The sequence below is a fragment of the Bubalus kerabau genome, chromosome 20 (genome assembly GCF_029407905.1).
Source record: "Bubalus kerabau isolate K-KA32 ecotype Philippines breed swamp buffalo chromosome 20, PCC_UOA_SB_1v2, whole genome shotgun sequence".
Taxonomy (NCBI): Eukaryota; Metazoa; Chordata; class Mammalia; order Artiodactyla; family Bovidae; genus Bubalus; species Bubalus kerabau.
The window spans coordinates 33,676,824-34,164,907 of NC_073643.1; the positions used below are offsets into that span (position 1 = coordinate 33,676,824).

Below are 488,084 nucleotides of genomic sequence, written 5' to 3' on the forward strand. Positions count from 1 at the left end.
TTCCCCACCTCTTTCAGAAATACTCCTCTTACTTCAAATGCAGTACAGTTATTTAAGAAGAAGTACACATGGGGTTTGGAGTCAAAGAGAACTACATTCATATACTACCTCCCTTACCTATTAACTATGTGACTCAGAGAAACAGTGTTACTAAGTATCTGTTTTCTCACCTTTAAAATGGGGGGTGGAGTGGGGAATAACAAAACCGGATCATTATAAAACTGAATATAATGCTTATAAGGGGCTTAATCTATTGGCTGGTTCAGTTCAGTTCAGTCTCTCAGTCGTGTCCAACTCTTTGAGACTCCATGGACTACAGCACACCAGGCCTCCTGTCCATCACCAGCTCCCAGAGTTTACTCAAACTCATGTCCATTGAGTCAGTGATGCCATCCAACCATCTCATCCTCTGTCGTTCCCTTCTCCTCCTGCCTTCAATCTTTCCCAGCATCAGGGTCTTTTCCAATTAGTCAGTTCTTCTCATCAGGTAGCCAAAGTATTGGAGCTTCAACTTCAGCATCAGTCCTTCCAATGAATATTCAGGACTGATTTCCTTTAGGTTGGACTGGTTGGATCTCCTTAGAGTCTTCTCCAACACCACAGTTCAAAAGCATCAATTTTTTGGCACTCAGCTTTCTTTATAGTCCAACTCACATATCCATACATGACTACTGTAAAAACCATAGTTTTGACTAGAAGGACCTTTGTTGGCAAAGTAATGCCTCTGTTTTTTAATACACTGTTAGGTTGGTCATAGCTTTTCTTCCAAGGAGTAAGTGTCTTTTAATTTCATGGCTGAAGTCACCATCTGCAGTGATTTTGGAGCCCCAAAACATAAAGTCTGTCACTGTTTCCACTGTTTCCCCATCTATTTGCCATGAAGTGATGGGACCAGGTGCCATCATCTTAGTTTTCTGAATCTTTTACGCCAACTTTTTCACTCTCCTCTTTCACTTTCATCAAGAGGCTCTATAGTTCTTTTTTGCTTTCTGCCATAAGGGTGGTCATCTGCATCAGATCAGATCAGATCAGATCAGTCGCTTAGTCGTGTCCAACTCTTTGTGACCCCATGAATCGCAGCATGCCAGGCCTCCCTGTCCATCACCAACTCCCAGAGTTCACTGAGACTCACATCCATCAAGTCAGTGATGCCATCCGGCCATCTCATCCTCTGTCGTTCCCTTCTCCTCCTGCCCCCAAGCCCTCCCAGCATCAGAGTCTTTTCCAATGAGTCAACTCTTCGCATGAGGTGGCCAAAGTACTGGAGTTTCAGCTTTAGCATCATTCCTTCCAAAGAAATCCCAGGGCTGATTTCCTTCAGAATGGACTGGTTGGATCTCCTTGCAGTCCAAGGGACTCGCAAGAGTCTTCTCCAACACCACAGTTCAAAAGCATCAATTCTTTGGTGCTCAGCTTTCTTCACAGTCCAACTCTCATATCTATACGTGACCAGAGGGAAAACCATAGCCTTGACTAGATGAACCTTTGTTGGCAGAGTAATGTCTCTGCTTTTGAATATGCTATCTAGGTTGGTCATAACTTTCCTTCCAAGGAGTAAGCATCTTTTAATTTCATGGCTGCAGTCACCATCTACAGTGATTTTGGAACCCCAAAAATAAAGTCTGACACTGTTTCCACTGTTTCCCCCTCTATTTTCCGTGAAGTGATGGGACCAGATGCCATGATCTTTGTTTTCTGAATGTTGAGTTTTAAGCCAACTTTTTCACTCTCCACTTTCTCTTTCATCAAGAGGTGTTTTAGTTCCTCTTCACTTTCTGCCATAAGGGTGGTGTCATCTGCATATCTGAGGTTATTGATATTTCTCCTGGCAATCTTGACTCCAGCTTGTGCTTCATCCAGCCCAGCATTTCTCATGATGTACTCTGCATAGAAGTTCAATAAGCAAGGTGACAATATACAGCCTTGACATACTCCTTTCTCAATTTGGAACCAGTCTGTTGTTCCATGTCCAGTTCTAACTGTTGCTTCCTGACCTACATACAAATTTCTCAAGAGGCAGGTCAGGTGGTCTGATATTCCCATCTCTTTCAGAATTTTCCCGTTTGTTGTGGTCCACACAGTCAAAGGCTTTGGCATAGTCAATAAAGCAAAAGTAGATATTTTTCTGAATGCTCTTGCTTTCTCAATGATCCAGTGGATGTTGGCAATTTGATCTCTGGTTCCCCTGCCTTTTCGAAATCCAGCTTGAACATCTGGAAGTTCATGGTTCACGTACTGTTGAAGACTGGCTTGGAGAGTTTTGAGCATTACTTTACTAGTGTGTGAGATAAGTGCAATTGTGCGGTAGTTTGAGCATTCTTTGGCATTGCCTTTCTTTGGGATTTGAATGAAAACTGACCTTTTCCAGTCCTGTGGCCACTGCTGAGTTGTCCAAATTTGCTGGTATACTGACTGCAGCACTTTCACAGCATCATCTTTCAGGATTTGAAATAGCTCAACTGGAATTCCATCACCTCCACTAGCTTTGTTTGTAGTGATGCTGGTTTAAAACAAGAAACATTCAGTAAGTGTTAGCTATTGTAGGTTTTGTATAATTTATTAGCTTTCAACATAGCCCATATACCTTCTCTGGAAGGTTTATATATCTCAGTCCTATTGAACTCTAGAGTGGCAAAATGACTTGCTTCAGCCTATAAATAACAGATAGAAGGTTCACTTCCAAGAAGATGCATTAAGAGTCAGTTCACGACTTATAATACATCGTTCTCTTTTGTCTCTCTCATGACATCAGCAATGTTTCAAATAAGGGCTGCACAAAAAGCCTGAATCTTGGAGTGAAGACAAAGATGGAACACTCAGCCCATCAACAATAGCCGTGATTCTAGCATGAATGAGAAATCAACCTCAATGATGTAAGTCACTGAGATTTTGAATTGCTTGTTACTGCAGCTCAACCTAGCCTACCTGACTGATAGATGTATCTTCCCTCTTGGCTGGAAATTCCTGGGCAGATTTTTTGTTTACCAGTTAGACTTCTCATTTGTAAATATTTGAACTCTGTCTATTTAGTTTAAGCAGAGATAGAATTTGGTGAGGGATGTTAGGTGGTTCGCTGCATCTCTGAATGGCCTAGTAGTAAAGTTGGATCTACTCAGCCAGGAACAATGACCAGACTGTTTAGCATTTCAGCTTCAGTGGAGACATCACAGCTGATGCCCCTAGACAGAGGCTTTGTAATTTGCACTGCCTAAGTCTGACCCTGATCTGAATCCTTTGACTGTACCTTCTTTTGATAGCATCTACCAGGTGTCCACATCTGACTGGCAGAGCCCACATCACACACCTGCATTTAGATACAGGTGAGACTGGGAAAAAAAATGTATGTCTGGAGAGTTGTAAACTCATAAAGTAGAATGTTCCTCAAACACAAGGAAAGTGTTCAAACATGAGGGGTGGCAAAAAGTAATTGACAAATGTCTACAACATGGTTCTGTTAAGAAAAGTATAGCTTTATTTCTAGGTATTTTATTCTTTTTGATTTGATGGTAAATGAGATTGTTTCCTTGATTTCTCATTCTGATTATTCGTTGTTAGTGTACAGGAATGCAAGAGATTTCTGTGTATTAATTTTGTATCCTGAAACTTTACCAAATTCACTGATAAGCTCTAATAGTTTTCTGATAGCATCTTTAGAATTTTCTATGTATAATAACATGGTATCTGCAAACAGTGACAGCTTTACTTCTTTTCCAGTGTGGATTCCTTATATTTCTTTTTCTTCTCTGATTATCATGGCTAGGATTTCCAAAACTATATTGAATAATAGTGGTGAGAGTGGACATCCTTATCTTTTCCATGATCTTAGAGGAAATGCTTTCAGTTTTTCACCACTGAGAATGATATTTGTTGAGGGTTATCATATATGGCCTTTATTATATTGACATAGGTTCCCTCTCTACCACTTTCTGAAGAGTTTTTTTTTTTTTTATCATAAATGGATATTGAATTTTGTCAAAAGCTTTCCCTTTGTCTATTGAGATGATCATATGGTTTTTGTCCTTCAATTTGTTAATGTAGGATATCACACTGATTTTCGGACATTGAAAAATCCTTGCATTCCTGGGATAAATCCCAGTTGATCATGGTATGTGATCCTTTTAATGTGTTATTGGATTTGTTTGCTAGTATTTTGTTGTGGATTTTTGTGTCTTTGTTTGTCAGTTATATTAGCCTGTAACTGTCTTTTTTTCTGATATCTTTGTCTGGTTTTGATATCAGGGTGATGGTGGCCTTGTAGAAAGAGTTTGGGATTATTCCTTCCTCTATAATTTTTTGGAAGAGTTTCAGAAGGGTAGAGGGAAAGTACAGTGTGCTATGATAATAAATTGTGTGCTCCAGGACCATAGCCACTGGCCACATGTGGCTATTTAAATTTAGTTTAAATTAAGTGTAATTAAACTAAGTTCCCCCATCTTACTGACACATTTCTAGCAGTCCATTGCCGTGTGTGGCCAGCAGCTAATATACTGGACGTTGTAGTTATGGAACACTTCCTTCATTGTAGAAAGTGCTCTCCAACAGTGCTGCTACAGGGAAATGGGCCTGATGTTGTTCTGAATTATATGGCACCAGAAAGAGATGGCTGCGTGGTGCAGGATAGACAGTCCTGTGGAGTGTCCACAGGCTCTGGTTTCCAGTGATGTCACCACCCCTTTGTGATACTAGGCAGATCTTTTAGTCTTTTCAGGACTTGATTTTCACATCTGTCAAACAAGGGCATGGTAATTGTCATGGAGTAAGTTCCCTCAGGCAGCACCCCCACCCAAGACTCCAGTAATTGGCCCCTTGCCGCCACTTGTACTGAGTAGATTCCTGGATCAGAGGGCCTATATGTAGAGATGGGGAGGGGATATGCAGGTGGGTTTCCACTCTGCATATGAACCCTTGAGGAGTGGAAACTTAGCTCCTTTTCTCTTTCAGCGGGTACCTTCTTGTCCCATATCCCCTGAAAATCTGGATTCACTATGATATGGGCTAAGTGTAAGGAGTTCCCAGCACTTCCCATATGGACAAGGATAATTATCAACCACAGTCCTATGTGGTACAAGGGCCAGTTTCAGGGTTCAGCTTCTGTTTCATTTCTGTTGAAAACCAGGCACCTCCAGCCTCCAGATCTGATCTTTCTTCCTGAGTCACCCAAATTTTCTGTCCAAGACTAAGGTCCTCTCGTCCTTACCCTCCTTTCCAAGCCCTGGAGGTTCAAGACCCTTTTCTCTTGGAGTATCACTTAGCAACAAGACTCCAGGTAAAAACAAGAGCCAGTTCTTCTAGTTCCAACTCAACCTAAAGCAGTTTAATTCTCTCTCTGTTTTCACTGCCACCTCCTAGATCAAGCCACCAGCACCTCTCATTGGGTCAGCTGCCAGGTTCCCTCACTGATTAATTAAATACAGTGTGTAACAGGTGTTTATTTTATATCTGATTGAGAGTCATGATGTTATTTTTTAACACTGCATTCCAGCCACTTACTTATCTCCACACCCAATAGCAGTTCAACAGCCAAAGTGGTACTTATCCAATGGATAAACAGAGCATGCCTCTGCTGGCTTTAAAACCCTCTCAAGATTTCTTGTTTTCTTTGAAATAAAACCTAAAGTCATCAGATGGTCTAGAGGCCATGCAGTATGTAAATCCTGACTATCTTCTCTTCTACTATTATCCCCCTCTCTTAGAACATAGGGGAAAAATATCAGTGTGTCTATTGGAAAACTATACATTATTATCCAGGCTCTAGATGACACCCCTCCAGGTTCTCTGATTTTGATTCTGTGGAAGTTATTTGACAAGTCTATAATTTGGCAATGCAAAAATAATCTTTGTCTCTAGACATGCAAATCCATGTTATCTGCAAATTTAGCTGACTTCCCTCTCACCTGTGAGAGAAGTGAGTTTTGCTTCTCTCTTATATATATTTATTTCAATATTTCTTTATTCCATAAAAATGTGTGCTGTTATGAATTGTTCCTTGAACCATTACATTTGCCACATTCCATGAGGCTTCCCTGGTGGCTCAGAGGTTAAAGCGTCTGCATGCAATGCGGGAGACGTGGGTTCGATCCCTGGGTCGGGAAGATCCCCTGGAGAAGGAAATGACAACCTACTCCAGTATTCTTGCCTGGAGAATCCCATGGACAGAGGAGCCTGGTGGGCTACAGTCCATGGGGTCGCAAAGAGTCGGACACGACTGGGAGACTTCACTTTCACTTTATAGAAGATAGTTTGTTAATAAAGTAAAATCCTTACCAAGTGTTTACTTTATATCCGCAATGAGAGCACAGTTTTACATTTTTTATGAAAACTATCTCTTAACATTCCATTCCAGCCCCTTCTTTCTCCTTTCTCCTCAAATATTCTAGCTTATTCCCACTTTGGAATCTCTGTCCCTGTTGTTTCCTTGTTTCAAAAGATCTTGTTTCTAAGATCATGGGTTCAACTAAAATACCACTTCCTTAGACAGATCTTCCTTTCAGAGGCTCATCCCTAATCTCTGTCTATTCCTCTTTCCTGTTGTCCTCTTAGACTTACTAATTATCCAAAATTTTCTCCTTCATGTATTTATTCAACTATTTTTTGTCCAATTCCTTCTTCTCTCTACCCTCACAAGGTAAGCTCCATGAAAGCTGGAACTCTCTATGTCCTGTTCACTACTTATCACTTGCCAGTGATGGCGATGTAGTAGATATTCAATAAACATATGTTTATTTGAGTGGCTGGATGAAAATGCTTTAACACTTAAACTTTGCCTGAAATTACTATACCTTTCCAAACTGCAATTTCATCAATTATCAAATAAATAAATACAGTTTGACTCAGAATAATAGAAGGTGACAAGTAGATGCAGATATAGAGAAAATTAGGCATGAGTTGGTTGTTGTTGAAGCTGAGTGATGTGTGTACAAGTGTTCAGGATACAGTCTATTTTGAAATGTGATTGAAGTTTTATATAATACAAAGTTTAAAATAAAAACAATGTATGCTGATCTTACGCTGCATTGGCAAGTAGGTTCTTTACCACTAGCACCACCTGGGCACATTTGGAGGAACCCAAAGTTCAGTACATTTGGAGTTAGTTCAGTTCAGTCACTCAGTCATCTCCGACTCTGCAACCTCATGGACTGCAGCATGCCAGGCTTCCCTGTCCATCACCAACTCCTGGAGTTTGTTCAAACTCATGTCCATTGTGTCGATGATGCCATCCAACCATCTCATCCTCTGTTGTCCCCTTCTCCTCCTGCCTTCAATCTTTTCCAGCATCAGGGTCTTTTCCAATGAGTCAGTTCTTCGCATCAGGTGGCCAAATTATTGGAACTTCAGCTTCAGCATCAGTCCTTCCAATGAATATTCAGGACTGATTTTCTTTAGGATGGACTGGTTTGATCGCCTTGCTGTCCAAGGGACTCTCAAGAGTCTTCTCCAACATCACAGTTCAAAAGCATCAGTTCTTCGGTGCTCAGCTTTCTTTATGGTCCAACTCTCACATCTATACATGACTACTGGAAAAACCATAGCCTTGACTAGATGGACCTTTGTCGGCAAAGTAATGTCATTGCTTTTTAATATGCTGTCTAGGTTGGTCATAGGTTTTCTTCCAAGGAGCAAGGGTCTTTTAATTTCATGGCTGCAGTCACCATCTGCAGTGATTTTGGAGGCTAAGAGTTAGAGTGGGAGAGGAAACATGATAGGAGGCTGTGGAGAGAATCTGGTCAGAGATGACAAAGGAGAGAGTCTGGAATGAGCAAGCACTCAGTGAGAGGGGAGCCAAGCTCAAGCTGAAGGGGTGGGGGCTGACTTTCTGCAAACAGAATTCTGTCTCCTTTATGTTTCTGAACCTTCTGCCCACCCAAGGTGAGGCAACTGCTTTCCACTCTCCCGGTGTCATTTCTGCAGTTTTCTTTTGTCTCGTCTTCCTACTTTGTATCCTTCAACCTGGTTGCCACTTCCTGCCAGTTCAGCCTCTTCCATGGATGCTTTACTAGAAAGCCATGTTGCTTGGTAGTTAAAAGCACTAAGATCAAATGAAATCTGGATCTGAATCCTGGGTGTGCCACTGACTACCTGTGTGAGCATGGACAAGCATTTTAGTCTCTCTAAACTTCAGTCTTCTTATCTAAAAGAAGACAATTCTAACAGCTAGAGAGTTTTATGAAGATACAAAGAAGATAATGTATGTGAAGAATTCAGCCAGTGAGTGGCATACAGTAAATGCTCAATAAATCAGGACTGTTGACTTGGCTCTCTCCTAGCTGGATTCTTGAATGCTTCCTTCCTGCTTCATCCTCTTTCTGGCCACTGTACAAGGAAATTACATTAGGAATCATGGAAAGTAAGTCTTTTGAACTTGCAATACTAAAAGGTCCTCTTTTACTTAAGATTAAAAACTAATATTCTTCCTGCTTGGGGAGATGCGACAGAAGGTAAAGGGACATTTCTCCTTCTCTTTTCGTGGATTTTCCTTTGAACCATGGGCCTCACCCTGTCTTCCTTGGGAATTCTTCGGAGGCCTTCTATTCCTAGGTTTCTAATACTTATGAAAGTATTACTATAGGGAATCAGCAGGTAAGACAGAAAGGAGTTCATTTGAACCTTAAGTTTAGTAGAAAATATTTGTGAAGGTAAAAAAAAGGACATTGACAAATTAATTGGGGAGAAGTTTGATGAAAGACAGAGGAGTTGAGCATTTGGAAAACAGCTTGAAGGGATGGGGGTACTGACATCAATTTTCATTTCAAAGTGAAGGATGGAATTAAATATGCTGTAAAGCCATCTTATACTCCCCAGCTAGCATACTGACTAGGAATGGTTGTGTTCCTAGAAAGGGAAGCATATGGTCACATTCCCACTCTGAAAAATCTGACGGCCAAGACAAATAAATGTGAACATTATGTCTGCAAGTAATGTATGAGGGCTGCTATTTTTCATTCGCTCCATGCTTGTGATTCTCAAATAGAATACAAACACTTTGATCCTATATTTTTGCTCATGAGTGCCCCAGCCCAGGTGAACCCTTTTTCTTATCTGAGTCTTCTATTTCTCCTTCATGCTATTCTCTCTCTGAAAAATTCATCACAGAAAAAAACCATTGGATGCATATCTGAGTTTCATTCACAGATAAAATATGACTAAATCCAGATACAAATGAGCTGGGTTTAATGGGGGTATTTCTGTTCCCATAGAATGAGTGGGATGAATAAAATACATTGCATGCACGTTTGTTTTCACCTTTTTGTACACTGAATATAAGTTTTCACGACGGGGAATGGGAGAGAGTGGCAGATTGCAGGGAAAGGAGAATATGCTGGTAGTTTAGTTGGTAAGTTGTGTCCGACTCTTGCGATCCCATGGACTGTAGCCCGCCAGGCCCCTCTGTCCATGGAATTCTCCAGGCAAGAATACTGGAGTGGGCTGCCATTTCCTTCTCCAGGGAAAGGAGAGTATAAGAGATGCTGTTGAACCTGAGGGATATACCCTCTGCAGTAAGAAGCATAAGTGACACATGCCTGACACTGTTATACTGAAAAAGAAATATATTTCCATCTCAGTGGCTTCATTTCTCTCTGAGAGAGCATGGTCCTGAACCACACTTTTTGGAAAGAACTCTAGATTGTTGCAGTGGTCCTGGTGTTGAGTCTCCAAGAAAAATCATAAATTCTTTGCACCTTCATTCTGCTCATCTGTCAAACAAGGAGTAAAAGGAAATTATCTGCTTGTTTGTTTCTGCCCTAAAGCCAATTCTACATGCTGGTTGTCTTTTGCTGATTTAGGCAAAATAATTTTGACTACCTTTTGAACCTGAATCGGAGGGCTAGAACACAGAAAGACTTTTATGTTACATTCTTTTATTTTAGATGCCATGGGTATCTCCAACAAAAAAGCAATGAAGAGTATCATAGACTAGTGATATGAAGGGATATTAAGCAATAGGTTAAAATAATATTCACACAGTTTTAGGGGCCTGGGAACATGCTCTAGATATAATGTATTTAACAAAATTGCCAAAAATTTAGGAAACTGAATGACATAAACAGGATCACAACAACAATGAAAAGTGTAGAAAAAGATCAGTGTCCACATTTTAACAGTGGTTGACTCCTGTTGGCAGGAATATGTCTGAGCCATTTTCTCTACTTCTCTACATTCATTCTTTTTCTGTATTATTCTATATAGCAAAAATCCTTTTTATACACTGTTCATTTCCTAAAAGGAGCATGTCCTATTTTCTGGTCAGAGGCATGGGCTTTGAGCAGTTTTCCCTAGCCATGCGTGATGGATTTTTATGTCTGGAGTCTACAGTTCCTTGTGACAAATGGCAGAAATCTGAAAAACAGCCAGCTGGATTGGAGATATAGCCTGTGGTCACTCGACGGAGCAAAGCTCTCTCAACTAAATAGCTATCGAATCCCTGGCCTTGGTGTTATTAAGGCCAATGCACCACCCAGAGAAACTAGCCATCCGTAAATGACTTTCAAACTACTGAAATTGAATAGATCTCCCTGAGTTAGAGACAGGCCATTGACATTGTAGGTGGTTAGGCTGCAATACAGGTGTTTCGGAGAACTTATTTGTGATACAAACTCTTCTTCTATGAAAGACTAGACTGTGCCAGAATTATGTGCCAATACACTTTTAGCGAATGTGTGTTCTGTGCCCAGCCTTCTGCTAGACATAGAGGATACAGGATAAATAAGATCCAGTTCTGCCTATCAAGGAATTCATGTTTTAGTACTTAACACAGACATGAAAATCAACTATGCTGCCCTGAGATGAGAGTGGTGATGGGATCAAACCCAGGAAGTTGGGTTGCTAAGTTGTGCCCAACTCTTGCGATCCCATGGACTGTAACCCGCCAGGCTCTTCTGTCCATGGAATTCTCCAGGCAAGAATACTGGAGTGGGTTGCCATTTCCTTCTCCAGGGAAAGGAGAGTATGCTGCTGCTGCTGCTAAATCGCTTCAGTCGTGTCCGACTCTGTGTGACCCCATAGATGTATAAGAGATGCCATTGAACCTGAGGGGTATACCTTCTGCAGTAAGAAACTTCCTGCTAGGCTCCAGGAAGTTGTGGGAGCTCCAAAGGGAAGTTCTAAGTTAGCCAAGGGCATGATTATTCTTGCGTGGGAAATCCCGTTAACAGAGGAACCTGGCAGGCGTACAGTCCATGGGGTCACAGAGTTGCACATGACTGAATGACTAACACACAGACACACACAGACACACACAGACACACACACACACATACATCAGTTCAACACCTGCAGGTAACTGACAGTCTTTTCAAGTACCAGTTCTAAATACCTGGGTTGGGGGCAGGGCGAGTGGAGGGCCAGGGTGTTAGGGCAGTCAAATTTGACTAGTCTAACCTGAAATAGTTATTGACCTTTAATCCAATCAGCTTGGGCAAGAGGGCAGTGTTACTGGCCCTAATGCCCAAAGGGCCAAAGCACTTATTACCACCAAAATTGAATTGGAAAATGAAAAAGACATAAGGAAACCCAGTGGCACTGTGGGAAAAGCCCACATTTGTTACTGGACAGGCCTGGCAGGTGGTTTCCAGTGATTCACTCTATTTCTAAGTGCCCTGATGTTTCTGTTCTGCCATACTTAAGCTCTTCACACAGTCAACACCATCAGATGAGATAATGTGTCTGAAAAAAACTCTGTGCAAAAAAGTCAGTTATTCTGATGAATATATGTGTCTGTGTGTGTGTTAGTCACTCAGTCGTGTCCAACTCTTTGTGACCCCATAGACTGTAGCCTGCTAGGCTCCTCTGTCCATGGAATTCTCCAGGCAAGGATATTGGAATGGGTACCCATTCCCTTCTCCAGGGGATCTTCCTGACTCAGGGATTGAATCTGGGTCTTCTGCTTTTCAGGCATATTCTTTACCATCTGAGCCACCAGGGATACTTATGAATATAAGAATGTCAAAACAAAAGTTCCGAATAGACAGAGTAGAAGGACTATATCTTTGGAATCAAATATATGGACTTCAAATCCCAACAGCTAAACCACTTCTAGTCATATAACCTTAGGCATGCTCTCTGCATATCTTTTTGTCAACCCAAAACAAGGATAATACTATTTAGCTTATAGGGCCAATGTAGAAATTAAATAAATGTCCCCAAATATGAATTACCTAGTCTAGTACCTTTGACACTCAGTAAATTTTAGCTGTCATCATTATTAGTAATTAAGATATATTATTATTATCTCCCAGATGTGTCCACCCTTAATCTAAAAAATCTTCCGTGATAATGCTTCAAATGGTCAATTCTGTTGGACAAAATCATATGACAAGGGATTTTCTTCAAACAATGATTTTCTTAACCAATAGAAATACTTGGAAAACTCTTAGAAATACTGAAGCCTGTATCCCACTGTATACCAACTGGATCAGTATCTCTGAGCCTGGGACCCTGGCATCTGTATTTTTAAAAGCTCCACAGTAGAAGATAAAATGCTCACTAACAGCTTGTAGAATGAATGGATAAATGTGTCAAATGAGTAACAGATAACCCTACCATGAACACAATGTATTTACAATAAATTGAGGGGCAAAAATGTTTAATTCTGTACTCTGATTTATGTTTTAAAAGTAGATCTATGTTTTGAAAGTAGATTTACAAATAAATCATTTAAAGTAATTGCAGAGAAGAGTTACACGCACTTATTTGCTGGTGGTGTCTATGTTTTCTTGAGCATGGTCATTGTTAGAAAGCCAGATGTTTTTGGTGAAAACTGCTTTACCACAGTAACAAAAGGAGCAGTATAAAACTGCTATGTGAGAACACAGGTGTGGAAATGCCTCTGCTTGTCTGTTGCTGTTTTCCCCTTGCATTTGCTTTTTGGTTTCTCATGCCTTTATAAGGATGGAGTTGTTGACAGACTGGAGTGCCACAACCAGTTATACTCCTTGAGTATTCTCTTCTTTTCCCTGATCAAGTTCTTGAGTTGCATTTACAATTGGCATGCAGACCACTTCTTTTTCAAGCACTTAATCTACCAAGCGCCACAAAGTCAAAATAAGGAAAGGATACTTGTAAGGAAAGAATTCAAAAAGACAAAAGCTTTATATAGACTCCTCAGCCCAGTTTAACCCATAAAAGGTCAGGAGGGAAAAAGTCCTCAGATAATTATATGAGGTACAACTGATAAGCCCTGGCAGGGTAGCTCGAAACTGTAGTCTGGGAGAGACTGAATATTTTATGGCTTAGCTGCATATGAGTTTCAGAAATGGAGGCCCTTAGGAAATAAGCAATGAATTAAAAGGATTTTCAGATGAAATTCAACATAGCTATTGGAAGAAGAAAAAGGAAATTGGTTTCATTTTTATTGAAAGTGAGTTGGCTAGTCTGCGAGAGTGATCTAAAAAATAAGAAAAAATCAAGTAGTCAATTAAACTGGATTCTTAAATCACTCTTTAAAATTATTGCATGGATTAGTGAAGAAGAGAGTTCATGAAAAAACACACAAAGATGTTAGAAGTCGAAGGAATCAGACATACCACACATTAAAGTCGCAGAGTCGAATGTCTACAGGGTCTCTGAATCAAAGGACTTGGGTGTAAGATAATAGGGTGGGCTGTGAACTTAGGCGCATTGAAGTGTACATACTACTTTTTAACCCCTAGTGTTAGTTATTTTGCCAAGTAGGATATAAGAGTGCAGCCTCTAATCTTTTAAAGAGAAGTTGGAAATCCAAGCTTTTTTTTTTTCATGCAAAGGACTCCCAGTTTTTAAATGTTGAAAATAAATTCAAATATTTAAGTGTACTAAATTAGCCAAATCAAATACATCAGTGGATTTGATCTTACCCATGGACTACCATTTGAGCATTCTGGTGTATGGATCAAATATACGTAGGTGTTGGACCCTTTCAGAACTGAGTTTTAATCTCGTCCACCACAAACTATGTATATGCGGTCAACCAATATTTAAGAAGGGAGCCAAGAATACTCAATGGAGGAAAAATAGTCTCTTCAATAAATAATGTCATATATCCACATGCAAAAGAATGAAACTGGTCCCCTATATTACACCACTGACCAAAAAAAAAAAGCAAAGTCAACAAAATGAAACAATCAACAAAATGAAAAGGTGACCTATGGAATGTGAGATAATATTTCAGATCATTTATCTGATAAAGGATTAATATCCAAAATAGTAAGAAACTCTTACAACCCAGTAGCAAAAACCAAATAATCCAGTTCAAAAATGGACAAAGGACCTGAATAGACATTTTCAAAAGAAGCTATACAAACAGCCAACAGGCACATAAAAAGGTGCTCAACATCACTAAACATCATGGGAATGCAAATCAAAACCACAGTGAGATAGCACCTCATATTGTTACAATGACTATTATCAAAAAGACAAGACGTAACAAATGTGGACCAGAATGTGGAGAAAAGGGAGCCCTTGTGCACTGTTGGTGGGAATATAAATTGGAACAGCCACAATGGGAAACAGTATGGAGTTTACTCAAAAAATTAAAAATAGAAGTAGCATACAACCCAGCAATCCCACATCTCAGTGTATAGTTGAAGGAAACGAAATAACAATCTTGAACAGATATCCGCACCCCTACTGTGGTATTGTAATACCCAAGACGTGGAAATAACTTCAGTGTCCACTGATGCATGAATGAGAAAATGTCACATATATATGAATATGAATAATGGAATATTATTCAGCCATGAAAAAGAATGAAATTCTACCACTTTGAATAACATGGATGGACCATGAGGACATTATGCTAAGTGAAATGTCAGTCAGAAAAAGACAAATACTATATAATTTCACTTATAAGTGGAATAGTAAAAAAACCAAACTGATAGAAACAGAGAGAAGACTGGTGATTACAAGGGACAGTAGTATTGGGGAAAAGGGTAAAAATGTCCAGTTATAATATGAATAAGTTCTGGGCACCTAATGTACAGTAAAGTGGTTATAGTTAAACATACAATATTGTATACTTGAAAGTTGCTAAGAAAATGGATCTTAAAATTCTCAGCACATACAGAAAAATGATAAGTATGTGAGATGATGTATGTATTAACTATCCTTGTTGTAATAATCACTTTGCAATATATACTTTTATAAATAGTCATTTTGTGCACCTAAAACTGGGGCTTCCCCGGTAGTTCAGCTGGTAAAAAGTCCACCTGCAATGCAGGAGACCCCATTTGTAGTCCTGAGTCAGAAAGATCCCCTGGGGAAGGGATAGGCTACCCACTCCAGTACTTATGGGCTTTTCTGGTGGTTCAGATGGTAAAGAATCCACCTGTAACGCAGGAGACCTGGGTTCCATCCCTGGATTGAGAAGATCCCCTGGAGGAGGGCATGGCAACTTACTCTAGTATTCTTGCCTGAAGAATCCCCATGGACAGAGGAGCCTGATGGGTTACAGTCCATGGGGTCACAAAGAGTCGGACACAACTGAGTGACTAAGCACAGCATACCTAAAACTAACACGGTGTTACATGTCAGGTATATCTGGATCAAGCTACAAAAACAGAACAACAACGAAAAAGAATTATTTTCTCCACTCCAAAACCAATTTTCACCTCTTTGGGGATGATATTAATCAAATGAAAATGTGTATTTTGAAAAGACACCCAATACAGATAGAGTTCCAACTTTTGCCTCACTTTGGTGTTAGAGATAATGGATACAAATCTTATTGTTCAATGCCTGAGAGAGTGTAGATGCACAATATATTATGGCTTTTACAACCAAAGTCAACAAGATACATGGAGAGTAACAGGATAATTCTTTTCTTTAGAGTACTGTCAGGAGATATTCCGAGACACACCTACTTTCCGTGTTTTTCTGCCACACTCCCAGATCTTGATAAAGGCAATTTTACAACAGATCAGAAACTCTCTAACAATCCCTCTGAAGATACCATTTCCCAGGAAATCCTGTTCTCTAAAGAATATTAGCAACCTTGCTATTCTTCTTTGCAACACTCAGCATATTTGTAAAATTCAAGGGGAAAAGAGTACTCTCAGCCGTTTTGTCAGAAAGAATAATCATCTTTGCTTAAACTTATCTTCGGTCAGTGACACACTGCTGCTTTGCAGCCAAAAGTCAATCTTTATCTTATAAGTGTAATGAAATCTATGCCCCAAAGCCCTGAAGTGTATGAGAGGGTTCCTCTACTTGGCTTCATGCTTTTTGTAGTGGTTTTGATGGTACACTCCTTCCAGGCTTGCTCCATTGTGATAGACTGTTAGCCAGAGTCCAGGGGAAAAGAAGATCCACTGTGCTGTAGCCTTTTAATGGCCTATTGCCTCATGCTTGGCAGGCTTCTCTGTAACAAAAGTATAAATTGAACTAGGAGGATGTTAGGAGATAGTGTCCCAGGAGAAAATCTCTGCAGATGATGTCAGAACAATTAGATGTTAAAAGTTGCAGACTCTACAATTATTAACAAGCTCAGGAAAACTAATTAAGAAGGGTGTAGAGGCTACCTGGCTTGCTCAGAAGTTTAACTTGCCAATGAAGATTCTGTACCCCAAGATTTGAGGAGTAATCTAGGAGTTTCCAACTGGGCTAACAGCTGAGGACTGGGATCGATGACAGTATACACGGAAAAGAAACACAAAAGTTAGTCTTCTGGGGAGGCTTCTATTATGGCCCTCAACTTGTATTTTAATTACCTATCCTGTTTTTTCAACTTGCCTGAAGACTCCAAGGTGTCAAAATTGTACTTTACTGCATGGTTCACTGCCAGGAACATTACTGTTAGTAAAAACTTGTTATAATGATTAATTATTATTTAACAAAGAATGAATCTTTACCATCCTGGAAGGGAATAAATATTAACATTCCCTCCAAAGAATGTATATTTTTCAGTCAGCTGGATGAGTTTGATTTTTGGTGGTTTCACTTACACCTATGGGACATAGAGATAATTACTGTATATGTATATGGACCACCATTTCCTCATGGGAAAATAGGAATAAGTATAGTCTCTGGCACTAAAGAGTTGCTGGGAAGATTAAATAAGCTAATTTATACGAGTTTTATAATGTAATAATGTGTTAAGCTCAGCGCCTAGCACATAGAAGGAACTCAATAAGTGGTAACTATTATTACTATTGTTATTATGATGATGATAATTGCGAAGAAGTTTCATCTTATGGAAAGATGTTTTGAAAGTCAGGACATAAGCAAAAAAAATTATATATATTAAAATTTCCCTTGAAGATTCATTCATTGTGCATAAATGAACAGAGCTCAGACTCCAGGAAGATCAAAAACCAAGAATTAACTTTTTGTTTCTTTTGCATTTTGGCCGTGACTTTCCTCTTTCCAAAGCAGTAAAGGCCAGAGCCTACTTTGAAGGGTAGAAGGGAGAAAGAGTTAATTAAATTTAATTGTCTTTTGGCCACGCTCAGATCGTTGAATTTGAATAAGTTGAACATATGTGTGGTGTGATTCCACTGTTTTGTAGCTCTTGATTTTTTTGAATGCTAAGTCTGAAGCGAGTTCTGGACACTTAAGAGCAGCGATGGCTCATAAGAGAGCAAAGTATCTAATAGAAAAGGCGAATGAATCAAGTTAGGTAGGAAGCTCCATGACCATTTATAGGTCACTGGAGTATTTTGTTACCCTTCCCAAGAACTTCAAAGGATGGATTTTCAAGTTTTGTGAAGTAGCCCTGATTGACTGTCCTTGTCTTAAGGTCAGCTGTGAAACCTTCCCCAGTCCTGGCCATTTCCCTCTCAAGAATGTCAATATGGGGACTTTCCTGGTGGTCAAGTGGCTAAGACTCTGAACTTCCAATGCATGGGGCCCAGGGTTAGATCCCCTGGTTAGATCCCGCATGCTGTAACTGAAGATCCTGCATGCCATGACGAAGACTAAAGATCTGTATGCTGCAACTAAGACCTGGCACAGCCAAATGAAAAAATAAATATAAAAAACAAAGCATGTCAACATGAGCAGCCTAATCATCTCCACCATCCAAATGACAATACCTAAAATGTCCCCTGGCACATGCATCAGCTGTGACCACCACTACAAGAAACTATCGACTATCTCAGCTACAGGGAACTGGCTAGGCTAGTCCACTGAGTGCGTGCTCATTCACTTCAGTTGTGTCTGACTCTTTGCAGTCCTATGGACTGTAGCCCACCAGGCTCCTCTATCCATAGGATTCTCCAGGCAAGAATACTGGAGTGGGTTGCCACACCCTCTACAGGGGATCTTCTCAACCGAATGATCAAATCCAAGTCTCCTGCATTGGCAGGCAGATTCTTAACCACTGAGCCACCTGGGAAGTCCAATTCTAGTCCATTAGTCCCTGGGAATTCTAGGAATTGAAGGAAGGTGTGGTGAGAAAGAAGAGGAAAGACAGCGAGACCAGCACAGACCCAGGCTCTTCAGAGAACCAGAGCCATGCACAGTGGTAGCTCATGAGCCACATCCAACATATTTTGTTTGGTTCACACAGTGTTAATTTTTTTTTTAATTGGCTGCCAACATTTTTAAAAATCAAGAGATATCTCTTAAATTTTGTAATTTCTGGCTTCCCTTGAAAAATCAGAAAATTTGGCAGTACTGAGCCTGTGTACTCACATGGTTCCCAGCTGACTTCATCTGAATGGCAGTGACTTCATTGGCTCAGGTGCACTTCTTCTGTTTTCTCCATGCCTAATAAGCCTTGTTCTCCTTGCTATACTTATATTATGTATGTACTGTTACATTTCCATATTATGGATTTTCTTATGATAAAAGAAAAAGTAAAATGTTCCCTGTACCCAAAGCAGAGAATAGAAACGACCATGTGCCCGGAACTGAATTCCCTGTGCTGTACAGCAGGTTCCCACTAGTTATCTACTTTACACAAGGTAGTGTCTATATGTCCATCCTAATCTCCCAATTTGTACCCCCCTCCCCTCCCCCATCGTGTGTCCACATGTTCTATTCTTTCCATCTGCATCTCTATTCCTGCCCTGGAAAGAGATTCATTTCATTGTACAGCAGAAACCAACACAACATTGTAAAGCATTTGCACTCCAGTTTTAAGAAAAAGAAAAAAAAAAGCCCAACAAAACAAAAATGACCATGTGGTTTAAGACTTTTTATAGCCATTAGATTTTTACTGATTACAATTAATAAAGAATTAATTTTATCTTTTTTGTTCTTTGGCATTGAATACAATGCTTGACTTTTCTTGCTACCTATTGCCAGAACTTTATATGACTGGAGGGAATTAAGATAAAAATATCAATTTTTTTTCTTTTTTAAAAAAATTTCATTGGAATATAGTTGATTTAAAATGTTGTGTTAGTTTCCACTGTAGGGCAAAGTGATTCAGTTACACATATAGACACTGTTTTTAGATTCTTTGCCATGATTTAAGATGTTTTAAAATACTGTATATATCTTTCCATTTACATAATGTCCCACTAATACACACCTAAGGGGCACTTCTAGTTTTTTAAATTAAAAAAATAGTTTTTATTTGTTGTTGTTGTTCAATCACTAAGTTGTGTCTGACTCTTTGTGACCCCATGAACTGCAGCACGTCAGGCTTCCCTGTCCTTCACTATCTCCCGAAGTTTGCTCTCCTTACCTGCCCTACCTTTCTTCCTGTCCCCCCTTACCTTTCTCCCTCATCAGTTGGAGAACCCAATTCTTGGCTCAGGGTCTGCTTCTGGGAGAATGAAGTCTAAGAAGAATTGGCCAGTGAGCATTTATTGAGCACTTCCTATAGACAGAACCTCATTATTCGGTAACGCCAGAAAGTAGGTTGACTTGTGCTTGATTCCCTTTGACCCACATCTTTATCAGCAGTGCAGTTCTAAAAATACAGACCCTCAGTGATGCCATTTAAGCTAGGCCTTGTTTCAGCATTTTTAGAATCAAAACTCACCACAACAGTGTATAGCCCAATAAAAAATTTAAAAATAATAAATAAAAGGACTCGAAAAAATCAATAGCCTTTCCTCTGAAGTCCCAGAGAAGGTGCCAATTCCAGATTTTCTTGGATGACTCTTCCGGTGGAACTTTCACTAGCTATAATGACATGGTTTTCCCAGGTACCAAAATAGAGAAGTTGTTTTGAAAGGTCGGTAATGGAGTCTTTATGTAGGAGGTCTTAATTGAGGAAATCATTGATTTTCCCCATTAATATTTTAACCTGCATGAAAGATAAGAAAGTGAAGGCTAATTTAGTTTTAAAAATACTCTACTAAAATAGATCAGGCTGTCTCAACCTTGGTAGTATTGGCATTTTGGGTCAGATAATTATCTGTTGTGAGGATTGTCCTGTGCATTGTAGGATATTTAGCAGCATCCTTGGCCTCCACCTCCAACACCATCTCAGCCAGTTGTGACAATCAAAAATATCTCTAGGCATTGTCAAATGTTCTCTGAGGACAAAATTGTCCCTGGGTGAAAATCATTTACCATACATAGGTATTCCATGGAAATTAAAGCCAGAGATTTGAGGTTCAGGGGTTTTCAGAGTGGGTGTCAAAAAAGAAAACTATTATTTCTAGTCCATTAACTGTAACTGTAAAGGATGAAATCTATCTTCTGAATTCTGGAGATTATCAGTAGAACCCTCTCTATAAAGTGGCACCAAAGTGAATAGTTGAGACCTACTTCATGACCAGCACAGATCACTCTTACATAGTGTTCTTTAGTAAAAGAGATTCACATAGTAAAGAAGATTGTTTTAAAATGTGTGCCATGATTTGTCCTGAATGATTAAAAGATTAGCTGGGAACTTGGTGGATCAAATCTAACAACTGATTAAACAGATTTCTCCCTAACACTTTTGGGTCAGCTTCTCTTGACTGCCTTTAAAAAAAGAAAGCAGGTCACAAACATCTGTTTTGAGTTCTCAGAAACTTGAAAAGATTAAAATCAAAAATAAGAAGAAAATAAACAAAGATTGTTTTACCATCTGTTTCCTAACAGTCTCTCACTTAAAAGTATTGCAGTTGCGGAGAAGGACAGAAATTGTAAGTCTTTTGAATCCCTAAAGTAAGCCAGTAAAGAGGCCTGTGTGGATAACTTTAAAGGCAATGAGGATTATGCAGAATCTTTTTTTGTTTTAAATCCGATGCAAAGCGTGTATTTCCTGTCTCTTGGTGACATATATATCTGAGTAAAGTACATTGTCTGTCAAGCAGTCTGTGCCATATCAGGCCTCTGTCAACTTAGAATCTCTTAGTGAAAACTGTAGAATCCAACAATGAATCCTTGGATATTTCAGATTCTTATTAAAATTTTTAGAAAATAATCTGAGGACACATGAACTTTCCTTTATTTTGATCTCTTTAATGATCTGATGAATAAGTTATCATTGTTGGAATCATTCATCAAAAATTAGTTAAAGAGGAGGTAGGAGCACTGATGCTGATGTCCCATCCGATGGCCCAAGTTTGGGGCTTCAGCTTCACCATCAGTCCTTCCAGTGAGTATTCAGGACTGATTTCCTTTAGGATGGACTCGTTTGATCTCATTCCTGTTCAAGAGACTCAAGAGACTTCTGCAGCACCATAATTCAAAGCATCAGTTCTTTGGTGCTCAGCCTTCTTTATGGTCCAGCTCCACATCCGTAATGACTAATGGAAAAACCCTAGGTTTGACTATATGGACTTTGTCACCAAAGTGATGTCTCTGCTTTTCTATATGCTGTCTAGGTTTGTCATAGCTTGGGCTCAGCTGGTAAAGAATCCACCTGCAGTGTGGGAGTCCTGGGTTCAATCCCTGAGTTGGGAAGATCCTCTGGAGAAGGGAAAGGCTACCCACTCGAGTATTCTGGCCTGGAGAATTCCATGGACTACAGTCCATGGGGTCGCTAAGAGTTGGACATAACTGAGCAACTTTCACTTTCATGGTTCATGGTTTCTTCCAAGGAGCAAGTGTCTTTTAATTTTGTGTCTGCCATCACCGTCCACAGTGATTTTGGAGCCCAGGAAAATAAAATCTGTCACTGTTTCCAGTTGTTCCCCATCTATTTGCCATGAAGTGATGGGATTGGATGCCATGATCTTAGTTTTTTGAATGTTGAGTTTTAAGTCAGTTTTTTCACTCTCTCTTTCATACTCATCAAGAGGCTCTTTAGTTCCTGTTCACTTTCTGCCGTTAGAGTGGTATCATCTGCAAAAATCTCCAGTTTTTAGCAAGTCTGTCTTTTAACAACTACACAAGCCTTCTCTCTGTCTTATCTTCATCAGAAGTGAATGGGAGCACTCATTTTCCTACTCTGTTGAACTCTATTCTTTTCTCAAATAGGGGTGATGCCTAGGTTTCCCTCCCTCAAATGGAGAAGATTTTGTTTTAATAGATATTATACCTCAGGTCCTTTTGGAGTCAGGTGACTTATTCCCCCATCAATGCCCAAAGCCATAGACCTGGCATATCTTACTTATAATAAGGCCACAGCAAAATTCTTGCATGTGTTTCTGTTGCTGACCATTTTACATATTAATACACGAATGCTCTCCAGTGTTTGGCACTTTGTATTTTGGGATTTGCTTCTCAGGTTCTGTTATGCATGGTTGAACAATTAAATATCTACTCTGCTTTGTTCCTACCAAACTAATAGTTGGCTTGTTTTAAATATAAATCATCATCAACTCCATCTAGAGCCTGGCCAAGTCAACAGTTAAGTGAGCTGCCTGGTGGTCCTAACTGTAAAATGGACAGATAAGGTTTCATTGGTTTTAAATCCCAAGTTCTAGTCATTGTTTTATAGCCTAGTTGGGGAGACAGACATTAAGCAAACAATTACACAAATAAATGTAAAACTACCAATCTGCTTAGTGCATGGGTTTTCAGTCTCAGTACTGTTGGCATTTTGGGCTGAATAATTCCTTGTTGAGGGCTGACCTGTGCACTGCAGGGTGAATACTAGCATCCATGGCTTCTACACACTAAGGGACCTTCATGTCCCTCCTCTTCATCTGTGACCACCATAGATGTCTCCAGACATTGCCAAATGGCCCCTGTGGGGCACAGTCACATCTGAATAAGAACCAAGAGGCTACCAAGAGGAGAGAGATTCATGGTATTATCCACAGCATATAATCGATGATGGGAACATGATACAGCCTGGATCACCTAGAGAGATTTCCCCAAGGCTATGGTATCTGAGCTAAGACCCCAATGATTAATAGAAGTTAACAATGAAAAGAAAGAGGGGAAAGCATTTAATTCACTCATCATTCACTTATTCATTCATTCAAGAAGTGTCCAGTCTTTAAAAGATAAGACAAAGTTGGAGGAACTGCCTGATATTAAGATTTACTATATGGAGGACTTCCTTGGTGGTCCAATAGTTGAGAACACACCTTCCAATGCAGGCGATGTTGGTTTAATCCCTGATGGGGGAACTAAGATCCCACATGTTGCAGGGCATCCAAGCCTGTGGTCACAACTACAGAGGTCATGTACTCTGGAGCCCACGTGCCACAACTAGAGAGAAGCCCGAGTGCCACAATAAAGAGCCTGCATATTGCAACTCAGTCCCAGCGCAGTCAAAAATAAAAATAAATAAATATTTTTAAAAATAAGATTTACTATAAAGCTATAGTGGGTTTTCCAGGTGGCACTAGTGGTAAAGAACCCACCTGCCAATGCAGGAGACATAAGAGACATGGGTTCGATCCCTGGGTTGGGAAGATTCCCTGGAGGAAGGCATGGCAACCCACTCCAGTATTCCTGCCTAGAGAATCCCATGGACAGAGAAGCCTGGCAGGCTACAGCCCATAGAGTCGCACAGAGTCCGGACACAATTGAAGTGACTTAGCATGCATGCATATAGTAATCAAGAGAATGTGGTAATGACTAAGTGATATATACATAGAGCAATAAGACCAAATGGAGAGTCCAAAAATATTCAAAAATGACCCATGGAGTTTTTACAAAGGACTTAGACGATTCAACTGAGAAATGTTAGCTTTCTTAAGAAGTGGCTTGGGAATGATTAGAAATTCATATGTTAAAAAAAAAAATCTTACCCAAACCTTATACTTTATACAATTATTAACTGAAAATGTTCCATAGATCTAAATGTTAAGTGGAAAGACATAAAACATTTAAAAGAAAACATGGAGTCAAATCTTCATGACCTGGAGTTGGACAAAGAGATTTTAAACTTTACACCAAAAGCATGAGGGAGAGGGTGGGATGAGTTGGGAGAATGGCATTGAAACATGTATAATATCATATAAGAAACAAAATCACCAGTCCAGGTTCGATGCAGGATACAGGATGCTTGGGGCTGGTGCACTGGGATGACCCAGAAGGATGGTACGGGGAGGGAGGTGGGAGGGGGGTTCAGGATGGGGAACATGTGTATACCCATGGCAGATTTATGTTGATGTATGGCAAAACCAATACAATATTGTGAAGTAATTAGCCTCCAATTAAAATAAATAAATTTAAATTAAAAATAAATAAATAGAAAAGGAAGAAGTACTTAATGAATGCTTGCTATGTGCCAGTTCTCTTCTAGATGCTGATGATACAGCAACAAATAAGTCAAAATAAGTCCTATGCTTATGGAATTTCCCTTGTAGTAAGAGAAGACAGTTAATAAACAGGTGATCAACTAATGCAAAGTGCAGAATCCACTTTATCTAGAAAGGACAGGGAAATACTCTCTGAAAATGTGACCTTTGTACTGATACCTGAGTAATGAGAAGGAGCCAGCCAAGCAAAACCCTGGGGGAAATAAATTCCAGGCAGGGATAGAAGCATGCACAGAGTTACTATAGGGAAGGGTTTGAGAATATTCAATACCAAATTTCCTTTACGTCCATTTTGAATCCCTGACCATAAGATTAAGAAACTGAAAGCCAGAGCTATTTAATGGCTAAGAAGTTGCTTTAATGATACCTATTTCTGGTGTCCATATAGGGACAAATATACTGGTGCCCACATCACCCCTGGAATAGTAAAAATCAAGCATTAATTGTTAGTTGAACTGATATTACTATGTTCAGGACAGTTTATCCAAGATCCCATTGTTTGGGTGATCTGTTCTGTGGCTAAAAGAAAGAGCTCTTAAAATGTCATTGGCTATAAATGTAGTCCCCCTATCCTGAAGATGAAATTTATAAGAGAGATAAACAGCCTGCAATTTCTGTTAATAGGGTCTACAAAATGGCTTTATAATGAGGAAGGCAATTGACAAGATCATTTAAAAGAAATAATGTGGCAAATACATCCAGAGGCTATGTTTTCTAATAGCAAGTTTGCATTAGACAACATGTAATATTTAGCAGAGTACTTTCTCTGTGTTTATTTTCCCCCAAAACAGCAGCAGCTTCCAAAGTTCCCTACCCCAATCTGGATAGCTACCCAAGGATGCAAACGTCAAGGATCCTGTTGAATTTTAGACTGAGTGGTACCCAACTATCCTATTTTACAAAGAAAGGATGCAAAGCTCAGGAAAGTTGAATGACTATCCCAGGGTGATAAAATAATTTGTAACATTGCCAAGACAAGAACACCCTTCTCTGAGAAGTTGTCAATGTTTCTTGCCTTTCATGAACTCTTGCCTCCGTTTTGCACAGATTGCTCATTAAAGGAAGTGTCTTACAAGCTTAATTAAATCCATACTTCCCTTCAGCACTGCTCATCACATTGTCGTTGTTCAGTCGCTAGGTTGTGTCCAACTCTTTTGTGACCCCATAGCTTATAGCCCACCAGGCTCCTCTGTCCACAAGATTTCCCAGGCAAGAATACTAGAATGGGTTGCCATTTCCTTCTCCAGGGGATATTCCTGACCCAGAGATTGAACCCAAGTCTCCTGCATTGCAGGCAGATTCTTCACCACTGAGCCACTGAGGAATCCTGCTTATCACATTAAATCAGTGCTATTTGCCTGACCGAGGGACATTTAGCAATGTCTGGAGACATTCTGGTTATCACAACCACTGTTAGGGTCTACAGGCATCTAGGGGGTAAAGGCCAGGGATGCTGCTAAGTATCCTACAATGCACATGAAAACTCCCACAGCACAGAATCATTCAACCAGAGCGTCAGTTGCGCCACATCTGAGAAGCTCTGTCCTGGGCTTTGGTGCTGTCTTCTTCACTAGACTTCCATGTCAGTGAGAACTGGGGCTTTCCTGACTTATTCTTGTCTCGGCTACTGATGTTCAGTGCTTTCTCTGAACTTAATGGTCGCGCTTAATTGTGAGCTACAATGAGAGATGAAAAGTGGTATGTGCCAGTTCTTTAAACTTTAAACTCCTTTAAAAAGTGGTAATGAGAAGCAGAAAAACTGTAAAAGGCCAATGATTACTTCCCTTGGTTAGTTGGAGACATTTAAAAGTAATGGTCTTTCATCCTTTTGGGAGCATAGATTACCCTTGAGAATCTCACAAGAGTTTTGGATGCTTTCTCCCTAAAACTACCATTCATAAAACACAGTTTTCCATATAATAGGGCTAATGATACGCTGGACAGGTCAAGGATTCTGGATCTAGACAGACATGTAGAATATTTTCTACTTCCTTGCCCTTTGGGTAGTATAGTAAACTACTGGTTCAATACTGGCTTCCCAGGCGGCTCAGTGGTAAAGAATCTGCCTGCCAATGCAGGAGGCCCAGGAGACTTGTGTTCAATCCCTGGGTTGGGAAGATCCCTTGAAGTAGGAAATGGCAATTCACTCCAGTATTCTTGCCTGGAAAATTCCATGGACAGAGGAGCCAGGTGGGCTACAGTCTTTGGATTGTAAAGGGTTGGACCTGACTGAACATATGTGCACGGTTCAATAGTGGTTGCCCTTATTCCCAAGAAAATTGGTTTCTACTTTAAATGTTTTAAAATAAAATGATTCAAATATTAGAAATGGCCTACACAGTCATCTAGTGAAATGAACAAGCAAAATGTAAATTATCATACAGTGTTTTAAAAAATGAAAATATTGAAAATGTTAGCTGCTCAGTTGTGTCTGACTCTTTGTGACCCCATGGACTGTGGCCCATCAGGCTCCTCTGTCCATGGGATTCTCCAGGCAAGAATGCTGGAGTGGGTTGCCATTTCATTCTCCAGGGGATCTTCCCTACCCCAGGATCAAACCTGGGTATCCCACATTGCAGTTGGATTCTTTACCATCTGAGCCACCAGAACTGAATCCATATCCATCAACTTGGATCACTTAAAAAAAAAAAAAAAAAAACTTGTTATTAAGTGAAATACACAGGCTATGGTACCTTTCACATGCTGTGATATCATGTATATTCAAAAACACAAATAACACAGATAAAATATTACTATATAATATAAATAGAAACATATATCTATAGTGAAATTTGGAAGGATTCATACAAAATTCAGGATGGCAATTGCTTCTTGGGAATTAGAGATAAGAATAAGACTGGGAAGAGAAGGCAAGGGGAATGTCAAGTTTTCTGGAAACTCATTTCTTCTAATTGAAAACAAAGGACGATGGGGGGGGGGGGGAAGCTAAAGTGTCCAATCCTGATGGGTAGCTGCAAGAATGTTTGTTATATTCTGTATTTTAAACTGAATTATTCAGTATTTTAAATTTTTTTCTGAAAGAGGAAAAAATATCTTAAAGAATAAAAGATATATAATGGAGATTTTCAGTTACTGAAACTCTAACAGACGTGATCCCACTCCTTCAAAGTATACTGGGTTCCTTACAAGTTTACTGTGTATTATGTTTGCTTTGGCAAAACAAGCAAACTGCCCTGAAATGCCTTGCATGCATGGCTTCATTTTTACAGTCATTGATTCACAAGTGTATTTTTCTTTTTCTGCCCACCTAGTTCTTATTCATGGTACAGAAGTCAACGTGGATCCTCTAAAATATTTTAGTTTTTCTCTATATTTGGGCAGATCCAGTAGAGATGAAGGTAGGAAACATGAAGGGGAGGAGAGAGGCAGAAAGTTTTCTGGATACATGAATGGAAGTAGATTTATACTAGTGTTATAAATGTTAGAACCAATTTAGGTTATGTGACCATGTCAATAAAAGCCATTTATTGCAAATTATATGCTCCAAAGCCAGTGAATATCATCATCATCATGTTTTTTTAAACAATGTACAACATTTGAAATCATATAATTAGGAACATCATTTAAATCTTAGCAAGAAAATAGAAGCAGATGTTTGTAACAGAACAGCCCCAGGTTAGAAGCCAAGCGGCCAAGATTTCCTTCTTTTCCACAGTAAATAGCCACATGCCCTTGGGCAAGTCACCCTCACTCTCTGAGCCTCAGTTTCCTGATACGCAAAATGAGGGGGTTGGAATGGATCAATAGTCACAAACTGGAGGCGCTTGAGTTGTTTCAAGCTTGCAAATATGTTTTTGTTTGGCCAAGTGCTTAAAATGGTTTCAAACTAGTTGTCAATATTTGGTAATTTAGAGATTTTAATAAGCATCCAGAATTCTGGGTTCTTTCGAAAAGCAATTCTGACAACACTGTTTCTCAACCATGGATTGTTACTGTTAGTGGAGATCTTTGTAGACACGGCATGTGCTTTCCAATTTGCCACAGTCTCCACTCTTCCCTACTGTCACACACTTGACCCGATGTACTTATTTGTGTTTTTGCTTGGCCCTTCAAAGCTTTGAATTTGTAACCTATGCACCAAAAGTTCTCTAAATTCTTCCGAATCTAATCATTTCTTGACCCTAAAAAGGGATTGCAGCATGACAACAGGATCTTCCAACTGAACCAGACATATGGAAAGCTGAAACAATATCACCACCAAATTGAAAGAGCCCTTCTAGTAATTTTTGGCTTCCCTGGTGGCTCAGAGTGTAAAGAATCCACCTGCTATGTGGGAAACCTGGGTTCATTCCCTGGGTTGGGATGATCCCCTGGAGGAGGGCATGGCAACCCACTCCCGTATGCTTGCTTGGAGAATCCCCATGGACAGAGGAGCCTGGTGGGCTACAGTCCTTGGGGTCACAAAGAGTTGGACATGTTTGAGCGACTAAGCACAGCACAGTCATTTCTGGAGTGTGGAGGAAAAACAAGTTGAGCTAATGGAAATTTTGTTTCCCTGTTCTATTTATTTTTAAAGGAAATCATGAATTTTTGATGAAATAATCCTAGAAACATGAAAAGCAAGTCTAATGATTAAAGAGTGGCCTGTTTATAGAAAATTAGCATATCTAGATTAACATTTTAAAAATCTCCTTTCAGAAATAACAGAACAACATCAAGTTATATAGCTTGGACTTTAAATCTTTCCACCAAAGACACTCAAGTATACCCACACATATGAGTCCAGAGGTTTCTGTTAACATATTCAAGTTTTAACCATGAGCAACTCAGAAAACACCAGACAGGCCAAAACACATACCAGTTTGCAACCTCTTCAGTGAAAGTGAGTTATTTCCAAAGTCATTACTAAATGATCTACTCCAACAAGATTGGAATCTTTGTGATTAAGTAACATTGTCGCAGAATTGCTAAAGGACATTTGTTTTATTTCCCAAGGACTGTCCTTGGCCTTTGGCAGGAAAGATGATAGTCTCTGAACAATCTGATTTAAGATTTCCTTGGACCCCAGTGCTCACGCTATTCACTAAGGAGCTGGACTGCAGGGCTGGCCTTTCTCCACGGTGTCTCAGCCAGTAAAATGCCAAAAGAAAATGATTAAGAAGCCTTTTCACATATAAAAAGGGCTTAGTGATGTACCCACAAAGGAGATCACAGTTATGAGCACTTCACTGGTGGGCCCGTGGTTAAGACTTCGCCTTCAGTGCAGGAGGTGTGGGCTTGATCCTTGGCCTGAGAGCTGAGATCCCACATGCTCTGCAGCTGAAGAACCAAAAAACCAAACAGAAGCAATATTGCAACGAATTCAATAAAAACTGTAAAAATGGTTCACATCAAAAAATCTTTTTTAAAAAAGATAATTATGTGTGCATCATTGTAAGGTTCCCATTCAAGCATATCACTTCTATAATCTGGAAGCAAGGGCAGATAGCCTAAGAACACAAGTTCACATTCAAAACTAATTATCAGCAACAGCTTCCTACTAGGTTGAACTCTATGAATTTGTCGATATGTGACCTTTAACCACAACAAGGCAATTTCCTATGATTTACCCTAATATTAGTTTAGATATAACCATGTTTAGATATAACCATCTAAGTTTTCTAATTTTTTACTTTCAGGACATCATTATTAGCACACTTAAAACAAAGTACTTATTTAATGATTTACATTGTGATGTATGCAAAGATTGTACACAATAACTTCATATGTGCTACATTTGACTATAAAAACACAGCAGCCTTAGGTTAGTGAAAGGAGAGGCTTTCATTTCCTCTCAGTGCATGTGCAAAGGCCCTGAGGTTAAAGGGAAAGATGAGGCATCAATTACAATAAACTGTCCCCACAGAGGCATGAAGTAACAGGTCATCCTTTTGTTATTTACATGTGTGTTAAGTGCCTTCCCTAGTGGCTCAGAGCGTAAAGCATCTGCCTGCAATCCCGGAGACCTGGGTTCGATCCCTGGGTCAGGAAGATCCCCTGGAGAAGGAAATGGCAACCCACTCCAGTACTCTTGCCTGGAAAATTCTATGGACGGAGAAGCCTGGTAGGCTACAGTCCATGGGGTCGCAAAGAGTCAGACACGACTGAGCGACTTCACTCACTCACTCACTCACTAAGTGCTTTCAGGGACAGAGTGTGTCCAGGCTTACACAAAAATGCATGATACATGGTACCTTTTCAGAAGGGGCAAAGTAACTTAGAGTGTATCAAGAGATGGCTGTTACCTCATTAATGGGATTCTTGGAAACTGACCTTAAACAACAGACTAGCTATATAAGTGTGGTTTTTAATATGGATAATATTTCTGAGATGCAATTTTTAAAAATCCCTATGGTGAATCTAGAAAACAGTCCTATCTATCCAAGTCATTACATTAATAACAAAATCATCAAAAAAAGTTTAGATCTCACGTTGTGGTGGGGAAGACCTCCATTCCCACTGTCAGAAAGACCTGGGATCAAACCTTAACACCTGACTTACCAGCTGTGTGGGCTTCCTACGTGGTGCTAGTGGTAAAGAACCCATCTGCCAATGCAGGAGACACAAGAGACATGAGTTCAATCCCTGGGTCAGGAAGATCTCCTGGAGGAGGGCATGGTAACCCGCACCAGTATTCTTGACTGGAGAATCCAATGGATAGAGGAGCCTGGTGGATACAGTCCATAGGGTCGCAAAGAATTGGACACGAGTGAAGCAGCTTAGCACATACACATTGCAGGCTGTGTAATCTTTAGCAAATCCTTTCATTTCTCTGGGCCTCAGTTTTCTTGTGTGTAGTATGGTGAGAACAAGATGCTGACTTATGTAGGGTTACTATTAATAACTAAAAGGGACCATATCCATAATGTGCTTAACAAACATGAGCATGTTTTTCTTATTATAAATTCAGAAACATTTGCCCATCCACACGCTTTTAGCCACAAACTATGCAAGCAGTATATATGTTCTCTTCCCACATCTGGGTTTTCAGCAGGAGATCTTTGGAAAGCCCAACGTTGCTGAAGCTAAGAGGATTGAACACTACAGTGATAGTGTATTTTTTTTTCATTGTCAAAAACTCATCCAGTAAGTGTATATCTACCTCTAGCACAAACAAATACATGCATACATAAACCTTTTTATTTTGGAAATAAAATATTTATGAAACACACTCTCATTAATTCAGTGGCGGAATCTCATGATACACATACCAAAACACATTCCTTTATACTGCACAGAACAGAGATAAAGGGCTTGAAAGTGGGAGTCCAGGGAATTTCTAGCACAGTCTTGCACCAAAAAGCTCAAGCTTCAACATTCTGTTATGCACAGAGCAATAGGTGAGGCTCTCATTTTCACTGGAAAGGTTATCAGGGCAGAATTGCTTGCTCTTGTTGCTTATTGCTGTCATTTTGTTCCTGTGCATTGTCTTGCCTCATCAACTAAATTCTGAGATTCTGAAAGTCAAGACCCATTTGTTTTATCTTGGTTGTTGCCGTGTTTCTACATAATGCCCAAACCAGCATTAAATATTCACTAGTCAGGAGAAGGGGATGACAGAGGATGAGATGGTTGGATGGCATCACCGACTCAATGGACATGAGTTTGTGTAAGCTCTGGGAGTTGGTGATGGACAGGGAGGCCTGGCGTGCTGCAGTTCATGGGGTCGCAGAGAGTCGGACACAACTGAGCGACTGAACTGAACTGAGTCATCCCAAAAGTATAGGAGTTGTTATTTGTTTTTTCTCTGGGTGTGTTTCTTCCAGCCAAACCCATAATATAGATCATAAGTGGGTGGTCCATAAATGGATTTAGCCTGAAGATATCTTTCATTTTATGTACAGAATATATTGAAATTTTTGGTTGATGTCAAGAATTTTTTAAACATTGGGAGATTTCATGTCAAAATCCAAATTTCCAGCTTTGGTTGAAAAATCAAAACATCTGATCAGTGAGACCAACATTCCCACATGGCAGCAGTGTGTTAGGAATGACAGTGGCTGCGTCCTTTAGAAGGGGAGAACGCATTCTCTAGTTTGCCACAGTCTCACCATTCCCCATTGCTTCACACCTGTCTAGTTCACTGCTTTATTACTTACTTGGACCATGAGTTTGTCACTTTTGAGAAGTTCTCAGGTTGCTTCTTCATACTTACAGTCTCCGGGGCTTCTCTGCTTCTCTATTCAGTCACCGAACATGCTCTCGCATAACTGGAACAGTTTCTCTCAGGAAAGCAGCTTGGAAGTTCTCCCTCTTCAGGAAGCCATTTCCGGTTTTCTTCACTCTAATGCATCCTTTGAATTTCTCTTTTATATATATCTTGCCTAGAAAAGAAGCACTTGTTACAGGGCCTTGCTCATGGTAAGCACTCAAAGCACCGAAGCCTTATTAGTATAGCTATTCATGTTTGCATCTTTTCTTGCAAATTGTTAAATCCCTTGCTAGAGAAAAGGGTTTTACTCATCTTTATACCCCAGTTCCAGAGATTTATGTGAAATTAGTATAAATATTCATTTAATTAAATATAAATTCAAACAGAGAGCTGGATTCATAACAAAAATTTGTTAAATTATGGTGGAAAAATATCTGTGAACCTTGACATTGAGTGGGAGACAAATGGTGTAGGGGAAGGGCGAAGCAGTGTTTCTCATTCAATGAGAATAAAAAAAAAACCTTGTTAAAAATACAAATTTCTGGTCAAGGAGTCTTCTTTAAAAAAAAAAGATATATTTATTTGTTTTTGGCTGTGCTGGGTCTTCATTGGTGCACAGGCTTTCTGTAGTTGCAGCAAGTGGAGGCTACTCATTGTTGGGATGTATGGGCTTCTCACTGTGGCAGAGCGTGGGCTTAAGCATAAGGACTTCAGTAGTTGCGGCTCACAGGTTCTGTAGAACAGGCTCAGCAGTTGTGGTACATGGGCTTAGTTGCCCCTTGGCATGTGGGATATTAGTTCCCCAACCAGGGGTTTAACCTGTGCCCTTGCATTACTAGGCAGATTCTTAACCACTAGACCACTAGGTAAGTCCCTCCATGAGCCTTTGGAGCTGAGGTCCAGGAGTCTACGTTTGGTCAAGCTCTATAGGGAGTTCCTAGGCATACCAGCTTCACAGCAGTTCTCAGTTGTGACTGTAACTAATTGCACTTATGGAGCCTAACGCCACTTTCAGATATTCTACTGTGATTGTGTTGAGTATTAAAAACAAAAACAAAACCATCCCCTCTCATTTGCAGCCCAAGTTGATAATTCTGTACTAGGGTAAGAATAAATTTAAAATGATTTCTTTGTTCTATTGTATTGTGCCTTTTATTTAGCTATTTTTGAAAGTGAAAATGAAAGTGTTAGTTGCTCAGTAGCGTCCAGCTCTTTGCAATCCCATCGACTGTAGCCCACCAGGCTCCTGGTATTTTATAAATATTGGTTTATTGGAAGACTAAGTTGTAAAGAAAGTCACTTTAATACTTTCTTTAATAATATGTAAGTTGTCATCAGGACTGAATTAGTTAATATACAGAAAGCACTTTAAAATTTTATTTTTGGCTGTACTTTATTATAATAATACCCACTTTAATAATATGAGCTAATATTTATTAACCATTTACCATGGGGTGGTGGTGGTGGTTTAGTTGCTAAATCATGTCCAGTTCTTGCGACCTCATGGACTATAGCCCTCCAGGTTCCTCTGCCAATGGGAATTCTCCAGGTAAGAATAGTAGAGTAGGTTGCCATGCCCTCCCCCAACCCAGGGATCAAACCCAGGTCTCCCGCATTGCAAGAGGATTCTTTACCTTCTGAGCCACCAGGATAGCCCTGAGGCAAGAATACTGGAGTGAATTGTGATTTCCTTCTCCAGAGGATCTTCCTGACCCAGGGATTGAACCTGCATCTCCTGAATCTCCTGCACTGCAGGCGATTCTTTACTATTGAACCACCAGGGAAGCCCTTCCCATGATTTGGCACTATTAAAACTTTTTAGGACTTCCTTGGTCCAGTGGTTAAGAATCTGCCTGTAAATGCAGGTGACCTGGTTTGATTCCTGGTCCAGGAGGATCCTACATGCTGCAGAGTAACTAGGCCTGTGTGCCACAGCTACTGAAGACTGCAAGCCTAGAGCCCGTGCTGCGCAAGAAGAGAAGCCACCACAGTGAGAAGCCCACGAACCACAGTGAAGAGGAGCTCCCGCCTGCCACAACTACAAAAAAAGTCCCAGTGCAACAGCTAAGACCCAGTGCAGCCAAAAATAAATAAATTAAAATTTTAAAGTGCTTTCTGTATATTGACGAATTCAGTCCTGACAATAACTTACAAAGTCAGCATTATTATTATCCCTATTTTAGGTTGAATATTTAGAAAAGCTGGGTTTTCAACCCAGAGAAAACAGCCCTGGAGCTCCCACTGCCAAGCCAGAGCCCCTTTGCACTAAGAAAACCCAGAAAACATCCCACATCTTCCAGAAAATTCTCCTGGACTGCTCTGACCCAGACCAACCTTTCTGACATATTTTATGTTGCATTTTTCACATTCAAGACTGTGTCCAGTTTTTTCCCCCAAATATGCTCCGAGCAACTTCTTAGGTGCTCAGCCTTATCCTATTCATCTCCCCTGCATTGCATGGCTCTGCTTTGCCCTACACTCTTGTGTGGTTCTCTACTGACTGCTTCACATGTACCGGCTTCCTCTCCAAAGAAATTATGCCCTCATTTATGAGGGCAAAGCAAGCATTGATCTCTGCAATGTCCCCTTACCTGTGGTCCTGTGTTGCTGTTCTCCTTGACTAGACAATATGGCATGGTGGTTAAGGAGTCTGCAGACCCAAGTTTAAATATAGACATGACCTCTTTGTAGTTTCATATTCTTTTTTTTTTTTTTCTAGTTTCACATTCTTGGGTGGAGCAGTAAACTTCCGTGAGCCTCAGGTTCCTCCTCTGCAAAATGGGGATCTTTTCACTCAGCTGATAGAGAGTTGCAATGTGCTAAGAACTGAACTGGGAGAAGGCAATGGCACCCCACTCCAGTACTCTTGCCTGGAAAATCCCACTGACAGAGGAGCCTGGTTGGCTGCAGTCCATGGGGTCTCGAAGAGTCGGATACGACTGAGTGACTTCACTTTCACTTTTTACTTTCATACATTGGAGAAGGAAATGGCAACCCACTCCAGTGTTCTGGCCTGGAGAATCCCAGGGACAGAGGAGCCTGGTGGGCTGCCGTCTATGGGGTCGCACAGAGTCGGACACGACTGAAGCGACTTAGCAGCAGCAGCAAGAACTGAACTAGGCAAACATAAACCCTGGCCTCAAGGGGCTTCAGGGTCAACCCCTTTCTCTCAGGAGAATGAAATGACATGATAAACCAAATAAAGTGCTTCCTTAGCTTAGGTCAGGGGGTCATGTAATAGGCACTCAATAAATGTTAGCTATTCATTTAATATCTTCTATTTAATTAAAAGCAAGCAATCCATTCTGACACCTGAAGAAAATTTAATTAAACCTCACACGCACAGATACAATATTATACATTACTCCATCTCAAGCTTTTACTGATTTTGCTTGTCATTTCATGTCAGTAGCAGCTATGCCAGGGCCTGGGAAATCAAGACAGCCCCTCTCACCCCCTTTACCATCTTTTTTTTTTTTTTTTTGTAGGCTGGTGGTCAGAATAAGGAGGAGAAGAAGGAGAAGAAAAGGAAGAGGAGGAGGAGGAGAAATGCCAATACCAGGGTAACAGAAGCAAGTCTCTTTCAAATATTGATACTGGATGATTCAACCAAAACATTCACCAAAATATGGAGCTGTATAATTGTGTAATAGTCACAGAATATTCTTCAAAGTGGATTGAGTTTTAAAAATGAATTCATTCGTATTGTATAGAGTAGTGGGTGTGGAACTGGGACACACATTTAAAGCTGTGTGGGAAATATTTTCTCTCAGCCCTGTCCTGTGTACTCCAGGGTTCTACTTGCCAACTCATTTGGAGACAATAGGAAAACCTCAATAGATCCTTCACCAATGGTCCTCCCTTCTTCTTCCTCTTCTCTTCTTTGCTATCCTACACTCAGCATCAGATCAAGTTGGAACCCCTGTCCTGCCACTTATTAGCGATTTTGAATAAACCCCTCTCTCTCCTTTCTTCATCTGTAAAGAAAACACAATAAAACACTCCTGAATCACAGAACTGGCATTGGGGAGGCTTTCGCTTTCACCCCTCTTCTTTATCTGTCTCTGCCTCTCTGTGTCATCCTCTCTCTCTCTTCTTTCTTTTCTCTTTCTCTGTACACTCCCTCCCTTCTTTCCTTCTTTCTGTTTCTTTCTTTCAAGAGCCGAAACACCAGTTTGCTGGAATCTCAAATTAAGTCATTAGTCGGACCCAGTCCCATCCTTGGCTAGATTTTGCGCCTCTTGCAGCCGCCGGTGTTTTATTCCCTTTATTCTAAGGGCAGTCGAGTCGGGATGCTTGAAACCTGGAAAGCGGAATCAAGTCCCTCCCAGTGCTTTAGAGCCGGAGGGAGAGAAGATAGGCGCGGGCTGGCGACCCCCTCCCTTTTCCCCACTCCTGGCAGCGCCAACCGCTCCGCGCCCCTTGGCACCAGCGCCTTTTCTCTGTCGGGAAGACGAGCCCAGCCCACAGCCGCGAGGCGGGGGCCGAGGGCGCCCCCTCCCTTCTCTCGCTCCCCCCTCCCCTTCTTCCCCTCCAGATACAATGACTGGGCCGGAACAGCGCCTCAGCCGTGTCTCATTGGCAGCGGCCGCCCCAGCCCCCGGAGAGGCGGCGGGAGGGGGCAGCTGGGGAGAGGGAGCCCAGAGCCGGGGCTGACAGCGAAGAGGAGGCAGGCAGGACGGAAGGACTACAGGACGCGAGGAAGGCGGCCCGGAGCGCAGCTTTAAGTGTGGATCAAAGCGAGGACGCGCGGAGAGCTGCGGCGGGGGCTACTAGCAGCCCTGGGTCGGGGGATGCGGCAGGCGCTGGCTGCCTTGCGAGTCCGGGAGTCTGGCTGCGCGGCTCATGTGCTGAGCAGGAGCCTGGGCAGAGAGGAGGAAGAAAGCAGCCGCCCAGGAAGGCGCTACGTAGAGCGGAGTTGCGGAGCTGGCGCAGAGCCGTGTCCCCAGGTCCTGCGAGGTGAGCAGCCGAGACAATAAAGTAGCGGTCGACAGTCCGCCGAGCGCCCGAGGCTGGAAGCGGGAGAGCAGGTAGGTGGATGACTGCCCCGGGTGCCCGGAGCGCACTGAGGGGGACGACCTTGCGACGCGCCACTACGGCGCCGCTTCCCGTGCGCTCCAGACGCAGCGCGCGCGTTTGGAGACCCCCAGTGGAGGTGCGGGTCCCGGGCGCTCCTGCCGGCAAGAAACCCCGCCCCGCCGCTCCCTGGCTGCCTGCAGCCTCCGCTTGAGTCCCTCGGGCACTTGGCGCGGCGGCGCTTCGGTCGCTTTGGTAGTGTGGAGACAGGAAGTTTGGCGGTTTCTGGGCGTTGGCGCTGGTGGGGTTTGCAAACGCGCCGCCAGGGACCATGTGCTTTGATTGCCGCGCGTTCGTGGGAGGTGGGGAGAAATGCTGATGAATCCCAGATCCCTCTGCCCAGAGATACTTTCAAAAAGCGACGAGAAGAGTGGAAGGGGAAAATCCTTTGCGTCTGCAGAGGATGCTAAGGGTTTGGTTTGGCTGCTCTTTTCAAATAGGTGTGTCTGCCCCTAGCCGCTGCTGTGTTAAAGAGGCTGTATGCGTGTGGTTCGCTCCCTCTCTCTTTTCTAGAATTTTTCACTTTTTACTTTTGTCTAGGGAGGGGAAAACAAAGATGATATTTTGGGAAATTCCATTCGATCTGGGCTAGGGGATGAACTCTTCCTTTGCGTTGAATGATCTGTGCTCCGAACGGTATTGCCGAGCAGTGCCTGGTCTTGTTCACAAAAGGGGTGAGAGCTTGTGTTAAACCTTCCCCGGATCTGAGAAAGCTGCCGCAGGAGGAGATCTCGCTTGTTCTCCTTTGTGTGGCCGCTTCCTTCCAGATGTGAGAGGGTTGGGCTGGGCGCTCCTGGGTGGGGTAATAATTATCGTGAACATTCCTGCGATCTGCTAGGACTTGTAAGCATACCAAAGCCAACTCCTCTGAACTTTGCGAACCGACTTGGTCTGCTTGCTGGTACCCAGACAGCAGCATCTGGAAGGTGGTCCCTGGGGGGTGTGGGGGTGGGGGCAGAACGACCCTGGAGTGCTAACAGCCTCAGTCTTTCGGGAAAGGTGGTTGATCCTTCAAGGTTAGCTAGTGTTTGCCCATAAACTTGTCAACTCATTTGGAGGTTGGGTGCAGGATTTTAGCGCGGTCTCTGGCATGCTGTTTCCTGTCGTAAAGAGAATGTGTCTGTAGAGCTTCCCTATCAAACCTCTGCGGGGGAGAAGCAGCTTCACCTTACTTAACCTCAGCAAACTGCTCTTTAATCCCCCATACACACTCCCCTGCCCAGGAGACCCCGGCTCAATCCTTGGGTCGGGAAAATCCCCTGGAAGAGGACATGGCAACTCACTCCAGTATTCTTGCCTGGAGAATTCCATGGACAGAGAAGCCTATCGGGCTACAATCCATGGGGTCACAAAGAGTCGGACACGTCTTAGTGACTGAGCACAAGCACACACATACCCTTTAGGAATGGTGCTTAAGAGAATTTACTATGAGACAGGCATCCCAATAGGCAGTTTGGGGCCATCATAAACAGTCCACGGAGTGGTCAACTGAGCCCTCGAGGGAGGTTAAGTAACCTGCCATAAGTTACACTGATAATTTTTTATTTACATCAGGTCTGTTTCCAAATGCCAGGCTCTTAACCATAACAGTGCCTCTAACAAGACTGTGTTGTGGTGACACTGATAATGATGAAGCAAAAATAATTACAACACAATAACAATGGATTCATAAGATTAAATCAAATGACATTTAAAAGAATGGCTGAACCAAGGTAAACACTCAGGGTATAATTTGGTCTCTAAATTAAATGTCATAAACTAGGTGATAACTCTATGAGTCTTACTTCTTTTGTGTATCTGAAAAATTTGATATAAAGAGTGAATGTACCTGCACTCATGTGCATGCACACGGACACACACACACACACACACACATTCACCCTTACCTTTTGAATAGTGCTTATTCTTGGAGAAGGCAATGGCAACCCACTCCAGTACTCTTGCCTGGAAAATCCCATGGACAGAGGAGCCTGGTGGACTGCAGTCCATGGGGTCACGAAGAGTCGGACACGACTGAGCAACTTCCCTTTCACTTTTCCCCTTCATGCATTGGAGAAGGAAATGGCAACCCACTCCAGTGTTCTTGCCTGGAGAATCCCAGGGACGGGGGAGCCTGGTGGGCTGCCGTCTCTGGGGTCGCACAGAGTCGGACACGACTGAAGTGACTTAGCAGCAGCAGTATTATTGTTTTCTAAAAGATGGCCAGAAGAATTTATGCAATTCCAAGAACTTCTTGAACATAAGAGGTTTATCATTTCCTCATGACATCCACAGATATTAATTAAACACTTCATTTGCTTCAATTCAGTAATGCAGGTGTAATGCATTTGAACACTATGATGATGGAAATCCACCTAAACTACTATTATAATGAGGTCTGTTTTTCATGATCCCTGGGGAAAAGTTCTCAGAACTCTCTTCTGAGCATGCAAGCGATTGTCTTAAACTTCACTTGGTTTGGAAATGAATTATGGTTTTGAATTTGCATGTTAGTGGAGGGAAAGTTAATGGCTTTTCAAACAGGCAGACAACTGTGCATGAGCCTGACAAGCTAGAAAAGTATGGGCAGAGTTAAGTTCACCAGCCTCTCTAGAGTGGAAATGCAGTTTTTCTCAGGACTGTTTACTTGACTGGCCTCTATTTCTAGCAAGCCTGAGTATCCGAGCTCTCCATTTGAGTCCACAGATTGAATCAAGACTCTGCAGTGCTTTTGAGCAGACAAAAAGGAAATTTTGGCTAACTGACAATACAAATAAGGTACATGGAAAACAGTTAAAAATATCCTGTCAGCTCCCCCACCCCCGTCAAAAATGTCCTGTCTTGTCCAGCCTGCAGTAATTGTCTGAAACTTCAGGAACTCTTCATTTTTATTTTACACACATTACACACTTAAATAAAGGCATCAGTCTTATACTGCAAGGAATTTCTCTCTCTTTCTCCCTCCCTCTCTCCATCCCTCCCCCTAAATCTGCCCTAGAGATCTGATGTTATCATGAAGGCACTATTTTAAAATATTCAGCGACTGCTGAGGTTCAGTGAAATTATTATCTTTAGCTTATAGATAAATAAATCATGTAACTCAGCTCATCAGCAGCACTTGGGTGTTAATTTCCTTAGATACCTCTCTTCTCTCTCTTTGTAGACGTGGTTTTTGTTTTGCTTTAAAAGCCACTTACCTTTTTTTTGGTAATTCATTTATATCTCGGTCATTAAGATTCTTTTCTCTTTTCTGTTAAGTGCGTGTCCTGTGTGGTCAGAGAGAAACTGTAAAGTAGCAATTTTCTGTTGCTAGATGTTTGGTTTAGGAGCCAAACCTCCTATTTTCCTCAATAGCCTGTGTCAGTTTTTAAAAAAATCTCATTCTTTCCGGTGAAATCCATTTTTAACCTAATCGTATAAAGCAGTGTTTTTCAAAACGAAGTTCAGGAAATCAATTTAGTGGGTCACATCAGTGTTTTCCTTTTAAGTATTACAGGGACAGAAAATATCAGCATCATCTTAATGTCAGTAAAGGTTCTGTAGTTTCATGAACCTTTGAGTCCGTCCTAAATCTGAGACTGTGTGTAGACTTTGCTGGATACAGTATAATTCACACTATGATTTGCTATGAAAAAGTTTGCAAGTCACTGCCACAGGATGTGTTTGTATCATAAGTTGATAAACACGCAATTTAAATAGAATTAGAATATAGACATATATATATATATATCCCATATATACAGATTGAATTTTCTAAAAGGTGCATAGGTAAGACTGATTTCAAGAGCATCTTCCTCAGGGTTGAACAGTGACTTCAGGATCTGATTAATTTTTTTCATCTTTCATTCTGCCTTTTTCTTCCTTCCTTTTTGTTCCCTGTTGGGTGACAATGACGGTAGCAGTTGCTGGTTTACACAATTCCAGATTCAAGACCAACAGAAAAAGCATAAACCCTCCTTCTCCAGTTGCTGAGCAAAACGTCTCAGCACCAGTTCTGACTGGCCCAGTTGGCTTGGCTGATGGAAACTCTTGGCCCTAGTGGGAGTCCCACCCAGGCCATGTGGACCGTGGATGCGGGAGGCCCGGACCTCCAGGTGAATACAATTGCAGGGAAGTCGAATGAATGTTCGCCACAACGCACAAGTGCCTAACTCAACATAGACTGATTTCTGTTCTCTTTGATGCCCAAGATAATGGAGGACAAGCTGGTTTATATTCAGACAGATAGGTTTTCGCTATGATTTTTCGTGTGTGTAAGGAAAGCTTTAGCTGTCACTTTACCTTGGTCAGTGTCAAGATTTGCAGACCAAAATGTAGAACAGGTCAAAGCGATGGTGGTGTCTATACTTTCCAGTTGACACTGAGTTGGGGGGAAGACAGATATACTGATTTAAAACCCACTGCAGACCCCAAATCTCTTTTTTGCACCTATGTGCAAATCTTGGGAGGCAGTTCTTTTAGTCAGTGTATTGTGTGAATGTGGTGACCATGGTTATTTTGGTAGTGTCTTCCAGAAAATTCTTTGAAGAGTACATCTCCTTAAGGCCCAAGGTGAATAAATTCTCTGCCCGGCAGCTCTTCAGCCTGCAGGTATTTATCTGAGTCAGTGTTGCTTCACCCCTGGGGATGTGCTGCTTTTAATTGTCCTCTGTCACTTTATGTACAAGTATCCAGTGGGAAGGGGACCCTATTTGTGTTTGGCTGTGAGAATAATATTCATTTTCAGCAGAGGATCCTGGAAGTCAGGTGATCATGCTGGCTTACCTGGGTCAGTCCTGGTTAATGTCTGTGACTCCAGTTTGAATGATAACTTATATGGTTACTTTACCTATAAAGGATGTTTTGGGGGGCCATGATTAGGGGTCTTTTTTAATAGATTAAATTATAAAGAGCTCCTCTTACCAGGCAAGATTAAATGATATTTAAGAATGCATGCCAGGGCTTCCCAGGTGGCGCTGATGATAAAGAATCCATCTACCAATGCAAGAGGATGCATGTTTACATGGTAAAATATAAAGTAAAGTGGCTTAACCTTTTTTGTGCTTTAATTTCTTCATCTCTAATATAGGGCGAATCAGAGTTCCTACCTCATTGTGTGAATAGAGGATAAAATAAAATTGTTTCATGTGGTGCCTGCTACATACTAAATATTTCATAAATGTTAACTATTATTTGTGCTTTGATGAAGCTAGGAAAAATAGTAATAGTTATGTTTTTTAATTGAACACTATGTGCCACATTTAAATCTAAGAATTTTTTTAGCTATCATTTTCTTTATTTTTACAAGTCCTGTGATCTGAATGTTATGGCCATTTGTTGTTGTTATTACTCCCATTTTCCAGATGAGGAAAACTGAGATTTAATGAAATTAGCAAGTAATGAAGCCATTACTTGCAATCCCCAGTCATTTTGATTCCAGAGCCTCTGCTCTCATTTATTATGTTATATTGTTAGACTTGGAAGGGAGTTTTGAGATAAGCCAGCCTTCAAAAATGACCCCAATATGTGATGTGACTTGGCAAGTTATTTAAGGGTGGTGCAGGCCAGAACCAAGTTTTTCTGCCTCCCACAACCATTGATAAATTGAGGACAAATGCATCCACCCAGCAAGGTGAGCGCAGGAACGAACTGGGAATACTGGATCTGGAGTTGGGAAGATGTCTTCTAATTCAGCTACAAAATGTCTAGTACTGTCTTACCAGGGTACATAAACTCCTGGGGGTATATGAGTAAATTTTAGGTGATAGATGGAGAATCATTTTACTTCAGTGATTATTTTAATGTGTGCCAAAATAATTTGTTTTTACACTCAGAACTTCAAACTTTATTAAATAATAAATTTCTTCTTGCCTCGCCTAATAAATTATTAACAGACAATATTATTGCTTAGGGTGAGGCTAGCAAGACAGTGTCAATGTAAAATCACTTAAAATATATATTAGGTGAAACATAGGGTGGGTAGTACTGGAAAATGGCAAAAGCTATAAAAGGGAAGATGTGAATGACTGAAGTCTGGGAAATGCTGGATTAGAGCAATGTTTGTCCAACTCTGTACACAAGACTTAGTTGGGAATCAGATTCTGATTCAGTAGATCTGGTATAGAGTCTGAGATTCTGGATTTCCAGCAGGCCCCCGGGTGATGTCAGTGGCGCTGGTCTATGGACCATACTTCGCCTAGGAAGGGATCAGAGAACCTAGAAGATTCTTTGACACATGCTGCGTGTTGAGGAGGATTCAAAGAAATGTAAGGTATAATGAAATACCACCTCACACTTGTCAGAATGGCTATTGTCAAAAAATCTTCAAGTGACAAATGTTGGCAAGGATATGAAGAAAAGGGAACCCTCTTACACTATTGGTAGGAATACAAATTGGTACAGCTACTATGGGAAACAGTTTATAGGTTTCTGAAGAAAAAAAAAAAAAACTAAACTAAAAATAATACTACCGTATGACCCAGCAATTCCACCCCTAGGTATATATCTGAAAGAAACAAAAATACTAATTTGAAAAGATACATGCACCCCAACTGAAGGCAGGAGGAGAAGGGGACAACAGAGGATGAGATGGTTGGATGGCATCACCGACTCAATGGACATGAGTTTGAGCAAGCTCCGGGAGTTGGTGATGGACAGGGAAGCCTGGCGTGCTGCAGTCCATGGGGTCGCAAAGAGTCGGACACAACTGAGCAACTGAACTGAATGTACCCCAACGTTCATAGCAGCATTGTTTGTCCCTCAACAGATGAATGGATAAAGAAGATGTGATGTATTGGGTTGGCTTTTTCCTTCACATGTATATACACACACACACATATACACACAATGGAATAATACTACTCAGTCATAAAAACAGAATGGAATTTTGCCATTTTCAACAACATGGGTGGACTTTGAGAGTATTATGCTAAATGAAGTAAGTTCAAAAGAGGCAAATATGCATGCTATTGCTTGCATGTAGAGTATAAAAAATAAAACAAATTGGTGAATATAACAGAAAGAAACAGACTCATAGACATAGAGAACACGTTAATGGTGACCAGTGGGGAGAGGGAAGGAGGGAGGGAAATAGGGGTAGAGGATTTGTGCCTCTTAAAGGCACAAATTATTAGGTGTAAAATAAATAGGCTACAAGGATATATTGTACAACACAGGGAATATAGCCAATATTTTATGATAACTATAAATAGAGCATATCTTTTAAAAATTGTGGATAACTATATTGTACATCTGTAACTTATATTCAGTTCAGTTTAGTCGCTCAGTCGAGTCCGACTCTTTGAGACCCTATGGATTGCATGGACTGCAGCATGACAGACCTCCCTGTCCATCACCAACTCCTGGAGTTTACTCAAACTCAGGTCCATTGAGTCGGTGATGCCATCCAACCATCTCATCCTCTGTCATTCCCTTCTCCTCCCGCCTTCAATCTCTTCCAGCATCAGGGTCTTTCCCAATGAGTCCGTTCTTCACATCAGGTGGCCAAAGCATTGGAGTTTCAGCTTCAGCATCAGTCCTTCCAGTGAATGTTCAGGACTGATTTCCTTTAGGATGGACTGGTTGGATCTCCTTGTTGTCCAAGGGACTCTCAAGAGTCTTCTCCAACATATCATACATCAACTATTTTTCAAAAAACAAAACCATAGAGAAATGGAATCCCATTTCCCAGAAGCTTAAGCTGGTTGGGGAGAAAAGATGTGAAGGAAGGTGGGTGGTAAACTCCCCTATCCAGAGAAAGTGCAACACAGGAGAGAGAGGTACAGAGACCATGGTCTGCCCCAGAGATGCTGCAGTGGGGTAGCAGGAGGGGGTGGGGTTTTGGTTTGGTCTGAAAGATTCGTAGCAGCAAGTGGAGAGTTCCCAGACAGGCTTGATGAGCATGAGGAAGGGTGCAAGAAGCAGATAAGACTCCAAAAAAAAAATGCCTGCACCAACAAAGTGGAAATTTCAGTAACAATCTGATCAACACACTGAAACATTCACTTAGAATAAGCTCTGTCTTCTAAGACAAGCCCCGTTGCCTAGTCCTGATAGTCCGCATTGACTGTGTCTCTATCAGTACCAGCTACTTGCCACGTGCTTTCCAAACAGTATATATTTCATTCTGTCTCCACCATGAGCCACAATAGCTCACACTTTGTAGAGGTGAAAAGGGAGGCTTGGAGGGGCTGCACCCTCGTTCAGAGTCACAGTTGGTTAGTGACAGCCCTGGAATTCAAAGTCAGCTGGGTCTGTGTTCTTGGATGACACGCTGCAAGTGACTCTGCTTTGTGTTATCCCTGACAGTCACAGCCAGAGAGGCTCAGCTCTCTCTCCAGAGAGCATACCTCACCAGAGATGCTAATGGCTTATCTTGTTTCAGATGAGAATATTGCCCCCGAAAACAGATCCTAACCCTCAGCCAGAGATAATTATATTTCTGCTGTGCTGAATAAGCCATGACCAGACTGCAGTTTTTAGCATTGTGACCTTCCATGACAAATGGGTTCAAAACTGGCCCCTTGCCCTACCCCTTTCTCCTGCAAATAAACACTGAATGTTTTGTTGCAACAAGGAGGCACTTTCCTTAGGAAGTCACCAAGTAGCCCAGAGAGACAGTTATTGGAAATAATTGTGCCTCTGCCACAGCATGGGGCCCATCACTGTCCCTCCTGATTTTCAAAAGGTCTTGCTGAAATACCAGCATCCATCTTCCAGCTGGTGCTTATAACAGCCGACAGCGTCGATAGGGAACCTGACAATGGATGAGGCCTGAGGATTGTTTTCTGGCTTCCCTTGTTGCACCTGACTGAGCCTAGCCATCAATTCAGTCCTCACCAAAGAGCAGGGGGACCATATGTGACCTGAATGGGAGGCCCAGATCACAGAGCCAGCTCTGGCCCTGGTTCATCCAAGTGTAATACTCCAGCAGGGTTCTGCCAGATGAGGGCGGAATTGGGGAGAAAGAGTTGTGATCCTGGGTGGAGAGTCCGAAAGGCTGAGTTTTTATCCCATCTCAGCAGCACACTGGCCTTAGCCATGTTAATTACCTCTCTGATTTCTCAAGTGGGGGATGATATTTACATTATGAACCACCAGACGTGTGCTCAGACTTCAAATCTTATTAAAGATTTGCACAGCCATTGCACTCTTCTTGCTTTAAAACTTCTATAAGGGCTCAGAGAACACCTCCCCGTGTTCAGAGGGATGGAGGAGAGACAAGATGAATGTAGAGAATTAAAAGATACAAACTACTATGTATAACACAGAGAAGCTACAAGGATATATTGTACAGCCAAGGGAATATAGCCAGTATTTTCTATCTTTTAAATGGAGTATAAGCTATAAAAATATTGAATCACTATATTGTACACCTGAAACTAATATAGTATTGTAAATTAACTATAATTTTTTTTTAAAAAGTCGTAGATAAATGCATTTAAAAGAGCTTCTTTATCCGTAGTGTGTTGGTTGGTGGAACATTTCAGTAATGTTATTTGCTGTGCGGTAAAAAATGATCTTCAGTGTAACTTCTCCTATCAAGTAACCTTTCAGTTTTAAACAGATCTTGCAACATTAAGATAGTGTGACTTCTTTGATAAATCAGGAAAGTTAAGGGCATTTGAGGCCACCACAAATGAAGTGATTGCATCCATTTAAACCTGCAAGTTGAAATGCAGGACCCTGATTAAGTAATAAAAACCATGTGCCCTTAGACTGGGACCAGAAAGCCCAGTCCCAATGCGACTGTAAGACACAAATTGAGGACATATCATGGTAATTTGCTCCAACTGTGTTAAATTAATCCAATTTGTATTTTGAAGAGAAAAAAAAAATAAGCATGCTGTTTTATATACTTCCCTGTGCCCACTCTAGCTGTACTTTCACTGCCTAGAAGAATGGGCTGTCCAGTTTACTAGGGTCAAAAGTTTGATTCTAACAAATTAAGAGTAAGAAAGTATTTTTACAATGACGTAGCTGCTTTAAAACAGTTCGAGTCATGAGTGGTTCTTGGTGCGCTGTCTAGCACTGAGCTGGATTACGCTTGGAAAAGCGTAGAGGTGGACTATCACTGGTCCTTTTCAGATCTCAGAGGAAAGCTGTGAAAAAAGGGTATTTAAAAATTGATATTTTGTCAGCAAATGTTCATTCTATGGGAAATGTTAACTACCTTCTTTCAGAGTACACAGCGCAAACTTCCACCCTGCCCTTCTGCAGTTTCACTGATACAGCATTGTCAATGAATAAGACATCTGTTTCATTGAAGTGATTTTTCCAGGTGATTACAGCTTACCTCTGCCCACCTACATTATATTTTTGCTTGAACTCTTTTTGATGGAAACATGACACATGCTTCTTTACTTTTTTACATGGAGTTTACAAATGTGGATACAACTTTCCTTGACTTGGGCTTCTCATGATAAACATCCAGTTTCGTCCCTTGCCGTCATCCTGTTACTGTTTGACAGCAGACTTGCATTGGGCTGAGTGACTTTGTATAAATAATCACATATTTTTATTCTTTTGTAGTTATCATTATTCCTAATAATACCATTCCTCTGGGTAGTTAGCAAATCCCAGGCAGGGTGCTAAGAATGTCATATAAATTATAGTCTTGGTTAATCTGCCTGACTCCCTACCCCTATCAAGAAATGAGATTATTCCTTCCATTTAGGGTGAGAAAACTGAGGTTTAAAAAACTGGTAGTGAGTGGTGGAGCTGGAATTTGAACCTGGGTCTCTAACTGCAGGATGTCTGTTGCTAGGTGTTACAAGAGTTGCCTCTTGCTCTGTTTTTCCTCTCTGCATATTTCTGTCTCTCCTCCTGCTTCTGAAACCTTTCCCCAAGTAAAAGCCCAAGATGAGTTCCGTGTCTTTTTTTACAGAGCATTTGTTGGTATCTTTTTCCTTCAGTGGAGTTCTGGGACTATTTTTGCTGATTCCTAGGTTCCCAGGCATCTTCTGCACAGTTGCAGTTTCTGGAGGTCAAACCTGCGAGTTCATCACTACATGCGCTAAGGCTTTGGGTGGATTGGTTATAGCAGGGGTCCCTAACCTCTGGAATCTAATGCCTGATGATCTGAGGTGGAGCTGATATAATAATAGTAGAAATAAAGGGCACAGTAAATGTAACGTCCCAAAACCGATCCCCTCAACCCCGAGGTCCACAGAAAAATTGTCTTCCATGAAACAAGTCCCTGGTGCCAAAAAGGTTGGGGATCACTGGGTTATAGAATTTACTGCATTATGATTTAATAGCATAATCAAGAAACCTGCAATCAGAGGAATGCCTGACAAGTCTATAATTTAGGGGTCAGCAAACTTTTTTCTGTGAAGGGCTGGTTACTAAATATATTAGGTTTTGCAGGCCGTACGATCTGGGTTGTAACTACCTAAATCAGTCTTGGCATGGCAAGAATAGCCACAGATAAGACATAAAATGAGGCATGAAGCTGTATTCAAGTAAAACCTTATATACAAAAATAAGCAGTGGGCAGGGATTGGCCCACAGGCTTGTCATTTGTCAACACCTGTTACAATGGACAAAAGAGCCACTCAGGGTATTTAAAAAAACCAAGCTAGGGTGAGATTTCAGAGGCTGTGTAGAGCAGTGATTTCACCCAGAGACTCTGGAGACAATGACTGGATGTGTCTCCCATCTTACCCACTAACTACTGTAACTTAGCCAGTTATCTTAACCTCTCTGTTCCTCGATTTTCTGTCTTTAAGGTTAGGACAATAATAGTCCTTCCCTTTCAAGATTGCTTTGCAAATTAAAGGAATTGTTTGTCAAGTCCTGAGAACGATGCCCAGAGCGCATTTACATTTTGAAAGTGACTCCAAACTTAAATGTCAGCTGAAATAAAACAATTGTCTCTAGTTTTTTGGTTGTAAAAATCAGAGTGAAATTGAAGAGTGTGACTTTGGTTTTCCTTTATCGTCTGTGTCTCTGCTTTGCTGCTGTTTGGATGTGGCTGGCTGTGGTGTAACACAACATTCTTAGTTAAGACAATGAATTTGGAAACATTCTCTATCTCTTCCCTTTCACCCGCTTCACTCAATCGATCAAGATGGGGCTTGGCAGGTGTACTCCCCACTTGGGAAGCTCTGGGTTCTCTATCCTATTTGGGGATGAAAGGCAATCTGTAGAATAGTTGCCTCACGTGTGTTCAAAAGGATACCACTGACACTCTTGCTCCACCCTAGGTTCTCTCTCACCTTTCTTCTCCTGGTCATCCAGCTATTTTTAGTGACATGTTTTAATCAGAGATGAACTTGTGAAGGTCTCTGGCCCCAGAATAAGAGTATGTCACAGCTGAATGAGAGGGGGGAGTCATGCCCCAGGTCTGAGGACATAAATAGCAGAGGGTGTGAATGCACCAGGATGAATCGCTGTGAAGCAGAATCCACATGTGTTGTATGCACAGCACAATGTGAAAGGAAGACCTGAGAATTTGAAGGTTAAAGGGAGAGTGATGTTATATATCAAATAAGGTAATTTCGCTGTGAAGCAGAATCCACATGTGTTGTATGCACAGCACAATGTGAAAGGAAGACCTGAGAATTTGAAGGTTAAAGGGAGAGTGATGTTATATATCAAATAAGGTAATTTTGACCCTGAAGTTGACATGTGAGTCTTCAGGGGAAAGTTGCAAGTAGATCTGGAACCAGAAAGATACGTGTTTGATTCCAGAGTCCGTCACCCAGTTGTGCTTACATTGTGCAGATCATTGTACACTGTGAGCCTCAAGAGGAAGGTTACTCCCAACTCTTCCGTGTGTGTAAAATAGGTTAAGATAACAAGACATCATTCTTAAAGTTCTGTTGTTGATGGGTCACTGTCAGACTCAAAAAAATAATAATAGTGATTAATTCTTGATTGAAAATTTTGGGTAAAGATGGCTTTTCTTTCTTTCCTTTTTTATATTATTCTTTCAAACCTGCATCCTTGAAATGGCCAAGTGCAGGAATGGTAGACAGAATGTACATACTAAGGATGGAGGGGGAGGTGAGAAGTTTCCAGTTGTTCGGGCCCACCTTATGAGTCATCTGGCAGGCATGTCCTCTCGATGACCTGCTCCCACACCAGGAGATGCCAGATCTTCAAGGTGGATAGCGTCTGGGTCCCTCTACTACTGTGTGGGCCAGAGCGCTGCTACCAGCTCCCACCCACTGCTAGGCCACTCTCTACTTGGACTCGAACCAGAACCAATCTAAACCACTCTTGCTTGGTCTGTGCTCCAACCAAGAACCTATGTTGTAACTGATATAAAGGTTTGACACATGACTTAGCTTCAACCAACTGGGAGTTGCTAGAAAGATCATGGGAGTTGGAGCCGGAAGACCTGGGTTTAATCCTAGTTCTGTCACTTGCAAACAGGATAATATTGAATAAGAAACTAGCCTAAACCTCTTCTGTGACTGACATGCATTACCATATTTAATATTCTGCAGCAAGCCTCTGGGGCTGAAATGCCTGGCACAGTGCTTGGCACAAAGTCAACAATCAGTGAAAGATGACTATTGATGTTATTCATATGAGGATTAATTATTCACAATGCTAAGTTGTTGCTGATCAACTCAAGCAGTGATAGTAACTTTATACCTGCTGGCTCTGAGGTCTGGAATGAATTTTGCTAATTTCTGAAGTGGTTGGGTGATCTATGACCAGTGAGCGGGCCAGCAGAAACCAGAAGTTCCCTTAGCCCCTGTGTGTGGCATTTACCTACCTTGGGTAAAGGATATGTCTTAGGATAAAGTGGACAGGCTCCTGGGGTGGTGCCTTCTGATCCCTCACAAAGGGTGAGGGTGGAGCTAAGGGTGAGGCACCTGCTGATCAAGAAAAAACTGAGTCTTTTCCCTGACTGACCTGGGAAGCCAAAACCTTAGCACCTACCTGATACCAGTTCCTCCATTCTGAATAATAGAACCCCAGTCTTATTTGAATTGGTAGTGTACTTTGCTAAAACACTACATTTCCCTTCCTCCCATAATATTAAATGTGGCCAGCTGACCAACTGCTGACCAGTGAGGTTTAAGTAGTGTCCTGTGGGATGTTCAGGAAGGATACCAGTTGGGAGCTGACACAGGTGGGAGACTTGCTTTTTTGCCTTTCCATCCTCCCCCTCTTCCTGCTGCCAGGAATGTAGAAATGATGGATGGAGCTTCAGCAACCTTTCTGGGACTTTGAAGGCAGAAGCCACAGGCTCAGGATGGCAAGGTTGAAGATAGAGGGGACCTTCATTCTGCATGAAGAGGCTCCCCTGCCCAAATATCTGAGCACTGTCCAAAGATCCTCCCTATTATTCTGGCTTTATGTGTATGAATGAGCCTTGGCCTCATTTTATATTACGTAGTTCAAAAGTCTTCAAGACTACAAGTCCCAGTGCTAGAGAACTGCATAGCTACTCTCATCCTCTTGTGTGGCTAGGTTAATTCCTTCATCCTGCTTGCAAAGGCCTAGAGTCCAGCTTCCCAGCCAAATAAGCATATGATGCCATCGTTCTGTCCATTGCACTAAGGACTGGACATTTCTGTGCTTAACTGCTCTCTAATTGTTTTGATTTGTTGTTTAATGGCCTTTCCAGGTGGTCAGGAAGTTTCTTCCAAATACTGTAATACTTCTTATATTTTCTGTCCTGAATATGTGGATTGATTCCTGATGACTGTTCCCTCAGAGGAGGGATCCTTGGAAAAGGCCTTAGAAAAATATCCAGTGGGGTAACCTGAGATTTGCAGGTTCTGGTCATTTCTGTTCAGTGAATAAACTTGACACTCTGCTGGTTATTTATCTGTTGATTATCATCTCCAAGCCCATCCTGCTCTCCTCTAAACTATGATCTGAGGTAGATGTCTATATGCTACGTTTGCCCCAGCCCCTTATTAGCTGGCTTCTGGTTAGGCTGTGAGTGGGAGGTGTTGACCATAGTTGGGGATGGGAGAAAGGATTTATTTCTGTTTCCATCTCAAGTTTGCATCTTCTCAGCAGCCGCGGACCTCAGTGGTGCTTCAGCCTGCAAATGTGTACTTGAGAGGGAAGACTGATCCAGTCCGATATTTACAAACGTCATCATCTGAAGGCTGAGGGACACTTTTCACCAAAGCCTGTTTCTTTTACCTCCTGGGTGGCACACATAAAATTCTGTGTTCAACTTCCCCTTCAACAGTACATGAACCAAGAACTTCCAGATGTATCAGCTGGGTTTAGAAAAGGCAGAGGAAGGAGAGATCAAATTGGCAACATTTGTTGGATCATAGAGAAAGCAAGAGAATTCCAAAAAAAGATCGACTTCTGCTTCATTGAGTATACTAAAGCCCTTGACTGTGTGGATTACAACAAACTGGAAAATTCTTAAAAAGGTAGGAATACTAGACTGTCTTACCTACCTCCTGAGAAACTAAAGAAGTAACAGTTAGAACTGGACATGGAACAACAGACTAGTTCAAAATTGGGAAAGGAGTACATCAAGGCTGTATATCAACACCTTGCTTATTTAACTTAAATGCAGAGTACATCATGCAAAATGCCAGGCTGGATGAAGCACAAGCTGAAATCAAGATTGTTGGGAGACATATCAATAACATCAAATATACAAGTGCTACCACTCTAATGGCAGAAAGTGAAGAGGAACTAAAGAATCGCTTGATGAGGGTGAAAGAGGAGAATGAAAAAACTGGCTTAAAACTCAACATTCAAAAAACTAATATCATGGCATCCAGTCCCATCACTTCCTGATAAATAAATGGGGAAACAATGGAAATAATGACAGACTTTTCTTGGGCTCCCAAAATCACTGAGGCCAGTTACTGCAACCATGAAATTAAAAGACGTTTGCTTCTTGGAAGGAAAGCTATGACAAAACTAGACAGCACATTAAAAAGCAGAGACATCACTTTGTTGACAAAGGTCTGGTATAGTCAAAGCTATGGTTTTTCCAGAAGCCATTTATGGATGTGAGAGTTGGACCATAAAGAGGGATGAATGCTGAAGAATTCACATTTTCAAAGTGTGGTGCTAGAGAAGAATCCCTTGGACTGCAAGGAGATCAAACTAGATAGTCCTAAAGGAAATCAACCCTGAGTATTCATTGGAAGGACTGATGCTGAAGCTGAAGCTCCAGTACTTTGGCCACCTGATGCAAAGAACTGACTCCTTAGAAAAGACCCTGATGCTGGGAAAGATTGAAGGCAGGAGGAGAAGGGGACAACAGAGGATGAGCTGGTTGGATGGCATCACCGACTCAATGGACATGAGTTTGAGCAAACTCAGGGAGATAATGAAGGACAAGGAAGCCTGGCATGCTGTAATCTATGGGATCGTAAAGAGTCAAATATGACTGAGCAACTGAACAACAACAGCAATAGCCTCCCTCACTGGAGGATTATGGTGGGGAGAGGAGGAGGCTGAGTTCTGGCTAGTGAATGAGGGTAGGAGTGTTTTTTGCTGTTACCATGCAAGGTGCCTCCACTACTTTCCCGACCTTCTTTACCCTCATTTGCCTTCCGGATGCAGAAGATCTGGTGCCCAGTCCTGAGGCCCTGGGAGTTGACAGACTAGAAGGAAGGATCCTGGGATGCCCAGACAATTTCAGGAAACAGAATTCCTTTCTACCCCACAGCTGTCCTGCCCTGGATCATGACACAATGAGAAAGCACCCTTTAATGTGCTTACCCCATGAGATCTGGGGGTTGGTTTTTATAGACATTAGCTTTACATACCTTAACTAGTACGTGGAAAGACTTCTGAAATTATAGCTTTTGACCCCAAGGCCTCTTGCATCCCAAGAATCAAAGTCAGAAAATGGCTTGGAATAAATAATAAGTGAATTAATCAAAGTACCACTAAACATGTGCAGACTTCACAACTTGTTAGAGATTTCAACGTTCATTAATTCATCCTTTCAAGAAGTAATTTTTTTAATATTTATTTATTTGGCTGCACCAGGTCTTAGTTGAGACATGCAGGATGTTTTAGGTGTGGCATGTGGAATCTTGATCCCCTACTGGGGATTAAACTTGAGCCCCCTTCATTGGGAACGTGAATTTCTAGCCACTGGACCACGAGGCAAGTCCCAGGAAGCACTTTTTGAGTACCTGCAGTGATTGTATGAGGGACCATGAGGACCCTAAAGATTGAGAGAGTGTGACTTGGGGAGGGATGTAACTTTGGATTAGCAATGGAATAAAGCCTCTCTCTAGAGCCTGTGTTTCATCTGAGCTAGAAAGCTGAGACTTGGAGAAGGAAATGGCAACCCACTCCAGTATTCTTACCTGGAGAATCCTGTGGACAGAGGAGCCTGGTGGCTGCTGTCCATAGGGTCACACAGAGTCGGACAAGACTGAAGTGACTTAGCATGCATGCATGCGTTGGAGAAGGAAATGGCAACCCAGTCCAGTATTCTTGCCTGGAGAATCCTAGGGACAGAGGAGCCTGGTGGGCTGCTGTCTATGGGGTCGCACAGAGTCAGACATGACTGAAGCGACTTAGCAGCCGCAGCAGCAGCAGCAGAATGCTGAGAAGGAAGCAGTCCTGTGAATACCTGGGCAGGTGTGCACTCCCAGCAGAGGGTGTGACTAATGCAAAGGCCGGAAGTAGGAACGTGCCTGGTAAGTTTTAAGAACAGAAAATGAGCCAATGTGATTGGAGCAGAGTGAGCAGGGGAGAGAGTGGTAAGATGAGATTAAATCATGGTGTGCCTTGTACACCACGTTGGTTGTGCCTTTGTATTTTATTCTGAATCCAGTGGGAAGCCAATGGGATAGTGAGCAGAGAGGTGACAGGATCTGATTCGCAACAGCATTTAAGTGTTGATTCCCCCAGGATAAGATAGACAGTCACTCCAGACAGAACTAAGGGTATTCTGGGAATACCTAGAACAGTGTCAAAATAGGAGAGTGCTGAAGACATGAATGTTGTAGGGAAGAACCAAATCTGGACTCCATGATGAATCTGTTTCTTTGACTGTAACCTTTGTTATCCGTTGCTTTTGTTATTATAATCATGCATAATGACCTTCCTTGGGGAGCCCTGCACATCAACTGAAGCAGTTAACACATCCCCTCCATGAGGTTGGTCATTCCAAGAGTTTTTTCAAGATAAGGATCTTTACTTCCTCAACTCCTCCCCCTCTCTGTCCTGTAAGAGAACCTGGCTTTCAGACCCAGACTGGATGGTTATTTTGAGGCATTAGTCTTCCATCTTCTCTATCAGTCAGCTTTCTGAATAAAGTTGTATTCCAGTACTCTTGCCTAGAATTCCATGGACGGAGGAGCCTGATGGGCTACAGTCCATGGGGTTGCAGAGTCGGACATGACTGAGCAACTTCACTTTCACTTTCTTTGCCTTAACACCTCATCTCTTGGTTAATTGGCCTGTCCTGTGGTGAGCAGACTGAGCTTAGACTTTTAACATGAACAAGCACCTTACAGGGAAGGCCAGGAGGGATTGATAAGCCTTTCTCTATTTTTCTTTCATTCTTCTCTTTCATTATCATTATTGAGCTTCTCCTTAAAGTACAATTGGAGATGAGTGCTTGGATGCCTGTGGTTTACTTTAGGAGGAAATCTCAAGGAGCAGGGATTTGTAAACAAGTGTTGAAAGGAAAAAAAATGCACAACCTAAAAGTGCAGAATTATGTTTCAGTCGGTGGATTTGCTGGGGGTTTAAGCCTGGGAGCAGTGCTCTCAGATAGGTAAGAGAGGGACCAGAATAAATGGGAATATTTGCAACAAAATCCGGGTAGTCCGAATATCAAAATTACTGTTAATTAAAGAAAAAAAGATACCTTTAGTTAATGAATTTAGCACTTTTCTATGAATGAGAAGGTGCAAGAGTCTGGACTTACTGAAATCATTCTTTTGATATGCACTGTAACTATCTAGAGCTAATACCTTTTTTTCCCACCTTGAATCCCCTCAGGGTGCACAATCAGGGGCGGTTGCAGTGGCCTGTGGTTTGAAGGTCACAGGTCACAACATCCTTTGTTTACTGCTTCAGCAGGTGACAGTTCTTCATCCACACAGGAAGAAGGATGCATACGCACACCATCACCAGAGGACAGCTGCACCTCCGTCCCACTTGGGGTTGCTCCCAGAGATGCCATGCTACATGCACCTGAGAATTTTTCCACACAATGGGAGGAAAACAGGATTATTTTTCCGTGGGCTCTTGGCCCCCGTGGTCTTAAACACTTCTTGAGTGTAAGCTGCCTCATATTTCCAGGTTTGCTCAGGCCTCGCACTGAGTGCTCCTGGCAAACTCCCAAGCTGAGCCCCAGGGCAAAAAGCCTCAGGGCCTTCTCCTGTAGGCTTTAGCGTTAAATGGTCTTTTTAAATGGTAGGTTTTGATTCTACAAATGTCCGAGAAGCTAGCCAGAGAGAAAAAGGGTCTGGGTAGGGGAAATAGAAAATGGCAGCCAAAATGCCAGCAGAAGCCCCGAGGCATGGAAAGGCAGAAAAGGCTGCCTGTTGGAAGAAATGAGAGATGACTCTTTTCCAACAAAGAGTTTTGTGTTTGTTGCATGCTGTGGTTTCTTCTCTCTCTCTCTCTCTCTCTCTCTCACACACACACACACACACAGAGTACAAACCACATGGAAGGATTTTTGCCCTCCCCCCCAAATGATACCCTTCTCTTGACTTAGATCCTTTGTACAACCTCCTTCTCTTGCCCCTCCCCAGTCATACACATATACATGCTTTGCCTGACTATTTCTCATTTATCCCTGAAGACCCACATCTCAATTTGATGGCTTTCCTTAACTTTCTAAACCTGGTAATAATATACACTGTCTTAGAGCTTTTTGATTTGTCAACTTAAAAATATTCACAACCTAAAAGTTGAGTTATGTTTTATTCAGCAGGGATTTTTCAGACTTCAGACCTAGGAGGCAGCATGTTTACCCTGAGAGAACTGCTCCAGTGAGGTAAAGGGAAGATCCAGGTTATATAGAAGTTTAGTAACAAAGGACAGGTAGTCTGAACATCAAAAGATTATTTTTAATTGAAATAAACCAGATATCTCAAGGAATTTAGTGCTATTTATGGATGGAATGGTCCAAGAGTCTGGGCTTACTGAAATTATTCCTTTGATATGCACCTCTCCTATCTGGGGAGAAGGCAATGGCACCCCACTCCAGTACTCTTGCCTGGAAAATCCCATGGACGGAGGAACCTGGTAGGCTGCAGTCCATGGGGTTGCTAAGAGTCGGACACGACTGAGCAACTTCACTTTCACTTTTCACTTTCCTGCATTGGAGAAGGAAATGGCCACCCACTCCAGTGTTCTTGCCTGGAGAATCCCAGGGATGGTGGAGCCTGATGGGCTGCCATCTATGGGGTCGCACAGAGTCGGACACGACTGAAGTGACTTAGCATAGCATTCTCCTATCTGGGGCCAGTATCTGTATTTTCACATCCTGAGTTTCTTCAGGGCTCACCTAAGGGAATGGCTACAGTCTGAGGGCTGCTAGATGGCAGATATTCTTTTCCTTCCTGAGTTTACTCAGGGCTGCAATCACTAATGACTGTGACATCTTTTGTTTACTGATATAGTAGGAAATATTCCATTTCTCAAATTCTAAGAACCAGACCCCCATTCACAGTTCAAGTTAAAAATGACCAACCAAGCAAATGGATGTAGGGTAGTGTTTCTTTCTCAGCATGTAATTCCACAGACTGCTTACCTCAGGATCACTAGGGTGCTGGTTCTAAGTACCCTTCCCTGCAGCCTGCCCACACCTGCTCAACCCCAAATCTAAGGAACTGGCACATAAGCAAGCTGCCTGGATGTTTCTTGTGCATATCCGTTTTCAAGAGCCACTGCTCCAGGAGATTCTCCCAGTGCTCTTTGCAAAGAGCAGTACTTATAACTGGGCCTGAGAGGAACCAGAACTTTGTCAAGCATCTTAGATCTATAGAGGTTTGATTTCTTGTTTCCCCACTGGTCTCCTTATTTGCTCTCCTTTGCTTACACTTGGTTCCCTCGGTTCTGAATTCTATTGTTCTAACAGCCAACTGGCTCAGCCTCAGAGTCCCCATCCCCAGTCCTGGGTTAATCCAGCTTGGACCAGAGGTCACCCTTGCTTCAGCCAGCTATGGTCCAGGGGATGAAAGAGTTGATGTCACCTTCTCTGTAATTACTGTGGACTAGGAAATTTTTTTACAAAAAGAATATAAATCATCATTTCTAGTGCAGCATCCCATGGGGCTTTGACTTTCCTGATTCTAACATCTATTAATAAAATCTAATGTAATTGGCAGTATACTTCTAGTATCCACCATCAGACTGAGAGAAATCTAAGGACAAGACCACCATCTTAAGGACCTTTATATTCGTAAAACTTACCAGAGTGCTTATCCCCAAGAGAGGACTCAATAATTAAGATTGACCAGATATGTCACTGCAAATGTATAGGAGCACGATTCCACTGTTTTTTAAGTTTGAAATCAATATTATTAAGGCGTTGTTCACGTACAGTAAAATATACCCATTTTAAGTGAACAGTTTGATGAGTATGACAAAGGTGTGTACCAGTGTAACCATGTGTCAATCAAGATACAGAACATTTCCATCACCCAAGTCTCCTTTCTCAAAGGGCTGCTTCTTAATTTGCTTTAGTAAAGAGCAGTCCAAGCTTGGATTCGGAAGGTGGTTCTCACAGTGTGCTCTCTCACCCACGAGCACCAGCCTTTCCTGGAAACTGACTAGCAGTGCAAATCTTTGGGCCCAAATCCCTGACCTGCAGAATCAGAAACTTTCAGGATGGGACCCTGCAATCTGTGTGATGCTGGTGAAAGCTTAAGTTTGATAAACACTGCACAAGATCAGCTGCACTGATCATTTAAAATGAGCAGCTGGAGTGGAGCCAGATGGATCACAGAAACACTTGAGAGCCTGCCCTGGAATCAAAAGGAAGGACAAAAATGGCGTGAGCTGATGAAGTGTTTTTTGAAGAAAAGCCTGAGTGGGGCCTGCAGGATGGATTTGAAGGCAGAAGGTGGGAGTCAGAAAGACCAGCTCCTTTTACAGCAGGCTCTGGAAGATCCATTGTCACTGCAAATGCATAGAAGTACATTGCTTCTTGAGGACTTTGGTAGTTTTAGACTTTGTGCAAAGAGGTATTTGCAAAGACTTTATCTTATGATGAGATTTGGCAGTTAGGTAGTTTTCCTCCCCTTTGAAAGGATTTTTAGGTCATATGTCTAATCCTGATGCTACTTTCATTAGAATTTCCACCCCCCTCTATTCAGCTCTTCCTCAGCCTTTACGATGTTCATTTTTAAGATTTATATGTATGATTTGCTGCTTTTTGTCCACAAGGTTACTACGCTGAACAAATCAACCTGACAGAGGATAGTGGCTGGGCAAGTCATCACAGAGGAAGGTGGAACAAAGGGAGTTTATTGTATGGTTGAATGCTAGTTTGAATAAACAAGAAATATGCACAAGTTCTAGCTTCAAGAACCATGTTGGCTGATGTGCAGTTGGTCAATAGATTTTTAAGGGAGGGAAGAAAAGGAACTAAGTGATTGCTTCAGAAATAAATATGAACACAACAAACAGATGCTTTAAAAGGTTATTTGAAACTTGGAAATGCAGCAAAAAGATCACTGTATGTCTTTTCAACATGATACCAGAGCAGGTCCCTCCCCAGCTCTCCAGGGGAAGGTAACCTAGTGATCAGAGCCCAGATTGTGGAGTTGTAGGAAATCTTTATATATCCTAGAAATAGCAACCCTTTATCAGATACAGGATTTGTAAACATTTTTGCAATCTGATAGGGAGAGCCTTTTGATCATGATTAGAGTCTGGCCCCTGTGAGAGGGGGAAGGGAAGGACGGAGGAGAGGGTAGGAAGAGTCTTAGACTCTGGGCACCCTCTAAGTACATTTCTTTGAGGTTGATGGGGCGTCCCCAAACACAGATTGCCCATTGGAGGAGTCCCACCTCCCATAAGATGGACCCTTGCTGTGCTCGGCTTTTGGCTAGAGAAGCCCAGAGGATCAAGAGAGCACTGGCTGGGCTGTCAGTGAGCTGTGCTGTCTGCAGTCAGAGATGTGAGTGGTGCATTTTAATAGCCAGCCCATCTGCTCTCTAAGCCTCGTGTCTTCTTACACAGGTGTGTGACTGTACGGGCTTTATATTATCATGCTCTCCCTTCTCTGTACTACTCTTTACTCCACTGTGTGTGTCTGGCATGATATCCCCAGGGCTGAGCACAGTGTCTAGCATATGTTAAAGCAAACCTGAACTTTTCAAAAATTAATTTGACATTCTTTTAAATTAAAAAGAAAGAATTTATTAATATAAGAAAACAAAACTTCAACTTGGCTTAAAGAAAAAGTGCCCTGTGGAGGGGGCAGTTCAAAAGCAGTAAAATCTGTAATACTGATTGTAAACAATTGAAAACACTAACCTGAAAATCTTTGTTAGATGAAATGTAAGGAAATAAATGAACTTATGGCCGTTGATCAGGCGAAATACTGGAAATACCTAATCCCAAGAAAATCTTAAGCTCGATAATCTATTCATTGTGTTTAGAAAGATGGTCTTTGTTCTGGGATATATTTATGAGTTTAATAAAGTATTTATAAATGACCCCACATGTAAATAAACTGCTTTATTGGTCTGCAGGAGTCAGATAAATGGTCATATATATTGGTCAACTATAAAAAATTTTTTTTGACTTCTCTGGTGGTCTAGTGGTTAAGACTAAGCATTTACAATGTAGGGGGCCCAGATTTAATCCTTGATTGGGGAACTAAGATCCCACATGCCATGTAGCATGGCCTAAAAAATGTTGGGCTTCCCAGCTGGCACTGGTGGTAAAGAATCCACTTGCCAGTGCAGGAGACACAAGAGATGTGGGTTTGATCCCAGGGTCAGGAAGATCCCCTGGAATAGGAAATGGCAACCCACTCCAGTATTCTTGCCTGGAAAATTCCCTGGACAGAGGAGCTTGGCTGGCTATGTGGGGTCACAAAGAGTCGGACTATGACTGAGCACACACACACAGAAAAGTATAGATAATTCTTCCATGCTCACTGCTTTGAAGTTGGGCAAAGAGAGGGAGTGTCAGGAAAGGGCAGACATGAAATCTGGGCACTGTACAGGGCTGTATGAGAACTCTTGTCTTACCTGTTGGTGGACTTGCTCGTGTACATGTGGGTGGTCTTGAAAGTTCTTTGCTTATAGTGTAGTAGCCGGGAGTCTAGGGCCCCAAGTGGCAAATCTAAGTGTGAGCCTGCCTACTGCAGTCATCAACACTGTTTGCTTGCCTGTTGCCTCTCAGTAGCCCTCTAGGTGTAAATTTAGATCTGTAATTTACAAGTGTGCTCCTGCTGCTGGACTTGTCTCCTCTGAGGGTGCATAAAATCAGGTGTTTGGACGCAGAATCCAGTTTCACCCTTGATTTGTATTTTCAGATATGCCTTGAATTCATTTAAGTGTCTTTTTATCCCAAATGGAAGTGGTCTTATTGTTTTATCTGATAATAAAGAGTATTATTAAAGCAATTCAATATCACGGGGGGAAATAAAAAATTTGTAATTTCATCACCATGAAAGAAGCTGCTTGACATTTCATAAAATGAATCATAGACTGATTTAATTTCTTTTTTAATGTTTATTTATTTGGTTATTTTTATTATTTTTGGCTGTGCTGAGTCTTCGCTGTTGTGTGAGGATTTTCTCTAGTCCTGGTACGCGAGCTTCTCACTGTGGTGCTTTCTCGTTACGGAACATGGGCTCTGGAGTGCACAGGCTTTGGTAGTTGGGGTGCACCGGCTTAGTTGTCCTGTGGAATGTGTTATCTCCCTGGATCAGAGATCGAACCGGTGCATTATGCATGGCGGATTCTTAACCACTGGACCACATGAAAAGTCCCTCTTCTTAAAAAAAATTTATCTTTTATTCAAGTATAGTTGAATTACAATGTTGTGTTAATTACTGCTGTACAACAAAGTGACTCAGTTGCACACACACACACACACACACACATATATATATATACACACATTCTTTTCCATGTTCTTTGCCATTATAATTTATCTTGAATACAGTTCCCTGTGCTGTACAATAAGACTTTGTTGTTTATCTATTATATGTATACCAGTTTATATCTGCTAATCCCAAACTCCCAATCCAACCCTCTCTCTCTGCCCATTTTTCTATTGAGTTATTTGCTTTACTGTTCTCAAGTTATATGAGCTGTTTGTATATTTTGGAAATTAAGCCATAGTCAATTGCATCGTTTGCAAATATCTTCTCCCATTCTGCAGGTTGTCTTTTCATTTTGTTCATGATTTCCTTTGATGTACTGGACTGACTTCATTTCTGATCTTGATTTGACCATGGATTCTGACACTGTCATTTAAGTTATAATATTATCATAATCTTCTAGCCTGTCTGGAATGCCTTGTGTGTCTGCTAAGTTCCTTGCAGACTTTATGAGTAGACCTTCATCACTTCATAGCTGGCCAATATTTTCAGATCTACTTTAGTGCTCTTGGTCTTCTAATTCAATTTTATGGATGAATGTTTCAAAGATGAGAGATGTTTCTGAGTGATCACTTCTGTGTCTTCAGTCTCAGATGCTCATTACGATTCTTAACTGACTGGCTTAATTCATTATCGAGGCAAGAGCTATTACTTCAAGAGCCGGCAAACTTAATTCTTCTCTTTTGCAAGCAGTCAACAATATGCTTCCTTGTGTACACACTCAACAGCACAAATTCACATTAACACACGTGATTTTCAGCTTCATTTCCAGTTTAAAGGTAGAAGAGGAGTGTTGTCCAGATAAACTTGGAGAGAATCTGTCAAATTATTGGGGTGAGGAGTGGATGGAAATCTAATCAGTTGCCTCAAGTATTTGAAAGATTGTGTCAAGAATTGCAATCTCAAAATGCTGGAAAGGGCCAATAAAACAGATTACAGGACTTCCCTGGTGGTCCAGTGGTAAAGAATCTGCCTGCTGATGCAGGGGACATGGGATCGATCCCTGGTCCGGGAAGATCCCACATGCCGGGGAGCAACGGACACTGTGCACCACAACTACTGAGCCCACATGCCCTAGAGTGATCCACAACAGGAGAAGCCTTCAGGCCACAACGAGACAGCTGCCCTCAGTCACCGCAGCTAGAGAAAGCTCGCATGCAGCAACGAAGACCCAGAGCAGCCAAAAATAAATAATTACTTAAAAAAACCCAGATTACACAAGTATATAATTAAGTCTGAGTAAAGCAGTAGCAGAATGTGAGGCCTGGGGCAAACTGGCGAACCATCTCACTTGACTTTTTATTTTTGAATACTTATTTTTTGAAGTATTATACTGATCAAATAAAACAGCCAAATCACTGGCTGCCATTTGAAATTTTCTAGTTTCTGAAGTGCAAGATTAGCACAAGACAGGGAAATACCTACAGGTCTCATAAGTTTGACTATTGCATCCAAATGGATCCCTTCTTTTATTCCCTATTTCAGCACTCCTTTTATTCCCTTTTCAAGCACTTATTACAGTCTGTATAATTAATTTCTGCTTTTAATTTGTTTTCTTGTTTATAATCTCTTTCTGTCAATGTTAAGCTTTGTGAAGGCAGGGACCTCATTTATCTAGCTCACCTCTGTAATTAACCTGTACTGCCGCTGCCGCTGCTGCTGCTGCTTAAGCGCTTCAGTTGTGCCTGACTCTGTGCGACCCTATGGACTGCTGCCTGCCAGCCTCCTCTGTCTGTGGGATTCTCTAGGCAAGAGTACTGAAATGGGTTGCCTGCACTGGCCAGGGCAAGATACATAATTGGCTTCGAAAATAGAAAATTGTTGAGGGGATGAAGCAAAGAGTGTAATATATCTTATCATCATATGATGTATCTTTTTCATCCTGGAACCCCCAGTGCCTAGTACAAGTGTGGTGATGCAGTAAGTATACGTTGGATGAAATGATTGGTGATGATGGTCCACCACAGATGGTTAACCACATGGAACTAGTTTACACTGGATGGGGGGCAGGTTCTCAAAATAGATGTGGTCAGTAGACTGGGGAGATACTCAGGCAGTGGACTCGGCTCTGCCAGGCAGTAAATGGCAAGTTTTATGGATACTAATAAAGCATGACTAGTAATCAGAGCAAGTTGCTTGGCATCAGGAATGTCTGATGATGGATAAAAACAGGAAATCCAGAAAAGGTCAGCATTCCCAGGTAAAGATATGCAGTCTGCCTTAGGTAACCCTGCTGATGCTAGAACTAAATCCCCTGGAGCTGAAGGTTGAGTTCACACATGTGGTAAGAAGAGGAATGGCGAGAGAAAGGCCCAACAGGAGACAGGGTACTAAGAAACCATCTGGACATCCAGTTTGGGTGTAGGATTCTAAAATTCCAGAAATGATCATAAGGTGTAGATTTGCTCTCAGTGTCCAGACAGAACAATTGCTGGAGCCCAGATCAGGCCCACACCGGCGTTAGTGTTGCTTGGTGTTGAGTTCTCTACTAGATCCTACCCCAGCTAAGGGCACATTGATGCCAGTAACCTGAAGGTTCACATCAGTACCTTGGCTCTAGGGAGAAGAGATTCCAGTCCTAACTTTTGTTCTGAGTATGAACCAAGGATGTTTAATTTTTAGAACAGGAGAACCCATGTGGGTTAATGCTTTCATATATTTAGCAATCAGGACTCTTTGGTTATATAGGTAACAGAAAGATCATTCATTAAGTGAGAAAGAGGAAGCTATTGGCTGGTATAAATACAGCATGCAAAGGCAGAGCAGAGCTGGCCTTGGGGCTTCTTCTCTCACCAGATTTATGTGCTGTTCTCTGCTGTGAATTCACTCTGCTCTCTGGGAGAGATTTCCCTGTAGAGAACGGCGTAACCTGGTGGTGATGACCTGGGGCAGTCCCACAGACTGGGTGTAAAGCCCACCACTTGCCTTTGACCTTAGATAAAATCATTATCTATAAAATATGCATAATTAATAGCACCAACCTCATAGATTGTTTGCAAGGATTAAATGAGCACATAAATGTAAAACACTCAGAATGGTGTCTGGTACATAGAAAGTACTGTGTTATTATTATTGGCTCCCAGCAGCTCTGGCTCATAACACAACAGTTCTGAGGCCAGAGGGTAGAGAAGGATTCACCCTGCCAATGCTGCTTAAAAACAGTTGTCTAGGAAGACTCATTAGCTGAAACTGAGACAGATGTATTGGCCATTTAAGAGGTGCGATCTTCTATGAAAAGGGGAGAAAATTGAGAAGCGAGGCATAGATGCCTCTGTCCGCCACATTTTGTACTCCCCTCCCAATAGAATTGTTGCTGGGAAGTGACTGCCCAGCTCAGGTCTGTATTTCCTAGCATCTTTCCTCCTCTGCATGGGAGATGAGGAAGTGAGAGGGAAAACCCTTGACTAGTTCTTATCCATGTCGTGAGGTTGAAGTGGTATGTGATCCTTCCAAACCAAGGCTTTTTTAAGAGGTGGTCTTGTTTTCTCCATACTTTCTCCTTGTTATGTGATGAGGAGGTTGTCCTCAATACCCTTTTACACAATGGAATCAGTTGGTTATCTTAGCAAAACTGATGCCAGGCCCGACATTAGACTAGTGGTTCTTAACCAAGGGGCATTTTGGGCCCCCTAGTGGGCATTTGGCAAAATCTGAGAATATCTTTGGTTGTCACCGTTGTGTGGAGGAGTTATTGGAATCTAGTAAGCAGAGGCCAGGGATATTGCTAAACATCCTACAATCCACAGGACATCCCCCCACAACAAAGACTTATCTGGTCTGAACTGTGGCAAGGTGTATAAACCCTGCCCTAGAGGATGGAGAGCATAAGGCTGAGAGATGGAAGAGCCCTGGGTGCTGAGTCACTGCATCAAGGAAAGTCACCAGTCAGTTCTGGAGCACCTACCTTGGAGAGTCATCTGAATGGAAAGAAGCCTCTAATGTGTTAAATCTTTGAAATTTGGGGTCTTTCTGTTTGGGAGCAGCTAGCATTGATTGCCTTAAGTAATATAAGAAATGTACTGAAGGAACTGTGATTATTTAACTTAATGAAATGGACATATATTTTTATTGCTGTCTGCCTAGGTTGCAATATTAAATTGTGGGACATTGTTTTAATACTTAAAATTGACCAGTAATTCACAGCACAGATTTCCCTAACTAAAATTGTGCAAATCAGTATTCAGTGATTTTATGGCATGGGAATGGATTTTGAGTATTTGGTTTGTATCATGGATGAAAAGTATTTGGATTCTGACCTTAATAAATAGGTTAGGTTGTGTTTCAAGTCAAAATTTATTTTATTTAGGATTTCATCTGTTTTATTCAGTAAATGTTAAGTTAATCTTTCACATCATCTTATTGGTTATTGTTTGTAAAGAAGACAAGTTAGATTTGTAAAGTAAGAGAAGAAAAAATGTTACAGATGGTAGTTTTAGTAAATATTGTAAAAATGCCAAATTCTTAAATCTGTTTGACTCTGTGAGTTACTGTGAATGCTTTGAAACTGATTAATATTGAAACTCTTCAGGGATTGTGTTTTTTCAGGAATTTTAGAAGAAAGACATCAATACTCTCAGTGCCTGGGGGTGCCAGAGTCCAGGGGGACCCACCTCTTCATCTGGAGTCACCAGGGCTGGACAACTGAACACTGAACTCTTTGGCTATATTGATAGAATTAGAGATGGGCTAGGTGAGGGTCAGGGCTTCCCGGTGGTGCTAGTGGTAAAGAACTCACCTGCCAGTGCAGAAAACATAAGAGACATGGGTTCGATCCCTGGGTGGAAAAGATCCCCTGTGGGAGGACATGACAACCCGCTTCAGTATTCTTGCCTGGAGAATCCCATGGACAGAGGACCCTGGTGGGCTACAGTCTATAGAGTCGCAAAGAGCTGGACATGACTGAAGTGAGTTCGAATGCACGCACAAAGGTGAGGGTCAATCTTGGGACTTGTTCAGGATTTGTCAGAAGAAACATGCTTTATTTTTTGCTGATTTGGAGCTATAAGACTGTAAGCCACAAGCTATGGGCAACCATCTTACTTAAGAATGAAGCCATCATAAAGAACATAGATGGAAGATGGAGATGAAGATAGAAAGAGAGATTAGGTTTTAATGACCTCATTTGAATATCTAGGCCAATTTATTAAGCCCTACCTAGAACTTGATGGCCTTTTCATTAACCCACATCAGTGAGTTACCCTTTTTGCTTAAGCTGGTTGGGTTAAGTTTTCTGTCATTTATATCTACTTCCAGGTAACATAGATGAGATATGTTGATTATTCCTGCCATGATGAAATGTATTGATTATGTCTTTATTTGCTACGGTGGAATATATTATTACTATTGATTATTTGCTCCTCTCCTATGAGCTGCCATTTGCGCTCATTTGCATGTGACTTACATTAACTGCCCTCTGGGAGGAGAGTAGTTCTCTAATCTGTGATGTCAAGTCTGGTCATGTGACTTGCTTGTGGCCAATAGGGTGTTGGAAGAAATGACATGTGCCATATCCATGCAGAAGATTTAAGGGCAATCACATGGTTCTGCCATTTTCTCTTTCTCTATTTTTTAATCTGTCCAGTGGCCATAGATCCCAAAATGAATCCCAGAATGGAAAAGATATTTGGAGCAGAGCCTTAGTGGACCCACAGATGACAAATAGCATGAACAAGAAACAATTTTACTTTGTTGTAAATTATTGCTCTTTAGTGGTATTGTTAATGAAGCATAACCTAGCAAGAGCTGACCAATATACTTGTTATTTTTGGAACGCTTGCCAAAATTTATAATTGAGTATAAACCTACAGCACTTATAATCATTGAGTATATCCTGCAAGTTACCAAACATGAATTAATAACTAATAAGCTACCAAACTTGTTTGATTCTCAATGTCCTCCTTATAATAATAATATCTTCCTCATAGGATTTTTGTGCATACAGAGTTAAACACAGTGCAAGGCACATGATAAAACACTCAGTAAATAGCAACTACTATTTTTATCATTACAGAGGGAAGTGCCCTTATGAACTCTTTTTGATGCTTCCAGTAACAAACCCCCTTGGATGGGGTCCAAGTAAAGCTTAACCGATATTAAACACTACTTAATGGGTGGCATTCTGGGAAGGCTCCCAAGATAGTACTTTTATATTTTTATTTATTTATTTGGCTGTGCCAGGTCTTAGTTGTGGCATGTGGGATCTAGTTCCCTAACAGGATTGAACCCATGCCCCCTGCACTGGGAGTGCGGAGTCTTAACCACTGAACCACCAGGGAAGTCCCAAGACGTTACTTATAAAATTGCATCTATATCATTTCAGGAAACAGTAACTGGGAAGAATGCTGTGGAGAAAGTTGGATGAGAGTTGAGGGAATGCACTGAGAAGTAGGATAGCCATTCATCTTCTGAATCTCTTTGTACTTGAAAGTAAATGAAAAGAGATCAGCACTTGCAGAACTGGTCCTCAACCCAGAACTGAGGACAGCAGCATCTAGTTGGGGTTCTTGTACATTCTTCATTTACAAGTGCCTTTTAGCAGATTTGTTTTGTTAGAGGGCACAGGTTACCTTGGTTGAACTAATTATTTAATAATCTTAGAAAAGGGGATAAGGAATTTTTATGACGGAAGTGCCTCTTAGAACAAATATCTCTGAATAATAAAGAGTAAGTCTTTTGAATGATTCAGACTGAAAGCTATGTATGTGTGTATGTTTGTATCCACGCCCATATGCTTTTCAGATGGTATGGAAAGGATCAGAATGTGACCTAATAGGAGGAAGGGAGGCACTGAGCTTGGGAATTGGGGATGGTTCCAGTTTTTAACAATAAAGATTCCTGAATCATATAGTGTATTCAGGCGTTGTGTTCGGGCCTAAAGGTATAGACTCATTCATTCTTTCATTCATTCAGCAAATATTTACTGAGCACCTACAATGTACCAGGCACTGTGGTAGCCACCTGGGAATACAACAGAGAATGCAATCAGGTATTGTCTGTGACCCTCATAGAACGGAGAGTCTAAGAAGAAATGGATGATTAAATCATGACATGCATAACTATGAAGTTACAATGATGTTAACTATAAGGAAGCAAAGTTAAAAAAACCATGAAGATGTTTACCAGAGGGATTTAACACTTTACCTGTTAGTGTCAGGGACATGATATGGTCCATTTTGTCTTTTGAAAGATTATTCTGGCTTTGTGGTTGAAAAGAAGATTCAATAGTGAATACAGAGAATCAGTTAGAAGTCTACTGCAGGGATCCCAGGAAGAAACATGGTTGGCTTAGAACAGGGAGGTGATGATAGAGAAGTGGACCAGTTTCAGGAATCTTGAAGAGGTGAACTCAATTGAACTTGGTGAAGAATTGGATGAGAGAGAAGAGGGAAGTACTGTCAAGAATGATGCCTGGGTTTTAAGCCTCTCTCTCTGGTCTCTAGGACCTCATAAATGCACTATGAAAAATAAAGTGTTTGCCCAAGCATAAGCAAAGTTATGGCACAGAGAAGTGGGACTTGGAAAAAAAGTGTTCCATCACTGACCCTTGAGCTCAATTTCCTGAGGGCTCAGTGTTTAAAGAAGATTAGAATATAATGTATTTGTTGCATGGTATGTAGCCAAAGTCCACACAAGTACCCAGACTATAATGCACTGCTCGAGGACACAATTTGAATATTCCAGCCTCAGGCCAAACTGTGAAGTCTAGTTTTGTGTGGTCCTGTAATATTCTCCATCTTCTCTCCCACCCCAAGTGCTTCATGCTCTTTACTTTTCAGAGCTGTTTGCAGAGCCTGAGGGATATCACGTAACAGCCTGCTCTTCAAGGAATTAACTTCACAACTTAATGAAGAGAAACTTGCATGACTTCATCTATGCTCAGTGTTTTTTATTTCTCAGACTGTGTTTCTGGATGGCATAGCTAGAAAAGCATACACTTATGCTAAAACATAACTGATACAATTTACAGCTTTTGAATATATAATATGTAACTTTTGGATGGTTTATAAAAGTGGACACTTAGTGGGCATTGATTCATGTTACTTATAAATGTGAAAATTGAGACCTACCAATATTAACTAACTTGCTTTTGGATTCACAGGTACTCATTAATAGTCAAAGCTTATATTTATGTCAGAACTTGTTCCTTCAACAAATATTTATTGAGTACTGTTTGCCAGAAATATTTCCAAGTAAATAATGTTACCACAATACATGTTTTGTCCACATAGAGCTCATGTTCTACTTGGAAAGATAAATAAGAAAAAAAATTGTATAATTTCATATAATACCATGAAGAATAAAACAGGGTAAGGGATAGAATGTAATTAAGCACATTAAAACAGCCCTTTGTCAAAGAAGTCCTTTGTGAAGGGAAGGTATTTGAGGTGAGATGGGATTGATGAGAAGGAAATCGTTCTAGGTAGGGAACATCAAGTGCAAAGATCCTGAGGCAGGAAATAACTCAGCAGGTTTGATAACAAAAAAGAAAATGTCATCTGGTCAGGATGTGGCAAATCCAGTGACAAATGGAATATTTCCTGCCATATCCAGTTTCCCAGGTGGCACAGTGGTAAACAATCTGCCTGCCAATGCAAGAGACGCAGGAGACACAGGTTCAATCCCTGGCTTGGAAAGATTCCCTGGAGAAGGAAATGGCAACCTACTCCAGTCTTCTTGCCTAGAGAATCCCAGAGACAGAGGAGTCTGGTGGGCTGCCGTCTATGGGGTCGCACAGAGTCGGACATGACTGAAGCGACTTAGCAGCAGCCCTCCAGCCTGAGCTGGTCTGCCCTGAGGAAACTCAGAAAGGAAAAGAATACCGGCCATGTACTAGCCATCAGACTGTGCTGCTGCTGCTGCTGCTGCTAAGTCGCTTCAGTCGTGTCCGACTCTGTGCGACCCCAGAGACGGCAGTCCACCAGGCTCCGCCGTCCCTGGAATTCTCCAGGCAAGAACACTGGGGTGGGTTGCCATTTCCTTCCCAATGCATGAAGTGAAAAGTGAAAGTGAAGTCGCTCAGTCGTGTCCGACTCTTCGCGACCCCATGGACTGCAGCCCACCAGGCTCCTCCGTCCATGGGATTTTCCAGGCAAGGGTACTGGAGTGGGGTGCCATCACCTACCTGTGGAAACTCAGGATATGAAAACACAAGATATTGGCCCTAGATAGGTGAGATGCATATCAAAAGAATGATTTCAGTGAGCCCAGAGTTTTGCATCTTCCCACACATAGAAAAGTGCTAAATTCCTTCAGACATATGGTTTTCCTTAATAAAGGGTAATCTTTTGATGTTTAGACTACGATGGTAAAGAATCTGTCTGCAATGCAGGAGACCCAGATTCAGTCCCTGAGTCAGAAAGATCCACTGGGGAAGGAATGGCAACTCACTGCAGCATTCTTGCCTGGGGAATCCCAGGGACAGAGGAGCCACAGTTCCTGGTGTCGCAGAGTTGGACACACTGATCATTAACACTTTCACTTTTCTTTTTTTTTTTTGATGTTCAGATTATCTGTCTTTTGTTACAAAACTTTTGTATAACATGGCTTCCCATGCACCCCCTCAGAATAGTTCTCTCAGGGTTACTTGAGATGCTGGATTTAAAGTCCAGATGAAACTGAAGCCTATTATACAGAGTTAAGTAAGCCAGAAAGAAAAACACCAATACAGTATACTAACGCATATATATGGAATTTAGAAAGATGGTAACGATAACCCTGTATACAAGACAGCAAAAGAGACACTGATGTATAGAACAGTCTTTTGGACTCTGTGGGAGAGGGAGAGGGTGGGATGATTTGGGAGAATGGCATTGAAATATGTAATATCATATATGAAACGAGTCGCCAGTCCAGATTCGATGCACAATACTGGATGCTTGGGGCTGGTGCACTGGGATGACCCAGAGGGATGGTATGGGGAGGGAGGAGGGAGGAGGGTTCAGGATGGGGAACACATGTATGCCTGTGGTGGATTCATTTCGATATATGGCAGAACCAATACAATATTGTAAAGTTTAAAAAAAAAAAATTCCCTGGACTTGAAGTCCTAAAAATTCCCACCAAATAAAACATAACTCAGCTTCTAGGTTGTGAATACTTTTTAAGTCCACACCAGGGAGAAGTGTAGTTGAAGGCCAAGAGATTAGAAAATCTTTAGGGCTACAGTAAAGAGCTTGGATTTTATCTAAGGGTAATGGGAAGTCTTGAGAGGATTTTAAGCACTAAAGTAACATGATCTAAGTAGAATTTAAGAAGATCATCCAGTTGCCGGGTAGAATGGACAGAGTAGATATAGCAGAGTGTGAGAAGAAAGATAGCTGCTAAGAAAGTTGGTGGTTTGAACCATCGTTGGAGGAACAGAGATAGAGAAGTCGGTGAATTTATAATATCTTTGTGTGTCAGGTGGCAGGGTTTACTGGTGGACTGGTGATAGGAGGTAAAGAGTAAAACAGAAATAAGGGCAACTTCTATGTTTTTGACTAAAGCAATTAAATTATGAGATTCATAATACTGAGGATTCAACTCAGATCACCTTGCCACTCCAGCATACTCTTCTGAAAGGCATTGTCTAATTGCCTGTTCTAGTGAGGTATTTTTCCTTTTGAAGTGTTACTTTATTATTCTGTCTACAGGAAGCAGGGAAAGACATTGATATTTATAGGTTGCATTTGAATTCAGGTTGCCCGCCCCAGATATCTGCTCCAAGCCTTCTGACTAGGTTAGTGATAGTTGTGGGCCATTGGCTCTGCCAGTGAGGATGCCTGCCTCGGTGTCCAGTTCCTTTGCTCTAAAAGAAGACAAAGAGACCGACAGCATCAACCTGACTGGCCTTCTTGTTGACCAGTGCTCCCCTTTGCCTGCAGCCTGCTTCCTGAATCTGGTGTCCTGACTTGGTCAAGAAGACTTTGGGTACACGTCTGCCAGCAAGGGTTGACAGATAGAAATCTGGACTGTGATCCTGGGACTCTGATGGTGCCCAGAGCCTAGAGGATGACTGCCTGATCCCTTCGGCTCCTGGTCAGAGAAGGTTCTAGAAATCCATGATGCGGTGGAACTGGTTCACCACCGTGGTTTGGATAGACAGCAGGGTGGGGCAAAGTGTCCCCAGGCTGCTCCGGAGCTGGCTTCAGAAGAGAGACTAAGGTCAGGCTTGTGGTTGAAATTACCCATGTGTCCCTGGCAGAATTCACGTCAGGATTTGTAAAAATAGATTTTATAACTTCAGCTGTACTTGGCAATGATCACTTCTTGGTTGAAGATGCTTGGAGGGTCTCTAAGATCATTTCTTACTGCAGATGGAGATGTGAATTCTGACAGTGAGTGAGTTACCCTTGTCTTTTGAAAGTTTCCTGAGCAGGGCCAGAGAGGAGTGTCAACCAGTTAGGATCCTGGCAGGAAATAGGATTCACCACTGAGGGGCTTCCCTCGTAGCTTAGTTGGTAAAGAACCTGCCTGCAATGCAGGAGACCCAGGTTAGATTCCTGGGTTGGGAAGATCCCCTGGAGAAGGGATAGGCTACCCACTCCAGTATTTTGGGGCTGCCCTTGTGGCTCAGCTGGTAAAGAATCTTCCTCGATGAGAAAGACCTGGTTTCAGTCCCTGGGTTGGGAAGATCTCCTGGAGAAGGGAAAGGCTACCCACTCGAGTATTCTGGCCTGGAGAATTCCATGGACTTATAGTCCATGGGGTTGCAACATGACAGAGCGACTTTCACTTCACTTCACTTCTGAGGGTTCATGTGAAGAGAATGAATGAAGCAACTATTTGCAGAAGTCTAGGTGGGGCTACGGGACAATGAAAGGGCAGGGGAGTCACCAAGAGGCTGGCAGCAGGGCAGACTGTTACCACTCCAGGGGCCAAAGAAGATAAAGACAGAACTATAGCTACCTGAGCGAGGGGAGAACCCGAGCCATAGAGGAGGAGCTGCCAGCAGGGGCTGGAGTGGTGGAGGGAGTGTTTGCTGCCAGAGAGGTGGCCCAGAAGCGGGAGCGACTGATGAAGCTTATTTACCTCCTCTGTTCCATCGTCTCCTGCCTGCCTGTAGGAGAGAGAAGAGGTAGGAGATCTGGAAGAGCAGATGAAAGACCAGCAATACAAGAGGGATGTCAATGTTTGCTCCAGATCATAGCATTGACATTGTCTTCACTTTTTCTAAAATTTAAAACAAATGTTTTAATTTAATTTAATTAGTTAATTTATTTTTGGGTGCCCAGAGTCTTCATTGCTGCACACAGGCTTTCTCTAGTTGCAGCAAGCGTGGGCCCCTCTTCCTTGCGGTGCGTGGGCTTCACACTGCAGTGGCTTCTCTCGTGGAGCACAGGCTCTAGGCGCACAGGCTACAGCAGTTGCAGCTCCTAGGCTGCAGAGCGCAGGCGATGGCACCCCACTCCAGTACTCTTGCCTGGAAAATCCCATGGACGGAGGAGCCTGGTGGGCTGCGGTCCATGGGGTCGCTAAGAGTCGGATACGACTGAAGCGACTTCACTTTCACTTTTCACTTTCATGCATTGGAGAAGGAAATGGCAACCCACTCCGGTGTTCTTGCCTGGAGAATCCCAGGGACGGGGGAGCCTGGTGGGCTGCCGTCTATGGGGTCGCACAGAGTCGGACACGACTGAAGTGACTTAGCAGCAGCAGCAGCAGCAGGCCGTAGAGCGCAGGCTCAGTAGTTGTGGCACATGGGCTTAGTTCCTCCATGGTATGTGGGATCTTCCCAGACCAGGGATTGAACCATGTCCCCAGCATTTCTAGGTGGATTCTTAACCACTGGACCACCAGGGAAGTCTTGGCATTGTCTTTAGACACACACACACACACATCCTTTTTCTCCTCTTCCTTTTCTTTTTATTGATTTATAATAATAATCTTCAAACCCCAAGACACACATAAACCACTGCAGGGGAGAGTGATGGAACGTGAATACTACACTATGTGGACCGTGAGGGCATCCATGGGATGGAGCAGGGAGTGTGGATGGGGGTCCTGGCTTAGACCCTTATTGCTGGTTGGGAGTTGACTGACAGAATGAGAGAGGGGCTCAGGGTGAATAAGGGATAGAGAGGGTCAAGGTATGTGTTTCATGCAGACTAAGGGTGGGAGTCAAAATGAGCTTCAATGATGAGCTTTCTACATGGGAAGAGATGGGTTTGAGGTGGTTTGATTTAAAGCCCCCAAGTTGGTATCTGGTCCAGTTTCTTAAGGGCTTGTTTAAGGCACAATTATATTTTTGGTTATATATCTTAGCAGCAAAAAAAATTCAGACAAACCAAAGTTCACACATTTATTTATAAATTGCATCTCTCCTCTATAGTACCTTATTGACATGGTGTGGTAAGAGCACGCACCCTGGATCTCAGATTTTTCTTGTTTTGAAAAATGATTATCCTCAAAGACCTTAAAACAACGCCTGACATGAAGTCAGCAGAATGTGGGTTACATCGCAGTAAGAAACATATCCCAAACACAAGGCTTTTAAGTGTTAAACCAAAGTATATAAATAGAAGTTTACATATATATATAAATATAAAATATATAAGAATATATATTTCCACACTCCTTGCACAGCTTATGGGGTTTGTACACTCCTCACTTTGGAGTCCACCAGTTGAGACTTAGTATTTCCTGGCAGACATACTGCTACTTTGAGTAAATTCACTTTTCCAACCTCACTCTCCTCCTGTATGAGATGAGGGCAGTTAATTGTGCCTGCCTTACAGGGCTGATAGAGGATTAAATATACCACATCCACTTAGCCCAGGCCCTGCCTGATGCATCTTCAGTTCAGTTCAGTCGCTTAGTCATGTCTGATTCTTTGTGACCCCATGGACTGCAACATGCCAGGCTTCCCTGTCCATCACCAACTCCTGGAGCTCACTCAAACTCATGTCCATCAAGTTGGTGATGCCATCCAACCATCTCATACTCTGTCATCCCCTTCTCCTCCTGCCTCAATCTTTCCCAGCATCAGGGTCTTTTCCAATGAGTCAATTCTTTGCATTAGGTGGCCAAAGTTTTGGAGTTTCAGCTTCAGCATCAGTCCTTCCAATGAGTATTCAGGACTGATTTCCTTTAGGATGGACTGATTGGTTCTCCTTGCAGTCCAAAGGACTCTCAAGAGTCTTCTCCAATACCACAGTTCAAAAGCATCAAATCTTTGTCACTCAGCTTTCTTTATAGTCCAAATCTCACATAAATACATGACTAATGGAAAAACCATAGCTTTGACTAGATGGACCTTTGTTGGCAAAGTAATGTTTTAGTATGCTGTCTAGGTTGGTCATAACTTTTCTTCCAAGGAGCAAGTGTCTTTTAATTTCATGGCTGCAGTCACCATCTGCAGTGATTTTGGAGTCCAAGAAAATAAAGTCTCTCACTGTTTCCATTGTTTCCCCATCTATTTGCCATGAAGTGATGGGACCAGATGCCTTGATCTTAGTTTTCTGAATGTTGAGTTTTAGGCCAACTTTTTCACCTTCCTCTTTCACTTTCATCAAGAGGCTGTTTAGTTCTTCTTTGCTTTCTGCCATTAGTGTGGTATCATCTGCATATCTGAGGTTATTGATATTTCTCCCTGCAATCTTGTTTCCAGCTTGTGCTTCATCCAGCCCAGCATTTCTCATACCGTACTCTGCATATAAGTTAAATAAGCAGGGTGATAATACACAGCCTAGACGTACTCCTTTCCCAATTTGGAACCAGTCTGTTGTTCCATGTCCAGTTCTAACTGTTGCGTCCTGACCTGCATACAGGTTTCTCAAGAGGCAGGTCAGGTGGTCTGGGATTCCCATCTCTTTCAGAATTTTCCACAGTTTGTCATGATCCACACAGTCAAAGGCTTTGGCATAGTCAATAAAGCGAAGAGATGTTTTTCTGGAGCTCTTGCTTTTTCGATGATCCAATGGATGTTGGCAATTTGATCTCTGGTTCCTTTGCCTTTTCTAAATCCAGCTTGAACATCTAGAAGTTCACAGTTCATGTACTGTTGAAGCCTGGCTTGGAGAATCTTGAGCATTACTTTGCTAGCGTGTGAGATGAGTGCAATTGTGCAGTAGTTGGAGCATTCTTTGGCATTGCCTTTCTTTGGGATTGGAATGAAAACTGACCTTTTCCAGTCCTGTGGCCACGGCTGCATATCCCAAATTTGGTGGCATATTGAGTGCAGCACTTTTATAGCATCATCCTTTAGGATTTGAAAGAGCTCAACTGGAATTCCATCACTTCCACTAGCTTTGTTCATAGTGATGCTTCCTAAGGCCCACTTGACTTCACATTCCAGGATGTCTGGCTCTAGGTGAGTGATCACACTATCATGGTTATCTGGGTCATGAAGATATTTTTTGTATAGTTCTTGTATTCTTGCCACCCCTTCTTAATATCTTTTGCTTCTCTTAGGTCCGTACCATTTCTGTCCTTTATTGTGCCCATCTTTGCATGAAATGTTCCCTTGGTATCTCTCATTTTCTTGAAGAGATCTCTAGTCTTTCCCATTCTGTTGTTTTCCTCTATTTCTTTGCATTGATCTCTGAGGAAAGCTTTCTTATCTCTTCTTGCTATTCTTTGGAACTCTGCATTCAAATGGATATATCTTTCCTTTTACTCCTTTGCCTTTTGCTTCTCTACTTTTCACAGCTATTTGTAAGGCCTCCTCAGACAATCATTTTGCCTTTTTGCATTTCTTTTTCTTGGGGATGGTCTTGATCACTGCCTCCTGTGCTATGTCACAAACCTCCATCCATAATTCTTCAGGCATTCTATCAGATATAATCCCTCGAATCTATTTTTCACTTCCACTGTATAATTGTAAGGGATTTAATTTAGGTCATACCTTAATGATCTAGTGGTTTTCCGTACTTTCTTCAATTTAAGTCTGAATTTGGCAATAAGGAGTTCATCATCTGAGCCACAGTCACCTCCCGGTCTTGTTGTTGCTGACTGTATAGAGCTACTCCATCTTTGGCTGCAAAAAATATAATCAATCTGATTTCAGTACTGACCATCTGGTGATATTCATGTGTAGAGTCTTCTCTTGTGTTATTGGAAGAGGGCGTTTGCTATGACCAGTGTGTTCTCTTGGCAAAACTCTATTCGCCTTTGCCCTGCTTCTTTCTGTACTCCAAAGCCAAATTTGCCTGCTACTCCAGGTGTTTCTTGACTTCCTACTTTTGCATTTCCAGTCCCCTCTGCTGAAAAGGACATCTTTTTTGGGTGTTAGTTCTAGAAGGTCTTGTAGGTCTTTATAGAACCATTCAGCTGCAACTTCTTCAACATTACTGGTTGGGGCATAGACCTGGATTCCTGTGATACTAAATGGTTTGCCTTGGAAACGAACAGAGATCATTCTGTTGTTTTTGAGATTGCACCCAAGTACTGCATTTCAGACTCTTTTGTTGACTCTGAAGGCTACTCCATTTCTTCTAAGGGATTCCTGCCCACAGTCTTAGATATAATGGTCATCTGAGTTAAATGTACCTATTCCAGTCCATTTTGGTTCACTGATTCCTAAAATGTTGATGTTCACTTTTGCCATCTCCTGTTTGACCACTTCCAATTTTCTTGATTCATGGACCTGGCATTCCAGGTTCCTATGTAATATTGCTCTTTACAGTATTGGACTTTACTTCCATCACCAGTTAAATCCACATCTGGGTGTTGTTTTTGCTTTGGCTCCATCTCTTCATTGTTTCTGGAGTTATTTCTCCACTGATCTCCAATAGCATATTGGGCACCTACTGACCTGGGGAGTTCATCTTTCAGTGTCCTATCTTTTTGCCTTTTCATACTGTTCATGGTGTTCTCAAGACAAGAATACTGAAGTGGTTTGCCATTCCCTTCTCCAGTAGACTATGTTTTGTCAGAACTCTCCACCATGACGCGTCTGTCTTGGGTGGCCCTACACAGCATTCACTGAGTTACACAAAGCTGTGGTCCATGTGATCAGATTGGTTAGTTTTCTGTCACCGTGACTGTGGTTTTCATTCTGTCTGCCCTCTGATGGAGAAGGGTAAGAGGCTCATGGAAGCTTCCTGATGGGAAAGACTGACTGAGGTGCATCTTCAAGACTCAGTAAAATGTTACATGTGCTTATTGTCACAAAAATAATAATCATTGTATTTAAATCAGCAAAGAGAAAAAAATCATAATACTACAGGGTCATATATGATCACTGTAAAGAAACCTGGCATATTTTTAGAACTTTTCCTAAAGCTTCTGTATACACACAGGCATATTTTGGATAATTGGAATTAAAAGACACTTATTCCTTGGAAGGAAAGTTATGACCAACCTGGACAGCATATTAAAAAGCAGAGACATTACTTTGCCAACAAAGGTTTGTCAGGTCAAGGCTATGATTTTTCCAGTAGTCATGTATGAATGTGCAAGTTGGACTATAAAGAAAGCTGAGCACAGAAGAATTGATGCTTTTGAACTACGGTGTTGGAGAAGACTCTTGAGAGTCCCTTGGACTGCAAAGAGATCCAACCAGTCCATCCTAAAGGAGATCAGTCCTGAGTGTTCATTGGAAGGACTGATGTTGAAGCTAAAACTCCAATACTTTATCCACCTGATGCAAAGAGCTGACTCATTGGAAAAGACCCTGATACTGGGAAAGATTGAAGGCAGGAGGAGAAGGGGATGACAGAGGATGAGATGGTTGGATGGCATCACCGACTCAATGGAGATGAGTTTGGGTAATCTCTGGGAGTTGGTGATGGACAGGGAGGCCTGGCATGCTGCAGTCCATGGGGTCACAAAGAGTCGGACACGACTGAGCTACTTCAGTGGACTTCACTGATTGCATATTCTGTTGTGGACCTGTTAAAAACAGGTGTAAAATCTTATAGGGTCAGAATAATTTATTCACCCACCCCTATTGCTGGTCATTTGTGTTTTTTCTAAGGTTTTTCTGTTTTAGACAACACTGTGATGAATAGTGGAGAAGGCAATGGCACCCCACTCCAGTACCCTTGCCTGGAAAATCCCATGGATGGCGGAGCCTGGGAGGCTGCAGTCCATGGGGTCGCTAAGAGTCAGACACGACTGAGCGACTCCACTTTCACTTTCACTTTCATGCACTGGAGAAGTCAATGGCAACCCACTCCAGTATTCTTGCCTAGAGAATCCCAGGGATGGGGAGCCTGGTGGGCTGCTGTCTATGGGGTCGCACAGAATCGGACACAACTGAAGCGACTTAGCAGCAGCAGAAGCAGCAGTGATGAATAGTCTGTTTTAACAGGCTTATTGGGATGTAGTTTATGTACCATTAAACGACCCACATAAAGTGTGTGAGTCACTGATTTGTTAGTGTTTTCAGCGTTGTATGACCATCAGTAGAATCTAACTTTATTTATTTATTTTTTAAATTTTTAATTCTTTTTATTTTATTTTATTTTATTTTTAAACTTTACATAATTGTATTAGTTTAGAACATTGGTATTGCTGCACAAAGAACCTGTGCTCGTGGTAGTCATCCCCATGTCAACCCCCACAGATCCAGGCAACCACTAATCTACTTTCTGTCTCTACAGAGTTGTCTATTCTGGACATGTCAGATAAACGGGATCATACAGTATGTTGTATTTGGAGGCTGGTTTCTTTCACTTCACGTAATGTTTTTGAGGTTCACCCACAGTGTAGCACTGTCACATTATTCCTTTTTATTGCCAAACATCCTACAGTGTGGATATATATGCTTTATTCATCTATTCAGGAATGATGGACATTTGAATTGTTTCTATGATGAATAATCTTATAGGTTAATCTTAACTATTTCCTTTGAATGCATTCCAAGACTTGAAATTCTGAGTCAAAAGTTCTGCATTTTATTTCCAGGCTTTTGACCATCAGTTCAATTCAGTTCAGTTGCTTAATCATTGCAACCCCATGGACTGCAGCATGCCAGGCTTCCCCGTCCATCACCAACTGCTAGAGCTTGCTCATACGCGTGTCCATCAAGTCGGTGATGCTCCCCAACCATCTCATCTTCTGTCGTCCCCTTCTCCTTCTCCTTCAATCTTTCCCAGCATCAGAGTCTTTTCCAATGAGTCTGTTCTTCATATCAGGTGGCCAAAGTATTGGAGTCTCAGCTTCAGCATCAGTCTTTCCAGTGAATAATCAGGACAGATTTCCTTTAGGATGGACTGGTTGGATCTCCTTGTAGTCCAGGGGACTCTCAAAAGTCTTCTCCAGCACCACAGTTCAAAAGTATCAGTTCTTCGATGCTCAGCTTTCTTTATAGTCCAACTCTCACATCCATACATGACCACTGGAAAAACCATAGCCTTGACTAGATGGACCTTTGTTTGCAAAGTAATATCTCTGCTTTCTAATATGTTGTCTAGGTTGGTCATAGCTTTTCTAACAAGGAGCAAGCGTCTTTTAATTTCATGGCTGCAGTCACCATCTGCAGTGATTTTGGAGCCCCCAAAAATAGTCTCTGTTTCCATTGTTTTGACCATGAAGCACTTCTAATTCAATATTTATCTCTCACTTGAGTACATTAATGACTATGTTCTTCATCGTTTGAACTACAAAACGTTTGTTTTCCTTGTGACATCTGGAGGTATTTACAATTTCTAATATTCTAAAGAACCATCCTCAGGGATTCTATCCTATGTTGAGTGTTGGAGGCCATGAGACAGTAATATTCCTAAAGGGAACACATTATATTTACTTATATAAGGCTTTATCATTTTTAGCTGGAAACCTTCTTATCATCTGGCATTAAGGAAAATGAGCAGAGACTTCTAAGTGGTAGATGGTCTCTTTGAATTGTCTCACTTTGCCCTTTAAGTATGTGTATCCCCTACCAACCTCTTGGAATGGTTGACATCCAGAAAAATAATTTCTGTGTCAGTGGAATGGTGACCCAAGGTTTCACAGCACATATCATTTGGTGCATACTCTTATTTATTTAAAATATGTTATTGCTTAACTGACTTACCCCCTCCTTTAAAAATGTGAAAGTAAGTGAAAATTTGTAATCTACATGCTGTGGTTTTTAATTCAACATAGCTGTAAACTCTTGGGGTGGCCTCCTGGGTAAAATCTACTCACACATCTTCTTTATTATATGAAAGGATCCTGCAGAGATGTCAGCTGGTGGATAAACACCAAGCTTAAGCCTCAGTCAGTGTGAATCCTGGATAATGTTTACAAATAGAATGGTCTCTGCAGCAACCGACTAGTGGCTGATAAGAGCTCTGCCTCCCTTACAGCTGCATTTAATCTTTCCAAAGCCTGAAAAATATTCGTTGAATCATGATGATTAGGACAGCTGATTTTGTCCTCACCTTCACCCCCGGATATTCTCCCTCCACTGACGTTTCTGACCGTAAGCAGCAGAGGTGATTAAAATACTCTGCCCTTTATACAAAGACCATCCACCGCACCCCCTGAGGCTCCCTGATGTTGTCATCAATGATGCTGATGGGTTCGCCTTGATCTGTACTCTGCTGCCTCTTGAGAACAACAGTGTTCATTTATGAGAGCATTGCCTAGATGAGAAAAGTCTGGCAGGGACTCGTAAGTGTTGGACCTCTCTTATGTGAGGCATTTTTATATAAGATATCCAATTTCAATCTCATGGCTACCCATGAAGTTGGGCTTTCAGGCCCATTCTAAGGATGGGAAAGTTGAGACACCATTGATCTGTGGCTCCTGGCAGATGAGGTGTAAAAAATCATTCCAATTCAATACAGACTTATGATTACAGCATAGGAAATACAGTTATTTCTAAAAGTAAGCACAAGCAACCCTACTGCTAAATTCTTACCTGTCAGGTAGGATGGTGCATGTCTTGGTGGCATAACCATTAAGAAATAAATGCTGCAGTGTTATACTCACTGAGGTGTGGTGTTCAGAGAAAATGCCCTTAAAAAAAAACCAAAACGGTTTCTATGATCAAGAAATTTGGGAAATGTTGGGGTAAATTAAGACACATAAGACTCTAGATTACAGACCTTCTCACAGACTCTACTGCAGAATTGTACATTGTGAAACCCCAAGATGGGTAGAGCATAAATCCTTTGTTTGTGGGACACTTGTTAGTGGTTTAAAGAGCTGGTGTTTGTGATACACACAGCCAAAAGGAACTTCATAGCAGCCCTTCTTTTTTGGTTTTTCTTATAGGTAATAGATATATGTGATAAACTCAGAGTATGCAAAGGTTTCAGTGGAAAGGTATGTCTCTTCTGCTTTTAAGCATTGCCTCTGAGATTCTCTCTTCTAAATTTTTTAAAAAAATTTAAATTTACCACACCCTGGGGATGGGGTGGAGAAGGCAATGGCACTCCACTCCAATACTCTTGCCTGGAAAATCCCATGGACAGAGGAGCCTGGTAGGCTACAGTCCATGGGGTCACTACGAGTCGGACACAACTGAGCGACTTCACTTTCACTTTTCACTTTCATGCATTGGAGAAGGAAATGGCAACCCACTCCAGTGTTCTTGCCTGGAGAATCCCAGGGACGGGGGAGCCTGGTGGGCTGCCGTCTATGGGGTCGCATAGAGTTGGACACGACTGAAGCAACAGCAGAATCAGCAGCAGAGGCACGTGGAAACTTAGTTCCCTGACCAGGAATCGAACTCATGCCCCTTGAATTGGAAGGTGAAGTCTTAACCACTGGACCTCCGGGGAAGCTCTCTGAGATTCTCTCTTGAGAGATAAGCATTGTTTTCAAGATGTGCAGTCATGTCTGTATGTGTATATGTGCATATGTGTATAAGTATGTGTGTGTATCTCAATTTTAAACACATTGTGTATGTTGTTCTGCACATTATTTTTTTTTAATGTAAATTAAAGTCATTCCATATCAGTACTTATAAAGCTGCTTCATTTCTTCTAATATCCACATCGAATTCTATTGTATGGATGTGTCATGATCTGTTTGCTGGTGCTGCTGCTAAGTCGCTTCAGTCGTGTCCGACTGTGCGACCCCAGAGATGGCAGCCCACCAGGCTCCCCCATACCCATGATCTGTTTAACCAGTACCTATTGATTTAGAATGTTTATAATCTTTTCCTACAGTGAACAGTGCTGCAGTGAGTACCCTTGTACATTTGTCTTTGTCATCATGGTGTTTCTTGTATCAGCCTTTGATAAAAGCCAGGGTTGTAATGATAAAATATAATTTTGTGAAGTCAAGAATAACCCAAATTTATAGCCTTCTGAAGATTTGGCTTGATCCAGAGATATTTAGATAATTTAGAGAACTATAGATCCAAGTCCTAAAAATACATTATCAGAACTTGTTTAAAATAGCAGGACAAGGTACAGATTATTTTTCAGAGATAAGAAAAAAAGATTTATAAAGAATCATATTTCTCTTAGGAAATAAGTTTGGAGTTGATACAGTAATTTTACATGTGTTCTAACTCATGACAAAAGCAAGCTCAAGGCATGATATCTCTAAAACAGGGATTTCCCAAATGGATAACCTTTGATTCTTAATTCAAAACTTAAAGAACTGCTTTATTCACTCTGGTTCAGAAGCAATGGTCTTGCTTCTTCACTGTCTTGTATTGCATTCAGTTTCTGCCAAATAGCATTTGAGTTACTCAAAGACTGAAACTTGTTTTCTCTCTTGAGCATATTTCTCCCTTTTCTCCTTTGTGAACAAAGTAGAAAAATAATATAAGGGTAACTCTTTATGTAACAAGAAATAAAACCTTTCTTTTGAAAAGAGATGTTGTTGCGTAGTTAGAAATTCGACTATAGAACTTGATAGAAAGAAATTCTTCCATATTTTGTTAAACGGCTTGTTTGATAATGTCTCCCTTATTTTTTTTAGTCAGTTTGATTAATAGAGTTCAGTCACAGAGCAGGCTGGGCAAATTTCCTTGAGGCCAAATTACCACTGGGACATCAAAGTGTATTCTCACCGTCTGTTCCTTTTTGGGGAGTGTGCTTAAGACAGGTACACTGGAGCCACTGTGCATCAAAAGGTGCCATCGCTCTGGGCCAGGCACTTTGCATACGGTGCCTGGTCATTTATACACTTCATAGAGTATCACTTGGACCTGTAGTATTAGGTGGGACCTGCTCTTATCTCCATTTTATAAATAGACTGAGACACAGGGCAATTAAGGAACTCCCTCAAGACTGCTCAGCTAGAGCTAGAATTTGAACTCACTGTTTTAAAATCTTGCCCAAATTAGAGGTGGGTTTATTCTCTCGAGTAGGTCTTGAATTCCTTTAAACTCAGAGAAATGTAATCAACAATAAGAAAACAAAGGCTTGTCACTGCTGCGGTCTAGTTACACCAGCAACCTGTGAACGGGTCCCCAGCATTCACAGCTCTCGGCAATGGGGGATTTGTTCTCCTAGGATGGAGCAGTCCTGGCTCCAGAGCTGGTGTGGTTCTTAGGCCAGAGGTTGGAACAAGCACAGTGACACAGGTGACTTTTCATTACCTCCCATGAAATAGAAGCTATCCACTGCGGTAGCTTCTAGACGTCTAGTTTTTTTTTTAAGATTTTTTTTTTTATGTGGACCATTTTAAAAGTCTTTATTAAATTTGTTGTATTATTGCTTCTGTTCTGTGTTTTGGTTTTTTGCCCACGAGCTCCGTGGGGTCTTAGCTCTGGGATTGAACCCACACCCCCTGCATTGGAAGGCAAAGTCTTAAGCACTGGGCCGCCAGGGAAGTCCCTGCGATGTCTGGTCTCAACTCTGTGTCTTCGCTTGAAGCCAACTGAATAAGCAGGTTGTCCACTGTGTTCTTAAAGAAACATTCACCCACCCAAATTTTCTCTTAGAAATTTTTACAAACATTAACATCCACTTCCTATGTTGTAATATGTGGAAATGGTGGTTAGGGATGCCTGAAACCGAGCACGACACAAATTTTTAGTTTTCCCTTTATGTCAAGGAGCTGGAAGAGAGTCACTATGTGAAACCTGAGTGTTGAGGTATTTTCAGGTCATGAAGAGGAATTTGACCAGAATTGCAGGTCTAAAGGAGAAGGCAATGCCAACCCACTCCAGTACTGTTGCCTGGAAAATCCCATGGATGGAGGAGCCTGGTAGGCTGCAGTCCATGGGGTCGAGAAGAGTCAGACACGACTCAGCGACTTCACTTTCACTTTCCACTTTCATGCATTGGAGAAGGAAATGGCAACCCACTCCAGTGTTCTTGCCTGGAGAATCCCATGGACGGAGAAGCCTGGTGGGCTGCAGTCCATGGGGTCGCACAGAGTCGGACACGACTGAAGCGATTTTGCAGCAGTAGCAGCAGCAGCAGGTCTAAATGAATTCAGATCCCACGCTCTTAACCATTGCTGTGCTGTGGGCATCTGACCATTTGCATTTGTCCTCTGGGGCACTATAATCCCATCAGTGGTTTAGTGGCTAGGTCATATCAGACTCCTGTGATCTCATGGACCGTGGCCCTCCAGGCTCCTCTGTCCATGGGATTTTCCAAGCAAGAATACTAGAGTGGGTTGCTATTTCTTTCTCCAGGGGGTCTTCCTAACCCAGGGATCAAAGTCAGGTCTCCTGCACTGCAGGCAGATTCTTTACCGACTGAGCTACCAGGGAAGCCCATAACCCATCTACTGGTGGAAAAGTCTCAGAAATTTTATGCCCAAGCTCTCTTGTCCAAACTAGGTCTTGGAAACTCTCGCTTCTGCATGTGGTCATCCCACATCCTCTGCCTCCTCAAACAGGCAAGATGTAGAAATCAGAGGCAAGAGGGAGTCTTGATTGCCAGGTTCAGATTCCTGCCCGGGAGATATAATTACAGGGTTCTCTAGAGCCTATGATAAGCTGATACTAAATTTGTTCTTGGCAAACCATCTTGGGATGTGTGGGGGCAGGGCGGAGGAGGGGGAAGTGGGGGCTTAGGTGCAAGGATCCTTTTGTAATCTCTGATCTCCTTTTGTTTGAGCATGAGTACATTTCCTGAATACTGGTCTTAAATACCTAGTAGTCATTCAGATGTAAGACTAGTCTGCAACGTCCATGCCCAAGACAGGGAAACAATGCTGAGTGGTTTGCCGTATGCAAACTCCTTCTTCCTGTCTTCTTCTTGTCTTTCGTGCATCTGGCCTGAGGTTTATCTATCGGCGAGATATTTGGACAGGATGTCTCTCATGGTGTAACAGGTAAATGGTGAAGGACTTCTGACATTTTTCTTATTGACTGTGCTGTTCACTAACTCTTTCTTAGGTTAAAAAGAAATCAAGCATCAGTTGAATGGCTTTGTTTTCCTAACCAACTCTGTTTCTTTTTTGCAGAAGAGAAAAAATAGTTCAGGATATGAAAAAAGATAGGGTGCTTTTTTTTTAATTTGACAATAGTTGATTTAGAATATTGTGTTAGTTTCAGATGTAAAGCTTCAGGTTCTTTTCCATTATCAGTTATTATAAGATATGAATATAGTTCCCTGTGCTATACGGTAAATCCTTCTTTTCCATTTATAAAATTGTAACATGATAAAGGTGCATTATGACTTATCAAGAAAAGGATACCCTATTCAAAAATAGTGCTGGGACAGTTTGCAAATTGGAAAATAGAGGACAAAAATAGCATCTCACCATAAAACAGATACCAAAATAATTCTTAATGGTTAAAGATTCAAATGTAAAGTATAAATAAGTGAAGAGCTGAAAGCAAAAAAGATACGGTGCTTTTACATGAAGTTTCTTCAGTTCTCTATAGGTGCCGTTTTCTTTCTTTTGATACTCTGATCTGAAAGAGTATTAGATGAGGGGATGCTCTTGCTTTTACTTCCTTTTTTTCTGGTCTTTCTCTCTCTCTCTTCCCCTCTCTCCTTTCCTTCCCTCTCTCCCTCCTTCTCTCTCCTTTTTTTTTTTTTTAAGATTGAAAGGCTCAGTGCTTTGCACCCAGCTGCACAAAGGCAGCTATAAATCCAAGGAGAAGTCCACGTTCTCCTCTTTGTTTCCTGAGAGATCATCATTTTGTCAAGGGGGTTGCTAACCGGAGAACACCTACTGAAAGGAGAAACAGCGCAGCACCGCCTGACTTCCTGACACCTATTGTTCAAGCTCTGCTTTGATTTTCCGTTCATTAAAAGTTTGACTAGCCTCTGTCATTTGCTTTTCTCTCTTTCGTCTCATCCATCTAGTTTGAGAATCTAGTTATCCTGAAATGTAACATTCATCAAGCCAGCGCTGGATCTCCAAATGCTGAAGAACCTGTTTTCCTGAAATCAGTCTTTTATGAGGAGATTTTCAGTGTAAAATGTTGTTGAGGAAATTCTTGCGGGGTTTTTTTTTGGTGGGGGGGCAGTGGGGCACATTGTGGGTGGAGGTGAATGAGAGTGGTTTTGGAGAGGTATTAGGCAATCGCTTTTTCCCCCACCCTATTGTAAATGCTGAGGCAGGAAATCTTATCCCGGGCTTCCATTCAACCTAAAGGTTGATCAGCCAACAAGTCTTGATTACTGGCTTGGTGTGGTGGAGTCCCAAGTGGTGCTAGTGGTAAAGAACATTCATGCCAACGCAGGAGATGTAAGACATCCCGGTTCAATCCCTGGGTCAGGACGGTCCCTTGGAGAAGCAAGGCATGGAAACGGCAACCCACTCCAGTATTCTTGCCTGGGAGACCCCATGGACAGAGGGGCTTGGCAGGCTACAGTCCGTGGGGGGTCTCAAAGAGTAGGACACAAGAGAAGTGACTTAGCACATGATCGTGGTGGAGTCAACTATGGCCCCAGTGAGTGCATTCTCTAGTGTGTAAAACAGACAGTAAACCCATAAGTCAACACAAATGTGAATATGGAAACAGGAACACAAGCTAACATTAGGTAGAAGCTCATGGCATGAAACAAAATGAGTGGTAATGAGTGACTGTGGACTGCCTGAACCACAGAAGTTTCTCTTTTGCATTGAACCAAAATGTTGAAAAGTCAGCAGTTCTGCAAAGATCTGTGAGAAAAGTTTTCCAAGCAGAAGGAAGCACCACTGTAAATGCCTGAGACAGGAACAAGGCTGGCATGTTTGAGAGACAGAAACATTTAAGCTCTTCTGAAAGATGAGAGGAGCCAGTTTGTACCGAACAGAATCAAGGCTTTCCTGAGAAAGGGAAGAACTGGGGCAAAGGTCTTTATGAAAGGAGACTAAGAAGAATAGCAGATGCTGTCTGGCTAGTACTGAAAACTTCATGCATTATATGGTGTGCATGTTCTTTTTAAATAACCTTCACCAAAGAATGGCATGTAATTTACATAGCAACATCCCATGAGATATGTTTATTCATTTGAAATGTTACTGATTTAAAATGTATAGTTCAGGGCCTTCCCTCGTGGCTCAGCGGTAAAGAATCCGCCTGCCAATGCAGGAAGCATGGGTTTGAACTCTGGTCCCGAAGATCCCACATGCCACAGAGCAACTACTGAGCCAGTGCTCTCGAGTCGGGGAGCTGCAAACTGAGCCCCTGTGTCTCAGCTACTGAAGCCCACACGCCCCAGAGCCCATGCTCCACAACAAGAGAAGCCACCCCATAAGAAGCCTGTGCATTGCAACTAGAGAGCAGACCACGCTTGCCACAGCTAGAGAAAAGCCCACACAGCAAAGAAGACCCAGCACAGCCATAAATAAGTAAATAAAAACTATAAAATGTATAGTTCAATGACTCATGGTATGTTGATGGAGGTGAACAACTGTCACCATAATCTTACTTTAGAAAATTTTCATTACCACCCAGCAGAAATCCTGTACCCATTAGCAGTCCCTTCGCATATTTCCAATCCCTGCAGCAACCACTATTGAGACACTGTCTCAATAGTGTCTGCAGATTCACTTATTCTTTACATTTTATATACATAAGCTCATACAATATGTGATCTTACCTGATGGCTCTAGAATGTTTTTTACGTTCTTCTATGTTATAGCGCTATTAGTATTTAATTTCTTTTCGTTGCTAAATAGTATTCCCTTGTATTAATATACATTTTATCTGTCCATTCATCAGGTGAGGGACATTTGGGCTGTTTCCACTGTTTGGCTCTTATGAATAATGCTGCTATGAACATTTGTGTACAAGTTTTGGTGTAGACATATATTTTTATTTCCCTTGGGTAGATACCTAGGAGTAGACTTTCTGGGTTCTATGGCAACTCTCCGTTTAACATTTTGAGCAACTATTGAGTCGTTTTCCACTGTGGCTCCACTATTTTACATTCACATGAGCGATGTGTAAGGGTTACGATTTTTCCACATCCTTACTAGCACTTGTTATTGTCGATCTTCTTTATTATAGCCATTCTAGTGGTTTTGAAGTGATGTTTCATTGTGGCTTTGATTTGTGCTTCCATAATGATTAATGATGCTGAAACATTTTCAAAGATGCTTGTTAGCCATTCATATGTTTTCTTTGGAGAAAAATCCATTTCAGATCCTTTGTCTATATTTTGATTGAGCTACTTGCCTTTTTATTTTTTAGTTATATAAGTTATTTTTAATATTCTGGAGATAAGTTCCTTATTAGATATATGATTTGTAGATAATTTCCACAAGACAGTGGGTTATCTTTTCACTTTCTTGATGGTGTCCTTTGAGGCACAAATATTTTTAATTTTGAGCAAGTTTAATTTATTAATTTATTTTTCTGCTTGTACTTTTGACATTATGTAAGAAATCTCAAAGTCATAAAGATTTCATAGTGTGTTTTTTTCAGATTCCTATACTTTTAGCTCTTATCTTTAGGTCTATGACACACTTTTAGTTGTTTTTAATTTATGAAATAGGTGTCCAACTTCATCATTTTTAAAGTACTTATCCAGGTGTGGCCTGGTATAATTTGTTGAAAAGAATATTGTTTCCTTATTTAATTACATTGGCCCCTTTGTAGGAAATCAATTTACCATGAACATTAGAGTTTATTTCTGGGCTCTAAGGAGGATGCATTTTTAATTAATGGCATCTTTCTAACCTGATATGAAGATTTCAAAGAGGCAAGCTCTGGTTTGGTAGTAAGTAGCTGTCAGGTAAATTCTGGTGTGAAGAGGCTTCATTTTCTCTGATTATAAAGTGAATTTCTGGATGAAGGCTCTGGTAATATTTATACCTATAGCACTGAAAAGATCCTTCAGGCAATTTTCAGACATTTAATAGGGCTTCATCTGAACCGTCATTGACAGGGCAATATCTAGTCTATTTAGTTTCCTGTTTCTTTCCTGTCCTTTCCCATTCCTCTTTTCCTTCCTTCCTTCCTACTTCTTTCCTTCCTTCCTCTTTCTGTCTCTCCCCACTCCCTTCCTTTCTTTGATTCTTTCTTCATTTCTTTCTTTAATCCTAACTTAGGTTGAAGAGATGAGATTTACAGTCATGATACAAGTCAGTCAGTTCAGTCGCACAGTCGTGTCTGACTCTTTGCAACCCCATGGACTGCAGCACGCCAGGCCTCCCTGTCCATCACCAACTCCTGGAGTTTACTCAGACTCATGTCCATTGAGTCGGTGATGCCATCCAACCATCTCATCCTCTGTCACAAGAAGAGCAGTTAAACTAGGTGATGTCTACAATAGCAGATTCTTTACCATCTGAGCCACTAGGGAAGCCCATTTTAACAATGATGTGAATAGACCAGAATATTTGGACATATGAGATTATGTAATCACACAAACTCAGGCTAATGACTTCTTAATTTAGCAAAGTTTTTGAAGTAGATGATAAGAAATATGGACCTTGAGCATTCATCCTCCCAAGATGTATGCTTCTTCTTTCTAACACTTTTCCCTTGGGAATTTTCTCCCTGCACCATCCTCGTGTGGATAATGCTCCAAACTTCACTAGCATCCCTGGACAGTGTCCTAAACTCAGGTCCTAAGTGTCCTACTGGGTATTTTCACTAGGATGCCTACTAATACCTCAGGTTCCAAACAGTAGAATTATCTTTAACATTTTAAAACAGCAAACAATGTACGTGTCCAGTAGATTTAGCCATTGCAGAAGGTCTGTGTTATCTACTAGATTTCCATTCCTTTTGCCTCCAAGTGATTCTCCTGAATTAGTGCAATAAAATTCTGACCAGTCTCTTCCCCTGCAGGCTCTTTCTCTTCCAGATAGATTGGATTGATTTTGTTGGAAAACTCATTGATTATCTCTAGAGCCCCAGATCTTCACTGACTTTAGGATAAAACTTAAACTTCTTCACTTCATATTCAAAATCCTTGTCTGATCTGCCTTTGACTTGCTTTCCAAGCCTTTTCTCTGGCGTCCTCCATATATGAGTTGGTCTCTCTTCCAAACCACACCGTTCAGTGTTTCCCGAACAGACCTTGAGCCTTTCTGGTTTGGAGCTTCCTTTACCCTCCGCAGTCCACATAGTATGCCTACCACCCTCCCTCCCTTCTCCTTATATGGATACAACTCTCTTTCTTTCAAGACTCAGGATAAATCCTACTTCTGGTTATTCCACCATGAGTGATGGGTTCAAATCGAGATCCTTCAAGGCTTAGTTCCATCGTAGAAGGTCAAGTTGTAAACTGTCAATCCATGGGCCAGGTTCAGTTTGCTGTTGTGTTTTCTTTCATTCACATTGTGCGTATGTGTGGTTTTCTTTAGGTTGTTGTTGTTTTGACATGAACCATTTTTAACATCTTAATCTGTAACAATACTACTTCTGTTTTATGCTTTGATTTTTTTGACTACGAGGCATGTGGGATCCTAGCTCCCCAACCAGGGATTGAACCCTCATCCCTTGCATTGGAAGGTGAAATCTTAACCACTGGATTTCCCAGGAAGTCCCCCACATTGTGTTTTTTGTTTTTGTTTTTTTTAATTTTCAGTTAGAACCAACAGCTAAAAGTGATCTATCACATTTAAAAAATAGATTTCCAGTCAGCTTCAAAGCAGGGCTCTGTATTCCCAGGTGGTAACCACGGGTGATTGCTTTCTTGAGTTTCCCCATTTAGCCAAGGTGCGTGTGTATGTGTGTGTGTGTGTGTGTGTAGAGTACCATCGAGCTATGTCTGGTACCCGGCCTCCCCCATTACTCATGTATATTCCGTATCCAGCCTCCGTGGGAGTCTGCCTGGACAGTTAATCCTGTAAGGTCTTATGACTGACTACCTCTTCTTGTTATCTTGAATGTTAAATCATTCAATTAAAATGCTCCTTCTAAATCTAGGACTCTGAAAAATAAATGTTCAGTTAAGCTTTATCTGGGTGGTTCAAGGGGAGGGGGGGTTGGATCCTAACCATCTGACACCTTCAGGCAAATGCTAAATGCTCTAAAAAGATGTGAATTGGACAGTGTGTAAAAAATATAAACCAAGATGATTTCTGTGGCACTTTTTGTATTAACAGAAGTCTTGAAACAAGCCAAATGTCTATCAATAAGAGACTGTTTAGACAAGTTGTAATCTATATACTGGACTATTATGTGAGGGCTCAAAGTAACATGAGGTCAATCTGTAAATACTATACTGATTATCAGGGAAATCTAGGAAGTATGGTTAAATGGGGGAAAAAAGCATGATCACATTTTCATTTTTTTTTAAGCTATCACTGATGTATTTGTCTGTGCTTATTCTATAGGTATAGTTTTATGATCATAGAGAAAAAAGACTCATAACCACCAGAGTGTTGATAGTGGTCAGTGGTTACTACTGGGACTGGGATGTGGGAGGTGGTCAGAGATTTACCTTATATACTCCTTTTAAGAAAAGAGTAAATGATGTGATTAAAGATTTATAAAAATACTCCTTCTATAGTAACTCCCGTGAGAGTGTGTATGTGTAAGGTACTAAATAAATGAGGCAAGGTCATTTTAATCTCCTACTTCTTGCTCAAACTATCCCACTCCTTGCGTAAAAGATTTCAGGTAGTGTTTTTAACAGACCTGCACCCTAAGGAAATAGAAGAGAAATTCAAAGAATCAGAAACAAAGAAACAAGGAGCATAAAATAAATATGGTTGCCAAAATTTCATAGATAAAGGGAAAAGGCAAGGTAAGATGTATTTTATTTAAAGGAAAACCAAATCTGCAAGTTGAACCCAGGAAAGCCTCACTAACCAGCGTTCTGATAACATTATCTATTTGTGGGATGTAACTGGTTTTTATTTTTAAAGGACATTTTCTTTCGAATAAGGCAACCAGTTCAGGGCTTTTGCCCTGATAATAAGGTCATCATAATGGAAACTAAATCTCTGTTTTCTTTCAGTTGATTTTAAAAATAACTTCATGGGTCCGCAGTTGGTTAACATTTAATGCTTTTATTTTTAAGAGTTGGCAAAGAGATGGGTCACTGTTTTTCCACCAGCAGTTTCCCCATTTTTGAGTCTCCTCCTCATGAAGTTTCCCAGCATGAAATGTAGGGAGATGGCCCACTGGTGTCTGGTTTCCAAGACAGTCCTTTATGTTCCATTCTTTTTATCATTAATATGAGATGAGGTAGTTTTCCAGTCCATTTCAGCTTTCCTTTAGTCAAACACTGAACGTTAGTCCACTTTCCTTCTGTCATGGACTCCACGGTATCTTCATAAACTAAAAAGTTCAAGAGGAAATATCTTTAGGTTCTCAGTTGTTATAATCATTATTGACACCAGTGTTTAGCACTTTATAAAGGAAAATCTTGGTGCTGAAGGAAAGAAGAAGCTCCGAAGACTCATTTTAAAACAAACGAAGCTCTGGCAAAGGTCTCGGAATACATCAGCATTCTTTCCCACCTAACAATATTTGACTATTACTCCCATACTGACAAAGGTTGGGAACACGGGGTCTTCTTTTGACCCAGGAATCTCACCATCAATTGTACGTGCTCAGTGACTAAGAGTGTTTTCCATCTCTCTGGTACATGTGGTATCACCACTTCTGATACTTTTTAGGTTTGTTGACTTTTTTAAACTCAAAATATACATATGTTGTAAAGGTAACTTTACATGCCTACTATAAAAGAAAAACCAATAATCCCAGCCTAAAACTGAAGATTATTGGGATATTAAATTCAATGTAAACACATCTTTGTTATTAAGCTCCATCTAGGTCCCCCTGGAGGCTCTGCTTTTTCTCTGTACAACAGTGGGGATAGAATTGATTTAGAGAAGTGCTAAGTAAGAACACCAAACTGAAACTCTTTGAGGACTATTTAGAGGAATTGAAAGAGAAGCAAAAAGGGGCAACATTTTACCCTGGATTGTGGTATTATTGAGGGGCCCTCTGGGGACCCCACAAGGTCATCTCAAACAACAGCACCCACCCACACTTTGGCAGTCTCTGGACCAACTTGGCAATTCCTGTCTCCTTCCACATACTTCAGGAGATGTTGGTAAAAGCTTTGATCCTTAAATTAGAGAAAAGTTGGTGTGAGTGCCTAGAAAAACCTCCTCTGTGAAATGTTTGCATGAAATTTGCTTTTTGAAGAAAGATACTACAGCAGGTCCCCAGGTCAGACTGGGTTGACTTTCCTGTCTTGCCCCTCATTTCCACCCTCCCTCTTCCTCCATACCTTCCCCTCTTCCTCCTGTGTTTTCCTCTCCTGCTTCTCCTTCCTTCTCCTTCTCACTCCTTATTAGTCATGTTCACAGGACTAGTCACCTGTGGGAGTCTGTGTCTGATCATTAAGTACAGGAGCAGACACACTTCCCATGTCTCCAGGGTATGACCTGCAATTCCCAGCGTACTCACTTCTGTGATATTCTTAGGGCTGCAGAAGAGCTCTCAGCAACAATGCTTGTGTAGGGTATTTTTAAAGTGCCTTGTCTCACTGCAGCTTTTACCTTTCAACCCCTCAGAAAGCAAAGGAAAGTCTAAGGAACTTGAACTTGGGTGCCTAACAACAGGTCCAAGGAACATTTTGGCACAAGCAAATCAAATGAATAGTGCATGCTCAGTTATTTCTGAAACACAGGTGATGATTTTCCCCCCAGCAGAATTTCAAAAGAATTTTAAAAGAATCTGTCTTATTTATTCAATTATTGTTGTCTGTGGCATCACTTTATGGAAGCAGTTAGCATAAAAACATCTAGTCAGTATTTGTGGAATTTTCTGCTCAGTTGTGTGCTCAGTCATGTCCAACTGTTTGTGACCCCATGGACTGTTGCCTGCCAGGCTCCTCTGTCCATGGGATTTTCCAGGCAAGACTACTGGAGTGGGTTGCCATTTCCTTCTACAAGGGATCTTCCCAACCCAGATAACAAACCTACTTCTCTTGTGTCTCCTACATTGGCAGGTGGATTCTTTACCACCGTGCCACTGGGGAAGCTCACTCAGTCTTTTGGGAATTGCCCCCAAAGAGCCCTATTTCCCTGGTTTCTGTAGGAGCAGTGATTTGATACACCAGGACCCTGTTCTCTGTTGGGGATGGTTTGCCCAGAAATAGGGACCTGACTTCAACTGAGCCAACTGGAGCTCTTCCCTGGGATGCTTGAACTTGAGACCCTGAAGGATGAGGTTTTCTCTGTCCGGGGGGGGATTGAACTTGGAAAAGGTGAAGCTTGGGAGCTTCTGTGGCCAAGTTTGCCTCTGTATAGAAAAAGTCAGTGAACCAGAAGATTGAAGTTGACATGCAGAAAGAGAATTAGCATTCTGATGGCTTTTGAACTCTGGATTATATCCTTCTTGGGCCCTGGCTTTCTACCTGCCTTTTCTATTGCTTCACTGGTATGTAAAGTATGCAAAGTCTCAGAATATCCTTCTCTAAATTTCCCCAAAGCAAAAATGCTTCATGGTGTTTCACATTGGAATTTATCCATCTGTAACCACAAAATGGCCTAATAAATGACAAGTACTGGTTATTTAATCTGAGTCTCATGCAGTAACCAATCCTATTATGAGCAGAAAAAAAATATACGGACCAGGAAATTATGGGCCAGGAAATTAACATACACTGTTTCACACTCCACACCTTACAACAATACTATCGGGGTAAAGTATTGGTTTGGCCAAAAGAGAATGAAACATACTTTACCATATGTAAAATAGATAGCCAATGGGAATTTGCTGTATGACTCAGGGAGCTCAAATTGGTGCTCTGTGACAACTTAGAAGTGGGGGATGGGGTGGGAGGTGGGAGGGAGCTTCCAGAGGGAGGGGACATATGTATACCTATGGCTGATGCATCTTGATGTATGGCAGAAACCAACACAATATTGTAAAGCATTTATCCTTCAATTAAAAATAAATAAATTAAGGGGGAAGAAAAATCCATTTGCCCCACCAGAGAGTAGCCTCTGTGAAGGCAGAAACCCTGTTTCTCATTTTCTTTATTGCCCTTCACATGGCTTGTGCTTCATATGCTTAAATGGTGGCTAGAACACATGAATAAAATACCACGAGGCTGTGCAGCAGTGGTCTGGGGTTTGAGACAATTGAGTTCTATGATATTGGGACATATCTTCCACTTGAAATTCTTTGGTTTTTGCTGTGTTGAACACTTGACATTGTAATCATACAAGTAGTATTTGAACTTGTAGCTTTGGGGACAAAAATGCTCATACAAGTATCAGAAACCATGTTTCTTTCTTCCTTTTTTCTTAACTCAGTGTGCTAGAACAGATTTCTGTCACTTGTCCTTAGTAGTTCCCAGCAGGAACATGAGCTAAGACTCAAGATGAGGAAGCAAGAGAAGAGCAAGTAATTCAGACCACTGGATAAATTACCGGCGGGCTCTACCATCCCTTGGGCATTTGTGTCTTAGAGACCCAAGTGACTCTCTAATTTTTGAATTATGTAGGGGAGGTTGAAGTGGGCTTCCCTGGTGGCTCAGCGGTGAAGTGTCCACCTACAATGCAGGAGACGTGGGTTCAAACACTGGGTTCGATCCCTGATCGGAAAGATCCCCTGGAAAAGGCAGTGGAAACCCACTCCAGTATTCTTGCCTGGGGAATCCCATGGACAGAGGAGCCTGGTGGACTGTGGTCCATAGGGTCACAAAGAGTTGGACACGACTGAGCACACACGCACACAAGTGTCCACTGTGCCATGCTGTGCTAAGTCGCTTCAGTCTTTGTGACCCTATGGACCGTAGCTCGCCAGGCTCCTTTGTCTGTAAGAATACTGGAGTGGGTTGCCATTTCCTTCTCTAGAGGATCTTCCCAGCCCAGGGGTTGAATCCACATCTCTTGAGTCTCCTGCATTGCAGGCAGATTCTTTACCGCTTAAGCCATCGGAGAAGCTCCATAGTGGACACTTAGCTACCAGTTATAGAAGATTCAACTGCCTCACCCTCATGAAGCTGAGGATTAGGGGAGGGAGCGTGTGCAGTTGAGAAAGAAGAAAAGCCAAAGAAATCAGAGGCTGTATATTCACAATTGGTCTCTTCCCATTCCTACTAGGTAAATTACTCCTGGAGAGAGGGTCCAAAGGTTTTTCCAGTCTTCATTTCTTTCAGGGCAAGTTCTTTCTCCTCTACTTAAAATCATAAGGAGTTTCTCAGCACTACCCCTCAAACAGAGATGTTAGATCCCAGATTGCTCTTATTTCTTGAGGATAGGCTATGTGGAGGGAATTAGTCAAAGATACAGTTCCCCAGAGACTCACTTCAAGGCTTGAAAATGCTAACAGAGTCACCAGTGTGGATCAAACTCACAGTCTTCTGGAGCTCCCAGTATACCCAGTATGGCACTGGCCGTCTGACCCATGTCAAGCCCCTATGAGATCGTCTTATAAAACTCAGCTGATCATCTAAAGCAGAATTTGCAAAATAATGTCTTTCTATACAAAATCCTCTTCCAAGGAACAGAGCCATTTGAAATGATAAGTCGAACCAAACAATTCATTATCTCCTTGCCAAGCCATCATGAGCATGCTCTGGAAAGAAATATGCATCCTGGTGAAACAATAGCCTTGCCTATTTATGTCAATACGATTTCCATAATGGACTGCATGATGGTGCCTTCCTGATGTAATTGCAAGAAGCCTCCTTGGCTGCCCTGAGAAGTTTTAGTTGCGACCATAAATAATAAACTTGCTCTCTGCAAAAGTAACCTCTTTGGGGAATACAGATCAGAAACATTCCCATCACCTTGGAGTCTTTAATGTGCTTTGCAGCTGAGTGTCTTGGGGTGTATTTCAACAAACCTCTGAACTAGATTTTTTTCCGTCCCGCCGAGAACGGTGCTGTACCACTGTTGTTAGTCTGGAACATTCGCAGCATCACAGCAATTTGGTGAAATTGTAATTGAAACATGGTACTTGACCCCGAGGGGACCATGGAGAATGGGATTTGCTTTGGTGACGCCTCGTACATCATTTAAAACCTGCTGCTGCTGAATCCAAGTCTTGCTTCTGTCTTAATTCTGTAAACCCTTCATTGACAGCCATTTGAGCCAGGCTGCAGAACACGGTGCTTCTTGCCAGCTCAGTCATTTTTCTCTATTTGTCTGTCTTTATTTTTCCATAAATTGAATTACCCTGATTAATAATAGGATTGTGAAAGAGGAGCTTGTTATGGGATTCTGGTGACTATCAAAAGAATATAATTAAACCATAGTTGTGCAGCCTAATTGAGGAAAAGACAGTTGGAATGAAGGGAAATTGGTGAAATTCAGTTATTAATTTCATGTACACAGGGTAATAAGCTGGGCTAATTTGGGATCACTGATTGCTGGAATCCTTCTGAGATCCGCCTAAAAAGAAGAGATGAAAAGAAGGTATGGTTTTACCCGTTTCTAAGTAAATAGGCGTGGTTAAATCTTTGGGAAAGTGCTGAAAAGCATTTCTTTTAAATCCTGTTTACATTCTGAAGTCGTTTTAATGAAAAAATTGTCAGTTGAAACAAATACAATTAAGCCTCCCTTCTTCTTTAGTGGAGGCAGCTAGCTGTGTGTCCCAGTATTTATTTTTCCTTTTTCTTCTGGTAGAAATAGAGCTGGACGTATGACCACACAGAATGATAACCACGTTTCTCAGCCTTCCTTGCAGTTGAGTGCTACCACAGGACTAAGTTCCAGCCAATGAGATGTGATGTGTGTGATTAATTTCTGGGTTGTACCCTTGCAGGGGGAATTCCCTGGTGGCTCAAATGGTAACTGCAGGCAGTGGGTATCCAGATCATCTCTGTCTTCTTCCCACTGGCTGGAGGGTGTAAGTGCTGCTGGGACCCAGAGCAGCTGGTTGAGATGGGAAGATGGAAGCTGCCTGCTAAGGATGCAGGAGAAACTTGGTCCCAGTGATTGCAGAGCCACCTTAACCTGTCCAGGACCTCTTCTGCGAACTCTTCTATGAGAAAGAAATCAACTCTTGTTCTTGGTTAAGAGACACACTTTTAGGGCATCTTTGTTACATCATCCTAATCTGTATTCCTCACTCTGGAATTTTGAACCCAGACTTTACAAGTCATAGGTCTGTACTGATAGCACAGTTGGGTTCTTTCCACAGCAGATAATAGATTCCTGGATGCACACAGGTTTAAATAGTGAAGCAAAATTTTAACTCTCAGAACAGTAAGTGCAGAGATGGGGCAAGCTTTCAGGTTGCTTCATTGAGGGGCTCAATAATATTCAGAAATTAACTTTCTTCTCCCTGTCCTCTGCCATTCTTTTTTTTTAATATAAATTTATTAGAGTATATTTATTTACAATGTCGTGCAAGTGTCAGGTTATAGAAAAATGATTCAGTTATGCACATACATACACATTCCTTTTAAAATATTCTTTTCCGTTATGGTTGATCCAGGATATTGGATGTTATTCTCCGTGCTGTATAGTAGATCTTTGCTGTTTATCCATTCTACTCATTATAGCATACATCTGCTAACTCCAACCTCCTACTCCAGCCCTCCCCCAACCCTCTCCCAGTTGTCAAGCACAGGTCTGTTCTCTGAGTCTGCTTCTGTTTCCCAGATGGGTTCATTCAAGTCATATTTTAGACTCCACATCTAAGTGCCGACATAAGGTATTTTCTTTCTCTTTCTGACTTCCTTCACTTAGTATGATAACCTCTGGTTGCATCCATATGGATGCAGATGGCATTATTTCTTGCTTTTTAATGACTGAGTAGTATTTCAGGGAGGCCTGCTGTGCTGCAGTCCATGGGGGTCACAAAGGGTCAGACACAACTGGGCGACTGAACAGCAGCAGCAGTATCCGTTGCGTGTATGTACCGCATCTTCGCCATCCATCATCTACTGATGAACATTTAGGTTGCTTCTATGTCTTGGCTAGTGTAAGGGAAACTCCTTTTTATTAGTTGCAGTAGGAAGTCCCATGTTGAGATCCCACTGATCCCACATAGATTCCGTACCCAGACCTAAACGAGTGATGGGCAGGAGAAAGTGGTGCTTGGAGGGACCAGTCATGTTCTATCCCCGGAGCTGAGAGTAGTCTCCCTCCTCTCAAACACCGGGGATCTGGAGAGGCTGATTCTTCTAAAGAGCATCCAGGGCCTGTGCCAAGGGAAGACGACGTGGATCCTGGACAGGGAAAACTGACAGAGGACCGCTGTGCTTCTGTGATCTCATTTAGGCCTCGTAACAACTCTGGGCACATGCTGTTATCCCCATTTTACAGGTGGAAAAACTGAGACTTAAGAGCTCAAATGACTTGCCCATGATCCTATCGATGAAAAGGGTAGAACTTAGATTCAAACACAGGAAGCTATTGGTGCCCTGGGCCTACCCTGAGGTTGTCTGTAGACAAACGTACACACTGACAAGCCTCTTTTTGTCTTTCGCCTGAACATGCTTGCTTTCTACCCACAGGAGTGAGCTCTTTTAACTATGGGGCAGGCCAGACATGTGGGAGGGCAAGTGGATATCTGCAGGCGTGACCCTCAACCGAGAGGGATAGGAGCTGTGGAACAGAACTGTAGCTTCCCTGCCCACCCGAGGACATGCTGCCACAGCCTCTCAGGGTTCCCAGGGAGACTGAGCCCCGCTTATTTACCGCCGTCACCTGCTCACGAGTCCTGTGAATTGGCTTCCTCCCTCTCCATGCTTTGCGTCCTCGCTTCCCTTTCTGTTCTTCCTCAGAGCATTTCCCCCAAAACTACCTAACCCTGAATCCCTGCCCCAGGCCTGCTTTTGAAAAAACCCACGTGAAAGACATCGTTGCTTCCCTGGTGGCTCCGTGGTAAAGAACACGCCGGCCAAGGCAGGAGACACAGGTTCAGTCCCTGAGTGGGGAAGATCCCCTGGAGAAGGAAATGGCAACCCACTCTAGCATTCTTGCCTCGGAGCTGCCTTGAACAGAGGAGCCTGGCGGGCTACAGTCCACAGGGTTGCAGAAGAGTCAGACATGACTTAGCAAGTGAAACAACAAAGACACAAGCCATTGGCAAAATACCATAATGATTAGTTGGGATAATATCAATAAAACCCTCGGAGCAGTGCCTGCCTTTTAGAAAGCGCAAAATCAATGGAGCATCATTTTGACTATCTTCCCTCCAGGTCACCCATAAGAATGGCCATGTAATTTCTCATCCAAATTGGACACTTTTGAGAGTGAAAGAGGGAACTATGGCAATTGCTCAGTGAACATAAGTGAAAAACAGGAGTGTCTCTAGGGCTCAGGATGTCTTATCACCCAGCAGTCATGACTTCAGTAGAAAGGGAACTCTCCTTTCTACTGTATCAACAGTATCAACACCCATACTTGTTTCATAATTTCATATTGTTTTCTATTATCCTTTCTTAAAGTTGAGACTCACTAGATCCCTTTAGTGCCTAAACAGGATAATGCTAAACTTTGCATCTGCAAGTTAGCAGTGAAGTTGTCACCTATGAAGAACGGACAAGGGTGTCACACACAGAAGTGCTTTTTGGTCTAAATGCAATGAAAAGGACTGTTCAAACTTTTCCTGGTGGAACAGAGTGTTGAATTTTGAGAGAATAAAAACTTGAGATGTTGAAAGCTAATACCCAAATGGGATGCATTTGAAAGAATATTAAGATCTCCATCTAAATAGTGCTGACTCAGAGTAGCCACTTCTTACAGTGAAAATAAGAACCAGAGAATGAGAACTCCAGTAAGGGCAGGAAGAAGCCTTCCAGCATCTAATCTGGTGGATCCCAAGTGCAGCTGCCTCTCCCTGTCATCTGGAGGAGCTTTTGTAAATAAGAAAACTGGTCATTACCCAGCAGAGGCCATGCCTGGCCTAGTGGGGGGTGCAATCGGGGGGTGGTCAGCAAACCACGGCCACCAGGAAAGCTGGCCAAATCCTGCCACGTTCGTTGGTGGACGTATCATCTTCCATTGCTGCTTTGATGACACAGTGGGAGACTTGAGCATGGCAGCTGGAACACACATCATACAACCTACAAAGCCTAAAATATTTGCTATCTGGCCCTTCATCGACCAAGTTTGCTAATGGCTAGTCTAGAGGAATCTGTATTTTAAAAAGCTTTCCCGAAGATTCTGGGGACACAACCAGGTTTGGGAAATACTGATGACAATTTGTTTTCATCTATAAAAACACTAAGCTGAGAGAACCAGAGAGGTGAAGTGACTTGCCCGAGGTTGCAAAGCCAAAACAAGACGGAGAAACTTCTCCCTTTTTTAACCCCTATCTTCCTACCACAGCGTCCTCTCTCCCTAATGAGGGTCCTAGCTGCTGTGATTTTAGAGACCAGACTCTTCACTGGACACCGCGGGGCTCAGCTGACAGCCATCAGTTCCCTGGCCAACAACATTTGATGATGAATAATACAGTGAGTTGACTAGGCATCTGGCACCCTGAATTTCCTGCGTGCCAGAATGCCTTGCCTTTGTCATGGGCACCATCTGGACAGAAAACCATGTGGAATTTCCAGCAAGTGGTATTTGATAGACATGTGCCACAGAAATCTCTGAAGTGAGGCGTTTGTAGAGAGTGAGAGGGCTTACACATCCCCAAAGGGAATCATTCATTCATTGCTTCATTCATTCAGCAAACATCAATTGGGCACTTCACTATAAGCCAAGCACAATGCCAGGCATTGCAGATTTATTAATAGTCTCTGTCTTTATGGATCCTATAGTTTGATAAAGGAAGCAAACAGTAAATAATAGATAAATAATAAAAAATAGATAAGTAGTTTTTTTTGTTGTTTTAATTGCTAGGTTGTGTCCAACTCTTTTGCCACCCATGGACTATAGCCCGTCAGGCTCCTCTGCCCATGGGATTTCCCAGGCAAGAATACTGGAGTGGGTTGCCATTTCCTTCTCTAGAGGATCTTCCCCACTCAGGGGTCAAACCTGTGTCTCCTGCATTGGCAGGCAGACTCTTTACCACTGAGCCACCAGGGAAACCCAGATATGTGGATAGGCAATTGCAGTTGCCACATGGGACGCACACAAGACACAATATGATAGAAACATAAGAGGCAACAATTGTAAAATGCCTATTATGCCTCAGACACTTTCTAACATGTTTTTATATGTATTGACTCATTTAATGTTTACAATAGTCCTGTAGTGGTAGCAGCTATTTTTTTTTTTTTAAGTCGCTCAGTCGTGTCCGACTCTTTGCGACCCCATGGACTGTATTGTCCCTGGAATTCTCCAGGCCACAATACTGGAGTGGGTAGCTGTTCCCTTCTCCAGGGGATCTTCCCAAGCCAGGGATCAAACCCCGGTCTCCCGCATTGCAGGCCGATTCTTTACCAGCTGAGCCACAAGGCAAGCCCAAGAATATTGGAGTAGGTTGCCTATCCCTTCTCCAGCAGGTCTTCCTGACCCAGGAATTGACCTGGGGTCTCCTGCATTGCAGGCAGATTCTTTACCAACTGAGCTATGAGGGAAGCCCATATATAATAATGCCCATTTTACTGATGGGGAAATTGAGTCATAAACTGGCTAATTGACTTGCCCAAGGCCACATGGCTAAGAAATGGTGCGGCCAGGATGCAAATATACACAGTCTAGCTCAAGAGTTATTAACCATCGTGTTTTATTCTCCCCTAAAAGGGACACAGGCCTAAGAAAGAGCTGTTTAAGCTCATGTGATGTCTTTTGTGATGCCTGGAGCATACATAAAGAATGTATGAATGGATTAATTAATGAAGGTATACATAGAATAGCTATATCCATATATCTGTAAGAATTCTATCTGAACTCTTGTGAGCCCTGAATTATACATCCTCATTTTCTTCCCTTTCTGAGTGTTTGAGCTATTACCAGCTATTTCAGCGAAAGCATTGCTGCACTCTTGTATGAAAGGTGAAATGCGATAATTAGACAGAGCTCATTAAATTAGTTAAATGAGTCTGAAGTAGGAACCAGAGAACCATGATTTACTAAAATGTTTCAAGTATTAGTATGCAGCGAGAATAATAAAAATAAGAAGGCAAACTATTACAGGATTGCTGCAGAAAAAAGGCCATCGATCATAAACAGAAACACTGAAGCTGTATATACTGCATTTTCTTAGCATGAAAAACACAAGCCAGTTAAGTCAGCAAGAGAAAAACAAATATCATATATTCACGCACATATGTGGAATCTAGAACAATGATACAGATGCTCTTATTTGCAAACCAGAAATAGAGACACAGATGTAGAGAATAAATTTATGAATACCAAGGGGGGAAAGCAGGTAGTGGGATGAACTGGGAAATTGGTATTGACATCCATGCACCGCGGATATGTGTGTACTAAGTCACTTCAGTTGTATCCAGCTCTATGCGACAGTGTGGACTGCAGCCCACCGGGCTTCTCTGTCCATGGGGATTCTCTAGGCAAGAATACTGGAGTGGATTGCCATGCCCTCCTCCAGGGAATCTCCCTGCCCGAGGGATCGAGCCTGCATCTCTTGCGTCTCCTGCGCTGGCAGGCGAGATCTTTACCACTAGCGCCACCTGGGAAGTCGCAGACACTACTGATACTGTGTGTAAAATGGATAATTAATGAGAACCTACTGTATAGCACAGAGAACTCTTCTTGGTGCTCTGTGGTGCCTAAATGGGAAGGAAATCCAAAAAAGAGGGGCTGTATATAAACATATATATATATTTACACATGGCTGATTCACTTTACTGTATAGCAGTAACTGACACAGCAGTGTAAAGCAACTATACTCCAAAAAAAAAAAAAAGTGCACGTGTTTAGGAAGAATTCAGCTGATTTACATTCTCAGGGAGTGTGTGTGCCCTGGAGGTTGGTAAGGATCAGATTTTTCTGAGGCTACTTGAGGGAATCAGCAGGCAGGCGCCCTGCACACCAGTTTAAAGTGACATCTCTGTGAACCTCACACAGTGGCTCTTTGAAACAAGTTGGAGTGCCTTTGGCCACCTGGTGCAAGAGCCACACTCTCTGCTCTTCCCAGTCAAACAAGAAGGGAATCAATCCACCAGGTGCGTTGTCTGACTGCACAGATGCTATACTGCAGGCCATGCTTAAATCTTAACAGCCAACTTTGATCCTCTCAGTAATTAGAACTCTGAAGGTGTCTAGCATTTGTTCAGTCCTTGGGATCTTTAACCCATGTGAGATGAAAGGGGAGAACGTTTGGTGACTGTATGATTTTAGAAGTCCTCAAACCTTTAACACGGTTGGACAGCGCATCAAATATCCACCTTCCTTGTCCAGTCCTTGTAATGGAGGAAATAGCATAGCCTTCACCACTCTTTGGCTAGCTCCTACTTTTAGGCCCACTTGAACTTGGTCTGAAATGAGTCAGCATGAATTTTTTGAGAAGACAACACTTAGTGAAAGTTACAAGTGTAGGAGTTCAGGACATGCTGCACAAAATATGCTCCTTTGTTGGTATATTATTTTGAGCTCTAGACACTTTATATAATATACATATATACACACACCGTGTGTGTGTGTGTGTGTGTGTGATGCATATGGGAAGGGAATCCCTGGTGATTCCCTGGTAAAAGAATCAAATTGCAGTCTCAGAGTTGGGAAGATCCCCTGGAGAAGGGAATGGCTACCCACTCCACTATTCTTGACTGGAAAATTCCATGAACAAAGGAGCCTGGTGGGCTACAGTCCTTGGGGTTGCAGAGTTGGACACAACTTCGTGACTAAACCACCACCACCATATATGTTTGTATATTTTATTGAAATATAGTTGATTTGCAATGTTGTGTTCATTTCAGGTATATAGCATATACACATGCACACACGCACACACACACACTGCCTTTTTCAAGGGGCTTCCCTGGTGGCTCAGATGGTAAAGAATCTGTTTGCAGTGCAGGAGACCTGAGTTCAATCCCTGGGTCAGGAAGATCCCCTGGGGAAGGAAATGGCACCCCACTCCAGTATTCTTGCCTGGAGAATCCCATGGACAAAGGAGCCTGGTGGACTACAGTCCATAGGGTCGCAAAGAGTCGGGTATGACTGAGTGACTAACACTTGCATTCTTTTTCAGATACTTTTCCCTTAACAGTTATTACAAAATACTGAGTGTAGTTCCCTGTGCTATTTCATAGGTCCTTGTTGGTAATCCGTTATATATATATATACAGTAGTGTGTATAGGTTAATAGCAAACTCCTAATTTGTCCCTCCCTCATCCCTTTCCCCTTTGGTAACCATAAGTTTATTTTCTGTGTATGTGGGTCTATTTCTGATATGTAAATAAGTATTAAGGCATTTGTATCTTTTTTTTTCCACTTAGATTCCACATATAAGTGATATTGTATGATGTTTGTATTTGTCTGGCCGATGTAACTTACTACGATAATCTCTAAGCTGCCTTTACCTGCCTAAAGACAGATCCTTCAAAAGGTGGTCAGTTGTCATAAATCTCCTCATGGTGAATTTCCTCTATCAGGGAAGGTTGATTATTCACAGGAGAGGAAACTAGAAGTCCTCACCACACCATGACAAAAACTTTGTCAAAAACTGGCATACCTCTCATCAGTTCCATCAGGGGTCCAATCATCTTTCCGAAAAAAAATCATTTATTCTCCTCTAAGAGGCCGACATGGGCTTCCCAGGTGGCACTAATGGTAAAGAACTCACCTGCAAATTCAGGAGACATAAGAGACTCGAGTTCAATCCCTGGGTCAGGAAGATCCCCTGGAGGAGGGCATGGCAACCCATTCCAGTATTCTTGCCTGGAGAATCCGGTGAGAGACTGACATGCAAGAGGCCGATATGCCCAATTCTCTTTCCATATTAAAATGGGATTTAATCCTAAATTCTAAAGCTAGCTCTTTGGGTACTCATTTTCCTCTGGGTATCTCCCATGTATACATGAACCAAACGTTACAAACTTCTGTTTTTCTCTTTATTAATCTGTCTTTTCTTAAGGCAACTCAGCTAAAAAATCAGAAGGGTAGATGGAAAAATATTTTTTTCTTCCTGACACTAAACTTTTGTATATCTTTCTCTACTTCCACAGTACAATTTCCAAAGGCATCCTCTAATATCAATAAATGTAGACTGTATTTAACTAGTTCACCATCACATTACCAAGACAAGACACACTGTTCGTCACATGGCAGGCCAATAAAGTGAGAGAGCAATTGTTGGGAGCAAGGTAACCATACACTGGTTTTCTGAGTCTGAGACTGGGGGATTGGTTTGGTAAATGAGTTCATAAATATGAATTTCTCGATTCTACCCATAGGTGACTTGATAGGCTATTTTGACATCTCTAAATTCTTAGCTATGTATGAGCATCTCCAGGTCAATCCACATTGCTGGCAAAGGCGTTATTTCATTGTTTTTAGAGCTGAGACTTATTCCAGCATATAGATGCACCACATCTTCTTTGTCCATGAACTTATCCAGGGACCTTTTAGTTGCTTCCACCTATCCAGTCCTGCTGCAGTGAGTTTTGGGGTGCAGGTATCTTTTTGAATTACGGTTTTCCTTGACAACCATGTGGGAGCTCAGTTTTCAGTGTCTTCAAGAACCTCCACACTGTTCTTCCAGGCCTGGAAGTGCCGTTGCCCACTCTCATTCCCCTAAAGAGGTAGGAGGGTGCTTTTCCACCCATGCCCTCCCTTCCCCGCGTTACTTGGGTGTAGGATGTTTGGTGATGAACACTGTGAGTGATACAGGTGATATCTTGAGGCTGTTTTGATTTGTAACTCCCAAGAATGAGCGATGTGGGGGCATCTTTTCCTGTGCTTTTCAAAAAACCAAACAGAAAAAACAAATATACCATGTTCATTAAATTAAAATTGAACTCTGGAAATTGGCTTCCCCCAACCCATCCGCCCTCTTTTGAATTCTTTTTCGTCTCACGACATTGTTTTCCGACTCGGACACTCTACAGTTCCTCGTGCCTTGTAAGCCTTGAGACTCAGAGCCACCAGAAGCTCCGCTCTGGCACTTGTAGTTCGAAGAAACGTCCACAAGGCGGCAGCACTTCTCGGCTCTCCGCTAGGGTGACTTGGGCAACCAGAAGCCTAGAAAAAGTGGTGTCCTCGGGTGTAGCTTCCGGTGGAATGTGCTGGAAGAAAGAGCCCAGGGTTTGTGTCTCCCTACTATTTTCCAAGTAGCATTCCCTTTCCGAGACATCCCAAGCTCTGCCCTAACGGTGATGCTGAGGGTGCTGTGGTCCATAGACTGGGTGACTCCCGAGGAAGGCAGCAGCAGGTGGGAACCCTAGTACCAGGAGCCCTGGGGAGCAGGTGACTTTTCAAAGCTCTTTCCGCATAGCGGTCCACCGTTTCTTGGGTGTACTCGAGTTGCGTGAGGTGTAAGAGGGCCCGGCTGCCTCAGGACATCGTGGTCCCAGCCACAAGGGACCGGACACTCCGGGCCCAAGACAGGCTCATTGGCTGGTACCTCGTCCCCAACTCCCTCAGCTACACCCACAGTTCAGCCTGGGGGATCCCGAGCGACCTGGGCTCCAGGGATGTGACTAGCAGTCTAGTCCCCGAGGTCTAAGGGCAACATTCTTGGTGGTACATTACAGTCCTTTTTTTGTTTTTTTAGATTTGATTTTGCTTTAATGTTGAAATATACTTGAATTCCTGTGGTTTGCTTTTTTTCAATGTAGCAAAACAGACTCACTTATAATATCAGCTCTTAGTCACTGGTCTTTTCCTGTACAGCTTGTTAGAGACTGAGTAGCATTCCCTGTGCTTTGCAGTAGGTGCTTCCTGATGATCTGTTTCATATATAGTATTGTGTATGTGTGAATCCCACCCTCCTAAGTTCTCCCTACGCCCCCTCCAACTTTACCACAGTTTTCCCCTCTTTGAGAATCATGTTTCTTTTTGAAGACTTTGAGTCTGTTTCCTGAATGAGTACAGTTGTATCACGTATTAGAATCCACCTCTAAGAGATGTCATAGTCATTCTGTTGTTCCCTCTCTGACTTCCTCCATTTAGCATGATCCTCTCCAGGTCCATCCATGTGGCTGCAAAGGCATTAATTCGTTTTCATGGCTAAATCCTATTCCATGGTACAGATTGACCGCATCTTCTTCTCCAGGCATCTGTCCAGGGAGCTTTGGGTTGCTAGCTATTGACCCTGGTGCTGCAGTGAACTTTAGGGTAAAGTGTGTTTTCAAATTATGATTTTTCCTTGGCCTGCAGGTCCAGGGGTGGGATCGCTAAGTTATGTGGTAGCTCTGTTTGTAGCTTTTCAAGAGTGTCCACACTGCTCTCCATGTGTCACTTGCCCACTTTCATTTCTCAAAACAAGGTAGGAGGGTCCTGTTTTAGGCATGTCCTGCCTTTCCAGCATTCCTGGTGTGGTGATGGCCACTGTGCCTGGTACAAGGAGTTACCTTGCTGCAGTTTTGAGTTGCAGCTCTGGAAGATAAGCATTATGGTGTGGCAGAAACCCATACTCAAGAAACCAAGCACCACACTCGGAGAGTTGGAGAACTCAGGTTTATTACACCAGCGGGCCCAGTGGAGTTAACACTCCAAGCTCTGAGCCCTGCACAAAGGGGTTACAGAGTTTTTATAGACAGACTGTAGTGGGCAACACTAGCTGTTAATAGGCTGGTTTAAACTAAGGGGTTTCGCGCACGCAGGAACAGTGGTCAAGATGGGGAGGGGGATGCCTGGCCTGGACAGGCGTGATTAAGCAGGTTTTCAGAGGCCGGGTGATTGCAAAGAGCAGGACAAGGGTGAGTGAGATAAACTCCAGTTCCTAGTATTGCAAGTCCCCACTTTCTGAGACTACGTGACCTACGTGATCAAGACTCTGCAAGGGGCAAGCTGAGTTACAGAGGCAGAAGGAGAAGGAGGTTATGTAAAATTTTAACTTTTCCTCTTCAATGGCGCATATTTAAAATATGTGCTTTTAAAAATACCAAATAGAAGAAAAAAGCATGTAAGATTGACCTCTGGAAAGTAGCTTTCCAAAGATCCGCCCTCTTTTGAATTCTTTTTAGATGACCTGCCCCAGGACATAGCTTGCGTGCTGATTTCCTTTACAGTCCCTCAGGCCTTATGACTCTGAAGCGCCCAGCAGCTCAGCTCTGGCACTTGTAGTTCCAAGAAACGTCCACAAGGCGACAGCACAACTCTGCACCTGCCTAGGGTGACTTGGGTAATCAGAGCCCTAGAGAGTGATGTACCTGGGTGGTGGCTTCCAGTGGAGTGCGCTGGAAGAGAGAGTCCAGGGCTCCTGTCTTGGCACTTTTTAGTGTGAAGTGTTCTTCCTTCCCAGAAATCCCAATTCCTGCCCTAACGGAGATGCTGAGGATGCTGTTGTCCACAGGTGGCAAGACTCCAGAGGAAGGAGGCCGCTGGTGGAAACCCCAGCACAGGGGACCTGGGGAGCAGGTGACTTTTCAAAGTTCATACGGCACAGAGGACCACGTTTCCTGAATGTACTTGACTAAGGTGAGGTATAGGAGGGCCCGCCAGGACATGAGATTTGGGTCCCATTCACAGGAGACGGGGCACTCCAGGCCCAAGAGGCGTTCATTCACTGGCATGTCGTCCCCAGCTCCCCCAGCTGCACCACAGTTCACCCTGGGGGATCCTGAGTGCCCCAGGGGTGTGAGAGCAACCCAGTCCCCAAGCCCTAGGGGACAATATTCTTGGCAGTTCTTTACTTTCCTTTTTTTTTTTTTTGTCTTTTTAGATTTGATTTTGTTTTAGTGTTGAAACACAGTTAACTTCCAGTGGTTTATTTCAGTGTAGCAGAAATGGATTCACTTATACATATGCATATATCAGCTCTTAGTCACACTCTCTTCCTGTACAGCTTATTAGAAACTGTTGAGTAGTGTTTCCTGTGCTTTGCAGTAGGTGCTTCTTGATGATCTGTTTCATATATAGAGTTGTGTATGTGTGAATCCCACCCTCCTAAGTTCCCCCTGCCATCCCCTTGTCCTTCTTTACCCCAATTTTTCCCCCTTGGGAGCCATAAGTTTCTTTTTGAAGTCTGTTTCATGAATGAGTGCAGTTGTGTGGTGGTTTAGATTTGGCCTCTGAGTTATCATAGTTGTTCTGTTGTTCCCTGTCTGACTTCCTTCACTTAGCATGATCATCTCCAGGATCATCCGTGTGGCTGCAAAGGTAGTATTTCATTTTCCTGGCGAAATCCTGTTCCATGGTACCAAGTGACCGCATCTTCTTCTCCAGGTGTCTGTCCAGGGAGTTTTTGGTTGCTTGCTTTGCCCATGGCGCTGCAGTGAACTTTAGGGAACAGGTATCTTTTCAAATTATGGTTTCCTTGGCCTGCAGGTCCAAGGGTGGGATTTCAAGGTCATGTGGCAGCTCTGTTTTTAGTGTTTCAAGAACCTGCACACTGTTCTCCATCGTGGCTGTTGCCTGATCCATTCCTCAAAACAAGGTAGGAGGCTCCTGTTTCATGCATGCTCTTGCTCTCACTTGTTCCTTGTGGGTCGACTGTTTGGTGATGGCCCTTGTGAGTGGTGAGAGGAGATACCTTGCTGCAGTTTTGATTCCTCGCTCTCTAAAAGGGGAGCATGTTTGATTCCTAGCTCTCTTATGGAGCATGTTTAAAATATGTGCTTCTTAAAGACCAAAGAGAAGAAAAAAGAATAAAATGTGTTCATTAAATTTAAAATGACTGCTGGAAACTCGGTTCTCCACGATCCGCCCATTTTTTAATTCTTTTTCCATAACCTGCCCGAGGACATTGTTTGCAGGCTGGTGACCTTTACAGGCTTCCCAGGTGGCACTAGTGGTAAAGAACCCATTTGCCAATGCAGGAGACTTACCAGACGTGGATTCAATCCCTGACTCCATTCCTGAGTTGGGAAGATCCCTTGGAGGAGGACATGGCAACCCACTCCAGCGTTCTTACCTGGAGAATCCCATAGACAGAGGAGCCTGGCTGGCTACGGTCTATAGGGTCGCAAAGAGTCTAATACGACTGAAGCGACTTAGCAAGCATGTCCTTTATAGCCTTGCAGGCCTGGTGACTTTGAAGCTCTCAGAAGCACTGCTCTGACATTTGTAGTTTTGGGAAACGTCCACAAGGTGGCAGCACTTCTCAGCGCCCTGCTAGGTGCTTGGGCAACTAGAAAGTGAAGTCGCTCAGTCGTGTCTGACTCTATGTGACCCCATGGACTGTAGCCTACCAGGCTCCTCAGTCCACGGGATTTTCCAGGCAAGAGTACTGGAGTGGGTCGCCATTTCCTTCTCCAGGGGATCTTCCCGATCCAGGGATTGAACCTGGGTCTCCCGCATTGTAGGCAGACGCTTTACTGTCTGAGCTACCAGGAAAGCCTGGGCAATTAGAGCCCTAGAGAAAATGGAGCTCCTGGGTGGTAGCTTCCAGTGGAATGTGCCTGAAGAAAGAGTCCAGGGTTAGTGTCTCGGTGCTTTTCCCCACGTAGCATGTCCTTTCCCAGAAATCCCAAGCCCCGCCCTAATGCTGTCCTCCATAGGCTGGGTGACTCCCAAGGAAAGAAGGCTGCCTGTGGGAACCCCAGCACCAGGAGACCTGGGGAGCGGGCAGGTTTTCAAAGCTTTTTCTGCTCAGGGGTCCACCTTTTCCAGGATTTACTTGACTTGCGTGAGGTGTAGGGGGACCCACCTGGATCAGGAGATTGGGATCCCATCCCCAGGTCATGGGGCACTTCAGGCGCATGAGGGATTCATCCCCAGGTATCTGATCCCAAACTCCCTCAGCTGCACAACAGTTCAGCCTGAGGGACCTGGGTCAGCCCTTGCTCCTGGGTGTGACAGCAGCCCAGTCCCTGAACCTAAGGGCAGTATTCTTGGCATTTCTCTGTTGCTGTTCATTGTTCGGTCCCTAAGTCAAGCCTGACTGTTTGTGACCACCTGGACTGCAGCACGCCAGGCTTCCCTGTCCTTCACTATCTTCTGGAGTCTGCCCAAACTCATGTCCACTAAGTCAGTGTTACGATCCAGCCATCTCATCCTCTGTTACCCTCTTCTCCTCTTGCCCTCAGTCCTTCCCATTATCAGGGTTTTTTCCAATGAGTTGGCTCTTCACATCAGGCGGCCAAAGTATTGGAGCTTCAGCTTCAGCACAAGACCTTCCAATGAATATTCAGGGTTGATTTCCTTTCGGATTAACTGGTTTGGTCTCCTTGCCATCCAAGGGAGTCTCAAGAGTCTTCTCCAGCACCACAGTTTGAAAGAATCAATTCCTGGGCTCTCAGCCTTCTTTATGGTCTAGCTCTCACATCCATACATGACTACTGGAAAAACCATAGTTTTAACTATGAGGACCTTTGTCAGCAAAGTGATGTCTCTGCACTTTAATTCCTTGTCTAGGTTTGTCGTAGATTTTTTTTTCCAAGGAGCGAGCTCTTTTAATTTCATGGTGGCAGTCATTGTCCACAGTGATTTTGGTGCCCAAGAAAATGAAATCTGATGCTGTTTCCACTTTCTCCCCATCTGTTTGCCATGAAGTGATGGGATCGGAAGTCATGATCTTCATTAGTTGAATCTTGGAATTTTATGGCAGCTTTTTCACTCTTCCTCTTTCACTTTCATCAAGACGCTTTTTAGTTCCTCTTCACTTTCTGCCATTAAAGTGGTATCGTGGGCATGTCTGTGGCTTTGATATTTCTCCTGACAATCTTGGTTCCAGCTTGTGCTTCATCCAGCCCATTTTTGTATGATGTAATCTGCATAGAAGTTAAATAAGCAGGGTGACAATATACATCCTTGACGTACTCCTTTGTCAATTTTGAACCAGTCCAATATTCATGTCCAGTTCTAACTGCTGCTTCTTGACCTGCATACAGGTTTGTCAGGAGGTAGGTAAAGTGGTCTGGTATTCCCATCACTTCTAGAATATTCCACAGTTTGTTGTGATCCACACAGTCAAAGGCTTTAGTGTAGTCAATGAAGCAGACATAAGTGGATGTTTTTTTGGAATTCCCATACTTTTTCTATGATCCAGCAGATGTTAGTAGTTTAATCTTTTAAAAATTCAGCTTGTACATCTGGAAGTTCTCGATTCACATATTGTTGAACCCTAGCTTGAAGGATTTTTAATATTTCCTAGGGCTTCCCTTGTGGCTCAGCTGGTAAAAAATCCATGTGTGATGCAGGAGATCTGGGTTCGATCCCTGGGTTGGGAAGATCCTCTGGAAAAGGGAAAGGCTACCCACTCCAGTATTCTGGCCTGGTGAATTCCATGGACTGTATAGTCCATGGAGTCGCAAAGAGTTGGACATGACTGAGCAACTTTTGTTTTCACTTTTCACTTTTTGCTAGCATGTGAAATGAGTGCAGTCCTCCTAGATCAGGAGATTGGGGTACCATCCACAGAGGACCGGGCACTCCAGGACCAAGAGGGGTTTATTTGCTGGCACCTTGTCCCCAGCTCCCTCACCTGCACCACGGTTTAGCCTGGGTGACCTGGGGCGACCAGGGTGTTGGGATGTGACAACAGCCAGTCCCTGAGGCCTAAAGGCAATATTTTTGGCTTTGGTTTACTTTTTTTTTCTTTTAGATTTGATTTTTCTTCTGTATTGGAATATAGTTCCCTTACGGTGCTGCAGTTGTTTCGGTGTAGCGCAGAGGGATTCACTTCCACATGCATCAGCTTATTCACTTTCTTTCTTGTACAGGTTCTAAGAGACTGAGTAGCGTTCCCTGTGCTTTGCAGTAGGTGTTCCTTGATGATCTAGTTCTTACATAATAATGAGTATGTTTGAATCCCACCTTCTGAAGTTCTTTAGAGTATGGATGTCTTTTGAAATTATGGTTTTCCATGGCATACAGGCCCAGGGGTTGTATTACCAGGTCATGTGGCTGTTCAGTAGCTCGTTCATGTCCAACTCTTGAGACCCCATGGACTGCAGCACTCCTGGCTTCCCTGTCCTTCACTATCTCCCAGAGTCTGCCAGACTCATGTCTGTTGAGTCGGTGATCCTATCCAACCATCTCATCCTCTGTCGCCACCTTCTCCTCCTGCCCTCAATTTTTCCCATCATCAGAGTCTTTTCCAATGAGTCGGCTCTTTGCATCAGGTGGCTTCAGGTACTGGAGCTTCAGCTTCAGCATCAGTCACCATCGGAAGTGATTTTGGAGCCCAAAAAGATAAAGTCTGTCACTGTTTCCTTTTTTTCCTTTTATTTGCCTTGAAGTGATGGGACCAGATGCCATGATGTTAGTTTTTTAAATGTTGAGTTTTAAGCCAGCTTTTTCACTCTCTTCTTTCACCCTCATCAAGAGGTTCTTTAGTTGCTCTTCACTTTCTGCCATTAGAGTGGTGTCATCTACTTATCTGAGGTTATTGATATTTCCCCTGGCAGTCTTGACTCCACCTTGAGCTTCATCCAGCCCAGCATTTCGCATGATGTACTCTGCATATAAGTTAAATAAGCAGGGTGACGATATACAGCTTTGACATACTCCTTTCCCAGTTTGGACCAGCCTGTTGTTCCATGTCTGGTTCTAACTGTTGCTTCTTGGACTCCATACAGGTTTCTCAGGAGCCAGGTAAGCTGGTCTGGTATTCCCATCTCTTTCAGAATTTTCCACAGTTTGTTGTGATCCACACAGTCAAAGGCTTTAGTGTAGTCAATAAAGCAAAAGTAGATGTTTCTCTGGAATTCCCTTGTCTTTTCCATGACCCAGTGGATGTTGGCAATTTAATCTCTGGTTCCTCTGCCTTTTCTAAATCCAGCTTGAACATCTGGAAGTTCTTGGTTCACATGCTGTTGAAGCCTAGCTTGGAGAATTTTGAGCATTTCCTTGCTAGAATGTGAAATGAATGCAGCTGTGGGGTAGTTTGAACATTTTTGGCATTGCCCTTCTTTGGGGTTGGATGAAAACTGACCTTTCCAGTCCTGTGGCCACTGCTGAGTTTTCCAAATTTTCTGACATATTGAGTGCAGCGCTTTCACAGCATCATCTTTTAGGATTGAAATAGCTCAGCTGGAGTTCCATCATCTCCACTAGCTTTGTTCGTATGATGCTTCCTAAGGCTCACTTGACTTCAAACTTCAGCATGTCTGGCTCTAGGTGAGTGATCACACCATCGTGGTTATCCGAGTCATGAAGACTTTTTTGGCCTTCAGGCCCCGGGGATGGAATTGTCAGGTCATGTGGTACCTCTGTTTTAACGTTTTCAAGAACCTGGAACTGTTCTCCATCGTGGCTGTTGCCACTTCCCTTCCTCAAAACAAGGTAGGAGGGCTCGGTTTCAGGCATTGCTTCCCTTTCCCACGTTCCTTGTGTGTGGAGTGTTTGGTGACGGCCACTGTGACTGGTACAAGAAGATACCTGGCTGCACTTTTAATTCGCAGCCCTTCAAATGAGTATTGTGGAATATATGTAAAACATGGGCTTTTTAAGAAACCTAACAGCAGGGAAAAAAAGAACTGTGTGAGTCAGATTTATATTGACCTCTGGAAATCGGTTATCCCGCCATCTGCCCTCTTTCGAATTCTTTGTCGTTGACCTGCATAGGGATATTACTCTCTGGCTGGTGGCCTTTACAGCCCCGCAGGCCTTGTGACTCTGAAGCGTGGGAATGCGCGGCTCTAGCACTTGTAGTTCCGGGAAGCGTCCACAAGGCGGCAGCACTTCTCCGTGCCCCGCTAGGTTGGCTTGTTCCTATTGAAAGCCCTAGATAAAGGGGAGTTCCGGGTGGTAGCTTCCAGTGGAGGGTGGAAGCGAGAAGTGAGAGGGCAGGGCTCGTGTGTCCGTACTTTTTCCCAAGAAGCGTTCCCCACTTTCCAGAAATCCCAAACTACGCCCTGCTGGCGATGCTGATGGTGCTGTTGTCCATCGGCAGAGTGACTCCCGAGGAAGGAGGCTGCAGGTGAGAGAGCCCCAGCACCAGGAGACCGGGGGAGCGGGTGACTTTTCAAGGCTCTTTCGGCTCCGAGGTCCGCTGTTGTTTTGGTTAGTCGACTTGCGTGAAGTGTAGGAGGGCCCACCTGGATCAGGAGATTGGGGTGCCATCCTCAGGAGAGCCAGCACTCCAGGCCCAAGAGGGAATCTTTCACTGGCACCTCATCCCCAGCTCCCTCAGCTGCACGACAGTTCAGCCTGCGGGACCCCCAGAAGTCCAGTCTCCGGAGATGTTACAACAGCCAAGTCACCAAGTCCTAAGGGCAATATTCTTCGGTTTTCTTTACCTTCCTTTTCTTTACTTTTTAGAGTAGATTTTGCTTTTACATTGGAATATAGTTGACTTCTGGTGGTGTGGTTGTTCTCCATGTAGTGCAAACGGATTCACTTATACATACACATACATCAGCTCTTATTCACGTTCTTTTCTGTACTGCTTATTGGAGACTGGTTGCGTAGGGTTCCCTGCACTTTGCAGTAGGTCCTTCTGATGATGTTTCATATATATTATCGTGTATGTTTGAATCCCACCCTTCTAAGTTCCCTCTGCCCTCCCTCTTTTACCCCAATTTTTTTCTCCTTGGGGACCACGTGTTTCTTTTCAAAATATTTGAGTCTGTTTCATAAATGGGTACATTTGCATCACGTTTTAGATTCCACCTCTAAGAGATATCATAGTCCTTCTGTTGTTCCCTGTGTGACTTCCTTCATGATCATCTCCAGGTCCATTCATGTGGCTGCAGAGGCAGTAATTCATTTTCATGGCTGAGTCTTGGTCCATGGTATGTGCTAAGTCGCTTCATGCGTGTCCTACTCTTTGCGACTCTATGGATGGTAGCCCGCCAGGCCTCTCTGTCCATAGGCTTCTCCAGGCAAGAACACTGGAGTGGCTTGCCACACCCTCCTCCAGGGTATCATCCTGACCCGGGGATCGAAACTGTGTCTCTTAGGTCATTTGAACTGGCAGGCCGGTTTTTGTTTCCCTAGTGCCACCCATGGGACAGATCGGCACATCTTTTCTAGGCGTCTGTCCAGGGAGCTTTCGGTTGCTTGCATTGCCCATGGTCCTGCAGTGAACTTTGAGGTACAGGTGATTTTCCAGATTATGACTTTCCTTGGTCTGCAGGTCCACGGGTGGGATTGCCAGGTCACACGGTAGCTCTGTTTTTAGTGTTTCAAGAACCTCCGCACCGTTCTCCATTGTGGCTGTTGCCCACTTCCATTCCTGAAAGCAGGTTAGAAAGGTTCTGTTTCATGCATTCCCTCCCTTTCCCGAATTCCTGTGTGTAGAGTGTTTGGTCAGGGCCATTGTGAGTTGTGCAGGGAGATGCCTTGCTGCAGTTTTGATTCACAGCTCTCGAAAATGAACATATGGAGCAAATTTAAAATATGTGATGCTTTAAAAAAAAAAAACGAATAGAGGAAAAAGAAAAAAACCATGTCAGGTTAAATTTAAATTGAGCTCTGGACATTGACTCCCCCCACTCCCCCCGCCACCCCGCGCACACACACACAGGACATTGCTTGCAGGCAGGTGTTCTTACAGCCCTGCAGGCCTTGTGACTGAAGCGCCCAGAAGCTCCGCCCTGACACTTGTAGTTCCAGGATACGTCCACAAGGAGGCAGCACTTCTCCACGCTCCTCTAGGGTGGCTTGGGGAACCAGAGCCCTAGAGAAAGTGGTGTCCTGAGTGGTAGCTTCCAGTGGAATGAGCTAGAAGAAAGAGCCCAGGGCTCCTGTCTGGGTACTCTTTGCTGCGTAGCGTTCCCCTTTCTCAGAAATCCCAAGTCCCACCATAAGGACGATGTCAAGGCTGCACGAGCTCCTTCTCCGTGGTGACTCCACGGAAGGAGGCTGCAGGTGGGAGCCCCAGCAGCAGGGACCTGGGGAGCAGATGACTTTTCAAAGCTGTTTCGGCGCAGAGGTCCACCGTTTCTTGGGTGTACTCGACTTGCATGAGGTGTAGGAGGACCTGCCTTGATCAGGAGATTCGGGTCCCATCCACAGGGGACTGGAGAGGCCAGACCCAAGAGGGGTTCATTTGCTGGCACCATATCGCCAGCTCCCTCAGCTGCAGCACAGTTCAGCCTGGGGGACCCGGGGAGACCCCGGCACCTGGGAGGTGACAGCCCAGTCCCCGGGGCCTAAGGGCAATATTCTTGGTGATACTTTCCTTTCCTTTTTTTCTTTTTCGATTTGATTTTGTTTAATGTTGAAATATAGTTGACTTTCAGTGTTCGGTTTTTTTGTTTTGTTTTGTTTTGTTTTTGATGTAGGGCAAACTGATTCACTTATACATATACATATAGGTCAACTCTTATTCACGTTCTTTCCTGTACAGGTTACTAGAGACTGTTTGAGTAGCGTTCCCTGTGCTTTGCAGGAGGTGCTTCTTGATGATCTAGCTCATTATTGTATTGTGTATGTGTGAATCGCACCTTCCTAAGTTCTCCCTACTGTCCTCCAACTTTGCCCCCATGATTCCCTCCTTGGAAAGATAGCCTTCTTTTTGAAGTCTTTGAATCTGTTTCATGAATCAGTGCAGTAGTATCATATTTTAGAATCCATCTCTAAAAGATATCATGGTCAATCTGTTGTTCCCTGTCTGACGTTCTTCAGTCAGCATGATCACCTCCTGGTCCACTCACGTGGCTGCAAAGGCAGTACTTCGTTTTCGTGGCTGAGTCCTATTCCATGGTACAGACTGACTTCATCTTCCCGTCCGGGCATCTGTCCAGGCAGCTTTTGGTGCTTGCTCTTGCCACCAGTGCAGAGTTAATTTTGAGGCGCACCTGTCTTTTCAAATTATGGTTTTTCTTGACATCAGGCTGAGGAGTGGTGTTGCCCGGCAGCGTGGCAGCTCTGTTTTTAGTGTTTCAAGAACCTCCACACTGTTCTCCATCGTGGCTGCTGCCTGCATCCATTCCTCAAAACGCGATAGGAGGGTCCTGTTTCATGCATGCCCTTGCTTTCCTGCTTTCCTTGTGAATCGACTGTTTGTTGATAGCCATTGTGACTGATGCGAGGAGATACCTTCCTGCAGTTTTGACTCCTAGCTCTCTAAAAAGGGGCCTTATGGAGCATGTTTAAAGTATGTGCTTCTTAAAAAAAAATAAGAAAAAAGAAAAAAATGTGTGTGTTAAATTAAAATTGACCTCTGGAAATTGGGTTCCCCAAGATCTGCCCTCTTTTGAATTCTTTTTCGATGACCTGCCATTGCTTGCAGGCTGGTGTCCTTTACGGGCTTCCCAGGTGGCACCAGTGGTAAAGAACCAGCCTGCCAATGCAGGAGACATAAGAGACTTGGATTCGATCCCTGAGTCGAGAAGATCTCCTGGAGGGGGACACGGCAGCCTGCTCCAGTTCTTGCCTGGAGAATCCCATGGACAGAGGAGCTTAGCAGGCTATGGCCCATAGGGTCACAAAGGATCTGACATGACTGAAGTGACTTAGTATGCACCAACTCCGGGAGATGGTGAAGGACAGGGAAGCCTCGTGCTACAGTCCTTGGGGTCACAAAGAATCGGGCACAACTGGGTGACTGCACAGCAACAACGTCCTTTACAGCTCTGCAGCCCAGGTGACTCTGAAGCGCTCAGAAACTCTGCTCTGGCACTTGTGCGAAACATCCACGAAACGGCAGCACTTCTCTATGCTCTGCTAGGGTGGTTAGGGCAACCAGAGCCCTAGAAAACATGGTGTCCTAGGTGGTAGCTTCCAGGGGAATGTGCCAGAAGAAACAGCCCCGGGCTCCTGTCTTGGTACTTTTTTCCACATAGTGTGCCTTTACCCAGCAATCCCAAGCTGCACCCAAACAACGATGCCGACCATGCTGTAGCCATAGAGGGGGTGACTCCTGAGGGTGGAAGCTGCCGGTGGGAACCCCAGCACCGGGAGACCAGCGGAGCAGGTGACTTGTCAAAGCTCTTTTTGGCACAGACGCCCATCGTTTTTTTGTTGTTGTTGTACTCGACTTGTGTGAGGCATAGGAGGTCCCACTGGATCAAGGGATTCAGGTCCCATCCACAGGGGAGCAGGAACTCCAGGACCAAGAGGGGTTCATTCGCTGGCACCTCCTCCCAGATTCACTCAGCCGCACCACAGTTCATCTGGGGACCCCAGGCGGCCCTGGGTTCCTGGGGTATGACAACAGCCAAGTGCCCGAGCCCTAAGGGCAATATTCTTGGCTTTATTTACTTTTCCTTATTTTTTTGTTTTTAGATTTGTTTTTGATTTAATGTTGAAATATAGTTGACTTCTGGTGGTTTCGTTTTTTCAGTATAGCACAAATGGATTCACTTACACGTATACCATCTCGTGTTCACACTCTTTGCTGTCCAGGTTCTTAGAGACTATTTAAGTAGGATTCCCTGTGCTTTGCAGTAGGCGCTTCTTGATGATTTAGTTCATATACAGTATTGTGTATGTGTGAATCCCACTCTCCTGAGTTCTTCCTGCCCCTGCTCTTTACCCTCATTTTCCCCCCTTGGGAACCACAAGTTCTTTTAGACGTCTCTGAGCCTGTGTCATTCATGCAGGCTTTTTTATCCTGTTTTAGATTCCACCCCTAAGAGATGTCATAGTTGTTCTGTTGTCCCCTGTCTGACTTCCTTTGTTTAGCTTGACCATCTGCAGGTCCATGTTGCTGCAAAGGCAGTAATTCGCTTTCCTGGCTGCGTCCTGTTTCACGGTACAGGCTGACCATGTCTTCTTCTGCAGGCATCTGGCCAGGGAGCTGTTGCTCGCTTGCTGTTGCCCATGGTGCTGCAGTGAACTTTAGGGTACAGGAGTCTTTTGAGATTACGATTTTCCTTGGCCTACAGCCCAGGGGTGGGCTGGCAGGTCATGTAGTAGCTGTGTTCTTAGTTCTTTCAAGAACATCCACACTGTTCTCCATGGTGGCGGTTGCTCACTTCCATTTCTCAGAACAAGGTAGAAGAGTTCTGTTTCTGGCATGTCCTCCTTTCCTGCATTCCTTGTGTGCAGACCGTTGGTGATGACCATTGTGAATGGTGCAGAGAGATCCCTTGCTGAAGTTGTGATTTGCAGCTCTCGAAAATGAGCGTTAGGGAACATATTTAAAATATATGCTTTTTAAAAAACAAGGGGAAAAAAAAAAAAACCCAAAACTCGTGTTTGGTAAAGTTAAGTTGAGCTTGGGAAAGTGACTCCGAACGATCCGCCCTCTTTTGAATTTGTTTCGATGACCAGCCAAAGGACATTGCTTGCGGGTTGGTGTCCCTTACAGCCCTGCAAGCCTTGTGACTCTGAAGAGCCAGAAGCACCACTTGGGCACTTGTAGTTCCAGCAAAGTTCCACAAGGCGGCAGCACTTCTCCACGCCCCGCTAGGGTGGCTTGGGCAACCAGAGCCCTAGAGAAAGTGGTGTCCTGGGTGGTGGCTTCTAGTGGAATGTGTCAGGAGAAAGAGCCCAGGGCTCACATCTTGGTACTTTTCCGGCATCGTGTGCCCTTTCCTATAAATCCCAAGCCCTGCCCTAACAGCGATGCTGAGAGTGCTCTCAAACAAAGGGCATGACTCAGTGACTCTCAAGGAAAGATGCTTCTAGTGGGAACCCCAGCATCAGGAAACCTGGGGAGCAGGTAAGTTTTCAAAGCTGTTTTGGCACAGAAGTCCACCATTTTTTTGGTATACTCGACTTGCTTGAGGTGTGGGAGGGCCCACCTGGATCAGGAGTCCTATCCACAGGGGACTGGGCACTGGAGGCCCAGAAAGGTGTCATTTGCTGGCACCTTGCCCTCAGCTCCATCAGCTGCATCACAGTTCATCCTGGGGGACCTGGGTCAGCCCTTGCTCCTGGAGGTGACAACAGCCCAGGCCCTGGGACCTAAGGGCAGTATTTTTTACTTCTCTTTCTTTTTTTTAGATTTGACTTTTCCTTTATGTTGGGACGTAGTGGACTTACGATGCTGTGATTGTTTTCAGTGTATTCCACACAGATTCACTTATTCATATATATATCTATATACCTCAACTTTTAGTTACGTCCTTTCCTGTATGGTTTATTAGAGACTGTTTGAGGAGCGTTGCCTGTGTTTTGCAGTAAGCACTTCTTGATGATCTAGTTCATATGTAGTATTGTGTATGTGTAAATCTTATCCTCCTGAGTTCTCCCTACCCTCCCCACTTTACCTCATTTTTTTATCCCTTGGGAAACATAAGTTTCTTTCCACAGTCTTTGAGTCTGTTTCACAAATGAGTGCATTTATATCATGTTTTAGATTCCACCTCTAATAGATGTCATAGAAGTTCTGTTGTTCCCTGTCTCACTTGCTTCAGTCAGCATGATCATCTCCAGGTCCATCCATGTGGCTGCCAAGGCCAATAATTCATTTTCCTGGCTTAGTCCTGTTCCATGGTACAGACTGACCACGTCGTCTTCTCCGGGCGTCTGTCCAGGGAGCTGCTGTTCGCTTGCTGTTGCCTGTGGTGCTGCAGTGAACTTCAGGGTACAGGTGTCTTTTCAAATTGTGATTTTCCTTGGCCTACAGGTCCAGGGGTGGGGTTGCCAGGTCATGTGATAGCTCTGTTTTTGCTTTTTCAAGACTGACCTCACTGTCTTCCATGGTGGCTGTTGCCCACTTCCATTTCTCAAAGCAAGGTAGGAGGGTCCTGATTCATGCATGCCCTTCCTTTCCCGCATTCCTTGTGTGTGGACTGATTGGTGATGGCCACTGTGACTGCTATAAGCAGTTACCTTGCTGCAGTGATTTGCAGCTCTGGATAATGAAAATTATGGAGCATATTTAAAATATGTGCTTTTTAAAAAAAAAAAAACAGAAGAGGGAAAAAAAAAAGTGCGTCTAATTTAAATTGACCTCTGGAAATTGGCTTCCGCATGATCTGCCCTCTTTTGAATTCTTTTTTGATGACCTGCCAGTGGACATTACTTATAGGCTGGTGTCCTTTACAGGCCTCGTGGTTCTGAGGCGCCCAGAAGCACAGCTCTGGCGCCTGTAGTTCCAGAAAATGTCCACAAGGTGGCAGCACTCCCCTGTGCCCCGCTAGGGCTGCTTGAGCAACCAGCGCCCTAGAGAAAGCGGTGTTCCTGGGTGGCGGCTTCCAGTGGAGTGTGCCAGAAGAAAGATCCCAGGGCTCCTGTTTTGGTACTTTTTCCACGTAGCCTGGCCCCTTCTCAGAAATCTCAAGCCTCGTCATAATGGCGATGCTGAGGGTGCTTTCGTCCATAGGCAGGATGACTTGCAAGGAAGGAGGCTGCCAGTGGGAACCCCAGCACGCAGAGCCCTGGGGAGCAGGTGACTTTTCAAAGCTCTTCTGGCACAGAGGTCCACCGTTGTTTGGATTACTCGACTTGCTTGAGGTGTAAGAGGGACCCCACTCTTCTGGATCAGGAGAGTGGGGTCCCATCCACAGGAGACCCGGTCTTCCAGGCCCAAGAGGGGTTCATTCTCTGGCACCTCGTCCCCAGCTCCCTCAGCTGCCCCACAGTTCAGCCTGGGGGACCCTGGGCAGCCTGGGCCCTGGCATGTGACACTAGCCCATTCCCTGAAGCCTAAGGGCTTTGGTTTAGTTTCCTTTTTTCCTTTTTAGATTTGATTTTGCTTCTATATTGGGTTGCAGTTGACTTACAGTGTTGCGGTTGTTTTTGGTGTAGCACAAAGGGATTACTTTATGCATATACATATATCAGCTCTTCGGAGAAGGCAATGGCACCCCACTCCAGTACTCTTGCCTGGAAAATCCCATGGATGGAGGAGCCTGGTAGGCTGCAGTCCATGGGGTCGAGAAGAGTCGGACACAACTGAGCGACTTCACTTTCACTTTTCACTTTCATGCATTGGAGAAGGAAATGGCAACCCACTCCAGTGTTCTTACCTGGAGAATCCCAGGGATGGGGCAGCCTGCTGGGCTGCCGTCTCTGGGGTCGCACAGAGTCGGACACGACTGAAGCGACTTAGCAGCAGCAGCAGCATATCAGCTCTTATTCACTTTCGTTCTTGTACAGGTTCTGGAGACTGGGTAGCGTTCCCTGTGCTGTGCAGTAGGTGCTTCTTGATGATCTCTTTCATACATGATATTGCGTGTGTTTGAATCCCACCTTCCTAACTTCTTTAGAGTACAGGTGTCTTTTCAAATTATGGTTTTCCTTGGCATACAGGCCCCGGGGTGGGATTGCCAGGTCACGTGGTTGTTCAGTTGCTCAGTCGTGTCCAGCTCTTTGCAACTCCATGCACTGCAGCGTGCCAGGCTTCCCTGTCCTTCACCATCTCCTGAAGTTTGCCAAACTCATGTCCGCTGAGTCGGTTAGTCCATCCAACTATCTCATCTCTGCCTCCCCCTTCTCCTCCTGTCTTCAGTCTTTCCCAGCATCAGGGTCTTTTTCAATGAGTCAGCTCGTTGCATCAGGTGGCCACAGTATTGGAGCTTCAGCTTCAGCATCATTCCTTCCGATGAATATTCAGAGTTGATTTCCTTTAGGATTGACTAGTTTGATCTCCTTGCAGTCCAAGGGACTTTCAAGAGTCTTCTTCAGCACCATAGTTCGAAAGCATCAATTCTTGGGCGCTCAGCCTTCTTTATGGTCCAACTCTCACATCCATACATGACTACTGGAAAAATCATAGCTTTGACTACAACTTTGACTGTTGGCAAAGTGATATCTCTCTTTTTAATACACTGTCTAAGTTTGTCATAGCTTTTCTTCCAAAGCAAGTATCTTTTAATTTCATGGCTGCAGTTACCATTGGAGGTGATTTTGGAGCCCAAGAACATGATATCTGTTAGTGTTTCCTTTTTTTCCCATTTTTTGCTTTGAAGTAAAGATTGCCGGGAGAAATATCAATAACCTCAGATATGCAGATGACACCACCCTTATGGCAGAAAGTGAAGAGGAACTAAAGAGCCTCTTGATGAAAGTGAGAGGAGAGTGAAAAAGTTGGCTTAAAGCTCAACATTCAGAAAACGAAGATCATGGCATCTGGTCCCATCACTTCATGGGAAATAGATGAGGAAACAGTGGAAACAGTGTCAGACTCTATTTTGGGGGGCTCCAAAATCACTGCAGATGGTGACTGCAGCCATGAAATTAAAAGACGCTTACTCCTTGGAAGAAAAGTTAGGACCAACCTAGATAGCATATTCAAAAGCAGAGACATTACTTTGCCAACAAAGGTCCGTCTAGTCAAAGCTATGGTTTTTCCTGTGGTCATGTATGGATGTGAGAGTTGGACTGAAGAAGGCTGAGCGCCGAAGAATTAATGCTTTTGAACTGTGATGTTGGAGAAGACTCTTGAGAGTCCCTTGGACTGCAAGGAGATCCAACCAGTCCATTCTGAAGGAGATTAGCCCTGGGATTTCTTTGGAAGGAATGATGCTAAAGCTGAAACTCCAGTACTTTGGCCACCTCATGCGAAGAGTTGACTCATTGGAAAAGACTCTGATGCTGGGAGGGATTGGGGGCAGGAGGAGAAGGGGATGACAGAGAATGAGATGGCTGGATGGCATCACTGACTCGATGGACCTGAGTCTGGGTGAGCTCCGGGAGTTGGTGATGGACAGGGAGGCCTGGCGTGCTGCGATTCATGGGGTCACAAAGAGTCGGACACGACTGAGTGACTGAACTGAACTGAATGGGACTGGATGCCATAATGTGAAGGGACCCGATGTCATTATGTTAGTTTTTTGAATGTTGAGTTTTAAGCCAGCTTTTTCACTCTCCTCTTTCACCTTCATCAAGAGGCTCTTTAGTTCCTCTTCCGTTTCTACAATTAGGATGGTTTCATCTGCACGTCAAGGTTACTGATATTTCTCCCGGCAATCTTGATTCCATCTTGAGCTTCATCCAGCCTAGCATTCCAGATGATGTTCTCTGCATATAAGTTAAATAAGCAGGGTGACAATATACAGCCTTGATGTACTCCTTTCCCGATTTTGAACCAGTCTGTTATTCCATGTCCAGTTCTAACTGTTGCTTCTTGACCTGCATACTGGTTTCTCAGGAGGCAGGTAAGGTGGTCTGGTATTCCCATCTCTTTAAGAATTTTCAGTTTGTTGTGATCCACAAAGTCAAAGTCTTTGGCCTGGTCAATGAAGCAAAAGTAGATGTTTTTCTGGAATTCTCCTGCTTTTTCTATGGTCCAGTGGATGTTTGCAATTTGATCTCTGGTTCCTCTGCCTTTTCTAAATCCAGGTTGTATGTACACCTGGAAGTTCTCAGTTCAAGTACTGTTGAAACCTAGCTTGATGGATTTTGAGCATAATCTTGCTAGCATGTGAAATGAGTGCAACTGTGGGGTAGTGTGAACATTCTTTGGCATTGCCCTTCTTTAGGATTGAAATGAAAACTGAAATGACCCAATCAAAAAATGGGCCAAAGAACTAAATAGACATTTCTCCAAAGAAGACATACAGATGGCTAACAAACACATGAAAAGATGCTCAACATCACTCATTATCAGAGAAATGCAAATCAAAACCACTATGAGGCACCATTTCACACCAGTCAGAATGGCTGCGATCCAAGAGTCTACAAGCAATAAATGCTGGAGAGGGTGTGGAGAAAAGGGAACCCTCTTACACTGTTGGTGGGAATGCAAACTAGTACAGCCACTATGGAGAACAGTGTGGAGATTCCTTAAAAAACTGGAAATAGAACTGCCTTATGATCCAGCAATCCCACTGCTGGGCATACACACTGAAGAAACCAGAAGGGAAAGAGACACGTGTACCCCAATGTTCATCGCAGCACTGTTTATAATAGCCAGGACATGGAAGCAACCTAGATGTCCATCAGCAGATGAATGGATAAGAAAGCTGTGGTACATATACACAATGGAGTATTACTCAGCCATTAAAAAGAATACATTTGAATCAGTTCTAATGAGGTGGATGAAACTGGAGCCTATTATACAGAGTGAAGTAAGCCAGAAAGAAAAACACCAATACAGTATACTAACGCATATATATGGAATTTAGAAAGATGGTAACAATAACCCTGTGTACGAGACAGCAAAAGAGACACTGATGTATAGAACAGTCTTATGGACTCTGAGAGAGAGGGAGAGGGTGGGAAGATTTGGGAGAATGGCATTGAAGCATGTAAAATATCATGTATGAAATGAGGTGCCAGTCCAGGTTCCATGCACGATACTGGATGCTTGGGACTGGTGCACTGGGACGACCCAGAGGGATGGAATGGGGAGGGAGGAGGGTTCAGGATGGGGAACACATGTATACCTGTGGCAGATTCATTTTGATATTTGGCAAAACTAATACAATTATGTAAAGTTTAAAAATAAAATAAAAATTAAAAAAATATAAGGAAAAAAAATTAAGTAATTATTGATATTAAAAAAAAAAAAAAGAAATGAAAACTGACCTTTTCCAGTCCTGTGGCCACTGCTGAGTGTTCCAAATTTACTGGCATATTGAGTGCAGCACTTCAACAGCATCATCTTTTAGGATTTGAAGTAGCTTAACTGGAATTCCATTATCTCCACTAGCTTTGTTTGTAGTAATGCCTACCAAGGCCCACTTGACTTTACACTTCAGGATGTCTGGCTCTAGGTGGATGATCACACCATCATGGTTATCCGGGTCATTAGGGCCTTTTGGCATACAGGCCCAAGGGTGGAATTGCCAGGTCATGTGGTACCTCTGTTTTTAGTGGTTTCAAGAACCTGGAAAAACTATTTTCCATCATGGCTGTTGCCAGTTTCATTCCCCAAAACAGGTAGGAGGGTTCTGTTTCATGCACGCCCTGCCTTTCCCCCATTCCTTATGTGTAGACAGTTTGGTGATTCCCGTTGTGACTGTTGCAGAGAGACACCTTGCTGCAGTTTTGATTTACAGCTCTCGAAAACGAGCCTTATGGAGAATATTGAAAATACATGCTTTTAAAAACAAACAAACAAAAAGCAGTGTGCTTTGAATTTAAATTGACTTCTGGAAATAGGCTTCCCCCACAATCCGCCCTCTTTTCAATTCTTTTCATTGACCTGCCGGAGACAATTGTTTTCTGGCTGGCGTCCTTGACAGCCCCTCAGGCCTTGGGAATCTGAAGCGCCCAGAAGCGCCACTCTGGCACTTGTAGTTCTTGAAAATGTCCACAAGACGGCAGCACTTCTCCGCGCCCCGCTAGCGTGGCTTGGGCAACCAGAGCCGCAGAGAAAGTGGTGTCCTGAGTGGTGGCTTCCAGTGGAATGTGCTGGAAGAAGGAGCCCAGGTCTCGTGTCTCCGTGCTTTTTCACGACTAGGGTTCCCGCATCCCAGAAATCCCAGGCCCCACCCTAAGGGCAATGCTGAGGGTACTGTGTACAAAGCAGGGTGACTCCCAAGGAAGGAGGCTGTAGGTGGGAACTGCAGCACCGGGAGACCTGGGAAACACGTGACTTTTCAAAGCTCTTTTGGCACAGCGGTCCACCGTTCTGGGGGTGTAGTCAACTTGTGTAAGGTGTAGGAGGGCCTGCCTAGATCGGTAGATTGGAGTCCCATCTACAGGGGACCTGGCCCTCTAGGCCCAAGAGGGATTCATTCGCTGGCACCTCATCCGCAGCTCCCTCAGCTGCACCACAATTCAACTGGCGGACCCGGGTCGGCTGGGGCTCTTGGGATGTGACAACATCCCAACCCCAAGGCCTGAGGGCAATATTCTTGGCATTTCTTGATTTTCCTTTGATTTTCTTTTTGCATTTGATTTTTTTTTTTCCCTTTGTGTTGGATTATAGTTGACGTGCAGTGTTTTGTTTTGTTTTGTTTTTCCGTGTAGGGCAGACAGGTTCACTTATTCATATATCTGTATCAACTCATAGTCACGTTCTTTTCCTATACCGGTTCTTAGGGACTGTTTGTTCCCTTTGCTTTGCCATAGGTGTTTCTTGATGATCTGTTTCATATATAATATTGAGTATGTGTGAATCCCACCCTCCTAAATTCTCTCTACCCCCCCCCCCAACTTTGTCACAATTTATTCCTCTTGGGAACCGTAAGTTTCTTTCCGTAGTCTTTGAGTTGGTTCATAAATGAGTGCATTTGTATCGCGGTTTAGATCCCACCCCTAGGAAATACCATAGTCATTCTGCTGTTCCCTGTCTTCCTTCAGTTAGCATGATCATCTGCAGGACCATTCATGTGGCTGCAAAGGCAGTAATTAATTTTCCTGATTGAGTCCTATTCCCTGGAACAGATTAACCACATCATGTCCAGGCATCTATCCAGGGAGCTATTGGTTGCTTGCTATTGCCCGTGATACTGCAGTGAAATCTAGATGACAGGTGTCTTTTCAAATTTTGGGTTTCCTTGGACTACAGACCCAGGGATGGGAGTTCTGGGTCACGATGTAGCTCTGTTTTTAGTGTTTTCGAGAGCATCCACAGTCTTCTCCTTCGTCACTTTTACCCATTTCCATTCCTCAAAACAAGTTAGGAGTGTTCTGTTCAATGCATGCCCTCATTTCCGACATTCCTTGTGTGCAGGCCGTTTGGTAATGGCTGTTGTGACTGGTGCAAGAAGATACCTTGCTGCAGTTTTGATTCATAGTTATGCAAAATGAGACTTATGGAGCATGTTTAAAATATGTGCTTTTAAAAAATAAAAATAAAAAACAATAAAAAAGAAAAATCCATGTGCGTTAAATTTAAGTTGACCTCTAGAAATTGGGTTCCCCACGATCCGCCTTCTGTTGAATTCTTTTTCGATGACCCGCTCCAGGACAGGCGTGTGCGCTGGTGTCCTTTACAGCCCCGCAGACCTAGTGACTCTGAAGCGCCCTGAAACACAGCTCTGGCACTTGTAGTTCCAGAAAATATCCACAAGGCGGCAGCACTTCTCCGCGCCCCGCTAGCTTGGCTTGGGCAAGCAGAGACCTAGAGAAAGTAAATGGTGGTCCTGGATGGTAGCTTCCGGTGGAATCTGCCGAAGAAAGAGTCCAGGGCTCGTGTCTCCTTACTTTTTCTGGCGTAGTGTGCCCTTTGCCAGAAATCCCAAGCCGCCCCCTAACGGAAATGCTGGCAGGGCTGTTGGCCATAGAAGAGGTAACACCCGAGAATGGAAGGTGCCGGTGGGATTCCCAGGCACCTCTTTCCCGGGAGACCAGGGGAGCAGGTGACTTTTAAAAGTTTTTTCGGCACAGAGGTCCACCGTCTTTGGGGTGTATTCGACTTGACTGAGGTGTAGGAGGGCCCACCTGGATCAGGATATTCAGGCCCAGGAGGGGTTCATTCGCTGGCACCTTGTCCCCAGCTCCCTCAGCTGCACCGCAGTTGAGCCTGGGGGACCCCGAGTGCCCGGGCTCCTGGGATGTGACAGCAGCCCAGACCCTGAGGCTTAAGGGCAATAGTCTTGGCTTTTGTTTACTTTCCCTTTAAAAAAAAAATAGATTGGATTTTGCTTTTATATTGAAATGTAGTTGACACACAGTTCTCTGTGTGTGTGTGTGTTTAGGTGTAGCCCAAAGGGATTTACTTATACCTTCACAGGTATCAGCTCTTATTCACCTTCTTTCCTGTCCAGGTTCTTAGAGACTGAGTAGAATTCCCTGTGCTTTGCAGAAGGTGCTCCTTGATGATCTGTATCACATATAATATTGTGTACATGTGAATCCCACCTTTCTAAGTTCTCCCTAACCTCCCCACTCTACCCCAGTTCTTCCCCCTTGGGAACCACAGTTTCTTTTTGAAGTCTGAGTAAGTTTCTTTAATGAGTGCATTTCTATCGAACTTAGATTGCACTCCTAAGACATGTCATAGTAGTTCTGTTATTCCCTGTCTGTCGTCCTTCAGTTAGCACGATTGTCTCCAGGTCCATCCGTGTGGCTGCAAAGGCAGTAATTCATTTTCCTGGCTGAGTCCTATCCCATGGTACCAAGTGACCGCATCTTCTCCTCTGGGCGTCTGTCCAGGGAGCTTTCGGTTGCTTGCTTTGCCCATGGCGCTGCAGTGAACTTTGGGGTACAGGTGACTTTTCTAAGTATGGTTTGCCATGGCCTCCAGGCCCAGAGGTGGGATTGTCAGGCCACTTGGTAGCTCTTTTTTGTCTTTTCAAGAACCTGCACACACTATTTTTCGTCTTGGCAGTTGCTCACTTCTATTCCTCAAAAAGAGGTGGGAGGATTCTGTTTCCTGCATGCCCCGTTTCCCACGTTAGTTGTGTGTGGACTCTTTGGTGATGGCCATTTTGAGTGGTGCTTTGAGATATCTTGCTGCAGTCTTGATTCACAGCCTAAAAAATGGTACATGTTTAAAATATGTGCTTTTGAGAAACCAAACAGAAGAAAAAATTTAAAAAAACAAAAACGTGAGTTAAATCTAAATTGACCTCTGGAAATTGGCTTTCACGGTCAGCTGTCTTTTGAATTCTTTTTTGATGACCTGCCCTAGGACGTGGCTTGAAGGCTCGTGTCTTTTGAGCTCCTAAGCTTTGAGACTTACAAATAGCTGTGAAAAGAAGAGAAGTGAAAAGCAAAGGAGAAAAGGAAAGATATAAGCATCTGAATGCAGAATTCCAAAGAATAGCAAGGAGAGATAAGAAAGCCTTCCTCAGCAATCAATGCAAAGAAATAGAGGAAAACAACTGAATGGGAAAGATTAGAGATCTCTTCAAGAAAATTAGAGATACCAAGGGAATATTTCATGCAAAGATGGGCTCGAAAAAGGACAGAATGGTATGGACCTAACAGAAGCATAAGATATTAAGAAGAGGTGGCAAGAATACACAGAAGAACTGTACAAAAAAGAGCTTCACAACCAAGATAATCATGATGGTGTGATCACTCAACTAGAGTCAGACATCCTGGAATGTGAAGTCAAGTGGGCCCTAGAAAGCATCACTACGAACAAAGTGGAGGTGATGGAATTCCAGTTGAGCTATTTCAAATCCTAAAAGATGATGCTGTGAAAGTGCTGCACTCAATATGCCAGCAAATTTGGAAAACTCAGCAGTGGCCACAGGACTGGAAAAGGTCAGTTTTCATTCCAATCCCAAAGAAAGGCAATGCCAAACAATGTTCAAACTACCGCACAATTGCACTCATCTCACACGCTAGTAAAGTAATGCTCAAAATTCTCCAAGCCAGGCTTCAGCATTACATGAACCGGGAAATTCCAGATGTTGAAGCTGGTTTTAGAAAAGGCAGAGGAACCAGAGATCAAATTGCCAACATCCACTGGATCATGGAAAAAGGCAAGAGAGTTCCAGAAAAACATCTATTTCTGCTTTATTGACTATGCCAAAGCCTTTGACTGTGTGGATCACGATAAACTGTGGATAATTCTTCAAGGGATGGGAATACCAGACCACCTGATCTGCCTCTTGAGAAACCTATATGCAGGTCAGGAAGCAACAGTTAGAACTGGACATGGAACAACAGACTGGTTCCAAATAGGAAAAGGAGTATGTCGAGGCTGTATATTGTCACCCTGCTTATTTAACTTCTATGCAGAGTACATCATGAGAAACGCTGGACTGGAAGAAACACAAGCTGGAATCAAGATTGCTGGGAGAACTATCAATAACCTCAGATATGCAGATGACACCACCCTATGGCAGAAGGTGAAGAGGAATTCAAAAGCCTCTTGATGAAGGTGAAAGAGGAGAGTGAAAAAGTTGGCTTAAAGCTCAACATTCAGAAAACGAAGATCATGGCATCCAGTCCCATCACTTCATGAGAAATAGATGAGGAAACAGTGGAAACAGTGTCAGACTTTATTTTTTGCGCTCCAAAATCACTGCAGATGGCCATTGCAGCCATGAAATTAAAAGACACTTACTCCTTGGAAGGAAAGTTAGGACCAACCTAGATAACATATTGAAAAGCAGAGACATTACTTTGCCAACAAAGGTCCGTCTAGTCAAGGCTATGGTTTTTCCAGTGGTCATGTATGGTTGCGAGAGTTGGACTGAAGAAAGCTGAGCACTGAAGAATTGATGCTTTTGAACTGTGGTGCTGGAGAAGACTCTTGAGAGTCCCTTGGACTGCAAGGAGATCCAACCAGTCCATTCTGAAGGAGGTCAGTCCTGGGTGTTCATTGGAAGGACTGATGCTAAGGCTGAAACTCCGATACTTTGGCCACCTCATGTGACGAGTTGACTCATTGGAAAAGACTCTGATGCTGGGAGGGATTGGGCGCAGGTGGAGAAGGGGATGACAGAGGATGAGATGGCTGGATGGCATCACCGACTCGATGGACATGAGTTTGAGTAAACTCCGGGAGTTGGTGATGGACAGAGAGGCCTGGCGTTCTGCAATTCATGGGGTCGCAAAGAGTCGGACATGACTGAGCGACTGAACTGAACTGAATTGAAGCTTTGAGACGCTTGAGCCACCCCAAGTTCCGCTCTGGCACTTGTAGTTCGCGAAAAGGTCCACAAGGCGGCAGCACTTCTCCACACCCAGCTAGGGTGGGTTGGGCAACCAGAGCCCTAGAGAAAGTGGTATCCTGGGTGGTAGCTTCCTGTGGAATGTGCTGGAGGAAAGAGCCCAGGGTTCGTGTCTGGATACTCTTTCTTCCGTAGCGTCCCCTTTCCCAGAAATCCCAAGCCCCGCCCTAGTGGCGATGCTGATGGTGCTGCCATCCATAGGCGGTGTGACTCCGGAGGACGGAAGCTGCTTGTGGGAACTCCAGCACCAGGAACCCTGGGGAACATGTGATGACTTTTCAAAGCTCTTCCGGCACAGAGGTCTATCGTTTGGTGGGTGTACTCAACTTGCTTGAGATGTAGAAGAGCCCGCCCGGATCAGGGATTGGGTTCCCATCCACAGGGGACCGGGCACTCCAGGACCAAGGAGGGCTTATTGGCTGGCGCCCCGTTCCCAGCCCTCAGCTGCACCACACTTCAGCGGTGGACGCGGGGTGAGGGGGGAGCGGGGAGCGGGGAGCGGGGCTTGGTCTCCAGGAATACCAGTCCCTAAAGCACGCGGCAACTGGCATTTGTCTTTTTTTTTTTTTACATTTTTTTTTTAATTGCAATATCATTCGTTTTGTTTCCCTCCTGGCTCAGTGGTAAAGAAGCCAGCTGCTAATGGAAGAGATGTAGGTTTGATCTTTGGGTCAGGAGGATCCCCTAGAGGTGGAAATGGCAACCCCCTCCAGTATTCTTGCCTGGGAAACTCCATGACCAGAGGAGCCTGGTGGGCTACAGTCTGTGGCTTCACAAAAGATTTGGACACCACTTTGCGATAAAGAACAGCAACAACATTTTAAAGTAAATAGAAAGCTTCAGGCAATATTAGGAGCCAGCGTTTAATCTTTGGGGAAAAGAAAAAGTGGTGGGTCGAGGTGTCCACATTTTGCATTCGCCATGTTATTATTTTTCTGTTGTCCATACTAAACACTGTGCAGTGGAGGGCAAAACTCCCCAGCACTCTCCCTGAGGATTTGTTTCCCACCTTGTGCGCGTGTGTGAAAGCACTCCTAAACACTCTAAGACCTGGAGCTGGAGTCAGCTCACTTTTCTGAAGGACCAGATAGTCTGTGTTGCAAGTACTCAGGTCTGCATTATCCTGCAAAAGCAGCCCTAGAGGGTGTGTAAAAGAATGAGCATGACTCTGTTCCAGTAACAGTTTACTTACAATAAATAAATTAGTAATAATAAAAAAAAAGTTTACTTACAAAAGCCGGCAGAAGGTTCTGAGAGTGTAGTGAGTCCCTATCTAGGGAAAAGCGCAAATAAAACTTCCAGAAATACATGCCTTTTTTTTTTTTTTTTTTAAGAAAAGTAGACTCACACTCTATATGATTCAGTTCAGTTCAGTTCGGTTGCTCAGTCGTGTCTGACTCTTTGCGACCCCATGAATCGCAGCACACCAGTCCTCCCTGTCCATCACCAACTCCCGGAGTTCACTCAGACTCACGACCATCAAGTCAGTGATGCCATCCAGCCATCTCATCCTCTGTCATCCCCTTCTCCTCCTGCCCCCAATCCCTCCCAGCATCAGAGTCTTTTCCAATGAGTCAACCCTTCGCATGAGGTGGCCAAAGTACTGGAGTTTCAGCTTTAGCATCATTCCTTCCAAAGAAATCCCAGGGCTGATCTCCTTTAGAATGGACTGGTTGAATCTCCTTGCAGTCCAAAGGACTCTCAAGAGTCTTCTCCAGCACCACAGTTCAAAAGCATCAATTCTTCGACGCTCAGCCTTCTTCACAGTCCAACTCTCACATCCATACATGACCACAGGAAAAACCATAGCCTTGACTAGACGAACCTTTGTTGGCAAAGTAATGTCTCTGCTTTTGAATATGTTATCTAGGTTGGTCCTAACTTTCCTTCCAAGGAGTAAGCATCTTTTAATTTCATGGCTGTAGTCACCATCTGCAGTGATTTTGGAGCCCAAAAAAATAAAGTCTGACACTGTTTCCACTGTTTCCCCATCTATTTCCCATGAAGTGATGGGACTGGATGCCATGATCTTCGTTTTCTGAATGTTGAGCTTTAAGCCAACTTTTTCACTCTCCAATTTCACTTTCATCAAGAGGCTTTTGAGTTCCTCTTCACTTTCTGCCATAGGGTGGTGTCATCTGCATATCTGAGGTTATTGATATTTCTCCCAGCAATCTTGATTCCAGCTTGTGTTTCTTCCAGTCCAGCGTTTCTCATGATGTACTCTGCATAGAAGTTAAATAAGCAGGGTGACAATATACAGCCTTGACGTACTCCTTTTCCTATTTGGCACCAGTCTGTTGTTCCATGTCCAGTTCTAACTGTTGCTTCCTGACCTGCATATAGGTTTCTCAAGAGGCAGGTCAGGTGGTCTGGTATTCCCATCTCTTTCAGAATTTTCCACAGTTTATTGTGATCCACACAGTCAAAGGCTTTGGCATAGTCAATAAAGCAGAAATAGATGTTTTTCTGGAACTCTCTTGCTTTTTCCATGATCCAGTGGATGTTGGCAATTTGATCTCTGGTTCCCCTGCCTTTTCTAAAACCAGCTTGAACATCAGGAAGTTCCCGGTTCACATATTGCTGAAGCCTGGCTTGGAGAATTTTGAGCATTACTTTACTAGTGTGTGAGATGAGTGCAATTGTGCGGTAGTTTGAGCATTCTTTGGCATTGCCTTTCTTTGGGATTGTATTTAAATATTTGTTGGTGACCATTATGTGCTAGCTTGTGTATAGTGGTGTACTCAGCAGTGAACGAGACTGAGGTCCGTGTGAGACATACACAGAACATTGTGAGTGCCCTGAGAGTCATGGGGGCTAGACAGAAATCAGCTTTCTAGTGTAATTCTTGCAACCAACACTCTATTTATGGGCATTTAATTTCCTTAATTGTTTTCATTGTAGTCTTCCTTGTCGTAAAGATTCTTAGGATTAAGTCTTTATAAAAAACCATCAGTTTTTACTTAGGCTAAAAATTTCTTACAGTGGAATGCCTGAGTCAAAAGGCATACAATTTTTTTTTTTTTTTGATCTTTTGCTAAGCATTGTGTGTGTGCTCAGTCATGTCTGACTCTTTGCAACCGCATGGAATGTAGCCTGTCAGGCTCCTCTGTCCGTGGGATTTTCCAGGCAAGAATACTGGAGTGGCTTGTCATTTGCTCCTCCAGGGATCGAACTCTCAAATCCTGCGAGATGACTCCTGCTTTGGCAGGCAGATTCTTTATCACTGAGCCACCTGGGAAACATTACCAAAGTACTTTCTAGAAAACTTATACCAACCTCCGCTTTCACTTTACCTTCCCCGACTTCCTTGCTGCCTTTATGCAGCCAGATCGAGTTTCATAAATTCTGACAGTAAAATGAAAGCACATAAATCTAACCCGTGAAACAGAATTAAAGAGACAGGGAATCATTCGTGGGAGAGGAGCCCTGTATCAGATGTTTTGTCTCTAGGGTTTCCTGTGATCTGCTCCCTATATCACAGTTAGAAATAAATCTCAGAAGTTCTGTAGTGCTAGCCGACACCAGCTATTAACTGCTTTCACCGTGTGCCAGAAGCCCTGGTAAGCCCTTCATGTGCCTGATCCGAATTAAGCCTCAGAACAGAATGGAACGGAGGAGCTACAGATGGCCCAATGGTGGTGGAGCTGGACCTCGGCTGGGTCTCTTTGAACTTGAGTAGGAATCTCAAGCTGGCAGCCCCACTGATTGCTTTCTTTGGCTCACACAGTGTGGGCCAGCCCAGTGTTTAAAAATTTATTGACGTTGTTCCAAACATTTTAAAACTGGAAAATGTCCCACAAAATCTATATTTAAAACTTGAGAAAAATTGCAAGACCCAGGCACAGTGGGGTCACCTTCCCACGTGCTGACAACGGATGGGTCCTGGGTGACTTCCACACAAGGAACGTGCCTTCTGATCATGATATTATTGAGCTGAGTTTAGCGACCACTCAGAAATTCCTTCTCCTGCAAACCAATAGGAAATCTGTGATTGGGACTCAGCAGGGAGCTGCGGGGAGAATGCTTGTCCTGTCTTTTCACCCAAGCCACTTCTTTTGTTTGCTTGCCTGTGATTGTTGCCCAGATGTTAGCTATGGGAGGAGACAGGATGGGGGAAGGGGGAGGCCACCGTGGGTCCAGCCCCCAACATGACCCAGCGTGGCTTCCAGAGAAGGGGCAGCTTTAAACGCTTGCTTAGGGGAGGGTGTCTTCAGCTGTTGGGGGGACAGCTTGTAAAATGACTCTTGGTTTCTGGGGGTCTGCCTTCCTCTTCTAACCTCCATCTTTCTCATTCCTGATTTATGCATCACCTCAATTCCTTTTCAGTATGCATCACCACACACTTCCCTTCCACGTGGGTCTCCCTTGTCCATCTTACCTTAGACAACGAACTTGGGGACTTCCTTGGCAGTCTAGTGGGTATGAGTCCGAGCTTCCACTGCAGGGGGTGCAGATTCCATCCCTGGCTGGGGAACTAAGATCCCCCCATGTCATGCGGTGCGGCCAAAAGAAGGTGGACTTGACCAGGACTTGCTCGTGGCGGGTCAGATATCTCTTGCAAGGGCCATGCTCACAGCCTGGCTGTGTGCCCACCCGTCCCCTCTTTGAGCGCGGGTGCCCGTTGGCTTTTCTGCTGGGAATGGCTCCAGCACTTGTTTAGCTCCTGACTCTGTGACTGGAGGGTGAACTGGGGCTCCGCCAGACCTTGTGGCTCTGGAAGCCAGAGTTTGGCTGTCTCAGGTATTCACTTTGTGTTTGATTTAGTTAGAGCCATGCGGTGCAACGAAGAAATCACTTTTTTAAAGTACATACCTGTGCTCTCCACACACTGGGCATTGTGCCAAGTAAGGAGGTCCCAAGAAGGAAGGGACAGCGTGGGGGTGCGGAGGGGCCGCAGAGAGCAAGAACAAGGTCCCAGTGTGTCTTGTGCACCAGCAGGGAGCAGATTCAGAAACTCCTTGAGGCAGAAGGAACAGGGTCAAGGAGCCTTCTAGTAGGTGCTCCCACCAGAGCCTTCATGCCAGCAGAGAGTCTGAAAAGCACCCAAAGTCACATCTTTTCATGTCCATCCATTTGAACCCCCCTTGCTCCACAAGCCCACCTGCCTGCGTCTGTCTTCAGCAGACACCCCCATCTCCATACATCTGGAACCATGCTGTCCAGTACAGAAGCCAGTAGCCACACATGGCTGCTGATAATCTGCAGTGTGGCCAGGCTCAACTGACATGTCGTGTAAACACAAATGCACACAGGATTCTAAGGCTTAGAGCATAAAAAGATAGAATGTAAAGGGCCGCATTAGTAAACTCGAATTGCTTTCAGTTTAAAATGACAGCATTTGGCTATACTGGGTTCAATATATGGTTCTGTCTTTTATGTGGTTCTTTTGACTTTACATATGGACCGCTCACTGGTGGCTCAAGGGATTGCTGTAGCTGAGCTGGCTGCATCTCCCTGACCTGGCTACAACAAGCGTGCTTCTTTAGGACTTTGCTGTATATTTGTTACTGATTGGCTATAGGTTGCCCCCTGTGTGTGTGTGTGTGCTCAGCTTTGTCCAACTCTTTGCTGCTCCATGGACTGTAGCCCACCAAGCTCCTCTGTCTATAGGATTTTCCAGGCAAGAATACTAGCGTAAGTAGCCATTCCCTTCTCCAGGGGTCTTCCCAACCTAGGGATTGAGCCTTTTGCATCTCCTGCATTGGCAGGTGGGTTCTTTACCACTGGCACCACCTGGGAAGCCCGTATACACATATATGTATTTGTGTGCACATGGGTGTAAGAATAATATATATTCTCTGTCCCTCTAACTAGGCGGAAGGCAGGACTACTGTCTCATTCCTGTTTCCTCACTCTCTGCTCTGCCCAGGTGCCACTTTCGCTATTAAAGACCCAGCGTGTGTTTGGTCACGATTCTTTCATTCATTTGACAAATATTTGTCGAATTCAGACTCTGTGCCAAGTTCCCCTGGGAACTTAATGAAGTTTAACTCAATACCTGGCATTGGTAAAAGAAGGTAGCAATTACTAGCTTTGTTTCTCAAGATAAGGGAATTGGGGTAAAATGTTTAAGTGACTTGCTCAAGGTTACCTACTAGGCAAGTGGCAGGAATCAGGATTCCAACAGGCTTTTTTGTCTGGTTCCAGATGGTGTTCAGCATGACTCCTTCACCTCATTCCAGCTGCACCCTAAATCCTGTCTTCTTGTTTGTATATACAGGCTTATTACACTGCTTCTTTTTTTTTTTATACTTTTATGTATATATTGATTTTATTCTTGGCTGTGCTGAGTCTTCATTTCTGCTTGGGCTTTTCTCTAGTTATGGAAAGTAGATGCTACTCTCTAATTGCAGAGCACAGGCTCTGGAGCATGGGGCTTCAGTAGTTGTGGGGCAAGGGCTTAGAGCAGCTAAGTTCCGTGGCATGTGGGATCTTCCTGGACCAGAGATCGAACCCATGTCCCCTGCGTTGGCAAGTGGATTCTTTACCACTGAGCCACCAGGGAAGCCCTACAGTGCTTCTTAAGTAGGGTGACAATATACACCCTTATATTCTCCATTCTCAATTTTGATCCAGTCAGTTGTTCCATGTCTGGTTCTAACTATCGCTTCTTGACCTGCATACAGGTGTCTCAGGAGACAGGTAAGGTCATCTGGTATTCCCATCTTTTCAAGAGTTTTCCACAGTTTGTTATGATCCATATAGTCAAAGGCTTTAGTGTGTCAATGACACAGAAGTTAGATGTTTTTGTGGAATTCCTTTGCTTTCTCTATGACCCAATGAATGCAGGCAATTTGATCTCTGGTTCCTCTGCCTTTCCTAAATCCAGCTTGTACATCTGGAAGTTCTCAGTAGATATACCGCTAAAGCCTAGCTTGAAGGATTTTGAGCATAAATGTTGCTACATGTGAAATGAGTGCAACTGTGCAGTAGTTTGGACATTCTTTGCCATTGCCTTTCCTTGAAATTGGAATGAAAACTGACCTTTTCCAGTCCTGCGGCCACTGCTGAGTTGTCCAAATTTGCTGACATATTGAGCGCAGCACTTCAACAGCATCATCTTTTAGGACTTGAAATAGCTTAGCTGGAATTTCATCACCTCCACTAGCTTGGTTCGTAGTGATGCTGTCTAAGGCCCACTTGACTTCACACTCCAGGATGTCTGGCTCTAGGTGAGTGACCACACCATCATGGTTATCTGGGTCAAGAATCTTCTGTGGATTCTTGCCACCTCTTCTTAATCTCTTCTTCTGCTTCAGTTGGATGGGGGTTATGAGGTGGTATCTAGCAGATGCATTCAGCAGCTTTTATTTTTCTGCCTGGAAGGTGATGATTACTTAAGAGTGATAAACTCTTTGGGACCAAGTGATATAAAAAATTCATAATGGTTCCTGTGTGAGTGCCCCTAGAAGCACAATAAGCTCATTTTTATTAGAACTATTGAGTTTCTCAAAACAAATGGATTAGAACATGACCTTGGTTGTCATAATGGGACTTCTGATACAGAGCCTGACCTTTTCTGTGTAGTCCATGTCCAGCATCAGTGTCTGTCTGGTTGTCTAGTTTAAATTGAGTGGTTTTGTGGTATTGAGTTGTGATGGGAATGTTAGAGTTAAATACATGGTATTTTATTAATGTAGTGGCATTTATAGATCTTGAGAGGCCTTGGGGTGATAAAAATTTGAGTTACACATGGCATTAAGCAGAGTTATATAAAGCCTGTTGAATATTAATTTTGTAATGATTCATCTTACAGTTTTATGAGACTAGATATAAAAAGATACAGTGAATAATTGAGCCCATGATCTATAAAATGAAGTCTAGGGAAGAAGGAATAATTGGAAGGGAAAAGAGCAGAGCTTTTCCCTTCTTTGCTGACATCAAGTTAATTCAGTCTGAGCTCCTTTCTTCAAATTCCAGTCCCCTAGTTTCTTAGAGCATTAGATGAGTGTACAGTGCAAAATACAAAGCAAATAAAATGTGAATATTTTTTACCATATTACTGCCTTCATTATTTTTAGTTTAGCCTCTAAATATATTTGATCTTCATAATCTGAATATTTCATGACTCTTTTAGTAAATATTTTTCCAAGTTCTATTTTTCAAAAATTGTTTCTAAAATAAAGCAAATTCTTACACATGTGAAATTTATATCTCTTACCTTGAAAATTGACCTTTGCAGAAATCGTATAGCTGGGCAATAAGCATGTTAAGAAATGTTCAATATTGTTAGCCCCAAGGAAACCCATATTCAAACCATAATGAAATACCACCTCATACCTATTAAAATGGACAAAATTAAAAGACTGACAATACCAAGTGTTGGTAAGGACATGGAGCAACTGGAACTCTCATATCCTGCTGGGAGGAATGTAAAATGGTAAAGCTACATTGGAGCATGGTTTTCATTTTGTGTAAAATTAATATACCCTATCATAAGATCTAGCCATTCTACTCCAAAGTATTTACAGAGAAAAAAAGGATATGACGTGTGGTGTGTGTGTGTCTGTGTGCATACATGCGCACTTTCAGTCACCCAGATGTATCTGACTCTTTGCAACCCCATGGACTATACCCCTTCAGGCTCCTCTGTCCTTGGAATTTTCCAGGCAAGACTACTGGTGCGGATTGCCATTTCCTACTCCAGGGGATCTTCCTGATCCAGGGATCGAACCTGAGTCTTGCGTACCTGCATTGGCAGGTGGATTCTTCACGACTGTGCCACCTGGAAACGTGTGTGTGTGTGTGTGTGTATTTGTATACATACTAACATGTGTAACAATATGGTTGTGTCTCAGAAATATGCTGAGTGTAAGGAGCCACATGCAAAAAGAATTCAGACTGTCTGATTTAATTTGTATGAAGTTGTAGAAAAATACGCATCACTATATAGTGACAGGAAGGACATCGGTGGCTTCCTGGGGCAGAGATCAGAGATAAAGGGGAGAATGGAGGATGGAGGGATGTGGAGGAACTTTTCAGAGGATAAGACATGCTATATCTTGATTGAGGTGGTAGGTATAAGGGTGTGTTTATATGTCAAAAATCAACAAACTGAGCCCTTAAAATAGGAGTGTATTTTATTGTATATAAATTGTACCTCAAAAAGGTTGCTTTTGAAAATGACTGTTGCATTTTCTGTCTTATTGATTCATTAGCATCTCTAGATGATCTAAGATCTTGATTCTAAATCAAGTTTCCATATTTACTCATGATGGGATCGCAAATCTCATACTCACATATATAAAACAGGTATAATTAGTACATCTGGCCAAGCTTTTGGAACTGTCCTGAGAAACAAAAGAGATGATGAACATGTAAAACTGATTTCTGAATCATGATACTATGCAGAAAATCGGCCATCAGTCTCACTCTGTAGTTCACTCTGCAAATTAGAGTGAAATTACCTTGAGAGGAGGCCCATCTAACATTTCAGATAGTTGATCCTCTTATCTGGGCCCCAAATGAGCTTTCCTCATACTGAATGTCTGGCTAGAGCACAGAGAACCTCCTAGCAAGCTTCCTCAGCCCTTCAAAAATATCCGTCTGCCTCAGCCCATGTGCCATACCCATCAACCCACTCAGACTCTGAGCCCTGACTTCCGACAGTGACAGCCTACGCAATTGTTCCCCTAAGTCAAGACACACTGTACAAGTCATCTTCACTTGTCAGCAAGGTCTTAAGTTTAATTTGACATCTTTGAAGAATCTTCTGTTTCAAGAGCAATGAACTCTGTGTTGGAGGCTAACCTAGCTGTGGGGTGACAGTGAAGATACTCAGAGAGAGAGATGTCTCTTCTGAAAATTAACAACTTGTCTTCTAAGCAAGGCATTGACTTTGAAGGGACAGAGAGGATTGAAAAGTTGGGTCCTGATTTAATCTGAAGCATTCATTTGATTAAAAGTCAGTCTGTGTCTACTGTGTGCTTTGTTTTAGGCTCTGGGCCTTTTCTTGCTGGGGATGTGTCTTTAGGATCCTATGGGACATTATCAGGGGGAAAGAATCACACAAATGCAGATTGATAGTAGTTAGGATACAGTGGTCAGGGAAGGCCATTGTGTTGGGTTGGAATGATGAAATGTAGCCAGCTATGGGACAACCTGGAGAAACAGAAATCTAAGTAAGCGGTGGGGACAGCAGATGAGAACGGCTTGGCAAAGGTAGGGAGGAAAAGGAGGCCAGTGTGAGAAATACTGACGGTGAGAGAGGATTGTCGTGTGGCCACTATGAGAAGAAGGGAGTGACCCGGGGCCAGGGGTACAGTTAGAAGCATGGCTGTGGAAGTAGTCTAAGGGAGAGATGCTGGGGCTTGGCTGAGGAACGGCATTGGGGAAAAGAGAAGAACAGATGGATGGGATGTGTTTTAGAGGTAGTGCTGCAAGGATTTGATGAATGGGAAGTGGGGTGATGAAGAGAAAGGATGCATAGTTTTATGGTCGGAGCAACCAGAAAGTGATGGGGGTCTTACTTGGGAGACCACCTGGAGTGATTAGTTAGGGTGTCTGCATCCTTTGTCTGCCTCCAGAGCAGTGACTGAGTTGCTCTGAGGGCTGAAACAGCAAAAGTATTTGTAAATATCCTGGAATGGGGACTCTGTTTGTAAAGACTGTATGATCTCCTTTTTGTGATTCAGACGTGCTAATAAGTGGGTGCTGGAAATGTCGTGATCTTCTAATCACAGCCTTCTTTTGCTAAAGCCATTTTCAGCAGACGCCAGTTCGGAGCAAGATCCAAACCCTCTCTGGCTTCTGTTGTTTGCTGCTGGCTTTACTGTTGGCATGCCACTGTTCACAGCATGCTGACTGGGGGTGGGAGGGGGGCTCTGAGGAATTTACTTTTGCTCTGGGAGACTTTGGGGGAGGTTGCCTGTTTTTGTTAATTATGGCTTGTGAATTACTTTGTCAGAAATTTTGAAACCCAGAAGTCTAAAAAAATTACAAGGCATTGTTAAATATTTAAGTACTGCTAATTTCTCTATGTGGTATGAGATTTTGGCTGAGATTGGATCTTTGGGCTGTTTAGTTTCATCCTTATCATCTTGTGTAGAGTCACAGGGGCTTCCTTGGTAGCTCAGTGGTAAAGAATCTGCCTGCCAACGCAGGAGATGTGGGTTCTGTCCCTGAGTTGGGAAGATCCTCTGAAGGAGGAAATGGAAACCCACTCCAGGATTCTTGCCTGGGAAATCCCATGGAACGGAGCAGCCTGCCAGGCTACAGTCCATGGGGTCTTAAAAGAGGCAAACAAGACTTAGTGACTAAACAACAGCATGGAGTCACAGATCCAATTTTGCCTATTAAATCAAATTTTACATTTGTTTCATACAGTCTGTTGAATAAGCATGTGTTGGGACATTGTTTTATATTCGTGGAGAGTCACATAGTAAGTTTAGTATGGGAATACAAGCATCTTAGCTTGTGAAAATGTCTGAGTAACAATGAAAAATGTTATGTTTTAAAATGAATTATTCTTTTCTGTTATGAAAATAGTATAAGCTCATCCTAAAAAAAAATTTGGAAGGTGTACAATAAAACTTGGCCATAGCCCAATCACAAAGAACTCCATACGAAGTTGAAGCTTCTCATGTACTGAAAGGCCTGGAAGGGGCTTGTTCTTTGATTCGCACCGACGTCTCACTTTGCATGTGAAGAAACTATCTGAATGGAAAGGTCAGACCCTTGAGAATGGGCTGTCCTGTATAATTCAGGCTCTCAGCAGCATTCCTTTACAGAAGCTGCAAGCCAGAATGGCTAAGCACAAGCCACAGAGCACCAGGGTTAGAATTAGAGAAAGAGATCGTATATGGAGTCAGGTTTGTTCTCTGCTTCTGTTGGAAAAGGTGGATTCATCCTAGGGTGGCGATAAGGGGAAAAGGGGCAAAGATGCTTGTGAAGGAATTGCACCAACTTCCTGTTGTCACCTTCCACCTCGCACCTGCTTACAAATCTAAGAGGAATTGAGGGTCGTACAGGCCGGGCTCGGGGTGCATTGGGGCTCATGGCACGACAGTGGAGTTTTACTGACCCACGTGGCAGAATGATGAATGAATACCACGTCCACTGCCTCCGCCCTCCTGGTCCGATCTTCACTCCTGCTGCATGTGAAACAGTGGGAGCCCACAGTTGACGAGGGAGAGCGGTGCTTCCTGACTCAGGGAGAGCTTCTGGGGATAAGCTGTTTTCTTTTATAGGGAGAATGACAAATCCATATAAATGAGTGTATCTTATGGTGCAGTACACACACCACACACACACACACACACACACCCCCACACACACACACGACATTTCATCAGTATTCATGACACACACTTCATTCCCTCCACAACTGACATCTGTTAAAAACGAGATTCGGGAGTGCCATCCTGGTTTCAGCATTTCTGAGACACACATTCTGAGGTGATATTTTATTGAGTTCCCCCCTGCTCTGACAGCCCTGATTTTACAACTGACTGTAGGTAACTTTTAGTGCTCAGCATCTCCTACAAAGACAGAAGCCTAACAGTCTGTATTCAGTTGAAGGCAGGACGTGAGAAGCCACATCCGTTTCAAATCTTTAAAGAGGGTGGCCTCTTTTCCTCTGTATTTTGAGATAGCTCTATTCTAAATCTCCTAATTAAGTGAATTTCTAAAACTGTGATTCAACTGTAGCCAACCAAAGGAAAATTGGAAATACATTAGAAGTGTCCCTGGTGTGAGATTTCTAGTTCTCTCCTCAGTGCCCGCAGACATCAAGGAGCTGCTCTGTTCTGTGTTCCAGGTTTTGATGAGAAATCCAGAAGAGAGAATGTGTGAGGGAAGAAGATGACATCTGTGCCTGGCCAACAAAATCCAAAGATTATTCCAGTGAAAACAAAAGGAAGGCAAGACTGAACTTTCTAGTTCAAGGTAGGTAGACATCTCAGTAAACGCTGAACTCTGGTGTGTTTTACAGGAAAGTGGGTTTATGAATATTTGTGAGTGTACGTTGACTCGTCAAGTGGGGCTAGGATATGATACATGGTATGATCTACTGTCAAAACCTCTGAGTTACGAACAATGGGGAAGAAAATCAGTAAATACAGTTAGTCCTCTCCTCTCACATAAAAGCTAAGTACCCAAAAGTTAAATAATAGATTACATTTTTACAAAGGGATTCTCTCCTCAGAAAGAAAAACAAGCAAAAAGTAACAATGTTCTAACTCTACTGTGCCATAGATACATTTCCTACAACATATTTCTAATATTTCATTTGCACGCTTGTAAAATTTTCTTTTTATTTGCAGTTGACTATTTGACCAATTTAAGTCCAGTGTACAATTGTCAACAGCACTAATGATTGTTTTAATGCATGCAATGATTTTCTTCCTTTGCTTACTGGTAGTGAAGATGTGCTTTGTATCTTTTATGTCAATACTTTGGTTTATTTTTTTTCTATTTTTCACTGCTTTTTGGAATACAATGAGGAGGAAAATGAAATATTTCAGTGGTTGCCCCAGCCTTGCCGCAGTGATGACAGTGTGATAGAGATCAACTGTGGGTGTATAAGCAGCATTTCTGTGTTTCTCAGGATTTTTCTTCATTAGCCAATCTCAGTAATTCATATTTGATAGGCATATTTGAAGGGTAATTCAGATTTGAAGGGTATTGATGTATAACGTGCAAAAAGTGTGAATTGTGCACAAGTAGATTGTGCAACAGTTAAAGACACCTTTTCCCCGATCTTCTCAAAATGCTGCCTCTAGTGAAATTAACGAGAGGATTGCAATTTCTGCGTGCTGGCCCCTGGCGGCAAGGACTACCCTGCAGCCATCCAGGACACGGACTCTGCTTCTCACCATCTGTGTGCCTGCGGTGAAAATGATGTGTCTTCCTTTGCCTCGGTTTCCTCAACTAGAAGAGGATGGGTAGATGAAATGAGCTAAAAGAAACGAGGCACTTGGACAAAGGCCGAGCGTATAAAGAGTGCTCAGTAATTATTGGCTGATTTATTTTCATCGAATGAAGTATACTTCGAAAATAGACATTTTCAGTTGTTTCTTTTTTGGGAAGTAGAGATGTGGGAAAGCCCAAAAGACATCAGGGAAGCGGAGGGTGATATGTCTAAGCCTGGGCTTATCTGTAGTGTCCGAGAGGCTGTCACAGGGACTGCTGGGCACCAGGCTGAAATGCAGGACAGTTACAGGGGTGCTCAATGCATTTCTCAGATTCTTACTGATTTCAGTACCTTGAGAACTGTTGGAGAATATAGACTTAAATAATGCCAGAGCTTCTGAAATCACAAATGGGATCAGCTCCACCCTTGGCTGTAATCTGTAAAACTTGGTGTGACTTGACCCACCCTGACCGTCCTCCCAGCCTGACCCCCGTAGTGCCTTGTGCTCACTCTTACCTCCTTCCCAACCCTCTAATCACACCAGCTCTTTGCACTTGGAGCCTCTGCCCACACTCCCGAGTGCAGCCTGGGTCCTCTCTCCTGGCCCCCGATTCCCGGACTTTTCCTTTAATCTCAAACTGGACTTTCTCTGGCTTCTCTACTCAACAGGGCCTCTTTGTGAGTTTATTTCCAAAAATATCATCCTCACTGACAGTCTCATCAACACTGAATGTAGGAGCTTTTCTGTCCACAGCCTTGCAACAAGGTGTGTTCAAGTATGATTTCATCCTCGCTGGTCTGACAGGTGATGAGCCTGTTTATTTAAAGTTGGTGTGAGGGAGGCTGTGAAGGCGTTCAGTGAGGACGGAGGTTGATCACTCATTTACGCATCTTCAGAGCCTCTTTCCTTTTGTCTTTTTTTTTTAACATATCATTGTATATAAACTACTCTTCAATTAAAAAAAAAGAACCTGTTTCCACTCATGATTATTGGGAGTTCTTTTCTTTATTTAGCTCTTCAGGTATTTTTCACCTGCGTTTTCTTACTAGAAAGTAAAAAAAACACATAAGTTCTGTGAAGCCCAAGATGGTGTTTGCCTTTTCACAGTGGTATTCTGAGATTCTGGTCCAGCAACTGCAGTATATGAAGTGTTCAATAAAACATCTTGGGAATGAAAGAATGAATGAGCTAGACAGCCCACCCTGCCCTCAGGAGCACAGGTCTCGTAAATGAAATAGACGATTGCTCTACTGTGTTAGAGGTTCAGAAATGGCGTGAGGAAAAAAGTCAATGGGTCTCACAAAAAATTAGACTCGTGTAGGCAGGACTGATATTCTAAGTATTAACAAGCAGTCAGCACAAATAAGAATCAAGTTGAACAGGCATGGGCCATGGTGTTGACTTTTCAGTTGCTGGATTGTGGGGAGATGGAGAGGAATTCAAAGGTGACCCTCGGGACAGTGATCTGTTGCCAGCCACTGTGGAGGAAATCATAGTACTTTAGTGTTAAGCACAGCTGCATGTGTATATCTCTACTAAATTTCAGCACCCCTGATTATAGATATTTGATTCCTCTTGTATGAAACATCGAGACTAGGGAAATTTATAGAGACAAGAAGTAGATTAGTCATTACCTGGAGCTGGGATGGCTTCCCAGGTGGCTCTGAGGTAAAGAATCCACCTGCCAATGCTGGAGACACAGGTTTGATCCCTGGGCCAGGAAGATCCCCTGGAGAGGGAACTGGCTACCCTCTCCAGTTTTATTGCCTGAAGAATCCCATGGACAGAGGAGCCTTGCAGAGATCAGACATGACTGTGCAACTGAGCACACACTCATGTAGCTGGGATAAGGGAAGATGAGAGTTGATGATTAACGGATAGTCTTTGGAGTGATGAAAAGGCTTTGGAAATAATGGTCTTGTTTGTTGTACAACAGCGTAATGCAATGAATACTGCTGCTGCTGCTAAGTCCCGCAGTCGTGTCCGACTCTGTGTGACCCCATAGACGGCAGCCCATCAGGTTCCTCCATCCCTGGGATTCTCCAGGCAAGAACACTCGAGCGGGTTGCCATTTCCTTCTCCAATTAATACCGCTAAAACAGTTAAAAATGACTGGGAGAATTCCCTCGGTGGTCCAGTGGTTAGGACTCTATGCTTCCACTGCAGGTAGCATGGGTTCAATCCCTGGTCAGGGAATTAAGATCTCGCATGCCATGCAGCATAACCAAAAAAATTAAAAAGAAAAATAATCTGCATGTTCTGATGCTTCTAAAACAATGCTATTAAAAAATGATTGAAGTGTCAGTTTTACGTCATATATATTTTACCACAGATTTTAAAAACTTAAAAAAAGAAAAGGTAATGAATAGTCAAAATAAAAGCAGGAAATACATGCATGCGTGCCCACATACACTGTATAGTCTGGGAAGATGCATTTAGATTGTTGAAGGTGGTTGTGTCTAACAGATGGAATTAGAGGAAGAGCATAAGAAAGTTTCATCACATATACTTGGGTATTTTTGGCATTTTTCACAGTGAGCGTATATTTAATCATTTTTTTAATTGAAGATTTTTTTTAACAAGTTGACCTGTGGTAAAATCTTGGAGTTGGTATGATATTCTAGCTTGTACAACCAAAATAATCCGGAAGGTGGGTTTGCAGTTGAACTTGCCACATCTAACATCCGTGCTGCAATGTTTAACCTAGAGTGAGAATCTAATTATAGTTTAAAACGCAAAATGGTTTTCCTTTTCCAGATTAAATTATATCTTGCAGAAAAACAGCCTCTCACTATAGAAAGAATTTGGTGTTCTGACTCCCTCAGTAAGGACTGGGTCTTCTATCTAGTAATTTACTGTAAAGAAGACGCTTCTGTGTGTAGTTTTACATCCCTTCTTTTGGTATTTAAGGCATTTTAGCTATAAAAAAAATGAGCCTCAATCTCAGAACTAAAAATTGTTATGCATAATAAGATTTTTTTTAAACCCTAATAGATTGCTGCAGAAAATACCACTTTAATTGGTCACCCATTACATAAAAAGTTTAAAGCCTATAATGAGATCATACATTTATGTAAGTAAAGGGAAAACATGAAAGAATGCACTCACTGGAGTTTGGTAACCTCAAGGAGATTATCTGATGGATGGCACCAGATGAAAGGTTATTTACTTTTCTTTGTATCCCTATATCAGTTCAGTTCAGCCGATCAGTCGTGTCCGACTCTTTGTGACCCCATGAATTGCAGCACGCCAGGCCTCCCTGTCCATCACCAACTCCCGGAGTTTACTCAGACTCACGTCCATAGAGTCAGTGATGCCATCCAGCCATCTCATCCTCTGTTGTCCCCTTCTCCTCTTGCCCTCAATCCCTCCCAGCATCAGAGTCTTCTAAAGAGTCAACTCTTCACATGAGGTGGCCAAAGAACTGGAGTTTCAGCTTTAGCATCATTCCTTCCAAAGAACACCCTGGGCTGACCTCCTTTAGAATGGACTGGTTGGATCTCCTTGCAGTCCAAGGGACTCTCAAGAGTCTTCTCCAACACCACAGTTCAAAAGCATCAATTCTTCAGCGCTCAGCTTTCTTCACAGTCCAACTTTCACATCCATACATGACCACTGGAAAAACCATAGCCTTGACTAGATGAACCTTTGTTGGCAAAGTAATGTCTCTGCTTTTCAATATGCTATCTAGGGTCCTAACTTTCCTTCCAAGGAGTAAGCATCTTTTAATTTCATGGCTGCAGTCACCATCTGTAGTGATTTTGGAGCCCAGAAAAATAAAGTCTGACACTGTTTCCACTGTTTCCCCATCTATTTCCCATGAAGTGGTGGGACCGGATGCCATGATCTTCGTTTTCTGAATGTTGAGTTTTAAGCCAACTTTTTCACTCTCCTCTTTCACTTTCATCAAGAGGCTTTTGAGTTCCTCTTCACTTTCTGCCATAAGGGTGGTGTCATCTGCATATCCGAAGTTATTGATATTTCTCCTGGCGATCTTGATTCCAGCTTGTGCTTCTTCCAGCCCAGCGTTTCTCATGATGTACTCTGCATAGAAGTTAAATAAGCAGGGTGACGGTATACAGCCTTGACATACTCCTTTTCCTATTTGGAACCAGTCTGTTGTTCCATGTCCAGTTCTAACTGTTGCTTCCTGACCTGCATATAGGTTTCTCAAGAGGCAGGTCAGGTGGTCTGGTATTCCCATCTCTTTCAGAATTTTCCACAGTGTATCCCTGTATATTATTAAGTTATTGTAATTAGGCCTTTTCTTAGTTGCTTTATTAAGGTACAGCTGACCTAAAAGAAACTGCACATACTTAAAGTGTAAAATTTGAGAAAAAAAAATTTTGTTAATATTGAGGAGATGGGTGTTAACTAAGCTTATTTGGTAATTATTTCCCAATATATGTATGTCAGGTCATCAGGCGGCACACCTTAAACTTACTCAGAGCTGGATTTCAGTTACATCTCAATAAAACCAAAGAGTGAGAGAGAGAGGTGGTAGAATGATTAAATGGATAAATTATTTTCAAATATAATTAAGACAGAGGATCCTCAGAGAACTATAAATATCTTGCTTTGTATTGGAAGTTCAGCACCACTTAGGCAGTAAAAGAAAGCAGCAGCAGCTCAAAGCCCCACAAAATAAAAAGATTACGTGTACAATTTGATGTTCTGACCTACATATATACCCACAAAACCATCACCATAATCAAGATAGTGAAAACTTGAAAAAATTGAAGTGTTAGTTACTCAGTTGTGTCCGACTCTCTGTGACCCCATGGACTGCAGCCCACCAGGCTCCTCTGTCTGTGAAATTCTCCAGGCAAAAATACTGGAGTGGGTTGCCATTTTCTTCTCTAAGGAATCTTCCTCTCCCAGGGATCAAGCCTGGGTCCCACATTGCAGGCAGACTCTTTACCAACTGAGCCATAGGGAAGCTTAGTAAAAACTTACTTCGTTCCAAAATGTTTCTCATGTCCTTTGGTAATCCCAGCCCCTGTCTTGCCCCAGGCAACCGCTGATCTTGTTTCTATCTCTCTCCAGTAGTTTGCTTTTCATATAAATGAAATCATATGGTACATAATCTTTTTCTTTAGCATCTTTCACTCAGCATAATTAAAGATTCATCCATGCTATAATGTGTATGGATATTTCATTCCTTTTTATCGTTCAGCTGTATTCCGTTGTATGTATAAAGTCCTATTGTTTGTTTATTCACCATTAGTAGACATTTGAATTGTTTCCAGATTTTCAGTACTAAGAATAACGCTATCGTGAACATTCATGTACAAGTCTCCATATGGATGTACATTTCCCTTGGGTAAATAGCTAAGGGTGGAATGCCTGGATCATATAATAAGTGTATGTTTAACTTGTTAACAAATTTTCCAAAGTGGCTGTACCATTTTACATCCCTACTTGCACCGAGTGAGAGGCCCAGTTCCTCCACATCCTTGTCAGTGTTTGGTATGGTCAATCCTTCTCTATTTTATCCATTCTAATGTTAACGTATGTAGTAGTAACTCATTGTAGTTTCAACTTGCATTTCCTTAACGACAAATGATGTTGAATATCTTTTCATTACTTGTCAGCTGTGTATCTTCTCAGTGATTGTCTTGTTTAATATTTTGTGCGTTTTTTTTTCCTTGGGTCATTTGTTTTCCTAATGAGTTTTCAGAGTTCTTTTTGTATATTCTGGATACAAATTGCTTATCAGATATATGCTTTGCAAAGATTTGCTCCCAGTCTTGAACTTGTTTTTTCTTTTTCTCAACAGTGTGTTTTGAAGAGAAGACATGTTCAATGTGTTTTTTTTTTTTTAATTGTAATTTGAATTATTACAGTAAGGGACATTTAAAGATATTTGTCCATCTTAGGAATTTTTACATTTATATACCTACCCCATGTTATATCAGGCATATTAAAATGCACATGTATCCCACGTTAAAAGGAATTTCTTACTCTATACATGTTTAACCATCCTAGAATTTTGCTTTTGAAATTATTTTTTTCAAAAACCTCATTTGTTATTTATTACTTTTCAGGACTCATCATGCGGTCCTGATGATTCATGCCATGTAAAATATCAAACCTAAAACTTATTTTTAAAAACAATGTAATTTATGAACACTACAGTTTATCAACTTATGAAGCGGACATGTTAACTTTTACATATATCAAGTTAAATATTTATTACTTTAGATTGGGTAGTTTCTTTTCATAGTTAAATGCCAGTAAGTTTATTTGCTTGTTTTTTAGCTCTTTAGTATAATTTTTCTTAGTTTCTGGAAACTGTGTCATTTCCAGACTTTGAATAAAACAGTCTGGTTAAAATACATTAGCAAAAAATAGAATAATAATTTTAAAGAAACACTAAAAAATTTTTAAACATAAAAAAGAAACAGATAATTTAAACATTTTCTGAAACGTTAAATAAACAGTCATTACATGTGAGTAACAGGATTTGAAATAGATTACTTTGAGTCTGACTGGCATTTAGAACACTAAACCCTGAGGAATTTTATGTATTTCTGCTAGTATTTGAATTTCCTGCTGAAGTTTGATTAAAACAAACAAAGAGACTCTTCTTAGTCTCTGAAGTCTCACAAAATTTTTTTAAATTTTCTTATTTTTCAAAATTCACTATTTGTTTTAAAATGTATGCCTGATTTTTGTAAAAGTATGCAGAGTTAAAAGTATTTTGTGATGTTGACAATTAAGAGCTCTCACCATCCATACCTCAAAGTTAACTATTAAACATTTTAAATTAAAATAGACACTAGATATGTGTCCTTTCTTCCCCTTCCAAGCAAGGAATAACTTTAAAATTATCAAAGATGCATATGTATATAGGAAAATCTAAATGTCAGATGATGGGAGCTACTGACTGAAGTCTGTGTTCTTCTCATAAAACTCTGCTTGAAGATCATTCTAAAATGTTAAGAGCTTGACATTACTAGTCTTTCTGTGTGTGCGTTAGTCGCTCAGTCGTGCCGACTCTTTGCAACCCCGTGATGTATATAGCCCGCCAGGCTTCTCTGTCCATGGGATTCTTCAGGCAAGAATACTGGAGTGGGTTGCAGGAAATGCAAATCAAAACCACAATGAGGTACCTCTTCACATGGATTAGAATGGCTAAAAAAGTGTTGGTGAGGCTGTGGTGAAATCAGAATCTTTTGCACTATTGGTTGGGAAGTCAAATGATGTAGCCATTGTGGAAAACAGTATGCAGTTTCTTCAAATGGAATAATTTTCATTTTTCTTCCTTTAAAAGGAAGGAAATTCTGATACATGGCAGATATGGATAAACGTTAAAGACAGTATGCCAAAGGAAGTAAGCTAGGTGCAACAGGGCAGATACCGTAAGAGTCCATTTATATGAAGTATCTAGAGCGGTCACATTCTTAGAGACAGAAAGTGGAATGGTGATTGTTGGAGGCCGAGGGAGGGGGAAGCAGGGAGTTGAGTGGATACAGTGTCATCTGTGATGATGAAAACGTTCTGGAGATGGATTGTGATCAATCTTGTGTGTGTGTGTGTGTGTTAGTCAATTGTGTCCGACTCCTTGTGACCCCATGGACTGTGGCCCGCCAGGCTCTTCCGTCCATGGAATTCTCCAGGCAGGAATACTGGAGTAGGTTGCCATTTCCTTCTCCAAATTGCAATCTTAAAAATGATTAAAATGGTAACTTTATATATGTGCATGTGTGGTTCACACACGCTTCAAGTCGCTTCAGTCATGTCTGACTCTCTGCTACCCTATGGACTGTAGCCCCCAGGCTTCTCTGTCCACGGGATTCTCCAGGCAAGAATACTAGAGTGGATTGCCATGCCCTCCTTCAGGGGATCTTCCCGACCCAGGGATCCTTCCATCTCCTGCATTGGCAGGCAGGTTCTTTACCATTAGCACCACCTGAACAGTTATATATATATTTTCCCACAATTTTTTTTAAATGTTAAGAGGAAAATTCCCAAGTGTTTCCAAATTTTAAAAGTTAATAGTTTAAAATATCACCCTAATACATGTTAGTGATAGTTGGCCAACATTTCTAAGTGGTCTCAGCCTGAACAAAAGGTATTTTTAAAGGGAAAAAATACTGTTTTCCATTTTAAATGATACTTCGTACTCCCAACTTTAGTGGTGCAAATACAGAAACAATCAATTACTAGCCAACTGCCAGGCACTCTTTTAAGACTTTGCATGTTTTAGCTCATTTAATCCTCAGCAAAGTAGGAAATGCTGTTATTTTCATTTCACAAATGAGGAATAAGAACAGAGAAGTTACGCAACATGCCCAAAGCTGCACAGCTAGTAAGAGGTAGGGCTATCGTCAGAACTGTGAATATGGCTACAGGCCCACAGCACTCTGAGCCGCTGTGTTTTCCCACCTCCCAACTATGAAGAGCTTTAGAATCCAGAGAGTTGTCTATAACATTATGTGATCATTTCTAGGATTTCTATTGGGTAGTTATACCTGAAAAACTTGAGTGTACTGATATGCTATCAGCTTTTCTTTGATAGAAGGCTGTGACGTGGTAAATTATTTGTCTCCAGCTGGGAATTTTTCTTTAACGTAAGCCAGCTTTTTACTAATGCAGTCGTGAAGGAGAATGCTATAAAAATGCAAGTTGTCTAGGTTTCGTCAGGGAAAAGCTCTGGAAAGGAAATCTCCATATTGGAAGAGGAAAACAACCTCATAATCAATCTTTCCTTGTCTCCCAAAATGCTGGGTTAAATTAAAATTTTTTTAAAAAAGTCTTTCTGTCTATGTTCAAATAACGGTGAATTAAAAGAAGTTAGTTTCTTGATTGCTGGACTTCTTGGACTCAACAAGGTAATAAATACTGTGAATGTCTTAAAGATATATAATATAGTAACTAATGGATGAGTATATATTGTATAATTTAAGATTGTTTCCCAGAGTAATCTTACCGTGGAGTACTCCCCTGTGGAGTTCCCTTATAGCGCAGTCGGTAAAGAATCTGCCTGCAATGCAGGAGACCTGGGTTCAATTCCTGGATCGGAAAGATCCCCTGGAGAAGGAAATGGCAATCCTCTCCAGTATTCTTGCCTAGAAAATCCCACAGACAGAGGAGCCTGGCAGGCTACAGTCCATGGGGTCTCAAGAGCTGGACACGACTTAATGACTAAACCACCACCCCCATTCCCTTGTGGAAAGTCATGGGTCCAGGAACACTTTTGGGAATAATGTTCTAGGGATTTTCCTAACTGACCACCAGGGGGCAGTTCTCCCCCCTTTTATATACTATGATTTAAATAAATCATTGACCAAAACTTTATTTTCCCTCAGCACACCTGAGACGGGCTAACATTTCCAAGCAGACTTTGCTAAGAACTTTAGCAAAGGGATGATGGAAGAAAAATAAGAAAAGTGGGAAGCCCAATAAATAGTCATATTTCCCCAATCCATGAGGTGGAGCCAAAGAAATAGCAAATGTGCCAGGCTCTCCTAGGCCAGCGTGGAATACAAGTTCTCAGCCACATCGCCTGCCGTTTTCCCTCCCGTTTCTCAGCCAAGTGGCCTTTCTGTCGTCTTGGCTCACAAGAGTGTCTATGGCCTTATGTTATCACAACTGAGGGTAGATCCCACGGACCTTTGTGTCTTCATGGCTCAGATTCTTTTCTGGTTTAAATTTCCCAGGTTGCCCCTGGTCTTTCCTCTTAGTCCTGGTTGACAGCTCTAAGGCACCTCCATGGTGATGAACAGATATGGCAGCCCCATGAATGTTCTAATCCTGATTAAATTCGTAGTAAATGTGCCTCTCAGGCCCCATGCCAGGGCAGACGTTATTAATCATCACAGCTTGCCTTCTCTGTAGAACTCAGAGTCAGTCTCACAACCCTTCCTGACCCTGAGCCCCAGGCAGGTATTACCGATAGAGTGCCGTTAATACAAATGGGGAAATTCTCTCATCTAAACCTCGGATATAAAATCCACCCACCTCTGGAACCTTCTGACTGCCTCAGGTGAATGTAGATCTCCCTAATCCTTCATCCACTCCAGTATTCTGGCCTAGAGAATTCCAGGGACTGTATAGTCATGGGGTCGCAAAGTCAGACATGACTGAGCGACTTTAAAGAAAAGAAAAATCCTCTACCCAAACACATGCGTACACACTTTAAAAAGTCTACTTTAGATCCTCCAAAATCAAAGTCTCCACTCCAGCCCCATCACGTCCTTGTCTGCACCTTACCTGTAGCTCACTGTCCAGGTGCTATGCCTAACTGGGAGAGGGGCTTGTTACATCCAGCACATCCCAGAGGCTCCAAAATGGGCCCAGTTCTGACTGTAATTGAAACCACGTGGCCTGTGCCCCATTTTTATTCGCTTGTCCTTGGAGTTGCCTTTGTACCCAGCTGCTCAGGAAACTTCCTGTGCTTAAACTTTAGCATAAGCTGTATCAGGTATTAAAAAGCCTAACATATTATGGTAGACTTTGAAACTGAAACTATCTTCGGACAGGTGGTTTTTTATGCTGAAAATTTATTTGAACAAACATAATTAATATTTTGTACTGTTCATGGGGTTCTCACGGCAAGAATACTGAAGTGGTCTGCCATTCCCTCCTCCAGTGGACATGTTTTGTCAGAACTCTCCACTATGACCTGTCCATCTTGGGTGGCCCTACACAGCATGGCTCGTAGTTTCATTGAGTTAGACCAGGCTGTGGTCCATGTGATCAGTTTAGTTAGCTTTCTGTGATTGTGGTTTTCATTCTGTCTGCCCTCTGATGAATGAGGATAAGATGCTTATGGAAGCTTCCTGATGGGAAAAACTGACTTTGGGGGAAACAGGATCTTGTTCATCAGGCCAGAATACTAGAGTGTGTAGCCTTCCCTTCTCCCGGGGATCTTCCCAACCCAGGACTCGAACCCAGGTCTCCCACATTGCAGGCGGATTCTTTACCAACTGAACCATCAGGAAAGCCTAAGAATACTGGAGTGGGTAGCCTATCCCTTCTCCAATGGATCTTCCCGACCTAGGAATCGAACCAGGGTCTCCCACATTGCAGCAGATTCTTTACTAGCTGAGCTACCAGGGAAGCCCAAAAGCTGACTTAAAACTCAGCATTAAAAAAACGAAGATCATGCATCTGGTTCCATCACTTCATGGGAAATAGATGGGGAAACAGCGACAGACTTTATTTTTCTGGGCTCCAAAATCACTGCAGATGGTGATTGCAGCCATGAAATTAAAGGACACTTGCTCCTTGGAAGAAAATCTATGACCAACCTACACAGTATATTTAAAAGCAGAGACATTACTTTGCTGACAAAGGCCCATCTAGTCAAAACTGTGGTTTTCTGAGTAGTCGTGTATGGATGTGAGAGTTGGACTATAAAGAAAGCTGAGTGCCAAAGAATTGATGCTTTTGAATTGTGGTGTTGGAGAAGACTCTTGAGAGTCCCTTGGACTGCAAGGAGATCCAACAAGTCCATCCTAAAGGAAATTAGTCCTTAAAATTTATTGGAAAGACTGATGCTGAAGCTGAAGCTCCAGTACTTTGACCACCTGATTCGAAGAACTGACTCCTTGGAAAAGACCTTGATGCTGGGAAAGATTGAAGACAGGAGGAGAAGGGGATGACAGAGGATGAGATGGTTGCATGGCATCACCGACTCGATGGACATGGGTTTGAGCAAGCTTGGGTAGTTGGGGATGGACAGGGAAGCCTGGCATGCTGCAGTCCATGGGGTCACAAAGAGTCAGAAACCGCTGAGCGACTAAACTGAGCTGAATTTATTTTTATATCATTATCTTTTATTTATATAAACTTAATTAATAAATAAACAGAACAGTACGAGATAGTCATTAAGTGTGACCTCTGGAGTTAGATGAGATTCAGCTCCATGCTCCACCACTTGCTTGCCTTGGAGCTTCTGAAGAGTATGGGAGAAACACCTATCTTTATGGTTCATTTGTAAAATAAACGTTACTATGCTTCTACTTTGTATGGAATAAGGCGTTTAATACACCTATTATTACTCCTTTTTTAAAGTTCTCATGTTTCAGCTGAAGCCATCATGAACGATAGGGGGGAAGATGCATTGTTCTTGATTTCCAAATTCAGGAGAGATGAGATTTGGATGCTGGGCCAGCAAAGTCACTATTTGTGTGTTGAAGGTGAACTTTCCCTAGTGGCCAGTGGGGGGCGCTGCGTGAACAGAATAACTGCCTCCAGACCTGTTTCAGGTGCTGCCCTTCCCCTCCAGGGAAGTGGCTGAAAATATTGACCAGCAAGTTCAACTTTGATGTTAATTCTCTGATTTGTGTTTCCTGCTAAATTTAATTCCATCCACATTCTTACGGGAGCAGAATTGATGAACATTTATGAAACGTCCTCTCTGACCAATACATTCTGAAATGAAAAAGATGTGCTTGAGGAGTTTACAAGGCAAGGAGGAAGTGACACTGATATATTGGGTAGTTATTAGGGAAACATTTTTGGAAATACTATAAATGAGAAGGGAACAACTGAAGACAGAAAAATACTGGGAAAAATTGAAAGACAAGAAAGCCTTTCAAAGCTCTGGTATGTCTCATACCTTCCTATTGATTAAGACACGATCCAGTCACAGAGGTGGGGAGAGGACTGGGGCTGAAAGAGGGGTGAACATGGGGACTAGAGGTGGAGAGAAATAAAGCCCCTTATCTTCCAAGTTCTGATTACCAGAGGGTAAATTTAATATCAACAGCACCTATCATTTTTATATTGCTTCTCTAATTTGTGATTTAGAATCTTACATTCATTCTTTGACCCTTGCCTCTTCAAACAAGCTTCAGAAATTAACCCAGTCCCCCTAAGCAAATTTCAGATTCATCTTTTTATTTTCAAAAAAGTTGCTTTTATTTCAACTGCAGGTTTCCATATTAGGATTTGAGGTCGTCAGCTTATATGTTACATCAATTCATGTGTTGTATACCAATAACTTGGCTTCTGACAATTGAAGAGAAATTCTGTATCTCATTCATTTGATATTTGTTTTTGATTGTCAGCGAAGTCAATGGTTTTTTTTTATACTTATTGGTCATTTGTATTTCTTATGAAAATTGCCCATACCTATCCTTTTTGTATTGATTTGTTGATTGCATTAATAAATTAAGAGATACTTTATTTAAAGGTGACACACCAAAGTATAAGCAATGTGTCCTAATCACACAGTTCCAGTCACAGAGCAGTTTCAAATAATTGGAGAATGTGAATTTTCATCTTCTGCCTAACATTTGTAGTTGACGTCTCAATGTCTCCCTCCCTCTCGGAGTCAGTCTTGCGCTCAGGGATGACTGGTTCCCCTCTCTGAGGTGTGTGTGGTCTTTGTCAGCTGTTGGCAGGTCGCACAGGGCTGGAACTGCGGATTCTCTGTAGTCCCTGCAGAGTCACAGAGAGGAGGCAGGCCGGGCTGTGTGACCATCCTCTTCAGGAGAAGGCAGCGGCAATATTTGACTGAAGGTGCATAGCTCCACGTCCACCATTGGCTTTTTCTTTTGTTTTTGTTTTGTTTTCCACCATCGGTTTTAAGAAAAGGAGATGCTTGATTCCTCCACCAGTCTGGGCTGTGGCTGGATCTTATTCATTTCTATACCATCCTCTCTGGGCCAGCGTTGATTGGAATGATGGTGGAATAAATGATGAGTGACTCCGTCTGCCCCAAATGTGATTTCCCTTAGCACCACTCTCTAGAATAGGGGACCCCCTTCCACAAGTTGAATTCCTTCTCAGAGAAAAAATAATTGAAAATGAAAATTTAAATTAGATTATATTTAAATACACTTATTAAGTATCTGTGATATAATAGCAGATGCTCATTTATGAATGTAGTAAATAACAAGCTCTAGTATACCAAAATTTCAAAGTAGTCAGAAGTGTAAACACTTACAGACAGTGACTGTAATATAATAGGGTATCTGTGATTTCTCTTGGGTACCAAGTGATGTTTCTGCTAATAGTTCTGTAGTTTGTTATTTATATTCACAACTGAAGGAATGCTAAATTTCAATTAGAAGTTTGTGGTAACTTTGAAATATGTAATTTTTACATGAATTTAAGTTCTGTTCTTAAATTCTTTGCCAGGATCCCTTGGGGTTCATGGCCCCCTGACTAAAATCCCTTGGTTTCTGGGCTGAGGTGGTAGAGAGAGGTGACTGCAAAGGAGCATGGGGGAACTTTTTTGAGGTAGAACTGCTCAATCTTGATATTGATGGTGGTTAAATGACTGAATATTTGTCAAAAATGGGGAATTTTATGGTATGTATATTAGAGAAAAATGAACAAGGAAAGAAGAGAAAGAGATGGAGAGTGAATGAGAAAGATGAGTATTGCTGCTAATAGAAGCAGCCACTGTAAAAATCCCTTTGCACTGGAGCTGGGTTTTTTCCACAGTTTTTCAGAGTCAGTGTTGTGGAAGTGGTCAAGGGAAAGGACTCTGGAACAAAACTCCCTGAGTTCAGATCCCAGCTCTGCCCATTGTTTACTGTGTGACTCAGGACAGGTTACATGACATCTCAGTGTCTAAGTTTCATCATCTACAAAATGAAGATGATAATAATTCTGGCTACCTCACAAGATTTTTTTTTGAGGATTAAATGGGTTAATACATTTAAAGTGCCTAGAGTAGGACCTGGCATATCATAAGCACTATATTGTCATCTAATATTTAGAAATGCTTTGGCGAGAGACCAAGGCCATTATGAAGAGCTCAGTCAATGTCAATGATTACATCAGTAATCACAGAAAGATTATGTTTGGTGAAAGGAAGTTAGTCATTAACAACAACAAAAAGAGGTATGTGTATATGTGTCCCTAAGACATAACAACTTGCTTGTTGATATCCTTCTAAATGTGTTTGAAATATCTTTTTTTTTTTTTTAAACTCTGCCTGAACCTGAGATCAGCTCTCAACATCCTCTTCAGATCTCAAATCCCCTGCTGGACCACCTCACATGATGTATTTCCAAAAGGCAAAGCCAGTGCATTTTATTCAGGGTTTGTAAATGAAAATCATACTCAAGGACATATATAAAGGTGCCAGATCTCCTATAAAACCCTGGTTGACTTACACAACGAACACTTAGATTTGGGTTATTAACTGTGATATTTAGTACCATATGTAGAGAGGCTACAAAACTGTGTTGAATATTTACAACGTGGCTCCACGTTCACCAGCCAAGTTTCCAACAGAGTCCTGCTGAGGTTTTAGGCCTGAGGTGTTTCACTAGTTGGAGCACAGTTTGTGAGCTTGCAAATTACCTACAAGTGAAGAATTTATGGAGAATAACTTTCTATGCCATTTACCAGGCAAGAGTCCATTTATCCAGAGAATGAGAAAACAGGGAATCATGGAAACCTAAAGTCATGAAATAACCCCAAAACTTTATTTAAAATGATTTCAACCTTCCTCAGTGAACCATAAATCCAATTTATAAGGTAGAGGAGAGGCAACATATAGGCTATCACAGAAATTCCTTTTTAAGGTCGGTAAAATATATACACCATCAATTCTGTTATTTGCAGTAGTTACGTCCAATAAAGTGGCCACAGACACTGAATAAGTGAATTCTGAATCATCAATTCCAGGAGGAATACAGGGTTCCTTTGACACTCTACTCACAATATTCTCATCAGCCAGTCAATACGTAACCTTGTTTATGTGTGTTTCTGTTTGAAGACTTTTTACTATATGGTGTGGATCCATTAACACTGAACTCACAGCCAAGGGCACTGTGAGTGCTGTAGCTCATGCCTCAACTGTAACTAACTCACGCCTGAACAGAATTTTCTAACACACAGGTTTTCTCCATAAGGCACATCACAACCTTCTTATGCTTAGGGACACTAACCAGCATTTCAGCACTGTGCTGGGAGCAGGGGTGGTGGTGGGCATTTTAAGCAACAAAGTGTAAAGACCTACAAAGACCTCTGTGAAGTGAAGCCTATGAAACAAGAAGGCCGACTCGAGCCTTATTTGATCTTAGCTAGAGTCTTCCTCAAGGCGGTGACTCAAATTGGTTACATCTCTGCCCACATCTGAGAATGACTGCATCTGCACCACTGGTTCTAACTTGGAGGAAAGTAAATCTAAGCAAGTAGATGAATTTGCGATTATGAAATCTGTGACTAATGAGGATCCACTTTATAAATTGGGTGGTCTCACAGAAAAAGGGACCTGTGTGCTCCAGCCTTCCCTTCCTGAACAGCACTAACTAAGCACAGACCTTTCACTGGATAAAAGCCTAGTGAATCGTATGCCTATGCCAGGGCTCGACTCTCTCTCTGGCTTTCAGGCTACCAGTCTCTTGATCACAGAGTTTGTAGGCTTTAGGGGCCAGCAACCCCCAGCCTGTGGGCCAAATCCCACACACTGCCGGTTTTGCTATGGTCTCAAGCTAAGAAAGGATTTTTTTCACTTTTAAATGGATCAGGGGAAAAAAATGGATTGAAGTCTATTTCATAACAGTTGAAAATTATATGGCATTTAAATGTTGGTGTCCACTAGAAAAGTATTATTGGAACACAGCCATGACCGTTTGTTTACATCGTGTCTATCACTGCTTTCATGTAATGAGGCAGAGATGAGTAGTTGCCATGGAAACCATATAGCCCACAAAGCTGAAAATATTTACTACCTGGTTCTTTATAGGAAAGTTAGATGATCCTTGATCTAAAACATTGCTGCTTTGTCACCCTGGAGAGTGATGCTCAGGCAATGACAAGCAGTATACGACAGTGAAACTTTTCTAGCAGGAAGAATAAGTATTCAGATCAGATCAGTCGCTCAGTCGTGTCCGACTTTGCGACCCCATGAATTGCAGCATGCCAGGCCTCCCTGTCCATCACCAACTCCCGGAGTTCACTCAGACTCACGTCCATCGAGTCAGTGATGCCATCCAGCCATTTCATCCTCTGTCATCCCCTTCTCTTCTTGCCCCCAATCCCTCCCAGCATCAGAGTCTTTTCCAATGAGTCAACTCTTCGCACGAGGTGGCCAAAGTACTGCAGTTTCAGCTTTAGCATCATTCCTTCCAAAGAACACCCAGGGCTGATCTTCTTCAGAATGGACTGGTTGGATCTCCTTGCAGTCCAAGGGACTCTCAAGAGTCTTCTCCAGCACCACAGTTCAAAAGCATCAATTCTTCGACGCTCAGCCTTCTTCACAGTCCAACTCTCACATCCATACACGACCACAGTAAAAACCATAGCCTTGACTAGACAGACCTTTGTTGGCAAAGTAATGCCTCTGCTTTTGAATATGCTATCTAGGTTGGTCCTAACTTTCCTTCCAAGGAGTAAGCGTCTTTTAATTTCATGGCTGCAGTCACCATCTGCAGTAATTTTGGAGCCCAGAAAAATAAAGTCTGACACTATTTCCACTGTTTCCCCATCTATTTCCCATGACGTGATGGGACCAGATGCCATGATCTTCGTTTTCTGAATGTTGAGCTTTAAGCCAACTTTTTCACTCTCCACTTTCACTTTCATCAAGAGGCTTTTGAGTTCTTCTTCACTTTCTGCCATAAGGGTAGTGTCATCTGCATATCTGAGGTTATTGATATTTCTCCTGGCGATCTTGATTCCAGCTTGTGTTTCTTCCAGCCCAGCGTTTCTCATGATGTACTCTGCATAGAAGTTAAATAAGCAGGGTGACAATATACAGCCTTGACGTACTCCTTTTCCTATTTGGAACCAGTCTGTTGTTCCATGTCCAGTTCTATCTGTTGCTTCCTGACCTGCATATAGATTTCTCAAGAGGCAGATCAGGTGGTCTGGTATTCCCAACCTTTGAAGAATTTTCCACAGTTTATTGTGATCCACACAGTCAAAGGCTTTGGCATAGTCAATAAAGCAGAAATAGATGTTTTTCTGGAACTCTCTTGCTTTTTCCATGATCCAGCGGATATTGGCAATTTGATCTCTGGTTCCTCTGCCTTTTCTAAAACGAGCTTGAACATCAGGAAGTTCCTGGTTCACATATTGCTGAAGCCTGGCTTGGAGAATTTTGAGCATTACTTTACTAGCGTGTGAGATGAGTGCAATTGTGCGGTAAGCTTGAGCATTCTTTGGCATTGCCTTTCTTTGGGATTGGAATGAAAACTGACCTTTTCCAGTCCTGTGGCCACTGCTGAGTTTTCCAAATTTGCTGGCATATTGAATGCAGCACTTTCACAGCATCATCTTTCAGGATTTGAAAGAGCTCACCTGGAATTCCATCACCTCCACTAGCTTTGTTCGTAGTGATGCTTTCTAGGGCCCACTTGACTTCACATTCCAGGATGTCTGGCTCTAGGTGAGTGATCACACCATTGTGATTATCTGGGTCGTGAAGAACTTTTTTGTAGTTCTTCTGTGTATTATTGTCATCTCTTCTTAATATCTTCTGCTTCTGTTAGGTCCATGCCATTTCTGTCCTTTATCGAGCCCATCTTTGCATGAAATGTTCCTTTGGTATCTCTGATTTTCTTGAAGAGATCTCTAGTCTTTCCCATTCTGTTGTTTTCCTCTATTTCTTTGCATTGATCGCTGAAGAAGGCTTTCTTATCTCTTCTTGCTATTCTTTGGAACTCTGCATTCAGATGTTTATATCTTTCCTTTTCTCCTTTGCTTTTCGCATCTCTTCTTATCACAGCTGTTTGTATGGCCTCCCCAGACAGCCATTTTGCTTTTTTGCATTTCTTTTCCACGGGGATGGTCTTGATCCCTGTCTCCTGTACAATGTCACAAACCTCATTCCATAGTTCATCAGGCACTCTATCTATCAGATCTAGGCCCTTAAATCTATTTCTCACTTCCACTGTATAATCATAAGAGATTTGATTTAGGTCATACCTGAATGGTCTAGTGGTTTTCCCTACTTTCTTCAATTTAAGTCTGAATTTGGCAATAAGGAGTTCATGGTCTGAGCCACAGTCAGCTCCTGGTCTTGTTTTTGCTGACTGTATAGAGCTTCTCCATCTTTGGCTGCAAAGAATATAATCAGTCTGATTTCGGTGTTGACCATCTGGTGATGTCCATGTATAGAGTCTTCTCTTGTGTTGTTGGAAGAGGGTGTTTGTTATGACCAGTGCATTTTCTTGGCAAAACTCTATTAGTCTTTGCCCTGCTTCATTCCGTATTCCAAGGCCAAATCTGCCTGTTACTCCAGGTGTTTCTTGACTTCAGGCAACATGAAATAGAGCTTTTTTCTCTTCCACACTCCTATCTCCCTTTTTAAAATACAAGTTGAGATCTCAAATCCCTATAAATAACTCAAGAATTTACTCTGCATGTTGAAGCAGATAAGTTATCAGGCTGTTTCCATGAACACATCTATTGAACCCAATTTAAATGCAACTGAAGGGAACTCATCAAGGTGACTGCAAAACAGTGACATGAATCCTTTTTGTGTTGAAATTAGGCAGTGAAATTCCAGTAGCTTTGTTTCCTATCAATGAAGAAGTTAAAGTTTGTTTCAGTTTGTCTTTCTTTGCAGTGTTAACAGCTAAAGGTTATTTTAAAGATCATTTAGACCAAGGCAATGCAAAGAGAATTTTCGGTGCCGTTGAGTATGTTCTCTCTGTTATCCAGTATGGTAGCCAGTCTTTTCCAGCCACTCTTGCCTGGAAAATCCCACGGATGGAGGAGCTTGGAAGGCTGCAGTCCATGGGGTCGCTGAGGTTCGGACACAACTTAGCGACTTCACTTTGACTTATCACTTTCATGCATTGGAGAAGGAAATGGCAACCCACTCCAGTGTTCTTGCCTGGAGAATCCCAGGGACGGGGGAGCCTAGTAGGCTGCCGTCTATGGGGTCACACAGAGTCGGACACGACTGAAGTGACTTAGCAGTAGCAGCAGCAGCAGGTATGGTACAAGTGGCTTTTGTGCATTTGAAATGTGTCTAGTGGGACTGAGGAACTGAATTTTTAATTTTGTTTACTTTTAATAAATTTTTTATTGAATTGTAGTTAATTTGCAATGTTGTGTTAGTTTCAAACATACAGCAAAGTGATTCAGTTACACATATATACATACATGCATATTGATTCAGTTATACATATATACATACATATATATATATTTCTTTTTCAGATTCTTTTCCCTTATAGGCTATTACAAAATACTGAGTATAGTTCCCTGTGCTATGCAGTAGGTCCTTGTTGGTTTTCTATTTTATATGTAGTAGCATATATATGTTAATCCCAAACTCCTGATTTATCTCTCCCCTCCCTTTCCCCTTTGGTAACATAAGTTTGTTTTTTGTGTCTGTGGATCTGTTTCTGTTTTGTATATATGTTCGTTTGGATCTTCTTTTTTTAAGATTTCACATAAAAGCAATATCATACGATATTTTTCTTTCTTTGTGTGGCTTACTTCATTTAGTATGACTGTCTCTAATAGATTTGCATCCATGTTGCTGCAAATGGCATTATTTCATTCCTTTTTTATGTCTGACTAGTATTCCATTGTGTGTGTGTATGTGTGTACCAAATCTTCTCTATCCATTCATCTGCTGATGCACACTTAGGTTGCTTCCATGTCTCGGCTCTTGTAAAGAGTGCTGTGATGAGCGTTGGTGTGCATGGAATTTCAGGATCATATAGTAACCCTATGTTTAGTTTTTAAGGAGCCTCCAATACTGTTTTCCATAATGACTCTACTGTTTTACATTCCCACCAACTGTATAGGAGGTTTTCTTTTTGTCCACACCCTCTCCAACATTTATTTCAATTTGAATGAATTTCAGCTGAAGTAGCCACATGTGACTAGTGGCTCCCTTATGGAACAAGACACATCTGGACTTGAGTGTGCCATCTTGTTTTGTTTACCTTGCACAGAGTTTTAGAAGTTTGACTTTATTCCCAACACTTAAAGACTGGGGGATTGTATATAAAAGACCAATATCTGACTTCTTATGGAAAACTGGAGCATCTGGAGACACTGGGGATGCTCTTTCTTGACCAGATATGTGGTCTCCAGTCTCCACTGCTCCCTGTCGGCTTCCGCTCAGCCAGCTGCATCGTTTTCATTACCTGCTTGTTCTCTGTTGGCATTTGAATGTATAATCCCTGATCTAATTCCAGCCCGTACTTTTTATACAGGGAATTAAAGTCAGGAGACAACGAGTCTCTTACTCAGAGCCATCCAGGAATTAATACTTAGGCTCACACCAGAATCCCTTGACTGCAGTCTCTCTACTCCAGGGCCTGACTGAGGTCTCTGGGTGTGTGTAGGCGGTGGGGGGCACTCCTGGGTGGTACCTGGGTGTGTCTGAGCTGCGGTCACAAGGCTCATCCTCCCCTCCTTCCAGGCCATGGGCAGGGTGGACATTGGGTGAGGGAGGTCTCTGCTTCCTCCCATCTGGGCTGAGTCACTGGGAGTCACAGTGGGCAGTGAGGGCGTGGGAAGGAGGGAGGCCTGGACTTTCCCTAGCCATTTCCCTCTCTGATTTCCTCCCTCATTGTTTCTCTGACAATTCCAACTGTTGTCAGCGATGGTACATCTGCTAACTCTTTGCTGGCTGCTTCTGCTCCCTGGTACCTCTGCTTCGTGGAGTTTTTTACTCACATGGTTACACTTTTCTTTGTGCACAGGGTTTTTTATTTCCTTCTGAAGTCCTAGTCAGTTCAGTCTTGGGCCACAATACTTACTTAACATTGATAAAGAAAGCTTTGAAATAGTCTTTCAAATGGCAAGAGTTCAATTTTACTGGGTATTTCTCCAGTCTCTTGTTCTGTGCAAGTCAAGGCTAATTCAGAAAGAGGAGGATTAGCTCAGTGACTATGGGGCTGGACTCACCTGGATTTGAGCCCTTGCTCTGCCACTTCCCAGGTTAGTGACCTCAAGAGAAAATGCCTCAACATCTTGAGACTGAATTTCCTCAAGTATCAAAGAGCTGCTGCCTAGGGCCGTGGGTGAGGAGTAAATCTGATAATAAATGTAAGGTAAAAACTTTGATACATGGAACATAATGATAGCTTCATAGATGGAGGGGGTGTAGCATTCATTTTACCACGTCCCTTTCCAGACGTCTTATACGTGTTTGTCCCACCGTGGGGCTTTCTCTGAGTCTGTTCGAGTGATTCACTCATACTGTTGCCTGTTCAGAAAGTACACATGTCTAATATTCCTCTATTCTCACTGAGCTGTGAATCTCAGCCTCAGTAGGAAACAAGATTAGAATGAGAGGTCTAATGCCTATACTTGGAGGAGAACACAGCTGCCTGCAGAGGCTGGCTGGACCTATTCCTAAGTACACACTGTATTGCAATGAGCACCTGTAATGGTGTTACAGTACAGCCCCTTGAAATGTGCTCCACATGAAACCCGACGTCATGGCAGAGCTGACAGCAGCAGCAGACTGCATCTATTGATCCACCCCCGTTGAAGAGATCTAAGACTGCCATTGACTTTTTCTGCCCATGGACCACTAGACTTTCATTGAAGGAACACCTTCTAATTAAAAGGGAAGCATTGTTCTCACTGGGTAAGAGGAAGAGCCATTCATTTTCTAAGGTGTGTGCTTCTCAACCAGAGAATGGAAATATGTTGGGGAGAGGGGGGGAGTGTTTTAGTGCAGAACTGGCTGCTGCTGTTCATCTGCTCAATCTTATTCTAGTGTGTATCTCTCCATTGTCAAAGCAGTGCATTATTTCCTCCTGAATGAAGTCTTCTGAGAAGAGTATTGTGTATTTTATACAAGAGCTCATGGTTCTATCTATTAAGATGCTCATCTGTTACCTGTAATCTTTCTCATTTGGATCCCCTCTCTGTGTAAACGAAACATCACCGTGTGATAACTTCTAGTCCCTCTTTGGATAAGGGAACGTACATGTCATGAGAAACAGGTGAAACTATTCCAAGTGTATACCTCTCCCTCAGGCCAACATCATCCTTGTTAAAGAAATTTAGTGCCATGCAAATCCCAACAAAATCCCACCAGAATCAAGAAATGCCAGATTCAGAAGTTCCAAGGGGAGAGGGATGAAATCAGTGTAAACACAAGAAGTTAAGCAAGTAGAAATTGTTCTCCACTTCTTCTCCCTTGCATCTTGGGAAAACAAGCAGGAGCAGATTGTTCTGTTTTCTAGTCTTTTTCTCTGCAGCGCACGGTGTGTAACATGCAGGGTTTCATTGTCTTTGTTCTGCCGCTTTTCCAAATCCTGCATCTCTTTGGAAAGCATGGTGGATTCACCACATGCCCTTGGGATCAATGAGTTGATCAAGTCAAACTCTAAAGCTGGTGAAAGAGAAGAAGAGGGAAACCTTGATATTTTAGCATCTTGCATATTTGTCTCCATTTAAAACCCATTGTTGGGATTGGATGACTTGGGAAAGCCTGGCTATGAAGTGGGGTTACGGTGATTTGTGACCTTGCACGGGTGCAGTTTTGAGAGGGGCAGCCTGGTGGTAAAGTGTTTGACAATTGGTGAGGAAACACGGGGTGCCTAACTGCCTTCAGGCAGGGCATCAGGTGAGGGGAGATACAGTGTGAGGTTAAGAGATGTGTGTCTTTAACATCAGATTCCCTCTGGGCAAGTCCAGGCACCACTTGGCCAAGTCCAGAGTAGCTCAGTGTCCTTGAGTAGGTTTCTTCTCTATGACTCAGTTTCCTTCACTGTAAAATGGAGATGATCAGAGTGAAGTCTCTATAATTCTCTATAACAGAGTAGTTGGACGATTAAATGAACTTAAGAACAGGTATTATCTATCTATCTATTATATACAGGTAATCTATACCTAGCTCACTGCTACTGCTGCTGCTGAGTCGCTTCACTCGTGTCCAACTCTGTCCGACCCCAGAGACAGCAGCCCACCAGGCTCCCCTGTCCCTGGGATTCTCCAGGCAAGAACACTGGAGTGGGTTGCCATTTCCTTCTCCAATGCATGAAAGTGAAAAGTGAAAGTGAAGTCGCTCAGTCGTGCCTGACTCTTAGCGACCCCATGGATTGCAGCCCACCAGGCTCCTCCACCCATGGGATTTTCCAGGCAAGAGTACTGGGGTGGGGTGCCATCGCCTTCTCCACCTAGCTCACTGGTACTCAATAAATATTAGCTGTTGCTTTAATTGATATTATTTGTTTCATATGTTGGTCTAGTTGGATGTCTTTCATCCATTGGCTCAACAAACATGACCCTTGTGCCCAGTACACAACAGGTACAGAACCAGCTGTCCAGGATGTAGTAATGAACTCTTATCATGGACCATGGGGATTACTGTAATAGGAATATAAGTAGACTACTGTAGTGGAACCAAAGAGGAGATCATAGCTCTGAGACCCACCTTGCTATAGGGAACCACAAAGAAGGTTTTAGTGTCTGGCAGGTATGAAGCTCCTCACTGAACCTGGAGGACCAGGGAAGAAACTGGAGTTGATCCTTGGCATTCTCTCAAGTGTCCTCTGACTGCCCTCCAACCCCCAGCCCCCTGGGCTCTCATCTCATTCTCTACTGTGCAATCCCGCACCGTGAGCATTTGACACAAGTTGACCCTTCATACAGTGAAACAAATGATTGGAAAGACTCATGTCACATTCTGAATCTTGGATGACTTGAGCAAATTCTTGGTTAGGAAGATAGGAAGGCCTTACGTTGTATTGCATTAGCTACATTGCAGCTATTTGTGCTTTAAACTCAGCCACGTGAATTCTTCTTTGGCCTCAAGAAGGCAAATTTTAAACCAGAGACTGTCTTTAAAAAAAAAAAATTTCATTGGGGTATAGTTGATTTACAATATTGTGTTCGTTTCAGGTGTGCAGCAATGTGTCGGTTATACATATACATATATCCACTGTTTTTTAGATTCTTTCCCATTTAGGCCATTAAAGAGTACTGGGTAGAGTTCCTTGTGCTATTCTGTAGGCCTTATTAGTTACCTGTTTTATATACTGTGGTGTGTGTATGTCAGTCCCAATCTTCTAATTTATTCCTTCCCCCACTTCATCCCGATATCCATAAGTTTGTTTTTCTATGTCTGTAACTCTCTTTTGCAAATAAGTTCATTTGTACCCTTAGGGTCCACATATAATCAGTGTCATATGATATTTGTCTTTGTCTGAGTTACTTCACTCAGTATGACAAGGTCTAGGTCCATCCATGTTGCTGAAAATGGCATTGTTTTTTCTTTTAATGGCTGAGTAATATTCCATTAAAGACGCTTGATCCTTGGAAGAAAAGCTATGACCAACTGAGACAGTATATTAAAAAGCAGAGATATTACTTTGCCAACAAAGGTCCGTCTAGTCAAAGCTATGGTTTTTCCAGTAGTCATTAATGGATGTGAGCGTTGGACTATAAAGAAAGCTGAGCACTGAAGGATTGATACTTTTGAACTGTGGTATTGGAGAAAACTCTTGAGAGTCCCATGGACTGCAAGGAGATCCAACAAGTCCATCCTAAAGGAGATTAGTCCTGAATATTCATTGGAAGGACTGATGCTGAAGCTGAAACTCCAATACTTTGGCCACCTGTTGTGAAGAACTGACTCACTGGAAAAGACCCTGACGCTGGGAAAGATTGAAAGTGGGAGGAGAAGGGGATGACAGAGGATGAGATGGTTGGATGGCATCACTGATTCAATGCACAGGAGTTTGAGTAAGCTCTGGGGGTTGTTGATGGACAAGGAAGCCTGGCATGCTGCAGTCCATGGGGTCACAGAGAGTCGGGCACGGTTGAGCGATTGAACTGAACTGAATATTCCATTGTATATATGTACCGCATCCTTATCCGTTCCTCTTTTGATGGACATTTAGGTCGCTTCTGGATAAAACCATAATTCGAAAAGATATATACACCCCAGTGTTCACCGCAGCACTGTTTATAATAATCAGGACTTAGAAGGAACCTGGGGCTGTCTTACTGCCCTTGCTTATTTTACACCCACGTTCCACTCTTATCTCTCTCTCTTCCCACTTCTACTGACTTTCACTCTCTTATGCTCTGAATTTTGGGTTATCACACACACACACGCACAAAATAGAGTCAGTGAAATAAAATCAGCCTATTGAAAGTTGGCCCATCCACCATATTGTCTAACTCCAGTGACAAGTTCTTCTTTTTCCAGGCATCCTTTCCTTTTTCTTTTTTGTAACTTTTTTTGGTAAATATTTATTTTATTTTAGAGTGTAGTTGATTAACAATGTTGTGTTAATTTCAGGTTTACAGCAACCTGATTCAGTTTTATATATATATATACACACACACACACATATATGTGTATGTGTATAATTTTTATTTGTTTTACTTTAATGTATGTTTTACTTTAATATAATTTTAGTATGTTTCACTTTAATATTATTTTCAATTTTATTTATATTTAAAATAAATATTATAATTTATTTTAATTATTATTTTGCATTATGTATTGAATATAAATATTATATATAATATAGATGTATTCTCTTCCAGATTCTTTTCACATGTAGGCTATTAAAAATACTGAGTATAGTTCCCTGTGCTGTGCAGTAGGTCCTTGTTCAGGTGTCCTTTACCTGTGACATCAGTGTCCTCACTTTATCTTTCTTTCCTCTGTTGTAATTCAAAAGGTCTTTTGAAGCTGCAGTTTAATCCAATGAGGCTGTTAGCCTGGGTTCTGAAACCAGGCTCCACCCCACTGGCTAGAAAACCTTGTGTAATTTTCTTAACCCTCCTTTGCTTCATCTGAAAAAAAATGGGGATAAGATAGACCCCTTCATAGGGTTGTTGAGCCCATTAAGTGAGTTGATAGATGAAAAGTAAAGTAGTGCTTGGCACACAGTAAGCACTCAATAAATATTAGCCGTTGTATTGTCATCCAGAGAAATGAGATTTCTAGCTAGATCAGCAGGTGGGGGATATGCCTGCTGTATTCCTGAGCACTCAGCCACTTGATTCTGCAACTCTGCTGAAAGACAATGAGATTGAGAAATCACTCAGGGGTCTGTTCAGATTTGATACGGATCATTGTTCAGAAGCGGGGCCCTTGGAAATCTTCCACTGTGAGAAGCGTGTGGTGAAACAACGATCTGAGGCTAGTGTATCACTAACTGGAATTCCAGTGTGAATTACATTACCACCACGCGCCCAGATGGTTGTCCGGGATGTTTCAAATTACTCACCGTGTACTTTATGTGATAGACTTCTTCAGAGTTCCCCTAGAAAGGGATGGAAAGTCAGCTTTGGAACTAAAGACTTTGTTCAGTAGGCAAATATTTTTATGAAATTGAGACAGACATTTCTAATGCCTCATGCTTCTGACAAACAGATTGACGCTTTGTAAGGAACTGAGCCCATGATTCATATGCTGTGGGCTGAAAAACAGAACTCAGAAACCCAGGGCTCTCAGCTCCTCCCTCTCCTACTAGGTTTGAATGGTGTTTCTTTATAATCATCCACGCGTCCCATGCTTTAGACTGAGATGGAGGGGTCAGTTGTACGTTTTAGGAGTTGAGTCATAGTTGTAAGTACTTTCAGGGCAGCAAGAATTTAAAGGACTCCTCAGTTAAACCTTCTTGAATGAAAGAAGCAATTGAGAATTTAAATGTAGTTTGTACACTGGAGACATAGTTTGAATACCATGTGACTTAATCCCCACTGTACAGAAAACTGGGATGGTCCATGTATAAACCTGGATAACGTCTTCTGGTGTATTCAATTTCACGGGGCCACCATGAGCACTTGTCAACCATCAGAGCTAAATGGCGATGTCCCCCTTCGATCAGGCCTGCCAGGTCCATGTTGTCACAGGAGAACACCGCCTGTAAGACTCATAGGTTTAACTTGGCTGACCCTCTAAGGCTTGCAGTCCTTGTTCCATGGGCCATGTATAGTTTTTAAACACTCAGCTTGTGTGACCCTTCCTGGGAACTTAGCTGGTAAAGAATCTCCCTGAAATGCAGAAAACCCTGGTTTGATTCCTGTGTCGGGAAGTTCCCCTGGAGAAGGGATAGGCTACCCACTCCAGTATTCTTGGGCTTCCCTGGTGGCTTAGATGATAAAGAATCTGCCTGCAATGTGGGAGACCTGGGTTTGAGCCCTGGGTTGGGAAGATCCCCTGGAGGAGGGCATGGCAACCCACTCCTGTATTCTTGCCTGGAGAATCTCCATGGACAGAGGAGCCTGGCGGGCTACAGTCCAAAGGGTTGCAAAGAGTTATATATGACTGAGTGACTAAGCACAGCAAACAGGCTACTGTAGTTTACTATTATAGGAAAAAATGTTCTCCCCTTTTTCATTTGTTCCACAACCTTTCACTTATTTACTCTTATTAAAGGAAAGCTATGCCTTCTGCATATTGTCGTGTTACTTCCCTTCGTCTTGTGGCCATTCCTGAGTCACACCTACTTCCTTTGTCCTCAGAGGACATTGGATTGACAGTCCACCCCTAGGTGAAGTGCTTATCCAGAAACAGCCTATACACACACTGCATACACTCATACAGTTGCACTCACACTAACTTGCACCCACATACACATTCATACACTCATACGTATACACTTCTGCACGCCCGCTTGCAACTTACACACACTCACATTCATACAGACACTCACACATTCTTTCTTTTGCACAAGAATGCTGGTAGAATTATGAGAATTTCAGAGCTGGTTTCAGACCTTACTTTCTGAACTTGAAATCGGTCAGACTTAGTTGATGGCAAATTATTCCAAAAGGAGTATCAGGGCAGAGAACAGTCAGAAACAAGAGATGGGCTCAGAGAGGAAGAGGGAAGCTGCCAAGGTTAAGCTTTATCCCTCTGTCCATTTGCTGCAGACCCTGAGGGCAGCAAGCCAGGGTCTGTTTCATGTACTAGGAAATTGCGTGTGTTGTCAGGAAATCTGGTGCATTTGATGAAAGGGTGGGGTTCTTGTTGACATTGCTGAAGGGTCTGGGGATCCTGGAGGTAGAAGAATGCATGTAAGCAGTAGACACCCCAGTGTGAGCTGCAGTAAATAATGACTGTTCATTGTCCAGTATAACTGAGAAACCAGTTTCAGGTGAGGTTTGATCAAGAGGCCAACACAGTGCTCTGAATTCTCTCTGTTTCGCCCTCTCCACCTGTGGGCTCTGAGGTCATATTTATGGGAGCAAGACTGGCTGTAGCAGTTTAGTCCTCACCTCTTGGCCTCATGCATACAAAGAAGAGAAGGTACCTTTATCCAGGTCTAAACAGTAGTCCCGAGACTGTCTCTAATGGATCAGCTTACATCTCAGGTCCACTCACGTGCTACTTGGTTTATATCAATTAGGTTTTCCTTTAATATGAGGACTGGGGCCATTCATGGGTTGTGTGAAGGTGGATTATGTATGAAAAATGGGATTTCACACCACAGAGGATGGATCTAGTGGCCCTTTGGCAGGAGCTCATTATGTTCTTTAGGCTTTGTTGGGACCCATGGGTGACTCACCACTTCCCCTGGTGCTGAGTCACCGTAAGCTTTCTGTTCTAGACACATGGAAATGGAGCCCTGCTCATTAAGAGCCTCCAAGGTTGCGTTACTTTCCTTTTCCGTTAATTCTTTTCTGAAATTTCTCCATGGCCCAGCAGATTTGCCCCTCCACTTCAAGAGAGATGTTTAAACATCTCACTCTGGGATAGTGATTGAGTCAGAATTTGCTGGTAACCTACTCCTTCCTTTCGTGGCTTCTGCTTTACTAATAGGTGCTGAACCCAGTGAAAGCCAATGTTCTTGCTGAGACAGTTTGGGTGTTAAGAGGATGTTGTTAGTCTTGTTGAGTCACCCAGTCATGTCCTGCTCTTTTCTACCCCGTGGACTGGAGCACGCCAGGCCTCCCTGTCCCTTACCATCTCCTGGAATTTGCCCAAGTTCATGTTCATTGCATTGGTGATGCCGTCCAGCAGTCTCATCCTCTGACACCCTCTTCCCCTTCTGTCCTCAATCTTTCCCAGCATCAGGGACTTTTCCAATGAGTCATCTGTTCTCATCAGATGACCAAAATACTGGAGCTTGAGCTTCAGGATCAGTCCTTCCAGTGAATATTCAGGGTTGATCTCCATTAAGATCGACTGGTTTGATCTCCTTGCTGTCTAGGGCACTTTTAGGAGTCTTCTCCAGCACCACAGTTCAAAGGCATCAGTTCTTTGGTGTTTTGCCTTCTTTACGGTTCAGCTCTCACAACTGTACGTGAGCACTGGAAAGACCACAGCCTTGACTATACGGACCTTTGTTGGCAGAGTAACGTCTCTGCTTTTCGGCACACTGTCTAGGTTTGTCGTCGCTTTCCTGCCGAGAAGCAATTGTCTTCTGATTTCATGGCTGCAGTCACCATCCGCAGTGATTTTGGAGCCCAAGAAGAGAAAATCTGTCACTACTTGCACCTTTTCCCCTTCTATTTGCCATGAAGTAATGGGGCCAGATGCCATGATCTTAGTTTTTTTCGATATTTAGTCATAAGCCAGCTCTTCACTCTGCTTTTTCACCCTCATCAAGAGGCTTTAGTTCCTCTTCGCTCTCTGCCATTAGAGTTGTATCATCCGCATAGCTGAGGTTGTTGATGTTTTTCCTGCCTATCTTGATTCCACCTTGTAACTCATCCAGCCTGGCATTTCTCATGATGTGCTCATTGTATAGGTTAAACACAGGGTGACTCTAGGTAGCCCTGTCATGCTTCTTTCTGGATTTTGAACCAATCAGTTGTTCCATATGAGATTCCAACTGTTGTTTCTTGACCTGCATACAGGTTTCTCAGGAGACAGGTATGATGGTCTGGTATTCCCATCTCTCTAAGAGCTTTCCACAGCTTGTCATGATCCACACAGTCAAAGGCTTTATCGTAATCGATGAAACGAGATAGATGTTTTTCTGAAATTCCCTTGCTTTCTCTATAATCCAGCAAATGTTGGCAATTTGATCTCTAGTTCCTCTTCCTTTTCTAAACCCAGCTTGGACACCTGGAAGTTCTTGGTTTGCATAATGCTGAAGCCTAGCATGCAAGATTTTAAGCATGACCTTACTAGCATGGGAGATTAGTGCAATTGTCTGATGTTAGCATGTTCTTTGGTACTACCCTTCTTGGGAATTGGGATGAGGATTGACCTTTTCCAGTCCTGTGGCCATGCTGGGACTTCCAGATTTGCTGACATAATGAATGCAAAACCTTGATGGCATCGTCCTTTAGGGTTTTGAATAGCTCTGCTGAAATTTCACATCCACTAGCTCTATTAAGAGCAGTGGTTCTTAAGGCCCACTTGACTTTGCACTCCAGAATAGCTGGCTTTGGGTGACTAATCACACCATTGTAGTAATCCAATTCATGAAGATCTTTTTTATAGAGTTCTTCCGTGTGTTCTTTCCATCTCTCCTTGATCTCTTCAGCGTCTACTAGGTCTCTACCATTTTTATCCTTTATTGTGCCCATCTGGGTGAAATGCTCCCTTGATGTTTCCAGATTTCCTGAAGCGCTCTCTAGTCTTTCCCCTTTTGTTGTTTCCTTCTATTATTAAGCATTGTTCATTTAGGAAAGCCTTCTTGTCTCTTCTAGCTCTTTTTTGGGACTCTATGTTTAATTGGATGTACCTTTCCCTCTCTCCCTTGCTTTTTGTGTCTCTTCATTCTTCTGCTATTTGTAAAGCCTCCTCAGATAACCACTTTGCCTTCTTGCTTTTCTTTTTTTTTGAGGGGTGGGGGGTGATTTTGTTCACCATCTCCTGTACAATGTTACGGACCACTGTCCATAATTCTTCAGGCACCGCATTAACTAAATCTAGTCCCTTGAATCTATTTGTTACCTCTACTGAAAATTCACACGGGATTTGATTTAAGTCATATCTGGCTGGCCTATTGTTTTTCCTGGTTTTCTGTAGTTTTCTGAATTTTGCTGATGATCTGAGCCATAGTCAGGTTCAGGCCTTGTTTTTGCTGACTGTATACAGCTTCTCCATCTTTGGCTCCAAAGAATATAATCAATCAATACTCAATATAATTCAGTATTGACCATCTGGTGATGACCATGGGTAGAGCTTCTCTTGTGTTGTTGGAAGAGGGTGTTTGCTATGACTAGCATGTTTTATTGGCAAAATTCAGTTAACTTTTGCCCTGCTTCATTTTGTTCTCCAAGGCCACACTTGCCTGTTACTCCAGGTATATCTTGACTTCCTACTTTTGCATTCCAATCCCCAGTGATGAATAGAACATCTTTTTTAGGTGTTCTCGGTCTTCATTGAACTGATCAACTTCAGCTTCTTTGGCATTGGCGATAGGGGCATAGACTTGAATTGTTGTGTTGTTGAATGTCTTGCCTTGAAAAGGAATTGAGATTATTCTGTCATTTTTGAGGTTGCATCCAATTACTATATTTCAGACTGTTTTGTTGATTTTGAGGGCTACTCCGTTTCTTCTATGGGATTCTTGCCCACAGTAGTAGATATAATGGTCATTTGAATCAGTTCTCATCCATTTTAGTTCTCTGATTCCTAGGATGTTGATGTTTATTCTTGCCATCTCCTCCTTGAACATGTCCAATTTTCCCTGATTCATGGGTCTAATATTCCAGGTTCCTGTACAATACTGTTCTTTGCAGCATCAGATTTTACTTTTATCCCCAGATACATCCACAACTGACTGTTGTATCCACTTTGGCCCAACCACTTCATACATTCTGGGGCTATTGGTAATTCTCCTCCTCTCTTCTCCAGTAGCGTATTGGACACCTTCAGACCTGGGAGACTCATCTTTTGGTGTCATATCTTTTTGGCCTTTTACACAGTTTATGAGGTTCTCTTGGCCATTATACTGGAGTAGTTTGCCATTTCCTCCTTCAGTGGGTCACATTTTGTCAGAACTCTCTGCTATGACCCATCTGTCTTGGGTGACCCTGCACAGCATGACTCATGGCTTCGTTGAGTTTTACAAGTCCCTTCTCCATGACAAGGCAATGATCCATGAAGTAGGGTAGAAGACTAGACGCTACCAAAAACTCACTAAGAGCCAGGGACTATTTCTAAAGTTGCTGCATATGTGTTTCTTATTAATAACCTTGGAAAGGAGGTGATATTCTCCCCATTTTGTTGTTGTCAATTTAGGTGCTGAGTTGTGTCGGACTCTTTGCAACCCCATAGACTTAAGCATGCCAGGCTTCCCTGTCCTTCATTAACTTCTGGAGTTTGCTCAAACTCATGTCCATTGAGTCAGTGATGCTATCTAACCATCTCTCTTCTTAACAGAAGACAAACCAGAGTAAATAATTCCTCCAAGGCTGTAGAGCAGATAGGGCAGAACTAGGATTTTCCCCCCACATTGGGTAGAATCTAACTTCAAACCTCAGCCTTTCAACCAGCCTCTGTCTATATAAACACACTCTGAACTTCTGTCCTCAGAGGACCTTTGTGGGCAAGCTGCCCAGTTCTTCCCCTCCCTGCTTGAACTCTACCCACCCCATCATCCTTGCTCTAAGAGTGACCATGGCCCTCTGCCAGTATACATGCATATCTCCAGATGCTGGTAACCTCCACCTGAGGAGAACTGGTCTTGTTTCCTGACCCACCCAGACCTAACCTGCCCAGCCAGTGCAATGAGCCGTGACCTTCCTGATTTCATTTCCCCATTTTACAGTATTTTCCATTCAAATTGTATATGTCCCATGTCCCTCTCCTTCACAGCTATGCTCTCTGTTAGCTAAGATGCTCCCTGAAAGTTGGTGGGTTTGCATTGCTGGTTATTAATTGCAAGGAATATTTCATGTTCCAGAAATGCAGGATCCTCCATAACTTCCAGAGAAATTTTTCTGAAATACTTCCTCCTGATTTCACCTTTCCATTTTATCTGTGTTATATCCTACCCATAGCTCTTATAATCTTGATCTGGTATGAACTGGCCATGGCCTCTTTTTGTTAATAAAGTTTTATTGGCACATAGCCACACCATTCATACATGGATTGTCTCTGGCTAGCTTCCCACTAGAGTGACAGAGTTGAGCAGGCACAACTGAGACTGTATATCCTGCCAAGGCAAAAATATTAGCTATCTATCCCTGATCTGGGCCTTCCCTGGTGGCTAAGCGGTAAAGAATCCACTCACATGCAAGAACTTGGGTTCAATCCCTGGGTCAGGAAGATCCCCTGGAGAAGGAAATGGCAACCTACTCCAGTATTCGTGCCTGGAGGATTCCATGGACAGAGGAGCCTGGCAGGCTACAGTCCACAGGGGTGCAAAGAGTTGGACACAACTGAGCAACTAAACAACAGTGACAATTCCTGATCTACGTCAGTAAGATCAGTATATACTCCTCCACAAACCCCTAACACCTTTTTCTTCATGTGGTCAGGAATAAAAACCTCTCAATGCCTGGACTCTAGGAAGGAAAAAAAGAAAAAGAAATCAAGTGCCTGATGTTTGTAAAGGAAGAACAGTCTCACTCACAGCCTGGTCCATGCTGACACTTCTGTGAAACCTCCCTGTTTCTGGAGCCCTGAGAGACACTGCTAATCAATCACCGTACTCTTTCCAACTGAGCCTCAGATTCTTCAAAGCAATGCCCAGGCTGCCACTACCAATCAGAGTTGTCATTGAAGTAGAAACCATTTTCCATCTGTGGTCCAGAGAATCACCTAAGACAACAATCATGTTTATAAATAATCCTTGCACATCCTTTGGGTTGCCATGTCAGAGATGGGCACACCCTCTCCCATTAAGTCCAGAGTTGGAACTTAATCCACTGTTTTCTGTTTCTTTGATTAAGCACCAGATGAAGTCGTCAGCTTGCAATAAGGAATCATGTTATATGAAAAAATGCCTCCACTTCTTTTTACTTAAGAGATTCATTACAGTGTGCAGTGCTCACACTGTGAGAGGTACCCAGGAACTGAGGCCCACCGAGAGTATTCTCCAGTAGCATGTCAATGTCATTCTCATTGAGTGGCTTCCTAGGTGGAATCCCTGACACTGTTTCTGCTCTTTCTCTCCCACGGCTAATCCATTCTCTTTTAGCCGGGCTCCCGTTGAATTCATAATAGGTAAAAACACATATACAGTGTTGCCAGGGACTGAAATGGAGGTATCTCTACCACCACATCTTCCTTAAAGCAAGCTGAATTCCAGGACACTCTTTTCAAATGCTGGAGCAGATACCTGCTCAACCACAAACATTAACCACAGTGGGTAAGAATTGGTTAAATACAGGTACCCACTGACAGGTGTGGGGACTGCCCCATAGACCGTATTTATGGGACAAAACTGACAGTGACGGAAGCCGCTCCTGAGAAGGTGACAGGGAAGTCGCAAGTGAGAAAGTGGCATCACTTAGCCGTTTCTCACTGCTTTTTTCTCCACAAGTTGGAGAAGAGGCCGGGAAGGAAAGCGAATATTTTACAAAGGAAACGGGGCTTAAGGGGGCAGTTGGTTAGAGAGACTTGCTCCTTCTTACTGGCTAGGGAGCGTCTGAGCTGTAAGGAATGATAGCTATTCACTGGAAGAATCCAGACGCCCTGGGAAAGTTTCTTTGAGCCTCACACCGTTGGCATCTTGACAGCAAAGTTTTATGCACCGCGGTAGTGTTGATTGGAATCCTGCCGAGCTTTTCCAAGAGCCATTGTTCATCAAATTTGGGGCTTTAAAAGTTGAGGCATTGAGAGTGTGAGCATGCCTTTGGTCATTTAAAAACATTAAGCCGACCTTGGGAAAAGGTTTTAGCATTTGCACCTTGTGATTTTTTTGTGTCCTACTTCTGGAAATAGTGTAAGATGTGCCTTCCCAAATGGCAATGGTGAGGATCTTTTAATGATGGTTTAAGCTTTTAGGTTTATGGGATTCCAATAAAATTAATAATGTGGTGTTGCTGATATTTTTTGAGTGAAAAAAGCGTTGTACTCCTTCCTGGAACAGATAAAGAGTTTAATAAGTATTATACCCAAGGTGCTGTATAAGCAAACGTTGAAAACAGAAGATAATATTATTTAAAATCACATTAATATAGAGGCTGTTGCTGTTCATATGGTGCATATCTTAGGGTACTCTTTCACCGAGAGGAACCAAGTTCAATTTAAATTTCAGTTGAATGGGCTGTCATGGAACTAGAAGGCCCTTTCTGCAGACCAGAAACCTAATTTGTTGTTGTTGTTAAGTGGCTCAGTCATGTCTGATTCTTTGTGATCCCCATGGACTACAGCCCACCAGGCTCCTCTTTCCATGGGATTCTCCAGGCAAGAATACTAGAATGGGTTACCATGCCTTCCTCCAGGGGATCTTCCCAACCCAGAGATCAAACCTGCATCTCCTTCATTAGCAAGTGGATTCTTTACCACTGAGCCACCAAGGAAGCTCACTAGAAAGCCAGATACCATGGATTGTTTAATTTCTGGCCCAAATGAGGGAAGGACTGGGGAATAAGATACTGGAGTAAGCTAGATGTCATGGTGTGTTCCAGAGCTTGGGTACTGCAGCTCAGCCATGTTTCTGCCTAAGCTTGGGGCTTGGTTTGCCTCCTGAGCAAGAGACCTTGTAGAAAACATACGTTGTTTCTGCTGCTTGGCAGCCCATTATCTCCTTCCTCTGGTATGGGAACTTCCTTCACCACAAGAAAAGTTCTCTCTGTACTTTCAACCGAGTTGTTCAGTAGGGGCCTGCCAATCAAGATATCCTGCCCTCCTGGATCGTGGAAGGGCTCCTGCTTCTGGCTGAGCCAGTCACTACACTTAACCTCCTCCCTGCACCCTGGCCACAACTGGCCGCAATCCTTATGAGAATCATTCAGCATCCTTTGCATGACTTAACCTATGGGAGCTGGCAGGGAGTGCCCTTTCCTCTCTGATTAGTAGGCTATAATGGGCTTCCCTTGTGGCTTAGCTGGTAAAGAATCTGCCTGCAATGCGGGAAACTTGGGTTCGATCCCTGGGTTGGGAAGATCCCCCGGAGAAGGGAAAGGATACCCACTCCAGTATCCTGGCCTGGAAAATTCCATTGACTGTTTAGTTCATGGGGTCGCAAAGAGCTGGACACGACTAAGTGACTTTCACTTCACTTCACTTCACCTTTTCAATGATATGTACCTGGAGCTGCCTGCCTTTGGTTGTAGTTTTTACCCTGCTGAGGTAGCACACCCAAAAGAATGAATGAACCTCGCAAAGGAAGCAGTGGCCAGGGCAAGGAGAAAGAAAAAGTTCTTGGCATCCACAAGGCGTGTTCGATCCTGCCTGTTCCCCAGTTTCATCACAAAAGCCCGTGAATATCCTGTTTTGCTTAACTCAGAATTATGTTTCTGTCGTTTGCAAGCAAACAGCTTTAACAAATAGAGCTGGCACCCCAAATTTCTATCCCAGGCTCCTGGACTACATTTCTAACCCTTTCATTCCTGCCTGCTTCGGCAAGCTTTCTTTAGTTGTCTGTTACCGTGTGAGCACTGTGACGGGCCCTGAAGATAGGAAGAGTCAGGTAGTGAAATCTGCTTAGGCTGATAGTCGTGGTCCCTGCCCTCTGGGGACATGAGTGGGCGGAGTTTGGGGTTATGAACCATGGACTTGCCTTTCCCCCGGCCTTGCCCTCCTCTGTTGATTTCCTCATTCCCAGCTGCTCACGTGAACTTGGCTTTTTGTCTTTCTTGACATACTCTGTGCCCAGATTTACTAAATTCACTGCTCCATCCTAACTCCCGGCCTTTGGGTGGGTTTTTCAAGTCTATGAATCTACCCTGCCACCTTCTAACCTCTTTAAGCCTCAGGTTTGCCATCTGTAAAATGGAGGTAGCAATAATACCTGTTTCCTAGTTGTGGTGAAGATGAAATGCTTAATGGATGCTTCATAACAAAAAAATCAATATACAGTAGGAGAAGTGATTGTCTGATACTTCCAACTCATAAACAGATTTAAGTGTAGTATCACATTCATTTCATCTTTTGTATGAAAGAAAATAAAGCTATAAAAATATTTTTAGATTAGAAGGGCTATACATTTTTAATTTTTCAGAATTATATTATTTGGCAGAAAACTCATGGGAAAAAATAATTCTGCCATGTATTTCCTTTTCATACTGTTAATGGGGTTCAGAAAACTGAGATCATGGCATCCGGTCCCATCACTTTATGGCAAATAGATGGGGAAACAATGGAAACAGTGACAGAACTTTATTTTTGGGGGGCTCCAAAATCACTGCAGATGGTGACTGCAGCCATGAAATTAAAAGACTCTCCTTGGATGAAAAGCTATGACCAACCTAGACAGCATATTAAAAAGCAGAGACACTGCAGCCTCAGAGAACTTCTCCACCATCCAGTGATCAAGGAGGCCTGGACCTCAGCCTTGGGGTATGGCCCTCTTCTGCATTTGTTCCCTCCCTGTGGGCTCTCCTTCAGCCCTAGAGATGGTGACTGCTGCTCATATCTGCTATTCCTATGTTCTTTAGAGTTCTTTTAACTCCTTATGAGCCAGTCTCCCATTACTTCAATCCCCCACTAGAGTTGATGATTCTTTATGTTAAATTTTCCCTATCCAAATCGTAAAATAAATAAATAAATGTAAATTATGATTTAAGTATATTACATTTTGAATTACTTTTCTATAAGTTGTGAGGTATGTGCTGAAGTCCATTTTTCAGTTCTTCATGTCCAGTTGTTGTGGTTTTATTTCTTCTTTTCCAATATCTTTTTCTTGGGATTTTATTCATAGACAATAATGTCATCCACAAATATGGAAAAAAGTTTTATTAAAAATAAATAAATAAAAAGCAGAGACATTACTTTGCCAACAGAGGTCCGTCTAGTCAAAGGTATGGTTTTTCCAGTAGTCGTGTATGGATGTGAGAGTTGGACTATAAAGGAAGCTGAGTGCCAAATAATTAATGCTTTTGAACTGTGGTGTTGGAGAAGACTCTTGCGAGTCCCTTGGAGATCAAAACCAGTTAATCCTAAAGGAAATCAGTCCTGCATATTCTTTGGAAGGACTGATGCTGAAGCTGAAACTTTGGCCACCTGATGCGAAGAACTGACTCATTAGAAAAGACCATGATGATGGGCAAGACTGAAGGCAGGAGGAGAAAGGGACGACAGAGGATGAGATGGGTGGATGGCATCACTGATCTGATGGACATGAGTTTGGGTAAGCTCTGGGAGTTGGTGATAGACAGGGAAGCCTGGCATGCTACAATGCACAGGTCAAAAAGAGTTGGACACAGCTGAGTGACTGAACTGAACTGATGTATTTCCTGTTTGACTTTTTTTAAAAAAAGGATCTAGAAAAAAATATGTTTAGGAATAGACTTGTCTCTGATTCTAGGTAGAATTAAAATGTGCAAAGGGGGACCAGTGTGTGTGTGTGTGCATGTGCTAATATGTGAGTGTGCACATGTGTGTGTGTATGAAATAGAGGAAGAATGCTGTATTTCACAGATAAAAGTACATATGAACTTGTAAGGTCTGACTGTGTCCTTAAGCCACTTTGATTTTCCATGTGATTGTGTTAGATGCATATTTAAGATTTCTTCTCTGGAAAACCTGTTGAGCCTGTTTCTCTTCTCAGTGAAGGATCCTGTGACTGTATTTGAATAGCTCCTGATATCTCATAGTCTCAGGGGGCAGCAGTAATGGCAGGAATGGGGTCTACTCTTCCACTTATCTAGTGAGAAAATGTTCTCTTCTTCCTTGTTGAAATCCTTGTCACTGAACGCGTTTTCTTTGCTAGTAAAGGGCCTCTGGTAGAAAGCTCCCTTATGTGGCATCCCCTGCTGCATTTCCTATTACATGAATTCCTTCCTTGCTCAACAAAAGTAATTGCTCAGTTAGGCCAGTTTTTTTGGGTTTTTTTAATGAGCAGCTTGAATACATGCATATATTTAATAATGAAACAATTCATCAACAACCAAAAAAAAAAGAGAGAGAGAGAAATTTACAAGACCGCAATGCTGTGGAAGAAAATGAGACATCAGTATAGCAACTGACCCAGAAGGCTGCATGATAAGTACATTAAAGGCAGACTTGACTAGGATAGTACTGTATGCTCTTCAAATGGAGAAGTATCCACTTATTTGATTGCTTGGAAGCAGGCAGCTTTATTGTATGCTGCATGGAATGGAAGCAAAGAGCCGGGGAAGGGAGAGGGGAGAGGGAGAAGAGAATCCAGGGTAAGCAGACGGAAGAGACTGAGATGGAATTACAAAGAGATGACTGTAAGGCTTTTTGTTTGCTCTGCAGCCTAAACTAAACCTGTTCCAAGTCTTTGTCAGTCAAATTCAGTGATCACACGAGTAGCACTAGGCACTATGAAGGAATGGTGGAAGAAGTAGTTTACAAAGTAAAAGGACACCAGGGGTTCCTGCTCTCAGGAGCTTACAACCTATGTGGGGAGACAGTTTCCACATACAACGCTACTATAAAACATACTTACAAAGTAACTAAATACAAATAAATATACATATGAATAAACAATCAGTTCAGTTCAGTCACTCAGTCGTGTCTGACTCTTTGCGACCCCATGAATCGCAGCACACCAGGCCTCCCTGTCCATCACCAACACCCGGCGTTCATGCAAACTCACATCCATCGAGTTGGTGATGCCATCCAGCCATCTCATCCTCTGTCGTCCCCTTCTCCTCCTGCCCCCAATTCCTCCCAGCATCAGAATCTTTTCTAATGAGTCAACTCTTCTCATGAGGTGGCCAAAGTACTGGAGTTTCAGCTTCAGCATCATTCCTTCCAAAGAAATCCCAGGGCTGATCTCCTTCAGAATGGACTGGTTGAATCTCCTTGCAGTCCAAGGGACTCTCAAGAGTCTTCTCCAACACCACAGTTCAAAAGCATCAATTCTTCGGTGCTCAGCTTTCTTCACAGTCCAACTCTCACATCCATACCTGACTACTGGAGAAACCATAGCCTTGACTAGATGGACCTTTGTTGGCAAAGTAATGTCTCTGCTTTTGAATATGCTATCTAGGTTGGTCATAACTTTCCTTCCAAGGAGTAAGCGTCTTTTAATTCCATGGCTGCAGTCACCATCTGCAGTGATTTTGGAGCCCAAAAAAATAAAGTCTGACACTGTTTCCACTGTTTCCCCATCTATTTGCCATGAAGTGATGGGACTGGATGCCATGATCTTCGTTTTCTGAATGTTGAGCTTTAAGCCAACTTTTCCCTCTCCTCTTTCACGTTCATCAAGAGACAATATTTGAAAGCTAAAAGGTACTGTGTCAATAAGTGTTCAGAAGCCCCTAGGTCAGTCCAGGAAGGCTTTCAAAGAAAAAAAATATGGACTTTGTGAGTGTAACAGTGGTGTACAGTAGGGCATGTGCAAAGGCGTAGGAGTGGAAGCACATATGTCACGTACAGTAAGCAGATCAGCTTGATAGAAAGTCTAAATAGGTCTCCTTAAGAAGTGAGTGGGATAAAACTGTAGGAGTCTATTTGGTGAAAGACACTGACTTATCAATGTTTGGTCTGGTCCCTAAAACAAAACAAACAGGGAAAGATGTTTTCTCTAGGTAATGATAGGAAGTGGCTATAGGTCCAGGAGCAACTCCACTGCTCTCAAAAGTTTTGTAGTTACTCTGAAACAAAGAAGCTAGAAATGGGATGGTGGAGAAGTGTTCATCATCCTTGAGCAGTTCAAGTAGAGGGAACTGCCTTCTACAACAATTCTTGCATAGTGGCAAGTGAAAAACCTCAAAGAAATCCCTAAACTGAGCCCTACGGCCCAACGGGCAGCCAGATTCCAGTCACTTCAAGGGCTCAAGCAGAATGTCCTAGACCTTCGTTACTAATTCTTGGTGGGGAGTAGATTGTGTCTGCTTATAAAAGAATTTATTTTTGAAATGCCATGACAAGCAGCTTTGGTCCTAACATTTTATAAATTAAAACAGAAGGATGAGAAGAGCCCTAATTTATAGGGAATGCTCATGTCCCTGAAGAAGGACAGGTCAATATGGGCCCAAATTCTCCCCTGGTCTTTAAGTAGAGAGGCAAAACATCACACCTTGAAAAGAGGCTTTTCTCAGCCAAAGCATGTAAGACCTCTTTCTTTAAGCATATTGATCTGAAGCTGTTCCAGGAAGGAAAAAAAAGAGCCCAGGCCAGTTGTTCAGCAGCAGACACAGTCAGTCCCCCGTGTCACGAGAGCCCCGCTGGGAGGCACTGGGTCCCACTGAGGTTGAAATACACTGCTGGGGGCCAATCTTGATGCCATTTGCCTCACTGTGGACATCAGATAAACCCTGCTGATTTTCCTATAATGTCTTTGGCTGTGTTACTGAAGGCCTCCTCAACATTGCAGGCTCTTTTCATTGAAGTTTCCATGAATATAAGTCCATGTTCCCGAGCAAAGGCTTCTCCTTCTGTCTTCACATCCCTACAGGACTCTAAGTCACTCTTTTTCCCAATCAGCATGATAACCATGTTGGAACCAGGTGGTTCCAGGTGGTTGACGGTTTCACGCCCTGTAATGTCGCACACCAACAGTGCACCAGCTGCTCCCCTGTAGCAGGAATGGGTGATAGAACGGAAAGATTCTTGTCCAGACACATCCCAGATTTGCAGCTTGATCTGTTTTCCATCAGTGCTGACCATACGGGCCCCAAACTCCATGCCTATTGTAAAGCCGTGGACCATGGTTGGAACTGCTTGTCTGTAAACTGCAGAAGGAGACATGACTTCCCCACACCTGTTTCCCCAATGATGATGTACTTGAAGAGATAATCGTAAGTCATTGTCTCTTTTCCTCTGGATTCCGGATCCGCCCAACTTCTTAGGCCAGTTTTTTAATAAAGGATGGTGACAATCCTTCTGAGTTGTTGGACATTAGGGTGGGTTGGTGAGTGTGAAATTCATTATGGCAATGTCTGAAACACAACTTCTTAAGAATATCATAAAGGAGTCAATCTTTCTTTTCCAAGAAATGTCTGTGCCCATTTCAGGCCCCTGAAATCATGCCAGACCTCAAAGCACCTCGGTGATCTGAGCAGTTCACATAAATGGAGTGGTGTGGATCTTACCTAGCCCTTTAGCTTTACACACAGAATCCACTGGATTTTCTCCATGTCTGTCTGCTACTGGCGTGTCCTCTGGTACATTCCACAGATACACAGCACTGTTCCTCCTGCTTCCTGCATACTATACTTAAATTTCCTCTAATCCAGACGTTCCAAGATTTGTGAAACAAAATAATCCCTTTGGATCTTCTTCAGCTGTTTTTCAACCAGCCATTTCCATACTTGTATCTCACTATATCCTTATCCCTTTTGAGTGCTGTATGTCAGGTATGATATAAATAATATATTGAAGTCAACTGTACCTGACACCAGCAAGCATTAGCTACCTTAATGGCATAGTGTCTGTCATCTGGGTTGCTCCTTGGTATTAGATGTCCAAGAAGTCTAAGATTGACTGAGAAATTCACTTTGTATGTCATAAGCTTGAAAATTGGTTCAATTTAGCCCTATATATGTTAATTAAGCCCCTATTATATATGGAATGGGCTTCTCTGGTGGCTCAGTGGTAAGGACCCCACCTGCCAATGCGGGAGATGCGAGTTCGATCCCTTAATCTGAAAGATCCCCTGGAGAAGGAAATGGCAACCCATTCCAGTATTCTTGCCTGGAGGATCCCATAGATAGAGGAGCTTGGCAGGCTACGGTCCCTGGGGTCGCAAAAGAGTCAAAGACGACTTAGCAATTAAACAACAACAATATATGGGATATTAGATTAGGCTCCGAAATACAGAGAAATATAAATCATACATCTTGCCCTTGACAAAGCTTCCAGTCCAATGTAGAGTGTATTGTTAAAGATTTCCTAAAGTAGAGAAGCCACGCATATTAGTTGGCTTAATTTTAAAAAGGAAACATATAAGCAGGCATCCTGACACATCCTCTAGCACATACACACAATACTTGGAAGCCCCAGGTTTTCTTCTTGGTAATTGTCTTGCTTAAAAGAAGCTTCTGCATTGGCTTCATTTGCAAAATGGCAGCAAGAGGGCTCTACCAGTTCCTCAGCAAGGTTTCCAGAAGGCCCCTCAGGAGACGTTCTCTTAGGTCTTAATAGCCAAGACTGGACGGGAATCATTCAGTGAGAAGAGGGGGATTATCCTAACTAGTTTAGGCTAATCATTTTGGGATGGAATCGATTTGGGGTAATAGCCTCATTACCATAATAGTTGGTTAGAAATGAGAAATTACAAATTCACTATGATGTGGCTTGTACTATAATAGGAGTCTCTGAGATTCCAGAAGTGTTTCTACGTAGACTGCCGTGTTTAATCACTTACTGATGAAAGACTTTTTTTGTTAAGCAAAAAGCTGTTCTGAAGTCTGTACAGATTATAACAATTGTATCCCCCAGTGTCTGCCTCTGTGCTTGTTAGACTTGGAGTAATGTGTTCTCTTCATCAGTGTATTGGGAGATGTCCTAAGAGATTATGGGAAACCCAAACTAAACATGTACATCTTCTGGGAGAACCGTTTTACTTACTTTATTTTTGGAAAGAAAGTCAAAGATACATGATAAAGAAAATCACAGATACATGATAAAGAGTACATCTACGTGAACCTTTTAGATTAAAAATGGTGTATTCAATTTCTGATTGGTAAAAATTTTTAGGAACCTCCCCCTAGTCCCTGATGGTACATACCCACTCCCCTTTACCATGTATAACAGTTTACTTGGATGGAATAGTAAAAGAGGTTCCATAAGCTTTCGTTGTTGTGGAAAGAAATTTAATTAATCTAGATGCAATTCTTTCCACACAACTGTACTTAAGTACAGATGATGGGCTTTTGAAAAATCTTCCCCACCTTAATCATAATCTGATGTTCACTGTAGTTATACTTTATCATGGTAGTTGCACTTTAACATGTAAATACAATGTTTGTATTTTGTATATTTCTATTCTGAATAGCTTATTTACTTTAATTCTTTACTTTCTCAAAAATTGTATAATAGTGTATATGGAAAATGGCATTCCAAACAGGTAAAGAATGCCAGTAACTGTTGACATTCTCTCCACTCTTATAGTTAATCAGTTAACAGACATAAGTATTCTGTTTTAGAAATAGAAACAGAGAACAAATCCACCAGGCTAATGACTTCAAGTCTTCTTATCTTGCTCATAGCATAACTTGAAGTTGTAGAAAGAGAATGAGTTTCTGAAGGTCCCAAAGCACTCTTGAAAGGGGGTTTAGAGAAGTAAGCCACTTAGGAGGACAAATATGTCTCAGATAATCCCTGCAGCTGCTGTCAAGACCCATTTGAATCAGGTCACATTCAAATTAAGATGGTTCAGTGCCAGAGGTCTTACACATCACTTTCTTTCTGAGCAAAAGTATCTCACACTTAAGCCATCTGAACACTTTCCTGGGTCTCAACTGTTTTACCCCGTTGTTGGTTTTCATCCAATGATTTGCCCTAATCCAATATACCAGCTCTGTGTTTCTCCCCTTTTCTTCCTTGGAAAATGCTTCCAGACCTAGGGAATAGGTTCCAAGCCTTATTATTCTTGGCTCTCAAACCATTGTAAGTTCTCTCTTAAATTACATCCAGTTGTTTTTTTTTTTTTTTTTTTAATGAGAAAAGGCTCTCCTTCTGTAGGACCATGGATTGCTTTTACATTTCACAGAGCATATGGTCTGGTGGTGAAATCAGGCATTAAGTAGGTAATTTTAAATGTGATGGGTATTATGAGAGGGAAGGATCAAGCTGGTGTGATGGAGCCACACCAGCTTCAGGGGACCAATATTTGAGCTAAGGCTTGAAAGATAATCCGGGGCTTATTGGATGAAATCCTAAGGTGGAAAAGAATGTTCAGGAATGAAGGAACAGCAAATACGAAGAGCCTGAGGCAAAAGAGTTGGAACCCAAAAGAAGACCCGCACGAGCTTACGGTTGGTGGTAGTGGTGGCTTAGTCGCTAAGTCATGTCTGACTCTTGTGACCACATGGACTGCAGCCTGCCAGGCTCCTCTGTCCATGTGATTTCCTAGGCAAGAATACTGGTTGCCATTTCCTACCCTAGGGGATCTTCCCGAACGGGATTGAACCCACATCTCCTGCGTCTCCTGCACTGCAAGCAGATTCTTTACTGCTGAGCCACTAGGGAAACCCAGTATGGCTTTCTGTAACAAGACAAAACCTGAAACAGAAATGTAAACAGTGGTTATAAGGTTATTGAGAAAGTCATAATTAGATCTTGCCATTTGAATTATTTACTGATGTAACCATCACTTTATCTCAAGCAGAAACTTTAGACCAAGTTGAATGAATATAGAGATGTTAGAGCACCAATGAATAAAATGCCCTAGGATTTCTGGAGAAGGAAATGGCACCCTACTCCAGTACTCTTGCCTGGAAAATCCCATGGATGGAGGAACCTGGTAGGCTGTAGTCCACGGGGTCTCTAAAAGTTGGACACAACTGAGCAACTTCACTTTCTTTCACTTTTCTGTTTGAGCAATGCACCCTGTTTTGAAGGACACAAAAGTGAATGAAATAGAAGTGCCAGGTTTCACATGGGGACACTCACTCTCAGGTTTCTCAGCAGATTAAAATCCTAAGGCTTTCCGAAGTGAATGCTGGAAACACACACACCAGCTTGCTCTTCTAAGCCGAAGGGACTGTGATGAGTGAAGTACCAAATATCAACGCACTTGGCAACGGATACAACCAATCTCATCTGTTGCTTAAACTATATGTGTGAATTGTGGACTGTTGATATGGAAAACAGCCCAACAGTTGTTGCAGTTAGAATTCTTTCCTTAGGACTTTGTTCAAAATACGTTTTTCTCCCCTTAAATCCAGTTTTACCATACTATCTTGAAAGGCTTCTCTTGCAGTATTAATATTTGGATTCCGATTTTATTGTATTGCCTTTACCTGCTATTTCTTTAACCCCCTCCAGTGTTCTTGCCTGGAGAATCCCAGGGACGGGGGAGCCTGGTGGGCTGCCATCTATGGGGTCGACAGAGTTGAACATGACTGAAGCGACTTAGCAGCAGCAGCTATTTCTTTATTCTTCCTGAATAACTTTTACCTACCTACATACGGTCTTTTCTTAGATAACGTAGACTGTGTAGAGGTTTCCCCTTTGGGGGAAGGAGAAGGGCAAAGCTGCCACCTACATATTTTTGTGTGGTTAAGACAAAAAGGACTCTTTCCTCAGAGTCCTGAGTTATGGCTTATCCAAGAGAGCCCAGGCAGGCTAGGTTATAACCTGTACTCACTACCCTAAACTAGATGCCATCATGCAATAAACAACTTGAGAAACCTTACATGGAAGCCCTAGAAATGAGGAGCTGGGGAACAAGGATGAGAGAGAGACTGACATTTCATTCACTGAATAGCCTCTTGTATGATTACATGTGCATTTCAAAATTAGAAACTGAAAAGCAGTATTTGCTGATATAGAAAACCAGGGAAAGAAAGCATCTCCCAGAGTAAATTAAATCTTTCAGTGCTCCCAGCTCAGAAATCACTGTTGTCAATGATTTGATACATTTTCCTTTAGTTTTTTTCTATCCACATATACTCCGTTTCACAATGAAATTCACATACACTACTTTTTTCCAGCTTTTCTTTTCACTTTGTTTTGTGCTTGTAGGTATTTTGTCCAATCGACAGAAATGTTAACTCCTTTTTCTGAAGATATAAATATTGCATGCTCATTGTAGAATATTTAGCAAATACAGGAAAAGGATTTAGATGTGTTTTAGGGGAATTCTCTGGCAGTCCAGTGGTTAGGACTCAGCGCTTTCATTGCAAAGGGCCCGGATTAGATCTCTGGTCAGGAGACTGTTAATAAGATCCCAGGCACAGCAGGGAAAGTGTTCTGTGTTTTTTTTAACCCTATTTTTTTTTTGTAATAACTTTACCAAGATGTAGTTCACATACCATAAAACTCACCTGTTTAAAGTATATACTTCAATTGCTTTTATTATATTTATGAAGTTGTGCCTCCATCACTATATTCTAACAAGTATTTTCATTGTCTTAAAAAGAAACCCTGTACTCATTAGAAGTCACTTATTTCCCTCACCCCTTCCTCCAAACTCCCTCAGTCCTGCTGCTGCTGCCGCTATGTCGCTTCAGTCGTGTCCAACTCTCTGCGACCCCATAGACGGAAGCCCACCAGGCTCCCCTGTCCCTGGGATTCTCCAGGCAAGAACACTGGGTGGGTTGCCATTTCCTTCTCCAATGCATGAAAGTGAAAAGTGAAAGTGAAGTCACTCAGTCGTGTCCAACTCTTCCTGACCCCCATGGACTGCAGCCTACCAGGCTCTTCCGTCCATGCGATTTTCCAGGCAAGAGTACTGGAGTGGGGTGCCATTGCCTTCTCTGCCCTCAATCCTAGGCAACTGCTAATCTGCTTCCTATCTATATAGATTTTTTAAAATATAAATTTATTTATTTTAATTGGAGGTTATTTACTTTACAATATTGTATTGGTTTTGCCATACATCAACATGAATCCGCCACGGGTGTACACGTGTTCCCCATCCTGAACCCCTCTCCCTCCTCCCTCCCCGTACCATCCCTCTGGGTCACCCCAGTGCACCAGCCCCAAGCATCCAGTATCATGCATTGAACCTGGACTGGCAATTCGTTTCATATATGATATTATACATGTTTCAATGCCATTCTCCCAAATCATCCCACCCTCTCCCTCTCCCACAGAGTCCAAAAGACTGTTCTATACATCTGTGTCTCTTTTGCTGTCTCGCTTACAGGGTTATCATTACCATCTTTCTAAATTCCATATATATGTGTTAGTATACTGTATTGGTGTTTTTCTTTCTGGCTTACTTCACTCTGTATAATAGGCTCCAGTTTCATCCATCTCATTAGAACTGATTCAAATGTATTCTTTTTAATGGCTGAGTAATACTCCATTGTGTATATGTACCACAGCTTTCTTATCCATTTGTCTGCTGATGGACATCTAGGTTGCTTCCATGTCCTGGCTATTGTAAACAGTGCTGTGATGAACATTGGGGTACGCGTGTCTCTTTTAATTCTGGTTTCCTCAGTGTGTATGCCCAGCAGTGGGATTGCTGGGTCATAAGGCAGTTCTATTTCCAGTTTTTTTAAGGAATCTCCACACTCTTCTCCATAGTGGCTGTACTAGTTTGCATTCCCACCAACAGTGTAAAAGCGTTCCCTTTTCTCCACACCCTCTCCAGCATTTATTGTTCGTAGACTTTTGGATTGCAGCCATTCTGACTGGTGTGAAATGGTACCTCATTGTGATTTAGATTTACATAATCTGGACATTTTAGATAAATGGAATTGTAAAATATATGGTTTTTTATGACTGGCTTCTTGCACTTAGCATAGTGATTTTGAGATTCATCCATGTGTAGCATAAAGCCTTTTTTGGGGGGGGTTACTTACTTTTTACTGATTGCTTGATTTATTCACGTACCACAAAATTCACCCTTTTAAAGTGTACAATTTAGTGTTTTTTTAATATAATCACAAGGTTGTGCAATTATCACCACTATTTAATTATAGATAATTTTCATTACTGCTCCCGCCCCCCGCAAAGAAACTCCATACCCATTGTCAGTCACTCCCCATTTCATCCCTCTAGTCACTTGACAACCACCAATGCACCTTCTCTCTCTGTGTATTTATGGCCTCTTTGTCTAGCTTGTTCTATTTCTCAGAATGTTTTCAAGATTCATCCATAATGTAGCATGTGTCTACTCCATTCTTTGGTTTAAAAAAAATTTTTTTTTTAATTTGACTGTGTTGGGACTTAGTTGCAGCATGCAGAATCTTTGATTTTCATTAAGGCATGCAGGATCCTTGGTTGTGACATGGGGGATCTAGTTCCCTGACCAGGGATCAAACCTGGGCCCCCTGCATTGCGAGTGCAGAGTCTTAGCCACTGGACAACCCAGAAAGTTATACCATGTGTTATATAGCCACTCATCAAGTAACATTTGAGTTGATTTCACTTTTAGCTCTTATGAAGAATGTTGCAATGAACATTCATGTCCAGGTTATTCTGTGAGGAAATATTTTCAGTTTTCTTGGGTATTTACCTCATTTCTTTTTATTGCTAAATACCACATTATATGGACATAATTGCTTCTGCTGCTGCTAAGTCACTTCAGTCATGTCCGACCCTGTGTAACCCCAGAGACAGCAGCCCACCAGGCTCCTCATATGGACGTACTACCTTCTAAAAATCTGCTCATCAGCTGATGGACAAGTGGGTTGTTTATACCTTCAGGTTATTGTGAATAGTATTCATTCAAGATTTTTTAAAAACACTTGTTTTCACTTATTTGAAGTGTATACCCATGAATGAAATTTTTGGGTCACATTCAAATTCTATGGTTAATTTTTTGAGAAATAGACAGTCTTTTCCACAGAAGCTACATTTTAAATGACCGCGAATAACATATGTGTCCCAATTTCTCCATAGCCTCACCAACACTTGTTACTGTGCATTTTTTGATCATCACCATTGTAATAGGTATGAAATGGTATATCACTGTGGTTTTGATTTTTGATTCCCAAATGATTAATGGTGTTGAGTGCTTCTTCATGTGCTTATGAGGCATTCATATATCTGCTTTAAAGAAATGTATCTTTAAATCATTTGCCCACTTTTTCATTGGGCTACTTGTCTTTTTATGTTGAGTGTATTTCATTATATATTTGGTAAGTAAGTTCCTAATTAGATATAAGATTTATAAATATTTTCTCCCAGTTAATGGCTTGTCTTTTCATTTTTTTCTTAGCATTTTTTGAAGCACAAAAGTTTTTCATTTTGATGAAACCAGTTTATCTATTTTTGTTACTTATGCTTTTTATGGCATATCTAAGAAACTACTGCCAAACTCAGTATCATAAATATATAAATATTATTCTGTTTTCTTCTAAGAATTTTATAGATTTAGCTCTGACTTTTAGTTCTGTGGTCAATGTTGAGTTAATTTTTATTAATGATGTGAGGTAGGAGTTCAGGTTCATTCTAGGTGTCCCAGCATCACTTTTAAAAAGACTGTTTCCCATAGGATTACACTGGCCCTTTTGTCAAAAATCAGTTGACTATAAATGTGAGGGTTTATTTCTGGACTCTTGATTCTGTTTCATTGATCTGTATGTCTACCCTTATGCTAGTACCACACTGTCTGGATTACTGTAGCTTTGTAGTGAGTTTTGAAATGTGATCTATTGAAAGGAACAAAACACCCAGCTAAAAGCAGCTTGAGCTATATATGATCATTCACTGTTTACATCTCGTTATAGGTCATCTGAAAATAGGCTGCTCCTGAGTTTGTCTGATATGTAAGCTGTGTCATCAAGCACCTGGGCCTTTTCCACCCACTTTTTACTGTCTTTGCTGTTAATACATCCTCTTGGTAACAAGATGATTGTTACAGCTCAAAGCACTGTGTCTTCATACGACAGTATCCCAAGCAGGAATCAGGAAATGTGCTGAAAAAATTCTTGTGTTGTTCCAGTTCTTCAAAGAGGGAAACCTTTTCTAGAGTCCTTTAGAAAGATTTGTTCTATATCATATTGCCTAAACAGGGTGTCATGCCTTCTTTTAGACCAGTCACTTCATCCCAGAAAATCCTTCCATCTCACAAAATTAGAGACTCTCAAAAGGGAGTAAATGGCTAATAGATAGATGACCAACATTATTTGCCAAAATACATAAGCATATAAAGAATAAGCCAAAATTATCCATAAGTCCACCAGACTGAAACATAATAATGGGTATTTTAGGGTAAGGAGGTCTACCTTAAATTCCTTCTGTGCTAGGTACTTGAGAAATAAAACCCATTTTCTTCCTCTGTTGTTGACTCAAGACCAGATCATGTAGTTCGTCTCTTCATTCCTCTCAAATACTTACTGCCTGGAGCTCTCTGAAATCTTGGTCTAAAGAATACACAACTGCTGTCTCAACTTTATAAAATATTCATAATCCTTGAGCCATGTAACATAGTGCTTTTGGCCTCTTTATCTTCTTGTACACAATTCATTTTATAGTTGAAAGCAGTATGTCGCTGTTACTGACGTCAAGTTAATTTTAGGATAACAACGCACAAGAAATACTTTTATGCCTTTTTTTTTTTTTAAATGCTTGACTTTGCTTTTATTTAGCTCTTACTGCTTAAGGGCCAAATAGTTGAAATTCTTTGCGATAATCCTGCCAAACCATTCTGTAGTTTTTAGTAATAATGGGAAAATGATCTGTTTTTATAACCTGTTGCCCATATGTGTTTGCTAGCCAGATATACCTGGCTTTGAGAGTTTTTACTACTTTTAAGGCCATTTCATCTTGGCTGATTTCTGTTTTTCATTTTACTACAATTGTCTGTACATAGGTAGTACAGTTAATCTTTGGAAAGTCAAGATTTTTCATTTATTCTTCTGTTTTTCTTATACCATTTATTTTATAGGAGTGAAGGTCACTGGGTTTTTGGTAACCATTCTCTTATCGTGAATAAAAAATTCAGTTACTTTTCATTACAGATTTTGTTTTTCTTCTCATCATTGTTTTATTCTTATTTAAATTGAGTAAACCCAAAAGGTGGACATTTTGTTATATTAAGTTCCTGGGTAATAAATAAGTCCTGGAGCCCTCCGTACCCTATAAATTTTAGTATTAAGCCAAAACAAATGATAACTTGTAAATAAAAAAAATCCTTTTATTTCTCAATTAAAGTAGGACTGAAAAATTAGCTGTGCCATTGAAGATGCTATTAAATGCTTTCTCCACAGATCTTCAGCAAATCACCCAGCTTTTCTGTGCCTTGGTTTCTTTATCCATAAAATGGGGACAGCAATATCTTTCTCCATTTGACCTTGGGAGAATATTATGTGAATTAACTGATGCTATGTACAGAGCTGCCTTTATTTATTTAGAAAAGGGTGCTATATAGACCAATGTATTTCTATTTTATTTTTGTCATTGGTGTGCATGTAAATTAAGTATAAATAGAAGGTGACACATTATGGGGGTGGGAGGTAAGTCACAAGATTGATATTTTTTCTTCTTTCAAGAAGAAGGTCAGCCCATATATGTGCTGCTATATATAAAATAGATAACTGATAAGGACCTACTGTATAGCACAGGGAGTTCTACTCAGTACTCTGTAATGACCTATATGGGAAACGATTCTTAAGAAGAGTGGCTTTGTGTACAAATATAATTGATTCATTTTGCCGTACAGCAGAGACTAACAGAACACTGTAAATCAACTGTAACCCAATAAAAATTTTTAGATATTAAAATTCTTTTAAAAATAAAATGCCAAAAAAGAGAAAAAGCATTTGAAAGTGCTTAAAACATATATAAATAGAAAAAGTTATAAAAAACAGAAAAGAGGGTTGGTGCTTTCCCTCTGATCTACGTGGACTTTCTTGAAACCTTCATCCCCTCTAGTGCTTTCCCATCTGCAGCAGTGACTTCTAAAACTTGACTTGGCAAAACTTCAGTGTCTGTTTAATGGATTAACTAGAGAAAAATGAACACAATGCAGGGTCTAATGTGTTGCTTCTTTTTTTGTACTTTTTCATCCAGTGAAGATAGCATACCTCCTCTTCCCTTTGAGCAGGAGAATTTGATTTAATAAAATAACAGGTGAGGTTATTGAGGAAAGCTAAGAAATTTTTTCTTTTTTTTTCCTTCTATGAGTGGAATGAGTTTGCCAAAGAAAGGAATAAGATCTGGATAGATACCTTGCTCCTGGATATTGTTTAGTTTGCAGTGGTTCTAGCCCTTTACGGTTCCAGAAAGTGGTTCAGAGTCCTAAAGCCAGCTGCAGAACTTAACCAGCCTACTGGTCAGCCTTCGGCAATGGTGATAATGGCTGGTACCCACCCCTCCAGGTCTCTGCATGTTCCCATCCACCTCCTCCTGCTTCAGGCCAAGACTGAAGGATGCTCCTTGCTCTCTCAGCGCAAGGGAAGGAGGAGAGAAAGCGAGAGAGGAGTCAGGGGGCTCAAGGGGAAATGGAGCAGAACTGGTGTCCTGCCAGTCCTCCTGCCTCCTCCCTGGGGCGAGATGTAGGAGGCAGGGCATCCTGACCCCCTGACCAGGGAGCCTGCCTCTGCACAGTTGGACAGCCCTCCCACAGGCCACAAGAGGTGCTTGCATTGGAAAGGGCACCTTGGCCCGTCAAACTCTTACTCTATAGGTAAGGCCCGATCTGGGGGACCTGTAGACATCATTCTGTTGACATTCCTGTGATCCTGGTTAAGCCCTTTCTTCTCTCACCTCTGGAATTCTGCAGCCACATCTCAGCTGGACTTTGCTGCTTTTCTACTTCTCAAGCAACCTCTCTAACCCTTTCCCCTCCCATCCCTGAAATCCGGGATCCCTCTTGCCATAGAGCCCTTGTTCTTAACAGCTCATTCCACCTTGGCCCGATATTTGTGTCCCCTCCCTTGTCACCGAGCTCTCCCCTCCTCAGCCTCCAGTTCTCAGCTGCAGCAACACGTCCTCAGGGAGGCATTCCCTGGCCCTCCCTCCGTCCCCGACATCCTTCATCCTTTGTCTCTCTTGTAACTGTTTGGCGCTGCCTGCTTCCTGTGTATAACTTCTTCAGATGTCTGCCTTTCTCACCCTTCTCTACGACCCTGTTAGACAGAAATCGTCTCTGTGTTGTCCTCGTGCGTTCTAAGCACTCAGTTCCCCGACTGACATGTAGTGCCAACTCAATACGTAATTTTTTTTAATGAACAAGAGTGTGTATTTTGGGAATGGATGAACTTCTTTCTATATTCACTCTTGAGACAAACAGTCTTTCATCTGTCAGTCCAATAACCATTGATTGATTGCCTGTTATGTGCCAGCCACCAGGGAAACAAGTATGAATAAGGCCCGTGCCCAGCTTCCAGCAGTGGTTCCTGAATGGGCGTGGCTACCACCCCACCTGGAGTCATTGGAAGTGTGTGGAGGTGCTTTTTGTTGTTGATGGCATCATGACTGGGGACACTTCTGATGTGTAGTGAGCAGAGCCTAAGGTCACTAAATGTTTTCCAGTGCATGGATACACTCCTGCACAAGGAGGGCCACTCAGCCACCCACCTCCACTCACCTGTAGAGACTCCTCAAAAAGTTTACAGTCCAATAGAGAAAAGGGGAACGAAAAAGGGCAGTTTTCTCATTCTATGTGTGATGAGAGACTTTGTAGCAACTCAAGTCCCACTGGAGGAATCAGCATTCCACTTTGGGGTCGATGTAGGGAGGATTGTTTTTGTCCTGTGCCAAAGAAAGTCCTCAATGCTACTAAGGAGCCTGCGATTTAAGTGGAATGATAAAGCCAAAAATTAAAATGCCAAAAGACAAATAGCTTATGATTAAAATGACTATGCCTCATTTTTATGATAAATATTTTTTAAAGGGCTATGTGAAAATGATAGGAAATGGCATTCTGGTTTCTTCTCAATGGGCTTTGAGTACATTACAGCTCTTTGTGAGTGTATGAAAACCTTTATAGAGGGATTGTTACATCTCCAATCTGCTTTTTGGGAGAAAACAGCAAGAGGGAAGAATGTTTCCCCCAACAAGTCCTGTGAGAGGAGGAAGAGCAGGGTGTGGGTTGAACTCGACCAAGGTTCCTTGGTGTCCACACCATTGATGTTTTGGGCAGGAGAGCTGTCTGTTTTGGGGGCTGCCCTGGGCATTGTAGGATGTTGAGCAACATCTCTGACCTCTACCCACTAGAGGCTGGTAGCATCCCCCAAAATGCCTTCAGACATTGTAGGCGGGTTTGCAAAATTGCCCCTAATTGAGAGCCAGTGAACCAGACCATGTTTTCATCCCCCTCAAGCCCTGTGTCAGACATGGTCTGTCAGAATTCAGCCACACTGGCTTTTCAGCTGTGGAGAGACGAAAGTTTAAAAATATCCACCAGCGTGCAATGGACTCTGTCTCTTTGATGGGCAGAGGGGACCTCTGGAAGCCACTGTGATAGAACTGCTTATCTCTTTCCAGAGACAGGGCTTGGCATTTTGTGCTGGCCTCCTGGCACTGTGCTCTTCTTCCTGCTGATTGCTCAAAGGAGAACCTACAGGAGCCTCAGGGATAATGACAATTTCTCTTTTACGTCTGCAGCAGAGCTCCCAGGAGTATGAGCCATGCTGTCACCTGAAGCATCTTTTTAAGCCTCCGGAGAGAGCTGCAGGAAATTACAGTGTGTTGCAAGGAACTCTTTTGCTAGAGAGGGGGAAAAAAAGTCCTCTTCTTAAATTAAAAAAAAAAAAAAGGCAAGATAATTTTGAAGTCAGCTTGATTTAGCTCCCTTTCCCCAGGAAATTTTAGACCAGCTTCAAGGGTGTGTGTCTGGGAGCTGGTTTGTCCAGCATGATTTGTCCATTTTCGGAAGGATGCCACACTTGGATCATTCTTTTCTCCCCTGCTCCACACCTGGGTTCAGTTGCCACCCACTGTCAGCCCCTGGTGTGAAGAACTTACTGTTCATTCCCTCTCAAAGTGGTCTTTACCTAGAGCTTTGAACTTCTCCTTCTGCAGAAGAAAGCTGTTTGGATAAGAAGCAGCATCCATGTTTATATTGGTGGGTACAAAATGTCTTTTCTTCTCTTGCGTCCAGCTTGGAGTATCTACTGCTTCTCCAGTTCCCCAGGAAAGGTTGGCTGTGTGATGGGGAAGATCCAGCTTCAAAGAGCTTTTGAGGGTGCTTGGAGGTTAAAGACCAGCACCCCCCAAAACCAAGTGACCACCAACTTTAACCTCCAACACACAGAAGGATATAGGAAACCAGATGTAGATAATCAGTAGAGAAATTTTTTAAACATGTTTTACAAGTACTATTTTATCTAAGGGGCCTCCCTGATAGCTCAGTTGGTAAAGAATCCGCCTGCAATGCAGGAGACCCCGGTTCAATTCCTGGGGTGGGAAGATCCGCTGGAAGGGATAGGCTACCCACTCCAATATTCTTGGGCTTCCCTTGTGGCTCAGCTGGTAAAGAATCTGCCTGTGATGGGGAAACCTGGATTTGATCCCTGGAGAAGGGAAAGGCTACCTACTCCAGTATTCTGGCCTAGAGAATTCCACAGACTATATATAGTCCATGGGGTCACAAAGAGTCGGACATGACTGAACAACTTTCACTTTTTTTTCATTTTATTTAAGTACCAAAAAATGAAACAATTCCTAATTTTGGTGGTGGTGATCATTTTTTTGTTCCTTGGGTGCTTATTTTTTGCCAGTCGTAGCATATTTCATCTGTGTTCATGCTCAGTCGCTAAGTCACATCTGTTACTTGGTGACCTCATGGACTGTAGCCCACTAGGCTCCTCTGACTATGGGATTTCCCAGCGAGAATATTGGAGTAGGTTGCCATTCTCTTCTCCAGGGATCTTCCTGACCCGGGATCGAACCTACGTCTCTTGCTTTGGCAAGAATGTTCTTTACCACAGAGCCACCAGGGAAACCCAGTGTGTTTCACTTACTCTTTTCCAAAATGGTATGTAGTAGATTGCAATATTATCCCTGTTTTATAGATGAGGACATTGAGGCTTTGTGACTTTAAGGAAGTTGTGCGGGATGCCACAGGTCTTCAGGAGCAGGGATTTAAGTCTCTTTGGAGACTTAGCTCCTAACTGCCATGCCCTGAAATAGTGCTTGCCCATCTTCAGTGAGAGTCAGAATCCCCCAGAGGCCAAGTGAGACTTCAGATTCCCTGACCACACCCTGATTCTGGAGGGGGCCCAAGAACTTGCATCTAGTTCCCAGGTGATGTTGATGCTACCGGTCCAGGGACTGCACTATAAGAACCCCTGTATTACCACATCCCATTGTCTAGAAAATAGTTTAAGCACTGACTTTGAAAACCTTGAATGCCAGTCACTGAGGTTGGAATTGACCACTGACAGGCCAATGCACAGGTAGATAATTGCCACGGTGTATCTAGAGCATCTCTTCTGAGAGCATGGTGTCATGAGACGGAGATAATTGACCTGTTGTAGGTTTTATTCTGGTATTCCCTTGGCTGCCCATTTCCGAGAACACAGCACACTGCATTGTTTAAAAAAATAAAAACGTACCACCATCATCCACTTATACTCATAGGCCCATTTTGAAGTTCAGTAGTTTTCCATTAGAAGGATGACATTTCATTTTCAAACTATACTTGGTTCATTGTCTTTTGACTCAGTGGGACCTAGTATTTTCTGTGTAAACACGTGACCATTATCTTGGAAAATATCATCAAAATGCTAATGCTAAGAAACACATAGAGCAGATTTACTGTGAGGAAAGGTGTGCAAATCTTGCATCAGGGCAAATGTCCTCTTAACTATTTCAACAAAAACTCTTAGGCAATTTTATTAGCAATAACACAAAGTAAAAGGTAAGAAAAGAAACATCCTTTAAAAGTTCCCCAATTATGATCACATTGAAAACCAGGCACTTTGAGGACAAATTTTTTGTGTTTGACTGGTTGAGTTTTGCCTGAAGGCACATTTGAAACCTGAAATAAAGCTGATTTGACTTGTCGATAGTCTGTTCTGAAGCCTTCTGAACTAGTTCACGAGAAAGGCTTTGGCACCTTTACCTTTCTGCCACTTAATAGCAAAGATAACATCCCAGGCGTTAAACGCCGGTAAAATACAGACGATTGTCCTAAGGATGGATTCAGGAAAAACCACCACCCTGAAATTTGCTGTGGTCCTGTTGCTGTGAGCAATGTTATATTATTGTTTGGGACTGAAATCTGCACATATTTCAGAGGAAAATAGAGACTAGTGGTATGTGGGACTCCTTGGGCTCCTTTTTCCAAATGCCTTTGGGACTATCAATTTCCTGGGGGAGAACTTAAAAAAAAAAACAAAAACATTCATTATCTGGTGAGTTCATGAGTGGTGAAACAGCTTTCTTTGCTTATGAGGGGAAATAAACTATCTGCCTGTGCAGGTTAGTGCTTGCAGTGGCTGCTACACCTGTGCAGAAGCTGAATTTTCCAGAACCAAACCAAGGATTCTCTTGTGTGCTTCTATTTCCCAGCAAAGAACTATTTGCTAGAGACCAAGAACGGTCTTTGTGTTTCTCATGAGCTGACTGCTGCCTTGGAATTAGCACAATACCAGGGTAGAGGGAGCCTGCTCTCTGGCTGGCAATAGGCAGGTTATTTCCTCTGAGACCCCTCGAATTAGGAGCAAAGGCAGGTTCTGCAATCAGGAGCACACTGTTGCTCTGAGACTGGTGTCTTCACCTTGTGGCTTCAGCACAACCAAGGAAACGTTCAGGGCTGTTCCCTCGGGAGTGGGGTCCAGAGGGATGCTTCGGAGAATTTTTTTTTCCCTCCTGCATCTCTGGCTGCGGGGAGATATTTATCAGTGCAGGCAGATGCCAAGCAAAAACCCTGTAGTGTAAAGTAAGGTGCTCCCCAAAGCGGATTCGGAGATTGGGACTGGTGTGTGTACGCGCGTGTGTGTGGTGTGTGCAGGACGTGCGAGCCCAGTGCGCTGAGATGCAGCTCTCCTGTTTGCCTGCAAAGAGTCGCTCCACTCCCCCCGCTGCCCAGCGCACTCGGGGAGCGCCAGGGGGAGTCCTCGCTGGTCCGGGCTTCCCGCGCCCCGGGAGCACCGAGGGCTCGCCTGGCGGAGCTTAGCGCAGCTCGCTCGGCGCTGCCAGCAAGCGGGCGGGGTGGACACTGGGCTTCTGTGTGCCCGCCGCAGCCGTTGGCTGGCGGGCGCCCAATCCCGGGGCATGCCGCCCGAGCCTGGCCGGGACGCACCGTGAAAGACCAGTTTGGGGGAAGGCTTGACCTCCGGCGGCCCGCAGAAGCCGGCGTCCGGAGCCCAGGAGGCCGGGCCGCTGCGATCGGGCTTGTTGGGCTGCAGCTGCGGGAGCCCCCAGGGCACCCCCGGGTTCAGCGGGAAGGAGAAGGCATGGCTTCAGTGTTCATGTGCGGAGTGGAGGACCTGCTGTTCAGCGGAAGCCGCTTCGTGTGGAACTTGACCGTGTCCACGCTGCGGAGATGGTACACGGAGAGGCTGCGGGCTTGCCACCAGGTGCTGCGGACGTGGTGCGGGCTGCGGGAAGTGTACCAGGTGAGCCGTGGCGCGCGGCACCCGAGGGCCCTAGCGGGATGCCTGGCGCTCGTGGGAAACCGGTTCCACCTGTATGATTTTATTGTCCCTCTCCCTCCACCGCTTTCTTTTTCAACTCCTAGCCGACTGCTCGACTCTTGGGTCGAAAGCTCAGCCACTGTAGGTAACTGCTTCCTGACAAAGCTTGTGAATTTCCCCCAGTGTGTAAGGGGCACCCTCAGTAAATTACCTTTGCTTTTGCAGACATCTGTTACAGAGTGATGGTGTTTCGGCAGGGCACTTAGCTCAGAAAGCTGTAGTTTTGCAGCAGAGCCTCTTCAGGGAGCAACTTTGACATTCACATGATTCCTTCCTTTTCATTTCATTGGGGGTGAAGGTAGGCATTTCAGGGAGCAAGGATTTCGCACTAGTTTATGGATTCACACTCTTCCCTTTGATTTTGCCTTTCCATCAGGCAGCCTCAGCTTGCAAGGCAGAGCCAGGAAAAGCTGATTCTGTGCTGGCTTTTGGAAGGAAGGACAGCAAATTGTGCACACTTTTGCAGGAGGATGACGGGCTGGGGAGGGGAGTGGTGGCCTGGCTGAGCGTTGGAATGCAAACGTTTGGATTTACTCCCTGTCACACAACACAGCCTCTTTATTTCTCTGCTAGGTCCCGTCCTGCAGGCAAAAAATGCTGCAACTTTGTTCAGTCTTTCTGAGGCTGTAGCTTCCCTTCATTGTTTAAAAACAGTCATTTGTGGATTTAGAAGTCCTGTGCTTTGGCTGTTAATATCATTGAGGTGTTTTTTTAATCGACATTGCGTTTAGGAAGCTTCTACCTGGAGTTTAAAATATAGCACCACGTTTTCTTTCCTGCGATGAAGAATCAGCTTTGTTGCAGATCCTGGATTCTCCCTACTCTGACCATGTTCTCAATGTGGCTCTAATTCATATGTCATTGTATTGAGTGCCATATCTGATCAAGCTGCTAGTGTTGATAAGCCATTTTCTTCCATCAGTCGGGCAAAATGAAAAAGACCAGCACCTGGGATCAAACTGTGGGAACCAGCGTGGCCTTGTATTCCCTGACATCCACAGCATCCTTGTTAAAATGTAAGAAAGGTTTGTGCTTTCCCGACTCTGCTTTGGATAACGTGCCTGAGATGTCTCGCATTTTGAAAGACTCCAGAAGCCAGGTTGAGAACCAGGGCAGCGTGTGGCAGTTTGAGAGGATTATGGGGCTGTGGAGACAGCCCATCTGGTCACATGACACAGATCACCTGGCTCTTTGGAGTCAGAGGTGTGTCTGCCTCTCAGCCTTTTTCTTTGGGGAAATCATTGTTCAGTTTGTTCTGCAGGAGAAGTGACCCTGATACAGTTATGTTTTCACTTTTTAACATGTGAGAAAGTTTCAAAAGGAGAGCACTGGTACTCTGGTTAACCATGCAACCCTTGTGCCCCTCTCCCAAAGACTCCAGGGACTCACAGCTTGCCTCTTCTCCTGGTAGTGAGCCCTTCAAAAATGACAGTTTCAGAAGCCTGAGACTCCACACGTTCTTTATAAAGTTGATCAGTAATTATTTTTAAGCAGAACTGCAACTTGAACCTACTGAACTAAAGGTTTTCTCTTCTATAAAATGGATCGTGACGGAGCCAGTACCCTCTCGTAATGATAAGGAGAAACACGTACAATAATGAAGACCATCTTTGTTGCTGTTCAGTTGCTCTGTCGTGTCCGACTCTTTGCAACCCCACAGATTGCAGCGCACTAGGCTTCCCTGTCCTTCACTCTCTCCCAGAGTTTGTTCAAATTCATGTCTATTGAGTCGGCGATGCTGTTTTACAAGTATTGAGTCTTAAGTAGTCGAAGTTCATGTCTTTGGAAATAATTTTAAAATATTTTAAACTTGAGAGAACTATAGATTTTTAAATTGTACAACATAGTTGTTAGCAAAGAAATTTCCTTTAATGTCTTTCAAATTTGAACAAGAAATATAAATTCTGTAGACCTGAGTGGCCATAAAATAGACTGGTTAATACCTTTTACTCCAAGTTAAGTAGAAATAGGAGCAAATGCTGCCTCCACCTATGTATGGTCATGTGTAAGTTATTTAATCTTATTTAATCTTCAGTTTCATTGTTTATAAAATGGGAAATATAATAGTACAAACCATAGAGGTTGATACAAGAATTAATTGACAGTGCTGAGAGTTTTTAGGACATATTCAGTAAATGTTATCTGCTCTACCAGTTGGGCTATTTTTATTGCAATACAAAAATGAACTCAAAGTAACCTGCAGAACAAACAGTAGGGACTTTTGACACAACTGACAAATCTAGCAGTAGGATAAACTTCAGGTATGGCTTGATCAGGGCACTCTGGTTGTCCTCCATGATTCTTTCAGCCTTACCTTGTTCATGCAATGGCGGGATGTTAGTTGGTTTCCTCCTCGTGATAGCAGATAGCCAAAGTAGTTCCAGGACGTAGGTCCACATATCAACCCATTTAGAAAGAAAGGGAATTTCTCAAAGGCATCAACTATCAAAAAATAATTTCCCAATTTGCACTATGACGAGTCAGTTTAGGGTCTGTTCTCACCCCGACTGCCGTGCACTGATTGGCACAGGGAGTGGAAACATAATTCCTGCATTCTCAAAGGGAATGATATGGCCCCCAACAGGCCAAAATCATTTTCTAGGGATGAGAGGGAGGCAAAAAAAAACAAAAAAACAACTTAATCTTTGTGTATAAAGCATAGATATACATACAATACATGAACAGATATACAGTCTACTTGTGGAATTTGGGGGGTGAGGTGACTAGCAAACAACATAAATATCTTCAAAGGCTCCTTAAGGGAGTGATAATGAACAAGAAGGTTGAGAAACCCTAAATTTCATCGGTTGGCTTAGGCCACTGGGGTTGCCGCATCATTTCTGAAGCCAAGAGTGAAGTTGGCCCCAGCCAGATGACAGAGCTACCAGACAGTGTCGGGGGGAGTGGAGGGATGCAGTCAGTGTCCACTGTACCTGCATTACCAGAATCTCAAATCTAGAGCTCTTTAAATAAAATGATTATTTTTCAAGATAAGTACAAACACGGATGCACAAATATATTTGTAAGTATCTTGCGACAATAATTTATTCAAGTTATGGGGGTAGGAGGCCCATCATTAGAATACTTGTATTGCTCTCCCATAATTATAAATTCTAAAACTCATAGGGGAATGCTCTATTGTACTACTCATGTTTCTGGCATGTGAACTTAAAACACCATAGGGTTACATATTTTATTGAACCCATTTTTTCTTTTTTCTTAAGTGTCGGTTTGGTTGCTTCTAGTCTCAGTAGTCTTGTTTGTAAGAAAATTGAGGATTCAGTCACTGGAGAGTGAGGGTGGGGCAGGACAGATCCATTACACGAAATACCTGGCAGTCCCCGGGGGGTGTTTTGTTTATTCATATACTATAAGTGAAATAAGATCTCTACCTATTTGTAAGGAACTTGGCAACCACATCATTGCCTGGCCAGCACAGCCGGGAAGGCATAATTTCTTTGGAATTGAATACTTCCTCCACTCCTAGATATTGGAGAGGCTAGAGACTTAATTTGCCAGAAACCATGAATAATAAAGATACTAGCTACAAGGCATTTCTGTAGTCATGCAACTAAATAAAAAGCAGACTGAGGTTGCACCAAGGCTGCCTTTTAACAAAGACTTGCTTGATGAGTAAAGATTTGAATTTGGTCGACATAGCAGACATGGGACATTCACTCTTCCATTTAGGGCTGAGTATTAAAAGCTGATATATCTCTCTTGTTTTATCTTGCCCAGATGGGTTGCAGTATCACAATTAATTAGGCTTAACAAACAGTTGAGGCAGAAAATGATGGGAGAGTGTCGTTGAAAAAGGATCAACACTCTCTGCTTTTTATTAAGTGTGACGTGTTCTAACAAAGCCCTCAGTTTGTTACTTGGGATATGTTTTCCTTTCATCTCCAATGTCTCAAAGGTAGAATTTCTTGCAAACCCTGAATGGAGTCATTTGCCTCCAGGAGGAGGCACTTTGGACAGAATCTAGGGTACTTCAGTGACCATAACAGACTGGATTAGCTCCCTGGGGCAGACAGCTGGCAGTGATGGACAGCAGGCATGCCAGATCACGGCAGAGGCTGTGGGCTCCAACTTGAGCAAATCTGACCTTGAGTGGATTGCTTTTTCTCTCTGAGCCCCATTTCCTCCTGAGTAAGAGAGGAGAACTGAAGCCTTGGCATTCTGGATAGTGTGAAAAATTCATGAGATAATGTGTGTAACACTGAATGCCTTGAGTGGCACAAGGACATAAATAAACGTTAGCTCTCAGGTACATAAAGAACTGAATACCAGACCCGAAGAAGGTATCTGATAAAGGATTGCTTAGGGTTTTAATTGTTGTTTTTATAAGTGAGACTGATTCTCTGGAAACTGAATTTCCATCTTTATATGCAAAAATGTTCAGCAAGAGAGACTATGGAATCTCCCACACAGTCAATGTAGGGTGGACCTTGGGTATCTGGGCTTGTGTTCCACACAGTAGATGCACATTTTTTGACGGCCCGTACAAAAATCTAGGAGGTCGCAGGCAGCTAGCGATAGGGTCTCTGAAGAGATAATCTCTTTATATTCCAAGACTCTGTTGACCCATAAATCAGTAACACCTGAACTTTGCATCCCGCCATATTGGTTATGGAAGACCAAGTCTCCAAATGGCAGTTGTTCATTGAGCTTTCAGTGACCTGTGTACGTTTCAAACCATACATCCTTTGCTTGGCCCCACCTTCCACTCTCCAGAGCCCCCGGAATTACAGAGGGCAGAAGCGGGGCTGACAAATTACAACCCACAGGGGAAGACTGGCCTGCCTCCTGTTTTTGTAAATAAAATTTTATTGGCTTGCTGCTAAGTCACTGCAGTCGTGTCCAACTCTGTGCGACCCCATAGACGGCAGCCACCAGGTTCCCCCATCCCTGGGATTCTCCAGGCAAGAACACTGGAGTGGGTTGCCATTTCCTTCTCCGATGCAGGAAAGTGAAAAGTGAAAGTGAAGTCGCTCAGTTGTGTCCGACTCTTCGAGACCCCATGGACTGCAGCCTACCAGGCTCTTCCATCCATGGGATTTTCCAGGCAAGAGTACTGGAGTGGGTGCCACAACCCTACTCATTTATTTACATGTTGTCCATGGCTTCTTTGAAAAACAATGGCAGAACCAAATTGTTGTAACTCAACTAGTTCCAGTTGAATAGTTGATACAAAGAATGTATCAGCCACAAAGCTGAAAATATTTACTATTAGGTTTTTTAAAATGGAGAAAGTTTGCCAATCCTCAGACTAGAAAAAACAATATATTGGGCAGAGAGAGGAAGAAAAGTTTAGAATTTAATCATAGAGAAATAGAACTTGAAGGAATATGGAAGAATTTTCTCATAAAAAACCTAGTCTCTAGGAAATTAATAAACAAATATTCAGGATCAGTGTTCAGTCTGCCTTTGCTAGGTCCTTCACTGTAGAACATGGTTGGAGTTACAGATTGATTCATTCATTTGTCCATATGTTCATACCTAAAATAATTATCAGGTGCTTACTATGTCCCAGTTCCTGTGCCGAGGTGTTAGTAAGACAAAGTCAAGTAGATTGTCTCCTGTGTTCAAGGAGTCTGTTGTCAAGTAGGGGAGACATTTAAGAAAATGAAACTCTGTGGAAGGGTTTTACCTGGGTCCTTCAAGTGCTTTGGGAGTTTTAATCAGACAGGAGTAAAGCGAATGGGGAGGGATAATGGAAGCCAAGGAGACTTCCTACAGGAAGCGATTCTCAAGCTGAAGTTGAAAGGACAAGTTGGAGTTAGGTGGAGAAAGGCAGATGGGCAGGCATTTCAGGCCGTTTCAGTGGGGAAACAAGCTCTAGGGTAGGGGGATGGTTATAACGAGTTTTTAAGGTTGATGAGGAAAGAGGGGCTTCCCAGGTGGCACTAGTGATAAAGAACCCACCTACCAATACAGGAGACATAAGAGGCACGGGTTCGATCCCTGATTCGGGAAGATCCCCTGGAGGAGGGCATGGCAACCACCTCCAGTATTCTTCCCTGGAGAATCCCATGGACAGAGGAGCCTGGTGGGCTACGGTCCATAGAGTTGCAAAGAGTTGGACACAACTGAAGCAACTTAGCACACATGCACGGGGAAAGAGAGAGGGAGACAAAGTCAGAGACAGGGTTTCATTGGGGATAACATCCAAATTTGAATGGTCTTTTATTTTAAGATTAGGATGTGATGTTTTTCTTCAGAACTTTGAGGGCAGGAGACAGGTTAAGTTAGAACTGTCCCTCGCAGGAGTGAGGCTGATAGATGCAAAGGGTGGGGGCATAGTGGAAGCAGGAAAGGAGGGGACCTTAGGAGGCTGTTGCAATGATGTATGTGTGTTGCTCAGAATAGGGTAGGTTTTACTATGGCAACAAACAGTCCCAACATCCTAATGGCTTAAAGAAATAAGTTTATTTTCGGTTCAGACTACCTGTCCAATTGCAGGTTGGCTGGAAGCTGTGCTCATCACTGTCACTCAGGTTCACAGAATGTTCCTGAACATTGCCAGTTGCCATAATAGAGAGTGAAGAGCCCTTCAGGGCTTTGCACTGGCAATTCAGTGCTTGGTCTCTAAGTAACTCATGTCACTTGTTTCAAGTCATTGGTCACATCACTCACTCGACCACAAGGTCCAGGGAAAGCAGTCCTTCCACTGAACAGCATGAATGTTCGTGCAGATTTGGTTCCTTAAGAAGCAGACTCTGAAACAGAGATTAACAAGCAGGAAGTTTACTAGAGAGTGCTCTGAGGATCTCTACTGTAGAGAGAATAGAAAGAAGTAGGATTGAACAGAGGGAGAAACTGAGTTACAGTTCAGGCTTAACAAAGACTTCAGCTGACCCCACCAGTGGCTCTGAACCTAAGAGTTGTCTCCAGTTGGAACAAGAGGTCTGGGTGTCCCCACCCCACCTTCATCACCCCATCATTGGAGATGGGCTGCCCTTGAGTCAGTGGTGTGTTCTTGAAGTAGACTTCTCTCTTTAATTCCTTAAATAAAATCTGAGATGACAGCTCAAAAATCTCTAGGCAGCTGATGGAATAAGTCTGGGCAGCTCATCACACAGCATATTATGCAAATGTCTGCCCGACAGGTGCTAGGGTCAAAACCTGAACTGTGGCAGGGCCAGTGGGAAGGAAGTAAAGTAAAGGGATTGCATTGATGTGAAGGATGAAGAATCGAGCTTTAAAACATGGTAGTCTCCCAACTGGCTCTTATGCTCTGTTGAATGAATTGTGCAACCATGGAATTAGTTAATAGTAGCAACACATACAGAAAGAAGGGAAAACTTGGTTGATAAAGGAAATATGAGTCTACTTACCACTGAGGAAATCGTCTTCTGTATTTTCAGGTAACCACAGACTAGGATTTTATGGGAAATTGGGATGCCAAAAATTGATAAGAAAACTATCTTAATATTTGAGCCCATTGTTTAGCATAAATAAATTTCTAAAGGACCGTATGATTCAAGATCAGCACAACCAGTCGCAGGATCTTTAAAAAGCACTTTTGAACCCGTGTTGTACAGTCTGTAAAACATCAAGTTAAGAATAGACTCTCTTGCCCTTTTCAGGTTGGTGTTTGTTTTTCTCCTTCCATCTTTCCCTGGTGGAGCTGCAGCATAAAATAACTTCCTGTTCGTCCCCTACTTATGTTTCTTCTGAACATTATGTTTGGGATGTCCAGTTTGGTTGTGGAAAAGTGTGAATGACTCAAATGGGATAAAAAAATTGAAATTAAAATCCATAAGTAATTATATATGTGTGTGTGCATATACATACCTAAAAGATAAAAATTCTGACATTCGTGAAATTAACTTTAGCCATGAGAGAAGCTGGTCAATATGGTAAATTAAATAGAACCATTTCCTCCTATTATCCTAATCATTTTTAGTTTCTTGAATTTTGTGTGTGGGCAAAGCTCATTGCTTAAATAATTATTTTCTCCTTAACTAGCGTTTTTATATAGTCTTACTGCCTTGACATATAGCTGCTAATTATTAAGCAGCTACTATGTGCTCTGCCTTGTGCTTGGTACTTTACATGTATTATCTTTTTTTAAAGAAATATATCTTTGGGGAAATATTTCAATATACAAAAGTATAAGTGATAATATAGGTAAAAACCCACATACCCACCACTTAGTTTTAAGGCATCTTAATATTTTACCATGTTTTCTCTCGATACTTTTTTTTGTAATATGATAAAAATTTACAGAATCAGTTGAAACCATGTTTTTACCTCTCCTTTCTCCCTAAAAATAGTCCTATTCTGAATTTCATGGTTTTCATTCCCAGGCACATCTTTCTCATTTTGCCGCCTATATTTATATCTATAAACAATATATATTATTTTTGTGTTTGTAAAATTTAAATAAGGATGTGTCATTCTGCTACCTTATTTTTCTCTCAACAGGCTTTTGGGACTTGTCTTTAAATTCATTTTAACTCTTATATACCATTACGTTAAACATACCAACCTCTTGTTGATGGACATTTAGGTTGTTGGCAGAGTTTTAGTGTCCCCAACATACTACACTGAAAAGGTTGTGTTTGTCTTTTTGTGCTTGTGAGCGAGAGCTTCTCCAGAGTATGTACTAAAAGGGAGACTTACTAGGTTTTTGGCTTTAATAGATGTTGTGCCTTATCTCTGTCCTTACAATCACTCTTCAAGATGATATCATGAATCCCACCTCATTGGTTTTATATACTTATTAGCTAATAAGACATTGTGCTGAAGTTTGAACCGAGCTCTAAAGCTCATGAATGATATCATGATTCAGCACCATGTCTTATTAGCTAGTAAGTATATAAAACACTTAGCCTTTTGCCCCTGACTTGCAGCTTTATTAAAAAGATATATAAATTATATATCTCATTTATTCACTTATTTGCTCAACAAACATTGGTGAAAACATAGCTGAGTGCTTAAAAATGAAATGTGTAAACTTCTTGAATTCAAATCCTAACTTCCCTTTTGTTAGCTATGTGAGTTCTCAGAGATTGTTCTCATTAACTTTTTTCTAGGACTTCTCTGACAGTCCAGTGTTTGGGACTTTGCCTTCCAATATAGGAGGTGCAGGTTAAAACCCTGGTTTGGGAACTAAGATCCCACATGCCTTGGTGAGCAAAAAAACCAGAACATAAAAAGCAGACGCAATGCTGTAGCAAATTCAATAAAGACTAAACTACATCTAAAAAATATTTTTTAAAACTTTTTTCTGCTGTAAAATATGGTTAATTATAGTGCCTCCCTTAAAGAGTTATGCTCCCAGGATTGTTATAAAAATAAAATGCATTAATATTTGAAAGCATTAAAACAGTATTGGATGTATTCATGGATGGATAGATGGACAGTGGATGGACAAGGAGATGGATGGACAGACAGATGGGCAGGTGCTTGGGTGGATGGACAAATGGTTGGACTGAACTGATGATTGGGTGGATAGATGAATGGATGGATGGATAAAAGAATGGATGGACAGACAGATGGGAAGATGGTTGAATGGCTAGATAAACAGATGAACTAATGGTTGGATGGATGGATGAATCTCTCACAATTACCTTCATATGTGCAGTCCTCACCATCTTATGCATATTCATAACCTTTGGAACTTTTAAAATCTGCAGAAGCCTTGGCTCCAGCATCCTCTCTCCTCTCCAGATTAAGAACTATAGTCTAATGTAGCACGTAGGAAAGGGGCCCACTGACCACTGCACAGAGATCCTGTGCTCACATGGTTTCATGGCACAGCATTTTATCAGAGACTCTGTCTTCCTAATGCTGTTGTCTTCTTCGTTTATTCTTTGAAGGCAAAGATTCTCATAAATGTTTAATTGTTTCCTTTTTTTCTCCAAGATGAAGGCATTAAACTTTCTCTCTCTCAACCCTGAACCCTACTCTGGTATGACCGAGAGCCCTAGATTCTCATGTATAAAGGCTCTGGGGCCCCACTTACTGACGGCATTCTCATCTGTGTAAGTGCTCTTCTGATGTGACTCTTAAATTTCCAACTGCTTAGGAGACCGCTATTACAGGCATCATGCTATGCTTGGGTAAAGTAGCCAGCAAACATTTTTACAGGAATTAGTTAGTCTCATTAAAATGTGATTAGATGCCTATTAGCTAAAAGAGAAAAGAGAGAAATAAAAGGGCTTTAGTCAGCTGGGCCTGGGTTACAAATCAAGGTTCATCACTTACCTGCTGTGTAACCTTGAGCCAAGTGACTTCATTGCTCTGAACTTGTTTCTTATACAAAAGATAAAATAAGATGTACATTTTAAGTTTGATATAAAAGTGTAACATGGATTCAGAAAAGGTAGCTTTTCCAATGTAAATGTTTGGATGCCTTACAAAGTTGATCCTAAAGCCTGAAATTATCATGCTAGTCATGAATAGTGCAAACTGTGATCAGGAATTAAGCCCAAATGCCCACATATACTAGCTGTATGTCATGAGCAAGTTACATGCTCTCTTCATGCCCCCTTTCCTCACCTATGTGATGGGGATGGTATTATAATAGTGCCTGCCTCTTGGGATTGTTGAGGGGACAACACAAGATTACATAATAAAGGTCTCTCTGGGGTACCTGGCTCAAAATCAGCAGTTAAGGAGTGTCATTTCTACTTAATGAACATTTTATATGTTGTCAGACATAGCGCTAAGCATTTGGCCACGCTGCACATCTTGCAGGATCTTACTTCCCTGACCAGGGATCAAACCCAGCACCTCGGCAGGGAAAGCACCATATTCTAACCACTGGACCACTGGGAAATTCCCTAAGCATTTCATATTTACCATTTCATTTAATTCTCCTAACAATGACATGAAGTAGGCACTATAAAACCCACTTGGCAGACATAAATATTGTTTAGCATGTTAAGTCACTTAGCCAAGAGCAGAGATGGAGGATTCAGATCTGTCTAAATCCATCCCTCAGCCACTGCATGGAATGGGCATGGTTTGCAAACCATTCAGCCTCTTCCTTTTCCACGTGTGCCTTCATTGAGTCCTTTCTAGCACTTTTCCGGCCTCTAATCTCTGCCTCTACCCAACCCTGTAGTCATAGCAGGTATTAATAAACCCATTGAGACTGAATGACTAATGCCATTTTCCCTTTACAGTCTACTCCCAGCCCAGCCTCCAGAGTGGTTTTGTTAAATGTTAAGTCAGATCATGTCATCCATCGTCTTGTTCAGAACCCTGTAATGACTAACAACTCAGAAAAAGCCAGTCTCACTTTTAACCTACCAGGTGCTGCATAATGGATACCTTCTTCTCTAGTGTCCTCCACCAACCACCCGCAGCAGACACACTCAACTTCTGGTCTTTTTATTATTACTAATGTTAGCATTATATTCACTGTATTTGTGTATGCATGTGTATTCTAGTTAATAGTTGACATATAACATTATATTTGTTTCAAGTGTACAGCATAATGATTCAGTATTTATATATATTGTGAAATGGTCACCACAATAAGTCTAGTTAACTTCCATCGCCACACATAGTTACAGATTTTTTATTCCTATAATGATAGCCTTTAAGAGCTACTGTCTTAGCAACTTTCAAACATACAATACAATATTATTAACTATAGTGCCACGTGGTACATTACATCCCTTGACTTATTTATTTTAGAAAGTGTATGCCTTTTGATCCCCTTCACCCGTTTCACCCACCCTCCAAGCCCTGCCTTTGCATGTGTGTTCAGTCGTGTCCGACTCTTTGCAACCCCATGGACTGCAGTCTGCCAGGCTCATCTGTCCATGGAATTTTTCAGGCAAACTACTGGGGTGAGTTGCCATTTCCTACTCTAGGGGATCTTCCCACCCCCAGGGTCAAACCCGCATCTCCTGGGTCTCCTGCATTGGCAGGCAGACTCTTTATCACTGAGCCACCTGGGAAGCCCACCTCTGGCCAACCACCAATTTGTGTCTGTGAGCTGCCTCGACCTCTGGTCTCAACTTGAGATGTTCTTTCTCTCTGTAAGTCTTCTCCAGCAACATGGACCTCTTTGCTGTTCCTTCAGCCCTGCCAACACATTCCATCCTCAGAGCCTTTGCCCTTGGCGTTTTCTCTGCCTGGAACTTTGTCACCCAGAGGGTCACAAGACATGCTTCCCCCTTTATTTCCTGCAGATCTTTCTTCAGATGCCACCCAACCAGTGAGGCCACCCCGGGCTGTTCTCTTATTCTGTTTTATTCTTCTTTGTAACCCTATCACCACCTGACGTTAGGAAATCTATTTGCTTAGGTGCTTACTGTGTTTCCCCAACCAGAATGTTAGCTGATGAGGTGGAGAAACTTTGCTTTGTTCACTGCAGTGTCCTCAGCTCCTGAAACATAATATTCCTTCAGAAATAGTTCTTGACTAAATGAACAAACTGGCTCAGTCAGTAGGGCATGAGAATCTTAATCTCAAGGTCGTGGGTTCGAGCCCCACGTTCAGTGAAATTTTGGGCTTCACTGGTAGCTCAGACGGTAAAGAATCTGCCTGCAATGCGGGAAACCTGGGTTCGATCCCTGGGTTGGAAGTTCCCCTGGAGGAGGGCCTGGCAACCCACTCCAGTATTCTTGCCTGGAGAATCCCATGGACAGAGGAGCCTGGAGGGTTGCAAAGAGTCCGACATGCTAAGCGCAGCACAAATGAACAAAGGGATCTGCTTTACATTTTAAGAAACTTGCTGTAGCCACTGTGGCGGGGAAGGGTGGGGAATGGTAAGAGCAGTCAGGAGGCCGTTTCTGATGCCCAGCCGAGGGACAGTGTACTGGGGTGGGCTGGAATGGTGGCCGCACGTGCTATAGGAAGAAGCTAGGAATTTGGAGCAGGAGGCTGCTGCACGAAGGGGACTCTGTCCAACGAGAATGTTTACAGTCTATGAAGTTTTGGAAACATCAAGGACGAGGCCGTGTGTGTTGAAATGGATTTGTGTCTGTGTGTGTTTACTCTTTTTCATTATGGAAAATAGCCCCAAGCCAGTGTAAGCTGATTGAGAGTAGTTCTCTGAAAGTCATTCCGTTAAGGAAACAGAGGGCAGAGAGCAGAGCGAGATGTTTCCTCCCACCCCTGTAAAACAGGGTCAGTCAGGGACCCCGGCTTCTGTGTTCAACCAGCTGCAAGTCCCCGCCCGTGCCCAGCCCAGGGTGTGGAAGCTGGCAGTTTCTGCAGTTCTCGTCAGCGCTGACTGTCAAGTGATCTCTGTTTCCTGTGCCCGGCCCTGTGGTTAAGCTCTGGAAGGTGCCCTCTTTGGCCTGACCGATGCTGACAAACGTTTCAGACCCCTGGCTTTCTCTTCGTAGCACTCTGTGGAAGTTGATTATCATTCTGACCCTGGCCCAGATCATTCCCATCCCCTGGAAATAAGAATGGATGGACCCTTTGGATTTGCCTGGATTCCTGGGAGGAAAAAAAACTCTTTCTGCTCTTCATTAGTGTTTAATTAAAAGCTTGCTATCCCTAAGTCTTCGGCTGTGTTCAAGCTTTTTAAAATTCTGCAAGCACAGACAATATAAAGAGAGTTTGACCCTTTGAGTTACAAGAGCTGGGTTATGGTGTCTAATTATCAACCTCAAATAATGACGGAATCATTCGGAGAAGGCAATGGCAACCCACTCCAGTAGTCTTGCCTGGAAAATCCCATGGATGGAGGAGCCTGGTGGGCTGCAGTCCATGGAGTCGCTAAGAGTCGGGCACGACTGAGCAACTTTACTTTCACTTTTCACTTTCACGCATTGGAGAAGGAAATGGCAACTCACTCCAGTATTCTTGCCTGGAGAGTCCCAGGGACAGAGGAGCCTAGTGGGCTGCCGTCTATGGGTTCTCATAGAGTCGGACATGACTGAAGTGACTTAGCAGCAGTAGCAGCATAATCTTTCAGAACAAAAAGGAATATGAGGCATTTACCAAATATTTCCTGAAGACAAAGTGCACTTACTTTTAACCAATGGTTAAATATCAGCTTTTAAATGTAATCAGAGTTTTAAGTTTGAAGCAGTTTGGTTCAGGATATGAAGAATCTTAACCATCAACTCATATTTAAATTTATGGAGTCTTTCCTTCCTTAAGATTTTGTATATTAATCTTTCTAGGTATTGATGCCAGATATAGTTCCAGCTGAGCTCATGAGATTTTTTCCTGTCAAATTCCTTCTGGAAATGAGATTTCTTTTAGTGAATGTATTTTTCCTTTAATAAACTTCAGAAACCAACTCTGAGTTTGAAAAAAATTTTTCTGAGATGTTAGTGCCAGAGTCTGAACACTGCCCTTTATTCACTACGAAGTTGCATCAGTTTAAGTTTTTTTTTCAGGCTCAAGCATTACATTAGGTCACAAATATAGCAAAAACTTGCCACACCTTTATGCTGTGTATTGTGTATTTTAAGTATTTAATTATGTCTTTCTATCCTTTTCTTCCCCACCCTATTTTTTGGTATACTTTCTCTGAGCTAAATAGGTCACACTTAAATGTGTACATAAATAACATATGTGTGTGTGTATACATGTATATATGAAAAATGTATAAATACACGTACACATATGTGCATGTGTGTTTATATATGTCACTGTATCTGAAGTTTTTCCCCAAAATAAGACCATGAGCCAACATATTTACCAGACATCACTTTTCTTCCCCTAATCTTCAACATCACTTCTAAATTTATATTATAGCCCTGAAGTAAATAGCTGGTACCAATAATATGGTTGAGTTCCATAATAGATTGTATTCTTCAGGAAGTTGCTATCAATTTTGATGAAGTCCAGCAAATGAAGATTTGGTCAACAATGTCACTTGTTTCCCTTGGTTTAAAAATGAAGAAAATACAAAATCAGAGAACTGGTTGTGTGTTCCTGGTCACCTTCTGCATTGGCTCAGCTCACTGATCTGTGAAATGAGGCCTTGGCGTGGGCTGCCATACTGAAGGCAGCTGGGTGGTCAGTAAACAGCAGTAGGGCAAGTCACTCAAAGTGCAGCTCCTGCGCCCACCCCTTCCCCAGCAGCTCCATCCAAGGAGGACCAGGTGGGTAGTTAAGAGCTTGAGGGACCTGTGAGGAAAAAAAGGAAGCAGCCTTCCTTGGCCCATGCAGCTTCATTTATTATTTACAGATATTAATGACATCAGTCTGTTTTAATGGAACATGTAATGAGATGAACAGCTTTATCTATTTCCTTTGAGTGATTTGCACATACCCTTTGGGAGCTAAGGATGTTGGAATCAGATAAATATGAGCTCTAATCCTGTTCCTTATGCCTTCCTGGTTGTATCACCCAAAGCTTAATACCTCATTCCTTTGAGCCTCAGTTTCCTCATCTATGAAATGGGAACATAATATATCATCATACTGTTGCCAGCTGTTTTTTGTTTAGTTTTGATTTTTTGGCCATGCCATGCAGCATACAGGATATTATCTCCCTGACCAGGGATTGAACCCCTGCCCCATACATTAAGAGCACAGAGTCCTAACCATTGGACTACCAGGGAGGTCCCTGTTGCCAGGTTTAAGGGAAAGGATGCCCTTGTGACTGCTCATAATGGTGTCTAGAACATGACTAGAACACAGTACATTGTAGTTTAGGGAAAAGGCCTTGGTACTGAAATACGCCAAAAAAGACAAATGTTAGAAATGGGATACTCACTTCCTCTCTCATCTCAATGAAGTTGTCTTAAATAAGGATAAGAGATGAGGTGGATATTTTGAAGCAGAATTAAATTATAATCTGATAAATTGTTACAACCTTTTCATAGAACAGTTTAGTTGTATCTGATCAAAACGTAAGATATGTGCCCTGTTTGATCAAACATTTCCATTTCAGGAAGTTGTCTGAAGGGCATAATGGTACATGTGTAAGGATTTTCATAGCAGAATGATTTGAAATAGCAAATCAGTGGAGACATGAATAGGAGGATGATTAATAGAATGATAATCCCTCCAAAGCATGGGATTCTGTGACATCAGTAGAAAAAGTAAAGTAGACCTATACTTCACAGCCTCCCAGAATTGTCACTGATCTATTTTGGGGTAAAAATAAACACAAAAGACAGAACACTATACAGGATGTGTGTGTGTATATGTGTATGTACGTGTCTATAGAGGTGGTGCCTGTGGTAAAGAACCTGCCAATGCAGGAGATGTAAGAGACACAGGTTCCATCACTGGGTTGGGAAGATCCCCTGGAAGAAGGCATGGCAACCCACTCCAGTATGCTTGCCTGGGAAATCCCATGGACAGAGGAGCCTGGCAGGCCACAGTCCATACAGTCGCACAGATTCAGGCACGACTGAACTGACTTAGCATGTGGCACATAACAGAGAGACAAAAAGACATAAATAAATGTGAGAAGTGTGTATCTATGTTCTTGTACATGAGAGAACAGGGTTGGAAATACATAGACCAAACCATTTATAATGTTTACCCCAGGGAAAGGTCAGTAGACAAAGGGAAAGGTTTCTGCTTCTTTTACTTCAGTCATTCTGAATTTAAATTGCTTACAGCAAGGATATATGTGATTTTTTAAAAACTTCCTATTCAAAACATCTGATCCAGGCTGTTGTGTACAGTATTTCTGGGGAACAGGAATGTGTTTAGTTTAACCTTGTGTCACAGCACCTGGCATGCAGCAGTGTCTCTGCACGAGTATTATCTTTTGTGTCTGTTTAATGATGACTATTAGCCATTACTGACGCAATTACTGTTGTTACCTAAAGAGTGTGTGGTGGAGTCTGGCTGCTCGCTGCCCAAAGGCCAATAAACAGGCCACATTGGTGGAAAGGGAAGTTTGCTGTATTTCAGATGCCGGCAACTGGGTGGTGAGGGTGGCGGACATCTGTCCAAAGGCCGACACCCCCTCACCAGCAACCAGTGGGGCAAGAGCTTTTATAGACAGAAAGAGGGAGCTACTGGCAGAAATGGCACAAGTCCGCTCTGACAGTCATCTTCAAATTGGTCATTGCTGGTCTGACCAGCATCATCTTGATTGATTGAGGTATAGTTAATCTTCCCAGAGTTCATTTGTTCCCATTTCTCTGAGGCCAGTTCTAGGAACTGTGGCAGCTTATGTCTTGGGTCAGAGGATGAAATGGCTAGATGGCATCACCATGAAATGTTCATGCAATGAACGTGAACTTAAGCAAACTTCCAGAGATGGTGAGGGACAGGGAGGCCTGACGTGGTGCCGTCCATGAGGTTACAGAGTCAGACACAGCTGGACGACTGAACAGTAACACGAATGTTGTGGGTACAGTCTGGTCATCGTGAAGTTAACTTCTCCACCTGGTATTTTAGTATCTATAAGACAGCTCACAGAATATGGCTCAGAATATTATCTATAGCCCTTGAGAAAGATCTTAAGGTCCTTGACTGTGCTTAATGACTACATTATTATTATTTAGCCTCCTTTGACTGTTTTCCTTTGTTTCCGCATTTCTCATTTCTCTGATTAAATTCGCTCTTTGACTAAAGTTTACGGAAGGCAATAGACAGACAGAGGCCATGGTGTGTGTCGGGGCAGGGGTGGGGGGCAGTGGCAAGGACCATAGGGTCTTGCTTCTTTCACTGCCAGGGAAATCCTGACAGTCCAATGCCTAAGACTTCACCTTTAAATGCAGAAGGTGCAGGTTTGATCCCTAGTCAGGGAACTAGGATCCTACATAATTGTGGCCAAAAAACTGAAACTTAAAACAAAAGTAATATTGTAACAAATGCAACAGACACTTTAAAAATCAGATCAGATCAGATCAGATCAGTCGCTTAGTCATGTTCGACTCTTTGCGACCCCATGAATCGCAGCACGCCAGGCCTCCCTGTCCATCACCAACTCCCGGAGTTCACTCAGACTCACGTCCATCGAGTCAGTAATGCCATCCAGCCATCTCATCCTCTGTCGTCCCCTTCTCCTCCTGCCCCCAATCCCTCCCAGCATCAGAGTCTTTTCCAATGAATCAACTCTTCGCATGAGGTGGCCAAAGTACTGGAGTTTCAGCTTTAGCATCATTCCTTCCAAAGAGCACCCAGGGCTGATCTCCTTCAGAATGGACTGGTTGGATCTCCTTGCAGTCCAAGGGACTCTCAAGAGTCTTCTCCAGCACCACAGTTCAAAAGCATCAATTCTTCAGCGCTCAGCCTTCTTCACAGTCCAACTCTCACATCCATACATGACCACAGGAAAAACCATAGCCTTGACTAGACAGACCTTTGTTGGCAAAATAATGTCTCTGCTTTTGAATATGCTATCTAGGTTGGTCATAACTTTCCTTCCGAGAAGTAAGCATCTTTTAATTTCATGGCTGCAGTCACCATCTGTAGTGATTTTGGAGCCCAAAAAAATAAAGTCTGACACTGTTTCCACTGTTTCCCCATCTATTTCCCATGAAGTGGTGGGACCAGATGCCATGATCTTCGTTTTCTGAATGTTGAGCTTTAAGCCAACTTTTTCACTCTCACTTTCATCAAGAGGCTTTTGAGTTCCTCTTCACTGTCTGCCATAAGGGTGGTGTCATCTGCATATCTGAGGTTATTGATATTTCTCCCAGCAATCTTGATTCCAGCTTGTGTTTCTTCCAGCCCAGCGTTTCTCATGATGTACTCTGCATAGAAGTTAAATAAGCAGGGTGACAATATACAGCCTTGACGAACTCCTTTTCCTATTTGGAACCAGTCTGTTCCATGTCCAGTTCTAACTGTTACTTCCTGACCTGCATACAGATTTCTCAAGAGGCAGATCAGGTGGTCTCGTATTCCCATCTCTTGAAGAATTTTCCACAGTTTATTGTGATCCACACAGTCAAAGGCTTTGGCATAGTCAATAAAGCAGAAATAGATGTTTTTCTGGAACTCTCTTGCTTTTTCCATGATCCAGAGGATGTTGGCAATTTGATCTCTGGTTCCTCTGCCTTTTCTAAAACGAGCTTGAACATCAGGAAGTTCACGGTTCACGTATTGCTGAAGCCTGGCTTGGAGAATTTTGAGCATTACTTTACTAGCGTGTGAGATGAGTGCAATTGTGCAGTAGTTTGAGCATTCTTTGGCATTGTCTTTCTTTGGGATTGGAATGAAAACTGACCTTTTCCAGTCCTGTGGCCACTGCTGAGTTTTCCAAATTTGCTGACATATTGAGTGCAGCACTTTTACAGCATCATCTTTCAGGATTTGGAATAGCTCAACTGGAATTCCATCACCTCCACTAGCTTTGTTCGTAGTGATGCTTTCTAAGGCCCACTTGACTTCACATTCCAGGATGTCTGGCTCTAGGTAAGTGATCAAAAAAATATTTTTTAAAAGCAGTATTTGTATTCCTTGGGGAACCATAGAGTTTTTTATGGTTAAAATAAGTCCATAAATTTTTCTTATAGAGACGCATGGTTTTTAGTCAAAGTCTTTTATTAATGGTGTATATTCACCATATATTTTCTAAACATATATGACTCACATACTACAGTAATGTAAAATTTTACAGAGGTGAGATCATTCTATACATCTTAGTCTGAAATGTATTTACTTACACATCTTAGATACTGATCTATCTCATTATTTTTTTATAACCATTGTGTATTCGATGGTATGAATGTACCTCAATTAATTTCACCAATCCCCTATTAATAAACATTTAGGTTGTTTCTAGATTTTACTAAGAGGTTACCATGAACATCCTTATGTAAAATATTTGTGGGAGAATTTCTGGAAGATACATACCTTGTTGGGAAGGACATTAAATTTCCAAAAAGTTGTACCAATTTCTGGTGCCACTGAGTGAGCAAGAACCCTTCTTTTCCATATCGTAGCCAACAACTTTTGATCTATACTGTGGTGCTAGCGAAAAAAAAAATACGTTTTATATTTGTTTTCATTTTATCTCCTGACTTAGTGAAACTGCTTTTCAAAGCTTTCCTGAGGGTCCTGATTCTTGGAACACTGGAATTGTACGTGTCCGATAGTGTCAGGAGCGCTTCCCAGGTGGCGCTAGTGGTAAAGAACCTAACCTGTCTGCCAGTGCAGGAGACAGAAGACACATGGGTTCCATCCCTGGGTTGGAAAGATCCCCTGGAGGAGGGCATGGCAGCACACTGCAGTATTCTGGCAGCCCACTCCAGTATTCTTGCCTGAAGAATCCCACGGACAGAGGAGCCTGGCAGGCTACAGTCCACGGGGTTGCAAAGAGTTGGACACGATAGAAGCGACTTAGCATGATGCAAGAGAGGGTCAGGGGAAGCATACTCTGCATTTCATCACAGTATAAATTAGTTTGCATGCTTTAGAGCAAATTGTAGTCTCTTAGAAAGTGTTTGTCCTCTCATAGTGATACAGAATTTCCTTGTATAGTTAAAATAAGTTTGTGTAGAGCATTGCTGGTTAAAATCCAAGTATCACAAAGACAGATTTTCATGTAGTCTCTCTGCCATGTACTATATAAAGTCTTAGGATTTACAAATAGCTGAGAATAGTTATTTCTTTTCACATCCATCATACTCTGGTTTCATACCATGGTTTCCCCACGTAGTATTTAGTGGAGTTCAGAAATCTTGTTTTATTCTTATCTGTAAATGTTCTCAACTTCATTTAGATTAGCTTGAAAGAGATCACCAAGGCTTTAATTTTTTTTTTTAACAAGGGATAAAGCTTAGGGCAGGAGAACAGAACCATGCACCATTTATTTTCCCTTTTTCACCTTTTCTCTTTTGAATGTCTGAGGCCTGTAAGCTTATTTGGCTCTCTAAATCCATATTTATTAACTTAAATATAATTTAGCCAGAGTTGAATTGTTGCAGTGAGATTTCATAGCAACAAGTGACCATGAAACTGTCATTTGTCTCTTTTTGGGGAGGCACCAGAACTGATTACTTGGGAGATGATTTGTGCTCTTAATGTCATAGTGATTTGAGATTGCACCCTGAAGGTGAGGATGGGGTGACCTGAAGATTCGTTTGTGTACAGGCTTTCTTAAGGGCCAGCCTAACTGAGAGGTAAATTGAAATGACTAGAGGAAGCCCCTCAAAGAGGGCATTTGTCATGTGTTAGCTGGGCAGCACTCGCCATCGGCGTTCTGTTAAACACGCCAACTCCTTTCTGGAGGTGCCACCAGGCAAATGGCAAAAAGGCAGTTCTGCGTGCAAGCTTCTTACCATGGGCACCAAGGTGGCCAGATTATCCTGTCTGCTCCCCGTTCACCCAGAGGGGCAGGCCCAAGACCTCAACTCAGCCTGTAATACCCCTGTGCTCCTGCGCTCTGAGTTCTGAGCTAGAGGAGAGAACCTCTAGCTCATGGTTCATCAAAGAACCATGAAAAGAGCAGTGGGGGCAGGACACAGACAAGGTAGTTGTATGACATGGAATACAACTCCGGGTGTTTGCTCCCTTATGGGTTCTCTTGTTTCCTGTTCATCTTCTAAGCCTGCTTACAAGGGCCATGTCTTTTTTCCTTCTTCTCTCCTGAGAGGTCTTAATTGGCTCAGAGATCAATATCACCTCCCATGTGTCTTGGGAGTATCCTGACTGATCCTGAAGCCAGTCCTTACTGCTGTTTTTCATGTTGTAGAGTACACTCTTGTTGCTGCTGTTGTTTAGTCACCAAGTTGTGTGTGCTCAGTCACTCAGTCGTGTCCAACTCTTTGCAACCCAATGGACTATAGCCCACCAGGCTCCTCTGTCCATGGCATTTCCCAGGCAAGAATCCTGGAAGGGGTTGCAGTTTCCTTCTTCAGGGGATCTTCCCAACCCAGAGATTGGACCCAGGGATGGAACCTGCTTCTCCTGCTTGGCAGGCAGATTCTTTACCACAGAGCCACCAGGGAAGCCCCATAGACTACATACACGATGCTAATGTTTGTGTGGTACCAGGGTAAATGTATATGACGCTGCTCAGAGCTTGAGGTGACAATCTGCAGGATCTTAGGCTGCCTTGAGGGCTGAGCAGACCAGTAGCTCAGGATACCCTTTCCCCTGTTACATCCACACACAGGTTGTGAAGCTGTGGTCAAAGCTAGTCATGATGACCTTATTCCTCTTGCTCATGATTGGTTTAGGGTAAGCATATGACCTAGGCGTGGCCAATGGCATGCAAGGCATTGGTGCATTTCTTGAAAAGCTCTTTTTACTCTTAAAAAGAGACATAGAGAAAGAGATAGTCCTTCTTTTGGAGTAAGGATGTGGTACTTGGAAGAGTGACCACTATATGCAACCATGAGAAAATGTTAGTTTCAGGAGAACATGCTGAGTGGAAAAAATGAAAGGAACTTGGGACTTTAATGGCAGTGCTATTCTGTGGACCTCACCAACCTTGGAGCTACCCTCCCTTTAGATAGTAAGATAATCGATTCATAACATTGAAGTTGTTTTTACTTTGATTTTGTTTGTTGTTGTTCTTCAGTTGCTAAGTCATTTCCGACTCTTTTCAACCCCACAGACTGCAGCATGCCAGGCTCCCCTGTCCTTCACTATCTCCCGGAGTTTGCTCAAACTTACGTTCATTGAGTCGGTAATGCCATCCAACCATCTCATCCTCTGTCACCCAGTCCTCCTCCTGCCCTCAATCTTTCCCAGCATCAGGGTCTCTTCCAATGAGTTGACTCTTCCAGTCAGGTGGCTAAAGTATTGGAGCTTTCATCATCAGTCCTTCCAATGAATATTCAGGGTTGGTTTCCTTTACGGCTGACTAGTTTGATCTCCTTGCTGTCCAAGGGAATGTCAGGAGTCTTCTCCAGCACCACAGTTTGAAAGGATCGAGTATTCAGTGCGCAGCCTTCTTTATGGTCCAACTCACATATGTACATGACTACTGGAAGAAAATAATTTTGACTAGATGGACCTTTGTCGGCCAAGTAATGTCTCTGCTTTTTAATATGCTGTCTGAGTTTGTCATAGCTTTTCTTCCAAAGAGCAAGTGTCTTTTAATTTCATGGCTGTAGCCACCATCTGCAGTGATTTTGGAGCCCAAGAATATAAAGTCTGTCATTGTTTCCACTTTTTTCCCATCTATTTGCTATGAAATGATGGGACCAGATGCCATGATCTTAGTTTTTTAACGTTGAGCTGTAAGCCAGCTTTTTCACTCTCTTCTTTCACTGTCATCTAGAGGCTCTTTAGTTCCTCTTCACTTTGTTTGATACTTACTACAAAAAGGATTCTGATATAAGATCTGCTCAGGACTTGAGGGTCATGACTCATAGAAGGGTTGTCCAACCAAAAAGGTGCTCAAGAAAAGAAACTGTTGAGGAAAGAATGGAATAGCTGAAGTTGTACTGGTAAAAGGAAAATGTTTAAATTCAAAGTAAGTTAGATAAAAATAGAAGGAAGCTTTTTTTAAGTGCTTTACATTAAAAATCACAAAACTTTTTTCATTAATATGATAGTGGTCTTGACCAGAAATATTTGCCAGCATCTCAGCAAAACTTTAGAGAAAGGAAAGAGATTTCTGCAGTTTTAACAATTGCAGGAGGCAGAACTGCATATGGGTCAGAAACCTGGCCCTGGAGCCAAACTGTCTAGGTTTAGATCCTGCATCTGCTACTTCCTGCTCTATGACTTCATGTAAGTTACTTAACCTCTCTGGGCTTCATTTTTCTCATCATCTGTAAAATAAAGATAATACTAGTTCCTACCTCAAAGACGTTATTGTGTATATCTTTACAAAATATAGGAACAGCATTTGGTGTATATGTACTATGTAAGGGTTTGCTAGTATTAGTTAGCAGTTATCATCAGCTGGCACTAGTGGTTAAGAACCTGCCTTCCATCCCTGGGTCAGGAAGATTCCCTGGAGAAGGGAATGGCAGCCCACTTCAGTACTCTTGCCTGAGATATCCCATGGACAGAGGGGCCTCGTGGGCTACAGTCCACAGGGTTACGAAGAGTTGGACACAACTGAGTGCGCGAGCGCACACACAGCATAAATGATCATCCAAATCTGCTGCTGCTGCTGCTGCTAAGTTGCTTCAGTCGTGTCCGACTCTGTGCGACCCCATAGACGGCAGCCCACCAGGCTCCCCCGTCCCTGGGATTCTCCAGGCAAGAACACTGGAGTGGGTTGCCATTTCCTTCTCCAATGCGTGAATGTGAAAAGTGAAAGTAAAGTCCCTCAGTCGTGTCCGACTCTTAGCGACCCCATGGACTGCAGCCTACCAGGCTCCTCTGTCCATGGGATTTTCCAGGCAAGAGTACTGGAGTGGGGTGCCCTTGCCTTCTCTGCATTCAAACCTATGCACATGTTAAAAAAAAAAAAAGTCACTTAAACACAGGTGCTTCTATGACTACACAGTCACTAAAATGGCTAAAATAAGGTCTGTTATACTAAGTGTTGGCAAAGACCTCTCATACATTACTGATGGGAATGTAAAATGGTGTGGCTCTTTTGGGAAATTGGGCTTCCCTGGTGGCTCAGACGGTAAAGAATCCGCCTGCAATGCAGGAGACCTGGGTTCGATCCCTGGGTTTGGAAGATCCCCTGGAGGAGAGCATGGCAACCCACTCCAGTATTCTTGCCTCGAGAATCCCCATGGACAGAGGAGCCTGGTGGGCTATAGTCCATGGGTTCACAGATAGTCAGACACGACTGAGAGACTGACACTTAACACTTTGGGAAATGGACAGTTTCTTAAAAAATTAAACATGCATCCATCCCATGATCTGTTAGCGCCACTTCTAAGTATTTAATCAAGAGAAATAAAAATTTATATACATACTCATATACAAACACACAGACACACATACACATAAGACTTGTAAATGAATGTTCATAGCCTATTTCTTTATAATACCTCCAAACTAGAAATAGCTCAGGTTTCCATTAACAGGAGAGTAAATAAACTGTTGTATATGTATACAATAGAATACCTACTCAGCAATAAAAAATGAATTAACTGCAAATATATCCAACACCATTAATGAATTTCGAAAACATTTTGCTCAGTGAAGGAACATTCATCAAAGAATACATACTTTCTAATTCAATTCATATGATGTCCTAGAACAGGAATAGCTGATCTATGGTAATAGAAATCTATTCTAATCTGTGGTAATAGAAATCTGAACAGTGGTTGCTTCTGAGAGATGGGGAAAGATTGGGCAGAGGCAATTGGGAGAATATTCTGCAAAGTTCTTTATCTGGGTAGAGGTGTGGACAATATAGGTGTATACATTTGTCAAACTTGATCAAGTTGTAATACCTAGAGGATGTATATTTTGCTATTTATAGCTCTGTTTTAAAATGAAACAAAAAACAATAGCAGATGCTGCACAGGTCTTGGAAAGTAAATTTTCAAGATGACCATCTTTTCATCCTGGGTAGCAAAAAAATATTGAAAACTATGAGTCATGTCTGAAGGATACAGGAGTTGACTTGAAGAGGGATTGTCTCCCAGTGGCCAATACGGGACAGTTTGAACATCGACAAAGACAACAACTTAAATTTTATTATGGCACATATAATATATCTAAATACATATGTTTATGAATACTTAAATAAAAAACCAATTTGGCCACCATTAGAAGTGCCAACTTACTGTTTTGAAAACTGGTAAATAAAGGTGAGGAATTGAGCATTTGCAATCTCTGCTTTATGAATTGTACCACTTAGTAACCCATTCATGGATGAGAGGAAATTTCTCACTTGAGAAATAGTCTAGCTCAAAGTAAAGGGTGACAGAATTGGAAAGTCATCATATTGAAACCCTTAGTCAATTAAATGATCTAACTATTGAGCTAACATCACAAGGAGAGATAGCCCAAATGAGAAAACACAGATTGGTGACCAGTGAAACCATCCTGACCAAAAGAGACCTGATTGGTATCTGACCAAGCCTTCAGACTCAACCAACGTACAGGAAATACAGTGAACAAAAGACCATGTTAAATGACACCAGAGAGATGTAATCAACAGAACTCAGATGGTGGGAGAACTGGCAGAATAAACAGCCCAGTTTCTTCAACAAATAAATTATAATGAGAGCGAGACAGAGAAGAGGCAAAAAAGAAGGAAAGATGAATGGGAGAGAAACTTCTAGATTAACAGAGGCCTAAGAGAAATAACAACAAAATGCATATGTAAACATCTTTGGATCTTGATTCAAACAAACTTGGAAAAAAATGCCTTCATAAAATAAGTGGAAATTTGAACACTAACTGGATATTTGATGATTATTAGTTAATATTGGGCATTTTGGGGTAATTAAAGTTTTATATTTTTTAAAAATGTCCTTAGCTTTTATATCGGAATATTTACAGGTAAAATTTTTTGACCATCTTAGATTTGCTCCAGAGTAATACATACAAAAGGACAGAAAGTGGATGAGAATATTAATGAAACAAGATTAGCCATGTGTTAAAACTGTTAAAACTGGTTGATGGATACATGGAGGTTCATTATACCCATCTGACTTTTTGTAAGGACTTGAAATTTTCCACCATAAAAAGGTCTGTTTCGATTTCAAAGGAACACAAAGCGGGAGAAAAGGGGAAAACAAAACAAAACCCCAGAATCTGCAGAAATACAGGAAGGAACTCTAACAGCATGCCTGAATGTTAACCCCTGGACGTGTTTCTCCCTGTCTGCAAGAGCCGAATGAGAAGGCTGTGTTTAAGACAGAGAGCTCTGGGTTTGAATCCTGTTCTACTACACCCAGTTGTGAGGACTTCTCTTACCAGATCTTCTGAGCCTCTATCTCAGCTGTAAAATGGAGATGAACAAGTACCCACTTCCTAGGGTCGCTGTCAGGATAAAAGAAGAATCTGTGTAAAGCACGGGGCACAATACTTGGCACCAGATGGCACTGAATAAATGTGGGCTGTTGACTATGAGTTTACTGCATGGAACATTTAAACTCAGAAAATAAACCCATGAATATTTGCACTTTTCAATGAATGCTGGAGCATTTTTGACGGCCTTTTTCCGTTTGTTTTTCCAAATACGGGAATGAGATTAGATTTTACAGTGTCCATCACCTGAAAAACGGCAAGTGCCTTGTGGTAAAACCAAGTCAAAAGTCATGGGGCTCTCATCTTGTGAACCAGATAGAAAAGGAATCCCCCATAAGGCCTGCCTTTCTCCCTTACTTTTTCACCTCTGTTTTTCTATTTTTGGTTAAGAAAGCAAGAGAAGCCGCCTAAAACAAGAAACTTCCCTCTTTTGCTGCCTGGAGGGGAATGTGAGTAATGGACTTTTCCATCAGGGTTGTTTTTCCTGGACATGGTGTGCCCCCTCCAGCTGCTGGAACACGTGATCCTGAGGGAGACCTTAAATAAACTTCAAATGTTCCTTATCAGTCAGCAGTGCTGTCCCAGTTCTAGTAAATTATGAATTTGTTTTCTGCATTTGCTGCTCTTCCTTTTTGAACAGAAGTCCTATTCATTCACAGTATGAGTTGAGCGATTTCCATATGCCCCACAGAAGGCAGAAGTGGTCCTGAACTCAGCCCCCACATATGCACATGGCTGGCTCTTTTTTTTTTCTTTTTCTTTTTCTTTTTCTTTTTTTGCTACAACTGGGGATTGAACCCAGGCCACAGAAGTGAATAGCAGCAGATCCTAACCACTAGACCACCAGGGAACTCCCTTGGCTGACTCATTTTTTTTTTTTTTTCTTATAAATGTTTTGTTTACTGGGGTGGGGAACGGGAAGAGCTGATAAAAGAGGATATGAAGAGATGTCTACCTTCCTTCCCTTGTAGCCCAACCCCATTCAGCCAGACCCTAACATACTGCACTGAAAATAAATTTCATATGCAGTAACACACAGTAACTTAAAGATCAAGGCAGCTTAACTGGGCTACTTTCAGGCTTCCTGCGTAGCTCAGTCGGTAAAGCATCTGCCTGCAATGCGGGCGATCTGGGTTCAATTCCTGGGTCGGGACTATCCCCTGGAGAAGGAAATGGCAGCCCACTCTAGTGTTCTTACCTGGAGAATCCCATGGACAGACAAGCCTGGCGGGCTGCAGTTCATGGGATCTCAAGAGTCAGACATGACTTTAGTGCTATCTTTTTCAGATGAAAGAACTGTTCATTTGACTTGAAAAGACACTTGTTCAAGAAAGTTTCTGCTTAAGTTTTTTCTTATATACCTCAGGTGTTTTTTTGTGGAGGGTGGAAGAAGGGGTGGTCTTTGTTGCCCTGCAGGCTCTTCTCCAGTTGTGGCAAGCGGGGGCTACTTACTAGTTGCAGTGCCCGGGCTTCTCATTGGGGTGGCCTCTCTTGTTGCAGAGCTCGGGCTCTAGAGCCTGCCAGCTTCCGTAGTTGTGGCACATGGGCTTAGTTGCTCTTCAGATTGTGGAATCTTCCCGGATCAGGGATCGAACACAGTGTCTCCTGCATTGGCAAGCAGATACTTTGCCACTGAGCCACCAGAGAAGCCCCTCCCCTGGAGGGCTCCTTCTTCATCTTCAATCCCTCCATGACTCTTCATTGCATCCTCCTGCTTTAGTTTCTTCATAGGTCTTAACCCTCACTTTATTAATTATTTTTTAAATTTCTTGCCCCACTCTGGACATCTCCCCCATCATCACTGTGTCCTCACCATCTAGCCCAATACCCAGCAAAACTAACTACATAATTGGTAGGAGCCAGTGCATATGGAAAAATGTGAGCCCCAGTGTTCAAAATGTATTAAAAATTATAAGACCACAGAGCATTAAGCCAAGTGTAGTGCCCTTTTTTGCAGGTATTACAACCATTATATAAGCAAACCCTCTCCCCCAAAACAGTTATTGGAATGAATGCAGATCTAAGGAAAACTATCAGGAACCTAAGGAACACTGGCGTCCAGATTGATAAATGATGGAAAACAAGACCTAGCCTGTGTGTGAAGGGGATGCATGAATCCTCAACTGCAGGGTTGCCTGTGAGGTGAGAAATGAGATGGTCATGCATCTTGCGTTGAGAAACACTGAGTCTGGGCTATAAATCCCCCGAGGGTCAGGACCGTAGTGTTTTCATCTTGGATTTCCCTGGCAGGGCTTCTGCACGTACATAGTGGTCCATGAATATTTGATAGGAACTGGATCAGTTCTCAAGGCAGAATTAGAGAAGGTTGAGGAGTTATGAAGGAAATATTCTTTTCTTTAATGCAAACCTCACCATATTCGGGAGGAGATGAGCCGGTCTGAAATTAAGTTTGTCCTTTTAGTTTATGATGAGTGGTTCAGAGCTGTGCTTGGCCATCAGAGTTTTAGAAAACTGCAGCGCTTCGCCTATGGTGGGATTTTATGGTGTGTCTGGCATTCGTTTGATGTATGATGTGTTCTGTGATGAAAGTGATGGTTTTGTGAAAGTGCAAAGCTTCTGGTAAGGATTCCTAAGACTGTATTTCTTTAAAAATCGGGTCTACACTTTGACATTTTTTCCCCTAAAATGATGGACCTAGTTCCCTTGTCCCACTTCTAGAGATAGTGAAAGCCCCACAGAGTCACCAATACTCTTGTTCAAGCTCACCAGTTAGTGATCATCCAATTATGTCACAGTTTGCGTTTTATAGGCATAATTTCACTTATGCCTGTATTTCATTTGGACTTACTCTGGGGGTATAATTTCATTTTCTTTTCTAAAATTTATTTCACTGAAATAGTTGATTTACAATGTAGTAGATGTAGTTGATTTACAATGTTGTGTTAATTTCTGGGTTTTTTTTTTTGTTTGTTTGTTTGTTTTAATTTCATTTTCAGTGGGACTCAGCAGAGCTCCCTGAGCCTGCATTTGGATCCCACATTAAGCCGTGGCCCGGGGCTGACTGTCAGAGAGGAGCCATGTGGAAGAGCAGTGGTTTCAGGTTGGGTGTAGAGTAAGAATTGCCACTATTCCGGTGTGCACCTTTCTATGCAAATTCTAGAGGACAGGGTCCTGTCTAACGCACAGACCACAGAGCTCCTATCTGATACCAGTGCTGCAACAACTATCCTTTCCGCAAGACGGAATCCCTGGTACCTCAGCCTCCCAGTGTCTTTGCACCTGGGGCCCCACCCAGCTCCCCAGTTCTGTGTTGATAATCACTCATCTTATTAAACAGTATTGGTCAGCTGATGAAGGGTATTTGGTTCCAGTTGTCCTGTCTCTTGTGAACTACTGTATTAGATAGAACCTTTTTGTTTGCAAACCAATTAAAAAAATTTTAAACTCGCTTAAGTAAAAGTAGAAATTACAGTGATTCAGACAGTCTTTGGATTCTGTTTATCTCCAGCTCTTCTCTCTGGCCTGAAGTACTCTGGTACTCCAGGTCTCATCCGGCAGCTTTTTAACTCCAGAACAAAGACAGACACACTTCTTCCCTGTTCCCTTTAACTGGGAATATAGGAGACTGGTATTTTTATTGCTATTCTTGAATCTGGGCTTCCCTGGTGACTCAGTGGTAAAGAATCCGTCTGCCAGTGTAAAAGATGTGGGTTCGATCACTGGATCAGGAAGATCCCTTGGAGAAGGAAATAGCAACCCACTCCTGTATTCTTGCCTGAGAAATCCTATGGACAGAGGAACCTGGCAGACTACAGTCCATGGGGTCACAAAAAAGAGGTGGGCATGACTTAGCAACTAAACAATTCCTGAATCACATGTTTATTATCCTTTGATATAGGGACATGAGATTTCACCCTAATCATTTGGATGGTGCCCTCATGGAAAAGCAGGGATCGTAATTAGAAAAGGTGAAACAGAGTTAAGATGGTTGAAAACAACACACTTAAGCAGTGATCATATCCTGGTTTTAGTCTTCATGTGTGCTCCCACGGCCGTAACCTGACCTTGCCCCAACCCTGTATTTGGTCTGTCACTTTACCTGGTCCTTCAGGTCGGCTTTAGCCTCCTGGATTTAGCTCATTCTATTGTCTTGATTATGAAACTATTTATCAAAATTCTGATTGTCCTTCAACAGTGAAAAATTCTTTCCTTATCTTTGGAAATGTCACACCAGCTCTCTCTGTAGACTTTCCAACTCAGGGAGAAAAGTCACCATTTATTGAGTTTTTGCTGCTATATGTCCCCAAATAGAAGGTTCCCCCAAATATAAAGTCACTCCCCATGTTCCCACTAAGAAGATTCAAGACAAGTGTTTTACCCAACTTGGTGTGTATGTGCGAGTGCTCAGTCATGTCTGACTCTTTGCAACCCCATGGACTGTAGCCCATCAGGCTCCTCTGTCCATGGGATTCTCCAGGCAAGAATACTGGAGTGGGTTGCCATTTCCTTCTCCAGGGGATCTTCCCAAGCCAGGGATCAAACTCATGTCTTCTTTACTGGCAAGCAAATTCTTTACTACTGAGCCACTTGGGAAGTGTCTTACCCTACTTGGAGATATAAAAATTTAGGAATGTAGATGAAATAGTCCAGTATCTTCTTTCAGTACTTAAGATTATTTGTCCTGTAGATTAAGAATTTGGGTGATTGCTATCTTGCACTTTCCCTCTTTATGAAGTAATTTTTTTCAGTCTCTCTACATGCATCTGTGTGCTGTGTTGGCCCCGAAATGTAAGCCCCTGACTGAATCATCCTTCTAGCTTACTCAAGCATGGCATCTTTGCTTTTGCCCAAGTCATTTGACCTACAGAACTTTTTCTTTCTTTTTTTTTTATAATTGAAGTATAGTTGATTTACAGTATTGTGTTAGTTTCTGGTGGACAGCAAAGGTATTAAGTTACACATATATTTTTCATATTCTTTTCCATTATGATTTATTACAGGATATTGAATATAATTCTCTGCATTATATAATAGGACCTTGGGTTGTTTATCCATTCTGTATATAATAGTTTGCTTCTGCTAATCCCGAACTCCTAACCCATCTTTTCCAATTCTCCCTCCTTGGAAACTACAAGACTGTTTCTGTTTCATAGATAAGTTCATATGTGTCGTATTTTAAGTTAGACATGTAAGTGATATCATATGATGCTTGTCTCTATCTCTCTCTGACTTATTTTGGTCAGTGTGATCATCTCTAGATCCACCCATGGAGCTGCAGACGGCATTATTCATTCTTTTGTATAGCTGAGTAATAGTCCATTTCATATAAGTATAACATCTTTATCCATTCATCCGTCGATGAACATTTAGGTTGTTTCCATGTCTTCAATGCTGTTGAGTTCAGTTCAGTTCAGTCACTCAGTCGTGTCTGACTCTTTGCTACCCCATGGACCGCAGCATGCCAGGCCTTTCTGTCCATCACCAACTCCCAGAGTTTACTCACTCATGTCCATTGAGTCAGTGATGCCATCCAGCCATCTCATCCTCTGTCGTTCCCTTCTCCTCCTGCCTTCAGTTTCTCCCAGCATCAGGGTCTTTTCCAATGAGTCAGTTCTTTGCAACAGGTGGCCAAAGTATTGGAGTTTCAGCTTCAGCATCAGTCCTTCCAATGAATATTCAGGACTGATTTCCTTTAGGATGGACTGGTTGGATCTCCTTGCAGTCCAGGGGACTCTCAAGAGTCTTCTCCAACATCACAGTTCAGAAGCATCAATTCTTTGGTTCGCAGCTTTCTTTATAGTCCAATGCTCACATCCATACTTGACTACTGGAAAAACCATAGCTTTGATTAGACAGACCTTTGTTGGCAAAGTAATGTCTCTGCTTTTTAATAACATGTCTAGGTTGGTCATAACTTTTCTTCCAAGGAGCAAGCTTCTTTTAATTTCATGGCTGCAGTCACCATCTGCAGTGATTTTGGAGCCCCCAAAAATAAAGTCTGTCACTGTTTCCACTGTTTCCCCTTCTATTTGCCATGAAGTGATGGGACCAGATGCCATGATCTTAGTTTTCTGAATGTTGAGTTTTAAGCTGACTTTTTCACTCTCCTCTTTCACTTTCATCAAGAAGCACTTTAGCGCTTCCATGTCTTAGCTATTGTAAATAGTACAGCACTTTTTCAGTCTCTGTGTATGTTACTTCACTGGGAGTATTATTGTGTGAGTTTTTTTTCCTCCTTTATGGGGTCGCACAGAGTCAGACACGACTGAAGCGACTTAGCAGCAGCAGCAGCAGAGTTGTATATGCATGGTCTTCCAGCATAACCACCCACTGCATGGCCAAGTAGCGTTAAGTAACCTGGTTACTCTAGCATCCAGCCTTCCGATTGTAAGGTCACATGCCTATAATTATTATTGAATTGGCAGTAACTCCTTTGCTACCAATTTTACCAAATGATCTTTATAAGCATCCAAACTTGATATTGGATTAGGTTGTTTCAAGGTATTGTGTCTCCCCGCAACAGTACACTGTAGTTCAAAGGAATTGGAGTCTTTGAGTTGTGTCTCATTTCTGAGGGACAGGGATTTTGATAGGAGAGAGGGCACCTCTCCTTTTATTTAAATACATGGTGTATGTCTATCTGCCAGTCAGATTCCTTGTGTTTTGTATGTCCAATCTCATTTAATTCCTCCAACACCCTTAACGAGATAGGGCTTTTTATCCCCATTTTACTAAGAAGGAAACAGATTCTCAGAGAGGTCAAATAACTTACCCAAGAACATATGGCTACAAAATGCCAGGCTCGTCTGGCTCTAGAATACATATTTTCTTAGTTACACCACACACTAGCACAAAAGTCCAGAAGATTCTTTTTTCAGATGGGAAAAACAGGGTACCACATCACAGCCTCTTACTTAGCCATTCTAAAATTAAAAAGTGGGTTTGTTTTTTTTTTTACTGAATTTTATATATTTTTCTCTCTACTTGAGTTTTAAGTATAATGGATTTTGATTATTCCCTGTCCATTGAGTTCATTAGTAATGATTTTGAAGTGCAAATGATGAAATAAATCCTTTTTCAAGACCAAGGTCATTCTCCCAAGATTTTCTGTTTGTGACTGACATCACTGATGCCAATTCTAATGTTATCCCATGGAATTTGGAGTTTCCTTTTGAGTGTAAATGCGAATGGTGTAGAATGGCTGTGAATAGCACAGCTGAGTTCAGTGTTATTTCTGTTTGTGCTTATTAAATTCCCTGCCTCTTCAAAATGTGTACGGACTGAAGAGCCAAAACTGAAGTTTGGATTCCTAAATGTCATAGCCCATCTCCGAATAATAATCCAATGCAGATGATGCATGACCAATAAACAACATTTCATCCTGTGTTTACACGTGTTATGAAGAAAGGCTTTAGGTAGCCAAAAAAAAAAAATAGCAGAAGTTTTGGGTTGTTGGTTTTTTTTTTTTCCTCCCATTGCTCTCCTGACTCATGATGAAAGGCTTTTGTTTCTAATCAAAGCAACAAACGGTAAGGTCATTTCCTTGCGATTATATGGCAGCGGAAGGCGTCGGGGTTTTTAGGTCCCTACTTCCACCAGCTTGTATTTGGAGAAAACACACACACAAGTGCTTAATACATGTGTCCTTTGTCCTGCCCGTTCTCTCCAGTCCCTTTAAATGAGCCGAGATCATGGTTCGGAGGTAAGAATAATTTCTCTTCTAATCTTTTGATTGCAGACAGCGTAATGGTGCTTCTTGAGCTCTTTCTGGCATTTCTTAGAGAATCGAGGGCAGATTTTAATATTTTACGGGGGAGAATTAACTTAAGTACTAATATTTCAGAACCCGACTTTCAGAAAAGGAAACTCCAAGAAATGTTTGTCTTCACTCTTTTCAAAGAGTTATTCCTTCCCCCAAAGACCTGGATCTGCTCCAGTGTGATAGCACTGTGAAAATCATCCTTAACATTCATCTTTTGGAGGGTTTTCCTGTCATTGTGTTGAATGTTATCTCTGCCCCCTTAAAGGTCCTAAAAGGCTGATTTCTTGTTTTCAGTTTCAGAACTTTAGTAATTGTTGAAGTGTATAATTCCACCTCACTGCTCCCCACAACCCCACCCCAAAACCATTCTCTTTCTTTTTTTTTTTTTTTTTAATTGTAAAGAGTTGAGCTGTTATACGAATGTGGGAAGGACAGAGCAAGGGCAGGAACGGTGTCAGAAAGCAGCATGGAAATGCTTTGAGATTTGCTGTTGTTAATCATCTCCTCAACACAGTGTGTTGGGAGCCATCTCTATTTCTGTGAGCATTTGGCAGGAGAGACCCTGTGGGGGACTAGAACTCATTAGTAGCTTTTCTAAAAGGACCTTTTATCATACATCCCTGTCTTGCCTCAAAACAGAAGCAGGAAAATGGAATTCCATCCCTCAGTCTAGTTTATGAAGACTTCATGCAATCAGAATTCAGCAGTTCAAGGTAGAGACCTCAGCAATGCCATTTTCGGGGATGGCTATCAATTAATTCATAAAACCTTTATGATTTGTCAAAGGAAGTCCTACATCCTAATTAAAGGGAAGCTTTTTTTTTTCTTTCCTCCTGTGGATTGTGGCTATGGTAAGCTCATCAAATCTAATTCTGTGCATCCATTTTTTTTTTTCCCTCATGGGTAGAAGTTGAAAGTGGAGGAGGGGAGGAAAATCTGGGTAGACTTTAGAAAACAAAGGAAATTGTCTCATCCAGGAGGCTGCAAAGCTCTTGGCTATAAGAGGAAGTCTGTGGAGGAAGTAGGTAGGATTGGGTAGAGAGACAAACGTCAAGGAAATAAATATATCACAATAGCGGCTGGGATCCTATCCCCTTGTCATAATCCAGCACAATAGCGTGGCCTTAGAAATCAATCAACTGTCTCTAAATCAGTCCTATCTAAAACTATTTAATGATCTGAAAGAGTAGAAAGGAATGTAACATATCCAAAATGCAGTCTTATTGCTGGATTCTATTATGGTGACATAGACTCATGTGAGATGATCCTGCTATTAAGAATCAGGACATAAAACCTGCCTAGAAGTAAGACCATCTTGTCATGCAGCCCTTTCAGGAATCAGGAACTACATCTCTTAGCAGAGAAACTAAAATATTCCCAGAAACACCAAATTCTACTCCAGGGCACATTCTCTGTGTTCCAGTGCACCGTTTATTTGCTCATTCATTTGGAGTACACAGAAAACTGTACTGATGACTATTGGAATGGAGGTTATTACGGTCGAGTACCCCACCCCACCACACCCTCGCCGTGGAGAGAGGGCTCAGTAACAGTGGGAAGGTTGGGAGATGGGTGGTGGACAAATAACCGCTAGTTGAGTAGGAATGTTGAATGTATTTACGCTGTGGACTATTTGAGCTGGAAGAAACCTCGTAAGTCACTTTGTCCAGTCCCCTCATGCTCTTACTGAGTAGTTGAAAATCCAGAGCAGTGGAGGAATGCTCCTAAGATCTCCTGTTGCATTAGGAGCGGGACACAGTCCCGGAGGCCCTCTCTCCAGAGCCCTGGTTTTATACTGTGTCCACCACAATGCTGTTTCTAGGACCAGCTGGTTGCTTTGTCTGACTTCCAGTATCTCTGCATTTCATGCAGCGTGAGTTTCTTCTCATGCACTCATTTCTCTCCTGGAATAGAGAGGTGAGAGCTGCATCCCAAATGAGACTCGGCTTCTTATTATGGGCTGCTTCCAGCTGCTTCCGACTGCTGGCAGAAACCAATGAACAGGTACATGAAGGACCCCAAGAAAAGAAGCAGCAGTCTTGTCACTGGTCATAACAAGCTGCAGTACTAGATAAAAACGTACTAAAAGACTTTCTCTTTGCTTTGAAAATATTGTCCGAGCCTGAATATATTAGTTAGCTCTTAGTATATGTGTGTCGCAAGATCATAATTCAAGAATGAGACACATTTGTTTGTCCCCGATCTGGATTCCATGAAGCTCCAGTTGAGACTTCCTCTTGCTTACTGTTGGAAAACTATGAAAATTTTCAATGAAAAACTTTTTCGAAACTGGAAAGATAAAGCTGAGTACAGGTAAAATATACAGTAATACATGTTAGTGTAATTTGACAAGGCTAGTCAAACAGTGTATCATTCCAATAAAAGCAGCAAGAGCAAAGGATGATGTTGGGCTCATTCTCTGTTTATTTTAGATGCTTTCTTTTTTTCCCTTAAAACAAGCCTTTTTAGGCGGTGCTGTAAAGTATATGTTCACTTCTGCCCTGTCTTGGTTTATTTCCTCTTTTGGTTTTCTTCTGTCCTTGCAAGTTAGAGTGAACAAGTCAGCAGAGTTTATACGTGTTGTTTCAAGATTTTACTGTATCCCACCCTTTCTGTTAGACGTGTTTTATATTCAGGTTTTGCAGTCAGGAATGAGATTAGTCCAGAAGCTGACCTTCCACAGTAGGAAATCTTTATCTAAAGAGCACTGTGAGAGAGAGTACTGGATTCTAGGTCTAAGTCTGCCTCTGACTGATGAGCTCTGAGGTCTTGGTGAGCTGACTTTTTCCCATCCAGTCCAGTCCTCCGAACCCACATTCATGGGTGAAGGCATTAGTCTAGTGCCAAGACCCCTTTTCAGCTTCAAAATTCTCTAACTTTAATCATATGAAATAACTACAGATTCTTTTTTTTGTATTTATTTATTTGGCTGCGTTGGGTCTTAGCTGCAACCCGAGGGATTTTCAGTCTTCGTTATGGCATGCAGGATCTTTAGCGGCATTTAAACTCTTAGCTGTGTGATGTGGGACCTACTTCCCTAACCAGGGATCAAACCCTGGCTCCCTGCATTGGGAGTGTGGAGTCTTAGCCACTGAATCACCAGGGAAGTCCCCTAGATTCCTTACAGACCAGTTGCATCTGTCTCTCCCTTTCTGCTGGCCACCATCTCCCTCTCCTCATTCCTCTCTTCCGCTCGTTTTCCTTTTTCTCTCCCTTCTTCCTTCCTTTCCACTGATATTTTCCTTTTCATAAAAAGAGATGCTGAGCATGGACTATAATGACTCAGAAGCCTGTTGAGCCAGGGGCAGTCCATGAGTAGGAGTGATGGGAGGACAGCAAAGTTGAAAATGGAGAAATTTCCCAGGCTGCAGACTGAAATCATAACTGGAGGTGTTATCTAGGAAGAAATCTGGACCTTGTGGGTCATGGATGCATCTCTTGTGTTGAAATTTGACACTGCTCCTTAGATTCCAAATTCCTTAGAAGTCAACACTTATTTTCTGGGGGTGTCCTGCACCAACAGCCTGCCAGACTCGGGTTTACAAAGGTGAATGAGATGCAGTGACTATATGAAGCCCCGACCAGTGGAGGGAGTGCAAATTGGAATTCTTCAGGGACTCTTGGTAAGTCTTCCAAGCTTGCCTTTTAGTTCATTTACTGCTCACTCCTGGGGAGCAGAAAAGCTGTTGATATAACATGGCTGTGAATAGTAGAATTTAATTATGATTTTGAGGTCAAAAGAGTCAACCAACAGCTGTTTTTAGGTAGAAATTGAAACATGTCAATTAGAGCAAACAGTGACACCCTAAAGCATTCAGGAGTCCACTGGTAAAGGTTCTGTTTTTGGTAGGGTGTATCCATATGAAACAGGAACAGGAAGTGGCAGGAGTCTTAGCACATGAGTCCTGCATGGCCACTTATGAACTGAGTAACCTTTCTGGTGTCGTGACAGACATAATTACAGTTATCTTACTAGGTTGTTGAGAGGATTAGAGCTGGCCTTTGTCACTCAAGACATAAATAGTAACTGGCAGTTGCTATTATTAGGTAATATTATTATACATCTATCCCAAGTACAGGGCTTCTCAGGTGGTACTAGTGGTAAAGAACCCACCTGCCAATGCAGGAGATGCCAGGGACACAGGTTCAATCCCTGAGTTGGGAAGATCCCCTGGAGAAGGGCATGGCAACCCACTCCAGTATTATTGCCTGGGAAATACCATGGACAGAGGAGTCTGGGGGGGCTACAGTCCATAGGGTCGCACAGAGCTGGACAGACTGAAGTGACTTAGCACACAGCATGCATCTCAAGTACAGCAAATAAAGACAAGGGTGCCATGAAGATATGGAAACATCACCAGAAGACTGAGTGTACAAACTAATGAACGGATAATTTTTTTCAGGGCCCTTAATGTTCATGATAGCATAAGTGTGAATCAGTTATTCATTATCCCACCTCTTGTCCTCATCAGGATATCTCTCAGCCTTCTGTCCTCTTGGACGCACGAGATCACTTGACCTTGCAGACATTTGTCTGAATTTCACTGGGCATAGCTTCACAAATAAGTAATGAATTACCATATGTCCATTGCAAACTTGCGTCTTGGGCCTGACTGAGGTCAAGTGTTCATCATTTTAAAAGACCTAGGTCTAAACCATTTTAAGGACATGAACCCAGATATAAATCTGACAAAAGTTACAGAAACTCTTCCTGGAAAAGATTCTCACACACAGGTTTTGTTTATGCTTTGGAGGTATGTTTGCAAACCCCTCTACCCACATTAATAGACTTGTAAGAAGTCCTGTATCCCAGCAGGGGAAATGGGATAAATGTATGTGTCTCTCAGAGAAAGGGTGAGGAACAAGTTGGCCTCTGTGTGTGATACCTGAGAAAAGAGTTTTTTTGGAGAACTCTTTAGCACTTAACCTTGTTCAAGCCCACTAGAAGTGTGTGATCCAGGAATTGTCGTGAACTCCATACAAGGTATTTAGAACCTAAGGGCAAGTCCTTCCACCTGCAGAGGAGGCTCTGCAGCTGTTTATACTACATCTCTGAGAGGAGTCGTACCTCTACCAATAACTGGAGTGTGGAGGAGGCAGGCACCCTCTTGGTACTTGGCCTTGTGTTAAGAGTAAGGCCACTCGAGTGGGACTTGTAAGTAATTGTTCTGTTCACCATTAGAGCAGTTACCTGGCTTTAGGGATTCATCTGAAAATCTGCAGAGATTACACAGTAAGCACTATATTTGAGTTGGCAATGCTAGGAACTTGTTCGTAGTAACCATGCACATCCCTAAGCGCTCACCTGAAGTGCAAGCACCCCTCTTTTTTAAAACAAGTACTGGGTTCCAACATACCACAGATCTTAATTTTACATTATCCTTTTTTCCTTCTTTTTAAAAGAAGCTACTCATCAACTAGTGGTAGCTTTTAAATATTTTATGTGAGACAAGAAGACTCCGTTGTGCTCTCAGTTTTTAAAAAATGAATAAGCAACTCCATTTTTTCATCCAACAGACATTTATTGAGCAGCTGCTTCTACACGGTGCCAGCTATAAGCTCAGGGTCCAGTGATTAAGAAGATAGATAGGGTCCCTGGAGGTGGATATTATACAACAAAGTACATCATTCTTTAATTACAGTTGTGAGAAATGCTACAAAAGAGAAGTATAGAGAGCTGAAAGAACACAACACACACTCATAGTAAGAGTTATGGAGCCCACGGCTATTCCAGACACCCTGTGCATCAGCTTATTCAAACCTCATAGCAAGGCACTAGTACTGTTTCCATTACTCAGATCAGGAAACAGAAGAACACAGAGATGAGGTCGTTTGCCCACGTGGTGCCCCTAGCAAAACATCGAAGCCAGGATTTGAACCCTGGACGAGCTTACTTCAGAGTCTTTACTCATAACCACTACACAATGGCTTCTATGAGAAATGAATGTTTAATCTGTGTTTTTAAGAACAAATTGGTTTAGCCAGTCACTTTCCAAACCTTCTCATCTTTGAGGTGTGAATCATACAGAGGGAGAACAGGAAGAGGACCAGTGTGGTTGGAGCCAGAGATTTAGGGGGAAAGGAGTACAAGACCAGGGAGGGTGGACAGGGAGCGAGCAGTGCAGGATTAGGTGGTCTGCAGGAGTGATGGGAGCTTTCTTCTGATTGAATCAAGTCAGCTCTGAAGCTAGACCCCCTTGGTCAAGGAGACGCTGGTGGGAACCTTCCACTCCTGTGAGATGAAACCATGGAGGGGAATTCTCCTGATCTGACTAGACTGTTTCAGATCTGTTTACCTTCTTGTGTATACAAAGCATCCTGCTTAAGGATGTTTTGTCTGTGTCATCAACCTGTCCCATTGATGTGTTTTCCAGACCCAGATGTTTTCTGCCTTTTCTGGGGCCTGCAGAACATTTTTCTTAGTGGTCCATGTTGTCACACCGTGCCTGTGGCAGGTTCAATAGTCACCATTATTCATCATGGCTAACACAGAATAGCAGGTGCTCTGTGGGGTTCTTTCCACCTGTTCTTGTGTTTTAACCTGAACTCCATGAGGTAGATACTGTTACTGTCCATATTTTTCAAATTAAAAAAAAAAACCAGTTACAGGGGTTAAATGAATTGTCCAGGGTCCCACCGGCTAATTGTTGGAGTCAAGTCTTGCATCCAGGGTTGCCTAATGCTGAAGTCCGTGCTTAACCCTGCATATCTCACTTCCTATTTTACAGATGCAAAAACTGTCCCAAGTTCAAGAGAGACTGATTCTAAAACTAAAAAGTGAAAGTTGAGTCGCTCAGTTGTGTCCGACTCTTTGTGACCCCACGGACTATAGCCCACCACACTCCTCAGTCCATGGGATTTTTCAGGCAAGAGTACTGGAGTGGGTTGCCATTTCCTTCTCCATCTAAAACTGATACTTTACACAAAGTTTCATTTTCTAGGCCGACATTACATTTCATAGGAAAAAGAAAGGGAACTGAATAGAGTTCACCGTGGACCTTCACCATGACCTGAAGTAGCCTTGTAAACATGTTATAGATCTACCAGCCAACGGAGATATGTTACCAGCCCATCAGCTGAATTGGTAACAAAGGTAGAAATAGAGGGATCTAAAAAGAGTGGGGGATCTGTATCTGGATATTAACCAGTAAGAGTTTGGAAGAGATAATTAAAACAGAATCGTTTTAGTATTTATTATAAGAAAGTAATAGTCACTATGGGCTTCCCAGATGACTCAGTGGTAAATAATCCATCTGTCAATGCAGGAGACTCAGGAGATGCAGGTTCAATCCCTGGGTCAGGAAGATCCCCTGGAGAAGGAAATGTCAACCCACTCCAGTATTCTTGCCTGGGAAATCCCATGGACAGAGGAGCCTGGCGGGCTATAGTCCAGGGGATCGCAGAGTCAGACAGGATTTAGAGACTGAACAGCACCATGTGCCAAGCACTGCACTTTATGTTTATTCGTTCATTTAATCCTCACGGTAAGCTGATAAACTTAGTCATATGTATATGTCCGTTTTATAGGTGAGGACCAATGAAGCAATCTTCTCGTTCTTTCTGTCTTTCTTTGATTTTTGTCATCCACCTCCAGCCCCATCTCATAGTATTTGGCTGGTGGGTTCTTTACCACTGAGCCACCAGGGAAGCCCCTGTAGAAATTCCTTGGTTTTTATTAGTGAAAAATGTGTTTGTAAGGTGTGTGCTCTGCTAAGCATTTTATGTATATTATTTTATGTACTCTTTACAGCTCTTGGCAGGGGGTGCTATTGTTATTTCCTCTTTCAGACCAGGAAACCAGGGCTCAAAGTGAAGTCAAATACCTGTATAAGACCACACAGGTGCTACCGAGGAGAGCTGGGGTTTAAACTCAAGTCTTACTCACTTCAGAGTCTATGGTCTTGAGCATCACACTTCTTAAATAATACACTATACTTTAAAAAGTAATAAGCTGCTTCTTATGGCTTCCCAGGTGACGCTAGTGGTAAAGAAGCTGCCTGCCAATGCAGGAGACACAAGGGACTTAAGTTTGATCCTTGGTTTGAAAAGATCCCTGGAGAAGGACATGGCTACCCACTCTAGTATTCTTGCCTGGGGAAATCCCATGGACAGAGGAGCCTGGCGGGCTACAGTCTATAGCATCACAAAGAGTCAGACAGGACTGAAGCGACCTAACATACACACCCATGGGATGCTACAATGTACCAGGCAAAACTATTCCCATTTTATAGCAGCTACTCAGAGAAGGTAAGTGGCTTGCCGGAAGTGTCCAGCTAGTTCGAGACAGAGCCAGGGTCAGGCATCACGCCCACTGGTCTTCCTCGGGGCTGCTCCCAGCCACTACCCTGCACTAGCCAAGTGGGCAGCTCCACCCTGCTTAACCCCTCTGACTAAAGCAAATGTGATTAGAAAAGTACTAGAAATTCTGGAAGCTGATGACTTCCCACTGAGTTTGCATAACCCACCATCCAGGCCACTCTTAGCAGAGACACCCATCCTTTTTTAAATGACCACACCCCCCTCCCTTCAGAAATGCCGCTCTAGGAGAGAGCATCTAAGAAACAGGGCTGAGGCAGGGCCACCGGGGGAAATATTTGGTTCGCCTTGGTTACAGCCCCAAGTGTTGGGTAAGATTTCCTTTCACAAGACTCACCCGTTCTGCTGGGGGCAGAGCAGAACTGAGATTATTTCAGAGCAGGAATAGAAGCAGGGGGAAACTTGCCGACCGAGCAGAATGGCACAGGCTTGATTCTGCTTGTGATGAAAACCCTGGAAGTGTCTTTCACCGAGGCTTTAAGGTCACGGCGGTCTGCTTTAGCAGAAGAGTTCCAGTGGTTTGATCGATTCCAGAAGGGTAGCAGCAACACAGCTGGTTGGGACCTGGCAGTTAAGAGGCAAAGGAGTCCCTCACTTGCCAATGAGACCTTAACAGTAGAAATGGGCAGAAAACCCAGAAGTGGATCAGGAGCTGAAAATGAAGGGAAATTCATTCATTCCACACATACTTACTTTGCCCTACAGTGGTCTTGGTATTGGCTTAGGGGCTAGGAAAGCAGCAGTAAGTGAAGCTTACATTCCAGTACCGAAATAACAGGAAAAGCAAAGGACACTGAGCATTTGATATGAGCATCCTCGTCCTGGGTCGAGAGAACCTCAGCAATGAGCTAGCCCACTGGGGATTTGTCAGATATAATAATAAAGTATAACAGGCACTGTTTATGCCCACTTTTCACCAAGCTCTTCTTTCTGTCAGTAGCTATTATCAGTCCCATTTTAGAGATGTAATAAATAAGTCCTAAGAAAGTTGAATCAGCTGAGCTTTGAACAGAGTTATGTCTGGACCGAAAACCTCTGTTCTTTCACCTTTGTTACGTGTCTCTCAGTGGTCTCAGCATCCTGACCCAGAGCTCTGAGCAATGTCCTCCCCCCAGACCCCCTTCTCCCATTGAACTTCTCCAGTGGTATGTTGGTAAATGTTTAACAACCAGCTCTCTGGGGACAAGGGTTCTTGTTTAGTCGCTGAGTTGTATCTGATTCTTTTGCAACCCTATGGACTGTAGGGCACCAGGTTCCTCTGTGTATGAGATTTTCCAAATGAGAATACTGGAGTGGGTTGCCATTTCCTCCTCCAGGGAATCTTTCTGACCCAGAGATCAAACCTGCCTCTCCTGTATTGGCAGGTAGATTCTTTACCACTGAGCCATCAGTGAAGCCCAAGCTACCATGCCAGTTTCCATGCCCAATTTCCAATAATATTCTCACCTTGACTGACTTCATGGCATCAAGGTTAACAACACTGAGTTGGGGAAAGATGAGCATTAGGCATCACTAAACAGAATTGCTGCCATACTGATTCACTAGATGTTAATAACCTCAAGAACAAAGAGAATAGTAAAAGGGAGTAAAAGATGTAAGTTGATCTAGCTTAATTTTTAATATTGGTTGCACTTAAAAACCAGCTTGAAAACGGGACAGTAGATGCTTACGAGCTGTTAGGAGATGGCTCCCTCAGAGGATTCTTTTCCCCTCGTTGTGTTTCCTGGTGCTCACCCAGAAGTCTTCTTGAGCTCCTGTTATGAATTTCTCTTATCTCTCTGACCTGTGGTCTTCCAGTTTTGGGTTTGCTCTGTTTTAATCTTTGAATCCAATGTTAGCCTTAAAAAAAGACTGAATCCTCTTTGAAAGCACAACCAGCATTCATTAGATGACATTAAAGTTTCATCACTGAATATTAGAAGTATCTAGGTTGAGGGGAATGGTTTGTTCTGTGATGGTAAAATGAGTCCTAGACGTTAAGAATTTTTCTATATTGTCCAAAATGAATTGACTTTTCTGTTTTCACTACTTGGTAATGCTTTGCTAAATCCCCTACTCAAATAGACATTTCTATCAACCAAGATAGGATTCTGGATCTAGTAGAATCCATTTGTATTATTAATATAATAATTATAAACTTCCTAAAGATCTATTTTATCCTCTACTTATACTTGGACACAAAGAACCAAGAGATTTTGAAAAGCATAAATCAGAGACATTCTAACAAGGCCAATGAAAAAAATGAAACGTGAAAATTCTGACAATAAGTATGTCTTCTAAAATTAGTGTAAAGTTGATTTAGGTTTTCTGATTAATTTTTGTTTATTCTTAGGTTTGTATGGCAATGTATGTAATCTGTTTGCTCTGCGGATGGCTTATATCGAGTCCAGATTTCCAAATGTGCCTTACTGAATAAACAGTACTGAGAGTATCTTTCAGTTACAAGTACAGCAGTTTATTTTTAAAATCCCTCCACCCGAGCTGTGCTTGTCTTTAAGTTTTTTGAAAGACGCAGTACTTTCACTCCTTCCTACAGGCTGTTTTTCACGGGAAAAGAGAAAACTGACAGTTGGCAAAGCAAAAGTTTCCAAACCACAGGGTGTCTGCTACTTGCATGATCACTGAAGCTAAAATTTCCAATTTCTACCCAGCGACCAGAGAACTTCTTTTCTGGTCAACCTGAAAGGCAGACAGGAACGAAAATCCCCCTTGGCCCGGGCAGTCTTCTCAGCTTTTCTTGGTTCCACTTTGTGACTTTTCCTGTTTACAGTATCTGTACCCTCCCATTTTTTTTCTTTTCTTTTTTGACTCATTTATACTGTACTGTGATGTCTAAAAATACAGTCTAACAACTGGTTTTAAGTAAAGAGGATGTTTCTTTCTGGGGGGGAAAAAAAAGCGGACATATCCTCCATGGTTTCCTGAAAATAAACATTTGACAGTGTCTCATCAGAGTTTCTAATTGGAAAATGATGCAGAGTCTGAATATATATATATATATAGACAACCCTGTTTTCACGGCAGCTGCTTCCATGAAGAAGCTTCTGTGACGACAGGTCACCTATTTTCCCCCTTTTCCTTTGATGACCTCCTTCTTGAACTTGGCTCAGCCCCTTATTACCTGGGACCCTTTGGCACGTCATAACTATCTACTTCACAGGATGGTTGTGAGAATTTGGTGGATAAAATGTATGTCAAAGCACAAGCCATGAACAATACAATCAACATGTATTAATTTCCATTTTGTGTTGTTGAAAACAAGAGTAGCTAGCCCCAGACACGGTTTGGTGGCAGTCAGATAAGGAGTAAGAGTTTGCAAGAGTTTCCCCAGCTTTGGGCACATGCTTGTACTCACGCTCAGTTGCTCAGTTGTGTCCGACTCTTTGCAACCCTGTGGACTGTAGCCTGCCAGCCTTCTCTGTCCGCTGGGTTTTCCAGGCAAGAGTACTAGAGTGGGTTGTCATTTCTTCCTCCAGGGGATCTTCACGACCCAGGGAGAGAACCTGCTTCTCTTGCGTCTCCTGCGTTGGCAGGCATGTTCTTTACCACTGCACCATCTGGGAAGCCCGTGTGGGAAGCCCCTTTTGTGCACATAGGCAGGTACAAATGGTGATTTTGAGTTAATCTCTTGATTATCACTGAGAAATCAGAATGGAATTAATCCCCAGCTGTCGAGTTACCTGCTCTCTCCAGGGTTTAACTGGTGGAGTTAAACTGTTCAATGCTAATATGACAGTTTGACCTCTTAATAATCCAGGAGAACTTTTTTCTTGAGGAAAACAGTCACTTAACCAACTGAAAATAACCACTTACAGTTCACATAATAGTAGTCAGCAGCTTATAAATCATTTCCTCTAATTCTAAGACTCACTGCACTAGAGTAAGGTCGGGAAAGCATGTCAGGCACTTTGCACAGATCCTAACGCATAATCTCTGCCCAATAAATTGAGTGAATGACTGGTGATACGATTACCTTCTGACCTTTGAAGTAAATTTTACAATAGGTTCAACCTGCATTAATACAAGAGATAAAGCTAAATGAGATCGATTCTTACCATTCCCATTTTATAGGCATGTACACTGAGGTTGAGAGAGAGTCTGACTTTCAGGCCACACTCATAGTTACATGACAGAGCTGGGATACACGCCCACGCCTCCCAATTCTAAAACCTGTGCACGCCTCATTGACACCAGACTGGTTTCTCCTGATGGCCTTCAGCTCCAGGCTTAATAAGTTATCCCCTCCCTCCCCATTTCTCTCTTTCTCTTTCTTTCTTTCAAACCTGCCCTTTCTTTTCACCTGTCTTATGAGATCAGGAGATAATCTGATAAGGATTGTCTTTTATGAGAATATCCTCCCTGGGGAATGTCTGCTAAAGCTGACTGAGCTTGCTTGCCAGGTTGATGCTGGAGCCACAGAAATAGCTTTTCTTGTTCGCTTTTCTCCAACCTCTGCCAGGCAGAAAGGGGCTAGCAGTTGAATGCTAACATCCAGAAAACAAGGTTATCCTTCCAATCTCTCCTGGGAGCCACCTGTCAAGAGCTGTGGTCCAATTAACTTTTCTCCACTTGCTCAAGTTTTGTGCTTCCTGGGTAAGAAGTCAGCTTTGAAGCATGTTCTTTGCACATGCTCAGAACTTCACTGCATTGCCAACTGAGCTATTTCAGAGCCCTATTCTTATCTGAAAATATCTTGTTTCATTTTTTTTTCTTGTATCGTGGAGCATGGTTGATTAACAGTGTTGTGTTAGTTTCAGGTGTACAGCAAAGTGATTCAGTTATACATGTATATGTATCTGTTCTTTTTCTTTTCTTTTTTTTTTTAATTTTATTTTATTTTTAAACTTTACAAAATTGTATTAGTTTTGCCAAATATCGAAATGAATCCACCACAGGTATACATGTGTTCCCCATCCTGAACCCTCCTCCCTCCTCCCTCCCCATACCATCCCTCTGGGTCGTCCCAGTGCACCAGCCCCAAGCATCCAGTATCATGCATCGAACCTGGACTGGCATCTCGTTTCATACATGATATTATACATGTTTCAATGCCATTCTTCCAAATCTTCCCACCCTCTCCCTCTCCAACAGAGTCCATAAGACTGTTCTATACATCAGTGTCTCTTTTGCTGTCTCGTACACAGGGTTATTGTTACCATCTTTCTAAATTCCATATATATGCGTTAGTATACTGTATTGGTGTTTTTCTTTCTGGCTTACTTCACTCTGTATAATAGGCTCCAGTTTCATCCACCTCATTAGAACTGATTCAAATGTATTCTTTTTAATGGCTGAGTAATACTCCATTGTGTATATGTACCACAGCTTTCTTATCCATTCATCTGCTGATGGACATCTAGGTTGCTTCCATGTCCTGGCCCCATTCAGGTTTTTATAGAATATTGAGCAGCATTCCCTTGCTATACAGTAGGTCCTTGTTGGTTATCTGCTTTAAATATAGAAGTGTGTACATATCAATCCCAAACTTCCAATCTGTCTCTACTCCCCAACCCTTGTTCATTTTTTTCTCCTTATCTTTAGAGCAGTGGTTCTCAATCAGGGACCATTTCGTCCTCTGGGAGACACGTGTCAGGGTCAGAAGACATATGGTTGTCATGTGGAAGGAAGGAGTGCTGGCATCTAGTGGGTTGAGGCCAGGGAGGCTGCTAAAACTCCTACAGTGCATGGGGGTAGACCCCACAACAAAGAATTGTCCAGCCTCAAATGTCAATGGTGCCAGTGTTGAGAAATCACACTGTGAGACAAGCTTCAGAGACAGTGTCCTGTGGATCTCATTTATGGGTATCTTAGTACCCAGAATAGTGCTCACATTTAGGAAGTGCTGAATATTGGTTGAGTAAATGAATGAACACATGCTCCAGAGTTTCTCCACCCTGAATCAACTGCACTGTGTGCTGGACTGCATTCTTAAGCCCAGAATAATGGAGTCAGGCCCAGGCAGCCACCTAACCCATGAATAATCATCCTGTGCCCAGAGTGCTCACATAAGTAGGACAGAACCGGCGGCACAAGAGGTGGGAGTTGACTCCATCCTGGTAGTCACTGAAAATCATTAACAAGCACAGAGAAGCCATTTTGGCAACTGCAGGAGAGAGCCAAGGAATGGTGATTGCAAAAACTTTTTGCACCCCTCTGACCTTGCTTTCAGATAGTGGCTGGAACCAGGTAGCTGTAATTTGGTGGATCTAGATCAAGCTGTTCCAGAATAGTGTGATGCATGACAATCAAGATGATACGTAAAATGCCTCAGCCACATGTGATTTAATGTGTAAGACTAATAATTGTGGATGCTCAATCATGTCTATGGAGAAGGCAATGGCACCCTACTCCAGTACTCTTGCCTGGAAAATCCCACGGATGGAGGAGTCTGGTAGGCTGCAGTCCATGGGTCGCTAAGAGTGGGACACAACTGAGCGACTTCATTTTCACTTTTCACTTTCATGCATTGGAGAAGGAAATGGCAACCCACTCCAGTGGTCTTGCTTGGAGAATCCCAGGGACGGGGGAGCCTGGTGGGCTGCCATCTATGGGGTCGCACAGAGTCGGACACGACTGAAGCGACTTAGCCGCAGCAGCAATCATGTCCAACTCTTTGCGACCCCACTATAGCTTGCCAGGCTCCTCTGTCCATGGGATTCTTCAGGCAAGAGTTCTGGAGTGGGTTGCCATTTCTCCTGGGTATTAACTTCCCAACCCAGAGACTGAACTCGTGTCTCCTGCGCTCTTGCACTGGCAGGGGGGTTCTTTACCACTAGCGCCACAGCTCGTAACAGAAGTAATGTGACCCAACAGTGCAGGGCATGGACCATGGAGTCGGATGCCTGCATTGATGTCCTAGTCCACCTTTTCCTGGGCTTCCCAGGGGTCTCAGTGGTAAAGAACCCAGCTGCCAGTGCAGGAGCCACAGGAGAAACAGGTTCAATCCCCAGGTCAGGAAGATCCCCTGGAGGAGGAAGTGCAACGCACTCCAGTGGGTTATTCTTGCCAGGATAATCCCACAGACAGAGGAGCCTGGCGGGCTGCATACAGTCCATGGGGTCGCAAAGAATTGGGCACGACTGAGCGTAAACGTGAGCTGCCTCTTCCTAGCTCTGTAACCCTGTGGGCTGGGGTCCATCAGTTACCTTCTCTGAGCCTCAGTTTTCTCACCGGAGTGATACAGGATTGGAATCTACCTCACAATGTTGTTATGAGAGAATGTAAATGGCCCACGTAAAGAAAAGAAAGCTCTCTGGAAAGAGCTGGCACACAGCAGCCATTACTTCTTAGTATTTTTCCTAAAGCAGATTATTCATCCTTGGTTAAGGGAATTCTCCCCTTCTTTTTCACTCCCCCAACCCCGGCCCATTTTCCTTTCTTCCTCTGCTTCTTTTATGCCACCTGTGCTTCTTCCTTCCTCACTGTCTCTCCTTTGCCTACTCTGATCCCAGTGAACTGCAGGAGACTCCCAGGAGTCCTACTTTGATAGAACTCATGGTCCCAAGATTCTGCCCCAGGTCACACAGCATCTTGACGCGAGACGAGTTACTCAACATCTCTGCCCTTCAGTTTTGCCACCTACAAAATCTCAACAGGAAAGCTTCTCACTTCCGAGGGTTGTTTACAGCAGGAAAAAAGACAGTATCCACGTGGAGTGCTTAGCGCTCGTGTGACACGTCCTACATGCTTCCTCGAAGCTAAGAGAATGGGTGATTGATACTGAAAAAAGAAGTCCCCAGGGACTGCATGCTGGGAGGGCAGGCACCGTCTTGAAAGACCTTAAGGGAAATTGCAGCTGACTGGCATTGGAGACGTCTGTGTCAGTCTAGGCCATTCTCTGAACGAGAGTGTCAATAGCTCATATTCACTCAGCACCCAGAGACGGTATAAAGGGACCCTGTTCAGCTGAGGTTGACATCATGTGCGTGAAATCTAAAACTCCATCCACTCAATAGATCCTAAAGTAAGAACGTCCCAGAAACGTCCCTTTTCCATCTCTCCATTTCCTCCAAGATATCTCATCTCATGAGGAATTAATAGCACACCTTGTTCTCTGGGCAGAACGCTTGTTTTTGTTTTTTTGTATGTGTTTGTCTGTCTGGTCAAGGCTTGGGAGGTGTTTTTGGAACGTCCTCAATTTGCATTATGCTCTACATGTTTAAATCATTTGTGAACCAATTTCATTGGTAACTGCATCTAGACTCGGACCAGTTAAAGTGTTCCTTCCCTGAGCAGAGATTTATTGTCCACTTTCTAACTGTGTGCCGGGCACTGTTCCAGGCCTTGGGGATACAGTGGTGAACACATCAACCAGGGCCTCTCCCGTGGAATCGACATTCAGAGAAGAATAAACAAACAACAACAACAAAATAATTTCTTTTCTGGTATGTTGTCTGTCATAGCACCACAATGTGGTATGAGAGACAGTGTCCAGGCTTTACACTGAGGACAGGGAAGGCCTCTTGAAGATGGTGGCATTTGATTTAACATCTGAAAGATGCAAAAGCACCCAGTCTTGCCATAATCTGGGGCAAGAGCGTTCCAGACAGAGAGAACAGTGTGTGTACTGAGTCTCAAAGTAGGAACAAGCCTTCGTTCTGAGGAAGAAAAGAAGGTCAGTGTGACTGGTGTGTCAAGTCAAGGCAGGTGGGTTGTAAATGAAGTTAGGGTGGGGGGGTCAGGTTCCGTGGACAGTGTCGGTGAGGCAAGGAGCTGGATTCTCCCCTGCACTGCTGGAGGAGCCCTTGGGTATTTTTAAGTAGGGAGTGAAGGGAGATCACTCATAAAACCATAGGGAGACTGGAGTCAAAAGAATGAATCCCGATTAGGTAGCCGATTTTACCCACATCCAGGTAAGAGATGGTGGTGGACTAAACTCTATATCCATCACCCCACAACACATCTTGAGGAGTTATTTCAATGAGACAGGTCCTCTTTTGCTGAACTTTCAGTAAAGGTCAAAAAGGAATGAGAGAGAGGAAATGAAGCTTGTTGCTTCCTTACCAAGGTTTTACATTTCCGTGTTCCAAAGAGCTACTAAAGCAAAACCAAAGTAGGCTGGGGTTCTGGCCTTTTATTTATTTATTTTGTAACTGATACTTCCTGTTGGCTTTCTAAGCTGCCCCCAGTCATTAGGAATGATCCCACCATGCCCTGTCTTGACTTGCCCTTAGGTTTGTTTGGGGGAGGGGCGGGGGGAGGGGGGGGTTTGTTGTTGTTTCTGCTTGTTTCTGTTTTTCTGCCTCTCCGCTCTCATCTTCTAAATCAGGTAGTGAGATTGGGATTTGGTAGAGGGAGGTTCTCGCAGACTTGAATCCCACTACGGGCTGCACAACCCGGGCGCCCCAGGAAGCCAGCGGTCTGGCCTGTGGCCGGTTCTCACTTCCCTTCTGATCTTCCTCATTTACCACTAAGCAGATGGAGGTCTTTGCACCAGCACTCAGCACTTAGCCTCTGAGGACCTGCTGTATCAGCTGGGGAGCAAGCGCAGGGCAGCCACTGAGGTGGGAGTTTTAATCCAACATGCACGATTTTAACCTCCAAACTCCTGAGGTTGAATGAGGGAAGGGGTGGTGGGAGGGATATCCAGTCTGGGTGCGTGTCAAGAGAAACTTTCCAAAGAGCTCGTTTTTGTTACGTGTGCTTCTATTCCACGAGAAGCATTGCTGCTGTTAGCTGTCACTGTGTAGAGGTCAAATCTGAAACTGCTCCGGTGGTCCTCATGGGGCTCCAGGGTGATTTTGAATGTGTCAGTATCATCATTGTGACCCTAACAGCTCCCTTCACATATGACTCCTGTGGATGACATTAGAAGAGAAAGCTTCAGTGGGAGTCATATTTGAAAATAAAGAAGAAATGCCTAGGCGTTTTTCTTTTTGTGGTTACAGTAGCTTTTTAAATTTTTTCTTTTTAAATCCATCTTTTGGGAGGAAAAGTACATTTGTGTAAGGTGTTGTTTAGCAGCTGAGTAACCTCATACTCCCCACGTGTTCTCTGTCTAGCCTGAAAGACAGCGACCTGAGTTTTATTACATAAGTTTCAGGTATACAACATAGTGTCTCAAAATTTTTCAAGATTTTACTGCATTTAAAGTTATTATAAAACACTTGCTGTACTCCTTGTGCTGTATATCCTTGTAACGTATTTATTTTATTCCTAGTAGTTTGTGCCTCTGAGTCCCCTACCCTGCCTTGCCGCTCCCCTCTCCGCACTTTGTTCTCTATATCTGTGAGTCTGTTCCTTTTTTTATTATTATTATTCACTAATTGCTTTATTTTTTAGATTCCAGAGTCCTGTGTTTTAATCCTGGGGCTCATACTGACTCCCTGTGTGGTACTGAGCACATCTGCCCTTAATTTCCCCACATTCCAAATAAGCAGTGGAGATTAGATCTCTTCTAAGAGTCTAAGTTCTATGATTCTAACTACTTGTAGTCAAATGATTCTACCCTGGAACTGAGATGGTTTTTCATACCTACTTTACAATGCATTGTTTTCTCTTTTCTACCCACTTATCTCCTCTCCTGAAAATGTGCTGCGTGGGAAGGCTTTCCTATAATTTGTCACTTTATAGCGTAGGGAGTACCTTGTGGGTAGCTAAGTAGTTAAGAGCTTGGGCTTTGGGTTTGGGTCTAGTTCTGCTGTTTATGAATCCTGTTATTTATAATCGCCCTAGTAACCTTGTTCCCCTGTGTTATTGGGAGATGAGATTACTGCCTTGTGTGAGTGTCATGAGGGTTGAATATGTTCATATGTGTAAAGTGCTTAGTGCAATGCCTGGAATGTACAAAGGGTTTGTTAGTGGTGTTGTTAGTGTGTTTATTAAAATGCTTAGCCCGGTGACCCGGACACAGAAGGACACAGAAACTAGCTGTCCTCTCTCTTTTACTTTATTTCTGCTCCATCAGCTCTGGAGAATGTTTCTACCGTGTGCTTTTTAAACTTCACCTGTCATTTATCTTCTTTAAAATGGGTTGATAACATTCTTCCTATTAAAAAGTTTTTTGTTTTAATGGAAGGATAAATGGATTACAGAAAAGTTTAGCTGTTTGCTTGCTAATTTTAAAGTGTGTGGGGACTATAATAATTGTGGTTTTCAGAAGCAGAATATTTTACTCTCACGAGTGTCAGATTAAAAACTGTCAGGATGTTGCTTCTGTGGTTTGGAAAGACTGAGTAACTTTTTAAAGGTAATATAGATAGTAAGAGATAAAGTACAATTTTGAGCCCAAGTCTGGCTTAGAACAGTTATATAAGTTGCATCATTTCTCAGGCCTCAGTTTCCTGGTGCTTGAATGAGATTCCCCCTTCATAGGCTTGTGTAGAGACTGAAATAGTAAATTTTTTTTCTTTAAAGAAAAAAACATGAATGTTTTTTTTTTTATTCTGCAGCCTCTCCTATTTTTCTCTTGTGATCCCACGTAAACACATTGGTTCACATGTAGCTTGGATTTCAAATTTGTATCCCCCTAAACTCTCTTAGAAACCCTGTTACACTGGAAGCTCTGAATTAGGACTGCCTGACTTTGGGTCATTTCTTTTGAGATGCTGTATGTTAATAAGGGTCAGGTGTCACACCGTTGCCCCGTGCATGCCAGGCCCTTCTTGGACGTTTGGTTGTGTCTCTTCCCTCGCATCGGGTGTACTTGAATGTGGTTTGTGTGTTCACATAACAGGACTCCCAGGAACCTGGCACATAATACACATGTGTGAACCAGAGATCACAAACGCCATCTTCAGAGGGGGCTGCTCAGCCTCACCCTGTAGCTGTGAAGGAAACCCATCCCACAGTTTCTGGATCTTACCATCTAAAATTTTATTAAGTGGCATATCCTAATTTCTAGTGTCATCAACTGAAATTTATTCATAAACATTGTTTTGACCAACAAAATACAGCCCCATCACCTCTCAACCTTTGATTTAAGTAAGTGACAAGGGCAGGTTTTTCTTTTTTTTTCCCACCCTATTTATTTTGTTAATGTATAGTTTTTATACATTTACAATGTTGTGTTAATTTCTGCTATACAGTAAAGTGCTTCAGTTATACATATATTTACATTCTTTTAGAATATTCTTTTCTAAATATTCTTGCTAAAGAAAAGAATATTCTTTTCTAATATTCTTTTTAGAATATTATGGTTTCTTGTAGGATATTGAGTATAGTTCCCTGTGCTATACAATAGTACCTTGGTGTTTATCCATTCTATATATAAGAGCTTACACCAGGCAGGTTTTTCTATTGTTACCAATGGTCAAATCAGCCCTTTGACCTCCCAGAGAAGCCATCCTCCCACATAGAAAAGGGCTTACGCCTGTGGGCTCAGATGTGCCAGGGCTGGGACATGCCATTGTGGGCATAAAACTGTAGCGGCATCTCCCCAGTTTGTCTGCACTGCCCTTCTCCATCTAGCTTGTGTGTGTGATCCTCACATCACATGGTTGGTATTTGTTAAGTCCTTTCCACTGCCCGCCAGCTGTTGTATTGTCTTTGATGAGAGCATCAGTAATTTGAGTGATTTTACCATATGAATGACATCATGTGGGGAGTCCATTCTCTGGCATCTTTAAAGAACTCACCTGCCAGTGCAGGTAGACCTAAGAAACACGGGTTCGATCTCTCGGTCAGCGAGATCCCCTGGAGGAGGACATGGCAACCCACTCCAGTGTTCTTGCCTGGAGAATCCCGTGGACAGGGGAGCCTGGTGGGCTACAGTCCATGAGGTCACACAGAGTCAGACATGACTGAAGCGACTTAGCACAAAGTACAGATGCTTGTGGTGTCTTGTGAACATGCTTTTAGTAGCAATAAGCAGCCTCCAACTCAAGGTAGCTTAAGAGAGGGACATGGGGGAAGTGGACTTATCAAAGGAATACAGGGGTATTCTATGGAACTCAAGAACAAGGATTCTGGATAAACCACAATGGAAAAGAATATAATTAAGAATGTATGCATATGAACTCCGGGAGTTGGTGATGGACTGGGAGGCCTGGCATGCTGTGATTCATGGGGTCGCAAAGAGTCGGACACCACTGAGCGACTGATCTGATCTGATCTGATGCATATGTATAACTGAGTTGCTTTGCTGTACAGCAGAAATTAACTCAATATTGCAAATCAGCCATACTTCAATAAAGAAATAAATTTTTTTAAAAAAAGAATAAGGATTCACGCCAGTGGAATGGGCTAGATGTGACTAGAGAGACTAGGAACTCTGACAGCAACTCTCAAGCTTTTCCTCAGGCTCTGTGATTTTCTCTTGCCTCCTTCTAGTTACTGTCTCCTTCATTCTCCCTGCAGATGGTTTTCCTTTTTCCCTACATGCTGCAGATGGTGGCTGCCCCACAACCACCATATTTTCATCCACTCAGACTCAGTTCCAGATTCCCTGGACTGAGGTTCTGATTGGCCCACCTTAGGTCAGCTGTCTTTCTCCCCATCCAGTCAACTAAGGCTAAAGGCTTACAACCAAGTTGTACAAACATGGGCACCAGTCCCTATGTCTGTCATGAGATGGCCAGATACACCTACAAAATATTTACTATTAAATTCTCTGAGATAAAATAATGTATTGACAAAAGATACATTGACCTAAATCAAGGTGGATCCAAAGAAAAACTGAAAGGAGAAGAAGTGGTTTTGTTTTGTTTTTAATCCGGAAATAAATTCATTTGGGTTATGCAGCAACAGAGTACTTTGTAATATTTTATAAGTTTTGACATATCCCTTAATGGATTCATATTGTTTCCGTTGATCTTTTGAGTATTATTTTTTTATATTGTTCTCTGGGGCATGTGCTTTGGGTTTGCTTGCGGGTTTTAAAAAGAGATCAAATGAGTTAAACCGAAACATTGATTTATTTCCTCCTATAATGTGTTGTTGCTAAATTGCTTCAGTTGTGTCCTACTCTTTGCGACCCCATGGACTGCAGCCCAGCAGATTCCTCTGCCCATGGGATTCTCCAGATAAGAATACTGGATTGGGTTACCATGCCCTCCTCAAAGGGATCTTTCTAACCCAGGGATTGAAGCCACATCTCTTATGTCTCCTGCATTGGCAGGCAGATTCTTTACCACTAGCACCAGCTGGGAAGCCCTATAGAACAGTAGGAAAAAAGATGACTTTTTTTTTTTTCATTTAGACATTAATTCAAATTTTAACTTGGTTTTTCTTGCCCAGGCAAATTTGAATAATTAACCTTAAACTCTCTACCTTGGTTTCCTTGTCTGTAAAATGGGGGTGTTGTCATATTGTGGAGTTTTAATGAGATAGTTTCCATGATGTTCCCAGCTTAGTGCCTAAAACAAAGATATGTTTCCTTTCCTCTTGCCACCAAAGACTTGGCTTTGCAGATTTAAGGACATAATCAGGGGAAATGAGACAACGTAGAACTTACTCACTTACCTCTTAGCACTGTTTCCAAAGTTCTTATGGGCCACATCTCCATAATGCCACCATCTAACCAACTGAGCTACTTTCTAGACTTTCCAAGAGGGAGGGGATGTATATATACATATAACTGATCCACTTCATTGTACAGCAGAAACTCACATAACATTGTAAAGCAACTATACCCCAATTTTTAAAAAATATAAGTACAATACTATGATTAGTATCTTTCACATGGCTTATCCCACTCTGAGCCTCAATTTTCTCATCTATTGAATTGGAGATAATAACACCAAGCTCAGACGGTGACTAGGGAACTCAGAGATAATATTATAAAAACACTTCGAGCAATGCCGAGTATGTAGTTGCTGCTTAGTAATGGAGGCAATTTTCATTTTAAAATTGGATTATATGTATCTGAGTTTCCAGGTCTTACAGTTTTGCTTCATTTTGTGTTTGGCCAAGCCACGTGGCTTGCAGGATTTTAGTTCCAGTACCAGGGATTGAACCTGGGCCCACAGCAGTGAAAGCATAAGTCCTAACCACTGGACCACCAGGGAATTCCCAGGGTCTTAGAATTTTGTACAACAGCTGAGAGACGAAGTGCTGTGCTTGCTTTTCAAAAGTGACCCAGCAGTTCTACATCCATGAACAAAGCTAGATGTGCAAAATTTATGATGACATTGCTTATGACGGCAAAAGGCAGAAAACAACCGAAGTGTTTCTCAACAGGACACTCGTTGAATTATTATACGTCTGCACAAATGATTTGATACCATAGACCTTTTATGAAGAGTGAGGTTGGTCTATATGTGTTGACATTGGAAAGATATCCGAGAAATATTTAATTAAAAAAGCAAAGGGCAAACAGTGAGTGTAGCAGTTCTACTTGAACTGAAAAAGAACCTCACACATATAAATATTCATATACACAGATACCAGATACGACACAGACCACAGTTTCATATACATACAAATATTAAGAGTACCTGCTTCATTGTGTCATTGTGAGAACAATGTGTCTAACAGTATGAAAATAGAACATTTAATATGAGAATATATGTTTTTAACACATATCTGGGAAAGATTGAAGGCGGGAGGAGAAGGGGACAACAGAGGATGAGATGGCTGGATGACATCATCGACTCATTGGATGTGGGTTTGAGTGAACTCCAGGAGTTGGTGATGGACAGGGAAGCCTAGCATGCTGCAGTCCGTGGGGTTGCAAAGAGTTGGACACGACGAGCAACTGAACTGAACTGATGTGTGTTTAACATGTACATGTGTATATCTGAAAATCCATATAAAGATGGTCTGTGAGGATTCGCCTGAAACTGACAGCGTGGTAATTTGTGCAGGTAGAATGGTTTGGAGCTTTTGGTAATCAAAGTGGATCTTTGCATTTTATGCATTGTTTAAATATTTTACAAGAAATAATTTCCTTATATTGCAATTATAAATGATAAAAAATTAAATATAATTAGTAGTTTGTACATCAAGCTGTTCTTAGCTGGGTATCTTAACTATTCTTAACTATCAATTTCAGTAGTGATATATTACAAAGGCGGACCAAAATTTCAAAACTGGAGACTTTACTTTTTAACTTGAGTTTCATTTGTCAAATACATTATGTCAAATATGACCTTATGCATGTATTGTGTTTATTGAAAGACACTAATGAATAAAATATTTTCATTTGAAAAATAAAATACTGATTCAAGGAAAAATATAGTTGTTTCCTCTGAGCAGGAAACCTACTTTTCATAGTTAAATTTTGTATGTGCCATATAGGTATTATATTTTAAACATATTGATTGGTCTTTGCTTTTCATTCTTTTCTCTTTTAAGTCTAAGACCTAAAACAAAAAAAACCTAAGAGCTGATGCCGTATAATAAATCTGTTTACGATGACCAAAACTGACGATTACCGCAGCTTATGGCATTTTTAGGCCGAGCACATCACATGTAGAGAAATGGTACATCAAGCTCGAGGGTGTGCCTGCCGGCCCCAGCCTGATGCCCCTCTTGCTGTCTTGTCCCCGCAGATGACAGAAGGCAGGCACTGCCAGGTGTGCCTCCTGGATGACCGGAGACTGGAGCTGCTGGTTCAGGTAGGTGTTGCCACCGCGCATCCGGCTTCCCTCTGTGAGCCTCGGGGCCTGTGTTCAGTCTGCTGGCTTATCTGCGCCTCAGAACCAGTGACACAGGATTGTTTGCGGGGGCTTCAAAGCCAATACCTGCCTGTACTTAAGAGTAACTATAGCCTGGTGACAGGATTCAGAAATGTGTGGATTCCAGTCTCAGCTTTGACACTCAGTAGCTGTTTGACCCTGGGCAAGTGACTCAATTTGTTTGAATTACCTCTTGTTGGTCAATCGCTGACCATAATGCTTCCCAGAAAGGGGTTTTTTTTAGATTATTATTTTTGGCTGTGCTTGGTCTTCGTTGCAACATGGGCTCTTCTAGGGGCCAAACAGGGGCCACTCTTTAGGTGCGGTGTGCGGGCTTCCCACTGCGATGAGAAGCTTCTCATGGCTTCTCTGGTTGCAGAGCACGAGCTTTAGGGCATGCAGGCTCAGTGACTGTGGCTCCTGAGCTCTAGAGCACAGGCTCAGCAGTTGTGGTGTAAGGCTTGTGGGTTGTGGGATCCTCCTGGATAGTGACTGAACCCGCATCTCCTGCATTGGCAGGCAGATTCTTTACCACCGAGCCACCAGGGAAGCCCCCCAGAAAGGGTTTTTATGAGCTAAGACTCTGCATTCTGCTGCTTTCCCTGCCACATGGCATGGTCTAAGTTAAATACCCATTTACAACAGCTGTGAGCTGGGGTTAAGATTGACTCATCTTCGTCTCAGAAATTATGGTTAAAATGAAACTAGATTAATCCCAAGCTCCCAATCCTTCCCTCCCATACCTCCGCCCCCTTGGCAACCACAGGTCTGTTCCCTATGTCTGTGAGTCTGCTTGGGAGCTCAGGATTAGCAGATGTAAACTAGTAGATATAGGATGGATAAACAAAGGCCTACTGTATAGCACAGGCAGCTATGTTCAATACCTGTGATAAACCACAATGGAAAAAAAATATGAAAAAAGAATATATGTATAGCTGAGTCACTTTGTGTTAGAAATTAACACGTTTTAAATCAAGTGTTTTTCAGTAAAATTAAAAAACATCAAACTAGATTATATATGTGAATGAAATCTCTGTAAAACACATGGAGCTGTATGAATGATGGTATCTTGATTATTGATGCTTCTCTCTGTCTTCCCCCAGCACTCTAGACCCAGATTCTTTTTTGTTGTTGTTTGTTTTACTTTTTGGCTGCCAAGCACTGGGCTTTAATTCCCCAACCAGGGATAGAACCAACACCCTCTGCAGTGGGAGCACAGAGTATTAAACACTGGACCGCCAGGGAAGTCCCTGGACTCACAGCCTTAAAACATCATGGAAGAGCCTGCTGAGAGCCACACCTACAGCTGTGACAAGAATGCCCTCCCTTGACCAAACCTAAATTCTTCTCCTTTCTGAGGCTTGTGCCCAGTCCACTATGTACAGGCTTCAATTAGAACAAAAATAGTACAGTCAGTAATAGTTTCACCAGAGTAGACCTTTTGGTCTAGATTTCTCTTCTTTTCTGTTTTTCTTTTTTTTTTTTTTCTTTCTTTCTTCTTTTTTTTTTTGCCAACAACAAACATCCCCAATTCTTTCTTCCCCAACAACAAATATCCAACCCTCAAACTACCATAATGAGTCCTAAACTGTGTGACTCAAAGTTCGAAAAAAGTCCATCTAGAACACCTCCCTAACAGGTCCCCTTTTCCCTCCCCAGTCCCTGTAAATCCACCACCCGCTCTCACTCTGGACTTTTTGGCGGATTCCAAACCATCTTCTTAGCACCAGAGCCTGTGCTTCCCAAAAGCTCATAGACTGGGTTGTTCTTCTAATGAGGTGCCCAGTAAGTACTGGTGATAATGATCTGCACAATGGATGCAGTTACTCCATCCCTGGAGAGAAATGAAAAGCTTAGTCTTTGGAATCAGACAGAACTGGATTCAAACACGCTTCTTAAGTGGAACATCAAATAGGATCCTTGGCTTCTCTTGGCCTTTGTTGGCGCATCTATGAAATGGAAAGGACCCCTACTTCATAGGCTCATTGTAAGGATTAAAATGAAATCATGGATAGAAGTTCAGTACAATAAATGGTTACTATTACTGTTTTTTTTATTTTTTTGTTGTTGTTAGTTCTCTCTGTGACCCCTCAGCCTTGGGTCTTGAGCCTCCTCAGTTGACCGTTACCAAGCAAAATTATTCCTATAGCCTAGGCAGTGGTTAACATTCTTTGTCTTGATCACTAGCACCATACTGTTTATAAAAGAGCATTTTTTCTGAAACAACAATGCATTAATAAATACAGTTTTACCTTGGAGGAAAAATTAAGGCTCTGGATGGAATTGCAAATATATGAGAGCGATCATCTCAGCGATGCTCCTGTTCCCATTTCTTGCCCTTCCCAAGCCCTTAGAGAATAGTCTACAGTAAGTTAACCTAAGCACAGAAAGGCACAGGTATCCAAGACAGACAAACAAAGGCTGTTTTAAACTGTTTGGGAGAGAATAAGGTGGGAGCAGTAAGCAAGAGTGTCTAATCAGGTTTATATCTCAACAGCCCAAACTTTTATCAAGAGAGTTGTTGGATCTCGTGGCTTCTCATTTCAACCTGAAAGAAAAGGAGTACTTTGGAATCACGTTTACAGATGACACGTAAGTGTTTGAACACTTTTACCTTTTGTCTGGACTTCCTATATGCATCACTCACAATTGGCCAAAGTGGGGGGGGATTGCTTCAAGAATTAGAATATGTCCTGCTCACGTGGGTACTCAGTTGCTCAGTTGTGTCCAACTCTCTGCGACCCCATAGACTGTAGCCCACCGAGCTCCTCTGTCTATGGCATTTTCTAGGCAAGAATACTGGAGTGGGTAGCCTTTCCTCTTCCAGGGGATCTTCCCGACCAGAAATCAAACTCATGTGTCCTGTATCTCCTGTCCTGGCAGGTGGATTCTTTACCACTGAGCCACCTTGGAAACCCCATGTCCTGCTTAGCTAAACCTCTTTTAATGCAAGACTTTTCTGTAGGACTAAGGTAAAAGGAGAAAAGGAATATTGACCATTCTAAGAACTCAAAATATTGTCCAAGTGCTTTAGAAATTTGTTGCAACGAGCTTATTTTTTCTGATGATATTCTGTCTTCACATTTCTTTGAGTGCAATTGTACCTTCTTATTTAGCTTATCTGTCAGGAATGGAAATACTAGAATGTCATCCACTCGTGTTAAAACTGAATGAATGTTTGGACTTCATGGCAAGAAAGTTTAAAGGCAATTTTGTGGCTCACCCAACAAATATGTATATACTTTAATGCGGGATGAACTTTTGAACTTATACGTAGGTCTATTTTATGTTACCTTCTTACTATCATATTTTTCTTTTACTTACATTTTTTAATGCAAACTTGGATGATGTATATATTTGTCAACAACTGAAATCCTCTCTGAAATGAGACAGCTGTAAAAAAATGAATTCATAAGAATTTAAAACTCAATGTAAGCAAATGTGTTTAGTCTTACAGGCTCTTTTCTGTGTGGGTATGTGTGTGCTTTATGGCAGCCTGATTTTTCTACATTACACGCAGCTTGATACATCAAAAGAATTCTTCCTCTTTATGGAATAATTTCCAGAGAACTCTTCAAATATTAAAATTTAAGAAAACGTGTTACAGACACAAAATATATTGGCCAACCAGCCAGCATTCTTTGCATAACTCTCCCATTTTAAATGGTTTTCTGTTCTTCAGGTTAACCAGGCAGAAAATAATCTCAAGAAGGGGTTAATTTGTTTTTAACACTGATTATATGCAGCCTGGACCTCTTGGAAATGCCATTGGGCTTAGGACTTGGGCAGGACAAAAACCAGACAAACGAGTTGTCAGGAGACGTAGAAGAAAAACGTTAAAACTTTGATTTCTGATTCAGGATGTTTCCTGAATAGAGTTCAACAAAGGGGAAAAGTATGCTTCATATCACCCATCTCATTTGCATCGCAAAATTATCTGTTTACTCAATTACGGTCTGAGAACTTGTCTGATCAGTCCTCTGCTGGATGAATCAGGAAATACAGATGTCCACTGAGCACAGGCTCTAGCTGGAAAGACAAGACCAGCTCATGGGAGTCAGCGATTAGATATATACACACAGGCTGAGTTTGTATGTAATGGAATCATACCAAGCAACCTAAGACTTAAAACCGTAAATAGATGATGGCTGAGTTCTATGATAAAAACCATAAGTACACAAACGCTATCATTTAAGGAGAGATCACATAAAGTAGAGGCTAAAATCATGAATATTGGAGGAATGTATCCATTTAACAGCTATTTCTTGAGTGCCAGTTAATGCCTATTTCTTGAGTGCCAGTTAATGCCAGACATTGTTCTAGCTCCTGAGGATTCAGCCGTGAACATCACAGACCAGGTTCCTGCTCTCATGGAGTTTATGTTGCACTGATATATGGTCCTGCAGAACAGGTAAATAAACAGATAAATGAGAAAAGACCAGAACGTGAAGAACGTGAAACAGGAGGCCTGGATCAAGAAAAACTAGGGGGTAAGGGGAGTCAGTTTGAGGGTGAATCAGGATGGCTTCTGAAAGGTGACATATAGTAAAAAACAAGAACCAATTCTGCAAAAGTCAGGGAGGCCATTCCCAACTAAAGCCAGTGGAAAAACTCTCAGGTGAGAATAAGCTTGACTTTTTTTTTTAATTTTGAGGGTTTTTTAAATTTTTTATTTTTGAGAAAGAAAAACAAAGCCAGTTTGACTTGAATAGTTAGAGGAAAAGTGGTACAAGATAAGGTGGAGAGGGAGGTGGGGGTGGGTGTCAGAGAAGCTTGTTATCTTAGACTGAAAATCTCTGACGCTCAACTTTTCTCATCTGTACAGTGGACATAATAATAGCACCAAAATAACAAGTACTTTCTAGGGTACATATAATAGGGTCATGTGCATGCATGCATGCTAAGCCATGTCTGACTCTTGGCAACACTATGGACAGTAGCCCGCCAGGCTCCTCTGTTCATGGGATTCTCTAGGCGACAATACTGGAGTGGGGTGCCTTATCCTCCTGCAGGATATCTTCCCGACCCAGGGATCAAACCCGCCTGAAAGGCCCCGCAGTGGGGCCAAAGTATTTATTATATTAGGGCCTAGGCACACAATGAAAGGAAGCTATCATCCTGTTGTGTGTAGTCATGGCAGGCAGGTGTGCTCTGAAGGAGGCTACACAGGGCTTGGGTGGGAGCCCACACAGGAGTGAGGACAGGAAGACCTTCATTAGAGGGCAGAGGAAACAGGGCTCCAGGGAGGAGACATTTTGAGGGTCAATACATGGACATGGTCACGGCCCAGTGGGGAAGAAACTGGCCTGAGCGTGGATTAAGGTATAAGAAGGTCTAACTCAAAGGTGAGCCCTGAGAGTCACATAGATGGAGAAAGCACGCTGGGGCCATTGAAGATTGTTCTGCATGAAACTGACATGATGGATGACTGTGGTCTTGCAAATGTCCCAGGCTGCAAGGTTCCTGGTAGGCTGGGAAAAAGGGCTGGCAGGCATGGCAGGCTTTGGGGAATGCTCCAAGCTCAGGTGAGCATAACCAGAGGGGGCATAAATCAAGCGTTCAGACTAGGACCTTCTCTTCAGAAAGAGAGGTGTATATAATACGAATGACTTCCTTTCCCGACTTGGGCCACCTTCCACCTCATGTGCCTTGGGATGATCTCTTTTTAAATACTCTGTTGGAAGAATGTCTCACTTAAGTGCCTCCTCTAGCTATCTCCTTTGGTGAGAGAGGTCAGTGGTTATAGCCTTTCCAAGAAGCCTGGCTCCAAAATGCCCTTTGCATACTCCCCTGCAAGTGACAACAGAGTCTGTTTTTGAATTATGATCAGTTTGGAAGGTGTCTTCTGACTCTAGCTGTGTTTATTTTTGGAAGAAGTATGAGCTCGGCTTTTGGAGCGTGGAGGGGGAATTGGCCATTTCTACCTTTCTGGGGAACAAGTCTGGAAAATTGCTTCGTTGAAGGGTGTCTCCTTGGAATGTCTTGGTCACAGGCCTAGTTCTTTTTCTTTGTCTGGTAAATATTTTTGGAAAGTATTTTCTTTCAGCACTGCCCTTCCCCCCGCCCTCATAAAACCACTGAGTCGGATCCCTCCCAGGATGCTGAATGAATTGCATTTTCCAGCCTACATGCCACATCAGCTCTTTGCCTTCAGTGAACTTCTCCAAATGGAGTTAGGCAAAGCCGAGGGGACATTTTGTCAATGAAACTAGCCACTGTCTCTATCCTACTCCACGGGCCAGGAAGAGAAATGGAAAAATGGAGTTGTGAGCTTACATAATTAAAGTAGTGACGGTGACCAACAAAAACAAATTCGTGATCCTGTAAAAGGGAGGGTTAGAGTTCCTGAGCTCAGGCTGTGAGTGCCTTCTGGTGTTCGGTGTGCAGAGTGAGTCTTTTACCCCTAGAGGGCAGTCACGACCCTCCTAAGGCAGCACTCTGTTCCCCATAATGGTTCCCATCCCTTTCAACCCACTTAACTTTTTTTCCTTCCCTTGTTTGAAAGGATTTGCTAGATGAGCTTTCTTTATTATGAAATAATAAATAGGTTTCACAACACAACTGTGATTTTTGATCTCCGTTCCATCCAGTGGGCCTGAGATGATGGGCCTTTGACTGGTAAAATTCTAGCCTAAAAGGACAGTTGGTTCAAAGTGGCCTCAGTTCAGTTCGGTTCAGTCACTCAGTCATGTCCGACTCTTTGCAACCCCGTGGACTGCAGCATGCCAGGCCTCCCTGTCCATCACCAACTCCCGAAGTTTACTCTAACTCATGTCCATCGAGTCGGTGATGCCATCCAACCATCTCTGTCGTCCCCTTCTCCTCCCACCTTCAACCTTTCCCAGCATCAGGGGATGCTTTTCAAATGAGTCAGTTCTTTGCAACAGGTGGCCAAAGTATTGGAGTTTCAGCTTCTGCATCAGTCCTTCCGATGAACATTCAGGACTGATTTCCTTTAGGATGGACTGGTTGGATCTCCTTGCAGTCCAAGGGACTTCTTCTCCAACACCACAGTTCAAAAGCATCAATTCTTTGGTGCTCAGCTTTCTTTATAGTCCAATGCTCACATCCATACATGCCTACTGGAAAAACCATAGCTTTGACTAGACAGACCTTTGTTGGCAAAGTAATGTCTCTGCTTTTTAATATGCTGTCTAGGTTGGTCATAACTTTTCTTCCAAGGAGCAAGCGTCTTTTAATATCATGGCTGCAGTCACCATCTACAGTGATTTTGGAGACCCAAAAAATAAAATCTGTCCTTGTTTCCATTATTTCCTCATCTATTTGCCATGAAGTGATAGGACCAGATGCCAAGATCTTAGTTTTCTGAATGTTGATTTTTAAGCCAGCTTTTTCACTCTCCTCTTGAACTTTCATCAAGAGGCTCTTTAGTACTTCTTTGATTTCTGCCATAGGGGTGGTGTCATCGCCATATCTGAGGTTATTGATATTTCTCCTGGCAATCTTGATTCCACTTGTGCTTCATCCAGCCCAGTGTTTCTCATGATGGCTTCCCTGGTGGCTCAGAGGATAAAGCGTCTACCTGCAATGCAGGAGACTCAGGCTCGATCCCTGGGTTGGGAAGATCCCCTGGAGAAGGAAATGGCAACCCACTCCAGTATTCTTGCCTGGAGAATCCCATGGACAGAGGAGCCTGACGGGCTACGGTCCATGGGGTCGCAAAGAGTTGGACACGACTGAGCGACTTCACTTCACTTTCACTCTGCATATAAGTTAAATAAGCAGGGTGACAGTATACAGTCTTGACATACTCCTTTCCTGATTTGGAACCAGTCTGTCATTCCATGTCCAGTTCTAACTGTTGCTTCCTGACCTGCGTACAGATTTCTCAAGAAGCAGGTCAGGTGGTCTTTCAGAATTTTCCACAGTTTGTTGTGATCCACACAGTCAAAGGTTTTGGCGTAGTCAATAAAGCAGAAGTAGATGTTTTTCTGGAAGTCTCTTGGTTTTTTTAATGATCCAACAGATGTTGGCAATTTGATCTGTGGTTCCTCTGCCTTTTCTAAATCCAGCTTGAACATCTGAAAGTTCACAGTTCACATACTGTTGAAGCCTGGCTTGCAGAATTTTGAGCATTACATTGCTAGCGTGTGAGATGAGTGCAGTAGTGTGATAGTTTGAACATTCTTTGGCATTGCCTTTCTTTGGGATTGGAGTGAAAACTGATCTTTTCCAGACCCATGGCCACTGCTGAGTTTTCCAAATTTGCTGACATGCTGAGTGCAGCACTTTGAAAGCATCATCTTTTAGGATTTGAAATAGCTCAATTGAAATTCCATTACCTCTACTAGCTTTGTTCGTAGTGATGCTTCCTAAGGCCCACTTGACTTCACATTCTAGGATGTCTGGCTCTAGGTGAGTGATCACACCATCATGATTATCTGGGTCGTGAAGATCTTTTTTGTACAGTTCTTTTGTGTATTCTTGCCACCTCTTCTTAATATCTTCTGCTTCTGTTAGGTCCATGCCATTTCTGTCCTTTATTGTGCTCATCTTTGCATGAAATGTTGCCTTTGTATCTCTAATTTTCTTGACAAGATCTCTAGTCTTTCCCATTCTATTATTTTCCTCTATTTCTTTGCATTGATCTCTGAGGAAGGCTTTCTTATCTCTCCATGCTATTCTTTGGAACTCCGCATTCAAATGGGTATATCTTTCCTTTTCTCCTTTGCCTTTAGCTTCTCTTCTTTTCTCAGCTATTAGTAAGGCCTCCTCAGACAATCATTTTGCCTTTTTGCATTTCTTTTTCTTGGGGATGGTCTTGATCCCTGCCTCCTGTACAATGTCAGAATGAACCTCTGTCTATTGTTCTTCAGGTACTCTATCAGATCTAATCCCTTGGATCTATTTCTCACTTCCACTGTATAATCATAAGGGATTTGATTTAGGTCATACCTGAATGGTCTAGTAGTTTTCCCTACTTTCTTCAATTTCAGTCTGAATTGGGTAATAAGGAGTTCATGATCTGAGCCACAGTCAGCTCCCGGTCTTGTTTTTGCTGACTGTATAGAGCTTCTCCATCTTTGGCTGCAAAGAATATAATCAGTCTGATTTTGGTATTGACCATCTGGTGATGTCCATGTGTAGAGCCTTCTCTTGTGTTGTTGGAAGAGTATGTTTGCTATGAACTGTGTTCTCTTGGCAAAACTGTTAGCCTTTGCCTTTCTTTATTCTGTACTCCAAGGCCAAATTTGCCTGTTACTCCAGGTATTTTTTGACTTCCTACTTTTGCAATCCAGTCCCCTATAATGAAAAGGACATCTTTTTTGGGTGTTAGTTCTAGAAGGTCTTGTAGGTTTTCATAGAACTGTTCAACTTCAGCTTCTTCAGCATTACTGGTCGGGGCATAGACTTGGTTTACTGTGATATTGAATGGTTTGCCCTGGAAATGAACGGAGATCATTCTGTCATTTTTGAGATTGCATCCAAGTACTGCATTTCAGACTCTTTTGTTGACTATAATAACTACTCCATTTCTTCTAAGGGACTCTTGACACAGTAGTAGATATAATGGTCATCTGAGTTAAATTCACCCATTCCAGTCCATTTTAGTTTGTTGATTCCTAAAATGTTGATGTTCACTCTTGCCGTCTCCTGTTTGACCACTTCCAATTTGCCTTGATTCATGGACCTGACATTCCAGGTTCCTATGCAATATTGCTCTTTATCGCATCAGACTTTACTTCCATCACCAGTCACATCCACAACTGGGTATTGTTTTTACTTTGGCTCCATCTCTTCATTCTTTCTAGAGTTATTTCTCCACTGATCTCCAGTAGCATATTGGGCACCTGCCAACCTGGGGAGATCATCTTTCAGTGTCCTATCTTTTTGCCTTTTCATACTGTTCATGGGGTTCTCAGACAAGAATACTGAAGTGGTTTGCCATTCCCTTCTCCAGTGGACCACATTTTGTCAGAACTCTCCACTATGACTGGTCCATCTTGGGTGGCCCTACATGGCATGGCTCAGTTTCATTGACTGTGGTTCACGTCATCAGATTGGTTAGTTTTCTGTGATTGTGGTTTCAAAGTGGTCTACCACAGGTAATAGAGATGAAATATGTGGATTCAACTGTCTTTTTGAGGTATTGATTAGATCTGTCCCATTTGCTGATGGAAAAATTTGAGAAAAGCAGGTTATAAAGATAAAGTGTTTTTTGATCTCATTTTAGTCTCAGAGACTAGAAAGTAGCATGTTAACCTGAATCATGGGGCTTCCCAAGTGGCTCAATGGTGAAGAATCCACCTACAATGCAGGTAGACCAGGGTTGATCCCTGGGTTCAAAAGATCCCCAGGAGAAGGAAATGGCAACCCACTCCAATATTCTTGCCTAGAGAGTCCCATGGACAAAGGAACCTGGCAGGCTATACAGTCCATGTGGTTGAAAAAGCGCTGGACATGACTGTAGTGATTAACACACACACATACACACCTCAGTCCTTGTATAGTTTTTACCCACGAAAGCAGTAATTCTATGAATCTTCCCTTATGTCACTTATATCAGCAGATAAGATATATTTATCTTAATAATATTCCTTGAAGGAAAACTAGAGACAGTTATCAGAAGCCTCACCTAATAATTACAAAAATAAAGACACACTTTTTACCCTGTATTAAAACTTGTGATAAAATAAAAAAACAAAAAATAAAAACATAGTAAGTGACAAAATGAAGCTAAAAGTTATTAGGAAAGCTGATTCACTCCCCTAATCTCACTTTCTCCTGTATTCAAAGTCTGGGTTCAAATCCTAGCTCTGCTAATTTTCTTTGCAGACTTACTGTAAAATACAGTATTAATATTTTTTTCAAGTACCAAGTTGGTTGGCACTAAGTACTTGCTCAGTAAAAATTAGCGCTATTATTATCATCACTAGTATTATTCTTACCTCCATTTTCTAAATACTTATAATAAATACAGCTTAGAGTTTTCTGATTTTTAAAAAAACACTATTCAAAGACCAAAATAGGGTGGAAAATATCTCCTGAATCATTATCAGTTTTGTTATAATTTGACACTATATACACCACTGTCAGCATGAAGTTTTGCCTAAGCAAGCAAATGAAGTCTCTGCCCTCTGGGAATTTGTAATCTAACGTGGATCAACTAGTGGGAAAGTCATGTAAACAATCCCCAGCCACAGTGTCTTCCATCCCTCAGGTCACAATTTCAGGAGAATGTTTATGCCAATGAATTTAGTGAAGCCCTTGAATGAATCGTCAGATACATGGTTAAATAGTAGGAAGTCCATAATGTATACCCAAAAACAGCTCCCAGAGAGTATTTGACCCCATATTTTAATTTTTTAATTAATCTTTTCTTGATGTATAGGTGATTTACAATGTTATTTTAGTTTCCCGCTGTAAACAAAGTGAGTCAATATTACATACATATATATCTACTCGTTTTTAGATTCTCTTCCCTTATAGGTCATTACAGAGTATTGAATAGAGTTCCTTGTGCTATTCACTAGGTTCTTCTTAGTTATCTATTCTATATATACTAGTCTTGTTGTTCAGTCACTAAGTTGTGTCCAACTCTCTTTGCGACCCCATGGACTGCAGCAAGCCAGGCTTCCCTGTCCTTCACTATCTCCTGGAGTTTGTTCAAATTCATGTCCATTGGGTCAGTAATGCCATCCAACCATCTCATCCTCTGTTGCCCCCTTCTCCTCCTGCCCTCAATCTCTCCCAGCATCAAAGTCTTTTCCAGTGAATCGCCTCTTTGCATCAATTGGCCAAAGTATTGGAGTTTCAGCATCAGTCCTTCCAGTGAACATTCTGGGTTGACTTCTTTTAGGACTCACTGGTTTGATTTCCTTGAAATCCAAGGGACCCTCAAGAGTCTTCTTCAGCACCACAGTTGAAAAGCATCGATTCTTCAGCACTCAGCTTTCTTTATGGTCCAATTCTGACATCCATACATGACTACAGGAAAAATCATAGCTTTGATCAAACAGATCTTTGTTGGCAAAGTGATATATCTGCTTTTTAATGCTGTCTAGATTTGTCACAGCTTTTCTCCTAAGGAAAAACCGTCTTTTAATTTCATGCCTACAATCACCATCCTCAGTGATTTTGGAGCCCAGGAAAATAAAATCTGCCATTATTTCCATTTTTTTCTCCTCTATTTGCCATGAAGTGATGGTACCGGATGCCATGATCTTAGCTTTTTGAGTGCTGAATTGTAAGCCAGCTTTTTCACTCTCCTCTTTCACCTTCATCAAGAGGGTCTTTATTTCCTCTTCACTTTCTGCCATTAGGGTGGTGTCATCTGCATATCTGAGGTTCTTTATTTTTCTCCCAACAATCTTGATTCCAGCCCAGGCATTTCACATCATGTACTCATCATATAAGTTAAATAAACAGGATAAAAATATACAGCCTTGTCATATTCCTTTCTCAATTTGGAACCAGTCTGTTGTTCCATGTCCAGTTCTAACTGTTGCTTCTTGTCCTGCACACTAGTTTCTCATTAAATAGGTAAAGTAGTCTTGTAGTCCCATCTAAAAATTTTCTACAGTCTGTTGTGATCCACACAGTCAAAGACTTTCAAGGCTTTAGCATAGTCAATGAAGCAGAAGTAAATGCTTTTCTAAAATTCTCTTGCTTTTTCTATGATCCAGTGGATGTTGGCAATTTGATTTCTGGTTCCTCGGCCTTTTCTAAATCCAGCTTGTACATCTGGAAGTTCTCAGTTCACGTACTGTTGATGCCTAGCTTGAAGGATTTTGAACATTACCTCATTAGCATGTGAGATGAACGTGCTTATATGGTGGTTTGAACATTCTTTGGCACTGTCCTTCTTTGAAATTGGAATGAAAACTCATCTTTTCCAGTCCTGTGGCCATTACCAAGTTTTCCACGTTTGCTGGCATATTGAGTGCAGCACTTTAACAGCATCATCTTTTAGGGTTTTAATAGCTCAGTTGAAATTCCGTCACTTCCACTGGCTTTGTTCAGAGTGATGCTTCCTAAGGCCCACTTGACTTCACAGTCGAAGATATACTAGTGTGTCAACCCCATATTTCTTATAAAAGCTGTAGTATTGTTATCTGTGTTTGTCCTTTTTCATTAAAACAAAAGTTTTTCCCTTCTTGATTATCTAAAATATTTCAGATTTTGTAGTTAATAAAAATTTAGTTTTTACCTCAAAGGCAACCAGTGTTTTCAGTTTCTTGTTCATTTTATGATGCACTGAGTTATTGCTATAATATAAATACACATATGTCTAGGTATACTTTTTTTAATTAAAATAATGGCACTATATTATACTCATTATGCATCTTTCATTTTCACTTAACAGTGTATTTTAAAAATCATTCACGATAAGTTTGTAAAGACGCTTCTGACCTTTTGTGTGGCTGCATAGTATTTCATTGCTGTTTACATTCATTTTTTTTTAAACAATATCCTGTTGGATGCTTAGGTTGTTTCGAGGCTTTTTGCTGCTACAAACAGTGCTGCAGTAAGTGGCTTTATACATGGCCCATTTTCCACGTGTGATTTTATCCTGATTAACTCCCAGAAATGAAAATGCTGGTCCAGAGGCAGGTGCTCTTATAATCTTGATAGAAATTGCTCCGTTGACCCCATGACTGGTGGTAACAGGTTACACTCCTACCATCCACATGTGAGTGTAACTGTTACCCACAGCTCTGCCAGCACAGTGTTTCTTGAAACTTGCTCTGGCTTTCTGTGTAATCCTTTTTCCTTGTTTTACTCCTACAGGGGTCAGCAGAACTGGCTTCAGCTAGACCACCGAGTCCTTGACCACGATTTACCCAAGAAACCAGGCCCAACCATCTTATACTTCTCTGTGAGGTAGGTATCCAGAGACACGTCCACCATCCCCTTGGGTCTTTTTTTGTTTTTAAAAGAGAAAAAAACATTCTTGGTGATCAGAGATAAAGAATTTTAAAAAAGAAGAGACCTGTCAAAAAAAATATTATGTGAAAGAGATTTTCTGCTATCTTAGTCTGGGGAACGAGTTACCATAGATACGTGTAGAACTGTTTTCCTTTGAAAATGAAGGATAGACTCACCTTCCTTTAATTTTCAAAGGCTCTTGAATCTATGTGAAGCTAAAAAATATAAGTAATATATTTCAATATATAACCTGCTTTTGACTCAACATACTTCTAGATTTTTATAATTTGAAATATACAAACACTATTTTACATATTATGTATGTATGTTTTCTAGAGACTATGGAAATAATTGAATTTTATACAGTTTCACACCTTAATTGGAATAGACAATAAAATGCAAACAACTGCTCATGGAAAGAATTACCTTAATGCAGAAATCTACATTCTGATTTCCTGAAGAGAGACTGCTAGGAAGGAATCCTTGATTTGTTTTCTGAATTCTGCTTGGGCAGATCACTTAACCATACATATGGGCCTCAGTTATTTTCTCCTGACATGGATGTATTCCATTAAATCAGTAGTTTCTTAAAGTCAGCCAACGATGGAAATATTTTTTCACATTAAAGATAATAAAATGTTATAAAGAGTAATGCCCGTGTTCCTGTAGCCAGCTTAAGAAATAAAATGTTACCAGCTTTGCTGAGAACCCCTTCTTAGGTACTAGCCCCTTGCTACTATCCTGAATTTGATATATTTTCGTGATAAATTTGTTTTCTTGATCTGAAGCCAAATATGATAAAATAAGCTAAGGTAGAAGATTTCCCATAAATCTAAGTATGTTTTCATAAAGCTAGATCAACCTGAAGAATGGACCTGTATTCTGAGCTTATGTTATCTTTTGGATGTTGGACTATACTTGTTTTATGACATGTTGGTGGAGGCTTCATGTCTTTCTTTGGGGAGGAGGGTGGTTATACAATGATTGATTATCTGATACAATCATGTCAGTTTCCACAAACACTTTTTTTTAACCTCCTTATGCTCCATGCAATCCAGAAGTGTCATAATAAGGTGTCCTGATTATCCTACCTTTTTGTTTGTCTGTTTTTTAATATGAATTGATGGTGATTGAGGATGGAGGCTGCTCCTTATTCAGTAAATAAAGTATTGACAGCCCCCAGTTTGTTTTCTGCTTTTTACTCTGAAATCTGGTTTAGATTTTTTTTTTCCTTACCACCAGAAGTCACATTTTAAAACCCAGGAAGGAGGTAGCATAATGGTGATTTGTCCAGGATGTAGCCGGTATGAAAAAGTGCACAGAAATCCTAAAAAAAACAAAAATAGGAGTTTCCTGGAGTGTGATACGAGTGCTGTGTCCATGGAAATGGAGAAGAAAACAAACACAGACCAGCAGCAATAATAAAAAAATATATACATTAGTAATTAAGCAGGGGTCCAAGCATAGAAAAACTTTCATCTTGTATTGTGTAGGGGAAATGGCTCAACATAAATCAGCATCTTTTTTCACAAGGAATTTTATTATTACTGTAAACATTTCAAACTTCCTAAAAGTATAGAATGAAAAAGAAGACTTATTCTCCACCAGGCCTCTCCCTTGCTTTTTCCCCACTTTGCTCTCCTTCTTAGAGAAAAATAATGCTGATAAATTATTTGGTGATTTACTTTTTTTGTCCCCTAACCTGGAGATTTTTCCTTTGTTGTTGTTCAGTCACTAAGTCATGTCCAGCTCTTTGTGACCCCATGGACTGCAGCACACCAGGCTCCTCTGTCCTTCACCATCTCCTGGAGTTTGCTCAGACTCAAGTCCTTGAGCTGGTGATGCCATCCAACCATCTCATCGTCTGTTGCCCCCTTCTCATCCTGCCTTCAGTCTTTCCCAGCATCAGGGTCTTTTCCAGTGAGTCAGCTCTTCTCAGCAGGTGGCCGAAGTATTGGAGCTTCAGCTTCAGCAGATCTTTCCTTGGGTATATAAAAGTCTAATTTACTTCTTTGCACATCCATAATTTAGCTGTTCAGGCTCCTATTAAGCCTGTAGGCTGTTTCCAGTGATTTATTAAAATGTGCATTGCAGCTAACATCCCTGTACTTCCATCTCTGTGCACACATGTAGTGTTTCTGTAGCCTGACTACTCAGTGAGAGCTTTATGTCTTTGGAGAATTTAACAAGCACTAGTTCTTTGACCACTACTCTCTGATCTATTTTTTATCTCAAAATGCCAGGGGAGAAAGTTCAGTCTTCTCTTCTGAGCAGTCACTCATAAGGCAGCCCTGTCTTTCCAAAGCAGGTTCTGGGGAGTCAGAAGTCGCATACTGCCTGTTTGTGAGTTTCAGCCTTTATCTCACAAGTGTCCCATAATCACTTTGCCTTACTTTCACTTAACCACTCACATGTTTAAAAGCCCTTATCAGGTTTTTAATTATTCACTTAATTCTTCTTGCCAACTGTGCAGTGAGATCATAATAGTCTTTGTTATTATTCCAATTAAGGACTTGTTGTTACTTCAATTTAATTAAAGAAATGATAGAGCAAAAAGCATACACCAAGGAAATAAGTCAACTGACCGAGCTCAGTGAGTGGAGTACAGTTCTTCAGGGGTCTCTCAAATGGGATGATAGCCACCCCAGTGAAGTCACTGGCGTCTCGGAGGGTCTCTAGCCTCCTGAGTAAACAGGACCGCTGCTGATACTTACGTCCTAACAGACATCGCCACTACCCACCCCTGGTTGCCTGACGTGACAACAGATGTGAGTCACTAAAGAGTAGAAGCAAAGAGCATTTGATTGTATTTGGACACATAGTCACCATAGAAGCCTCTAGAAATACACATGATCTCTTGATTTCAAGGTCACTGCCTTTCCCATCAGCAGGTATGAGTCGCTTGCTCATGGACACTGAAGCACACACTTGCTGAGTGGTTAGTGCACACAAAAGAAGGAATCCCCACAGAAGCAATGTGTTATATGGATGTACATAACTGCTCTTTTCATTGCTAACAATTAAGAATATCCAAATGTAGGGGAGTTCCTTTGGTGCTTTCACTGCTGGGGCCCAGGTTCAATCCTTGATCAGGGAATTAAGATCTCACAGTGCAACAAAAATACATAAATAAAAAGATATCCAAATGCCAACAGTAAAGATAAATTCAGTAAGTTATGGCATTTTTACAGTGAACAAATGATCACTGTAATAGAAGCCATAAGATGAAAAGGTACATTGCATTTCAGAGCTTCCCCAGGAGGAGAAGGGCCACATATCTGAATCACTATAGGAAATGTTTTTAAGAGTCACCCCTCCAGTCCCCAAAACTTCCACTTTCCTGGCCCAAATTCTGATACTGTGTCCTGGAGATAGTGAGTGTGATCTTGGGCAAGTCGGTTGTGAATTAAAAAGAGATCAGGGGATACAAAATAACTTTGCAGAGTAATATGCAAATATAAGAGGGTTTTTTTTTTTTTCAAATTATAGTGTTTATGAAAAAGAAAAATACCATAAAGCTTTGCTCTGAAGAGGTTTCCTCTCTATTAAAATGTAGCATTAACCTTATGGCAGTCTCTGTGCCACATATTTGACCTGTGTCCCTTCACTGGGCTTCCCTGGTGGCTCAGTGATAAAGAATCTGCCTGCCAGTGTGGGAGATGGGGGTTCGATCCCTGGGTTGGGAAGATGCCCAGTAGTAGGAAATGGCGACCCACTCCAGTATTCTTGCCTGGAGAATCTCATGGAGCCTGGCACATTGCAAAGAGTCAAACACAACTTAGGGACCAAGCAACAACATCGTTTCACTGTTTCACTGCTTCCTGAGCTAAACACTTGCATCCTTCAGATTTACAGGGAAAGACTTTCTTCTGGTTAATATCTTCCAGGATGCAGGGAGCAGCTCAGAAACACATGTAGCTTCTGCATGGAGGGAAGAAAACATTTCAAGTGCAGGCACTTAGTTGTCCCTTGATGAATTTCAGAATTAAACCTTTGTCTTTGCTTTAGTTACAAAATCTCAGTGGTGGGTGCTAACCCTAGGTGTGACACATGTGTGTATTGACGCCCCATAATTTATGTATGCACCGTAATTCATTTAATCCATCCTCTGTTTTCCTGTGAGTCCAAACGCCCCCAGGCTGCCAAGGGACTCCTCCAGGCCTGGGTTGTTATCTGCAGCTGTAAATTATCTTCCACAAACACAAAGGCCTCTTTGGTAATGCAGCCCAGATGAAAGCATTTGAAAAGCTTGATAGTGAGCAAGCAGGCATTTTAAAATCAGAAGTGGGGAGGTTAGGGAGGGGATTGGGCGTGACCTCATTGGAAAAGCTCCCATCACCTCAGGGGAGGAGGTGGCTCTGGCTGGTACCACCCAGCTCCAGCAGAGCCAGGGTCTTGGGGTCTTTCCCCCTCCGCTTTGCATTTATCATACTGCCTCTTGCTCTTTTTTTTTTTTCTTTCTTTCTGTCTGGTCTTCCCGCTCTTCTTCCCCCTCTTTTTCTCCTCCTCTTTCCAAACCACCTTTGTGAGGTTCAGGAACTGTAAGTGACTTCTCAGAGGTACCAGTAAGTATTGTGTGTGACACTTGGAGCTGAGAATTGGCTGTGTGTGGAGAGTTCTGGTAGGAGATGTGGAGAAACACTGCTACCTTTCAGTCAAAGTTGCTGCAAACACAGTCTTTGAAAGACTTTCTTCAAGTCTTTTATCACCCCCTGGCCTGTTTCTGGAACATGTAGAAAGAGTTTAACTCAAGGAGGTATCATGACTACAACTCATGGATCCACATCATTCCAGTTGTTTGCTTGCTTGTTTTTTAAAAGGAAGACAAACATTTGGAATACAGCACAACAGGTAAAGATTCTGGTGAAGAAAGATTTATTGATAGAGAAAGATGCTCCCAACATATTCTGGGGAATAAAAGCAGACCACAGGATTGCACTTAAGTAAAAGATGTGAGTAGGAAAAAAATTAAAATATTAACAGTAATTAATCTCTGGGTAGGGTGATTTCCTCAAGGGAATCAACCCTGAAAATTCATTGTAAGAACTGATACTGAAGCGGAAACTCCAGTACTTTGGCCACCTGATTGGAAGAGCCGGCTCATTGGAAAAGACCCTGATGCTGGGAAAGATTGAGCACAAAAGAAGAAGGGGGCAGCAGAGGATGAGAGGGTTGGATAAGATCACAAACTCAATGGAGTTGGGCAAACTCCAGGAGATAGTGAAGGACAGGGAAACCTGGAATGCTGCAGCCCATGGGGTCACAAAGAGTCTGACACAACTTAGAGACTGAACAACAGAGAGTGATTATGGGAATGATTTTTTGCTTGTCTATTTATATATTCCTACGATAAACACATTAAGCAATTTTTAAAAAATGCAAGTGTGACGTGTAATAAAAGGAAGAAAAGTAAAGTGTTTGTGGCTGGATAGCCATGAGTTATTTTAGAGCTATCAAAGAGTAGGTGATTTACAGTAAGGAGAGGACAGGAAAGTTCATCTCTTCCCAGAGGAATGTGATTAAAAAGCACAGAGAAATAAAGGATTCCTTCTACCTTGGGCCCAACAGAGGTATTTGAGGCAGATGTGTGAGTCAGCCAGACCTCTTTGCCCACCACCACACGCCAATCTGAATGTTATCCCAGAACCTGGGGAAAGCATCTGTCGGTTGCCTTAATATTGACTGTGACCTCCTGGCCTAACCCATACTTGAACTTCCAGGCGGTTGGTAAGCAGCCTCTGTCTTTGAGGATCCACCATCCTCATTCATATGAGAGTTCCAGAAAGACACAGAATCATTCAAAGCACAGGCTGAACCTCAATTCCACTGTCTTACAGGATTACGTTTCTGTGTGCTCCCTGGATCACATATCAGACAGCGTTTGTGGGAATCTGCTCAGTCTCCTCTCTAATCTGTCCTCAGTGCGACATCGAAAGGGCAGAGGAAAGCAGTAGTATTATGAAGGGTGAAAAGGCTGGAGGATACAGAAGTTCAGAGCTCGGCCATGAACCCAGGGTTTCTGGCTAGCATTCCGGGGGGCCAGGTAATTCTTCATTGTAGGGAGCCAAGCTGTTCTATGGGATGTTTGCAGCATCCCTGGCCAGTAGCATTCTCATAAGTCAGGAAAAGACAAAAAAAAGAAAGTCTTTGGGGATATATGTATATTTATGGGTGATCACGTTTTTGTGCGGCAAAACTAACGCAACATTGTAAAGCAATTCTCCTCCAATTAAAAAAAAATAACAAAAACAAAAAAGTCTTCAACATAACCAGATGTACCTCACTCATCCCTTAAAAACCAGTGCTTTCACCTTGCTCTTGACTTTTAACCCTGACTCTTCTGTGTATTACCTTTGTGGCCTTTGGCAGCCTCTATGGGCTTTGGTCCTCATCTAGAAGATGTAATAGGAACTGACAGTAATACAGGGGGGTTGTTGGAGGATGTTAACATGTCATGAAGACCCTCACTAAATGTAAACTATTTTTATGATATAAAAATAACAAAGACTGCCTCAACCACATGTTCAGGGGGTAAAAAATTCCATGATGTGATATATGGTCATTGAATATGGAAGTTTGGAAACTGTCTGGCTTGGGTTTGACTCACTCTTTTTTTGTTATTTTTAAAAAATATTTATTTATTTGGCTGCACCAGGTCTTAGTTTATGGCATGCAGCATCTTAGTTGTGGCATGTGGGATCTAGTTCCCTGACCAGGGATCAAACCCAAGTTTTGTGCATTGGAGTGCCGAGTCTTAGCCACTGGACCACCAGGGAAGTCCCTGACCCATTTACTTTTACACTGGGTGGAAGATTTCATCATTTCTCCATGATTCACTCCGCCCAGCCATCACCTCCCTAAAAACAATTAACCTCTCCTTCTTCTTCCTGTCTCCTTCTCAGAGAGTTTGTCCCTACTTGGCTCATGGTGGACAGGGGCAGGCTATTTTGCAGTTTGAAGCAAAGACGTGGAATTCACCATGGGACCCCAACACTTCTCATTGCCTGGGGCAGATGACTCCCTCCCCTTTTGTTCTGGTCACAGCATGGCCCTTTCCCTCCTGGGCCTCCAGCCTTTCCCTGGAGAACTGGGAAAGAGTCATGCAGAGAGGGGAGCGACAGGGCAGGTTTCTACAGGTTCACCTGGAGGGCCCTCTCTGCTTCTTCTAGGGTTGCCTGGAAATCCGGAACTGAGGCAGAGTTTTCCTGGCAGGGGAGCACAACGTAGAAGCCAACAGTGCTTCCCCTGGGGAGTTCTCTAAGAGCGCACCCCTCCCAAAGATGAAAGGGAGCATAGGGGACTCTCAGAGGTTCTGCATCATCCTTTGCAGAAAGTGAAATACACTTCAATTACCCCGCTGTCTTCAGCGTGCATCATAAAGCAGGACTATGAGGTTGCAGGGTCATTATAAGCAATAAATACAGATCTCTGTGTTCAGAATGTAGATTAGAACCTGATAGAAATCTTAGGCAGGTGACTGCAGTAAATGCCTGAAATTACCCACAATAACTGAGTGAAACCAGGAACAAGGCATTTGAATGCAGCCCTCACTGGACACAAGTCACGAAGTCAGCATTGTGCAGAGTGAGAAATCATTGAGTCATTCCTGCCCAGTTTGCCTTCTATGATGCTATTGCTCAGACACAGCAAAGATTCTAGAAAACAAAGGAAATATGCTCAGTTGGGGAGAAATCCTAAGTGGTCGGAAGAATATTCGTTTCAGAGTGTTTTCCTATTCTTGGTCAAGATGGACTCCTTTGTAGCATCCTACTTCCCTAAGAGAATAAGCTTAGAAAAGATACTGGAATTTCCGTTCTTGTTTTTACAGTTGAAGTTTTAAAGAGGTTCCCAACTAAGTCTGCACCTTTTGTTATAGTCTTCCTGGTAGACAGATAATAATAACATAGTAATAATCACCACCACTCACTGACCACTGAGACAACACGTGAGAAAAGGGAGGCAACAAGAGGCCAAGCAGTTTGGCCCAAGACCCCAGCATGGATCAGTGTTGGGGGTGGACTTCAACCTAGTATCTCCCCAACTCTGTGATGTTGATTCTTTTATTTTTTTGCCCCCATTTTTTTTTTTTTTTTGCCACACCTCACAGCTTATGGCATCTTACTTAGTTCTCTGACCAGAGATTGAATCTGGACCACGGCAGTGAAAGTGCTGAGTCCTAACCACTGGACCACCAGGGAATTCCCTGTGGTGTTGACTTTTGATCATGGTAAATAAATGACACAGGAGGAAGATATGGGCCACCTACATGACAGTGACCACGAACGGATAGCCCATCCCAAGCAAGCAGAGTCATCTGCTTTTCAACCCACGTGTATCATCTGGCTGACAGGCCTGCCCCTCCTCCAACGTTGTCATGCCATTGAGGTTGATGTTTTGTTATCACTGATGAGCGGTTAAGTGAACACCTGTCCCATCAACAGGAGAGAAAAATGCTAACGGGGGGACCATGAAAAGTAGAGACAACGTCTTCTCAAGAAGGCAAATTCTCAAGAAATTACATTTGTTAAATTGTATGAGGTCTGTCTCCAGAACATATGCCTAACCCAAAAGCTTGGGTTTGTTTCAAGGCTGAAAATTGAACCGTGGGCTTTGACTTCACAAAATCTTAGTGAAATCATTCACAGGAAGCATGCAGAAGGGAAACAGTATCCTTTTACCAAAAAAAAAAAAAAAACAAAAAAAACCACCCTGAAACAAAAGGTCTTTATTTTACAAGTCTGGGATAGTCCGTTTCATTTCACGGAGAATCCTTAGATTCTGTTTTCAGTTCATAGAACGTGTTGATAGGTGTGCCTAGGGAGCCATTCTCCTGGAGAACCATATGTACTTTTCAAACCCTCCATAAATATAGTCATCACAGTGGCTCCCTTGAGGGAGATAGGGGACCGTGGATTCAGAGAGTGGGTAATGTGATGCCTACGCAGAAAGTTAGAAGGCAACAGGGCGGGTTGCCAGAAAGTACTGGTAAACAAGATAGGGACCTGTTTACTGGAACTAGGGTACAGTCAGGGACCCGGGCTTCAGAAACAAGAGGAGCCCATTGTCTAGTACGAAGTTATCTGTGCGGAGTTGGACATGTCACAAGTTGATTTAGTGCTAAGCCACCCAGCTCCCTGCATGTGGTTTTTTTAATTCTTGAAGACTAGAAAGAGGTTTGATCTGTCTAACAGGCCCTCTCCCTGGAATGCCCTTCCTCCCTTCGTTACCTGGTGAACTCATGCATTCTTTAAGACTGGGCTCAATTGTCCTAGAGGACACCGTGTCCTGTGACATGGAGCCTTCTGGATTTCAGTTTGGCTGCCTTCTCTCTCTTGATTCATAAGCTGACTTAATTGCATTGCTTCCGTGGGCCCCCTGGCATTGTGTACATGTTGTATTTCATTGTGATTATTATTATAGGAAAGCATCCTATCGTATTGGTTTGGAGTAGGAACTTTGAAGTATGAAAGGCCTTCATTTGAATCATGGCTCCTTCATTTTCTACCTGGGTGACTTGGGGAAGTTGACTTTATGTGTGCATCTCAGTTTTCTTATCTGTAAGATGGGTTAATAACTTGCTGCCTCTGGCATCTGGTTTTGCTGAAGTTAAATGGCAGCATGCATATAGAGCCCTGCATACTGTCCCTAGCACATGGGAAGTCCTCTACTGACTTGGATTCTCTTGTTGCCAGCAACAGAAACCAATTATGGCTAAGCTAACAGAATTGAAGGAAAACTGGACTAACAAGGCTTCAGAAAAGACAGGAATCCAGGCTCTGCAGGAATCTAGGGAGCAGGAGGCAATGGACAATTTCATCAGGGTACCACTGGCAGGACAAGAGTCTCAATAGGCTGTATTGGGCACTTCATAAAGTCCCTACTACGGCCATCCTTATCTCCACCATATAGATGAAGTATCTTAGACTCAAAGCTTAGGCCACATCCGCCAGGCCACATGGCATTAAATTCCAGAAAATGGATTTTTATTAGCAATGATTAGAATTTGTTGCTTCACAAACTTTTGTGTTATCTCATTTAATTCTTCCAAAACCCTGTGAAGTAAGTGCAGTCATAACAGCAGTTTAGAGAAGACACAAAGAAGCTAACTAACTTGTCCAAGGCCACCCAGGTAATAAATGATGGGACTGGGACTCCATATTCTACATTCTTGATTCCAAAGCTGGTTTTTCCCTCCAACTCTTTATCTCCCCCAACCCCTTAATCTTAACTTTCCCTTCTTGCACACCTAACACTCATCAATCTTCATTAAGTTCACTAATAAGTGAGATGAACCCTTGTAAGTGAAAAGAGGATTTATTCTCTTTCTGAAACCTCCTTTGATGATTCAACACTAAGGGTGGAATTTTTCAAATGACTTTTACCATCTCAATGATAAAATCTTTCACCACCTCTTAAAGCTGCTGTATTTATTTCTCAAACATTTCCTTATTGTGGAAGGGGAGGAAAAATAAATAAATAAAAAGCGCAAATGCCCAAGGTCTATCACGATTTTGCAGAGCTAAGAGCAAAGCTCCCTGGGACTTCAGTTCCGGTTTATCTTGACTCTCGCCAGATTGAGAGTCTGTTCTCTTCCAGGATCCTAGCTGTGAGCTGTCTTCGGGTATTAAGTCTTAATGCATTATTCATCAGGTGGGCTGCAACACTTGAGAAAAACTTCTGGGCCTCCACCCCTGGCCCACTCCTGCACCCCAGAGGCCTGCCTTCAACCAGCCAGCTTTCCACAGGACTCTCCTCCCCTCCCCACCTCAGGACCCTCAGCTTTTTTCCAAAGGAGGGACTTGGCCTCACAGAGGCAACAAGCAAAGGCCCAGAAAAGGGAGCTGAGGAAGCGAGACCCAGAATACCCTGATTTGCATGAGAAAGACCGGTATTAAGTGGGGAGCTTGGCTTCTAGCCAAGGGAAAGCCCAGAGCCTGGAAGGATGAGAGTGAGGGAAGGAAGGAGGACGTGATTGAAACTCTCCTGGTGCATGGGGGCGAGGTAAACAGGGGCCCTCACACCCCCCCTGAGTCTGAAAACCGTGGAGCCACGGGCCTCTAGGTTCAGTTATACAGTAGTGCTTTCTCAGCAGACTTCTGCTTTCAGCCCTCAGAGGGCTTTGTTTCGAAACTGTGGGAGGTATCATGAACTCCCAGAACCTGTGTCAAAGGAACGGCAAGAATAAAGAATAAAATAAAATAAATACATTTTATTTATATTTTTTTATCTAAATGTATATTTGTTTATATATTTTATTTATTTATAAAGAATAAAATAAAGGAAAGAATAAAGATGGATTTGCAGGTGGTGACCATTTTGGATTTTTCTCTCGCTCACCCTCCAACACACTGTAGAAGACTTTATCTGATGCCTGCGTATATCCACATACACTCATACATACTTAAAGGTGTGCACACATGTTGCAGATGGCTTTAAAAGGGAAAAAAAGCACAACCATTCCCTAGCTCTTCGTAATTCTCTGAGAGACACTACATGAGGAAACCATGCAGAGAAGGGAAAGAATCGGAAGGAGTCAACTTCTGTGCTGTTTTCCAGGTTTTACATTGAGAGCATATCGTTCCTGAAGGATAAAACCACCGTGGAGCTGTTTTTCCTGAACGCAAAGTCCTGTGTGCACAAGGTAAGGGCCCTGTTTGCTGCGGACTCCAGCAGGGCTGGACTAGCAGGGAGCAATGGCAGGGCCTTTGTTTTTATGTTCAAGTGGAGAAAAAAGGACATAATCTTCTTTTTTTTTTTTTCTTCTTTACATTTCTCATTCTTTGCTATGTTTCACACAGACATGCTATTCTCTATGTTACTTTTTTTTTATTAAACTTTTTATTTTGTGTTGGAGTACAGCCAGTTAACACTGTTGTGATAGTTGTAGGTGACTAGAAAAGGGACTCAGCCATACCTGTGCATGTATCCATTCTCCCCCGAACTCCCCTCCCAGCCAGGCTGCCGCATAGCATTGAGCAGAGTTCCCTGTGCTGTGCAAGAGAGGACATAATCTTTTTCCTTTGTGTATCCTACCCCGTAAAACAAAGCAAAACAGTTTGTTTTTTTTTTTAATGAAGAAAAGGCAGCTCTTCTCAAATTCTGAGTCAGGAAACACACAGAATCACCACTGCCTGTGATGCTCTCTTAACTCCACCCAGAATGACCCCGAAGTACACACGGGTGGAGCAGTCAGGCTGACCGGAGCCCCGCAAAAGTCAGGCCAGAAATCTGCTCTAACAGAGTACACCCTACATTTATCTATCCTACTTTGAAATCAGTCTTCCTTAGGGGCCTCTGCTCAGAACCCTGTGTTTTAAGGCAGAGTCTCAGTTATCTGTGGCAAAGGATCTGTTTTTTGCTTTATTGTTTTTCATTTGTATCCAAACCGTGGAGGACACACAGCTTTTATAAAATTCAGTACAAGTGAACTGAGAGAAAAATGACCCCAGCTTGGATGTTGCAGCCATGCTGCGGTCAAATTGCTGTGGAAGTTTTAGACATTTTCCATTTTTAATCTTATCTCCTTGCAGATAAACTTAGCTTTAAAGGCCTCTAGTCTGGCCTCCTCTACTACACCCCAAGCAAGGGTGGGGAGTCCCCAGGCTCAGCTGAAGCCCAGCTGCTTCCTTTATTTTAGCAGTGTTCAGGATCTTGGATCCCACACCTGCTTCCAGGGCTGGTGGGAACCTCCTTCTGCCCTCTGCCGGTATATATCGCCCTATATCTGAGAGGTGATGAGGGACAACTGGTTGGTGCCTGGCCTGGAAAGACAAAGGGGCAGACTGTGCATTGAGGCACCTGCGTTCATATTCCTCCCCTTGTCCCCAAAACGTTAAGGGTGGCCCACTGCACACATGCAGTTTTAATTAGTGGAAGACTTGGCAAGGAGCAGAATTTTTGTTGTTTTGTAAATAGCTTTATGGGATATAATTGACTGAACATAATTAAAGTGTATAATTTCATAAGTCTTAATATAAGTAATACTCTTGAAATGATCATGACAATCAAGATAGTCAATATACCTAGCAACTAAAGATCTGCTTTTTCTCACAGTAGATTATACATTTTCTAGATTTCTATATAAGTGGAATCATATAGTAGACAATCTTTTTGTATTCTTTCAATGAGCATAACGATTTTGAGATTCTTCCATGTTGTAGCAATAACCTTTTCCTTTTTTCTGTTTTTTTCATTAAAAAATTTTTTTTCTTTTTGTCTGTGCTGGGTCTTTGTGGCTGTGGGTGGGTTTTCTCTAGTTTCAGCAAGCCAGAGCTATTCTCTATTTGCAGTGCTTGGGCTTCTCATTGCTGTGGCTTCTGTTGTTGCAGAGCACAGGCTCTAGGGCTTGCTGGCTTCAGTGGTTGCAATAGCCCTTTCCTTTTTTATTGCCAAATAATATTCCATGGTATAACTAAAACATTGTTTATTCACTCACCTGTGTGGCTATTTCTCCCTTTTCCTCCCAAACTTACTGCGATATAATCCACATATAACATTGTGTGAGTTTAAGGTATACAATATGATGGTGTGATATGTGCATATATTTTGAAATGATCCATCCACCTCTTGATGGACATTTGGATTATGCAAGTTTGGGAAATGTTACAAGTAAAATTGCTATGAACATCCATGTACAAGTCGTTGTATGGACACACTTTTTTTTTTTAATTTTTAAAAAAAATTTATTTATTTTAATTGGAGGATAATTACTTTGCAATATTGTGGTGGTGTTTGCCATACATCGACATGAATCAGTCACGGGTGCACATGTGTCCCCCCATCCTGAACTCCCCCTCCCATCTCCTCCCCGACCCCATCCCTCTGGGTTGTCCCAGAGTACAGCCTTTGAGTGCCCTGCTTCATGCATCAAACTTGCACTGGTCATCTGTTTTACATATGGTAATATACATGGTTCAGTGCTATTCTCTCAAATCATCCCACCCTCACCTTCTCCCATAGAGTCCAACAGTCTGTTCTTTACATTTGACACACTTTCTTTTATCTTGGATAAATACTGGAAATAGAATGGCTAGGTCATGTGGGAGATGGGATTAACTTTTTAAGGTTCTGCCAAACTGTTTTTCAAAGTAGTTGTGCTATCTTAAATTCCCACCAGCCGTTTATGATATTTCTAGTTCCTTCATATTCTTGTCAACACATGAAATCAACATCTTTTCCATTTTTGTCATTCTAATAGGGGTGCAGTTTTAACTTCTATTTCCCTGATGACATATATGATATTTGAGTATCTCTTATGTGCTTATTTTGGAGAAGGAAATGGCAACCCACTCCAGTATTCATGCCTGGAAAATCCCATGGACCGAGGAGCCTGGTGGGCTACAATCCATGGGGTCGCAAAGAGTCGGACACGACTGAGCGACTTCTGTGTGTGTGTGTGTGTGTGTGTGTGTGTGTGCTTATTTGGGGCTTCCCTGGTGGCTCAGACGGTAAAACGTCTGCCTGCAATGCGGGAGACCCGGGTTCAATTCCTGGGTCGGGAAGATCCCTTGGAGAAGGAAATGGCAATTCACTCCAGCACTCTTGCCTGGAAAATCCCATAGATGGAGGAGCCTGGTAGGCTACAGTCCATGGGGTCGCAAAGAGTCGGATACGACTGAGCGACTTCACTTTATGTGCTTATTTACATCAGTATATCTTTTTTATGTTTGAATCTTTTGCCCAGTTTCTTTGGGTTGCCGTTTACTTGTTATGAGTTTTCAGAGCATATATATTCTGGATACAAGTACTTTATCAGTTATGTGGATTACAAATATTTTTTCCCAGTCTGTGGCTTGCTGTCGGTTCTCTTAATGTCTTTCAAAAACTAAAAGACTTGTATTTTGATGAAGTCTAGTGTATCAATTTGTTCTTAAGGATTGTGATATTGTATCTCTGTAAACGTTGTCTAATCCAAGGTCACAAAGATTTTCTCCTGTTTTCTTCTAGACGTTTTAGAATTTTAGGTATTATATTTAGGTCTATTATCCATTTTGAATTCATTTTTAAATTTTATTTTATCAATTTGTTTATTTTTAGCAGTGTTGGGTCTTCATTGCTACGTGGACTTTTCTCTAGTTTTAGTGAGCAGGGGCTACTCTCTAGTCGCTGTCCTTGGACTTCTCTCTGTGGTGGCTTCCCTTGTTGCAGAGCACAGGCTCTAGGGCACACGGGCTTCAGTAGTTGTGGCCCATGAACTCAGTACTTGCAGCTCCCAGGCTCTCGAGCACAGGCTCAAAAGCTGTGGCACACGGGCTTAGTTGCTCTGAGGTATATGGGAGGATCTTGCTGGACCAGGGATCAAACCCATGTCTCCTGCATTGGCAGGTAGGTTCTTTACCACTGAGCCACCAGGGAAGCCCCATTTATAGCCATGGTTGTTCATATTTTCTTATCATTTTAACATGTGCTGTCCATAGTGATGTTGCCTCTCTTGATCCTGATACTAATAATTGGTATCTTCTCTCTTTTTTATTTATCATTCTGGCAAGAGGTTTATCTTTATTGAGCCTCGCAAAGAATCAGCTTTTGGTTTCAATGATTTTCTTATTAAAAAAAAATTTTTTTTTCTATTTCATTGATTTCTGCTATGATCTTTATTATTTTTATCTTCTATCATTATTACTTTCTTTTTCTTCTTTTGGGTTTAGTTTTCTCTTCATATACCATTCTTTTAAGTTGAAAGCTGAGATTGCTGATTAAAGGTATTTCTTTCCTAATATAGGCATTTTATATATATAGTACATATATATATATATAGTATATATATATAGTACAATATAGCATTTTCTGCTAAGTATTCATTTTGTATCCCACAAATTCTGATATATTGTGTTTTATTTTCATTCAGTTGTAAATATTTTTAAAGTTCCTTTTGGCTCCTTGTTATTTGGAAGTGTATAGTTTGGTTTCCAGAAATTTGGAGACTTTCAGGGCTCTTTATTTTTAATTAAATCCACTGTGGTCAGAAAACACATTTTGTGTAAATTAAATTCTTTGAAATTTGATGTGACTTGTTTATGGTCCAGAATATGCTCCATCTTGGTCAATGGTCCACATGCACTTGGGAAGAATGTGTACTATGCTATCATTGGGTGGATGTTCTAATAAATGTTTACCAGATCAACTTGATACTGTATCTTGCTCATTTTATATCTCCTTCTTGTATCAGTTATTGACAGAGGGATACTGAAAGCTATGATTGTGGATTTTTCTACTTCTCTTTGTAAGTTCTATCCGTTTTTGTTTCATGTATTTTATTTATTTATTTTTTTAACACGATCTTTAACTGCTTTATTTTTCTTAGATCTTCCCAATGGACTCTTTTTAAAGTTTTCTTATTAGGGTATAAACATTTAAGAATGCTGTGTCCTCTGGATTATTTTTATTAAATGATCCTCTGTATTCTGATAATATTCTTTATTCTGAAATCTGCTTTGTTTGATGTTAATATAACCACTTAATGTTTCCTTTTTTCCATCTCTTAGTTGTACTCTATGTCTGTATTTTAAAAGTGCATTTCTTACAGACAGCGTATAGTTACATCTTGAAACTTTTATCCATTTTGTTTATCCATTTATCTATCTCTGTCTTTTAACTGGTTGTTTACTTTATTTGCATTTAATGTGACTGTTGATATGGTTAAGTTTAAGTCTGTCTTGATATTTGTTTTCTATTTGTCCTATCTATTCTGTGTTCCTTTTTTTTTTTTGCCTTCTTTTGGATTTATTGAGTGTTTTATGATTCCATTTTACATCCTTTGTTGGATTATTAGTATAACTCTTTGTTTTGAGTTTTCTGTGATTGCCTTAGGGTTTATAGTATACATCTTTAAATTATCAAGTCTACCTTCAAGTTTATTATATATTGTACCATTTTACAGGTAGTACAAGAACCTTATAATAGTATATTTCTATTTCTCCTCTCTCAACCTTTAAGCTGTCAATGTCATATGTTTTATTTTTAGTTGTGTTACAGATCCTTATGACATTGTCATTGTTTTTGTGTAAAAATTTAATCATCTCTGCTTTTAAGATTTTCTCTTTCTCACTACTTTGAACAATTTGCTTCCTTCTCCATGCTTTCTATGATTATATTTACTGAGCATCTTGGACTTGTGGGTTTATAGTTTTTATCAAATTTGGGAATATTTCAGCCATGATTTCTTTAACTGGTTGTTTTTTTTTTTTTTCTGTTCCCACGCATGCCACCTTTGCAAATTCTAACTACACATGTACTAGACCTCCTGAAATTACCCCACAGCTAAGTGATACTCTTTTCATTTAGTTACTTCTTTCTGGGTTTATTTTGATAATTCCGATTTCAGTGTCTTCACTTTTATTTATCTTTCTTTTGCAATCTAATCTGCCATTTATCCCACCCTGTCCATTGGAAGTTTTATCTTCAGAAGTTTGATTTGGATGGTTTTAAAATCTTTCCTGTAGCTATATAACTTTTGGAATGTATGACTATAGTTATAATAACTGTTTTAATGTCTTCAGTCTACTTATTCTTTTTTTTTTGGGCATGCCATGTGGCTTGAGGGATCTTAATTCCCTGATCAGGGAACCTGGGCCCTCGGCAGTGAGAGCATGAGACCCTCTGCATAGCTTTAAGACTCTCTCTCAGTGCAACTCTGTTTTCTCTAGCACTCTGTTCCGTACAATCCCATCCATTTGCTCTCCCAACTCTCTTATCCGTCCGCTCAACTCCAGAAGTCCACCTTGCTCTGTCTGGGTTTCCTCTTCACAGCCAAGTGGGGATAGTTGGGGTTTACCTCGTTCAATCTTCATGGTCCTTTGCTGCCTGATGTGCACTGTTTTGATGACTATTATTTCATATTTATTGTCTAGTTTTTTTCGTTTTTTTTTTTCAGGAAAGGGGGTAAATTTAGCCCCTGTTACTCCAAAGCAGAGTTTTTGGCTAATTCTGTAAGAAAAGTAGAATGTCTCCAGCACCAAAGGCTTTATGACAGCCTCTTTTTCTGAGATGTGGGTTTCCTCAAGAGTGCATTGGGTTGCCTGATAGACACATGTATAGCAAAAGCAGCATCAGATCAGATCAGATCAGTCGCTCAGTCATGTCCGACTCTTTGCGACCTCATGAATCGCAGCACGCCAGGCCTCCCTGTCCCTCACCAACTCCCGGAGTTCACTCAGACTCACATCCATCGAGTCAGTGATGCCATCCAGCCATCTCATCCTCTGTCATCCCCTTCTCCTCCTGCCCCCAATCCCTCCCAGCATCAGAGTCTAGTGAGTCAGGAAAACATTTCATAAGTCATGATTGGTCATCGTCTCTTATGGAGAGAAATACAAATACCCCTTGTGATATTTCTCACTACCTAGCTGGCCAAGGTCCAAAGAAATAGTCTCCTTGATGATTTGTTTACTCTGTTGTTAACAAAAAAAAAAATAAAGGATGAAAAATTTAACTCTTGATATTTCTCTTGTAGCTTTTTCTGCTAATCCTGTTGATCTTAAGGAAGTAGAGTTCTTTTAAATTCTCCTCGTAGGTCAAGCGCTCCTTTCTAAATGAGAGTGTTCAATGACCTGTCAAAGAATTCAGAACTTTTATAAAACATGGTGTTGTAAGACACTATGACTTGCATTATTGGGGTAACTTTTTTAGATTCATCTGTAGGAATTTACAGTTTGATATTTTCTGTCTAAGTAATATGCAGATAGCTAGTTACACACAATCCCAAGAGATGTTACAAGATCCAGTAAATAAGATAACAGGATTGGGCTGTTGTTTGTTAACAATGTATGATAATTTAAGAACATTCTGCATAAGGAATATCATCTGAATCACAGCTACAAGAGTAAATAAGTTTTATGAGAACATAGCCTCAGCAGTAGAACAGAGGTGGATGGTGAATGAGTCTTCCTTCCACACTATGCAGGGGACAGTCTTCCCACCAAACGTGTTAGCCTCTCTGTTAGCCCCTAGCCATTCTTCTTCCTTTCTGCCAGACAGCTTTCCCCTTCCACTGAGGAGAGAAATACACAGGCAGGAAAAGACAGCTATTATTTTCAAATACACACAAAGTCACCGTATCTTTTTGCATGCTTGGTTTATAAGAAAGATGACTTGTGATGAGGGTTAATACAGTCACTGAAGCTCTGTGTAGCTATTTAAATATGGATTTATATTCACAAAATTCAGCCTCATGATCTGTCATTGGAAGCCCTGGGTGGTTTGCAATGGTTTTGTAAATATTGTCGCCCCTACTGCACAGCGAATGAGCCCTCTTGTTGTTGTATTAGTTGCCAGGTCGTGTCTGAGTCTTTTGTGACCCCATGGATTGTAGCCTGCCAGACTTTTCTGTCCATGAGGTTTCCCAGGCACGAATACTGGAGTGGGTTGCCATTTTCTTCTTTAGGGGATCTTCCCAACCCAGGGATCAAATCTACGTCTCCTGCATTGGCAGGTGGATTCTTTGCCACTGAGCCACCTGGGAAGCCTGGATGAGCCATTGGTGCCACTTAAATGCGTTGAAAGAAAGATTGTGCCTCATTTCTGATTTGGGTGTCCTGGGTAGTCTGAAAAAAGGACAAATATTTCTCACTTTTACTTATTCCAAAATAATCTCCCATGTTACAGTCAAGTACACATAGGGCATTCAGTTAGTTGTTGGTTAATTCAATAAGTTGAATGGATGTTATTGATGGTCAACCCTTGATTCCCAGGAAATCAAGAGATAAACAAAAACAGCTTATCTGATATATAGTTTGACTAGTATTGAGTATGAAATGCATCTAAATATGCTAGGAAGTTGAACACCTAATATGCTAAACAAAAAAAAACATGTTCCAGCTATTACTGAATAACATTTAGCAATGCTATAGTAACTCTATTTACAGTTTTCAGCCAAGAATGAGTGACGGGTCCAGTAACTAGGACTCCACGCCTCTATTTCAGGGGAAAGAGGTTTGATCCCTGGCCAGGGAACTAAGGTCCTGCAAGCCATGCCGCACAGCCAAAAAAGAGTGAAAAATGATTCTGTAAAGAACAAAATTTCATGTTTAGCCTAATGTTAAAAGTGAAAAGATCATTGGATTTTTCTCTAATCTTTTTAGATATCAGTTAAAGGTCTGTTTCTTCTAGAAAACTGGTTCTGGTAGACCTCAATTATGAAGGCACTGGTGTGTTAGCCAAATTCAACCATCGCTAGAGCTCAGTACATATGAGTACTGTATTTATTCTGCAGTTACTTATTGCGTGCCTGCCACCTGCCACCCCATTTGAGACTGTTTGTAACTAGAAATGCTTCAAGGATCTCTTGATTTTTCTACTGGTATTTTAAATCCCACTTAAATATCAGTGAAGGTGAAATTTGTTCTCTGAGAAAAAGTGTACTTCAGCAAGAGTCATGACAAAATCTGGCTTAACATATGCCTGTCCTTATGCTGCTTCTGCTGCTGCTGCTGCTAAGTTGCTTCAGTTGTGCCCGACTCTGTGCGACCCCATAGACGGCAGCCCACCAGGCTCCCCCGTCCCTGGGATTCTCCAGGCAAGAACACTGGAGTGGGTTGCCGTTTCCTTCTCAAATGCAGGAAAGTGAAAAAATAAAGTGAATTCGCTCAGTCGTGTCCAACTTCTAGCGACCCCATGGACTGCAGCCCACCAGGCCCCTCCATCTATGGAATTTTCCAGGCAAGAGTACTGGAGTGGGGTGCCATTGCCTTCTCTGGCCTGTCCTTATAAAGTAATCTAAACGATGTGTTTCTGTTTTCTATGACCTGCTGAAATTTGCAATAGGAGAAAATAAGTTAAAAATCATTCTGTGTTTTGATCTTGACAAGGAAATGTAGCTTTAAGGGAAGACCTCAGGGCTCAGGCTGCCCCTGAGCCACAGCAGCCGTGTGATCTTAGGAGAAGTATTTAACCTTTCTAAGACATGTTTCCCCTTTCAGAGTGATTCTCTGAGATTACAGCAGGTCTCATGTGTAACCTTTGACTCCTTTTATCAGATTGACAACAAATGCTCATTTAAATGACCAGGCTCCTGCCTCTTGTCACGCTCCATATCACAGACTTAGGATTGAGTGGGGAGCTGGGCATCAGTTTTTTCAACAAGGTTCTTAGGTTATTCTCCTGAACACCTTGGTTGAAGAACCATTGGATTTCCTGCATGCTAAACATGCAGAAAGTTTAAATACATATTGAAACTCGCTTTGAGAAATATGAATCAAGGTCCAATGATAAGACTTCAGAAAGATGCCTTTTCATTTCTCTTCCTCTTCTTTCCTGGGAGTTAAAAAAAAAAAAAAAAAGTGGAGGAAAAACAGGAGTTGAAAAAAGTGGAGGGAAAAGAAAAACAGGAAAGTGAAGGAAGGTATGAAATGCATTTCCAGCTCTGAGACTAGAGAGAAGGAAAGAAACATCCAAAGAGCCTTTTCTCTACATTATCATGAGCCAGCAGTGGGCTGGGTGGTGTGCAATTAGCCATTAATACATTTGATCCTCCTATAGCCCTGGAAGAAGGAAACTATCCCCTTTTCCAAATAAAAGAACTGAGGCACAGAGAAATTAAGTAGTTTGCTTAACATCACAGGGCTATTATGTGGGGAAAGTGTCCTTGGCAAATTATACCAGCAGGAGACCCTGGACCTTAGAAGCACCTTCCATTTACCTCAGCTGCCCCTTTTAGGGGATTGCTCAGTAATTTGGAACTCAGGAGCTATTGTTACAGAATGGGCTGGTCATAGCACTAACAACTATTGAATACATATAATTTGCTAGGCACTTACTGTATGTATTCGTGCATTCAGTTCTCATTCCAACCCTAGTATGTAAGAACCTATTAGGTAAAATCTATTATTATCCCCCATTTTACAGATGGGAATTTTGAGGTACAGACATTAAATAACATACACAGACTCACATTGCTAATAAGTGGAGGAGCCAAGATTCACACCAGGCAGTATGATGCCTGAGTCCATGAGGTTAACCATGATACATCCTGCCTCTAGATGGGTGAGGGTTGTCTGCCCACTGCCCATGAGGGGGCATATTTGTGGCATCCTCAGTTTAAGCTCCCTCTTCCCATTTTCTGAATGTTGTTGTTCATGTCGATACTCTTAGCTTATGGTCAATAAGGTGCCTCTGCTCGTTAGGGGTCAAATGGCTTTGACCCCCTTTGACAGCCTGGGCTAGGCACTTCTGAAAGAAGATTTCAGAAGGATGCTCGGGTTGAATGTTTGAAATGTTTGAAACTGCCTGTACGGTTCCCCAAGAGTTCTCCAGAAGAGAGCTGTTGTCTGAGTTGTCTGTTAAGTGAAGGGTCCCAAACCTGTTTGGCTTCCTTGGGGAGAATGCAGAGGGGCACACCTTGCCTGCACACAGCCACCACCTGTGCCAGATGGTGATGATGGGGAAGTGACAATAATGATGCTGAGGAACCTGGGAGCCTTCTGTGTGTGGGCTGTTGGACAGCCTGCTTGGAAAAGCCTCAAATGCGTGAGAAATCCTGCAGATTTGCCCTCAGTGGTGATTTTTGCAGGTCTCTTCAACCATGCTATGCTATGCTATGCTAAGTCACTTCAGTCGTGTCCGACTCTGTGTGACCCCGTAGATGGCAGCCCACCAGGCTCCCCCGTCCCTGGGATTCTCCAGGCAAGAACACTGGAGTGGGTTGCCATTTCCTTCTCCAATGCATGAAAGTGAAAAGTGAAAGTGAAGTCGCTTAGTCGTGTCCGACTCTTAGCAACCCCATGGACTGCAGCCTACCAGGCTCCTCCGTCCATGGGATTTTCCGGGCAAGAGTACTGGAGTCAGGTCCCATTGCCTTCTCTGCTCTTCAACCATACCTGTGATTTAATAATCAAACCATTTATCACTACCATACCTTTGAAGACATGGTTGCAAAATTAAAATAGTATTGGCCACCTTATCTCTTTGGGTATAGATGTTAGTTGCTCAGTCCTATCCAACTCTTTTGCAACCCCATGAACTATAGCCTGCCAGGCTCCTCTGTCCATGGGATTGTCCAGGCAAGAATACTGGAATAGGTTGCCATTTCCTTCTCCAGGGGATCTTCCTGACCAGCGATTGAACCTGGGTCTCCTGCATTGGCAGGCAAGTTCTTTACCACATTATTATTATAATCATGAGATGACAGAAAATGGAAAAGCAAGTGAGGTTCAGTAGGTGCTCTGTGGCAGAGACCATGCGTGGGCAGGGGTGGGGATGAGGTGGAGGATGGGAAATGGACTTACTGAGAGCTCGAACTGATTTTTTTTCCTGTATTGACTCCTCTAAGCCTCACGACCAGCAATGCTGTTATTTATTATTACTTTAACAAATGAGCAAATGGAAGCATAAATAAAGTAAAAAATTTGATCATGGTTAAATAGCTCATACCCACTCCAGTACTCTTGCCTGGAAAATCCCATGGATGGAGGAGCCTGGTGGGCTGCAGTCCATGGGGTCGCTAAGAGTCGGACATGACTGAGCCACTTCACTTTCACTTTTCCCTTTCATACATTGGAGAAGGAAATGGCAACCACTCCAATGTTCTTGCCAGGAGACTCCCAGGGACGGGGGAGCCTGGTGGGCTGCCGTCTATGGGGTCACACAGAGTCGGACACGACTAAAGCAACTTAGCAGTATCAAATAGCTCATTAGTAGTGAAGTCATCACTAGGTAATCTGGCTGCAGAAACCGTAGTATTTGTCTTCATTCATTCAATAAAAAAATTATTGTGTTCCAATTATGGGCCAGGATTTCTAGTGAGTGCTGTGTTATCAGTGAAATGTTTAGTAATGCTACCTTCCCATGGCCCACAATAAGTCTTAAAGAGTCTCTCATTTGCACATTTGTGTGTGAGCATGTGTTGTGTTCATTTTAAGGGCAATGTGACGGTTTGTTGTTCAGGCACTCAGTAGCGTCTAACTCTGCAACCAACCCCATGGACTATAGCTCACCAGGCTTCCCGTCCTCTATCTCCCAGAGTTTGTTCAAATTCATGTCCATTGTGTCGGTGATGCCATCTAACCATCCCATCCTCTGTCATCCCCTTCTCCTCCTGCCTTTAATCTTTCATAGCATCAGAGTCTTTTCTAATGAGTCAGCTATGCACACCAGTTGGCCAGAATATTGGAGCTTCAGCTTCAGTCTTCCAATGAATATTCAGGGTTGATTTCCTTTAGGATTGACTGGTTTGATCTCTTTGCTGTCCAAGGGACTCTCAAGAGTCTTCTCCAGCATCACAGTTTAAAACATCAATTCTTCCATGCTCAGACTTCTTTATGGTCCAACTCCCACATCCGTACATGACTACTGTAAAAACCATAGCTTTGAGTATACGGACCTTTGTTGGCAAAGTGATACCTCTGCTTTTTAATATGCTGTCTAGGTTTATCATAGTACTTTGAATAAATGTAGAAATACGAGTGAGCCACACATTAGGAGTGCTATTTAAAAAATAGAGTTATTGCAGGACTGTCCGATCACATTTATTTTTATCCTCCCTTTTACCCCATTTCTTGACTGAGGCCTTATTAGGTGTGCCCTTTCTTCAGGAGACGCGGGGAGAGTCTCAGCCCCAAGCATGCTTTGGCCGCATGTGCAGGGTTAGAACATGCTGCCCAGTGTCCTCACTCTGAATGCTGTTTGCATGTAAGTGTGTGTACCTGGGGCAGCTCACCAGGTTCCTCTGTCTATGGAACTTTTCAGGCAGGAATACTGGAGTGGGTTGCCATTTCCTCCTCCAGGAGACCTTCCTGACCCAGGGATCAAACCTGCATCACCTGTGTCTCCTGCACTGCAGGCAGATTCTTTACTGCTGAGTCACTGGGGGAGCCCATTGCATAGTATACATTTTTATTATCTCTGAGAGCAAGATTATGGGAGGATTTTCGCTTTCTCAGTAACACTTTTCTAAACATTTTTTAACAGGATACTTGAATTTGTTTTATATAAGAAAAGCAGACAAAAACAATCAATGTCCTTTATCTCTTTTAAACTTTATCTCTTTAAAACTGCATGAAGAGAATAAAACCATTGTGCTGATCATTCTCCCTCCATTAGAAAAAATACGCAGTTATCTTTGTCACTGGATAAAGCTAAGTGGAAGCTGAAAATTCCTAATTGCTTTATCTAGAAAAGTAAAAGGTCTACTCTTAAGACAACTGGCTGTAATTTGTCAATTGTAATCAGACGCTTTCCTGTTGTAAAAATATACTTGTTGATTGTAGAACATTTAGAAAATGCAGAAAAGGGCAAAAAAATTTTAGGAAGGAATCAATCCATAATCCTGATATCAGCACATTAGGCATTTAGTTTCACTTATTTCTTTCTTTGAGGTATGTATTTTTTTTGTTGGGATCAGTTGCTGCCTGTATTTTACATTCAATGAGACTTTTAACTTTTTGAGTATTTTGGATACGTTGACCTCATCTTGTCCACTTTTCTTCCTATTATCTATATATTCTTGTGTTGTAAGGGCCAGGAGTCAAGATGGTGAAGGATTGCAGGGTTGCTTTGAAAATTCATGTTTTTATTTCTATATTTAATATAGACTTGCACATAAGGAGTAGGGACCAGGTTTTTTTATATATTAGAAACTCTAGAACCTAGAGGTTAGGTAAAAGGTTATTGAACGAATGGATAAGGGAAGGAGCGAATGTTTAAAGAATGAACAAATGGATTCATTTGTTGAAGCATTTGTAGGGTTGAGGCATTATTTATTTAATTCTTTTTTTTATTTTTTGGCCATGGGGCACCGTGTGGCATGTGGAATCTTAATTCCCAAGCAGGGCTCAAACCCACTCTCCCTGCATTGGAAGCCCAGAGTCTTAACTGCCAGACCACCAAGGAAATCCCACGATTTGAGACATTTTAGAACATAAAATCAGCAAGACTTCATACCTCCCATCTTGGCTTGCCCCTGCTACCTAGAGAAGCAATATAATGCAGTGGGGGAGAGGTTAGACTGAAACTAGACAGTCTGGATTCAAAAACATGGCTTTGGCTCTAACCTTGGGATGTTACTTATATTTTTAAGCCTCAGTTCTATTGACTATAAAGTGAGGATCATAGTTCCCACTACCACGGATAAATTAATATATGCCAGGTGCATAAAACAGTGTCTAAGACAGACATTGTTTTGCTAGTAACTGCTGCTGCTAAGTCGCTTCAGTTGTGTCCGACTCTGTGCGACCTGAGACGGCAGCCCACCAGGCTCCCCCGTCCCTGGGATTCTCCAGGCAAGAACACTGGAGTGGTTTGCCATTTCCTTCTCCAATGCAGGAAAGTGAAAAGTGAAAGTGAAGTCGTGTTATTGCTACTGCTCTGACATATCAAACCCCTTCCTAGGATGCACAAGCCCCAGCTCATCACTCTAGCCTCTTCCCCACTCATCATGTTCATACTGAAATAACTCCTAGTTCGCAGATTAATACCAGCTTTCTCAAGTTTCTGTGTGCTTTTAATATATTTATTCCTGTGCTGACTGTCTTTCTTTTCCTCATGTCCTTCTTTCTCTGCTGAATGTTTCTCTTGCCTTTCGTTTCCCTCTGATGGATTTCCACTCATGCTTCTGAGCTCAGCTCCAGAGTCCCCACCCCTTAAGCAATTCTTCCCTTCCCTGTGCACTACTGCCAACCCTATCCTGAAGGACTTAAGTTCCTCCCACTTTGAAAATATCCTCTAAATACTTCCGTAGCTCTCTTCCCATTATGGGGAATTACTCATTTTTACATCTGCTCCCTGTGCAACTGGACTGTCACCTTGGGACCAGGGTCAGCTCTTATTCAGCTTTACATCCCAACCTCTGGCACAAAGACAGGCATACACTATAGACCCTCAATAAATATTTATTAAGTGACTAAAGTAAATGTAGTTTACATTCACAACTAAAATGATCAGATTTTGCAAAATTAGCTTTTTAAAAAATTATCTATTTTAATTGGAGGCTAATTTCAATATTGTGGTAGTTTTTGCTTGAAAAAGATTGAGCCAGATTGAAAAGCAGTTCTGAGTAACAACCTTAAGATTAGACCTTTTCAGCTTTCTATCTTAATTTTGTTTTCACTGCCTAAGACAGAGCCAGTGCTCCTACATTCAATTTTCCAGAGTTGATATTGTTCCTGTAACCCTGAAATTTAATATACTGAACCTATTGGGATACCATTTGGCACGTCACGTGATGGGATTTTAAAGCACAGGAGTCTCAGCATAAGTACTGTAACCTCTGCTGCTTTATTTACTGTAAGGCCTTTTTGTAGACATTTAAGAGAATTGCTGTAAAATCAGCTACAGGGGTAGGTTGACATATTTCTCTCCTCTTCAATTCAGATATTTTTTCTTGGAATTTCAAGGAGATGCTGAAATTGATTGGCTTTAAGATGGAGGAGCATTGCAAGTGTATGCAAAGGGAATCCAGTTAATCGTAAAACCTCATTTTAGCTAAGTCTTCCAATATATTCTTCTACCCCTGCCATTCAGTCAAACTCTGAATATTGTTGGCTTTCCTTTCTCCTTCTTACTAAAGTCAAAGTTACCATATGGTCATTCAGTCGCTCAGCCATGTGTGACTCTTTTCTACCCCATGTACTGAAGCACAGCAGGTTTCCCTCTCCACCATCTCCTGAAGGTTTGCTCAAACTCATGTCCATTGAGTCGGTGATACCATCCAACCATCTCGTCCTCTGTCATCCCCGACTCCTCCTGTCTTCAGTCTCTCAGCATCAGGGTCTTTTCCTGTGAGTCAGCTTTTCTCATCAGGTGGCCAAAGTATTGGAACTTCAGCTCCAGCCATCAGTCCTTCCAATGAATATTCAGGGTTGATTTCCTTTAGAATGGACTGGTTTGATCTCCTTGCAGTCCAAGGGACTCTCAAGAGTCTTCTCCAACATCACAGTTTGAAAGCATCAATTCTTTGGTGTTCAGCCTTCTTTATGGTCCAACTCTCACATCCTTACCATATAAGCAGCAGCGAAGAAGGAGTGGAAGAAAAATTGGAGAAATGAGTCATCCCAAAAGTCAATAATGAGGTCATAAGTAATCAACCTGTGACTTTTTTGAGTGGGAAATAGTCTCCTGAAACCTAGAACAATATTTGATAATTTATTATTGTTCCAGCTGCCTGTTCATGACAAAGAGACTTTAAAAAAATAATTTTATTTATTTATATTTATTTTTGGCTGCACTGGGTCTTCACTGCTCTGTGCAGGCTTTCTCTAGTTGCACCGAGAGGGGCTGCTCTCTAGTTGCAGTGCGCAGGCTTCTCCTTGTGGTGGCTTCTCTTGTTGCAGAGCACCGGCTCTAGGCATGTGGACTTCAGTAGTCGCAGCACATGGGTGCAGTAGTTGTGGCATGCAGCCTTTGTCGTTGCATCTCGCATGCTTAGTTGTGGTGCATGGGCTTAGTTGGTCGGCAGCATGTCGGATCTTCCTGGACCGGGGATCAAACCCCTCTCCCCTGCATTATCAGGTAGATTCCTATTCACTGTGCCACCAGGGAAGTCCACAAAGAGGCTTTTTAAAAAGTACACATTCATAGTAAGACGTATTAGTGTCCCTGTTTACAATGCCTTAAAAGAGAGGAATTAGTCTCAGCTCACCTAACAGAACATGAAACGTATTCCTCTGTAACCAGTCCATTACTGTCAGCATCTCATTCATGACTCTTATCCTGGAATTATTCCATGTAGTTCAACAACCAACAATTTGAGTCCTTACCAAGGACTAAGATATATCCAGTCTGTCTGCTAGCTTGGTAGAGTTGTAAAACTCTGTTGGAATTTGAGAGTGTTTGCCTATGTGAATGTGTGTATTTTAATCCTTAAGCTCAATTTCACGGTGCTGAAATTATTTAACGGGTCGGTAACAGAAACTGAATTTTGCAGGATGTAAGTTCTGTCTACAGAGAGGTGAGCACACTTTCTCAAAATAACTAGCCATCACTATTTACCCAGTGAAATCACTAAGCCAAACAGCAGAGTTGGTTTGAAGACTAGCCAATCCATGAGGAAGAAAGCAATCGAATGCCTATTTTAAAGGGCTGTTGGGAGTTTTATAATCAGTATTTCACTTTTCCCTGTTTCATGTGGTTTTCCCTCTATGTTTTCCTAACATTTAAATTACATGTCTTATACCATGAATATTGAGATCTGTGCTGCCTTTGCATTTGTCTAAATGCAAGTTTTCGTAATAATAGCTTATAACACATGTCAGTTGTAATCCTCGGGTACCTGTCACACGTGCTTTGTCACTGCCTTTACCACCTCCGTGAGATGCTAAAGAGGAAATTGGTCAGTCCTTGGATGAAAAATCCAAGGCCCGCCCAAAGAGGCAAAAGAACAAGGTCTTAGAGTATAAGGGAAATGCACTCCAGTTGGCACTGCCCGGGGTAAATTTACAAAGAATGAATTATTTGTTCATTGATATTTTGCCAGCACAAGTAGGCACTCAAATATTTGTTGATTACATTGAAAAGAGCCACTAAACGTCGAGCTGTAAGATTTGTATTTCATAATGGTGCTATTTAACATGACTTACCTTAAAACATTTAAACTTTTAGTAAATACTTTTTTGGCAAATCATCATCACAGAAAGGGGCCAAAAGAATAGCATTGTAGCTAAATTGTCACTCAAAAAAAGTCATAATACTTAAAAATTGCACAGTGAATGTTTGGATGACGGAAAGAGGAGGTAGATGGTCCATTCAGCTGAAAATATAATATCTTAAAATCTAGGAATGGATGAAATGACTCTGGAAGATATTTTCCTAATTTATTATAGAAATCCAATTTTTTTGTATGGTTCCTGCTTTGGAAAATGCTTAAGTTGACATCCTTGAAGACTCAAATGTTGTATTTCAAAAGGAGCGTAGCAAAGTAACTTCTAAAAACTAATTTACCCATACCCATTCTCTCTCTGTGTCCATCCATTTCCCTGTCCATCTATCATCTATTAACCCATGCTAGAAACAGATGTCATTTGCCTTTCTGCCCTGTTATACATGTTTAAGAGACCTAAGGAGGAGGTTTGCAAAGCTATTTTTATACTTTTCAGAAAGAAGAAATTGAATGGGAGACTTTCATTTCATAATTAAAGAATCTTAATATTAATGTTTTACAATATAAATTCATTGGGAAATAAAGCAGGCTACTCATTTCATTGAACCTGTTGAATCGGCCATAAATAGTTACAATTTTTAATTTACTAAGAATGCATGAAATATATAAGAGTATAAATTACGTCCCAACTGGAGTGAAGTCAGTAGATATTTTGTGGATATTAGACACCAGCCAAGAGTGTCTTGTTCACTCCTTGGAGAGACCAAAGTATGGGCTCAATACGTGCCATATGGCAAAGGTGGGGGGCACTGTGGAGGGTTGGTCCCAGCTTGAATCCTGACAGCACCACTGAAAGGGTAGGTGGCCTTAAGTAAGTCTACTGTGATCTCCTAATCTTTAGTCCCCTGACCTGTGAACTGAGGTAATATTGATATCTCCTCGTAGGGTTGTCCCAAGGAGTCAATGAATTAGTATATGTCCACCTCTAGGAACAGATCATTAGCACTTACATGTTTCTGATTTTTGTTGTTGTTATTGACAATATTCTTCCAAAATTCCCAAGGGGACTTTTTATAAGCTGTTACCATTTATAAGAAGAAAGTGTTAGCCGTTCAGTCCTGTCCAATTCTGCAATCCCATGGACTGTAGCCCTCCAGGATCCTCTGTCTGTGGAATTCTCCAGGCGAGAATACTGAAGAACTTGAGCATAAATGACCACAATTATGGCATAAAAGGAGGATATTGGTGTAAACAATTTAAATGTGACATACTCTATTGGAGAAAAAAATAATAACAAATGGGAGGACCAATCAAATGGAGGCACAGTAATCCTAAAAATAAAAGTATCACTGAATGTTCACTCCTGCAAAAAAGCATCTGGAATATTAGGATGGGATACTAACTTTGGTGGGGCTTATTTATTCAAAAGCTTTATTTTAACATCATGACCATAACTTTCTTTCTCGTGATTCATCCTTTCTCCCTCTAATCATCCTTGATTATCTGGTAAGCACCTTGCATTTTTGTTTTTTAAATATGACTAGTTTTTCTTCAGGACACTCCACTGCTACAAGTTCAAATTGTAATCATAAATCGGTGCCAGGGTGCATTTAAGCAATTAGAATGCTGTAATTAACATCTGCTGTGTATGTAATCTAATAATGCATAAAGATAAATACAGAAGCAGAGAGCTAGGTTCTGAGTGTCTAATGACGATTATTCATCTGTTCTCCAATTGTCTCCCCTCTTATTTATCAGCTGTGGGTGCCTTGGAACCTCCATGCCTATTAGCAGAACCTGACCTATTTAGGCTCCCCTTTCTTGAATCTCTTAATGATTTGGCTGTAGATCACTACACCTCTCGTTTTCAGAGCAGTCTCATGAACACTCACTCCCTTGCTTTGCAACTGTGTTGGTGTGAGAGTTTATTAAAGGGATTCAGATATTGTTGGCAGGAGCCAGTCTCTCTGATGTTTGGCCATGTGACAGTCTCATTCTTCCTGGGTTCAAAAGAAATAAAGCAGAGCCTCCAGATCTCAGAATAGGAGGGGAAGTAAAAAGAATTGGATGGAGGAAGACTCATAGTTCTGATGATATTTTTTGCAGCATCATCTGGTAGAAACTTGTTATTGAAATGTTTGGTTGTTTTTTTCTAAGTATAGATTAATTCATTTAAAATATTTATTGAATGTCCACTATGTGCTAGATACCACACAGGTGCTGTGTGTATAGGGGTGACTTGCAACCTGGTAAACCAAGGGTCCCCAGCTCCAGGATCTAATGCCTGATGATCTGAGGTGGAGCTGATGTAATAATAATAAAAATAAAGTGCACAATAAATGGAATGTGCTTGAGCCATCCCAAAACCACCTCCTCCAATCTGTGGGAAAATTGTCTTCTGCAAAACTGGTCCCTGGTGCCAAAAAGGTTGGGGACCACTGACTTAAGTGGATCTCTGCCCATGTGCGGTTTAGAGTTTTATGAGATTAATACCATATTTCACAAACTGTATCTAATACACAGTTCCCATTCACACTGTCTTAGTAATTAACTTTTGAGCTAGTTTGTTGTTTTTGTTTTTTCCTTTTCGGGACCAGGATCCATCTAGGATCACACATTGCTTTTAGGTGTCATGATATAGTCTCCAAAATGGGAAACAGATGTCCAGTCTTTCCTTGGCTTTTCTTACGCTGGTATTTTTTAAAAGTAAAGGCCTTTTGCCTTGAAGAATGTCTCCCAACTTGTGAAATATGGATTTGTCTAATTCAGCGATTCCAGACATACAGCATGTTGGGTATGTCTCCGGATCATCTGAGAGATTGGCGAAACTACAGAGACCCACAGCCTGCCCTGTTTCACCATATCCTGCTTCATGAGTCTGGGCCTCTCTGTTCTTTATGGCTTTCTTAGTAACTCTACTATACAGGAAAGTTTCAGAGCCATGAGTCTAAAACAATTTCTTTGTGGCAAGAATACTGCTTAAATGATGTTGTGTTTTTCTCAGTGTGTCTCACAAGAGGCTTGCAATGGCAGTAGGCTTTGTTTTTGGTTAAGGTGGTATCTGCCTGGAATTCCCTGGTTGTCCAGTGGTTAGGACTCAGGCTTTCACTGCCATGGCTTGGATTCAATCCCTTGTTGGGGAACTAAGATCCTGCAAGCCTCACAGTGCAGCTAATATCTGCCAGATTTCTCTTCGTCTTTTCTCCTTTGTAAGTACTAACTTGTCTAGAGTCAGCACTTTGAGGCTGTTTGACCATCCTGTTTCCCAACAGTCTTTGACACAGTAATCTTGGCCTCCAGGGGTATTCTTGCCTAAGCCAGTTAGTCCTATGGTTGTTATTGTTCAGTCCCTAAGACCTGTCTGACTCTTTGTGACCCCGTGGACTGCAAGCACTCCAGGCTCCTCTGTCCTTCACCATCTCCTGGAGTTTGCTCAGATTCCTACTCATTGAGTCGGTGATGCTATCTAAGTATCTCATCCTCTGCCACCCTCTTCTTTTCCCTTCAGTCTTTCCTAGCATCATTGTCTTTTCTAATGAGTCAGCTCTTCACATTAGGTGACTACAGTATTAGAGCTTCAGCAACAGTCCCTCCAATAAATATTTAAGGTTAATTTCCTTTAGGATTGACTGGTTTGATCTCCTTGGAGTCCAAGGGACTCTCAGGAGTACTCTGGTTAGTACTATGATATACAGTGATTGTAAATGGTGATTCTCTATTTCTATCACCTTCAATATTTATTAGCAGTCATCTGTAAAGAATAATTTTCCTGTCTTCTCCTCTCTACCTTTTAAAATATTTTTAAGTATCAGCATGAACTTAGGGACTTTTTTCCCCCCTCAGTGTATTTTAATCTCCTCTCTCATTCATTTTGATCCTCTAACTGCTCCCACTGCCATAGCCTTGGAATCAGCCCTTTTGGTTTCAGTGGAGAATGATATCTAGAAACCAGGGTCTCTTTGGAACTTCATTCCAAGAACAAAAATGTGTGCCATCTGTCCACCAAAAAATAACATGCATTTCACAAACCATACCTGGGCTCCACCATGGAAAAAGATGATCTGATTCACTTATTCTTGTTTCCATATCCTTTTTTCTCATTTCCATACCTGTATATTCAGTTCTGTTATCCTCCCACAACCCAGCACTAATTCACATCCTGCATACTTTTTTCTCTTGGCTCCTATCTTCATTGTGATCTAGTTTCTGAGAAGCAGTCCATCCAGATACTTTGGTCCTACTACTTATATCTTTGAAACTGTGATACACACCCATGGAACACCTGCGCTTGGTTGTTCTCATGGTTCAGATAGCTGGAAATCAAGGCAAATCAACTGCACAGTGAATCAGGAAACATCCTTCCTTTTTTAAAAAGGAAAGATAAAAATGCTCCCTCTCACAACTTTTTCGGTTACTACTCTTCTAGTTGATATTCTACAAATGTTCTGAGTACTTGCTGTCTGCCAGGCAGTGTTCTAGGTCCTGGAGATATAGCTAGGGCCAGAATAGATAAAAACCCATGCCCTAGGATCTTAACCTATTAGATAGAGGTGATGGGGGATATGGAGACAATAAAGAAGATAAGTAAGGTTGTACTACATTCGAAGGTGGAAACACAGTCACCATACACAGTAGCACAGGTTACTCAATTCCCGACTCTGTACCCAAAGGAGACCTTGGACCTGAGCAACTCAGGATCAAACTGACATTAAGTAAAATGGGGAAAATGGGAAAAACTGAGGGAAAATTGGTAGTTCTGTTTTTTTCTTTCTCTTTATATTTAAGTGTACATGTAGGAAAGTGTATATGATGTAAGGGTGCAGTTCAATGAACTTTCACAAATTGAACACATACGTGCGACTGGCATCACTGTCAAGGAAACAAACATTACCAATACGTGAGAAGTCTCCCACATGTTATTCCAGTCATTAATTCCCCCACTACCAAGACTTAAATTAGCATTTATTAGTTTGGGCTGATTTTGTATTTTATAAAACTGAAGTCCTACAGTTTATACCTTTTAGACATATAGCTTCTTTTGCTCAAATTATATTTATGAGATTCATTCATGTTGCTGTGTGTAGTTGCAGCCAGTTTATTCATTTTCCCCACTGAATGGCAGTTCAGAGTATGAGTATACCACAGTTTATTGGCTTCTCTGGTGCCTCAGCTGCTAAAGAATCCACCTGCAATGCGGGAGACCTAGGTTCAATCCCCAGGTTGGGAAGATCCCTGGGAGAAGGGAATGGCTACCCACTCCAGTATTCTGGCCTGGAGAATTCCACGGACTGTATATCCATGGAGATGCAAAGAGTCGGACAAGACTGAGCGACTTTGATTTTCACATGTATGTAAACGGGCTTTTGGGTAGCTTGCAGTATTTGGTTATCACCAGTAGAACTGCCATAATGGTCCTAGCACCTGCTCTTTCGAGGGCATATGTAAACATATTTGTTATGTGTGTACCTAGGAGTAGACTTGCTGTAGCATACTGCATGTGTGTGGTGTGCTTTAGTGGACCTTACCAAAAAGTTAGTCCAGAACTAACTTAAGTTGGTCCACCGGCAATGTTTGGAAGAAGTGCTATTTTGATGTGTTAAGTAAAATGTCTTCTTTAGTACAGTGCCATCAGTTATACCACCATACATTGCAAAGAACTGAACCAAAATATTATTTACAAACAATTTCACTACGTGTCTAGGAAATAAAAATGAATTAGCCAAACTTTATTAGCATTATTGGCTTTGGTGAAGAAATTAAATATAAGTTAAATACACTAAAAATAATAATAATAATCCTACATAAGGATAACCAGATTAGTAGAATGAAAAAAAAGTGGCTTATTTATATAGGAAAATGTAAAAGACTGATTATTAATCCTGACACAGGATGTAGGTGATCTGCATGTTATATCATGAAGCTTTATGATCACTTTAGAGCAATTTCAATAGAGATGTGTTATAGTTCCAAAGAGGAAGACAAATTACTCTTATCTTTTTAAAAGCTTGATGAGATTATTTTTAAAATTTCTTTAAAAACGTAAGTGGAAAAGAATATCAAAGATTATTATGGAAAGTTAAAGCTTTTCTCAGATACAGAGACATAGTATAAAGGAAGAGTGATGAAATGTTATGGAACTACATGAAAATTGAGCAGTGTCCCAGACCAAAGTAGAGAGCTGTAGATATAATGATATATAAGGATGTAAAAAGCAACATGGTAAACATCAGTGCAGAGAGATTAACACTAAGAGTCTTGAGGGGCTACTCTTCATGATAAATGCTTTATATTTATACTTCATGCTCCAAACAACTCAGTACTTCAATATTATCACTCCCCATTTTACAGAGGAGGAACTGAGGAGTTTCAGAAAAAAATTACGTACTCAAGGACCCATAGATTCTTCCAGTGTGGGAGGCCCAAGTCCAGTCTGACTTCACAGGAGAAGGAGAGAATGCCAGAGGTGAACAGCTTGAAGGACACAATTTCTGCTCCATAGACCAGACAAAGCATTAGTATTGGTAGCTCAAGTTGTAAAAATAAATTCTAAAATAGCTAAGTGAAAAAAAGGGTCATTTCACAGATAGGCAATAGTAAATAATAGGCAATTGCAAGGGAAATCCTGAAGTTGGTTAGTAATCAAAAATTTACAAGCTGAAACAATTTTGCAGTATTATTTTGCACCTTTCTAATTAACAAAATCAGGTTTTTAATTTGATGTGGTTTATAAAATATATATACATTTCCCTAAGGTGAAAAAATTAGTAAGCATGTTTGATATCTTGATCCAGGTGATGGTTATGTGAGTATATACACACATCAAAATTCATCAAGCTGCACAGAGTTGTGCATTTTACCATATATACTTCAATAAAAAGGGGAAAAAAAAACTCTAAAATGTGTTAAGTGATGAAATAAGAATTATTTGTGAGAAAACAAAGGTGGAAATAATTAGAAGCTGCCAAGTTAAGGTTAGTGTAAAACATTCAACATGGTGAATATAAAGCATTTAGCTACAAATTTGAAATCCATTTTCCCTTAAGAGCCAACGCTTGAGGGTGTTACAATCACTTACATAAAGCACAATGGTCATTAAGGTTAAAAACAAAGCAGCTGCTGAAAAGAACATAGTTATCACTGGTCCTAAGAATCAGAAACTGCTCTCATGGGTCCTCGTAAAGGGATATTATATGGTGTAATGAACCATGTCCTGAACAACACACCTAAAGTTATTAAAATAATGAATTTCTGAGGCTTATTTCTTATTTTGTTTCTCATCATAAGCCGGAAGAGTGGTGCTAGAACACAGTTTAAAAAGGAAAAAGAGTTTTACCTGGGGAAATCCTTTTGGTTCTGGTTTGTAGGTTTCTGATGTTTCTAGCTTAATCTAGGAATAAATTTAGTGAATCTAGAGCAATGGTTCTCAATTCGTGTTCCCAAAGGAACCCTTTGGCAACTCTGGAGACATTTTTGGTTGTCACAACTTGGGGAGGCTGCTACTGGAATCTAGTGAGCAGAGGCTGGGAGCGATGCTTAATACTCTACAATGTACAGGACAGACCACCTACCCCCATGAAGAAATTATCTTCTTGTTAGCTGTACTGAGGTCAATCTGAAAGAACAAATGGAGACAATATTCACTGAGACCATCCTCTGTGGACATTGCCTCTCACAACTAGCTTGGATGAAAAAGGAGAAAGTACTGGCTTATTTACACATGGGGAGGAGGGAGTGCAAGTGTGGTATTTATGGCCTGGCCCTTTAGGGGCATGATAACTCCTAGAAAATAGGAAATTTTATTTCCTTTCACCAGGCAAGTATGTTTTTATGGCCTAGCGAGAACTGTCTTGTTAGATGGTAGGTAGGTATTAAGTGTTGATGTGGACCCTTCCCTGCCTGATTGTATACAAAATTAGTCAGCCAGTTGCTCTGGTTTCTCTTGCCTGGCAGAGTCCTCCCTCCATGTAGTCGTGTGCACAGAAGGTATTAGAGAGGCTCCCAGGATCCTCTAGTACCAACTCATTCATTTGTATCCTTATCCCACTGGTTCATCTCACTGTTTGCAGGCTTACTAGTAAACCAAGGTAAGAGCATGTAGGTAGCAAACAAGGTATCATTCTTTACAGGTTTTGAACTTTAACCAGGCTTTGAAGTCTGGCCCAGCCTAGCAGTGGATACAGTCAATACCCAACACCAATATTAAGACGCTCCTTTCTGTCCATCTACGGTCGCTGATTGTCTCTGGTCCACATCTTCCCATTGTCATTCATCACCAGAGAGATCCCTTAGTTCTAATTTGGAAAATCCCTAGGGAGAAGTCTTTGAACCATCCTCCATCTCTCGCCCACAGAAGGATGATTGTATTTCCATTAGATCCAGTGAGGAAGGAAGCAAGCAGTTCTCCAAAAGAATGGGATGGTCTGAAAGTGGGGGCAGAGGGGAGTCGGGGTGGAAGGGAGAGGAAATCAAAACAAATAGATATCCAGCACTCCAGGAAAATACATCCGTTTTTAAACAAGCTTTTTATTTTGAAATAATTTCAAACTTACAGAAGAATTGCCCGAATAGCACAAGAAATGCCAGTATGTTTGCCAAGCCAAATTCACCAATTGTTGACATTTTCCACATTTGTACTGTTTCTCTCCCTCCCCCTACACACCTCCAGATGTGTTTCATTTTTTTTCCTGAATCATTTGTGAGTAAGTTACACTATTTACCCGTAAATATTTCACGGTGTATTTCTTGGGATCAAGAACATCTCTTATAGAACCATATGACAGTGATCACATTCAAAAGACTTAACCTTGAACCTATATGTTGCCTAACATACAGTTCAGTTTTATATCAGTAGTGCCTTTATAACAGCTTTCCCTCTTGATCCAGAGGGATCAAGCATTTGATGTAATACACAGCATTTAGTTATTAGAACTCTTTAACCTTCTTTGCTTGCAAATAGTTCGTCAGCCTTTCTTTGGCATTCATCACACTGACATTTTTGAAGAGTACGGGCCAGATGTTTGTCTCAAGGTTCCTCATAATTAGATCTAGTGATGTATTTTTGGCAGGAATACTACCCAGCAGTATGCTGGAGTCAGTCAGTACCAGCTATGAGAGCCAATTCTCACATAACTTCCCAACGCTATGTTCTGTAATACCATAATGACAGCTTGAAATCCACTATGGTGGGAATGTTTACATGTTGATTTCATGGAAATCAACAAATTCTACAAATCAGTTCTTGTACCCCCTTCCCCATTTCTGGTTGTGAAACATTTACATGTACTAGCACAGCACTGTATATAGATGAAGTTACACCCTTTTCAGGGCTTCCCTGGTGGCTCAGGTAGTAAAGAATCTGCCTTCAGTGCAGAATACCTGGGTTCAATCCTGGGGTCCGAAAGATCCCCTGGAGAAGGAAATGGCTACCTACTCTAGTATTCTTGCCTGGAGAATTCCTTGGACAGAGGAGCCTGGTGGGCTACAGTCCGTGGGATTGCAAAGAGTTAGATACAACTGAGCGACTAACACACACACACACACATTCTTCTCAGTACATATCATCAGAAGGCACATGAGGCTGGTTTTCCTAATTACTGGTGATATCTCATCCCTTGGGTAGGATAGTACTTGTCAGGTTTCACCATTGAGGAATTACTGTTTTCCCCTTTGTAATTAATTTTCCCCTGTAGAGTAACCCTTTGTGATTATGTAAATATTCTGACCTGTTTCTCTTCTAATTTTCACCCAATTTTTTTTTTTTTTAGATTTTTCTTATAAAAGTAGTTTTACTTGGTTTTCTTAGCATTTGAATATATACCAAATGAATAGCATTTGAATATATATCTATATATATATAAAATATATAGCAATATATTTAAAAAACCAATCGTTATTTTTATTTATTGAAGTTTATTACCTGCATCAATACTGCATGAATCAGTACATCAGTACTAATTGTTGCGAACAGTAATTTTTTATCTCTTTCATTTCTTCTACATTTATTTGTTAATGTTCTACAAGTTAATTCTTTTTTTTTTTTGTAGATTTAACCCTAAAGTAATAGACTTGGAAACAAACTGGGATTTCTCAACATTTTATCAAGTAGTTCTCAATCCTAATGTCTGTGACCAGATTATTAATGTTCACTGCTATAGTTCAGAATAAGTTTCCGTGGAGGACTGTATCAATACAGAAAATGCAGAATGGGTCTTCAGAAATAGCTTTCCCATTCTACTGTCAATATGTGTGTTTGATGGTGACATGCTGTCCTACCAACAGGATAAGTGGCATTGGAGTCATTTTTCTGGCCTCATCTGATTGCATTTTTACCGGAAGCATGCTTTTAGAAGATTCCTGGTGAGATTTGCACTGGAGTCACAGCTAATTCAGTTAACTAACGCATGGTAGAGCAGAAAGAGTGCAGAGTCAACATCTGCTGGGCGATTGAGTAGTACGCTTCTCGTTCCTGTTCCTCAGTGCCATCACTGAGGATGTAAAATCACAGGAGTCATGTTTTCACTAAGTTCCCTTGCAAGTTCTAAAACTTTCTTTTATCCTGTTCACCTACTTGGGAATCAAAACCTAGAGTTCACCTCATTAGCATGATGTCTTGATCAACTGGGCTAACAAGCCAAAGACAAGGATAGGATGTCCAAAGTGGAGCCTGAACCCAGTGCCCTAGTGATGGAATCCATAATCCAGTTAAATTAGCAGTGGGAATGTAGCCCCAGCACTTGGTACTGTTTCATGTTACCTCTGTGCATTCAGCTACATCATTTGACTCACGTCTCTACTTCTCTTTGTTTATCCTTGACAGTCATGGAAACCCACTGAAGGATCCCATTACCCCTGTCTTTGAGGTGATCCCTTTCTCAAGTGTTAGCTTGCCCAATACCTATAATGTTACCGCTGTTGCCATGGTTGTAAGTGAAAGAAATGTTCTCTCCAGAGCAGACTGCAGTTTCTAAAGAACTTTTACCCTTCAGGCATGAAATTCTAGAATTCTGTATAAGTCTTAATTAAGTTTCACCATATGAAAGCACTGAGAACCAGGCAAAATCGTATTATTCTTGGTTCATCCATTGTTTGGGATGAACTCCACACACAGGTCAGATAACCTTGACAATCAGTACTGGAACTTAAAATAAAATATGTTGCCTTGGATTTCCAGGACAGTGGTTAACTAAAAGGTGAGGTGGGGGCTAAGATGTTTAAAAGAATGTGGAGCTTTGTCAAACCAGGCATTGTCCTCTCCTCCTGGAATGGTACTTTTCAAGGACCGTACCTCTGCATCCCCCCGGTGCCTTCCTCCACCACAATTGTGTTGGGGCCACTGTGTAGGTGGCTGGAGCAGTCAAACAGACTTAATTTGAAGAAAGTAGGGAAAACCACTAGACCATTCAGATATGACCTAAATCAAATCACTTTCGATTATACAGTGGAAGTGGGAAATAGATTTAAGGGACTAGACCTGATAGAGTGCCTGATGAACTATGGACAGAGGTTTGTGACACTGTACCAGAGACAGGGATCAAGACCATCCCCAAGAAAAAGAAATGCAAAAAAGCAAAATGGCTGTCTGAGGAGGCCTTACAAATAGCTCTCTGAGGAGGCCTTACAAATAGCTGTGAAAAGAAGAGAAGCTAAAGGCAAAGGAGAAAAGGAAAGATATACCCAATTTGAATGCAGAGCTCCAAAGAATAGCAAAGAGAGATAAGAAAGCCTTCCTCCATGATCAGTGCAAAGAAATAGAGGAAAACAATAGAATGGGAAAGAATAGAGATCTCTTCAAGAAAATTAGAGATACCAAGGGAACATTTCATGCAAAGATGGGCTCAAAATGGTATGGACCTAACAGAAGCAGAAGATATTAAGAAGAGGTGGCAAGAATGCACAGAAGAACTGTACAAAAAAGATCTTCACGACCCAGATGATCACGATGGTGTGATCACTCACCTAGAGCCAGACATCCTGGAATGTGAGGTCAAGTGGGCCTTAGGAAGCATCACTACAAACAAAGCTAGTGGAGGTGATAGAATTCCGAATGAGCTATTTCAAGTCCTAAAAGATGATGCTGTTCAAGTGCTGCACTCAATATGTCAGCAAATTTGGAAATCTCAGCAGTAGCCACAGGACTAGAAAAGATCAGTTTTCATTCCAGTCCCAAAGAAAGGCAATGCCAAAGAATGCTCAGACTACCGCACGATTGCACTCATCTCACACACTACTAAAGTAAATGCTCAAAATTCTCCAAGGCTTCAACAATATGTGAACCATGAATTTCCAGATGTTCAAGCTGGTTTTAGCAAAGGCAGAGGAACCAGAGATAATGTCCGCTAGATCATCAAAAAGGCAAGAGGGTTCCAGAAAAACATCTATTTCTGCTTTATTGACTATGCCAAAGTCTTTGACTGTGTGGATGACAACAAACTGGAAAATTCTAAAAGAGATGGGAATACCAGACCACCTTACCTGCCTCTTGAGAAATCTGTTTGCAGGTCAGGAAGCAACAGTTAGAACTGGACATGGAACAACAGACTGGTTCCAAATAGGAAAAGGAGTACGTCAAGGCTGTATATTGTCACCCTGCTTATTTAACTTCTATGCAGAGTACATCATGAGAAATGCTGGGCTGGATGAAGCACAAGCTGGAATCAAGATTGCCGGGAGAAATATCAATAACCTCAGATATGCAGGTGACATCACCCTATGGCAGAAAGTGAAGAAGAACTAAAGAGCCTCTTGATGAAAGTGAAAGAGGAGAGTGAAAAAGTTGGCTTAAAACTCAACATTCAGAAACTAAGATCGTGACATCTGGTCCCATCACTTCATGGTAAATAGATGGGGAAACAGTGTCAGACTTTATTTTTTGGGGCTCCAAAATCACTGCAGATGGTGATTACAGCCATGAAATTAAAAGACGTTTACTCCTTGGAAGTGTCACGCAAGTGTATGTTCCTCGGCTCTTTGTCTCGTCACAACAAAGATTTGGAGTGACGGACATTAAAACCCCCTCCATGTGTCACAGCTCTCGGGTCTTGGATAGACTGTGTTATAGCTCTCAGGTCTCAAAAGGACCATGTTATAGCTCTTAGACAAATCAGTGTTACAGCTCAGTGTTACAGCTCTATTTTATTTAGAAGATAGCAGGAAAATCCATCGAGGCGTGAGGGCACGTCGATCCAAAGACATGAGGAGAAGAGCGCCCCAGCATGCGGAAGAGAGAGAGAGAGAGTTAGCTTTGGCTCCTCTATTTATATGTTTATCTCTCCCTGGGCCTGTCCTCTGTAAATTGGGCCAGTCAGGAGTGGTATTTGTTTTACCTGAGGTCCTCACTCCGGTCCTTGGACCTTCTTTTGTTCTATTTTCTCAGGCTTTTCCCTTCCTTGTCTTTTAGCCACCACCATTTTGGACTCTTTTTTCCTATTTTACCTACCTAACAGAAGGAAAGTTATGACCAACCTAGACAGCATATTAAAAGGCAGAGACATTTCTTTGCCAACAAAGGTCCATCTCGTCAAGGCTGTGGTTTTTCCAGTAGTCATGTATGGATGTGAGAGTTGGACTATAAAGAAAGCTGAGTGCCAAAGAATTGATGCTTTTGAACTGCGGTGTTGAAAAAGACTCTTGAGAGTCCCTTGGACTGCAAGGAGATCCAACTAGTCCATCCTAAAGGAGATCAGTCCTGAGTGTTCATTGGAAGGACTGATGTTGAAGCTGAAACTCCAATACTTTGGCCACCTCATGCGAAGAGCTGACTCATTGGAAAAGATCCTAATGCTGGGAGATTGAAGGCAGGAGAAGAAGGGGACGACAGAGGATGAGATGGTTGGATGGCATCACCGACTCAATGGACATGAGTTTGGGTAAACTCTGGGAGTTGGTGATGGACAGGGAGGCCTGGCGTGCTACAGTCCATTGGGTGAAAAAGAGTTGGACATGACTGAGCGACTGAACTGAACTGAACTGTGTAGGTGAAAAAATCCACAGGTGAGGTTCGTATTTGCCTCCCTATTCCTCTAGAGCTGTCCCAGCCTGGTACTTTTCATACCTCAGCTCCTCATTTCAGCATTTTCAATATTTAATGACTCTTCTAAGTTAGAGAAATATTTGGCAGCTTCCTTAAAAGTATCTGTTTGAGGTCTTTTTATCTGCTGGACTTCCATTTACTAAATTGAAAAGTTGGTGTGTAAAATACTGTTCAAATGACTCATCTAAGATTCTGATGAAGCAGAGGGGTCACAGGGTGGCAGAGGAGTTGGCAATAATTTTCAATATATTTTATTCATCTTTAGTTTAGGTTTTTTTTTTTTTTTTTTTTTTTTTAATATTTGAACTAACACACTTGATGTCTCTCCAATTTTAAGACAAATTTGACTTAACGAGGTCAGGTCTAATTTCAAACTCAAATATGTTTTTTAGCACCCCCCCCCCCAGAAGCTCCCCTCCCTCTGCATGAGTTTCTTTTTCTTTGAAGAGAAGGGATTCAGCCTTTCTAAAATTTAAATCTTGATCAGCGCCTTCCTCACCTGTTGGATTAACTGCTTCATCATCTTTCACCAGATTAGAAAACCACTGTCTCTTGCCTGAAAGACAGAGGGCAATTGATTTCTGCAATCAACCTGGCTTCTTTGATTTTATAATCTGTTTCTAGAGATTATAGGCGAGCTTTGAATTCCAAGGCTCTGGGCCTGTCAGCTTTTGAAGCAAAAAACTTTGAAGCAGATCCTCTGCCTCAGGTTTCAGAAGGAATACTTAGATGTTGGCAAATGAAGTTAATTTGTTTTCATTCTGTAATAAAAGGGAAACACAGATAATTATCACTGCTGACATTGTAACATCCCCGATTTGGGGGTTGTATATTTTTATTTTATGAGTTCTAAAAGAATTGTTGTTACTAGTTTTTGTTTTTTGGGTTTTTTTTTTTCCTTTTTTTGAGAAGCCCAGTCAAGTCATTTGGAAACTTGAGAGAGAAGCATAAACCTTCCAGAAATTCTCACTGAGCTAACTGCTCCTATAAACCTACCTAATGCGCATTTACTTTAAAACTACTAAAGTACTTACCAGTGATACACTTGGTGTAATTACAAAACTCTTCAGCCCAGATTCAACATGTAGAAAGGAGAAAGAAAATGTGCAGGGCCATTTGCAGACCTGTGTTCTTAAACACTATGCAGTCTGAGTACTAATTATACAGGATTTACACAAGGAGAGGGTTATATGGAATTGTTTTAGCATGTGATAATGCTTATAAGCTAGCATCTTACCCCCAAAAATTGTTTTTTAAATAATGACCCTAGTCTACTACTCAGTGTTGAATTTATCATACAATGCAATAATGGTATTTACTTATGTCATTACATTTAACAAAATAAACAAAGGTATATGTGAGTATTATTGATAGAGGCAGTCCCCCATCCCCCGCCCCGCCCCCCCCTCCGACACACACACACTTGTGTATCCCTTCCTGAGTAAGTATTCCTGTTAATTACAGCCTGAAACTCCTATTCTTCTTTGGGATCTTAAAAAATAAAATACTGGAAAAAGGATAAATTAGGATTCATCAAACTTCAGTATAAAGCAACAGAATTTTAGCCTTTTAAGCATTTGCTGTAACTGGTTCTTAAGGCTTTACATTTTCTCTATAAAACTATAAATATTAATTCAAGAGTCTCATTGACACAGAAGTGGAACTTACATTTTTTATAATATTTGCATTGTGTATGTATACCAAAATAATTGCTATGATGCAGGAAAACACTGAACAAACTAAGAAAATCGGAGCGTAAAAATGAACTTAGATAAAAATTATTCATGCATTTAGAGTCTGTCTGAATTTTCAGTCATATGTGTTCCTTCCAGAATACTGCTCTCAAAACACAATTTCCCACAGCAAATTAAAGCGCGCACTCTCTCTCTCTTTTACACACACACACACACTCCCTGTGGCTTCCCCTTAACCCTGGATGTGTCTCTCCACGCCCCCCTCCCTTTCCTCTGGAATGGTATGATCTGCATTTGATCGTAAACTGGAGGTGCCAAGCTGTGACAGCTTCCCGAACTGCACAGCCATTTGCTACGACCTAGGGCAGCCTGTGTTCAGTGATGCTTTCCTTTTCCTCCGACAGGGGCAAATCGAGGTAGACAGCGAAACTATCTTCAGGTTAGCGGCACTCATTCTACAGGTAAGAACTGACAAACCGCTCTTTACTTGCTTGTTTTGTGTATTGGGTTTTGTGAACTGCCTGAAATTCGAAAACTTGTGCATGGGCCAGTAGCTGATGTTCTAAAGTCGCCTGGTTGTTTGCCAGAATAAGATGTGAGCCACCGTTTTCTGTTTTCGTGTGGTTTGCATGATGAGGGAGAATGTGGCATTGTGTGTCTCAGAAGAAAATGAAATTTAGACTTCACTGAGGAAGGAGTGTTAAGACCATATTCCTGGCAAAGAGCTCTGGGTGACTTGAATTTGGGAGGCGGCAGTTGTCACAACAGCTGTAATCTGCATTTAAATTTAGTAACTTTTCTATACTTTTTCTTGAGGTTGAGTTAAAGAGCCCTTTAATTCTTAAAGGCATGCATAGTAGAAAAACAGTGGGTTCTATGCTGGTTTAAAAAAAGAAAGTAAATGGCATGTGTTGGTTTATCTGTAATGATTTAAAAGGTCTGCATCCAGACTAAAAAGTGTGCTGCTCTGGTAGACAAGCATTTATCACGTGATCTTCGAAACTTAAAAGGAGAAATAACCATCTATGCGTTTTCAGATAGATTTGTCTTGTCTGTGAAAAAACAAGAGAAATTAATGAGTAATAGCAATGTCCTAAATGCCACATATTTCTCCAGTGTGCTAAATAGGGAAAAGGTTCCTTGTGAAACAAACAAAAAAAAATTCGAAACAAAACTTGGGCATTTTAAGAGTAGAGAATGATCAAGAGTAAAAATTCTTTTAGCTTGATTAACATCAGTACAAACTGATCATCTCTCTCTTTTTTTTTTTTTTAGGAAGCCAAAGGGGATTATACCAGGTATGGTTCCTTTTCTGATATAATAATGCAGAATAACTCACTGAATCTTTTAATGCTATTTTAAATAACAATGGATGCAAAATCAAAAGAAAGTAGATCCCTAGGCGAGAGACGGAGGTCTCTTTCCTCTTCAAATAGAAACCTATTCTTTTGTGAATGAATCCAGGCAATGAAGCTTTCCAAGCTGGAGTGACAGAACTTGTTCTCAGAAATGCTCCAAAGTTCTATTTTCTGTCATCTGTTAGCAAATGAAAAAATCTATAAAAAGCTTGGGTAACCCGTGCCGATTTTTTAAACTTATACTAATCCTGTGTTTGAAGAGATATACTATAAGCACAAAAAGATTAAATCCATCAGCTGCTTAGTTAAGGGATTAATAGGGGCTTTCTTTTTGCAGCTGCCCTGAAGGGGCCTCACCCTTCATACACTTGACCTAACAGTTGTATTATTGCCACCGAGACACTTACTGGTCCTAACTGCCTAACTGGCCAAATCATCAGAGAGTGTTTATATTTGAATTCACCCTCCTCTGTCCTCTCCAGTCTGTTCTTTTCATGCAATAGTTGCCATTGGAGGTAGTAGAAAGGGTTAAAGGTGGAGGCCAGGCCTCCGATTCAAAACAGCTCACAGGCTGACGACTGGCTGAAAGCCTCGTCTCGACCGTGTTAATGTTCCACTCCAGGTAAACTTTACCAGTAAATTATTTACAGATCAACTAGTATTCATTCCCCGCCAAGTCTTTGACTAGTGTGCTCCTTAACAGACTGATAACCAGATCATGCCTTCCAGGCTTGAAAACTTGGAGTCACAGAGTCGTGCTTCACTTCAGAAACTCAGTGCACTTTCCACATCTGCCCATTTAATTTGATAGAATGACTGAGGCATCCACTTAACATGCCAAGATCCACTCACCGCATTCTCTTTTTAGCTCTGTTCTGTGATTAAAAAAAAAATTTTAGGTTAGTGAATAAGCTTTGAAGGAATCATAAAAATTACTGAAAGTGCAAGTCACTCAGTCGTGTCCGACTCTGTATAGTCCGTGGAGTTCTCCAGGCCAGAATACTGGACTGGGTAGCCTTTCCCTTCTCCAGGGGATCTTCCCAACCCAGGGATTGAACCAAGTTCTGCATTGCAAGTGAATTCTTTACCAGCTGAGCCACAAGGGAAGGCCAAGAATACTGGAGTGGGTAGCCTATTCCTTCTCCAACAAATCTTCCCTGATAGCTTCTTTGATATTTTTTTTTAATTAAAAGAAAATGTCAAGGCATAAAAAGAAGATAAATTAGTCTCTAGGTCGTTAACATCAAGAGCGGCTGTGTTCTCCACTCTTGTCTTCCCTGGAGGAGCCATATTTCCTAGGAAGATCAGATATGCAAGGAATTCCTTCGCTAGGGGCTGAGTCTGAAGTTGATTTATAAATGAAGGCTTTCAGGGCCAACAACTCAGACTCCACTGTTTGTGGACTGCTAACCCTTCCTCCCCCACTTTCTCCTGGTCAAGCATGTGATGGACACCCTCTGAGCCTCATTTCCCCATCAAGATAATGGCACCTCCTTCACAGGTCTGTTGTGAGATTAACTGTATGGAAACATTGCCCAGAGCGGTATCTGGCGTGCAGCAAGCCCTCTATACACTTTGGCTGTTATTATTAGCTATTAAAGTATCATTATTTCCCTCTTCATTATCATCATCCTGTCCCATCTCTTGGCAACCTCTGAAGAGCTTTTTGGGACCTACACAGGTATGAAGAAGCTGTAATCACATGGCAGGGGAAAGAATGAAAGAGAAAAAGATTGATTCTGCAAACCTCCTTTAGGGAAAATGGCTTGCCTGAGGCAGAAGAAGTCTTAAAAAGAACTGTACTTGGGTAGCCCAGACCTTTTAGCCCTAAGATGTCAAGTTTGGAGAGTTAGTCTGGCCAAACCGAAGTTAATCGTTTTCCTTAATTTCAGTGTGTTCCTGGTGCTTTCCTGAGTGATTACTAAAGAAATGGTGGACAGTGTTTTGAAATTGTCTAAACCATGCTGAGTAGTAGAAGGAGCTTGGGACTGGGAATCATGAAACCAGCACCATGAAATTGAATGAGCCCTGTGCTCATTCTCAGCCTCCATTTCCTCATCTGTAAATTGGGACTGAAGAAAATGAGACTTGGCTGGGTAGTTTTGGCGCTATGAATGGATTCAAGGACTTTGTAGATTATAGTTTGTTGTACGAGCATTAGTTATTGCTGATGAGATTGAAAGAATAGGAAATATGAGCTTTTGTCATTGGGTATATAAAGAAGAATTTTCGCTCATTGTCACGACTCCTTCCCTGTTTGATCTCCTCCTCCCCTGAATGGAGAGGGTATATTTTTCCTCCAAAGTTTTGTTATAAAACTAATTTAGGAAAACCAGGCAAAAATAAAAAGTAGCATTTATGGCAATGTTATATACTGTTTAGAGTGAAGACATTAGAACCAGACAGACTCACTGAAGTCCCAGGTCTGCCCGTTATTACCTGTGCAATCTTGAACAAGTTATTTAAATTTACCAAGCCTCAGTTTCCTCATCTGTAAAATAGGGCTTTTATTAGTGTATACCCCATAGAATTGCTATGATGACTGATTGAATTAATATATATAAAGTGCTTAGAATGGTTCCTCCAGTCACCACTTTCATATTCCATCAAATTGATGGACATAATCTACCACTCCCCTGTTGTCTTAAATATGAATTGCTTCCCATTTTTTGCTGATATAAATAATACTTCGATGAACATCTTTGTATAATTGGGATTGGAGTTATCTGTGATTATTTTTCTAAGTGATGTTTCTCCAGTGGGAACAAGCAAAGGCAAATTCCTCAAAGGAGGTAAAGTATGAAGTGCTGAAAGGGAACTTATATACGCCTGATACTTCCTTGATTCCTTCCAGAGAATCTGTTTTTCTATCCAGAGCTCCCTCAGTGACAATTCTGAACTCCACATCTCTCTTGGCTTACATGCCATGGCTTTTAGAACTTCACTGAGTTTGCTCACTGAGGTTTAATTATGGCTCAATAAAGATCTTCAAGTACTACCCTCGTGGAGTAGAGCCATGTGGCATTTTCAATTAAAACACTGATTGAACACCTAATTCTTGAGGCTGCTCTGGGCCACCCACTCCTTGTAAATATCTCATTCTTTCTCATATTTAGCATTTCTAAAGCTGAACCCGCCAGCATCCCAACCCCCAGACCAACTCCGCCGCTGCCTCCCCTTGTATAAGCTCCTTTCTCTCTTGAATCATCTGTCAGGATTTTCCCTTTTCCCTCCCACCTTTCTCCTCCACCTCAGACAGCTCCCTTCTTTACTTCTATCAGAACGCCGGCTTTCTCAGCCATCAGTCTCCTCCAGTCAGCCTGACTGTAAAAGTATGCATGTGTGTGTTGATTGTTTGACTGCTTTCTGTAACATTATTTTAATAGTCCATACCTGATTTCATTCAGTTCCTACAACAGTTTTATCATCACCATTTAACAAATTAATGGATGGAAATTTTAGGCCAAACTCACTCACATAGTCAGTGAGTTCCTGGATCTGTTCCTATTCCATTGTGTAATACATAATACCCAAACATAACCCCCTGTTATTTTCCCAAGACATAAATGTGATCGTTGTTGACTTCCACACATCTCTTATCTCCCATTGCATAGACATCCACCTTCCAAAACCCTAACCTGGCATTCAAGGCCCCATATAATCTGCATTAATACGTTTTAACTAGCCACGCTCTACCATTCATACTCCTTAATATTTGTTCCCGACTCTCTTCTCTTTTCTTTACATACCCTATACTGTTTCTCCATCGTGGCTATGTTCAAATTCTTCTTCCTAGAATGCCTTTTAAAACAACAATCCTCCTCCTCATTTTGTTTCTGCCCTCTTTCCTTCAGAGTATTTTAAGTTAACACTATCATAACCAAACCTTGCTCTCTGGAAAGTTAATTAAAATAGTGGCGTGAGGACTTCCATTTTCTTTAAATAGTTGACAGCCTGAATTTCCAAGTCAGCCCTTAAGCTGCAAAGATAACAAGCTACTTGGGTAACACAACACAGACAAACACAGGATTCCTGAAAGCTGACACGGCGAGGTTTTATCACTGAGCCAGCTGCAAACGACTTTGTAAAAGCAAGGCATTTCTTTTCTTTTCTTTTTTTAAGCTCCTGAAAGGTGGAAATTACCAAGAAACTGTGTGACTAGGGCACTTCTGCTTATAAGAAAAAGTGACTACAATTTCATTTCAGTGCTGGGTCAGAATGATAGCATATTGTCACCTAGCTTCAAATGGATAGGAATAATGCACAATTTACAGCTGTGCTACAAAAATAGCAGCTGTTTCCCATGGGAAAGGAACTTCTCTGGATGAGAGGAGTTAATGAAGGGAGGGGAAAAAAAATCAAAGACTTTTAAAGAACTTGTCCTCCTACTTGTTACCTCTAGAGCGCTTAAAGCTCTAAAGTACCATTCCATTTCTGGGACCTTTAAAATCAGTGACGATGTTTAAAAAAAAAAAGGCAGCTCCCATGGGCTAGGTGCTATGCTGAGTATGTCCTTATATCAATGGGAGGCAGACGTGAAGAGGAGCTTTGGGATTTAATTGCTTGGGTTCAAATCCAGGCCCAGGTACTTGCTGTAATACTGTGGGTAACTAACTTCTCTGGAATCTGGAACTCAGTTGCTTTGCCTCTGTTGTTTGGCTTTACTGTTGCTATTAGTGTTAGTCCACTGAACCTTCCCACCAATCCTGTGATGACAGGCACTAGTGGTATCCCTGTTTTACAGAGGGGGAAACTGAACTGTGGAGAGAGTAAGTAGTGGACTGTCTAGGTCACATGGCAGGAGTGGCCCAGTTAGGACTCCATGCCTGATGCTCTTGACCTTTGTCAGGAGTCTCCTTTTTAGTATTCTAACACAAACTTAAACTTGTAAGAATCATTACCTTCCGTGCTGACAGAATAAAGAAGGCTGACTTGACAAAAATTTAATGTTTCTGTCTGATTTCACGCCAGAACTTTAATGAATCATCAAAGAGCTTTTGTGAAAAACCTAGTAAGAAATAACTTTTCTTTCTCTTGGTGTTATGGCTAATTTAAGGCTTGATTTAAACATAGTTCTTTTATCAATCAGTTCAGCACATTAATATTTAGTTTTAATGATTGGTAAGTACTTCTATGTGTCAGGCTGTTTTACATGGTTTACAAACAGTAACTCGTTAATCGTCATCTCTACTCATGAGGTTGGTGGAATATTATTCCCACGTTACAACTGAGATTAAGAAACTTTGTGTGGGTAATATTTATATTACTCAATTATGGTTTAACATTTCCCCATGACTTCTCCAGATGTTGAGTTGTTACATTGAATAAACACACAAGATAACAACAAGTAGGGAGCTGCAGACAAATAAGCGCGGGAACTATATTGTTAAAAGCAGAAACCAACAAATACTATAAAGCAATTATGCTTCAATTAAAAATAGATAAATTGAAAAAAAAAACTCAACAGAGTTTAAGTTCTTTTTGATCAGTTTCAAATCCACTCCTGTGCATGGCAGATCTCCCAGAAGAAAACACATAAACAGTGTTTCCCACACTTTCTTGTCCCTGATGTTCGAGCCTCACCCAGACCGGTGTTCTGTGTACTTCACTTTGTGAAGTGGGGCTTAATTATTTGGTGAAGGCTTAGCATTAAAATGCTTTTAAAAGATAAGCAGTTCCTTTTCTTTGTACTGCCTGTCAGATTCTTACATCTCTCAATTTTAATTCCAATAGCTCTTAAGATAAACATTCATCAAATTCTGAACTTGCTTTTTCTGAAGAGCCCTGAATTTGGAAAGAATCATCCATCCCATACAGTGGGTGCTTTTTCATCTGCTCTGCAGATAGAGTATTAGGGCTGCCCCCATATTATGCATTGGAACCCTCATTTCACGCATGATGAACTAACAAGTGACATACCCATGACAATTCAGGTTGACAGGACCAGACCTACAGTCCCCATGTCTCCCCTACCGTCTCAGAGTACCATTCTGACTTACACATGTATCAGGAACCCTCCACAGATCCTTGCTGTCCCTGATGGAAGGCAGTGTGGGCAGCAGGCAGTGGACTCTCTGGTAAGCGGTGTTATCAATGGAGCGGCCCCAAGTCTAATATTAGTCACTTGAGGAGATAGCTTAAGAGTGAGAAGGCAGGAAATGAGCACTCCATCAGCACTGACCTTGGAATGCTTGGTCTTTTTCTCATTGCTGGACCCTATTCATCCTTGTATTCAATAGATTAAACACCGAATACCTAACAATATACAAGGCCCTGGACCACTAAGGGCTGTGGTGGAGGCAGACTAAGTTTCCGGTCTTTTACTACTTAGCCACAGTCATTTTACATCCTTTATAAGAGACACTGGAAAGTTCTGGGCCCTGGATTCAGACAGGCAGGCATGAGCTGAATGAGACAAGCCTTCCTCATCTACTAGTGACATGACCTTGAGCCAGTTCAAGCCATTGAACCTAAGGTCCCTTTTAAAAAATTTATTTGTTTTTAACTGAAGGATGATTGTTTTACAATATTGTGTTGGTTTCTGCCATGTATCAACATGAATCAGCCATAGGTATTCGTATGTCCCCCCACTCCCGAACCTCCGTCCCACCTCCCACCCCATCCCACCCCTCTAGGTTGTCACAGAGCCCCTGGTTTGAATTCCCTGAGTCATACAGCAAATTCCTACTGGCCATCTATTTTATATATGATAGTGTTTCCATGCTACTCTCTCCATTTGTCCCACCCTCTCCTTCCCACCCCCCCAACACCTGTATCCACAAGTCTTTTCTCTATGTCTGCATCTCCATTGCCACCCTGCAAATAAGTACATCAGCACCATCTTTCTAGATTCCATATATATGCGTTAATATACGATATTTGTGTTTTTCTTTCTGACTGACTTTGTATAATAGGTTCTAGATTCATCCACCTCCCTAAGGTCCCTTTGCTTTAAGGGATTTGTTGTGAGAATTGAATGAGGTCAGGCACCTTGCAGGATGCCTAGTACAGAATGAAGACTTAGTACTTGGGACTTTGCTTCCACTAAGTCTATCGAGTATACTGAGATGCATTGTTGTTGTTTTACCATCTTAACTTTTTTCTTTTTTTAATTTATTTATTTTTGGCTGTGCTGGGTCTTTGTTGTTACACTAGGGCTTTCTCTAGTTGTGGCAAACGGTGGCTACTCCTTGTTGCAGTGTGCGGGCTTGTCATTGTGGTGGCTTCTCTTGTTGTGGGCACGGACTGTAACTTGTGGACTTTGGTAGTTGTGATGCACAGGCTTAGTTGCTCCGACACATGTGAGATCGTCCCAGAAAAGGGATCAAGTGCATGTCCTGTGCATTGGTAGGCACACTGCTCACCACCAGCCTATCAGGGAAGTCCCCCATCTGAACCATTTTAAGTTGCTGGACAACCATCACCACATCCATCTCCAAGATCTTCCATCTTGAAAAATGGAAACTCTGTCCCCATTACATAATAACCCTTCTCTCCTTCCCCCTAAGCCTCTAACAGTCACCATTCTACTTTCCATCTCCACGATGGAAATTGCCTATTCTGGATGCCTTATATAAGTGAACTCATACAGTATTTGTCTTCCTGTGACTGGTTTCTTTCACTCAGCATAATGTACTCATGTTTCATCCATATTGTACCATGTGTTAGAATTTCCTGTACTTTAGGACTAATATTCTGCTATATGCATTTACCACTTTTGCTTATCCATTCATCTGTGAGTGAATACTTGGGTTACACCACTTATTGGCTCTTATGAATAATACTGATATGAACACAAATATCTTTTTTGAGTCCTGAATTTCAATTCTTTTGAGAAGAGAGATGTATTTTTAAAGAGAGTCCCTGGCTTCCAGACACTCCACCATTCATTGGAGTGAGGGTGGGATGAAGGCTTTGGAATGTAGGATGGATATCAGATCCTTGTTCTAAATCATGAAATCTTATCAAAAGTAACACTTAAGAAGCTCAGTACTTACATTAGAATACATTTGTAGGTGAATATTTATTGACATGGAAAAATGATTACAATATAGAAAATAGAAAAAAGCACATGTATCATCTTTTTTATTAAAAAAACATATATGCCAATATATTCAAATATATGATACATGTATAAAAACTAGTCTGTAAGTTATAGCACAGTGCAGTAACCTCTAAATTGTTTTGTTCATACAGCCCCATTCATTTGTATACTTTTAATTATTTATTTCATTATACAGTTATAGATTTGAAAGTGAAAGTCACTCAGTCACATCCAGTTCTTTGCAACCCCATGGATTATACAGTCCATGGAATTCTCCAGGCCGGAATACTGGAGTGGGTAGCCTTTTCCCTTCTCCAGGGGATCTTCCCAACCCAGGGATCGAACCCAGGTCTCCCGCATTGCAGGCAGATTCCTTACCAGCTGAGCCATCAGAGAAGCCCAAAAATACTGGAGTGGGTAGCCTATCCCTTCTCCAGAAGATCTTCCCAACCCAGGAATTGAACCGGGGTCTCGTGCACTGCAGGCAGATTCTTTACCAGCTGCGCTAACAGGGAAGCCCATAGTTGTAGACATGGAGAACTGTATTAGCATCATGTATATTGTAAAATACTCACAAAAGAGTCATCATCAAAAGCAGTGACATAGAGTAACATGTTCAAAGAATGCATACAAAGAAAGTATCATTAGAAGATGTAGTATTTTCTTTCTGCACACCTACAGACTCCCCACCACAAAGACTGCTGTAGAGTGGATTCTGAAGTTAGGCAAAACTGAGTTTGACTCCAGATCCTGCTTCTCACTGGTGAACAATCTTAGCTGTGTTATTGAACATCTCTCTACTGCAGTTTCCCATCTGTAAATAAGAATAATTAAAGTTCTTTTTAAAAAGTAAAAAAAAAATTTTTAATTGAGGTATGATTGACTTGTAACCATATATTAGTTTCAGGTATATAACATAATGATCCAATATTTGTATGTATTACAAAATGATCACCACAACAAGTCGAGTTAAAATCCATCACCATACATAGTTACAAAAATTTTTTTCTTGTGATGAGGACATTTAAGATCTACTCTCTGAACAACTTTCAAATTTGCAAAACAAATTTGCCCTGTTTATGGTAGAGGTAAAAAAAAAAAATTAAGCTGGTACTATGGTCATGACTAAGAGTTATCTTGGGATGGGTGGGATAGAAATGTTTGCAATTTGCCTTCTTCACATGTCAGTGTGTTTTCATTTATTGGTAATGAATATACAGTGCTTATGTCAGAATTTTTTTAAGTGTTATTTTGTACTGTTATAAAACTCATAGATGAGCACAGTGACCTACAGATCTCTGACACTGCATCATTTTTCAAAATGAATGTAAGATTCATGGAACACTACCCACTTGACCTAACAGAAACTTCCCAAACCAAGGCTTAAAGCCCTTCCCTGCCACCCCAGAGCAACAAGGCAGCGAGCTTGTGATTCCCCCCGGCATGTGGGGGGCCCTGTCCAGAACCTGCTGGCCCCCGGGGGCCTGTGTGCCTTTGTGAACAGGCTCATTTAGTTCTGGGCACAGGTGCCTGAGGCTGGGCAGGCAGAAAGGAAGCAATTAAGACAGTGGAAACCTACCAGGGAAAAATGCTGTTGGCGGGGCAGACTTCACCAGGGTGTGACCTGTGCAGTCACACAGGGCCCCCTGCTCAGAAGGGACCCACGCTCAGTTTGACACTCTTCTGTAGCCATCTTGAGATTCCTCATGATTTTTTAAACAAAGAAGCTCCACATTTTAATTTTTCACTGGGTATTGCAAATTGTGTAGCTTGGGTCCTGGTTGTTGAAAACTGTAAGGCCTGGGTATTAGATGGATTATTAAAGAAAGGATCCTCTTGTAGGCGTCTAAACAGGTACTCCATTGATGAAGGTGGAACCTCACAGAATTCTGCAAAAAAGTCCTTTTGCATGTACGTCTGGGAACCTCTTAGCCTCTTTCTGATTTCAGTACGTATGATCGCCCAGGTCTGAGGCACAGGCAATAACATGACCTAGACCTCCTAGGGCCATTATGAAAATCAAGAGAGAAAATGCCCATAAAAGCGTTTGAACTGTGCCTGGTACCTGTAATTCTCATTTCTGGCAGCAGTGGAATATCATCAGCCCTGGCTCAGACCTTGGGGTTTCACTGGGTTCCCCTCAACTCCTGGCAACCACCATTCTACCCTCTGTCTCTCTGAATTTCTAAAGTGTTTTTATTTTCAATATTTACAGATTTTTGTGTTAACCTCATTCTCAGCCTAAGTCATTTTTGTGGATTATATTTCTTCTAAAAGACGTGAAGTTTCAAAGTAGACAGGATCAGAGTTCTTGGCAAGCTGGCTAATGTTTAGAAAAAAAGTCTCTCATCACATTTTCATTATTATAAGAAATTCTTCAGATTCTAAAAAAAAAAAGTAGTTTGACAGTTGATCCCTATCAAGCATGCAGATGGACAGAGTAATTTGTCCTTGGTTACAAGTTAGACAACAGACAAGAGTTTAACAAAGGAATTCTAGATGAGAGGACGCTGAGTTTCCCACAACACAAGCTGGTTTCTTGTCTCTGGTAGAATGCAGAGATAAGGAGGGTCTGGTACAAATTCCACGGATTGGTCATGATGTTGGAGGAGCAAGTTTGAAGGCTGCACTTCCACCAGTTACCGTGTGTTCTGTTGAATCAACCCTAAAGCCACTTACAACTAGGGACTTGCCAAGCTGCTTCCAAAGTTCTTTACCCATGTGGTTTATTACCAACTGTTAGGATTGCCAGACTGAACACGTAAAATAAACAAGGGATAACTTTTTTTAGTGTGTGTTCTAAATGTTTAATCTGGCAACTCTAACCTAGATCACCCACTGGGGATTCTTCTCAGTGTTAAGAAACCACCCCTAGCCTGTTCTGAGGATGATTGAAGTAAAGTGTTTGGTATAATTGATGGTCTCCTATACTGTGATCAGAAAGGAAAGAATACATTTAATGAACATAGGCAGGTGCCTTCATAGCAACATAGCTTCATAGCATCTTCCCAAGAATGCCAGAAAACACATCAGTATCCCTGTCTTTATAATGAAGAAACCGAGGCTCACATAGGTTAGTTTAGGTAAGTCCTATAAACATGGAGACCTGGAACTGAATCCACTTCTAGGTCCTGACCTTATTACTGCACATCACAGGTCTAGGGCCAGCCAGAGCACGTCTGTTGATTTGATTCTAAGTATGTGATGGTTTTACAGTGGCCTATGTCCCAACCCTGGCTGCCCATGTACCAGCTCTGGTGGGACGGCAGGCAGCCAGGTGACCTCTCTAAGCCTCAGTTTCCTTATCTGTAAGTTAGAAACAGCTCCTACACCTCAGTTTGCTATAAGGATTGAATGACATCCTTTTTTTTCTCTCTTTCTCTTTTTGTATAAGTAAAATGCTGAGCACTTGTCTGTCACACAGCACATGCCCTTTTTCTTTTAGAGCCACAGAAGTTTCTAATTTATTGTCTTGTGAAGGAGCAGAGAGGTCCAAGGCAGCTAGAAACCAAGGGCAGCCTAGGAATGTATGCTCACAGTAGAACCCCAAGGAAGGAGCTGCATCTGATTAAGATGAAGTGGGGTGTCCCTCCTTTTCCCAGAAGGGATGGGGACATCCCTAGCTTCTATAATCCTTTCAGTTCTCACTTTCCACTGCCTGATTTGGCTTGAGGTGCGATCAAGACCTGATTAAATGGGGTGGGGAGGAAATCCCAAGAATAGAAAGACCCTCTGACTTGGGAGGGGAGGGGAAGAGTTCTGGCCCAGCCCGTCTGGCTTTTCCGGCCCCTCCCCCTGTTCTCTCCACCCAGCTTCCCAGTTCCCTCCTCTCCTTCCTCCTCCTCCCCTGCTGCAGCTCAGCTTAAACCTGGAGTCCTGAGAACCAGCCAGACAGCCTCTGGTCCTCTTGATCTAGCGCCACCTCAGCTAAAGGCCCCTGGTAAGTCTTTGGTCGCTGGGCCCTGTTTCCCACATCTACAAACTCAGGGTCGGACCAGACTAACTCATATTTCTTAACCAGCTGGCAGGGTTTGGTCTGAAGGGGTGGGAAGTGAGGCAGGCACTTTATTTTAGCTATTATGAAATCGTCTCAGTCTGTGAGCAGTTTTACTAAAAACTGTTTGCAGTAATCAGTGGTGGCATTAGAATCGGGTGGATCTGAGCCCTAGCTTTTTGCCTTGGCATATGATTGACTATGAATGAGATTGACCGCTTGTTTCCCTCTTTCTCCAGCTGCTCCCAAGCCCTCTATCCTGTAACAGAAAGAACTCATCAAGGGTTGAGATTTTACTTTGAACTTTTTAGCTAGGATTACAAATGGGGCATCAGGGACTTCCCTAGCAGTCCAGTGATTGAGATAACCTGAGTCCACTACAGAGGGTGCAGGTTTGATCCCTGGTCCGGGAGCTAAGATCTCACATGCTGGGTAGCACAGCTGGAAAAAAAAAAGTGTCAAACTCAATAAAGTTTGAAAAATAAAAATCAGGGATTAGGAACACCTTGTGTGGTTTAAGGAACCTTTGTTGGATGCTGGGCTTCTCAGATGGGCTTGCATGCCCTAAAATTCTGCTAAAAATGACTGGAGTCTGACTTTGTAGCTCTTAAAAAGTTTTTTTTTTTTTTTTTTTAAACTAAGTTTGGAATCTTTGCTATTAGAGGACAGCTACATATAGTAGTTGGTTTGGTTTAAGAAACACTGAGTGATAATGCATATTCAGTCTGGTTATCTGCAATCAGATCTTTGTGGTTTAATCCAGTTTTTTACTACACCAGATTATGTTGTTCAATCATCAAGTCTAGTCTGACCCTTTGCAATCCATGAGCTGAAGCACACCAGGCCTCCCTGTCCCTCACCATCTAAAATCAGATTATCTAGTTTTAAAAAAGCAACCTATCTTTACCCTAGAAACTAAGTTTAGTAGAATCAATGAGTGGCCACTATAATTACAAATTCCAAAACCTCAAGTTAAGCTGGCAAAAGCCTTCTCTTTTCTCCTTTGCTCTCCTTCCTTGTTTTCTGTCCCTTCATTTTGAAACTAGAGAAGTTAGGCAGAGTTGTCCAAGTGTAGGCTTGGAATCATATCAGCTTCTTTCTTGCTGAGTTTAAATGAAATCTCTTTTAAATCTCAGTTTTCACATCTATGTAACAGGGATGCTGGTGATAATAGCAGAACCTGTAGAGAGGTTTTAGCCCAGTCTCTGAAGCCTAATAATGTTCAGTGAGTGTGAGCATTTCTTTTTAGGGACTGAATGGAGGTACCTACTCTGTCTGTATAACTGCTGGGTCAGCCTTGGAAGGGGCTTCCCAGGTGGCTCAGTGGTAAAGAATCCGCCTGGCAATGCAGGAGATGCAGGCTCCATCCCTGGGTCGGGAATATCGCCTGGAAGAGGAAATGACAACCCATTCCAGTATTCTTGCCTGGAAAATCCCATGGACAGAGGAGCCTGGTGGGCTACAGTCCGTGGAGTCTCAGAGAGTCGAACACGACTGAGTAACTAAACAACAAGGGCCTCAGAAGGGTCTCCTGAAACTAACCTACTGGGCTTCCTCAGCCTCTTTGACCTTCTTTCCTGTTTTAAATTGTAGATTTTATCTCTTTCTTGAAAACCTCCCTGTGTTCATATTATGTGTTCATTCTGTTATTCTGTTCCTGTGGTTCTCAAGTCATTTATTAAACAGATTGCTGGGTCCCAGCTTCAGCCCTTCTGGTTCTATAGGTCTGGAGTGGGGTCCCAGAATTTGCATTTCTAACACATCCTCAGATAGTGCTGATGCTGCTGGCCAGGGGGTTTAAGAGCTACTGTGTTTTCTCATGCTCGACAACCTTTAATATCCCTTTACCTGGGAATTAGTAGAGAGAAATTTACTGTTAGAATTCCCTAGTTATACAGTCAGGAAGGTAAGGAACTGGATTCATCATTGAAGGCCAAGTTCCCAGATAACTGAAAGAAACATGATGATTATTATTTTTTTTTAATTAAAAAAGGGTGATGTGAAGGCTATCTGGCCACTGAAAAAATGCTCTAAGTAAACTGATAACATATCTTAAACTGCTAACAACCAAAGTGTTGACCAACACTGATATCATAGTTGAGGAAATTAGTGCTTATGTTCTGTATCCAAGATCCTTCTAATAATACCATGGTTAAGCAAGCTGTCAGGGCTTCCCAGGTGGCACTAGTGGTAAAGAATCCGCCTGCCAATGCAGGAGATGCAGGTTTGATCCCTGGGTCCAGAAGATCCCCTAGAGGAGGAAATAACACCACTCCAATATTGCCTGGAAAATTCCATGGACAGAGGAGCCTGGTGGGTACAGTCCATGAATCACAAAGAGTCTGACATGACTGAGCAGACATACACACATCCTTAAAGACCAGGTCCACCCAGAATGCTTTAGTAGTTGCATTGACACCTGTTGCACCATTTAACAAACATTAAATACACTTTTTCTGGCTGTTGTAATCATTGCCATGGCCCGTTCCTTCAGTTTAGTGCAAAACTTTGACAGCCAGGTCAGCTCTCCAGCAAGCATAGATAAGAAAGGGCTTATCACCAACCTCTGTGCAGGCAATTCCAGAAGACTGGCAAACGTTTCTAATTTACACCAGTTCCTAATGACAGTAAATCTTTAGCTTACACAGAGCACAGTATTAAATAGAGCTCCCAGCTGTGATAACTCGCTTGGATTCTTGGAGGCCCCTTAGGTTGTCTGGTAGACTTTATCTTGAGTGTTCAACAGGCATTTACTATAGCTTTTTTATATTTGCATATGCGTTTAATGGGACTTCCCTGGTGGTTCAGTGGTAAAGAATCTGCTTGCAATGCAGGAGACCTGGGTTTAATCCCTGGGTTGGGAGGATCCCCTGGAGAAGGGATTGGCAACCCACTGCAGTATTCTTGCCTGGAGAATTCCATGGACAGAGGAGCCTGGTGGGCTATAGTCCATGGGGTCACAAAGAGTCGGACACGACTGAGAGACTAAACAACATACATTTAATCAAACATGGATTTTGAGTTACGCTTATATGTGGGTGAGAAGAAGACTCCAGTCCCAGGTTACTTCCTAAAGAGCTTAATTTTTGTCTTGGTGACATTTGACACTCATTTCCATGGGTCATTGTGCTTTTCAGATAAGGAAGAGCTTTAGCATCAAAAAGAAAAGAAAAGTTTGAGGCTTGGCCTTTTTTTTTTTTTTTAAGTGTTCTATAAACCTAGGGATGCTCCCACACCAAATACTGACAGTTACCATCTTCAAGGGATCTCATTCAGTGATTGGTTTGCTCCAAAACGGCCAGCAACCACCGTTTGCTAATTGCCTGAACTCCCTTGCCCTCCAGCCTCAGCATGGCAGGTGGCTGATTATAACTGTGGGCAAGTCCCCAACTAGGCACAAACAGGTGCACACATCTGCTGGGGGTGGCTGTTTCCACACAACTGCTCCAGCACACACAAAGGATGGCCTCAGTTTTGCCAGCCACGTGGCTGTCTCAGAAAGGGGTGAGGTTGGCACATTCCTCCAGGGCTTGTGAGATCAGGAAAGAAAAACAAAAGCCTGTGAAAGGGGGTTCTTGGGAATGCCAAAAACAATCATCGAGGCAAAAGGAGCCGCTGGTGGCTAACTGGTAACGGTGGGTCCTGGGCCGCTTCCTTCTAGAAAGCTGTAAGAATACGAACGTGGAATACCTGATGACGAGGGCAGGGGTGGGGGTTTAGCCTAAGTCATCAGATAAAATGCAGCATTCTTCATTGTAGCATCTGAATTCCTGTTGAAAGGATGAAGAATAGCAATTTCTGGTTTGTTACCGACAAGTAGAAAGTCCTGTAGATTTATGGGCATTGTCTCTGGCTAGGACTTAGAAAAAGCAGTCCCTCTTGGCAGTTCTAGTCAAGTGAGTCTTTAAAATAACACTTCCACTGCATGAGGCTCAAGAACGTCCACACAGAGTGAGTGTGTTTACTCCTGGGGAGAGGCAGAGACATCTCGGTCCAGGCTTGCTTACATCCAGCTGGTCAGGGGCCCTCCTTGGGGATTCTGAGGTCGCTCCTCATTCATACAAACCCAGCCTCCCGCCCTGCCTGCCTGCCTGCCTGTCTGTCAGCCCTGGGAGGGGAGGGCCCCTCTGTGCTCTAGCCAGACCTGGGCCTCCCCACTTTTCCCCCACCCACTCGCAGGATCCACGTGGTCTCAGCTCCCAGGCAAATTCCCCAGCTGGGGTTCTTCAGAGTGTGAACAAATAAGCATTCAGCTACTGTCAGTCCACTCACACTTGAAATCCTGCCTGGTTCTAAACTCTGAAAATGATCAGGATGAACTTGAAAGTAATCCCCTGGTGTTTCTAACACTTGCCCTCTAACTGGCCCTGGACTTGCTCACCAGCGCCCTACCTTTCACCCACTAGTCATATTTAACTTAGTTTTTGATGTCAATTATATCACCCGGATCACCGGATGTGAATTATATCACCAGATGGCACCACCCTTATGGCAGAAAGTGAAGAAAAACTATAGAGTCTCTTGATGGAGGTGAAAGAGGAGAGTGAAAAAGTTGGCTTAAAACTCAACATTCAGAAAACTAAGATCATGGCATCTGGTCCCATCACTTCATGGCAAATAGATGGGGAAACAATGACAGACTTTATTCTTGGGGGCTCCAAAATCACTGCAGATGGTGACAATTAAAAGACGCTTGCTCCTTGGAAGAAAAGCTATGACCAACCTAGACGGCATGTTAAAAAGCAGAGATATTACTTTGCCAACAAAAGTCTGTCTAGTCAAAGCTATGGTTTTTCCAGTAGTCATGTATGTATGTGAGAGTTGAACTATAAAGAAAGCTCAGCACTCAAGAATTGATGCTTTTGAACTGTGGTGTTGGAGAAGACTCTTGAGAGTTACTTGGACTGCAAGGAGATCCAACCTGTCCATCCTAAAGGAAATCAGTCCTGAATAGTCATTGGAAGGTCTGATGCTGAAGCTGTAACTCCAGTACTTAGGCCACCTGATGCAAAGAACTGACTCATTGCAAGACCCTGATGCTGGGAAAGATTGAAGGCAGGAGGAGAAGGGGATGACAGAGGATGAGATGGTTGGATGGCATCACTGACTTGATGGACATGAGTTTGAGTAAGCTCTAGGAGTTCATGATGGACAGGAAGGACTGGCGTGCTGCATTCCATGGTGTCCGAAGAGTAGGACACAACTGAGTGACTGAACTGAACTGATAATCACCAGGAAGAATGCATAAAACATGCATGAATGGTTTAAAAAACAGATTAGAAGTTGCACAGCCACGTAACCACACCCAGTGAGGAATGTTGTCAGGACCCCACCCCACGCCCATTGTGTACTAGCGCCCCCCTTTCCCAATAAACATTCTCTCTTTCCCCGATTGTACTCTGACTCTATGGAACTTATTTTCTTGTTTTGCTTTATATTGTGTCACCTGTGTATGATCCTCTGTATTCGTTTTGTTTGCTTTCGAACATATTTACAGGGGATGGTGATGTATATATTACTTTGAGTCTTGATTCTTTGCTTAATGTTTGTGAGATTCACCATATTGTGTGAAGCTAAACTGTATTTTCTTTGCTATATGGCATTCCATTATGAATACTATAATTTTATCATTTCTACTGTCATGGGATATTTGGGTTGTTTTCTTTTGTCTTACTGCGAAAAATGCTGTTATAAACTTTATTCTTTTGTGTAAGTTTCTCTAGAGATATTCCTAGGAAAAGATCTCTGGGTCGTGGGGTATGCAGATTTCCAAAATGATCATATCAGTAGAGTTTTCCACTATGGATGGATGGGAGTTCTTATTGTCAAACATCTTGATGTAACCTCTGTGCAGTCTGGTACAAAGTGGTAATCCATTAAAGGTTTACTGTGTGTTCCCCTGAGTTCCTGTAAAGGTGAACACTTGATTCTGCCTGTTGGCCATCTGGGTTTCTACCTGTGCCCTCCTTGGTGAGAGATACAAGCCCTTTCACTGCCGGGCCATCCATCTCAGCCATCTTTGTATCTTCTTGGTCCTCTGGTGTCATAGCCAGCTCCTCAGCTCAGTCACTTCCTTGTTGGTGGTGACTTGTTAGAGGTTTCCTGTACTAAATACATTCTTTCAGAAAAGTGATACTATGTATTCACGGGAAAGGATGTTTTGCAATAGTGCAAAGGAACAGATTTGGAGGATTAATAGGCACGTTCTCAAACACAAAGAAATGAGGCTGTGTTTTTTCCTGAGAGTAATCTTTTGGAATGGTCCGGATTCCACATTTGTCAAAATTATTTATGTTTCTCATTTATTCATGCCCTACTGACACTTTGCACTGTAAATAAATTATCTGAAACTGGAAACCAAGTTGAACTGAGAACTATACATGCTCTTCTAATAGTTTATATCGGAAATTGCAAAGTAATGGTCATGGTCTGCTGGTATATATGTTTTATAGGACCTGCAGAATGTTTTACTTTTTATTTTGACTTTTTTTTTTTTTCCTGATGGAGGCATTATTTTGAAATTGCTCTAGGTAAAAATCTGAGATTTTTGCCCCTTTTCAAAACAAGTGTAATCATTATTAGGCAGTAGTGGATCTGTATTCCCATGTGACACAAAAGACCTGGATCTGAGCAGTGTTTCCCCATCAGCAGTGGTGTCTGTTTCCTCAGTATCCAGTCGCCTTTTTCTCCATATTAGTAGAATTTTTAGCGATGCATGTGGCTGCCCAAAATAAAGACTTACACATCCCAGTGTCCCTTGCAGTTAGCAAGAGCCTTGCGATGATTCTGGCCAGTGGGAATAGGGGAGGTGGGCAGCTTTCACGTTCTGCCTGTAATGGATTGGGTATGTCCTCCTTTATTCTTTTTTGCCTACCTGATGGCTAAAATGTGGGTATGGTGATGGGCTATCTTGGATCACATGAAGGATAGCAGCACCCCAGGAATGGTGAAGCAACAGGAGAAGAGATTGGGCCCCTGAATACTTCATGTTATTCCAGCTCTGACTTTTATATCAAGAGAAATTAACCAAAGTGTTGATCTCTGTCTCACACAGTCAAATCTATATTCCAAGTAATACTTCAGGTGGACAACGTTCTCTTCCTCATAGTCCCCATCAGTCCCCACAGTCCCTGTGTCTGCTGCTGAGTTTGACTTGCCCTTCTCAGCTAGCTTACGCAGATGGATTTCTAGTGCCTCTCTCCCATGGGTCCTATTAGACACTTGCATCTGAGATACTTTTATATTCTAACATCTTGATAGTCTAAGGATGACAGAAGAGAAGATTTCTTCAAGTCTAAAAGATGCAATTAGAAGTTTTAGGGTTGGATTATCAGTAGTTTTATAAGAATCCAGGTGAGGGTTTTTCAACCTCAACACTCTTGACAATTGGGGCAAGATAATCCTTTGTTGCTGGGGCCTGTCATGTGTATTGTAGGCTGTATAGTAGCATCCTGGCGTCTGCTCAGTGGCTGCCAGTAACACTTCTTCCCTAGGTGTGACTAAATGTCTTAAGACATTGCTAAATATCCCCTGAGGAGCAAAGTTGCCCCAGTTAAGAACCACTAATTGAAAGTAGATTTCTTTTTTAATCTTTTTAAAAAAATTGGTAGATTTTATTTTTTTAAGGGTAGTTTTTGGTTTACACAAGAGTTGAACAGAAAATCCAGAAAAAAAAAATATATATCTATATATCTATATATCTTATCTTCTCTCCTCTCCCCTCTCTTCAGTTTCCCCATCAGTAACATCTTGCATTAGTGTCATACATTTGTTTCAGATTATCAATATTGGTACATTACTAGTTCAAGATTGCTGGGAGAAATATCAATAACCTCAGATATGCAGATGACACCACCCTTATGGCAAAAAGCAAAGAAGAACTAAAGAGCCTCTTGATGAAAGTGAAAGAGGAGAGTGAAAAAGTTGGCTGAAAGCTTGACATTCAGAAAACTAAGATCATGGCATCTGGTCCCATCACTTCATGGCAAATAGATGGAGAAACAGTGGAAACAGTGGCAGACTTTATTTTGGGCTCCAAAATCACTGCAGATGGTGACTGCAGCCATGAAATTAAAAGACGCTTACTCCTTGGAAGGAAAGTTATGACCAACCTAGACAGCATATTAAAAAGCAGAGACTTTGCCAACAAAGCTCTGTCTCGTCAAGGCTATGGTTTTTCCAGTAATCATGTATGGATGCAAGAGTTGGACTATAAAGAAAGCTGAGTGCCGAAGAATTGATGCTTTTGAACTGTGGTGTTGGAGAAGACTCTTGAGAGTCCCTTGGACTGCATGGAGATCCAACCAGTCCATCCCAAAGATCAGTCCTGAGTGTTCATTGGAAGGTCTGATGTTGAAGCTGAAACTCCAAATCTTTGGCTACCTGATGTGAAGAACTGACTCATTTGAAAAGACCCTGATGCTGGAAAAGATTGAAGGCAGGAGAGGATGAGATGGTTGGATGGCATCACCGACTCAATGGACAGGAGTTTAAGTAAACTCCAGGAGTTAGTGATGGACAGGGAGGCCTGGCATGCTGCAGTCCATGAGGTCACAGAGTCAGACACAACTGAGTGACTGAACTGAACTGAAAGTTCATAGTCACATTATGATTCTCTCTGTGTTGTACTGATTCTATAGCTTTTGACAAATGCATGTCATATATCCATGATTACAGTATTATTCAGAATAGTTTCATGGCCCCCCAGATCCTTTGTGCTCCACCTATTCAAGTGTATTCCTTTTAAAGTAATCTAAACTCTCCTTAAAATGATCCCTAAGCCTATTAATGCTCATTTTCCTTGCTTCTCAGTGATTGATTTGTAACCCAAAAGAAGTCTTAATGAATGAATATTCATTGTTATTTAGGATGTGGGCTCATGATTAACCTTTGGTAATTTATTGATTTATTCAGTCATCATTTCCAGATATATAACATCACATCTTAGAACTGGGGTAGGTTCTAATTGTGCATAGTTAAAATTACTTTTGAAAATGTGTTGGGAAGGTGACCTGTCGAAGACCAAAATTCATCAGGTAGTATTTTTCTCCATTTGAAACACATAGCTGTTTCTTAAGTTAAGCAGTTAAGAAATACAGACGTTTCTTATGATTAGCGAGCATGTATTAAATGCTTAAATACTATACTAGAAAATTCTCAATATGTTGAGAAGCTGGTGCTTTACGGACATAGACACTAAAATCATCTTAAAAGGAAGCAACTTCAAACCTTCCATTTCACACTTATTCTCAACAATGAGCTTTTGAATAGAATGATGGATAGAATTTCCCCCTTATTTCTTCTATCTCTTTTGGCTGAATACATTTGCATAACTTAAAAGCAATATCATGAAATAGAGGACAATTACAGTTACCAAGGCGGGGGATGGGAGGGTCAGATGGATTAGGAGATTGGAACTTACATAAATAAACTACTGTGTATAAAGTAAATGACTAATGAGAACCTACTGTACCGCACAGGAAGTTCTAGTCAATATTACAGCACAGGGAGTTCTAGTCAATATTCTGTGGCGATCTAAATTGGAAGGAAATATAAAAATAGAGTGTATATATATATGTGTGACTGATCCACTTTACCATACAACAAGAAACTAACAACATTTTAAAGCAACTGTACTCTAGTAAAAATTAATTTTAAGAATTACACACAAATTTTTTTTTAAATGCAACTGCATCCTATGACACTTGTTTCTACATGCTCGGATGCAGTATACACATAATACGTATTTGCTAAATGAATGAGTGAATTTGTGGTAAATAGCAGCTTCTCTTCTACTCTAGTGAGGTCTTGATCACCACAAAATTAACTCTAATCCAAAGAAATAAGTAAATGCAAGGTTGAGTTCTTGAAACTCAGCATACAGTTCACATGAACCCAGAAGATAACATACGTGTGGATGGTGGTGATGATTAACAACAAAAGGTATTATCTTTAGTCTGTCACTTCAGAACATATGCATGGATTTTCCCTTGACAAAAAAATTCGTAAGCCAACATCTTTGAAAAGGAAATGGGATTTGAAGGACAGAGGATAAAAGAAATGATTAAGAAAAATAAATATCATTGTGGGAGTTGACAGATGACCTTTCCTTTGATTAAATTGGACTGTGGTATATTTTCGTTTTCAGGAAGCCCAAACCAGTTTCCCCAGATTGTCAATGTGGTTAAGTCATACTGCTCAGATTTCAAATGAATGGAGAGATTTATCCTTATGTAAGAACGGGAGCCAAGTGACTTTTCATTTCCTGGAGTGATTTGTAAAGCCGGATCTTTCACCTTTAGGGAGGGCCACAAGCCTGGTTTTGTAGCATTGACAGGTGCAGATCATACTATCTCCCAGCTAGGTGATACTCTGTCTATTCTCACTGAAAGATGGTAAATTTATGTACAGGTTGCTCAGTGGGTTCACTTGATTGCCCTGTGGCCTGGTGGAGAAACTGATAAAACCAGCAAATGAACCTTCTGTAGACCCTGAAGGAAAACCACTCACACCACACCTCATCAGGTGACAGGAGAGAGCAGTTTCTAATCCAGCACAGTGCAACCTGGGCCAAACAAAACCAGTCAGCACGCCGTGCTTGGTTCCCCAGTTTGACCTGTGACATTAGATCTAGGAGGACTGGATGAATGCTTTGGGAGGAGATGGACCTTGAGTTCAATGTTTTGTCCTCCACTTGCAAGCTCATCTCTTCCAACATCACAATTCACACTGGGGCAAACCTCAGGGAAGCAAATGTAAAAATGCTTGAGTGATGGCTTTTGAAACTAATCGGTTCAGAGGTTTCATTTGTAAGTAGGGGTGAGGGCGAAGGGGAAGCTCCACCTTGCCAGAGATGAGAATATTATGTGGGCTCTCTAGGACACTACTCTGGGAATCTGTCAGGGAATCAGGTGATAGAATACTGTAATTAATCTCTTGGTGTGTCTTGGCCTTTGAAGCCTTCTAGCTCCTCCACCTAATAGCTGTGAGACATTGAACAAGAGGCTTAGCCTTGCTGAACCTCACACTCTTACCTGTGAAGTTGTTGTTTAGTCACCAAGTTGTGTACGACCCTTTTCCCACCCCTATGGACTGTAGCCCACCAGGTGCCTCTGTCCATGAGATTTCCCAGGCAAGAATACTGGAGTGGGTTGCCATTTCCTTCTCCAGGGAATCTTCCCGATGCAGAGATCAAACCCATGTCTCCTGCATTGTCAGGCAGATTCTTTACCACTGAGCCACCTGGGAGGCCCCCTTCCCCACTGCCTCCAGCCCCCGTAAAGTAGTCTGGGTAAATAATAGTACCTGCCACATGAGAAGAGTTGTGATGGGACTTTCATACGGTGAACAGTGCCCTCCAAGTGCTTTCCATGGTACCTAGCTCTTGGTAACCTCAACAAAGGGTGCGTGTGTGCTAAGTCACTTCAGTCGTGTCTAACTCTTTGTGACCCTGTGAATACCAGAGTGCGTTGCCATGCCCTTCTCCAGGGGATCTTCCCAACCCAGGGATCAAATCCATGTCTCTTATATCTCCTGCATTGACAGGTGGGTTCTTTACCATTAGCACCATCTAGGAAGCCGTAGCTAGTGGCAAAAGTATGAAGAGGTGGAAAATAAGAGGAAGGGTTACCAGTATTGTGTTTGAGAAATGCCAGGGTGGTCAGGATTTTGCTCTTTAATGCACTTATCCTAAGCTCCAGTGGATTCTTTTGAGAGTCATGTCTGTTTCAGCGGAAACCGCTTTCTTAAATACCTGGAGCAATTTAAGAGTATTTTCTATCATACAGCACAGGACCAACTATGACTGAGTCATGCTACCTGTTCTCCCTTGTGTTAAGTTCCTTAAAGACCACACCCTTCTCTTTGGACAGCCACAATTTTGCCTTTTTTTTTTTTTTAGTTGTGTTCTCAAAAGTCATTGTTTTGATCACAATATTGTTGATTTGAAACATTATACATTTCATGTATCCATAATGACTCACAGTTTTTAAAGATTGTATTCCATTGATGGTTATTATAAAATATTGCCTATGTGCTCCGGATTTTGCCATTTTAAAATGAGCTGATGTTTCACAAGGTACATTTTAGTTCACCTGATACAATTCAAGGGACATATTGGTTTCATTGGGCTTCCCTTGTGGCTCAGCTGGTGAGAAATCCGCCTGCAGTGGGGGAGACCTGGGTTTGATCCCTGGGTTGGGAAGATCCCCTGGAGAAGGGAAAGGCTACCCACTCTAGTATTCTGATCTGGAGAAGTCCATGAACTGTGTAGTCCATGGGGTCACAAAGAGTCAGATACCACTGAGTGACTTTCACTTAGGTTTCATTAGAAGCACATTTTTCAAGTCATCTTCTGTGATTTCCACAGATGGCCAACTTTGTTCATTTTATTCCAGGAAGCAGTAGGGAAGTAATAGAAAGGGAGTAACAGAAAGGTCTATACACATCTTTTTATTGCAATAATATCTATTATGAAAAAATGGTAATACTGTGTGAATGCTTTTAGGATAACTAGTGTCCCTACATAGTGAATATTATGTAGACACTAAAGATAATTATGAGGGTGCTATAAGAACATGGAGAAAGTATATAATGACATTTGAAACATGCTATATACAAATAGAATATGAAATATGCACAATTATAGGAATACTTTTGTAATAAAATAGATACATATAGGAAATACACAATGAAAACAGCTGTGAGTTTGTAAGGAAAATGAGATTATGGCAATTTAACATTATTTTAATGTTCTTTGGTCTTTGTAAAAGCCTCAAAAATATCATCAGATGACTTGGTTCTCCATTTGAGCACTGTCTTTAGTTAAAGATTATCGCCTTACGTCTGCTCCCAATAACATTTGACACAGCCCAGTGTACTATCATTGGGCTTCCCAGGTGGCTGAGTGGTAAAGAACCTACCTGCAAATGCAGGAGACATGGGTTCAGTCCCTGGGTCAGGAAGATCCCCTAGAGAAGGAAATGGCATTCCACTCCAATATTCTTGCCTGGGAAATCCATGGACAGAGGAGCCTGGTGGGCTACAGTCTATGGGGTCACATGTCACAGAAGAGTCGGGCACAACTGAGCTACTAAACAACAACAAATGTGCTATAATTGTTACTTTTCAGATTTCACCTGATGACCAGCTTGGATAATCATTTAGGTAACAGCAATTGACATATTGTATTACTTTTCTTTTTAGTGATGAAAATGCCAGGAAAGATTTAAAGACACTTCCAGCTTTTCCAACCAAAACTCTGCAGGAGCATCCCTCCCTTGCTTACTGGTAAGCTGAGCCAAGATGGCCCATGACCCCATTGCCATAGCCTCCATTGAGAACTACATGGTCCTCAGGAGACTGCAAGAAATATAAGTGAGGGAAATCTCAAATTGCCTATAATATGTGTCAGACTAATAAGAAGTAGACCTTGATCCTTCTAGTGACAAGGTCTTGTTAAAGCTCTCTGGAGACTGTCATCCCAAGACTTGTAGTCATATGTGGAGAGTAGCCATTTGCCTTTCCATTCAAGTGCATGAAAGATTTGTAGAGTGCTGTTAAGTCATGCTTAGTATATGGGTAGTCACTGTGTAACACAGCCCTCATCTGGAGGAGTACAATGCAAGTGGTATAAAAGACAGATTTCCTTAAACAGAGGTGTTCGTAATGAACAGAAACAATCTGAATGATCAGAGGTTTCATCTACAGCCAGGAGTCATTGTCTATTTTGAGTTGTTTTATTTGTCTGTGTTTTAATGAACCCATAGTACCCATCTCCCATGCAACATTTTTCCTAGAGAAGTACATTTTCTCCCCTTAAACTACTTACATTCCCTTTAAATGTATTTTCCTCAGTTTAAGGCTATGAATCCTGAAGATGGTTTTCCTTTCCATTAAAAAACTGGTTACAAAATAAATGTTCACCATGAATGAGCTATAATATGAAAGTTGGAATATTTCCCAAGTCAATAGTGAGAGTGAGTGCTGAGGCTACATTGCATCCTGAATCTGGAACCTTTTAAATGAATCATTGTTAAGTGACAGTTTCTTAACAGTAAAAAGCAAAGACCGATTACTGTTGATTATTGGGTATATAGAGATAAAAACGTTTATTCTTCTCATTATACTTGAGATGTGACTAACAAGCTACCAGTCTAAAAGGAGGGTAAATAACTGAATGGTGTCGAAGGTGATCAGAGTTCACCCGTTTTTCCCCTTTCTAATCAAAAAGTTTTATCCTAAGACAATAATGAAGGTATTATTACCTTCTCCTAAGGTATTATGTGCACAAGTCATGAGAGTAGAGTATTTTAGATTGAACACTCACGTAGAAGCATTTTTAATTCTTTCTAAATCTTAGCAGTTTAAGGAAAATGTCTATAATACCATACACCTGCTGATCTCTCTTTAAAAACTTTTAATTTCCCCAGCAAGTCTCTCTAGCATTTAATAATATTATTTTGTATTTATTATATTCCATCAGTTATGGGAGAAAATATTAGTTTTTCATTTGATGAATTGATGTTATTTTCCTTTTCTAACAACTTAAGGTTTTAAAAATTTACACATAAGTAAGTTATATAAAATTGTAAACAGTCAAGACAAGGTAGTCAAATGTCTGAGGTCCAAGAGTCTATGTCCTACAAAAACAAAAGTCACCCAGCTTCTATCTCCTGAACAAGTTGGTCTAGGCCTTCTTTCTCAAGTATTTTCAGTGGCTACCTGAAAATCTTGAAATGGAATCTGTACTTCACACAGTCGTATATTGCTCTACTTTTCATTTCCTTGTTTTACAGTGAGGACAGAGTAATTGAACATTATTTGAAAATCAAAGGTCTGACTCGGGGTCAAGCTGTCGTTCAGTAAGTATCTTTCTGAAGATATAGTTGTAATGTCTTCTGTTTGAGAGAGTCATCTGAAATGATTTGTGTTGTATAGTTTGTGTGCATATAGTACCTGGCTACAAGTATCTTGCCATGAATTACAAAACTTCATGGGCTATTCTGTACTTTGGTGTCATCAATTCGGATGCCTACCAATGGCAGGCAGGTAACAAAATGAGATTGTGGTGACTGGTGAATTAGAGAGCTTTTGACCTGGCTGGAGACAGGGCTACTCAGCCTCGCATTCAGGCATAATGTTGCCAAATCATCTAATGTTTTTCAAGAAAAAAAGGAAATTACAATTTTTAAATCCTAATTTTTTTCTTTTTTATTTATTTTAGTTGGAGGCTAATTACATTAAATCCTAATTTAAAAAATTGCAAAGTAATATTAAGAAACTTTAGTACAACGTGAGGCAGACAATACCTGTCTGGAGGCCATGTTTGGTCACCTGGTTGGCAGCTCTGTTTTGGGTGGAACACACAGTGCTAGGTTGGATCATCTGTTTCTTCCTGGTACAAACAGCAGACTGTAATGATAGATTTCTACATTTTAGACCTACAGAGTATCCGTTGTTTATTAAGAACAGTTCACAAGCTACATTGAAGTTTTCAAATTATAAAAACTAAATTTATAATTTTTAAGTTGTAAAAACTAATATAGCATTATTACTATATTGTGGAATAACTTTTATGATGACAGAGGGGTTTTTTTTTGTTTGTTTTTGTAAATCTGCCGAATATAGCACAAATCATGTGAGAAGTGAAATAAGGACTTGGTGGTCACTATTCCCCAGTCAGGTATAGATTTCTCCCACATCCCTGCTCTTGCACTCATCTCCTTTTTATCACAGTATACCTGCTGGGATTTTCAAGGCAGAAATCAGAAGTTAGCAGTTCCAAAGCTGAATCCCTGATTTGTGCCCACCTTCTGAACTGAAAAATAAAAAGGAATAGCAATTTCCATGAATGATTTTAGGTTAGGTTAATGAGCATATTATGAACTGTTCTTGATTAAATGCAGTATCTTCTTATTTCCTTTGATCATTATCGTTATGGCTCCAAGTAAGAGACTGTCTAACTCAGTAGTTAAGGCTCTAGACTGTGGAATCCGACTCACTTTGTGTGGGAATCCTGGCTGTGCTGTGTAATTGCTACCTGGCCTTGGCACATCTACTTAGCTGTTTATATTCACTTACATGGAGACCTTTTACTTTGAAGAATTATCACATTTATTGATTACAAGGTCCAGAGCCACTGATCTTCAAAATGTTATTGAACAGCCCACTTGTATCATACAGGAGTCTCAGTTTTTTGTGGGCAGAAAGGAAATCTTACACAATTTAGTCCACTCCATAAACTCTTAAGGGCTACCCTGGTGGCTCAGTGGTAAAGAATCTGCCTGCTAATGCAGGAGATGCAGGTTTGATCCCTGGGTCAGGAAAATCTCCTGGAGAAGGAGATAGCAACCCACTCCACAATTCTTGCCTGGGAAATCCCATGGACTGATAAGCCTGGTGGGCTACAGTCCATGGGGTCACAAAAGGGTCAGACACGATTGAGCAACTAAACAACAACAACATAAAGTCTTAAAAGAATAAAATAAATACTTGTTGAATTAAAAATAACAAGAGGTATATAATCACTTTAACTTTTTTGAGGGAGTACATACATTTAAAAATCTTATTTACAATAATAGATTTACAGTAATAAAACTCACTCTTTTAAAGCATATATTTCTAAGAGGTTTGACTTAATTTCTAAAATGTACCACCATCAATATATAGATTACCTCTGTGTTTTACTTATTATGAGCAAGACTCAAAAGTTGATTCTAGTGTCTTGCATCATTAAGTGCTAGTTAAAAAAAAACTTGCAATTTGTGTTTATAATAAAGTATAATATGTTTCTGAGTCATAGAAATTTTAATATGCAGACAATAGTATTTCCTATAGCTTTTTGAAATTGAATTTTTGTTAACAACCTTCTAACATTTGAGCGAGGTAAAATGTATTACTCCCTAGAGTGGTTTATTCTATTTCTGCCTTTAGTCAAAGAAGTGGTTTTAATGAGTAAAGCAGATACAAATGGTGTTTCTTTAGATCACTTTTCCCAAAAGGGCCCTCTAACTAATTTAATAAGAGGTTATAACATATATTCATTTTTCATAGGTATATGAAAATAGTAGAAGCTCTGCCAACCTATGGAGTCCATTATTATGCAGTAAAGGTAAATACTTTCATATGACGAAGCTTTCATCATGACTGTGTTATCATATGAGCATTAGTGAACAGCACTAACTTTCTAAAATCACATAAATCAATATGCATATTTATGTAAATTATCTCTAGGAATTTCAGCATTTAGAGTAAGATTGAATTTCTTAAAAAAAATAAAAGCCTGATTGTATCTTGTCATTGTCATAGCAAATTATAAAGCACATTATCTTTTTAAAATGCTAGCTATGTTCAAATGTGTTCCCAAAGCCTCTATTAGCCCTGAAATATTCAGATCATTCTCTTCTGGTACACCTATGTATTTACCTACTTTTGCTTATTTATGTCTTTTCAATTGGGCACCTTTCCAATACTACTAGATGTACATTTCATACCACCTTTGTATGAGAATCATTGGAGAATCATCCCATATCATTTAAGCAGCTTCATAAAATCCTCAAGTTTCTATAAGAATTGTAGTACCCATTTTCAGTTGGTATGTTTTATATTTGAGTAGTATTTTTAGATTTCATACACATGGAGAAATTGACTAAGAAAAACTTTGAGATGATAGAGAACAAAGCATATTGTTAATAAAAGAGTCTAGTTTGAAAGAGGTATAATTTTATACTTGGTCAATCTTGAGTGACTTTCCAAGTTCTGACAGTGTTTGCAATTCCAAAAGGTGGGGAATTGGATCATACATACCTGTATGATGAGGACACCTTTTACTAAAAATATGTACCAATTCCATTTTAATTTCTACTGATTCTTAGTTTGTTTGCATATGGGTATATGTTTAAGCCCAAGTTTTTTCTTTCCCTTTGTCAGTATACCCTTTCTTTGGCAAGACCTAAAAGATAAATTTATGAGTAAAAAAAAAAATTCCTCCTCTCCCCTTATATACCTCAAAGTCATTATTCAAGCATCTTGTCTTTGAATCATTTAACTCATCCGAAGAGTGCTTTAGTATTCCCATGTTCCTTGTTAAGTTTATAAACATTAGGATTTGGAACCACTTTTCTCATCTTGGTAATTCTTTGGAAACTTCCCTGACCTTTATAGCTAGTTACTAATCAAGAGAACAAAGAGCTTTTTTCTTTTTCTTTTTTTAAATGACTAACTGGCTTGGTACTCTGGATTAATTACTGGTTGAATTACTTATATTTTATATCTTCTTTCCAATTGTTTAATCCTAACAGTAATACGTCTTTCTTTTTGATGGTGTTAACAGTATTGGTGTGTTTTGATTTATAGATCTTATTTGAAGGAATTCTAAGAAAGTGTTCTAATAACAAGTCAGGATTTTAAATAGTGTTTTGTTTACCAAGACAAAATTATTTTGACTTGCTGATACTTGTTAAAGCAAGAAATTGGTAGATATTACTTCATCTCTAGAAGACTTAACAATTAGGTCTTGGTTCTCATGTTTTTCCATCTTCTAGGATAAACAAGGACTTCCTTGGTGGCTTGGAATCAGCTATAAAGGAATTGGCCAGTATGATTTGCAAGATAAGGTGAAACCTCGTAAAGTAAGTGTGAATCGTTTCAGACACGGGAACAATAAGCTGTTCTAGAGTTAGAAACGTCACTTTAAGAGGCAACAAGCAATCTTGGGTAAAGAATTTTTGATTTGTGAAGTCCTAGGTGTACAGAAGAGTCAAGTTAAATGTGAGATACTTTTTATAACTCATACCCCATTTATACAGCAATTCCATGTCTGATCATTTATTAGTAAAATTATGCACAAAGATTTAACTACAAGGATGTTGATCACAACATAGTTTATAAGTGTACACATCTAATTTCTATTTTAAGTTAGTATGAACATGATGATGTCATTTGTTTAATAAATTTTATCTATATATAAAAATATATACACACATCCACATACTTATGCATACATATACATCTTTACATTGAATGGATAAACAAATGGATGAACTGTAAAGATGTAAGCCAAAAATTTGAGTGCTGGTTACCTCTCAGGGGTATAGTTACAAATCATCTTCTTTCTACTGTTGCTGTTATCCTTGCTTATCTTTGTTTCACAATTTTCCACATTTAACATGTCTACTTTTGATAAAGGAATTATGTGCTGTTTAATAAAGGTACACTATCTGGTTTGGATTTTCCAGAGCTAATAAGTTACATTCTTGGCAATTTGATTGTGAGATTATTCCTCTTGACCAAGCCTAAGTGTACAATACTTCTTATTGCCTATGTAAGAATTGATGAGTTTGTGTAGATAACCATCGAGCTGCTCCGGCCTACTCAGTATTATAGGAACATAACTTACTCATGCTGGTAGGTTTTGCCACCCTCCCTGTCCTCTGCTGCCATGTCTGGGAATCACAGCTGTTGAAACAACAGCCTATAATAACAGACCGTGGTCCAGCGGCCTGCGCCATCACATCCCTACATCACAGCCTTAAATAGCTCTTGGCACTTCCATCTGTCTCTGGCTTTAATGTGTACTAGAAAAACAGCCATGTTTTTCATAAAGTCAGGCCCTGTTCATAATACCACATGCTCTTCATCTTCTAAGTGTCCATTCAGCTTCAATTGGTGCTTACAATCTTCCTTTGAGTTTAGGCAATAAATAAGCTACCCTTTTCTCCTCGTTTTATGGTTGTGAAACTGGCACAGAAAACATGAAAGGGTGTCTGCCAGAGCAAACCACAGTCTCCTTTGAATGCCCATTCAGCTCTCCTGGATCAGACTGGCTGGGCACTGTGGCTTCCTATTGGGGACTCTCAATAGAAGTAAGACAGCATTCAACAGAGATCTGCCTGGTGACTGACAGTAAGCAAACCTGTGTGTAATTACACAGTTAGAACTTGATCTCTGTAATTTTGGCCCAGTGACCCAGATCAATTGAAATAAGGAATACCTAATTTCCAGGAGGAGTATAAGTAATTAGTGGTTGTGTTATGTTTTGGGTTCGAGTTTTTGTTTGTTTGTTTGTTTTGGTGGTGCCACAGGGCCTATGGGATCTCAGTTCCCTGACCAGGCATTGAACCCTAGTCGCAGCAGTGAAAGCCCTGAACCCTAATCGCTAGGCCACTTAGGGAACTCCCCAACAAGGATGTATTTGAAAGTTTGTTTCTAAGATTAAATTTCTAATAATGATAAATAATGATAAATTTCTAATAAAGAAATGATAGGCATATCATTTTTTGAATATTTTTCAAAATCATTTTTCTGTGCAGTTATATATTTTGATGTTTTTAGAAAACGTTTTAAATAATCATTTTAAAAGAAACAAACAAAAAAAGCACCTACTATAGAAGCATGTCAGTTGGGGTAGCAAGTCCTTCAGTCTTCATCCCTCACCTGTTTATAAACATTGTCAAGAGGCCGATACTGATTCATACAGACTTTGTCAGTGTGTATACCAAGCAGCAGCAGCATCATACCAAGCTTTTACAGCGTGAAAGAAACCTTACTATATATACTATTTCTTTTCTTTTAAAAAAAAAAATGTATTTATTTCTGTATTTTGACTGTGCTGGGGCTTAGTTGCAGCACATGGAATCTTCACTCATGGCATGTGAACTCTTAATTCCAGCATGTGGAATCTAGTTCCCTGACCAGGGATCAAACCCAGGTCCTCTGCATTGGGAATGTGGAGTCTCAGGCGCTGAACCACCCGGGAAGTCCCTGTATGCTATTTCACACTATGTCATATTTCTTCAAGCCACTTATAAAACCGATCTCTTTTCACTCTTTTTAAAGCTGCCTAGTTCTCTATGGTGTCGAAATACTTTATTTAACCAGTTCTCTCATGATGGACGTGTGGGTTGTTTCCACTGCTAGGAGGATGGATTTGGAGCATAATGAGTTTCTTATTGAAACTAGCCCCTAGTTTTATCTATTGTGTAGGATCAAATGACTGTCTATCATGTTTTCTTATGGCAGACCTCATCTCGGTTGACTTTTTTTTTTGGTAATTTATTTCTTCCCTGAATTTTACGTTAATAACATTTCTTTAAAATTGTTTGTTCTGAATTTGCATGTAAAATATAACTTAAATTGACTCACAAATAATTTCTTAGCTAATGTGCCTTGAGAAAATTGAGATTCTCACAGACTCTAAATGGATCTACTAAAAACAACCAGGCTTTCTTCCAAAATAATGGTGAATCAGAATCTGCATGGTAAATATTGCTGTTAATTTCCTTTCAGTTGCTCATGACTCACAGGCCTTTCTTCACAGTCACAGTTTCATAGAAATTGGTAAATATTGTTTGACACTGATCATAATCAGGTATGCTTGTTCATTTTAGAGTCTAGACAAGGATCAGAAGCCACTTCCTTCTAGAGTTTTCCTATTTCATTTTTATGATATGCCACTCAGTTTGAAAGGGACCATAAACAGATCATCTGTTGTCATCACTGTCTTGCTTTCTCATTCTTGGTTATTTTTGGAGGTATCCACTCTCTATCATAGTTCACCTTCTCCTGGCTTCTTCTGTTAAGCCTGACAAGGGATTCTGCTTCCGTATCTTTATTTTACCCTGTCCAGACAACTTAAGGGTTTTGTTGGCGGGTGGAGTTTTTCAAGTCCCTGTCCTGGCTCAGTTGGCACAAATAAGGGAGTGCATAATTTAAAAGGATGTGAACACTGATATATAAAAGGAAGACATGCTTCAGCTGTTTTCATGGGCCGATGCTCCAGCAAGTTACCAATGGCTGGGCAGAAAAGAAGGTCAGATTGGCAAATCGGAATGAAACAAAAGCCGGAGTGGGAGGCTGGGTAGATACTCAGCCTCTTGAACCACATGCCTGCTGTATTATAATTACATGGCTTAAAAACAGACCAGAAGGAGGAAGGTTTGCCAATAATATGTCAAAAGGCTATTTTGAAAAATGGTTGGTCTGAGTCCCACAGGCTGAACCCTTCTGTCCTTTCCACGTGTCTATCAGTTATAGCCTCTGAATGTTGGGGACTGTATTTGTTTTACCTCCCAGAATACCCAGCAAAAGCATCTGAGTAGTATAATGATACAGGCCAAGGGTTTGGGAAGAAATCCAAAGCCTGTCTCTGATGTCTGTTTGCTGTGTGACCTTGGGCAAGTTGCTTAACCTATTTTTAAACTCAGTTTCCTGATCTGCACAATGGTGATGCCACCAACTACATAGGGTGGTTGTAAAAGTTAATTGAGATTATATTTAGCATTATGCCTGATTTGCAATCATTACTCCATACCTGGTAATTACTCATTGATGGTGAGGGAGAGAGGCAATAAAGAAGGGTATGAGAAATATTCTTGGATTCCTATTTGATTAAGGAAGGCTCCAACATTACTATAGACCTAGAGCCTTAGTGTACTAACTGAGAGTACACGCTCATATTTTCTATTTTCAGAGACTGGTAAGCATTCTGCCTGTCAGTTCATTCACCACAGTGCCCTAAGGTATGATGCAGATTAAAGAGAAAAGTTTTAAATTCAGAGTTATAATCCACAAAGATTTGAGGTATTAAAAATTCAGATCATAAGCAGTTTTTCTTTTAAATCTGCCCTTTCAACATGAAATGTGTCTTTGCAAATTCTTTGGGAATATGAAACATACCAGAACTCCGCTTCAAATTGTAGGACATTCACACTTAAAAACGATGAAACTTTATTAAAAAAAAAAAAGGCAAACACATTCCTTCTGGGTTTTTATTGTTCACTCAGTATTTCAAGTCTTCACAAAGTAGACAGTGGGTCAGTGTCTGAGTAAAGTGTCAGTATCTGTTGTGGCTGATTTGTACCCCTACAGCAAGTTATTTCACTGGGGAAAGCCAGAACCTGTCAGAGGTGGGAGGAATAAAAATGACATGCTAGTCAAGGTGTTACAGTAGACCAGAGTAGGATAAAATGCTTTTCAAGATTAATATCTTGCTGCATTATAACACTCTAAGAGAGTCTTAAGATATACTTCATTACCCCAGGACATTTCAGGGTGGGGAAGAGGCCTTTAAACATCAGTTAACTAAACTTTTTTTTTTTTTAATTATTGGATTTTCCAGTTGCCTAGAGCCAGACAAATTAAGTAACCAGCACAAAAATCTTCCTCTTGCCTTGTCATGAAAGTACAATGTTCATTTTATTTAAACTCAGTGACTTGCGTGTTTTTCTAAGCATGGCCATCTTGTGTGTGTGTGTGTGTTTAGTTGGAGGATAATTACTTTACAGTGTCGTTGGTTTCTGTCATAGAACGACATGAGTCAGCCATAAGCATACTTACATCCGCTCCCTCTTGAGCCTCCCTCCTTGTCCCCCCACCCCACCCCCAGATCATCACAGAGCACAGACTGAGCTCCCTGTACTACCCAGCAGCTTCCCACTAGCTGTGAGCACAGCCAACTTGAGGATTTCTAAGTCCTGCTTGCTTCCTCCCCCCGCCCCCATCACCATGGACCTCGATTCGAATGCTAGTTCTAATGCTGCTGAAATGCTAGAGGAGGTTAACAGTAGGAGAGAGAAGATAACGTGTGCTGCCCACTTATACTTTCTACATCAATACAAAATGAATTGTGGTGTGCAGGGAGAAAAGCGAATTGCAGAACCCAAAGACCGGTCCATCCTGTTTGTAAAGTCTATAATTAAGCTCCAGCCACACCAATAATCAATGTGATTGTTAAAACCTTCCACAGAGTCAGTGGGAGGAGAACCAAAGCCCTATAGTGTGGATTTGAAATAGAAACCAGTCCTGCACTCTGCTTACCCGCTGGCTGACCTGCAGCTATCTCTTAGCCTTTTGGGTCTCTATTTTCTCAACTATCAAAATCAAAGAATTCTGTGTCTCTACCTCACAGCTCCTTATGTGGACCCGATGAGTTAGTGAACTCTTTCATTGACTACTTATTTTTCTTTGCTTTTTAAAAATTTTTATTGAAGTATAGCTGATTTACAATGTTGTGTTACGTTCAGATGGATGGCAAAGTGATTCATACAATCATGAATACATACATATACATCTATTTTTTTCAGATTTTTTTCTCTTATAGATTATTATAAAATATTGAGTATAGTTCCCTGTTCTATACAGTTGCTCATTGTTGGTTGTCTGTTTTATATATAGTAGTGTATATATGTCAATTCCAAACTCCTAATTTATCCCTCCCCTCCTCCTTTCCCATAGACATTGCACACACACACAAAAAACCTTACAGTCACTTATTTTTCCCTTCATACCATACTCTAATTTATAGAAACTTTACTGGGCAGCACAGGTATTTGTCTTTTCCTCCTATAATTAATCACTATGAGAATTTGAAGCAGATCTTCTAAGACAGGGAACTCAGAGAATTGGATGGGCATTGTTGAGTCTCCATTTCCATCTCATGACCAGTAGGCAGATGGAAAGAAGCCAAGGCAAGCAGCCTTGTTCATAAAAATCACCAGGTCTAACTGCAAGAGTCTGGAAGTGTATCCTCTAGGTGGGTGACCATGGACAAAGCCATCACTCAAGGTGTTTTGTTATGAAAAGAAAGGAGGAAAAATAGATCCTGGGGGTGACAAGTAGTTTCTGTCCTTCTGTGTTTGTTCCCTTTGAAGTCTTTCAGGGGGGATGGTTAATGAGAAACAAACAAGTTAGCAGAGCATGAAGATATAGATTTTGAATAGTCTCTGATGGGAACAAAGGAGACGGAGGGATGAAAATGGGACAGGTGGGGATGTTTCCTGTGTTCAGGGAAGGCTTCTCTGAGAAAGGTAACATATGAGCTGAGACCTGAAGGGTGAGAAGGAGCCAGGCTTAAAATAAAGAATGCGCTGGCATGTTCATGTCAGAGAACAGTGTATGCTGATGGGAGGGGGACGGGCATGTTATAAAATAAACTGAGAGACCCCTGCAGCTGGAGCTTAAAGAATGAGTTTGTCCCTGTAGAAACTGAAGGTGATGGTTGAAAAAAAGAAAGTGACTGCTGATCAGGCAAAACCATTAGATTTCTTTATTTCATCTGTTACTCTGTGTTGATAGGCACTTACCCAATGGCTGAATTGTTGGCATATATAGAAAAATGAAAGACAGATCTCTAATAGGACTGACCAGTCCAAATGCAGAAAAACCAGTTAGTATGTAAAGCATGGTAAAGTTTTTCTCTTTCACGAGGCATAAACAGTATTCTTCATTCTGTACTTATAACTAAAGATCAGTTTGGCTTCAATTCATTCATCCTTCCGGAACAAAATTCTAGCAATATACTCTGTTTGATATTTTTCCAACAAATTTTCTTAAACCTTTTCTGTTTGCAAGGGCTCTGAACGTGTGCTTTATATTCTTTATCTCATTTAAGGAAAAACCCACATCTTAGTCATCAAGGCCCTGACAATCTACCCGAAAAGACAAAATCATGATTTTTATTGAAAATATTAAATAAACAATGATGGCGGTTTGGCCGCTAAAGTTGTGTACGACTCTTTGTGACCCCATGGACTGTAGCCCACCAGGCTCCTCTCTCCATGCAATTTCCCAGGCAAGAGTACTGGAGTAGGTTGCCATTTACTTCTCCAGGGGATCTTCCCCTCCCAGGGATTGAACCTGGGTCTCCTGCATTGCATGCAGATTCTTCACCAACTGAGCCACCAGGGAAGCCTAGGTACCAATTTGTGAGAAGGGATGCCAGCTGTCAGCATCCAGAAAAGCCATGCAGGTATCTCTGAATGACAGGTCAGCACTGGCTATACCAGATACATGCAGCGAACACTCTAGGTACTAACAGGTGTCATGAGATCAGCCCTGGGAGATTAGAGATTTGGCCACAGAAGGAATTTATATGAGATGACATTCTCCTGATCAGATTTTATGTTATGCATTTTCTGATACCCAGGACATCTTCACCTAAACATTTCAAAAAATACTCAGAATGTTTTGTTCCTTGCGTTTAAGACCTTATGTTTTATGTGTGCAAGGTTATAACATCACATCTGATAAAGTAATTTTCACTACCTGAGTATGCACCATTGGGTTGTTGTTGTTCAGTCACTAAGTCGCATCCAACTCTTTGCAACCCCATGAACTTCAGCACGCCAGTCTTCTCTGTCCTCCAGTATCTCCTGAAGTTTGCTCAAAGTCATGTTCATTGACTCAGTGATGCCATCCAACCATCTCATCCTCTGTCACCTCCTTCTCCTCCTGCCTTCAATCTTTCCCAACATCAGAGTCTTTTCCAGTAAGCCAGCTCTTCGCATCAGGTGGCCAAAGTATTGGAGCTTCAGCTTCATCATCAATCCTTCTCTTGAATATTCAGTGTTAATTTCCTTTAGAATGGACTGGTTTGATCTCCTTGCAGTCCAGGGAGACTCCTAAGAGTCTTCTCCAGCACCCAATTTGAGAGCATCAATTCTTTGGCACTCAGCCTTCTTTGAAGTCCAACTCTCACATCTGTGCATAACTACTGGGAAAACTGTGTCTTTGACTGTATGAGCCTTTGTCAGCAAAGTGATATTTTACGGAATTTTAGTTCAGCACACCAGACACTGAGAGCATGACCTCTTATTTTCTTATCAGTTGCTTTAAGTTCCTCTAGGAGGTAACATTTGCATTTAGAAAACAATCCGGACAGCTATTTATTTCTAAAGGCATTACCTAATTGAGAAAGAGAGAACTCCAAAAATCATTATTTTATTGCAAAACTTTTATCATCTTCTTCAACACACACCACCTACCAAAGTGAAAGTAAAAGTGAAGTCGCTCAGTCGTGTTCGCCTCTTTGCGACCCCATGGACTGTAGCCTACCAGGCTCCTCCCTCCATGGGATTCTCCAGGCAAGAGTACTGGCGTGGGTTGCCATTTCCTTCTCCAGGGGATCTTCCTGACCCAGGGATTGAACCCAGGTCTCCCGCATTCCACGCAGACGCTTTAACCTCTGAGCCACCAGGGAAGCCCACCAAAACATAGTTATATTACTAACAGTGATGAGTCAGCTTTTCTCAGTCTCTGAACTATCGATGTTGGGGGCCAGATCATTCTGTCCTGCACATGATCTGATATTCAGCAGTATTCCTGGCCTCTAACCACAAGATGCTAGAAACAGCCTCCCCTCCAGTGTGAGAACCGAAAGTATCTCCAGACATGGCCAGATGTTCTGGCAGTTGTGGGTGAGGGTGGGAAGTGAAGCAAAATCATCATTGGTTGAATAAGTAAGTAAAATATGAGAGACTCAGAGTCCTTTTCCTACAAATGGCTACTGTAATTGCTGCTCTTTTTTCCTGTGAGGTAGAACTGGGAATTACTCCTTTTTCCTCCCTTTTTTGGTAACATAACAAATCTCCATAGAGTATTCTTCTCAGATGAGAAAGGCGGGACGCTGGGGACTTTGGAGCCATCCTTGTGCTTGAGTGTGAATCTCAGATCTGCACCTATTTTGCTTTATGACCTTCCTCTGTCTACTTAAGTCTCTCTGAGCCCCAGTCTTCTCTTCTGTGAAATGGAGCTAAATGCAGTACCTCCCTATAAGGTTGTTGGGAACACTCACTCTCAGTCACATAAATATTTCATTGGTCAAAGTGGCTGGCTGAACAGAAGGTAGGTCAATTTGGCTTTCTCAAAGCTCATTATCCTACAAAATTCTAATTTTCTGGTACTCCAGAAGGCAAACAACACTGTCTTCCAGCCGCACAAGAGACAACTCTATACATGGACATTACCAGATGGTCAATACTGAAATCAGATTGATTGTTTTCTTTGCAGCTGAAGATGAAAAAAAATCTCTATACAGTCAGCAAAAATAAGACCTGGAGCTTACTGTGGCTCAGATCCTGAGCTCCTTATTGCAAAATTCAGGCTTAAATTAAAGAAAGTAGGGGAAACCACTAGACGGTTCAGGTATGACCTAAATCAAATCTCTTATGATTATACACTAGAGGTGACAATAGATTCAAGGGATTAGGTGTGGTAGACAGGGTTCCTGAAGAACTATGGACAGAGGTTTGTAATATTGTACAGGAGGAGGTGACCAAAACCATCCCAAAGAAAAATGCATGAAGGCAAAGTGGTTGTCTGAGGAGGACTTAAAAATAGCCGAAAAAAGAAGAGAAGCAACAGGCAAAGGAGAAAAGGAACAGTACATCCAACTGAATGCAGAGTTCCAGAGGTTAGCAAGGAGCGATAAGAAAGCCTTCTTAAATGAACAATGCAGAGAAGTAGAGGAAAAGAATACAATGGGAAAGACTAGGGCTCTCTTCAGGAAAATTGGAGATACCAAGGGAATATTTCATGCAAAGATGGGCACAATAAAGGACATAAATAGCAAGGACCTAACAGAAGCAGAGGAGATTAAGAAGAAGTGGCAAGAATACACAGAAGAACTATACAAAAAAGGTCTTAATGACCTGGATAACTATGATGGTGTGGTCACTTCCCTAGAGCCAGACATCCTGGAGTGTGAAGTCAAGTGGGCCTTAGAAAGCATTACTATGAACAAAGCTAGTGGAGGTGATGGAATTCCAGCTGAGCTATTTCAAATCCTAAAAGATGATGCTGTGAAAGTGCTGCACTCAATATGTCAGCAAATTTGGAAAACTCAGCAGTGGCCACAGGACTGGAAAAGAACAGCTTTCATTCTAATCCCAAAGAAAGGCAATGCAAAAGAATGTTCAAACTATCATATAATTATATTCATCTCACATGCTAGTAAGGTAATGCTCAAAATCCTTCAAATGACGTTTTAGCAGTATGTGAATCAAGAAATTCCAGGTGTACAAGCTGGATTTAGAAAAGGCAGAGGAACCAGAGATCAAATTGCCAACATCCTTTGAATCATAGAGGAAGCAAGGGAATTCCAGGAAAAAATTTGGTTCTTCTTCATTGACTACACTACAGTCTTTGACTGTGTGGATCACAACAAACTGGAAAATTCTGAACGAGATGGGAATACCAGAGCAACTTACTTGTCTCCTGAGAAACCTTGTCTCCTGTTATGGGTCAAGAAGCAACAGTTAGAACCAGATATGGAACAACAGGCTGGTTCAAAATGGGAACGGAGTACAATGAGGCTGTCTGTTGTTACTCTGCTTAGTTAACTTATATGCAGAGTCCACCATGTGAAATGCCCGGCTGGATGAATCACAAGCTGGAATAAGATTGGTGGGAGAAATATCAACAACATCAGATATGCAGAGGATACTATTTCTGCTTGCTAATGGCAGAAAGCGAAGAGGAACTAAAGAGCCTCTTGGTGAAGGTGATAGAGGAGAGTGAAAAGGCTGGTTTAAAATTCAGCATTCAAAAAACTAAAACCATGGCATCCATTCCCATCACTTCATGGCAAATAGATGGGGAAAAAGTGGAAACACTGATTTCCATTTTCACTTCCAGTGGAAAAAACATATATTTTATTTTCCTGGGCTCCAAAATCGCTGCGGATGGTGTCTGCAGCCACAAAATTAAAAGACACTTGCTTCTTGGAAAAAAAGTTATGACAAACTTAGCATATTAAAAAGCAGAGATATCACTTTGCCAGCAAAGGTCCATATAGTCAAAGCTAAGCTATGGTCTTTCCAGTAGTCCTGTACAAATGTGAGAGCTGGACCATAAAGAAGGCTGAGCACCGAAAAATTGATGCTTTTGAACTGTGGTACTGGAGAAGATGCTTGAGAGTCCCTTGGACTGCAAGGAGATCAAGCCAGTCAATCCTAAAGGAAATCAACTCTAAATATTCATTGGTAAGACTGATGCTGAAGCTCCAAAAGTTTGGCCACCTGATGCAAAGAGCCAGCTCATTGGAAAAGACCCCGATTTGGGGAAAGATTGAAGGCAGGAGGAGAAGGGGGTGACAAAGAGTGAGATAGTTGGATGACATCACTGACTCAATGGACATGAGTCTGAGCAAACTCCAGAAGATAGTGAAGGACAGGGAAACCTGGCTTGCTGCAGTCCATGGGGTTGCAAAGAGCTAGACAGGAGTGAGCAACTAAACAACAGCAACAAGCTGGCTTGTGGGTACTAAGAGTATACACATCAAGCGTAACTTTTTTTACATGAAAAAAAGTAAGTAATACTATGATTTCTTTTGCTTCAAGTTATAGCAGGGGAATTACTCTGAGTCATTATTTGATGTACAGTCATACACCACGGCTGTGACTATCCCAAATTTAGTCATTTCCAGGTGAATCTGCAGTTAAATGATTAACCTGTGTTATAAGTGCTATTTAAAAAAAAAAAGTTTCTGATGACATCTTTCCTATCATTACCTAGTGGTAAAACTTTGGACCCCGTCAGCTTTCAGTCCATCAAGATTCACACAGACTGTTGAATCCGTTCTGTCCAAGACTTTTCCGTGTCTTTCAGTACTCCAAAGGTCCCCCTTGCTGGTGCATACTTCTCGGCATTTTTTATGTGTTAGGGCATGTCCCTTCTTTTTCTGAGTGCTTCAGACCAGAGGGAGCTTGCTAGCTTGCTGCCATGAGTCTCCCTGTGGGCGTGCCCTTGACCTGTCCCCATGTCCCTCCTCTGTGACCTTGGCAATACAGAAACAGTGGACAGATTTCCTACCTAGAGGGTGTAGCAGGAAACGACCAATGAAATCAACAGAGATAAAGCAGTTTTTACAGAGGCTGACGCTCATGGCTTTGGAAACCTGAGGGACACAGATGTGTCAACAGAATAACTTGACTGTTTCTCATCGGTGGAAAGACAGATGTGGGATCCAGACAGCTGTTTTTAGTTCTAGTTCTGCCATTAAGTGGGCTTCCCTGGTGGCTCAGATGGTAAAGAATCTGTCTGCAATGCAGGAGACCGGGTTCGATGTCTATATTGGGAAGATCCCCTAGAGAAGGAAATGGCAACCCACTCCAGTATTCTTCCCTGGGAAACCCCATGGATGGAGAAGCCTGGCAGGCTATAGTTCACAGGGTCACAAAGAGTCCCACAACTGCTATTAAGTGGCTCTTCTCCATTTTCAGAAAAGATGATAAAATAAGGGAATTGGACTGAGAGTCCTTAATGGATACAACTGACTGTATCACTTACTGAATGTTGATTATGAGCCAGGCACTGTGCTAAGTGCTTTGTGAACATAATCTCAACTAAACCCTTCCAACAGTCCTCTGAGGCAGGCATTGTTGGTCCCATTTTACAGATGAGGAAACTGAAACTCAGGAAAGGTAATCAACTTGCCAAATAAAGCACATGTATTGAAATCAGCATGTATGCCAAGGCACTCTGATATGGTCCATTTGGTTCAGGTAAGCATCACAAGGGAGGGGACCTAGTCATTATTTTCTAACAAGGTGGACAAGATATATTTGTTAATTGAAGAAGAATGTGTAAAGGACAAGAGCTACTTAAGTATGTGACTTCTGGTTTCCTAAAAGTCCTTCTGCTTTTCCTTATAGTTTTTTTTTCTAAAGTTTGTGATCTCAGATATTTAGGAATCACTGTGATTGTAGGATAGGAAGGGGAAAAGTGATTTCTTCTAGTTCTTTGAGCCTATAATGGTGGGGTCTAACTAAATATGGATTATAGGTTTCAGCAAAATGCCTTAAATATTCAACCCATGCATCTCATTAAAGCGTAATTTTTGTTTAGTTGCTTGATTATTTCTGACTCGCTGCAACCCCATGGTCTGTAGCCCACCAGGCTCCTCTGTCCATGGGATTTCCCAGGCAAGAATACTGGAGTGGGTTGCCATTTCCTTCTCCAGGGGATCTTCCTGACCCAGGAATCAAACCTAAGTCTCCTGAATTGGCAGGCAGATTCTTTACCGCTGAGCCTCCAGGGAAGCCCCAAAGTGTAATAATGTGTGGCAATTATTCTAAAACAGTCAACTTCCTTTACATCTAAGGATAAAGGGAATAGATTCTGACTGTGATATTATATACACGTTCACTTTTAAAACGGGATTTGATTCAGCTTTGGTTTTCTGTGTCATTTATTACATCTTTGACACTTTGTTTTTGTAAGACAAGGTGATTTGTAACCTAAGGAAACATTCTTTTCCTATTGTAGTTTTTTTAAATTATCTCTTTGCTACTATCACTGTTCTCATTGCTCCTCTTTGACTTTTTCAGTTGTATCTCTATTTATTTTGTAATCTCAAAGTTAATCATAGCTATTATTTCATCTCTTGCTATCTTTTTCCTTGTTTTGGTGCTAAAGGGCACAACTAATCATTCTATATGAGCATAGAATATGCTCTTCAAAACTCACCCACCAGGCTCCTCTGTCTATGGAATTTTCCAGGCAAGATTACTGGAATGGGTTTCCATTTCTTCAGGGGATCTTCCCAACCCAGGACTCAAACCCACATCTCTTTCATCTCCTTTATTGGCAGGTGGATTCTTTACCACTGCACCACCTGGGAAGCCCAGAAAGAAGTCTAGAAGACCTAATTTATAGTTTTATTGTCACCATACAAGGATTTCCTTTCGTCACTAACACCATGAATTCTAAACAAAACACAATTTCAAATTCAACCCTATTAGTGAGTGCCACATAAACAACAATAAATACCAATTAATGATTGTCATTAGGCTGGTTTAACGATCACTTTAGGAAACAGTCCAGTTTCATGCTCTTAACTCTGTGTGGCAAAGCAAATACAATTCTTCTCCCACCCCCACCCCCCTGCAAATTTCCAAAAGTGGGAATTTTGTTTTGGCAAAAAAAAAAAACCAAAACTATTTTAATATGAAATTACAAATTTTCTCTATACATATACATGCATAAAATATATATAGTGGTGGTGGTGGTTTAGTCACTAAATCGTGTTCAACTCTTACGACCCCATGGATTGGAGCCCGCCAGGCTCCTCTTCACAGGATTCTCCAGGCAAGAATACTGGAGTGGGTTGCCATTTCCTTCTCCAGGGGATCATCCTGACCCAGCAATTGAACCTAGGTCTGCCTGCATGGCAGGCAGATTTCTTTTCCAACTGAGCTATGAGGGAAGATTCAATATATATAGTAGCCTTGTTCTATCCTGTAAGACATCATACCCTATAATAGTGCTTCTCTGTACGGGGTCCAGTAAAGCATACTTAGCTCGTTTGTGCCTTCCTTTGAACCTTGATCTTTTTCCTTAAATGGTTTCTTGCAATTCTTCTTCATCTTTCAGGTGATTTATTTAGAGTTGTTTAGTCACTCAGTCGTGTCTGACTGTTTGCAACCCCATGGGCTGTAGCCCACCAGGCTTCTCTGTTCATGGAATTTTCCAGACAGGATTACTGGAGTGTTTTATTAACATGTCAGGCCATTTCTCTCTCTCTCTCTTTTTTTTCCTGCACTGTGCAGCTTGACTTGCAGGGATCTTAGTTCCCCCATCAGGGATTGAACCCCAGGCCACAGCAATAAAAGCACCAAACCCTAACCACTAGACCACCAAGAGAAGCTTCCCTTATAACTCAGAGGTAAAGAATCTGCCTGCAATGCAGAAGACTTGGGTTTGACCCCTGGGTCGGGAAGATCCCCTGGAGAACAGAACGGCAACCCACTCCAGTATTCTTGCCTGGGAAATTTCATGGACAGAGGAGCCTGGTGGGCTACAGTCCATGGGGTCACAGAGAGTCAGACATGACTGAGTGTGCATACACTGGAGGCCACCAGGGAATTCCCCATCAGGCCATTTCTCTTAAATAGAGACCCCAGCAAGTCAGGTCAGCCTGGCGGATATCTTTCTGACATTCCCCTTATCCTTCCACTGGCCTAGAATCTTGAGTGATTTTGACCAAAGAGAGACCTTGTATTTACCCTATAAGGAAAACACTGGCCTAAAGGACAGGAATGCAGATTGGGTAATTGACTGCTCGTGCCAGGTGCGTTCCTAGGCGTGTTGAATGAGTAAAGGAATCCACTTCACCTCAGCTCCACTGCCATTTTCCGAGCCTCATCCCGGCTCTCTGAGATCTAGAACTCCAAGATAGTTTAAAAGACGATAGAAGAATGATTTCAGAAATTTGACAAGCTAGCTTATTTCCAGCTGCCAGCTAGATCAAGTGCCACTACAGTTAAAAGTGTTTTCCTTGCTACTTCAAACAGTGATAAGAATCACACAGGTAATACATGTCTAAATTAGACGATTCCCAATGGTTACGAAGTGGCAATCTCACTCTTGTATGAAACAGACCCACCTTTGTTCATTTTATACAAACTTCTATAATTTTTAGAAATTAAAAAAAAAAAAAAGGAATACCAAGAATGTGACAACACCTGCATAACCACTTAAACTGATGAGAACAAATATTTTGTTATATTGACTTCATCTTATTTTTATTAATAAAATAAACATGACTGGTAATGTTGAAGTTTGTGGTGCCATGAACCCCTCGTACATTCTGCTGTCCTGAACCGCTGTCATGAATGAAGTTTGTGCCATTCCTGTTCACTTTTATACTATTACAGGCACATATATGAAATCACATTTTGCAAAAACTCCAGGGATCAGACTCACACAGTGAAAGCGCCAGGTCCTAACTACTGGGCCGCCAGGGAATTCCCCCTACCCCGCTCCCCCATCACAACAACTTTTTAAGATTTAAGTTGGGGAAATGGCTTTGCCTTTCAGACTTAAAAATGTAGTCTCATTCCCATAACTTCAATTGCAAACCCAGTTGCCATCTCATTTTTTCAAATTCTTTAAAATTAGCTGAAACCTTTCACCTTTTAAGTAGGGTTTTTGCTGCAGGGGGCTGTCTGTTCTCAACGCTGGGATGTGCCGAATGGAGAGCCTTGTGTTTCACGTTTGTAAGTGATAAGAGGGGGAGGTGGCAGAGATCAGGTTTCAAGTCCAGCCCTAGTTTTTATGTGTGTGGGAATGGACGCAAAGGAAAACACAGCTGAGCTGCATTGTGGCTCTTCCTGTCGAACCTGTTCACTGCCAGGGTGAGTAAACCGGGAGCAACGTCTCCTTCGCCCAGCCTCCAGTGAAATTTGTGCCTGGATTCAAAGCAACTGACTTCCCAGGAAATACCATCTGAATCTCCCCCATACCTCGTGTGGAAAGTGTGTCTCTCTCACGGGGAAATCTGCCAGAGAGAACTTGGCTGTCCTCTCCCAGATGGAGGAAGGAATGGAACCGGGGTGGTGTCACTTGGAGGAATTGCTGATGTCAGTAGCGTGTCAGCCGTGGGAGGCTCGGTTTGTGAAACTGAGTTACACCTAAGTGTCTTAGGAAACTCTGTGCAGAACTCACCGGAGCTGCCCGGCTGGGACAGGAGGGAGCAGGGGAGGGAGAGAGCACCTCAGAGATTCCCTTCCCCCTGTTATCTCACTTTTGGAACCTTGGGATTAAAGACATGAAAGCCTGGAAACCACAGACATCTTAGGAAATCGGTATGTACCTTTAAGCTCCCACGAATTCCTCTTTCTACCTGGGCGAGGGTTGTAGTTAGACACTAGGTGCTCAGACGACAAAGCGCTGTGTTCTCAGTGGGTGATGGTTTATTTCACTGTTTGAGGTGGGGGGTCCAGTTTGAACAGGTCTGTCTCCCAGCTGTATGTGCATGGGAACCATCGGCTTGTGCTGTTCCTTTTAGATAAGGTTGGTGAAAAGTCTTGGTTCCTGTACCCCAGGAAATGGTTTTGCTGGTGGTGCATTGCGGAGAAATTATTTTCTTAATGATTAGAATGTTTTATGAAGAGTCTTTGAACGTAAGTTAAAAATCCAGCTAAAGTCTAATAATGGAATGAAATTGCTGTGTTAGTATTTCTCTGACCAACAAGACTGGGGTGGAGAAGAGGAATTCCCAACTATGAAGTCAAAGTTCAAAGGACAAGCTGGGTCTCAGGCTAATGTGAAGGGTTGGGAATGAACCCAGAAAATGCAGGAGGGCCCACTCAGTTCTGTGAATGAGCTGCTTTTTACAAGTTAAATTTTCAGATGCCCATTGCTAGTAAGTTGTATTTCTCCCACCCAACTGGCAGATAACACCTGGTGCGGCATTAGAGTATCAACAGTGGGAATATGTTGATGAATTCTCTTACAAAAACTGGAAGCTCTAGCTCAGAAACCAAGGTGGCAGCGTCAGCATTCACTCCCATCCCGCTGAGCCTCCAGTTTCTAGCACTCAAGTTTCTGTGGCATTTAGGGGAACTCTTGTAGGTGGGGAAATTATCACTGAGAATCACCCTTGCTTGGGGTTCCGTTTTACTTTCACTTTGCATTCTTTTGAAATTTAATCTGTGGTTTTATTGAAACATCCCTTTGAATCTCTTTCCATTTAAATATGAAGTCAACATCTTTGATCAGAAGGCATGTGCTTACTGGAATCTACAATTTCCTTACTCACTCTTTTATTTAGTTGAGTCAAAGGAAAAATAGTATGTATGTTCCCCACAGTTGCTTGGTTTTATTGTTCAGGAAACAGTGATAAAGTGAAGATTACTGTCAAAAGAAGGAATAAAGTGGTTTCACGCTATAGTTGGTTTGTGAAAAGGCATATGCCTAATATCAATCTTAATTCTTGATTTTTTTTATTATTAAGCTGATTTCTAGACTTAGTAAAAGTTAACATTAATTAAAGCTGTGTTGCATTTTTGTTTTCTTCATTTCTTAGTTATTCCAATGGAAACAGCTGGAGAACTTATATTTCCGTGAGAAAAAGTTTGCTGTTGAAGTTCACGATCCACGGAGGTGAGAATAAAAGCCTTTTTTTCTGTATGGGTCCAGTGACTAGCCACATATGCTGCTATGAATATTCATGTGCACGTTTTCATTTCTCTTGGGTGCATACCTGGGAGTAGAATTGCTTGATCAAATGGTAACTCTCTTTGACCTTCTGAGGAACTGTCAGACTGTTTTCCAAAGCAGCTACCCCCTTTTACATCCCTACCAAAATTCTGCATGGTTTCATTTTCTCCACATCCTCTAATATTTGTTATTTTTTCTGTGTGTGTGTGTGTGTGTGTGTGTGTGTGTGCAAATAGCCATCCTGATGGTGTGCAGTGATAACTCATACTGGTTTAGATTTGCTCACCGAGCATCTTTTCATGGACTCATTGGCCATTTGTTTACGTTTTTTAGAGAAATATTTATTCAGATCCTTTGCTCATTTTTAAGTTTGCTATTCTTGGTCACTTAAAAAAGTTCCTAAATTATCAACATGAATTAAAGTCAAGATTGTAGGCTCTCCAAGTTCCTCAGAGGAATTCCTTATCAGCTCACAGTGGTTGCTTTTCAGATATAAGTTTATGGATATTTGGAGGTCAGAGAGATGGAGGAAACAGCTGTGGCAAAAAGATGACCTGGAGATACAAGGGAGATTCCTACAAGGAACACTGGTGCTCTTCTCCCCACAACCCTGCCCCCATCTTTGTTTCTCTTGCTCTGTCCTCCTCTGACCTTCTCTCTTTTCATCCAGTACATAAGCAGTAATCTGGGTCAGTTTTGGACATGCATATTATCAGACAATATTATTATGTTCATCCTCTGATAGTGCCAAAGCCAGACAATAGCTAGATCTGAGATGCTCTTTCCTTGGAGGAAGGTGCTGATCCCACAGGTCGTGATTGCTTGATCTTTAAAGTAACACATTTATTCTCACCTTTTTGTGATGGTCGCACATCACACATCTGTGGTCTTTAATTTGATGTTTTTAGTACAGCCTCCAATGTGGCTAATTCTCACCTGCTTTGAAATAATTTTTAATTTCTATTATTTCCTGTATCATGCTTCTGTGCAGAGTACAGAATGTTTATATTTATGTACATAAGCCTACTAGACTTAGGTTTTTCTAAAATATTATATGGTTGACATTAATAATCATTTTGTCTTAATTACTTTAAAAATTTTCATTTTGTATTAGAGCATAATTATTTAAAAATGTTGTGTTAGTTTCATGCATACAGCCAAGTGATTGTTATACATATACATGTGTCTATTCTTTTTCTAATACTCTGTCCATTTTCTCATCTGCTTTTGAAGATGTGTGTTTGTATTGTTTAATATACTGCTTTTAGGAGGAGATATTACCCAAGTGTGATTGGCTTTCTCATAAAAAGGAGAAAATCAGAGGCTTGGTCCTTGAAGGCAAGGGTGTGGCAGAGGAAAAACAATTAAGGAGATACTTTGTTACATACAATGTTACCCACTGGGTACATTTGATGTTATGCTGCTGCTGCTGCTAAGTCACTTCAGTCCTGTTGGACTCTGTGCGACCCCATTGATGGCAGCCCTGTGCGACCCCATAGATGGCAGCCCACCAGGCTCCCCCGTCCCTGGGAGTCTCCAGGCAAGAACACTTGAGTGGGTTGCTATTTCCTTCTCAAATGCGTGAAAGTGAAGTCGCTCAGTCATTTCCGACTCTTAGTGACCCCATGGACTGCAGCCTACCAGGCTCCTCCATCCATGGGATTTTCCAGGCAAGAGTATTGGAGTGGGGTGCCATTGATGTTATGCTGGGCCAGAAACAAATCATGAGTGCTTTCCTTAATCTTTTAGGATTTCAGTATCCAGAAGAACCTTTGGGCAGAGTGGCCTCTTTGTGCAAACGTGGTATGCGAACTCCTCTCTCATCAAGTCCATCTGGGTAATGGCAATCAGTCAGCATCAGTTTTACTTGGACCGGAAGCAAAGCAAAGTAAGTAACTGAAAGTATTTCTACAAGGACAAAGTCCCATCCCTCATTTACTTTCTGTTCAGAAGATAAACTTTCTTAGAAAAGATGCAACCTCATGGTTTTTGTTTCTTGAGTTTTGTGGGTTTTTTTTTTTTAACTTTACTACCAGTTGTTTTAATTTTTCTTACATTTAACAGATGGGCAACCTATAGCCTGCTCTGAAAGTTGTAAGATTCGCCAGCTTTTAGGCATTGTGTGTGTCTATGCACTCATGACTTTTTTGTTAATGATTGAACTATACCATGAGGAAGAATCATGCATGATTAATAAAACATTTTAGTGACAAAGCTGAAGTCTAAATTTTTTTCTGAAAAATATCACTATAGTATATAAAAGTTCTGTATTGTCCTTTGTGTTGACATTTTTATTCCATATTAACTGAATCGTTTTATTAATTCAAAATAGGTGTGACTGAATGAATTCCCTTTCCATGTTGTGTTAGGCAAAAATCCCTTCAGCCAGGAGTTTAGACGATATCGCAATGGACTTGACGGAGACAGGAGCACCAAGGGTCTCCAAACTGGTGACACTTGAGGCGAAAAGCCAGTTCATTATGGCAAGCAACGGCAGTTTAATTTCCTCAGGTAATATTTTTGAATTAGAGAGTGTGCGAGCCATCTATATCTTAATGTACTTTTATTTTTTTTTGGTTGTAAACCACTTTTAAATGTATCTTTTAACCCATTATTTCCGGAATAAGTAAGCATATGAGAGAACCTATAGTATACAGCAGTTTTGAATAAAATTTTGAAATTAATTTTTAAAAGAATATGAAGCAAGTTAAGTTATAAAGTTCAGGTTGTATAATTAACACTAGATGCTGAGACAGTGAGTGCCTTGGGGTAGCTTGCAAGAACATTTTCTCCCCATCAGGTCCAGAAGCTTTTTCTTTCTCCATTGTGTACTTTTTGATACAGGCAGTCATCTAATTTTCCATTTAACATAAAATCAACCATGATTACAACCCTTGAACTCCATCTCACCCCCAAAGTGATTTTTGCTCCTAAACCCTTACTCTGCAGACATTTATATGAGAGTATCACTAAGTATACATAATTCACTAAAAATATTCTCATCTAAATCCCATTGTCAGCTTGTGAATCTGAAACACAGAATATCCCCTTGCCTTGCTTACTTTCCAAAAGAACATTCCAAACAACTATCTCCAGGAACATCTTACCTTCTCTCCTGCTCAGAAAAATGAAATTTTTCATTGAGTGTGTCTGAAACATTAAACATTTTATCATTGCTTCCCAAATGACTGAACCGAAATACAAAAGGCATATATTATTACCAGGTTCTGTTAGATGCCCAGAAGCATGAGAAAATGTTCTCCAGTTTCCTTTTATTATGTTCAGAAACAAGGAGAAAAGAAAGAAACTATTATTAAATAGCAGGTTTGGCTTAAAAATCCTTTGTCCTCTGAAAAGGAAGGAAACATGCCTGTATAAACCTTCCCTGCCCTCCCTCCCCACCCCCCATACCTCCAGGTTCTCAAGACTCAGAAGTCAGTGAGGAGCAAAAGAGAGAGAAGATCCTTGAACTCAAGAAGAAGGAAAAACTGTTGCAAGAAAAGCTCCTGAAGAAAGTTGAAGAGCTTAAGAAGATCTGTTTGCGGGAGGCTGTGAGTGTCTTCTGCTTTGGGGAACATTTCAAATTGTGTTTGACAGTTCCAGCCAGGGTCAGTAATCTCCCTCTCGGTTCTGTCCTGTTTTATAGGAGCTCACAGGCAAAATGCCCAAGGAGTATCCTCTGAATGTAGGTGAGAAACCTCCTCAGGTCAGAAGGCGTATAGGTACCGCGTTCAAATTAGATGACAACTTGCTGCCAAGTGAAGAGGTATGGGCACCCACCCGTTCTGAGCACTTCTGTCAACAGTGAGGCAGAAAAGCTGTCAGTTGAATGTAGCTGACTTGTTCCTTTAGTTTTTGAGTTACTGCTGTACATGTTTATCTCACCAGCTAAAGGTGATCATGGAGACCAAGTTGAATTCCTTCCTTCATGCACAGTTTAGTTAAAGTTGAGTTCTCATGACTTTACTCCTCCAAACAGAGTATTAAATGAACTCTTAAGTATTTCTAAATTGAGAAACATTATTTTAAGAATTAATAATTCAGCACTAGAGTCTCCCACTTAAAACCAAGTAGCCCTTGGCAAATCATTGATCTCTCTGAAGTCTCAATTCTCTGGTTTTCTCATCAATAAAACGGAGGTAATGATTGTTCTTCCATCTGAGAAATGCAAGGAGTATTCAGTGAGATAACACACATATAACACTTTAGGTATAATAAAGTTAAAAGATTTGTTAGCCAATATAGATGATACTTTCCTATTTGTATGTCATCAGACACTATGACCCTATTCATGTTTCTTGTAGAAATTTTGCCATCTTGGCTTTAGAAAATAGTAGTGGTTTCCATTCATAATACAGTTAGCATTGCTGTTTATTAAGTTTCAGTGTATACCCAGCTCTGAGCTAAGCAATGCACATACATTGTTTCCTTTCATCTTCGCCATAGTTTCATAAGGTGGATGTTACACCCATTTTACAAGTAAAAAAACTGAAGCATTAAAGCATTAAGTAATATGTCCAGGGCCATGCAACCAGGAATTACCCAGAAAGAATGGAATCTCGGTTTATCTGTTTCTGAAGCTGTGCATATGACTATAACATTCTCTGGCTATGAATCTTGGGTGAAGGATCCCTTCTTGAAAAATATGATCTTCATCTAACCAGTTGAATGAATGAAAGGTCAATTCCCTTCTTTGAAAAGGAAAAAGAATTGGACTATTAAAGTAAATGGAGGGAGGTCTTATCTTCTAGGAAAATGTTTGAGAATACCTAAGCAGTAAAACTTAGGAAGATTTCATTCACAAAGAGCATCTGATGTGAGAATGCGTGAGAAAGAGAAATTTTATTATCCAGGACATATGAGAGTGACAGTGTATGTCCATAAAAATAAAGCAATATTATCATGTGAATGCAGGATCCTGCTTTGCAAGAACTGGAGAGCAATTTCCTAATACAGCAAAAGCTGGTTGAGGCTGCGAAGAAGCTTGCCAATGAGCCCGACCTTTGCAAAACCGTGAAGAAAAAACGAAAGCAAGATTACACGGATGCAGTGAAAAAGCTTCAGGAGATTGAAAATGCTATAAATGAGTATCGCATTAGATGTGGAAAGAAACCCAGCCAGAAAGCAACAGTTATCTTACCAGGTTAGTAACTAGTGAGGTTTTTTTGAGTCACCTAAGTCAGTCCTCTTGATGGAATGTACCGTTTCCAAACCAGTTCATTTGATGAGAGAGAAAAGAATGGATTGATCCTTAAGTTTCTTAGGATAAAAATGATTCGGAATTTCATTCTTACAAGTATGTTAACGTGGTTTTCTGTGACCTTCTCACTGTTGTAAAACTATACTATTGCATTGCTTTAATTTTCAGGATGAAAGAGCTTTACACAGCAATATTAGTTCCCAATAAGAGAGATTCACCTCTAACTGGCCTGATGTCATTGCAAGAAATATATTTGAAAACACAGTGTATTCAGACAGCTGGGCCCTACATAATAGTTTCTCAGAGATTTTTAATGCAGCAGACCATATATATTTTCTAAGGACCTATCCAATATATGTGGATAGAAAAGAACTCTTACAATTACGGTTATTTATAGAGGCTATTTCGGAGAAGGAAATGGCACCTCAATCCAGTATTCTTGCCTGGAAAATCCCATTGACGGAGGGGCCTGGAAGGCTGCAGTCCATGGGGTCGCTGAGGGTCAGACACAACTGAGTGACTTCACTTTCACTTTCATGCATTGGAGAAGGAAATGGCAACCCACACCAGTGTTCTTGCCTGGAGAATACCAGGGACGGGGGAGCCTGGTGGGCTGCCATCTATGGGGTCGCACAGAGTCAGACATGACTGAAGTAACTTAGCAGCAGCATAGAGGCTATTTATGGACATATGCTCCTGTTGTATTATGAAATGCAGAAGGCAGAATACAAAATTGTAGCCAAAACATAGTCCTGACATTGTATAAATATGTACACATAGAGACTGGTTGGGCAAGAGTTCAAAAATATTAATAGTTGTAGAATTTCATGTCAATTTTCTTCTTAATTCTCTTTAGTATTTTCAAAATTCTCAATATCATGTATCTAAAACTAATATTCAGAAAAAAATTAAACTGAAAAGTCTCATTTAGGTGGATTTCAAGTCCAACAGGTCTTCCATGTTTATTAGAATAATTTTTAGAATTGATCATTGGTTGAAATATGATTATTTCTTTTGATTCCAAGACTTTCCACCCTCTCCCCCATTTAAGCATCTGTGAAATTGGGATAATTCTTATACTAGATGAGGCATTACAGTTATGATCAGTACTTTTTCTTTTTTTACTGGAATATCAACTAATTATACATCTTAGATTTGACAAAATATGGTAATGAGGTTTAAAGTATACTGAGCTTCAGGGCATATGATTTGAAAAGCAGAGATACAGCTTTTTGGTAAGTGAATGCATGGACATCAACACACACGTGTTCGTCAACTACAGCTGGGGAATTTAGGATGGTTTTGACTCAATGCAAAATCCAGTTGGCCTCGTTGGTGGCCACCTTCTGGACCTATAGGAGATGGGTAGTGAGCAGGTCACTTAACTTTGATAGCCATTTGTTGTGGCCCATTCATCTCCAACTGTGTAAGATTCAAGTGTTATCCTTTACAGTAACTGACATTTAGGCAGCACTGATGCCAGTGGTTGAGTATATACCGGCTGGATTATTTTTAAAGCCTGCCTGACAGCTGACTATACTGGACTCTCGCCTTCAAGCTCTACCATGTGTCCCATTAAGAGACAGTCCTCTTGGCTCTGATAGAGATCAATTTTAGATTGGATGGGGAGGTTCACTTCATAATGGCTTCGAAGCTTACACTGAGGTGTCACATTTGCCTGTAACCTTGCCCATCCTTGACAACTGAATATGGAAAGATTTGCCAAAGCACATCAGCACATCAAAGATGTCACTTTTTAAAAAAAATTTATTGGAGTATAGTTGTTTTATAATGTTGTGTCAGTTTTTGCTGTACAGCAAGGTGAGATGTCGCTTTTTGCTAAACCCGTTTTGTAACATTTGACAAGCACCAGTAATAATCACATTTTTATGGACATTTCCAACCACCAGACTTCTTTCACTAGAATGCTGTACGTAGGTAACCAAAGTAATAAGTATAGTTAATATTTATTGAGCATTTGTCTTGTACCGGGAGCAAGGCCAAGGGCTTTACATCTATTATGTCATCGAACGCCCACCAAAGCACTAAACACGAGGTACTATTCTCATCCCTATTTTAGAGTTGAGCCAAATGATGCTTGGAGAGATTAAGTAATTTGCCCAGGGTCTCCCAGCCAATAAGTGACAACACCAAGCTTTGAATCCAGGTCTGTTTATTTCAGTGGTTCTCAACCAGCAGCAATTTTGCATCCCTGGGAAATGTCTGCAGGCGTGTTTGATTGTCAAAACTGAGGGTGGGGAGGGTACTGATATCCAGTAGTAGAGGCTAGAGAGCCTACAGTGCAAAGGACAGCACCCCCCAACAAAGAATCATCCAGTTGAGGATGTCAGTAGTACCACCCACTGTTAGGAAACCCTAGTCTGATTCAGAAGCTTCTGTACCACAAATGCCCTCACTCTATCAAGAAAAAGCCCTTCTCTTCAGGAGAGAGCTCAAAAAATAAGTTAACCTAACAGTGCAGTAGATTCTCAAAGGAAGGGTCTCAAGTCTGTTCCATTGTAAAAAATAATCCAGTGTAATATTTGTATAGTAGGGAAGATGTTTATGTCTTAAGTGGTCAATGAGTCCATTCTCACAACAGTTAATTACTGCTAATGCACTGTAACTAGTTGCATTTATCTAAGTAAAAATAAGATGCACTCCATTGAGAATTGTTTTATTGAACCATTAGGGGTGTCCAAAGGCACCGTTGTACTAAAGATAGTTTATTTTGTTTACAGAAGACATCATCCCATCAGAAAGTAGCTCCTTGTCTGACACTACCACCTATGATGATCGTAAGTAGCTCTCCCTTTTCAATATAAAATGTTACATATTCTGAAATACTAAGAAAGGTTTTGAGTAGGAAAGCCTATTTATTACTCTTTTGGGAAAAGTAGAATCAACTAGCTTACATTTATGAAGAATGGTTGGGAAAGGGGTTAATATTAGCTTTTACACAGGTTGGGCTGTGCTGTGCTTAGTTGCTCAGTCGTGTCTGACTCTTTGCAACCCCATGGACCATAGACCACCAGGCTCCTCTGTCCGTGGGTATTCTCCATGCAAGACACTGGAGGGGATTGCCATCCCCTCTTCCAGGGCATCTTCCCAACCCAGGGATCGAACCCAGGCCTCCCTTTACACAGGTTAGCTCAGCGTTAAATATAGTACCGTACAAATCACATGACTTCAGTGAATCAAAGTACCATAACATGAGTAAATAGGTATCTTGATAAGGATTTGTAAGGTTCTGCAGGATTTATTTTTTTTGCTTTTGAAGTAGCTATAGATTCACAGGCAGTTGCAAAGTAATAAAGAGTCATTCACCCCGCTTTGTCCAGTGGTGACATCTTATATATTTGGTGTCTGATAACAAAACCAGGAAATGAGTGTTGTGCAGGCTACACTACCAGGAAATAATGGAAACTTTGATTTTTCACTGTCTACTTATTCTGGATAAGTGGGAGTTTATTTTCCTTAGAAGCACATATTTTAGAAATTGTGTTACATGTTACTGTGTCGGTTTCCTAGAAATAGACCTTATCTATTGTAATGACCCATGTTCAGCACATTTCATGATGGAATGGATTTCATATCAAGCGGTAGAATATTTCCTTATAATCCCTTCCTTGTGCTTAAGCAGGGGAGCTGGCTATCTGTTTGATGTGACTTAAAGAATTCAGGAAGCCAATAAACCCTACTGCTTTATCTTCTTCCAAACGGAATGGTTTGTGAAAGTCTTCCATTTCAGAACTCTTCCTTTTAGCTGAGGTTTGATCATGCTTGCCGCTCCTCTTTGAAAATACAAATATCAGTGAGAGACATTAACAAGTCCCTAATGACTCATCATAAATCAGTTTCATCCCTGTCAGTGATAGGATGAGTCTTTGGTCAGCCAGGGAGGCCTAAGAATGTTAAAAGTAAAGCTGGGCAAAACTGATCCAGTCCAACTTTACAGGCCAACTTCCTCTTGGCCCTTTATACACTGAGATTTTTCTGTGGTATAACTCTTGTAAAGCATCACCCATTATACCTGAGAGATTCATGTGCTCAAAGTGGCTCCTATTGAGTTGACAGAAGTTGGGTCCGTCCCCACAAAAACATTCAGTAATTTCTGTTTTCTATTGTGTAAAATATAAAAATACATTTCCTGGAACTTACGCACTTTAAAAAATTACCTTCTTTGGAAGAACATTTTACTCACCAGACAGATCTTCCACTTTATTGGGGGGAGGGAGGTGTTGGCAAGGCATTTGTTTACTTTTTTATTTATCTAGTTATTCATTCATTCACTTATTGTAGCCAATGATACCTTCACTCTTGCCGGGCAGCGATCAAGTTCAGTACCTCATTCTCCACGAATTCTTCCTCCCAAGTCTCTCGGTATTGAGAGAATCCATTTCAGAAAGTCATCCATCAATGAACAGTTTGTGGATACCAGACAGTCCAGGTAAGAAGACAGATCATCAAAGAGGTGACTGCCTCACCACTGTAAGATCTTTGCTCCAAAACAGTCAACCTATTTTTGTGTTATCCTGTTTATTCTTTCAGAAGGGGTTATCTTATAAAATCAAGCGTAGAATCTAACCCAGTTATTTGTTGTTGGCAGCAAGTGGAAGTGTCTTTAAAGAGGTCTTTTAAAAAATATTTGCTTGTTTCCTTAAAGTCTGTTTGGTTTGTATTAAATAATAGAGGTATTAACTATAAATCTGAATTTGGATATAGTGTCAAAGTTCTGTTTCATCACCCAAAGTCTCAGGAACATTTAATACAACTCTACTAGGCAATAGAACTGACTTCTAATCTTTCAAAGGAAAATGGGACTTGAGTACATTTTTAATCTGTAACTTCTTCTCAGGTGTCTTCAGTAAATATTTTTGGGACAATAACTTTTTAAAAGATGAAAGACCAGTGATTCCCAGAATTTGGCTGCATGGATCACTACTAGGTTTTTTGTTTGTTTTTTTAAATTGGGTCCAAGATAGGATTACCAGCTTTTTACTTTGCCTAATTAGTATGTTCACACAGGTAGCACTGTGATTTCATGAAAATATGACACATATCCAAAATACAGTCATTGTTGTAGTAATAATAAGATGAACATTTGTTGAGCACTTAGTATGTGCCAGACACTGTTCCAAGTGTTTAATATATAATAACAAATTTAGTCGTAAGAAAATGCTCATTGTATTACTACCATCCTTAGCATTTACAGATAAGTACACTGAGGACCAGAAAGCATGAATCACTTGTTGGGTTCATCAATTAGTAACTGTCAGAATTGGGATTTAAACCGACATAGCCTGACTGCAAAGCCTATGATGTGATTTTAGCCAACATGTTTTATTGCATCTCAGGAAAGATGGAAATTAGTCTCAAAATAAAAGAGGATTATTTAGATGAAATGATTTTTCATTTATGAAAAGAGAACCAACATTTTGTTATGTTTCTGATCTGTCAAAGACCAGTGAAAATCTTTATTTCATATTAGCCCCAATTTGTAGATTAGCATCTAAGAACTGTTGCCTTAAACAATAGAGATCCAGGTGTCTAGAGCTGTGGTGTCCAGTTCAATTAAAAGCAAATAAAATTTAAAATTCAGCTCTTCAGTTCTACCAGTTGCATTTCAAGTCCTAATAGGCATATGGCTGATGTCTGTGATGCTGGGCAGCACAGATAGAGCTCATGTCCATCACCGAAGAAAGTCCTGTCAGATAGCACTGGGCAGGTATGTTTATTATATCAGGGAAAACAAAGCTGTTTCAGCAAAAGGAATCATAACTGGGAAAATCATTATCTTAAAAAATTATTATGCCTCCATTCCCTATAGCTTCACCCTATAGATGTGTTTGCTCTTTCATCCAGCAATTTCACTTCTAGGAATTTTTCCTCTTGAATTAACTACAGGATCCTTATCTCACAGCATTGTTTATTCTAATGACAAATAAAAACAGCCCAAATGCTCAACTAGTGGATTCAGTAAATTATGGTCAGTATTTATGGTGGAATGCTGTACACTCATTAAAATAACAATGTGAATGAATATTAAGCAACATAAAATGTTAGATCAAGTTGTGTTTTTTCCTTAAGTGGGTTTTGAAAGAGAATTTATAGTAAGATCTAATTTTTTGTTTTTAAAGGTATAAACACAGTAATTTTTTTTTAACTTTTTTGCCATGCTTTTGTAGTAAGTGAAGTGTAATCGAAGTTGTTTCTAATTAAAATAATTTCATTGTGTTCTCACTGTGCTGGGAAGTGGACAAAGCAATTTAAGAATGCTGTGAATGACTGTCTACTGGCCACATTCAGCCTGTGACCTATTTTTGTTATCTCCCATGAGCTAAGCATGGTTTTTAGAATTTTGAATAATTGGAAGGAAAATAAAAAACTAATATTTTTTGTGACAATCTTGTAACATAAAAATTATATGAAAGTTGAATTTCAGTATCCACAGTCAAATCTGATTGGCACACAACCACCTCCAGTCACATACATATTGTCTACACGGCTATCTTACTTCAGGGGCAGAGCTGAATCATTGGGATAGCCTGCAAAACCAAAAATACTTCCTATGAGACTTTTTACAGAAAAAGGACTTGCTACCCCTGCTCTCCTTGCTTTCAATCTATTTTATTGAGTACACTCTTTCAAAAGTCTTTTCGTTTTTTTCCTTCATGTTTATGACTCAGAGTCAGATCACTTGTGCTTCCCCTAAGACTCATCTAAGATGCACCTGGATACTAAACCACAAAGACAATTTTCCCAATTATCTCTTTATGTTCCCCTTCCTTCAGCTTCCTGTTTCTTTCTTTCTTTTTTTTTTTTTTAACTGGAGTATAGTTGATTTACACTGTTGTGTTTGTTTCAGGCATATAGCACAGTGATTCAGTTATACATATATATAATTATATATACAATTATTAGCAGTTATTCATATATATATATTTTAGATTCTTTCCTCTTATAGGTTCTTACAAAATATTGAGTATAGTTCCTTGTGCTATATAGTAGGTCCTTGTTGGGTATCTATTTTATTTTATGTTGGGGTATAGCTGATTAACAATGTTGTATTAGTTTCAATATATAAGTATACAATAAGTATACAATAAAGTGATTTAGTTATACATATACATATATCTGGGGTTTCCCTGGTGGCTCAGATGGTAAAGAATCTGCCTGCAGTGCAGGAGACGCCAGAGACATGGATCCAATCCCTGGGTCGGGAAGATCCCCTGGATAAGGAAATGGCAACCCACTCCAGTATTCTTGCCTGGGAAATCCCATGGACAGAGAAGCCTGGCGAGCTACAGTTCATGGGGTTGCAGAGAGTGAGACATGAGTGGTGACTTAACGCTTTTTCACTTTTCACACATGTATCTATTCTTTTTCAGATTCTTTTCCCATATAGGTTATTGCAGAATGTTGAGTAGAGTTCCCTGTGCTATACAGTAGGTCCTTGTTGATTATCTGTTTTATATATAGTGATGTATATCTGTTATTACCAAAATCCTAATTTATCTCTCCCCTTCCAGTAAGTTTCTAAGCAGCTTATTACAAATTTGCCAGAAATGTTGGGAGGCTCATCATTTTCTGATTTCTTTCTTCCCATCACAGAGAAATGCTGTCCACACACAGCAGTCCTTACAAAACTCTGGAGAGACGGCCCCAGGGAGGACGGAGCATGCCCACCACCCCTGTTCTCACCCGGAATGCCTACAGTAGCAGCCACTTGGAGTAAGAGAGCTTTATTCTAGTGGCTTTGTCTCCTTTGACTTTTGCTCTAAGATTTTGTTTCACTTTGCTGTGTTTTTAATCACTTTCTGCAAGAGGACTTTATGGCTCTACATTTTCTATGCACTTAGCAGTTCAAATATATCAGCCAAGAAAATGTTCTTGAAAATATATTTTGCTTGGGTAGATATTGGATGTTTTGTGCCTTAATTCTTCCAACCAGACATTACTCTCTGTTATTCAGTGGTGTGGACGAAGATAATGACAAGAGTGACATTTTGAAGTGTTTACTTGAAGGCTGTGCTGTTTTATATGTCCTATATTATTTAGTCCCCATAAGAAGTCTGATTGGAGAAATTAGGTACTGTTTTTGTCCTCCTTTTATATTAAAGAGAGGGAGATTAGTTAAATATCTTGTCCATGTTCATATAGCTGGGAAGTGACGGAGCCATGAGTTAACCCAGAGATCTCCAGTAGCCTGGTCCCCCCAATCCTCATCATCGACTTGATGGACATGGGTCTGGGTGGACTCCAGGAGTTGGTGATGGACAGGGAGGCCTGGCGTGCTGCGGTTCACGGGGTCGCAAAGAGTCGGACACACCTGAGCGACTGAACTGAACTGAACTGAACCCCATGAATGCTGCCTTCACCCTAGTCTGTGTACCCTGCTATCCTGTTGGGAAAAAGGACCCTCCAAAGACATGTGGGTTTTTCTTAGGCTTTGATACAGGTTGTCCATCATCAGTTTAGCCTCTCTATTTTCTATGGACTGCCCAATTGACAGAACGTATTTCTTTTCTCATTTTGACCATGTGAACCCAGTGAATTCTGTTGTGGGTCAGCTTTGGAAACCTAAAAAAATCCTATTGCAGTTCAAGAGCTATCAACTCATTCGACATGATGTCAGTCCTCCTTTCCTTCTTTGTCCTCAGCAAGCTTGCCTCTCTCTCCTCTTTCAGACCCGAGCCTTCATCTCAGCACTGCCGCCAGCGGAGTGGAAGCCTCGAGTCTCAGTCTCACCTGCTCTCGGAGATGGACCACGAAAAGCCATTTTTCTCCCTCTCCAAATCCCAAAGAAGCAGCAGCACTGAAGTCCTGGATGACGGATCTTCCTACACCAGCCAGTCGAGCACCGAGTATTACTGCACCACGCCCGTGACCGGCCCCTATTACACCACCCAGACGCTGGACACTCGCTCCCGGGGTCGCAGAAGGTCCAAGAAACAGAACGCCTCAACTTCCAATTCGGGAAGCATGCCCAACCTAGCACACAAGGATAGTCTGAGGAATGGCGTCTACCCCAAGAGTCAGGAGCAGCCTTCTTCCAGCTGCTACATTGCCGGGTACACGCCCTACGCGGAGTGTGACCTCTATTACGCCGGCGGCTACGTCTACGAGAACGACACGGAGGGACAGTACAGTGTGAATCCTTCCTACCGGTCATCTGCCCACTATGGATACGACCGCCCAAGGGACTGCAGCAGGTCCTTTCACGAGGACGAGGTCGACCGGGTGCCCCATAATCCGTACGCCACACTCCGGCTGCCGCGGAAGGCTGCCGCCAAGTCAGAGCACATCACCAAAAACATCCACAAGGCCTTAGTGGCAGAGCACCTGCGAGGCTGGTACCAGCGGGCCTCTGGGCAGAAGGAGCAGGCCCACAGCGCACAGACTAGCTTTGACTCAGACAGGGGCTCGCAGAGAAGCCTGGGCTTTGCCGGGCTGCAGGTCCCCTGTTCTCCCAGCAGCCGTGCGTCTTCCTACTCCTCAGGTAAGAGTGGTACCCAGATTGCATCTTCCTCATGTGCCCCTGTTCCTGCCCCACACCCACCCCAGACCACCCTCCTCAAGGGTGCATGAGAGCAGGACCCAAGGTCAAACAAGCGGTAGCCGTTGGGTGGAGAGGCAGATTCAAGTCTAACAAACCTTCCCTGAGTTGGGGGCTTTTGTGTATTTTTATCTTTTCTGGGTCTTCCACTGACAGGCACATCCCTCTAAAGTGTTCTGGGCATTGGGATTATCAAATACACGCTGCTATATATAAAATAGACAACCAACAAGGGCCTACTGGATAGCAGAGGGAACACAGCTCCGTATTTAATTAATAACCTGTAAGGGAAAAGATTCTGAGAAAGAAATAACAACACTAATAATAAATATATATGAAAAGTGAAAGTGTTAGTTGCTCAGTCAGGTCTGACTTTGCCACCCCATGGACTAGCTTCCCAGGCTACTCTGTCTATGCAATGCTCCAGGCAAGAATCCTGGAGTGGGTTGCCATTCCCTTCTCCAGGGGATCTGCCCAACCCAGGGATTGAAGCCGGGTCTCCTGCATTTTTTACTGTCTGAGCCACCAGGGAAGCCCAATGTGTGTGTGTGTGTATGTGTGCACTAAATTTCTGGGCTATACACCTGAAACTAACACAACATTGTAAATTAACTTTCCTTCAATAAATATATTTATGGCATAGAGATTTGATATATTAAAAGAATAGCATAAACCCTTTAGGTAAGCAGAAAACCATCAGGATTATACATCCTTTCTTGATCACCATGAGGAACTGGATCACCTAAAAGGCAGTTCATTCTGAATGCTCCGGTCCATGCATGAGACTTCTAAACCTCACTGGAGCTGGCATTTACTAAGCACTGTTCCTGGCACTGTTCTAAGTATTGTGCAGGTCTTGACTCAATTCAGTAATCATAGATACTCCACTTTATGGCTGATCCAAGGGACTTTCGAAGATCATTTTGATTAAAGGCATTCTCTCCATGCGTTGACTTTGGTCCCTACCTCCACTATTACTGCTGGAGGACTTACCTGCAAACCTCCAGCTGTGCTAGGTACTTGAAGGAAAGAAATGGGGGCCTAAAAGGAGAGGCTGTTGAGCATTTCACTTCTTCAGCAAACGAGCAGGCATGTCCAAGGTGCTGAGGAGCCAGTTTAGAGCCTTTTCCTGGCCTGGATGAGTTCATGGTTTAGTTAGCAACCAGAGAAATGTATGAGTGTTAAGCAGTGTTAAAGCTCTAAGAAACAGGAACTGTGTGAAAAAAACTCAGATCGTGCGCCTTGCCCCCCTCTCAAGCATGACACCTTAGTGAGACATAGCTCAGGGATTCTTGAATCACTGTGTGATCATCAGTGAAAACTGTTCCTTTAAAAGTTTCCTAATGTTGTTGACAAGAGGCATTTCCATGGAGATTTCTGTTTGGGTTCTAGTGTTCTGCTATTTGTGCGAGACTTTGGACTTTCCTGCTTATTACATCTAACATGAAAAGCCTCCTGTACTTACTTCTTATTTGTGGCTCTGATGTAGAGAAGGCCTTTCTTGCCCTTCAGGTTCAGAGTGTGACATGAGAAACTTGCAGAAACTAAAGAATGAGGGCTGAGACGCATGTGGATGGTCATCAGGGCACAGGGCTGGGGTAAATCTACCCCATCATCTCTTCAACCATCGAGGCCAGGAAGAAGCAGGTGTAACTCAGAAATTTCAACATTCCTGGCCTTTGGCTCAGGACTGGGGCAAAGGTGAGAATGGAGATAACACTTCCTGGTGTGAGCCTTTCTGATATGCAGCTCAATTTTGGCCCCATGGGCCAAAAGGCATCACGTTTTTAAGGAATTAGGGGGATGGAATCAGTGCTCTCAGAATTGCCTTTTGGAATTTTCCTCATTCCTGTCTACATTTTATAGCTGCGGAAGTATGTTTCAACAAGCACGCATCATTCTCATGGAGAGAAAAGTTTCTGATGAATTGGCCGAATCAGTCAGGGGTTTTGTAATCCCTTCTAGCCACCTAAAGGCTCTCTGGGTTGACTCAGTTTTAGTAGTCAGGACAGCTGCCATTTATTGGCGACTTACTGCTGTGCCACCCGGCCTGCTCAGCACTTTATGTATACTCTGCCACTAAGTGTGTATGCAACAATTCTGTGTAATGAGTGCTGTTGCTATGTTTATTATTATTACCCTAATCTTACAGATGCACTTCTGGCTTAGAGTGCTTAAATGACCCTGCCCATAGGAATTCTATTACTGCTCTGATATCCCAACCACCACGCCTCACCGCCTGACTTAGAGTTATGAAACCTTCCTGGAAGTGGGACTTTTACATCCTGAGTCAAATCCTTGTGGCATCCAGGACTGCGGATGAGTTTTGAAATGTGTTAGTCTCACACTTATCACATGTGCTTTGTGGTTATAAAAGAGAGGAGGAGGTTGGCCACCAGGAACAGGAATCAGAGGAGAGCTGGAAGGCTCCAGGAGCAGGGTGGGGCTTTTGAGTCTTTGGTGACGTGCATGGCATTGTGCACAGAGGCATGGAACAGGGCTCATTTTAGAGTTGTTGTTCAGTCGCCAAGTTGTGTCCAACTCTTTGCAAACCCATGGACTGCAGCACACCAGGCTTCCCTGTGCCTCACGATATCCTGGAGTTTGCCCAAGTTCAGGTCCATTGAATTGGTGATACCATCCAACCTTCTCATAGTCTATTGCCCTCTTCTCCTTCTGCCTTTAATCTTACCCAGCATCAGGGTCTTTTCCAATGAGTCTGCTGTTTGCATCAGTTGGCCAAAGTATTGAGACAGGACAGCAAATGCCCAGCAATGGGGCATTCACTGGGTTTTGCTCCCATATTATGCCCTTGCTTTATTTTTTTATTTTGTTTTTTACCATTTTTAAAGAAAAAAATTTTAATTGAAGTATAGTTGATTTACAGTGTCGTGTTAGTTTTAGGCGTTTAGCAATGTTATTTAGTCATATATGCATATGTGTATTTATGCTTAAGTATATGTATATATATATTCAGATGCTTTTCCTATATAGGTTATTGTCTAATATTGAATATATTTCCCTGTGCTGTATATATATAATAAGTCTTTGTTGTTTATCTATTTTATACACAGTAGTATATATATGTTATTCCCAGATTCCTATTTTATCCCTCACCCCCACCATTCACCCTTGTTAACCATAAGTTTGTCTTCTCTGTCTGTGAGTGTGTTTATTTTATAAGTAAGTTCATTTGTATTATTTTTTTAGATTCCACATATAAGTGATATCATATGATATTTGTCTTTGTGATTTCACTTAGTATGATAATCTCTGGTTGTATCCATGTTGCTGCAAATGGCATTATTTCATTCCTTTTTATTTAGATCCTTGTCTTGTTCTAGATTAGTCCCTCAGAAGAACTAAATCTCTTCTTCCTGAAAAATCTTTCCTATACTATTTACCTTCCCCCTACCTCAATCCCAAACTTTTTTTAAAAGGCAAAAACGTGCCTTGATCCTACTGGTGGTCGATACCACCTTTGGGTGAAGAACCCACGAGTTTCAAGAAGTCAGCGTATAGAATTGACAATGCATAGAATTGACAAGGTAAGACTTGTTGTCTTACCTTTACAATTGAAGCCTATCAAGCTATCCAGCCACCATAGCCTTACTGGGAGACTGGGAAGATTCTTTTAGTATATGAAAATTGGTTTTTCTGGCTTGTCTTTTGGGTTATTTTTTATAGTGTATCTTTACTCACATTTATAATAATAATAGCTATCATTTATTGCTAGGCACAGTGCTAAATATTTGCACTAACTAGCTTATTTAATCTTGATATTGTCCCTGTACAGAATATATTTATATTGTCCCCACTTTACAGATGAAGAAACTGAGGCTTAAAGAGGATAAACTGTTTGCCCAAGGTCACATGGCCAGTAAATGACCAAATTGGAATAGCAACTCTCTTGATTCCAAACACTGGTTTTTAAGATTGACTTTGCACGCAGCTGATTATAACATGCATCTGAATGACCCAAACAGTTCTCACTTTGAATAGTCCCACTAATTTTGTCTCTTTTCATTTTTATTTCTAGTGTCTTCCACAAATGCTTCTGGGAACTGGAGGACCCAGATAACCTTAGGGCTATCCGAATACGAGATCCCGGCACATTCTTCCTACACCAGCTGCTATAGCAACGTCTATAATCCTTTACCCTCTCCAGGCAGGTAAGAGAGCAATGCTCAAAAATTTTATTACCCTTTTCCTGATCTAAAGAATTCAGGAGGGAGAATGGCATTGAAACATGTAAAATATCATGTATGAAACGAGTTGCCAGTCCAGGTTCGATGCATGATACTGGATGCTTGGGGCTGGTGCACTGGGACGACCCAGACGGATGGAATGGGGAGGGAGGAGGGAGGAGGGTTCAGGAGGGGGAACACATGTATACCTGTGGCGGATTCATTTTGATATTTGGCAAAACTAATACAATTATGTAAAGTTTAGAAATAAAATAAAATTAAAAAAAAAAGATTTGAAAAAAAAAAAGAATTCAGGACTCCAGTTTTATTTTATGAATGCTAAGTAATCTAGCTCAAGGGTTGGCAGACTATAGTCTAAAATCAGCTGCCACCTATGTTTATAAGTAAAGTTTTATTGGAAAACTAGACATGCTCATTCATTCACTTGTTGCCTATGGCTGTTTCTGTACTTAGAAGGGCGGAGGGGAGTAGTTGCAGCAGAGATCTTATGGCCAACAAAGCTAAAAATACCTAGCCCTTTAAGAAGAAGTTTGTTAATATTTAATCCTGCTCATTCAAATTTGACCCTCTTAGAATGCTATACTTTAAGTTCTGTGTCTGAAGGGTTCTTTTTAATTGCTGTACTTGAAACTGTATTATTGATATACCCGTTTAAGACTCTCTTGGAACCTGGCAGGGAAAAATCTCTCTATGCCAGAAAATGCTGTTCATTCCTCCTAGACAGTTGGTGGGCTTGATTTCAAACATTTGCTGCCTTTTTGTGTCTGCCCCTGTGTTCATTAAGAAGCAACAGACGCAGCCAGCTGTCCCGTGTGTCTGTAATGGTACTCCTTTGTAAACATTTAGAGGGAATAGACAAGGAGAGTTTGTTAAAATGTGATTTTTAAAAAAGGTTGCAAACTCTGGATTATGTTTTTCAGTTCTTTGCATACATGGGAGGAGTTAAAATTGAAGCTTTTGTTTTTCTCAATCACTTTCTCACAGAATAGAATCTGTACCCCTGGTGCTAATAAGAAGTAAAGCACTTTCTGGTTTTCTTTTAAGAAAAGTTTAATTTTGCTTTCTTTAAGTCAGATTACTTCAGGCATAGGAGGCCTGAACTTTTAAAGGTGAATACTGGTGAGTTTGAGGTTACTTTCTTATTAAAGCATTCAGTGTTATAAGCAAATTGGAGATATTTAACCCCAAAAGACTTGTTTTTCTTCTCCATATTTAGCTAAAGTTTTTCTTGGCTTAAAATATCAGGCCAATTGTCTCAACTCAACAAAGGGTGTGCTCAAAATAGAATTTTAATGAAAATATACTTCAGAGGACATCAGATAGCTTGGAGTTCTGTAAATAATGCTTGTAAATGCGTGAGGAGCAGGAAGACTTTGGCCCAAAATTTGAGCTGAATTTTTTCAATTCAGTTCTAATCACTTTGTATAATACATTTGCAAGTAATTTTCCTCTTGGCATACTTTCACTTTTTGTTAACTGAATTAGAAACTATATAAAACAAACCATTCAGGGCATAAGACGGTTCTAATATCCTAAACACCACTTTCATTGGACTCAAGAAGTGTTAAACATTTTAAGAGAGCATCTATTTTTACAAAGTTCATCCACCTACTTCAGCCAGCCCAAGAGGGCCTGATAACAGTGTCTGGTGTCAGAAGGGGCATGATACACAGGAAATTAGAAACTATTTAAAGATCCCTATTGTGTGTGTGTGTGCATGTGCACATAATATGAGCTCATTGTAGAAACTAGGAAAATAATAAAGGAATAAATAAGTAGGACATAATCTACCCATAATTCCACCATCTAGAGATATTAGCTAGTAACATTTCTGGCACATGTCCCCCATTTTTCTGTATTCATTTTTAACATGGTCATAATGATATCATATATACAATTTTATATTCTTCACTATATGTGAAATTCTACACCCCAATTTTTTACTTAATATCTCAACATGTATATTCCTTTTAAAAAAAAGTCTCTTTAAGCATTGTTTTATGTGACCAATATGGTATTCCACTCAGTAAATACTTTATGTATTTATTTAACAATTCCCCATAGTTTGATTTTAAATGACTTCTAAATTTCCTTTCTTTTTTTTTAATCATAAGTAATGCCTTTGAGTATCTTTGAGCCGAATATTTGTCTCAATTCCAGATTATTTCCTTAGGATATATTCCAGAAAGTTGGTTTAATGGATCAAATTGAAAAGATATTTTTTTAAACCCCTGCTTTTTAGAAAGATTTGCCAACTTACCCTCCTATTACAGAGAGTTATGGAAATGCTTATTTCTACCCATTTGTTGGTTTAGGATTTTATTTTTATTATGAAACAGTCTGATCAATATAACTCAACCTATTAATAAGCCAAGTAGAATAACAATCCTCCATAAAGCTTTAGAAATTTGCTCTAAAATCACATGCTATTTTTTATGACAATATAATTTTTAAATAATAGAAAAGTTGGGTTTCAAGATAAAGATAAAAGCTTTAGATCTGCCCTTAAAGATTTGAAATATTGAGTCATAGATGAGTTTGTTTTTTAAAATGAAGCATGTATTATGTATTTCCTCAGTGTGTCCAGAGCTTAATAATGTGATAGAAAGCTGCAAATTGGTACCAATAATTTTTTTCCTTATATGATATAGTACAACGGTCAGCAGCATAAACTTTCCAAAGTTAGAAATGTTGAAGTCTCTTATGCTACTAGTATGTGTCAAATTCTTGGCTCTGCTGCTCCAAACTGTTTTAAAATGATTTTTTTTCTTTCACTTCCTGTTTTCCATTTCCCATCTCCTTCCTTATCAAACTCTATTACTAGGCAAAACCAAGGGCTTCTGTCCCGGAGAATGGTTGTGTCTCCAGAAATGAGATCAGTTATAAATTCTCTTTTAAGTGTAGCCTGCTGTAGTAAGTACAATGCCTCCAGACCGTGTGTTGCTTCTTGCATAGCAGGAGCTTTGCCTGTCCTGACTGGTGTGGAAGTTACAGAAATCTGCTTTTGTTTTTGTGTTACCAAAAAAAAAGAAAACCCCACTAAATACCTGGCTTTGCATAGTGTCTCTTTCCAAAGGACTTTTTATTCACCTGTACTAAAGGACATTGAGATTTAAAATAAAAAGAAAACTACTAACTATCTAACCTATTCTAACCTCCTGTTACAGGAATGAGGTTTTGCTTATTGGAACGGTGTGTATAACAGGATGCCCTCATTTGGATGTCTTTAATACCTTCCAAATGGGCCCGTGATCTTATGTGATGCTGTTTTAATTTACACCTGACCCATACACCCTAGGGATGTAAAATGTCCCAAGGTACCCTTGCCTCCCTTTAAATATATTCCTTTGTTTCCAAGAAAAACATCTAGTATATGTCTCTTAATTTGAAGAATGCTTAAAGGGTGACTGTCAAAAACACTTCAAAAATCGAAAATACTACTCTAACACAAACAGAAAATGAGCGTATGTGAAAGATTTATTTAACTCCTTCATGAGAGAACTAACAGAATGGTAAAGCTATTCCCAGAGAATTCAAAGGACTGAATTTCACACACCAAGAGAGAGAGTACCGAGATAAGATTCCTGCAGTTGACACAAAAGCAGTTAATATCCTACTGGGCAATAAAACTATGACCATAATCTTTTTACTAGACAGAGGGTTACTGTGTATTTCTTCTGTACAGAACCCCCCCAAGTTAACATGTAACTTAATCTTGGTACTCATCCATGGTAAATGAAAGTTAGACAAGTCTGTCTCTTGGGAGTTTCCTGGCAGTCCAGTGGTTAAGAATCCACTCTGCAATGCAGTGGATGTGGGTTAAGATCCCACATACCATGAAGCAGCTAAACCCACCTACCACAAATACGGAAGCCCGCACGCTCTAGAGCCTATATGCCACAACTGGAGAGTCCATGCCCACAGTGAAGGATCCTGCATGATGCACCTAAGACCCGATGCTGCCAGATGAATAAATAAATATATATTTTTTAAAAAGTCTGTCTCTCAAGAGAAATATATACTCCTTGCATGGGCCTGTTAGACCATGTTCTGGTATGACATTGAAAAAAGCGCACAGTCATCCCTTGCCTTATTTTGGAGTTTTGAACCGTTTTCTTAACTGTGTTTTCTACTAATTTCTTTGAGTGTAGTAACCTTTGTACTCTGGGAACAAAAATAACCCCAAGGTGTAACTTTTCTGGTTTCCTTTCATAGACCGTACCCAGAGACCAGTCAACTGGATGGTACAGATGGAAGCCGGCTGGAAGACAGCCTGGGGAGTAGTGAGCAGAGGCTCTTCTGGCACGAGGACTCCAAGCCTGGAACATTAGTCTGAACTGCGGGTGGGCCCCATGACCAAGCACTGCGTTCTCACACTAGTGTGCCTTGCAAAATGTGTTCGTCTTCCTGGGAGGCCGTAGGCTTTAGAAACCTGAAGGCATCCGAGGTGGAAAGGAGGACTCCATTGGCCCCAGAAGTGAATCACACACTAAGCCGCACAAAGCCCTTGAATGACATCTCACCTTTCCAAGTCCAGATGCTCACCTAACAGAGCAAGGGCAAGACCACGTATGAACCTTTGCCGAGGAGGACTTGGCCTTTACCAAGAGCAAGCACTTTGTAAGGGAATAAAAGTGGTTGAAGGCAGACCTCAAAACTGTGAAAAGTGCATTCAGGGTCTCCCAAAGTAAAGAAGGACAGGGGAAACTTCAGAGCACAATTCAGGATGATGAGAGAAGGGAAGCTGGAAGCTGTTTAGTCACTGCTCACCATCAGAAAGTTTGAATTTGTGAGCTGACGAAGAATTACATGCTATGTCTACCCAGACATGAACAATTCAGACAGTATTGGAAAATTACTTGAAGAGAAGCTGGATTTTCATGAAGTTCTGAATGAGTATAAACGTTTTTAGGCTGTTATCAAGAATGATGGTTTTCATAAGCACCACAAAATGGGTTCTGGAAAGACTTACGGCTGTATTGTCCTGTAATATAACTATGGTAGCAGATTGGGGAAAATGAAGCAGCCCACTGAGTAACTGACAAACTCTGCCTGGAAATTTTCTAAGGTACAATATCATTGAGTTCCTTTTTTCCTTTCTATGCCAACGGCATGAGCTATATTCTTCAGGCTGGTAACTCTCCAACATGGCTGTCATTGCAATGGCAGACTTGCTATGGAAAGTTTTTATAAGCAAGAGTTTGGAAAAGTATTTTAAGGTGATACCGAAAGAACCTAACACAATATAAAGGAAAACAGCAACAACAAAAAGAAAGACACAAAACCCACATCATTTTCTATGAATTATGTGCCTTAAAATTGTGAACATTTGAAAAATAAGCATATTGTCTGGATTCCCCAGGTAGTTCTAAGTCACCAAGTGACAAAAGCAAGATTACTCATTAAAAACAAAAACGAAACCCTCCAAGCTGCAGTAGATTTAATTATGAGGCTAAAACTACCTCATACTTTCCTTGGAAGAACTAATTTGCTATGGTTTATTGTAGGATGTTTTGGAGTTTTCGTTTTTTGTTGTTTTTTTTTTTAAGCAAATATTTCCATATTCTAGATGGATCTTTTTCGTCATCTTTACTCTGCTTCAGAATTCCACAGAAGGTGCTCCTTCCCCCTCTTTTATACAAGTTTCTTGTTCATATTGTGAATAGAGAAGTTTCTGAACAACTTTTTGGGGACATTTTCTATCTATATTCCAAAGCATGTAATATATACATAAAGGTGATTTGTTAAACTGGTCCTAGTCATTTGTATCATTAAAAATTAAGTTTTGGGGGGGGATATTTGGAAAACAAAAAGACATGCAAACAAATAACTTATTCCTTTTTCCATATTTGTATAGCCTTCTAGAAACAGAAATACCCTTTTGCGTATTCTTTTACTGTTCTGACTTTTTTAGACCTATTATTTTTTTTACATAGGTCAATAAATTGAAGGTGTGCTACTGAAAATGTTTATGTATCTTTCCATTTATGTTCAGGGCTCACACAAAGCAATTGAAATTGCTCTACTGCAAGTAATCAGGCTGGTGAAGATTGCAGATTTTTAGTGATATTATTACTGTATTTTATGGGTTCCAAGATGGCCATTTTTTCATACTTACTCATCAAAATCAGGGTGCATCTTTTGACTACTAACATGTTATAGTTGAATTAGCAATTTTTTTTTCTTTCTTAGTGAGATATAGTGCTGTGTCTTAGAATGGGTGAAATACAGTAGTTTATTGCCTCATGGAGGACAACCATCGCAAATTTTTAGGCTTCCTAATCTTATGAATGTTGTTTATTTGTAACAAGTCATTCTTTCTAGTTTTGCAGACTGGCAAACAGGTCTTTTACATTCAGGAATATATTTCTGTTATCTTTTAATCCCATGCAATGGGGCAAGGAGCGTGGTAAGTGAAATATAGGGATATTAGTATTTCTGTACAAGTACTTTACATGGAAATAAGGTATCATTTATTTTCCTGTTAAAGAAATGATATGCTCAGAATTGCAGGTATACCTTGAAAAAAATAAAACTCGGCTCTCAACTAGGAAAAGAAGATACAGAAATTGAAGACACAGTGGGTCTGCTCTATGATTTTCCTCTCATCTTTTTTTGAAAAGCATGTCCTAAACATTTTTGATACGTTTATTAATAACCAAAAAGTGACAGGTAAATTTTTCAACACATCAAATTGATATGTTTTTATTGTAAAATATCATACCGTCATCTTAAAAATCTTAAATTCAAACATGAAGCAAATATATAACAAAAGCACCATCATGCCCTATAACAACATTACCAGATACAATTGTTAATTTATTGTATATCGGTTCAGATTTTTTTCTATGCCTATAGTAGTTTCTTTAAAAACAGCATCATATAACAAGTACACTTTTACAACTTACTTTTTTCATCAAAACATGTTGGGCCTCACTTTTGGTCAGTATATATTTATCTACCTCATAAAGATGTATGTTTTACAAGGTGGATTGAAAAAAATTGCCTCACCTTCCTGAATGTTTAATTTTTTTCTCTATTTGAGGAAAGTATCCAAGGTCCCTCTTTGTATTCATAAAAGCTTAATGTTAAGCAATAAAGATTACAGAATTGTTTTGAACTATTAGTTTAAAGCCTGTTCTTAGGAACAAAAGTTCAAATGTCAGTCCTTAAGAACTTTCAGAATTGAAATGATGCCTTTCTTCGGTACAGTACAAAAGTTTTAATGTGAAAATACAATGTCTTCCTGAAGCCTTACAGTGCAATGAGGGAAAAACAAAAGTGATCGGCTGGAGTAGCTTAAAATGATCATTAGTCCTATGGGGGCCAAGAGTGGTGAGAAGAAAGGGGACGTGAATAATACCTTATTTTGTGGGACATGAGACCTTTCTAGCAGTGATGCTGAAGCCTGATTTTAGGAATTGGTAAGAAAAGATCCAGTTAAGCAAAAAGGAAAAGAAGCTCTCCTAGGCCTTGGAGAGTGGCATTATGGCGTTTGCCATGGCCCCAAAAGCTAGGAGAAACTTAACCAGTTTTAGAAAGTAAAAGAAAAGGAAGGCAGATTTTTTCCAGGATTAAAGAAATACAGGTAATAAAGCTGTCCTTTTTGAGCTCTTGCCATTGTTGCAACGATGGACTAACTGTTATAACACATTACTTCGTTTAATCCTTTCTTCAATTGTGTGACAAAAGTCGTCTTATCCCAGAAAAAGGATTTAAAGGAGCTCCCTGGTGGTCGAGCGGTTATGTCGCAGAAAGGGGGACCCCCTTCCAGGGCCCGAGAGTGGGCTCTTGTCTGACAGTCGGAAACGAATTGTTCCAGGAGACACACATGCTGAGAAAGCAAGAGACTTAATGGGGGTGGGGTGTGGGCGCCCGGGGCAGAGAGCAGTATGGTAAGCGGACCCCCGAGAACAGCTCTGCCATGTAGCTTGCAGCTTCCAGTTTTAAGGTAACCAGGTTAGTTTCAGTTGTCTCTGGCCAATTACCATGACTCGGGGTCCTTCCTGGTGACGCATGCGTGCGTGCATCTGCGTGTGCGTGCATCTGCGTGTGCGTGCATCTGCGTGTGCGTGCATGCCTGTCAGCAAGATGGATTCCAGTGAGAGTAGTTCTGGGAGGTTGGTAGGACTTTGGGACCACCCTTTCCTCTTTCCTTACGAGGTTTCCCGAATTCTTCTAGTTGTCGCTACCTTGTTCTGCATTCCTTACCAGGACCCCCTGTTTAAGCTAACTCATGCAAGTGGTTAGTATGGTGCCTGGCCAGAGTGGGCAGTTTCAGTTAATGGTTTCCCTAACAGAACTCTGACCTTTCACTACTGAGGGCGTAAGTTTAATCACTAGTCCAGGAGCTAATCACATGCTGCAAGCCACACAGCACAGCCAAAAAAAGAAGAAAAGAAAAGGATATAAAGAGATTCAAGAAGATTACGCGGCCTTGGTGGCTTGACCACGCAGAAAGTAAGTTGTAAACCCAAAATTCATACCTACTTCTGACTCCAAAACTTCTGCTGTCTATTGCCGTGATATTATAAATAGGGACTGCTCACCAAGCACCTTCATTTAGTGGAAGCCAAAAGAAATGAAAAAGTAAGAGAAGGAGCGAACAGGAGGAGTCAGCCTGGGGAGGAGAAAGAGTGGCCAGTGGGAGGGATGCAAATCGGAATAGCATGGTGAAAATAACCGCGCAAAGGACAGTCCAGGGCAGTCTGCAGTTTGTGAGTTTTCAGGATGTGCAATTCAGACACTTCTTTCTGATCAGGGTGTGGCTTGAGGATATGCCTAATTGAAGGGCTAGTTAACAACCAGCTGGCCAAGAATTACCTTTGCACCAAGGGTGGAGGAGGAAAGCAAAGGCATTTAAGGAATGCACTGGAAAGTCCTAGGCTTCCCTAGTGGCTCAGTGGTTAAAAAAAAAAAAAAAAAAAAAATCCACCTGTCAGTGTAGGAGCCGCAGGTTCAATCCCTGGATCAGAAAGATCCCTGGAGAAGGAAATGACAACCCACTCCAGTATTTTTGCCTGGGAAATCCCATGGAGAAAGGAGCCTGGTGGGCTGCAAGGAGTCAGACACAACTGAGCTGCAGGCATGACATGGCTGGAAAGTCCTATGAATTAGACTAGCTTTGTGACCTCCTAACCACACTGCTCCCTCCTAGCACAAACAGAACTTCTCCCGGAAAACCATTCTTTGTATCGTCCTCTCCTCAAGTTCGTGAGAAAACGGTGCCATAAGGAGATCCAAGGTTGGAAAGCCAGAGTGGGAAAGACCTCTTTAGGGAGACTGACAGCCCCAAAAGTGGGAAGGGCATTCTCAGCAGCCCTTCAATTACCATTAAAGAAGCCTTCCTGGGAGCTGATAGTGGTTGTCTGGGCAAACTTCACCATCTCTATAAAGCAGTGCTTATGCAGGCTTTGAAGTCAGGCAGATCTGGAGACACGCTGCCGGGCTTGGAATCAATCCCAACCCGACGGCTCTCTGGTTGTATGATCAAGGGTCATTTCCTAACCCCCCGAGGCCTCAGTTTCCTGTCTAGGACACATCACGCAAGGGTATTTTGTGGGCTGAACAAGATAACGTGCATACCAACGAGGACCTACTGTACAGAAGCTGCGACTCTGTTCAGTGTTGTTTGGCAGCCTGGATGAGAGGAGCGTTTGGGGGAGAATGGAAACGTATACATATGACTGAGTCCCTTCACTGTTCAACTATCACAATATTGTTAATCGCCTACATTCCAGTACAAAATGAGAAAAAAAAAAAAAACAAAAAAAAACCCAGACTCAAAGAAGTGACCGATCCAGGCAGTTTTCATACCTTTTAAGACAAAAGAAACAATAAATTGAGTAGCAAGAAAAACAGAAAAGATAATGCACATAAACAGCTCAGCACAAAATCTAGTCCCCAGCAGATGCTTTGTAATATAAATTATCCCCTGAAAGAAAGGTGCTGATGTTAAGGATTAGAGTATCTAGAAAGTTGGGGTTCAGAGGATTTGCACTGCCTTAGTTTAACCACTGAAATGACACTATTGAAACAATTCATCATAGGTCTCAAGTACTGTCGGGAGCATATGGAATTTTTTTTTTCTCTTATTTAATCCTCAGAGCAAGTTTGCAAGTATTAATCGCAAACAAAAGCTCGAGGAAACTGAGTAGTTTGCTCAAGTTACGTATCAAGAAAGCATGCAGGCTTGGATTGCAGTTCACAAATGCATTCAGTAGAACATTTGAAAATTACGAATTCGTGCCCTGCTGGTGTACACTGTGGAAGGAGGCTGCATAAAGATTAACCCAAGAAGTCAAACCGATTAAGATGTTTTCCTGACCTTTCAGTCAGAGCCCTCCTGCAAGGCCAGGCCTAAGGCAGGGTATAGTTTAAAGAGCCTGAGAGTGAGTGCCCTAGCTGCTTCACCCTGGGCTTGAGCCTGCTGCTGGCTCAGAGACTGGTACCTGCCTTTTCATGTGTATAAGAGTGCAAACAAGCCAGTTAGGAGGGTGGCCAGATTTAGCAAATGCAGGATGCCCAGTTAAATTTGTAAAATAGCTCTGATTTATTGGGGGAGGGAAAAAAAAAGCTGCATATAGGACATTTGGGGTATCCTGATATAAAAAAATCAATAAGGGACACCAACCAAAATCATTCCACACAGAACATGTCCCATAGATATGGGACACTGGGCAGCCCTACTTGCCAGTCCTCAGTCCAAGGGCAGGTGGGACAGATGTATGAAAAGCTTTTGGGGATGGTATGCTAGGGACAGGTCTTACACCTCTGTGTGGAGAGAGCTTGGCCCTGCTCAATACAAGCCTTTCTTCATATCAGAAACCTGCCAGGCTAGGCCTGGTTCGGTCTGTCAATATGTACAGAATGAAGCTCTTCTGGAAGGGCACCCCTGAGAAAACCTTTCCTAAAACAGTTTCCTCTGGCCTAGAACCCCGGTGTTGGCAAAATTGGTCAACGAGGACACCTAGAGGCCTGCGTGGGTTATTGCAGGCAGGAGATTTCTGATGGGGCCACCTCACAACACTGAATTCAAATGGATGTACAAACCAGGTTTAAAGGCTCTTCAGGGAAAAAAAAAAAAAAAATCGAACACCCGACAGTTTGATTTATTAGCAATGTCTTCTTGGGAAGTTAAAATTTTTTTAAATATCATATTCCAATAAGATAGAAATAAAAATTGCAACACGAAATTGAAAGGATTCAGTAAAACCATGAACTCCCAGTGCCTCGGACACAGCTAGTGCTTATCATTGTTTGTTGTCATTATTGTTTCTAATATGACACTTGCAAGGACGTGGAATACAAGGGAGTTGTTATTAATAAGTTTTAATAATACTATAAACTTTATCAAAATTAAAATGGTAAGTATCAATAATATTTAACATTCACTGAGTACCAGGGCTGGGATTAGGTTAAAGTGAGTGAAATACTTGCTCAAGTGCAAGATGTAAGGGGGTACCAGAAAGCCCAGATAAATAAAGATAAATAATATTTCAACACAATCTTTTAAAAATAATCAAGGGAATTCCATGGTGGGCCAGTGCCTCGACTGCCAAGGGCTGGAGTTCCATCCCTGGTCAGAGAACTAAGAGTCCACAACAAGCCAAGTGGCATGGCCACACACACAAAAATATTTTTTTATTTTATGAAAACTTTAATATTTGGAATTAGCCAGATGGACTCAGTTTGCATGTATGTGCACTCAGTCATATCTACCTTTTTGCAACCTCATGGACTGTAGCCCACCAGGCCCCTTTATCCATGGAATTTTCCAGTCAAGAATACTGGAGCAGGTTGCCATTTCCTTCTCCAGGGGGTCTTCCGTACCCAGGGATCGAACCTGCATCTTTTGCATCTCCTGCATTGGCAGGCGGGTGCTTCACCAGCTGAGCCACCAGGGAAGCCCTGGATGATCCCAGATTTGTTGGCAACGTCATCATCAGGAGCCAGTCGAACACATGCCTTCTTCTCTCCATCAGTCCTGATCAGAATGTTGACCTTAGCCATGTCAGTGTCACAGAGCTTCATCAGAGCCTGTTCGATTTGGTGCTTGTCGGCCTTGACCTCCACAATGAATACCAGTGTGTTGTCTTCTGTTCTCTTCATGGTGAGGGGGACCTTGATGATGGCATAGCGGTCAAGTTTGTTTCTTCCAGGGGTGCTCTTCCTAGGATATTTGGGCTGCCTCCTGAGTCGCAGCGTTTTGGGCTGCTGGAAGGTGGGTGACACCTGGATTTTTTCTTTGTGGCTGAGGATGCCTTTCAGCACTGCTCTCTTGGCCTTCAAAGCCTTTGCTTTGGCTGTGGCTTTGGTAGGGGGACAGGAGCTTCCTTCTTCACCTTCAGCACCGTCTTTGTGAAAAGCCACAAAATATTTTTAAAAGTCAAAATAATCAAAACCTAGGCAAAAAAAAAAAATCCACGATGAACAAAATATAAAAATTTTAAATAAGGTTAGAATCAGTATTACTGCTTATTCCTTTTGCCTCTGGCTCTAACATGGCTCAGTACTAAACTACGTTGAACTGCACTGTGCTGACACGTCATCCTGCCACCAGAGGAGGCAAGCATTAAATATACCCATCTTACAGATGAGAGAGGAAACCCAGAGGAGCTCCTCATATACACTGCCAGGGCCACATAACTAAGCATAAAGCCAGAAATCTGTCCCAGATTGGAACAATTCTAAAGCTCACAACTTGCCCTTTCTAGCTTCCCATTCACAAAGGGACGCAGGCTAACATTTTTCTACCCCAGGGTATAATTTCACTTGTGCTATGTGTAGAATTGCCAGAGTTACCGAATAAAAGTAAAGGATACCCAATTAAATTTGAAGTTGAGAAAAAAGTTTTAGTGTGTGTATGTCCCGTAATGTCCTTTATCTGACCACTCTCCTCCCTGCCCCATTACCAAGGCAACCAGAAATTTTAATAAACAGAATTTCAAAATGGAATTTTGAATCTGCTGGATTAAGCCTGCCATGCCCGTACCTGAGCACACATCAGGAATAATAAAGGGCTTTAATAGAGTAACAAGGGCCAAAAAACAAAAAAATAGAGGAAATTGGCTTAAAATCTTAGGCTTAATGGCAAAGGGACAGTTTGAGCTTTCTCTGGCTCTACCAAAGCCCTTTTTTAGCCCTTAATGAGATGCTTTGGGATAAGAAACTACAAGCCGGAGTTGAAATAAAGGAAATGCTTTAGGTGTTCTGTGCTGTGTATCCTACAAATGTTATTTGTTATTTTGAGATCTCTAGTTCGAGGAGACATAAATTATTTCCTTGGCACAACAGTCTGAACCCCAATTATTTGCTCCCCCTTACAGTGTAATGAAAATGGTTGAGAACATATGAAATTGGTGCTTTAAAAGCAATGGTAATCATGTTGCCCACCTGGAGCTGAAACATTAGCAAATTTCAGCTCCTTGGAGCTCAATAAATTAAATATATTGTCAGAAGTTATTTCTTCCAATAATGTTGCTGCATGCAGATGGAGAAGGGGAAAATATTTCAAGGCCAGCCCGAACTTTAAGTCGTATTTGAGGAATTAGGTTTTTAATAATGTAAGAGTGAATCATTATAACACAACAATGGATTTTTGCATGACTTGAACAACTATTTCAATTCCTAATGCGCACCCTACCTACCTTGTGAAAAATTTCTAGATCCCTCCCAGGTAAATGGATCCTTCCCAAAGCAATACCTAACACTTCACACAACCCACTAATTTCCATGTTACTGATGTCTGTGTATATGTACACGCACACATGCATACTAATGTTTACTCCCCTCCCCACCTAATCTGTGAGCTCTTAGAAATCAGGGACCATGTTTTATTTAAATATGAATTTAGAATCTAAAATCAGCTTCCATGTTTTATTTAAATATGAATTTAGAATCTAAAATCAGCTTCTTGTCCAGCATGTAGTTGTATAATTGCATAGTGTTTCCATACGGTATTCGTTTTCCAGAGCTGCTGTAAACAAAGAGTCAGAAATTATGGATATGATGTGGGCAGGTCTGCTTTCTTTTGAGATGCGTGAGGGGCAATCTCTCTCATGTATCTCACCTAACTTCTGGGGTTTGCTGGCAATCTTGGGCTTACTTTGGCTTGTAATAGAAGTATCACCTTGATCCCTGCCTCCATGGTTATGTGACATTTTCCCTGTGTGCACATCCCACCGTCTAAATTTCCCTTTTTTATAAGGGTACCAATCCCAGTGGACTTCCCAAGTGGCTTAGTGGTAAAGAACCTGCCTGCTGATGTAGGAGACACAGGTTCCATCCCTGAGTCAGGAAGATCCCCTGGGAAAGGAAACGCACTCCAGTATTCTTGCCTGGGAAATCCCATGGACAGAGGAGCCTGGTGGGCTACAGTCCATGGGGCACAAAAGAGTGGGGCATGATTTTGAACAAGACAACAATTCTGTTAGTTTAGGCCCCACCTTACCTTGCCTGCATCTGTAAAGAGCTCATTTCCAAGGAAGGTTACATTCTGAGATACCTAGAGGGGGTTAGGACTCCAACATCTGAAGAATATTTTTGAGGTTCAAATAACTTAAAATTATAGGTTGACAGGCTCTAGTTGATTTTAAAATCTCTACTCAGCAGAGATTCTGAGGGAGGGGTAAATTCTGATTCAAAATTACCCTGAGTAATGATATTAAAGTGAAGACACCTCACTTAGATCAGGCTACTGACATGTAGGAAAATAATGTTGTTCAGCCTGAATCTAGTGAACCAGGCTCTGCATTTGCACGATATTCTCAGCTGAGGCTTAGGCACATTTAAGGGTTATGTTGCTTTATTAACATCCTCTCCTCCCAAACCTGAAGTTAAAGTGATTGTTCAGAAGCCACACGCGCTCCCCACTCTAGGGTTTCTGTACAGCGACTTCAACTAGACCCGTGTATGTTACATCCACCTGGGAAGCTTGAAACCAAGAGGTACCAATGCTTCAGTCCTACAATGGACCCACTAAATCTGAATATCTGAGGGTGAACCAAAAATCCTCGTGCGTGCTAAGTCGCTTCAGCCATGTCCGATTTTTTGTGACCCCGTGGACTGCAGCCCACCAGGCTCCTCTGTCCATGGGATTCTCCAGGCCTAGAATACTGGAGTGGGTAGCCATGCCCTCCTCCAGGGGATCTTCCCAATCCAGGGATTGAAGCCAGGTCTCCCATATTGCAAGTGGATTCTTTACCGTCTGAGCCACCAGGGAAGCCCAAGAATCCTGGAGTGGGTAGCCATTTCCTTCTCCAGCGGATTTTCACTACCCAGAGATTGAACGCGCGTCTCTCAGGTCTCCTGCATTGGCAGGAGGTTTCTTTATGTCTGGCGCCATCTATCGGAGGGTGAACCAGAAGTCCTCAGGTGATCCTCATATGAAGCACAAGGCTTTAGACCCACCGAGCTGCACCTGGCCTCTCCACGCTCCTTCCCCTGGTCAGTGAATCCTCTTCCTCCTTCCTCTGACGCCTGTCTGCAGCTCCTTGGCCCTGGGGATAGTCTTATCATAGTAGTTTTTTCAAGCAAGGGTACTAATAGAGAGTCCTGTCGTGGTCCCAGGTTTCCTGTGGAATTCAGGTACTGTTGATGAACCTAAGCCCTATGCATCACTGGGAACCTTGTTAATATGCAGTTCTGATCCAGGAGGTACGGGGTTGGGGGTCAGGGAGCCTGCATTTCTAAGGTGTTCCCAGCGCGGGCCTGTGTTTCTTGTCCGTGGCTCACACTAACAAGGAGCTGGCATAATAACCATCCCTTCTGACTGGGCTTTAACGTGCTATTGACAGGTGATCTTTGAACAACGTGCGGGGGAGGAGGGGTGGCAAGCTCCCTGTGTTTGAAAACCTTCATTTAAATTATAGTCGGTCTTCCTCCATATAGTGGTTCCTTCATTTCGGCCGTTCCTCCGTATCCACAGTTTTGTATCCAAAAATTTAACCATGGGTCGTGTAGTATTGTAGTATTTATTACTGAAAAAAAAAATCCACATGTAAGTGGGTGCACACAGTCGTTGTTCAGGGATCAGCTGCCTGTGTACTTCGTCTCCTACAGAGTGCCTCTGCCCTTTTCCTGAAGTTGGGTTTGTTATTTATTGAAGAAGCCATAAAACACCAGTGACCTAGCTGGTCTGTTTCTAGTGATTCATAAACACTAAGGTAGTGCCTATGTAGTGAATCTTCTAGAGTGCAACTGCTCAGGTGACAGTGAGTCTTCTTTCTCTGGAAACTACTCCTCACATTCAAAGGGCACTCCAGCCCCCAAGGCCAAATCTTAAAGTGGACAGAGCTCAGGGGCTCTAGAGCCTGGCAGTGTGGGTTCAAAGCGTGGCTCTGACACCTGCTAGCCATGTGACCTTGGGAAAGTCACTCGGCTTCTCTAAGCCTCCATTTTCTCCCCTCACTTCAAAGGGCTGATCTCCAGATTAAAGAAGATCGTATGTATAAAATGCATAGACAACAGCAGCCCAGAGTAAGCTCTCGTTACGCACCAGCAGTGGTAATTTTGCTATTTCCTGACCTGACCCCTTAAGTATAGTTGATGGATCCAGGGGTGTGTCTGAGCCAGGCTAGAGCAATCACATCCCCTCTAGGAATTTGGAATTGGAAAGTGAAAGCCTCAGAGAATGAATGCTGTCAAAATAGCAGCATTGAACGTTGCTGCTCAAATGTTTGTCAGAGGATCAGTAGCATCAGTATCACCTGGGAGCGTGTTACATGATACACAATCTCAGGCTCCTTCCCAGACTTACTGAATACAGATGCATTTTCACAATTACAATTTGAGACACACTAGAAGGAACGTCTACTATCTCCTTGGAAGGCATCCATCATGAGCTTTGTTTCTTTAAACCTGCAGCAATACCAATGCAGACTTTTATCAGAGTGTTCAGTTGCTCAGCTGTGTCTCACTCTTTGTGACCCCATGGACTGCAGCACGCCAGGCTTCCCTATCCTTCACCATCTCCCGAAGTTTGTTCAAACTCATGTCTATCGAGTCGGTGATACTATCCAACCATCTCATCCTCTGTCGTCCCCTTCTCCTGCCTTCAATCTTTCCCAGCCTCAAGGTCTTTTCCAAAGAGTCGGCTGTTCACATCCGGTGGCCAAAGTATTGGAGCTTCAGCATCAGTCCTTCCAATGACTATTCAGAGTAGATTTTCTTTAGGATTTTAGGTCGTATTGTATCAAGTGTGACCAGCTAATGCCTTGTCTTTTTTTTTTTTTACATTTTAAAAAATACTTATATTTTTGGCTCCGTCTTCGTTGCTGTGGGCGGGCTTTCTCTGGTTGCAATGCGCTGGCTTCTCCTTATGCTGGTTTCTGTTGCAGAGCACAGATTTTAGGTGCTGGGGCTTCAGTAGCTGGGCACAAGGGCCCTAGAGGGCGGGCTTAGTAGTTGTGGCACACGGTTTTAGAGGAATCTTTCTGGACCAGGGATTGAGCCCGTGTCCCGTGAATTGGCAGGCAGATTCTTAATCATTGGGCCACCACGGAAGTCCTGCTTTATCTTTTATAAGCTTGGGCTAGCTCTAGTTACTGTCTGATTCTTGTAACCCTGCAGTCTCAATAGCACTGCTGACTATATTGAAATCTTGCAGGACGCTATAGCTTTTCCACCGTATCCTATCATGAAGACGAATCTAGAATCAGAGGAGGGGTTAAGCTTCTAACGTCAGCGCATAAGGTGAGAATTAGGTCTGGTCAAAATGATGCCAGAAAGTGTATTAGAGGTGTCCCATATGAAACAGTTCTGTGTCATCTTTCAGCCACTGCAATATGGCTGGCTCTGCAATACACTGCCGGAGAAGGCAATGGCACCCCACTCCAGTACTCTTGCCTGGAAAATCCCATGGGCGGCGGAGCCTGGGAGGCTGCAGTCCACGGGGTGGCTAAGAGTCCAACACGACTGAGCGACTTCACTTTCACTTTTCACTTTCATGCATTGGAGAAGGAAATGGCAACCCACTCCAGTGTTCTTGCCTGGAGAATCCCAGGGATGGGGGAGCCTGGTGGGCTGCCGTCTATGGGGTCGCACAGAGTCGGACACGACTGAAGTGACTTAGCAGCAGCAGCAGCAGCAGCAATACACTGCTACATCTTCACTTGAGCCCCAGCTGAAGTAGCTTCTCTTTCATGACCACATGGTACTTATTTTTAAACCCATGATGCACATTTTGCACAAAAAGATCTCACTATGGAAGCTGAGAAAATGGATGCATATTTCCCAGCTCATATCCACTCTGGGGCATAAGCTCATCGAATGAAATGGCAATCAACTTTACTTGCATGATTTATTTTTTCCTTTCTTGTTCTCTCTCTCTTGTTTCTCCTATCTCTGTCTCTCTCTGGCATATAGAGTTGACTGTTCACAAATTAAATGTGAGCATGTCAGGACGCTAAGTCTGTTGGTTCTCAAATCTTTGACATACATGGCACACTGTCCAATTGAGGTATTTCTAACAGTTACTAAAAGGCATTAAAGGCTCTACGAGATAATAAAGAAGCCAGCAACCATCGCCACATAGCACCGCTGCAGCATCACGATGCTCGTCTCTAAAGGCATCCGGTCAGCACGCCCTTCACCTGCCTTCCAGCCTGACCTCCACTTCTCCTCTGCTGTCTCCTGGCAGTTGTATCCCACATCTGGGCGTGTCACTGTCTAACAAGTTTCACCATAAACCAACCATGTGGGGCCTCAGTCCCAGCAAATGTAAGTTTTTTCATATATTGATCAAAATTTGGTGGAACATGGTGAAAGTCTCTAGTCCACTGCTCTGCTTAAGGATAGTCCTCATGCTGCAGTGTGGACGAACCTAAAAGACGTTACGCTAAGTGAAATAAGCCAGACACAAAATGACAAATACTGTATGATTCTACTTCTATGAAATGTCCAGAACAGGCAACTTCATAGAAACAGAACATAAATTCCAGGTTACTAGGGGCTGGGAGAAGAAAAGGGGAGTCCCTGCTTGATGGTTGCAGAATTTCTGTGATGAAAAACTTTGGAAATCGTGGTGATGGTTTCATTGCATCATTGTAAATATACTTACTGCCACTAGAATTAATGGAAAATTTTATGGGACACATATTTTCCTGCAATTTAAAAAAGTGGGGAAAATAGTGCTCTCGTGTCCATATTACCTGTGGTTCAGGTGGTAGGAAATCTGCCTGCAATGCAGGAGACTGAGGTTCGATCCCTGGGTCGGGAAGATCCCCTGGAGAAGGAAATGGCAACCCACTCCAGTGTTCTTGCCTGGAGAATCCCGTGAACAAAGGAGACTGGTGGGCTACAGTTCATGGGGTCGCAAAGAATCAGACACAACTAAGCAGCTAATATACACTGTCCATTTTCAGTCAGCTCAGTTCATTCGCTCAGTTGTGTCTGACTCTTTGCAACCCCACGGACTGCAGCACACCAGGCTTCCCTGTCCATCACCAACCCCCGGAGCTTACTCAACCTCGTGCACATCAAGTCAGTGATGCCATCCAACCATCTCATCCTCTGTCGTCCCCTTCTCCTCCCGCCTTCAATCTTTCCCAGCATCAGGGTCTTTTCAAATGAGTCAGTTCTGCATATTACCAGGTCTGAATTCTTAAGATTCTCATATTTCAGTTAATGGTACTGCAACATTTATCTCCGAAGACCACCATCTACTCCATTCAAAACTCTTCCCATTCTCTCTTCATTCTCTCAAAGGCCACCACACCTGTGTATGCAAACACACTCTGGATGTTTTCTCATTTCCTTAGTTTTCCACATGCTCAAGAATTATTTATAAATTATTAGTTTAAAAGATTATTACCTATTCTGTGCAAGGTACTGGGAATAGCACATCCTCATACATGGGCTCCACCCCTTAGAGGTTTGCAATCTAATCAGGGACTCAATCAAGTTCATAGGTCATTGGAATATTGTGCAAAGTGGTATGATCAGGGATGCAGAATGAAGAGTGGACAATCAAACCCTCTGGGGGCAGGGTGCAGTCAAGGAAGGCTTCCTGAGGGACGTAACCTCTGATTCTGTGTGTGTATTCAATATTTCTATTACTTTATTAGAAATAAAAAAAATGATTTTTTTCCCCCCATAATTATCAAGTGTCAGGCAATATTGTATAGTCACCATCTAAGAGCAGAGTCAGTAGCAAGCAGTGTGTGGTGTTAACATTGCAGGGCACTAGCCAGTTAATTCAGAGAAGGCAATGGCAACCCACTCCAGCACTCCTGCCTGGAAAATCCTATGGATGGAGGGGCCTGGTGGGCTGCAGTCCATGGGGTCGCTAGGAGTCGGACACGACTGAGCGACTTCACTTTCACTTTTCACTTTCATGCATTGGAGAAGGAAATGGCAACCCACTCCAGTGTTCTTGCCTGGAGAATCCCAGGGATGGGGGAGCCTGGTGGGCTGCCGTCTATGGGGTCGCACAGAGTCGGACATGACTGAAACGACTTAGCAGCAGCAGCAGCCAGTTAATAGGTTCTTGTCCAGAAACCATAACTACACAACCATCCTGGCTGTAATGGACCCTCTATCCTGCAGTAATCCTAGCACATCAGAACTAAAATGATCATTATTTTCAAAAGTTAAAAAAAGAAAAAGGATAAAAAAATGTTGACCAGGATATGGGAAAACTTATTTTTATATACTACTACTAAAAATATGTTAGCATAATCATTCTAAGGGCTATTTCAAAGCAACTGTTAAAATCCATGGTGGATGGAGGAGGAATGGACTGGGAGTTTGGGATTAGCAAATGCAAATTGTAAAACGCATATAACTGAATCACTGTGCTGTACCAGAAACTAATAAAATATCATAAATCAACTATACTTCAATAAAATGATTTTTTAATTAAAAAAATATTATGATTTTATTTAAAGATTTATTGACTTTTAAAAAAATTTTTGTTTGTGCTGGGTCTTCAATGCTGCGCACATTTCCTCTAGTTGCAGAGAGCAGGGGCTTTTCTTGTTGTAGAACATGGGCTCTAGGTGTGTGGGCTTCAGTAGCTAGGGCTCAGTAGGCACACAGGCTTAGTTGCTCCGTGGCATGTGGGATCTTCCCAGACCAAGGATCGAACCCATGTCCCCTGCATTGGCAGGCAGATTATTAACCACTAGGCCACCAGGGAAGCCCTGTGATTTTCCTAAAATCTGAAGGACAGAATACCTTTAGACCAAGGAACAGCACATATAAAATGCTTGGTCTTTTGTTTCTTTTTCTTCCCTCCTCCTTTTTTGAGGGTTAAGAGAAGGAGTTATGGAAATTAATAAGTTAAACTTGGGAGATAGGAAAAAGTGTCTGTGTATGACCTATCTGAGCCATCGCTAAGATTACATGTAAATAACTGAAAAAATGGTGGCCCCTGCTCGTTGGATGTCAAGTGATACAGTGGAAAGAACACAGGCTTTGGGGCCGCTTTCTCACATGGTGGTCTTTTTGGTAGAAATAATGATAAGACCTGATTGTCTTGTCATACAGTCAGGTTCTGCATGTGCTCTCACGTTTAATCCTCACAGTGTACCCATAAAGCAAGTACTATCATTACTCCCCTTTTATTTATTTGTATTATTTTTTGAAAAGCTCTCTGAAGAAGCTACAGAATTTTTGGTGGTGGTGGTGTTATTTTTATTTGTTTTAGTTTTGGCCACGCCGTACAGCATTCAGCATCTCAGTTCCCCAGCCAGGGATTGAACCTAGGCCATGGCAGTGAGAGCACCAAATCCTAACCACTAGACCACCAGGGAACTCACCCCCATTTTATAGATAAGCAAACTGATGCTTTATTAGGTTACATGCCCAGGGTCATTTTCCTCAGCCCTCAGATGGGATTGAAGGGGCTGATTTGTTGCTGTTAGAAGTGGTTAGGAAATATCCATGAATAGTATCTAACACAGGAGTTGGTTCCTCTACCTGGGATTAATGCCACTGGACCGCTTTAGAAATGAGCCCTCTCTGGCACCATCCCCTTTGGTTACTTAAGAAACCAATACCTTTTGGCTGGAGCCCCAATTGGAAAAGCCTCGTGGAATACATGTCTTTAAAAAGTTTCAAATTCTGGTTCCAGTTAACACATGCACCTCAGTAATTAAATGGTGATGTATATAGATTTGATGCATAAATAATACTAGACTAGCAATGAAGATGTGGATTTGATTCCTGCCCTTCAGAAGCTGTTGACTTGACACATCCTGTAGATCTAGCACAGTCTCAACAAAGCAGAAGGTTTGGTCTGGAGATCTACCAAGGATCTCAAGGGATATAGGCATCGTGAGCCCCGTGTCTGTGTTAGGGCAGTGTCAGAAGTTACTGTGCCCTGAGACTAACGAGGTAATCAGATAAACCCAGTGGGAGAAAGAAAATAGTTCCAAACTCAGAGTCCCTAGATTCTCATCAACAGTATATTTTTAACAAGCAGAAGAGTGGCCTAAATCTATGCCTGTTCTTCCAATCAATTTAGTGGCATTAATAAAGCAATTGTTAACCTTTCTTTAAAGATAATATATGAAATGTTAACCCTTTTTTAAAGATAATAAGTGAAAAGGGAGATTTATGTCAATTTAAACTAAATTATGAATCAACTCTTAGTAGTAATTAGTCTTTGACACAGGCTGTTCTTAAAAACAAACCCTATCTGGGAAGGCCAAATTTGTGTTCTAATCTTCTAAATTCATTCCCAACATAGAGGACAGTAGTTGTACAGCTGATCCAAAAGAAGCTAAATAGAATCTCAGTTTGGTTTTATAAATATGATTTTTAATCACATATTTACTTTTATATTTAGCTTTACAAAGGATTCCTTGTTGTTAAGTTCCTTGGGTTCTACTACAGTTCATTTATTTATTTTTGGTTGTGCTGGATCTTTGTTGCTGCTCAGGCTTTTGGCTCAGATGGTAAAAGCATCTGCCTACAATGCGGGAGACCTGGGTTCAATCCCTGGGTTAGGAAGATCCCCTGGAGAAGGAAATGGCAAGCTATTCCAGTATTCTTGCCTGGAAAATTCCATGGACGCTTTTCCGGTAAGCGGCCTGAGGTGACCCCTAAAAATGGTGCGCTATTCACTTGACCCAGAAAACCCCACAAAATCATGCAAATCAAGAGGTTCAAATCTTCGTGTTCACTTTAAGAACACTCATGAAACTGCCCAGGCCATAAAGGGTATGCATATCCGAAAAGCCACCAAGTATCTGAAGGATGTCACTTTAAAGAAACAATGTGTACCATTCCGTCGTTACAACGGTGGAGTTGGTAGGTGTGCACAGGCCAAACAGTGGGGCTGGACGCAGGGTCGGTGGCCCAAAAAGAGTGCTGAATTTTTACTACACATGCTCAAAAATGCAGAGAGTAATGCTGAACTTAAGGGCTTAGATGTAGATTTTCTGGTCATTGAGCACATCCAAGTGAACAAAGCCCCTAAGATGTGGCGCAGGACTTACAGAGCTCATGGTCGGATCAGCCCCTACATGAGCTCTCCCTGCCACATTGAGATGATCCTTACTGAAAAAGAACAGATTGTTCCTAAACCAGAAGAGGACGTTGCACAGAAGAAAAAGATATCCCAGAAGAAACAAAAACTTATGGCCCGGGAATAAATGCCGCAAAAAATAAATGCAAATAAAAGTAAAAAGTGTTGGTTGTCTTAATTAGCAAATGTATTTCAAGTGTTAGCACAAAAAAAAAAAAAAGAAAAAGAAAATTCCATGGACGGAGGAGCCTGGCAGGCTACAGTCCATGGGGTCGCAGAGTCAGACACGACTGAGCGACTTCACTTCAGGCTTTTCTCTAGTTGTGGCGAGAGGGGACTACTCTTTGTTGGCTGTGCAGGGCATGGGCTTCTCATTGCAGCAGACTCTCTTGTTGTGAAGCAAAGGCTCTAGAGAGTTCGGGCTCCAGTGGTTTCGACACGTGGGCTCAGTAGTTGTGGCGCGGGCTTATTTGCCCTGAGGCATGTGGGATCCTCCCAGACTGGGGATCACACCCACGTCTCCTGTATTGGCAGCAGACTCTCATCCACTGAGCCATCAGGGAAGCCTCCTACAATTTGTTTTAAACAAATAGTTTCATAATGGTACTAATAACTGTTCTCATAATTATAAATTCTAAAAATCTCTTGGTAGGGCCCTGGTCTCTCTGGCTATAGAACATCTGGCACATTTTTCTTGTTTGCTCCTGTGTTATAGGAAAGTTAAATTTACAAACTTAGGAAGAAACATGGCGTGTGATCAGTTGTACTCTAAGACATAGATGCTAGGGGATATTTCAAGGGTGGTTCTTGGTCCAAGATCCCTCTTTGTATATGGGGGTGTATACGGGTAGACTCCTACTTTTCACTACTTATTTTTCCCTCTAGGACAGAATTTCCTACCTCTACGCTATGGACCTTCGGGGCCACATTCTTCTGTTGTAGGGCCCTGTCCTTAGGATGTTTAGCACCATGCTTTGCATAAAAAAAAATCCACAGAACTTATGCATCTTATCACTAGAAGTTTGTACCCTTTGACCAACATCCCCTCAGTCCCTGGAACCACCATTCTACTATTGGTGTCTAAGAGTTTGGCCTTTTTTAGATTCTAGATGTAAATGAGATCATACAGTATTTGTCTTTCACTATCTGCCTTTCTTGGCTTCCCAGGTGGCGCTGGTGGTAAAGAACTTGCTTGCCAGTGCAGGAGACAAAAGAGATGTGAATTTGATTCCTGGGTTAGGAAGATCCCCTGGAGGAGGGCATGACAACCCACTCCAGTATTCTTGCCTGGAAATCCCATGGACAGAGGAGCCTGGTGGGCTATGGTTCATAGGGTCACAAAGAGTCGGACACAACTGAAGCAACTTAGCATGCACACATCTGACTTTCCTTGTTTCACTGCCTTCAAGGTCCATATATATTGTTGCAAGAGGCACAATATTTCCTTTTTGGTGTCCAAATAATATTCTTGTGTGTGTGTGTGTGTATAACATATAATATATACATCAGATTTTCTTTGTCCATTCATCTGTCAGTGGTCACTTAGGCTTTTTCCGCGTCTTGCTATGGTGACTATTTTGCAATGAGCATGAGCGATTTCTTTGAGGTCTGATTTAAACTCTTTTGAATATATACCCAGATGTGAGATTTGCTGGGTCATATGGTGCTTCTATTTTTGATTTTTTGAGGAGCCTCTGTATTGTTTTCCATCATGTTTGTACCAGTTTGCATTCTCACCAACAGTGGACGAGGGCCCTGTTTTCTCACCAGGAGAGTTGTTCTCTTATCCGACTCTTAGCGACCCCATGGACTGTAGCCCACCAGGCTCCTCTGTCCATGGGATTTTCCAGGCAATAGTACTGTAGTGGATTGCCATTTCCTTCTCCAGGGGATCTTTCTGACCCAGGGATCAAACCCAGGTCTCCCACATTGTAGATAGACGCTTTGCCATCTGAGCCACCAGGGAAGTCCTTTTTTGATAATAGCCATCCTAATAGGTGTGAGGTGCTATCTCACTGTGGTTTTAGTTTGCATTTCCTTGATGATTAGTCATGTTGAGCATCTTCTAATGTACCTGTTGACCATTTGTATGTCTTCTTTGGAAAATGTCTGTTCAGATTGCCTGCCGATTTTTTATTGGATTATTAGGGGGTTTTTTGCTATTGAGTTGTGTGTATTCCACAGATACATTTGTGTGTGTGTGTGCATGTGCATGGGTGCACACTCAGTCATGTCCAACTCTTTATGACCCCATGGACACAAAGGGCTCCTCTGTCCATGGAATTTTCCATGCAAGAATACTGAAGTGGGCTTCCATTTCCTACTCCAGGAATCCTCCCGACTCAGTGATTGAACCTGCATCTCCTGCTTGGCAGATGGATTCTGTTACCACTGCACCACCTACAAATGAGATTATATATATAATTTCCACTTTGTTGAGAACTTTTATCATGAAAGTGTGTTGAATTTTGTGAAATGCTCTTTCTGTATTGACTGATAGGATCACATGATCTTAATCCTTAATTCTATTAATGTGATGTATCACATTTATTTACTTGTGTGTGTTGAGCCATCTTTGCATCCCAGGGATAAATCCCACTTAGTCATGGTCTGTGATCCTTTTAATGTGCTGTTAAATTCAGATTGCTGATATTTTGTTGAGAACTTTTGCATCTATATTCATCAGAGATATTGACCTGTAGTTTTATTTTCTTGGCCTGTCCTTATCTGGCTTAGGTATTAGGGTAATGCATGCAGGCCTCATAAAATGAGTTTGGAAGTATTCACTCCTCTTCAGTTTTTTTTGAACAGTTTGAAAAGGACTGTTATTAGTTCTTGAAATGTTTGGTGACATTCACCAGGGAAGTTGTCTGATCCTGGACTTTTCTTTGTTAGGAGGTTTTTGATTACTATTTCAAATTCCTTAGTCATTATTGGCCTGTTTAGATGTTTTATCTTTTTTGAAAGTTTATTTATTTATTGAAGTATAGTTGATTTACAGTTGTTGTCAAGTTTCAATATACAGCAGTGATTCAGTTATATATATATATGTATGTATGTTTGTATATATTTCTTTTCAGGCCCTTGGGAGTTCCCTGGTGGTCTGGCAGGTGGGCCTTGCTACTATCACTGTACTGGCTGGAGTTCAACCCCTGGTTGCAGAACTAAAATCCCACAAGCTATGAGGCCCCCCCAAAAAGCCCCCCAAAACAACCCCCTAAAACAGATTATTATCCGTTATAGATTATTACAAGATACTGAGTATAATTCTGTGCTCTCTACAGCATGTCCTTGTTGGTTATCTTTTTATACTTAGTACTGTGTGTATGTGAATCCCAAATTCCTAATTTATCCCCCTCCTTTTCCCTTTGAAAATCATGGATATGTATTCAGATTTTCTATTTCTTCATGACTGATTCTTGGTAGGTTGTATGTTTCTAGGAAAGTATTCATTTTTAAGTTAGGCAGTTTTTGGTGTATAATTACTCATAGCAGTTTCTTAGGATCCCTTGTATTTCTGTGGTATCAGTTGTAATGTCTCCTCTTTCGTTTATAATTTAGTTTATTTGAGTCTTCTCTTTTTCTTGGTAAGTTTAGCAAAAGGTTTGTCAGTTTTTTACTTCCTCAAAACACCAGCCTTTAATTTCACTGACTCTTTCCATTGTCTTTCTAGTCTTTATTTCTTTGCTTTCTGCTCTAATCTTTATTATTTTCTTCTCTCTGATAACTTTGGGATTGTTGTTTAATCATTGTGTCAGACTCTTTTGAGACCCCATAGATTGTAGCTTACCAGGCTCCTCTGTCCATGGGATTTCCCGGGCAAGAATAGGGCAGTGGGCTGCCATTACTTTTTCCAGAGGATTTTCCCAACCCAGGGATCCAGCCAGTGTCTCTGGCTTGACAGGCAGATTCTTTACCACTGAGCCACCAGGGAAGCCCAACTTTGGGATTAGATTGGTCTTATTTTTCTAATCCCTTGAGGTGTAAAGCTAGGTTGTTTATTTGAGATTCTTCTTTCTTAATAAAGGCATTTGTTACAATCAACTTCCTTCTTAGAACTGTTTTTGCTGCATCTCATAAGTTTTAATATAGTGCATTCACATACTGTTGATGCCTAGAGAATTTTGAACATGACCTTGCTAGTATATGGAATGAGTGCAGTTGTGCAGTAGTTTGAACATTCTTTGGCATTGCCTGTCTTTGGGACTAAAATGAAAACTGACCTTTTCCAGTCCTGTGGCCACTGCTGAGTTTTCCAAATTTGCTGGCATATTGAATGCAGCACTTTAACAGCATCCTCTTTTAGGATTTGAAATAGCTCAACTGGAACTCCATCACTTCCACAAGTTTTGTTCGTAGTGATGTTTCCTAAGGACCACTTGACTTCACACTCCGCACTCTGGCTCTAGGTAAATGATCATACCATCATGGTTATCCAGGTCATTAAGATCTTTTTTTTTGTATAGTTCTTCTGTGTATTCTTGCCACAGCTTATTAATATCTTCTGCTTCTGTTAGGTCCATACTGTTTCTGTCCTCTGGGTTGGGAAGATTGCCTGGAGAAGGGAAAGGCTACCTACTCCAGTATTCTGGCCTGGAGAATTTCATGGACTACGGTCAACGGGGTCACAAAGAGTCGGACACAACTGAGTGACTTTCACTTCACTTTTTTGCATGAAATGTTCCCTTGGTATCTAATTTTCTTAAAGAGATCTCTAGTCTTTCCCTTTCTAGTGTTTTCCTCTGTTTCTTTGCATTGTTCACGTAGGAAGGCTTTCTTATGTCTCCTTGCTATTCTTTGGAACTCTGCATTCAGGTGGGTGTATTTTTTTTCTCCATTGCCTTTCACTTCTTTTCTCAGCTATTTGTAAGGCCTCTTCAGACAACCATTTTACCTTTTGCATTTCTTTTTCAAGGGGATGGTTTTGATCACTGATTCCTATACAGTGTTATAAACATCCATCCATAATTCTTCAGGCACTCTATTAGATCTAATCCCATGAATCAATTTGTCACTCCCACTGTAAAATTGTAAGGGGTTTGATTTAGGTCATAGCTGAATGGTCTAGTGGTTTTCTCTACTTTCTTGAATTTAAGTCTAAATTTTGCAATAAAGAGTTCATGATCTGAGCCACAGTCAGCTCCTGGTCTTGTTTTTGCTGATTGTATAGAGTTTCTCCATCTTTGGCTGCAAAGAATATAATCAATCTGATTTTGGTATTGACCATCTGGTGATGTCCACATGTAGAGTCTTCTCTTGTGTTGTTGGAAGAGGGTGTTTGCTATGACCACTGCGTTCTCTTGGGAAAACTCTTGTTAGCCTTTGAACTGCTTCGTTTTGTACTCCAAGACCAAATTTGCCTGTCACTCCAGGTGACAGGTTGTAACTAAGCTCTCAGGGGCATGGAGCTGTTTCTGGGTCTGTAACCGAGACAGTGGGCTTTGAGTCAGCCGCCTAGGTGTGCATCTGCCCTCTCACAACATCTCTGCTCCATCTGTGACTGAAAGGGGGTTTGACAATCTCCTGCCTTGATCTGAAAGTGCCCAGAGAGACACTTCTGTTTGTGAATGATGTCAAATTATTGTTGAAGGGGGACACAAGTGAGAAATATCTTGTTCATCCATCTTATTTGATAAGTGGATTTTAATTGGAGGTTGAATATAGGTTTCATACGAGACACTGACTTGATAGAGAGCAGCTGCCTGGTGTGGGGCTCTGTGAAAGATTCTGAGGTTGCTCCTGGGCTGAGAGAGTGCTGTCATCAATTAGTTATGTCTGCCACGGCCGTGACTTAGGGCAGTGCTGATACAGTGCCGTGTATTTGTCGTCACTGGTCTGTAATACAAGCCTCAGCCAGCCGTAGTAGTTGTGATTTTCTCCTGGGTGATGCCCTGACTTGGCCTTGGCAGCCCATCTGGATGCCTTGGTAGCAACTGGGTAATTGGCTGTTTATTTATCTTGCCTAAAATAGAGTACTTTTGCACTAAGTAAAATTCTATTTTAATTTTAATAATGGATTGACACAGTATGCATGAGTTTGAGCTCTCAAGAAATGTTTAAGGCTTTAAAATATGTTCTGATGCCAAAAAAAGATGGAAAATCTATTGGGATGCATGCAAGAAATAGATTTACTTTAGATCAAAATATGCTAGTGAAATACCTTGTTTTGATTTTTTCATGAAACTTTGGGATGTCATTTCTTGTCATTCTTGAAACAAACATTTTGAAAAAAAGGGTACAGTCATTTTAGAAATTATAAATGCCGTAACATATAGAAAACCTCCAAATGGTTTTATTTATTAAAAACTACAGCAAAAAAAACCACTAATGCAGAGTAATTTCTTTGCCTAGATTATGCCCGCACTAACTGTTAAACATGCCAATACTGCGTCCCCATAGTCTTAACTCTCACCCAGAACCTCGCACTTGTATTCCCCCAGTTGCTGACTGGTTGTTATTGTAAAGGCACCATCTGACACTCTATAATCCCCAGATTGCATTTCAGTGGATTGCAGTTGGACAGGCAGATAAATTTTTTTTCAATTTTAGAAGCTCCATCATACCCACAAGTATTTTTTAAAGTGATGCTAGTTTGTGTTACATGGAAACATTTGCTGAGCAAAGTCAGGGAAGGTCTGGCAACCAAAGACAATAAGCAATGCTTAAATCAATCACTTTGTAATCTTTATCAGGGGGGATAATTGAAGCCAACAGAGTGAAGTTTGTTTTGAAACATTTAGCATATGACACTGTCATTAATTTAAAAATAGGACCCAAGAATTATGGGAGGTATGTAAGGAATGACGTTGGTCACAGCATTAGGGAGACAACCTCACTGTGACTAAAAAAATAAAAGCGAAATGATGGTAACAGGGTGAGCACAAATCAATCTCTGGTAGTGATTTCCCTAATAGTTTTGTAGTTGTTTCTCCTTCCTGGTTGGGGTGATTTTCTGAACCCCTGGAAGAAAACCTGGGTTTTCAAGTGAGAAATTCTGAAGATAGTAAGAACCATACTGTTAAAAAATGTTCATGACCCCTTGAAATAGTTTACTGAGAAATGTATTATGAACCAGTAAAACCGAAGAACTCTGAAATAATCCTTCATATTAGCTGTGCCTTAAAAAAAAAAAAAAAAAACCTGAAGAAACAATAACTCTGACTCACTGCTGGTCTTCTGTGGCATTTTCCACCTCTTAACTCCACAGTTTTCTCTGGAACAACAACAAAAGCTCACAAGTTCAGTTGTTGTAACTTTGAGTTGCAGCTTGAAGACCAGCTATACAGTACGGTTGGCTATATTAGACTACAACTGGTTATTATGGGTTCAAGTTGTTTTAGACGTTGTCACAGAACCTCCCACCACCTCATGATGTAAACTGAGACTCTGGTTAGTCTCCAGGCTGCACAGAATTGCCAGGTGGTGACGTCTGCGTCCTGATGGGGTGGGAGCTGACATCTCCTTGTGGCAGCTCTGTTGCATGGCTGAGACTGATGCACAGGCCTGGTTCCATGTGTCAGGGCAGAGGTGGCGACACCTGAGTTTGGGCTTTCTTTATGTTCCTGTTGTCCTCATACGTTCATTAAATTATTTTTGAGAAGAACTTTGGATATTTTTGTTAAGTATCACACATGCCCTCCTTTTCTCCCCAGTCACCTTGGAAGTGGTTCATTCATTCATTCAACCAAAATACTTGATAACTCACAGTGTGCCCTGAACCATGAGAAGACATAAAGAATAGATAGGTACTATAAGTTGTCCTTACAAAGCTTTATGATGCTGGAGACATTGGCAAATCTTTTTTTTTTATTTTTTTTATTTTTTTGGCAAATCTTTTGCCAAAGTTATAAAAAAATGCAAGGAATAACTAAGTCAACTTTCAATTAATTTACTAATAATTATATTTTATCTTTTGTATCTTAGAATGTTACCTCTCCTCCCTTTTATATCATGAAGAAAGGTGGGAAATAGGCTAACTACTGGCATATCCCACCCAGCAGCATGCCCAGCTCTTCCTGTAGTCAGGCTGCATTCTCATCCTCACACATTCATGTCCAGCCACAATGGAAAGAGAAAGGAGAGACAGAAGGAAGGGAGAAGAATCTTGAAGACTGTAAATTATTTCAGCTATCAGTTGCCCCTCGATACATGAAAATCTATTACTCTTCATTCAGCATATTCATTTTGAGTCTTTATCTCTTCTAGTCACTGAGAATAAAAAAGCCAATGAGATAAAGTCTCTGATCTTATATCGCTTGTACTCCAATGGACAATAAATAGTCAAATTGAGAATGTTGAACAGAATCCAGCATTGGCTAAAGTCAGCTCTCATAGACATTGCAAAGGTGTTTTGATGGATGGCAGAAATACCTGGTTAAGTGTATATCCTATCAAAAAGACCACAGAAGGGATCCTAAATCATTTAGGCTGGTAAACTCTAGTGTTTTCATTTTTAAAAATCATGTTTTATAGCCATTTGTAGTCATGTGTCAAGCACAAGCCTAGGTAACGGTGCTTTTGTATTTGTGGGAAGAAATCATTTGTGAAGAAATATTACTAGCTTAATATCACAGAACACTTCCCAAGTCATAAATGGTAACATTTGAAAGACAAATTGGTTTTGTCTTAGACAGCAATAGACCCACCTTTAGAAACAGAGGAACCAAGGAAGACATTTTAAGATCACATTCTGAGTCCAGGGAAAATAGGATTAATTACATTATCTGCTTGTTTGCTCTTTGCTAACAAAGACAGCCACAGGTTTCTGCAAAGTATGATGTGCAGAATCTCACTAACAAAATTGAAAATTAGATTAAAAGCAATGTTTAGAAAGGTACATTTTTTTGGAGAAAAAAAAGAGCCTGGGAGAAAACAAACCACATGTTAAGAGTACATATTTGCTAACTGGTGGTTTCAATTTTTTCTTTCTCCTTATCTATAACTTCTATTTTTTTTCCTATAATGAGCAAGTATGATTTACATCATTTATATAACATTTACATATTTATTTTACACAAAGAAAAGCCATTAATTTTATTTCAGTGACCGTATTTTCCAGCTCTTTCTTTGGAAAGAGACCAGAGACAAAGCTTGTGTGTAGCTTAGTAAGATTTGATAAAATTCTTAAGACACTGAACATGGTTTCAGGTTATACTTCTCTAGTTTCTTGAAGCCCTGGCCTTTTCTCTGATGTCCTGAATGCTTCTTGAGTAACAGAGCTGTGATGTCTAGATTTCTTCTTGCATTTCAATCAACTGAAGTGCCCTTGGCCTTATATCCTCAAGTGTGTGGCGGCACCAGTGTTGTGGTTCTTTTTTCCACTTTTGAATGGTCTACATTTTTAAAATGTCAACTTTGGTTTAAAATTTTATTTCTACATTAAGATAAAATGTGCACTGAATGAAATTCCTAGATCCCAGCTATACAAACAGATGAGTTGTGACAAATTTATCCACCTATGTAACCCACATGGGCTTCCTTGGTGGCTCAGTGGTAAAGAATCTGCCTGTTAATGCAGGAGATGTGGGTTCCATCCCTGGGTTAGGAAGATTTCCTGGAGAAGGAAATGGTGGCCCGCTCCAGTATTCTTGCCTGGGAAATCCCATGGGCAGAGGAGCCCTGCAGACTATAGTCCATGGGGTCAAAAAGGAGTCAGACACAACTTAGTGACTAAACAACACTGTGAAATATAACCCACACCCCAATCAAGATTTAGCCGTCACCCCAGAAGATTCCCTAGTGCCAACTTTCCAGTCAATCCCCACCCTCCATAAGTACTGCTCTTTTGATTTCTATCTCCATGGTTTCACTTTGCCTCTTCTTGATCTCCGCACAAATGGAGTCTTATTGCAGGTATTTTTTGGTGTCCAGCTTCTTTTATTTAACCAAATGTTCTTGAAATTCAACCATGTTACTATGGGCATCATTTTTATTGAGTAGTCTTTTCTTATATACAATACCACAATTTGATTATCCATTCTTTTGTCGTTGAACTTAATACTATTAACTTTTTAAAAGGTGGCTTTTTATTTTGTAAAGTAATTCAGAAAAACTGAGTAGGATCTTATATAATAAATGCTAGTGGACACTTTCACCTTTTCCTTTTATGCTCTTCTTTCTCTGTTCAGAGAGTCACTTTCCTGAAGTTGGTACTTCTCTTTTTTATAATACTTGATTGACTTTGAGCATCTGTGACTGTAGATAAGATGTCTACTATCACTCTGATTTTTGTTATTCTGTAGATAATTTTTTTTCTCTCTGGTAATTTCTTTCAAAGTTTTGCATTTTTATTGCAAGTTGTCTGAGAATGGCAGAGTAGGTGCAGCTGTTTTAAGACTGCTGATGGTCTAAAATGATTTAAAATTTATTTTGCTTAGTATTCAGAAAGTACTTTTACTTTGAGGACTTATGTCTTTCTTCAGTTCTGGAAAATTGTTGTTGTTGTTCTGCCACTCAGTTGTGTCTTACTCTTTGCGACCCCAAGGACTGAAGCATGCCAGGCTCCCCTGTCCTTCACTGTCTCCCAGAGTTTTCTCAGATTCATGTCCATTGAGTTGGTGATGCTATCCATCTATCTCATCCTCTGCCAGCCCCTTTTGTTGCCTTCAATTTTTCCCAGCATCAGGGTCTTTTCCAATGAATCAGTTCTTTGCATCAAGGGGCCAAAGTATTGGCGCTTCAGCATCAGTCCTTCCGATGAATATTCAGGGTTGATCTCTTTTAGGACTGACTGGTATGATTACTTGGAAAATTAACCATAATTTATCTTCAAATATTGCTTTCTTCATAATTCTCTCCACTCTTTTATTCTGGAATTCCTGTTAAACAAATGTGGGAGCCTTAGAAACAGTTCTCCATACTTGGTTACTTTTTCATTCTTTTGGCTCCCCCATCTCATTTTGAACATCTCGGTTCTATGTTGCAGTTTAAAAATGCACTGCGTACTCAGCTGGAGTTCATCCATTCATTGTATAGTCTATTTCAATAATCGTATTGCTTATTTCCAAGATTTTTAATTAGTTTTTTTCACATTGACCTATTAATAAACTATATTTCTAAAATAGAAGTTATACTTTATTTCCATGAACATTTTTTATTATTTTAAAGTCTATCAAAGTGTATAAATTAGTTTAATCTGGAAGGAACAAATGTTTGAAATACTGATTTTGCTGCTTATTCCCCCCCAACAAAATTTTACTCCATGGCCCATTTACTTATTGTTTTCTCCATAAAATGGCCTTAATTCTTAAGTTTTCATTTAAATACGGTGAAACAGAGGTCCATGGTAGTTTCTGTGATAATGTATGCAGTGGCCTAAACTTTAATCATGTAAAATGATCCCTACAAGGATAGTGTCTAAATATTGACACACTTAAAACATGCTGTAAGGTTTTTCTGATATTAAAATCATATATGCATTTGCAAAATATTCAAATAACTTGGACATGTTTAAAGCAGAAAACAATGATTGTTTCATATTGATAAAGATTCAGTTTATGAAATAAATATATAGAGACTATATTTAAATGTTTTAAACATTTGACCTTAATAGGCCATTTAATAACAGGCATGTTTTGCTTAATTGTAGATATTATTCCATAATAATAAATATAAAGCTTCATCAATTTTTTAAAGATATTTTAAAGTATTAGAGATAGGAATTGGGTCTGGTTTATTTCATCAGTCCCCCATTGTGGGGCATTCAGGTTGTTTCTAGTTCACTGTAATAGACAATGCTGTGAATACACTTTTAAATATCTGAAGTTGCGAGAATCTTTCAGAATAAAATATGCCACCTAAATATATTTCATGTCCCTTGCTTTTTATTATTGTGGTAACACATAACAAAATTTATAAGATGGACTATTTTTAAGTGTATAGTTCAGTAGCATTAAGTACATTCACATTGTTGTGCAATCATTCTTGCTTTCAACAGACTGTGAGTTGAATTTACAGTTCAATTGAATAAATTTCTTGATGATGAAATATGTTGCAGATAACCCTCAAGAAATCCCAGGCGTGCTTTCAGTTTTTAAGTGTTTTGATAGCTCTTCCTTGGATAATGTGGCTTTTCATCAAAGGATTAGGGAAATGTCATACACATAAGGTATCCAAAAAGAAAGACTTGAGACTTGCCTACTCTGTTTACAAATGTTATAGAAAATAATACCTAAGGGTGGAATACCTAAGGGTTAAAGTATTTTGTTCTACAAATTTGATCAGACCTGCATTTATTTTTATCTGTTTTAATAGGGTGCTCATATCCCAAGTTTACAGGAAAATTAAGGCAGTTATCCTGATATTGACTTAAATATTATTTGGGATTATTTTCTATGTTGTAGAAAGCAACTAGCATTTATTTAGTTTTCTGAGCCTAGAAAAAAGATGGGAAAAAACCAAGATTGGATCCAAAAATAAAATGAAATAAAGGAAAAGTCATCAGTAATCCCTCCACTTGGAGCTGTAGCGTTTTAGAGTATTTCCTTCTTGTTTTCTTCCTTTGACTTGGTTATATCATCGTTTCACAAAATGTGTTCTGAAGAACAAATGCTCTCTGTTAAAAAGCTTTTTGTGGTTATCAGAAGATGTGGTATACAGAAGATGATTTTCTCAATTTAGAAATTCACAATTCTCGTTAGCATGTTCATAGCTTTTTGATTAAGAAATATCTCTAAATTTCTTTAACTCAGTATTCTCCACCCAGTTTGGTTCAAGAATCCTTCTTACGGCATCTTCCCATTTTCAATAGGTATTTGGTGATGATGGCACAGCTGTCTCTGACTGCATTACTTGCAGTCTGCCTATTTTCATCATTTTTTTGCCCCAAGAAGCAGAGCAGTTGCTTTCTTTTTTAAAAAATTTATTTTATTGAAGTATAGTTTATTTACATTGTTGCGTTAATTTCTTCTGTACAGCAAAGTGATTCAGTTATACACACACACACACACATATATATACACATTCTTTTTCATGTTCTTTTCCATTATGGTTTATCATAGGATATTGAATATGATTCTCTGTGCTATACAGTAGGGACTTTTTGTTTATCCATTCTAATAGTAGTTTGCCTCTGCTAACACCAAACTCTCAGTCCACCCCTTCCCAACCTCCCCTCCTTCTTGGTGACCACAAGTCTGAGAAGTCCCTTTTAGAGATGTTCTTTGGGGCTGTTCTGCTTATCTAGGTGGGGGCTGATATTTACCTATTGAATCTTTCTGGGTCAGGATCTAGAGTTTCTTGTCTTCATGCCTTCCTAAATATGGCTATTATTTCTTATGCGATAGTCGATGGCCAGAGAAGAATGCACTGAAATTATGGAAGTAAATGAAGATCACCTAAATGAGAATACTTACCCAGAGCTTGCTTTGGCAAGGCAGTCAGTTGCCATCACTGGCCTTTGGCGGAGACCAAAGGCAGGCAGGGAAGTGGGAAAGTTTATCGTGGAAACAGGGAGGCTCAAGTCTCAGAGCAGTTGCTTTCTGTGCTATGTGACTCTAGTCTTGTGGGTATGTGAGATGCAATTTCTGCTGGACTGATAGGAAGCTAACAGAGGACATGGATTAAGAGCCCCAAATTTAGAGGCAGTCCTTAAGTCAAATGCCTATGTTTCAGTTTTAATACGTGTCAAAGGAGGTTAATAAAAGTACTGATTATCCAAGATTATGAAAAAATTGACATATGCATCTATCACTTAACACAAGCTTAGGGGTATTAAGTGCTCAAATATGCTAGCAATATGGCTGCACAATTACTAGCAGTGGACTGTCACATTAGTAGTAGTACTAGCAGCCATAGTACTAGTATTTGCAGCAGCATTAGTAGTAATAGTAGTAGCCATCGTAGTAGAAGCTGTAATGCTAATAGCAGTATCGGTATTAATAGTTAGTGTCCTAGCAGTATGAGGAGTATGATAGCATCCTCGCACTTTCAGAAGTTATAGAATTAATTTACCTTTGAAATTAGGCCAAAATCAAATCAGTTTAAGAATTCTGAGATGGCTTATTAAACCAATGAAAACAAAATAGTGAATATCCTTTTGTAATTCATGCTACTCTGGAGCCTGGTAAGAGTGGAACAGGCTGGGTGTTTTGAGTCTAGGAAGCAATTACCTTGTAAGTGCGCGTCCTGAGGCAATGCGCTCGTGGGTCAGGGAAATTTGAGGAGAGAGCGAGGCATTTATTTCACACTCACAAAATCTTCAGGCAATTTGCAGCCAGTGAGCAGAGTCGTCGTGACCCAAATGGAATTGCATAAGAGAATAGCATGCCACAAACAGGACAGAACTGATTTATTTAGTAACATTTGGGAACCATTTATAGAAGTTGTGTCCATTTATATTAATAGCTAGTGTTGGGGCTGATGAAATAGATGGCTTGTCCACAGTCATCGTCTCCTGAATGAAGGTGGGATGGAAAACTGGATAGATCCAAGAAAAAAGTGCTTCCTCTTACCATTAGGATTTTTCACAAATGTATCAAGCCTTAAACAGTTCTTTTACATGTATTTTATATGCTGTTTTGGAAAGAATAAAATGGAAAAGCCATTTATTTTTGGCTTGAACAATATTTGCTAGATATCAGGCATGAAAGACTCACACAATTTCTTTGTGAAAATATAAGATTAACTAATGGTTAATAAGCACTTAATATGAATAATGCCATTTAGGGGTTTTTCCCCCTCCAAATCCTTTAAAGTAGGTCCATTTACCATCCCGCTTTTACAGATGAAGTAGGAATGAGGCCCAGAGGTTGACTTTCCCAGGGTAAGGGAGGAAAAAATTCTTCTTCCTATTGCATTCCTAGATTCTCCAATTCTCACCCTATAAACTGTGCCAGAAGACAGATTCACAAGAGAAACACATACAGATTTACTTAATGTAAGTTTTGCATGACATAGAAGTCTTCATAAGGGAACGAAGACCCCAAGACATGCTAAGCTTGAGGATTTTTATGCTAGGTTTCATGGAGAGTGGAACGTCAGGAGGAGAAAATGAGAACAGGCAGATGGTATGAACACAGGTAGTCAACTAGGGCCTGTTTGGATTCATCTTGGGCCCTTTGTCTTCAGGAGGGTCTCATGACCTGCTTCAGGGATGAAGAGGGAGGTCAAAGAGTCCTTCCTGCACATACTTTCTCAAAGTCCTCCAGCTTAAAATAGTCAATATGCCAAGGTGCCATATTTTGAGGTAGCATGTTCTGAACCTCATCAAAGGCAAAGTTTCTCAAGGTCTCTGAGCCTGATCTTATAAAATGAGTGGCTTGCAATGGTGCTGTGATTCTCATACTCATTTTTAAAATATTTATTTATTTGGCTGCCCTGGCTCTATATTGTGGCTTGTGTGCTCTTTAGTTGCAGCATGTGGGATCTAGTTCCCTGACCAGGACTGAACCCAGGCCCCCTGAATTGGGAGCATGAAGTCTTAGCCACTGGACCACCAAGGAATTCCCTCTCATACCCATTTATACACCAGAATCACTTGAAGAGCTTGCCAGAAAGATGGAGATTCCTGGATCCAAACTTGACAATTCAGATTTAGTAATTTCTAATGGGGTGGGGGTCCCAGGCACTGAATAAACCTCTGTCAGAGATTCTGATCTGTGATGCCCTGTGTGACTATAAAAGTAAATCGGTGATCCTACAGCTTGTTGCTCTCTTGGCATCATAGGTGGATTCTGATGTGAGAAGCTGCTGAGATGGCAGCAGCAGAACATCATTAAGCGAAAGCACAGCTAAATCATCTGTGCATCAAATGAGGCTAATTACACCAGCAAAACTCTTCCCGTCAGCATATGGATGAAGTGCACCATGGAAGCAGCTGGGAGAGATGTACCCCCTTTCCAAACTCACTCAGCAAGATGGAAGTGAGCTGAGGCAGCGTCCCTTCCTGAAGTTTCTAAATCTGCATGATCATCAAAAGCATTTGGTCACCAGAATAGTAATACGAATCTGAAAGCTTACAAGCAACAATTCAGATCATTTTCTCAGGATAGCTTCCTATTTACATGCAAATGATGATTTTCTATTTTCTTTATAAACGTGCTCAGTTCTGTCCAACTCTTTGCAGCAACCCCATGGACGATAGCCCACGAGGCTCCTCTGTCCATGGGATTTCCCAGGCAAGAATACTGGAGTGGGTTGCCATTGCCTTCTCTAGACAATCTTCCCTACCTGGTGGCTGAACCCATATCTCCATTGGCAAGCAGATTCTTTTTCACTAAGAAACCTGAGAATCCTATCACAATTCCACCTAAAAGCCTCTGAGTTGCTTTCTGCAAGAGCAACAAGATTTTTTAAACCATTTTTGTTTATTGCCATTAATATAATGGTTTCTGTTATGAAAGTGGTTTATAAAATGTATTATATTTCACAGTTGCCGTTGTTTTTCTTCAAGTGTTTCTGTGGTTATCCGTGAAATGTGAAACTGGCAATATTTAACGTGTATTGAGGGTTTGCTCTGAGCCATGCACCATCCTACTTAATTTATATATTTACATCAGTATCTATCTGTATCCTCATTTAATTCTCTCATTAATAACATATGGTGACTATTACTCTCAGATATCTTTTATATGATGAGGAATTAGGGGTCAGTAAGTTGCCAAAACATCACATAGTTATTAAGGAGTGGAGCTGTGGTTTGAATCCAGCAGACTGATTCCAGATCTTTGGCTTTTATATTTATATCATTAATTCCCAAAGTACAAATTTTGGAAAGTAATTGCAAGGATACTAGTAATTTTTAAAAGAAAAAAAAAAAGCTTGAATTAACTAAATAAAGTTGGGGAGTATTGGGCTAAATAAATGGGTTTCTTTCACATATTATTTCTCAGAGTCTGAAAGTTCATGTGCTTTACAAATCTCTAAAAGACAATTGCAGAATATAACATTTCCAAACCTCCTTGAACACAAAACTCTTGTTGGTACAGTCTCTTTGTGTGTGTGTGTGTGCACGCGTGCGTGTGTGTGTGTGTGCGCACGTGCGTGTGTGTGCGTGCTCAGTACTGTCCAACTCTTTGTGATCACTGTTTTGCAAGCTAAGCCTCGGAAATTATGGTCTGCAAATCAGTTGTCTGGAAAGTGGTCTACCTCTCTGCCCGCTGAGGCCAAGCTTTTACTTCCCTTTTACAGGACTGGGTGGAAGAGGACGTCTCCACAAAGAGGCCAAGAGTAAGCTGCCACTGTGTATCTTTGTTCTTTACTTTAAAAATGATCATTCCAAGTAAATGGTAATAGCTTTCTGGGGAAAAATGTAGCCATATATATGAAAAGCCTCTTGATCTTGGGGTGTTCAAAACAAACCATTCGGGTAGAAAGAAAATATTAGAATGTCCATTTAAAACTTCTCACATGTAATTTTTTCCATCTGTTTTATTATACAGATGTCTGTATACATTTAAATTCATTTATACTTATAAACATTATATATATTCAAGAATATATTGTTTGACAATGTCTATTTTATATTTATGTATAAATATAATTATATATTATAGATGATATTGAAATAGTAACACGTGTATATAATTTGCAAATAATATACATGTATTGAGGATGGGTTATAGTAATATTGAGGGGATCACCTAGCCATACATATGAAAAGCCCTAAATTTCCTTATGTTCTTTGACTTGGTAATTATACTTCTTGGTATGTATTCGATTTATCCTAAAGAAATAAACTTGCATGTGTATAAATATTTTACTACAGGGGATATTTATTGAAGAAGTGCTGTGAGCATCAAAAACAGTCCAAATATTCAATAATTGGAGATTGGTTACATTAATTATGGAATTTCCATATAAAGAATCTTAACGGGGAGTTATTAAAAATAATGTAGTAGCAGAATATATTCTTGACTAGAAAAAACACATGATTTTGTAAGTTAAAAGACAGACAGATGACAAACGATTATTGAGTTTATATGCCTGGAAGGAAGGACTGACTAGAGTGATAAACCAAAATGTTCATAGCGGGAGCTCTTAGTGATGCAATAAGGGGCAATTTTATGCTTCCATGTGTTATCCTAAGTTTTATACAATAAATGTATATTTTTGAGTAGGCACTATATTTATATTTCAAAATTTGCAGTTATAAAAGGTATACAGTAACAGAGTGTATTTTCCTAGTCCTGTCCCCCAGACAACCCATTTCTTTCTCCAATAGCATCCACTAGTATTGGTTTCTTGTGTATCTTTCCAAGGATCTATTGATAAAGTTTGTATAAATATATATACATACATTGTTTTTATGTTTTATAACATAAATAATAGCATACAATACACTGCTTTGTACACATCTATTATTTCACCCATGTTGGGGGTATATCTGTAGAATACATTCCTACACACTGAAAGTATGCATTTGGTCAAAGAGAGTATGCATTTTCATTTGGATAAGTATTGCCATATTGTCCTCTGAAGTTATGAAAAAGAAAATATTTTCATGATTGCTTCCAGTACTTTAATGGTTTGAGTTTTTTTTAATATTTCCATTTAGATCCATTTACATTTTTATCCTGGCTTAATGGATATTCAATAAGAAAAACAAATTATTTAAAATATTAAATTCCTCATAGTGGAAATTCAAGTGCTGCTCATCCCCATCTGTTAGATCACAGGATCTGGATGCAAATAAGGGTATCTTGCAGAGGTTCAGCTTACACCGTGGGTGAGTAACATAGCCAGACCTCTGCTCGCCTGTGTGCTGTTTTATTTGCTTCCAGAGTCTCATGGTAGTCAAGAGGCAAGCCCCGAGAGCTTGATTTCCACCTTCAAATGAATTTTTCACTTGAGTAGACCTCAAGTCGCTGTTTGGATTTTTCTTCTGAAATATTGTAAGTTGCTTTCATCATTTAAATAAGAAGTGGCCTCCCCTGCAGTACTTGGGTGTGTGTTTGGGCTGCATGAATTTGTATAGGAAGGAAGAGAACTAAGAGTTTACTCCTGTAGAGGTTTGGGAGGCCTGGCAAACCTAAGCAGCTGTACTGAAATGTCAGATGGATTTGCACAGCTGACTCAAGCTGCTGAAGAGAGGAGCATAGTAGTTCCATAAATTGACCGTCTCCAACCAAGCCCTGCTTAATATAGTTACGGCATGAACTTAGTTGCGGTCACCCCTAGCAGCTCAGCAAGCACCACTGGGGTTCTTGGTGGGGAGGGAAACCTCCTCAAGGTAGTATTGACCTGGGACATTTACTAACGGGGAACTTCTTGAGAGAGTTTTTTCTTTTTTTAAATCTTTGTTGATTATTTCTCCTCTTGTAGTAAGATAGAAAAGTATTGAACAGAGTCATGTCAGAACATAGCAGGAATTCAGATCAAGAAGAAATCGATGGGGAGATTGATGAAGAAGAAATCTTGGCCGCCTTGTCCCCAGAAGAGCTCAAAGAACTACAGTCGGAAATGGAGGTGATGGCCCCTGACCCCAGGCTTCCCGTGGGAATGATTCAGAAGGATCAGACCGACAAGCCACCAACAGGGAACTTTGACCATAAATCTCTCGTTGATTATATGTATTGGCAAAAGGCATCCAGACGCATGCTGGAAGACGAACGTGTTCCTGTCACCTTTGTGCCAACCAAGGTAAGTGGGGATTTGTGTACAAGGGAGAAATGGCTTCCTGGCCTGGGCTGATGCATGTCCCTGTTGTAACTGTCTTTTCTCAAGACTCCATGTTTTGTCTTGTTTTGTTGACATTTATACATAAATCATAATATTTAATCCTATGCCAGATCAGAACTTTCTAGAACACTTACATAGTATAATTGGGAGGGAAAAAGTGGTAATTTCTTGTAAATATCTCTTTTAAAAAATTTTGGGGGTTTCTTGTACAGGAAAACCTGTATTCTGTAGGCATGAAATTAGTATTTTATGAATTAACTCATAACCCAGAAGCATTTGTCTTTTATGCTTTTTTTGACTCACAGGACCCTTTACAATGCTGAAGAAAGCTCTTTGTCCTCCTTCTGGCACATGTGTACATATGCACTATTTCACATACAATCTCAAGTATGTCACAGTCCCCCTCAAGTTCAGCCACACACCCTGCAATTAAACCAAGTCCAGTAACAAAAAATCCAACATTACCACAGTGCATTGGGTGTCAGTGGTGAATTTAGGAAGTTGATCCTATTAGGCTGTTTTAAAGATAGTACTTTCTTTAAATATGTTCCTTATATGAAAACTAGAAGTGCATATCAGCATATTTTTTTAATGTTTCACTTAAAAGTGACTTGGCAAAAAGAAAACAGAGATCCTCACAGGTAAAGTCTCTTGTAGTTATGCCTGCTGATTTATTTTTGGTAGGTACATCTTGTCACATTACCATCATACTAGCTGAAATTTTAGGAAAGTTATAAACTGATTTCATGGTCAGGAGAGTTTAAACATGTACTGCACTTAAGAATCCCAGGGACAGGGGAGCCTGGTGGGCTGCCGTCTATGGGGTCGCAGAGTTGGACACGACTGAAGCGACTTAGCAGCAGCAGCAGCAGCACTTAAGAAAATAAGTTGCTGGCTTTACCAGGTTAGAGTTTAAGGCACAATTTATAGACAGTTTACTACTCAAGTAAAAGCCAATTCTACATGAATACCAATTTCCAAGAAAAACAAACTTGGGTACTTCTAACACTTTTTCTTCCTTTTGTATAATTCAAACAGCTTAATGGTTGGCTCCCCCTGCTGAGACAAATGAGAAATGCAGAGAAAACTTTAGGTAGTTTACATGTTAACTGTCAATTCCAACCTATAATGTTATGAGCAGTAAAATCAAGGTCTTTCTTTTTTTAATTTTAGCCTTATATTTTATTGAAATAATATTGGTTTATAACACAGATTTCACATATACAACATTATATGTTTCTATTTCTACATACGGTAGTCTCAGTTGCTAAGTCATGTCTGATTCTTTGCAACCCCATGGATTGTAGCCCGCCAGGTACTCTGTCCATGGAATTTTCCAGGCTAGAATACTGGAGTGGGTTGCTATTTCCTCCTCCAGGGGATCTTCCTGACCCAAGGAGGATCGAATCATGTCTTCTATGTCTTCTGCATTGGTAGGCAGATTCTTTATGACTGAGCCACCTGGGAGGATCCATATACAGTATACTCACCATTAAAAATTTAGTCCCCATCTGTATAATTGGCCCCTTTTACCCATTTCCTCCTCCACAGATTAAGTTCTTGCTCACATAAGCCTCTGTGTCAAACTGCTACACCAGCTTTCAAAATGACATCTATGAGGTACACATCCTTTATGGGAAAGTGTGTAATTAATGTGTAAACATCTAATAAACATTATTGATAAGAGACTTTTATTTTCCTTTCCAAACTAAGCAGTTTTTTTTTTTCTAAATCTCTGGTAATTTTGTCCCCTTTTATAGCTAGCTTTGCCTCCTAGAACTTTCCTTCCAAAGGAACTGGACTGGAAAGCCTGTGCCTGAAGTATCTGGGCAGTTTTCACAGAGCTAAACAGACAAAAAATCAAAGACAAAGGTTTTGGTATATTCCAAAATATCAAACTGCTCTCATTTCCCCCACAATATCTTTCATTTTCAGGGAAATTTGTCGTGCACATTATATTAGATTGGCAAACATATTAGGTATGTAAATTTTGGTTAGGCCAATAAGGAAATTATTATGTAACACAGAGCTATTGAATACAAAATTCCTATTCAGCTGTATACAAAACAAAGACTTCAGTGAATGGATAAATAATTCCATAAGGTTTTCAAAAATAATTTTTAACTGCTTCTGGAACTGAACACTATCTTTAAAAACAATAGAGGATCTGAAAACAAAATTAACTGGGTTTCATTTTAATACATGAGATGAGAAAAACACAACCAAAAAAATGTGTGTCTGTGCCTGTGTGCCTATAAAAATTTACCATTATTTTGGTTGTATTTGCTTGTAAAACAACTGACAAAGACATACTTTGTTTCAGAAAAAAATCTCAGTTTAGAATTATGTAAAAAGTTAAAATCCCCCCATCCCTTCCTCAATTATCTTAATTACCTCTCTTCCTCAAGGATAACTATTAATTTGATAAACATTACAACAGTCTGTTTTTCATATACATTTACAAACACATATATATATAGAGTGTACATGTATACATGTTCATATGTACACATAAATATACATGTAAACAAAAAGAATACTATACCTAGAGCTTATTTGTTTTTTTTTTTCACTAAGTAATAAATCTTTTTATTATCTTCAGTAGATACTGCTCTTCTTCATATTTATTCACTGCTACGTATTCTAACCTTTCTAAATTTCTCTTTTAGGAAAAAACTCAAGAACAACATGAAGCGATAGGCAAAAGCAATAAAAATATGTCCCAGTATTTAAAAGAAAAACTTAACAGTGAAATCATTGCACATAAAAGAGAATCACAGGGCAGTGACAATGTCCAAGAAACAAATAATGATGATGATGAAGATAATGAAGATGAGGGGGAAGATGAAGAAGATGATGAAGAAGATGAAGAAGAAGATGAAGGAAAAGAAGACAGTGAAGAGAGTGATCAAACAAAAAGAGGGGAGGAAGGTGAGGTAAAGGAGCAAATCAGAAATGGTGAGAACACCTGCCAAGAGGTAACTAGTAAAGTAACTGAAGAACAGAAAGGCAGACCAGAGGCTCAAGACAAAATTGAGAAAAAAATATCAAAATTGGATCCCAAGAAGTTAGCTCTAGATACCAGTTTTTTGAAAGTAAGTGCAAGGCCCTCCGGAAACCAAACGGACCTGGATGGGAGCTTAAGGCGAGTGAGACAGAATGACCCTGACATGAAGGAACTCAACCTGAACAACATTGAAAACATCCCCAAAGAAATGTTGCTGGACTTTGTCAACGCAATGAAGAAAAACAAACACGTCAAAACCTTCAGTTTAGCGAACGTGGGTGCTGATGAGAACGTAGCATTTGCCTTGGCTAACATGTTGCGTGAAAATAGGAGCATTACCACTCTCAACATAGAGTCCAATTTCATCACAGGCAAGGGCATCGTGGCCATCATGCGGTGTCTCCAGTTTAACGAGACACTCACCGAACTTCGGTTTCACAATCAGAGACATATGCTGGGCCACCACGCTGAAATGGAAATAGCCAGGCTTTTGAAAGCGAACAACACTCTCCTGAAGATGGGCTACCATTTTGAGCTTCCGGGTCCCCGAATGGTGGTAACCAATCTGCTCACCAGGAATCAGGATAGACAAAGGCAGAAAAGGCAAGAAGAACAGAAACAGCAGCAGCTCAAAGAGCAGAGGAAGTTAATTGCCATGTTGGAGAAGGGGCTGGGGCTGCCCCCTGGTATGTGGGAGATGCTGGGAGGACCAATGCCGGATTCCCGGATGCAGGAGTTCCTCCAGCCTCCTCCTCCTCGACCTCCCAACCCCCAAGCAGCCCCCTTCAGTCGACAAAATGAAGTGACGAAAAAGCCATCGCAGCCGCCAAAGTACAGGACGGACCCCGACTCCTTCCGCGTGGTGAAGCTGAAGAGGATCCAGCGCAAATCTCGGATGCCAGAAGCCAGAGAGTCACCTGAGAAAACCAATCTCAAAGATGTGATCAAAACGCTCAAACCCGTGCCGAGAAACAGGCCACCCCCTTTGGTGGAAATTACCCCCCGAGATCAGCTCTTGAACGACATTCGTCACAGTAACATCGCCTATCTTAAACCTGTAAGTAGGAGAAGGGAGAAATGGTGAACACAGGGCTACAGTAAATCTCTCCCAACTCTATTCCCTGTTCGTTTTAACACCAGGACATTCTCACTAATTGTCACTAACTGAGGGAAACCCGTCAGCATTACTGGTAGATCTAAATTATTGGTTATCCTCAAAGACACAATCTATATGACTGCTGTAACCAGGATACTAACAGCCCACATTTATGAAGCACTTAGTATGGGCCACATCCATTATATGAATTAACTCTTACAATCACCTTAACAATCCTGTAAGGTAGGTATTATTATTCTCCCTGTTTTATAAGAAGGAAATTGAGGCTTAGAGATGTTAAATAACATTTCTAGAAGAAAAGACTCAGAAGTGGTTGAGTTGACTTTGAAATTCAGTCCTGAGCATCCCTGGTCAAGCTTTTGTCCACTCCTGCCACACAGAACTGACAAGCTGAGATCCCCAGGGAACTGCTGCAGGAATAAGTAAGAATGAGGCCTAATTAGGCCAGTCATTTGTGGATAAGTGCTTCTGTAGGGCTTTAAAAAGTTCTTTTTCAGTAGATGAGTGGATACCACCTGCTATTGCAATTATACTCTTTATATTTTAGGTAGGCGGACAATAATAAATTTAAGATTAATGTCTCCATGAATAAATGGAGCTTTAAAATATTTTACTGTTATTTCAGTTTTCTTATTATGACTCACTGTTACTACTGCTGACAGACAAAAATGTTCCATTCCTTTCAGCTTAAGTTGCAGAAATAAATTTTTTATAGTCATTACTATGAGGGGATTTATAGAGGCTGAAAGGTGTGTGTCCAATGGCCACAGGTGGTTGATAATTAACTGCATTGTTTTAAAATCTAATATGTAATTTAGCCACGATATTACATTAATAAAATAGTCAATATGTTATGCCATCAGAGAGTCACAGTTTTTTCAAGATAGTTTAACCATTTCCATGTAAGCTTGTTTTTTTCCCTGTTTTTAAAGAGATTTATATTCTAAAACAATACAGGGAGTTTGCTGGCAGTCCAGTGGTTAGGATTTAGCACTCTCATAGCTGAGGGCCCAGGTTCAATCCCTGGTCCATGAACTAAGATCCTTCAAGCTGTGTTGTATGGCCCCCCACAAAAAAAAAATCCACAAATATGATTGTTACTTATTCACATATATATGTATGTCCCTTATTCCCATCCCCTAGAAATACAGAATTGACAATATTTCCTTCTTCTAAATCGAAGATGACTTTCAGCTGTGACTTAGAGGGATTCTGAGTCTTCCTGTGGCAGGGGCCAGGCTGAGAGTGCTAGAGGTCACATGAGATCGGGCCGGAGAGCTCTGCCTGCCCTTGGGCACAGCATCAACACTTTCTGCACCTGCTCTTCTCCAGGCAGCCAGACCTCTGCAGGGGGTGAATCAGGGTGCTGTTTTGAGAGAGGCTAGGGCTATCACTCCGTAACCAGTTGTCAAAGCAAATCCCGGCTGCCGTGGTGGCTAGACAGTCAGAAAATAGCACTGGTCCGAAAAGAATAAAGAGAAGTCTTTTTAAAAGCTGCATTAAAGGTGGAATATAGACTCAGAGTAGACAAAAGGATGAAGGTTAGATGATCATCTGACCCCTCTCCCTGTCTTCTGAAGGAATATGAAAAAAAAGTGAAAGTGATCAGTCATGGCCGAGTCTTTGCGACCCATGGACTATAGCCTACCAGGCTCCTTTGTTTGTGGAATTCTCCAGGCAGGAATACTGGAGTGGGTAGCCACTCTGTTCTCCAGGGAATCTTTTTGACCCAGGGATCAAACCCAGGTCTCCTTCATTGCAGGCAGATTCTTTATCATCTGAGTGACCAGGGAAGCCCTCTGAAGGAAGATTCTCCTGAGCAAATGTGCTTTGCCTGGAGTTGGCTGAATTTCATCCATCCATTTGTAATAAATACTTGTCTAGTGCTGCCATGTGCCAGGCACCATGAGCAGAGAGTAAGACAGGTATAGTCGTAACCGCATGGAGCTTACAGTGTTGGTTTTCTCATTTTCATGGTCAAGATACTCTCTGCCTTTTAGTCAACTGAGGACACTTCAGCTTTGAGTCTAGATTCTAGAGCAAAAGGTATTAAGATAAATTCACGGTAATAATTACCAAACTGCCATACTCTAGTAAGTACTACATTTACCATTTTCAATCAGTTCTTGATTGGTATCAGTTTTAAGTTGTGTGTGTGTGTTTAATGTCCACTCAGAAAGAAAAATACACAGCAAAGTGAACTCTGACACAGTTTGTGAATGGGGGTCTTGTACATCAGTCTTTGCTTTGAAATGTCTTTTATCTATTCCATGGGATTGGCATCTTCTCCTGCTTTCAGTTGCCTGGCTTGGCTTGCAGTAGACATCTCCTGACATGTATCTTAGATACAAAATACCACACAACTTCATCAGCGTGGTCCTATAAAATGCTCTGCAAGAAAAATGTGAAAATGCATCATCCAGCTGACAAAAATTCACTTGACTGACATCAATTCGCTCGGTACTGCTGCATTTTTGTGCCTTGCTGCATACATAATAAATGTCTGCTTTAATGCTGACTCTTAGTACAGTCTCTCTTAAAAGACATTTTTTTATCTTTTTCTTTTGAAATCATTTGAAATGTGTGGAAGCTCGAAAGAGTAGAAAGAATTCTTACAGACCCAACACAATTTCTCCTATTTGCTTTGTCATTCTTTAAGGGTATTTTAAATACCTCTGCGTGTGTTTAATTCCAGCAGGGCACAGCAGTGGAAGTGCTAATGGTATGAAAAGCTATACTGTGTTTGTGCGGCCGCCTGCAGCCAGCTACTATAAAACACTATTGATTGTGAGATGCTTTCTGATGTAGGGGATATGGAAACATCAGAAAACGCACATCTTAGACTCAGTGAAATATTGTAAACGCCATCTGTGGTGAAATTTCAGGATCTCAGCAGAAAAGGGCTATTTTTGGCTGGTCAAATGAGACACAGCGACACTCACTTTAAGGAGGTAAAACTAAAGATTATGGGGGTTCCCCCTCCCCTCTTGATTGGAGGACAGAGATGTTCTTTAAACCACCAGATTTTCAAATATGAAGTTAAAACTCAATTTAGAAATCTTGTCATTCTTTCTACTGATGCTCCTACCTAAAACGCTGAATGTCCATAAACATACTTAGAACTTATTTACTCTTAAAGGAAAAAAGTTTTTTTTCTCTCATGGACTTGGAGATATTATTTTTGTATTTTCTAGAGCATAGATCATGAAATACTCAGTTTATATTTTAAATTTATGGGGTTTTTTTTCCCCTTTTAATGTTTATTCTCTCCCCATCACATGCTTCTGGCTTGGGATTCCAGAATTGAAGTTGCTAGCAGAAAATAAAGGACAAAATCTGTATTCTTTCTTGGCTCAAGTGCTGCCTCCTCCAAGACGTTGCCTGTTTAAATCATTTTAAGAGAGATGTATTCTGTGGGCCAGGTATTGAAAACTAGGGGACTTAAAACCCAACCTGCAGGCCTATTTTGTTTGGCTGGAGTATTATTGTACAAATTATAAAATATCCCACGATAACATCCACGTATCTGGCAGCATTTGAAACATCAGATCTAGCCACATGGGCCTGAATATGCATGGTACAAATAAGCTGAATTGGTGGTGGTTTCTCCCTTGAGATAGGTAATGGACTCTCCAGTTTTAACTCAGTCTCCACCATGCCCTACTGCTTGGAACCTGGCCTTTTTCACTCATTTGGATTGCTTATTGGACTCCTGTAGAATTTTTTAGTTTATTGTGTTGTTGTGTTTAGCTATGTTTTAAAGGACTTTGTCTTATCTAACTGAATTTATTAATCACTAATTTATTTCCCTTTGAGTTGATAACTCTGAGTCAATTTGATGCCAGCCCAAAAGAAAGATGTTAGACTGGTATAGACATATCTTTCATTGATAAATATATGATTTCCTTTCAACTTAAAAAATTTGGTGGTCTGCTCACTGCCAGCCATCCCAGGTGAGTATCTGTACTTGCACGGAGATAGAAATCTCATGTGCAGAACCTATATAATTTACAGAGACCAACTGCATTTATATCATATGCAATTTTCGGAAGTGAAAGTGTCAGTTGCTCAGTTGTGTCCTACTCTTTGCAACCCCATGGACTGTAGCCCGCCAGGCTCCTCTGTCCATGGGGATTTTCTAGGCAAGAATACTGGAGTGGGTAGCCATTCCCTTTTCCAGGGGATCACAGGTTTGATCCCTGGGGCAGGAGGATCCCTTGGAGGAGGGCATAGCAACCCGCTCCAGTATTCTTGCCTGGAAAATCCCTGTGGACAGAGGAGCCTGGTGGGCTACAGTCCATGGGGTTGCAAAGAGTCAGACACAACTGAGCAACTAACACTATGCAACCTTTCAGTTCAGTTCAGTTCAGTTGCTCAGTTGTGTCCGACTCTTTGTGACCCCATGGACTGCAGCACGCCAGGCCTCCCTGTCCATCACCAACTTCTGGAGTTTACTCAAACTCATGTCCATTGAGTTGGTGATGCCATCCAACCATCTCATCCTCTGTCATCCCCTTCTCCTCCTGCCCTCAGTCTTTCCCAGCATCAGGGTCTTTTCCAATGAGTCAACTCTTCACATCAGGTGGCTTAAGTATTGGAGTTTCAGCTTCAACATCAGTCCTTCCAGTGAATACTCAGGACTGATTTCCTTTAGGATGGACTGGTTGGATCTCCTTGCAGTCTAAGGGACTCTCAAGAGTCTTCTCCAACACCACAGTTCAAAAACATCAATTCTTCTGCACTCAGTTTTCTTTGTAGTCCAACTCTCACATTCGTACATGACTACTGGAAAAACCATAGCCTTGACTAGATGAACCTTTGTTGGCAAAGTAATGTCTCTGCTTTTTAATATGCTGTCTAGGTTGGTCATAACTGTCTTCCAAGGAGCAAGCATCTTTTAATTTCATGGCTGCAGTCACCATCTGCAGTGATTTTGGAGCCCCCCAAAATAAAGTCTGACACTGTTCCCACTGTTTCTCCATCTATTTGCCATGAAGTGATGGGACCAGATGCCATGATCTTCGTTTTCTGAATGTTGAGTTTTAAGCCAACTTTTTCACTCTCCTCTTTCACTTTCATCAAGAGGCTCTTAGTTCCTCTTCACTTCCTGCCATAAGGGTGGTGTCATCTGCATATCTGAGGTTATTGATATTTCTCCCATCAGTCTTGATTCCAGCTTGTGCTTCATCCAGCCCAGCGTTTCTCATGATGTATTCTGCATATAAGTTAAATAAGCAGGGTGACAATATACAACTTTGACGTACTCCTTTTCCTATTTGGAACCAGTCTGTTGTTCCATGTCCAGTTCTAACTGTTGCTTCCTGACTTGGATACAGATTTCTCAAGAGGCAGGTCAGGTGGTCTAGTATTCCCATCTGTTTCAGAATCTTCCACAGTTTGTCATGAACCACACAGTCAAAGGCTTTGACATAGTCAGCAAAGCAGAAATACATGTTTTTTCTGGAACTCTCTTGCTTTTTTGATGATCCAGTGGATGTTAGCAATTTGATCTCTGGTTCCTCTGCCTTTTCTAAAACCAGCTTGAATATCTGGAAATTCATGGTTCATGTATTGCTGAAGCCTGGCTTGGAGAATTTTGAGCATTACTTTACTAGCATATGAGATAAGTGCAATTGTGCAGTAGTTTGAGCATTCTTTGGCATTGCCTTTCTTTGGGATTGGAATGAAAACTGACCTTTTCCAGTCCTGTGGCCACTGCTGAGTTTTCCAAATTTGCTGGCATATTGAGTGCAGCACTTTCACAGCATCATCTTTTAGGATTTGAAATAGCTCAACTGGAATTCCATCACCTCCACTAGCTTGGTTTGTAGTGATGCTTCCTAAGGCCCACTTGACTTCACATTCCAGGATATATGGCTCTAGGTGAGTGATCACACCATCGTGATTATCTGGGTCATGAAGATCTTTTTTGTACAGTTCTTCTGTGTATTCCTGCCACCTCTTCTTAATATCTTCTGCTTCTGTTAGGTCCATACCATTTCTGTCCTTTATTGAGCCCATCTTTGCATGAAATGTTCCCTTGGTATCTCTAATTTTCTTGAAGAGATCTCTATTCTTTCCCATTCTATTGTTTTCCTCTATTTCTTTGCACTGATCACTGAGGAAGGCTTTCTTACCTCTCCTTGCTATTCTTTGGAACTCTGCATTCAGATGGGTATATCTTTCCTTTTCTCCTTTGCTTTTCACATCTCTTCTTTTCCCGGCTATTTGTAAGGCCTCCTCAGACAGCCATTTTGCTTTTTTGCATTTCTTTTTCTTGGGGATGATCTTGATCCCTGTCTCCTGTACAATGTCACAAACCTCTGTCCATAGTTCATCAGGCACTCTATCAGATCTAGTCCCTTAAATCTATTTCTTACTTCCACTGTATAATCATAAGGGATTTGATTTAGGTCATACCTGAATGGTCTAGTGGTTTTCCCTACTTTCTTCAATTTAAGTCTAAATTTGGCAATAAATAATTCATGATCTGAGCAACAGTCAGTTCCTGGTCTTGTTTTTGCTGACTGTATAGAGCTTCTCCACCTTTGGCTGCAAAGAATATAATCAATCTGATCTCGGTGTTGACCATCTGGTGATGTCCATGTGTAGAGTCTTCTCTTGTGTTGTTGAAAGAGGATGTTTGCTAGGACCAGTGCATTGCTATGCAACCTTTGGTGCCAGTCAAACAAGACAACTGTTTTAATACGTCCAGGTTCAGTTGCTCAGTCGTGTCCAACTCTTTGTGACCCTGTGGACTGTAGTTCACCAGGCTCCTCTGTTCATGGGATTTTCCAGGCAAGAATACTGGAGTGGTTGCCATTTCCTTCTCCAGGGGATCTTCTGACTCACTGAGTGAACCTACATGTTTGGCATCTCCTACATTGGCAGGTGGATTCTTTTACCACTGTGCCACCTGGGAAGCCCAACTGTTTTATTATTCACTTAACTTTACTTTTGGCTCACTTATGTGTATCTGGACTGGTTTCAGCCAGGTGCCTAAAGACACAATTAAGTTTTTCCTTCAGAAGGATTTCAGGATAATAATTTCCCAAGCAGCTTTAGTTAGCCAAAAGACTCTATGACACATTAGCAGTCATTATGAGTACAAAAATGTAAGATTATAGACTCCTGAGTTTTCATCGCTGGCCATTTTTTCTTTGACTCATTTATTATGTCTTATTTCTTTTGAACTAAGATTTCTAGATTCTATCCTTTTGCAATTTTCTCCTTTTCCCCATCTTATCTTCTCTGTTTCAGTTATCACATAATCTAGGACAATCTCCAAATTTCCCTTTCCCTTTAAGTCGCTCAGGGTTTTCTTAGTACCTTTATTCAAAGAAAGTGAAAGTGAAGTCGCTCAGTCGTGCCCGACTTTTTGCGACCCCATGGGTAGTAGCCTGCACCAAACTCCTCCATCCATGGGATTTTCAAGGCAAGAGTACTGGAGTGGGTTGCCATTTCCTTCTCCAGGGAATCTTCCCAACCCAGGGATCGAACCCAGGTCTCTCACATTGTAGACAGACGCTTTACCGTCTGAGCCACCAGAGAAATCCAATCTGTCCCTTTATTCAATCTGTCCCCAATCAAGCTCCCCGTTTCTAGATCTGTAGTTGTTGTTTCTGGTTCCAGATTTTTCACATTATCTCCATTCTCTCATACATTCAAGTCTAAAGCCCCAAATGTTGTTTGTTGTTGTTTGGTGCTAAGTCATGTCCAACTCTTTTGCAACTCCATGGACTGTAGCTTTCCAGGCTTCTCTGTCCGTGGAATTCTCCAGGCAAGAATACTGGAATGGGTAGCCATTCCTTTCTTCAGGGGATCTTCCCAACCCAGGGACTGAACCCTTGTCTCCTGCTTGGCTGGCAGATTCTTTATCACTGAGCCACCTGGGAACACAAAAACCCCCAGAGTTCCCTTAATTTCCTTCCTTTTTTCTGTCCATATTTTTGCCTAAAGAAAACAAAACAAAATACAAGAAGAACACCAAGAACCCAAACCCAAGAGAATCTTCAAGAGTCAAGGCCAAATCTAGAATAGAGCTTGAGCAATGTTACACTCTTTTTGGAGGGAGTCTCCATGGAAGAAAGCAATGTAACATTTCAAACTCATCTCAAAGGAGCATAAGTGGACCAGAATTATACAGACCAGGAGTTGCCCTTCCCTGATACCAAGTGGGAAAAAAGGAATTTTTTATGTACAACTTTTTAAAAGTCTATGATAGTGATTCTCACATTTTAGCATGTATCACAGTCACCCGGAAGATAGAATACAGATTACTGAGCCCATCTCCAGAGTTTCTGGTTCAGTAGGTCTTGGAGGGGTCTGAGAATTTGCATTTCTGACATGTTCCTTGGCAATGCTGATGCTGCTTACTTGAAGGCCGCACTTGGACACTCAAAGTTCAGTGACATCCATGGCAAACCTTATCTCCTGATGCCTCAGGTTGACAGCTCTCACAGACACAGCATTAGGTCTCCTAGTGGATTCCGAGTTCCTCAAGGTAGATCTTCCTCATCTCTGTCCCAGGCACCCACTGAGGTGTTGACCCGGAACATGAACTCCATTTGTGTGTGCTGAATTAAATAACCCCTGCTGAAACGGGTCTTCTCATCCTGCCCAATTGCTCCCAGCCATTGGGTGTATGTCTGTGTGTACACTGTGTAATACTATATACACACTTAACAAAAAAACTATTTTTAACCAACAAGTGAAGGGGGAACAGGGCCCCCTAACAATAATGTGAGTAGATTCTTATTTGTTGAAAGTTTTATAATATCAGATCTAGTTATCTTTTCCTTATTTCTTTTTCAGTCTTTTGTGGTCTGCTTGGAAATGACTTTTTAAAATCTTATTTAAATATTTGCCTATCTTTTTCCCTGCTTTTAGTTTATAAAAAAAATTCCATATTACAGATGAATTAAAGGCTTGGATTTTAGAAGTAAGTAGGAAGAAAGAAGTCTGCTGTTTTATTTCTTTGCCAAATAGCTAACCACTGATCAGTGACTCATTCTTTTTCCCAGTGATCTGAACTCACAACTTGGTCACATTTTAAATTTGTCAGTATGTCTCTGGGTTTAGTATGTTGGGTCATTGTCATGTTTTGCTCTTGAAAATATTTTTATTAATTGAGAACCCATCTATGCATATATATATATGAAATAACCTATATTTTTTCCATTTGACAATGGAAAGAACACAGTTTTGACTCTCTGTTGCAGCTTTGCACTTAATTTAAGTAACTGGCATTATTTATTTTACTGGTGTTCCTCTCTGATGGTGTTCTCCTTGGGTGACCCCTACCAAGTTGCAGTCACACCTCTCCCCTCCTGGAAGTCTGGCACGAGGGAGGGAGAGGGACTCAGAAGCACATGGAGGACCCTATGGATTGAAGACCATGCAGACAACAGCAGCACATCCAAGGTTCTCCCCAGTGGGCAGGGTGTTGGGAAACCTTTTTGTCCAAAGGTTATATAGGCAAAGAACTGGCTGAAGAGAGTCCATAGCAGATGTCTGCAGTGGTCTATCACATGGGCAGGTGGACATGGACAACAGGAGGAAAGATATTTTTAAGTCATTATCATACAAAATCTCAGGGTCCTTTGGGCTTTAGTCAGCATTCTCTGAAAGTTACCTTCATGGTGGATAAGTCATTCTCCTTAGATGTAACACCAATTGAAACCTATTAAGAACTTGCTTTATCTTTGAGTTGTTCCTATGAAACAAAACTCAAAGTTGATTTTCAGTCAGACTTACCCTACTCTTTTGCAATTTTTTTTTTTAACCCTTGGAGGGGGGTTCTCCAAATAACATTGTAAAATTTAGTGAGTGTCAAATTAGTAATACATTTTAAAAAGGAAGGACTTTCCTAGTGGCTCAGATGGTAAAATGTCTGCCTACAATGTGGGAGACCTGGGTTTGATCCCTGGGTCAGGAAGATCCCCTGGAGAAGGAACTGGCAACCCACTCCAGTACTCTTGCTTGGAAAATCCCATGAACGGAGGAGCCTGGTAGGCTACAGTCCACAGGATCACAGAGTCGGACATGACTGAGCGACTTCACTTTAAAGAGGAAAGAACATATTTGTATCTTCTTACAGTGGTGTTTATTTGGTGGTTGAGATGAGTAATGAAATCAGGCAGGTCCAGGTTCACATCTAGCTCTGCCACTTCCTATCCTGGTGACCTGAAGCAGATTGCCGGTTCTCTCTGAGCCCATCCCCTCTTTACAAGGTGGTCGTAAGATGAAATGAGAAAATGCTTTAAAAAGAAGTGTTAGCATTGATTACTAACTTGCATCACTTAATCCTCATGGTAGCCTTGTGAATAAAATACTATGATTTTATAGCTGAGAGAATTGATGCCCAATACTATGCAACTCCCTGGAGGAGGGCATGGCAACCCACTCTAGTATTGTTGCCTGGAGAAGCCCATGGACAGAGGAGACTGGTGGGCTATAGTCCATGGAGTCACAAAGAGTTGGACATGACTGAAGTGACTGAGCATAGCATAGCATAGCATAGCATAGCATTATGCAACTCGTAAGTTGCATAGTGGACCAGGCAGATTCTAGCACCTGCCCTCTCGTTTACATTGTAAGCTTCACCACGTGCTCAGAGCCCTTGGATCTGTCCCTGTCATCAGTAGATGCCCAGTCTGTGGTGGCTGTGGTTATTGTTTTATCATGATGGGTGGGGCGCACTCTCTGGCCAGATTTTTTAATCCACTTTATACCTTTTGAGGTATGTACATTTTGCCATTTTTGCTGTAAAACACTTGAATAACTAAGATTCATTTTTCCTCCTCTTTTCAAATGCTTAAATCACAGGTGCAGCTGCCAAAAGAACTGGCATAAGAGGCAACAGAATAATCAGGGGAAGAAGGAAGTCATTTAATGACTCTGGGATTAGAACTTGACGACTGCTTCAGCCGCATACTTCTGGATCCAGGTGGTGGAACTGGGAACATTGCTAAGTGATACGAGTATTTTGTAAAAGGCAGAATACTTAGCCTGTGACAAAATAGAAGCTGAAAAGGCAGGGGAGGAGATAAACTATTCAGGGCAACATTTTCTACTTCCAGTTGGTTGGAGTGACTTAGATAAAATTTAGAGTCTTCTAGCAGAAGTTAATATTTTCATAAACCTTTGCTTTATTATTGCTTTCTTCTGGTAAATAACAATAAATATGATACAGGTGTTAACTATTATATTCCCAGTTTTGTTTCCTTCTTCCATCCACTCTGCTGTAATTTATCACACAGTATCTTAAAGAGAACAGAGCATGCTTCACTCTGTGGAAATGTGCAGGGTGAACTGAACTCCAGGCCCTTCTGAAGTTTTGAAATTGGATACCTTGTTCATTACCTCTTCTCTGGAGAATCAGTTGCGATTTCTGGTTTCCAGCCCTGCCTATCTTTCTGTCTTGGCCATTCCCCTGTGTGTTGGGGGGCACTCCGGAGAGGGATTTCAAGAAGAGCAAACGCTTAAGCCACAGGACATGGAGAAAACAGTGTTTCTGAAAAAAGTAACAGGGAAAACAAACCCTGCTTATATATAAAACCTTCTGTTTGCATACATATAGAGAAAATGGGAGATAGCATGCTAGTTTTGTTTAAAACAAAAGACATTATGAATAATAGATTTACTGAGCTTTGGTTTTAGCTAAGTGTGTGTGTGTGTGTATACATATATATTTATTTAGTTTAGCCTGTAAATGATCTTGATCTTGTTCTCAAAAATCTTAATGAAACTTGCTAAATAATTAAACTTGAATTCCTTATCCTATCATTCAAGGCCCTCCATCGCCTCTTCTCAGTTTGGTAATTGTCTTATCTGCCACAGATGCTTTATATTATTTGTTCACCTTTGTTTTTTAATCTTACTATAGTTGCTTTACAATGTTGTGTATACACTATTCTTGATAAAACTTCCTCAGGCTTTTGCTGTCTACAGAGTACCCTTAGAGACTCCACAAGAGTCTTCTACTCCATCCCCAGTGTTTGTTCTTCTTTCCAAGTTCCTCGAGCCCACAATTATCTGTTCAAGTCACTAGGTGCAAAGAATCTAGAATTTTGTACTGACATGGCATGAGACTTAGAAATCAGGAAGTCACACTTTGATGCCTTTTCTCTCTCCCTCACCTGAGCAAATAATTGGCACCTGTCTTCTTTTATATAATCATAGGCGACACATCACAGGCAAAACAGGCTAGGAGAGAATGGACTTAATGAGAACAAACAACACAATATTTGGAAGGAGAAGTCCTGGGAAAGAAATATGGTGTTTCCATTTTTTAAAGGTAATTTAGTGGATACAAAAGTATCTGAATTTAAAGTTATAGTTTTCAATCAAGTAACTAATTTTATTTAGACTAGTCAAAGGCTGAGAGTTTTGTTTTCTCTTACTTTGCTATCTCTATAAAGCATCCTTGGATACAAATCCAGATGGTTTAAAAAGAGCTGCGATAAATATAACTTCTAAAGTGTCCAGCATATTCTGTATTTAAGAAGCTAAACTCTGATGGGACAGAGCACTCTGAACATGTTTAAAAGCTTAATTTATATTAGTAGTTGAAGTTCTGGAAAACTCTTATGTGTTTGCTTATACAGCAACAGTATTAATAAATAAGCCAGAAATTTTACAAAGCGTTAAGAGTGCCGAAAGGGAATTTTACTCTTAGATGTCCAAAAAAGAAAAGATGATCCAAATTCAAATTTACTGCCTCGTTACATGGGTTTTGTCAAGAGACAAGTGAAGTCATTCGCACGCTTTTTTCTATTCACCCACTCCCACCCTAAACATCTTAATTGAAAAATTTAATTTTAGCATTTCCATGCTAGAATTTTCTATTATAATCCTTCCAGAAATGACAGTCAACCATTAGTAATTATAATAGCATATTTTTTTTTTCATTCAAGTTGTCACCTTCTCCACATTTATTGCATTTTAGTCTGCAGAATTCACCATGTAGAAAATGGGTCTAAAATATGTATAAGCCCATGTCAGGTTTAAAAAAGGATCCTATTAGGATTCAATTTTATTCTGACTGGAGATTAATAAATATTAAAGTTTTATTAACAGTATTTGAAAACTAGCTGAGTATTTTTTGCTGCACAGAAACAGGCTCATTGTTTATAGGGTTGTCACTGAGTTTCTCAGACATTTAACATAGACAATAGTCTGAATAGTCTCACCCCCACACCCCCCAAAAAAAACTTTGATAAATTTTATTCTTCATATTTAGCTAAGGGTCCAAATTCTAGACCATGTGTGTGAAATCATGGTGATATCACTGTGCTGAAGATGAAGACTGCAGGTTGGGTGAGAAATCAAAATGCAAGAAAAACAGGAGTGGCATATGCATTGCTTCCTCTTCTAGGATGTACAAGAGTCTCTTCAATGAGTACTGCCCCAACTGTCTGCATGCTAGGGAAATCTAAATATTTTCTATTCATCTATGAAATCACTCAGCTGGCAAGGAAAACACGTTATATCACCTATTTCAAAATACATGGGGAGTAAAAGGAAGAAAGTAACAGAAAATATAAACTCATGCTATATTAATTCTAATGTCTAGATATAAAAACATCTAGTGGTGCCAAGTGCCATCTAAAAGTTCTATGAACTGCAGAATCAATGGTCATTTTCATTCCCATTTTTAAAGGTCTGTTTGCTTGGTCATCTTAAGATGCTTTTCACATTGCAAAAGATCAGCTATTACTGTCCTCTTTCTACCCCCAAGGAATTAATAAAAATGCATGTTCATTTCTTACCTTCTAAATGTTGCAGTTAAAAACTGAACAAAAAAAAGAAAATGGGGAAGAAAAAAGGGAAACATTATCTTGGATACGTCTTTGTCATTATAAAAACAAAAACCATGCAATAGAAACTCATTTTATTCTGATTTTTTTTTTTAACAAGCTTGTCAAGAATAATACAGGCTACAGAGCTGTAACCCCCTTAAAGAAGATGATATTTAGTTTGCAACAAATGCCTTCTAATGAAAACATTAATAGCATTTCAAAAATTTACAAAAAAGTTGATAAAATATTCTCCTAAGCAGCTAGCAGATTTATGTTTGTAAACAAAATAGAAACAACTGCTTTATCCACTGCACATCAACCAGGAGGCAAAGTGATCAAGATCATTTTTTATTTTAAACAATAATAATAAAAGCTAAACTAATTGATACCCCACATATTATAATCCTAAGGAAAGAATATTTTTGGAGGAGGATGCTGAGGGGGATTAAAACAGGATAACATCATCTCCCTTCATAGTCTTTTCATTTATTCATATTGCCTTGATACTTTACAAACTGTTTCCTACAAAATAACCATATTGTTGCTGTACACTCCATGATTCTTTTATTCCTCTTAAGAAATAAGGGTGATCCGTTTCCAATTACCTTACATAAACACACTGGAGATGTCAGGCATAACAGGAGGGTGGTTTCTCTTAGTCGGAGGCCTTTTCTCTGTGACAGCAGAGATGAGAACAGGGAGGCCTCTCTGTGCACGGTGCCACAGGTGGCTGGATGGTTCGTGCACCTCCTATTTCAAAAACACAAACGGAAAAGTAGGTCTGGACAAGAGCAAACCGCAACTCGACTTCTGCTGCAACCCTATCACCAGGTCAGCTCTGTTTACTCCTTCATTTTACTGATATAGTCAGTGAACTTGGTGATGGTTTCCTCCTGCTGCTCCAGGGCATCTAGGACAATCCCCATGGGTGTCCTCTTCAGACCAATTTCCTCCATTTTATTCTCCAGTTTGTTCTTGAGGTTCCGGAGCCTCAGCGACGCATGGATGAACATCACTACAGGGAAGTGAAAGGTGACGGTTAGCACCAAAGCACCCATTCTCCCGCCCCGCTTCGCAACTGAAGTAACAACTTTCTCCATTAGCTACAGTCCAGTCTGCTTCCCTAACTGATCCACGTCCCAGCTGCTGCTGCTAAGTCGCTTCAGTCGTGTCCGACTCTGTGCCCCATAGATGGCAGCCCACCAGGCTCCCCCGTCCCTGGGATTCTCCAGGCAAGAATACTGGAGTGGGTTGCCATTTCCTTCTCCACGTCCCAGAGTGGATCCTTAAACTTTATATAAAGCTCTTTGTCAGCCTAATGGACCCAAGTCCCTGTATGGATCCTTGGACTTTACAGTATTCTTTGTGTGTGCAGGAGAATGTCATATTCAGCAGGAAGGACACACTCTTCCCTTCACACATTGTTATCACTGCCTTTCAGATGCTACTTAAATACCCTGAAATTCAAAGGGAATCGATGTGATTTCAACCTACCTAAAAATGAACTTAATGCTAACCTTTTCTGGAAAAGAACTCATGCTCAGCTCAGTGGTTATCTGTATTTTGTTCCTGCAGGGCACGCAAGTGAAGTCCTCTTAGAAGGTGCCTCCTTAGGGGCAGTTTTGCACAGTGTTGGGTATAGATATCTGGATAAAAATCTATTGCACAGTGCTGGATATAGAATGTCTGGATAAAATGCTAAGGGTTTACAGACCTTACGTAATCTGGTATTCACAGAATTTACCTGATCATTAAGAATTACCTTTGTTTGTAAGAAACAGATTTTTCTCTGGCCCATCTCCTGGGCCTCCTGAACTTCTAGAACCTTTGCAGGGCTGGGCTCAGGAGTCTGTATTTAAGTCAACACCTTGGGTAATCTACACCAGCACTTTTCAAACTTCTGTGTACATACAGATCACCAGAGAGAAGCCTGTTAGATAGGCAGATTCCCAGTCTCCAGCACCTGGAGTTGAGATTGTTGAGACCGAGGTAGGGTTCTGGAATGTAACATCTCAGTAACCACTGTGGATGATTTTGATGTGGGTGATTTGGGCCCTCATTTTGAGAAGCACTCATGTGCATTGTCTCCGGAGGCTCCTAATCAAGAGTGACCACTAGAAACATTTGAGGAGCTTTCTAAAAATACAGGTTCTTTGGACAGCCCTGTGGGCCAAAGAATCAAGATCTCCACGGGATGTGGCTGAGAAACATATATGTTAAAATCATCCTGGATGATTCTCACAGTCATCAAAGTTTGGGAATCACTGATCTTGTCTAATTCCCTTCTTTTATGGATGAGTGAACTATAGCCCATATAGGATTATTGTTGTTGTTCAGTCACTCAGTAGTGTCTGACTCTCTGACCCCATGGACCGCAGCACTCCAGGCTTCCCTGTCCTTCACTGTTTCCCAGAGTTTGCTCAAACTCATGTCCATTGAGTTGATGATGCCATCCAATTATTTCACTGTCTGTCGCCCCGTTCTCCTCCTGTCCTCAATCTTTCCCAGCGTCAGGATTTTTTCCAGTGAGTCAGCTCTTCCCGTATAAGACAATTGGTACAGATCACATGGCTGGTTTCCAGCAAGTCTACGAATAGAAACCTGGACCCTTGACTCTTAACTTAGAATGCGTTTCATTACACTGCTCTGTTTTTTACAAGCTGTATACTGAGGCAGAATCACTGAAATACTGTCTCTAGCACATAAAGAAATCCTGAAGAGTATTTCAAAAATGTCTAAATTTAATGATTCAATTATTTTATCCAATAAGGTGTGGGGTTCACATATAAATATTCTGGGGGCTTAATCTAACAAACCCTAAACAAGGAATTGATTTTATTTAGTGGAATGGCAGCACATGAAATGCTTTTAAAGATTAAAGGGATGTTCCTGTCACTGAGTACACTATAATTCTAATTAGATTTCCATTGATGAGACTGGAGTTGTATCTGTTCTCTATATCAGGCTTCAGGTGCTTGGGAATCTCAGTCAACAGTGCACGTACACTTTAGAAAATGTCTAGTTCTCATCACTAGAATTGGAGTCCATGGTTACCTATACTCTGGGCCAACTTACAACGCTTTTGACACTAATTACAATCTTCTGAGTAAGTAGAGAGTAAACATTCATTTCTGTGTCAGCATGGGATGCCTGGCACTGAACGGTTAAGACAAATCTGGATTCCAGTGCAGACCATGTCACTACTGTATGACTTGGGGTCCAAATTTGTTTTGTTTACTGTTGTGTCCCCAGAAGAGTGGCACCGAGGGGGTGCCCAGTACGTATCTGTGCCATTAATGGGCTATTCAGCCTTGATCTGCTGTTGCAGAAAACTCTTGATAGTTTTGCAGACCTGCCAACGCACCTCTCAGAAACAGGTTAGGACATTCTCACGGGATGAATGGATCGACATTGCTTGATGATATAAGGCTCAGGTTCACTTACACAGCAAAGGAAAAGTGATACCAAACACAAAGACCATGACTCCCCCGAACAGGGAGATGAGGAAGTAGCTGGCTAGCATGACCACCATGACAAACGCTGTGGGGTACTGCTTCTTCATCCGGCGGAGGATGTCTTTATTGTGGGCTGCCCACACGAAGCCTGTGAACACCAGCACCACCACAATGCCTCCAAGGATCATGTTGAAGGGGCTCAGGAACCTGGAATATGGAAGAAAGGAGGCGCCCAGGTCAGGAGGAGGGAAATGAAGCGGGGAGGGGAAGAGCAACAACAAAGCTTACTTACCAAGCCTTTCATCTAAGTTGTCTCATTTGCTCCTCATATCCTGATGAGGTCGATTGTATTAAGTCACGTCTCCAAGGAAGAAACTTGGGAACAGAGGTTAGAGCACGGTGGAGGAAAATTCACAGGGAGGCAGTGTCCTCCTACCGAACAGCCCATCACATTAGAGGCCCAGCATTTCAAGAGACTAGAGCCCCTTTGTTGATGGGCTGTCTTTAGCTTTCATACATCCTGGGCTCTAGTATATAATGATTGTATTTTCCGAGCTCCAAGGGCTTATTTAAATCCTCCTAGAATCTGCCATGCTAGATGAATGTGGTTCAGGTCACACGGTGGGCTTCATAAGCCAGTGTGCAGTTACACTTGTGTCTGGACTGTACAATAATTTTAAAAACTTCTACTTGAATCCCAATGTGTGTGTGTGCATGTTTAAATGCATCAACCTTTGGGTTTCTTGCTTCTCCTGGAAACAAGAAAATCTCACAAAACCAGGCCCAGTTTCCCACGTTAGCCACTGGCTAGAGTGCCTTCTTTACGTAGAATAAATGCTTTCCATTTAATCTCAGCCCCCACCACTATCTACGGAATCTTTGACACAGAGGCCCCCAGTGAGCTGCCATTAATAACTGTTTTTCTAACAGCTGCCTTGCCCTGGTCTCTTACATAAGCTGCCTGGCCCATGGAGGCATTTGGGTTTATGACTCTTGGTGTTAAAGAGGCCACTCTTAATTCTTTCAAAGGCCCAGAGTATCATTAGGAGATGGGTTATCAACTGAGATTTCCAGGCATAAAACCTCCAGTTTCATTGTTACATGAGCCAAAGGATACACTGCTGTGGATAATGGGGGAAAGCCATTTATAAAGAGGACATGTAGATCAAGTACTTCCTAAGTGAGAATGACTGGGCATTGTAGCCCCACCCACCCCCACCCCCCAAATTCTTAAAAGACATTTGTGGTCAGCAAGTACGATGATTTACTAACTTTTTACCCTCCTAAGAGGCTAATGAGCATGTTGCTTGTGAAGAACAAGGAGGGGTCAGTGTGTTATCAGCATCACTGATTTGGAAGACAGGATAATGAAAGGCGATGCCAAGAACTGACTTTCTCTGAAACAGAACAGATGAAGTCATTTCATATTGGGATTTATATTTAGGATAATTAAAATTCCTCTTTAAAAAATCCCTTGAAATTTTTCGCTCTGATTCTGCCCCCTGAAACAGAAAACTTATTGTACTAGTTAATATTTAAATAGTTTCAAATAGGAGTGAAAGTATTGCATATCTTAAGGGGTGAAAGCAGGGACATAATTAATGTCAAACTCCTTTGAAAAAGTTAATTGCTACTAAAATGCATGGAGCTAAACAGTGGTCAAAGCAGTAGCATGTAGTTTTAAATTAAACTCTATAATAATAAGTTGCTTATTTCATTCAGAACTCTTGCAAATACTTATACCCTTCCAGGCAAAAATCTCTTCAGAATAGATAATGTAAAGAAATTAATAAAAATGCAAAGACTGAATTGTAACAGTATTCACGAGTGGTATTTATGATTTATAACTTTTAGAAACAATGTATATGGCCAACAATGTACTAAATGGTGACACATATAATTATTTTCAAAAAGTCAAAGTATGCTTTATCATGTGGGAAGGCAATCATAATTGCTTAGGTAAAAGCAACAATTCTCTCTGGTAGGTGGATTTAGAACCTATGTTATATAACTCAGAAGTAGAAACTTCTACAATCAGTACCTTATTTTATGATCAGAAATAAAGTGAACATACAAAACATAAAATGTAAAGATATAAAAGTAACTGCTCCCCAGCCCTGGCCTCCCTGGTGGCTCAGATGGTAAAAAATCTGCTTGCAGTGCAGGAGACCTCAGTTTAATCCCTGGGTTGGGAAAATCCCTTGGAGGAGCGCATGGCCACCCCCTCCAGTATTCTTGCCTGGAGAATCCCATGGACTGAGGAGCCTGGCAGGGGCTACAGTCCATGGGGTCACACAGAGTTGGACACGACTTAGTGACTGAGCGTGCACACAGGCTCTCCAGCCCCACACCTCTGGCTTTGAGCAGGCCAACTACAACAATCTTGCCTTGCTTCATCTCTCCAGTGATGCTGATGCAATTTCAATTCATGAGCACAGCCAAGCTCTGCCTTCTCTCCCACTCAAACTCCAGTTTCCGGCTCACTGTCCAGATCCTCTTTCAACTAATCCGCCCCACCCCACCCCACTCCCGAAGCTTTCCCAACATCCAGCATATGTGCTTGCCTGCGTGTCCTCCTTCTCCCTCAGCGTTTTCATTACCTAGGTCTCTTGGCCCTTTTTTCTTTTTCACGATTCTATCTGGGTTATACCTTCTCTCCAGCTTTGACCCTAGAATTGGTTTGGTAAAGACAAAACTGTCCTTCAAGGTCTGGGATAGGAAAGACCTAGGTCAGGGCCAAAACAAGATCTTCTTTTGCAGGTGATGGGGAGACTGGGTGGAGAGGCTTAGAAACTCTCACAGACTAACACATTTCATTTCTAGCACCAAAACCATTATGAGAGAAATTTAAAAGACTCTAGCAGTTTTACTGGGTAATAGGATCATAGGTAGTATATTCCCATTTGCTTATTTCTATTTTCATATTTTTTCAATAGTCATATATTACTTGAAGATAAAATAATTGATATTTAAAAATAAAAGCAATGGGAGAAAGTTGCCTGAAAGAGACAAACCCTTTTACATAAACTTGATGTTGACCAAATCAATATTAACTCAAAGAACTAGAGCAAAAGTTTCAAGTTTAGGAAACTCCTTTGTATAAGCTCCAAATAGGAGACGGTTGCATGCTGATGAGTCTGTGTGTGTGTGTGCTAGTCACTTCAGTTATGTCCGACTCTCCGCAACCCTGTGGACCTTAGCCTTCCAGGCACCTCTGTCCATGAGATTCTCTCCAGGCAAGAATACTGGAATGAGTTGTCAACGCCTCCTCCAGGGTATGTTCCTGACCCAGGAATTGAACCCATGTCTCCTGCATTGGCAGGCAGGTTCTTTACCACTAGCCACCTGGGAGGCCCGGGAGATGGTTTGTTGGTGGAAAATGTCAAAGGCCTCCATCTCAGTTCTTCCTAGAATATCTATTAAAATAATAATTCACAAGGCAGCACATATAATAAAATGCATGCCAAGTTTTTTCTATGTTTCTCAGTACAAGTGAGGTAGACCTCTAGGCTGAATGGCTAAATCAAGCCCAGGACAAAGAACAATGAAAAATCTAAGCCCGACTCAAGCAATTCCAAATGTGCTTTTCACCTGCTCCTGTTGCTCATGTTCAAGAAGAGAGAACAGAGCAGAGAGTCCTATAGGACTGGTTTTAGCTTACCCAATGCCAAAGCTGTGATCTATAATTAGAAACCAAAGTTACAAGCTGGAAAAAATGAACAAAGTTACTTGGAGCAGAAATTATTTTCTTCTTTATTCTGCTTAAGCGTGATTCCATTCTAAGAAAGGGGAAAATGCACAGCACTCCCACTGCCCTGGCACCTCCCTGTACTTGGAGCAAAATAAAATACACAGATCATCCTCCAGAGATTAAATTCATTTTCCAGTTAGTGCAGGAGTTTTGGAAACCAGTTCTTGTTTGAAATGAGTAAAGCTTTTACTCAACAGTTTGGGTTCTTAGTGACATATATCACCATAAAGCCCAAGGACCATTAGGATAAAACTTTCATAAATATGCCATGTAGCTTTCACATGGACAATTGCTGTTGGATTTGATAGGTGCCATTTCATTTTTTGGAGGTCCATGAAGGAGAAGGAGGAAGGAAGGCAGGAAGCTAGATGGAAGCAAAGGAGAGAGGGGAAGGAAGAGAGGAGGGAGAGAAGATAGAGACTGAAGGAGAGATGGAGAGATTGTGATTTTCTGTCTTTGGTGAAAACAGGACTTTCCTTTGCAAATCAAAAACATTAAATATGTTTTTCTATTGTGAGTTGAAAATATATACCTACATATATATGTATCCTGGGCTTCCCAGGTGGTGCTAGAGGTAAAGAACCCGCCTGCCAATGCAGGAGACATAAGAGACCCAAGTTTGATCCCTGGGTTGGGAAGATCCCTTGGAGGAGGGCATGGCAACCCACTCCAGTATTCTTGTCTGGAGAATCCAATGGACAGAGGAGCCTGGCGGGTTACAGTCCATGGGGTCGCAAAGAGCCAGACACGGCCAAAGCAACTTAACAAGCACACACATGCATATGTATTCTACTCAGTAAGAAGATAAATGACAATATCAATATGACAGATAAATGTCATAGTTAAAAATTCTAATGGAATCACTAACAGTTGTAAAAAGGCTTAGAATCCCATCACAGAACCCTGTAGCTGACTCTTCAAAGAGGAATAAGTGCAATCCCATTACATGGATGAATAAGCTGAGACCCAGGGCAATGAATAAACATATTTAGAGGAATCCAGGAGTAGGAAAAACAGTGCCAGTTGACACAATTCATAATATAACCCATTGTGTGTTGTTAACCAGCTCCAGGGATTTCCCCCCTCAACCATTTTAGAACCCTTTTCTTCTAGTTTGGGGTAAGCAAGTAAAGGTCATTCTAGGAAATCCCTCAACATTCTCATTTGTCTCTAAAGGAAGGTAGTTATGAGCAGGTGTGGACGCAGGTCCTAAACCAACGTGACTCAGTTAGCTATGGCTGTAGTTTCAACACAAGTTGCTAAAAGAAAAAAATCTTGGCCAACTGCAGAATTTTAGAGCCAGCATGGATCTTGAAAACACATCTCATTCTACACAGAAAGCGTTAGTTGCTCAGTCATGTCCGACTCTTTACAACCCCATGGACTGTAGCCTCTGTCCATGGAATTTTCTACACAGAATTAAGATAAGAAACAGGTAAGTTAATAAATTTGTCCTGAGGCTCCCAACTGCAGTGCTGGTGATAAAAGTTTATTCAGAGATCTTCAGATTGACTCAAGTGCACATTTGTTAATGCCTGCCACACTGTAATGCCAACAAGAACCAAAGAGGCAGTGAAATATTTTCTGAGCAACAGAAGCAGCTTTGCGCTGCATTCCAATTTTCTAACCCCAAAAAAGCTATTTTTGTAGTTTGGTTCCTGAGGAAGCCTGACTCACTAAGAAGGCGGGGGAACCATTTACTCACAGTGCACTCCTCTAAATTGGTGATGTTTTTCTGAGGTTCTGAAACAACCAGAGGAGTCACTGCAAATATGAATCCACCCATCCATTTTCTTGCTTACTAATGCTCTTAGGATAAAAACAGGATTCTTTCCACACTCTACACGGCCCTGCAGGCTCTGGCCCCTGCCTGCCTCTGCTGCTGCTGCTGCTGCTGCTAAGTCGCTTCAGTCGTGTCCAACTCTGTGCGACCCCATAGACGCAGCCCACCAGGCTCCTCTGTCCATGGGATTTTCCAGGCAGGAGTACTGGAGTGGGGTGCCATCGCCTTCTCCGGCCTGCCTCTGCAGCCAGGGCCACTGCATACCATTGTGTAGCTGGTATCTGGGACAAGGGTGCTGAGCTGAGGTGGGAAACAGGAGCCTGAAATTCAGGCCACACTTCACCTGCCAAACCTGTGATTTGCCTTATGCTGCATCTGCAGGAGGAACGGACCATTTCAGTCATCAGTATGAGGGATGCCTAAGGGCTGTAGCATCTCTGCCTGGCACCTTTCTCACACCACCGCCTCCTGATTTTCCACACCATCCACTGGGGTTTCTGTCTGTCTCTAGAGGCCACCCTGCCCCTGGCCAACCCAAGCCTGAGCACAAACCATTCTTTCTGCCCGATTCTCTCCTATCTCCTTCAAATCTCAGCTTAATCAGCTTTTCCCTAGTCTTTCTGAGCACATCCTAGCACCATCTGCCTCTTCTTCACAACCCCTAAGGTGATACATAACTGTGTGTGTGCTCAGTCACTTCAGTCATGTCCGACTCTTTGCGACCCTGTGGACTGTAGCCTGCCAGGCACTCTCTCCACAGGATTCTCCAGGAGAGAATACTGGAGTGAGGTGCCATAAATTCAGTGGCAATTTGATACTTATTTGAATGAGTATCTTATGAATGTCTCTGTCTCCCACTAGAGATTAAGCATTATGAGGGCAGGGACTGTGATATTTTCTCCCCAGCACTTGGCATGACACTTGGCACAGAGCAGGAATTTGATAAATGTTTGTTGAAAGAAAGAAAAAAAAAAAGTAAGAGTCTAGCACATTTTCCTGTTATTTAAAGTAAGCTCAGCAACTTTGTATGGCCATGAAATAAGTGATGTGAGATTTATCTTGAACAAATTGCTCTTATTCCTCACTGTACACTAAATGTTACTGTAAAGATAGTCCCTGCTTTTGTACCTTCACAGAGCTGTGATGAAAGGAACAAATGAAAAACTAGAAGTAGGAAAAACTCCTATGTGATATAAGAAAAGATCAGATGAGATCACACCCTTGGGCTTGCTGCAAGGACTCTTTTCTAAATTCTGTCTCTAGTGCTGGCTGGGGGCAGGAGGAGGGCAGGTAGGACAGAGGGAGATCCATCCTTCTATAGACCTGCCTACATAGGCCCCCTTGCTCTTGGATTCCACAGATAACCCCAACCATCTTCTGTGGTTACTTTGGTTTCCCACAGGGCTTTCTTCCTGGCAAGAACTATCTTTGATTATAAGGTATAAATGTATTAAACACACAAATCAGTTTTGAGTAAGCATGATCAGTGTCTCCTGGATCTCTTGATCACAGGCAGTTAACATGTGACAGAGTTTGGTCTCTTTTGTCACAGAAAGGTCAGAGTAACCTAACCTTGAGATTCTCCTAATCGACTGAATCAGCCCACAACATTTATTGCATACTCGCTGTGTACTGAATATTTGTTACACTGTGTGTATTGGTATCATCAAACTAAACACATCCTGATGATCCACTGTCTTGGCAACAGTTGGCTTGTTAAAAGTATCCATGGTAAGATATACTTTGGGAACCTCTGGGTTTTCCTCTGTGTTTATCAAGCTCATTGCTTGTTTTATTTGTATTAAACAACAGCTTGAACCTAAGTTAGAAGCTATGTCTCACCTCCCACAGCCGTGAAGCTTCAAATAGTCACTATACAAGGGATTAGACTGCAGCAGATCCTTTTAAAAATATTTATTTATGTAGCTGTGCCATGTGGCAGCTTGCAAACTCTTAGTTGTAGCTTGTGGGATCCAGTTCCTCAACAGGGATCAAACCTGGGACCCCCACCTTGGGAGCACAGAACCCTAGCCACTGGATCACCAGGGAAGTCCCAGAAAATCCTTTTAAACTTTTATTATGGCAAATTCTAAAGGTAAAGAGAATGGTGTATGAACCTTCATGTATACTGATCACCGCTTTCAACAATTAGGAACTCATGGTTAATCTCATAATAATGCTTTAGAACTCAAGTGGAAAGATATTTGTTTAAAAACTGTTCTTTCTGAATGCTTTTAGTTGAGGTAACTAAATTGTCACATGGCAAGTTCTTACAGCGCTGTGGAGAGAAGACAGTTGTTTGGACAAATGCTAATGAGTCTGGTGACACATAAACTCCCCTCCTACAAGCAAATCCTTCTCTATTTATCTTCCACTAACTCTGGAGAAGGAAATGGCAACCCACTCCAGTATTCTTGCCTGAGAATTTCATGGACGGAGGAGATGTGGTGGGCTATAGTCTGTGGGGTCGCAAAGAGTAGGACACAAGAGACTAACACATTCACTTTCAACCCCAGTTTCTGCATTCCTTTGTATTTCCTGGAGACAAGGAGGATTTCACTGATGGGATACAAGGGGGATTCATAGAAGCAGAAGCCAGAGCCTCAGTTTTCCACTTGGAACAGGCTTTCTGCCTTCCAAGTGTCTCCATTTTGTGAATGCTCCCTGGGAGAAAAGACCAGGAAATCCTATCTATTTATATGGGTAAATGTTCTCAGAACTGAAAGATAGCCTACAGGTTTTGCTTAAGATCACAGACACAGAAGTGTTTCCTGAAACAAGAAGCCAAGCTCACTACAAGAGACAGGATGGATGTTCTAAATATTCTGAAGCTGAGTCATTCATTTATCCAAATCAAAAATAAAAAAGTCCAATGGCACTGCTCAATTTGGTAGATGTCCAGTTCACCTTTTAGAACTGCATTTCCTGTACAGAGCTCTCTGCCCCTAGTAAGCTGACTGAGCGCTTTTGCCCTCTTAGAAAGAGATCAAAAAGAACCCCAAATCCATTTATTTATTTGCACATTTACCCAGAATCATTGTAAATCCTTACATAGGGAAAGGAGATAGAAACTGCTAACACCAGTCTGGCAGCAGTATGGGATTTTTTTTTTTTTTTTAAGGGTATATGGGGAGATGTTGAGAAAAACAAGGTTACATACATAGTGTCAGAGAAGATGATCTAATGAATTCTTATTTGATGAGGAATTTTCAGATTAAAATTTTACTGAGTGTTGGTAGACCTCTCCAAGTTCTACATTCAGAAGAAACACATGCCCTGCCAGGGAAAGACATGGGCCAGCATGCCAAGTGCAGTGCCTCAAGTGCAAATAAAAGCGTGTGGGAGGGCAGGAAGAGGTGAGTTCTGGGAGGACTGGGGAAGGCTGGGTGGACTTGTACTCCCACGGGTATCATCAAGGCATCCACAGCATCTGGGATGTGGCAGGTGCTCAGTAAATATCTGTCCAACTGAGTAGAAGGCATCTGAGCTGCAAGTGAGGATGGTTCCATTTAATAATCCTTTCTCCATCTACATACTCAGTGCCTCTCCCACTTTTTGACACCTGCGAGTTTTGCGATTTGGAATCATTAATGTACAGGGGAGATCAGGTTAAGTCAGATTGAAAACGATGTGTGTTTATATATGCGTATGTTTCTGTATGCTTGCTATACTCATATAAAAATTGATTATTATATTTTCAGCATCATCTTGGTGCCTCTCTTGACTCTAAAAGTCTTAAGGGCAGGAACCACAGCTGTCTAATTCTCCACTGTATCTCCTAGCATAATACCTGAGATATTGGTAAGGGATTCATTCTCTTAGTGGAATGAATAAAGGAAGCAACACAAGTGAGAGAAATGTAGAACTGGCTTTGAAGCTGAAAAATTTCAGGAAACATTTCCATTAAGTTCAGCATAAACAGATTGCAATTAATTCTATCTGCAAAGGTTTTAATACATTCCTCCCCATCCAAGGACTCTCTGATTCTCCTCTTCCTCTACCAACTAGAAACTTAAAAGGTATGAACAATCTGCCCATTTCTTAAAACCAGTTGTTGGTAGCTACCAGCCTATAACATATAATGAGACCACGCTCATTTTGAAAAAGATTACAGTTTAGTCTTTTCAGATAGATACCAGCCTTCCAAAAACTCCTTACCATCCCAAGCAACTGAAAGCAAAAAGTGGTAATTCTAGTTTCTGCCCAGTGGTAACACCTCCATAGACCATACAGGGATGAAGTACTTCAGCTAACAAAATATGAGCTGATTCACTCACCAGCTACATTATGTTGCCTTAAAAGAGAAGCACTAATGTACATCATTAAGAATAAAGGTGCCTTTCTGGCTGGAGACACAGCAGAGGCATGTACATATTCACAGAATCTGTGTGTGGTTAGTACTTCTGAGGCCACATCAGAAAATATGTGTTCTAATGGCAGGGAGTATTTGTGAGAGGGAGATAGGCATGATAATACAAATGTTGTGAGTCAGGCATGCTGTTGAATTTGGTTAATAAGGAGCTTTAGAATATATGCAATGGCTTAATGGACAAAGTATTTCAATTATACTAATAAACCAAGCTTCTATTAGCAGCTTTGGTTCAAATTAGCCTCGTGACCTTTACATCTATGAAAGCTGTGGGGTTTGATGGGATCAGTATTTTTTTTAGCTATCTTTCTTTTATTCTCTCTCTCTTTTTTTTTTAGTTTTTAAATTATGAGAATATGATAACATGTACAGGAAACTTGGAAAACATGGAACAAAGTTACATATGGTCCCACTATATAAGTAGCTAAATTAAGATTTTTAATTGAAATTTTAATATCAAACTCTCAAGAGTGAATAGAATGAATATACAGAGAAGTAGAAGGATACACAAGACCTGAAAAGCCCCATGAACCAATTCAACATAATTAAGATTTATATAATTTTCACACAATGCTAGGATACAAATTCTCTTCAAGTTCCCTTAGACTATAAACTAGGAGACACTGGAACATATCCAGGGACATAAAACAAGGTGCAAACATTTCATGGCCTAAAGGTACTGAAATCATATAGAGTCTGTTCTCTTATCACAGTGGGATTATGTTAGAAATCAATATCAAAAGATGTTTTAAAAATAGTTCAGCAGCAGCACATATTTTCAAGTTCAATGTGACATTTACCAACAGAGATCTTTGACTTGGCCATTGAAAGCCTCAAAGTTAGAAGACTGAAAAAAACACAGAGGGTGATTGCAGAGAAGAAAGCATTTAAATGAGAAAGTAATATCAAAGATACTTTAAAACCTCCAAGTATTTAGAAATTAAATGTCCACTTTTAAATGATGGGTAAGAATTGATGCTTTTGAACTATGGTGTTGGAGAAGACTCTTGAGAGTCCCTTGGATTGCAAGGAGATCCAACCAGTCCATCCTAAAGGAAATCAGTCCTAAATGTTCATTGGAATGACTGATGCCAAAACTGAAGCTCCAATACTTAGGCCATCTGATGTGAAGAGCTGACTCATTTGAAAAGACCCTGATGCTGGGAAAGACTGAAGGCATGAGAAGGGGACGACAGAGGATGAGACGGTTGGATGGCATCACCAACTCAATGGACATGAGTTTGAGCAGGCTCCAAGAGACGGTGGGGGACAGGGAGGCCTGGCATGCTGCAGCCCATGGGGTCGCAAAGAGTTGGACATGACGGAGCGACTGAACTGAACTGAACTGAAATGATATCTAACAAGCCATAACAAGGAAAATTAGAACATATTTGTAATGTAATAGGGATCAATACTTCTCAGTTTCAACTTAGGAGACATATCAGAATTACTTGGGGCATTGAAATAAAAAAAACACAGATGCCTGAACCTAGCCAAAAATTATACACCAAGAATCTCCAAAGGTAACATCTGGGCTTATAGGTTGATTTATTTATATTTTCTTACTCTTTCCTTTAAACCAGATCAGGTCAGTGTTTTTTTAAATTGTAATGCACCTAGGACTCATCTAAGAGTTGTGTTAAAATACAGATTCTGACCCAATAGGTCTGGGATGGACCCTGAGATTCTGCATTTCTAACAGCCTCCCAGGGTAAAAAAAAAAAAATACTGCAGTTGCATGGTCCACAGTTTGGACAGATTTCTCTAGCAAATCTTTTGGTGTTCTTTTAAGCACATGGATGCCTGTCTACAACTAGACTGTATCATATACTTGGTACTTAAATTGCATGTGCAATTAGGTTATGCCTTTGCTTTTCACTTTGAAAACAGAGAGAGGCATCTATTGCTATAGTCAACAGAAAAAGAATATCCAGTGCTGAGATGTCTCCTGTGAAGGATGGAGGAGGTTAAGTCATGTCCTTTTCTATCTTAGACATTGTTTCTTTCTTGTTTTAAATGATGCAAAGTCATGTGCAACAGAACACGCATTCCTTAGCTTGTTATTCATGCTTCTTTAACTCATTTGATCTCTTCTGGAGTGATGCCTGCATTTCAAAAGGAAACTCAGCTCTTCAAGGAAGCAAAGTTTTCTAAGTAACAGAAGTTGCAATTACTAAAGGGTTAACTATCAACCTAGAAGAGTGGGAAGGGGAGGGAGATGAGAGGGAGGTTCAAAAGGGAGGGAATATATGTATACCTATGGCTGATTCATGTTGAGGTTTGACAGAAAACAACAAAATTCTGTAAAGCAATTATCCTTCAATTAAAAAACAAATTTTTATAAATAAAAATAAAAATGAAAATTTCTACAGTAATCATCTAATACTTCTGCTCAAGAGAATACACAAGTTGGGAGACTTCTAAACATGTCTGTAATCTAGGATTTCATAGAATAATAGCAGTTAACATTTGAATGTTATCATTTGCTAGGCCCTAGCATCCCAGGGACGGGGGGAGCCTGGTAGGCTGCCGTCTATGGGGTTGCACAGAGTTGGACATGACTGAAGCGACTTAGCAGCAGCAGCAGCAGTGTTTTTTATATTAATGAAGTCATTTGATTCCTATTCTATAGCAGAAAAACTCCAGGGCAAGTGGACTTTTGAACAGAAAGTGGATAAAAGTAAATGCCATAAGTCTATCAAAAAATAAAAAGACTGAGTCTGTGGAACCAGTAGAATCTTTTGGCAAAGCAGAAAAAGAATGATCACATAACAAATATAATAAATTAAAGCTAATGATCAAAGCTGAATAAAGCTTCAAATCCAAGCCATTCTAATGTTTGAAAAGTCAGGAGCCAGGACCTAATGTCAAACTGCTCTGTTCTGTCCTTGTGAAACTCTGTTTTTGTAATTTATTATAAAGCAACTTGCTTTCCAGGTGGCTCAGTGGTAAAGAATCTGCCTGCCAATGCAGGAGATATGGGTTTGACCCCTAGGTTATTGGGAAGATCCCCTGGAGAAGGAAATGGCAATCTACTCCAGTTTTCTTGCCTGGGAAAACCCATGGCCAGAGGAGCCTAGCGGGCTATAGCCCACGGGGTCAGAAAGAGTTGGACATGACTGAGTGACTAAACAATAGCAACAAAGATAAAGCAACTTGCATTTAGTAAAGATGATGTTGAAGAATCATCATATTTTTCTTGGCAAGAGAGCAGTGGTTCTCAATTGGGGTGATTTGGATCCCAAGGGGACATTTGGCAATGTCTGGAGACATTTTTGATTGTCACAGCTGAAGGGGAGGGCACTTTTTTCTTTTATTGCAAATTATGTTTTATGAATAAAACAAGTACAAACTAATGTATCAATATGCACATAGCAGAGAGCAGAGATGGTGCTAAGCAACCTACAATACACAGGACAGTCCCCGACAACAAAGTATTCTACCGCCCAAAATGTCAGTAGCACCCAGATGGAGAAACATCACAGAAGGGCATGTCACTGCATTTGCAAGGGCAATATGAAGTAATCAGGAGTCTGATTTTTAAACTTTGTAAAATTGAATTTTTACACCATAGCCATTCTAACCAATATGCAGTGAGCACTGTCTGCAACAACCCCCGTTAGTCTCACTCCAGGAGCATGTTGCTGTTACTGCTGCTGTGTGCTTCGAAATAATTTATTCCGTTGAGTAGGTTAAAAGTTGCCCCCACCCTCATGTTGAAACCTTATGTTCATTTATTTATGCTTTTCACTCATCAGCTAAGCATCTGCTATATTCTTGGCCTCAGGGATCCAGAGAATAAAAATAATGTTAAGCACAACAACAAGAAAACCCACCCCACAAACAAAACCCACAGTCTCTGGCCTCAAGGTGTCAAGAGCACAGAGTGATGACAAGTGAACAGACAACCTAAAACTTGTGGGGTAAGTACCAGGCAAAATATAGACACAGGAGTGGGGAGGGAGGGAGAAGGGAGACTGTCTCCTCAAAGAGATGGTACCAAAGCCGAGTCCTGTAGGAGAAGCAGGGGTAGGTGAGTAAGTTGGGGACTGGTGTTTGGGTTGATGGAGCTGCTGGGGTAATGATGGTGTCTGTGTTTCTCTGTTAGTCTATGATAACACTAACAGAGATAAAAATAATAATAAAACTCCAAAATAAATTTCTTGGAGCAAACAGTAGGGGCCAGACATTGTATTAAGAAACTTGCCTATATTAACTCAGATAATCCTCACAAAAGCCCCATAACCCAGGTACCGGGAATAGTCTCATTTTACAGCTGAGGAAACTGAGGCAAAGGGTGTTTCAAGTGACCTACCCAAGGTCACATGGCTAGTGACTGGCAGTTGGGATTCAAAATTGACTTAACCAGGCTGCTGCTGCTGCTGCTGCTAAGTCGCTTCAGACGTGTCCAACTCTGTGCGACCCCATAGACGGCAGCCCACCAGGCTTCCCCGTCCCTGGGATTCTCCAAGCAAGAACACTGGAGTGGGTTGCCATTTCCTTCTCCAATGCATGCAAGTGAAAAGTGAAAGTAAAGACGCTCAATCGTGTCCGACTGTAGCGACTCCATGGATTGCAGCCTACCAGGCTCCTCCGTCCATGGGATTTTCCAGGCAAAAGTACTGGAGTGGGGTGCCATTGCCTTCTCCGACTTAACCAGGCGCTAGTGCCTAAATTCTTAACTACTATTGTCTACCATGTGAAAAGACAGAAGATATGGCAATTGCCGCCACCAGGTCTGCTAGCTAAGACTTAATTAGCTTAAGTAGGTCTGTTCAGACTTAATCTGAAAGGCAGAACAGATTCCATATATGAATGGAAGTCATATGCCTGGGAAACCATGCTATTAGGATGAAGACCAAACTTTTCTAATCATGAATTATCAGGCCATGCCTGATCAGGCCCTCACTCACAGATCTGTCTCTATCTTAAGCCTCTTAATCTCCATCTCAGTCTGGGCAGCCCCTTCAGTTGTTTTGGAGCTAGATGATATCCACTTTGTTCGCCCCCTCCATTTCTGCAATGTTCAAGAGTAGCTTCACTCTTTCCTCACCCAAGCCAGTTTTCAACACAGGAACATTCAGAGTTGAGGCTGAAGCCCTCAAACTATGACCTGATGGCCTCTCCCATGCATCAGCGGGCAGCACCACTGAAGAAGACCCTTCAAACACAATCCTTTCCCCAGGAAACGCCCCGGCCGTATTTTCACACACACACTACACCAAGATGTGATGAGAAACCATCAGATACAGGTAGAGGATCCAGGTGAACAGCCTCCAGTACTGTTCTGACCCTCCCATCTACTGACGTCACAAAAGAGAAAATTTCTCTTTAGAATGAGAAACACATTCCGGAGTCAGCTAAGCTCCCTGACCCTGAAGATATTTGTTATTTTCCAGCTTTAAGACACTCTAACCTCATGACTCAGAGGAAGGTGGAATAGTAGATAAGAGCACAAGCCTGGGATTGTGACTTTGGGCTTGTCATGTAACCTCTCTGAGCCTCAGGTTTAGTAATAATATCTCATCTCATTGGGCTGCATTATGTAGCAAAGTATCTGGCACATGCAGCACTCAATAAATGTTAGCTTTTATTATAATTAAATTATGAAGAAAGAAATGAGCAATCTGAAAAGAACTATAGGCTGTGTGTTTGTAGATGCATAGAAAACAGTTGAAGATGTCACAAAAGATTTTACTGGGGTACAAAGGAAATCCCACACTTGACATACCATCTTCAAAACAACTGACTAGCCTATATCTTTTGTAAGTTTTTAAAGATAAGGTTAATAAACAATGAAATAGCTACTTTGCACTTTGACTGCCAATCAACAGCTCCTGCTTGAAAAGGGAAATGGGAAGGGCCAACATCCCAAACTGCCTGAGTTAGTGGGCTAAGACTTCACAATGAAGGAGCTATATTTAGTCAGCGGCTGCCCCTGGCATTCATAGTGAAAAATGAATGCCATCAAGGTAGCAAGGCTACTGGAGCTTCTGTCCATCTGGGTAGTATATCTTTTTGAAAAGCAAGTTTTTTGTTTTGTTTTGTTTTCTGTACATTTGATTGGTCTGTGTCAAATCTTGCCCAATAACTAAGCCTTTGGGGGGGGGGGGTACCTAAAAAAAAAAAACAACCTTAGCTAGATCATTAGATAAGATGCCTTTACAAGGGAATAGAAAAAGAAAACAAAACGAGATGTAATCCTATTTACCTATGATTTTTTTAAAGACTTTTTTTTATTGCTCTGGGAAATAAGCATTAAGCATGAAGCTAGGGGAAGGTTTAGAAGGCAGCTGATCCAGGCCTGTCCCACTCCAACTAATTTTAACTTGGCAGAGTCTGTTCAGAGCCCAGTGCCCTCCTCACACCAAGCCGTTCTGAGTTCCTTAAGCAACACATCATGAGGATCTGAGTAATTGTCTACAGAACCCCACAAATGAGAGTCCTTTTCTGCAAAGGGGCAAACAGCCTGAACCACAACCAGAAATTATGAACTCTTTTTCTCTCCCCTGAGCTGGGTATCAGGTCCCACAGCTTCTCAACAACTGTCGCATGCTCTTTGGCCAGGATTCATGTGTGACTGATCTTGGTGTGCCTGAGCTTGGTACAGAGAAGTGACTCAATAAATAAGCCAAAGAACAGTAAACCAACTTCAGGAACCACCCTATTCATCCTTCCCCACACCTTCCAAGTTTAGATTTTTCCTTTCTCCCAGACCAGCTTTCTTTTTTCCTGTGTTCAAGTTCAAACAGAAATGTCAGCCACTTCTTTAATGACAAGTGAATTCCTTTATAAAGTCTGAGGGTGGCTTTTTCTTTAAAGATGCATAGGATCAGCAAGATGTAGAATAGCACCACCCCATCTTGCAAAAAGGAGAAGGCAATGGCACCCCACTCCAGTACTCCTGCCTGGAAAATCCCATGGACGGAGGAGCCTGGTAGGCTGCAGTCCATGGGGTCGCTAGGAGTCGGACACGACTGAAGTGACTTAGCATAGCATAGCATAGCATCTTGCAAAAATGACTGAAGCATTACTTAAAGGATGACCTACAAGAAAAAGTGATTTCTAGAAGAGCAGGTGTTGGGTGAAATCGCATATAACACAGGACACTTAATTTTAAGACCGGGTGCGAAGATAAAGTGACCATCTCTGGCAAGTCCTGGAAGAAAAAAAAGAGCAAAAGGGACGCCGTTTCTACACGGCAGACTTCGCCCCATACTGGGAGATCCGCCACCAGGCTACACCCACCCTTTTGCTCCCAAGCTCAGCTTTCTCGTACAATGTGGCAGGCGCTAGGCCGAGAAACCCATAAAGAGCATCGCTTCTCTGATGTCCTTTTTACACTAACACCCCAGAAGGCAAGTTTGGATCCACACCCCGGGGCCCCAAACCTTCCAGGACGGCGTCCGCCCCATCCAGCTGCAGGATAAGGTTATACCACTTTACTCTTTCTTCTTATTTTTAAGAGACCGGGGTCTCTTAAATAGCGACAAATAGCAACCACAGCAAAAGAGTAATCGGGGTGGAGGAAGAAAAAAAAAAAAAGTCATTTTTTTTTTTTTTTGCTAGAGGTTGGCAATATTTCAGCACCCCCTAGGACTCCTTTCACGCTTCAGCCCGAGGAGCGGAAAAGAAAAAAAGGACCCCAGATTGCTGCGGCCTCGCCCTGAGAACAAGTTTCCACGGGTTTGCCCGCCTGCAGTTATCAGGGCAGGAGACCTGCGCGGAGAGCGTTTCCTCATCCCGGGATCTTGCACCCAGAGCCCCCTCCGTGCTGCCCGCGATCAGTGCCCGGGAGGGGAACCCCACTTACCCCACAACGGAAATCATCATGGCAGCCACCACTAGGTAGTTGGTCTGGTAATAGAGCAGGTTGCTCACCACACGGTTGTTCCATTTGGAAATGTCCCTGAAGTCCGGCCGGGCAAAGCGGTCAGAGCCTGGGAAGAAATCGTCCCAGGCGCGGAGAGGAGCGATATTCACGTCCATGTCTCGCTCGCGTCCCACCTTCCTGTTCTTTGCTTCTGGAATCTGACGGCGGCGGCGCGGCAACCGATCAGCTGAGCCGGGTTAAAGTTGACAAGAGGCTCTGCCTCGGTCGGCTCTGCGGTTGGCGGACAGTGGAGTAAAAGAAATTGGGAGCGGACGGGCGTTTCTTCTCTTGTTTACCTCTTGATTGGTTAGCAGCAAGCGGTTGGTTACAGGAAAACAGCGCCCCCCCCCTCCCCACCGCCCCTGCCCCGCCCGAAGCAGAGCAAAGTGGAGATGAACTGACAGATAGAAATCAGCGGAAATCCTCTGGGTGAAGAGAGGTGGCAGAGCCTTCCCTGGCAGTCCGAATACAAACAACCTTCTTTAAAATATCCCTTTTGAATGTCTAACCTAGGAATGTCGTCTGGACTTTAGGGGAAATTTTTGCAGCTGTTCAGATGCACCAATCTGAGTGAAAGGGAGTGGAAGGCAACTGTAGTGTTACTGAAGGATGAGCTGGTTTTGAAAGTTAAGTCGTTACTAACCTTTGCACATCCAAATGCAATTCACATGTTTTCTGTTTCACTATGAGTCACCATAAGTGAAATCAGATTGGCAGAATAGAAAAGCAATACGTGTGTAGAGCGGAACGGCTGGTTTGTTGTTTCAATCCTCTTCTTTATTCTCCATCTTTGTTTGCTGTGGGCAAATTTATACACCTATTGTGCCGTTCTAATGAAGTGGGCACTCAGGTCACTTCAACCCTGAGCTGAGCATGTTGTTCTGTTTGAAAGTAAACAGTGATCTGCAGTATACTGATTGTTCTGCTCTCCAGTATTTTCTGGGCAGAAACATGGATTCTACTCCACAAGTTTTTCTTACTTTTATCTGAATTTCTGTGCACAGCTCTAAAGGAGCATAGTATTTTAATAGATAATGTGGTAGCTTGGTATCTCAGCCCAAAGAACTGCCAAGAGATGTAATAGTTGTAAATTTCCTTCTAAGGGGTTCCAAAGAGTCATCTTTTTTTCAGTTAAGGGAGTGGTTGATAAAGAAAACCTCTTGTTATCAAAATGCATGAGAATAAAGTATTTTGGTTAATAATAGATCATGTGATTTCTAAGATGCTAACGTCTAAGATAATGAAACCTGTAAACCTGCGAGTGGTACTGTTTTTAAAAATTGAATTCATTTTCCTTCAGTTCAGTTCAGTCCACTCGCTCAGTCGTGTCCGACTCTTTGCGACCCCATGAATCGCAGCACGCCAGGCCTCCCTGTCCATCACCAACTCCAGGAGTTCACTCAGACTCACGTCCATCGAGTCAGTGATGCCATCCAGCCATCTCATCCTCTGTCGTCCTCTTCTCCCCTTGCCCCCAATCCCTCCCAGCATCAGAGTCTTTTCCAATGAGTCAACTCTTCGCATGAGGTGGCCAAAGTACTGGAGTTTCATTCAGCTTTAGCATCATTCCTTCCAAAGAAATCCCAGGGCTGATCTCCTTCAGAATGGACTGGTTGGATCTCCTTGCACTCCAAAGGACTCTCAAGAGTCTTCTTCTCCAACACCACAGTTCAAAAGCATCAGTTTTTTGGCACTCAGCTTTCTTCACAGCCCAACTCTCACATCCGTACATGACCACTGGAAAAACCATAGCCTTGACTAGACGGACCTTTGTTGGCAAAGTAATGTCTCTGCTTTTGAACATGCTATCTAGGTTGGTCATAACTTTCCTTCCAAGGAGTAAGCGTCTTTTAATTTCATGGCTGCAGTCACCATCTGCAGTGATTTTGGAGCTCAGAAAAATAAAGTCTGACACTGTTTCCTCTGTTTCTCCATCTATTTTCCATGAAGTGATGGGACCGGATGCCATGATCTTCGTTTTCTGAATGTTGAGCTTTAAGCCAACTTTTTCACTCTCCTCTCACTTTCATCAAGAGGCTCTTTAGTTCCTCTTCACTTTCTGCCATAAGGGTGGTGTCATCTGCATATCTGAGGTTATTGATATTACTCCCAGCAATCTTGATTCCAGCTTGTGTTTCTTCCAGTCCAGCGTTTCTCATGATGTACTTTGCATATAAGTTGAATAAACAGGGTGACAATATATAGCCTTGATGTAATCCTCTTCCTATTTGGAACCAGTCTGTTGTTCCACGTCCAGTTCTAACTGTTGCTTCCTGACCTGCATACAAATTTCTCAAGAGGCAGGTCAGGTGGTCTGGTATTCCCATCTCTTTCAGAATTTTCCACAGTTTATTGAGATCCACACAGTCAAAGGCTTTGGCATAGTCAATAAAGCAGAAATAGATGTTTTTCTGGAACTCTCTTGCTTTTTCCATGATCCAGCGGATGTTGGCAATTTGATCTCTGGTTCCTCTGCCTTTTGTAAAACCAGCTTGAACATCAGGAAGTTCATGGTTCACATATTGCTGAAGCCTGGCTTGGAGAATTTTGAGCATTACTTTACTAGCGTGTGAGATGAGTGCAATTGTGCGGTAGTTTGAGCATTCTTTGGCATTGCCTTTCTTTGGGATTGGAATGAAAGCTGACCTTTTCCAGTCCTGTGGCCACTGCTGAGTTTTCCAAATTTGCTGGCATATTGAGTGTAGCACTTTCACAGCATCGTCTTTCAGGATTTGGAATAGCTCAACTGGAATTCTATCACCTCCACTAGCTTTGTTCATAGTGATGCTTTCTAAGGCCCACTTGACTTCTCATTTCAGGATGTCTGGCTCTAGGTGAGTGATCACACCATTGTGATTATCTGGGTCGTGAAGATCTTTTTTGTACAGTTCTTCTGTGTATTCTTGCCATCTCTTCTTAATATCTTCTGCTTCTGTTAGGTCCATACCATTTCTGTCCTTTATCGAGCCCATCTTTGCATGAAATGTTCCCTTGGTATCTCTAATTTTCCTTAGACCATTTTCCTTAGACCACCAATTTTCAAAAAGTTGGAAAATGATAAAATGTATGTAATACAATGTCTTGAAGACATAATTTAATTTCCCTGGATAATTCAGAAGGTACTAAGGAAATTTCACTGACTCTAAGAAATTAATCCTGCTATTGGTGTTTAGAAAAGTATGGTGATTGGATAGAATTAGTGCTAAGATATAACATTCAGTTTAGTTCAGTTCAGTCACTCAGTCGTCTCCAAGTCTTTGTGACCCTGACCTCATGGACTGCAGCACGCCAGGCCTCCCTGTCCATCACCAACTCCCAGAGTTTACCCAAACTCATGTCCATCTAGTCGGTGATGCCATCCAACCATCTCATCCTCTGTCATCCCCTTCTCCTCCCACCTTCGATCTTTCCCAGCATCAGGGTCTTTTCAAATGAGTCAGCTCTTCATATCAGATGGCCAAAGTATTGGAGTTTCAGTTTCAGCTTCAGTCCTTCCAATAAATATTCAGGACTAATTTCCTTTAGGATGGACTGGTTTGATCTCCTTGCAGTACAAGAGACTCTCAAGAGTCTTCTCCAACACCATAGTTCAAAAGCATCAATTCTTCTGCACTCAGCCTTCTTTATAGTCCAACTCTCACATCCATACATGACTACTGGAAAAACCATAGCCTTGATGCTTTCTGAATAGTGTTTACAATGTGAACGTGTTCCTGAGCTTTCACATTTTCTTGGCTCTGGAAAAATGGGAAGGTTTAAAGTTAGAGCAAAATTAGAGTCCTAGCTCCTTTGTTGCTGGTGGGTGATTTTGGAGAAATTACTTAATTTCCTCCAACCTCAGTTTCTTCATGTGTAAAGTGGGTGCAATAGGAACATCTGCCATGTAGGTGAAGATAAATAAAATAGTTGATGGGAAGTGTTTGAAGTATAATGATTGCTCACAGTTAGATATTACTGTTTACTTTTTTTTTTTTAAGATGCCTGATATTTTGGCAATTTAAAACATATGTTTTATTTGGCTGGGTCAGGTGTTGGTTTTGGCAGGTAGTATCTTCGGTCTTCGTTGCAGCACAAGGAATCTTTACTTATGGCATGTGGAGTCGGTAGTTATGCCATGTGAAAGCTCTTTGGTTGTGGCATGTGAACTCTTTGGTTGCAGCATGTGGGATATAGTTCCCCGATCAGGACTGGAACCCAGGTCCCCTCCATTGGGAGTGTGGAGTCTTAGTCACTGGACCACCAAGGAGGTCCCTACTGTTACTGATATTAATCATAATATAGGACATGATTCATTTGTATGGTATTGACAGGGCTTTAACCTGAGTTGTTTTTGTATGCTGCAATAGTGAATGTTCACTGACCCTCCTCTATCTTGTTGCAGTTTTATTTCTATGATTGTATTCCAGTAGCCTGGAGAATCCCAGGGATGGTGGGATTCCCAGAGCCTGGTGGGCTGCCGTCTATGAGGTCACACAGAGTCAGACACGACTGAAGTGACTTAGCAGCAGCAGCAGCAGACTTGATGGCAAAAAAAAGAAAAGGTTGAAAAATTTCACTGTGACGCCAACAGATAAAATTTGAGTCTTTTCCAAGTGAAACAGGTGAAAAGAATGCAGTCTTGCTATGCCTTCAAGGATCTTGCTATGCAGTAGAGACTTAAATACTGGACTGTGAGTATTAGATAGAGGTGTGCCAGTGCTTGGTGCTCAGTTACAGGAAGTCAGAGGGTGTGGAAGAATTCCTTGGGGCTCGAGAATTTCGAGAAGCAGCGCTGTGGCCAAGCTGAGTAAATGATCTCCGTTAAGACCAATGTAGGAGCCCCAGTAGGACCCCATTAGGAGCTGTGACCAAGAACTTTTACCGTCCAATTGCTCAGGACTGCATGACCATAAGCTGTCAAGTGTGTGTTAATAATAATATCATTACTCTTTGGTCATAGGCAATTGACATCCAGTAAATATTTGTTCAGCGTTTTTTAATTTATTTGTTTAAACTTTCAAAGAAGTTTAAAAATAAAGAAATGAAAAACGTTGGAAAGAGCTCTGTATATAGCATGATCCTTTTCTTCCTCTCTCCTAAAATAGTAACCATACTTCTCTCTCTGGTTCAACTGTGAGAGACTTTTTTTCCCACTACACATTTCTACCTTTATCATAAAATCATTTAAAATAAAAATGAACACATATGGAATCCTTACTTTATTTCTGGCTGTTTGAAATGCCCTACTTTAGTACAGCTCTTTGTCACTATATATTTAGGGGGATTGGATTCAACATAGAGGCCTTTCTGGGGCTTTTCTGTCCAAATCTCTGCTTCTAGATAGGGCCACCCAGAGTATTGTCTGTATATAAATCACAGTGGATAATCTAAATGTTTGTTATATATCCCATTTGAAATAAGGTAAATCTGATGTAGATTTTTCTTGCATGTCTCTGTTACTTTCATAATTGGCAAGGACAAGTGGCTATTTCTTATCAGTCACGCTGAGCCAGTGGGAGTGCCTGGTGTCATCTATCAGAATACCACCACAGTGAGTCAGGGTGTGAGTCCCAGGGCAGGAACAGGGCCAGATGACCTCTTCCTGGGCCAACTGGCTCAGAGGGGGAAGAATCTGCCTGCAATGCAGGAGACCTGGGTTTGATGCCTGGGTTGGGAAAATCCCCGGGAGAAGGGAAAGGCAACCCACTCCAGTATTCTTGCCTGGAGAATCCCATGGGCAGAGGAACCTGGCGGGCTACAGTCCATGGGGTCACAGAGAGTTGACTCGACTGAGTAACTAACACTTTCACTTTTTTCATTTTCCTGTGCCAGCAGCTTCCTGTTCCTGGGCCTCAGCTTTGTCCTCATGAAATGGTAGGTTTGAACTATGTGGTCTCCAAGGTGCCCCTTGGTTTTTATCATTTGAGAGGGTTGTGATGCTCACTGCCATTAATGGAAAGGTCTCCTAAAAGCATTGCTGGAGACCCTGCACACATGAGCCTGTTTTGAAAAAGAAGGGTTTAACTGTAGTAGTTTCCATCTGTAAAGGAGTTTGGGAAAAAAAAAAAAAAAGTTTTCGGTTGATGTTGAGACATGTGACGTGGAGAGATGCTGCGGGACTGCGGGCTGTGAACTCTGTCCCTCCATTGACTGTCTGGCACTGACTTTCAGCTCAATGAATGTTATTGAATTAAACTTGATTGGGGGATAATAAAGAACAAAAAGGAAATTAAATATTATTTATTAGCAGCTACATTAACTGAGTGCTAACCAGGCTTTATGCTTTCCATTTCAGCCATTCTCAAGCTTTATTTTGCACAGAATCATCCTGGGTTTAGTGAAGGTTGCAGGGAGGGCCTCAAAATTTGCATTCGTAACAAGTTCCCTAATGATGCTAATATGGCTGATCAGGGACTATATTTTGAAAACATGATAGATTTCATTTAATTTCAGTCTTACAAGGTGAACATTATCATCCTCAGTTTACAAATGAAGACACAGTAGTGCCCAAAGTCCAACAGTTAATAGGTGGAGAGTTAAGGATTTAAATAAACTGTCCTTTCTGACTCAAAATCTCATTCGTGTCCTGCCCCAAGAAAGGATATATGCATGTATGTATGTATGTATATATGTTTTGCTTGTCTGTTTTGAACATGGTTGTTTCTCTCTATCCAGCCATTCAGACACATAGGAACTCAGGTGCGTGCGTGTGCAGACACACACAGACACACACACACCCCTATGTATCTACCTATATATCTGCAGATCTATCTCTGACTCTGGAAAATAGTGCAAAATTCTGTCACTGTTTATCTTTAGGTGATGAGATGCTTTGCATAGCTGTGAAAAGAAGAGAAGCGAAAAGCAAAGGAGAAAAGGAAAGATATAAACATCTGAATGCAGAGTTCCAAAGAATAGCAAGAAGAGATAAGAAAGCCTTCTTCAGCGATCAATGCAAAGAAATAGAGGAAAACAACAGAATGGGAAAGACTAGAGATCTCTTCAAGAAAATCAGAGATACCAAAGGAACATTTCATGCAAAGATGGGCTCGATAAAGGACAGAAATGGTATGGACCTAACAGAAGCAGAAGATATTAAGAAGAGATGGCAAGAATACACAGAAGAACTGTACAAAAAAGATCTTCATGACCCAGATAATCACAATGGTGTGATCACTCACCTAGAGCCAGACATCCTGGAATGTGAAGTCAAGTGGGCCTTAGAAAGCATCACTATGAACAAAGCTAGTGGAGGTGATAGAATTCCAGTTGAGCTATTCCAAATCCTGAAAGACGATGCTGTGAAAGTGCTACACTCAATATGCCAGCAAATTTGGAAAACTCAGCAGTGGCCACAGGACTGGAAAAGGTCAGCTTTCATTCCAATCCCAAAGAAAGGCAATGCCAAAGAATGCTCAAACTACCGCACAATTGCACTCATCTCACACGCTAGTAAAGTAATGCTCAAAATTCTCCAAGCCAGGCTTCAGCAATATGTGAACCATGAACTTCCTGATGTTCAAGCTGGTTTTACAAAAGGCAGAGGAACCAGAGATCAAATTGCCAACATCCGCTGGATCATGGAAAAAGCAAGAGAGTTCCAGAAAAACATCTATTTCTGCTTTATTGACTATGCCAAAGCCTTTGACTGTGTGGATCTCAATAAACTGTGGAAAATTCTGAAAGAGATGGGAATACCAGACCACCTGACCTGCCTCTTGAGAAATTTGTATGCAGGTCAGGAAGCAACAGTTAGAACTGGACGTGGAACAACAGACTGGTTCCAAATAGGAAGAGGATTACATCAAGGCTATATATTGTCACCTTGTTTATTCAACTTATATGCAAAGTACATCATGAGAAACGCTGGACTGGAAGAAACACAAGCTGGAATCAAGATTGCTGGGAGTAATATCAATAACCTCAGATATGCAGATGACACCACCCTTATGGCAGAAAGTGAAGAGGAACTAAAGAGCCTCTTGATGAAAGTGAGAGGAGAGTGAAAAAGTTGGCTTAAAGCTCAACATTCAGAAAACGAAGATCATGGCATCCGGTCCCATCACTTCATGGAAAATAGATGGAGAAACAGAGGAAACAGTGTCAGACTTTATTTTTCTGAGCTCCAAAATCACTGCAGATGGTGACTGCAGCCATGAAATTAAAAGACGCTTACTCCTTGGAAGGAAAGTTATGACCAACCTAGATAGCATGTTCAAAAGCAGAGACATTACTTTGCCAACAAAGGTCCGTCTAGTCAAGGCTATGGTTTTTCCAGTGGTCATGTATGGATGTGAGAGTTGGACTGTGAAGAAGGCTGAGCGTCGAAGAATTGATGCTTTTGAACTGTGGTGTTGGAGAAGACTCTTGAGAGTCCCTTGGAGTGCAAGGAGATCCAACCAGTCCATTCTGAAGGAG

General features: G+C 41.6%; 4 protein-coding genes, 1 non-coding gene and 2 pseudogenes across 9 annotated transcripts; 3 read left to right on the forward strand and 4 right to left on the reverse strand.

The window, feature by feature from the left end:
* Nucleotides 1-191,919: 191,919 nt before the first annotated feature.
* Nucleotides 191,920-192,528, reverse strand: LOC129635528 (ras-related protein Rab-2B-like; annotated as a pseudogene).
* Nucleotides 192,529-209,417: 16,889 nt separating this feature from the next.
* On the forward strand, nucleotides 209,418-403,406 carry FRMD4B (FERM domain containing 4B). 4 transcript variants are annotated; one of them, XM_055557789.1, is made up of 23 exons: nucleotides 209,418-209,853; nucleotides 269,098-269,163; nucleotides 271,721-271,815; nucleotides 282,976-283,068; nucleotides 294,670-294,754; nucleotides 328,765-328,821; nucleotides 329,636-329,658; nucleotides 354,960-355,043; nucleotides 356,552-356,617; nucleotides 358,809-358,866; nucleotides 360,299-360,385; nucleotides 378,340-378,416; nucleotides 380,223-380,361; nucleotides 380,843-380,984; nucleotides 381,891-382,024; nucleotides 382,120-382,239; nucleotides 383,388-383,616; nucleotides 386,418-386,471; nucleotides 387,976-388,123; nucleotides 391,288-391,407; nucleotides 392,364-393,175; nucleotides 397,272-397,404; nucleotides 401,656-403,406. In XM_055557789.1, the coding sequence occupies exons 1-23, from the start codon at nucleotides 209,692-209,694 to the stop codon at nucleotides 401,774-401,776; spliced, it is 3,105 nt and encodes a 1,034-aa protein (XP_055413764.1). In that variant the 5' UTR covers nucleotides 209,418-209,691; the 3' UTR covers nucleotides 401,777-403,406. The 4 variants fall into 4 exon arrangements, with proteins under 4 accessions (XP_055413764.1, XP_055413763.1, XP_055413766.1 ...); XM_055557788.1 differs by having other exon boundaries at nucleotides 209,420-209,853; nucleotides 386,415-386,471; XM_055557791.1 differs by lacking the exon at nucleotides 209,418-209,853 and adding an exon at nucleotides 261,501-261,519 and having other exon boundaries at nucleotides 386,415-386,471.
* A 5,313-nt stretch (nucleotides 403,407-408,719) lies between these two features.
* Nucleotides 408,720-419,717, reverse strand: LOC129635529 (uncharacterized; annotated as a pseudogene).
* Nucleotides 412,864-456,426, forward strand: LMOD3 (leiomodin 3). 2 transcript variants are annotated; one of them, XM_055557792.1, is made up of 6 exons: nucleotides 412,864-413,028; nucleotides 438,041-438,079; nucleotides 439,633-439,743; nucleotides 440,174-440,491; nucleotides 443,200-444,594; nucleotides 455,482-456,426. In XM_055557792.1, the coding sequence occupies exons 4-6, from the start codon at nucleotides 440,201-440,203 to the stop codon at nucleotides 455,506-455,508; spliced, it is 1,713 nt and encodes a 570-aa protein (XP_055413767.1). In that variant the 5' UTR covers nucleotides 412,864-413,028; nucleotides 438,041-438,079; nucleotides 439,633-439,743; nucleotides 440,174-440,200; the 3' UTR covers nucleotides 455,509-456,426. The 2 variants fall into 2 exon arrangements, with proteins under 2 accessions (XP_055413767.1, XP_055413768.1); XM_055557793.1 differs by lacking the exons at nucleotides 412,864-413,028; nucleotides 438,041-438,079; nucleotides 439,633-439,743 and having other exon boundaries at nucleotides 439,967-440,491.
* Nucleotides 419,124-419,195, reverse strand: TRNAE-CUC (transfer RNA glutamic acid (anticodon CUC)). Its single transcript has one exon. It is a non-coding gene; the product is annotated as a tRNA-Glu (tRNA).
* On the forward strand, nucleotides 420,471-421,040 carry LOC129635117 (60S ribosomal protein L17-like). The gene has a single exon (XM_055557796.1). It carries the CDS (start codon nucleotides 420,495-420,497, stop codon nucleotides 421,038-421,040), a length of 546 nt encoding a protein of 181 aa, XP_055413771.1. The 5' UTR covers nucleotides 420,471-420,494.
* Nucleotides 456,427-458,531: 2,105 nt separating the features above from the next.
* ARL6IP5 (ADP ribosylation factor like GTPase 6 interacting protein 5) lies at nucleotides 458,532-479,920 on the reverse strand. Its single transcript, XM_055557794.1, has 3 exons — nucleotides 479,628-479,920; nucleotides 461,901-462,118; nucleotides 458,532-459,471 (listed from the first exon to the last, which is right to left on the reverse strand). Exons 1-3 carry the CDS (start codon nucleotides 479,801-479,803, stop codon nucleotides 459,299-459,301), a joined length of 567 nt encoding a protein of 188 aa, XP_055413769.1. The 5' UTR covers nucleotides 479,804-479,920; the 3' UTR covers nucleotides 458,532-459,298.
* Nucleotides 479,921-488,084: the final 8,164 nt, after the last annotated feature.

What these genes read in the sequence shown, in the direction of transcription:
- LMOD3 (XM_055557792.1), top strand. Translation starts at nt 440,201, where the DNA reads ATGTCAGAACATAGCAGGAATTCAGATCAAGAAGAAATCGATGGGGAG. An exon ending in TCACCTTTGTGCCAACCAAG is followed by an intron (nt 440,492 to 443,199) that starts GTAAGTGGGGAT and finishes TTTCTCTTTTAG; the next exon opens with GAAAAAACTCAAGAACAACA. An exon ending in ACATCGCCTATCTTAAACCT is followed by an intron (nt 444,595 to 455,481) that starts GTAAGTAGGAGA and finishes CTTAAATCACAG; the next exon opens with GTGCAGCTGCCAAAAGAACT.
- ARL6IP5 (XM_055557794.1), bottom strand. Translation starts at nt 479,803, where the DNA reads ATGGACGTGAATATCGCTCCTCTCCGCGCCTGGGACGATTTCTTCCCA. An exon ending in ATGATGATTTCCGTTGTGGG is followed by an intron (nt 462,119 to 479,627) that starts GTAAGTGGGGTT and finishes TCCATATTCCAG; the next exon opens with GTTCCTGAGCCCCTTCAACA. An exon ending in TATCACTTTTCCTTTGCTGT is followed by an intron (nt 459,472 to 461,900) that starts GTAAGTGAACCT and finishes ACTTCCCTGTAG; the next exon opens with TGATGTTCATCCATGCGTCG.
- LOC129635117 (XM_055557796.1), top strand. Translation starts at nt 420,495, where the DNA reads ATGGTGCGCTATTCACTTGACCCAGAAAACCCCACAAAATCATGCAAA.
- FRMD4B (XM_055557788.1), top strand. Translation starts at nt 209,692, where the DNA reads ATGGCTTCAGTGTTCATGTGCGGAGTGGAGGACCTGCTGTTCAGCGGA. An exon ending in GGCTGCGGGAAGTGTACCAG is followed by an intron (nt 209,854 to 269,097) that starts GTGAGCCGTGGC and finishes TTGTCCCCGCAG; the next exon opens with ATGACAGAAGGCAGGCACTG. An exon ending in AGATCTGTTTGCGGGAGGCT is followed by an intron (nt 382,025 to 382,119) that starts GTGAGTGTCTTC and finishes CCTGTTTTATAG; the next exon opens with GAGCTCACAGGCAAAATGCC.